Here is a 576,072-nt window from a genome sequence, read left to right as displayed (position 1 = left end):
AGTTCTCTAAAGATTTTTTAAAGTCTTTAGAAAACTATACCGAGCTGAGAGCTACGGTTTTATTTCGCGATTTTATTTCGAATTTTCTATTTTTGGGTGGGGTAAAGTAAAATTCCAGTCATCTGCTTAATTTTCTATGTTAATAAAATTTTTCTATGTTTCAGAATTTAATTCTTGGTAAGCTATGTTCTCTGTTCTCAAATTTCTGTGTTAATAAATTTTTGTTTGTTTCAGAATTTAATTTTTTGATAAGTTATGTTGTTCTCTCTTCTGAAATCCGCAATTCTCATTGCGTTCTGTATTTTTTGAAATTTTTGTATGAAATAAAGAAAAATTTTGCACCCTCTCCCACAATTTTCTGTGTTAATAAAATTTTGTCTGTTTCAGAATTCAATTTTAAGTAAGTAATGAAATGATTTATATTTGTCTTAATAAGTTTTGTCTGTTTCAGATTTTTATTTTATGTAAGTATTGAAATCATTCATTTTTGTCTTAATTACTTTTATCTGTTTCAGATCTTTATTTTATGTAAGTATTGAAATAATTTATATTTGTCTTAATTACTTTTGTCTGTTTCAGAATGTAATTTTTGGTAAGTTCCGTTCAATGCATTAGTTTTTTAATTCCGAGCTGTGGGAGGAAGGGTGGGCTCGGGCGCAGGTTTTTCGTCACACTTTGTGGCGAAAAGCCTGCGCACATTGTAAGTGCCTTTCGTTCTAACTTGCACTCATCTTTACAATTTTTTAACTTGTTACATATTAGATTTTAGTAGTAGCCAATCATTTTTATTGTCAATTGCTTCAAACTTAAAAGAAAGTTCTTCCAACTTTCTTCTTTAATTCTTTTCTTTACAAATTTTTATATTATACGAGTGCAATGTTAGAACAAAAGGCACATTTAGGGCTTTTAATATTGTAGTATGCGTGAGTGTGTGAAAATGTGAGTACACGATACAGGACCTACTTAGTTTAAGAGTTTTTCAGATTCTAAATGATTTTATTTTTTATTTTGAAGATTTCAAGACTTCTTTCTATTTTATTCCTTGCTTGGAAGTATTCAAGTCTTCTCTATTTTATTTCTTGCTTCGAAGTTTTTAAACTCTTCTCTATTTTATTTCTTGCTTCGAAGTTTTCAAGACTCTTCGTTATTTTATTTCATCTTCTGTATTTTTGGTGATTTCAATTTTTCCAAAGTTGTGTTTCGAATAAAGATAGATTTCATTTCTTGTTCTTTAATTTTCTGTCTTTAACTGCATTCGTCTGTTTCAGGTTTAAATTTATGTAAGTAATTTTTAATATTTCATATTTGTCTTAATTATTTTTGTATGTTACAGGTTTTTATTTTATGTAAGTAAGTTTTAATGATTTATATTTGCCGTAATCACTCTTGTCTGTTTCAGATTTTTATTTTAAGTAAGTACTTTTTAATGTTTCATGTTTGTCTAAATTATTTTTGTCTGTTACAGGTTTTTATTTTATGTAAGTAAGTTTTAATGATTTATATTTGCCTTAATCACTCTTGTCTGTTTCAGATTTTTATTTTAAGTAAGTACTTTTTAATGTTTCATATTTGTCTAAATTATTTTTGTATGTTACAGGTTTTTATTTTATGTAAGTAAGTATTAATGATTTATATTTGCCTTAATCACTCTTGTCTGTTTCAGATTTTTATTTTAAGTAAGTACTTTTTAATGTTTCATGTTTGTCTAAATTATTTTTGTCTGTTTCAGGTTTTTATTTTATGTAAGTAAGTGAATTTTTAATATATGTCTAATTGTACATTTGTCTGTTTCAGATTTTTATTTCAAGTAAGTAATTTTTAATATTTTATATTTGTCTTAATTATTTTTGTATGTTACAGGTTTTTATTTTATGTAAGTAAGTTTTAATGATTTATATTTGCCTTAATCACTCTTGTCTGTTTCAGATTTCTATTTTAAGTAAGTAATTTTTATTATTTCATATTTGTCTTAATTAGTTTTGTATGTTACAGGTTTTTATTTTATGTAAGTAAGTATTAATGATTTATATTTGCCTTAACCACTCTTGTCTGTTTCAGATTTTTATTTTAAGTAAGTACTTTTTAATGTTTCATGTTTGTCTAAATTATTTTTGTCTGTTTCAGGTTTTTATTTTATGTAAGTAAGTTTTAATGATTTATATTTGCCTTAATCACTCTTGTCTGTTTCAGATTTCTATTTTAAGTAAGTAATTTTTATTATTTCATATTTGTCTTAATTAGTTTTGTATGTTACAGGTTTTTATTTTATGTAAGTAAGTATTAATGATTTATATTTGCCTTAACCACTCTTGTCTGTTTCAGATTTTTATTTTAAGTAAGTACTTTTTAATATTTCATATTTGTCTTAATTATTTTTGTATGTTACAGGTTTTTATTTTATGTAAGTAAGTTTTAATGATTTATATTTGCCTTAATCACTCTTGTCTGTTTCAGATTTTTATTTTAAGTAAGTACTTTTTAATGTTTCATGTTTGTCTAAATTATTTTTGTCTGTTTCAGGTTTTTATTTTATGTAAGTAAGTGAATTTTTAATATATGTCTAATTGTACATTTGTCTGTTTCAGATTTTTATTTCAAGTAAGTAATTTTTAATATTTTATATTTGTCTTAATTATTTTTGTATGTTACAGGTTTTTATTTTATGTAAGTAAGTTTTAATGATTTATATTTGCCTTAATCACTCTTGTCTGTTTCAGATTTTTATTTTAAGTAAGTACTTTTTAATGTTTCATGTTTGTCTAAATTATTTTTGTCTGTTTCAGGTTTTTATTTTATGTAAGTAAGTGAATTTTTAATATATGTCTAATTGTACATTTGTCTGTTTCAGATTTTTATTTCAAGTAAGTAATTTTTAATATTTTATATTTGTCTTAATTATTTTTGTATGTTACAGGTTTTTATTTTATGTAAGTAAGTTTTAATGATTTATATTTGCCTTAATCACTCTTGTCTGTTTCAGATTTTTATTTTAAGTAAGTACTTTTTAATGTTTCATGTTTGTCTAAATTATTTTTGTCTGTTTCAGGTTTTTATTTTATGTAAGTAAGTGAATTTTTAATATATGTCTAATTGTACATTTGTCTGTTTCAGATTTTTATTTCAAGTAAGTAATTTTTAATATTTTATATTTGTCTTAATTATTTTTGTATGTTACAGGTTTTTATTTTATGTAAGTAAGTTTTAATGATTTATATTTGCCTTAATCACTCTTGTCTGTTTCAGATTTTTATTTTAAGTAAGTACTTTTTAATATTTCATATTTGTCTTAATTATTTTTGTATGTTACAGGTTTTTATTTTATGTGAGTAAGTTTTAATGATTTATATTTGCCTTAATCACTCTTGTCTGTTTCAGATTTCTATTTTAAGTAAGTGATTTTTATTATTTCATATTTGTCTTAATTAGTTTTGTATGTTACAGGTTTTTATTTTATGTAAGTACGTTTTAATGATTTATATTTGCCTTAATCACTCTTGTCTGTTTCAGATTTTTATTTTAAGTAAGTAATTTTTAATATTTCCTATGTGTCTAATTACATTTATCTGTTTGAGATTTTTATTTCAAGTAAGTAATGTTTCATGTGTGTCTAATTCTATTTTGTCTGTTTCAGGAATTTGTTTTAAGTAAGTAATTTATTTTCTGTGTTAAAAAATATTTGTCTGTTTCAGGTTTTAATTTTATGTAAGTAATTTTTAATGTTTCATATTTGTCTTAATTATTTTTGTATCTTTCAGCTTTTAATTTCAAGTACGTAATTTTTAATGGTTTATATTTGTCTTAATTATTTTTGTCTGTTTCAGATTTTTATTTTAAGTAAGTAATTTAATTATTCATATGTGTCTAATCACATTTTTATGTTTCAGATTTTAATTTTAATAACTCATGTTTGTCTTAATTTTATTCAGATGTTTCAGGTTCTTATTTTAATAATTCATGTTTGTCTTAATTTCATTTAGATGTTTCAGGGTTTTATTTTAATTAGGCAATGAAATGATTTATGTGTCTTAATTACATTTTTATGTTTCAGAGTTTTATTTTTAGTAACTAATTGAACATTTCTCAAATATATCGTGTGTTTTATTTGCGTATTTTTATCGAGTCGACTCGAATTTTATTTCCTTTTTACTCCGAAAGTGTGAATATGAATTTTGCATGTTAGCATGAATTTTGCATGTTAGCATGAATTTTGCATGTTAGCATGAATTCTGCATGCCTAAATATTATAATGTTAGTAATCTTGCATTTACTTCTATATTTTCTCTTTTCTTGATACATTTAATTATTCTATAGCTAATGAAGAGGTCATCATTGAAGACTTCCTTCGAGGGATTTCATCTACTTACTTATGCGCTAATTTTAAGTTTACTTTTAGTTAATTTTAAGTTGCGTCTATTGTAACATATTGTAGTATGAATGAGTGAATGTGTGAGATGCGTATACGCGAAGATTGAAGACATCGATCATCGAGGCATCATCGAGGCATCATCGAGGCAACTTCGTGGGACGCGTGCGTTACTTTTAAGTTAATTTTATGCGTGCGTTAGTTTTAAGTTAATTGTAATCGTGTGGGTAGGGCGGGTGGGTCCTTGTAAGTACCTCTCATTCCAACTTGCACTCATCTTTACAATTCTCAATCTTTGTACGCGTTAGCTTGTAGTATACCCACTTATTTTTTGTCAATCGTTCTGCGCCCAAGTGGATCATGGGGGGTTCATAGCGCTGTGAACACGCGGTAGAGGTGAGCTGCAAGTGCCGGTGTAGGGCGAGTGATATTCTTTGCCCGGCGGGGCGGATCGGGGTTGGCACCTCTCATACTCTGATGTGCCTCCCCGACCCGCCGCCATTCTGCCAAGGGGCATCACGGTCTGGGTATCCTCTCTGTGGTAAGACGCGAGAGCGCTGGGGGAAATGGGAACCCTCCGCCAACTGGGGTGTATCACTCGTTCTTGCCAAAGGTATCTTCGGTTCATCTTTGCCGTCGTGGTTCACGTAAGCCACTGTGGGCTACCCTTTGACCCATGGAAAGCAAGGTTCGCTTGGCGAAAAATAATGGTCCCCTTTTTCACAGAAAGTTCTTCTAACTTTCTTTTCTTTTAGTGGAAAGTTCTTCTAACTTTCCTCTCTTTTAGTAGAAAGTTCTTCTAACTTTCTTTTTCGCCCCTTTGCTTTTTTTATTTCGTCATAGATTATAAGAGTGCAATCTTGGAATGAGAGGTACCGTGCGGCGTTTAGAATAAGTTAAGCGTATGCGTGTGGGATCCGTGCGATTAGTATTAAGTTAATGTATGTGCGTGAGCGTGTGTGATACAAGTTCTTTACTGGATTGTGGTAAAGAACTTGTATATGCGAGCCTATGAGCTATGTAGAGTTAGAACTCATTTATCCTTCTGATAAATGAGGTTGCATTTGGAGGGAGGAAGGGATTTGGAGTTAGGGTGGGTCACTATCGTAGCCACCTCCACGTGGTGTGACCCGGTAATCGGTATGGTTCTCTAAAGATTTTTTAAAGTCTTTAGAAAACTATACTGAGCTGAGAGCTACGGTTTTATTTCGCGATTTTATTTCGAATTTTCTATTTTTGGGTGGGGTAATGTAAAATTCCAGTCATCTGCTTAATTTTCTATGTTAATAAAATTTTTCTATGCTTCAGAATTTAATTCTTGGTAAGCTATGTTCTCTGTTCTCAAATTTCTGTGTTAATAAGTTTTTGTCTGTTTCAGAATTTAATTCTTGGTAAGTTATGTTATTCTCCCTTCTGATATCCGCAATTTTCATTGCGTTTTGTATTTTTTGAGATTCTTGTAAGAAGTAAAGAAAAATTTTGCTCCTCCTCCCATAATTTTCTATGTTAATAAAATTTTGTCTGTTTCAGAATTCAATTTTAAGTAAGTAATGAAATTATTTATATTTGTCTTAATAACTTTTGTTTGTTTCAGATTTTTATTTTATGTAAGTATTGAAATTATTAATTTTTGTCTTAATTACTTTTATCTGTTTCAGATCTTTATTTTATGGTAGTATTGAAATCATTCATATTTGTCTTAATTACTTTTGTCTGTTTAGAATGTAATTTTTGGTAAGTTCTGTTTAATGCATTAAATTTTTAATTTCGAGCTTGTGGGAGGATGGGTGGGCTCGGGCGCAGGTTTTTCGTCACACTTTGTGGCGAAAAGCCTGCGCACATTGTAAGTACCTCTTATTCTAAATTGCACTCATTTTTGTCACAACTTTTTAACTTACATATTAGACTTGCATAGTAGTAGTTTATTATTTTCCTTCTTAATTTCTTTAAACTTAGAAGAAAGTTCTTACAACTTTCTTCTTTTTCTCCTTTTTTTTTAAAGTTTCTTTACATAGTTTCATTTACAAATTTTCTTTACATAGCTTCTTTATAAAGTTTTATGTACGAGTGCAATTTTAGAATAAGAGGTACATGTAGGGAATATAAAATATGTATTATAGTATGTGTGAGAGAGTGAATGTAGTGTGTCCTGCATCCTGTACTCACTCGTCGGGCTTCCAGAACTCCATTTGATTTTATGTCGAGCTTCAAGATTTTCAAGCCTTCTCACTGCTTTATTTTTGCCTCTCTCTTATTTTATTTTTTCCTTTCTCTTGTTTTATTTTTTCCTCTCCCTTATTTTATCATTTCATTGTTTTTTAATACTTGTACTTTGATTTTAGTTTCTCATTCATTGCGTGCGTGAATATTCTTTCGAGTGTCGAAGTTTTTGGATCTCCTCGTCGCTTCAATTCGGTCTTCAAGTTTTCAATCTCCTTGGGTTTTTATTTCAGATTTGTGGTTTTCAAACAGCCTGATTCTGTTTCGAGTCTTGAAGTTTCTGAATCTCTTCGTCTTTTTATTTCGGAGTTACGGTTTTTGAAATCTTAGTTTCATTTCGGATTTCTGGGATTTCAAAATCTACTATTTCGATTTTCTAAAAGTTTCGTTTCGAATGAAGGGAGATTTCATTCCATGCTCCTTCGATTTTTTTTCTTAATTACTTTTGTTTGTTTCAGGTTTTGATTTCAAGTAAGTAAATGAGTTACTGATATGTGTTTAATTACTTTTTTGTCTGTTTCAGATTTTTATTTTATGTAAGTAAGTGAATTTTTAATATTTGTCTAATTGTACATTTGTCTGTTTCAGATTTTTACTTCAAGTAAGTAATTCATTGATTCATGTTTGTCTAATTAATTTCTGTCTGTTTCAGATTTTTATTTTATGTAAGTGAATTTTTAACATATGTCTAAATATATTTAGATTTTTATTTTATGTAAGTAAGTGAATTTTTAATATATGTCTAATTGTACATTTGTCTGTTTTAGATTTTTATTTCAAGTAAGTAATTCACTGATTTATGTTTGTCTAATTACCTTTTGTGTGTTTCAGATTTTTATTTGAAGTAAGTAATTTATTTTCTATGTTAATAAATATTTGTCTGTTTCAGGTTTTAATTTTAAGTAAGTAATGTTTTATATATGTCTAATTACATTTGTCTGTTTCAGATTTTTACTTTTGAGTCGACTCAATTTTTATTTCTTTTTCATTCCCAAAATGTTAATTTGTATTTAAATGTTTGCATGAGTTGTGCATGCTCAAACATTGTAATGTTGCTAACCTTGCATGTGCTTCTGTCCCCTTTTTTTTATTCTTGCGCCTAATTATTCCACAGGTAATGAATTGGTCATCATCGAAGACTTCTTTCGAGGGATTTCATCTACTTATGCGCTAATTTTAAGTTTACTTTTAGTTAATTTTAAGTTGCGTCTATTGTAACATATTGTAGTATGAATGAGTGAATGTGTGAGATGCGTATACGCGAAGATTGAAGACATCGATCATCGAGGGATCATCGAGGCAACTTCGTGGGATGCGTTCGTTAGTTTTAAGTTAATTTCATGCGTGCGTTAGTTTTAAGTGTATGCTCGTGGGCAGGGAGGGTGGGTCCTTGTAAGTGCCTCTTATTCTAACTTGCACTCATCTTCACAACTCTCAATCTTTGTACGCGTTAGCTTGTAGTATTCTCAGTTATTTTTTGTTAATCGTTCCGAACCCAAGTGGATCATTGGGGGTTCATAGCGCTGTGAACACGCGGCAGAGGTGAGCTGCAAGTGCTGGTGTAGCGCCAGGGACACATCTCTGCGGGGCCGATCGATTGATGGCTCATCTCGATCTGCCGCCTCACGGCAGGGGTCTCCTCTCTGCGGTCAGACTTGCTTCAAACGCAAGCGGCGGGGAAATGGGAGACCCTCCGCGGATGTGTCACTCGTTCTTGCCAGTATTTTCGGTTCATCTCTGTCTCGTGGTTCACGTAAGCCGCTATGGACTACCCTTTGACCCATGGAAGGCGAGGTTCACTTGGCGAAAAATACTGATCCCCCTTTTTCACAGAAAGTTCTTCTAACTTTCTTTTCTTTTTAACAGAAAGTTCTTCTAACTTTCTTTTCTTTTTAACAGAAAGTTCTTCTAACTTTCTTTTCTACCCCTTTGCTTTTTTACTTCGTCATAGATTATTCGAGTGCAATCTTAGAATAAGAGGTACCGTGCGGCGTTTAAGATAAGTTAAGCGTATGTGTGTGGGTACCCATGCGATTAGTATTAAGTTAATGTGCGTGTGTGTGTGTGATACAAGCTCTTTACTCGATTGTGGTAAAGAACTTGTATATGCGCTATGAGATAAGTAGAGTCAGAACTCATTTATCCTTCTGATGAATGAGGTTGCATTTGGAGGGTGGAAGGGATTTGGAGTTAGGGTGGGTCACTACCGTAGCCACCTCCACGTGGTGTGACCCGGAAATCGGTATAGTTCTCTAAAGATTTTTTAAAGTCTTTAGAAAACTATACCGAGCTGAGAGCTACGGTTTTATTTCGAATATTTCACTCCTTTGCATAATTATCTATGTTAATAAAATTTTATCTGTTTAAGCATTTCATTTTTCGTAGGTTATTTTCTCTTTCCCAAATTTTTGTGTTAATAAATTTCTATCTGTTTTAATATTTTACTATTCTTCTTTGGTATGTTCTGTTGTCTCTTCAAATCCACAATTTTCACTGCGTTTTGTATTTTTCGATTCTCTTGTATGAAATAAAGAAATATTTTGCACCCTCTCCCACAATTTTCTGTGTTAATAAAATTTTGTCTGTTCCAGATTTTTATTTTATGTAAATAATGAAATAATTTATATTTGTCTTAATAACTTTTGTCTGTTTCAGAATTTATTTTTTGATAAGTTGAAATATTGAGTGTATTAGTTTCACGTTGATTCCGAGCTTGTGGGAGGAAGGGTGGGCTCGGGCGTAAGTTTTTCGTCACAATCTGTGGCGAAAAGCTTACGCATTTTTTAGTGCCTCTTGTTCTACCTTGCACTCATTTTCACAATTTTTCCACTTTCTACATATTAAAAATTTTTCATTATTTTTATATATCATAGATTTTTATTTTTAAAGAATTAGTTTATTCTTGTAAATCGATTGAAACAGAAAAGAAAGTTCTTCAAACTTTCTTTTTATTTGCTTCATTTTTCATTCATTTAATTTTACCTTATGCGAGTGCAAGTATAGAACAAAAGGCACATGTAGAGTCTTTAGAAATTTTAATTTGTGTGATTGAAATGGAATTGCAGTTGCAATTACATTTTTTAAAGGTGTAAATGTTTTTATTTTCAGGCTCAACTTTTATTTCCGGCTTTTGTTTTCAAACATGGTCGAATTTTTATTTTGCTTTTTAATGTTCTTTAATTTTTCCTCATTTGTTCCTCATTTTTCAGGTACACGTAGATTGAAGACATCAATCATCGTGGGATCATCGTGGGATCATCGTGAAATCATCGTGGGATCATCGTGGGATGCGTGCGTTAGTTTTAAGTTATTTTTATGTGTGCGTTAGTTTTAAGCTAATTTTATCCGTGCGTTACTTTTAAGTTAAGTGTGCTCGTGGGCAGGGTGGGTGGGTCCTTGTAAGTACCTCTCATTCCAACTTGCACTCATCTTCTCACTTCTCCATCTTTGTACGCGTTAGTTTGTAGCATACCCCGTTATTTTTTGTCAATCGTTCCGAACCAAAGTGGATCATTGGGGGTTCATAGCGCTGTGAACACGAGACAGAGGTGAGCTGCAAGTGCTGGTGTAGCGCCAGGGACACATCTCTGCGGGGCCGATCGATTGATGTTCCGTCTCGATCGGGTGCCTCACGGCAGGGTTTCCTCTCTGCAGTAAGACTTACCTAACACGTAAGCGGGGAGAAATGGGAAACTTTCCGCGGATGTGTCACTCGTTCTTGCCAGTATTTTCGGTTCATCTCTGTCTCGTGGTTCACGTAAGACACTATGCACTACCCTTTGACCCATGGAAGGGGAGGTTCATTTGGCGAAAAATACAGTCCTCCCTTTTTCACAGAAGGTTCTTCTAACTTTCTTTGCTTTTTAGTGGAAAGTTCTCCTAACTTTCGTTAGCTTGTAGTTTACCCCGTTATTTTTTGTCAATCGTTCTGAGCCCAAGTGGATCATGGGGGGTTCATAGCGCTGTGAACACGCGGTAGAGGTGAGCTGCAAGTGCCGGTGTAGGGCGAGTGATATTCTTTGCCCGGCGGGGCGGATCGGGGTTGGCACCTCTCATACTCTGATGTGCCTCCCCGACCCGCCGCCATTCTGCCAAGGGGCATCACGGTCTGGGTATCCTCTCTGTGGTAAGACGCGAGAGCGCTGGGGGAAATGGGAACCCTCCGCCAACTGGGGTGTATCACTCGTTCTTGCCAAAGGTATCTTCGGTTCATCTTTGCCGTCGTGGTTCACGTAAGCCACTGTGGGCTACCCTTTGACCCATGGAAAGCGAGGTTCGCTTGGCGAAAAATACAGTCCTCCCTTTTTGACAGAAAGTTCTTCTAACTTTCTTTTCTTTTAGTAGAAAGTTCTTCTAACTTTCTTTGCTTTGCGTTTTGAATTCGTCATAGATTATTTGAGTGCTATCTTGGAATGAGAGGTACCGTGCGGCGTTTAGAATAAGTTGAGCGTGCGTGTGTTGGATCCCATGCGATTAGTATTAAGTTAATGTATGTGTGTGTGTGTGTGATACAAGTTCTTTGCTGGATTGTGGTAAAGAACTTGTATATGCGAGCCTATGAGCTATGTAGAGTTAGAACTCATTTATCCTTCTGATAAATGAGGTTGCTTTTGGAGGGTGGAAGGGATTTGGAGTTAGGGTGGGTCACTATCGTAGCCACCTCCACGTGGTGTGACCTGGTAATCGGTGTAGTTTTCGAAAGATTTTTCAAAGTCTTTAGAAAACTATCCCGAGCTAAGAGCTACGAATTAAATAATACTTATAATTAAATTAAAATTTTGTTCTACATTTTCTTTCACGAAATTGTTTGGATCAAGTAAGCATATGTTACAAGATCCATACTTACACAAATCTAGAAGATTCACAAATCTTATAATAAAATGCAACTTTGGAGATGACAGCAGATAAGACGGAAACCATGGAGTAAAGCAGGGGCGATACTTTGATCTCTCAGAAACGCTATCCCTTTTAATTGGTTATACAAACGAGAGGGAAATTACATCCAACAAAACTTTCATGTAAGTCTCTAATAATTTGGAATATATTTGTAATAAATTTTCTGTACATTATTAATATTGTCTTTAGAGGCATTTTTATTAATTTTACGGTGTGGAAAATTGAGAAAGAAAAGAATATACTAAAGTGACTGCTCTACAAAATTTGTTTGAAGAATATGTACTACGGTAATCATTGAGCGATCGAGCCGAAGGCGAGCGAAGCTCTTATACTTGACTATGCAACTTCTTTGTCCGCGTTTTTCTTTTGCACCACTCACCCAATTCTCATCAAATTTTGCACGCACATGCGTATGTACATCCAGATGGACATAGAAAAAGAAATTTTTAATCGGACTGTCACGGAGGAATAATTGCCGAAAAAACTGATCCTAAAAAATGGGGGTCCGAGCACGCATATAAGGAAAATAAAAAAATTATTATTTCGGCACTTTGGCGACGTAGTATGGTTCCTGAGGCATTTAGAAACAAATTTCTATTAGGGTTTAATGCATTTTGATGCGTAATAAAGCCAGAAAATCAATTTTTGTCGAATTCGGTCGAAAACAGTACAGGTGGCGCCATCTAGCGGCGAGCGGCGGAACTACGAAACACGAAAATTTCGATTTTCTCGAAAACTAGGGACTTTTCCGAAATTCTGAGATATACAAATTCTTCCTTGTCGCCTAAGGAATCGAACGAATCTAATTATAGCTGGCTAGGACCATTATTAAAGAAAATAGAAAAATAGCCCATTTCATGGACTAAAAAATTGCCGTCCGTCTAGCGGTGAAAGTTGGAACTACAAAAATATAAAAATGCGATTTTCTCAAATATTAGCGAACTTTGAATACTTCTGAGGCTCAGAAAGTGTTATGTGATCGCATTAGAAGCAAAATAATGCAATAAAAATTTCCGGAAAGCATTAATAAAGAAAATAAAAAAAATGTCATTTTATGGAGAAAATTTGTGGCGCCATCCAGCGGCGAAACTGCGAACTAAACTGAAAAAACGTATGTCCGAACACGCGTTAAGGAAAAATATAAAATGTAATATTTCGCAACTTTGACGACAAAGTGTGCTTCTTTAGACATTTTAAAGCAATTTTTGTTAAATAAGTTATTCTTTTTTTTGCCTATTAAGCCCAGAAAATCAATTTTTATTTGACCCCTTATTGCGGTTTTTTATATTTTTGTAGTTCCAACTTTCACCGCTAGATGGACGCTAATTTTTTAGTCCATGAAATGCGCTATTTTTCTATTTTCTTTAATAATGATCCTAGCAGGCTATAATTAGATTCGTTCGATTCCTTAGGCCACAAGGAACAATTTGTATATCTCGGAATTTTGGAAAAGTCCCTAGGTTTCGAGAAAATCGGGATTTTCTATTTTTGTAGTTCCAACTTTCACCGCTAGATGGACGCCAATTTTTTAGTCCATGAAATGGGCTATTTTTCTATTTTCTTTAATAATGGTCCTAGCCAGCTATAATTAGATTCGTTCGATTCCGTAGGCGACAAGGAAGAATTTGTATATCTCAGAATTTCGGAAAAGTCCCTAGTTTTCGAGAAAATCGAAATTTTCGTGTTTCGTAGTTCCACCGCTCGCCGCTAGATGGCGCCACCTGTACCGTTTTCGACCGATTTCGACAAAAATTGATTTTCTGGCTCTATTAGGCATCGAAACGCATCAAATCCTAATAGAAATTTGTTTCTAAATGCCTCAGGAACCATACTACGTCGCCAAAGTGCCGAAATATTGCACTTTGCATGTGCAATAGAATTGACATATACGGCTCATGTACGTATCGCAATGCTAACACAAAATAATTAATTACTCATTACCAGAACATTATTTATGAACTTTTATGATTGAACCATGTAAATAATGCATTGCTCATCATTCTTTAATTATAAAAGTTTATAGACTGTGCTCAGAAAGTGAGTAATTAACGATTTTGCATATTCATTATCGTGTATATTTCTTCTGCGCGCCGCCCGCGCATGTCACAAAGGAATAATCACCGAAAAACCATATCCCTGTAGACTTTAATGCAAAATTGAATTTGCTCGCGCTTATGTACTTGACTTTATTGCAGAAATTGTTTGCAATATGTGACCATTTCAATACTTTATACGCGGTGGAGAAAAATACACGAATACAAAGAAGAAATAATATAGATTTTATTATAGTTATTCCCATGAATTTATTTGCGTACAATATTTAATAAGTGCATCTTAACAATTCTAATTCAACGTTTGACAAAATTTATTTGTACATGTCTAATGTACAACTATTCTTTGTTGTTATAAAAAGTTAACCATGATTTAAAGAAAAATGAACTGCAAAATAAGGTAACAAATATATTTTGAGTTTTTGGACGATACATTGTATTTTATGTAACGTGTAAAGGCACATAAAATATATACAATCTTAATGATGATTTTTATCATGAAAAAAATATGCTTGTTTAAAACTCAACATATATTTATATTTGTATGGCAGTAAAGAACCGGCAGTTAATTATCTTCTTCTAAAAATAAATTAGGATAAAATCTTAAAGCTTCAATCGTATCATCCCTACAGGCTTTTCCTTTCTTTTCTGTAACTTGTAACCTTTCACGTGCTAAAAGGACCGATATACCTTCTGACTGTGCTAATTCTTCTGCTGTTAGAGAGCCTCTTTCTTTTATCTGTAATAAAGAGATAGAATTATGTGTTGTATAAAAATCTTTAAATAATATGCTTACCAAATCAGCTATAACATCAGCTATGGCATTATCATTGTGAGATCGAATCTGAAGAACCATAACTCCACTGTCGAATACTCTTAATACTATGGGTAGATCTAAAGGAGCTAATTGTCTACTGGCATTTAATAAATCTTCTGGCGACAAAAGTTCCAAGCCTCTAGCTCTATTTACTCGACAATAAACATCTGTTAATGTCATCATTCCTCCAACTTCCTAAAAAATGAAATATATTGAGTATTTTATATGGTTAAGCTTTGACTGTGATTGTTAAGTATATTAACTTTAATCGGTTCTTCTAAAATATCTGCAAGTTGTTTTGCCAATTGTTTGAAATATTCATTGCTACTCTTATATGCATCTCTGGTAACAGGGTCATCAATACCAAGACTCATTAAGTAAGATTTAAATCTGACTGTTTCATCCTCGGTGATATCTCCTTGCCTCTCCTGTAATGGTCTTTCATTATGAATGCCAATTTTATAAAGTATATGTCGAAAGTCACCCGTATTTTTGCTGAAATTGTTTTTGAAATGGCAACCATGTCTTTAGCCATTTGCATAAGCTTCTTTAGATCTTGAAATGCCAGTAATATACTTTCATCTGTTGCTTTTTGTTGTTCTTGAAGACTCCTTTCGATACCTATGATACCAGTTCTTGTTTTAATTTGTGGTAGCGGTTTAACATTGTCTCCGCTATTTCTCACATTAGTATTAGATTGATTTAAAGGTACAGCAGGTGTTATTTCCCATGCCATTTTCAATATCGCATCAGACAACTGAGTAAGAAAATTTGGATCTAACCCTTCTTTGAAGGATAATTTAACATAGTTGTATATGCTACTATCCAACGGACCAGGCATTTTATCTATACGAATGAAATATAATAATAAAATTCAGTAAAATTAACAATGTATAACATCATATGTAATTAAAACATACCAATTGGAGCTTCAGAAAGTTGTAAGACAACTTTCTTGCTACGTCCAAAGGAGAACGGACCAGGAACTTCTTCTACAAAATAGACTACATAACGAAGAAATAATGTGAGACAGGTATGTCCACGTGATATATCCCCAGGTTTCCCCCATATAAATCTATGGCTTGTAAGAACTAATTCACCGCCTTCAAAAGTTGTCTGTCAAAAAAGGTAGAGGTTATGTTTCAGTTTACAGTGTAGAATACTTAATCTGTACCTTGACATCGCCATCATATAAGCGTACACCAGTATCACGTCTTATATAAATTTCATTCGGAGAAAGCCGTGGATCAGCATATTCAAATCTATTCATTCTTCTTTGAGGTTATAGCAAAAATTAGATTTCTGTAAAAAATATTCACGTATCTTGGGTGGGTTTTGCTGCGAGTAGCAACGTACTCCAACCACAAGATGTCCTTCCGTTCTGTTAGATACCGGGAAAAATTTGCGCACAGTTATAAAATAAAGTTTAATTATTTTAAACTATTTTTAAATATCTTATTTGACTTAGTAATTGCCATGACTCATACAAGTAATTGCACTTGAATTAATTGTACCAGAAATTAAGGAATTTGAAATATTTTTGCAGAGGATATCAAGGTTTCAATTACGATAAGACATTAGTTGTTACTTCAAATATATTTGTTTCGAATTTATTCAGTAAACGAATCGTGTAAATATAACCGCAACCATGATTAACAATGATCATGTATAGTTAATAGTAGTGTTTAGCGATTAATATTTTCATTTATAATATATAATTTTTCACAGTTTTTAGCGTGAAGATTCCTTTTCCTGTTTACAAGTAATATAATACAATGTAATGTGTAACAGTACACGTTATACCTTTCGCAAGCACAAGCTCGAACGTACCTTATCTTAAGGGATATGTTACCATTATTGAAAACCAATCGTTAAATCTCGACAAATTTTTCTATGCAACTTTTCCATTTGATGAATCTATCCTTTCAAGTATACATGTAACATCGAGATAAAGAAATAAGAATGTACATACAGTGAATTGAACTGTTTACAGTTCCTTTAGAAAAAACTATATAGACTGAATCAATTAAAACAACTACACGAAATAATTTATTCTCTTTTAATTATTAAGTACGACTTTTTTCGTTATTAATTACGAAAGAAAAGATAAAAGGTAATGTAGTATATTTGTTTTATTAATTGTATGATTCTAGATGTGTTAAAAATTCCGAATTGTATAATTCGATAAAATTAAGTTGCTATATCTACATAAATCTATTTTAAGTAATATTTTATTTCTAATTGTTAAAAATTAATGATATCTATAATATCCTTACAGATTATTTCGTATAGTGATTTTAAATGACTCAGCCTGTACGACAGTACACACATACATAAACGCTTTAACAACTCCCTTAAGTTTCTTAAGTAAATTCGCGACAGTTTCGCGATCGCTTAAAACTCGTATGATTTTGATTTGTATTCAACTTGACGGTACGTACGAGCATAATCCCGAAATGTAATTAGGAAGGGCTTGGCAAGGGTTATTCCTCGAAAAGTTTCACCTTAATCAATAAGATACAAAGATTCAATGCATATACAGGGGGAAGTGAATGTGCCCTTATCATATCACAGAGAGGCGTAACAAAAATATAAAACAATTTAAACTTTATAGTATTTTTTTTTGTATGAATTATACACTCATGCAACGGCTACGCGTAGCGATTCGAACCACACGTTGATCACGATTATAACTCATAAGGCATCGTAATTTTTATAAATATGAAGTAATCAATCGTGATTAATCTGTAAATTAAGTTAGATACAATTTTTGTGTATAAAATCGTAGTGTTAATTTGTATATTTTATAAAATTGAAAGTAAATGATTCTGTGAGGAAAAATAGCTGATAGTATGAGTTTTAGTCGTGAAATTAGTCTTTAGAAAAAAATGATTTCATTTGTTTGTAAATATTCTTTTGTAGTAAAAAGAATGGTCCAGTGTTTCAAGTTAAGTTCACAATTAATTTCAAGTTAATTTCGCAGTGGAATGTTCATGTTTGCAATTTTAAAATGTACCAATATTATAGCTGTTTTTTAAGTTTAATTTGTAAATCTTCAAGTTTAAGTAACATTTCCAAATTGAAGGCAAGTGGTGGTTGGTACCCTTCATACCTTTTTAACTCAAAATCTAACATTGTACTTAATCATACAAGGTCTACCTGTGCTAAACATCTAAACATTAAAAGTTCAAATAATATATAAAATTTGAAACTAATTTTCTTTTATAAATTAAACAATTTTGTATTCTAAATCACTCTATATGCTACTATTGATTAGTAATAAATATTAACAATAAATAAGTTAAATTCAATATAAATGGATGTCTAGGACTTTTTAATATAGTCAAACAATAAAATAAAAATATAAAATATAAAATATAAAATATAAAATATAAAATATAAAATATAAAATATAAAATAAAATTAAAAATGTAAAAAATAAAAGATAATGGAATAGAAATAACTATTATAGCAGTGGTTATCAACAGTGTCATTGCGGTACGAATCGCTTGGCATTATTATTGTCATCATCACTCTTCTTTCCTTTTTTCTCTTAGTTCTCTTTCTTGCTATCTTTTGCACTATCCTTTCTCTCGTTCTGTGCGTTCTCTCTTCATTCTCTCTCATTCTCTCCTATCTCTCGTACTCTAATAATCTCTCTCTCGCACACTTCTCTCGCAATCTTTCTCTCTTTAAGTTCGTCTATAGCTAGCCTCTGATAAAACTAAATTCTGGTAAACGAGAAGCAAGCTATTAAACGCCTTTTTAAATATTATTCTCTCCTTGTCGTCGTTCTGCGCTACACGTTAATGTAATTTCCAGTTCAACAGTAAAACTTAGTATATGCATCCGTAACAAACGCGCACACGAACGTACACAGACGTACACGTTTGATCGTGTGTGGGCGTACGCGTGTGCGTCGCTTAGGTATTAAGAATAAAAGATATTAGTTTTTTGTGCTGATATACAACAGTGTTAAATGGTAATTCGACTTACATGTATACAGATTATACATACATGCGTACTACGTACGGTTCGCGTGTACGGAGTGCGCTGGAGAAATGATCTTTGTCGATTTGGATCGTAATTTGATTGAAGTTAGTGGGAAATTACTGGAAATTTTATGGGGGCGTAGAATATTAAGTAGGTGGTGAAGAGTACGATGTTTGATGTGATAGTCAGGGCAGAATTAAGAATTTTAGTGATTAAAAATGTTTGAAAATGATACTTTGGGACTTGATTTTGGTATATTGGAATTTTTCAACTTTTGAGGATTTGGATTTTGTGATGTTGGAGCTTGGCACTTTGGAAGTTTGGAACTTTGGGAGTTTGGGACTTTGGGAGCTTGGGACTTGGGAGTTTAGGGAATTTTGGGACCTTGGAACTTGGGAGTTTAGGGGATTTTGGGACTTTGGGAGTTTGGGACTTTGGGAGTTTGGGACTTTGGGAGCTTGGGACTTTGGGAGCTTGGGACTTTGGGAGCTTGGGACTTTGGGAGTTTGGGACTTTGGGAGTTTGGGACTTTGGGAGTTTAGGACTTTGGGAGTTTGGGACTTTGGGAGCTTGGGACTTTGGGAGTTTGGGACTTTGGGAGCTTGGGACTTTGGGAGTTTGGGATTTTAGGAGTTTGGGACTTTGGGAGCTTGGGACTTTGGGAGTTTGGGACTTTGGGAGTTTGGGATTTTAGGAGTTTAGGACTTTGGGAGTTTGGGATTTTGGGAGTTTGGGACTTTGGGAGTTTAGGACTTTGGGAGTTTGGGACTTTGGGAGCTTGGGACTTTGGGAGTTTGGGACTTTGGGAGCTTGGGACTTTGGGAGCTTGGGACTTTGGGAGTTTGGGACTTAGAGAGTTTGGGACTTGGAAGTTTAGGGAATTTCGGGACCTTGGGACTTGGGAGTTTGGGGGATTTTGGGACCTTAGGACTTGGGAGTTTAGGGGATTCTGGGACTTTGGGACTTTGAGAGTTTGGGAACAGTGAAATTTTGGACCTTGGAAGTTTAGGAAACTTGAGAGCCTGGTACTTTACAATTTTGGAACCTTAAAATTTTCGAACCTTGGAATTTTGGAAGCTTGAAATGGATATTAGAATTTTGAAACCATGGTACTTTGACACTTAAGCTTGGACCTATAATAATTTGGTCATTTCAGACTCTAGAGTTCTCAAACTTAATGACTTTAGGAGTTTGAGCCTTCAAAATATTGGGACACAGTATATACCAAATTTTGAAACTGCAGGACTTTGGAATATCAAGGTTTTTGGAACACTTTGGAATTTTGATGTTCTTTAGGATTTAAAAATTTGAATCATTAATAATAGTGGTCCATGGTAAATTCAGTTGTAGAAAATTTTTACTTTAATAGTTAACTCAGCCCTGACAGAGTCATAAACTTTACAAAACATCATATAGAACAGTATTAATTAATGAAAATATGTCGATATGTATTCATCAGAAGAATCATCTAATTATTAAGACTATTAACATCAAATTTTGAGTCACAGAAATTATAATTTCCTCAAATTTTCATGCTTTCAGTACATGCTCTAAATTTAAAAATTTAGCCAGCAAATTCATTCTAGACAAAGTTTGAAGATTAAAGTCACAAATGAAAATCTTGAAGATATAAAAAATCGATTTAGAAACATGATGACGATTCTCGCAGATCACTCCGTACGAAACGATGCAGAGATACATGTAGTCCACGATGGGTAATTTACAAATATATTCATGGAGTTAATGAGAGAGTTCAGCGATATTAGTCCCATAGTAAGTTGGCGATAGAAAAAACCTGAATAAGTTAATAAGTATGGATTCGAATAGTCGGCAATTTATGACAAAAATGTATAATATAGAGTGTAAAATTCTTTTGTAATGTATCTATAATATAAGATAGGTGTATATGTATGTATATATATATATATTTATATGTATATATATACACGTGTTTTATGCGTAGGTATGTGTACGTGTATATGAAGGATTAGCTTTTTTGTTCAATTTTATCGTGTACGAAGAGGTACAAAATTTATAGGTATAGAATAGGCTATGAGGTCCGAAATGCTATCTAATTCGTTTGATTTGCGCCAATGATTCCATTAGTCGTTAATCAGAACGAGGTTTGCCATTTTTGTCGAAACTATTCGTTTCATTTCTCAAACTTTTACTATTTATTTCATTTCTCAAACTTTTACTATTTATTTCATTTCGTTTCTCAAACTTTTACTATTAATTTCATTTCGTTTCTCAAACTTTTACTATTTATTTCATTTCGTTTCTCAAACTTTTACTATTTATTTCATTTCGTTTCTCAAACTTTTACTATTAATTTCTTTATCGATACAAAAATTGAATGTTAATAATTTATGGATTTTCTTGACAATACTTTTCATATTTCAGTGTGGAAACATTTAGGGATGCTGTCAGGGAGACACTTGCACTCTTGAAAAAAGGATTTTGCTATACTTTGATGGAAAATGGCGTTTTATGTATTTTTGGTGAGTATATTGAATATTATATTAAAATTTACTTCAAGTAATTTTTACCCCTACAGAGATATTTTGCCTTAAATTAAAAGAGTTGAATTTTGCCTCTCGTTCTAATTCATAACAAAATTAAATTACAATAGTCAATTGTTAATAATAAAAATTTTGCAAACAAAATTTATTTAAAGCTGTATATTAAGTCTAATTTTTCACCCCTAAAATAATTTAAGTTCTGCCTTGCTTTGAAAGAAAAAAATTAAATTTTCCTCTTTCTACATCAAACACAACAAAATTAATAATCAATGATTAATATTATATATACACTTGTTTGAACATATAAAAATTCATTTTAAGACAAATTTTGCACCCTCTTCATACATGTACCTTCATATGAAACAATTTTAATTATTAAGGATCTCAGTAACATAACCTATAATCTCACTTAACAATTTCAAACAAAAATGCAAAAGATTTCTTTTTCTAATTAAAACATCGAGCCATTGAAACAACGTAATAATATATTTTTTTGTATTTTAGGTTTTGATCCTCCTGAGCAACGTCTAGTTTCGACAAAATGGCGGCATATATTCAATCATCCGGAATAACTGTATATCACGAACGTCCGATGGAATCGCAGCCGAGCAAATTCTAGGATCGTGTCGACGCAAGATATCCATTTGCTAAACCTCTACCGCGCGTTTACAAACAATCGGCAGCAGTTTTGCATTGACCCTATATTGTTTTAAGATTGTATAATTCGGCCGTGCGCCAAGTACTGTCGCAGAAGAGGAGGAAGGAGTAAGAAGCAGAAGAAAACGAGGAGGTGCTGAAGATATCGGAGTGGGCGAAACGAAGCTGGTGAAAAAGATATACATTGAATCATGAATTGAAGGAAGTGAAGGAAAATTTGAGAGGGAAAAGACTTGAGATAGAAAGAATTATTTGGTAGTCGCTAGTGATTCAAATTTAATTTCATAGTAAATAAAAAATAGTAAATTAATAAAAAAGAACTGTGAACATTTTTAGCGAGTATTGTTAATGAAATAATAGTACAACTAGATTGAATAATATATTGAAAATAAAATATATAATAATATACTGTTAATTATTACACAGTTATAATTATTATTATTATAGTACAACAAGATTGAATAATCTATTGTAATATAATATATAATAATATATTGTTAATTATTACATATAATAATTAACTTTTAACGTGTAATTATTATGCTAAATTTTTCAAATTCGTTCAATTTACTATTTTTTTATTTTTCTGTATTTTTGTATTTTTCAAAGAAATTAGATTTGAGTCACCAGTGACAGAAAGGGTTGACAGCGAACGCAAATAAAAATAGACAGTGATCGTTCGTGTTTCGAAGAGAATGCTCTGCACGTCGAAGTATGTCGTTAATAAACTCTGTACAAACATTAACAGTCCATTGGGAACAACAACGTTTATATCTCGATAAAACCCTGAATTAAAGAGCTTCGATCGTTCGTCAATTCTTCGACGCCGCAATGAATCCCTTAATCGCGACGAATGACTAAAAATCTCGTTTTTTATCGTTTTTGTATCTTGTAGCTTGCTATTCAACGCGGTTTGATTGTTCGACGAACACCGAGGTAATCATTGACGTAACTAGTTAGGGACTCTAGATCGTCATACTCGAAACAAATTTTTCTATTTTTAATTACTGAAATTTTTAAGCTTTTATATTTTGGAATTTTCGTTCTGAAATTTTCAAGTTTACTACTTTATTAGATTATGAAGATTAGGATTTTTTAATTTTGTAATTTTCATAATTTCAAATTTTTAAATTTTCAAATTTTCGAATTTTCGAATTTTCGAATTTTCAAATTTTCGAATTTTCAAATTTTCGAATTTTCGAATTTTCGAATTTTCAAATTTTCGAATTTTCAAATTATCGAATTTTCAAATTTTCGAATTTTCGAATTTTCGAATTTTCGAATTTTCGAATTTTCAAATTTTCGAATTTTCAAATTATCGAATTTTCAAATTTTCAAATTTTCAAATTTTCAAATTTTCAAAATTTCAAAATTTCAAAATTTCAAATTTTCAAATTTTCAAATTCTCCAATTTATAAATTGGTAAATCCTCAAATTTCCAAATCCCCAAATCCCCAAAACCCCAAACTCTCAATTTCCTAAATTCTGAAATTTCCAAATTCTTAAATCTTCACAATCTTAAATCCTCAAATCTCCAAATCCCTAGAACCCCAAATCTCTAGATCCCTAAATCCCTAGTTCGTCAAATCCCTGGATCCCCAAATTCCTAAATCCCCAAATCCCCAAATTCTCAACTTCGAAACCTTCCAACTATAAAACTTGCAAAAGCCTCACCCCCTAATTATAAATCACCCCTTAAATCTAGTCTCCCTCTAGTTCCATCAACGATTAAACCAACCCCACAGAATACACAAAAAACAACCACGTTTCCAGGTATTCAACCAAAGAATTCAGTTACAAAAACAAAAACGATGATTGTCAGTGAATAAAATGATCGTCGAACGATTAAACGATTTCCTCTCGAAAAAGAATATTCTGACCGGTGTCTCGTATACACCATTTTCTAGCTTACATCTCACACACGATAGTGTTCAATGCATTTTCTATACATCTAAGGAAGGCTCGATTAAGCTACGTCTCTAATGTTTCGTGCACCTACTTACGTGTTCATTTTCACGGGGATACAGCAAAAGAAAACTAACGGTTTCCCTTTATTTCATCGAACTCCAACCGATAAAACGAATAAAGGGTAAGCTACTATCCTCCCTTGGCTTTGACGTTCGCCGGCCGTATATAAAATATTAATATAAATATTTGAGCCTTGTAGAACCTTGTAGTCGTCACAAAGTTCGTTCGAACCTTCCTTGTGGAGGGACACACGATATGAATGACGATGTAGATCCATTTAGAGCCTAGAACGATTTGTGCCTAAAGATGATTTTGATATCGATACATCAGTCTGAAATGATCAACATCAGCTCCGTGTTATTATCCGTATCGACTGTTTCCACGTCCGTTCTTTCTACTCTTCATTCTTTTATTCTCGGTTTCTTTCTTCGTTAAGTCGCGTTTACATCCTGCGACTTTTAGCCTTTCAGAGCTTCTGATCCTTTCGAGTTTCAATAAAAATCATGATAATGTATATTGTAATGATATAAATCCTGCATGATAAACATTCTGTAGTTTTAATTAAATAAATGTGCCGTATCAAATAACTAATTATGTAGTTCGAATACTAATTACAGTTAATTATTTAATAAGCGATACCTGTTATAATTGTCAATTTACAAAGTTTGGGACTATTATCATATTTCATTAAAATTCACGAGGACCAGAATCGTGATTCGATCAATCCAGTTGTTGGAAGTTGTTATAAACAGACAAAGTTGAAAGGGTGATCGAAAGTAGCCCACTCTATTTTTAGCGGATCGACCCGGTGCAAAAGTTGCCGAATGTAAACGCGGCTGAATTCGAGTCACCAAATTGATTTGGCCACGGAGCCGTCGTTTGGAACCTTACATTACGTGAAACAACATATCATGCATATCCATTTAGTACATGTACAATAGGATACGACATTAAGATTTATACCATCGAAATCTTCTTGGATAGCATCATGGTTTTTTCTAGTTTGTCGTAGAGTATAGAGGAGAACGGTTAAATACATCGTAGAATGCTGGACATTTGATGGAGATACTTACAAGCAATCGTAACACAAATAGAAAACCTTTACTTGAGGCCTTAAATGTGTCAGCACCCTGTAATTCACGAATTTACAATATTTCCAACGGATCGGACTTCTTCGAAATATCGTTCGGTGGAAACTCGGCTTTACAGTGCAAAACGCTACCGTTCTCCGCGTATACTTCGGATCGATACAGGTGTTCCTCGTTTTCGTCCCTTTATTTTCTGAGCGGATGCCACATGGCGACAGGACGTCTCAGAGCTGTTAACATTTGTCTCCAGTGATCGGAAGCTCTTACTGTCGACGTCGGTCCCACTATCACGTGCCCGACAGAGTACGGCTTAGAGCTTGTACCTTGCTCGCCGGTTATTTCTGCCACTGTTAATCTTATTTGTATGTTCTGCAACAAAAATGGGGGCTTGATCATCAAAATTGTAATCTAATATCTTTTTTATGTAGAAATATTTGGGGCAAGACGAGAATTGGTGTCAGTCATTCTTGTGTGAGGGTTTTAGACAAAATGGCGGTGCGGAAGATCCAGGGTACGTGATCTTAACTAGAAAAATCACTAGATGATACGAGGATAGAATCTTTCATGTAAAGAAGAGGATACTGCAAATTTAAAAATTTTCAAATTTGTAATCAGAAGAATTTGTAGTTTTTAAATTTTGAATTGCAAAGAGGTCAAAAATGAAAGTAAAATATTTCATCTCGCTCCTAATTTCTCTATTTATTCAAACCTGCAGAATGTGAGTGGGCACGTTGAAAATTATCGCCTCATTGAAAATCGGACTCTTCTCTCCCCTCTTTATGGAAGTCCTCTTCTTGTGTATCTTCTTTCCTTGTTGCAGCAGATAAACCTTCGCGCCAAAAACAAGACGTTTGTACAAGATAAATTTACAAAGTTACATTTGTTTATGTTGAATATTTTTCTTAATAACAATAACAGCGTTTACCTTAACAAAAAAGTCCCCAGGTGCAGAACCAGCACCCCTCAGGTTTCTAGCTTTTACGACAACCAGGGTGAGTCTTTCAGCCGTTGGCAAGTAGCTCAAGGAGAACATTAATTCCCCTAGTCGTGGCGTTGGCAATACTGAAGTTGTTAGAGGTAACCAGGTAGTTGCTGCCCTTGGCGCAGCTCCAAGACGTAAACTCGCCTCTCCGATCAGAGATGCACCGCCACCTCTGCTGGACTCGTCGGAAAATACCTTAAAAATTTGTTGTATATTGTCGCTGATGGAGTACATCTTTTTTTTGTCAATACTTACTTCCACAAGAAGAGTTCTTCCTGTGAGACCACCGTCGAGATGGAACGGAAATTTCTCTTGATAACTAGGCGAAGGACTTCCTCTGTATAGTCTAGTGCATTTCACGTGCATTTGCCTGTCGGGTAGCAGGCATACTCTGTAAAGAAAAAATAGTTTTATTGTTCTAAAGAGAAGTTTAGGAAAATGGGAAGATTTGAGGATTTAGAAATTTGGGAATTGGGGAATTGGGGAATGTGGGAATTGGGAAATTTGGGAATTGGGAAATGTGGGAATTGGGAAATGTGGGAATTGGGGAATGTGGGAATTGGGGGACGTGGGAATTGGGGAATGTGGGAATTGGGGAATGTGGGAATTGGGGGACGTGGGAATTGGGGAACGTGGGAATTGGGAAATGTGGGAATTGGGGAATGTGGGAATTGGGAAATGTGGGAATTGGGGAACGTGGGAATTGGGGAACGTGGGAATTTGGAAATGTGGGAATTGGGAAATGTGGGAATTAGGGAATGTGGGAGTTGGGGATCGTGGGAATTGGAGAATGTGGGAATTGGGAAATTTGGGAATTGGGAAATGTGGGAATTGGGAAATGTGGGAATTGGGGAATGTGGGAGTTGGGGAATGTGGGAGTTGGGGAATGTGGGAATTGGGAAATGTGGGAATTAGGGAATGTGGGAGTTGGGAAACGTGGGAATTGGGGAATGTGGGAGTTGGGGAATGTGGGAGTTGGGGAATGTGAGAGTTGGGAAATTTGGGAATTTGGAAATTTGGAAATTTGGGAATTTGGAAATTTGGGAATTTGGAAATTTGGAAATTTGGAAATTTGGGAATTTGGAAATTTGGAAATTTGGAAATTTGGAAATTTGGAAATTTGGGAATTTGGAAATTTGGAAATTTGGGAACTTGGAAATTTGTACATTTGAAAATTTGTGAATTTACGATTTGGAAATTTGTGTATTTAAAACCCAGGAAATTTGGAAATTTCAGAATTTATTGACTAATAATAAAAGAAGCCAAACCTAGCAAAAGTATCCCGAGCAGGTTGACCATCAGAAGTGACGAGATCTCTAGCCTCGAGTACACTAACAGCAAGTTCACCTTCGTTGTCACCGCCTCGTCCACCCCATTTATCACATTCGATACCGACGCAAACATGTCCAACGATAGGTGTCTCATCCAGGTCGTTTAATACGACGCTCGTATCCGAGCACACACTCTCGCAGCTTATCGCTCTCTTCAAGTTCGATTCATCCGGTGGAGGTTCTGGTTCAGGTCCTGTGGGTCCCCGACGACTTTCAGGACTGAACTCATTGTGATCGTTCATACTATAGTTCGTGATGAAAGCATCTTCCAAACTCTGCAAATGAAATCGTGTTTAGATAAACATCGGTAGGTAATAAAGCCATTGCATGCAACAACACTCGATTTGTACCTGAGATAACTTTCGTTTCAGCTGCATTTCCTCCAGCGCGGCGTAGAATTCTTGATTGTTTCGTTTCCTGTGAAATGGAATATTTTATGTTTGTGGTCACAGCGAATGAAGAATTGATAGAGTACCTCAACGAGTCCGCGTCATCGAGCTCGTTCAGTTCGTGGATGCCGTTCAACTTCTCCATACTCTTCCTCCTCTGTTTGATGCTATTTAAGATATCCTGAAAACAACACTCGTTAAACAACGATTAAGACCGTGCAATTAGCAGCACGTACCTCTGAGGTTCTCGAAAAACTAGGGTCGGTTATGTAGGTGTACGTATCTTGATTAACACCTTTAAGTAATAACGGCGATGATGGAGGGTCTTGTAAACTATTGTACACCTATTGCACATGTAGTTAATTAGTTAACGGTATTAATACTCTATAAAATTAACGCGTGTGTGTACCTCCTGCGCGGTTCTGTGGGCTTCTAAATTCAGTTCGGGGCTGTACAAATCGGAGCTACGTCTGGAACCGTCAGGACCCATCACGTCCGAATCATTTTCTGCGTAAATATCTTGAACTTCCTCGTGCAGCTGGTTGCTGATGCCATCCTCTACCAGGGATGGAGACTTCGAGGGGAAAGTGAAACGTTGAACTTGCTGAGCAGATGAGAGGACCGAACTGGAACGACGAAGATCAAGGGTGAAGACAAATATAGGTATGTCATTAGTACGTTGAGCTAAGCATTGATTTCCTTACTACACTCCGACTTTGCTGGTAATTTATTTTTAGGGAGTTTCAGGAAATCGATAATTTATGGGTAGGTTAAGAATTTGGGGTGGTTGGGATTTGGGGGTTTGGGCACTTTGAAATTTATAAATTTGGGATTTGAGGATTTGGGGATTTGGAGATTTGAGAATGTTAGGATTTGGACACTTTGAGATTTGAGAGTTTGAGAATTTTGGGATTGGAGAATTTTGGGATTTGGAGGTTTCAGAATTTTAGAGTTTGGACACTTTGGGATTTGAGAGTTTGAGAATTTTGGGATTGGAGAGTTTTGGGATTTGGAGGTTTGAGATTGGACACTTTGGGATTTGAGAGTTTGAGAATTTTAGAGTTTGGACACTTTGGGATTTGAGAGTTTGAGAATTTTGGGATTGGAGAGTTTTGGGATTTGGAGGTTTGAGAATTTTCGAATTTGGACACTTTGGGATTTGAGAGTTTGAGAATTTTAAAATTTGGACACTTTGGGATTTGAGAGTTTGAGAATTTTGGGATTGGAGAGTTTTGGGATTTGGTCGTTTGAGAATCTCAGGATTTGGACACTTTGGGATTTGAGAGTTTGACAATGTTAGGATCTGGAAACTTTGGGACTTGTGAGTCTTATGATTTGGAAATATAGGTGTTGAAGAATTTAGGACAAATTCACCTCTACACAAAGTAGATTTCTAAAATCAATTTTCTTCAAAAAGTCTCAAATACCAAAACCTTTCACATTCTCGACCTATTTCATCCCTTAGACTTGATCCATCAACCACGTGATAACGAAAGTGACATACTTGTAAAATTCGGAGGCATCGATGTAACTCTGCGAAGTAACCAATCTGAGGGCGTTGAATATTCTCTCGCCGGTGGTTGGTTCGTTCTTTTTTGGCACATTTTTAGCAGGATCGGGTGGCGCGGGTGGCGGCGGCACGGGGCTGGAGGCCGACTCGCTGTTGACCTTGATCGTGTTGATCGATTGCTGAATGGTGTCGTCGTACAGCGCTCGTTCTTGATCTTGGTGCATAGCGAATTCGTTCATCGAATCGTAGATAGGAAGATCGGGCAGGCTTTGAATGTACTGCGAGACCTTCTGCAAGCCTTGGGACTCCCTGAACAAGTAGGACGAGTCGATGTCGTCCTGAAGGCTGCAACTTCGAAAGGGAGTCATCTCGATGCTCTGCACATCGTTGCTCTTGTGATCGAGGTCATTGCCGAGACTCTGAGTGCTTTGAAGCATCTGAGACAGTGCCTCGGGCCCGTATATCGATTGCATGATGGTCTGACTGGCGGCATTCGAAGAATTCGTCATGCCGAAACTGCTCGGGGATCCTCTCGAGTCATTCCGGACATGTTGCCGTATGATGTGGCTCCTTTGGACGATATCATAGTTGCCGTAGCTCGTGTTGTTCTCCTCGTCCCCCTTGCCGTCCAAGGTAGCTATGGGTGCACCGTGAACGCCGTACCTGATCCTGGTCGGCTCCGAATCAAACGGTCTGTAGGGATTGCATCTGTTTTCCTTTCGACGCTCCTCCTCTTGCATCTCGAACATCAGCCTCGAGTCTATGTGATTCTGTGCCCCGTACGGTGTCATCTGAATACTCTCCGGAACGTTCTTCGTGTTCTCGTCGAATCTGAAGGCGTGCTCGTTCGGTTTGTGAAGACTGTAGCTTTTCACAGGCTCACTCTGGAAGAGGAATACCGAGGGACCGGTCGATCGCGATGGAACCTGAGGTCTTTGTATCGACGGTGGCGGAGTTAGTGGACCCGGACCAGCCTCTGACATCCTTAGGTAGTCTACGGTACTCGATGGCTGAAGTGGAGTCGGCCTTGGTCGAGCCGTTGGTCGTGGTTGGGGTGCTGGCCTCAAAGGCTGCGGCGGTATTGTACTGCCGGTTGTGGCACTCAAAGGAGGATGGAGATCTCGGTCCACGGACTCGAATCTGCAAACATTTTGTTTTCATTTATTTATTTAACATTGTTCTACATTATGGTAAAGATAGTTTTATATTATTTTGTACTTGGAAGACAATTTAACATGATTTTTTTATAACATCGATTAAACAGAGAACAGATAAAAATAGGATTCTAAGGCGTAGAATTTATGTTACACAATTTTCTATGACGTTTGTCACATATATCTAATTTAAGAAAAATATTGCAGCCCCATTCTGAATTCTACAATTACGAGAAATCTATGTCTCCCATAAAATAGAGCTTCGTTCTTTCTTTTAAATTCGCGATTTTTCACCGTGCAATCGCGTATTTTAAAAACCAGACCATGGATTATTTCGTAACAGGTGGCCTTTACTGCTCTGTACGCGCACAGTTCCATGTTAATAATTTAGCTTCATATGAACCGTAAATTCGTTCCTAATTTCGCATATACAGTTCAATATCGGTCGACCGATTCGACACGAAGTATAAATTGCATGTTTTACAGCAATATAAGCAGGGCGTGTTTGATCCGCTATCGCGTTACATATTAAGTATCGATTAGCTAAATAATTAGACGTCGCGTGCTTACCGAAAAACTGCTCATAATTTTTTCCTAACTATAAACGAGATCTTGGCTTAATTTACTAGCAAATCACTGCAATTACTTCGTATTAAATTTCTTTTTTGAAATTTTTGTGGTTTTTCATTTTTTACACTTTGCACAAATTTTGAAAAAAATTGTGTAACGTTCGCTACTAGGTTTTGGAGGTTTCAGAATTTTTTGGGAAATTTTGTTAGTCAGTAAATGGGAAGAATAGGGTGACAGGTTTAGGGTGACAAGATTAACTAATTTTATAATAAGTTACAGAGGGTTGAAACTAGATATAAATGTTTCTGATACGTTATTAAATGCCGTAAATTTCACATACAGTTCAGTATTTTATTGTTAATGTTCCTTAATGACGATAATGGCGCGTTAATAAAAAATATATAAAAAAGTTGGTATTCGTTCGAAGCAATAATTCATTAAAACGTAACGCTTTTAATAACGCTACCGTTACTCGCGCCGTAAGTTGCGTTCGAGTCAAGCTATTAATGGCTTTACTCAATTATTCTGAGTGCTCGTTCTACAAAAAAGAACTTACTGTCGTGCCATCGGGGCTATGTCGCAAAATTGCCAATATCGGCATAACACTTTGACACTGTTCGTTATCGATATAAAATTAACTCGTAATATCGTGATCGAACCATTAATTCAAATGTCATTTTTGTACGTGCGAGCTCAATTTCCAAACGGAACAAGTGAAAATTTTATCCCTCAGACATGTGTTAGTTTTCACTGAAAACGATGATGGATAAAATATGTGGATGAGACTTTTATATTTATAATAATAAAAAAAATTCAGAACAATAAAACAATTTGATTAAATATTTTGGCAAAGAATATCGATCGTGACACTCAGCTTTAAATAACCTAACCTAATAAATAACCTAGCCATTCCACAAAATGGCCGCACAGTTCTCCGAGTTAGAAAGCAACAAACTAATTAAATAATACTCTCAATTAAACCACATTTAATTAAAACAGTCCTACCCTAAAAAGAAGAACATAAGAACATTGTAAAAATACATAATTAATAAATGTATAGTTTCATTATAATTCTAAAGTCGCTCCGTCACTTTATTAACTCTATACGTTGCTTTAATGAAATTTCAACGAATTAGGTAACATCAGAGTTGATTTTACTCGCACCTGGTAAAAGCTCCTTGTGCATCGAGCCTGAGGTCGCTGTCGCTGTGAAGCAGATGTTGAGAAGCGTTTCCAGGTTGTCGACACAATCCAGGGATTGTCTGCGCTGTTGGGTGTTGTGCTTTCACCAGACCAACCTAAATATGCGAAAAATTGCGAAACGTGTTAATAAAACTGATACGCGACGAAATATCGCTGGTGTACCTTTTCTTCTCGCGGTGCCCATAACCAAGACAGCCTTTGCCGCCATTCTTCGCAGACGTTCCAAATGTTCCTGGTACTCCATTGCCAGCCGATGCAGTACCTAAGTTCATTTTTTTATGCGATTATTACGTTGAATTTGGTCGTTTCTAATTATATTGTTAATTACTCTTTTATCTCTTATTTTATTTACTGATACATTAATTTGATGGCTGAAAGTTTTTGGAAGTTTAGGTCTGATATAGCTGCTAATTCTCTAAAATATTTTGTTTGTCTTATTTTATTTATAGGTACATTAATTTGATGGCTGAGAGTTTTTGATGGTTCAGGTCTGATATGCTTGCTAACTCTCTAAAATATTCTGTTTTGAATATTACGACTTTACTATCAGTCACTGTTATGACATTATTGTCTGTCATTTTTATTTAAACAAAAGAAAATTCATGTGAATAATTTTTAATTTTATTTTATAGCGGAGGATGGTTTAATGAAGATTGATCTTCCAAGATGTTAAAGTGGCACTCAAAGTAAGTACCAATTGAAATGACTATTACGTTAATAGCAGTAAATAATTCTTATCAGAAGATAGAATAGTTCTTAACAGAATCGTCTGTTCTCTTGAAGCTCACATTTTTTGATAAAATAATGGAGAGGTATGCATTTGGTCTTATGAAAGGTTGCAGCAACGAGAGACTAATAGCACGCTCGCAAGCACGCGGGGATGCTATTATTAAGTGAATAGAGATGTGCGCTCATCAAAGGGGTCAGCGAGAAAATCAATTTTAGTAAGCGTGGTGTTAAAGGCAAAATAAAATTTCGCTGCATTCCTAGCTAACAGTCAGTTAACCGATCCGCTGTTAAAGGGGCTTAGAACGATCTTTTTGCTGAAACTTTTATGTGCCAACGTCGAGTGATATTTATTTTATGGCATGGTATTGGGTGGAAACGCTCGATAAGTCGCGTTATAAATTCTAATTTGAGATGCTTGAAGTGTGAGGTAAATGTACTGGTTATAGATTATTTCTTATTTAACTGTCTATTTAAGTTCATAAAAATTGATATAAATTACTATTTATTGATGTAAGAGAAAGCCAGTAATTATTGGTATCACTAAAATTATTTGTTTAATGAATTATTTTTAGGATACTATGTATGTTGAGGAATTTGCTGAAATGGGGTGTTTGGTGAAAAGTGGTAAAAATGTTGAATTAATGGTACAATAGTTTAATAGGACAGTAGAACAATAGTATAGTAATACAATATTAAAATAGTAAAATAGTAAAAATAGTAAAAGTATTGAACCTAGTAAAAATAGTATAATTAGTGGACCTAGTAAAAATAGTAAAATTAGTAAACACAGTAAACATATTAAAAATAGTAAAACTAGTAAAACTAGTAAAACTAGTAAAACTAGTAAAACTAGTGGAACTATTAAAAATAGTAAAACTAGTAAAACTAATAAAATTAGTAAAACTAGTGGAACTATTAAAAATAGTAAAAATAGTAAAAATAGTCGAAATAGTAGAAATAGTAGAAATAGTATAAATGGTAGAACTAGTAAAACTAGTAAAATTAGTAAAACTAGTGGAACTATTAAAAATAGTAAAACTAGTGGAACTATTAAAAATAGTAAAAATAGTAAAAATACTAAAAATAGTAGAAATACTAAAAATAGTAAAAATACTAAAAATAGTAAAAATACTAAAAATAGTAGAAATACTAAAAATAGTAAAAATAGAGGGTAAAAATAGAATTTCAAAATCAGATGCAAGTTGCATCCAAATACCTCCACGAATCGTGGTATCATTTTCTTAGCTCGAAGGGGTGTTTAGCGTTTCGTTTTACCGCAACAAGGATGAAGTCATGTACAGAAAAGTGTAGATAAGAAGTTCCTGATACAATTGGTGACTGAATGACCCTTTAACCTGTTGCACGTGTAGCATTTACCAGTCTTCGCGAGTGTATTCTTATGTAATACGAGAAAATGCTGCGATACGTGAACTCGAAGGCAAGGAAATATTCTCGTTTGAATCCCTACGTTTACACACGATTTTTACCAACTTATTTTACTAGACCTATAGAATACATGACTTTGTATTCTTCAGAATAGTAAACAGAATTTTTATACGCGTTTTTAATAAAATTTTAATGACTATACTCACTCGGATGCTTTGTATATAGATTAGAAATAAATTTTACAATTTTTAGAAAAATTGTGAAAATTTCCTCGTAAACCATTGAGGTTTTTCTTTTAAATTTTTGTTTTTTATTTTGGGGTGATCAAAAGGATTGTGTACAAAAGTAGGGGTGCAACCCCTTCAAAAATTCCTCAAAAATATCAAACCTACCTAAAATTCTATAATTTATATACTTTTTTAAAATAATTTCTTTTGATTTAACAAAATACAGTTTCATAAACAAATGATTTAAACTACTTACACATATCAAGCATCAAGCGAAAATTTCATGCTTGGCGAAGTTAACATGCACAAGTTGTAATAACCATTCCGAAATCGACACTTAATTTATTATACTCGTTCGATTCAATCAAAATGTCCGCCACAATTCGCAAACAAATCAGAACATCCGTAATACAGTCTAATTATTAAATTACTATTAAATCAAGCGTTATTATTAAATTACATTTATGTACATTCGTAAATTGCTGCATTAGCACACAAATTCTCTAATTCATTCTACAAACCTCGCTGTCAAGTACTATAATTAAATTATAATTAAATTGCATTTACTCATTCAAATTCACTAAGAGTACAAGCGTTGTCAAGCACTATTATTAAATTATTATTAAATGAAAAGTCACAAAACTACATCTACTAATAAATACGTAACAAATTCCTTTACACAAACATTATACAAATTTCACAAAAAGATCAAGCACAGAATGTTTATAAGACGTTCAAAATCAAAGAGATTTCACCCCGAAGGTATTGCACTTCAATTTGCTTCGTTTCATAAACTCTTTAATTAAAACTCTGAAACATCAAGAAAGTTCTCGATCGAAACATGCTGTTCGATAAGGAGGTTATTTTTCGTGCATGATTTTATTGAGTGACCCAGAAAGGAAGTTATGGTGTCATCAAGAGATAGTTTAGTGGGCAATGAATGGGATCGTTAAAATGGTGGTGCAATCACCTTCTGCAAAGAGCCAGGGCGGCGCCAGCCACGACGACAATGACCAAAGCAACCCCAAGACCGGTGAGTGTCCAACCCATCCTTCTTAATACCAAATCCAGGCCCAACCACAAATCCAATCAAACCGCCGAGCCTGAAACACACGGAGTAAATCCATGGAGAGCATGATCCGATTACAGTTACAGAACCAACATTACCTATGGATTAACCATCCTTACGGCCACCTATGCTGTATATTTATTCTAGCTGACGACTGTGTCCACATGTTCGTTCTATGTTGTTGGCATCCTTTGATCAATTATCAAGGTTTTAGGATTTGCGATGCGGTGTCATATGTGAGTTTGATAATTGTCTGATTTTTTAGGTTTTTATATTTTGCGATATTTTGCAAATTTAGCAAATTTTTGAACTGTTTTATTTATAAATTTTCAAGTTACATGATTTGCAAATCCTCAAATTCCCAGATATAAAAATACCAAATCAACAAATTCCATAACTGCCATATCTCCAAATTTCCAAATTTCCAAATTTCCAACATCCCAAAATTCTAAATCCCCAAATTCCATAATTGTCATATCCCCGAATTTCCAAATTCCCAAAATCCCCAAATTCCATAATTGCCATATCTACAATTTTCCAAACTGCTAAGATCCCAAAATTCCAAAACCCCAAATCCTCAAATTTCCAAAATTCTGAAATCCCCAAATTCTCAAATTCCCAATTTCTCAAATCACCAATCTCTCAAATCCCCAAATTCCCAAATCCCCAATTTCCATAAGTGCCATATCCCCAAATTCCAAAATCCCCAAATCCCCAAATACTAAACCCCAAAATTTCAAAATTCCAAAATCCCAAATTTCCAAATTCCCAAACCCCCAATCCTAAAATCCCAAATTTTCAAAATTCCAAAATTCTAAAATCCCAAAATCCCGAAACCCCAAAACCCCAAAACCCAGAAATCCCAAGAATCCCAAAAATCCCCAAAATCCCAAAAAACCCAGAAATCTCAAAAATCCCAGAAATCCCAAAAATTCCAAAAATCCCCAAAATCTCCCAAAATCCTAAATATCTAAATTTCTCAAATTTTTCCAAAACGAATAAATAAATTTTATGCGATCCTTTACATTCATCTTCATTCCTACACAAGACACGTATCTATTTTATTTAGTGATAAACGCAGTGTCTAAGAAAGATGGACGCAAGGGTCGTCCATTTTCCGCGCACAGGGTAATGCTCCCACTTTTATCTCAGACGTTTTGACACAAAGTACGTGTGGCTTAGGTTAGATGTAGTCATGCACTCAGCTTCTTTCAAAAAAAAAAAGGAGGAGGTACAACGGGGCGGTTAGGGTTAGGCGTAGAGCAAGGGTGGGAAGAAAGCACACCCCAACGTGTATCTGAAAAAATAGGCCAAGCCAGCAGAGTCGCTGAACTTTGCTCAGATACTTCGACGGGCATTCAACGAACATCAGCAATCCGGATGGTACCCCTTCGGTGAAGCAATTCGCTTTTTAAGTATTATAGTTATATGCTGTCTAACTTACAGATTATGTGGACGTTTATATGTAACATATTTAAAATTCCTACAATTCAAAAATTTCTAAAATTCTTATTATTCTTCAAATTCTTAATATTTTTAATATTGATCAAATTCATAAAATTCCTTAAATTTTAACATTTTTTAAATTTTTATAAATTTTCAAATTCCTAATATTTTTATTATTTATCAAATTTGTAAAATTCACAAAGTTTCTAAAATTTCTATAATTCTTCAAATTTCTAATATTTTTAATTTTCTTAATTTTTCCTAAAATTCTTCAAATTCCTTCAATTCCTAAAATTCACAAAATTTACAAAATTCCAAAAATTCGCAAAATTTACAAAATTTCTCAAATTCCTAATATTTCTAATATTTACCAAATTTCCTGAATTCCTAAAATCCCTAGAGTTTCTAAAATTCTTCAAGTTCCTCAAATTACCAAAATTTCTCAAATTCTCAAAATTTCTAAAATTCCCCAAATCCCCCAAATTTCTCAAATTCCCAAAATTTCCAAAATTCCCCCCATTCCCAAAATTCTCTAAACTTCCCCCTTTCCTAAAATTCCCAAAATTCTCCAAACTCCCCCCATTCCCAAAATTCCCAAAATTCCTAAAATTCCTAAAATTCCTAAAACACCCCAAATTCCCCAAAATCCCCAAATTCCCAAAATTTCCAAAATTCCTCAAATCCTCAAATTTCCATTCCCCAAATCCCCAAATCTCGAAATCCTAAATACTTGAAAGTTTCACTCTAAAATCTCTAGACTCCAAACCACTTCAGATCCCCAACTTTCCAAATACTTAAATTAAAACCGTGTATATTGTGCAACGTTAAAATGGCAGTAGATGATGAATGAAGGGCCCGACCATAGAACCCCTGTTAAAGAAAAACGCGAAATGAAAAAGTAAAGAACAATAGTTGTACCACGTTAAAAAGAAAGTACAGAAAAACAAGTGGTACTAGTGAAAGAGAAAGGTTCTTGTGACGTTTCTTATTACTTCTACAGGTAGCTTAATGATATTTCAGTCGTGTACACCATTCTTAGCATTGCCATTGTATTTAAAAGATGAAATGTCCTGTGTATTAATTCACGAAAATGAAATACGCCTTTGTGGGAAGCTTAAGACTTCAGAATGTAGGAGTAATATTTAACGGTACCGCCATTATTTTCTTGTTGAATGTGCAAAATCGTGTCTGTTACCTTAAGAAATATACTTTCGTTTTTTACATATTTAATAGACTGTTGAAACTACATAATAAAGCTTGCAATAAATAGGTAAACATATAAATATTCTGGAAATTTAATTTATCTTCTGAGGGTATCTTTTATTCAGTAAAAATTCCATCAGACATTTATGAAATGCAACAAGTTTATTAAACATTCGTTTGCTGTTTTCAGTGGTAGTTTAATTTATTTTTAATATTTGTGGTTAAATATTTGCCAGTGATACATTTGTAAAATTTTGTACATATCATGTTCCAGTAAAATGTATATATTTTATTAGTATGCAGGATGATCGAAGAATATCAATTTTTATTTTTATCTATTGTTACCACAATTTCCTTTGTTCCTTATTCCATGAAATTGAATATAAATAAATTTATTCATGAATCTATTAATGAACAGACTACATCCTCCAAAATAATTTCAAAATCGCTCATAAATAAATAAATCCGTAGACACCGAACGTCCACACTCAATCGCCAGAACCTAACCTAACCAGAACAAAATGGAACCCGAACCTCCACGTAAAATCAGAGGCCCGAAATAATTGAATGCAGTGTTTTTCGATTAAACCGGGATATTCCTGTTGCAAGCAAGTAACCGAGATTTTTTGGCAGAGAGAAGAGGCACAGATGGACGAGTAGGATAAGATTTAGCGAGAAATGTAGAGGTGGTTGCAGGTTGGTAGCGGTACTTCGCTCTTTCCCATCAGAGACAATGGTAGCAATTAGTGGCGTGTAAGATTTCAGCCCGCGGCTGTAGGAAAAAGAGAAAGGGATTCTCTGATTCTCGAGTACATTCATTCAGAGGCTAGTCTCTTTTTCGCTCTCTTGACGAGACCAAGGAAAAAAAGGGTCACGAAGTTACTTTAGGGATGTACATTCAATCGAGCCTCCAAAGATTTATCGATCTTGCTGTTCAAATATTTCTTATTGAATTTGTATTGTATTTTTGTTAATTGTTTGTTTGTATTTTGGATGTGTTAGCACTTTAGTTTGTTAGCACATTAGTTAGTTTGTGGTATTTTAGTTAGTAGTTAGTGTTGTGTTGGAAAGATAGGACACATATGTGTTCATATATTATTCGTTAATATATTATTTTTTTCGTGGTCTTGTTGGTATTGTATTTTAGTTAGTAGTCTGTTAGCACTGTTTTCTAGTTAGTAGTTTGTTACTGATGCACTTCAGTTAGTAGTTTATCAGAATTGCATTAAAGGATATGACCACATATGTGATGTCTCCATATGTTACTCGTCAAGTATCACTTTTTTCTTGGTCTTGTTACTATTCTATTTTAGTTAGCAGTCTGTTAGCACTCTTTTCTAGTTAGTAGTTTATTGCCGATGCACTTCAATTAGTAGTTTGTCAGAATTGCATTAAAGTGATATGATCACATATGTGATGTCTCCATATGTTACTCGTCAAATATGACTTTTTTCTTGGTCTTGCTACTATTCTATTTTAGTTAGCAGTCTGTTAGCACTCTTTTCTAGTTAGTAGTTTATTGCCGATGCACTTCAATTAGTATTTTGTCAGAATTGCATTAAAATGATATGACCACATATGTGATGTCTCCATATGTTACTCGTCAAGTATGACTTTTTCCTTGGTTCCGCTACTATTGTATTTTAGTTAGTAGTCTGTTAGCACTCTTTTCTAGTTAGTAGTTCATTACTAATGCTCTTCAGTTAGTAGTTTGTCAGAATTGCATTAAAATAATATGACCACACATGTGATGTCTCCATATGTTACTCGTCAAGTATGACTTTTTTCTTGGTTCCGCTACTATTGTATTTTAGTTAGTAGTCTGTTAGCACTCTTTTCTAGTTAGTAGTTTATTACTAATGCTCTTCAGTTAGTAGTTTGTCAGAATTGCATTAAAATGATATGACCACACATGTGATGTCTACATATGTTACTCATCAAATATGACTTTTTTCACGATCTTCTTAGCATTGTATTTTAGTTAGTAGTTTGTTAATATTATATTAAAAAGACACATCAACTAATCTTCATTTAAAATAACTTCGACATGAAGAATTTGTTCAAATTGCTTTTACATGAACATGTATGTATATTTACATCACACGTATAGTATGTATGTAGTTGCATAGTACGTATAGTACATTTATATAGTTTATATTTAAATACAGTAAAATAAACAACATAAATAATAACTGAACAAATGAACTTAAGAAAAATGCTTTGACACGTGTGTTTACAGAAGTACCTACAGAGAGTTGATATATTCTTCACTGCAATTATTTAATTATTGAAAGAATCGTATTATCCGTGAAGCTGTGTTCCCACGCTATAAATAGCGTGCATCTCTATTGTTGTAAACGCGCAAAAGCGTATTGTATCTTTTGAGAATCCAGAATGCCAGGGCAACACACGAGAAACGGCGGAATAAGGACCAGTAAGTAGAGGATATCAAAACTAGGTCAGACCGGTCTGCCTCTGCTTACGTTTGTGTCACTATGTCAAGGTAACTGATGTTACATGTATACAAATTACCAGCAGTTAATTAAGAATGGAAAAAGTTTGTTAGTCGTTACTGCTATCTGATACTTCACGTGTAATCATACAAAATACATCAGTCTTTAACATAATTATTCCTACTTTTATTATTACAATGTGACACACTTTTGGACGAAATATCTCCGTTCCTTTTAACGACTCGACAAAATTTTTTAAGCAAAAGTCGTTTGTTTTTGTCAGAATTGATATTTTTTTCGACAGTCAGATTTTGACAATATTTTTTTTTGAGATTAAATTTTTTAATTATTGAATTTTTAGAGATATACATTGTGTGTATTCAAATTTTTAGATTTATGGAAATTTACATTTTTAGAATTTCTAATTATTAAATTTACAAAAACTTAATTTTTCAGATTTTCTAATTCTTAAATTTATGAAAGCTAGATTTTCAAATCCATAACACAAATTTACACCAAATTCATAAATGTGTAAATATTGGTACTAAGGAATTGACTAACTAGCAGACGCGAATTACAAATAAATTTAACTGAATTATTATAAAATTATATTTGCTTCAGTTCCATCCTGTCTACCTTGACTGACGCGTTTCATATTTAACGTTCTATTTGTGCTCAATAATCATTCATGACATAATAATTGTTCATCAAACGACAAGTTATGTCATTTGATACGTTAATTAACAAACTGCATCCAAACATAACAAACCATAATATCACAACAAAATTTATAAATATTTCCTCATTTATAATTCACTAAATATTTTACATATCGTTTAAAATATCTTCTCTACATTTCAAACGAAATATCTTTATATTTCACATATCAGATATCTCAAAACGCATCAATATATTAATGTAAAACGAAACCGATAAATTGCAGTCTTTACTGAGTCAAGAAATTATAATTTGCTTCGTTAAAATATTCTTATCAATATTCCACGGCCATGACCGCCTCGGTATATTATTCAGGCCGCCATTCGCCGCAACGAATTTTGATAAGACACTTGCTAGGTAGTTCGATAAATACCTTCATATACTCATAAATATGAATAACAGCTTTAACCGCAATTTATCGTTAAACTCGAAGATTATTAAGATACAGTTCATATGTATTTTAACAAGGTTATATCGTACCTAATATGTGAATGCATAATTTTATGTACATATATGTACAGGCGGAGCTTAGAATCAATTTCTGGAATGGTTTGTGTTGTTAGATGGGGTTGGAATTTATTATTTCAAATTTCTAATATTAACAATTTTTCGAATTTCCAAATTTCCAAATTTCCATGTTCCCAAATTTCCAAATTTTCAAATTTATAAATTTCCAAGTTCCCAAATTTCCAAACTTCCAAATTTCCAAATTTCTAAATTTCCAAGTTCTCAAATTTCCAAATTTCCAAATTTCTAAATTTCCAACTTCCCAAATTTCCAAATTTCCAAATTCCCAAATTTCCCAAGTCCCACATTCCCTAATTCCCACATTTCCCAATTCCCACATTTCCCAATTCCCACATTCCCCAATTCCCACATTCCCCAATTCCCACATTCCCCAATTCCCACATTTACCAATTCCCACATCTCCCAATTCCCACGTTCCCCAATTCCCACGTTCCCCAATTCCCACATTCCCCAATTCCCACATTCCCCAATTCCCACATTCCCCAATTCCCACATTCCCCAATTCCCACATTCCCCAATTCCCACATTCCCCAATTCCCACATTTACCAATTCCCACATCTCCCAATTCCCACATTCCCCAATTCCCACATTCTCCAATTCCCACATTCCCCAATTCCCAAATTTCCAAATTTCTACATCCCCAAATCTTCAAATTCCCAAATTCCCAAATTTTCAAATTCCTTCAATCTAACCCAACCCAACCTTACTATTATTCCACTCCCTCTTGCAATCAAAACCCCCCGCCAAATACAATAACCTCTCGTCATCAAGTCTCCTCCTACAATCAAAATTTAACAACCAACTATCTCCATAATAAAGAGAGTGCCATATTACCTCTCCTCCATTCGGTTCGAAGATCGCGCCAGTGAACGGTCAGCGCCAACAAATTCAATTACTGGAGATATCATAAAGCAAGGGGCTTAACGCTTGCAAAACCGGTGGATATTATTACACGGTGGCGATCGAATCGATTAAGAAGAAAATTCAATTATCGCGACTGCTTTGTAAAGCGGACGGGAGATCCGATGGTGCAGTGGCATATGCAGTTTTACGAATGCGGCCGAAAGTGCAACGAACCTGCAGCACTCCTGCAGCCGCGTATACCGACAGACGGGACCGACGACCCGATCGATCGAGACCACTCGATTACCGGTGCAGACGAGCTTCTTCTCGGTATGCTAATCATTGTTTAATACAAGTGTTTCTCGTATACGTCACACCCATCTTAGTCTGGATTCTCTACAGACAGTCGTGTTACCTTTTACAGCTTCTTTGTTATATTAGTTTATGTAAGGCTGAACGAATCAGGGCAAATGACCGGTTTGAGTTTATTAGGAGTTTATGAGGGGTTACGATGTTTGAGGTGGTTTGAGAATTATTGTGAGAGACTAGTATTTTTGGTCAGAGGAACGTCATATCCATTTTAGGGTGGGTTTGGATGGGCAGACACTTGTGTTGCTTTTTATGGGGAATTGATACAAGTATTTGGAGATTTGTGAATTAGGGAATTTGAAAATTTGGAGATTTAGGAATTTGGGAATTTGTAAATCTGTGAGATTTGAAAATTTGAAAATATAGGAATCTGAAGATACATAAATTTTAAAACTTGAAAATTAGATAATTCGTAAACTCTAACCCCATCTATCTCACAATGCATTTAAAAAATTGATTAAAAATAATTCGATAAAACGTCATAAAATTCACAGTCCTTTTAAACGAACTTAACCTCTCGAGTGCATATTTAATATATCAATTATGAAGGTGAAATTAAAAATTCCAATTTGCGCAGGAATCCCGATTATCCGAGTTTCATTTAAATGAGGAGCATCAAAATTTATATTGGACGGCAAAATAATGCATTTTATAATTTGATGAAAGAAGGGACTATTTTTATGGATGTTTACAGCCGTCGGGAGGTTTTGTTTATCACTTGGATGCATGTTTAGAATCACGAACTAGACAAGCTGTACTCGAGGGACGGAATTATGAATATTCTGTGCGCAAACGATATTGCAAATGTATTCTTTGCGACGTTGGAAAGAAGCAAAGAGACTTAGAAGAAAGACGTGAGAAAACAAGAGGCGGCGGTTTCGTAGTGTCTGCGATGCATATTCATAGAAGTCGATGGTGCGACGGCTATGAGATCACTGCTCCTTTTGGAAAACCTTGGTAATAAACTAATTTTTATTCTGTTCAGACTTTGGAAACGTCTGGGATGCTGTGAAGAGAAGTGTGGGAAGAATTGAGAGTAAACAGTGGGTGAAGAAATTAGTATACTGAATTTTTACTAAATTTCCAAATCTTCAAATTCCCAAATTCCCAAATTCCCCAATTCCCAAGTTCTCAAATTTCCAAATTGCCAAATTCCCAAATTTCCCAATTTCCCAAATCTAAAAATTTCCAAATTTCCAAATTTCCCAAATTTCCAAATTTCCCAAATTTCCAAATTTCCCAAATTTCCAAATTTCCCAAATTTCCAAATTTCCCAAATTTCCCAAATTTCCAAATTTCCCAAATTTCCAAATTTCCCAAATTTCCCAAATTTCCAAATTTCCAAATTTCCCAAATTTCCCAAATTTCCCAATTCCCACATTTCCTAATTCCCACATTCCCAATTCCTAAATTTCTCGACTCCCATATTCCCCAATTCCCACATTCCCCAATTCCCACATTCCCCAATTCCCACATTCCCCAATTCCCACATTTCCCAATTCCCACATTTCCCAATTCCCACATTTCCCAATTCCCACATTTCCTAATTCCCACATTCCCAATTCCTAAATTTCTCGACTCCCATATTCCCCAATTCCCACATTCCCCAATTCCCACATTCCCCAATTCCCACATTTCCCAATTCCCACATTCCCAATTCCCAAGTTTCCCGACTCCCACATTCCCCAATTCCCACATTCCCCAATTCCCACATTCCCCAATTCCCACATTCCCCAATTCCCACATTCCTCAATTCCCACATTCCTCAATTCCCACATTCCCCAACTCCCACATTCCCCAATTCCCACATTCCCCATCTCCCACATTCTCTAACTCCCACATTCCCAAATTCCTAAATTCCCAAATTCCCAAATCCCCAACTTCCCAAGCATCCAAACTCCCCAAACCCTATCTCCACATTCCCACCTAAACATAAAAATCCCAAACCTCGCTGTTCCAAGTAGATCCAGACAGTCGTCCCTGCATGAACGTATTCGACAATGCATATAATACGTACGGAAGCAGAACCATGAAATAGAACGAAACCATGGGTGTCACCGGTTTCAGCTGACCAAAATGTGTGCGCATAGCCGGGGGTTGATTAAAATGCAAAGAAAACACGCCGTGAAATCCAAGGGCTCTGCGAAGGAGGTCTCAGACAACGGTAGAATGTTATCGCTCTCTTTCGACCCATAGAACTAAGACTGCTGTCGTAAGAAGGGAGAAGGCGGAACAGAAAGAGAACAAAGGAGAGAGGAATACTCTCTGGGGTGGAACAAAACATAAAATAGACTGGAAAGAGAAAGAAACTATACTAAACGTGTATACGCCGTCTACGTGTTTCATTTTCTTGTCTTTGTCTTTAAGAGAATATCCCTTTCCTCCCTTGCCATCGGTCTTTCTTTCTTCGCTCTTCCTTCCACCCTTTTTTGCATGTAACGAGGGTGGGGGAAAAATGAAGGTGGGTGCGTCAGTATTGGGTGAGAAAGAGATAGTCGGAGCGAAAGAGGAGTGGAAATTCTGGGCAGCTGCCAGATGGCGCATTGCGCTCCACAAGCTCTCCCCTCGAGTTTCTAACGTTTGCTGCCAAACACCGAAATTCTCTCTCTCTCTTTCTTCCGTGTCTGTGTACCGATGCACCTGTGTGCGCCCCTTGTTCGGTATATCTTTGTAACCCAGGCGATTGTACGAGTTTTTAAAGTTTCCCAAAATCCGGAGCACCGCTGCTAGCTCGAAGCCCTAAATTTCTGCACGGATTCCGATTAACGACACCCTCATTCTAAGCCGAAATCCATCCGGTTAATCGGACCAGCTACTTTTGGTTTCGCGTTGGCGAGGTGTAAAGTTACACCTCGTTTTAGTTGCATTAACGTTTGGACTTCTGTATTTGTTATTGCAGACAGGGATGATTTCTTGTGATATATTTGGGATACACTGCTTATTTCAATACGAATTTATAGATTGAGAAATGTAAAAAGTTTCTTTTTAACTTCGATACAACTATACTTAGAGATCTTATACAACAGACTGTCACATCTGAAGAATGTCATTCTTTCAGTCTCTCTTACAATTCATCTTCTGAACTTGCTTTCTTAACTTAATCTAATTAATCTAATTAATCTAATTAATCAATTAATCTTCTCCTGGACCCGCCATGACACTTATTTCTAGGAGTTGTGAATTATGAACGAATGAGAACAACAAATGCAAGAATAATCGTAAAACTATTCGGACTTTGAAACTGTATCCGAATGTTGAGAAATTATTTTAGGGTTAATGACCCATTTAAAATATGAAATCTACGTGAAGTTAAATGTCTGAAATAAACACCGAGTTTTGTGACATGTCAGATGCGAAGATTCTTCTGTGATTTCTTTGTCGTATTCCCAGACAGAGACGCGTGTTTGATGTTATCATCTAATTAGAGGAATTACTCGTTGCTTGTTAGGAACTTCGTATTGGTACATATGTAGTCAAAGGTGAACGTGGAAGGGTGTCAGATCCTGGAAATAGCATATTCTCTGCGCATGATATATACACTTCAATCTCGCTGGTACATACAACAGGGTTCTCTATCAATGCCTGAACGCCGGTATGCCTAAACCATTCTCGAGGTAACTTTAACATTACCGGCGCAATTACGGCTTGACAACTAATTTTAATTATAGACGAGTGCTTCTCGCATTACCTGTGAACGCACGCTTTCAGATATGAGGTTACAAGACCCTTTTTTCACAAGATTTTAATGGTAGAAGAACTGATTTTGAAGACGCAGTGTTTACAAGTTCATGTGACATTAAAAAAATAGTGTTGTTCAAAAGATGAAGTATAAAACAAATTTTTGTTATAAATAAATGTGGTGCGGTTGATAAGAGGTAGATCTACTAGCCTAACCTAACCTAGCCTAACCTTTTTTTCCAACAGATATTGTGGTTAGACAAGTTCCTATTAAACAGTGGTTGCTCTCAATAGTTGGTGTGTATATGACACATGTGTCCTAGTATACACATAATACACATGTGCTCCAATATATACATAACACACATGTGTCACACACATGTAAATGTAAAGAGATGTTTGATTTTGATAAAGTTTGTCAATCTCAAATTAGACAGTAGTTACTCTCAATAGTTGGTGTGTATATGACACATGTGTTCTAGTACACACATAATACACATGTGCTCCAATATATACATAACACACATGTGTCACACACATGTAAATGTTGAGAGATTTTTTATTTTGATAAAGTTTGTCAATATCAAATTAAACAGTAGTTACTCTCAATAGTTGGTGTGTATATGACACATGTGTTCTAGTATACACATAATACACATGTGCTCCAATATATACATAACACACATGTGTCACACACATGTAAATGTAAAGGGATGTTTTATTTTGATAAAGTTTGTCAATATCAAATTAAACAGTAGTTACTCTCAATAGTTGGTGTGTATATGATACATGTGTTCTAGTACACACATAATATACATGTGCTCCAATATATACATAACACACATGTGTCACACACATGTAAATGTAAAGGGATGTTTTATTTTGATAAAGTTTGTCAATATCAAATTAAACAGTGGTTTCTTTCAATATTTGATGTGTATATGACACATATGTAACAGTATACAAATAGTACACATGTGTCATACACATATGTGAATGTAGAGAGATTTTTTATTTTGACAAAATTTGTCATTATCAAATTAAACAGTGGTTACTCTCAATATTTGGTCTGTATATGACACATGTATCATAAATATACACACATAACACATATATGTCATACACACATGTAAATGTAAAGAGATCTCTAATGACACACGAGTATACTTAAGGTGCATGTGTCATATACAGTGTCATATACAGTATCATGTAATCACTGTTTAATTTGATACTAACTATAAGAAATCATTTCACACTTAACATATACATGACCAGTATATCAGTGTAATCCATCAATTAGAAATGATATCATTTACCTAATAGTACTAATTTGTTTCGTCGGATTAATATTAATTCCCCTAATTCCCATTTACGCGATGGTCCTCTGTGTAATATAGTTTGGTTGATTGGCACTATATGTCAGCCCCCAGTAACAGTAGCTATGAATCCCCATAGTAATCTACAAGGCGAACGAGAAATAATGTGCGGGCTGACAGTCTATCGGTGATTCTGATCTTGACTCGCCTCTCGGAAACTTTTCTCGATCAAGTGATCTACTTTAATGGCTCTCTTGAGATAAATCGTTCGTTCGTGTCTCCCATTCTATTTTTCTTTTTCTTTGTTCTTCTTTTTAAGCATTTTATTTGGATAGCGATGAATAAACTCCGGCAAACTTCCTGTCTACGTCGTTTCGAGTCGCTAAGGAACGGTTGTTTGCTGTAGGGAGAAATATATTCTCATCGGATTGTACGACAGATCATCTTTTTTTTCTTTGTCTGCTTTAATTATTGAGTTAAGCAAACGCTCCATGAATTATCTCTTTCTGACTCTTTAATGTGGAATTTTGTTTTAAAAACTTGCAACATACAGGTGGTCTCAACTTGGAGCAATAATTCTCTTGCGGGAAGCTTTGGAGGAAGTCAACTTGATGGATCATTGTGTTGTTATGTTTTGGATTCACAATTTCTAGTTTTCTACAATTTTCAAATTTTCCAAATTCCCAAATCCCAAATTTCCTACATTTCCCAACTCCCACATTCCTCGACTCCCACATTCCCCAATTCCCACATTTCCCAATTCCCACATTTCCCAATTCCCACATTTCGCAATTCTCACATTCCCCAATTCCCACATTTCCCAATTCCCACATTTCCCAATTCCCACATTTCCCAATTCCCAAATTTCCTAATTCCCACATTCCCCGAATCCCACATTTCCCAATTCCCACATTCCCCAATTCCCACATTCCCTAATTCCCACATTCCCCAACTCCCACATTCCCCGAATCCCATATTTCCCAATTCCCACATTTCCTAATTTCCACATTCCCCAATTCCCACATTCCCTAATTCCCACATTCCCCAATTCCCACATCCCCCAATTCCCAAATTTCCTAATTCCCACATTCCTCAATTCCCACATTCCCTAATTCCTACATTCCCCAATTCCCACATTCCCCAACTCCCACATTCCCAAATCCCCAACTTCCCCAATTTCCAAACATCGCTGATCAAATAATGTACTTAAATTTTAACTTTCTTCGCTTGTCTTAACGTTGTAAAAATAATTAGCTAGCTGTGAATGCAACTATCCATAAAATTATGAATGCAACTGTCCATAAAATTGTAGGTTAAGTAGTCAGTATACAAACAACTTCAAAAATTGATTAAACTTTTCAACCAATAAATTGAAAACTAGTAATTCCAATGTAGCTGTCAATAGGAAAAATATCTGTGAGCATAAAGTGTCAGAATCGAGACTTAGGAAAGTATCATGCGGTCGTTAGTGGGTCACCCGTTAGATGGATTTAATATGGCTTAGGAGCGCGTGGAATGCCAAGACTGCTGCATTCTCTGCTCACCCTCCTTCGCGAGCTTCCTTCCTCCGTCCTTTTCCTCCTCGCGGGGATGAACACAGACAGCCTCGCAAAAGAGGGAGGAAATTGTGCGAGAGAAGAGGAGACGCCGTGGGAAATACAAAGAAGAAAGGAAGAGGCAGACGCGGAGGAACAGGAAGGTGAAGAGAGCGAGAAGAAGCGAGTCCTCTCTTTTCCCGCCATTGCTTCATCTTCTGTCCTATGCGTGTCAAGGTACTCTGCACGTGTGTACGTGTGCTTTAATGTGCTTTTGCTTTTTGTTTGTTTGTAATGGAGGGAAAGAGAGAGATGGAGAGGAGAAAATATCTCTTGAGAGCATCAACCGCAGCTGCGTAACGGGCGCAAGTGTGCGACTTCTTTTTCTATCGTAAATAAGAAAGTACGGAGGGGACAGAAATTGGGGAATCTAAGGAGGACATTTTGTGTACATGTGTGATCATGGGTTTGGGAATATTTACGGGAACATGGGGGTGCAATGGGGAGTTGTTGTAAGAAGTTTTGGGGGGAGAGATGGAGGTGTCAAGTTGATGGATTACGCAAGTATTGTTATGCTTTGGATTCACAATTACTAGTTTTGTACAATTACCAAATTTCCAATTTTTCACATTCCCAATTTTCGAATTTCAATTTTTCCAAATTTCCCAATTCTCAAATTTCGAATTTTCCAATTTTCCAAATTCCCACATTTCCAATTCCTATATTCCCCAATTCCCACATTCTCCAATTCCCACATTCTCCAATTCCCGCAATTCCCCAATTCCCACATTCTCCAATTCCCACATTCTCCAATTCCCATATTCCCCAATTCCCGCAATTCCCCAATTCCCACATTCTCCAATTCCCACATTCTCCAATTCCCACATTCTCCAATTCCCATATTCCCCAATTCTCACTTTCCCCAACTCCCACATTTCCCAATTCCCACAGTTTCAAATTTTCCAATTTCCAAATTCCCACATTCCCTAACTCCCACCTTCCCCAATTCCTACATTTTCCAATTCCCATATTCCCCAACTCACACGTTCCCCAATTCCCACAGTTCCCAATTCCCACATTCTCCAATTCCCACATTCCCCAACTCCCACATTCCCCAATTCCCACATTCCCCAATTCTCACATTCTCCAATTCCCACATTTCCCAATTCCCACATTCCCCAATTCCCACATTCCCCAACTCTCACATTCCCCAACACCCACATTTCCCAATTCCTAAATTTCCAATTCTCCATCTTCCCCAATTTTCAATCTCCATATGCTCGCAACCTAATCAACACCCGTGCGACCTCATCAATGTCCTTGCAACCTCATCATTGCCCTTGCAACCTAATCAATGCGCTCGAAACTTCATCAATGCCCTTGCAACCTAATCATCGTTCTCCAAACATGATACACTTGCAACCTGACCAACGTGCCTAGAATCTGACCAACGTGCTAGCAACCAAATGAATGTGTTTGCAACCAGATCAATGTGCTTGCAACCTGATAAATGTGTTTGCAACCAGATGAATGTGCTTGCAACCAATTAATGTTTTGTGCAACTATCATTTGTGTTGCTAATTTGGCTAATAAATCAGGAACGTACATTGCCTGGACAAAGTACGAACTATGTTTTTGTCGAAGGTTGTGAGGCTCTTGGGACAACTTGATCTACATTTTGTGCGTCTGTCCATTTGTCTGCTTGTACTACTTGACAGGTCACAGTTTTGCGTCTTTTTGCTTGAAATTTTGGGGGAAGATTCGTGAAGGTACTCTAATTTTGTTGTGTAAATTTTGACAGTGGTCTGACAACAATAATCATGTTCAGCATCATTTTTGATAGCTTCAGACAAGTTTAAAATGTCTACATTTCATTCTTATTCCACCAACATTACAGAAGGTAAAATTTTAAATACAAATTCGATGGTAGCTGGTTTAGCATTAGTATGTTACAGATTGTCATGCTTCACATTTCGCTAGTAACGTGTCATGCTATTTGCAGCCGAAAGAGTCAGGATTGCGCACGAGAAGCTTGGGTGTACTTTTAACAACGCGTATCGGTATTTTCGTTAGCTACACACGACGAATCTTTTGTCGGAGCTGAGAAAAATAGCTAGTAGCCTCGGATGGCGACACGCGGAGACGGAAGAAAAGAATTCGAGGAATGTCAGCTGCGACCTCACCAACGAGGAACAACAAACTTTGTTTTTTAGATGTCACAAGAAATTGGATTGTCTATCGGTAAGTCGTTTCTCAAGTTCATGATTCTCTTTTCACTGGGTGCGCAGGGTTCTTTATGGAAGAGGACGTTTTTAACGTTTGAGGTTATGTTATCTATAATAGTGTAGAATCCAAATCGTAAATTCATGAACTAGACTCCAAAATCATCATAAAATAACAAATTTCTAGTCTTCTAACTTAAAAACTAATCTTCCTACACAAAGTTATCAAGTTAACCTTGCCACATTTTTTCGAGTCTCACTCGTCACACTCACAGCTCAAATGTGACATAACCTTGTCCAAAATTTTGAATACTCTTCACCTCGAAATTTAGGTCCAACAATTTGTATAGTCAAGGATCGCTTAATAAAAAATGCCCCAAACATTTTCTTTGTTTGTTTTAATATTATAACTATGAGTAGTTAGTTTTGATTGATCAGTCAAATAAATTGTAAGGCAAGGGGTTAAACATAAAACTGAAACTAGTATCTCATAAGATTTATAGACAACTTCGTATAAAAATGTCCGAAACAATCTTGCTCGAATCATGCAAGATTTCCTCGCGAAACAAGATTCTATTTTCTTGCTCGTTACGTATTCGACGAAACGTACGATGACAATATGCCAAACGAGTCCCGTTTCCTGGAACAGATCCTCGTTACATTCTTCATGAACTTGTGGATGAAATCCCCTAGAGCCACTGCCTCAATTTCTCAGTCTTTTCGCCACTGTCACTTTCATGTTTCCTCTTCCAATCCTCCTGAAAGCAATTTGTGCCTCTCTGTGCCTTTGTGCGATGCTAGATATTTGTTTACGGGAAAAACTACAATGAATTATGCGGACGCGATGGTCGTCATAATTTTCTTGGTTGGGAAAGAGGATTGTAAACGGAATTAATTAGTACGATTGTGATATAAAGTTGGAAGGTAGAAGTGGTTTGGGGAAATGGGTGTGGTTGAAGTGTAGGATGTGTAGGATGCAGGAGGATGGGGGAGTTTGTGAGCGTGAATAGGGAATTTGGGAATTTTTTAAGGGGGGTTTGGGAATTTGGGGGGTTGAGAATTAGGAGGGTTGAGAAATTGGGGATTTGAGAGTTTGGGAATTTGAGAGATTGGAAGTTTGAGAGATTGGACATTTGAGAGATTGGAAACTTGAGAGATTGGACATTTGAGAGTTTGGAAATTTGAGAGATTGGAAATTTGAGAGTTTGGAAATTTGAGAGATTGGAACCTTGAGAGTTTGGAAATTTGAGAGATTGGAAATTTGGGAGATTGGAACCTTGAGAGTTTGGAAATTTGAGAGATTTGAAATTTGAGAGATTGGAAATTTGAGAGATTGGAAATTTGAGAGATTGGAAATTTGAGAGATTGGAAATTTGAGAGATTGGAAATTTGAGAGTTTGGAAATTTGAGAGATTGGAAATTTGGGAGATTGGAACCTTGAGAGTTTAGAAATTTGAGAGTTTGGAAATTTGAGAGATTGGAAATTTGAGAGATTGGAAATTTGAGAGATTGGAAATTTGAGAGATTGGAACCTTGAGAGTTTGGGAATTTGAGAGATTGGAACCTTGAGAGTTTGGAACCTTGAGAGATTGGAACCTTGAGAGTTTGGAAATTTGAGTGATTGGCACTTTGAGAAATTGGAAATTTGAGTGATTGGCACTTTGAGAGATTGGAAATTTGAGAGATTGCAACCTTGAGAAATTTGGGAATTTGGGAGTTCAGAAATTTGGAGCTATAAGTACTTCATATCTTAAATCCTTGAAAATATTTTCTAAGTTCTCCATAAACTTCCTAATGGATGGTCAAACTAAATTTCTAAATTGTCCACATTCTAAATTTCTAAATTGTCAAATCTCCAGAAAATCGCCAGCACGAAACCTCATAAGACCTCAAACTTATTAAATTAAAAAGAAAACTTGTCTTACAAGAAGCAAAGAAGAAATACGAGTGAAATAAATCAACGTACAACCCTCAGTTCACGTATCTTTGGCCGTCACATCTATCAATTAAGTACAAATTTAATCAACGACAGAATATCCTCTCCAACTCTTCTTTCGATACCGTTTATGGACCACGCCTATGTAAGCGTTAAACATCGCGCATGTTATTAAACCGCAATAACGCGAAACCAAATAATAAATTAAGTGTATGCACGTGCACAGAAGCTCCGCTAATTACTAAGTTACTGCGAATCCCAAAGTGGACCAATGTAATTGTTCCATGACTGAGGTTTATCGAATCTTGGCACCGCACAGGATATTAACTCTCGTGGCGGCGTTCTACAAACTTGCCATTATTGGCGAACACAGAACACGAATTATTATACCGAAACGAAAGACAGCGAGGTAAATGGCCTGGAGTCAAAGAGCAAATCTCCGTTGCGAAATGTTCTTTCAGCGGAATGTAATTTCTCTTGGCGGCCATTTTGTTTTACCGTAACACTGTACGCTTGATATTAAAACTATTTAGGAATATTGAGACACGTTAGATTTATACAAAATTACTCTTCATGAACACGTATCAATTGTAGAATTTTCTTTAATATATATTTCATTGATATGTAGAATTTTTTTGAACATACATATATTTCATGAATAGGATAATTTTTATATTTTGTCATTTACTAAAACTTGTCAAAGTATAACCATCTGAAATCAAGCTGTAGTCAAAACTTGAGAACGAATTTGAAAAGGGTCTTCGAAAGAAGAATTGAAAAATTTATACTTTGACGAATATTCGACTGGTTTCAGAAAATTCAATTATCTTTCATTGATTCAAACCGCAGTGCAGTGCCTCATAAATTTTGACATTGCTGCAGTAAAATTGTCGGTAAAGGATCATGAATAATCGAAATCTTTCTTGAAAACTCAATCTCAGACATGAATTTTTACTACTACTCCTCAGTATGAATTTATTAAGGGATTGGATTTAAAGCAAAATAATTTATAGCAAAAATGATTCGTCCACAAAAATCATTGTCAGAACTGCTATTAATATTTTGGTATTATAGGTCTTTTTCCTGTGTAATCATTTCTTATTTATTTCTGTAATAAATACAATAATATATTTAATATTATAAAAACTATTTTCTCACCACTTTAATTTTAGAATAATATGATACTATTTTTTAAACAATTTTATTTTAAAATTATCATGCAATATCTATTCTGAGAGATATTCAATTTAAATGTCAAAATGGCGGACGTTCCTAACCTCACATTTCTTCACCTCACATCTTAAACTTTCGATCTCGAACAATTGAGATCGAAACTACATCAGTTTTTATTGGAATTATTTCACACCGAGCAAGTAGATTTCTCAGGAGAAAGAGGATTTCTCTGACAGGAAAATAAATCGCGACTTCATTACTAGTCTACCATCTCGTTCACTTTGACTGACGCGAAATTAAAAATTTGTTATGTACGTATCTTTCTGAACTTTTACAGATTTCTTTCTAGAAATGTCACGTATCTTCTTTCATTTTATTACAGTATTTTTGCTGAAAGTTTATAGAGTCATGGAATAAAAACTCAGGTTTCCATGGAATAATAACTCGGAGTTTTGCTGGGAGAGTTCGTCGTAAAATAATACAGATGAAAATGTTAAGACTTTTTTCACTGGTCTAACAAAAATATTTTTATATGGAGGGAAAACCACTGTTTATATTATGAATAATATGTAGAATGTTATATGTGTATGTATAGTATTGTAAGTACTGTGTTATAAATACATATGTGTTTAAGTAATATGTTACATATGCATATGTGTTTAAGTAGTATGTTACACATACATATGTGTTTAAGTAATATGTTACATGTGCATATGTGTTTAAGTAATATGTTACACGTGCATATGTGTTTAAGTAATATGTTACATATGCATATGTGTTTAAGTAATATATTACACGTGCATATGTGTTTAAGTAATATGTTACACATACATATGTGTTTAAGTAATATGTTACACATACATATGTGTTTAAGTAATATGTTACATACATATACATATGTGTTTAAGCACTATGTTACATACATGTACATATGTGTTTAAGTAATATGTTACACGTGCATATGTGTTTAAGTAATATGTTACACATACATATGTGTTTAAGCACTATGTCACATACATGTACATATGTGTTTAAGTACCATGTTACACATACATGTGTTTAAATACTACGTCACACATACATATGTGTTTAAGTACTATATCACTCACACACATATGATCTCCAATCACAACTTATCTAATAAAATTTGATCTCGTTCACCAAGTTAACCAAGTTCAAGTTCAAACATTAAACAAGTATAATTATTTTATGATAGACCATGAATTTTATTACAGACCATGAAGAACCTTGAAATTAATTTTCAGAGGGTAAATAGGAGCGATCTCAGTGGACACCGAAGATACGTCAGAAATGAAGGTAAGGAAAATACGACCTTGATCTCCCACGGGGTAATTTTATTCGTGGAAGAGCTTCAAGGGCGTATCAACGGAAAGCTGTAACGAGTGTTCGATGCATGTATTGGTTTCCGGGTTAATCAAACTCAGTTCCGACCTCTGGAACCGTTAGTTTTCACAAAAGAAGAATCTTCGACGATCGATAGCGTTTCTGTCGCACAAAATCTGTCTTTAACACGTTCTTGTCGAATCAGTGGACGAGGGAGCTGCTTCGTGCAGGAAATTGATGCATGTGTAATGTATCAAATTTTTTTTATTAATAATGATTGATGTGCAAATAAGTCGTTATACTTAATATTAAATTATTAAAGCTTGCACTATAATAATATCTTTTTGAAAAATTCCTACTAACATTGCTTTGATGGTAAATGAACATCGTAGCTTCACAAATATAATTATTTTGTTAATCAGTAAAAGAGGATTAAAATCCACCCTCAAAAACTCAGCCTCGTTAGAAATTCACGAAAGGTGAAAGGTGAAATAGAGGACGAAGAAAAGAGAAGAGAATACGGAGGAATTTTCTGTTTTAATTAATTAAGTTCGTGTCGTTGCATGGGAGATAATACACAAATAGACGTACTTCCATGGCTGACAAAGGTAGCCTACGGTGTTTTAATGAAAAATAAGCTCTCGGTTGATGTTCGCATTGCTGCCCTCTGCACGTGTACGGTTACATCCTACGCGTTTTACAGCGACCCAAGATGAATAAATTAAACGGAAGAAAATATCAGACCTTAATAAGACGATAATGATGCTTGTACGGAGAAACATTATTCTGTAATTTACCATGCCAATTTACAGGCAAATCGTGTTAGAATCTGAAATCGATAGAAGTCTAATATAGATAAAAACTTATGGTACAACTATACAGATAAGACGGTGACATTCACTTTTCACTCTAACACTTTTCACTCGATTTTTTGTGCCTTTTTCATGTTTCAATATCAAACTATTTACGTTGTAAATAACAGTCACGATACACAAACAAACATATCAATAAAAAACGATTTTAAAAAAAAAAGCAGAAAAAATATTTTTCATTTATGGGAAGCGAGTTTTGAACTCGCGAACCAGTAATTGAAAAATCTGTCCTTTGCATACCATGGCTATCACAACTGTCTCGTCAAACTGCAGTAATATAATATTTCAGGGAATTAAAAAATGAAGTAAATCTCAAATACTGAATTCGCGACCCGGTGATTGAAAAATCTGTTCTTTGACTATCTCGTCAAACTCCAGTAATATAATATTTCAGTGAATCAAAGAATGAAATATCAATCTCTCCAAATAGCGAACCATTGGCAGAATGGTTCAAATACGACTTATTCGCACCTCGGATCAACTAGAAGTTCTATCAAATCGAACGTAAGACAAAATAACGTCAGTTCGAACTTTTTTCCGAGCCTAGTTAGTGACCAGGGAAAAAGTTCGGACAAAAAGTTCCAAGCTGATCCGAGTCACCAGTAAAAATAGACTTTCGCCCTGCGGAGCACTACGTGCAGGTTGAATGGTTTATGTCATGATTGTTTCGTCCGGCAATGGAAAACTCCGTTAGAAGTTTGTCGCAAAAGTTTTCACGGAGAATGTTGCTTTCGGTTGGTTTCCCTTCGCGTCTTCTTTTGTCGCGTACGTAGTCAAAGTCCACCCTGGATATCTCCCGGTTGCGTCCCATGCTTCTCCGCGAATTCGAAGAAATAAAAAAAATGTTCGACGAAAAAAATATTGCTCGCTTTGGAAAAAATGTCGATAAAGGCAGAGAACGAGCACAAAAGAGCGACGGATATTTTTTTTTTTGTTCATAAGCCGTCACCGGGGATCCAATGGTTATCACCGTGAAACTTTCCTTTCATTTTCTGTCCATATTATTTTCCTATTTTTTCCCATTTCCAGGTTTGCACGGGGGATAAGCGACAATAAACACGGAATTAAAATACGTGCATGTATCTTTCAAATTGTATGCATGCTTCAATGGTTTTTATTGTCAAGGGAGACTTTTCGATGCATTTTGATGTAAATGCGTTTTGGATGCTAATGTGTTGTTCCTGAATTTTGTCGAGCATAAACTTTTGTTCAAATTTTTGCTTATTTGTATACGTGCATGTATGCATAGATTTTATATTTTTCATTTTGTGTACTAATCATATTTAATTTACATATAAGTCATGTATTAATTATAAGACTTTTATACATTAAAAATTTGATCAAACAGAAATGCAAATGCATTTCTGACGGTAATGTGTTATTTTTGAATTTTGTCAAACATAAATTTTTGTTTATTTTTATACGTACATGCATGCATACATTAATGTATGCATTAATAATAAGTCTTTTATATTTTTCATTTTCTGCATCAACAATATTTAATTTACATATAATTCATGTATTTGAATTTTTACATATAAATTTTATATACAATTAATGCAGTTGTAGAAAATATATTTTGGATTTAAAAACTTTATTATCAACGAACACAAAAGCTTTAACTTACAAATTAAAGCACACATACCAAGTGTACAGAACAAAGACACCTACGTATCTACACAACGTTCTCCGCTATTATCCGCGGATTTCTATATCCGCGGCGCATCTCCGTCATAATACCCCACGTCTATAGAAACAACGTGTACAGAATTTTTGCGAACTATATCACCGTAGATGGAAGCTCGCGAATAAAATAAATTGGTCGAAGTGTTCGGATCGAGGGAATACGGAGATTTTTTTTTCCTGGCTCATTTTCTCTATAAATCCGACGGATAGTACAAGGGGAATATAATGGAGCTTCGAGTGGTCGCCTTTGTGCGAGCTTATTGTCTTATTGGCTCGCTTCGAAATCCATTTAGGAGGGCAAACGGCGTTAGACAATGGGTCGCATTCAACAAGTAATGAAGCTCACCGATTGGCAGTCTACTCTCGGTTACTGTTCGAAACTACTCGAACTAGTGGATTCTGATTCCCTATGCTTAGAAGTCGGATTTTCTGTGACTCAGTGAGATGGATCAATCTGTCTAGACAAGCGAACGTGTCTCAATCAGGATGTTGTTACAATGGACAGGGTGACTAGTTCGATAGCGGAGCTATGGTAAATGTTTATTTTACGCTGCAACTATTTTGTCGAGAAGCATGGAGAATGGGGGCGAAGAATGAAAGATGAAGAGTACAGAATGAAGAGTGACAGATAAAGAATGAGGAATGAAGAATGAAAAAAGAAGAATGGGGAATGAAGAAGGAGGCTGAAGAATGAGGATGAAGAATATGGAATGAAGAATGAGAATGAAGAATGAAGGATGAAGAATGAGGATGAAGAATGAGGATGAAGAATGAGGATGAAGAATGAGAATGAAGAATGAGTATGAAGAATGAGGAATGCAGAATGGTAATGAAGAATGAGGAATGCAGAATGGTAATGAAGAATGTGGAATGCAGAATGGTAATGAAGAATGTGGAATGAAGAATGGGAATGAAGAATGAGGAATGAAGAATGAGGAATGAAGAATGAGGATGAAGAATGAGGATGAAGAATGAGGATGAAGAATGCGAAATGAAGAATGAGGATGAAGAATGTGGAATGCAGAATGGTAATGAAGAATGAGGAATGAAGAATGAGGATGAAGAATGAGGAATGAAGAATGAGGAATCAAAAATGAGGAATGAAGAATGAGGATGAAGAATGAGGATGAAGAATGAGAAATGAAGAATGAGAAATGAAGAATGAGGATGAAGAATGTGGAATGCAGAATGGTAATGAAGAATGAGGAATGAAGAATGAGGAATGAAGAATGAGGATGAAGAATGAGGATGAAGATTGAAGGATGAAGAGTGCAGAATGAAGAATGAAGGATGAAAAGTGAAGAATGAAGAATGAGGAGTGAAGAATAAAAAATGAAGAAGGAAAAATGAAGAAAAAAGGATGAAGGATGACAAATGGAAGTTGAAGAATGAAGAATGAAGAATGAAGAATGAAGAATGAAGAATGAAGAATGAAGAATGAAGAATGAAGAATGAAGAATGAAGAATGAAGAATGAAGAATGAAGAATGAAGAATGAAGAATGAAGAATGAAGAATGAAGAATGAAGAATGAAGAATAAAGACTGAAGTATAAAAGGTGACAAATGAAGGATGAAGAATAAAGGATGAAGAATGAAGAGCGAAGAGCAAAGAGTGAACGACACAGAGCGAAGAATGAAGACTGACGTGTGAAGAGTGATGAATGAAGAGTGAGGAGAGAGGAGCGAAGACTGAAGAGTGAAGAGTGTGGAGTGAGGAGCGAAGGCTGGAGAGTGGAGAATGAAGAATAATCAGGAATGAAGAGTAATCATGAATATAGGTTAAGAACAAAAAATAAAGAACCGTCAGTAAAAGAATAATCAAGAATATAAGTTAAGAAGAATAACGAAGCGTGAGTAATAAAGTACAATTAAAAATGTAGGATCCTCTAAGAAGTACGCTAGGACTGTACCTGCATATCCCTCGTTCATTTATAATCATACTTATAATATTATTATAGAAGTTTACTTATCCTTGAATATATTTACGTAAGCTCCTTTTGATCAAGACCATGTTATCCTCTTTAACTTCTAGTCAGAAATTATAATAGTAAGATATAAGTAATGGCTCCACTGCGGATGTTCATGCATTTATGATAAACTAATGTCTGCAAAGTATAAATATACTATGAAACCTGTGATGTCCACAGTCTATGGATTACATGATTCATGCAAGCATGTCTTGCAGAGTGCAAAAAACCTTCAAAAATAGAGATTTAAAATTTGGGATCTTGGGAATTTCAAAATTTTTTTCTAAAGTAAAAAAATTCCTTCATAACACAATAAAATTAATCAAAATAAAATATGTACAAAGTATTAATATGTACAAATTTTTATTTTTCACAATTTTTACCACCACATGCACCCTCTATTACAAGTATATTATTTCTGAATAAGTATATTAATTATTCAAGTACCATTGTCATAAATAAAGTTACAATCCCACATACCCTACCAAGCTAATCAAATTATTGATCCGTATACGGAGAATGGGCGTAACAGAAAGGACAAGACATTTTCGCGGCGATGATTTACGATAATGGTCGTAAGTCGAGAATGCATCAGTTGAGAACGCCTCGCTGAATCGGCATATTTACTACTATCTCTTTTTCTTTCTCTTCCTCTCTTCCTGTCTCTCTCGTTGTGACAATAACCCTTAGAGAGGTTGGCAAACGGCCACGTGAGTAAACCTTTCGTGAGCAATTACAGGTCCGAAATCGAAACGCTTCTGCGATCACAGGCTGAATTGTGGGAACATCGAACATTCACGATCTGCCACCTCAAACATTTCCTTCCTGTTTATTCGACGAAATTCGGTGCGATTAAACTGTTCACATCTTTATCCTGGTTAGAACTTCTACTCTGAATCTCTCAAGAATCTTTTCTCAGATCATTTTGTTCTTCAAAATGGAAACATGGATTTGGATTATCTTCGGTAGACAGAAAGGGTTTGATACGAGATAGAAATATACTATTCGACAAAATACGTAATAGTTCATGAATAAAAATAATAGTTTCAAAAAATAATTCTCTGTGTCTATTAATTTAAGTCTTTACTCGAAGTAAGTGATATTAGGTTGGTAGCTGAAGCGTCTGACTTTGAATCTCACGATCGAGTGTTTCGAATCCCCTAATTTTTGCTTGAATTTTTTTTTCTTAAACTTGTAACCTTCTACCAAATGCAACTTTGTAAATTTGTAACTTTTTACCGTTACAATATATGTATTATTTTAGAGCCCAGAATCACCGAGGGAAAGTTTGTAGACGGAGGTGAAATTGTTATTCGAGCTTATCGAATTTGATCGGACATGAAATTGGTTGTAACCGCTTTAGACGTCTTATTTTGTTTCGTCGGTAGCAATAATCTACTTTCCAGTTTGTTTTTCCCTGGGTCTACCTGCATCGGAGGAAGTCGAAAGGTCCTCACATTCCTGGCCGTTATCTTTTCTTCTCAACGGTCACGCCAGAAAAAAAAGCAGGCAGGAGAACGAAGAAAGGAAAATAAAGGAAGGAACGACGGGGAATGAAAGAAAGAAATGGTAGGGGAAAGATCCCAGGGAAAATAGGCGAACTGGGTCGTGGCCAACAGCTGCCTTCTGCCCATTATTTCCGTCTCTCATTGGTGCACGTTACTTACTGCTTCCGTTTGGCTGCACGGAGAAGAAAGAGAGAAAAGGAGAGGAGAGAAAAGAATGGATAAAGGCAATCGATACTGTAAACGATCGGATATTCCGACGACATCGTTCATCCATTAACTTTCATATGATTTGACTTTTGAAATGATGTTGCGACGTGTTGTTCTCGGGGTTTGTGCTAAACTTCGCTGAACAGAAGATCGACACTGAGAGGAAGGATTCTTCTGCAATTTTTAGCACCGAGGCGATTTTAAGTTAGGATGAAATCTGCAACAGGGTGATCTTTTAGGGATCGTGAAGATTCTTGAATGTTAGAGGGATGTTACACGGTAATTAGAGGGAATGTTGTTGTGGTACATGTGATTGTTCAGGGAGAATTTTTGTTGACATCACTAGGGATATTTTATTAATTTTTGCAAGATTGTAATTGAAGTTGAATTGATTTATTATCAGCAACAATGAAATTCTTGTTTATTTATTCTTTAAAATTTATAATTACAAAGGTTTATTTATTAAATTATCGTAGTAAATTATTGTGATGAACACATGTTTTATATCAATGTTAATTATAAAAATTATATTCATTAATTATGCATTTGATTTTAGAAAGAATGTTACTTCAGTAACTTTAAGTCAAGGAGGATTAGTAACAAGAATTATAAATTTAGGATTACAAAAATTATTATTCCCATACTTAGTTATTTATGATGTATTTAAAATCCTTATAAGTTAGACAAAATTAATAATATTTATTGAAGAAGTTAAAAGCGCTTTCAAGCTATAAAAACATAGAGACGCTCACGTGATACCAGGCCGCCATTTGCAATTGTAGCTAAGTAAATGTTATTGCAAGGTTATGGAAGCGACATTTGAAAATTTGAAACTATTCGAGAAGTTGAAGATACAGAAATCAAAAGTTTTTAAATGCTGAAACTTTCGCAATAAATTTTTCTTTACAATGTATCACTAAAAAATTGTATTGAATAGATGAGAGGAGTCTCGTTGATAAATCTCATTCGCGTCAATTATTCTGCATACACCCACTTATTGGAAGCACACACCATTAATTACGGTGTAATTAACGTCGAAAACAGAGTAATATAGAATATCAAGTACTTTTGGTTTGCGGGAAATTCGATACCTTGATTATCAATTGTAAACATGTGTTGCAGATATGTTCGATAAGAAGTAGTATTATACAAGTATGACAAGTAGTATAATGGCAGAGGGTGTATTTAAATAAATAATATTAATATAATCCCGAAATATTTCTTTTACTCTTCAAGGTCCTCGAGGGCCTTCACCCTTGAACCAAAGGCCTCAGAGTTAAAACCAGAGATGCAAGCCTAAAAGCTCTAATCCCGAAACTAGTATAATCCCGAAATATTTCTTTTACTCTTCAAGGTCCTCGAGGGCCTTCACCCTTGAACCAAAGGCCTCAGAGTTAAAACCAGAGATGCAAAAGGTCTATTTATATTTTCTATAACATCATATTCACACAAAGTGACACCACAAGAAAAGCAACATCGATTTCATAAAATAGTGTATTCATTACACCATCGAATGGTTCTATCACGGGACGTTTGTACAGAGTCAGTCATACGTGGCGGCATTACTTCAGTTTTCTTGCCTTTCCATGGATGGACAGCTGGCAGGTTTAATAAGTTTCGCATCCGCGAGAGAAAAAAAAGGTGTGCGAAGAAGAGGTGAAAGAGGAAAGTAATGGCAGAACAGTAGACATCAGTAGAAGAGTATAGAAGGTGAGCACGAGAGAGAGGAGAAGAGAATCCAATAGTCCAATACCCGGCTAGAACCAAAGCTCTTTGTCTCCCACTCAAATGCCAATAGCTGGCATGCTTCAGGCTATATGCCTGAACACGATGGCAGGCCACCGCTGGTGTGTCGTAGCTGCATAGTATGATCGGCCGTTGGCTCGTTATTTGCCCCAGGAATCTTTCAAATAAATTTATTTGCTTCCAGCCAAATTACTCGATATAACACTACGGTTATTACTGCATGTCGATCCGAATTCGAGCAGATTACTTAGCACAATGATGGGCGGGGCGCCCGGCGGAGGCCAGCGATGTGCAGGCACCGGAAAGTAATGAGCTCTATGGAGATTTCACGTGCAGACGTTTGGGATTTTCAAGTTTAGAAAGTTAGGAATAGAGAAATATGGGTACTCTGCTTAATGTGAGGATTGAAATTTTGAAATTTGCTCGTCTGGGAAGTTGGACATTTAGAAATGATGTATGAGTATGTGGAAAAATACTTCTTGGTTTTGGAATGTTGTTAAGGAAGTTTTTGATGAGAGTTTTGGAGATTTAGATTAATTGGTTTGGAAGTTTTGAAATATTTATGAATGTCTAAGTTCAGAAATGTAATTTTGGAATTTGGGAATTTGAGAGTTTTTAAATGTGGTTATATAGAAATAAAGAATTTATAGATTTTTAAGTTTGGGAATGTAATCTGAGACCTGAAAGATTTAGGAGATTAAAAGTTCTGAATTTAGAGATTTGCAAGTAGAAATTTAAAAATTAAAAAATTTTTAAATGTAAAAATTAAGAAATTAAAAAATTAAAAAATCAAGCAGTGTAAAAATTAAAAAATTAAAAAATCAAGAAATGTTGAAATTAAAAAATTAAAAAATTTATAAACATAAAAATTGTAAAAATTGCTAATATAAAAATTTACAAATTAAAAACCTAGTAATTTGATTATTCAAAAGCCCCCTAATTTATAAAATTAAAAAACCAAATAATAAAAAATTCCATAACTCAATATTTAATTTTTCACAAAACAAATGATAAAATAATTAGTGTGTTTAGTTTGGGAAGTTTGAAAGCGTCGACAATAATTTGAATGGCTGATCGATGAATAATATCGATTTGCGCCGTTGGAGGCGCTCCTTTCGCAGCATCGTTCGTTCGAATGAGAAGATTGCGCGCAGTTTTTACAACAGTACAGTTTAGTCTCGTTTGTTTGGGAAGAAAAACCTTTTTTAGTGCTTCTCAGAATGGTTTTCCAGTGCATTTTGTCGATTCAAAGTGGTTCGTTCGATGATACGTTTGGTACATGTACGTTTTTGTGTGAAAACTCTGTTCTTCTTTCTATTTCAATAAAACAATCCTGCTGGTTGCATTCAGGACGTCAAATTGAAATAAAGCGACGTCGAGTCCACAGAATGTGAGTATTTTATTTCTCTTTTCATTTATTTATTGTTGCGAATATATATTTCTTGTTTATATACGATACATTACGATGTAATTGTAATAATATATGCACTGTTAATTATTAATGTGTTAATTAGTTAATACTGTATTTATATTAATACTATTAATACTATTAATAATACATTAATAATAGTACATTATTAATTAATAGTACGTTAATGTGCTATTATATTAATAATTAATGTACTCTTTAATCATCTGGATATTATTTTTGCGTACGCGTGAAATAATGACACGTAAAAAGGCGGGAGCATGGTCCGCCATGTTGATTTAAAGCGGTAGCTTCTCATGGCGGTAAAATTTAAATGAGTTTGAATTTAAAGATAAATTATACAAGATATATTATAGTAAAATAACAAAGTAAAGATTCTTATTAATTCAATTAATGTTATAACTTATTATTATTGTCAATTTACTCTGTTTTAAAGTCAATTTTTTTTAAATATAGCAAGGTTTATTGCAATCTTTAGAAACTTTTTGTAAATACATTATGCTTATTAATAATGAATTATCTATACATATAGAATAAAATAAAATATTCTTGTAGATATTAATGTCATTTTCATTTAAATTTTACAACGTATCTTATGCTTATTAATAATGAAATATCTATATATATAAAATAAAGTAAAATAATGTAGCAAATATTAATGTCATTTTGATTTAAATTTTATAGTGTATCTTCAGTCTTTTTTGCTCCTGTTACAAATTGTAACTAGAGAACTAATTCAGTTGAACAAAGAGCAGTAACAATAATTCGATTCTATTGATCAGTCGTTGAAAGTTTCAGAGTGTACAATGTAAGATATCTAATGGCTAAAACAAATACGATACAATTCCCTTCGAATAGAATTATCGTTTCCAGTTATATGTAGAGTACATTCTTACGGGCACTACACTTTCCATTGATTTGTAGATACCTACTGCACGGCCTCGCAGAGCTAGACACTTGTAATGGCTTTGTGAAACTTTGTTCTATAAACGTGCTTCTTGGAAACTGCATTTACTTTAGTTTCTTGTCGAAAGCGTGCTTATACATTGATGATACTGAAGATTATTGTTCTTCGACTTGCATTTAATTTCCTTTATCTTTGCAGTTACAAAACTTTTACCTAAAATTTTATCATTCAGATGACGTTCTAAAAATTTTTAAGGTCTGGAACCTTCAAAATTTCTTGTGTTCTTAAATCCCCAAAACCTAATAATCCAAATTCTCAAGTTTCCAAATTTCCAATCTCTCAAATTTCCAAACTCTCAAAGTTCCGATCTCTCAAAGTTCCAATCTCTCAAATTTCCAAACTCTCAAATTTCCAAACTCTCAAATTTCCAATCTCTCAAATTTCCAAATTCTCAAAGTTCCAATCTCTCAAATTTCCAAACTCCCAAATTTCCAATCTCTCAAATTTCCAAACTCCCAAATTTCCAATCTCTCAAATTTCCAAACTCTCAAATTTCCAATCTCTCAAATTTCCAAACTCTCAAAGTTCCGATCTCCCAAATTTCCCACCCCTCAAATTTCCAAATTCTCAAATTTCCAATCTCTCAAATTTCCAATCTCCCAAATTTCCAATCTCTCAAATTTCCAAATTCGATTAACTAAAAGACGATTTCCTCTCGGAAAATATAAAAGTAGTTTTTGCTACTGTGCGAAAAGGGCGTATCGAATGCTGAAGCATTTCTTCGACGAGCCTCCTCGTACATAAACCGTTTCTTCGGGGCGAGTGGTGCGAAAAGGCACTACACGACATGACGAAACCACAAAACGTGGCCAGTGGCCGATTTCAACCACAGCCACGAACTACTAGGATACATAGTATGGTCCGAGGTTTCCAAGTGCTCGAACACACGTGAAAACGTTTCACCCTCAAATGCCAGACGTTTTCGTTTATCGTACAAATCTGTTTTTTTAAGTCCCGTAGCAAATATAGGGGAAATAACAGTTTCATATGCTGTTTTATCATTTTTTTGGATTTTTGCATATTATAATTTAAAATATAATGTACAATGTAATAGGTTGAGATATTTTATGTCGTATTGTGTTAATATTTAATAGTTATTTTGTCGATAAATATTATTTTCAATTTGCAAATTTATGTATTTAAGAATGTACAAATATATGTATTTATAAATGTGAAAATTTGTAAATTTAACAGTTGAGGAATATAGTAATTTGCAAATATGTATATTTATACATTTGAAAATTTGTAAATACATGTATTTATATAATGCATAAATTTAAATAATGTATAAATATATGTATTTACAAATTTGCAAATGTTTGAATATACATATTTGCAAACTGTTATATTCCTCAATCGTTAAATTTCCAAATTTCCAATCTTTAAAATTTCCAAATTTCTAAATTCCCAATCTTCTAAATTCCCATTCTTCTAAATTCCCAATCTTCTAAATTCCCAAATTTCCAAATTCCCGAATCTCTAAGTCCCCAAATTTCCAAATTCCCAAATTCCCTAATTCCTAAATTTTCAAATTTCCAATCTCCCAAATTCCCAAATTTCTAAATTTCCAAATTTTCAAATTCCCAAATCTCTAAGTCCCCAAATTTCCAAATTCCCAAATTCTCTAATCCCCAAATTCTCAAATTCCTAAATTTTCAAATTTTCAATCTCCCAAATTCCCAAATTTCTAAATTCCCAATCTCACAAATTCCCAAATTTCTAAATTCCAAATCTCTCAAATTCCCAAATTTCTAAATTTCCAAATTTTCAAATTTTCAAATTTTCAAATTCCCAAATCTCTAAGTCCCGAAATTTTCAAATTCCCGAATCTCTAAGTCCCCAAATTTCCAAATTCCCAAATTCCCTAATTCCCAAATTCTGAAATCCCTAAATTTTCAAATTTCCAATCTCCCAAATTCCCAAATTTCTAAATTCCCAATCTCCCAAATTCCCAAATTTCTAAATTCCCACATTTTCAAATTCCCAAATCTCTAAGTCCCCAAATTCTCTAATCCTCAAATTCCTAAATCCCCAAATTTTCAAATTCCCGAATTACTAAATGCCCAGATTTCCAAATTCCCAAACACCTCACTTCCCGCGTCCCTAAATTTCCAATCTTAAAAACTTCAAAATCCCAATATTAAAAACTCCCCAAATCTAATATTAAAAACTTCCAAATCCCAACTAACCAAACATTAATATTTCTCTTACTATCTTTCTTTCCTCTTCCCACCAAAAAATCCTTACCTCAAAAATCCAAGTAACTTCACTATAACCTAACCTATACAAACCTCCACTCGCTAAGAACAATTAACGTCCGCCATTTTGAAGCGCGTCCTCGGTACCGTCGCCTCGTACTAATTTAAACTGATACAAATAACATGGATGTAAATAATTGCGCCACGTTGTTAACTGGATCAACCGAGTTTATGGTTGTCGACATAAATTACGCGAAAACGATCAATGATTCGTAATTAATTTGGATTGTTTCCCGTCGTGTTTGAATTGCGATTAAACGCGCGAAGGCGAGCACGGCTTTTAGCTGGCCGATGCATTCTGTTTTCTGTCCAGTTTGCGACTTTGTACGTTGTAAACGTCGGGTTCTCGTGGTTCAATAAATCAATGCGGTGTACCATAAAGAAAACACAACATGCGTTCCGCGGGTCGTTCAGTATTTTATTTCGCCCTTTTTTTTTATCTGGTTTGACCTATTTGGTTTTCTGACACTAAATTTTCATGAGTCTCGCGAGATAACTCGTCTGTAAATTCGTTTGCTGCATCAGCCACACGTGAAATTTTCGTTCGTATGAGAGCACGAGTCGATGCACGAAAAATAAAAGTTCATGTTTATTTATAAAATGGCGCTGTGAAATAATTTAGGGTAATCAGGGTAAAAGTGATTAATCGCACGAATTGTGTCGAATCTTCCCAATCCGTGTCAATTAGTGGTTGCGTAACAAACAAAATACAAATCAAACAGTCCAATCGATCGTCGAGCGTTTCCTCATTAAAGTTTATTAGCTTTGATGTTAACACGTTGATTGCTACGCTGAAAGTCGTATTTAGTGCGCCACCTTTTCACAAGAAATTACGTGTTAAGTTATTTAATCTTTTCGATGAATTACTTTACGGTGTTCTTCAACTGACAAAATCTATGCTATTTTAAAATACTCATTTATTTACGGCAAATTTATTTAGCGTCGAGTTCCATTCTTAAAACTTTTCTTGGTGCAAAAATGTAGGTTAAGCAGTATTTCAAAATTAGTCTAATTTCCGTAAGCATGATTAATCACGAGACTGTCGCATTCTTTTTTCACAAGAAGTAAAATATCTTGACAAAGTTTTTCGAACAAAAATTTATTGCCCCACTTTTTATCGCGTCGAACAGTTATTTAATAAATTCGTTACGTCAAACAAATTTCCTCTCGGGCGTGATTTAATTACGTTCAGCAAAGCGATGAAGATGCTCGATTAAATTCTCGTCCGCTAAATGCTTATTCGATTGTGTCAATTAGAACCGTATAAATTGGAGGCTACTTTTATAAATGCATAAATATTGAAATATTTCAATTTAGTTCCCTGTTGAATTTAAAAAAATCAGGTTCATGAAGAGGCTTGAGATGTCTTATATGATTTATGAAGCATCTTCTGAACAGAGTTCATGTTTAAGTTCAAAGAATTTTACTTTGTCTCTTTTCAGAGTCTAACAGCACAAAGGTGCATTTCAAAGATTTCTGGTTAGAAAATTTGTCATCTATCTTACAGAACCAGCAAGAGATGTGATAACATTTTCTGTGTCTTTGAAAGATTTCTGTTTAGAAAATTTATTATTATACCTATTCTATAAAATCAAGAGGTGTGTTAAAATATCCTATGTCTGAATGATTTGGAAGATTGCTTTCTGTTTAGAAAATTTGTGCTATCATACCTATTCTATAGAATCAGCAAGAGATGTGATAAAATGTCCCGTGTCTTTGAAAGATTTGAAAAATTTCTCTTTAGAAAATATGTTACCATACTCATCTTACAGAACTAGCAAGAGGTGTGTCAAAATATCCTATGTCTGAATGATTTGGAAGATTGCTTTCTGTTTAGCAAATTTGTGCTACCATACCTATTCTATAAAATCAGCAAGAGATGTGATAAAATGTCCTGTGTCTTTGAAAGATTTGAAAAATTTTTCTTTAGAAAATATGTGTTACTATACCCATCCTACAGAACCAGCAAGAGGTGTGTTAAAATATCCTATGTCTGAATGATTTGGAAGATTGCTTTCTGTTTAGAAAATTTGTGCTGCCATACCTATTCTATAAAATCAGCAAGAGATGTGATAAAATGTCCCGTGTCTTTGAAAGATTTGAAAGGTTGCTTTCTGTTTAGAAAATTTGTTACCATACCTATTCTATAAAATCAGCAAGAGATGCGATAAAATGTCCCGTGTCTTTGAAACATTTCAAAGATTTCTGTTTAGAAAATATGTGACCGTACCTATTCTAAAGAACCAGCAGTGATAAAACCTGTGTCGACGTCCGAAGACGTAATCAATCAAAATCCGTGTAAAATCAGAATTACGTATAAGCACATTTCGTCGTAGAGGTAACGTATCACGAAATAGCGAAGTTGCGGAGTGAAAGAACCGCTTGGGGGATACCGAAAGGTCCCTTTACGGTCGTACTCGTTTACGTCGTCAAAGAAACCGGAAACAAAGTTAGCCGAAGGTAAAGACGTTCCCAGGTCTGCGACATCGCAGACTACGATGCATTCAAGTGCATTATTAATGTTCGTAAACTACAAGGGAGTCTTCTCTCGCTCGTCGATGCAGTTGACGGTAGACGGTGGTTGCAGCACTCGGCTTTTAGGCTAATAAAATGGGCATCAGAGGAGGACACGTTGGAAAATGCGCGAAGGTGGTCACCGTAGTCCTTTGCCGTGTGTACACGCGTAAGCGTGTATCGATACATCGGACGGAAAGAGAGAAAATAGCAGGAGGGAGGCCATACGATGGGGAGGAAGGAGACAGAAATGTTGTAAACGCTGATGGAGCGCCAAGCCCATCACTCTCTTGCAAATCTGATTATCTCCTCCACTAGTTTCAACCATGCTCGTTCACCGTTACTCGTTCAGCTGGGCTATATTGGCTGTTCTCCTGTACACGTATGAAAGTCCAAGAGTGTGTTTCGACGACACGGTTAACCAGACTTTGCCGGACAACGACCGTCTCGAAAATCGAATTCGCCACTTCGGAGGTTTGTCTTCGCCATTGATTTCCGCATGGTTCACGTTCGTTTCGAACACGAATCCAAGTGACGCTCGTTAAACGAAAATTGGATACGCCTACCGGATGCTCACCTGTTCGCCAGACTATTAACAACATTTCCCTAACGTTTCGGGATTGATTTTTGACGCCGGCCAATTCCATGGCTACCCTGCAAAATGTACTCTAGATACTTTAACCCTTTGCACTCGAGAGGTAACCATTTTATTTAATGCAATAATTTGAAATAAGCATTTTTTAACTAATTCTATAATACGACACGTGTGATGTGTAAACATAGTGAAACAAACAATAGTAGAAAATTATTAGGAGAGAAATAACCTCAAGAGAATTCATTTTTAACTAAGTTTTAAAGTTGCTGTTTGCAAACAGTCATTACCTTCGAGTGCAAAGGGTTAATATATTTCATATAATATTATTGATAATTTGCTCAATAACTATCAATTCACATGATTCTGTTTTGGCATGTGACACTTTGTTAAACATTCTTTTTATTTATTCTTGCAAATCATATTACCAAGCTTAAACCTCATTTACAATTAAAAGCAAACTTGCATTTTTTGTACAGAAATATTCTTCATCTATTTTTATTAATTTTTTATCTTTTTTCTTTTAATTCACTGTAGCTGTATTATGGTATGATATTATTTATCAGATCATTAATTTTATTTCAGTCGTTCTTCTTTTCTCTTTTATTTATACAAAAATAAACAAACATTCTAAAAAAGCGAGGTTAATCTCAACTTTTTAAGTTAAAGAATGTTTTGGTAAATATTAATATTGCGATTGATTACCGATTAACTGACCAATATTAATTTTTTATCGGCTTATCGGACAAGTAAAAATTGTAGCCACATCCCATATTCCATATTAAATATTTAAAATCCATCCCATAATATGATAATGTAAGCATACCCTTGAAAACGTTTTTCAATTAATTCCCGAACGAAAATTATATCGCACACTGTGAATATGTATTCTATAAAAAGTCGTTCAATAATTGTTTTAAGAGGTTATTGTCACGTTAAACGTTAAGTATTCAGGTCATCGTGAGATAATCTCCTTAGGATATTTATAAATAATGCGATTATTTTTACACGGGAAGGTTAGTTAGTTTTTTGTTTCACGGGAAAATCAGACACGGAGCAATCCGTTGCAAAGAGAAAACCATGAAGTGCATACTTTTGCAAGGCGATTATTTGTCGGCAGTCGTATTACAATTAAATTTGTAAAACATTCATCGAGACTTCCTGCTTGTAACCGTTGTTTCGACACGACACTTTTTCATCTACGCTCTGCGCGTTCATTTGCATTTACGAACGATACAATCGGAACGGGATTTATTGCATGTGGCAAATTAAGGGTATTGTTTTCGTTCTGCATTATTCGCTTTCGCGTGAATTTTAATATTTCCTTCGAAATTTTAATTCAGGATTTTATTTGTAAGCTGAAATTATTTAGGTACTCGAAAGACACTTAATATTGTGATTTAAAGTGCTTTTTGTAATCGTTGTTGAAGACTGATTTATTCGGGGCTCTCCAATTATTTGGATGGGTTTTATTTATTGACGTCGTTATTTTAGGTTATGTACGATTTTTGGGTGTATTCGAGTATTCGGTGTATTTTTTATTGTCACAAAACTATGGGGTGTTAAATTCGGTTGTGCATTGTTATTTTATGTTATGTGTGGACTATATTTAGTATATTTTTTATTGAAACAAAGCTGTAGAATATTAAGGTTGTACGTCATTCTTTTAGGTTATGTTCGATGTTCAAATGTATTCAAGTATTTGGTACATTTTTTATTCAACAATACTATAAACTATTAAGGTTGTACATCGTTATTTAAGGTTATGTACGAACCATATTCAGTATACATTTTAATAAAACAAAACACGAAGTTCAAAAAATGTCTGCAAACATTTATACAAATTTAATTTACGCAAAAATGCTTCACACGCAACATCGTCCCTCTTCAGCAATTACAAACCTATAAAAGTTTACTCCATCGTAAACTGCGAATCATAAAAGGGTGCAAGTTCACGCGAATTATTTTTACAGAATCATGAAGCTCTTTCGCAGACGAAGTTACGCGTTCCTCAACGGGGTAATATAACACCGATAAAAGTTGCGAAAGAGCGTAGGGAAAGTTGACGGTACAAAGTATTTCTTGTTTTCGTATTTTCATCGGTTAAATTCTACCGGTCGCGGCCCTGCAGCGTGCAGCAGCTAGCTGGGAATTTATTAGCTGCAGTAATCTGGATTGCTGTTTCAGTTCCATGCCGTTCGTAGGCAAGATGAATGGCCCTGAACGCATCCGCAAAGATACGGCAAAATGTTACATTCACGATTTACACTTTTCTGCATTTCCCCTATTTTTTTCTCATTTCGTAATTTTCCTTAAAGCCGTTTTATTTTAATTCCGTAACCGGTGTTGATGCTGGCCGCATTTCCTCTCGTGATATTTCCGCCTGGAAATTACTCCTTTAGTCTACGAGGACTTTTTAATCAATGTTCAACTGTTCTTTTTTATGTCGCGGGTTGGAAATATTTATTTCGTTATGGAGATCAAAATTTTTGGCAAATTTTATAGATTTAACTTTATGGTATTCTGGGTTTACCATAGTCATCAGACTTAGGTCTTGGACTACCACTTGTCAGACGTGGCTCATGTATTTTTCTATGTGTTTATTCTGTCAATTTCTCAAATTTCCAATCTCTCGAATTTCCAAATTTTCAAAGATCCAATCTCTCAAATTTCCAAACTCTCAAATTTCCAAATTCTCAAAGATCCAATCTCTCAAATTTCCAAACTCTCAAGGTTCCAATCTCTCAAGGTTCCAATCTCTCAAATTTCCAAACTCTCAAATTTCCAATCTCTCAAATTTCCAAATTCTCAAAGTTCCAATCTCTCAAATTTCCAAACTCTTAAATTTCCAAACTCTCAAATTTCCAATCTCTCAAATTTCCAAATTCTCAAAGTTCCAATCTCTCAAATTTCCAAACTCTCAAATTTCCAAATTCTCAAAGTTCCAATCTCTCAAATTTCCAAACTCTCAAATTTCCAATCTCTCAAATTTCCAAACTCTCAAAGTTCCAATCTCTCAAATTTCCAAATTCTCAAAGTTCCAATCTCTCAAATTTCCAATCTCTCAAATTTCCAAACTCCCAAATTTCCAAACTCCCAAATTTCCAAACTCTCAAATTTCCAATCTCTCAAATTTCCAATCTCTCAAAGTTCCAATCTCTCAAATTTCCATTTCTCTCAAAATGTGAGATTATTTAAAAAGGTACAATTTGAAGGACAGTCAGTACAAATTCCTAGCAATTGAATCATCTCTTCCTTCTTCCTTTCAATTTGTTTTTTCAAAAAGAAAGTTAAGAATTGTTAATTGGTACACCTGGTACGGCTATGCCAAAGTTTGTTTAAAAGAAACACAGCAATTATACGGAAAGAACGTTAGAATAAAAGAGGACAGTTGTGACACGAATGTTCGATAACGCGCACGATATTTCTCGTCATTTTTATTTTATTGTTGCTCGTTGTGCCGTGTGCGGTCGCAATTCATCATTCGGTTGAATTAGACGCGTTTTGTCATTCGATCAAACGAGCTGGCTGCCCTGTAATTAAACTGGATATTCAGAGGGTGTTTACAGCTGCTTCGTGGTCGCGAGCTAAATTTTTTTTCCATTAGTTCATCTGCCCGTCGTATTTCGAGCGTGCACGGAAAACTGGACGTTGGGCGAGGAATTTATTAATCGTTGCAATCTGAAATGCAATTCGGGGTCTAACGTGAATTGGTCCACGTTTGAGGTTATGTTACTGGAAATTTGAATGCAAGCTCAACAATAGTCGTTTCAGATTGCCTGGATTTTTGGACCACTTCAAAATTTTGCACAAAATTGTGTGTATACAAGTTTTTGAAAAATCAGAAAATATTTTATAGAGGGTACTTTGAAAGATTCAATTGAATTCAATAAAAATTATTTTAGTCCTGCAGTAAATCAATTAAACGAAAAAAAGTGTGAACTCATTTTATATATTAAATTTCGTATTTCAACTAATTTTAGTTCTCTTCTCGAGCTACAAGGAATTATTTAACGATAATTATTCATTGGTAAACTTTTTATTGCATTTAATTTGAGTCACCAGACATTTGACCAGACACTTAAATTAAAATTGAATTTCCTAATGAAATAATTCGAGATGAAGTATTAAGACGTAGAAGTTGTTATTAAAATTTCATCTCTTTTTTAATAAAAAAAAAATTAGTACAACTCTTTAATCATGTTTAAAAATAATAGCGATGTTTACGAGTATGTAACAGTTTTGATAATATGTAGTTACAGAGTGTATCAATAAATTGTTTTATGCATGCTTTTGTATAGAATTACCTCTAAAGTTTGCAGGCCCGGGGCAAAAACCGATACTATTTTCGACGCTATTAGACGCTGCATTAAACCAGTAATGGACACTGACGAGTATAGGCCACAACAATTTGCAATATAGAACGATGTTCTCCTAGACAGCGCTCAAAAGTTTGTAAAGTTCTAAATTTCATTCGTTCCGATCTTGACATCTTTGAAATATGACAACTTTGAAAAATTGTACATTTAAGTACTGCAAAAATTGAAAATTTGAGTACTTCAGTTCTTGAAAATTGGAATAATTGAATAATTGAAGAATGGTAGAATTGAAGAATTGAAAAAGGGAAGTATTAAAAATTGAAGAATTGAATAATTGAAGAACTGAAGAATTAAAGAATTGAAAGTCTGAATAACTTGAAAACTAGAAAACTTGAAAACTCGAAAAATTGAAATCTTAAAAACTTGAAAACTTGAAAACTCGAAAAATTGAAATCTTGAAAACTTGAAAACTCGAAAACTTGTAAACTTGAAAACTTGAAAACTTGAAAACTTGAAAACTTGAAAACTTGAAAACTAGAAAACTTGAAGATCTTGAAAACTTAAAAATTTGAAAACTTGAAATAGAACCTAAATATGAATGAAACTATTAATAAACACTTTCTATCCTTATCATACACATTTTCGTCACCCCGATTCTGGAATTTAATTACGACACCTTGTGATTCATCCAACAAATTAACTTCGTTATTCGTAAATATCACTGTTCCATTTATCTGTCGATCAGTTCCATTTCTATTTCACCGTGAAATAATATTCCCTGAAACGTAAACGACTTTGACTGTCGACGCAGTTCTCGACTGAGTCATTGAATCTTTCATGAGAGTTGTTTCGCTTACCTTTGAGCTGATTAAATTTAGAAAAACTTCTGAACCGTTTTAAAGTGCTTCACGGTCGCTCAACTTTTCACCGCCTCTCTTTATTTTTAGATTTTCAACCTTAGCGAGAAATGAAGAATATCTGGGTAATTTTATCGAAAACGTTCGAAATAGTAGTATATACTTTTCTTATGCATTGATACAGTGATTTTTTTATTGGGGAGAAAGCTGGTTTAAGTGAGAGCATTTTCAAATCCCAAAACTTCTATATTCTCAAATGACCAAATTCTCAAATCTCCAAACTCTTAAAATTCCCAAATTCTAATATCTCCAAATGCTGCAATCATTAAATTTTAAAAACTCTATTTTTCAAATCTCCAAATTCTATAACCACCAATTTCTCAAATTTCCAATCTCTCAAAGTTCCAATCTCTCAAATTTCCAATCTCTCAAAGTTCCAATCTCTCAAATTTCCAATTTCTCAAATTTCCAATCTCTCAAAGTTCCAATCTCTCAAATTTCCAATTTCTCAAATTTCCAAACTCTCAAATTTCCAATTTCTCAAATTTCTAAACTCTCAAAGTTCCAATCTTTCAAATTTCCAATCTCTCCAAGTTCCAATCTCTCAAATTTCCAATTTCTCAAATTTCCAAACTCTCAAAGTTCCAATCTCTCAAATTTCCAATTTGAGAGTTTGGAACCTTGAGAGTTTGGAACCTTGAGAGATTGGAACTTTGAGAGTTTGGAAATTTGAGAGATTGGAAATTTGACGAAGTTGTACATAAAAATATCTGTTATTTACACGCTCTAAACCGATCAAGCATCTTCCACAACGGAAATAGGAGGTTGATATCCGTGAAAGTTCGCTTTGTCTGAAAAGTTAATCAGCTCCAAAACGACTGAATCATCCGTAGAGAACAGCAAGTATTTTCGCAGAATTGCGCCTCCTTTCCAGCCAGAATTAACGTCGGTGATTAACGATCTCGAAATTCCTCGAAGGGCGACGAATCCTTAAAATGGAAACGAAGAAACAGGGATCCGATACAATCCTCGCAATCTTCGTCGGCTCGTAAAAAATGCATTCACCATGCCGCTGAAACGACAACAATAAAGTGTTGCCTCGATAAAAAGACTGTTCATCCGTGAAACAAAAGCAACGACGGAATTGTTGCTTCGCCGATGCAACATTCATGGATGAGACGAGACTCGATCGTGTCGCGCTACCAATCGAGTCACAATCAACTCAGAACTCGATCGCTTCGCTCTCATAAAACTAAGAGCCGAAGAAAATCCTCCATTGTTTCTCCTCTCAACGCGGTAATTAACCGTTTGATTTCGTACGAGAGACACTTCGGGTTTTCTTAACTTATTTAACATTTTTTTATGTCGTTTCGCTTCAAACACCATTGTCACAACTTGGACTTTTGTAACAGTGTCATCAAACTTTTGTAGCTAATTTCAGTTTTGGGAAAAGGAAGTAACCACATGGACTCCGGTACCAACACGACTAAGGAACATTTCAGATATTTCATTGAACGAATAGTAATTAAAATGAACTGAAAATTCAATCAAGGTGAATTATGGTTAAATAAAAATATGCGATCGCATATGAAGCTGTATGTTAAGTGTATGTTTTAAGACGACAAGTGTATGCTCTAAGAGAAGAGTTGACTCGATCATAGAGATCCTCTTTAATGATTCAGTGACTGCTTGCAAATTAATCTCGCAGTCAAGGGAGCACGAAAATTTAATCATTTCGAAAGCTGCTGAGCTTCAGAGGAAAAGGTTACTCTTCAAGTCCCTTTCGAACTTGCTCGGATTATTCAACGATAAAAGATTAGTTACACGGATAGATTTGTACTGATCGAAGAAACTTAACTCTCCTGACAACTTGGACGAAGCTATTAACTGTCTCGCGGGGAAGTTTCATAGCGTAATCAACTCAGCAGGCAGACTACCCCGAAGAAACGCGCGATGATCTCTTAGGATGTCAACCATGAAGGCATACGGTGGATAGTAATTCGATTAAACCCATTTTCGGAATACACGAGCTGGGAGTCTCTGGGGAAAATGTGGAGGGGCAAATCCCAATACTTGTTTCGACAAGGGTATAGACAGGGAATGTTAGAGAAGTGAATGAAATTTGGGAATTTGGAAATTGGGAAATTAGGTGTTTGAGAAATTGGGGGCTGTAGAATTTGGGCATTTGAGAAATTGGGAATTTTAAGAATTGGAAGATTTAAGAATTTAGGGATTTGAGAATTTGGAAATTTGAGAGTTGGGAAGCTTGAGCGTTCGGAAATTTGAGAGATTGAAAATTTGAGAGTTTGGAAATTTGAGAGTTTGGAAATTTGAGAGATTGGAAATTTGAGAGTTTGGAAATTTGAGAGATTGGAAATTTGAGAGTTTGGAAATTTGAGGGATTGGAAATTTGAGAGATTGGAACCTTGAGAGTTTGGAAATTTAAGAGATTGGAAATTTGAGAGATTGGAAATTTCCATTCTCTCAAATTTCCAATTTCTCAAATTTCCAATCTCTCAAATTTCCAATCTTTTAAATTTCCAATCTCTCAAATTTCCAAACTCTCAAATTTCCAAATTTCCAAATCCCCAAATTCTGATCGGTTTAGCGTGTAAATACCAGATATTTTTATATACAACTTCGTCAAGGAAAATTTGCTTGAAATCTGTTGAGATTCTATACTGTACGATGATCGATTTTTTCCACGAGGTTCTTTTAATAATCTCCGTATTTTTTATTTACTAGGTCAAATTATGTAAAATTATTTTGCAGTATTAGTCTTGTGCAAACAAGTTTGTTATGGCATATTTAAATATAAATCTTGATATTGATCTGATATTGTTTTTAGAATGAGATTCAAATGGTGTTCTATTAAATAATTTTTATAATTGTATGATATTTCATACATGTTTGTGTTAGCTTAGGTTAGGTTCACATACACATTCACATGTGTCATTCACAAGCACATACATGTTTGTGTTAGGTTCTATTAAATAATGTTTATAATTGTATGACATTTCATACATGTTTGTGTTTTGTATTTTGATATTTATGTGAATACATTGATATTTTATGTCGTCCAAATTTTACGATCATACATTGATTTTATGTGGTCACATTTTATGACGTTGATGTTTTATATGTTGTCCATGTATGACTACATTTATTTTATATTATCCATGTTTTATAACTATGGACAAATCATGTATGTCTGTGTTTCATGACTATATCAAAGTTGTGTTTCATCGACATTGTGTATCTCTTTTTCAAGTTTTTACTGCACATTGATATTACAGACAATATTTAATAGTTTGTTTAATATCTTCACCTTCGAATTTACTAATCACAGGATTTCTTTTAAGTCACAAATGGTGACGGTAATGGAAAATAAATCTCTGTTCGCGAAATCTTTTCATTTTCCATGAAGGTTAATGCGAAATAAACGTTTGTCGAGAAAGAAATAAACGAAGTTAAAAGGCACCACTTAAGAAACCATTTGAGCTTTGGTTCGTGCTAAAAATTCCTTGTGTCTCATGGTTTCCATTGTTTCTTTTTTTGTCTTTGTTATAAAATTTAATTCGACGCTCGCTTTCTGCTGGAGAAATCGAGTTTCTTTTGATAAACAAAGTGCATTCCGTTTGATTGTTATTATTGGAAAGCATGAAACTTTATGGTAGAGGATTGTTATCGTTTAAATAATCTAATATGCTGTTTTATTGTAGAAAATAAATTAACCTCGATCGAGATAAATATTCTTTATAAACATATATAAACAGTTGAAGATGTATAGATTTTATTTTATGAAAGAATTTGTTCATTTTTTATTATAACAGTTGAAATTATTTAGCTTAGTGCTGTTTTATAAAAGAAGTATTTGACGAGTAAAAATTATGCATAGAGTGTTAGATTTTTATTTACAAACAAATTTAATCATTTATGATAGAAATTTAGAAATTAAATAATTTATTTAAAAAATGTTCATGTATCTGACATTTATATAACTAACGGTCATGTATCTAATGTTTATATATCTGACGTTCACATATCTGACGTTCATATAACTGACGTTCATATAACTAACGTTCATATATATGAATGTTAATATAAAACAGGTATAATATATATTATATTATATGTTTAGTGTTTCCAAGACGTTTCCCTGTTTTTAGACAGTATTTCACAGTAAACATTTCCGCTGCGCCGAATTAGTAGCACAAAATGGAGTAACAACGAACGTTTGCGTTTAACCCATTACACAAAACTACCTGGGAACAATGCACCTGTATCGAGTACCGAAAGTGCACCACTGCAGGGGCTTTGAGATTGACTGCAGTGTAGAGATAACATTATTACGCCGTTTGTGGATTAACAGACGCAAGTGTGCAATACGCGCAGTATTTTCTCAAATAGTACCTCGGTATATTGCACAAAATGAATTAGCAATGTCATAGTTCTAGCATAAGTGTTCAAACACTATAGTATAAATCAAAGACCAAGTTAAATATTTTAGAGAAAATTTTTAAATATTACAAGGAAATCATTATGGGAGAAAATGTTAGAATATAAACGAGAGGGTGTACGAACTCCTCTCTGTTTTAATGTTCTACATTTTCCCTCTATAGTATTTCTACAATGCAACTTTCAGTGGTATGTGGTTTGACCCTCCTTTTTTATGTTTTTCCTCGCGCCAGTTATTATTCTTCGTATTTTTATTCTCTTCAAGCAAAGAGCGTTTCCTAACTTTTTTAAGCTAACCTTTCACCATTTACAGTCTCCCTTTTCAAATCCTGTTTTCACGAAAAACTTTGTACTATTCAAAAATTTTTGCTTACTTTCTGGTTACATTGCATTATATTTTTGATGTTTAATTTTCTTCGCCATTTTTTCTTCTGTTACCTCCTTATTTATAACAAGCTTTATCACTGTTCTCTTAATTGTATTTCGCCATTTTTATCCAATTTTCCACCGTTATATTTTCTTTTCTTTTTTTTTCTTAAGCATTCTTTCTTCTCGAACCTCATTTCATCTGTTGGGAAGTTTTGGATGACACCCACCCTCCTTCCCTGACAATTTCTCTTAGCTCTCCTTGTTTTTCTCTTTTTCCTTCAGCGAAGTCGTTATCTATGTACATTTTTCAAACTGTTAAACTATTAACTATCGTTTCTTTTCTTTAAAATGTTGCAGCTTGACAAATGTATTCACGAATTACGTATGCAATATGGATGCTTCACAGCTGTATTTTTCAACGTGTAATTTCATGGACAATAATTTGGAAGTTTGATCAAATTAACAGTAAAATAATAAGTAAATATCAATTTCTGTGTTCTATAATTACAATTGAATGCAAAAGTATTTATATATTATTAGAAGTATTTATACTAAATACACAACCAATGTTTATTCATAAGTATTAGAGAGTAGTACAAAGGTGCGCAGTAATCGTGCGCAGTAGCCATGCGTAGAAACCATGCGCAGTAACCATGCGCAGTAATCATGCGCGAACTAAAGAACATAATTTACCTTACTATCTCATAGTTATCTAAAAGAAAAACACACTGAGAACCTCATTTTACAGTTCCAATTCATACAAAATCTTTGTGAGAGCTGTACATTTAATTAGTATCGATCGTACTATTTCTAGACACCAATAAATAAGACAGTATGTCAACAATTCTTACCCTGTTGCTTCAAATCACTTATTCTCTGTTGATCATTTCAATGGCCACTCTTTTTAAACGATTCTTCAAATCAATACTTTATTTTCTGCAAAGTTTTTAAAACAGTAACAGAACGCATTCAAATGAAAATAATATATCAGATATTTACGACGAGATACATTCAGTTTCAAAAACCCCTGAAAACATCGAACGGTGTCGTGCACGCTGAAATTGTTGAAGTTAAATAAATATGGGTAAATATTTCCTCAAATTACTGCGACTTCCGTTTCAACGTTGATTTTATCAGGTGTAATTAATACATATTTCATGATTAAACACTGGACTTTCGAAGTTCTATTGCTTACTGTTTTCGAAACTCTCCATCATACGAGAGGATGTTTGCACTTTCTTGCAAATTATTCTATCATACTGTGTTACTGAAATATTGTATCACAAGTTTAAAATATAACAGTTAGTACATTTGCTAGTATTTTGATATTAATTACTATCACTAGCAATTTGATATTACAACAATTTATCATGCGAACGATTCTACACACGAATTTTAGTAATTTTGCTGCCGTAATTTTGCTTTTTCGTTATTTTGCAGTCGTCACTAAAAAATTTAGTACAAAGTTACACAAATTGAATCCCCGATTACCAGATCTTTGTAGTACCTACGTCATTTCACTAATTGGAAGACCTGGTTTCGCACTTTTACTCGGCAACTGTCCACGCGTCGTTTGCTAGCATAAGAGCATTTAAGCATGGTGTTAAAATGGCGCGGAAAGTTAAAATGGTCGCGCGAACCGTGTTACGCCGCGAAGTTACCGAGCCGAACAAGATTTAATTAACGAACGATTTCGCCACTTAGAGGGAATTCTCTGTGTTTCTCATTTAAACAGAGAAACAGCTGAGCATCAGGCTTGCTTATTTCCAGGTGAACGTGCTACCTGGAGTGCACCGGTCTCCATCATCTCGAGAAAATCTTGGAGTAGCTGAAGACTTCCTCTGAACTAATTTCACTGACCTTGTTCATATGATCTCATTTTCTTAAACTTTGTGATCTGTTCATTTTCATCTGTTGTTACACAATAGACTGTGTGACTTTTGGCTGATGTTATAATTCGATGATAAGGAGAGAATATTGGAGGATATTTAATTTTTCACAATTTACTGCTTTATGATATTAGAGATTTAGGGATTCGAAATTTTAGAGATTATTATAGGAAGATTTGATGTTTTGAAATTACGAAATTATTAAATTTTCAGATGATCAAATTCACAAATTTCCAAATTGTTAAATTGTCAAATTGTCAAATTGTCCAGTGGTCAAGTGGTCAAGTAGTTAAATTGTTAGGTGGTCAAATTATCAAATTGTCAAATAGTCATATAATTAAATAGTCAAATAGTCAAATAGTCAAATAGTCAAATTGTCAAATTATCAATTTGTCAAATTGCCAAACTATCAAATTGTCAAATTGTCAAATTGTCAAATTGTCAAATTATCAATTTGTCAAATTGCCAAACAATCAAATTGTCAAATTATCAAATTATCAAATCGTTAAATTGTTAAATTGCCAAGTGGTCAAATTATTAAATTATCAAAGAGAACATTTTCCACAATAATCCAAATAAATCAATGTAGATTCTTACACAACTTTAGAAGCCAAAAGAATGGTAAATAAAAACGGAAAAAGAGCAAAAGGCACGATAAATTAAACCCCAGGTGAAATTATTCACAAACACGCTGGTAATTATCTGATAATTGTTCCACCGACGTCGAATTAATTAAATTGCAGGTTGGGTGCGCAGTTTAATCGAGTTGCACGTTACATTCTAATGAAATGGAACAACAATGTAGAAACAAACTGTAACAACAGTGTAAACAGTAATCGATTGAAAATCATAAGAAATGTTCAGACATTTTCATTCCTTACCAGCGGTTTTACATTTGTACACAATTTAGGTTAAACTGAGAGAAATTTATATCTTCAGAATTCAAAAATTCAAATTTTAAATTTTAGTATTTGGGAAATCATGTATTCAAAGTTTAGAATTTTATATTTCAAGTTTTCAAACTCAGAAATTCCAAAATTCCAAAATTCACAAATTTCAAGTCACAAATTCCAGAATTCACAAATCCCAAAATTCACAAATTCCAGAATTCACAAATTCTAGAATTCACAAATTCCAAAATTCATAAATTTCAAAATTCACAAATTCCAAAATTCACAAATTCTAGAATTCACAAATTCCAAAATTCATAAATTTCAAAATTCACAAATTCCAAAATTCACAAATTCCAGAATTCACAAATCCCAAAATTCACAAATTCCAAAATTCACAACTTCCAAAATTCATAAATTCCAGAATTCACAAATTCCAAAATTCACAAATTCCAGAATTCACAAATTCCAAAATTCACAAATTCCAAAATTCACAAATCCCAAAATTCACAACTTCCAAAATTCACAAATTCCAAAATTCACAAACCCCAAAATTCACAAATTCCAAAATTCCCAACTTCCAAATTCCACAAATTCCACAAATCCAAAAATTCACAAATCCCAAAATTCACAACTTCCAAATTCCACAAATTCCACAAATTCCAAAATTCCAAATCTCACAGCACAAAACCGAAAATTTTCAAATTTCAAAAATATATTTAAATCGCTACAAATAATTCAGACCCACGTCCCCGTTATTTCTCCCCACACAAATGTATCTTTTGCGTCCCTCCAGAAGAGAAAAAGCTCACTCGGTCCTACGACTAGAGAAATTCTCTGGATAAAAATTTAGAGTCGGTTCTTGCAGGTAATTTCTTCGTCCTCGCTGTTTTTCTGTGCTGGCATTAATTATGCTCGTGGCTTTCAGCACGGCGTTTCACTCGACGGGACTTCTTGTACGCGGTGGGTTCCTTTTTTCTCCGCGAACTTCAGCTAAATGAAGTGGCTATTTCACCCAGATTAATTGTAGTTAAACGATCAGAAGGAAGTACGTATTAATTGTTTAACAAATACTGCGATTATCTGTAATCACGACTGGTTCTGCTTCCACCGAAAACATTTTGGGAAATCGGTGAAAGATCGAACGAGAAAATTTTATCTCTTTGGAGCAAGTATTCTTTGGTGCGATGGGTTCCTTTAGATAAGCAAGCTTATGTAAATTTGACAGATTTTCATTCTGAAAATTCTTAGACATTTTTTAATTTTAGTTTTAGCAAGGTTTATATTTGCACATGATTGAATTATTGAATTATTGCAATCTTGAGCATTGCGCATTGTGATTTATTAAAGTACTGTTTCTTTCAATCACTCTGAAAATCATTAAATTTTCCCAGTTACATTTTGTATTTTTAGAAGATTAATTTCGTCAAACTTGAAGTTTCTAATCTCTCAAAAGGTTTACCATAAACTTCTTCAAAAGAGAAATTGACAGGCAACCTTCCCTTGATTCATCGAATCTCAAAATTGACCACATCGAACAAAATATCAAAACATAAATCTTTAGACATCGATCGGTTTGTCTTGCTGAGCTTGTTTTATCTGATAAACTCGTGAAAGCCGAATGGTGTGCAAAGTATTCAGAAGTATTTCCTTTTATCGTGTGCGAAAAGTTATTCTCGAGTATCGCGAAACCGTAAAATGTTATCGTTCTAGGCTGACACATGTTACACGACGCCCTTGACTTTTCGTCGAGTTTGCCGGGCGTTGCCTATGGAATTGGAACATCAACGATGACGTTGAATAATGAAATCTCATGAATAATCGAGTTAGTACGTGTTAAATAGAACTCGTAAGGAATTTACGGGCAGGAACTTACGAAACGAGTGAAAAACCGATTCAGACTTTATAACTCTTCTTATTTTTATTGCTGATACGCTATCTAGTCATTTGAAGAAGTTTTATGGCTTTTCTTATTATCGTGTTATGAGCGTGTCGGGTTTTCATGCAGTATTTCAACTGCTTTTGATATTTTATTGTATTTGTAAAAGTGGGAGTTTGACCGTTCACCACGCGAATTACCACGCGTGGAATTACTAAGCGTAGAATTACCACGCGTGGAATTACTAAGCGTAGATTTACCACGCGTGGAATTACTACGTGTTGAATTTCTACGCGAGGAATCACCACGCGTCGAATTATCACGTGTCGAATTACCACGCGTGGAATCACCACGCGTCGAATTACCACGATTCGAATTACCACGCGTTGAATCGCTACGCGTGGAATTACCACGCATCGAATTACCACGCGTTAAATTACCACGCGTTGAATTACCACGCGTTGAATTACCACGCGTGGAATTACCACGCATCGAATTACTACGCGTTGAATTACCACGCGTTGAATTACCACGCGTGGAATTACCACGCATCGAATTACCACGCGTCGAATTACCACGCGTTGAATCGCTACGCGTGGAATTACCACGCATCGAATTACCACGCGTTGAATTACCACGCGTTGAATTACCACGCGTCGAATTACCACGCGTCGAATTACCACGCGTGGAATTACTACGCATCGAATTACCACGCTGCAAATTACCACGCGTGGAATTACTACGCGTGGGAATACCACGCATCGAATTACCACGTGTCAAATTACCACGCGTCGAATTACCACGCGTCGAATTACCACGCGTCGAATTACCACGCGTGGAATTACTACGCATCGAATTACCACGCTGCAAATTACCACGCGTGGAATTACCACGCGTTGAATCGCTACGCGTGGGAATACCACGCATCGAATTACCACGTGTCGAATTACCACGCGTGGAATTACTACGTGTTGTATTACCACGCGTTGAATTTCTACGCGTGGAATCACCACGCGTCGAGTTACCACGCGTGGAAGTACTACGTGTTGAATTTCTACGCGTGGAATTACCACGCGTTGAATCGCTACGCGTGGAATTACCACGCATTGAATTACCATGCGTGAAATTCCTACGTGTTGAATTACCACGCTGCGAATTACTACGCACTGCTAGACTCGAAGCTGTCACTCTCGCGTCTGCGCATGCGCAATACTCCCGCTCTGCTTGGTCCATATATTTTTTCTTAATAATTCAAAAACGAAGCTTCAAATCCCATTTTTGCAAAGAGAAAATTTATTCAGAACCACGTCAACTACATTTCTGGGACCTACACTAGTCGTGACACCCTGTACAAGAACAATTTTATAAATTTTTTAAGTTCGAATTGAAAATTTGAGAAATCTAAAATATGAAAATTTAAACAAACATAAACTACCTTTAGTCACCATCTTAAAATAGCACTTGTAGCTAATAATCGCTTAATAAATTTGTCGCAGTTGGTCGTTAAAAGAGGAACATAATAACGCTTCACTTTGTACACTGCATTGTGACGAGCAATGTACACTGGAAACTTTACAAGAACATCGGCGTGATATTTCTACATGAATCGACTATTAATTCCGATACGATTCGGTGACGATGAAAGGAAAACACCGGAGAATTATTTTCCATTGCTTTATACGTTCACTTCCGTCCTGACAATATGGCTCTTAATTTCACGTCCCATGACTCCGTGGAATAATATTCTAATTGCTGCATAAATAGCGACGGTAAATTCACGGCGCATTTAAATGAGTACATTTAATAATACCCTCTTGCGTTTGAGGAATTATGCAAAATGTTAAGCGGTCACGTTTTTGTACGAATTTTTAAATCGCGTTCAAAGACGTCCATAAATGCAGCGCCCAGAAAATTGTAGCTGTTCGAGAAATGAAATTTTCTATTGCGATATAAATTTCTGCCTGGAGTATGCATGAACCTTTGAATAAATAGGTGGAGGGAATTTATCAAGCTGGTTCTGCTTGAATTTGATTAACATAAAAATATCCTATAAGGCCTCCTTTAAATCCCTTAGATTTATGAGGTTAAGGGAAGAAGTTAATACCCATTTAAATTTTATATTTTTTCTCGTGTTAACTTTCGAGATGTTCATAACGAGCAACATATTATTAAAATCAATTGTGAAATTAAAACGAGTGATTTTTTAATTAGTACTTGAACGTTCGTGTATTAATTATCGAGATTATTAATTTTGCCGATTACTGCGATCTGATATTAATTCAATTTGTAAATTGCTTGTTTTATTCTGTTTAAATTATACAAAATATTGTCACCGTCAAACTTATTGTGACTCGAGTTCGCAGTTTACCGGATTTACACCTAGTACGTTCGTGAAAGGCATAATTTACAAGTAACTTAACTCGTTAATCCCCTAAACCCTTTCAGCACAGTTTCTATCGCATTACCCCCGTATTTCTACATTTCTCGAATATTGTATTCGATAATACATAGAATCCGTCGAATATGTCAAAAGGTGATCAGATATTTAGCCCACGCGAGCAGCCCTTCAGACGTCTTCCTCGAAAAGCAGTCTCGGTGGGTTTAAATTTATCGACAGCGGGATAATACAACGCTTACATAGTTGGCATGTGTACGTATACGTATCAGTGAATGTACGGCACTGCCCGAGGAGGATGTCAAGTATATACAGTCCGTATACGTACACGACATATGCACTCTTACACGCGCGATTATACACACACATGACTGTGTATCCACGTTAGCATACTCGCGTATCTAGCGACAGGCGAAATTGGACAACGAACGAGGCTTGATGGTAATCACGAGAAGCTTGATCGCGTGAAACCTCTATCGTCAATCGTGATCTTTCGAAATTGCCTGTATCGCATCACGCGATCCTATAGGTGTCAACAGTGCGACCACGATTGCGGTCATGCTTCGGACGATATAACGGTGTTCCATAAATCCTCGTACGCTCGCTCGAAAAACTCCACACTGTTATTTTATCCTATTGAAAACTTCGTTATTTTATCCTATTGAAAATGACGTCCAAATATACACAATGTACATTACAGAACATTCATCACACAGGGTGTACATTACACCAGAAACGCTTTGTTAAAAAGAAATTTTCTGTGTGAGACACAATACAAAATTTTGTCGTATGGATCATTTAAAAATTTAAACATGATCACAATAAAAAATCCACAATGATAATTTAAGAATTTGAGTCTGACTTGTCCACCTCTGATCTAATATTTATCCCCCTAAAAAAGTAAAATCTACGTCTATGAAATGTGAAAATTTTTAAGAGATTTTCCTGTATAACACTTTTCCCTGTTATTCGAGGCAGTCCCCATTGAAACCTTCAGACAAAACTGGCAGGAAACAATGCACCAGCATCGAGAAGTACTCGACGAAGGTTTGAAGATCGGCTGCAGCACAGAGATAACGTTATTATACCGACCACTAAATCGCGGTTACAGTCGCGACCATATTTCTCCCGGATCGAAGGAAAAAAAGATTATTAATGGTCCAGCAGAGACGCGTTAAAAAGCAACTGCACCGTGACTGACGTGATTATGTCCAAACAACAGTTGATTCGATTAGTTGGTGTATGCGTAGCCGGGAACAATGAATAAAGGAACGTATACACCTCGACAATGGTCGTCCTTTCAACGCAATAAAAGCATGAAACCGTTCTACTAATTACAATGCGCGAGTTTCGTGTTCTATTGTGCGGACGGATTTAAACTTTCCAGCAGCGTTGTTAATAAAAAGAGTTCCAGCCGGGCTCTGTAATCGAATTGCACGGGTTAAATTTAAAGTACGGGTTTAAATAGACGGAGTCGAGTTATTTAGAATATGCCTTGACTTCAGATTTAGTTGTTCTTCTAATTGCATCCTAGATCTTTGAAAACATTATACCTAGATATTTAGAAACATGATCAGTGTGACTGACGATCTTATATGTTATCAAGTTTGTGATAATATATGTGATATTAAGTTAGCAGTGTTTATGTACTGCAAGGACCAAGTGACACTACAGGTCACACCAGATATATGTTTGCCACAGATTCCACATATGGAGGCTGATCAGTATGTTTGACGATCTTATATGTTATCAAGTTTGTGGTAATATATGTGATATTAAGTTAGCAGTGTTTATGTACTGCAAGGACCAAGTGACACTACAGGGCACACCAGATATATGTTTGCCACAGAGTCCACATGTGGAGGCTGATCAGTATAATTGAAGATCTTATATGTTATCAAGTTTGTGGTAATATATGTGATATTAAGTTAGCAGTGTTTATGAACTGCAAAGACCAAGTGACACTGCAAGCCACATCAGATATACATATGTTTGCCACAGAGTCCACATGTGGAGGCTGATGATCTCCCGTGTTCCTCAACACATTTCCTTCTTATTACAAAATGAAGTCTAGTCACTTGTCAGGTGTGTAATAAATCTCCTTTGATCTTAGTCTACTATTCTAAATACTGTATCAAAAGTACAATATGTCCAGCAAACACAAAATGTAGATTTGTTCAGTAAATTGCAACCTTCCTAAACGACACCAGATATATGTTTGCCACAGAGTCCATATGTGATCTCTGATCTCAGGTGCTCCAACACATTTCTTTCTTATTAAAAACAATCTACCTAACAATCTATCTCTTGTGCAACAAATCTTCTTTGACCTTAGTTCACTGTCCCAAATGTTATATCAAAAGACCACAATATACACAACATGTCAAGCACAAAATGCACATCTGTGCAACAAACTCCTTCCAAAACGTTCACAGAGTCCAAATGTGGACCCTGACGATCTAAGGTGCACGTTAAGCGTTCAAAAAAAGGACAAGCTTTCTGGAATATTGTATTTTACCGAGCTTTCGGAGCATTTCCGAGAAGCTCGAGTTGCACACGCTGGAAATCGAGCGACGATGTATGTATGTCGAGTGTGGAGTGTATCGGTTACAACATCAAACGTGCCCCGTTGTACACCGCTTCGCATACAAAGCTACATTTTTCGAAAAAATTCACGTTCAGCTTAGCACAATGGATCTCGGGATCAGGTGGTTGCAGTTAGGGTGCTTGAACGGGTTAGCATGTGGCACTTGTGTCAATAAACAAAATATTTGCGGTTGTTTTGTTATCGGAGTACGCGGATATCTCAAGTGTTTCATGCTTCGAGTGGCATGTCACAACGATGGTTGTTGAACGCAGTGTAATATGATGATACTTTGGCGTTGCAAATATTTTATTAAAAATGCAAATTAAACGAAAATACATGAAGTTTCAAATAAATCACATTTAAAAAAAAGTAATAATGATGTTGGAATCAGTTTTTTCTGTGAAAGATTTGAAAAGTTCCGCAGGTGAAAGAGTGTGGGCGCAATCTAGATTGATGCGCTGACATTTCACGATCTGGTGACCTCTTAGGTATGTAGAATATTAATTTCATGGTTGACAAGACTGATTTGTTAGAGAGATGGCACTGATTAGTCAAGTATATGATTTTTGCTACTTTACAAAAGGACTAGCAAGTAAATATAATGTTTAGAAGCAGTATAAGATATGAACTATAAATGATATGAGAATAAATGAACTATAATAGCAAGGGTATTAAAAATCTACTAAAGTTCAAATGTTAGATAGAAGTTAACGTTATGTAATTGTTACTAAATAGTCATAATACACACTTAAAATTATGATTAAGTTTAAGTTAAGTAACATGTAAAGTTAAACTTAAATTATAATCTAAACGACGTAAATCATGGCAGCCATTAAACGCAGCACGCAACCATAACCTAACCAACAAAATGGCCGTTAATAAATGACACAGTACTATCTCACATGATCAAATACCTATAAAAAATCAAGCAACCAATTTTTTATTTCTAAAATCGTCAAAAGGAAACATCCCTTTAAGGGTGCACTGTTTGTTTCATGAATTCTCGTATTTCGCAAGCTGCTATAAGCATACACATACTCGGATTTGTATCTCTCTGAAAGCTTTTACGTCTATGATCTGATTTGATCTCCGGTATCGAGCTCGGAGAATTCCCCTAGTGCGTCTGATTTGAATATAAGATTACCCTCGTCCACGGGAAAGTTGATTTGGAAAAATTCGAATTCAATTTGCCGGCGTATCGGGTCGATACAAATGAACGTTTTCAAGTTGTTGTTAGGTGAAAATGTTAATAATTTAACGTCCTGCATTAACCGGTTAATTGGCACAGAAATAGCTGCACGCGATGTTATGAATTATTCAGGGTTAATTTTTCAACTCGATGCCTCTGTTTCTTGAATCAGTATTATAATTTCAGAGAATTCTTTCTTCACATCGGATTTGATGTTTCGATAGCCTTCACGGCAGTTCACGTGTTAAACGGTCTTGAAATCGTTGAAATGATATTTACACCCTGAAATGATCTTTATGTGCAAATTTGAACGTTCAAAAAAGTAAGGCTAATTAAAAGTGACAAATTGCGTGATTTTAAATATTCACGATGGTAACACGCAACTCAGGCCTTATACGCCAGTGAAATTCCTGCACCTGTTATCGATTTGAACCAGATAAATTCTACCATTTTTCAAACGGTATTTTGCTGGTAAATCTACCGCTATATCAGAGCGTTATGCTACCATTATACTAAACGATTGCAATAAAAAATGTAGAGACAATTGTTTGAAAATGAAATTTTGTCAGGATAAAAAATTTCATAAGTTCACATATTGATAGTGTAATCAGTGATGTTGTATCATTCTGATTAATTAACTGTTTATTGATGTACTAAATTATTGTACTGCCATTGTACTATCATTACAAAGATAGTATAGGAATTGTTTGAAAAAAAAATATAAATTTTGTTACTATAAAAAATTTCATAAGTGCATATATTAATACTGTAATCATTGATAATATAAGATTATCATTATGATTTAATTAGTCATTAATTTGTGTACTGAACTATTATATTACCACTATACTACCCTTATCCTAAACAGTATAATTGTTTGAAAATAAAAAAAAATTAAAATGTTGTTACAATAAAAAATTTCATAAGTGCATATATTAATACTGTAATCATTGATAATATAAGATTATCATTATGATTTAATTAGTCATTAATTTGTGTACTGAACTATTATATTACCACTATACTACCCTTATCCTAAACAGTATAATTGTTTGAAAATAAAAAAAAATTAAAATGTTGTTACAATAAAAAATTTCATAAGTGCACATATTAATACTGTAATCATTGATAGTACGCGAATGTCACTATGATTTAATTAGTCCTTAATTTGTGTGCTGAACTATTATACTACCCTTATCCCAAACAGTATAAGTTTGAAAAAAAAAATGAAAATTGTGTCACAATAAAAAAATGTCATAACCTCACACATCCATCTCATAATAATTTTGATATAAACCTACTATGATTATTAATTATATATGCGTCTTAATTTGTGTACCAAACTACTACACTAAATAATACAAAAAAAAAAGAAAGAAAACGAAAATTTTTCGGGCAAATTCAGATACCAGTGTAGTAATCATTGATGATATAAGATTATCATTGTGGTAATTGGTCGTTAATTGGCGTACTAAATATCTGCTTGCCTAACGCAGCGACCGGATGAAACAGACTACGATATATAATGCCAATTATACTTGGCAACCGAAGTTAATGTCGACCGAGGGTGTTAATGGGTTAATACCCGGTGGGGCTATGAAACAGGACGAACAATGTTCGTATACCGTTGAGTTCACGAAAGTTCACGAAAGTGAGGCCCTCGGCAGTTTCGTGCAAGTCGGTTACCCTCCCGTTCCTCTTCTAACAGCCGGAAAACAAAGTGGAGCACAATAAAAGTTACAATCTTCACTTATATTCATGGCTGTTAAATATTCGAATTTCATTACGGAGTTCATGGTATTTTTATGAAGGACGAGAGATGAAACTTATGGGAGCAGTTCACAACCTTTGAAACATATTTAAACTTAGGTGAAATTATAGGGGGCAATCTCATACAAATATTCTTCAAATAAAGCCACTATTTGTTTTATGTCGACGAAACGTCCGCGAATGCAAAATGAATTATGTTGGTGGGCGGAAGAAGCTTCGATCGATTTGTTAAACTCGGATTCGAATCCAGGTCCTTCGATTACTTGAACTAGTTGAGCCGCTTAGGCCAAAGAATTCTTCCTTCTTAAGGTTAATATTCGAAATGGATATTCTTCGTGGCTTAGTTAAACTGACAAATCGTAGCCATTTTCTGTTAGCACAAAAACCAGCCGCACTTCAAAAGATTGCGGAAGACTTCTTTCTATTGAATTTCTGGATTTCAATACGAACTTGCAAATATTTGCGATTGATGGATTTCTTTGGGTTTGTCGAGTGCTTTGATACATTTACGTTTGAAGACTAAATTTACTAATTTTGGTAGTTGCTATTTTTATGGTGCAATTTTTTATATTTTTCCAGTTTCAAGGTTTGGATTTGTTAATTTTTTAATTTTCTAGTTTTCCAAATTCGAAGATTTCCAATCTCTCAATGTTTCAATCTCTCAAGGTTCCAAGCTCTCAAATTTCCAAACTCTCAAATTTCTAATCTCTCAAGGTTCCAATCTCTCAAATTTCCAAACTCTCAAATTTCCAAGCTCTCAAATTTCCAAGCTCTGAAATTTCCAAGCTCTCAAATTTCCAAGCTCTCAAATTTCCAATCTCTCAAGGTTCCAAGCTCTCAAATTTCTAATCTCTCAAGGTTCCAATCTCTCAAATTTCCAATCTCTCAAGTTTCCAATCTCTCAAGTTTCCAAACTCTCAAATTTCCAATCTCTCAAATTTCCAATCTCTCAAGTTTCTAAACTCTCAAATTTCCAATCTCTCAAGTTTCCAAACTCTCAAATTTCCAAGCTCTCAAATTTCCAATCTCTCAAATTTCCAATCTCTCAAATTTCCAATCTCTCAAGTTTCCAATCTCTCAAATTTCCGATCTTTCAAAGTTCCAATCTCTCAAATTTCCAAACTCTCAAATTTCCAAATCCCCAAATCCCCAAATCCCCAAATTCCCAAATCCCCAAATCCCCAAATCCCCAAATCCCCAAATTCCCAAATCCCCAAATCCCCAAATCCCCAAATTCCTAACTTCCCAAATCCAATCTCTAAATTTCCCACCCTCAAATTTCCCACCCCTCAAATTTCTCAATTCTCAAATGTCCAATACTCCTCACATACAACCCTATTCATACCAGACTTACCCCAACACATTCACATGAGAATACAAGCACTACCCACACATGCACTACCCAACAATGAAACCCTTAACCGACAATAATTGATTGTCCAAGAAAAAGGAAGCGACACATGAATTAGTATGTCAGTGGGCCAAATTTATCACGAAGGTAGCCGGTTCAATATCGCTTATAGTGTGGGAAATGTGGATTTACATCGACAGTAGATGTTTCTGGACTAGCTACCGATTGAGGCCACTGTATGTGGCATTAGAGTACACTCGATCTCCCGTGCCCGGCAACGATATCGAACGTTTCCTGATTCTACTTTCCTAAACGAATGGACGAGGATCATTAACGTGCTGCATATGTGTCACGCATACACTCGATGCATAGGAAATGCATACGATGCGATGACGTGTGCAACGTATCAGCGCGCAGTTAGCAATTGGTATACGTGGAAATTGCTTTTCTCGCGTTAATAGCTTCTTTCGATCGTCCTTTAACTTCCGCCTTTTTGATTGATAAACTTCGTTAAGTCACCAGACACCTGCTATGTTTACGTATGGGACCTATCAAAATGGCGGATATGGACTAAGTAGCTTTTTTTGAATTGGTGAGCTGGTTTATTTAATTATTTTTATAGTTTAGTTGCAATTTTTTACAGGAGAATGTGTATGCAAATAACAGATGGTTTCAAGAAATTTGCATTTATATTAATTATCAACTTAGTTTATGTTAATTTACTATAACCTTGATTAACTGAAGATTACATTCACATTGATAGTTTGCAAAAAAAGTAAATGTAATAGTTTAGACATAACTTTGTCCTATTATATTTTAAGTAATTATGTTATATAATATCAGTAATTATGTTAAATAAGGACACTATATACATAACCTAACCATATGTGCATATAAAACTAGATGATCACAATGTTACTATAGTATTAATTAATGTACCTAGACTCTTCATTACAAAAGATAAGGTACTCAAACATTTTTTTATATCAATCTTTAAAATTGCATATAACCTAACCTAACCATATGTACGTATAAAGCTAGATGATCACACTGTTACTATAGTATTAATTCATTTACCTAGAATCTTCATTGCAAAAGATAGGGTACTCAAACATTTTTTTATTTCAATCTTTAAAATTGCATATAACTTAACCTAACCATATGTACGTTTAAAGCTAAATGATCACAATGTTACTATAGTATTAATTCATGTACCTAGACTCTTCATTACAAAAGATAAGGTACTCAAACATTTTTTCATTTCAATCTTTAAAATTGCATATAACCTAACCTTACCATATGTACGTATAAAGCTAGATGTTCACAATGTTACTATAGTATTAATTAATGTACCTAGACTTTTTATCATAAAAGATAAGCTATTAAAACATTTTTTATTTCAATCTTTAAAACTCCATTTCTTGCATGATTACAAAGAACAAAATGGCGGATGTTCCAAATGTACACCCTCCATATACTTGTTGTACACGTGGGAAAGCAACGTGGAGAACAATATACGTTTATTTCGAAACCAAATTATTGGAAAAACGTGGTTTTTGATTTTTATTCAGTAAACGGTACCTAGCGAGGTTAACCCGTGTTAACGGGAAATATCGTACACGCGTGGACGTAAAGTGCTCTTTCGCGACCCTTGTTATTTGCAGTTTCCGCTTCTACGATCGACGTTGTTTTGATGCATTCGAGCTTTTTTCACTCGGAGCTTTGAACCTCCCCATTTTTTTCTTTCCAAGTGAAACTTCTTAAGGTACGAGTTTGCTTCATAGAAACCGGAATGAAACGAACAGTGAAACGGAAGTTAAATACCGTTTCGGAGAAACACTCGTCTATCGAAAAATAAACGGAACATGTAGCTTGCCTCGTTTAATCGATATGGCTAACTTTGAGCAAGAACAAATAGATGTGAATGATAAATATACCTCTGGGAAAGGTTGGGTTACGCTGGGTTTGAAATTTAAATTAGAACAGGGTTTGATTGATGGAAGGGTAGTTTAATTGTATATGTAGGATTCGGGGAAACTGAGATACCAAATTCTTATATTTTTTTAATTAGTGAATTGTCAAATTTTTGTATTTTTAAATTTATGAACTTGTTACATTCTTAAGGTTTCAAATTTATAAATTGTCAAGGTTTTAAATTTATACATTGTCACACTAGCACGTCCTTAAAAGTTACACGAGGTGTACATGTTAGGTACCCCACCCTGTACGCATGCACGTGTGCGGTCTACATATATGTACAATTTTTTATGAACACTGCGACTGCTAATCAATAAAATCCTTGCCGGAACTCGCACGTGCGGAAAAATTCGTATAAATTTACTCGCCACTATTTGCTCGAGTATTGTGTGCACTGTCGGCCCTATTTGCATGTACGAAAATCTCGAATGCGTATTTGAGATAATAATATTCATCGCGACGCAATTATTACGCGGCGTCGTGCCTTTTGTTTTACGCGCTGTTACAACGCCTACGCGAAACGTGCAAAGAAAAATGGTGCTCGTGCTTGTTACACGAGTTGGAGTTAAAAATGAAACACCTGTTTGTGGAGGAAATTGGGGACATTTGGGGATTTTTTATTTGGGAATTTGGGGTGTATTTGAGAATTTGGGGATTTGAGAAATTGGAAATTTGAGAATTTGGCAATTTGAGAGTTTGGAAATTTGGGGATTTGGGGATTTGGGGATTTGGGAATTTAGGGATTAGGGATTTGGGGATTTGGGGATTTGGGGATTTGGGGATTTGGGGATTTGGGGATTTCGGGATTTGGGGATTTGGGGATTTGGGGATTTGGGGATTTGGGGATTTGGGGATTTGGGGATTTGGGGATTTGGGGTTTGTGGATTTGGGGATTTGGGGATTTGGGAATTTAGGGATTAGGGATTTGGGGATCTGGGGATTTGGGGATTTGGGGATTTGGGGATTTGGGGATTTGGAAACTTGGAGAATTGGAAATTTGATGAGTTGGAAATTTGGAGAGTTGGAAATTTGAGAGATTGGAAATTTGAGAGATTGGAAATTTGAGAGATTGGAAATTTGAGAGATTGAAACCTTGAGAGATTGGAACCTTGAGAGTTTGGAACCTTGAGAGTTTGGAACCTTGAGAGATTGGAAATTTGAGAGATTGGAAATTTGAGAATTTGGAACCTTGAGAGATTGGAAATTTGAGAGATTGGAACTTTGAGAGTTTGGAAATTTGAGAATTTGGAAATTTGATATATTTGGGAATTTTGGGAATTTGGGGTTTTTAGAATTTTGAAGATTTGAGTATTTGAGGGTTTGAAGATTTGGAAATTTAAAAATTTGAAAATTGGGTACTTAGGAATTTATTGACTTGCTAGTGTGACAATACATAAATTTAAAGCCTTGAAAATTTAACAATTACCAACTACACCAAACTTGCTTTTAACAAGCCCTTTCCATACTCCATTAAAAGAATAACAATACCTTCAATATTAAATATTTCACAAACTATAAATCGTCTCTGTGCCATTTCAGTTTTTGAACTCGTAAGCTCGTTAAAAAGTCAAATCTCGAGACCTACTTGTAAGTTTACTGCATGAAACCGGTATTTCCTGTACAATCCGTTATGATTCATACCTTTATTCCTACGTTTATAGGAACATGAATTTACGTTATCGGAAGTTTTCCAGACTCATAAAAATATCAGTGCCCCCTTTATTTAAAACTTTCGTCTGCAATAAGTTCATGATATTATTTTTGGATGTTTATGAACTACAAATAGATCCGAAATTACTTGTTCGACGATTATTTTATCCCGTTTAATTGTCGAAGGTAAAAGTTGAAAGCATTGTCTAGCGCTTTAAGGGAACTCCAATTTGATAGCCTTCCACTTTCTTGGCTTTCAGGTTTCCATCTAATTACGAATCTTTTAAGGTTTGACTGACAATGAATTTGATAACCCAGATTTCCTTTTCTCTGTTTCGGACAGCTTTTATGAAAGTTCAACGCTTTACTTGTGTTTCTTTTCATTAATATTTCGTGATGCATTCAAGCAGGTAACATAATGTTTGGACAGCTGCTTAATTGTTAGCTCTAATATGGTTATGTTATAAAATTCTTGAAAATTACCATGTTTTAGTTGCAAGATACTTGATGATGGTATAACATGACGCCATTGTTTTGAAACACGAGTATAACCTCTTAAGCAAGCTGTTCAATTGCGTCAACCATATTTACATAATTATTACTGCAATATCAAAATAAATAAGAAACGTTTAAATCTTAGGTACCTCTTAAATTTAACCTTCGATCATACATATTTTAATATCGAACTCAAAACTCCATGCAAATATGATTTTGCAAATACAATTGCAAACATTTGGAAATTTTGTGAATTTTCTAAAAATAAATTATCAAGGTTAAAGTATATGTCTCTGGTAAAAATGTAATCATTCAAAACTTCCTTCTAATGAACTCACATACATAGAAAATAGCATTGTCACACATTGTGCAGCGTAACAGGTTTAAATGATCAAAATACTTATTACTTAACTAGTCAACTAAATAATAGTCACTAAAAATTACGTCTCCGTAAAAAGAATGTAGCTCAAGGAGAACAACCCGCATTTCAGAGACCTACACTAATTATGAGACACCCTGTATAAGAGAGAGAATAATAAGAATGTAGTTCTAACGTTAGAAGAAGAAAAAAATTGAATTTTTGACAAAAATGTGTCGCGAAACGATATTATGCGTACACCTTTGTTAACTGCGCCCATTTGTGTGTGCAAGCGCAGAACTTTGTGTAGAGGAGCACAAGGTTGCATACCTGAAACGTGGCGAGCGTCATAAGCCCTCGGTTTGCCTCGCTGTTTTAACTGCACACCCTGCATATCGCGACATGTACGTACATGCATGTATCTATGTACGCGGGTACGTGGACATTGGGGTTAAGCAACAAAGAATTTTTCACGAGCGATTTCCTTGAAACTTGCTGGCACAAATTCGCGGGTTCGTACGCGATCGATGAAGTGCCTTGAAGTTACGTTTGACTTGCTGTTACCCTAAGACTTTTAAATGCGTTTCGCTGCAACTGACTTCTATTGCTGTCTAATCGAATTCCTGCGATATAACGGGTGCTTTTAATATCCGTATTTTTAAAACGGCAGTTTTTAAATTTTTAGAAATTTAGGATTGATATATGTAGGTACGCTTTAAAGTTGAGAATGAAAAATAAATAAATAAATTTCTTTTATAATAAATAAAAGATATAAATTAATACTGATATTAATTCTTAAGTGACCTTAAAAAATTTTAAAACTTAAAATGACTTGTGTTTATTTATATTTATTAATTTATTCAAAAATTCAAATTTGTTAAAAGAAGTCATTCAGCGAGACTAATTTTTGATAAGTGTCTAAAGAAAAAGGAGCTCAAGCTTCATAGAGAGGAACCTTTATCTCTTAGTGAACGGATTAATTTTAGACAAGAGACTTTTATTCAAAAGGTAATATGCAGCCATTATTTTCTAATTAGATTAATTTCTTTCTCTAGTTAGATTAAAAGAAAACTGTTATTTAAAAATTAATTAAGGTTACAAAGGAGAAGTGATTTTTAATTAAGAGATTAGAGAACCTCTATTTAGAATCAAGTACATGGTAACCCTTTTTTGTGTGAAATTAATATTAAACGAGAGTTGAAGGAAAATGATGTATGAAAACTATTTTAATTGTTAAAATTATTCTTTTTAATGGAGGATGTTAAGCATTTTTCTTTCTTTTAATCTGTCTGCTGTGACATTGAGTCATGATGCACTTTAGAGTTCGAATGTGACAAAGGCGCCATATTGTCTAAACCGAGCGAGCCATCTTCGCGTGCCAACTCATAGGTCGACATCCTCTTCCCTTTTATTCAGAAAAGAAAATTAACACTCGTATAACCAACACGTTTCGATTGTAATTCGTCTCGATTGGTTCCGGGTCCAGTTCGACGAATACGTGACACGTATTTCCTCGCTCGGAACAATTAATATTTTTATTCCCGTCTCGTTCCGAGCGTTATACTTCGTTAAGTGCAATTTGTAATTCCGTTTGGATCTTGCTTCATGTTGGTTTTAACTAAGCGACTCGGGATTTTTGTTAACGTGCAGAGCACTCTGTTTTTCGAAACAGAGAGAAGAATAGAATTCGCCGGGGCATGAGTAATGGTGTTATATATGCAAGAAGTTTGGGAACTTTAATGAGCTGTGGGGATCTGTGCTTGAAGGTTCGTTTCAAAACAGAAGATTAGCTCCGTTGATTCTCTCTGTGAAGAAGATGAATGTTTCTCTTTTTCTTCTTTTTTCAGTTGCGAGATTGATTTTTGTGTTACCGGAATATGTACAATTATTTATTTCTTTCTGTTATCTTTTATGCTTCTTATAGAAAGTTCGTTGTTCAAATCGTTTGAGAATTATTTATTAAAAATATGAAATATATTGTAGCTGCCAGAGTTAGTTCATTGTTCAGAAACTTTGAGAATTATTTATTAACTGCAAGGGTAAATTATGAAGGTAAAATATATTATAAAAGTTAGCATTAGTAATGTTTGTGATATGCTTAAAAAATATTTGCTCATTTCTCTTCCTGTAGAAATTTCATGTCACATATGTGTAAAGTTTGATCTGTATACATAAGTAACATTTACTACCTATTTTGTATGTATGTGAAATTTGATGTCTACTTTGTATACATACATGTAAAATTTGATGTCTACTTTGTATACATACATGTAAAATTTGATAGCTGCTTTGCATGCATGTAAAAATTGACTCCAACTTTGCATATATGTAAAAATTTGATGTTTATTCTACATATGATACATATACATATGGTACCTATTTTGTTAAATTTGAGTGATGCTTATTTGCACATGTGAAATTTGAATGATAGCTATATTCATATGTGATATGACATCTATTTGCATATGTGAAATTTGAATGACACCTATTTATCATATGTGAAATTTGAATGACACCTATTTGTCATATGTGAAATTTGAATGACACCTATTTGTCATATGTGAAATTTGAATGACACCTATTAGTCATATGTGAAATTTGAATGACACCTATTTGTCATATGTGAAATTTGAATGACACCTATTTGTCATATGTAAAATTTGAATGACACCTATTTGTCGTATGTGAAATTTGAATGACACCTATTTGTCATATGTGAAATTTGTATGACACCTATTTGTCATATGTGAAATTTGAATGACACCTATTTACGCATATAAAATTTAATATCCACATTACATCCACATAAAACTTAATACCTCTGCACCCACCTTTGATACCAATTTCATACCATATAAACTATAAATTCCCATAAAGCCGCCCTATAAACCAGTCCTTTACTTCCCCAAAAACCAAAGTAACATACGTGTTTCAATTTTTGAGTAAATTCAACGTCCCGTTTCCATCGCGTTAACAAAACAATTACCGAATTTCGAACGGTTGAAATTTCGCAGAGAACGTGCCTCGATTTCGCATCAGGCCAGAGGCCGGCATTTTTTTTTTTTTTTTTGTCGATATTTCGCAATTTCCAGCGACACGAGACGCGGCCTTGCATTTCTCTTCTTTTGTGAATTGCTCGTGCACGTGAAAACCAGCTGTGCGAGACGTCATTCGGCGTTCTCCCAGGATGAGGCGGATTTTCTTCTTTTTAAAATCATTTAGGTCGTGGCTCGACAGCGATGTACTCATGCTGACGAGATATCGAGTTCAAACGACCCTTCAGCTCAAACGTTCGCTGATCCACCTGACGTGTGTGTACACGAGCCAGACAGGCGAAACAAAAAGTGGTTTTCAAATCGTGAGAACCGGCTTTACGCCACGCCCGATTGAATTTCGAATTTGAATCGAGGGAAAGCGCAACTTATTTCGATTATTTGATCTCTCTTTGGCATGGATGAACTGGAGTTCGAATTAACAGCGCTATGATGCTGTTTTATGTGCAATCATGTACGTTGGATTCAAGTCTTTGGTTATTAAATTTTTACCAAAGATATACTTTAATTTTGTCAGTTTACTTTTTTAGAAAATTCAGAAATGATTTTCAAATGTTTTCAATATTGTATTAGTGCAAAGAGGTGATACATGGTGCCTAAGTTACGTGGTAGCTTAGGCTACACTTATATGTAAGTACTTATGTAGAATGTACTTTCACATGTACTTTTGTGGGACTTGTTATTACTCGTATAAAATATGGTGAAGCTAAAAAAGTGACTTCAGCTCAAAATTGTCATCAAAACATATGAAGATCATTTAATGGAAATTGTGAGTGAGTGAGTGAGTCAGTAGAGTGAGCCACTATAGTGGCGCAGTGTAATTTACGACACTCACGAAAGCCACTATAGTGGACCGTCGCGTAGTACATCAAAATGGTGGCCGTGAAAGCCATTTTATGTAGTCATCATGTCTAAGAGGTTACTAAGCGAACAATTACCCTCTTGCTGCTACTGATAATTTTATCAGATTGCATTTCTATTTTTGACTAACCTTATTTTCTCATACATGTCTTCGAAATGGTACAATTAAAGTGAATTTACAAGATAAAATAAAGTAAGAACGTAGAATATAATTTTTCTCATATGTTCATTTGGTAAAAAAATTGAGTTTGAACAGTTTAGATTCATAAATAAAATTTGTTTTAATAAAATGATTGAATGATGAATGCAACTCTTCGTTACTTTGAGAATTAATTAATGTTATTGAACGAAGAGATGATCATTAAATATATTCAAATTCAATTTTCTTTTTTTAAATGAAGCTACATATGAACAAATTTTATTTTGTATTTTGTACTTATTCTTCACCCTCGTAGAACTTCTGTATATTTTACTAAAGCACTTTTTATATTTGACAATTATACTTCAACTCATAATTCATTCAACAAAACATTGTAAAGCACATGTATTAAAATTCATGAAAATGAATCCATGATTCGAACATACGTACCATGTATAATTTGTTAGAAACGTCAAAGGGTTGTTAATGCATAAACGCATTATTTATGAATCGACATTCGACTAATCGATACGCAGTTAAGTCTATAAACTCTAGAAAAGTTTTACAGTTGTTGCAGTAAGACATTGAAAATTGTCTGTAGATGCAATTGTCTCGATTCAAATAAAGTTTCACTTATAAAAACAGGATAATTTTTGTACATTTCTACTACATCGAATACACGAAAGCAATTAATTTCAAAAAATAAGCATCGTCGCAGCTAATTTCAGAGTACGATGCTTTTAATTGTTCGAACAATGTGTATTTGTATAGTTTGTACTCTTACTCGGGTTAATTACGCAGACCGTAATGAATAAATGGTGTAGAAGGATATTAAAACTGATGGCGAATGGATTTAATAAATTTCCGGTTCTCTTGTTTTAATTGCATATAGAACAATTTCACTCCTTTTTCTGTTGTAACTCCAATGCGAGATGAAAAATGAATATTTTATTTGATGCTTTTTAGCTGAATATTTTTGCCAAATTTTTATAATTAGGCGATGTCCGATATTTGGGACATGAACTTACATTTTCAGATTTTTATATTTTTGGATTTCTGTGGTTTACTGATTTTCAAGCTTTCATTTTTAGGAATTTTGTTATTGTAAATTTGTGAATTTTAGGAGGTTTTTATTTAGAAATTTCTGTGTTACAAATTTGTAAATTTTGGGATTTTTTTATTTAGAAATTTTTGGGTTACAAATTTGTAAATTTTGGGATTTTTTTATTTAGAAATTTTTGTGTTACAAATTTGTAAATTTTGGGATTTTTTTATTTAGAAATTTTTGGGTTACAAATTTGTAAATTTTGTAATTTTTTTATTTAGAAATTTTCATAGTTAAAAATTGACAAATCTAAATTTTGTAATTTAAAAATATTGAAAGCTTCAAATAATTTTCTAATTTCCAAACTCTCAGATTACTAAATTTCCAAACCACAGATTCACAATTTTACAAACTATCTAATTCTCAAGTTTCCAAGCTATCAAATTCTCCAATTTCCTAGCTATCAAACTCTCAAATTTCCAAATCACAAATTTTTAGCTTTCAAACCACAAATTCTCAAATTTCCCTAATATTAATTACTCACATTTCCAAACCATAAATTCTCAAATTTCCTTAATACCAATTTCTCAAAATTCTAAACAATAAATTCTCAAATTTCCAAACTTCACAAAATACCTAAATTTTCAATCTAATAAATTCTCACATTTCCAAGCCATCAAATTTTCAAATTTCCAAACTACAAATTCTCAAATTTCAAAATCGTAAAATTCTTACATTTCCAAACCACAAATTCTCAAATTTCAAAATCGTAAAATTCTCACATTTCCAAACCATAAATTCTCAAATTTTAAAATCGTAAAATTCTTAAATTTCCAAACCATAAATCTTCAAATTTCCAAAATTCCTAAATTTCCACTCCACCGAATTCAACCACCCAAATCCCAAATTTCCAAAATTCACCCTCCGTTCTCTCCAAAATTTTTCAAATTTCGCACCGAATGTACATCACGTTTCACCCAAGAAATGGAACGTAATTTCATATTTCACGCTCCAATTAAAGAGGAGAATGCACAACGCGTCGTTACACGTTGGCAGCTTTAAGTTCAGAAAATTTTTCGCGTCCGTTCATTTTTTCTTGAAATATCGATCCCGTAGGGTCTCACTGTGCCATAAACTCCGCAAGACGTGTGCTTACCTTTCGGCTCTCGGTTACCAAGTTCATTGATCGAGATAGAAGAGATTTCGAACGGTGCCAAGATGGAAATGAAACTACGAGATGGAACGAATCTGGAAAAGGATTGATTAGGGACGCGATCTAGCGAAAGGGATCAAAATTTAACTTCCTCGTTTCTCACGTTCTATCTCTAAGTTACATTGCTTTTTCTATTGTCTCGTTTTAACCTTAAATTTGCAGAGGATTACTTGTATTCGAGCTGGGATTAAATTATAAAAAATAGACAGGTTTAGAGTTCATCTTAAAATTAGCTCAATAAAAATATTTTTTTTCTCACCCTCTAAAAAGTTGGTACATGTAAAAGTTCTACAGTTTGAGCTAAAATATTTTTAAGAGAATTCAAAGTAATTTTCTGGTGGGTTCAAACATTTTCACCCTCACCCTCTGAAAAGTTATGGTGTCCACAGTTTGATTACAAAAATTTCACTTAGGACTCAATTTTCTGTATACTACTTTTTAATCATTTTTGAGGTCAAATTTTTACAAGATTTTATACATTATATATTAACTTTGAAAGTTGACTAATTTTCATAATTAAAATAAGAAATCTAAGATTCAGTTTTCGTTTGAATTTTCTATTCGATTTTAATTTTAGAGAAACTGTTGATTCAACCTGAGATTCTTCAATTATCGTTTATTTAAATAACGTTCATTTTTCATCCGCGGGGTTTAAAGGAACCATAAATTAATTTAATACGCGAAGACACGAGGATAGTTTGCTCGATAGCGTAACTCTGCCTTGAAGCGCCGAACATATACATTAACCTTATTAATGTTTACCTTGAACTTCATTTTCAGAAATTGTTACGTCCACAACGACCTTACTCGGGAAACATTTACATCCGATCACGATAGGTTGCAATTTGATTAAAACACTTGGATTCTAGGAATTTTATTAATAAAGAACTGGGAAATTAATTTTTTCCTTGGAAATTTATTGCGGGAGCTTTAGGTATCTCGTGGAAATTTTATGCAGATGAATTTTCGTGCTTTGTTAAGTTATCGGTTTTTCCGATGCTGCTTTTGCAAATGTAAATAATATTTGTGTTGGAGAGAATGTTTGTTTGGAACGAGATATTTTATGCAGTTGCTTTTTGTTGAACGAAAAATAGTTTCATTTGGTCACTTATTTAGTTGTGTTTGAATTCAAGGTTTAGTTAGTTTAATAAATAATTGTAGATGTTAGAAATTTCAATTTATTCTTAATTTATTTAGTTGTAGAGAGATTCATTTAATCTTGATTAATTTCTACTTCATTTAATCATAATTTATTAAAAAATTGTAAATGTTCTAACTTTCAATTTATTCTTCATTTATTTAGTTGCAAATAGCTTCATTTAATCTTGATTAATTTCTACTTCATTTAATCATAATTTATCAAAAAATTGTAAATGTTCTAACTTTTAATTTATTCTTAATTTATTTAGTTGTAAAGAGCTTCATTTAATCTTGATTAATTTCTACTTCATTTAATCATAATTTACCAAAAAATTGTAAATGTTATAACTTTTAATTTATTCTTAATTTATTTAGTTACAAATAGCTTCATTTAATCTTAACTAATTTCTACTTCATTTGATCATAATTTACTAAATAATTGTAAATATTGCAAGCTTCAATTTGTTCTTAATTTATTTAGTTCTAAACAACTTCACTTAATCATAATTATCTTCTACTTCATTTAATAATTTGCTAAATAATAAATGTTTTTTTAATTTTGTTTAATATTCAACTTCATACCCTTTCAACAAATTTAAAATGCAATATTAAATCACTTCTTTCTAATAATTATATTAACATCAAATAATAGTTAGTCTAAAAAAATAATTATAAAAATAATTCTCCTCAATTTCTTCGTCTTAAAAAATTCTACAAATTTTCAATACTGAATCACTTTGTTTCGACCAACTTTTTAATAGAAAAGTTTTCTTATTAATATAACTTGCGAGTTTAAAAATGCATTCGATCTAAAATTGCGAAAACGCTGATCCTAACGGCCCCGTTAATAAACAACGAAAATCCGAATAAAGTAATAAAACATTTCCAGAAGTTGCAACGTACACAACGAGTTTTCCGCGTTCAGCAAACATTTACATACAATCGTTGCACGACAGGGTGCAATTTGGTTAAAGTAATTAGAACTTTTCCATCGCTTTAACGGTCTTAACAGCACTATTAATAAACAGTCTGAGCCAGAATAGACTGCAACATTTCTCCACAGCAAATTCGTGAATCCTCTTCATAAACAAATTTTTAAGTTCTCCGAAGAGCCTTAATAAACACCGTTAAATAAACCTTAATAAACACCGTATGGGGATTAACCGGAAATTTGCACTTGCATCCCGTTGCGGCACGAAATACGCGTAAAATATCCCGCAAATTGAACGGAGCGGAATTCTCAAGTTTCATAAAGTTAGCCCGTGCGGTCTATCTCGCGTTCACTGGACGCTGAATCTTGAATAAAAACGGTAATAATCACGTCGCGAGAGCGCAAACACGTTCGAGCATCGTCGAAGAGAATAGAATCAAAAAGCGGGGATCTGGTTCCTCTTACCGACCGACTCGTTCGCGAAAAGAAGAATATTCACCACGAGGTCACGTTGCTGCTCGTCGTTAAAATGTATGCGCATTTACGTATGTGCGCGTGTCGTTCGTAATCAGCCTATTTCACGGTTAATCAGCCGAGAGGTCGGGGAAGGAAAAAAAAGGGGCGAAACAGGGAGAGAGGTTCGTGGACGAAGGGGGTGTACGTCGTGGAAAGAGGACATCGATACGAAAAAAAGCGAGGAGCCAAGAGGAACAGACGGAATAAGGGTCTGTGCTAGATACACACACCGCGAGCATCGCGGCGAAGTATGTATTCGATATACCGCACCTGATCAATTAAGCTGCTTAATCACCGTCGAAATCACTGGTCAGGGTGCCGGTACTCATCCACCCCTTTCACGACGATTATCTCGTGTATCGTTCGATCGGTCCTGCGTCCTCCTTCCTTGACAGCGGCCGCAACATATTTCTGCGATCGTGCACGTTCTCTCGATGGTTTACGCGACGGGACGATAAACAACCGGAGGATATCCCGAGGGAACGGTCTGCCGCGAAAGATGAGCCAGCTTGACGGGTCGCAACCGAGTCTTCGACCCTCGCGAGTCTCGCTCCTCGCACGACTGACTGAAGCCTAGAATCGAGGCTTGCAACTACCCTCCCCCTCGATTCGAGGGGTGGCAGCACGCAAGTGGCGCCACGAGCTTGCAAAAGCTCACCCACCCCGCCGAACACCCTCGCTTCCAACCATCGAACGCTGCTCTTATCTACGGGGTGGCGCGCGCGGTTAAGTTCTATTCGACCCACAGAAACGCGTTCGAGGTATCTAAACTCCGCGGGATTCGACGGTTTTCGCGGATTCTGCAAAAAGTTACTGTGGACGACACAGGAGTTGGCGCATTAGAGAAGTCACACATACCCTAGCTTGTGATAGGTCACATACCCAACCATGTGATGTTGTAGGAATGACGGCCCTAATGTGACGTTCTGATTTTCTAAGTGATTACGTTCGCTGACTATCCTTATTCTTTGACTCAACTTTTTCTTCTCATAGTTTATAAGGATAGGAGAAGATTCATTTAAGCAGACTACAACTAACCTAGAATAGTGTGGTACTTATTCTAACATATTTACAAGATTCTAACCCTAGGAATGATGGTCCAAATGTGATGTTCTGACATTCCAGATTCGCTAATTATCCTTGTCCTTTGGCTCAATTTTATTTTTCTCTTAAATTATGAGGACAGAGGAAGATACATCTACACACACTTCAACTAATTTATAACAATGTGGAGCTCGTGCTAAGTTTGATCCCTGACTTCTTTCTAGCAGTCCCATAATCTATTTGATTATTTTTCTCCTTATCTTAATTATGACCCTTCTAGCCAATAGTTCAATCCTCCAATAGTCCAAGTTCCTCCAAAAATGTGGATCTGAGCGTCCCTTTCTATTTTGACCTATTAGAACCGTGGCCCTTCCATAGTTCACTCAGACCTAAGTCTACGCGCCAACTCCTGGGTTGTCTACAGTATATGGTATCGTAGAACTTGGGGTAAAGGCTCTTTCTGAAGGGAACGTCTACATTATGGCAGTAACTGATGCCACTTGGCAGTAGGTAGTAAATATTTTCTGTTCCTTGCTTTGCGGATCTATCTTTGGAAAAAGAAAATGATCCTTTCTTTCAAAGCAGGAAGATTGTAACGAAGCTTACATTGAATTTTATATATTTTAATATAATTTAATTGTAACGAAGGTTACAATCTTTAAGGAGGTTCAAAGATTAGTGTTTTCTATTTTTATTAAACGAGTCATATAAATAAAAACATTGAGGATGTAAAGTTAATGTAAAAATTGTTTCGCAGACCACAGTTTGAGAACCTACCCTCGTAAAATGTACTATAATCACATTAGAGTCTTCGCACATTAAAAAGATATAGAAATTTGTATACATGATCTTTGCTACCTATCCTTGCTGCTATAATTTCATGGTTAATATCGCATGTCACGAATACACCAAGAAATCATTACAAAGTATGAGATTACCGAAACATGAAACGTATGTGACATTTCGTGGACGGAAACACTTGGACCCATTAGTCGCAATGAATTCCTCGAACAGTCATGAACTAATACTCCTATCGAGCATTTACTAAACAACGTTCATAGAGAATGCTCTCCAATCAATCTGACATCCTATCGATGACGAGTAACCTATCATGCGACACCCTCGTCTCGTATCAGCTTAGATTCCAACAATTTGAATCAAGAATGGACGTCAGGCTAATTTCTCGGAGTGATATGGTATATTGTTATAAAATGAAGATAGCAAATGAAGATGGCAAATATTTAGGATAAAGGAACCAGGGTGGATCACCTTGAAATATTTTGTCAAAGTCGTCATTCTGAACAATTTGTTCTTACATATGGTACATACATGTGTATACATATGGTACATGTGTGTACATATGGTACATGTATGTACATATGGTCATGTGTGTACGTACGGTTGGACTTAAAGTCTCATATTTTCAAGAGTGAATAAATTGCTAAATTGATAAACTATTTACCATGAAGACTGCATTGTAATATGTCGTTCTAGCTTTCATCTTCGTACTAAGCTACGAATAGTCAAAATTAGTGCATAACTTTCGGTGAGCAATTAGCGCTTAATTTTCTACCCCGTAATTAGTGCGTGTTTGGTCTACGGTAGCTGAATTGTGCTTCGCGAGTCAAGTATGTCTTCGGGACACTTAATGTGGCTCTCACGAAGGGTAATTAAAATTTCAGGTATTATGGGAATAATTCAGGTGTTTGGACATTTTGGAATTTAGGGGAGGGCTTTGTGAACTTGTAATTTTGGTGTTTGGTGGTTTGGGGGGTTGGGTGTTTGGGAATTTAGGGATTTGGGGATTTGGGAATGTGAGAGTTTGGGGACTTGAGAGTTTGAGGACTTGAAAGTTTGGGGACTTGAGAATTTGGGGACTTGAGAGTTTGGGGACTTGAGAGTTTGGGGACTTGAGAGCTTGGGAATTTGAGAATTTAATAATTTAGAGATTTGAGAAATTAGAAGTTTGGGGACTTGAGAGTTAAGGGATTTGAGAATTTAATAATTTAGAGATTTGAGAGATTGGAAGTTTGGGGACTTCAAAGTTTGGGGACTTGAGAATTTGGGGACTTGAGAGTTTGGGGACTTGAGAGTTTGGGGACTTGAGAGCTTGGGGATTTGAGAATTTAATAATTTAGAGATTTGAGAAATTAGAAGTTTGGGGACTTGAGAGTTAAGGGATTTGAGAATTTAATAATTTAGAGATTTAAGAGATTGGAAGTTTGGGGACTTGAGAGTTAAGGAATTTGAGAATTTAATAATTTAGAGATTTGAGAAATTAAAAGTTTGGGGACTTGAGAGTTAAGGGCTTTGAGAATTTAATAATTTAAAGATTTGAGAAATTGGGAGTTTTGGGATCTGATAATTTGAGAACTTAGGAATTTCAGAAAATGAGAATTTGGTAATTTCAGAATCAGAGAATGTAGAAATTTGAGAAATTCAGAACTCAGAAATTAAAAATTTGTACATTTTCATTTTGACAAATTCCCGAATTCAATTTCCCCCAAAACCAAGCCCCCATACATAAAACCCCTATTCCCTATTTCCTACTCATTTTTCACCCTCAGAACGACCCTCCATTCTTCCTCGACCCTCCATCCATCCTTCCTCCTCTCCGCAAAACATTTTGATTAACAAATACTCATTTTTTGTATATATTCCCACGATTGAAAGTTCACTGAGCAAGTCTCCCATTTCACCCCGTAATAACGGTGCTTTATACCCAACGAGATTCCTCGAGTTGCCGCGTTTACTCTGTGCTTCATTATTCAACTTACCTACACGAAACAAAACTCAGCCGGTAATCAAATTGCGCACATCTCGTGCACGGTTCTCTTCTCTTTTTCCCCTGCTTTCAGCCTCTTTCTTCGCGGTGCTTTTTTTTTCTCTCGATTCTTTCTTCCAGGAGCAACCACCTGTAACCCCCCCGGAGACAGACTTCGTTCCGAACTGTGCACCCTCTCCTTCTATCTTTTTGCTCAGTCACCCCTTCAGACATAGTCTTGCCGACCTTTATCGCCCCACACTTGATCGACTCCGATCGCCAATCTCACCACACGATTCAAAGGACTACGCAATGAACAGTCCTCCTGTTTTTATACTTCCTTTGCTGTGGTTCTGATTGGACAAAAATTGAAATTTTTTTAGTATTGACTGTTTGTACAATTTATTACATTTATTCAATTTATTTGTTATTTTTAACTGTATGCTTATTTTATCTTTATTTAGACATTGAATTATATTTTTATTTTATGTTAACTTACACATTGAACTCTACATTTATTTTATATTTATACAATTGTGTATTTATACATATAATTGTAAATTTATTTTATATTTATTTATACATTTATTTGCATATTTATTTCTAGTTTTATTTGTAGATTTAATTGTAAAATTATTTTGCATTTATTTATTCGTACGTCTCCCTGTAGAAGGGAATGAAAATGGTCCAAGTTAAAGTTCCAAAAAAATTGAAGTTTTTATTAACTACATCATTATCTAGTTACGTATTTATTCTTAAATATTGTCATAAATATACTCGAAGAACACACAAAACTAAAGTAAAAAAATGAAGTACAGAAATGGAATCAAAGACTAAAGTAAAAAAGTAAAAAATAAGAAGTAACAACGTCGACAAAAAACAGATACGAGATTTTGGGTAGAGATAATTGTGGATAAATGAAAGTTCGATGAATCGATGACTTGTTCCTTGAACGTTCCAACTTCTTTTCCATTTATTTCGACGAACCTTCGCTCAGATATGATAGATCAATCTCGCGCGGTGATCCATCAAAAGAGCTCGTGATGGATTTTCGTGTGTACTTGGCATGTTTACTTGTTACTACATATCTCGTTTTTTTATCACATATTCATCGCGGAAAAACTAACGTGTTAATCAAATCTTCATGTAAAAGTTTTGTTACAACTTTCATTCTCATTTAAAGAGTAGATTTAAAGAGTAGTAGTTCATTCTCAAATGAAACTTGCAAAAATAATATAAAAATCTACGCCCTCGATAAAAATTGTGGTTTGCAAATTTTTATACGATTTTGCATTTTTTACTGCACTTTGCGATGAAAAAATGTAAGAAAGTTCTGCAATATGCGATAGGGGGTTGAATGTTTGAAATTTAAGGTGAAGGTCAATTTTAAATTTCTAAATTCCTTTTCTCCTAATCCCTTTTCTAAATTCCCAAAATCGTCATAACTGCTCCTCAAATTTTAAAATCAAAGATTTCATATTTTATTCACTCTCAAAAATGCTACATATATTTAATTTAATTTCCTATTTTTATTTCAAGACATATATCAATAAATTTATCATTAGCATTACCTATATGATTTAGATTTATTACTTCACACATTTCGAAATCTAAAATCAATATCTCTAACAAGGTATTGTCAGTTCTACCTTCTTCATCCCTTGAAATACGTTTTGAGTTAATACTAGCTTTCAGACCTCCGTTATATCTTGAATCGAAAACGAACGAGATTTGTGGCCATTAAAATCCTACGCGAAGAAACTCGTTTGTTGCTACATGGATTTATCGTCGTATAAAACACGTTGATCGCAACGATCCAAAGCCCTGCCCTATACTCTCGGAATCAACGTGACGATGCACCAGTTCGGAGTTTTTCAATTTCGATATGCGTGCTGAATAAAGCACTTTTTATTGCGACTTTTATCGGATTTTTCTCTCGATTTAACTGTATATCGCGCTGCTAGCGGGGACGATATCTGAGCTGAGAGCGGGAAATACTAGAGTCTTTGTTTCAAACGTTGACTCAATGTTTTGACATACCGGGTGTTTGGAAATTATAGCCTTGAATTAAATCTCTGTAAAAATTTGACGCTTTCGGAATTTGGAAAAATTGAGAAATTCAGACATTCAGGCACTTACTTAGATGTTAGAAATTCTGAAATTTGAGAATTTAGCAGTTTGGAAATTTAAAGACTGAAAAATTTGAAAATTCAGAGATACAGAAATTTGGAATTAAAAAATTTTGAAATTTAGACTCCTCAAAATTGAAAACCTGAAAAATTGGAAAATTAGTCATTTTAATAATGGAAATTTGAAAACTGAGAAATTAAAAAATTTAGGAACTAAAAAATTTTGAAATATAAGCTCTCCAAAATTGAAAACTTGAAAAATTGGAAAATTAATAATTTTAATAATGGAAATTTGAAAACTGAGAAATTAAAAAATTTTGAAATATAAGCTTTCCAAAATTGAAAACTTGAAAAATTGGAAAATTAATAATTTTAATAATGGAAATTTGAAAACTGAGAAAGTAAAAAATTTTGAAATTAAGCTCTCCAAAATTGAAAACTTGAAAAATTGGAAAATTAGTAATTTAAATAATGGAAATTTGAAAACTGAGAAAGTAAAAAATTTTGAAATATAAGCTCTCCAAAATTGAAAACTTGAAAAATTGGAAAATTAGTAATTTAAATAATGGAAATTTGAAAACTGAGAAATTAAAAAATTTTGAAATATAAGCTCTCCAAAATTGAAAACTTGAAATATTGGAAAATTAATAATTTAAATAATGGAAATTTGAAAACTGAGAAAGTAAAAAATTTTGAAATATAAGCTCTCCAAAATTGAAAACTTGAAAAATTGGAAAATTAATAATTTAAATAATGGAAATTTGAAAACTGGGAAATTAAAAAATTGTGAAATATAAGCTCTCCAAAATTGAAAACTTGAAAAATTGGAAAATTAATAATTTAAATAATGGAAATTTGAAAACTGAGAAATTAAAAAATTTAGGAATCAAAAAATTTTGAAATTTAAACTCTGCAAAATTGAAAACCTGAAAAATGATGAAATTAATAATTTTAATAATGGGTAGAGTTTGTATAGGTATTATCTGAAATCAATTGTACATTTACAAAAGATGGATTACGGTCAGCACGTGCAGTTACATATTTCACAGCATGCATTGAACCTCTGTAATGTATCTGTATTGCGTTCAGGTGTGAATCGATAAATCGAACAATAGAAAATGATTTTATTCGAAGGAGAATATTTCGGGAAAATTTGACTAGCTTTTGTTCACCTGACAATGGTTCTCGATGGTGTCTGAGTACAAGATGAATGAACACCTTTTGTTATTCATAGCCGGTGACTGGTGCTTCGTGTACTATTTCCTTTATGTCAGTTTTTTTATACCTGAAAGAATTTTGGTGTTTCACATATAATTGAAAAAAAAAAATAAAAAATTGTACAGGGTAATTTATGATTTAATTTTTAAGTACAGTTTGTATTCTTCGAGTAGAGTAATTTATAAAATAAGTTTGTTAGTTGTGTCTTGCAATTTTGAGTAATTAATATAAAAGATAATTAACAAAATAGTTTTTGGCGACTGGATAGAAAATTTGTTATCATTCTTATGTCGTTCCCTGTATCATCGATGAGGTAGAGTATGGTGTTCGAATTATTCTGAACATATGCGCATTTTCGGACCTAGGGAATATATTGCAAGCAGTATAAAATCAGTATTAATAAATATATAGTAAATATATAGCATATTAATCAATAAAATCGATATTAATTGAATTTTAAAAAAATTGAAACTAGTGGCGCCATCTCTCCGGCGAACAGGGTGAAGTACACACTTTTGGAACTGTAGTTTGATTAGTTCCCATTTTCTGCCGCTAGATGGCAGCACGCAAAAATGGAACCCTTAGGATAACAAGGGTTAGCATAAGAATGATGAAAAATTGATAATAGTTTGGTGAAAACAATTCTAGTTCAAAATAAATTTATCATTTTCGTATCACGTTCTACTATATCAATAAAAGATAAATATTTCTTCTTTAAAATAATTAAAAGCACTGATGGGTGCAGAAAAATACATACAGTAATTATACATATTACTGTTTTTCCTTTTTGTAATAAAAATTGAAGTTAAAAGTAGGAAAGGGTTTTACCAAAAATTGCACAGATGTCGGTGTATGTATCTGCCTAACAAACTAAGTGTGGTTTTAACCCTCTGAAGGTCATTCAGGACGATGACCTTAGTGCCAAGATCAAGGTCATCGAAACTGAGTCCTTACATCTTGAATTTTTTTTGTCTAATATGTTTTTCTTAGCATATTTATTACAATTAGCTTTAGTACAATAAAGTCTGAATAAAATACAATATATTATATTATTAATGTAACTAGGATTTTTAATTTTTTAATTTTATTTTAATATTACTGTTTTAAGTAAAAATAATTTAGAATCGAATATTAATAAGGTCAAGGTATTGGATGCAATATTAAACATTAAATGTATTAAAATATATATATTTATAATCAATTAACAATAATAGAATTGATTTGAAGTTGGATATGTTGTAATACTTTGATTATATGAATGTAAATTTGATACATTACATTGTCACATATTTCATATAAAACCTAAATCACGTTGTCCAAACATAAAATACCCCATATTTTATAAAAATTTCACATTTAAAACTCAAATTCAAGCGTTTCAATTAAACATATCAATATTAAATTTTTATCACAATATTCCTTAAGAAATAATGAAACAACTTTCTTCATCAACAAAACGTATTACTATATGACAATACTGAATTAGATCTACACCTAGTACATTAAAATAAAAAAGGAACGAAAGAAAGAACATTTTAAACAGTACCTAAAAAATTAAACTACCATTAAAAACAATTTGAGAAACATATAATTTAACAATTCTGCGTTTAAACTTAAACATGTCCTTAAATACGCAAACTTAAAATATTAATATTTCTCTATATTTCATCAAAAATCGTCGCAAAATAAAATTGATAAAAAAGAACAAAAGATATTTCACTATTATTGCAAATACTGTGTTATAAGAATTTTACTGTTTTAGTCTATTGCAAGTATTATGTAAATCAAGTAACAGAAATTTATGATAAATCATTTTTTCAAATATATTTCTGCTGAGCTCTTCGTACGTTTCTTCTTCGTTTTGATCAATATCCTCCGTCTGTGTAGAAGTCGATATCCGTGAATTAGCAACAGCATCCGTTTGCGTTCCCACCGATTTGTACTCATATGATTTCCTTTCGGAAATAGTCGACTGATATATTGACGTGCCGTCTTTGTGTTTACATCTGCAACGATTGCGTCGAGCTCTCGGATCTCTTTCTCGCCTCCATTTTTTACACTGATGATTCTCTGTTAGTATAACTCCGCAATTATTGCAACGTTCTTGGTCCTCGGGAAAATCGGACGATGACTGAGCACTGTATTTAATCTCCGACATTTTTGGACTCTGAAATGACGAATAATTTTGTTAGATAAATTATTAGATAGATTATTAGATAAATAGATTGTTCGGTAAATTATACATAGTAATCAGATGATTTTCAGGTAGTTTCAGTAAAAATTGTTAGTAAATTGTTTATGCAATTAATTTTAAGGAATTTCAAGCTTCATCGGAGGCGCCATTTTGTTGTACTCTGACGTCATCAAAATGGAGGCAAATATTTAATGTGATTTCAAAATTATTACTTTATTTTTCTGCTATTATAAAAATATTTAATTTCTGCATATTTGAGGTAGTGTAATATAATATTCTTCTTTGTTTACTGCATATATTGCATATTATTCTGTCACAATTTCACTATTTTACTTTTGCACTAATTTACTACTCTTTATATTATTCTACTCTACTATTTATTCACACATTTATGAAGCAATCAAAGTATGAACAAAGATAATCAAACAAAATCAATCAATCAATCTTTTAAACAAAGAAAGATAATCTCATAATTTTACAAATAAGATTTCACACCTTATATCACAATATTTACTTCTAAAATTTCTCATTCAACTGAGTATATAAACAATGATGCTTCCGATGGTGTCAACGAAAAAGTTCAGCAACTCACCGTACTAAAGCAAAGTTTACTAACAGTTATGACCTTAGTCTACCAAATCCATTGTATGTATAATTGCAAATAAATACTCGATTAAAAGCATTGAATGACTTTACCTGTGACGTTCTCTGACCGAAACCACTGTATCATAACACTATTAGAATGCACCGAACACTGTGCACACGTGGTGTTTATTAAAACGGTCACGATATTCAAGAAGGAACGCAATTCGACTCGCTGTGTCAAACACCATCTATGATGCAGACTATGTACGATCAGGTACTAATAATTCTCGGTAGATAAATTAAAGGCAGTTGCGAGAACTATTGTTTGAGGTGTAGGGTTTTCTTGATAAAGTTCGATGAATCTGAAGATGAGTTAAAGAAACATTTATAGGTTAGGGGATGGTATAAGATGAAGGAACATTAGTCAGTATAAATTAGCAATGTTTTAGTGTTAATATAATATTGTCCACTAGTTGTCTACAGATATTAAATTTTCAAGTTGAAGAGATGTAAAATTTCTAAGTTTCTAAATTTATAAATTTTCAAATCTTCAATTTTCTAATTTTTCAAGCTTTTAAATTTTTCACATTCAAATTTCCAAGTTCTCAAATTAATTCCCAATTTCTTAGTTTTCAAACATTATTTTCACACATTAATAAGAAACTACTTTGCATAAGTTCGTCTTTCTCAAAAAAAAAAAGTAAAAAGTGCTTGAAACTTGCAAGTAGCCTCCTTAAAAAAAGGCAATATTAATCGTTTATTCCGGGAGCCGTTCATATTAAATATTGTTGCTCCTCAGGTTTTTTCAGGCTGAAAGAAGCCGCGTAAAACATGAGAAGCTTCCTTAAGAAACTTTATCCCAAGGATAGCTGCTACAATAGTTTCTCTCCACGCTTTCGAGTTGAATATACGCAAGGTTTCTTCGTTCCATATAATATCTTCTTCCACAAACGCGATTTTCAATCTCATTCTTTTCTCCTTTGCTGCGCGTTTGTATCTTCATTCGTTGATCTCTGTGTGATTTATTTGAATATCTGTATCTCCTTGTAGCACTCGGAAGAAGACGTAGGAGACCTCGTGTGTGCATAAATCGCGGATATTTCCTGATTTTCTTGGTGTGCATGATACGAGAATATAATAGAAATTCCATTTTTGTTGCTGTTCGCTTATTCTTTTATTATTTATTATTATTTTGTTACTGTTCATTTGGTGACTATTATTCACTATGTTTTTAGTGGAGAATTTAGTGATTTGAGAAATTTTTTTTGGGAGTTAGGGATTTAGGGATCTAGGGATTTATGGATTTGGGGATTTAGGAATTTGAGGATTTTGGGATTTGGGGATTTTGGGATTTGAGGATTTGGGGATTTGGGGATTTTTGGATTTGAGGATTTGGGAATTTGGGGATTTTGGGATTTTGGGATTTGAGGATTTGAGGATTTGGGGATTTGGGGATTTGGGGAATTTGGGATTTGGGGATTTGGGGATTTGGGGATTTGGGAATTTGGGGATTTGGAAATTTGGGGATTTGGGAATTTGGGAATTTGGGAATTGGGGATTTTGGAATTTTGGAATTTAGGGATTTAGGGATTTAGGGATTTAGGGATTTAGGGATTTAGGGATTTTGGAATTTGGGAATTTGGGAATTTGGGATTTGGGGATTTTGGAATTTTAGAATTTTGGGATTTTGGGATTCAGGAATTTAGGGATTTAGGGATTTTGGGATTTTGGAATTTTGGGATTTAGGAATTTAGGGATTTTGGAATTTTGGGATTTTGGAAGAAATAATAAAATTTGTTATAAAGCAAGTAAATAACAAATTAAATAAAATACATCTTCAGTTTATAAAAATTGACTTAACCTAACCTCTAGTTTAGTTTAATAATCTCTGCATTAATAAAAAATTAACAGCAGCTTTCGCGAGCTACATTAGAATTCCTTTAGGATTTCCCTTCGAGGCCAAAGAGATTCTGATGAAATTAGAATGTCAATGTCTCAGGATAATGGCATCGACATTTTGTCAGAATGCCAGTGACGGTTTCGAAGATACGCCATCTTTCAATCGCAGCCGTCTATCTTCGTTTCTCCAAGGCTTTATTTTCTTTTATAACTCGATACACTGGCAAATTACTGAAACTGAACATCGACCACGAATATTTTCGATCGCGTTAAATTTTGATTTAATACAATTTAAGACGAGGAAGATATTTCTCTGAAGAATTGTAGCTTTACGTGTTTATTGGTAATTTCGCTGGATCAATCTCGAGTACACTTTCAAAATAAGAGAGCTCAGGTGTTTTATGGCTCTCATTTACCGTTGTAAATTATTTTATTGTCTCCCGGCTTTAGAACTTCGTCCGGGGAAAATAAACTTAAATGTTCGAACAATTTGAATGGGAAATATTCTTAAAGGTGTAATAAAAGAAGGATAAAATGATGTATTCTTTTGGAGAAATGGAGGTGAACTAAATATGGAGAAATTGACATTAAAAGAATTTCTAAAAAAAATTGTAATCTTGATGTGAAACATAAAATGTGAAATATAAAATATGTAACTAAAAAATAAAATTGTCATGAAAATACAAAAATACAAAAACATCTTGTCATTTAGCAAAATGGAAATAATTTTTATTCATCAAATAAAAAGACTAGATAAGACATCTACACATTTTATAATTTATTTGTTAATTCCTCAACATGTACATTATCTTAATTTTTTAATTTATTTCTGGCTCGTCAAGAATTTTTTCTTTACTCATACTTTGCTGTTTACAGAAAACTTGTTTGTTTATCAAAAATTAATATTCTGTCCATCAAAAATTAATTTTATGTTTCGAGATAAAAATTATTGTACATAGAAGAATGTAACAAAATTTTATTTAAAATAAATAATAATATTGGACATCCATGGCTGTCGCAAGAATCGAAAGCTATAAAATCAATCAACGTCCGTTCAGTAACGCTTTCCTTGCCGATTAAAGCAATGACCCAAAAGGTATAAAAGCAACTTTCGTTCATGTCGTTCTGAAGGAAAACTTAATTATCTTTTCCCAAGGTACAATTTACGACTCGTTACGTTTATCGTGACTCGGTTAAAAGGACCCCCGGGCCCGATTGATGCTCGTCAATTGTTCTGAGTTGATAAACTGTAGCCCATAAGCCCTTTCTGATAAGGGAGAAATATCGGAGGGACGTCGTTGGTGCTCGCCGGTAATCGGTTTTTTAGTTAAATGGGAGAAAAATATTAAATACATAGAAAAGAGCAAGTGATAATTTTTTACAGGAAGCATTGATTAAAAATAAATAAGTTGTGTGGGATGTGTAGAATGTGAGTGATTATGGAGATGTTGATAATGTATGTTGATGTAATTATAATACATACGTTGATACAATACAATACATACATTGATACATACATTGGTACATACATTGATACGCTGATACATACATTGATACATTGATGCATTGATGCATTGATACATACATTGATATATTGATACGCTGATACATACATTGATACATTGATACATACATTGATACATTGATGCATTGATGCATTGATACATACATTGATATATTGATACGTTGATACATACATTGATGCATTGATACATACATTGATACATTGATACATACATTGATACATATATTAATACATTGATGCATTGATGCATTGATGCATTGATGCATTGATACATACACTGATATATTGATGCATTGATACATACACTGATATATTGATACGTTGATACATACATTGATGCATTGATACATTGATACATACATTGATACATTAATACATTGGTACATTGATACATTGATACATTGATACATTGATACATTGATGCATTGATGCATTGATGCATTGATACATTGATACATTGATACATTGATACATTGATGCATTGACTCATACAATACAATACATACATTGAAGTAATAATACAATACATTAAATTATGTATTGCATTATCATTATTGTTTAGTATTGTACTATTACTGTGTTGATATGATTGGTAATATAGTACCTTATGTATTGATATAATTGATAACATGATACAATTGATTATTGATATGATTGGTACACATTAAATTATATGTTAACGAGCTATGTAACCATTTTGACTTCATACTATTTTTATTTAATTTTCTGTTAGAAGAGTCTGTTTATCTGCAATGACTATAACAATATTGATAATATGTTAACTATCTAACCCTTCATTTTATAATTTACATTTTGTCATTGAATTTTTGACCTCCATTTTTAATTTCAAATTAAGCACACATTTAGTACAACCTTAATTTTGAACAGGTTCGTAACAATTTATAAAAATACTAGCTTATAATTTTCGCTAGGATAAATCAGTAAAATAAACGAGGAAAATTCTTCATAATATAAGAACATAATATCTACACAATACGAGAGTATTTCTTCACAATGTAAGAGTTTCTCCACAATTCCAATATCTAGTACATAATCAGATACTAAAAAACTGAGATGAGTTTTCCTCGTTTCTGGATCTTTTCCACGCGAATCGGCGTAACACCCTCATCCCTCTTTCAACCCCTCCCTATATTGCGAAGTTCCTTTCGGTTTGCCCTACGCAGGCCCACTCGCTTTCCTTCTATCAGCGCATCAGCGCCGAAAGGCGTTCAGTTCTCAGCGCGCCGCGATGTGAGCAACCTCCGTTCAAACTTTCCACATTTGTTCAAACGATCGATAAATTTATCGTTAAAAAGAAGTTAACGAAACCACCAACTACCGATCAATTTCCGTGTCGGTACAAATGATCGATTCTTCGCGATCGATCGATATGCATCGATTTGTATACACATAATGAAAAATAGACTTTTGATGGTGAATTATTGCATAAATAGTTGAGCAAATATAGCAAAGTTTCTTTGCTGAATAACTGTTGAGAACTTGCGACGTAATTTTGTTTAGGAAGCTTGATGACCTTCAAGTAGTCCTGACAGCTGTCGAGAAGACGTTCTTCTACGCGTTTCGACGGAGCTTTGATTTATTCACCAGTCACGTGTAAGTACGTCTTTTGAAATTTTTAAAATGTTTATTGTTAAAAATTATTCGAAACTTTAGCGAGTTCTATCATTCGGGGAAAGTGGAAAAACAGATCTAAATATTTTATTTGAAAAAAAAAAAGAAAATAGATGTATTATTTTGTTTGAAAAAAAAAAAAATTATGAAATGGCTACCAATGCTACAGAAATCCATCATAAAAATGTCGGAAATATTTATTTTTGTTCACACATAATTCCACGCTTTTGTATTATTAAAACGTTTGCAGCTGAAAAATTCATACGACGTTTAAGAATTAAGAGACGTTGAATTTATAATACATATTAGGATTAATTCCGAGAATAATTTATAATACATTTAAAGGTTAATCCAGAGATAAACTTACAACACGTTTCAGGGATAATCTAGAGATTAGTTTATAATACACTTCAGTGTTAATCCAGAGATTAACGTATAATACAATTAAGGGGTCCAGAGGTTAATTTATAACACTCGCAAACGAGTTATATTTGCAAAAGTATTAAGACACGATTCATTTAACTATTAAACTAGTATCATAGAATATAATATTTAATTACACATACTTTTCAATAGATTGTACATTTCCCCATTGCGAATTCTAAAATACTTTCGCACAGTTTGTAAACTGTGTGCATTTAAAGTTGTATGCCAAAATGATTTCCAGTGTATTTGACAAGCTTGAATTTCACCCAATTTACTGTACGTTTCGTTGCAATTAACATAACAAATAAAATTCAGTATTAATTCAATATTCATAATTCAATGTGAATTTGAACTATGCTTATTACTATATTTTAAAATTATACTATTCTGTTACATCATAAGAAAATCATAGCAAAAAAAAGATCAAATTTATTGAATTTTCAGACAAAAAGATTTTGGAACAATGAAATAATTGAAAGAGTTGAAGTAATTGTAACAATTGAAGCCATTGAAATAATTGAAATATTTGAAATAGTTGAAATAATTGAAGTAATTGAAACAATTGAAATAACTGAAATAATTGAAGTAATTGAAATAATTGGAGTAATTGAAATAATTGTAGTAATTGAAATAATTGAAATAATTGAAATAATTGAAATAATCGAAACCGTTAAAATAATTGAAATAATTGAAGTAATTGAAGTAATTGAAGTAATTGAAATAATTGACATAATCGAAATAACTAAAACAATTTGAAATAAATTGACATTAGTGAAATAATCGAATAAACTAAAACAATTTAAAATAAATTGACATTAGTGAAATAATCGAAACAGTTGAAATAATTGAAATAATTGAAGTAATTGAAATAACTGAAATAATTGAAATATCTGAAATAATTGAAGTAATTGAAATAATTGAAATAATTGACACAATCGAAATAACTAAACCAATTTGAAATAAACTGACATTACTGAAATAATCAAAACAGTTAAAATAATTGAAACAAATGAAGTGGGAATATTTGAGAATGTCTTTCAACCATATTAAATGAATGTAACACTATCCAAAGTGAATGATCATGATTAAATCATGGCTTCACTCTGCACCTAAAATCCGTGCACCAGTTTGTCACTTCGTTCGATCATTCCGTTGAAATGGTAATGCACGTAGTGTTAATACAATGTAGAATGTTGACGAAGAGGAAGATTGCATTACCGATTGCGATGATATTCTGATAGCGAACCACGTCCGGGGAAAATTTTCACGGGAATCAATACCGCTTATCGAACGTACTATGTAAACAACCGTAATCGCAAACTAGAGCTTTGGGAAGGACAAGTTCACCTATTACACACGAAAATGTTTGGTGTCATTACCAATTGCTTTCACAAACATTCTTGACCTTTACCGAAGGTTTTCGACCACTTCAATTTATTCCGTGAGGTATTGAGGATAATTGATTGCTTTGCTTCAGACGGTGTTTGAATATGGCGCCATTAGCGCTTGATGCCGTAATTCTGCGATTCGAATTTTGTGTTGGAAATAAGATGATGGGATTGTTATTGGTATTTTGTTATGTGATGGTTTGTTATATGCAATGTTTGCTTATTTAATAAAATTTTGGTATTTATTTAACGGTTTGTAATAGAAAAACGATATATGTGAATTTATATCTACATATACAATAGGAAATTTAAAAATTTGGAAATTTGGAAACTTGAAAATTTGGAAATGTGGAAATTTGGAAACTTGAAAACTTGGAAATGTGGAAATTTGGAAACTTGAAAATTTGGAAATGTGGAAATTCGGAAACTTGGAAATTTGGAAATGTGGAAATTTGGAAACTTGAAAATTTGGAAATGTGGAAATTTGGAAACTTGAAAATTTGGAAATGTGGAAATTCGGAAACTTGGAAATTCGGAAATGTGGAAATTCGGAAACTTGAAAATTTGGAAATGTGGAAATTCGGAAACTTGAAAATTTGGAAATGTGGAAATTCGGAAACTTGAAAACTTGGAAATGTAGAAATTGGGAAACTTGAAAATTTGGAAATATGGAAATTGGGAAACTTGAAAATTTGGAAATGTGGAAATTTGGAAACTTGAAAATTTGAGAATGTGGAAATTTGGAAACCTGAAAATTTGTAAATATGGAAATTTGAAAACTCGAAAATTTGTAAATATGGAAATTGGGAAACTCGAAAATCTGGAATATTAATATATTCACATCTACATTCATCATTCTCTAATATTTCATGATTAATAGTGTAATACAATAATAAATGCGTCCAAAGAGAATTCACGATAAAGGCTCACGTGTGATTAATTACAGTTGTATTCATTAATGAACGTATTTTGCAGTCAAAAGATTAAAACATCGAATTTTGCCCATTTTATAGACCATGGTTCCATTGTGATGGAATACATAGCTCGATTATAATTTAAATTAAAATTATAATTTACATAATTGATGATTTGCAATTATATCGATTTCCCTTTTGAAGAGGAAAATTATGTAAAATATTTCGCCTGTTGCGACTGTCTCGGTGCTCATCAGCGACCGGGGCTGTGAATTTAATTGACTAAATTACGATGCAAGAAAATAACAATGATTTTTAATATCTTTCGTTAATAATACAGAGTAACATACTGCGCAGTTGCATTTTTTATTTTAACGAATATTTTTAATTTGTTCAGAATGATTAGTTTAATTAATTCGATGTAATATTAGATTATTTGATATCGCAGATTTATTGGTATTAATTAATTCATGATGCTTCATTATTAATAATTAATTCTTGTAAATAGAGACTTTGATCCCCTGCACTATTTTAACTCGTGACGCAATCATGACGCACTCAGGACACACTTGTGACGCATTCATGACGCAATCATGACGCACTCGTGACGCACTCGTGACGCATTCATGACGCAATCATGACGCACTCAGGACGCATTCATGACGCAATCACGACGCACTCAGGACGCATTCATGACGCATTGACGACGCACTCGTGACGCATTCATGACGCACTAACGACGCACTCGAGACGCACTCCTTCAGATGTGATCAATTTTACTCAAGTTTTTAATACGCTTTAATTTGGTATTAAATTGCAATTATAATTTGCATAGTCAACAATTGCATATTACCATATTGACATAGCATTTCAACTTCCTTATTTTATTGCGTTTAATTTTACACAACACTAATATTTTTAAATCAACTTCATGACACATGTGAAGTAATAAAATGTGGGTCGACCGATGAACAATTCTGCACAATTGCAGTCATGCTACTGGACAAGTGAAAAATATTTAAATAATATTATTGCGTTCTGTAAAACAAGATGAATGAATAAAAAAAAAATGTTATTCGATATCAAAATATAAATTGGGTAAAAATATAAATATTTGCTTACAGTATGAAATTTGATCAATTTTTTATTATTTTATTATTTATGTCTAAACACGATATTGTTTTCTTTATTTTTCTTGCAATTTTTAGTATAATTTATAATAATTCATTTAAGAAATTTTAAGAATATTTTTCCGACATTTTTCCTGAGTTAAGAACCATGAGATATCTTATGGCGGCTGTCATAAGGGTACAGCAATTTTAGATAAAAATCAAATACAAAAGCGTATTCATATATCATAAAAGGAAGATCACTCTTGTTGACGATGGTTTAAGAATTCTAAACTTTTTCGCTCTTATCTCTTCGCTTTGTCAAAATAAAATATTTTTAAAAGTGTACGTTATGCTGATTTTAAACTCCTTCACTCCAACTCTTCTCCTTTTGTGCTTTTTTAAATAAAAATAAACTTTGAGTTCACTGAAATAAAACTAAACAAAGTTAGTATACTATAACAACAAAGAAACGAATGCTAACATCCATTTCTAAATTCCGAAAACTTATTTAAAAATAACCGAATAAAACATCTAAAATCCCAAGACCCGCGACCACTTCCCAAATTGAATTTTAAACCCCGACGAAATTTAATTTCGACGTTTAAACGAATTAAAACTTCGCGGAGTTAAAGGAAACCAAAACGTGCCAATTAATGTTTCCGTGCCTCGTTATGGAATATTTTCAACTCAATACCAATTAAAGTGCCTTTAAAATAAATGTAAATATCTCGTTGAATTTTATAATTGCTTTAGTAAACCTTGCTGCGAAATATTTGTTACGAAGTGTAGTAATTAAAAATTTCACCAATTCTCGGACTGTTAGTTTTTATATTCTCGTTTTCGAAATGATAAAGGAAACGGTTCTGTTGAACGAAAACTTTAATACGATTAGTTTGCAGACTGCTTTTATGGACGTTCCTTTATGGATCGAAACTTTATTTCATCAATTCGTTCGAGGCACTTCAGAGTCTCCTATGCACATTAACATAAAATCGCTTTTAATGGCGATGCTATCTATTCTACTATTTTTCATAGAATTCTCCTTACAATACAATTTTTCGAACAAAAGGTTTACTGTTGTATAGAAATAAGAATAAATTAAAGAAATATTTCATATTTTATTCGCAAACTATTTTTATTAATTGCACGAATTTTCACTTATATGAAACACTGAGGAGATATTTCACCCCTCGTGGTTATTTTTATCTAAAAACCGATATAAGTTGCTATATGTACGTTAAACAACAAACATTTTGTCTACGTTGTACGACGAGAAAAGATACAGCTCTTCGTTTATGATGCTGCAAATATTCAGCACAAAATTTCTATATTTTTTCAAAGATACAAATTATAACATGAATTACACGCTTCCACATTTCCAAATTTCCAAATTTTCAAGTTTCCCAATTTCCACATTTCCAAATTATCAAGTTTTCCAATTTCCACATTTCCAAATTTTCAAGTTTCCCAATTTCCACGTTTCCAAATTTTCAAGTTTTCCAATTTCCACGTTTCCAAATTTTCAAGTTTCCGAATTTCCACATTTCCAAATTTTCAAGTTTCCTAATTTTCACATTTCCAAATTTTCAAGTTTCCCAATTTCCACATTTCCAAATTTTCAAGTTTCCCAATTTCCACATTTCCAAATTTTCAAGTTTCCCAATTTCCACATTTCCAAATTTTCAAGTTTTCCACATTTCCAAATTTTCAAGTTTCCCAATTTCCACATTTCCAAATTTTCAAGTTTTCCAATTTCCATATTTTCAACTTTTCAAGTTCCCCAATTTCCATATTTTCAACTTTTCAAGTTTCCCAATTTCCACATTTCCAACTTTTCAAGTTTTCCAATTTCCACGTTTCCAAATTTTCAAGTTTCCGAATTTCCATATTTCCAAATTTTCAAGTTTCCAAATTTCCACATTTCCAAATTTTCAAGTTTCCCAATTTCCACGTTTTCAAATTTTCAAGTTTCCCAATTTCCACGTTTCCAAATTTTCAAGTTTTCCAATTTCCACGTTTCCAAATTTTCAAGTTTCCGAATTTCCACATTTCCAAATTTTCAAGTTTCCTAATTTTCACATTTCCAAATTTTCAAGTTTCCCAATTTCCACATTTCCAAATTTTCAAGTTTCCCAATTTCCACATTTCCAAATTTTCAAGTTTCCCAATTTCCACATTTCCAAATTTTCAAGTTTTCCAATTTCCACATTTCCAAATTTTCAAGTTTCCCAATTTCCACATTTCCAAATTTTCAAGTTTTCCAATTTCCATATTTTCAACTTTTCAAGTTCCCCAATTTCCATATTTTCAACTTTTCAAGTTTCCCAATTTCCACATTTCCAACTTTTCAAGTTTCCCAATTTCCACACTTCCAAATTTTCAAGTTCCCAAATTTCCACATTTCCAAATTTTTAAATTTCCTACATATGTAGATATAAATTCATATATATCGTTTTTCTACTACAAACCGTTAAATAAATACCAAAATTTTATTAAATAAGCAAACGTTGCATATAATTGAGAAATAAAATCATGCTTCGTTTAAAAGATAAAACAGCTTTAATTTAAATTTGTCTTTTATTCGATTTAAATCGCGCCGATGAAAGCTTCGGAATTTAATTTGCTAAGTGGTATTCTCCCGCGCAAAAAATGTTCCGTCCAGAAATGATGAAATTACAATTGTTCCCGTACAAGGTGTCGCCTCGTTGAAAATTTCCCATCTGCGGGAATTTATCATTAATTCGTTTAAATAATTTTGGGGAACGCAATTTTAAACAACGCCGAAAGAATTGTAGTACGGTTCGTTAGACCAAATAGTATCGAGCGAGCGGAGGTGGAAAAATATGTAAATTTCTGTTATAGATAGACAGTGAATATTTTTATTTGAGTTTTCTGCCTTCGTGGTTCGAATACGTCTCTCAAAATCATCGAACTATCGTTTCCCTCTTATTTCTACGATATATGTTTTATCTCCTACGTCAGAGCAAAGGAATATTTAATCAAATATTTCTGCCTCTCACTTTTTGAAATATTCTGAGTCATTTCTGTTCTTTTTACAAGTAAAAAGTTTCTTATCGTTATCTTTTCTTATCGTTTCTAAGCATGAAAGAATAGTGGAAATTAAGAAAATAAAGATAGGTAATTATTACTAATATTTTGTACATAAAAGTAAATTTGCTACAAGAACGTAATTATTTTGTGACACTCCTATGAACAATATTCAGCTGCAAAATTGAAAAACGTATCGGTTTCTGTAAAATGCCGGAGGTTTATTACGCAATCAGTTTTCCCGTCCACTCTGACAACCAGATTTTACCTTACCCATGAACGAGCAATGATTTTCTCGATTGACACGCGTCACAGACAGCGCGAATTCGCGTTATTAGAGAACAGTGAGCACTGTAAGCGACATAAAAAAGAATTGTTACCTTCTATTTTATTTTTTCCCTTTTTTATTTCAAGTTTTAATGAATCATCCTCGTTGACACTTTCACGCGTAAATGCTCGCGTAAAAACTCATGCACAACTATGAATTCTTTTTCGATCGATCGAACAAAATGGCTGCGGTGCTGCAATACCGTCGGTTCGCTCGATTTGTTGCTGCCAAGTACAATTGATTTAATTAAACGATTACCCACAGGGAAACGGTGTTCACCCATCGATCACACTTAATGAATGCTCGCTGTATTTCGGGTTGTAATGGTTGTTTTCCAAATTTTGGTTTAATTTGGTTTGCAAGTCAATTTTGGTTTGGTTTAAATTTTAGGTTTGGTTACATTTTAATTTTAGATTAGTTCGAGTTTCAAATTTAATTCAGATTAAATTTTAGGTTAAATTTTAATTCTAATTTGGGTTGAATTTTTATTTTAACTTAGGTGAAATTTTTGTTTTAATTTGGCTTAAATTTCAACTTAAGTTTAGGTTAAATTTTAATTTTAGAGTAGTTTGAGTTTCAGTTTTAATTCAGATTAAATTTCAACTTGAAGTCAAATTTTAATATAGGTTAAATTTTAATTTTAGTTTAGGTTAAATTTTTATTTAGGTTTAATTTTTAGTTAAGTTTAAATTTTAATTTTTGCTTTGGTTAAATTGACCTAAAATTTCAATTATACATTGGTTCAAATTTTCGACCCAGTCACTCATTTTAAATTACGCGACCTTTCATACTTCCCCCGATCAACCCTTAAAATAACCTCTACATTTCAAAAGGTAAATGAGCACTCGGCTTTCAAAAAGCGTCCTAATATTACATTTAAGGCGAATTGATGAAACGTAAAAGCTTGTAGTTTCTTGCGGAAGAAAACTGAACCTCGAACAGAGTAAAAAGAAGGAAAAAGTATCCTTCACCAGAAAAAGGGAAGACGATTCTTCAAAAGAAGAGTGGAGAAAAAATGAGGGCAACGATGTCGGTAAATGTATTTTCTGTGGCAGTTCATTCTTTGAATTCACGGAAGGATACGTTAAATATTGTAAATGTCAAGATTAGAAAAAAAGAATAGCGAAGACATAGTTCATGTGTGTGATACGTGTAAATTGTATTTTATCTTACAACATTACATGGGATGAGAAGAAATATTATTTGTAAAATTACTTTTCAGTAATTTTTATTTATAGTAAAGTAAATGAGACGTCATTAATTTTTTTTCGTTATTAAATGATAAGAGAGAAATAATAATTGTTCATCGATACCTAACATTATTAACTAGTATTAATTTATTAGTAACTAGGTCTGTTATTAGTAATAATAATAGAATTATTAATAATGATAAGAATGATAGTTTCACTTTTTCGCAGCGTTGTATGTGTTTTAATATTATTTCAAGTATATCGTTTCTGGAAAGCAAGTTCAGTAGATCCTAGAATTTCTGAAATAGTAATAGTCCGTAGTGGTTGTAACGCCTACGTTAATTACTGCGTTAATTTACGTTTCTAGCGACTGAGCTCAACTCGCGCAGGTGTCATTTAGTGAGTACACTCGGGTGCAGGTTTCATCTAGATAAATACACACACATGCAAACACATATACTATTTCTGAAATTTTCATATCTTCAAACTCCTAAGTTTTTAAATTTACAAATTTATATATTTTCAAATTTCCAAGTTTACAAACTTCTGAATTTTCAAGCTTTTAAATTGTCAAGTTTGCATATTTAACAATTTTTTGTATTAGTAATTTTCAAAATTTTTATATTAGTAATTTTAATTTCCAAAGTTCCGAAATTTTTCAAAGTCACATTCTAATTCTCTAAGTCTCTTTTCTGGATTTTTCTATAATATTAAAATTATATTATGTTCTTCTAAAATTTATTACAAATGTCTTCATTCGCAATTCTTCATTTATTCTCATATTTTGTTAGAATTTCGTATCTCTAAACCTTCAAATTCAAGAACTGCAAACTACATATCCAAATGATTATAAATCATTTCATAAATCACCTCGAAATTCCTAATTTATTTTCAGCTTTTACAAATTTCCAAAAATCTCCAAATATTCTCCGAAATCTTCAGAAATCACAGTGAACCTTAACCTCCCTAAAACAGTTAGATTTGCTCTCGACTGTACACGAGAGCAACCGAAGCATTAAAGATTCGCAGGCGTAGAGCAACTTCTAAAACAGAGTTCCTCTGCAATTACGAACAAGCACAGCAAAATCCTGGCAATTGGATTCGGGATAATTGCAATATAGGTAGGTCTCTCCAAAAGCGTCGAATCGAATGAAACTTTCATTGATCTCATTTAAAGCATAGTTTACTCGGTAACTCGTTTCATTTCATTGAAGTACGAGAAATCTATGAAAAACATCAGTGAGGTTGATTAAAACATTCATATCTCATTCGTGAAACGCGTTATCGAATTTTCGCGATTAAATTTGAAAATGAATTTCTAAATGAGAATTTATTCGAAGCTTGAAATATAATTTTATATATTACGTATAAATGAGACAAGACTGTTGGAAGAATTGTCAAAAATGTCGCCTTTTGATGTTTCTGTTAAAGAATCATACTTTTTTAAAATAGGCTAAAATCTTTAGAAAAATTGTCAAAGGTGTTGACTTTTTACTTTTTGTTAGACTATCAAACTTTTTTAAAATAGACAAAATCTTCAGAAAAATTGTCAAAAGTGTCGATTTCTGGTGTTTCTGTTAAAGAATCATACATTTTTAAAATAGGTTAAAATCTTTAGAAAAATTGTCAAAGGTGTTGACTTTTTACTTTTTGTTAGACAATCAAACTTTTTTAAAATAGACAAAATCTTCAGAAAAATTGTTAGAAGTGTCGATTTCTGATTTTATTCAAAGAATAAAATTTTCTTAAAATGAGTCTCCGAATCCCTCAGAAACCTTGAAATGGGTCAGCACCCTCAGAAACATTGTCAAAATTGTCAAAAACCCCTAAGGTGGATCAGTGAGCATATGTAGAGGGCATATGTGAAGAGCATATGTAGAGAGCATATGTAGAGACCATATGAAAGAGTATATGTAGAGCTGCATTTGTAGAGAACATATGAAAGAGTATATATAGAGCTGCATTTATAGAGAACATATGAAAGAGTATATGTAGAGAGCATATGTAGAGGGCATATGTAAAGAGCATATGTAGAGAGCATATGTAGAAAACATATGAAAGAGTATATGTAGAGAGCATATGTAGAAAACATATGAAAGAGTATATGTAGAGAGCATATGTAGAAAGCATATGTAGAGAACATATGAAAGAGTATATGTAGAGAGCATATGTAGAGAACATATGAGAGCATATGTAGAGAACATATGAGAGCATACGTAGATAGCATATGTAGAGAACATATGAAAAAGTATATGTAAAGAGCATATGTAAAGAACATACGAAAGATTATATCCAGAATATAAAAATACCCCCTGAATTTTTATTTTTACGACCAACACATATTCCTCAGCACACATCACATGTCATGTAATTTAATCCCCAATCCGATCGAACCGAATTCGTTTATCATAGAAGTTCGCGGTATCAGAGCCCCGTTATCAGGTAATCATCTCTGGGAATCAACCGCGAGAAGAGTAATTCGAACGAATGCAGAAATCCAGCAGAGGTGAGGCAGCTAATACTGTTAAGACCTACAGCAACGGTCTGTGTATTGGAAATCAATTGTTGCGGTGAATGCGTACACGTGGATGTGTTTTATCGTGACGGGCTGTATTTCGACGAAATACGACAAATCGATCACCGATCTATTTCATGGAACGACGCTTTTATCGAGCGTTGCCATCCACACCGGTGATATATCATGGCCTCTGGAATTCTCGGGATAAATGTACGGGCGCTGACGCGGCGTAATAAGTCGTCAAGGAAATTATGGACGTTAGATTACGTTTTAAAGAGATAAAAACAGATTAAACTGTTGGGATTTACGTTGTTAAGGAGATCAAGAATTTTGGGGATGGTGATTTGTTGTTAAACTTTCGTGGAATTTATTGTGAATGATGATTTATTAGCTGGTAATGTTCCACTAAATTTTGGTGCATTTTATAATTATGGTGATTGGTGATCTTTTAACTTCATGTTAATAAGAGTTCTTTGAGTACTATATGTTATTACAAATATTTACAATATTTTTATATACAGTATTTTACAATATTATATTTTTATTTTTATCATGTACAATATGCTTTTAGAAATTATTTCAGTGCATAACATTAATAAAAATTATATACAATACGTTATTAAAAAAATGTATACAGTATAAAGGATTGCTTATGTATATCAACGATAAAAATTATTTACAGTGCATTATTAAAAATTATTTATATAACAAAATATGTCGTTAAAGATTGCTTTATATGATATGTACGTATCAATGATTATTTATTTGCAATAAAAATTATTTATATGGGAAAAGATCGTTCATGTAGAATATTTTATTGAAGGTTGGTGGACACTTCTGAGTTACTAAAATAAAAATTCGAATTGTAGATGAGTACAAGGAAGCTTTCGTGTCTGTTAATTAGCTGATTCCATCGAATCGGATGAATATTAATGGAAGCTCAAGCTTTCACACTTCACCTCCTCTGCCGCGGTGCATTGGTTAAACGAGAAAGATGAAAGATCTAACGCGATGAAATAGATAATCCATCGCTGTTAAGAGCCGTAGCATCCATAATGAGTTTCTGGATTAACTTGTATACTTCATTAATGAAACTACGAAAGTTAACTCTTGGGTAAATGACGGGACTCGAAAACGAACTAAATGAACCAAATATAATTCATGAAGCACCAAAATTTTATAATAGATGTACTCTGTAAAATAGAATATGTGTATAATTTATGATAGATCAACTTCTATTAACCATCACCATATATTAACAATAGCATCAACATCTATTAAAAATAATATGACTACCTATTAACAATAATATCATTTTGATTTAACAAAAATTCGAGACCCATTTTTACTAAAAATATTTCATACGAGATTAATCGCTAGAAGCCCATAAAGTGTTTAACCCGTTAATTGTCACTGCATCTAATTTTCATGTCAAGGTGGTGGTAGCTTGTTACGTTGCGGTTTGAAGGATAAATCAATTGATGCACTTCGGTAACAGACGTGTCAACTTAGGTAAACGGGTGTTTGCCCAGGTGTTCTCGATTGAGTTTCCAAGAGAAACGACTATAAGTGGATAGATACTCTAGATGTACTGGGCCAACACTTGTGGCGAAGATAAACCTCTAGCCCGGAACACATTAATCCGAGGAAACAATCTCATTTCGTTGGAAGGCTTTCGGAAAAATTGCTTGTGGAGGATGTCTGATGAATTTTCGAATTTGACGAAATATTGTAGAGATAGGATAAACAATTTGTTAGTTGAACATATCCTGACAAGATATACTAACTGTATGTCACATCATTTGGATTGTATGTGCATTTCAAGAAGGATAATCAAGTTGGTATAGTTATTTGATTTTGTTCTGACGATGTACACTAACAACACATCACATCTTTTGGATCATACATGAATTTCGAGAATGATAATCAAGTTGGTATAGTTATTTGATTTTGTTCTGATAATGTACATTAACAACACATCACATCTTTTGGATCATACATGAATTTCGAGAATGATAATCAGGTTGGTATAGTTATTTGATTTTGTTCTGACGATGTACACTAACAACACATCACATCTTTTGGATCATACATGAATTTCGAGAATGATAATCAAGTTGGTATAGTTATTTGATTTTGTTCTGACGATGTACACTAACAACACATCACATCTTTTGGATCATACATGAATTTCGAGAATGATAATCAAGTTGGTATAGTTATTTGATTTTGTTCTGATAATGTACATTAACAACACATCACATCTTTTGGATCATACATGAATTTCGAGAATGATAATCAGGTTGGTATAGTTATTTGATTTTGTTCTGACGATGTACACTAACAACACATCACATCTTTTGGATCATACATGAATTTCGAGAATGATAATCAAGTTGGTATAGTTATTTGATTTTGTTCTGACGATGTACACTAACAACACATCACATCTTTTGGATCATATATGAATTTCGAGAATGATAATCAAGTTGGTATAGTTATTTGATTTTATTCTGATAATGTACATTAACAACACATCACATCTTTTGGATCATACATGAATTTCGAGAATGATAATCAAGTTGGTATAGTTATTTGATTTTGTTCTGACGATGTACACTAACAACACATCACATCTTTTGGATCATACATGAATTTCGAGAATGATAATCAAGTTGGTATAGTTATTTGATTTTGTTCTGACGATGTACACTAACAACACATCACATCTTTTGGATCATACATGAATTTCGAGAATGATAATCAAGTTGGTATAGTTATTTGATTTTGTTCTGACGATGTACACTAACAACACATCACATCTTTTGGATCATATATGAATTTCGAGAATGATAATCAAGTTGGTATAGTTATTTGATTTTGTTCTGACGATGTACACTAACAACACATCACATCTTTTGGATCATACATGAATTTCGAGAATGATAATCAAGTTGGTATAGTTATTTGATTTTGTTCTGACGATGTACACTAACAACACATCACATCTTTTGGATCATACATGAATTTCGAGAATGATAATCAAGTTGGTATAGTTATTTGATTTTGTTCTGATGATGTACATTAACATCACATCACATCTTTTGGATCATACATGAATTTCGAGAATGATAATCAAGTTGGTATAGTTATTTGATTTTGTTCTAATGATGTGCTCTAACAACACATCACATCTTTTGGATCATACATGAATTTCGAGAATGATAATCAAGTTGGTATAGTTATTTGACTATGTTCTAACGATGTACACTAACAACCTATCACATCCTTTAGATCATAAGTGAATTTCAAGAAGGGTAATCAGATTGTTATAGTCATTTGACTATGTTATAACGATGTGTTCTAACTTCATATCATTTGGATTATAAATGAATTTCAAAAAAGATAACTATCAAATTGTTGTAGTTACTTGATTATCTTCTGACTACATGTACTAACTGTACAACACATCATTTAAATTACAAATAAATTTCAAAGAAGATAATCATCAGTTGCTGTAGTTACTTGACTATGTTCTGTCCACATGTGCTAACTACACATCATATCATTTAGAGGACAATTGAATTTCAAGAATGATCATCAAGTTGCTCCAGTAATATGTCTCTAGTAGTAATCCATGTCACATGATTTACACCATAGATTAATATTATTTCCCTCAAAACAGATATAATTCCCAAAATGCTTAAGCAACTCCACAACAAAAGTATACTTAAAAGATGCTTTCTATCATCACAAACTGTCGAATAAATACAAAAGTGTCACCTACCAACGTTTTATCTCACCACACGTTTTTGTTGTTGTCGTTCAGAGTTCAGAAATCAACCGGGAATTTTATGGTCACCAGAATGTGTTCTGCAACTGAAAGAAAACGTGGCACCTGTTTTACGACACACGTGGGAATCACGATGTGGGCGTGGATAAACTGTTTTGAAGTTTACCATTTCACTGAAATTTACGCATTCGTGTATACCATTCACAAATAACATTTGTATTATTTATATTCTGTGATCGACCCGTTGTTATATTAAGCTTGCAATAACAAACTCTGAACGAGATACCGAAATGATTCTATTGAATTATTTACAAACTTCATTAATTTTTTAACTCTTTTAAACTTGCTTTTTTAACCTTGTTTAAGAAAAGTCAAATAGTAGAAGTATCAGTAAGATGTAAATGTAGCACGGAAACAAGAAGAGATTCTGGTAAAATTGTGTACAAATGATCTTCTGAAACGGTCGACAAAACGAGTTCAGAAGCTAGCTCAGTTTTTGCTCTGGTTTTATACCTTGCAGTTCTTTTTGGACAACTTTGCTTGGACGTGACTTCACCTCTGGATGTTTACTTGCTTTTACACTGTTTTGTGAGTGAAATGGTTCTTCATACTCGGTTGCTGTGTTTCAGCTAATACTCATGTTTTATTTATGCATTAGTGGTGAGGCGGTAAATTGCGTTAATAGGAGCTGAGATTCATGGAGAAACGAGGTTTAAAATTTTGACTTTGAAATTGGGAAGTTTGGTAGGGGGTTTGGTAATTTGGAAATTTGGGGATTTGGGGATTTGGGGATTTGGGAATTCTAGGATTTGGGAATTTGGGGATTTGGGGATTTGGAATTTGGGATTTGGGATTTGGGAATTTGGGGATTTGGGGATTTGGGAATTTGGGGATTTGGGATTTGGGAATTTGGGGATTTGGGGATTTGGGGATTTGGGGATTTGGGGATTTGGGGATTTGGGGATTTGGGGATTTGGAGATCTGGGGATTTGGGGATTTGGAAACTTGGAGAATTGGAAATTTGATGAGTTGGAAATTTGGAGAGTTGGAAATTTGAGAGATTGGAAATTTGAGAGTTTGGAAACTTGAGAGATTGGAAACTTGAGAGATTGGAAATTTGAGAGATTGGAAATTTGAGAGTTTGGAAACTTGAGAGATTGGAAACTTGAGAGATTGGAAATTTGAGAGATTAGAAATTTGAGAGTTTGGAAACTTGAGAGATTGGAAACTTGAGAGATTGGAAATTTGAGAGATTAGAAATTTGAGAGTATGGAAACTTGAGAGATTGGAAATTTGAAAGATTGAAAATTTGAGAAATTGGAAATTTGATAGATTGGAACTTTGAGAGTTTGGAAATTAGAGAGATTGGAAATTTGGGAAATTGAAAATTGGAAAATTGGAAAATTGGAAAATTGGAAATTTGGAAAATTGGAAATTTGGAAATTTGGAAATTTGGAAAATTGGAAAATTAGAAATTTAGAAATAACACCCATCTCAAGTTATGAAATTGAGCAATTGATTTTTCATCAATCTACTACGCACACGTCATTTGCATGCCCATACATAGCGCCCTCGGGTCACAGTCACCCTGCTTTAGCATATCGCAAACATTTTACCTGCCTGAAACAAAATATTTTCAAATCATTAATATCGTTAACTCGCAATTAAAATTATTGCATTAAACACTGAATGAATAAATTCCTCATTGAACAATTCTATAGAACATTTTATTTTCACTTCAATTTCTTTTACAAGGTGCATGAATATGAATGATAATTGATAGAAACGATGGCAACGTAAACATTTCAATCGGTGTGCAGGGAACGAGTATTCTGTTTTTACGACTGTTAGCTTGTTTATTTAATTCTATTGAAAATACAGTCTGATTTACGTTAATGAAGTGTGATCGATCTTCCGATAGTGACGCTGAAGTACTGGAATATGGGCGAATTTATTGAAATTCGTTACAAAAACAAGTCGATATAATTACAGGAATATACTGTACTTATATACTGTATTTATTTACCGTATCACACCGATGTGAATTGGTATTTGCAAATAATTATGTACTTATTTACTTGCAATTTTTTAATTTACCATTAACACGTGTAACTCTATCAGAAATAACCTGAAAAGTGAACCAAACAAAAAAGCAATATCCCCACTGAAAATTACTGAATCCTCTTAAATTTAAATTTTTGTGCTCACACAGAGGACTTTTTTGCACCATAACTTTTCAGAGGGTAAAAGCGAAAGGAAAACAAATGTGCTTCGACCCACCCTACTGTTCACCCAAACAGCCATTACAAGACCAAAATATCGAAGATAACATTCGATTCACGTCTCCTTGAAGAATTTAATTTCAAGATCTACATTGCTCCGCGTGAAGTAACTTTTCTTCGGAGAACTGCTTAGCAGAAGGGATCGATCGGTTACGTATTCGCGACGTGACTGAAAATCAAAATGTAGGATAAGAAACTGTTCTGAAAGAGATAACCATCGAAAGAAACCAAGATTACAGGATTCCGCTTCAGCCGGTTGGATATTATCGATGTTGAAAGCAATCCTTAAAGATAAAAGTGTGAAGTACTTGTTCATCGAACAGTATTCATTATTGGGAAAAATAAAATATACTGATCGAATTGAGTAACCTCCTCCTTTTTCGAAGTCGATTAAAAAGTAATTTGGATCAATTTCTTCGAGTAATCTAACCTCGAATAAGGAGGTAGCCTCAAATACCGAGGAGTTTTTTAGCTCTGTTGCACGTAGAAACTGTAAAAAATTACGTTGTAAGGGAAGCAATAACATAAAGTCAATGAAGATGCTGAGTAAACTGTTTTATGGCAACATCATTTAAGTTAGCACGTTTCGTGGCACGTGATCTGTGAATGATACAAGATGGCTGATCGAAATAAAACTTTTATTTACAGAGCAAGTTCATCAATTCTGATAGTCTTCCGTGTTTGTGTTATAGATGTTTTAGTTTATTTGTTTCTGAATTGCGTGGTTCATTGGGGGTGGAGTCATATGGGGAGTACTGGTGGTTTTATTTAATTTGAGAGTTGATGAATTGAAGGGGATATTTGGGGATTTTGGGATTTGGGGATTTTGGAATTTGGGGATTTGGGAATTTGGGATTTGGGGATTTTGGGATTTGGGGATTTTGGGATTTGGAGATTTTGGGATTTGGGTATTTTGGGATTTGGGTATTTTGGGATTTGGGGATTTGGGGATTTTGGGATTTGGGAATTTGGGGATGTGGGGATTTGGGGATTTGGGGATTTGGGGATTTGGGGATTTGGAGATATGGGTATTTGGGGATGTGGGGATTCGGGGATTTGGGTATTTGGGTATTTGGGGATTTTGGGATTTGGGATTTGGAGATTTGGGAAGTTAAGAATTTGGAGATTTGAGGATTTGGGAATTTGGGAATTTGGGAATTTGGGGATTTGGGGATTTGGGGATTTGGGGATTTGAAGATTTGGAAATTTGAGAGGTTGGAACCTTGAGAGATTGGAACCTTGAGAGATTGGAACCTTGAGAGATTGGAACCTTGAGAGTTTGGAACCTTGAGAGATTGGAACCTTGAGAGTTTGGAACCTTGAGAGTTTGGAAATTTGAGAGATTGGAACCTTGAGAGTTTGGAACCTTGAGAGATTGGAACCTTGAGAGTTTGGAACCTTGAGAGATTGGAACCTTGAGAGTTTGGAACCTTGAGAGATTGGAACCTTGAGAGATTGGAACCTTGAGAGTTTGGAACCTTGAGAGATTGGAAATTTGAGAGATTGGAACCTTGAGAGTTTGGAACCTTGAGAGATTGGAACCTTGAGAGTTTGGAACCTTGAGAGATTGGAACCTTGAGAGTTTGGAACCTTGAGAGATTGGAAATTTGAGAGATTGGAACCTTGAGAGATTGGAACCTTGAGAGTTTGGAACCTTGAGAGATTGGAACCTTGAGAGTTTGGAACCTTGAGAGATTGGAACCTTGAGAGTTTGGAACCTTGAGAGATTGGAACCTTGAGAGTTTGGAACCTTGAGAGTTTGGAACCTTGAGAGATTGGAACCTTGAGAGTTTGGAACCTTGAGAGATTGGAACCTTGAGAGATTGGAACCTTGAGAGTTTGGAACCTTGAGAGATTGGAACCTTGAGAGTTTGGAACCTTGAGAGTTGGGAACCTTGAGAGATTGGAAAATTGGAAAATTGGAAATTTGCAAAAATAAAAATTTAAAAATCTTACAATTCCATAATAAAAAATTGTCTACTACTCAATTCTCACAAAACAACAAATTTTATACACAACGGTCTCCTACATAAAATACTCCATATCTCCCAGTTCTCCCCAACTCCCAACACTATTTCCAACACCGTATCTCCAATATTCATTAACCTCCATGTCAATCGTCCCTTGTAGTAATTTTTAATTCCAGATGTTCAATCTAAGATTTGAATCGCGAACGAATAAAGATGGTTTAACCTTGATAGTAAATGACTCGAGATCGAGGGATCACGCAAACAGAGCAGTAATTAACGGCGGATCAATACATCTTAGTTTGCACCGCCTCGACCACAACACTGGAAATCTGGTAGCATAATCATTTCTCGCGTTAACAATTAAATATCTGTCGTGGAACACCGCTTAAACTTCAGATAAGCTAAATAATGGTGGGCTGTCACTTCACTGTTCGCATGTTCAATTAATTTCCTTGGACTAATTTGATTTTCGACTGCGATAATTTCGAGTGAAGAATTAATATGTACATTAATTGATGTTTTATCATTCGCTTATTTATTTTTCATTTTTAATTTTTGAACGAGTGTCTAAAATTAAAAGTGTCTCCCACTAAGAAGCTCGTTTTAACTTGAAAAAAAATTGTAAATAATGTTCCAAAACTATTTTAAAATATTTCACAGCTGATTTCAGTAAATGAATATAAAAAAAAATTCTTAAAGGTGAAAATATTTAAAAAAATGACGACCTTCACCGGAAAAATTCAGAACTTTTTCCGGTTTTAAAATATGAAGAGCTAAAATTTTGCTGAGCATACTTGAGGTGGTTTGAGAGAAAAAATACAGGGGTTTCAAAAAATTTATTCAGATTTCCAGGATATAAAATGGCTGAAGTTGAAGGTAAATTAAAAGGGTTGTTTCATACCCCAGTGTAAGGGTTAAGGGTTAATGGTGTATCCTCGAACACAAATAATTACGTAATATTTTAGCTTGTAGAATTTTTCTTGCAGGAAAATCTTTTTAAGCGCACTTCTGATGCTTCCGTAGAGATTACAGTTGCAGAACATTGAAATTGATTTGACTGAAAGTTTTGATTACATTAAATATTCAATAAACGTCGCCATTTTCCTCGAACGAGGCTTTTATGTAATACATGTCACGTAGTTAATTATAATAATCAAACTTGCTATGTTACACCTTGTGATAAATTATCTGTCAAAGAAAATGTCTGCGCATCTCAAGCACACAATTTTCGTAGTTTAATTTATATTTGAGAAAGTTAATTTCTGTTTGTGAATATTTTTTTGTTAAATTAACAAATTTTAGAATTTTTGTTTAAATTTTCAGGTGTTTTTTATTTCTGTATTTTTTAAGTTCCATGTTTCTCAATTTTTATATTTTTAATTTTTTTAAATTAATGCATTTTTACATTTTCATAATATCAAATTATTATTTCTGTATTTTCAAAATATTAAGGTTAAAATTAAGAAATTTTCACTTGCTTAAGTTTTGAATTCAGTAATTGTATTATTGTCACATTTATAAAATTCTAAATTGCTAACTTTGTGGATAAATTAAAAAATTTTGAATATTTCTAAAATGGTGAAATTTTTAGCTTATAAGCATTCTCAGGTTTGAGTTTTTATATTTGTTGATTTGCTGCTTTGTCAATTTTATTTACAATTTCAATTTTGTTCACAATCTTATTTACAATTTTATTCATAATTTTACTCACAAACTTATTTACAATTTTATTTATAATTTTATTTTTAATCGTCTTTAAAATCTTATTCACAAATTCATTTACAGTTCTCACAATTTTACTCGCTGTCAGTCAAAATTAAATTTATATATAATCATTGAAGTTCATAGTAAAATGTCACTAGATAAATGTCATTCAAAGTTGCATCCAATTGAACTTTAAAAATAAATCACTGCAAAATACGTCAATGACGTAACCACCATAATTCGATGTTTTTATCCAAAGAAAATTTCCCAGAAAGATATTTTTATTAGCAATACAGTTTTTCGTCAAACAAGACAGCCCGAACTTTTATTTATTTTCATCGTTTATTAACATTCAGTTAGTCAGTTTTCTACACCGAATACAGGTTTGCTTACCCCTCGTAAAAGCAACTTCGTCATCAGTCTACGTAAATACCACGATAAATTGGCTTTGATTATCGTCGCGATAAAATCGGCTTTTAATCATCACAACTTCGACCAAGCACTGAAAGCGACGGAAATAATTTAACAACCTTGATGATGACACACGTAATCAGCCGTTCGTAAATGAACACCCTTGTTGCCTGATTCTTGCTACTTTACCAAAATACATATTTTGTATACCTCAAAAGTGAAACCACAAATAATTTCATTTACAAAATATTTTCGAAGCAGAATAACATTTATAACATTTTACAGAGGTAGGATACAAAGTTATAGTTGTAAAAGAGAATATTTTGAGGTTAGGTTCTTGTCGATTCGTGAACTCACAGTTCGAGTGCAACAAATCTTGCTCGAATTTTTACTACGTTTCAGTTTGAAGTTTGAGACCAATTATAATTTGCATAAACACTGTGTTAGGATTAGCTCCAGGAAAATAAACTGCAGTGCTGAGGTGAACGGAAAATACTTTAATAATATAAAAATGTCTTTACAAAATGCGCGGTGCTTCGTAGACGAAGGTAAAACTGTAACTGTAGGACAAAGCATCGTGATGCGTGTTCGGACGCGCATAGCGCAGTTCATTTGTTTTGTCCGTTACTTCCAACACTCCCCCTCAAAACAAGGATGTACGCTTATCGCTGATGTATACAATGTTTCGCTAATTAATTACTACAACGCATTTATTTACAATGTCGATCGTTATACATAAAAGACGCGGTACATTTCTGATGACGCGGGCCGGTTAAACCTTTTGTTAATACGTCCGCGATCTGATCGTTTGACGCTTTGTAAAAAACTTTTATTTCGCCGTCCTTTAATTTTTCTCTTACAAAGTGGTGTCTAATGTCTATATGTTTCGAACGGCTATGAAAAGTTGGGTTTTTGGCCAATTCGATAGTACTCTGATTGTCGTTGAATATCGGTACATGTTTCTGCTTAAAAATTCCTATGGCCTTTAAAAAACTTTGCAGATGCACTGCTTCTTTCGTCGATTCCGACAATGCCATGTACTCCGCTTCCATCGTGGAAAGCGCAACCGTGCGTTGTTTTCGCGATTCCCAGCTTACAGGTCCGCTGTTTAACAAAAATATAAATCCGGTGTATGACCTTCGATCGTGCAAACTCGACCCCCAATCGGCGTCTACGTAACCCCTTAATATACCGTCGCCTTTTTGGAATCGTATCCCGCGATCAATTGTTCCTTTTAAGTAACGTAGTACGCGTTTTGCCGCGATACAATGTTGTCGGTCGTAGCACGAATTAAATTGGCTGAGACTGCTGGCCGCATGAGCTATGTCGGGGCGTGTGGCCGTAGCCAAGTACATAAGGGATCCGACGAGTTCCCTGTACGGAAAATTTTTAACGTCGGCGCTTTGTTTTTCGCATTTGGTTAGTTTCTGGGAAGGATCAATCGGTGACGTCACGGGATTCGAATTTAACATGCCGAATTTTTCTAAAACTCTTTTCGTGTACGCGCTTTGCCGCATTTTTATTTCCGTACCGTTGTGCTCAAATTCGATACCCAAACAATGTCCGATCTTCCCTAAATCCGTCATTTCGAATTTTTGCATGAGTTGTTTCTTAATGCGTTCTAACCATTTAAAATCTTTCGCGGCTATTACTATATCGTCTACATATACGGCAAGAACGAGAAATTGCTCCCCCTTTCGCAATATATACACGCATGGATCAGCATGGAGGGGGACGAAATCCATGTTTCGCAATTCTTCGTCGAGGCGTTTATTCCATTGCCTACCCGCTTGTTTCAAACCGTATAAAGCCTTTTTTATTTTACATACTTTATCGCCGCTCGATAATTCGTTTAGCATTTTTCGCGCCTTATCACTATATTCTACGGGTCCGTCCGATATGATGTCGCGCAACGCGTCAGGGAGAATGTCCGGAATCGTCATGAAAATATCTTTATCGACTTCTCCATTCAAGTACGCAGTTGACACGTCCAATTGATGGACTTGCATATCGTATTCGACGGCTAGAGCTATTATCAATCGTATCGAGCTCAATCTCGTAACGGGCGCGTGCGTTTCTTCGTAATCTAAACCCGGGCGCTGAGCAAAACCGCGTGCGACTAAACGCGCCTTCCTCCGCGTCACCTGTCCGTCGGTGTTTATTTTGTCGCGGAGAACCATGCGACACCCAATGACTTCGCGATCACGAGGGCGTTCAACGATCTCCCATACGTCGTTCTTTAACATCGCCGCTATTTCTTCCCGAATCGCGACACGCCACTCCGTTTTATCCGGGCCGGAAAGCGCGGTTTGCAGCGGTATCTCGGCCATACCAGCTGATTCCGTCGGATGCGAAGATACGGCGTCTTCGAATAATTCGTTCTCTCCTTCAGATTGAGAATCACTTTGAATATCGTTTTGAGTTTCGACCGTACCGCGTACTTTTCTCGGCCTACCACGGCTCCCGGTCCGGATAATTCGTGGCCTACCTACCCGGTACCTGACTTCGTTCACGCGTGTCGGAATAGAATCGGACTGTTGCGAAGGATTTATGGGCACTTCAACGATACTATTCTCGCGATCGATTGTTTGACTATCGTTTCTCAACTGATCTCTGCTTTCCGTGACTTTCGAGGTTGTTTTATCATTTTGAATATCTATCTCTACATTGTTGTCGGAATACGAATTCTCGTTTCTCGCTCGCTCTTCGCAATTTATTTTCAGTGGCCCTTTTAACGTCTCGTCTGCCGATTTTACATCTCGAGATATATCGACGCGGTTCTCGTCGGGAAGCCATATTCTAAAACCCTTTGTTTCATCCGAATAACCGAGGAATATTCCCTCTTGCGCGCGCGGTTCGAATTTCGACTTTTGACGGTCTCGAACTCGGGTTATGACCTTCGAACCAAAAACCTTGAAATACGACGCGTCCGGTACTTTACGTGTCCATCGATAATAAGCGTTGTCGCCGTCGAGAGCGCGAGACGGTAGTCTATTACGCGTATAATTCGCGTTCGCTATCGCCTCAGCCCAAAATCGCTTCGACAGTCCCGCCTGGAGAAGTAAACATCGCGCCGTTTCAACTAATGTTCGGTTTTTACGCTCGGCTACACCGTTTTGTTGAGGCGTGTGCGTTACGGTCAATCGTCTTTTAATGCCGCACGAATTTAGGTATTCGTTAAACTCATTACTGAGAAACTCGCGACCATTATCAGACTGCAAATACTTTATTCGCGCGCCTGTTTGATTTTCAGCGAAATTTTTAAACTTTTTAAAAACAGATAACGCTTCGCTCTTTTGTTTCAAGAAAAAGACTTCGCACCATCGCGTATAATCATCGATGAATAATATAAAATATTTCGCGCCGCCGATCGATTCGACGCTCATCGGTCCGCATATATCGGTATGAACTATCTCGAGAACACCTACGGCACGGTTCGAACTTTTTGGGAACGGTAATCTTGTCATTTTTGATCGCAAACAGATTTCGCAAGTAGGTAGTTTTTCGTCTTTTCCGAAGGAAACGCCGCGTATACTTTTATCGCGATTTATTTTTCGCAAACTTTCCTCGTTAACGTGACCGAGACGCCGATGCCACAATTCCATATCATTTACCGTTTTTAAATTTGCATCGCTCACAAAAAACGCGGATTGTGCATAATATAAATTATCGCGTCGGTCAGCGGTGAAAATTGTTTCCCCGTCGGGCGCAAACACGGTGGCGTTATGCTTTCTAAACAGAACACTGCATCCCTTATCGGTAATTTTCGCGACCGACATAAGGTTCATGCGAAGGTCGGGAACGAACAACGCGTCGCGGAGTTCTATAGTTTTTCGCGAATTCGAGTCTTTTATGGATAATCGCACTGTACCTTGACCTTCCACCTGTGTTGATGCGCTGCTAGCGAGGTTTAACGTATCGCACGTTGACGTTTTCATCTCGACGAAAGAAGACGCGTCGCCGCTCATGTGGGATGAACAGCCGCTGTCGAGACACCATTTCCCTTCTGTACCCTTTTCGCGAATGCGTTGGTCGGCCTGGAAAGCGACTTCCTTCGCTCCTGGTGCACTGCTACTGGAAAAATCTTCTTTAGCCATTCCTGCAGTTGACTGCCGTTGCCCGCGGAACAGTCCGCGGCATTCCGAAACTCGATGTCCTATCTTTTTACAGCGGAAACAACGTAGTTTTTCCTTCGCGTTTTTATTCGGCTCTTCTGTTGCGGTATCATGGCGCTTCCATTGCGCTGTGTTTGACCTGTCCGGCTTGGTCGATTTTCTTACCCACATCGCGCTATCACTCGACTCTTTTGCTTTATCGGTTCGCGCAGCGCTCTCTTCTAAAATTTTTATTTTAAGCGCTTCGGGCGTCGGATATTCATCTCGGGATTCGATGGCCACCCGAAAATTTTCAAACGAACCGGGTAAACTGTACAGCAGAAGAACGGCGAGCATATCCGGGTTGATTTTAACCTCCATGTCTTCTAATTTGTCGACCGCGTCAAAGAAAGAGTTCATATGCGATCTCACGTCGTCGCCTTCTGCCATTTTTCGCAAAGCAAGCTGCTTCAATAGCGTCGCTTTTCGCGCCGGACCTTTCGACTGGTAAATACCTTCTAATTTCTTCCAGATCTCGTTCGATGTCTTGCAATTTTTAATTTGTTTAATTTCGGACGGGCTAATTGCTAATATCAAATCGGATCTTGCCTTTGCGTCCGCTTCGTCCCATTGTGTTGCCGCTTCGCCCTGAGTTACGTCGGGTCGTATTTTATTGCCATTAACGTACTTCCAGTTGTCGTTTTTTATCAGTAGAGCTTCCACTTGAATTTTCCACGTGTCGTAATTGTCTTTTCCGAGTGGTTCGATGCGCACTGAAGTTGAGGAACTCATCTTGACAAAAACTTTAACTTTTCACAACTTTTCACACTCACTGCACTATCGCGAATTAAATTCGTCGTACTAAAAAATGTTCGTTTAATTTTCCACACGCGACCAGAATGTGTCTGGGCCCATAACCTGTTAGGATTAGCTCCAGGAAAATAAACTGCAGTGCTGAGGTGAACGGAAAATACTTTAATAATATAAAAATGTCTTTACAAAATGCGCGGTGCTTCGTAGACGAAGGTAAAACTGTAACTGTAGGACAAAGCATCGTGATGCGTGTTCGGACGCGCATAGCGCAGTTCATTTGTTTTGTCCGTTACTTCCAACACACTGTAAAATACATATAAAATAATTTGTACAATAATTTTGTTTCGTTACTTCTTACAAGGATTTAATTTTGCGAAAATCTTTTAACAAGAATCTTCTAAATTTCCAGATGTAAAATAATTTTATTTTATTACTTTTTACAAGGATTTAATTTTGCAAAAATATTTTAACAAGAATCTTCTAAATTTCCAGATGTAAAATAATTTTATTTCGTTACTTCTTACAAGGATTTAATTTTGCGAAAATCTTTAAACAAGAATCTTCTAAATTTCCAGATGTAAAATAATTTTATTTCGTTACTTCTTACAAGGATTTAATTTTGCGAAAATCTTTTAACAAGAATCTTCTAAATTTCCAGATGTAAAATAATTTTATTTCGTTACTTTTTACAAGGATATAATTTTGCAAAAATATTTTAACAAGAATCTTCTAAATTTCCAGATGTAAAATAATTTTATTTCGTTACTTCTTACAAGGATTTAATTTCACGAAAATCTTTAAACAAGCACCTTCTAAATTTCTACATCTACAAAATAAATTCTTAAATTCTATTTTTAGATTCAATAATCAGAATTATAGAATAATTTTGAAATTCTGTAATCAGAATACGAAGTCATAACGAAAACCAAATTTTATTTCATAAAATGAGACAGAATAAAATAGCATTGAAAAGTATCGCAATACAATCTGTTTGATGTACGTTTCAATTATTTTTAATGAAACTCTGGTAGAGAGTAACAAATTAAATATGAACAGATATTTTACGAAGACTCTTGGCTACCTTTTAAGCACGCATTTTCGAACACGCCTGTCTCGGTAAAAATCAGATCCTTTTACGATAACAGGTTGCATTATGTAGACACGTAGGAAATGGTACATAGGACAGCACGGTTTATTTCCTCCGTACAACAGAATTACGCCCACGATGTACACACCCAGAAAACAGAGAATCCGAGTGATGTCAACGATGCATCTGGGAAATAAAATTACTTTAGGAACTGAGAAATGAAATCCTTGCTGTTTCACAAATAATTCAACTGGAGGTATTATAAGTATCGTGATATTTTGTGATACATTCGCGGTTTCAACTTGTTAATCCGAGTGATCTTGTAAACGGTATTAATAGACGGTAATAATTTCATTTCAGGTATGATAATATTATTAACGACGTTTCTGAAATATTTGTAATCTTTGAAGAAGGATAAAGAATTTTAAATATTGTTTTACATATTCTTTTTCGGATTTGAACGTTTATAGACGGTTTGAGATGTAAATGTAAAAATCAAGAAATATGAAAAATAAATTTATTAAGTAAATTTACTAAATAAATTTATTTAACAAGTAAATTTATTAATAGTTGAAATGTAAAAATCAAGTAGCTGAATAATTTAGTAATTTAATAATTTAGTAACTGATTAAGTGATTTAATAATGGGATCATTAGATAATTGATAAATTGAGTAATTGAGTAATTCAATAGATCAATGTTCAACAGTGGAATAGTTCAATAATTGAGTCATTAGGTAATTGAGTAATTGAGTAATTGAGTAATTGAGTCATTAAGAAATTGAGTAATTGTCTAATTGAAATATTGAAATACTAAAAAATTGAAAAATTGAAGAATTGAAGAATTGAAAAATTGAAAAATTGAAAATTTGAAGAGTTGAGGAATTGAAGAGTTGGAGAATTGAAGAGTTGAAGAATTGAAGAGTTGGAGAATTGAAGAGTTGAAGAATCGAAGAGTTGGAGAATTGAAGAGTTGAAGAATTGAAGAGTTGGAGAAGTGAAGAGTTGGAGAATCGAAGAGTTGGAAAACTGAAGAGTTGGAGAATTCAAGAGTTGGAGAATTGAGGAATTGGAGAATTGAAGAGTTGGAGAATTGAAGAATTGGAGAATCGAAGAGTTGGAGAACTGAAGAGTTGGAGAATTGAAGAGTTGGAGAATTGAGGAGTTGGAGAATTGAAGAGTTGGAGAAGTGAAGAGTTGGAAAATTGAGGAGTTGGAGAATTGAAGAGTTGGAGAAGTGAAGAGTTGGAGAATCAAAGTGTTGGGAATTGAAGATTTAGAGAATTGAAAAATTGGAATATTGAAAAATTGGAATATTGAAAAATTGAAAAATTGAAAAATTGAAAAATTGAAAAATTGAAAAATCGAAAAATTGAAAAATTGAAAAATAAAATTGAAGAATAGAGCAATACCAGACTTGCAAAATTTAAGAAATTAATAAATTCTAAAGTTTGGACATCGAAAAATATGAGAACTTAAAAACGTGAATATATAAAAACTTGACGACTCAAAAAAAAACTAAAAATGTAAAAATCTACACACATAAAAACATAATATTATTTCAAACAGCTCTCTTTCCACGCACCATAATACCTCAACGATATTACAGACCATTTATATAGTTTATCGATAACATTCCGATAATTCATCGATAACGATATCGATAGTTTCCTTTCCAATTTCCTCCAATAACGCACGATTATTTTCCTCGTAAAAACAAACGCTTCGAAATTCGAAACCGTTCGCTAATAAATTCACTTTCGTGCTTGTACCATGAATAAAATTTTGAACGTCAAGAAACCGCTCGATCGTTTCATAAATTTTCGACGAACGATGTTGTTTTCTCCATTCCCTCAGCGATCGCATTGAACATTCGTAACCTGCCTCCTTTTTCTACGAAGCTCCTTTTTGCATGTAATATTTTCCCCGGATATTTTCCCGTCAAACACGAGTACTTCTTTTTCATTAAATCGAGATCTTCCTCGTTTCGTCCCGTCCTTTTGATTCGCGTCGCCGTCGTTCACGTTCCTTCCCTGGAGACCCCGTTTTTACCAGACATAACCGACACAAAATCATCCAGTTGCTGAACTGAAATTATATAAGAATGAGAGCTTACTCCCGTAAGAAGATTCTGTTCCGATCGATCGAAACGGTCGCTGAAATTTACGGTGAACTGGAATTTATCGGAAATTTCGAACTTTATTGAACACGTGGTATCGAATTGTTCGGTGAACCACCGTTTCCGAGCTCATCAATTGCATGAATCGCACAGAGCTACCTTGCTAAAGGAGTCCACAAAATACATTACATCGAAATAATTTAATATAAATGTTCGATATCCAGTATCAAAATCGGATATTTGTTGCTGGACGAATTGACGTTCCACCACAAAGGGTGGAGGATTAAATCGAACAGTTGAGGTTATTTGCGCAGTTTTCATGGTCATTGAACTTCAATATTAATGGAATATATTTGTTTGAGAAATTATTACAATAGTCAAACCATTATGTTTTTAAAGCTAACTTTTTAGTAATGGCTTAGAAAAATTTTAGTACATTAGGGTTCTTTTATAAAGCTCGAATAAATTGTATCTTGAAAATGGTTACATGTAGAAGGTTTATAAGTTAACATTTTTATTTTTCTATAATGTTAAAATTGAAAATTTTAAGGATATTAAAATATAGATTTATGTAAATATGTATGTGGAATGCAATGTATAAAGTAGTTGACTATATGGCTGTTAACCTAACCTAATTATTATTTGTTCAGTAAGAATAATCAATTTTGTTGTTTCCTTTTTTATTTTGACAAACAGACTCTATATTTTTACTGACCTTTATCTTGCAGTTAAAAGAAATATATTAAGTTTAAGTACTTGTAATTTTTGAGGTTAGCAATAGTCTTTGTAAAATGGTTAATTGTACTTCTATCAACCTAACCTAACTATTTATTCAGTAAGAATAATCATTTTTATTATTTCTTATTTTTATTTTGATGATCAAACTCTATATTTTTACTGACTTTTATCCTGCAGTTAATAGAAATATATTAAGTTTAAGTACTTGTAATTTTTGAGGTTAGCAATAGTCTTAGTAAAATGGTTAATTGTACTTCTATCAACCTAACCTAACTATTTATTCAGTAAGAATAATCATTTTTATTATTTCTTATTTTTATTTTCATGATCAAACTCTATATTTTTACTGACTTTTATCTTGCAGTTAATAAAAATATATTAAGCTTAATTTTGGAAAGCTTTTGAGGTTAGGAGACAGTTAAAAATTTGGTAGGAACCTGGATTTAAGGAAAAACTTGCGACAGCAAGCATTAATTCTAATTAAGAGCTCTTACTTTTTACGTAAAAGATCTACAAGGGAGAAAAAGTGAAGATGAAAGCAGTGAAGACTTTCGAGGGCCAAATTGGAATTTATATTTCAATACAGAACGTAGTTTTAACTTTGAAGAATGATTACAGTTTTTAGCTTCGAAAAAGAATTATATATATTACAAAATATTTCCACTCTAAAATTTGTAATAATTATATTCTTTTTGCATAACTAAATATATTAGTAATTTCACAATAAAATATATCAAATTTATTGAACGTATAATTTGACAATAAACGAATAAGTAAATATTTTAGATAACATATCTAAAAACCTTCTCCATGGAAAAATAGTGTAGTAAGAATAGTATACCAAATATCAATAAAAATTGCTCTTATGAATAAAACAAAATAAATAAAATTGAAGAAGATACATTTCTTTCGTCCTTCGTGTCACAGTAGATTTACGCACGTGACCAGTTCTTGTTTTTGTTTCCGTCGCACATTGCTCAAAGCCATCGAACTAAAATCACCAATCAGCAATCACCATAGCAACTGCATAAATTAATCCATGATGAACGCACGGTGACGCACATCAAGATATCAGCTTCAGAGTTCAACGAGCTCTCGAGAAACCACGACGGTGAAATTATGCGCGTAAACTGCCATGTTTGGTCGAGAAATTGCGTAATGTTCAGAGAAATTTGACTCCTTGCGGAGATTTTTCTCTTGAGACACTTATACTGAACGCAACTTTTTTCGTTTAATTAGGCGTTGCTAAATTTAGCAGATTTTGGTGGTTAAGTATTTAGGAGGGTGGCTGTTTGGAGACGTGGAAGTTTTAATTTTGGAATTTTTGGGGTTTTGGGTTTTCGAGGTTGAAATTTCGAAGGGTGGAATTTTGGGAATTTGAAGATTTGGGGATTTGAGGGTTTGGAAATTTGAGAGGTTCGGAAATTTGAGAGGTTCGGAAATTTGAGAGGGTGGAAATTTGAGAGATTGGAAATTTGAGAGTTTGGAAATTTGAAAGATTGGAAATTTGGAAAATTGGAACTATGAGAGTTTGGAAATTTGAGAGATTGGAAATTTGGAAAATTGGAACTTTGAGAGTTTGGAAATTTGAGAGAGTGGAAATTTGAGAGTTTGGAACCTTGAGAGATTGGAATTTTGAGAGATTGGAACTTTGAGAGGTTGGAAATTTGAAAGATTGGAAATTTGAGAGATTGGAACTTTGGGAGATTGGAAATTTGAGAGATTGGAAATTTGGAAATTTGGAACTTTGAGAGATTGGAAATTTGAGAGAGTGGAAATTTGAGAGTTTGGAATCTTGAGAGATTGGAAATTTGGGAGTTTGGAAATTTGAGAAATTGGAAACTTGAGAGAGTGGAAATTTGAGAGTTTGAAAATTTGAGAGATTGGAACTTTGAGAGTTTGGAAATTTGAGAAATTGGAAATTTGAGAGATCGGAAATTTGAGAACTTAAAGATCTAAAAAACTGGAAGCTTAAAAATACAGAAATAAGCACATAATTATTTCACAAAAGACATTACATTATAACATTTCCAAATAAGTCCAAAAATGATTTTCTCAATAAATGAATACATAAAAAAAATACAATTAAAATCCGCATTATGTATACCAAAGTCATAATGGTTGTTTTAACAGGAAAACTAGTTTAGCATCCTGCATTAACGATTTAACTCGTTAATCGTAACTTTATAATCGTGAACGCTGCAACTTTATATTGACTCAACCGGTAATTAACGTTTCTACTTGCATGGTAGATCATGTTTAACCTTTGATTCTGCCTCAGGTTACACCGGCATAAAATATTTAACTATTGATCGTTAATTTACTGTTACTTCTATATAATGCAAGTGGTAACTATTGTTTCGTTAATTATATTAGTTAAATTATTACAGTGTATCGAACTGTTATTAATATAATATCGTTTCAGAAGAGAATGAGGTTAAGTTAGGCTAGAAATAGCAATTCATCAAATATCTGCAAATAATATATCTTTGAAATAATTAATGTAAACTACACAATTTACATATATGTAAATTTACATTGAAAATGAAGTGTAAAAATTACAGACATTTTGACAAAAGCACAAGGAAATGTAATGTAAATAAACGTCATTATAACTAATATTAATTAGTTCATTTTCTGCTTCATGTATAGAAGAAAATTGTTACTTAAATGTATTTAGATAATGTAAATTTAAGACTGAGAATAAAAAGTAGTAGCACAAGGAATCAGTGTAAAAATAATTGCAAGAATACCCCGAAATCAAGATAATGAAACACAGAGTGTAAAATCCGATTAAGCCGGATTCCAGAGCTGTCCAGTCTAACGACGTTGACCTTTTACAGATTAGAGGGTAAATCCAGGAGCGTCACAATTGAGAAGAGGAAAAGGGAGAAATCGAGGAGGACAGAAAGTGCGGGAAAATGGTTTCGTCGGCCATTTTCGGTGCGGCTGCTGGCACCGGCTTGGCCTTGGTCTTCGCGATGACGATAGTCGTCTATCGATATTACGCCGTGAAACGGAAGGGGAAGTACTGGAGCAATTTAGATCGTTGGCCTGATCCACCATCGACCGCGAAGAAACCGGAAGGTCGTCAGGAGAATTGTCAGCAACACTGTCACGACATGTCGTCGTCGCACGTGTTGAATTGCTGGCGACAACAACAGAGGAATTACTACGCGGTGCAGATTGGGGTGAGTAGAATAAAAATGTACGGGGTGTTTGACAAGAAGAGTTCAATATTTTAATACTTGATTCATCACGAATATATCGACAATGACAGACAATAAAAGATTATTATTTATGAACATTTTGTTCGTCTACATACTTGGTTATTTTTATTTAAACACCGATATGAGTTGCTATATGTACATTAAATAACAAGCATTTTGTCTACGTTGTACGACAAAAAAAGATACAGCTCCTCGTTTATGATGCTGCAAATATTCAGCACAAAATTTCTATATTTTTTCAAAGATACAAATTATAACATGAATTGCAGACCTCTTTCAAAATTACAGAAATTATACAACAAAGTTAATAGGAATTGAGAAATAAAATCATGCTTCGCTTTAAAGATGAAACAGAATTCTTTCATAATAAATTTTTCAAATTACAATACGTTTACTAATACAGTGAACAAACGAACTGCAATATATTGCAATTTATCGTGAAATTAGTTAGACTGTTTGATGATTGAAAGAATAACCCTCAATTACTGATCTACTCGCCTCTGATGAAGTGAACCTACTCACTGTCAACACGCTTCCAGCACAGTTCTAAACTGTGCTGTGTATTTACTAGACTATTTGTATTAGGGTTAATAGCATCCGTCGTTTGTCTCCGTAATTACCTTTAATCTTTACCGAGTACATACACGTATCGCCTTATATTTATTGTTGGCAATCGCGTTATTTTAACGCAAAAATTGAGCCGAACCTTTTAACCTTTTTCGATCGGAAATCGAATATGATTTGATATTCCCTATAGTGTCATGTATGTAATTTATATATCTAGAATTACCACTCGTTGTATCGCCACGTGCAAGATTTTCTCGCGCTATATTATAACGCGTGGGATTGTTACAAGTAGAATTTCCACGCGTTATATCGCCAAGCATGGAATTGTTATAAATAGAATTTCCATGCACTGTATAGCCACGCGTAGACTTGCCTCGCACTATATCGCCACGCGTTGACTTGTCACGCGCTATATTACCACGTGTAGACTTGTTTCGCGTTACATCGCCATGCGTAGACTTGCCACGCGTTATATCGCCATGCGTAGACTTGACACGCGTTATATCGCCACGCGTAGATTTGCCACGCGTTATATTGCCACGCGTTGACTTGCCACGCGTTATATCGCCATGCGTAGACTTGCCACGCGTTATATCGCCATGCGTAGACTTGCCACGCGTTATATCGCCACGCGTAGACTTTCCACGCGTTATATCGCCATGCGTAGATTTGACACGCGTTATATCGCCACGCGTAGACTTGCCACGCGTTATATCTCCACGCGTAGATTTGCCATGCGTTATATCGCCATGCGTAAACTTGCCACGCGTTATATTGCCACGCGTAGACTTGCCATGCGTTATATCGCCACGCGTTATATCGCCACGCGTAGACTTGCCACGCGTTATATCGCCCTGCGTAGACTTGCTACGGATTATATCGCCACGCGTAGATTTGTCACGTGCTATATCGCTACGCATAGACTTGACTCGCGCTATATCGCCTCGCGTGATATTGCTTCACATATAATTGCTACGCACTATACTACATCACGTGAAAATAATTTATTTTCACCCTATTAAAAAAGTTTATGAAATTTTCTTAATACAAAAAACTTTCTCCATCTTAATGAGAAAACAAGTAGAAGGATCTTCGATCTATCACGAATGCAATGAGATTAATTAAATCGAATTATAGCAATCAATATTCGAACCTGAAATATTCCAAATGAATTATTCAGAGAATATCTCGAATTTGAAGCGGAAATGGTTTAACCTCATATCATTATCGATTCATCAAAGAAAATGCGCCTAACCTTAACTAGTGCCGACCAATTAACACTCACACTGTTCAAATGAAAGGGTATTAAATTACCACGTGGATTCTGTAAGAACATTTCGTTGCATAATGTGCACATCTATTCGGGATTCTATTAGTATCCATTATTAATTGGACAACGTGCTAATTATCTAATGGGAGACAGTAGCTAATTAGCAGCAAATGTATTACTCGTACCAGTGTGTCCTATTTTAGCATCGTTGCTTTATGAAACCAATATGCGAAGCGTCAGAGACAAACCCTTTAATCGAGATCAATCGTTAATAATTGATCCTATTTTAATATTAAATCATTCTGCAACTTTCTTCATTTTTCAAATCAAAGTTTTTAACAATAGCATTATTATAGCTCGCTCGTGCAGAGGTAACTCACGATCGCTCCACTTTTCCCTTCTTTTTTATTTTACAACTTTTTTTAATTGTTTCGCGCAGTTTCTTTTGTCATTGCGATACCCTTGTACTTGCAGTCGAGCAACGAGACACGCTCTGAATCTCAATAAAACCCGACCATAAACTTCTCGACAATATAGCGACACTTTTCATTTATTACGGGAAACACCCTTTTTATGGCACTGCATTGATTTTTGCTTTGGCGAGGGTTGTTAATTATTCAGCTACGCTTTGTTTTTAATATCAAGTTTTGGTCTTCGTTAGGAGACAAATATTCGAACATTAATATAAATTCTTTAATTTATAATTTTTTTAATTTAAATGAATTCAACGAAGTATTAAATATTCAATGAATGATGAGCAACCATTTTGATCTTCGTTAGGAGACAAATATTCGAACATTAATATAAATTCTTTAATTTATAATTTTTTAAATTTATATAAATTCAACGAAGTATTAAATATTCAATGAATGATGAGCAACCATTTTGATCTTCGTTAGGAGACAAATATTCGAACATTAATATAAATTCTTTAAATAATTTTTTAAATTTATATAAATTCAACGAAGTATTAAATATTCAATAAATGATGAGCAACCATTTTGTAATGCCTTCGTCATACTAAGATGTAGATGTTTAGGTTTTAATATTACTGTTTAAATATTTTAAGTGCTATTCGCTTTGAAACTATTATATATGATACTGTTTATAAATTACATTTTTCCTGCAACAATTTTTATCGTAAATTGCTGTAATGTAAATACACATTATTCCTCATATGTATCCGTAATGTGACACTTATTATATGTATATAAAATACGGTGTTTATGATAAACACATTTACCACATGGTATTTATGATATACATTTTTCATAATAGTTTCTGAGGATTTTCCTTGTTTTATCCGGAACTCGCCGACGGCGTGAAATTCAATTTTCCGCGTGCTTGACATTTTCTTCCCGATCGATTTCCTTATTAGATGATAACTCGTAGATTAATTAACCGATTGGGTTTGACTCTGGAATCTGCATTGAGGACACATAATAGAATTTCATAGACAAACTAGCTTCTCTTACCACTCATTGTCTCATTTGTTACATTACTCTATTATTAATTTTATTTTCATTTCATTTTATTATCTTCGGATTAATTTTATTTTCTTTTCATTTTATTATCTTCTCATTAATTTTATCATTCACGTGTCAATTTCATTAATTCTATTATAATTTATATAATTTCGTTATTTTTATTATTCGAGTATTATTTGCATTATCCTCTCGTTAATTTTATTACATATTAATTGTATTTACTCGCATTAATTTATTATGCATTTATTTTATTGTACATTAATTTTGTTATACTTTTTACTCTTCCAATGATATTCCCTGCATCAACGAGATACGCTATAGTGTTCAAATTATTCTGAAGACATAATCTGCATTTTCGGACCCAAAAAATATATTTCAAGCACCCCAAACTCAATATTAATAAATATATAATAAATATATAGCTTATTAATCATTAAAATCAATGTTAATTAAGTTTAAAAAAAAAAATGGAACAAGTGGCGCCATCTCTTCAACGAACAGGGTGAACTACACACTTTTGAAACTCTACTTTGATTAGTTCCCGTCTTCTACCGCTAGGTGGCGACACAAGACAGAAATGGCGCCGTCTAGCGGCAGTGCGTTGAACTAATGAAACTACTGTTTCAAAACCGTGTAGTTCAACCTGTTCGCCGGAGAGATGGCGCCACTTGTTCCATTTTCGAAAAAGCCTAATTAATATTGATTTTATTGATTAATAACAAATATCTATCATTACTTTCAATTTTAATATCAAATATTGAAGGTTCCCTGGTGTAAAATCAGTTTCTATCGATATATTACCTCTGAAATTCTTCCTTATCCACAGATACTATTTCGGTACAAAATGCGTGGATAACTGGTAATGGGCGAAACTTTGGAAATTTCAAGAAATCGATTGCCTTCTGTAGCTTGCCTTCGCAGTTTATTTACTGTTTTCTTAAATGCAGAACATATATATAAATTTTTCAGATTGCAAACTTTTCTGTTTCCCAAATTTTTCAATTTCTAAGACTTGCAACTTTTGACATCCTTCATTTCTAAATTTCTTAATTATCTAGTTTCTAAATTTATAAATTACCAAATTACCAAATTCCCAAATTACCAAATTACCAAATTACCAAATTACCAAATTCCCAAATTTATAAATTTCAACTTCTCAAAGTTCCAAACTCTCAAACTTCAAATTTCTTCATTCCTAAATTTCCAAATTTTCCATTGTTCAAATTTCCAAACTGCTAAGTTTCCAAATTGTCAACTTTCCAAAGTGCCAAATTTTTAATTCTCAATATCCCAACATCCAAAATTCTAAAATTCCCAAATTTATAAATTCCAACTTCTCAAAGTTCCAACCTCTCAAACTTCAAATTTCTTCATTCCTAAATTACTAAATTTCCAAATTTTCCATTGTTCAAATTTCCAAACTGCTAAGTTTCCAAATTGTCAACTTTCCAAAGTGCCAAATTTTTAATTCTCAATATCCCAACATCCAAAATTCCCAAATTCCCAAATTTATAAATTCCAACTTCTCTTTGCAACTTCTCGTTGCAAAGTTCCAAAGTCTCAAATTTCTTCATTCCTAAATTACTAAATTTCCAAATTTTCCATTGTACAAATTTCCAAACTGCTAAGTTTCCAAACTGTCAACTTTCCAAAGTGCCAAATTTTTAATTCTCAATATCCCAACATCCAAAATTCTAAAATTTCCAAATTGTCGAACTCCTAAGCTTTACACTTGCCAAAATCCACAGATGCTTCTTCAAATTTCTTCACCAACGTACAATCGTCAGTCTTTTGTTCGAGCCTTGTTTGGAGTGTGTTGGTTTTGTGCGAAGAAGCCGGTATTGAACCCATGTCCCCTTGCCCAAAGTGCGTTGTTGGGAAGGGGAACATCTGGATACAAGGTTGAATCCCATCAGTTTCACGTTGAACAGTACTGAAGCGAAACCTTAAAAGGAAACGAAAGTCCTACGTTCGCAATTTATGTGTTAATACTACACATCTGTATGTCCGTACAGTTCGCGAAGGTAAATAAATTTTTACTTTCCTCTACTCGTCTTGTTATATTTCTTAAAACTTATTTTCAAACGAAACGCGTGTTTCGAAACGAATGTATTTTCTGTAGCGAATCTGTCGCAATGTATGTCTGAGAAAGTATATCATCTCGCGATAGAATTGTTAATAATTACATTATTGTTCTTAGTATTTTGTTTGCAATTATTTTGGGAAAGTCTTCCTTGTGAAGACAAGGAAGTCAGAAGTAAAATGGTAGGGAATGAAATTCTGTAGTGTTTGGCATTTAATAAATGTACAAATAAGAGATTCAATAAAGAATATTTAAAATCTTGATGATTTAGATAATTTACAAAAATTAAATATTGTAGGAAACTGATGTGAAGTGCATGGACGATTATTGTTGTTAGAAAGAATAAAAAATATTCTTGTTGTCGCATCTCATATACCAAAATTGTCAAAGTAATTAATTTTTGAAACGTAGTATGAACGTTTCTGTATTGTTTGAAACGTAGTAAAGTCGTGTTAGGAATCACAACACCATTAATGGTGTTATCGTATTTGAAATGTATCCACCTTCTATCGCAAGATGGCTTCTATGGTACATGAAACTGCAATTGCAAATATTTTCAAAGATAACATTTAGAAGTCTGTACATACAAATTTTTCTGACCCTGTTCGTAAAATAATTTGCAAATATAAGAAATTCATAAAAATTCTTTGTTATTCGAAGATGATATAACCTTGTTTTGATTGCATAGTCGACTACAAGATGGCGATGGTAGCACCATTTTCAGACGACGCGTGCAAAAATATTTTTAAAATGTTTGTTAGAATAAAGCTTTTAGAGTGCTTTCAAATTTCTTAATAATACAATATTGTGCATTAATTGATTTATATACTTTAGTGCATTAATTACTCTGCAATTCTTTACTGTTTTCATTCCTTCTTTACAAAATTAAGGTACTTAAGTACGAAGTTAAATGTAAAATTCAATTATGATAAATTGTTAATGTACACGTTTATAATTATAATATATTTAAGCAACTTACATATACAAATTTGTATGATATTTTTAATTCCCAATGTTTAAATATATCGTATTAATTTTTTCAGACTTCTCAAATACTGACTTCAAATCCATAAGACATGAAAGACCAAGTTTACAAATTAAATGGTACACATTAAAAATCCTCTTATAAAATTAAAAATAATAATCGTGTCACATTAAAAGCCAAAAGTAAAAAATTCCCGAAATCTATTACGAAACCCATGAGACAGAACCTTGCATACTAAAAATTTTACACGTGAGATTTTCTCAGCTACGCCTCTCATGATCCTAGAAAACTCTCCTCGTCTACAGGAATGAAACGACTTCTTTAAAGAATTGAAAGATCGTGAGAACTTTATATTGCCTGAAAACTTCGATGTACTTCATCTGATATGCAATTCACATGTGAGCTGCATCAGACTCACTGCAACTTCAAAGATGGCCGATGATTGCAACTTTGTGGCACTATATGGAGGACCGGTTTCATGCTGAAAACACGCAACATTCTGGACAATGTGGAGTTGATCATTTTTATTTTTAATTAATACTATTTTGTATGTTCATGCGAACTATTTTTATACTTAGAATTTTATCAGATCATTTTTATAAAATGGTTCTTCGAAATGTTACCTAAAAAATATTAAAAGCATATGAAAAATTAACTGCAGTGAAATTGTAGAAGACTTAAGTAGCTTTTGATGAAAAAGAATTATGAAAGTACGAAATGAAGATGAAGATACAGAACTAACCTAGAGTTAGAGTCATACCAGAGTGGTAAAATAGATACTCTATAAACTTTGTGACTAGGTTTACAACAAAATATATTGACGCAAGAAATATTACTTAACAGAGGAAGTATAATATAGATACACAAATTCAAATAAGTCAAATATTAAAAATTAAAATAATTTGATAGAAAAATTAAAACAATCCAGTCACCTTCATATTGAAGACTTATAGTAAGCTTGATGTAGAAATTATTAAAAATAAAAATTGTTATATCGATATAACTATTAAACCACATATTGAAGAAATGAAAAAAAAATATCAATGATCCAAACGATAATAGCAAAATGTATTAAAATTAATGAATATCTCGATTATACAAAAATATATGCAATTTGTTGAATAGTATTATTATTGTACATAACTACAATTAAAGAATAAAAACCAGTTTCAAAATTGAGAATTTCTTTTTTATCCTTTTTCGCGCTTTCGAAGTCAATACCGCGGCCACAGCCGATGCGAAGCGATAATAGCGAAAGAAACGTGAGGAAAAAACAGAAAGTAATCCCTTATCTTCCGCGTGGCTTTAAAATTCAGCCGTGTGCGTAATTTAACGAAACTTCTCGTTATTTCCCTTATCGGGACGCGCGCAGATATAGAAACTCCCCATTCTCGACCGGGAACATAGAATCCGGAATTTGGATCGATACAGCGCTCTACAACGATAGATATTGTTGCCTTCGAAACGCAAGAGGCACGATTTTTTTTATTTTTCGCGTGTGTCGAGGAGATTTACGAATTTTCATTATCTCGAATTCGCAGGGTTACCGGTCGATATTGCACTCGGACGCGCTCGACTTCCTGCGGAAATTCGTAGGAAACTTTCATCGAACGATTATTTCTCAATTCCGAAACTTCTCGATACCATATTTTAATTCGTATTTTGAGAACAGGGTACTTAAGATTGTCAAAAGGTGATCAAATAAAATTTGCAATAAATTGCAGTACCCTGCAAAAATTGTTCCCTCTTGCAATTTTTTATTCGTTACAGTCATTGCGATAAAAAAATCTGTACATCAACTTCTGAATAAATTTGTAAATAAAGTAAACGTTCCGTTAAGTGGTTAAATAACTAAAGGGGTTAAATTTTCTTTGCAAAGATCTCGAAATGAAGCAGCGGAGGATACATCATCATAAGAATGACGTATCGATCATGGTATCTTTAGGTAACGCGCGAAGTAGCCACCCCGTGGAAAGTAATCAAATTTTCTGGTTTACGTAAAAGAGGCAAGTTGAGGTGAATGCATAACGTGCGTGTAACTCGGCCATCTATCAAAAACGCTCTATCCAGTTCCGGAAGAAGCTCGCTCTCATTATTGATATCGAGGCATCGTGAAAGCTGCATTATGTACCGGCGGCGAACAGGTCGCGCGGAAAACAACTTTTGCACCCTCGACTTTTCAATCGATCCATCGATGGCAAGCTGAAAATATGGATTACCAAGGGTGCTGCTCGTTTAAAATTCCATCCGATCGCTGCAAATTCAACGCAACGCGATTTACCGGGAAAAATTCATGGGATTTCTTTCATAAGCGATACAATGTCGGGCTTGGTATTATATAGGAACTTGCAAATAACGATTTATTAAACGTTATTTATTTTCTCTTTGGCGGTTGTTGTTTAAATTTTTTCGACTAATTGGAAAAATTGTTTGTATTGGCGATGTTGTTTTACTGTGGAAGTTTATAAATTTGCAACTCTATAACTTTACAAGTTAACAACTTAACAGCTTTACAGCTTTACAATTTTACAACTTTATAACTCTAAAACTTTGCAACTTTACAGCTTTACAATTTTACAATTTTACAACTTTATAACTCTACAACTTTGCAACTTTACAGCTTTACAATTTTACAACTTTATAACTTTACAACTTTGCAACTTTACAACGTTGGAACTTTACAATGTTGCAACTTTACAACGTTGGAACTTTACAATGTTGCAACTTTATAACTTTGCAACTTTACAGCTTTACAACTTTACAAGTCTACAACTTTACAAGTCTACAACTGTGCAACTTTATAACTCTACAGTTTTGTAACTTTGCAACTTTATAACGTTGGAACTTTACAACGTTGCAACTATATAACTTTGCAACTTTACAATGTTGCAACTTTACAACCTTACAGCTCTACAGCTTTACGACTATTCAGCTTTACAACTTTACAGCCTTATAACTGTTCAGATTTGCAACTTTATAGCTTCACAACTCTTCAGAATCACAACTTCATGACTTTACAACTCTACAATTTTACGACTTTATAGCTTTATAATACGACAACTCTATAATTGTACAACTTTATAACTCTACAATTGTACAACTCCACAACTTTACAGCTTTACAATTGTACAACTTTACAACTTTATATCCCCAAACATACAAATTCACAAATTCCCAGAATAAAAAATTGCCAAACTCATCACCATAAAAGTAAAATATTTTGAACGAAAAATCTACAAATTTGCAAGTCCACTAAATAATTCCTTCGATCAAATATCACCCTATCACATATCGTCACAGCATTTGATTAACAAATGTTCGTTCATCTACGTTTCTACGTTCGTTCATCTACGTTTCTACATTCATTAAAAAAAATACACAGTCACCAAAGTATAAAAAATGGATCGTATTTCGTTTGACTGATACAAAAACGAATGCAAATCCAGTGTTCCCGCGTCGTCGCTTGAAAAATCGTTTAGACACCGTCGTTTCCTATGATAAGTGGCTCGTAAAATTGGTAATAACTTGGAGGAAATTTGCGGCTCGGGTTATCCCTGTAATTCCAGACGGAATTTAATAACTTGATCTCCGTTGTAAACGAAGATAGAACGAGTCGAAGTCGCGACCCTGTCCTGCACTTTCTTGCGAGTCAAAGACAAATGACTCGATACCTTGACCTTCGATTATCTTTGTTACAGCAAAAAATGATGCAAATCAAATTGTTTTTACTTAGGTTTTAGAAGTAAGGTCATTGCGGACGCTTAGGATATTAAACCTTTCGATGTACGTGTTTTAGATTTTTAAGCTTTAGGGGGTTGCTTCTGACGAAATTATTTATCTGGGAAATTTTGATCTGATCAAGTTTTTGGGGGGTGATTTGAAAATTGCTAATTTGTAAGTTTGATGATTTGAAAATTGTGGTGTAAAGAGTATTAAATTTTTTTAAATATTTGTAGGAGAGTAAATAAATTTTAGGGAGGATTTTTTGAAATATGAATTTAGAGATGTTTAATATAAATATTAATCTTGAAAGATTGAAATTTTGTGTTATTTTATGTTTTGAATTTACGTTCATTTTGAAATTATGATACACATTTCTTCTAATGATAAACAGTTCTTATAATTATTATAATTGTTATTCTTATAGTAATTCACACGACACCATAACATCATAACAGTTTCATCTAACAATAACAAGAATAGCAAAACAGTAACAGTAATAAAATGATTAATGAAAGTAACTAAACATCTGCGTATGATATTTCATTAACAAGATATATTATGGTAGAGCTTGTATAGAATGTCTTCGAATTCTGCATTCCATAATGAAAATTATCTTTGCATTAGTTGCAAACTAACGAATAGTTGGTCGTAAATTAGTGAACATAGAAACGTAATTAAATGTGCGCTAGAACTGTCCTGGTAACCTATGATAAACTGGGAAAGTTTAAACAGAAACAAGTGTATTCATGCTTTAGGGTGAAAACGAAGATATTTGGGAACAGAGTTGAAATTGCTATGAATTGATAGTACATATTGAAGTACTGTAGTGAAATTTCAATTTTTAAGAATTTTTAAATTGCAAGGGGCAGAATTTTCAAATTTTTTAATTTTTTAATTCTCAAATTTTTAAATTTATAAGGTCGCAAATTTACAAATTTCAAAAATTTCAAATTATTGAACTATAAAAATGTCAATTTTTCGAATTTTCAAATGCCCAAAATTCTAAATCTGCAAATTCCACGTCCCCTAATTCCACGTTCCCTAATTTCCACGTCCCCTAATTTCCACGTCCCCTAATTCCACGTCCCCTGATTTCCACGTCCCCTAATTCCACGTCCCCTGATTTCCAAATCCCCAAATTCCACATCCCCTAATTCCACGTCCCCCAATTTCCACGCCCCCTAATTCCACGTCCTCTAATTTCCACGTCCCCTAATTTCCACACCCCCTAATTCCACGCCCCCTAATTTCCACATCCCCTAATTTCCACGTCCCCTAATTCCACGTTCCCTAATTTCCACGTTCTCTAATTCCACGTCCCCTAATTCCACGTCCCCTGATTTCCAAATCTCCAAATTCCACGTCCCCTAATTTCCACGCCCCCTAATTTCCACGCCCCCTAATTCCACGTTCTTTAATTTCCACGTCCCCTAATTCCACGTCCCCTAATTTCCACGCCCCCTAATTCCACGTTCTCTAATTTCCACGTCCTCTAATTCCACGTCCCCTAATTTCCATTCCCCTAATTCCACGTCCCCTAATTTCCAATCTCCCAATTCCAAATTCCCCAATTCTAAATCCCTCAATTCCAATTCCCAAATCCCTAAACTCCCAAATTTTCACCTTACCAAAATTCTCCCAAATTTCCCAAATCCCAAGTCCCAACCTTCACACCTCGCGATTCGAACAATCTCTCCCCAAATCCCCTAATTCATCCAAATCGTCGCAAACGAGCAACGCTCCGCATTTACATTTCGGCATAAGTAGATTACAGCGGTGATAAAATTCCTGAAAGCAAGCACCGCGTAGCCAAGTTCGCAACGATAGAAGCTTCTCCCTCGAAACCCTTCCGATGAAGATCAAACGCGACCCTCCCAGATTTGTTTAAAAGGATTCGCGACGTTGAAAGCGACTCGTGTTTCCAGCGAATCGCGTGCAATTACTCTCAACGACATTATTGTTCGAACCATCGCTCCATTAACGAGTCGCGGTTGAATTCGTGCATGCTGCAAGAAATCGGATTTCTCTTGAATCGAGAACTCTTCTCTTTTCGCGTGACTCGACGTTTCGAAGTTGCAACTCGTCGATCAACAACCCTTTGTATCTGAGAGTAGTAACTGAAACGGTCCTTCCGACACTTTTTCAATTTATCCATTGTTTTGCTTTTGGTGTGTTCGATAGGGTGTTGTGGGAAGATCAAGGAATTGAAGATCGAGAGAGTATTTGTGGAGTAAAATATTAGTTTATAAAATATTGTGCTGCGATCAAAGTTTAACCCTTTGCACTTGAAGATAATATGTTTGCAAATTAATGTATCTAAAATTAATTTGTTATTTATATGTACGCCTTTAACCTCGACAGTTATGGTAAAAAGAAAGAAAAACACCGAAGACTTACGAGTGTGCGAACGCGTAGACGCAACTGTAGAATGAGTTACATAAAGGTATACGAATGGGTGACATGGGGAAAGAGAAGAAATGAAAAAGAAGAGAAGGGGGAAGTCATGTGGTGACACAGGGGAAAAGTAGATGAAGAAAGAAGCACAAGTAGCGGAAAACGCAAGGCTGTTGTAGCAGTGCGAAGCACATTACTAGTTCAGAAATGTTTAGCTGGGTTTACGAAACCTGTTGAAACATTTTCCCAATTTCCCACTTTTCCAATTTCCCACTTTCCCAATTTCCCACTTTTCTAATTCCCCACTTTCCCAATTTCCCAGATTTTCAATTTCCCACTTTCCCAAGTTCCCACTTTTCCAATTTCTCAGATTTCCAATTTCCCACTTTCCCAATTCCCCACTTTTCTAATTCCCCACTTTCCCAATTTCCCAGATTTCCAATTTCCCACTTTCCCAAGTTCCCACTTTCCCAATTTCCCAGATTTCCAATTTCCCACTTTCCCAATTTCCCACTTTTCTAATTCCCCACTTTCCCAATTTCCCAGATTTCCAATTTCCCACTTTCCCAATTTCCCACTTTTCTAATTCCCCACTTTCCCAATTTCCCAGATTTCCAATTTCCCACTTTCCCAAGTTCCCACTTTCCCAATTTCCCAGATTTCCAATTTCCCACTTTCCCAAGTTCTCACTTTCCCAATTTCCAAGTTTCCCAAATTCCATTTTCAAATTTTTAAATAAAGTTTGGAAGCATACTGATACACTCACAGGAACTCAGTGGGGTTTTATTTTATTCAAAACTTCTATTTTCAAGCATCAGGGTATTATGGTAACGCTAGCAAGGGTGAATTATTACGTAATAAGCGGAATAATAATAAATAATTACGTAACAAATGTCTACTAGGTTGTTGCATATTAAATGGTGTATTTAACAGTAATATTGATAGCATATTAATATGAAGATTAAAACGGAGCTAAATATAGGAAGTGGATGATGTTACATAGAACTATAGTTGCACAGCATGCTGCAGATTGTGGTATTAATTATTCGTATAAATTCCTAGATTTGTAGAAAAATTCTCAGAAAAAAATTCTTAGGTTCTTATAAAAATTTTTGGGAGAAAAGTGGATTCTTATAAAACTTCTCAGGGGAAAAATTCCTAGATTCTTATAAAAATTTTTGAAAGAAAATTTGTGGATTCTTATGAAAATTCTCAGGAAAAATTCCTAAGCTCTTTTGAATATTTTAGGGGAAAATTTGTGGATTCTTATCAAAATTCTCAGGAAAAAACTCCTAGATTCTCATACAAATTTTTAAAGAAAATTTCTGCATTCCTATCCAAAAAGTTTTTAAGGAAGATTCCTAGATTCCTAAAAAGAACCCACGTCTTTTAACCCCTAAAAAGGGGTAAATATGATATAAAAGTTTACAACCCAAGAATTGTCAAAGGTAAAGTTATTAAAAAAACGAATAAAAAAATTTCAATAGCAGTAGAAATCAGTCATCCTATTGTGTGAAGAGTTTTTCACGATCAGCTGTTATACTCATACCATATTCAACGAGTGCAGATACCATATTTCGCACATTTTATCTGCTAGTGAAGCTGCGTTCGCAAGAGACAGTTTCGTACACGTGGATAACTTTCGTGATTATTCAAACAAATTATATATAAACATATGGATGGGCATATCAGTTGTCTGAATATTTCATTCCAACTTTTATTTTATTAAATCACATCTTTTATACTTGCCTTTACTCATTTGAATCTTTTATTTTGCTTAATGTTTTAATAAAGTGAACATTCATTTTATTTTGTTTAAAACGTACCTTTTATTTGAACAAATTAAATTTGTTATTTATCTGTTTACTTTAATAAATTTCTTTCATTTGCCTGTTATTTTAAAAAATTTAATCTTTCATCTCATTTGTTGTTTCAACGAATTACTCTTTCATTTTACTAAATTAATTCTTCTATTTCACTTATTATCTCAGTAAATTGGAATTTTACCTGCTATTTTACTAAATTGAATCTGTTGATTGATTTTCTATTTTCACTAAATTCAATCTATTGTTTCATTCTCAATTTTTACTAAATTAAATCTGTTAATTGATTTTCTATTTTTGCTAAATCGAATCTGTTGTTTGACTTTTTATTTGAATAAATCGAATCTTTTCTTTGACCTTTTATAACATGGTATAACAGTTTTTGCATGACATGCTTCTTCGTGATTGACTACATCTGTGGTTTATGTAAAATGCTGCTCCAGCTCATTTTGCCTTCAACGTCCAGCAATATTTAAACTAAAATTACCGAGGAAAGTGGATTGGACGTGGTGGACAGTTTCATGACCCCTTCGATCACTTGATTTTAATCCTCTTGACTTTTTCTTATGGGGATTTCATAAGAACATGGTATAGTCTTCACCGATAAATGACGTGGATGAATTATGTAGGCGAGCTGGAAATCTCTGTGAAGTCTGGAGAGAATTTAGGACTTTAGATTTCAAATATTTTAATCAGTAAGGTATTATATTTCCAAACTTCTAAATTTCTCAATTTCCCAATTTCGCACTTTCCCAATTTTTTAATTTCTCAGTTTACCAATTTCCCAATTCCCCACTTTTCTAATTTCCCAATTTTCCAATTTCCCACTTTCCCAATTTTCCAATTTCACGCTTTCCCAATTTCCCACTTTCTCAATTTTCCACTTTTCCAATCCCCCAATTTCCCACTTTCCCAAGTTCCCACTTTCTCAATTTCCCACTTTCCTAATTTCCCACCTTTCCCAATTTCCCACTTTTCCAATTTCCTACTTTTCCAATTTCCCACTTTCCCAAGTTCCCACTTTCCCAATTTCCAAGTTTCCCAAATTCCCACTTTCCCAATTTCCAAGTTTCCCAAATTCCCACTTTCCCAATTTCCAAGTTTCCGAAATTCCCAATTCCCCACTTCCTAAATGCCCAATTCCTAACTCCCCACTTCCAAAAATTCCCAATTCCCAAATCCCCAAATTTCTACAGTTCCAAATCCCTAAAATCCCAAATTTCAAATCCCCCAATTCCAAATCCCCAAATTCTCAAATCTCCAAATACCCAAACCTCAAACTTCTAAATTTCAAAATTTTCCAAATCCCTAAATTCAAAATTTCCAAATCCTCATCCCCCCAATCCTTCATATTTCCACATTCCCTAAATTCCCCAACCTTCATTTCCAAATCTTCCGTCTCCCCTTTTCCACATACCCAAATAACTCCCAATTCCCAAACCAAATTCTAACCCAAAATACACCATATCCACCCCATATCCTCCTAAATTTCCACCTCCTCGTTAAATTTCTTTTCCCATTTCCAAACCCACAAAATATTTATAATAATTCCCCGGGACCATCGGCCTATTATCACGCATCTCCCACATTTGCCGTTGACTGTACTCAGACAGTAAGGTCGAAGGAAACGTGTCAGGGGAGGGAAAAAGGGTCGAGGAGGATTCCAGGAGCGTATCGAAGGGGAGAGTAACCTGTTGCGGCGCACGCATACCCGTTCTCTCCTCCTTCGTCCCTCACCCCGTTCACTCGAAAACGCACACATCCAAGCCTCTGAAACGCTTCTACGTGTATCGACATCCTTGTCACCCTTGGCCCGACGTAGCTGTTTCTCTCCCTCGACTAGCAGCATGCTCCGTTCACCCTACCAACGGGAACAACCACCACCCCCTGGCTCGCTACGAATCGCCGTTTTCTGGTGGCACACGAATCCCGGTGTAGGGAGCGTGTAGTCGAGGGTAGTTAGTCGTAGTCAGTACGCCAGCTCGAGCAGATTAGCATAGAACGTGAAGTGGCGATCGCTTAGTATCTGTGAATCGTGGGATGTTTTCTGCTTAATAGAACAAGTAGCAGTCAACGATTGTGTTAAGCTCAGGTGAGTTAAAGATATTCAATTGTTTATGGTTGTGAGAAATTACGAAGGTTACTGAACGGGTTTTAAACCCCTTTAGGGGTAATTGTGGGAGGTAGCTTTTAGATGGTAAATTGTTTGAGAATTATGGGGCGACTTTTGTGGACATTGGTATTTATAAATTTTGTCGTTCGTGGGACTTGTTTAGGGATTTTGACACTTATGAATTTTGTCGTTTGTAAATTTTGTCAGTTTATGAATCCTGGCTATTATTCATCTTGTCACTTAGCCTTGCCACTTATTCACCTGGCCGTTTATGAACCTTGTCATTTGTGAAGCCTCTCGTTCATGAACCTAGTCTTTTATGAACATTGTCGTTCACGAACCTGGTCCTTTATGAACCTTATCGTTTATGAATCTTGTCATCTATTCATCTTGTCGTTTATACATCTTGTCATTTATAAATCCTGTCAATTATTCACTTCGTCACTTCTTAGCCTTGTCACTTATGCACCTCGTCATTTGTGAAGCCTGTCGTTCATGAACCTAGTCCTTTATGAACCTTGTCGTTCATGAACCTGATCCTTTATGAACCTCGTCGTTTATAAACCTTGTCATTTATGAATCCTGTCAATTATTCATCTTGTCACTTCTTAGCTTTGCCACTTATTCACCTGATCATTTATGAACCTCGTCATTTGTGAAGCCTGTCGTTCATGAATCTAGTCCTTTATGAACCTTGTCGTTCATGAACCTGGTCCTTCATGAACCTCGTCGTTTATAAACCTTGTAATTTATGAATCCTGTCAATTATTCATTTCGTCACTTCTTAGCCTTGCCACTTATTCACCTGGTCGTTTATGAACCTTGTCATTTGTGAAGCCTGTCGTTCATGAACCTAGTCCTTCATGAACCTCGTCATTTATAAACCTTGTCATTTATGAATCCTGTCAATTATTCACCTTGTCACTTCTTAGCCTTGTCACTTATTCATCTGGTCACTTATGAACCTCGTCATTTGTAAACCTTGTCATTTATGAATTTTATTCACCAGGTCGTTCATAAACGTCCTCCTTCATGAGTCCTGTCACTTATCCACCTTGTCATTTCTCAGCCTTGTCACTCCTTAATTGTCACTTATTCACCTAACTTCTAAACCTCGTAATTTATAAACCATGTCAATTAGCTAGTAATTTATGAACCTCTATTTATGAATGTACATATAGTATAACTACACATACCTCAATCAAAAGTATTATAATAAAGTCAGATCAAAAACTTATTGTGACGATAAAAATGCATATGAAACTAATGATCCCAAAAAATGTTCACCCAGAAATATTGCGACGTTGTTCCCTTTCTAAAGAATTTCCAAAGACGATTTAAAGAAAAATATAGAATATCGGAAAAGGCAGCATTGTTGTCGAGCAGTATTTAAGCGTTCCATCAAGTAGCCTATCGAATTCGACTTGTGATCTATAGAGATCGCTTTTCCTTTCGGAACGTTTGCCGACCTCGAACATTGATCTCTCCATGGGGCTAATTGTTAAGGAACCCACGCACAGATGCGAGGAATGACTTTATCAGGGAGGGCACCAGAACAAGAGCAACAATTAGGGTAAATATCGATTCTGACCAGGTGGTCCGATCGGCCTCGACACTCTCTTCACGCTCTCGCAGGAAAACAATTCAACACTGTTTGACGTTCGTGTCTTTTGCTGTTCCAATTCTGCAGCTGTCTCTTGGGACGAATAAATTTGTTTTTTTTTTTTCGTTGAATTTATCGCAACTCGCAGCGCGTTATTTCTGTTGCCTGTATGAGATTGATAGAAAAATGGACGGGGAAATTTATTACATTTCTTTGCTCGTTTATTTGGATCTTGTGAGGAGAATGACGATTCGAGTGATATATGGGAGTTTGGGGATTTGGGGTGAGGAAATTTGGGGATTTGGGGAGAGGAAGTTTGATGGGGTGGAAATTTTGAGGAGGGGAATTTGGGGATTTTGGGGATTTGGGGATTAGGGATATGAGAATTAGGGAATTTGGGAATTTGGAAATTGGGGATTTAGGAATTGGGAATGTGGGAAGTGGGGATTTAGGAATTGGAAATTTAGAAATTTGGAAATTTGGGAATTGGGAAATATAGGAATTTGGAAATTTGGGAATTGATAAATTCAGGAATTGGAAAATTTAGGAATTCGGAAATTTGGGAATTGGGAGATATAGGAATTTGGAAATTTGGGAATTGATAAATTCAAGAATTGGAAAGTTTAGGAATTCGGTAATTTGGAAATTGGGAAATTTGGGAACTGGGAAATTTGGGAATTGGGAAATTTGGGAATTGGGAAATTTGGGAATTGGGAAATTTGGGAATTGGGAAATTTGGGAATAGAGAAATATAGGAATTTGGAAATTTGGGAATTGGGAAATTTGGGAATTGGGAAATTTGGGAACTGGGAAATTTGGGAATTGGGAAATTTGGGAATTGGGAAATTTGGGAATAGAGAAATATAGGAATTTGGAAATTTGGGAATTTGGAAATGTGGGAATTGGAAAATTTAGGAATTTGAAAATGTGGGATTTGGGAAATTTAGGAATTTGGAAATTTGGGAATTGAGAAATTTAGGAATTGGGAAATTTAGGAATTTAGGAATTTAGGAATTTGGAAATTTGGGAATTGGGAAATTTGGGAATAAAATGTCCAATAAATACATTAACCATAATTAAAATAATTAACAATATCAAATTACTATAACAGGCAATAAATATATTAAATATAATAATAAGATAAACATGACCGTATCACAATAAACGTACAACAAATTTTGTCCCAAAAATCATATAAGCTTGAAAATTTTTCTGACCTTGAAATCATTCTTAAAAAAAATGCCCTTAGACATTCGTATAAAGTCATCGACGATCCCAATTACTCGAAAATTTAATCTGCCGTTTCGAGCAATTATTTTTGCAGCTTTATGTACAAAGGAGGCAACCGTTCCACCATCGATTTCGCTTCGAAAATAAAATATACCATCTGGCTGCCTAATTGGCCCCACGGCAAAAAAGATCGCCATTAAAACGGTTAATCGTACGGAACCAATAACGTCACGGTTAAGAACAAAGAAAAATGAGAACACCTACCTACCTACGAAACTTACAATTGCGTCTTTTGTAAGGGAACTGCAGGGGGTTCGCGTAGGTAATTAAGAAATTTTCCAAGTTTGTCGAGAATGGTTCGTTGTATCTCGGGATATTCTCTGTCGTCGACAACTTTTCTGAAAGAAGACTGTTGTCTCCTCTTATTTCTCGCGATTTCGTTTTAATTTATCTTGCGCTTCACGGTACGCTTTTAAACGGGACCGCTTATTTTTTGATCTGGGATCATGATTTCTGATTAAATGTTGGGATTTGGGGTTTTAGGGATTTGGGGTTTTAGAGATTTGGAATTTTAGGAATTTGGGATTTTAGGGATTTGGCATTTTAGGGAGGTAGGATTTTAGGGAGTTGGGTTTTTGGAAATTTGAGATTTTAGGGAGGTAGGATTTTAGGGAGTTGGGTTTTTGGAAATTTGGGATTTTAGGGAGTTGGGATTGTAGGGAGGTGGGATTCTAGGGATTTGAGATTTTATGAATTTGGGATTTTAGAAATTTGTGATATTGAGGGAGGTGGGATTCTAGGGATTTGGAATTTTAGGAATTTGGGATTTTAGGGATTTGGGATTTTAGGAAGTTGGGATTTTAGGAAGTTGGAATTTTAGGGAGTTGGGATTTTAGAGAGTTGGGATTTTGGGAATTTGGAACTTTAGAAATTTGGGAATTTAGGAACTGCAAATTTAGGGATTGGGAATTTAGGAATTGGGGATTTAGGAAGTGGGAATTTAGGAATTTGGGAATTTAGGAATTAGGAATTCAGATATTGGGAATTTAGGAAGTGGGAAATTTAGGAATTGGAAAATTTTGGAATTCGGAAATTTAAGAATTGGGAAATTTAGGAATTGGGGCTTTAAGTATTGGGAATTTAGGAAGTGGGGATGTAGGAATTGGGAATTTGGAAATTTAGGAATGTAGGAATTTGGAAATTTGAAATTCGAAATGTACAATGTGACAAATTTGAAATTTAGAACTTGACAAATTTAAATTTTAGAACTTGACATATTTGAAATTTGAAATTTCGATAAATTTGCAAATTCTTAAATTTGCAAACCAGGCGTTTCTAAAGTTTAAAAGCCCAACAATTTAAAATTCCGAAAACGATAAAATTTAATAATGCAGAGAAAGAGAAATAATCATCCCTAATAAGTAGAAGAGATCCGACTATAGTCAGACAATGCAGCTCAACCGACCAGAATTTCCTCAGCAAAATTAGTTAGTGCCAGTTAGTATTACACGGATTTATCCCGATATCCCCTTAATTTGTGCTGCACAGTGACTTTCATACTTGATACCAAAACTTTCCCTAAACACAAACTATTTCCCTGTAGCTGCATACAGATTCACATCACACTAGTCAGCAGACTCATAAAATTGTCCCGTTCAAAACAGCTTGAATCCTTCCAAGTGACATCCAGAGTGAAAGGCGCCTTATTTTTCTTTCAACCTTCCTCTAAAAAGAAAACGCCTGAAAATCCAGATAAGACACAAGGTGCATCTTAAATCTCTCCGGGGTTTAATTCTGTTCTTCCTAAAATACAAGATATTTCGTTGTCGAAATTCATCGTTGAAGTCTTTGCAAAGAAGTCGCTGATAAACTCGTATAAAGAGATCCTTGACGAGTTAACCGGTGTCGTTCGTTAAGCTAATTAAGACATTTTGTCTGAAAGTTTACCGAGACGCACAAAAGCAGAGTTAATCCACGTGTACTTCGATGACCTTCGAATCCGTCCTCGGAAGTTTGCGTCTAACGGTTAGTTGATTACGAATATCGCGAATTCTTCGAGGAAAATTTGAATTCGGGTGAAAATGAGAGAAATTGACGCTCGTTTGTGTTTCCATACGATTCGTTTCCTTTTCGCTCTGATTCTATTCGCTTCGGTTATCGGTTTTATCGGAAAAGATTGGGTCGGGTAAGAGATGGTTCAATATGTATCTATACCTTTAAAAATACATATATTACAAAGAGAGCTATACGGATATTACTTTTTTAATTGAAACTGGTTTCACGCTTTAACTTCTGCGGAGATTCTATGCTTAATGCAAGAGCTTTTAGTCGAGTATCTTAACATCTGGGAATATCACATTTTATTTTTTTTAATTTAAGGTTTGATTGGAAAGCAAAATTAATTACGATTAAATTGACAAATGACATTTAAACAGTATTAGGTTACATTCACATTCGATAATGTTAATGTTTGTATTATAATAGTTAATTATACAGCGTGGCTCACAATTAGTGTAGGTCTCTGAAGTGGGGCGTAGCTGACGTGAAAGGCGCGGACCAATCAGAGCGCGAGTATCAAACTCGCGCGCGCAGCCATTAAACTCGCGCACGCAGCCATTAAACTCGAAGGTGTTGCTCTCGCGTCTGCGCGCAATCCTCGCACTCTGATTGGTCCGCGTTTTTCCTTAATAACTCAAAAACGAAGCTTCAGACCCCATTTTTGCAAAGGGAAATCTTATTCAGAATCACGTCAGCTATCCTCCATTTCAGTTGCCTAATTTCAGTTACTAATTGTGAGACACCCTGTATAAAAATTTAAGTATGATGAAGTTGTGGTAAAAAGTGTAGTATATGTTAAAAGAGTTGTGTTGATAAAATCTAAGCTAATTTTGCTTATTTAGAAAGCAAAGATTAAGAAGAAATCTCTGAATGACCATCATAAAATAATATTTAAAACTCAAATAGATCATTGCGTTCATAAAATCTCAGTTAATTTTGCTTATTTAAAAAGCAGAGAATAAGAAGAAATCTCTGAATGACCATCATAAAATAATATTTAAATCGCAAATAGAAATTCTACATAACAATTGCTTAGTAATATTAAGAAATTAGAACGAAACGTCTACACCAAGAATGTTATTTAGAAAATGAGATGTCTAAATAAAAATAATGAAAAAATATTTAGAAATCAGAAAGAAATCTAGAGTACAATTTGCTGTATAAATTACCCAACATGTGTCTACTTTCTAAGTCCCCAAATTTCTCAGTGACCATCAACCCCTCTACACATTACAGACCCTTTAATTACAGACCCACCAACTTTCATATACGACAATAAACGAATATAAAAATTAGTCTAAGACTTTCATTGACAGTTTCCAATGCTGCTTTTCCCAAAGCCTACAAATTCTCCCGGGTCTATTTGTCCGCGGAAATGAATCCTCAACCTGACATTTCAGTGCAAATGTCACATAACAATAATGAAAAGGGAGCAACGTTTTATTTTATGGTTGACCTTACCGTGAACGTGTTACTCCAGGTCGACCGGTATCGACCTTCGAAATCCTCGACCTTGAAGGTGTCTAGCAAAAGGTCGAGGTGTCGAGGAGGATCGTTTCACCCGCGAATCGTGACACAGGGTCCAGGAGGACCCCGGCGACGTTCGTTTTCGCCAAGTGGTCTTGGACACCTTCGTCAAGGTGCCCGGCAAATTGTCAGAGGTGCTGGGTGATGTCCTGGAGCTAGCATGCGGAGGAGGAAGTACCGGCGGAAGTGGGAGCGACAGTGGCGGGAAATCTGGAAACACTGCCAGCAGGATAGGAGTTGTCACGGGGGTAGCGACCATAAGAGACAAATGGGCTCAACGGGGTCACAGATCGCCGCTTTCATCCGTGGCCAACACGGACAGCGCTGACAGTACTACCTCGACCAGTTCGGAGGTATGTTTGATGGAATACCTTTCTTTCCCACTTCTTTTCTCCTCGGAAACTTGTTTGATTGTGGATTTTGAGAACTAAGGAACTTCTCGGATATCACAACTTTTAATAGACGGAAATACGAATTAATTTTACTTATCGAGGTGAAATGCAATTAGGAGTTTGTACAACTCCGCGTATCAATCTATTGTTTCGTTCTTTCTGAAGTACAGAGAGGGAATTAACACTGGACGTTTGAGCACTTTGACTCGAAATAAAGTGAAATAAGGAATTTTGTTCAAAGTTTATATTTTACCGAAATCTTCTTAGTTCCTGTAATTTAGGACACTTAAAAGTTTGTCCAAATTCTGAAATCTCTCACAAAATATAGCACACGATTTTCTATAGTTATGAACAATGGCAGTAATTGAAAAAATCACGATGAGAAATGCAAGATCCATATCGAGTTACATTTTCCAGTAACAAGATTCGAGATCGTATAACAAATACATGACTACCAGTGTCACGTAATAATTTCAAAGCTAGAAAGCAGGCAAATATATGTCAAGGATATCACTCTAAATTTGTTTTTCAGATTTTAATGAATTTTTTAAAATTTTGATTCGTCATGAATGCATCACGAGTGCGTCATGAGTGCGTCATGAATGCATTACGAGTGTGACGTGATTGCGTCACGAATTTGTCACGAGTATGTCACGAGTGTCACGAATTTGTAACGAGTATGTCACGGGTGCGTCATGAATACGTCACGGGTGCGTCATGAGCGCGTCATGAGTGCGTCATGAATGCATTAAGAGTGCGACGTGAGTGCGTTTTGAATTTGTTATGAGCGCGTCATGACTGCGTCCTGAATTTGTCATGAGTGCGTCACGAGTGCGTCATGAATACGTCACGGGTGCGTCATGAGTGCGTCATGAATACATCACAAGTGCTATATGAATGCGTCACGAATGCGTTGTGAGTGTGTCCTGAGTGTGTCACGAGTGCGTCGTCAGTGCGTCATGAGTGTGTCACGAGTCAAACTCGTCAAAATAGTGCGAGAGTTAATGCATACTATAAAAATCTATACTACGCTATACACACACTATAAAAATAAGGCTGAAAATTTGTAACGGGCCAGGGGCATAAACTTGAAATAACATGATTCAGTTTGCAGAAATTTAATAACCGAAAGGGAGACCCAGGGTTTCCACAAAATCATGTTTCTGCTATTGTGTTTTCGTTTGAAGTATCGTTCTCACCGTGAAACGTATTTATTCACCGGTATGAGCAGAAATTGCATCAAATGAAACATGTAACACAACGTACCCTGTTTTTCAACGTTTTGGAATAGTTAAACTAGCAAAAGCTGGAGACCCTTGCGAGAATCCTTAAAAAATGTAACGCGAAACGGCATAAAAGATACAAAAGACTGACGGAAAAATTGCTCATAGAGGCGGACGAAAAGCATGGTTTACGATTTTCCGGAGATAAAGCTGCGCTTTGAGCTTTTTTTTTGTATTAAATTTACAAAGTGCTCGCGATTTCTAATTCTGGTCTTTAATGGAGAGAATTTTAGGGATGAATCGAGTTTACAAAGTGAATAGGTTTGTGTTTTCTCGGATTTAGTGACTTCTATTTAAGAAATGATCACGAAATTGTTTCTCTTAAGCATTTCTTAGAATAATAATTTTAATTCGAGTTTTATTTAATTCGATTGTTGATTTCGAAATCCAATCTTTGATGACTTTTCTTATGTGTTTTATCAAATTTTTGATGTTGCATATATTAAATTATTTCATACAATTTATATGTTTTTATTGTTTTATATAATTGTTCTGTTTTTATTCATTTTTGTAATTTTTCCCCTTTCATGAATTTTTACAATTTTTCTCTTTTTATCAATTTTATTAATTTTTCTCATTTTATTAATTTGTACAAGCATTCTGTTTTTATTATTTCACACAATGTATTTGTTTTTATGATTTTATATAATTCTTCTGTTTTTATTCATTTTTGTTATTTTTCCCCTTTCATAAATTTTTACAATTTTTCTGCTTTTATCAATTTTATTAATTTTTCTCATTTTATTAATTTGTACAAGCATTCTGTTTTTATTATTTCACACAATGTATTTGTTTTTATGATTTTATATAATTCTTCTGTTTTTATTCATTTTTGTAATTTTTCCCCTTTCATGAATTTTTACAATTTTTCTGCTTTTATCAATTTTTATCATTTTTTTCATTTTATTAATTTGTACAAATACTCTGTTTTTATTATTTCACACAATATATTTGTTTTTACGATTTTATATAATTGTTCTTTTTTTATTAATTTTTATAGATATTCTGTTTTTATTATTTCATACAATTTATTTGTTTCCATTAAATCATCTTTAATCAATCTATAAAATTGGATTTTCTTTATTGCTTCATGTAATTCTTCAGTTTGTATTATTTAACATAATTTAATTTTGTTAGTCAATCTTCACCCTCGCTAAATCTTCCTGTATCGGTAGAAGTTAGCGCACTTTGTTTCTGTCCTCGGGAAGTCCGCTTGTTTACAACAGTTCGTGAGAACAACTACAGCGTACACGTTAACACAGTAAAAGTTGGAAAGTGAATTTTACTGTTCACCGTTTACGTAAACACTGAAATTTTCCGGATAATGTAATTGCTTACACGTCAGTCGATGCTTGAAATATTGCCACGTATCCCTAAACGACAAATACTGTACGAGTAAACAATGAACTTTAACAAGCTACGAAAATTAATATATATTAAAAACCTTTAATTTAGCGAGGTTCGAATTATAAGCTAAATTGAGTGCTCTTTCGTGTCAAACTTTTAAAGGTTAATTGAACAACGAAGATAATTACAAACAGTAGAACATGGTAAGGAAATCAATTTATTGCCAATATTGCTAATAATTAATTACGTCGTTCTTAAATTTATATTGATATCGTATTATACTTTTAAATATTTCATCCATTTAATTCTTCAAATTGAATGTCAAATTTTGAACTACGTTTAAATACCTCCAATTTTCACGAACACAAAGGTTTGATACAAAGTGTCATTTCCAGCCATAAGCAGCTGACTGTTCCTTTATTTCTTCCTCAATTTCGAAGATGCGTTTAAAAGAACTTATTTTGTTGACGATTAGGTTTAAAGAAGTTTGCAAATGAAATTTATTTCTCGTTACTCTTAACACTTTCCGTCCAAGCAATTTCTCGCCGAGGTATTAGGTGAAATTGAAAAGCGATTCGATGTTATAATGAAGTCAGTGAGCTCGCGTTAATGGTTACTCGCCACGCACAACTGGTGAACTTATTAAGAAGACCGATTTCGTAAGGGAAACGAGTTCCGATCGTTCCTTTCGAACAATGGATTATCAATTATAGCGTACAAATTAAATTATCGGAGCTAAAACTTCCCTTTGAATCACGGATTTCTTTATTTAATCGCCCTCCTTTATCCGTGGACTGAGAAGATTAAAATTTAGTACAACAAGGATTAATGTTGAAAAACAGCTGCTCGAAATTTTACGTTTCAAATCTTGATCCTTGCGGTACTTCGACTTAGCAAGTATTTGAAAGAGGGAATTGCGAGTAGATTTTTTAGGATTGAATTTAGTTTGTGTACAGATGTCAACCCACGAGTTCGCACGTGAGGCCGACTCAGGGGGATACAATAAAAAAGAAATGAAATATTATATTTTAATTGTAACGATGTTCGGATCTTATTTCGATACGAACAGTAACACAAAATGGTTAATTTCCACATATGCATATTCTGGACGCGTAAACCTTGAAAGCAACAAGAAAAAAATTTGATCAGCCTCTTCACTCGCCAGCTCATTGGTTGACATCGCTAACTTCCATTGTCTCCCTGATTCCTAACAGCGCTTTCAATCGCACCTCTCAACTCTCCTAATCACCCACCTCGAAGCTTCTTAATTTCAAGCAAGTCTCGAGAACCTCCATCAAATTATATCCTTAGCACAAGAAATAACGTCGTACACAACTACGATAACGAAGTTAGCAAATATGATTTATTTCTCTTCTCCTTTTCGCTTGCTGATATTTTTCTCCGTTTCCGATGTCATTGGCATAACGAGACGTTTACGTCTGAGGATAAATCCTAGAAGTGGCTTTCGCGGAAGAACTTTCGAAGGATTTCTTTCTGGGAGTGGGTGAGCTGGCGTTATAGGTAATGCTATTTTCCATTCGTCATCGGATACTTGTTACTTTGACCGGGGTTACTTATTGTATAACTGTATTATACTGGGTGTCAGCCCCATGCCTTCTGATTTGTCAGCTGCGTTGGAACTATGCTACGATATTAAAATGGAAAGAAGTCGGGATGTGTCGATTTTGCATTCAACGATTCTATGCAAATTATAATTGAACTAGAGCGTATTAAAAATTGGAATAAAATTGATCATAGCTAGAGGTGTGTGTCATGAGTGTGTCATGAGTGCGTCTTGAATACATCATGAGTGCGTCATGAATGCATTACAAGTGCGACGTGAGTGCGTCATGTATTTGTCACAAGTGTGTCACGAGTGCGTCATGAATTTGTTATGAGTGCGTCACAAGTGCATCATGAATTTGTCACGAGTGCCTCACGACAGCGTCATGAATTTGTCACGAATGCGTCATAAGTGCGTCATGAATTTGTCACGAGTGTCACGAATGCGTCATGAGTGCGTCATGAATTTGTCACGAGTGTGTCACGAGTGCGTTGTGAATTTGTCACGAGTGCGTCACGACAGCGTCATGAATTTGTCACGAATGCGTCATAAGTGCGTCATGAATTTGTCACGAATGCGTCGTGAGTGCGTCATGAATTTGTCACGAGTGTGTCACGAGTGCGTTGTGAATTTGTCACGAGTGCGTCATGAGTGCGTCATGATTTTGTCACGTGTGTTACGAATGCGTCATGAGTGCGTCATGAATTTATCACGAATGTGTCACGAGTGCGTTGTGAATTTGTCACGAGTGCGTCACGACAGCGTCATGAATTTATCACAAGTGCGTCATGAGTGCATCGTGAACTTGTGACGAGTGCGTCATGAGTGCGTCATGAATTTGTCACGAATGCGTCGTGAATTTGTCAGAAGTGCGTTGAGTGCGTCACGAGTGCGTCACAAATGCATCACGAGTGCGACGTGAGTGCGTCATGAATTTGTCATGAGTGCGTCACGAGTCAGACTCGTCAAAATAGTCCGACATTATCCAACTAAAAGATTTGCATACATATATAAATTATAGTTTATATTTAGCAACAGTAAATTAACTATTTCGAAACTCTCCTACACAACTTAATATCCCCTATAACTGGACCTTCGTCCATAACTATTAATTTCCTAAAAATTCTGAATCTTCCCATTATCCGCACCTAATACCCTGAGATCCCGTCTAATTAATCGGACACAATGAAAACGAAATCGATAGGACGGAAAGGCGAGAAAGTTGTTTTTCAAGCTCCCCGAGAGGAGCTAAGCAAGGACTTAAGAACGACAGGCAATGATTGTCACGCTCGATTAATTAAAGTCGACGAAGCAGCTGCATAGCTAACGATTCGCTCGGTATTCGGCTCGCAATCCGGATCGATGCTTTCCACTTGGCGAGAAACGGAAGAGCGGTTAATTGACATTGAAGTAGCTGACAGAAACACGATCGTCGATAGTACATTTATGATCGAGCCGCGTGTTCTGACGTGCATTTGCGTCGAGCCTCGTTTTTTTTTTCTGCTTTTTTCACCCTTTATCTGTCTTCGTCCACCTTTCTCTTTCTTCTTCTCTTTCGTGCACGTTTTACATCGACACCAGCCACTATGGCCGGGCACAGTATCGGAATTCCTCCGCAACTGCTTTGTATAACGAGACTCTTTTTAGATGCCGTGCTTGCGAGTAATTTTGTAATGTTTCGAACTCGGAGGCTTTTGTTTCCAGATTTTTTGCATTGCTAATTATCTTCGACCCTTTTTTACTAGTTTCAGGGGAATTTATAACTTGGGGAGAATTAATCCGACATTTTTGGTAGATGGGTATATTTAGGAAATTATTAGATATAATTGTTAACTATACATTGATATTAATGTTCAATTAATTCAGATGAATGTCAAACGTCCTTGATGTATTCTTAATCTGCAATGACTAGTTCATCTTCCTGTAAAATAATCAATATAATATCTAAATTAACTTATGCAAAACAGGGGGAGGAATGGTACTTCAAATATGTAACTGCAGTATGGTCACATGAGTAGAATAAATATTATAACAAAAATTTCGGATGCATTTTTAATCTACATCGAGTGATTCCCCTTTCTGTAACATATCTAAATTAACTCCTGAAATGCAGAAGTTGTGTTCGAATATTAATACGAGTAGCTGTGCATACAAATTGCACCCTCATGAAATAATGCAACGTGTGAACCAACATGTATACCATACAACAATCTTATATTTCGTCTCAAACCCAAATTTCTCCTAAAAATTAATAAAGTATAAGATTATATTTCACAAGAATTCGGCAATCGATTAGCACGCGGTGTATCGAAAATGGGGTTGAAAGCGAAGCGTCATCGCTTCTTAGCATTGTGAGGATGAGAGACGCAATTTCATTAGATGATTCACGGGCAAGGGAACGTTTTCGATGATGAGGCGTATTATTTGAACACTGGATGAATACAGCTTGTTCAACCGGGTGATTACGACGTATCGTGTTTACTCGCTCAATAGAACGGGATCGAGGGAAACACGCGATAAACTTGTTACAAAGTGCTCGATCGTGTTCCGTGAGTATTTCCGATGCCCGTCTGCTTTCTCTTTCAATCGATCAAAGTTATTTTAAAAAGGACGAATACTTGTTGTGCAATTTTTGCGTGCTAAATTAACCGTAAGAAAAGTTAGAGAAACTTTGAAACTATGAAAGTGATACGAACACGGTTTATAGGACGTCCTAGATTTTCCACGCGAAACGTTGTGTCAACAAAAATCTGACGTGAAAAAATAATTAGAGTTAATATAAATTGTATCGTAATTAATCTAAGTGAACATGAGTGATCACAATGAATGAACACAAAAGAACATGAAAGAAGAATGAATAAAAAGGAACATAAAAGAAATATGATCATAAATGAGGATAAATGAATAGAAATGAACGTGAATGAACTTAATGAATTTATGAAACATAATGAAAATAGACGAACATAAATAAATATAATAAATAAATGCAATTAAGCTTGTGACTATTATGAATGAATCAGTATATTTATTATGAACAAATATTATAATAATTGTATTTTATAATTTATTAGTTGTAAAATATCTTATGGCTGTAATAGTTGTTACAAGAATTTTTCTGTGATCTATTATGACCATATGGTAAAATAACTAGTTGGTAAAATTTGTGGTTAAACAAATATTAGGGAATTAGATCAGCAGCTGCTTGACAGGAATTTAATTTAGAGAAATCATTGGGTTAAGATTTTCGTGTGCAGAGTTCGTAACTGTAAGATTTATGGATACCGATTCCTTTTTGATAATAATGCTTCTGTTGCACGTGAGCTTCAAAAGTTTCGACTAGGAACAAAGTTCAGGATAGCATCCTATTATGTTAACTTTTAGAAAGGAACAGAATGTGAACTTACTTAAGTAATAAAGTTAAACAACAAAACTTGCTGCTTCAGTTTCGTTACTGTTCTCATTAAAATCGTATTAAACCCGTATTCCTTGGGATTTCGAATTTTCAAGTTTCCAGGTCTTCATAAAAATTCATATATTTGAAAATTTGTTGGTTCAGAAATTCTGTAATATTTTTACATTTAAAAATTTACGAAGGTAAGAGATTTGGGAAGAAAAGTCTCATAGGAGTAAAAATTACTCTTAAATCAAGTATGACAAAGATGATTTCAAACTTTTTGTCCAATCACTTTCGACCACCTTGGCCCAAAAAAATATGCAAACGTATTCAAATCGAAAAGGATGCAACATAACATTTCCCGAATCAATATAGCTGACAAGATGAAATTTTTACACTCAATTCCGCGTGTTATTTGAATCTGTTTAAAAAACATGGTTCGAAGTTCCATGGTCTCCAGAGTTTTGTCGATCAGCCCTCGTAGGTCAAGGCCGAGTTGACACGAACAGACGTTTCGCAAAACGTCGGTTAATCGGTTGATAAAAGACAGGAATAGCAATTAATAGTAAAACCAAAGGATCAAACGATTGTCGCAAAATCTGCCCCTTTGAGATGGGTCGCGCGACCTCGACCCAGAAAACTGGACAGATTCACGTACGTCTATTTCCCTATTCTTTTGTAGCAACTATTTTGTTATGTGTTCTTCGTATGAATAAGCTGTCACTGAGGCTGCTTTATGCGCGTTGCTTTTGAGGAGCGACTTTGTGTGTCTAACATAACCTAACATTTCTATAATCAGATGAAGGAGGGTTAATATGTTGATGTAGAAATAATGTGTTAGTTTAATTAATGTTGAAACAATAATACAAGTTAGTTTAGTAAATATACGAGATAGATATTTAGTGAATACTGAATTAATAATACTAGTTGGTTTAGTCAATATGGAAATAATAATACAAGTTCAAAAAGTGGAGGAATAGTAGCACAAGTTAGAAGTTTATATACATGTCTCACAATTAGTCTCTGAAATGGGGATCTAATTGTGAGACACCCTTAGACATAATAATACAAGTTAGAAGTTTACTTAATATTGGAATAATAATATAAGTTAGAAAGGTGAATATAACAATAATAAAACAAGTTAGAACTTTATGTATAAAAATAATATAAGTCCAACTTCAAACTTGCTAATTTTAAATGTTATTTTGAAACACCTAGATGATTAAAATAAACTAAATTTTCATATTTATGCATTTTTTAAAACGACATAAAATGAAGACTGTATTTCAGTTACTTGTTGCGCATAATCAAAAGAAATTTTCTTAAAAGTGTTGTTGTAACATAGATTATGTTACATAAAAACAAGTAAAAGTAGTAAAAAGCTTTTTAATATTTGTAATGGGATCTAAGAAACGAAGATACGTTTCCAAAGGTAAATTACCTAAACGGTACATATAAGATTACATAACCGTACTTATTTTCCATGTTTACGTAGAACACAACACAGTTTCTAATTACTTTCTGTACTTCTTCCACTCATAATTTCTCTTCCGTTATTAAGAAATGTTTGCACCTGTTTGTCGCGAAGAGTAATTCACTTCCGTTAATCACGGCGAGTGGCTTTCTTGAGTAAATAATTTCCGTTATTTATTTGGAGATATTATTCTTAATTAATGATTTTAATTAATTGCGAAGCAATTAGAGGAAGGTGAAGTGAATTTTGGTGTAGTTTCGTATAATATTGGAAAAGAAATTAAGGTTAGAGGTGATAGCAATATGGCGGAAAGGAAACCAACATGGCGGACGCGAGAGTGCTTTTAGTATTAACTGTAAATTAATAAATAGCGATAAATCTCTTTAAGGACAAAATGTTAATACTTGAAATATTATATTGAAATCGCTATTTAAGACACTGTTATTTATACTATTATGAATTATCTGAAAAATTAAAAATTAGCTGACAAAAGAAAAATTAGAACCCAGCTAAAATTAACTGAAGAATTAAAAGTAAGCAAAAACCAACTAAAATTAACTGAAGAATTAAAAACCAGCTAAAATTATCTGAAAAATGAAGAATGAGTAAACTAAAGTTAGCTACAAAATGAAAAATGAGTTAAAATTAGCTGAAAGGATCAGGTGGCCATTACCGATTATTAATTAGCTAAAATATTTCACTGTCACGCAACACTTTTAACAAAAGTCCGTCTACGTTTACCCTTCGAACGGAAAATAGAATTCGCACTAACGGACGAGGTAATTGATACGGAATCGATCGGAAGAGAGTTTTATTATGGCGATCAACAGAACCAGTGTTTGCTTAGCGGTGGACGCATCCTTGTTCCTCGAGTTTCTCGCTAACAGGTTTCAAGTGAATTAAACGTTTTCACGAAACGTTTGTTGTGCCCGATATCTGCTGAACGGTGGTTTGAGTGAATCGGTATTTTAAGCAAAATATTGTTGTTTACCTATTTGGTGAAAGATATTAATTTAGTGAACTTTCTTTTTCATTCTTACATTCTAAATTTAAGGAAGCTAATTTTATTAAACATTTTTACAGATATTTACTGAATAAATGTCTACGACTCTGAATATTTAAGAAGAAAATAATAACACAAAAATTACTAAAATAATAAAGCTTTGATGTTAATGTAAGAATTTAAATAAACAATTCTCTAAATTTCTATTATTCACATTAAATATCCCATACAAGTGTCTAAATTTAAAAAGTACTAAATGTACACAAATATAAAACGTAAAAAATGTACACTACAATAAATATAAAAATATGTAGCAACTATGTAAACATCTAATTATAAAATAAGAAATATAAGAACTAAAAATTTAAAATTTAATAAATATAAAAATATGTAGCAACTATATGAACATCCAGTTTTTGCTCTCAACATTCATAAAAATTCAACTTGAAATAACTGCGTCAAATATTAAACATGTAATCGCACATCTTTAACCACCATCTTTCTTAGAACGCTTACCATAAATTTTTTAAGTGTTTAAACAGTCTTTATTTCCATCGCCATTTTTATGACTCCCGTCGCAAGAGCCAGCATCAAACGGACTATGCCAGGATGAGTCAATAATTACCCTGAATGTAGTGGTATTTTTGTTTGTGTTGGCTGTACTGACATGTACTCACGTGCCAGTATTTGTGGTTTTCTTCCTAGCATGGTTATACAAGTTTACACACGTTAGGTTAGTTCTGTGCTGTTTACCCTGGCATTAACAATGGTCGCCACGGTTTATTACGTTTGCACCAAAGTATCTTTTGTAGACTCGAAATAAATGTATCGAGGTCCGAATAACTTCAACTTGTCTGAAACACACCTGTTTTTAATTCAATTCACTTTACTGTCAAACGTCACACTTGTCAGAAGAGATGCCAGAAACTTGTATCACATATGTGTGGCAATAACTTAGTTTATCTTGAGAGTACATGTCTAAATAATTTATCTTGATAGTACGTGTTTAAATAATTTATTTTGATAGTACATGTTTAAATAATTTATTTTGATAGTACATGTCTAAATGATTTATTTTGATAGTACTTGTCTGAATAATTTATTTTGAGAGTACATGTTTAAATAATTTATCTTGAGAGTACATGTCTAAATAATATATCTTGATAGTACATGTCTAAATAATTTATCTTGATAGTACATGTCTAAATATACATTCAAAAACATTTTTTAAAACAGCAAACAGATTAACAATATTCTTCAAACATCAAGACCTAACGTTCAAAAATGTTTTAACCTTCAAAACTGACTGGGTTGATGTTTCAATGATGAAGGTTCAATGTTGCAGACTTTGCAAACTTCTACATATGTGTACATAATAAACAATCATGCATATCGTACAAGATACTGTTTTATTAATAACCATCCAAAGTTTAATTACATACCATGAACCTCATAGAGTATAACGTTAAATAGACATTCACATACGAGTCAGTCCACTTACAGAAAATCGTGGATTCACCCAAAATTGCAAGATACATTCCAGAAATCGTAAGATGATCAATCGCGAACGTTGCATAATATACGCTTAACATCGTTAACTCGAATTCAGGTCAAAGGTGAAGATAATGAAATTTGGGATCAACGACCGGTCGATGGAACTGCATCATGCCCTAGGCCTACAATAGCAATGATGCTTTCAACGCGCCTAATTGAGAATGGCAACACATTCCACAGCGTGTGTTAGCGAAAATTACCTGGAGAAGAGACTAAATTCAAGATACTCTCTGTTCGCCTTTTCCCTTCTGCTCAAAACGCTTTTACAACTTCGCTGTTGTTGTCAGCCCTCGTTCAGACAAAATAACGCTCGTTCTTGAGAATGTGTCACCTGTGGCGAACAGTCGCTTCAAAGTAACTTACTTGTTAGTTGTATGATTCTCCGATACCTTGCTTTTCTTGGAAATAGCGTTCGTACGTAATTCTACCAGCTTACTGTTGAAATACACGACTTTGCCACGCTTTGCCACGCTTTGCTACGCTTTGCTGAAGTGTTAAATTATGCACGATCTTCACATAAGGACAATTCGCATGAGGTAAAGTTTACATGAATGTTATAAACTAGAATGTATGAACTATTGCGGTTTACGTGTTGTAAGGATGGTATGCTTTGTTAGTGTGGCTGGAGATACCTTGTTGTGGTGAGGTACATGTTGGGTGTCAAATTTCATTTCTTTCAAAGGGAAGAGACATTGCAAAAATTTATGAAACTGATGAAACTTTGTCAATGTGTAAAGCATGTGTGAACTCTCAAGGTTCCAAACTCTCAAGGTTCCAATCTCTCAAGGTTCCAATCTCTCAAGGTTCCAAACTCTCAAGGTTTCAATCTCTCAAATTTCCAATCTCTCAAGGTTCAAAACTCTCAGGGTTCCAAACTCTCAAGGTTCCAATCTCTCAAGGTTCCAATCTCTCAAATTTCCAATCTCTCAAGGTTCCAAACTCTCAGGGTTCCAAACTCTCAAGGTTCCAATCTCTCAAGGTTCCAAGCTCTCAAATTTCCACTCTCTCAAGGTTCCAAACTCTCAAGGTTCCAATCTCTCAAGGTTCCAAGCTCTCAAATTTCCACTCTCTCAAGGTTCCAAACTCTCAAGGTTCCAAACTCTCAAATTTCCAATCTCTCAAGGTTCCAAACTCTCAAATTTCCACTCTCTCAAATTTCCAAACTCTCAAAGTTCCAAACTCTCAAGGTTCCAATCTCTCAAGGTTCCAAACTCTCAAGGTTCCAAACTCTCAAGGTTCCAATCTCTCAAGGTTCCAAACTCTCAAATTTACACTCTCTCAAATTTCCAAACTCTCAAAGTTCCAAACTCTCAAGGTTCCAAACTCTCAAGGTTCCAAACTCTCAAGGTTCCAATCTCTCAAATTTCCAATCTCTCAAGGTTCCAAACTCTCAAATTTCCAATCTCTCAAATTTCCAATCTCTCAAATTTCCACTCTCCCAAATTTCCAATCTCTCAAACTTCCAAACTCTCAAATTTCCACTCTCCCAAATTTCCAATCTCTCAAACTTCCACTCTCTCAAATTTCCAATCTCTCAAACTTCCAATCCCTCAAATTTCCAATCTCTCAAATTTCCACCCTCTCAAACTTCCACTCTCTCAAATTCCCAAACCCACAAATTTCAAATCGCTGGAAACTTACACCGTCTAATCCCCTCGCATTCTAACTCCCTGCATTTCAATATGTATCGCATTTCCTGTAGTTCGAATGACAGCAAGGAGTCAGTTGCACAATTGATGAGAAGGCGAATCTAAAGTTAACTTTAGGTGCAGTGTTAATTGCACCTAAGCCTATCACAATGGAGAAGATGCTTTCAGCGAAACTAAATGGCGGTACGTTTCGCGATATAATGATGCAAATTGCATTCCGCGAGCGTGTATGCTTCAACACACAAGATATTGCTCACGGTAGATGGTCCTGCGGGATACCGTGTACATTTGATCGCGCCAACTATGAAGCTTGTTTATGTAATTACTATATTTATTTCAAGCTCCAATTCTCTGGTTCACGAGTGCGCGGAATAGGTACTCAGTTAGGGTTTCCTGGACTTCGTGCGAAGCGGGGCTCGTTTATGCTGAAGTGCTCGTAACTCGACCGTGTTGCGAATACTGTTCGTTAACGATGTTTACGACTTTCTTTTCTGGCGATGGGTTTCTTTTGTATTTTTGGAATTGAGGGAAGGGGAAGAAAAGAATTTTTTTAAGCTTGTTAATTCGGGATTTTGAGTGCTGTATTTTTGAAGTTGTAAATTTTTTAATTTGCAAGTTTTTCAAATTCTGAATTCTTGAATTGAAAAATTTTCAAATTGCTAAATTGTAAATTCTCAATTTTCCAAATTCTAAAATTGTCAAATTCCAGAATTCCCAAATTCCCAAATTCCCAAATTCCCAAACTCCCAAATTCCCAAATTCCCAAATTCCCAAATTCCAAATTTTCCAAATTCCAAAATTTTCCAAATCCCAAAATTCTCAAATTCCAAAATTCTCAAATTCCACAATTTCCAAATTCTAAAATTCCCAAATTCCCAAATTTTCAAATTCCAAACTTCCCAAATTCCTAAATTTTCAAATCCCAAAATTTCCAAATCCCAAAATTTCTAAATCTTAAATTTTCCAAATTCCAAAATTCCAAAATTGTCAAGTTTAAGAATTCCCAAACTCCAAAATTTCCAAAATTTCCAAAATAAACTCTTAAATATAATCTAAAAACCATCTCTAAAAAAGGTCCGACAATTTTGGAAATCAAACACCCTACTCTCCTAACCAAAACAAAATAAAATAAAAATAAATCTAAACACATCAATTTCCCTCCAAAGTTCCTGAAAATCAGTTCTAAGTTTGTCGCCAAACTTCCCCCTAACAACTTTGTTATCATTTTTACTTCCACCCATAAATCCTAACAACTCTAACCTAACCCGTACTTAGTGGAACACACGAACACTGGAAATTTTTAGTGGTGGTCTATAGTTATAACGATTGGATCGAAGCGAATCGTAAAACCATATCGCGTGACAACGAGCAACCGAGTTTTCTTGTTTTCATTTCAGTGTCCTTGGTGTCGGGAAAAATGTATTATTTAAAAAACCCTCGTGCCCTATTCTCCCATTTTCCTTGTCATACAAAACATCTCATTTTACTCCATTTGCTGCTTTTTTCTAAAAAAAAGAAAAATGTACTTTGACTTTTTATTGTGATGCGAGGACGAACACCGAAATACGAGCAATTCGATGATGAATTTATTGGTTGATTTTTATTTATCGGTTTTTGGGAAATGATTTGTTCACTGTGGAGAATGGTGTTTGTTTTGATATTTATTTTTGGTTAATGTTCGTTCGGTGAAATAAAATTGGGATTTATAAATTAATGTAATTGGATCAGTATATCGTTGATGACAATTTAATCGATTTGAAATTAAGTCGGGCAGAATTAATGTCAGATTATTGATAACCGAGCTCAATTAACGGTTTGAATAATTCATCTGTCTTCTTTTGTCGAATATTTTTGTATGTTTTTTTTTTCTATGTTTCTTTTTTTGTATGTTTTTTGGTCAGAGCAGAAGGCAGACATTCTTAAAGAAACATAGTTTTATTACTATTGTGCTACTTTTTTTTTCAATCAAGAAATAAAATTGAAGTTTTGTATATGAATTTGTAGTGAATAATTGGAACGATTTGAAATTAACTCGAGCAAAATTAATGTCGTATTATCGACAAACAGGAAGTTCAGTTGGAAGCTTTAATAATTCAAATAAAACAAGATCAAACAAAATTAACCTCAGTACAGGCGAAATTGACGGAGAAAATTATTAGCCAATATTATGATTAGTTGTGGTTTCCGATAATTTCAATAGAATTAAACTAGTTTGAGACTGTAATTACTTTTTGTGTCTGACACAATATTTTTAATTAGTTTCTCAGTTTATGAAATTGTCGGAACTCCATACTCTCAAATTTCCAAACTCTCAAAGTTCCAATCCCTCAAATTTTTATTCTCTCAAATTTCCAAACTCTCAAATTTCCAATCTCTCGAATTTCCAATCTCTCAAATTTCCAAACTCTCAAATTTCCAATCTTCCAAATTTCCAATCTTTCAAAGTTCCAAACTCTCAAATTTCCAATCTCCCAAATTTCCAAACTCTCAAATTTCCAATCTCTTAAATTTCCAAACTCTCAAATTTCCAATCTCCCAAATTTCCAAACTCTCAAATTTCCAATCTCTCAAATTTCCAAACTCTCAAATTTCCAATCTCCCAAATTTCCAAACTCTCGAATTTCCAATCTCTCAAATTTCCAAACTCTCAAATTTCCAATCTCCCAAATTTCCAATCTCCCAAATTTCCAAACTCTCGAATTTCCAATCTCCCAAATTTCCAATCTCCCAAATTTCCAAACTCTCAAATTTCCAACCCCTCAAATTTCCAATCTCTCAAATTTCCAATCTCCCAAATTTCCAAACTCTCGAATTTCCAATCTCCCAAATTTCCAAACTCTCAAATTTCCAACCCCTCAAATTTCCAGCCTCCCAAATTTTCAACCCTTCAAATTTCCAGCCCCCCAAATTTCCAATCTCTCAAATTTCCAACCCCCAAATTTCAAAAATTCTCAAACTCCGAAACTTTTCTCTCCCCAACTTCCAAACTCCCAAATTTCCACTTCCTCAAACCCCCGAATCCCCGAATCCCAAAATTCTCAACCGATCGATTCAACTAATCACAAAGGATTAAACCGGCTATTCAACTTTCGAACTTGTTCGTATTCCACCGTTTCGTCACGTTGACAAATACCAGCGTCCGATCTCGCAGTGACGAATCCTAGCGTTTGGCCCGTCGTTTCACGGCGAATCAAAGGTATCGATAACAGAGATAGAAAAAAATACTAATTCATCAGAGATTGGATATTTCGGCCTACAGGGCGGAACCATGGATTCTGCTCTGCGCTGCTCAGAGTATCGACCCGTGAAAGACAGCTTCTAGCGACCTCGCCCCTACCGGACTATCCTATCGAAACTCGAAATCCGTGTTCTGTTGCTTCTTCTTACGTGTTATTCAAAAAAACAATGGAGCAAACAAAAATTACTGAATTCTTCATTATTTGAAGAAGTAAATGTTTTACTGAGAACTGTATTCTTGTGGTATTTTTTGAATAAAATAAATAATGGTTCATAGGCACCTTCATAGTTTTGCAACTGATTATAGTTTTACAGATGTTTGAAAAGACTGTAGGTCTTCACTTAGTCTCTTTAGCAATGTATAAAGTATCCCAAATTGCCAAATTTCCAAACTCTCAAGGTTCCAATCTCTCAAATTTCGAATCTCTAAAATTTCCAAACTCTCAAATTTTCATTCTCTCAAATTTTCAATCTCTCAAATTTCCAAACTCTCAAATTTCCAATCTCTAAAATTTCCAAACTCTCAAAGTTCCAAACTCTCAAATTTCCAACCCCTCAAATTTCCAAACTCTCAAATTTCCAATCTCCCAAATTTCCAAACTCTCAAAGTTCCAATCTCTCAAAGTTCCAAACTCTCAAATTTCCAACCCCTCAAATTTCCAAACTCTCAAATTTCCAATCTCCCAAATTTCCAAACTTTCAAAGTTCCAAACTCTCAAATTTCCAACCCCTTAAATTTTCAGCCCCCCAAATTTCCAATCTCTCAAATCTCCAATCTTTCAAATTTGCAATCCCTCCAAATTCCAATCTCTCAAATTTCCAATCTCTCAAATTTCCAATCCCTCAAGTTTCCAATCTCTCAAATCTCCAATCACTCATATTTCTAAATTCCCATATTTCCAAATTCTCAAATGCTATGTTAATTTCCAATTTTTGTAAAGTAATTATTTTCTCCAAAAACCTTCTACATATATTTATAGGTCTAAGAGAATGTTATAACTTTTGAAACACTTGTACAAAGTGTTTGAAACACTTTTTAATATCATGCGTGGTCAGTTAAAGTACAAAGTTACCCCTGAAGCAAAAACAGACAATTCCTATTTCATTTATACTTGGTTATAATTTTATATCCAAAGAACAATTGTGAAAGGTTTCATAAAAATTAGAGAATATTACAAACGTAAAATGTCACTGTTTTAACTTCTCTGTAAATGAATTTTAATTTCCATGTTAGAACCGATGTAAAAGGCAAGAATTAAGGGGCTTCTCGGTTTTATAAGCACGCTTAAAAGTCGGTGTTTAAATAATGATGTCAATTTATGATCGAAAGAGAAATTCCCGTAAATATGGGGAAATATAAAGACACTTTGTGTAAAAGTTACGGGGAAATAAACGTTTGACGTCTAACCAATACCGCAACGCAGGATTTAAACTTTCAGGTAGTTGAACGGATAAAAATATTTTCATTACAAATTCGATAAAAATGATTTGCTCAGATATGTTTATGGGAGACATACATGGATAATGTTTATGACACATGTGCACATATGTGTTTTTAATAGATGTGCATACATAAGCTTCTAATAATTCAGAGCATATATGTATGTTCATGATACATATGCATACACATATGCACATGCACAGATATGTTTATAACAGACATACATGAATAACGTTCATAACACATGTGCACATATGTGTTCTTAATAAATGTACATACATGAGCTTGTAATAGATCAGCACATACATGTTCATAGTACATATGCATACACATATGCACATGCACAGATATGTTTATAACGAACATACATGAATAACATTTATAACACATGTGCACATATGTATTCTTCATAAATGTGCATATGTGGACGTATAAAATAGATCAGTACATATATGTTCATAATACATGTGCATACACATGTGCATATGCATAGATATGTTTATAACAGACATACATGAATTACATTTATAACACATGTGCACATATGTGTTCTTAATAAATGTACATACATGAGCCTATAATATATTAGCACATACATGTTCATAATACATGTGCATACATAAGCTTATAATAAATATGTTCATATGTGTTTATGAAAAATGTGCATACATAAGCTTATAATAAATCATATGTTTATAACAATACATATGTTTATACCACACACATGTACCTCGCAATAAAAGCAAAGTTCGATATTCCGTAAGAAAATTTGATTTGCAATATTTTTTAAGCGCAGTAGCCCCAAAATTTCGTCAGTTCTCTCGCAAATTTGAAATGCGAAGGAAAACGATTTCTTCGGCACGATATCGTTTCACGCGGGTATATTTTGTGCCACATGATCACCTTTCGAAATTGATCACAACATCGACGGTCGGAATCGAGGTTTTCGTACACTCCTCGACAGTTCATGGAGCTTTCACGTGGAATATATCGACAGAACAATTTTCAACGACAGCCAACCGGTTCGTTGGAATAAATCGCGGATGAAAATCGTTATGAATTATTGAAAACTCCTCGTCCATAAGAACGGTTTCACGTACAACCGTTTTTGATACATTCATTTTTTAGTCTTTTATCGGAGACACGGTTGAACAACGTTACCTTTCTCATATCGAAGGTTTTCGCGGACGAATTTCGAGAAAATATTCGACGAACGATTTGAAGAATTTAAGGTTTCGTTTTAGGGCAACGATGGGAGAACTCGGAGCGAAGCAATTTGAGGTCGGTATCAATTTTTCAAAGTATGCGTCGTGTGTTGGGGAACGTATGTGGAAAATTGCCTAATACGGCTCGTTGATTCAATCTGAATATTTTCAAATATTCTGTGATTGCTCTTAAATATGCAGGGTTCTATTTAAATCGAGGTAGCACAAATAGTGGTGCAAATACTGGACGTGATTCTGGAAAGCTACACTTTGCAGCAAAATTATAGGTTATTATAGATTTTAGAAAAATATTAGTATGGTGACGTATTTCTATTTTCATTGTCAATTTTTGTGCACTATTTCATCTATTTTCATTGTTCAATTTTGAGTATTATTTTTATTCTTGATTTTTGTGTATTACTTCATCTCTATTCAATGTCTATTTTTGTTTATTATTTTTATTTATTTTCATTGTCCATTTTTCTGCATTATTTTTATCTATTTTTAGTATTGATTTTTATGTACTAGTTCATCTATATTCATTGTCGATTTTTGTGTATTATTTTTATTTATTTTCATTGCTAAATTTTTAGAACTATTTTTATTTATTTTTATTATTGATTTTTATGTATTACTTTATTTATATTCACTGTCAATTTTTATGTACTATTTTTATTTATTTTCATTGCTAAATTTTGAGAGATATTTTTATTTATTTTTATTATTGATTTTTATATACTAGTTCATCTATATTCATTGTCAATTTTTATTTATTTTCATTGTCAAGTTTTGTACATTATTTTTATCTATTTTTATTATTGATTTTTATGTACTAGTTCATCTATATTCACTGTCAATTTTTATGTACTATTTTTATTTATTTTCATTGCTAAATTTTGAGAGTTATTTTTATTTATTTTTATTATTGATTTTTATATACTAGTTCATCTATATTCACTGTCAATTTTTATGTACTATTTTTATTTATTTTCAGTGTCAAACTTTGTGTATTATTTTCATACATTTTTATTATTGATTTTGTGTAATATTTTATTTAAATTCATTATCAATTTTTATAAATTATTTTCATCTATTTTCATTACCAAATTTTGTGTATTATTTTTATACATTTTGTGTAATATTTTATTTATATTCATTATAAGTTTTAGTAAATTATTCCCACTAATTTTCATTGTCAAATTTCGTGTATTATTTTTATAGATTTTTATCATTGATTTTGTGTAATATTTTATTTATATTCATTGTCAATTTTTATGTATTATTTCATCTGTTCTCATTGTTAATGTTTGTACATTTTTTTCATCGTTTTTCGTTGTCCATTCTCATTGTGAATTTTAGTATTCTATCAAATTAACCGAAACAATTTCTGTGCAGTAAAATAAAAAATAATGAAAATCCGAAACACTCGCTGCAGATAAAGTGAAAAAATTCCGTTGAAAAATTGAATGAAATGTCAAAATTCATCTGACAATTGATATGTGGAACAGGTATCCTTGGACGCGGTTCGAAACGAAATGGTAGCGAAATAGTCTAATTAACGTGGGGTTGAAACTATGTACATATATGTGTCCACCTGTACGTATCCTTGCTGGTAAACTAGTTGCAATTTTCATGGGAAACTAGAGCAAGGTTAAATGATGGAGAAAGAACAGAAACGTATGGAATGAAAAATGCGAGCAGATATAACAGTGAACAGTGATAGCAGGAAATTATAACGAGGGGAGAGTAATTGAGAAATTTATGCTTTTAGCAAACTTTAATGCACTCCTTGTATTATTGGAAAAATATAAATTTATACAAACTTTTTATATAAATGGAGTATTTTAAAAGTACCTACATTCTTAAAATTATTTTTAAACTAAATTTTAAACTAAATAGAATTAATTTTAAATTTTAAATAAATTTTTGTAAGTAAATTTTTATTCAGTTTTTATATTTTTATATCTGCATTTTTCTAACAATATCATTCTTTAATTTTTTATTTAATAATAATTAGTGGAGAATAATATTATTCTCAAAAATTATTCTCCATTTTCCTAAATTAATTTTATGAACGATAAAATCTTCTAACAAATTTCACGTTCTATAATTTCGTTTTAAGATATTTAATTCAGCGAACACTCAGCATTCTCAAAACGCAGTTCAAAGAATGTGAATAAAATTTGACGTTTATTTTTCCTTTCCACTTTGAAACTTTTACTGTACAAACTGTGCTCAAAGCACGCGAACTTTTTGCGACTATGACGTGGATATTTATTCGATCTTTTCGGTGTATTCGGAACGGAAATTCCCGATTTTATTCTTTCGATGCATGTAGGATCGAATCCATGGGCAAAACAAGCAAAATACACTCTTTCTGCCTTATACTCTATCAAAGGAAATTAAAAAGCACGAACAGGAAGAATTGGACGAGAAAATGGAAACCGCGATGAAATACTCGTCGCTACATTATATCTCAATGTAAATATTTAATCTGCAAGACAGTGTATTAATCATTGAGATATTTCTTTTATTTCGAAAAGATATTTATTCCGGGGAGATTGTTAACAAATTACGGTACTTTTGTTTGTGAAAATAATTTATTGTGAATTCTCTTTCTTAGTGGTTTATTATTATTTTTATTGTGATGAGGTTATTATTGTTTAGTTGGTACGTTCTATTCTTCTTCTTCTTCTTCTTCTTCTTCTTCTTCTTCTTCTTCTTCTTATTATTATTATTATTATTATTGCTATTATTATTAGTACTATTACTATTATTAACATTATAATCCTTGACTTACTTTTCCACACCAATTCTCAACGCCTTCCTCCATCCACATTCAAAATAAGATCTCCCTTGTCACTTCTAGATACACAGATTCCGAATAGCAAATTTAAAAGATTGAACGCACCGCTATTTACTCAGACACTCTTACAGAAAATTACTTCGAAGTATTTACATATTTGCGGATATACTTAAGTATTCATAGCCTAACCTCTGAAACGATATCGTTAGTAAAAGAACAATGTATTTTTAGCGAACATTGTGTTCGTAACTATATGATAAAATTCGCTGGTCCATCAGCAAATTAAAACACCACCATTTCATTATGATACCGAAGGTCAATCAATTTGGGTCAGGAACGTGTCTATAATTTCTTCCAATAATTTTGGAGGAATATTTCAAACTGAATGGAAAATTTAATTTCATTAAAATATTTCTGTTTAAACTATTATATTTAAGGGTTGTTGCTAGTGAATTCAAAAATTTTCTTCGCTAAAACATCAATTAATAAACTATTATTATTTAACATTAATTCTATAAAAATATAAAGTAGTGCATCTGCAAAAATTTTTTATTAAAACATCTCTTAATAAATTGTTATATTTTAACAGACACTGTATGAAGATCTGAAGTAGCGAATCCATAAATATTTTTTACTGAAACATCTCTTAATAAATTGTTATATTTTAACAGACACTGTATGAAGATCTGAAGTAGCGAATCCATAAATATTTTTTGCTGAAACATCTCTTAATAAATTGTTATATTTTAACAGTCACTGTATAAGGTTCTGAAGTAATGAATGCATAAATATTTTTTACTGAAACATCTCTCAATAAACTATTATTATTTAACAGTAATTGTACAAAAATGTAAACAAGTGCCTTCACAAATATTTTTTGCTAAATCATCCCTTAATAAATTGCTATATTTTAACAATCACTGTATAAAGATCTGAAGTAGTGAATCCATAAATAATTTTTACTAAAACATCTCTCAATCAACAGTAACATTCAATAATAATTATACAAAAATCAGAACAAGTACCTCTACAAATATTTTTCACTAAACCACCCCCCAATAAATTACCATATTTTACCAGTCACTGCATAAAGACCCGAAGTAGATAAATAATTTTTGCCAAAACATCTCTCAATAAACCGTAACATTCAGCAGTAATTGCATAAACATTCGAATCCACAAATTCTCCCCAGTTTCCCTCAAAAATATTCGGCAATTTCATACGGTAATAAATAAAACGCAAATAACAGTTCGTTGATAGAACATTAATCACTCTCATTGAATTTATGAATTTCATTTCGGCTGTCCGTCCACGAAACATATTTTTCGCGCGTGAAAATGATCCGGAAGGCAAATATGTCCACGGGTACGATCAATTGCCAGTATTTTTCTTGGAATATCTGATTTTAACGTCCATGAAAATGGGACGGGTTGTAGTCTTTCGGATCAACGGTCCAAAATCCTGCGACATCGATATACTCGCCGAGCTGAACACATATTTGCACAGCGTTTTTAATTACAGATATATGAGCGGACTTTCGTGAAGCGAATAAAGGTCCGTTTATACTGAAACTTGATGTCAACGGGAACCATTCTCCGAGTGCAACGCGGGGGAAAACTTTTGCCCGGGAACGAGCACTTGTGCAATTCTAATTTAACGGTGAACTTGAGTATAATGGCGCTTAACGCGGACATAATTTCGGATACAAAATTGTCGATGATATTAAGAATAAATGTGGATGTTTATCTTTTTGGTGAAGATAGAAATTTGTAGAAAAGAATCTTAACATATTTTGTGCTTTGTTAATTAAACATTCAACAAATTTTGTAAGGTTGTTATTTGTTAAATTTTTTTATCGATTACTTTAAGGATTTGGTGGTTTTAGTGAAAATAAAATCGTATCAGTGATAATAATAATTGTAACTTATTAATAATAATAGTATTAATTATAATATTATGTGAAATAAAATTTTACTTGAAATTTTATAAAAATAAAATAAAATTCATAGGAATAAAATATTACTTCAGATGAAAGTATGATGTAAAATACAGAGAACTTGTATTCCACGATTTCCAAATAAAATTTCCAATAAAAAAAAAATAAATAAATAACCAAGAAATAATTTCCATAAATTATTTCTGATTTTCAAACACTTTATTCTTCAATCTTAAAATTGAAAAATGTGAAGAAATGAAAAATCTCTGACAGGAAGGCGTGGTCTAAATATCAGATCAGAGGAGTAAAACTATGATTAGCTAATGGTTATGAAAGCGGTCAAGGTTATTAGGAACCGTCTATTTTTACGGACCTCCACGTTATGCGTCTAAAAATACAAAATTTCCTTTGAACGTAAAAATATATAAATAATGTAGTACAATGATCTCTTTAACTTTACACAGTGCATATTGAGACTGTTAAACATTCCTTGGCGCTGCCTGGCTTAGCGTTTCATCTCTTTATCCCTCCATATATCTCCTAAAGTGCTGTTCGCCGTTCGAATTTTACGTTACTTCCACGCCTGAACGATTTTACGGCTTGCTTATCTCATCTACTGACCCCATAAAGTTTGGTTGGTTATGTGACCCATAGATCTGCAATTCTGGAACGCGTTAATCGCTTGTATTTCAAAACAAAGTGGCTTTAGTACTGCAGCGTTTGTGGTTAGGGTGCAGCCATTGTTGCTTCGAACCGCTGGAGCCATTTTGTACTTTTGCAGTAAGATGATGAATCATGAATTAAAGAAAATTGATGAATGATGAATTAAAGAAAATTGATGAATGATGAATTAAATACACCTGTTAATACATTCTCATAGCAACTTAAATTAAAAACTTTTCAACTAAATCTATAGTTTCATGTGTGATGTGTAAAAGGGACAGTATAGGTACAGTGTACTTACACAAAAATATTTATTATAAATACTTATAGCTACTTATATAAATACTGATAAAATGATTTTAAATAACAGAACTCATACAACACTTATCTAATAAATATTATTTGCAACATATTTTACTCAGACTCCGTCGCATCTGCCCGCCATTTTGTTTACGTACACAACCGCCATTTTGTAACGCGTTCATCTCACAATGAATCATTGCCACAAACACTCGCACCACACAGTTCCAATACAATTGAAAAATGATGAACTTGTATAAAGTTCTGCTAACAATTTATAACTTTTCTTGCAGGAATTCAATGTGGCTAAAGAACAGCACGCCGTACAGCCATGTTCGTCCGTGGTGGTTGAATCAGGTAAGAACACCATTGTTCTCAGAAAACCGATAGCACAATAATCCTCGCAATCTTGTAACACATAAATCTCCGTTGCATCGCCGCTTTCAAAATCTCCGATCAATAAAAGATATTGACATTAAAGATGTCTCTAAGGCAGGCAATATGAAACGGTACTTTGAAAAATCGTGGCGTGCGCCGAGTAATCCATATTTCTTGTCGTGCACAGAAATCGTACTAAAACGATCGTGTTCGGTATAACAAGCAATTTTTTCGTCGTGTTCAATCAGAAATAATAATCCTGCGAAGGGATGCGGGTCGATAAATAAACGTTAGCTGTTATCGTCAAAATTATACCGCAATAAAGTGGTGTTCTTTTAGCGTCTTGACTATGGAAATTTATTAGGGCGTAATTTAACGTTCTCGCTAAGGGTGACTGTGCTGTGCCCATCCTTCATTTAGTGCACGTTGCGGTATCGTTATGGGGAAACTTTATTGTGAGACATTGATATTTATTGTTTGAAACTTGAGGGTTGTTTGTGGGGATCGTTAGTTTTCGGTTGTGGCTGATTTCGGGAAAAATTGGTTATTAGTCTGTGGTGTTTAGGTGTGGATATGCAGAATTTTGGAATTGGGGGGTTTGGGGGTTTGGGGGTTTGAAGGTTTGAGGGTTTGGGGGTTTGGAGGTTTAGGGGTTTGGGGGTTTGGGACTTTAGGAATTTAGGGAACTGGGAATTGGGAAATTAGAAAGTGGGGATTTAGGAATTGGGAATTTAGGAAGTGGGAATTTAGAAATCGGGGAATTTAGGAATTTGGGAATTTGAGAATTTAGAAACTTGGAGAATTGGAAATTTGGAGAGTTGGAAATTTGGAGAGTTGGAAATTTAGAGAGTTGGTAATTTGGAGAGTTGGAAATTTGGAGAGTTGGAAATTTAGAGAGTTGGAAATTTGGAGAGTTGGAAATTTGGAAATTTGAAAATTTGGAAATTTGGAAACTTGGAAAATTGGAAATTTAGAGAGTTGGAAATTTGGAGAGTTGGAAATTTGGAAATTTGGAAATTTGGAAATTTGGAAATTTGGAAATTTGAAAATTTGGAAATTTGGAAACTTGGAAAATTGGAAATTTAGAGAGTTGGAAATTTGGAGAGTTGGAAATTTGGAAATTTGGAAATTTGGAAACTTGGAAAATTGGAAATTTAGAGAGTTGGAAATTTGGAAATTTTGAGAGTTGGAAAAATCTGAATTTTAGACTTCAAAAACTTTGCAATTTAAAAAGTTCCAAATTCATAAACTTTACACTTTGAAAACTTGAGAATCCAACTTACAATCTCATAAATTTTAAAATATGAAAACTTGCAAACTTGAAAAGTTCAAGATTTGTAAATACAGAAATTCATGAATGAACTCCAAAATTTCTCCTGCCAAGATTACAATTCAGATAATGATGCGTTTGCATCTTAACGTCTGCTTTTTGTGTCCAGCAGGTGGATTACCACATCAAAGTCGCAGTTACCCTGGTGGTAGCAGCGGAACCGGTAGCATGGGACGATTATTTACAAGGAATTCATCGGTGAGTTCTCAAAGCTCTTTGGAGGGAGCTTCAGGACCTTCAGGACCACCCAGTCATCGTGGTTCTTCTTCACAAGTTGGACGATATCATCATCATCGTGACCCGTTACATGCTGCCTCTTCTTATCCTCCTAGCAGAAGTTCAAGGTTAGGTTGCATTTATGCTGGTGTGCACGTGCTTTTGTGTTTATGGATGACAAACTATGAGTTGGTGTGTGAGGCAATGGAAAAGATGGTTATTGTGAACATTTTTATTTGGGCAAATAAGAATGTGATAATATTGGGAATTTAGGAAGTGGGGATTTAGGGTTTGGGAAGTTAGGAAGTTGGGATTTAGGTAGTGGGGATTTAGGAATTTGGGAATTTAGGAAGTGGGAATTTACGAATTAGGGAATTGAGGAATTGGGAAATTTAGGAATTGAGAAGTTTAGAAATTGGGAAGTTTAGAAATTGGGAAATTTAGAAATTGGGAAATTTAGGAATTGGGAAATTTAGGAATTGGAAAATTTAGGAATTGGGAAATTTAGGAATTGGAAAATTTAGGAATTGGGAAATTTAGAAATTGGGAAATTTAGGAATTGGGAAATTTAGGAATTGGGAAATTTAGGAATTGGGAAATTTAGGAATTGGGAAATTTAGGAATTGGGAAATATGGAAATTGGGAAATTTCGGAATTGGGAAATATGGAAATTGGGAAATTTCGGAATTGGGAAATTTAGAAACTGGGAAATTTAGAAATTGGGAAATTTAGGAATTGGAAAATTTAGAGATTAGGAAATTTTGGAATTAGCAAATTTTGGAATTGGGAAATTTAGGAATTGGGAAATTTAGAAATTGAGAAATTTAGGAATTGGAAAATTTAGAAATTTGAGAATTTAAATAGTAGAAATTTAGGAATTCGCTGAAAGCCTTGCTCTGCTAAACACCTCAGCCTCTTCGCGCGCCAACTCCTAGTTTGACATCAGTAGATACTATAAATAATTAGTCAAACATCCATTAAAGTAGTAACCAAACTCACAGAAACATTCTACTAATTTATTTTATGATTTCGTTCTGCACTTAATTCAAAAGCACCACTTAATAGAATGCTAAGAACATATTACAATTTCTCATCAGAAGTCGATATTTGTTGTAATCAAGATTTCACTAATTAATTCTTAATCGATAACGTCGGTGCTGCATAGAACTCGTCAACAAGGTTTCAAGTAATTAATTAAGTTTCTGATTTAATCAACTACTGATTATCAAGTATCGTTTCAGTCGTACATAATTAAGTTCCCTTTCATTAACAAGCCAGTTGTAATTGTTAATTGGAGGGTTTCGTAGCTGAGAATTACAGTTTCGTTCTGAACTCTGATTTATTGGAGTAAAGATTATAGGTCTTTACCGCTCTTGATTAAAATATTTAATCAAAAATATTAAATTCGTTTTAATTAATTTTCTTTTCTCCAGTAGGACAATATCTTTTTAATTTAATTCATAAATTTTAAGTCACAGTGGAGTTTCAGTGAACATAACCTTAAATTAAAGATCAACATAACCTACAAATTAAACCTTAACCTACTAATTATCCATTTGTATTTAGAATTAAAATTCTACGTACAAACTAATTAAAAAATTCGATCGAACAAAAAAGTAAATTTTCTGATCAGAAGTTTCAAAATTGAATTCAATTAATTTCGTAATTTTTAATTCAAGGTAATCAGATCGAAAACGAAATCATCCAATTAACAATCGTAATTTAGTCTCCGGAATAAAAGGTATTTGTCGGATGTAATTTAATCGTTTAATTAGTAAAGAGAAATTATGCAGAGAAATTTCGAAACGTCGGTAATATAATCCCAAATATTTAACGCAAGCATTTTACGTAAAACCGGAGAAAATTCGACCGCAACGCTTTATCTGCAATCATATGCGGCGATTGTTGATGAGTTTTCGTTAAATGCCCGCTGTAAATGTGTACCGGCGCAGCAAAATGGCTGCGAAACAAGTGTAGTTTAGGTGCCGGTGATTGAGGTTTACATATACATTTCGATTTGCGTGCGAAAATACACTAGGTAGTTTCGAGTCCCAACTGGACTGGAGATTCGCCGTTTTCCCACCGGAAACTCACTATTTCGTAATTCCGGTGGCATCGCAAACATTAAAGCGAATTGCTGTCGCGTTCCAATGTATATTTTCCCTCCTTTCCTCCTACACTTTGAAATACTATTATGGAGAGTTAGGTATGTTTCCTGTTCATTCAGACTGATTCAATTCGGAGGGCAGCCATTTTGCTGTGATTATAATAGGATATGCAATAATATATGAGCCTAAACTTTACCGAGTTCAAAAGAAGTTTCTATAAATGTTTATTTTGTACGATAACATACTACCATGTTGGAAAAGTTACTCAAATAGTAACAGGGAAAGTATTTTAATTCAGCAAATTTTTTAATGAAGTATTTTTTCAATATTTTGTCTCAATAATTTTGACACGTTTTTCATAGATATGTTCTTCAATTTTACATCTTTTTTCCATTTTTCAGCATACATGAATTTACTGAAATAACATGCGATGTACCCGATATCGATTATCAAAGTCCACGAAATAATCAATGATTTCGGGGAGTCTCGTGGCTGATCGAATGCGTTGAAAAATTGAAAACTAGTTACGTCAGCTAATCGAAGTTCAGTAATTAGGTCAAGAAGTTAATTAATATATAAGAGCTATTATCATTAAGGTTTTCAGTGCTTTTGTCTATTGTGTGCGCCCGACCGACTGTTTGTATTAAGTAGAGGATTTGCATGTGTACATAGTTTAATATCTTCTCGACATGTAACAAACATGCTTGAAATTGGATGTTCCATTAGAGATATTAAACGGTATCCAGCAAACGGGCTTTTGTCGAATCTATCGTGAACTCTTTATAATCCCTTATGGATCAGAACGACGTTAATGAATTTTGAATCGTTTTAAATAATTCTGGAAAATGTAGTGATGTATTTAAGTGGAGTTTTGTGATTTGTTCGGAAATTAAGATCAGACTACATTTTATTGATAATTTTAGGTGTAATTAAATTATACACATAAGTAGTCATGTTTGTAAATGGAGTTTCGTGGTTTTTTCGTAAAATAGTTTTTGGTCAAACTACGTTTTATTGATAATTTTTGGTGTAATTAAATTATATACATAAGTAGTGATGTATTTAAGTGGAGTTTTATGATTTGTTCGTAAATTAGATTTAGATCAAACTATGTTTTATTAATAATTTTAGGTTTAAAGTATACGCATTCTCATTAATTTTAACTTATTAATTTTTGTAGTTTAAAATTCGCCATTTTTTATTAAGTTAAATTAAGAATGTTAAACTGCGAAATTCGTGAACGTCAAAACTAAAGAATATAAGTGCATAAAAATTGTGAGATTCAAGAACGTTAAATATACAAAATTGAAATACCTAAAACTTACAAAATTAAAATACTTAAAAATTACAAAATTAAAATACCTAAAAATTGCAAAATTCAAATACTTAAAAATTACAAAATTAAAATACCTAAAAATTGCAAAATTCAAATACTTAAAAATTACAAAATTGAAAAGACCAAAATTACAAAATATAGGTCAAAACTACAAGTATCTTTTAATGCGTATACCGTCCGCTATTTCGCACATAGCAAATAAAATAAGTAGGTTGCTGTATGCGTCGATGTTTGGAATTGCAGATAAGCAGCACTCTATCCACATAAAATTCATGTGCACCATACACACAATTGTTAAACACACAGATCACCATCACCTGGTCGCGCAGCATCGTTAGACGCACGCAGTGGGAGTCCAGCCAGTTGTTCCGGAAGCCTTCTTAGCAGCAATGCATCACCATCTCAGAGCTCACTGTCGTCTCTGGCAACAGGTGTGAGCTCTTCATGTGGTGGTTCCTCGATAAGCGTTGCCCACGGTGCTTCCAGATCAGCTGGCCGAAGTTTATCACCGCTTCTTATTCCGCCGTCACGCACTTCCGGAAGGTGAGCCATTTTTCAATCGTTCTGTGCACCAATGCTTCCTGCTTTTTTACGGTAAATCAATCATTATTATTATAAACACTAGAATTCAACATAATATGTAGATTGTTACAAGTACTGTGATAAACTGATACTTAAAATAATGTATAGACTATTACAAGTACTATAACAAAATAATTAAACCACATTGAAGACTTGCTATAGGTCAAATAAAATATATGAACCTACAGAGATTACCCTTTGATATAATCAATAATATGAAACTTGAAAAAGTACTAATACAGAAAATCATTTACAATTGCACAACGCAGATAATTTGAATAAAAATCAGAGAACAAAAAAGGCATCTCATCAATGAAATTCTGTATTCCTGCGAAATATCTCAACTTCGGGCGAAATCGTATGCATGATCGTATATTTAAATTTGAATAAAAATTAATGGGTCACAACATTGATCAGGAACGATCAGAAAAGAACGAACTGAATATTCATCGCCATTTGTTCACGGTTCGATAATGCATTGGTAATTATATAACGATAAATTGTTTTCGAACCTTTTCAGTCGATTTAATTTTGCTTGTTCACGATTATTGTATTTAATCCGATCATCGTACCGGAATTGTTTCGCGTATAATAACTCTACACGTTGAAAGCGTTATACAACCATTTTGTGTTAGTCTTTGACCTGAAACTACCACTTTGTACAGTTTGATCGTTTGCACTATTTCGAGGAGTTTGACTCGTGACGCACTTATGACGCACTCGTGATAAATTCAGGACGCACTCGTGACGTACTTGTGACGCACTCGTGACGTACTTGTGACGCACTCATGACATACTTGTGAGGAGGTGGGATTGTTGGGATTTGGGATTTTAGGGATTTGGGATTTTAGGGATTTGGGATTTTAGGGATTTGGGATTTTAGGGATTTGGGATTTTAGGGATTTGGGATTTTAGGGATTTGGGATTTTAGGGATTTGGGATTTTAGGGATTTGGGATTTTAGGGATTCGGGATTTTAGAGATTCGGGATTTTAGGGATTTGGGATTTTAGGGATTTGGGATTTTAGGGATTTGGGATTTTAGGGATTTGGGATTTTAGGGATTTGGGATTTTAGGAAATTGGGATTTTAGGAAATGGGGATTTTAGGAAGTTGGAATTTTAGGGAGTTGGGATTTTAGGGAGTTGGGATTTTAGGGAGTTGGGATTTTAGGGATTTGGGATTTTAGGAATTTGGGGATTTAGAAATTGGGAATTTAGGAAGTAGAAAATTAGGAATTGGGGATTGAGGAATTAGAAATTTTGGAATTGGAAAGTTAGGAAGTGGGGAGTTAGGAATTGGGGATTTTGGAATTGGGATTTAGGAATCGGAGATTTAGGAAGTTGGGAGGTAAGAATTGAGATGTTAGGGAGTTGGAACTTTAGGTATTTTAAATGTAGGGATTCGGAAATTTAGAGATTCAGTAAATTTGGAATTTGGAAAGTCATAAAGCACCTATGAGTCACCCATGACGCACTCGTGACAAATTAATGCACTCATGACATACTCGTGACGCACTCACGACGCACTTCTTCAGTTGAATTTTTTAATACACTTCAATTTAAAGTTCAAGTCCAATTATAATTTCCATAGTCAACGATTGCAGAATACTAAATTGACATAAAATTTCTTTCTTTATTTTAAAATTGTAGCTACGATTAATTAATTCTGACTGACGCACCTGCCAAGTAAATCATATCGCAAGAAGTTAATTAATTAATTAAACTAAAACACCGGATGAGTTATTGAATTCAAGATCCGTGAAAGCGATACATTTTTACGTTACAGCGATGGTGGTCCACCTCCTCCAGCTTCACCTTTAGGTTCCATACAACCTGACCTCTATCAACGAAGAGATGGTCCCCTTTACCTCAAGGCTCGCGGGTTCGTATAATGTTTCTTCTTTATTCAGTATTCAGTACTTATACTCTTTTATATGTACAAGCACACTTGCCACTGTATTTTAACAGGAAATTATCATGGAGGCGTTAATAATATCCTTGTAGTTGTTTTCCTTCTAGCGCGATAAAGTTTTAAATCAATGCAGTGGGAATACATTTGAATAACTTGGCACTGGGGGAGACTATTGGATTTGGAGGCGCTCTTTCGGTTCACACGTTTCAAGTTTTAATACTGTGTTCTTAATTTGGTGAATTAACGTGCCTGTGGAGTTTTATATTTTTGGGGGTTTGCGTTGTAATTTGGGAGTTTTTGTGTGTTGGTGTTGTTAGGTTCACAGAGGTTTGTATTTCTGTATTTCTGTTGTGAATTTGGGAATTTTTGAGTTTCTGAATTTGCGAGTTTTCAAATTCCAAAATTACCGAATCACTATATTTGCGAATACGCAAATTTCATAATTTCCACATTCCCCAACTCACACATTCTACAATTCCCAAATTTCCCAATTCCCACATTTCCCAACTCCCACATTCCCCAATTCCCACATTCTCCAATTCCCACATTCCCCAATTACCAAATTTCCCAATTCCTACATTCCCCAATTCCCACATTCCCCAACTCCCACATTCCCCAATTCCCACGTTCCCCAATTCCCACATTCCCTAACTCCCACATTCTCCAATTCCCACAATCCCCAACTCCCACATTCCCCAATTCCCACATTCCCCAACTCCCAAATTTCCCAATTCCTAAAATCCCAAATCCCTAAAATTTCACCTCTCTAAAATCCCAAATCCCTAAAATCCCAAATCCCCAAAATCCCAAAAATCCCAAAAATCCCACCTCCCTAAAATCCCAAAATCCTAAAATCCTAAAATCTCCAACCCCTGAAATCCCAAAACCCTTAAATCTCCAACCCCTAAAATCCCAAATCCCTAAAACACCATACCCCAAAAACCCCAAATCCCTAAACTTCAGCAAATAAAATTAACGCTCAAATCAATAAGCAAAATCTCCACCAAGCACGAATCTACGTCGCAGTAACATGTTACGTGAAATTCGCTAAAAAGAACCGATAAAGCATAATTTCAGTAATTACGTTTATCATGGAATTTTAGACACGGCAAAAGCTTGGGTCGACTACATTTACGATTCAAATACGACTTCGATCGATCGGATTTGCACGTTCACTTGATCGAGGCTCACGATTTGGCTGGAAGCGATCAAGGAGGATTTAACGACCCTTACGTGAAATTAACACTCAGCCCTGAAGTGGATTCGAGGAAGCGACAAACTCAGATACATCGTAACGAGCCGAACCCGTTCTTCAATCAGCAATTTAAATTTCCCGTCAGCAGCGACGAACTTCAGGACAAGACTTTAGTGCTACAAGTAATTACTGCATAATTATCCAATTATCAATTTGAAATATGTTATCAAACTTACAAATACAAATTTATAATTTTATCGTGTAATTATATTGCAAAGTAATGATACAAATTACTGTTACACAGGTTCTCGATCATGATCGCTTTTCGAGAAACGATATAGTCGGTTTGGTTAAGGTGCCATTGCATCTTTTACAATTGGACTCCCCTACATCAACCGAAGAAGTTTGGGGCGATATTGAGCGTGAACGAAAGCCACCGGAACAAATTCAAGAAGTTTTACTGTCGCTGTCTTATTTGCCAAGTGCTGAGGAATTAACGGTGCTCATTCAGAAGGCGAGAAACCTATTTCCACCACAGGTATCCACTCGTTATTTGATCGGAATTTTATTTATAGAGACGAGATATTTAAATTCAAAGTAGAAATTTTAATTCAAACAACTCTATTTATTTTTTAATCTGATGTGTGACTGCTTTAACCAATCGCAGATACACTTTTTAGTATTCTACCAAAGCTCATCTTATGATATCTGCACTGCATTTTCATTCACTATTTTGTTTTTTATTCATTACTTATTGAAATAATTTAGATCCCTTTTTCTCTGCAAATTTTAGTATTCTACCAGAGCCTCACAGCATCTTCACTATTTTATCTGTTATTAATTCTTCGACTCATTGAAACATTTTAGAACCCTATTTCTCAATAATGAAGAAATGTTTTGGAAAATTGTGTAACACTTGAAAAGTTTCATTTTAGTATTCTACAAAAATAACCTCTGCACAGAATCTTCGACCATTTTATTTTTGAATTCTTTGCAAAATTGTCCAACAAATAAATTGCTAATAAAAAATAATTTCGTAATCAAACTTCCTTCCTCTACTTAATTTTGTTCCACTTTAAATGGAACCTTTTTTGTTTTTTTTTCTGCTTACGTACTTTATACGATACATTTATGAAAAACTCATTACCTCTGCAAAGTTTATTTTATAGACAATTTCTTTCGTATCGTTTTCTTTTTCAACCTTCTTTTGTCTTACGTTCGGGTTATAATGTTACGTTTTAATCATCGACCGCTGTTTTTATTGCGCAGGAGAAAGAAACTTTAGATTCCTTCGTGAAAGTAAATCTTTTTTGCGGAGAGAAGAAAGTGAAGAGGAAGAAAACTTCTATAAGAAAAGCGACGACCAGTCCTGTTTGGGACGAGGCGGTGCACTTTAATGTTCCTGTCAACACTCTTGCGTCGTCCGCCATTGAGGTGAGCGCGGGAAAATAGGGTTCAATATGCACCAATTAACGAGTATAATTTTTGGTCAAAAAATTGATTAATTCTCTGCGAAAAAATTAATGTACTCCAGTGATCCATATTTATCTTATGTTATACATAACTGTTGAAAATAATTTTCTTCGTACATAATCGTATTCTCACCTCACAAAATGGAGGTCATTGCTTATAAACTAACCAACTATGTACCAGTAGCTAGCATCAGCTATTTACCTTATATCGTCTTCTGTATTCATCAAAGAAATACATCGAAGTCGCATACATATTTGTCTACCAATATCGCGGAATATCAATCATACTTACAAAGCACAGCAGAGTGGCATCGCATGTATGTAAGAAATTCACCGGATATAGGAAAATGAGAAATACACGTGACCTTCGCAAGCGAATGAGACTGAATATCGATGAGTTTCTGCTTTCTATAGTTTGCGGAAGATACATCCACGGCATTGGTTCACTTTATTATACATCCTGCTTTCGGAACTTCAGTACATTGTATACTTTTGTATACTTCTGTTTTGAAACTTAAATTGCGAGATTGAATTCTGTGACGCTGTGGTTGCGAGTTGTATAAATTGTTGTAATTATGAGTGGGTTGAGGAAAAATAAGGAAATTGGAAAATTATCTAACTAACAGTACTTTGACGAGTCTCACTCGTGATGCGCTCATAGCTCAAATGTAACAAATCTTACTAACATTTTTAATACTCCTTAATTTGAAATATAGGTCCAGCTATAATTTAAAGATTGCTATAATTTAAACATTATTAAAGATTGCTAAATATAAAATATTCACAACATTTTAATTTTCATTGTTTGTTTAAACATTATAGCTATGCATAGTTTGTTTTGACTGACGCATCTCACAATTAATTTGGTCAGCAAGGGGTTAAGATATTGGGATTATGGGAAATTGGGAAATGGAGAATTTGGGAAAATTGGGAAATTGGAAAATTGAAAAATTGAAAAATTGGAAAATGGGAAAATGGGAAAATTAGGAGATTTAGGAATTGGGGAATGGAAGTTTGGGGAATTAGGAATTTCGGAATTGGGAATTTGGGAATTTGGGATATTGGGAAATTGGAAAATTAGGGAATTGGGAAACTAGGAAATTGGGAAATTGGGAAATTAGGAAATTAGGAAATTAGGAAATTGGGAAATTGGGAAATTGGGAAATTGGAGAATTGAGGAATTGGGAAACTAGGAAATTTGGAAAGTAGGAAAATGGGAAAATGGGAAAATGGGAAAATGGGAAAGTGGGAAAGTGGGAAATTGGGAAATTGGAAAATTGAGAAATTGGAAAATTAAGGAATCGAGAAACTAGGAAATTGGGATATTGGGAAATTAGAACATTAGGAAATTGGGAAATTGGACAATTGAGAAATTGGATAATTAGAGAATTGGGAAACTAGGAAACTAGGAAATTGGGAAATTGGGAAATTGGAAAATTGAGAAATTGGAGAATTAGAGAATTGGGAAATTGAGGAATTGGAAAATTAAGGAATTGGGAAACTAGGAAATTGGGAAATTGGGAAATTGGAAAATTGAGAAATTGGAGAATTAGAGAATTGGGAAATTGAGGAATTGGAGAATTAGAGAATTGGGAAACTAGGAAATTGGGAAATTGGGAAATTGGGAAATTAGAAAATTAGTAAATTAGAAAATGGAAAAATTGGAAAATTAAGATATTAAAAAGTCAGTTTGAAACATACAATCAATTACCATAATTAAATTTTTTTTCTCTCCTGTAGACCCAATGACTACCACCCCAGCTCTATCTCTCCTTACCTAAACCAATAATTCAACAGTCTCAATCTTTTCAAGGTATGCGTAATGGATTCAAGCAACGAGTTCATCGGCGGAAACGTGATCGTCGGGTCCTGCATCGTAGGTCCCGCCACAGGAGCGGAAGCAAGCGGCAGCCAAGGAAAAGAGCACTGGCTTCACATGACCCAATCGCCCAGGAAAACCATCGCCATGTGGCACGCGTTGCATTAAAATCATTCTCCGCTAGAAATGGTAAGAGAAAATATCATGGAGGCGTTGCCAGTCGGATCAGGGACGAGAATCGCAATCAAATTTGTAGGATAAATAATCGGTCGAGAAGTGGTATATGTAAACAAACGTAGCAGTGTGTTATATGTGAAACCGCTTCTATGTACTCGATGACCACTGACGAGGTACCGCAAAAATGCACATACACAAACACGTGTACACACACATCGTTATCCGCGAGTTGGAAGGATCGATCTATCAGTAGCGAACCTATTAATATTTCGATGTACCAGGTTTTCCGTAAGTTTGTTTCAGATAGCGCAGACGTGAACGTGAATTGCCCGATGGAGTGAACTGTGTAGGGTTTGTTTGCGAGCTGAAGGAGTAGAATCGTGGGAAATGGTATAAGTAGGCAAGCTTTTTGAGGAATAGTTCGGATTGAAATTTTTAAAACGTGAGAGCCAGACAGAGAGTCAGATAGAGAATATTTCTTACGTCTTTATTGAATATTTGATTCTGATTGAAACACTGTTATAGGTTTACTAATTGGGAAATTAGAAAATTAAGAAATTAGGAAATTGGAAAATTGGAAAATTGGATTAATTGGACGCACCTGCAGTTAGAGAATCTTGAAACCACTTGGGTTTGCAAACAAATCTTGCACTGTAGACGACAGTGGTACTATTGACAGGTCTGGATTGAGATATTGGGGCATGGTGTCGAATTGTTGAATTCTTACATTTTTAAATTCCCATATAAATAAATTTTTACATTTCCTAAATTCTCTTATTTACATATCATTGTACTTCTAAATATCCTCATCCACATATCATTAAACTACTAAATATCCTCATTCACATATCCCTAGATTCCTAAATTCTAAAAATAGCAAATTTCTAAAATTAGAAATCTTGAAACTTAGGATTTCTAAATTCTCAAGATTCTAAGTTCTAAAATTTCCAAATTCCCAAACTCCCACATTTCTAAATTTCCAAATTCTCAAACTCCCACATTTCTAAATTTCCAAATTCCCAAACTCCCACATTTCTAAATTTCCAAATTGCCAAATTCTGAAATTTCCAAATTTCCAAATCCCCAAATTCTAAAATTTCCAAATTTCCAAATTTCCAAATCCCCAAATTCTGAAATTTCCAAATTTCCAAATCCCCAAATTCTGAAATTTCCAAATTTCCAAATCCCCAAATTCTGAAATTTCCAAATTTCCAAATCCCCAAATTCTGAAATTTCCAAATTTCCAAATCCCCAAATTCTGAAATTTCCAAATTTCCAAATCCCCAAATTCTGAAATTTCCAAATTTCCAAATTCCCAAACTCCCACATTTCCAAATTTCCAAATCCCCAAATTCTAAAATTTCCAAATCCCCAAATTCTCAAACTTCCAAATCACAAAATACCCAAACCACCCAAATTGCCAAAATCCCAAACACAAAAAGGCTCCTCGTCCCACCTTGATCCAGGCCCGCCAATTTTTCACGGGCAAAGGCAACATTTTTATACCGATTCCACATAGAACCGCCGTCCAAACAGCATCTAACATCTCAATTTTTATGGTTTCTGTTAACCATATAATCTTGGACACTCTGCTTCGCGTCTACACATGTTCTCTGTACTGGCGAAAACATTGTGCTACAAATTGCTTTTTCTGCAGAAGTTAAATGTATCTTGCACAATCAATAAGATAATTTACTGCGCGTGGTAGGAAATAAATGTGATAGCGGATAATCGTATAAAGAACGATAAGCATGAACTGCAGTGGCGTACATAAAGAGGGGTCCAAGGGGGCAGTTTTTAAACAGAAAAACATTAAAGACATTAAAATAACATGAAAACATTAAAATAAACTTTGAAGACAAAAATTTATAGAATATTTTCCTGAGCGAAATTCATATTGAATTAAATATTAAAATTCATTAATTAAATCAGGATTTTTATTTCTTTACTTTATATGAATTATTAGATTGTTTCTATTAATTAGATTATGATTTATGATGCAAGTTCTGCAAAATTAAATAAATTATGTTAACTATGAAATCCATAATCTATGGATAAAATAATTTATATTTATTTTGCAGATTTTTATGCATCTTAATTGTGTCAGTCCACAATTTAATAAATTAATGAATTAATTACTTAGTAGACAATTTTAGAAAGTTTTCTGAAGACAAAGTAATTTTAAATAAATTGACCTAATGAATTTAAAATTGTATTAAAATATTTTTAAACGTACTTGAACCCCTCAAAGATCATATCCTGAGTACGACACTGATACACGACACAAGTTTTATGTTGCAGAGTACTATCAAATTGTTTCCACGTATAATCAAAATTGAACACATTGATACAAAACATTTGTACCTACATTTTCGGGTAAAAGGAGCAAGAAATAATAATTTCGAATATAACACACTTTTCTAATTCTACTTGATTGATATTTCAATGAATTTTATTGTAGTCTGAAATCAAAACAGAAAACAAGGAATATATTTATACATATGTATTTTCTAGGCCTAAGTATTGTACTATGCAACAAAACAGACCTCAATTAATGCGTCAGAGGTGCATATTACAGTTTACAATAAACAGAAAGCCTAAAATGAACGATACCCTTCGATAAGATATGACGTTTTACCGCATTGTCGTTGTTCACGTTGTAAAACTATTTATCTATACGTAAGCAGCAACAGAAAATGCAAAATAACATCGCGTATAATTATTCAGCAACGTTCGTACGTGCTATTCACAGTTGGAGGCATGGAGGCTTAGGGGTAGTAAAATGGCGATGTTGAGACATTGCGAATTATCAGAAAAATATTACGGAAGACTTGTTTTTTTAAGGGAGACTTGTTTGTGAAAATGTGGAGAAGAATGTTAGAAATTTGAGCATTCTTAAAATGTAAGAATGTAAGATTTGGAAATGTAAGGTTGACGTTGTAAATTTGATAATTTACAAAGTTGAAATGTATGAAGTTCTGAATTTCTCTGGATTTCTGAATTTGTAAATTTTGAGATATTTGAGGTTCTAGGGTTTCGTATTTTTGAAATTCCAACTTTCTGCAATTCCCAATTCCCACATTTCCCAACTCCCACATTTCCTAATTCCCACATTCCCCAATTTCGACATTCCCCAATTCCCAAATTTCCCAATTCCCACATTCCCCAACTCCCACACTCCCCAATTCCTAAATTTCCCAATTCCCACATTCCCCAACTCTCACATTCTTCAATTCCTAAATTTCCCAATTCCCACATTCCCCAACTCTCACATTCTCCAATTCCCAGATTCCCCAACTCCCACATTCCCCAATTCCAACATTCCCCAAATCCCACATTTCCCAATTGCCAAATTTCCCAATTCCCACATTCCCCAATTCCCAAATTTCCCAATTCCCACATTCCCCAATTCCCACATTTCCCAACTCTCACATTCCCCAATTCCTACACTCCCCAATTCCCACATTCCCCAATTCCCAAATTTCCCAATTCCTAAACTCCCAAATCCCTAAAATCCCAAATCCCTAAAATCCCAAATCCCTAAAATCCCAAATCCCTAAAATCCCAAATCCCTAAAATCCCAAATCCCTAAAATCCCAAATCCCTAAAATCCCAAATCCCTAAAATCCCAAATCCCTAAAATCCCAAATCCCTAAAATCCCAAATCCCTAAAATCCCAAATCCCTAAAATCCCAAATCCCTAAAATCCCAAATCCCTAAAATCCCAAATCCCTAAAATCCCAAATCCCTAAAATCCCAAATCCCTAAAATCCCAATTCCCTAAAATCCCAAATTCGAAACTACCCCGCACCTCAAGTTCCCAAATCTCTCCCCATTAATAAACCTCCCATTAAACCGAAATTTCCAGTCTCCACATCGTCATTTTCCCCAGGGAAGCCTGCCACTCTACACATGCGTGTTCGCACTGCACAAAGTATAACCGGAGGTGATAAAATGCGACTGACAAAGTACACATTCCCCACCTTTCTTTCTGATTATATCTGTTAGGTTCTTTTTCGTCTACACGTTAAGACGCAGATAAAGTAAAGAAGGACAAGCGAAACATGCAGGAAGAATAAGAGAATCAAATAATGAAATTGTGAACATTTCCGACCAAAGTTCGTCATATCATATTAATAATAATTTTGAATATTCCAGAGCTTAGATCTATTTATTGTTAATTTAAGAGTTCGATTAAGGAACCTGCCGTACTATAAATATTTTAGGATCGCATGTGTATTGCAGCGATTAATATTTCTGATCTCTTACAATTAGTTGAACGGAAGAGAAAAGGATGGCGATGTAGTTACCTGGAGAAACAGAGGATATAAAATTAAATGTTAATCATCGTTAAGTATTTTAAGTATTATATAAATATATATATATATTATTATACATGATGATGTGACTACGTGAAACGTACAAGTTGGAAAAAATTCAAGGTTTGTTGTTGGGAAGAAACGCTTAATTATATGAGCGTGATTCGAATCGTACGCTTAAAATATACTTAACAGTATTTCTATTATATTCTACGTATCGCAGGCAAATGGTACGTGGTGTTTGTATTAAAAGAAGAACGTATATGTTATACGTACACGTATGTGTAAACATACATATTATACTATATAAAGATGTTCTTATATGTATACCTTCGTAATAAAACAATCATCTTCGGTGTGTAACTCTAAAACACGCTTTCAAAACATTTCAACGTAACTGTAATAACTGTAATGACTCTTGTATTAACTCACGGTATGTAACGACTACGTGAATTTCGTGTTTCTGCATTCGCACGAATAAAATTTAAGAAACTTTGACAACGTATTTGCTCCTGTCGACTGTGTCCTCGCTGAGGCAACGACGGAGAAATTTTTGTGAAAAGAAGAAAAATTTCCAAATTAAACATTTTCAGATCATTAAATTTCCAAGGTTCTGATTTTCTCATTGTTGCTTGAATGAGGACGTAGTTTTACTTTTCATAAACTTTCAAGATTATCTTGGACTGAAAATGTTATATCAACTATTTGGCAACCATTCGTCATTTTTATACTGAACTTTTTGTTATTTTTGAGTCTTGCTTTTCTAACTACATATATCGTACAGTAGAACTCTATTTATCTCTTTCTATCCCTGATGCGAACACGATCTATGTAAAGCAATGATTTAGAAGATACATGCAGATAATAAAAAGAAGTACAAAAATTACTGTTAAGTAACAAACCTTTTGACTGCAGCATTGAGGGGTTCACCTCGTATTAAATAAAACAAACCAATGATAAAATGCATTCATAATAAACGTAACATAATTTATTTAATAATCAAAATGTGTATTTTACAAAACAAAATTTGCATATTGACATAAACAAAAAAATTCAGTTACTATGTAACAAGTAACAGTACATCAAATTTTGTTCTATTATAAAAAATTTTAATCTGTTTTATATCATATAACTTTTATTAAGAAACTTTTTCTTTGTATTTTTATAAATTTTGGAGACACTCGGATGTTCTCATGGCTTACCCTTTATCCGCAGTCAAAGGGTTAACAGCCCTCAGTATAAGATAAAGGGAGCCCCTATAGCGTTTCGTCCTAAAATAATATTTAGCATGAAGCTACTATAATGGTGCATAGCACCTAAAAAAATGAACATGTCGAAAAATAAGATGGTTCAAACTAAAATATTCAAATAAGACACCCACCCTTTCTTTTCACATCGATTTCTTTGAATAATAAAATGTTATTCACTTTTATAGTTTATACAGTTGTAAACAGAATGTTTAACAATAGTTGTAAAATTCGACAATTTAATCCACAATTAAATTCAGTAAGATTGTATTCAGATAAATGGAGTTTTACTGAAATTACAACTTAAAGATTGATTATTTTATGGCGTATATTACAATAACTAGTATAGTACTCGCCACGATCAGTTTTGGGCACTGATGGATATTTCCTGAATTTGATAATTTGAGAATTTGAAACTTTTATTTCTAAGTTTTCTAATCTTCAAATCCTTAAATTTCTAACTATCTAACTTTCCAAATTCTCAAATTTTCAAATTTCCAAAGTAGCATACAATTCTGAAAGATTTCACTTCAGCAAAGGTTTAATTTAACCTCGGTATCATGGCGAGTACTGTACACAATCCTATCAACGAAGTCCCTTTAGACATAAAATGTAAAATTTGCAAATATCATATCCCACGTGCATGAAATATGCAACCGTCAAAGTGTTAACAGACACCGTATTGTCGGACCTAAATATTGCCTTGCGAAGCACGAAAAAAGCTCGCGCTTATCGCATTACCCAACGTGTGGGCCACGGATGATAGTAGTCGAGTTACGATTATCGTACAAAGTAATTGAAAATAAAAGAAAGCGGTTAGGGAGTTACTAAGCGATCGATATGGTAAGAGAGAAACAGTTTCCATGACTGATTCTTCTGAACGTTTCGAGAATGTCCGTCTGTGTTACTGCATCGTAAAGAATGTACAATGTATCTTAAATGTGACATGTAACCGATATTTTCTTGTAATGTATCTCGTGATTCGATTTCAAATAAAGAATTACTTATTTCCGTGAAGATTGGGTGTCTCCATTATTGTACCACGAAAAAATAAAGACTGAAAACAAAATATTTTTTATTCACACTTTCGTTACAAATCAGAAAACTACAATAGCATATCAAATACTAAAGTTTTCACAAATTATATTTTACATTCGTTGTACTTAACTTACTATAATAAATGATACAAAACATATCAAACTTGTTTATGCACACTGTAATGTCGAATTGTATTACATCATCAGAGTTATACATAGACAATATTCGCAGACGATATTAAAATGCGGAATTCATGTTTTTTGTTAAATTATCTGTGACCGGAATGTCAACAAAATCTTTCGAATCTTTACGTCGTATAGATAGTGCTATGCTTGCGCCACCTTTTTGCCATATGACTTTAAGTAATACGGAACATCCCCTCTCTGTATAAAATGCAACATTTTATTAGAATCTGTAGAATTATATTATTGTATATTAATGAAAAATTACGTACCCAATTGACCTCGTTCATGGGCAGCAGCTAATTGATTAACGACACGTCTTTCCACTTCGTATTTAATAGAACGAGCACCATAATGAGTATCGTATCCCTCTGCCAAAAGGGATAAAACTTCTCTGTTCCATTTTAATTCTATTTTATGCCTTTCCTTTGCACGCTCTGCCCAAGCTTCCAATTCCTTGGCTACTAGTTTAATAAGCTCGGATTGAGAAAATGGTAAAAAATATACAATTTCATTTATTCTACCCAAAAATTCGTCCCTTCGAAAATGTGATTTCAAAATAGGTCGTACCTACAAAATAATTATTTTAAAAAATTCCATTCTTCAAACGTGTTAAAATGAATGTGCTAAAAATTATGTAATTTATACGTACTACTTTATCTTTAAAATTTCTAGATATTTCTATGTGTTCTGAATTTTCGTTTATGTCTATACTTTGATCGTGTTTTTGATCAGAGACACGTTGAGTTTCTTCTCGAAGTTGTACTGCGTGCTCAGCAATTACTTCACTTGCTAAATTTGATGTCATTACAAATATTGCATTTTTACATTCAATCGTTTTGCCTTTACCGTCAGTTAATCTTCCCTGAAGGCATCAAATTTATTTTAGTACGCTTTCGCTTATTATACGCTAATACATAAAATGGAAAATGTAACTACTTCGTCAAAAAGTTGTAGCAAAACTGTCAGTACATCTGGATGAGCCTTATCAACCTCGTCAAATAATACAACGGCGTTTGGACACTTCCTAAGTTGTTTCGTTAATTGGCCACCATCGTCATGACCTACGTACCTAATCAATGAAATCAAATAAAATAATGTCGTACCTTATCCAAGAAAATCGACTAAAATAATGTTACGTAAGATAAACGAATGTAATGTATACCCGGGAGGTGCCCCGATCAATTTAGCAACTTCATGTTTTTCTTGATATTCGGACATATCCAAACGAATAAATCCCTCTGGCTTATTTTTATGAATATATGCAGCTAATTGTTTAGCTAATTCAGTCTTTCCAATTCCAGATGAACCTAAAAACAGGAACACAAGCGGATGTTTTTCGTCTATCCACCCATTTTCTTTCCTCCTGATAGCTGCAAGCATGTTAAAACATTAGAGTATGTACATGTATGTTTATTCTGTATCAATAGTCCATTCCATGAAACACATCTTACTGGATGCAACAATAGATATCGCCCCGTCTTGTCCAACTATATATTTTTTTAAACGTTGTTCTAACGGAAATTTACGACGTTCTTCCATTTCCTGTTTACAATATTTGATAAAAATGTAGATCAAATATAGTGTTATAAAAGTCAAAGCTTGATTTTAAACATATGTACTTTTTCCTTTTTTATATTGTCATATTTTATACTATATTTTGTAAGTATCTCTTTGAGTTCCCCATTTTCGGCATATTCAATCGGACCATGACCTGATTCGGCTTTTATAGTTGGATCAGCCGCAGCGTTCATTAATTCTACTGCACAATCTTTCGAATTTACTAACACCGCGTAGTGTAATGGTGTAAAACCTTTGAAAGTAGCTCTACTATTCAAATAATCAGAAAATTCTTGTTCCCTTGTTGAAAGCACTGAAAATCGAAAGCGAAAACTAGAACAAATCGTTCAACTTTATACTTATATAAGAGATTACATAGTCTTCAAAATCATTATATAGTTACATGTGACCCAGTATATTTGGTACAACCGAGATTCTATGTGCAAAAATAAATCGACGATCTAGAACATTTTTCTTAATCCTAGCTTAGTTTCTAGGAAAATTTAATTTACAGATTTTTCAAATATTTATGAAGAAAATTTGTGTAGGTTAAGGAGAAATCCTTTAATTAATCTAATATTGATATAAATTAATAAATGTAATTAATGTCATTAAAACCTGTTATTAGTCAGTACTATTTAAGATACTGTTAATAACAAATGATTGTATCATAATTATTTGTTCATGTGTGATCACTTTCTTGGTTATATCAGTAATACTGAGGCACTGTATATAGCATACAAGCGTAAATTCTTATGATGTAATTGTCTTGTACCATCTAAAATTTGTAATCCTTTTTCTATAGCAGTTGCATATACATTAATGAATTCATCTTGCGCATTAACATCAGCACCATGTTCTATCAAAAGTTTAACAACTTTTGGTTGAAAATTAATGGCAGCAACATGTAATGCTGTCCAACCTAAGGGATGTCGTACATTTACATCAATTCCAGATTTTAAAATCTATAACAAACATGTTGTTAATTATTATTATTATATTCATACAATAAGTTCATTGTACTTACAGCTTTTAGTTTCTTAATATCACCATATTTAGCAGCTTGGAAAAACTCTTTTTCTGTGAAAAACATTTGTCAAAAATAATTATTCCAGTTTAAATGATTATTATTATAAATTTTTATGTAACAACATAGAACATACATACCTTTGTGAAAATTTGAGGCTTCACATAGTGCTATAGATATACCAAACCCACTTGATACAATTCCTAAATTTCTACAATGTTTCATACCACGATTAATGTCATATTTGTTTAATACTGTCTTTGTCTTTGTTAATAAAGAACGAACTTGTTTTGACATGAGCATATCCAAAAATCTGTACAATGGATAAATATGTCTTTGAAGTTTCCAACAGAATTGTATATAACCTTCACTGTATTGATAAAGTACATTTTTAATATCACTATTTTTTCTACAACTGGAATTGTATGGCAATATTGGTGGGTGTTTTGTTCCTTTTATATATGAAGAAAATCGTGAATTACACAAGCGCGACATTTTATACAAATCTTACAAACACTTGTATTTTTAAACCATATGATTTTATCTTGTATGGTTATATTTCCTCACTGACGTATTAATACAGACATTTATTGAATAATTGCCAATAGTCATTTCAGTCACACACAATGATATAATTTACGTTCTGTTTACGTTTTTAATTTTTGTGAACATTCTGAAACATACCAAACTGATTACACCAACTGTACATATTGTTGCATGTTGGTAAATGATTATGTGTGGCTACTGTACCGGAAATTGACATTAAAAAACGCATACGTATACAGTCATACATAGAAATTTGAAAGAATTATATTATACATCAATACAATTAATATTGATCATTTAATAAAAATTTAATATAATCTTGTAACTAAAAAATATATCATTCATACAAGTAAAAATACTTATTAAAATTTTTTGTATAGTTTCTATTAGTTTTATTTTTCTTAGAAATGCAACGATAAAAAATCTATCTTAAAAATTAATGAATAAATTCTCGTGTGCAGCAGTACCCATTCAAAATTACTTACGTGTCGGACATATTGATACGAAAACCAATCATACGAGTGCGCAATACGTATAAATTCAAAATGTTTAAGAAGGGGTACTCAAAAAAAAATAAAATAAAATATAATGGAGTATGTTTATGTTTGAACTTTGATTTAGAAATATGAAAATTTTATATAGCAAAATATGCCGTGTATTGATCATGTACTTTTCGATTCTTCTGGAAACGAAACTGGCATTGACCAGAGAAGACTCCAATGGCGCATAATTCCAGAATGTTCCAGAGAAACCGATTGACCAATGGGAGGTATATACTGCAGCGCCATGATTGGTGAGTTTTCAGCAGAAGTTAGCAGAAAGAAGTAATCGCAGTTACCGTGCGGAGGCATTTCGTTCAGTCTATTACGTGAGTGAAGAGGTGAATATTTAACGAGGTCGTGAATCCAACGTTCACGTTAATTATCAACACAAGTTCTAAACGATTAACAATTTGCTTACGCATCCTTTTTAAAAACCAACAACAAATCTACGAACAAAGCTTCATAATTTACTTAGTGTTGTAAAGAAAACATTATTAAACTAACTATCAGCCATGGCTGCTATGTCCGTGATCGGAATTGACTTCGGCAATGAGAGCTGTTATGTAGCTGTAGCACGAGCGGGAGGTATTGAAACCATAGCTAACGATTACAGCCTTCGAAGCACACCGTAAGTATTTTTTATTCTGATAATCGTTGCTTAATTGTTATCTCGTGTTTAGATGATACCGGTGTGCACCGGCCTTCCTATGGTCTTCCTTCTCTTTACGATTTTTTTCGCAAATATTTACCTGTATATGTAAAAAACAATGAAAATGTGATACGTAGATCATTGTATAAATTACGCGCAAAATTCTAGAAGGGTTATTTTATTACTGCCATTTATGTCCATACCGTTTTGTCTATTTGGGTGTCGCATTTACTTTCACATGACTAAGAAGTACAAAAAAGTCCATAACGTATCAGCGATGTGCGAGTTATTTTTTTCTGCTTTATTTAAAATTTGATGTATACACATGAGACGGGATCCGTAGTTAATTTACAATTAGAATTAGTGTATAATGTGCGTACTGCTATTCTAATTTACGTATCAAAAACTACAGGAAATATTGCGTGTTTAAATGAAAAGTATTATCTGAGATTTATTGCTTTGTAATACATGTGATTTTATGTCAGTAGTATAATCGACCTAATTACGTTTCGCGACTACTTTTCATTTAATCATAGTAGAATATCTGTAATGTAAAGATAAAAATACTAAAAAGTTATAAATTATAAGATATTTTAATATTTTCGATTGTCACTTATTAAAATTTGAAACATTAGTCACTTTTATATATCTATATTTGTATTTACAAATGTCAAATTTGAATTGAAGTAGTTCTTTTATATGTAAAATAATAAAATATACAACTTAAATATAAATAATTTATGTATTAGTTCTTTGTACATCTGTAACCTTGAATATTTTCTTGGACATTTTTTACTAAACTTATCAGTTATTTCATTGTGTGATGTAATACATATTTTATAATATGTACTTTGTTATTGAAAAATTGTTGCTTTGTAATTAAATTGTATTTCAAACAATATTTAGATGTATTTATATAGGTATTTTTGTATGTGTTGAATGGATATGATTTTCAAATTTTTATGTAAGATTTTTTATTCATATTTGAATTAATTAAAACTATTACCAATTTTAGATCATGCGTAGCATTCAGTGGAAAGAATCGAATTCTTGGTGTAGCTGCTAAAAATCAAATGGTAACCAATATGAAAAATACTATTTATGGATTCAAAAGATTATTAGGTAGAAAGTATAATGACCCACAAGTACAACGTGAGATTAAGATGTTACCTTTTAAGGTAACTCAGCAGGCAGATGGAAATATTGGTATACATGTATGTATCTAGCAAATAAGTCATTCTTTTTCAGTGCATGTTTTAAACATAAATTAACAAATAACAATTGTAGTATTATTATCTTTAAAAAATACTGTGAACAATTATAAAGTTTCTGGAATGTTAAAGTGATAGAAATTATTAATTATTCTAACTTTGTAATAATACTTAGATTTAATTCTGGCATTCTGCCAAGTTTCTCATATTTGTGGGGACTCATATCTTATTTATATCTCTTTGATACAGTTAAAACTTGATGTATCACATTTGTTTATAAACTGTACATCGAAAAACATATAAGTGACGATAATAGAAATTGTAAAAAAATAAATAATATGTTCATATTTTTTTTTAAATTTTAGGTACAGTACTTGGGAGAGGAACACATTTTTTCACCCGAACAAATAACTGCAATGTTATTTACAAAATTAAAAGATATATCTGAAACAGCTCTACAAACTATTGTTAATGATTGTGTCATTTCTGTACCTTCATATTATACACAAGCTGAACGGCAAGCATTGCTTGATGCTGCACGAATAGCAGGCTTAAATGTTCTTAGATTATTCAATGAAACAACAGCTACTGCTTTGTGCTATGGTATCTATAAACAAGATTTACCATCACCTGATGCACCCCCAAGAAATGTCGTTTTTGTTGATTGTGGATATGCTAGCTTACAAGTATGCATTTGTACATTCCACAAAGGAAAATTAAAAGTAAGTAATAATTCTGTGTGAATATTAATTGTGTAATGTAAAATTACATGATCACAACTATATAAAATATGCAACTATTATTTTTAGATGTTAGCAAGTAGTGCTGACAGTCAGTTAGGTGGAAGGGACATAGATTCTATATTAGCAGAATATTTCTGTAAAGACTTTCAGTCACGTTATAATATTGATCCACGCACAAATCCCCGTGCATATCTAAGATTATTAACAGAAGTTGAAAAACTGAAGAAACAAATGTCGGCCAATTCCACGACACTTCCTCTTAATATCGAATGTTTTATGGATGAGAAAGATGTACATGGTGAAATGAAACGAGCGGATATGGAAGCGATGTGCGCACATTTATTTAAACGCGTGGAAACAGCTTTACGTCAATGTCTCGAGGACTCTAGTAAATATCATGTTTAACTACGTGTTATTTTTTTTTATAATGTATACTTTCTTTCAACTTTATGCTAATTCACGATATTATTTACAGAACTAAAATTAGATGACATTCATTCCGTGGAATTAGCGGGAGGTTCTAGTCGCGTTCCTGCTATTAAACGATTAGTTGAGGAAGTTTTTGGTCGTCCTGTATCTACAACATTAAATCAAGATGAAGCTGTTTCCCGGGGATGTGCACTTCAATGTGCAATGTTGAGTCCTGCTGTAAGAGTCCGAGACTTTTCAGTAACTGATATTCAACCATATCCGGTGAAATTAACCTGGGATGCTACTCAAGGTGAAGAAGGGTATGTTCAAACATTTTATATAAATATGTGGTTGCATTTATGTAATGATAGTATTTTTTTTAATTCCATATTTTTTATTACTTCAGAGAGATGGAAGTCTTTGGGCATAATCATCCCGTACCGTTTTCAAAGATGTTAACATTTTACCGATCGAGTCCATTTACGCTAACTGCTAGTTACACAATGCCACCGGCATCTTATCCCCAATCACACATTGGTATGTATTGAATTTTGTTTTAATAATTCATAGTACATATTTCTATAATTGCCATGTTTTGCAGGTGTATTCGTAATAAAAAACGTAAAACCAACACAAGAAGGAGAGTCGTCAAAAGTAAAAATAAAAGTAAGAATAAACTTGAACGGTATCCTTACTATTGCTTCGGCGTCGCTTGTTGAAAAACGCGAACTTACACAACAAGAAAAGGAGGAAGAAGAAAAACTGCAACAACAGCAGCAACAACAAAATAATATGGATGTTGATCAACCAGAGAAAAAAGATAAACCTGATCAGGAAGCACAGGCAAATGAGCCACCCGCGCCTGAGGTATGTATTTTCATAAGCTCATTTTGCTTTTTATTAAAATTGGGTCATATATATATATGTTAATTGTGTCTAACTGGCATATATGTTAATAACAATCTTTGTATTTAATATACTTGCAAAATTATATTCATTTGGTTAATAATTACTTTCATTAAGATTGACTAGACTACTCATTTAAAGCATATCCAACATTTTGATTAATGATTGCATTGGGTAGAAAGACATATTAAGTCATCACGTTCATTCTGCATAGGAAGTAACCTTTTATAGTAATACAGTACTCATGTTTTTGAGTGTCTGATGCATGATTACGTGAGTTTGTTGTGGTTTAGGTGAGCATGGATAAAACACGTCGGAACTCAGATGCTGATGATGGTGGAAGAGGTGCGAGGGGTTCTGCCCCTTCTTACTCCTCCAGGATTCTCTCTTGGTTCAGCTCGGTACGCGACACACTATCATTACTTGGACCCATATGTTAACTGAAACAGCAATAATTTCTAACTTTTGCTTAAACTGTGGTATTGTTATAATTCATAATGGCTACATGAATAGCTTTTCGTGTTCGAAGGTGTCATAGATTTTTTATTTCTTTCATCACAATCAGCATCATTAGTTAGGTATTATATGGTCATCTCAGTCATCAGATTTAAGTACCCTGCATGAAGTAATAATTTAAGCATCGAACAAAATTTATGTTTATAATTGCTTTTTAATACAAGACTTCAATTTAAATCATACAAATGTATGATACCAAAAGGATCAAATTAGAATCAAATTTATGTTACAGTTTAAGATGTCAGGGCTTCTCATTTTTAGTCGTTGAAAGTGTCAACTGTTTTCATAAACTATTCAAAGTAAATGAACATATCACTTCTTCATGAATTATAGAAATTTATCGTTTCTTGTAGTTTATTGCATGATGTTTATTAATATTTAGGATTTTTAAACCTGTGTCGATTTCTTCTGCAAACTCGGTTAATTGTAGTACCATTATGAATACAGTTAACGAGATAAAAATTAGTATATTAGTACATTTATGAACATAGACATATGCATAATATAATTATATAATAAAGTGTTTTCATGCATATGGGTCCAAGATACAGCTGTGTCACGCCGTGCTGTCTGTCTTTGCTCTGTTATTCTTTTCACTGGGTCGCAGAAGGAAAAGAGACAGTAATTTTTCATAATGTAGTAACTATCAGTACATTAAAATTGTGAAGGCAGGCAATGCGGTTCGGCTTTCAATTCGTGTTGTAATTTATTGTCATAATTTTACTTGTATGATGCATTTTAGTCTGCTTCGTGAAACTATACAATTTAAAGTATCACGAATTGAAAACTGTTCGCATAAAGGTATGATGCCCCTCTTTGTCCTCTGCTCATTTTTGTCATCACCTGACTTCCAATTTATGTGTATCCTATTTTAAAGTATTCATTTTAATTTGATCGTGATAATGCCATGTTTATTTTGTATAAAGTAAGTTAAATTATAATTTTAAATAGAAAGTTTTTTAAACAAATGTATTGAAACTACGAAATGAAGAAATAACATAAAACGTATTTTAAATGTTTTATATCAAAAATGTTCGTATGAAAAAGAACTTTCTGTTGAAAAATTTTCTCGTGAATAAACTATAATTAAAGTATTTCATATTAATATGATATTCCTTTTCAGGGCGACGATAAAGACGAAAATAAAGGTAAAAAGAAAATTCCTGTTCGAAATATTGAACTGCCAGTGGAAATGCACGGATTTGGACTTAATCAACGTGATTTGGATGCAGCATTAGAAAAAGAGGTATGTACTTATTATAGCACATATACCATTTTTTAATTGCGATTTAATCTACTTTTTATTATTTAGTGTAAGATGATTGCCGGAGATAGGCAGGAAAAGGAACGCATCGATGCTCGCAATGCATTAGAAGAATATGTTTATGACTTGCGTGCTAAGTTATCGGAAGAAGATCAGTTAGCCACGTTTATTACAGAGGCAGATAAAGAAATACTTTGCCGCGCATTAGATGACACTGAAAATTGGCTTTATGAAGAAGGTGAAGATTGTCAACGACAAGTTTATTCAGAACGACTAACATGCCTTAAAGTAAGTGTAGATATAATTATTAAAAGTTAAGTATTTTATCCTAAACAGCAAAATCATTTAAAATCTCCATAATGCACATTAGGCACAAGGTGAACCAATTAAAGAAAGGCGAATGGAATTTGAGGGTAGAAATCATGCATTGGAAGATTTAGCAGGAGCATTACAGCTTGTTAAGAAGGGTGTAGATCTCATTAGGGCATCCAGTGGAAAAGACAATAAGTATTCACACTTAACAGAAGAGGAAGTGAAAAAGGTTGAAAAAACTGTACAGGAAAAATGGGCGTGGCTTGATGAGAAACGCGTACTTCTTGCCGGTACACCTCGCACACAACAACCACCGGTTACTGTCGCACAAATACGTGCAGAGAAACAGGTATTTATATCATCGTATTTATACACTATGATTTATAGGTTCTTTCATGAATCCTCATTCATGTACTTTATCCGTGTTCCACAGTCACTGGATAGTATTGTATTACCAATCTTAAATAAACCAAAACCTAAAGTAGAACCTCCAAAAGAAGAAAAACCTAAAGATAAAGCAGCCGAAGATCAACAAAAAAATAATCAAAATAGTCAAGGTGATGGTCATGCTCAAACTAATCAACAACAGCAACCTCAAGAAGAAAAAATGGATGTTGAGTAACAGTAACCCTATTTTATGTGTTTTAATAATATTGAAGCTATCATTATTAAAATAACGGAAATTATTTCATCGTACAAGTCATTTTTATCATGTCACAAAAGCGCCTGATACGTTGTGTAGTTAGCACATGTTTCTTTTTCTTTTCCTATAATAGTTATGGATGTGATAAGTTGACCTATTTAAGACAAATGTACCACAATGAAGTATATTGAAATTTGGAGAATTTTTTTTAATTATAACCAAAATGCATATATACAATTAATGTTAATTTATTAAACAGTATTTCATTTATACAAATAATGATTAGCTTAATATTTAATTTTACAACTAACATGTAGTTAAAAATCCATGCTATAAAATTGATTAAGTTGCAATTTGTAGAAAATACACAAATTTTGTACTTTGCTTTTCTATGAAGAATAGCTAGTTAGATGAAAAACATATTTGTAAATGTACATCTATTTAAAGAAAATACGGAAGTACTAGGAATGAAAAAATTCTTCAATCTTTAATATACTCTTAGGAAGAAAACTGTTAACAAAATTTCTATCAGTGGAATACTGTGAAGAGTTTGTTCCCTGACTTCATTGCCAGTAAAAAGATTTAATACATTATGATTCTTAATATGTAGGACAAATACTAAGTTAGAACTAATGACTAAATTAAATTGTGAAGTAGTTAATATCGCTGGCGATTTTATGTATTTAATACAGTAAGCATTCATTCCAACATTTCCCCAGGCCGACAACAAACTATTCCGTGACACAAACTTTTGTTGCATTTACGATACTTAAATAAATTAATATTTCATTAATAAAATTTATTAAGTTTGTTCTAGGATTTGTTTTACATTGGTGGTAGTGATATCTTTAGGAAAAGTTATTAAATTAAATTATTTACATTTTATATTGCATTTTCACATTATCAAGTTTTGATGACGTGAATTTCTACGAATCATATTATAATTAAATTTATTACGTATGATTCATAGTTTTTTCCTGAAGGTAAAGTATATTCTCTTTGAATTATTTTCATTTGAATATAATTTCATCAACACTAAGAAATCTTTTTTTTCTAAGTTCTTATAATTTTTGTAGAATGTTGTTTCTTACTGGTACTAAAAAAAAACAACGATAGTATCGCTTTGTATATTAGTCATAATTAATTTGTTATTTATTCCACATCAAAGTGGAAGAAGTACGTGCTGCTATTTACTGTTATTAGGGGCGAATTTATATCGAGTTTTGTAAGTCTTTTGTATTATTTTATCTTTCAATGTGAAAATTTCTTTCCTCATATTTTATTAAAGAACCATATAAAAACTCCAAATCTTACAGATTCGCCCCTAATAATTCTAGTACTGTGATCATAAAGTGCACTATAATTAATTTATGGATCTGATATGATACATAAAGGTACTATGAACTATTGCAAGCTACGCTATAAACTATGAAATAATCTGCTGCAAAAGTTTTTTGAACAGAAGATATGTAATGGAATCCTATTCCATATAGATGTATCTATATTGCAAAGTTTGTGCTGTACAATATGCAAGTCTTGTGTGGGAATGTTATTGCTTTTTATTTAGCGATTATGTTTCATTGATTGATACAAGTACAGATATATTTGCCATTTACATAGTTTACAGTATTCAATAAAAAAATATTACCTAAAACTTTGACCAAGAAATATGTGAATTGCAGAATGTAACACAATACAATGTAACATCCTCCATCTGATGAGTATACACGAATAAATGTGTTATCAAGAATATGTACTTAATTGCATACACATGTAAAAGAAATGTTTAATCTCGCTTAGTTTGTATCTTCGATTGATCATCGAAGTATGCACGGTATATAAATGCTCCCAGAGCCACATGTAACACTAAAATTGCAACTCCAGCCGAATATACGTTGCTTGGTACATTATTAAGGCCCAATAAACCTAAAATGTATAGAAACTCACTTTAATTTAAAATCTCATGTTGTTAAAATTATAATTGATAATTTACATATATTTTAATATAAAATATAACTATTGATAACCAATCAGAAGTATGTGATATACTGCTAACTAATTGATCGTATCACATTCCAGCTTATTAAGTATTATATTGTTAATGTATATAAAAATTATCAACCACTGGTTGCTAGATTAAAAACAAAAGTAGAATGAAACTAAATAAGTAGAAAAGTTATATAGCAGTAATATTTATATAAATATATATGTGAACTATTTTGTGCTTTTAATATTCTCCTTAAATGATTATAATTTATCAAATACTTGATATCACTGATAGAAATATAACTTTTGTAAATAATTAAATATTATAATTTGCTTCCATACCATCAAAAATAAAAATTTTGCTAGTAAAGAAAGACAATACAGGTAAGGCTATTATTACTACACAATGAAATAATACTGTTTTGAAGATTTGTAGTTCCGGCACTTCCTGGAAATGAAATTGTATGTTAATAATTCTATCCAATTTAATCATACAATCTATTAATTATTCATGATTTAATTGAAGAATTTAAGAAAGAATTTACCTTTGTAGCTGACATGATGTAGTAAAAATTAATAACTTTTTCTATTAACAAAATTAAAATTGTACTGAATATTCCTCAGTTATAATAAATCTTTAATAAAATGTACAATATTATAACAACACCTATTTCAAGTATAAATCAAAAATTAATAATATATGTTATGTAGTTATTCGAGAAATCATTTTCCTCTTTCCGTTTATCTCACTATGTCATAAAACACTTTTACTTCTGTATCAACTTATATGAATAATAAATAGTACAATATATAAATTGTATAAGCACTTTTTATCTCATGAATCCTTGAGGTTATGTTATCCAAGTACTTTAGTGTGCTTAAAATTCCACCAGAGGCGTTGTGTATGCTTAAATAAATACTTATCTGTTCCGTGGCAGATCATACTCATTTCGCGCAAATCGACTATGTTCAGACGATTCCTCAGCACTAGTGTGATGCTCCTCTTTTCAATTGTTTCACGCTTCGTGGTTATATACACGGTGGACAGAAAAGTACGAATAGGAAAAATAAGGGATAAACTCCCGTAAGAGTATTCCTAATAATTAATAAATCATCGGATATATAAGGAAAATGTTACCATCTTCGTAAGCACGCTTGCGCGTTAACTGTGCCTATTAAACCATACAGTGCTCGTATGCGCAGAATGACGGAAAATTCGTCGTTTGAGAAGTATGATCTTTCCTGGAACAAATAATTTGCAGTTTTCGTATCTTGTTTCAAAAGGTTGTTACACTTCGGAGTTATATTTTATTTATGGATATTGGTTGAAACGCATTGTCGGTACATTTACAGCTGATTCACTTGATTGTTTACAGGAATGAGGATAACAAATAATACGTTTCAGTAATAGTTACGTGTGACTGGCGAAAGAATTTTATCAATCCGTTTATAAGTATGGGATGTTGTTACAGTTTTTGTAAAGAAGACAGCGGTCCGCAGGTAATAAGAAATTATTTTATTCGTGGTAAATGATTTTCTACTTTGACTTATCTGTTACATATCACACTTAGATATTCTATTACAGTGTGTAAATATTTATCATAATTATGCCCGGTTGAGTCATATGACTGTGTTAAGGATTCAGTATTTGTGAATAGGTCATAGTGATAAAAAGTAAAACATATATGTGTACATACATATATATATTGCATTGTATCTTTTGTTTAGAGTAAATCAAATATTTATTGAAATTTTTTAATTATTTTTTATTTTTGTAGAGTGGGGAAGTAAATGAAAGGACACATTTGTTGGTAGATCCTGTTAGTAATAATACAAATATACCTAGAGTACACAGGTATGTTCTGTATACATTTTTTATTATAATATGGACTAGAATTTGCTCATTCGTTGCTTCTTTCTCTTTTAGTGATGATTATGTTAACCAGTATGCAAGTTCAGCACCTAAAAAAACAGATGAACAAAGTGCATTAAATAGAATTTTACATGAAACAGCTGCGTGAGTGTTCCTTTGCCTTTTTAAGTTATAGATCAATTTCATATCTGTTTTGATTATATGTATTACAGAATAGCATGATTTGTTTCAATGAAATTTTTGGTTTTAGTAATGTGATAGATGTTGCAGCATTAGATTCACATAATTTGGAACAACATGAATATATGGATAGATCGCGTGCATATTCTAAACGTATAGAGGCTGGAGGTATTAAAGTCCCTGATAGCACATCTTGCCTACTTAAAGATATTCCTGCTCCAGAAAAAGTGTTAGCTGCTGATCCTCTTTCTGCTGGGGATCATGGGCTGGTAAATACATATTTAATTTTTATTTTTTGGACTTTTATAACTTGTTGCATGTATAATAATTTATATTGTATTTACAGATCACAGAAATGCTCAACAAGGCTGTGACAGCATTAGGAGATGTAAAAGTTGAACACAAGGAGGACTTAGTGGTCCCCTTCCTATCGTGATCTTATAATATTTCCTCAGCAAGACTGCATCTTGCTTGAGAGAAATCCTTATATTACATGACAAAAACATATGCATCTTACCAAAATCAATTTTTGATAAATTAGGTCTGAATTCATTGCAGAATATATCTCAACATAAATATCCATTATGCATTGTGATGCAGTGTATTATAAATGAAAGTTCAGGCCCTATTTCTTAATAACTATATATTAATGTCCTGACAATGTCTAAATAATACTATAAGATTGTTTTGAAATGGTAAGATTTAAGATATTTTCAAAAGACCAGTTTCTAACAAAAGAACTGACTTTGGTAGTGCTTTCCTGTAATTTATACACAATACTGTAAAAAGTTATTTCACTGTTATTAAATTTCACTAAGGTGTATACTGGAAAACGAGTAATACAAATAATATAAAAGGCTATTTTGACATAGTTTAATAAATACAATTGTCACACAGCTTTATAATTTTTTTCATGCATAAATTGCAAAATTACTTTATTGAACTAATAATAAATTTTTTAGTTTTCTACTGCAACTGTCAAAAAATTTCTAACAATTTCTAATAAAGCGTTGAACCTACAGTACATTTTAATAAATAAATAAAAAATAATAAACAATCAGGGTTCAGGAGCATTCAAGATATTTTTTTACTATGTATTAATTACTATGCACATTTTTGTCAATGCCATGTTTATATTACAAAAAAAGTGCTTTTGTAATATCAAAGGTAAACACAAATTTTCAATTATTCAGATATACATCAGTGATATTTGTATGAATTGTTTCTATTATTAATGTTGTATTGTTTGATAATTGTCAACATTCTTATATATATTTTATGTTTATCAAAATCTATTAATTTAATATTTTTCTAAAAATGTGATAGTTGTTACTTCACTTCCACCCCTTATTCATTTATATAAAATATGGTAAACAAAAATTCATAAACCTATAATACCATTTTGTGAATATGGAAGTTTCATTAAATGATATTACATTTGGCAATAAATTATCGTTAAAAAAATGTAAACTGCATTTGTTATAATCATATTGCACAGAATATCATCTTATAAGAAATGCTATTATATAATTTATATAATTTGTCACAATTTTACTAATTGTTATCTTAATCATGATATTTTCTAAGTGAGATTATCTGCTGATAAATTTTAAGTCCCAGCTAAAATAGATTGTTTCACTGTGCATGCACAGTCAATTTCCACATTTCCAAACCCTAATTCTTCAAATCATCAAATTCTAATATTCCTCAATTTCCAAAGTTCCAAATTTCAAACACATACATCTGCTAATTTCTACATGCTGAAATCACCAAATTTTCAGATCAAATGTAGATAAAAAATAACAGATGTATTCAATAATAAAGCTGAATTGAAATTTCTAAATTCCAAATTCTAAAATATTGTCAAATATTTCAATGTCTATAAGTGTTGAGAGTCCTGAAATATTCGCCAGGATATTGAAGGTTTGAGGAGTTCATGACGTTGTTGTTTACTCGTGGCATCGATTGTCGGCGCATTTAATACGCAAATAATGAGCCAGATACGGTGAGAATGATCCTTGATCGTTATAGATCGATGAATTGATTTAAAAGGAAGCGGGAAATAAGCAGTTAGAAACGCGCGAAGTTTGAGGAGAGCGCGGGAAGTGTGTGGTGGGGATAAGTCGAGCCAGTAGATTGGTTAGGCGTGTCGAGGCGCGGAGGGGCATCGACCGGTCTGGCATCGGGCTGCTATCGGACTGGCAGGTCCCCCCGTTCAGTGCCACCAATACACAAGAGCCGAGGACTCTCTATCGCCGACCATTGGTCCTCAATTTGCCGACCAATCATTGGGAAAGTGCCCACGAAAATATCCAATGTAAGTCCACAAATTATCAAACATCAACGGGGTACGCGTACGACCGCGCACAGTTATACGATTAACCGTGTTTTCATTCCGTGAACTGTTTCAAGTGCGAAATCGTGCCTTCTCGATATTGAAAAAGTCTTTCTGCACGGCCATGTTTGCCGAGACAAGCGTTTCTCGCCCGAAATTTGCGTCGTTTCATCGCGACGATATCGCGCCCCGTGTGCTATCCAGTGGACCTGCTCTCTGTATCGTATGCCCGTATTTGACGCGTGTTCAGAATCACGAATACATGAGGTTAATCATGTCGCCGAGAACAGGATGCAACATCCTTTGGGAGCGATTTCTGGCCGATAGAAGGTGACGATTGCTGCCTGGCCTCGATTCTCTGTCCTACGTATCTAACGTTCTGCACGTGGGCTCTCAGACCTCAATGTTCTCGCCACGTTGGCGATCTTTATCAATGATTGCAACGCGCGAATTGCGCCTAATAAAATCGAACTTTCCTAGCAGACTCTAACCTTTCGAGTTCATGTACAGATGCGTTACATTTATTTATTTTCATGCTCCATACCAGTACTACCGTTTTTACATGAATCATACAACATATATACAATGTTTTCACACGCATACTCTTATCCTTGTATAAGTGCATAAGTATAGAATGTCATCTTTGGCACACACATGAAATTTTCTGTTAGAAAGTCTATACTTTTCTGTGAACTTAGGTTTTGTTATATTACTTTTGTTGTAAAGTCAATGTCTTCTGTTTAGTAATAGGAAAAAATTACGATGGAACAATTGGGGGAAGGTCAGGCAGTTATGGTTGGTGGTGCCGGTGGAACTGTTCAAGTTGTTCAAATGGGACAGGGAGGACAGGCCATGATGTTACCACAAGCCATTCAAGTTGCAGCTCCGAATGGACAAATACAAGTAGTTCCTGTATCAAGTTTAACTAGTACAGGACAACAGATTGTAATTCAGCAGCCACAAACGCCACAAATCATTCAGACTCCTGATGGACAAACATACATTTATCAGCCAGTTCAGTTAGAGGGTCAAGTTCAGCAGGCACAACCCACAGGTATTAAAAATAATTGTGCTTTAATTAATTTAATTAGAAGGCTGGTATTTTAATTTGATATTATTACACAGTAATTAATATCAATGGGAACCTTATGCAAATTGCTGGTACAACGTCGCAAACAACAACCACTGCTGCAACTACAACACCGGTGCAACCTCTAGCAAGTCCTACAGCAACAGCAACTCAGGCAGGAAATGTTGTCATGGTGATTACTGTTAAAGTGCCTCTTTCACTTACATAGTCTGTGTACATCTATTATACTGACTTGTAGTGATTATGGAGCAACATTAATGACATTGCAATGTCTTTTGCATTTTAATATTTTTTTTTTTAATTTAGGTAGTTAGTACAAGTTAAACTGATGAATTTAACAAGATTTTAAGTTTTAGTTAAAATATTTGCTAATGTATTCTTTTTAATTATTGATATTTAGATGGTACCAGGAAATAGTGGGCAGACACAATTCCAGAGGGTAGCACTACCTAATGCTGAAGTCTTCGAAGAAGAACCTCTGTATGTAAATGCCAAACAGTATAGGCGTATATTAAAGCGACGTCAAGCTAGAGCTAAATTAGAAGCAGAAGGAAAAATACCTAAGGAAAGACCTGTAAGTTCACATTCTATAAATTTATTTACATCAGATTTTTAATTACCACTGTTATTATTAACGCATTTGTCTTTTACAGAAATATCTTCACGAATCTCGTCATCGACACGCAATGAACAGAATTCGTGGCGAAGGCGGCCGTTTCCATTCTGGTCAAGTGAAGAAGCGAAAGTAAGTTTTAGTCTATATTTTTTTTAGCAGAATCTTCCTTATTGCGAAGCAAGTACAGTATCTCATTTATCATTTTACGCATATAAGAGTGTAATGGTTCTAGTAGAACAAGTGAAAACTCCAAGATTACCCAGCACATCACAACCTCGACCAACACCAATACCGTTCGTACTATAGCAATAGCAGCTGCGACAAATGTAGGAGTACAGTATCATGACACAGACAATATGGCTTCAACCATTGTCATCGAAGTAAGTATCTATTTGAAGCATTATTTAGTATAATAATGTTAAGTAGTTCTTAGAACATTTGGTTCAAACACGGTTTAATATTTTTTGCAGAAGCCGGGGATTCCTCTTCAGGATATGATTTCTGAAGATGATATAATTACCTCAAACAATTGTTTAGTGTAGATAAATATTTAAATTAAGTTTAGAGGTGATAAGTGATCAAATAATAAGTAAGAAAAGAAAGTGTGTCAGTGATGCAATCCTACATGTAGTTGTGTTAACCTTTAAAGAACATTTTGTAAATAATCATCACAATATGAGATATAGTGTGAGTAAGCATTTCAAGGACAAAAAGCAGCGAGGAATCATCAAAGTTATATATATTACTATTGTGAAAGGGTTTATGTCATATTTTTTTAACTTTTCTTTCTGTACCATAACATAAATTCAATAACACTATTACATAATATTATGTTGCGGTACAATGAAAAACTTGATTGGAGATGAAACTTTTCACATTGTAATATGGCGAAAGAAAGAGCTATTGCAGTTTAGTTATAATTAAACTTCAAATATTTCGTGTACATATAAAGCTTACAGTGTAACATATCGAATATACGTCAAGAAACGTGTAAATTTTTATATAAATCGTATTGTTACATTTGATTGAGAGAGACTGAACTTATAATTTATTGTTACGTGCTGGGTACCATTTTTAGATTAGGTTTTATAAATGAATTAATCTTAACTTCCATTATGATGTGGAGTGAACAAAATGAATTGAACGCGTGAATAAAATTTTTTGTACAGTTTTGAGTACAAGTACAATTACTTTAGTCTAATGAAAAGCTTTATGGAATATAGTTAATTGTTAAGAGTATATTATTATAGGAAGTTACTCGTATTTTGTGCAGTGGCTTATGTAAATAATGTTATCTATTTTGGCTAATTGAAGGAGGCTAAGTAATTTATCTCGATAGTTACTGAAATCTTCGAAAATTCTAATAAACAATTCTTTTTTATATGTACGACAAAAATCTAAAAATTTCTAAGAAATTAATTTTCATTCTAATTGAATGTATAAAAGAAATGTGCGTTAGGTGCTCACTATAATCTAAAACAATTATTTTTTAGAAAAAGTAGTAGCTTTGTGTGCATCAAAACGAGATTAAACTCGATGAAGTTTAAAAAAATATTCGAGAAATAAAACATTGATTTTCTTTTCTTATTTAAATAATACGTATTCTTATAATGTATTCCTTACGTGTAAATATCTAGTACCTTCTTTCATTGTAAAAAATAAAAGAAAAGGCAGTTCATAAGCACACACAAATATTTTGTAAAACAGATCTACAATAAATCGTGTTTGTAAATAATTGTAAGGTCACAAATATAAGAAACATTTACATGAAATATAAGATCGAGTGTGCTATCAAAATTATTCTGTTTAAAAAGAATCATTGTCAATTCCAATTTAGGTTGGGTGATTTTGGAAGCAAAAGGTAAGTTAATATTTATTACTACTGAATTTTATCTTCAAGTTTAATAACTGAAATATTACTATAACTGAAATATTATAACTGAATATTATAACTGAAATATTAATAGTAATTAATTCATAAAGGTTGAAAACTTTAAAAGTCGTAACGTATTTTAAAATTTCTATTAGGTGCACGTCTGAATGTGGGCGAGCATAGAACTATTGAAACAAAAAAAAATGTGTTTTGTGAAGTAAGGTATTTTTATGTTAATTGAACGCTTGAATTATAGTACGAACAACAGGAGTTTATTGAGTTTATAATACTATAGTCGTGAAGGCCGTCAGGTATAATTTGGCCTAACGGTAAAAGGTTTACAACACACTTCCGCTTCGCATGGAATAATATTTTTATGTTCTGGAAAAATCCAGTAAAGAACGAAAGCAGAAGGGACGATCAGGAAATTTGTAATAAAACCCAATGCGAATTTTAGAATGCAGAAAAGTAAAAATGTTTTTATATTGAGGAAGGACATCATAGATTTTTGTAGCATAGCGTAGTGAACCAAAGACGCTGTGGAATTTTCATGGATGTATATATACATATACGTTAAGTATAATATGAGTCGTACTACATCGGAATGCAAGATCAATTAACGAATTGTTTTGACTTTACTAAACTATTATCAGTTTTTAATGACTCTTAGGCTAATGATAATTAGCCTAAGGATTTCAGTCGCATGTGGCGCCATCTAGCGACAGAACATGTGAACTAACCAAGCACTAGTTTCAAAAGTGTGTAGTTCACCCCGTTCGCCGGAGAGATGGCGCCACTGGTTCGATTTTTTTTTTAAATTTAATTAACATCGATTTTATTAATTAATATGCTACATATTTATTATGTATTTATTAATATTGATTTTATGTAGCTTACGGAATATATTTTGGGTCCAAAGATGCTGATTATGAATTCAGAATAGTTTATACACTATACTGAGCCTTGTCGGCAATATAGAGAATAACATTGTAGTCGTGAAAATTTTTTGTCGTCAAAACCATTCTTGAAAGATTTCCGAAAAGTCGAAATTGTCAAAGACAAGTTATTACTTTATACCTTACATATAATAAGAAATCACTATTTCAACAAAAGGTACATTACCTGCATTCGATAAAAGATGTATCTATTCCCTAAAATTTCAGAGAATCATCTGTAGATGGAATGGACTTCAATTCTCAATGGAAAACCTATTCTTTCGATAAAACAGAGCAACCCCCTTTATTTACCCTATCCAGATCAAAAAGATGCTTCAATGTTTTCAATTGTCAACTTTTATATTAATTAATCATTTCACAAGAGACATTAAATACTTGCACTTGACATAAATTTATTTCAAATTCAATTCCACTTCCAAACTCGATAGAAACTAGTTTGCTCGTCGGGTATTTGATTAACGTCCTGTAACTTTGTTGACTGTCGTTTATGACAGGTATTCTAATTACAGATTACAATTGTTAATTGAATAAACTTGAAATGTCCTACGAGAAAATGCTTTTCAAACTTGTCACCGCAAACCTTCGCTATTTTCAAGATTTATTTCATTCACCCTTTCATAACGAGAATTAAAATCTTTGTGCATGAAATATGACTATATCATATAACGATAATATCGAGTACATTAAAATATTTCTGTCAAAGAGTAAAAATAAAAGGAAATATAAAAGCAGGATTAAACGGAGAATATCAGTTTCCAATTCGCAGTTCAGTTTGTATTTAACGCATTTTCATATATGTATTCATCACTTACGGTTAATTCAACGATACTTGATTCCGTTAACCGGACAGACAGAGGAGCACAGAGAGCCTCCGGTTACACGCGAAACCGCGGCATATCAAAGGTTGAAACGGGAACATTTGAAATGGCAACGGTCAAGTTCAAACGTTGGCCAGTCTTTTCGTGGTTAAACTCTATCTCACGGATGCTTGTTCCAGCATGTCACCTGGAATTGACATCGTGATGTAACTATACTTCTTGGGGTAAATGGGTCTTTCAAATTTTGGGATGTGGGGAAAACTTGGGGATTTGGGGATTTGGGAGATTTGGGATTTGGGAGATTTGGGATTTGGGAGATTTGGGAGATTTGGGAGATTTGGGAGATTTGGGATTTGGGATGAGTGGAATTTAAGGAATTTGGGATTTGGGGTGAGTGGAATTTGAGGAATTTGGGGTGAGTGGAATTTGAGGAATTTGGGGTGAGTGGAATTTGAGGAATTTGGGATTTGGGAGATTTGGGATTTGGGGTGAGTGGAATTTAAGAAATTTGGGATTTGGGGTGAGTGGAATTTGAGGAATTTGGGATTTGGGAGATTTGGGATTTGGGGTGAGTGGAATTTGAGGAATTTGGGATTTGGGAGATTTGGGATTTGGGGTGAGTGGAATTTGAGGAATTTGGGATTTGGGAGATTTGGGATTTGGGAGATTTGGGATTTGGGAGATTTGGGATTTGGGAGATTTGGGATTTGGGAGATTTGGGATTTGGGAGATTTGGGATTTGGGAGATTTGGGATTTGGGAGATTTGGGATTTGGGAGATTTGGGATTTGGGAGATTTGGGATTTGGGAGATTTGGGATTTGGGAGATTTGGGATTTGGGAGATTTGGGATTTGGGAGATTTGGGATTTGGGAGATTTGGGATTTGTGGTGAGTGGAATTTAAGAAATTTGGGATTTGGGAGATTTGGGATTTGTGGTGAGTGGAATTTAAGAAATTTGGGATTTGGGGTGAGTGGAATTTAAGAAATTTGGGATTTGGGGTGAGTGGAATTTGAGGAATTTGGGATTTGGGGTGAGTGGAATTTGGGAGATTTGGGATTTGGGAGATTTGGGATTCGAGAGATTTGGAATTTGGGAGATTTGGGATTTGGGAGATTTGGGATTCGAGAGATTTGGAATTCGGGAGATTTGGGATTTGGGACTTGTGGGATTTGGGGGATTTAGGGATTTGTGGGATTTGGGAGATTTGGGCGATTAGGAAGTTGGACAATTAGGGATTTGGGGATTGGGAGATTTGGAAAATTAGGGATTTTGGAATTTCGGTATTTGGGATTTAGGATTTTAGCTTTTTGGGTTTTTGGTATTTTGGAATTTAGGTGGGTAGGTAGTTAGAAATTTAAGAATTCAGGTGGGTAGGGTGTAGTAGGGATTAAGAATTTATGGTTTCAAAGATTTGAAGATTCAGAGATTTATAAATTTAGAAGTTAATAAAGACTTTGAGGAGATAGAGGTTTAAGAGTCACTCAGTCTGAAAACTTGAAACTTAGGAATTGAATGAGACACTTAAGAATGTAGATATTTTATCTTTTAAAAATAGGGGATTTGCAAATTTAGAAATCTAGTATTTTGTACATTTGGAAGTTTGAGTATTTAAAAAATTGGGGACTTCAAATTTATAGATGTAAAGATTTTTTTAAGAATTTAAAGATTTAAATTTTCAAAAATTACCATTTTAGGAATTCACAATTTTAGAATTGTTAGTACAATAAACCTTTCACCCCAAACATCGCAAGAACTCTTTCCAAACATCAAGTATAAAAATCACTATAAAATTAGAGATCTTTATTAGACTATAATGACTAACTAGACTAAAAAAGTCTCTAGAATAACCATTAGAAACTCCCTAACCCTACAAACCTACTACCCATCCTTCTATCGTTAAGCTGACTCTAGGGACGCAGCCCCCCAATGCGTACACTCGCATATTCCAGCAATTCACTCGATATGAGAGTTTTTAATATACCCCGAAATCTGTGTATATCAGCACGTAACGATGTCGAAGAGCCCCGATATACCACAGCCACAAAACGGTTACGCGCTTCCCCGATCCTCCATGGAATCGTCGAAGTTTAAGTCCTGGGTTTTAATATAAGTTTCAGGCAGGGATGGATGACAAAGATCGTGAAAAGACGAGGAAAATCTGTGCACGTCAGCCCGCGTGTACCCAGCTCGTAGTGGGGGTTGTAGAGGAGGGCGGCTTTGTCGCAACGCGGGCTCACATGTCGAACTTATGAAAATTAATAAGATAAATTGTCCATAAATTCGAGGTCTCGTTCGCGAGGCAGCCCGGCAAGCAGCATCTTGGCTCGGCAATAAAATTAGAATTATGTCGCCACCCCCGACCACCCTTATACGTTGGTTCGACGCGAACAGGCAGACAGTGCATGCCGGAAGGTTGGCAGCGTTTGTTAGAGAGGCTGGAATGTGTCTTCCGGTTTCTAACGTATGAGTTACCCCGCCAAGATTACATCCATGTCTTACGAAGCCACCCCCGCGTCAAAACCTATGGTTATTAAATTCTGTGCCTCCTCTGTGCACACCCCCTCGCCCGAAACGACCCGCGAGCTTTCAGGGTGCTCGATTTTCTTCGCAAAGTTGACTTATCGTCCGGGCATCTCGTTTGAAGAACGCCGGAGAGCGATGGCGGTTTTGCCGTCGGAGCTAAAGCGTTCCCATGAATCTTTTAAGGGGGTGTTCGCTCTTAAAGCGGACTACTCGGACCATCGCGATGCCGGAATTGCGTTTAGCGACGAGTTAGGGGTCCGTCGAACTTGAGGAACATGAGCGATTCATAATTACTGAGCCGGGGTGAAAAAGTGGATGACGCTTTCTCGCGATCTTACACGGTACGTAAAAGGAACTTTTTAAATTTAAGAAAAACTAGCTATCTATTGAAACAATATGTTATCTGAAAACGGTATACCTTTTCTACAAGAGGAGGACACTGTCTCGGTTTAATGACACACGGTTTAATGACACTGTTAGTCCAAGCAGCTGTGACAGGGATTCCGCAGGGACTTTCTAGTCTAATGAGTTAGTCCTAGTCTAATAAAGATCTCCAATTTTATAGTGATTTTTACGCTTGATGTTTGCAAAGAATTCTTGCGATATTTGGGGTGAAAGGTGTACTGTACAATTACGAAAACGACATAAAAAATCTATGTTAACGTTGTGTGAGCCAAGCGATGCATTGTTACGGATGTGTTTTGTATAAAAAAAATTAATTCTGGCAAAATAATTCTTTTCTTTTTATTTAAAAAGTTCCGTTATTTTCCGACATACTGAAGTGGAACATCAATTTTCAACTGCTACAAGATGAATTCAAACAACTCAGACAGATCTTGTTTTTTAGACATTAACTGATTTAATTATACACAGATTGTTCTGAAAATAGCCTACCAGAGAGTTCAATCCTCTAATTAAAAACAATGCGCTTTCAATACCTTCAATATTTATCGAACAGTGTAACTGATCTCACAACGGTAATTTCGTATTTCCGTAGAGTAACATAGCAGGAATATTTCGAGGAAAATATATGTTACTTGAGACGTCAAGTGACATTATTGGATAGACCTTTCCGGTAGAAAATATTGATGTATGGAGCTTGAAATACGCATTCTAATTCAATCAATCGCATCTGCCTTCGATGCTGTCAAAGATCGTGAACAGTATTATCGTTTATTTCAGAATATCTGAAAAAGCTTGAGTTATTTTCGTCGACGAGTTTGTAAGCTCGCACCCCTTTCCGAAAGTTTGGATTTGACTTTTCTCTACATGGTCCAGAAAGTAGAAATCCAAAAGCGGACAGAATTCCGTTCGATTGATAATGAACGATCGGTAAGAAGAAAGTTTTGCTTCGGTTCCGTTCCCGTGCATTTTTCCCGTGGCGCAGAGAGATTCGAACGCTTATGAACAAAAGAACCCGGGAGGGTAAGATTGAAGCGGATGAAATTTTTCGGGCACAGTGAAGCGGAAAGAAGCGTCTTCGACGTTTCGAAGTAGTAAATAATGGAGGGTGACGAACGGATGGCTGCGGAGGATGCGCGAAAGAAGGACGAACGTAGAATGACGGGACGCGAAAGAGTAAGAGGGAGGGGGTGAAAAAAGAGGGAATAGAAAATTGCACGATAAACTCGTGCCACCGTTTCCACCTCGGCATAGTAAATTGAGAATAAACAGGCGCGGACGAGAACGAGAGAATATTTCGTAGCGGTGAGGAATTCGCCAAGGATGAATACCTTGAAATCCATGCGGCACGTAATCGAAGCGGGAACTCGACTTAATCAATTACGTTATATTAACCGGCAGTCGTGAAAAATGAAATTTCCTCTGACCGTGCAATACCGTTCGCGGAATAGAAATTCCCGTTTATTGCGTTCGTGGCCCGTCTCCAACGCTTTTGATCCTTGGAATTCAACAACTTTGCATATTCTTGCGAGAAGCTTTTTGCTGGGAATGTGTGGACTGGAAATGGTACGGTGTGGACATAGGGATCGGTGTATGGATTCGTAGGGTTCTTTGTGGAGAGTTAGGGATGTGGATTGTTGGGTAGTCGTGTTAGAATTTATAGTTTTTCAATTAACTAAATTTTTAATTTATAAATTCTTGTATTTTTAACTTCCTAATTTGTCAAATTTTAAATTCATGAATTCGCAGTTCATAAATCTCCGAAACTGTATTATACAAATCTGCAAATCCCTAAATCCTTGAATTCCTTATCCCAAATCCCCAACTCTTCAGATCCTAAATTTCCAAATTTCCATCTTCTTAATTTTCCAAATCCTCAATTTCTAAATTCCCAGTTCTCAAATCTCCACATTTCTATTTTCCAAATTCCCAATTCCCTAAATCCCACATATTCCAAATCCTACATATTCCAAATTTCACATATCCCAAATTCTACATATCCCAAATTCCACATATGCCAAATCCCACATATGCCAAATCCCACATATCCCGAATTCCACATATCCCAAATTCCACATATCCCAAATTCCACATATGCCAAATCCCACATATGCCAAATCCCACATATGCCAAATCCCACATATCCCAAATTCTACATATCCCAAATCCCACATATCCCAAATTCCACACATCCCAAATTCCAAATCCCCCAAATCCCACATATCTCAAATTCCACATATGCCAAATCCCACATATCCCAAATTCCTCATATCCCAAATCCCACATATTCCAAATCCCACATATCCCAAATTCCACATATCCCAAATCCCACATATCCCAAATTCCACACATCCCAAATTCCAAATCCCCCAAATCCCACATATCTCAAATTCCACATATGCCAAATCCCACATATTCCAAATTCCACATATCCCAAATCCCACATATCCTAAATCCCACATATTCCAAATCCCACATATCCTAAATCCCACATATCCTAAATCCCACATATCCCAAATCCCACATATGCCAAATCCCACATATACCAAATCCCACATATGCCAAATCCCACATATACCAAATCCCACATATCCCAAATCCCACATATGCCAAATCCCACATATCCCAAATCCCACATATCCCAAATCCCACATATCCCAAATCCCACATATCCTAAATCCCACATATCCCAAATTCCACATATCCCAAATTCCACATATCCCAAATCCCACATATCCCAAATCCCACGTATCCCAAATCCCACATATCCCAAATTCCACATATCCCAAATCCCACATATCCGAAATCCCACGTATCCCAAATCCCACATATCCCAAATTCCACATATCCCAAATCCCACATATCCCAAATCCCACATATCCCAAATTCCACACATCCCAAATTCCAAATCCCCCATTCCCACACATCCCAAATTCCAAATCTCCCAAATCCCAGACTCTAAAATTCCATAATTCCAAAATTTCTAAGTCTTCAATTCTGTGAATCTATAAATCCGTAAATCCCCAAATTCCACGTTCTAAAATTTGGAAAATCACCCCGATCCGTTCGTATCAGTCGCGTAAATCGTCCGTAACGATTCTCGTGTTTCGACGTCGGTGTCGTTTTTGTCGAACCCGTTCCTGCCGGTTTCGTCAACCGAAACGTCATTCCGGATGGGAATCATGTGCAATGGCGGTCTCGATGACAAAAATACGTACGTCGGCTTATGCGGTCTACTGTCGTGTATCAGTTGACCACAGACATCCTGCTGGTACGCGTACGTATAATGATAACAGTGGTCGGATCTGTTCGAGCATCGAATTGTTGACGGGCTGCCAATTGTGAAACGGCAATTTAGCCGTGAAACGCAGGGAGACGAGATCGCGGTTGTATTCGGCCACAGATCCTACCGAAATTCTCTTCGGCCACTTAACCCCCTCGGGGTCGTAGCACGATGACAGCGGCAGCAAAACAAAAACAACAAAAATATACATATACCTGTATCGACTCTCGCGTTCGAAAAGACCTTTATATTTAACGTTTCAATCGTATTTTACCAACGTTTCGTTCTTCCTTTTATCGTCCGCTTTGTCGCGGGTCAACGCTTGCTGTCAAATTATTCAATAATTTTTTCGTTTCAATTTTGGGAACAGACTTTATTCAGGTAATATGTAGAATTGCTATGGCATTACGTTGTACATCGGATAGATGGACAGTGACAAGATTCGATGACATAAATCTATCAGCCTGTCGTACGTCAATTTCAAGTACAGCTGAAATATGTTATAAGCGTTATTTTATAACATTCGTATCGATGTTTGCAAATTAAACAACTGGAAATTTAATTTGTTACATCTCTGACAATCTTACTGTCGTTCAAAAGTAATGAATTGTTGCAATGTTCTTTGTCATCAATATCTGAGTACAACTTCATCAATTTTTCCACAGAACGATGAACCGATAGAAGACTCCTTTGAGATGAAGTAAATAAATCGTCTACGTATTAAACGTGGCCTTCATAAAAGAATGGAAATAAAAGGATAAAAGTTTGAAAAGGATCGAACTTTTGAAGCAGCCTGTAGAACAAAGCCGATAACGATTTCCAGGAGCCAGACGTCATTTAGAAAACGGTGTGCGAGGATCGTAAAGCATACGGAGGATGTTATTGAGACGTTTCGGCCCCGATGGAGTATCCGCGATCTTCATCGTCCGAGGAGATCCCTTTGAAGGAGGATATGGTCGGATTATAAGGTTGCCGGACCATCGCGAACAGGGTGGTGAGGCGGCAACCGTCTTAACAGAGAACGATCAGGGATAAAGAGGGAGACTTTAAGAAGCTTTCGTTGATGACAATGTAGACGCTTCGGAAACGAGAAGGAAACAGAAGCCATGGCTAAAAGGAAACGCAGCTTCGTTTTCCTTCCTCCTGTATTAATAATCAACAAAGTAGTTATCCTGGCTGCTCTGTACTTCGGCGAATGACCTGCGAGCCAACATTCTCCGGATACTTGCTCATTTCCTGTCGCTGGATTATTGTTCACCATGAATTCCTCAATGAGGACGAAATTAACGGAAGTCGAGAAGAATTCAGCGGAACGAATATTTCATGGTGGACGTGCAGTGACAAAATACGAGAGATGGAATAATGGAGTCTTTTAATAGTGCGAATCTTTTGGCTCTTTGCTAGGCAATGTTTGAAATTTATTATGGTAAATGGTAATTTATTATGGAAATTGCTTATAGTTTATTTGATCAAAACTGATCATTATTTTCTTAGCTGACTTCGAAGTTTAGGATACAGGAAAATTGTGGGGAATCTACGAAGATTGAGAACACGGGAGGTAGACTTTTAATTAACTTCCTGTATTGGATTAGAGATGACTTTTTTTAAGGAAAGTGTAAGTTTACAAATTTACGAACTTTCAATTTTTAACTTCTCAAAGAAGCAAAATTACAAATTTCCATATTCCTGAAATATTTAAATTTGCAGATTTATAAATTTTCAGGTAAACCTCACATTAACAACTAAATTAACACCTTCTTAACTTTTTCCAAAATCCCAAAACCCCAAACACCCAAGAACCCAGAATCCAGAACCCAAAACCCAAAAAACCCAAGAACCCATGAACTCAAGAACTCAAGAACCCAAAAACCCAAAAACCCAAAAACCCAAAAATCCAAAAAACCAAGAACCCAAGAACCCAGAATCCCAGAAACCCAAAAACCCAAAAATCCCAAAACCCAACATTCCAAAAAACGGAGAACTCAAGAACCCAAGAACCCAAAAAACCCAAAATCCCAAAACCCCAAAACCCCAAAACCCCAAAATCCGAAAACCCCAAAACCCGAAAACCCGAAAACCCGAAAACCCGAAAACCCCAAAATCCGAAAACCCCAAAACCCCAAAACCCCAAAACCCGAAAACCCCAAAACCCGAAAACCCCAGAACCCCAAAACCCAAAAATCCAAAAACCCAAGAACCCAAAAGCCAAGGAACCTAAAAACCCAAAATCCATAATTCCAAATTCCAAAATCCCAAAATCTCAAAATGTCCAAATTTAATAATTAAAATTCGATAATTCCCCAAAATAAAAAAATCCATCAGAATCAACAAATGGCGTCTTTCAGCGTCGCCATTTTCCCCATGAACGTATGGCAGTCCAGTACGGTAATTCCCAGCATGCAAAGCTCAGTAAATAGTACTTCGTTAACAGCTAATTACCGATACAAGCATTGTTCGAAGAAATATCTCCTTTATTTCCGCTCATTCGCGTTCTTGCAATTTCGGCAAGTCTCACAAAGAGAATACCGAGCGCGGTATTAATGATGGCGCGTAACAAAGAAAGACTTTTGATATCGTTCCCCGATGAAAAGAGGCGGCGCCAGTGGCTATGTCGACGATGATAATGAAGCTTCCGTCGTCAGTCGAGCGATAAGGCGATTTACACGCGTAATATTCGCGCGTGGGAAGAGGCGTTCATTAGGGACCAAACGTCTTTTTTTTACGCTTTCGTTTGCACACGCGAGTGGCTCGGGGGTAAGTTTGCGGAATAAAAAGCCGTTGGAATTGGTTACAGCCGGAAACAGGAAGGGGTAGAAAAAGGGAAGCAACAGAGTGACGGATGGGGATGCAGCGGAGAAAAAAAGGAATTGTTTGTTCACGATCGTATACGCACATATGAACGAGGGGGTTGGACTCTGCGGGTAAGAGAGACTACCGGGAATCACCTTTGTCTACGTATCGCGTTACCAGCGTCAGGTAAAAGCAGGATATTTGACGACGATTCCCTTTGAAGCGTTTGTTCGTGATATTTAATAAATTCGTCGGATAATTAACGGCGACGTGCACCGTTTGAAATGCTATCCTGCGCAGCGGTAAAGGTTCGCTCGGGGAATTCGAGCCAAATAACTGACGGGCAAGGTAGAATTTCTTTAAAATTGCGCCGATAAGGAATTATCTACACTTTTGTTATATATTCTATCGTTTCATGTTATTAAGTATGAATTTTCATACGATAATTATCAAATTATACTCAATTAGTCATATATTCCTTCGTTCGTGATGGTCAGAATATTGATTCAGTTACAAAAATTGAAGACATTTCATGCAACGAAGTATGTTAAACGTCACGTGGTTTCATAGATCGAAAGTATTACTTGAGGCTGAAATATAATTGTTTATTTCTAATAAATTATATGCCTCTCCCTAATGGAAAATTAATGAGGTACATTCTATATGACACCTAAGTATTTTTGACATGAGAACATATGCAACTTTGCCACAAGCACTCACGTAGGTAAACTAATAAATCTAACAAAGATGTAATAAACGATGCTTACAAAATGGCGGACAAAGAACGCAGATCTAATCTAACCTCTCCAAACTCTGCCTCTCATGAAACTTTGCATTTCGTTCCATATGCAGCTTTAATTGTTCGAGTACGAAAAATACGAAAAGGAATAATGGAGAAAAGGACCAGAGGTCTATGTAAATAGTTTGGTAGGTCAGCGATTACCGAGAAGATGTAACGACTGCCTCCATGAAGAAAGGGGATGAATCTTGGAAACACACGTGCCAGTGCTTGCGAGGGTCGACTTAGCAGGTCCGAAGAGCTCGGTGTGAGCTTTCCCGCGCGCAAAAAGCGTCGCGTGAACACGTGCTTCGTCCTTTTCGGTTAGCAGCCGAAGAGGGACGGCTGGATGAAAGGTGAACGAGGGAAGCAGGATGGAAGAAGCTTTTGCCTAATGGCCTGGATCACACACCGCAGATCACCGGATTCCTAGAGCCCGGTATCCTCGTCTTTCTCGCACGAAAGCTCCTTTCGATGGCTTTGCTCGCGTCTCGCACGCGACCACCGTCTCCGGTTCCCCCGATACCGACAATCCTGACATCCCCTGGCGACGATTTGAATAATCATTATATGCGTGGTCGTACCTCGCAAACGAATCCGTTACCGGAATCGTGCGGCCCCTTTTCCTCCAGGATTCCGGCTGGAAAATACGCCACGAGAAAGACGTTGCCGGCGACCTGGACGCCGGACAGGAGACCCCAGGGATTACGGAGTAATTGCGCGGACGTGATGAGGTATAATTGATACTTGCAAATCGATTTAAGATCGCGGACGGAGGGAATTGAAATCTGGAATCGGTAATGAGAAAGATTTGCGGCGATGGATATGACGCTTTGAATATGAGGAAAAACTTACTTCGAGGTGCAATTCGAGAGTTCTGATAGTTTAGGAATATTAGACGTGTTCTACATTTCAAACTTATCATTTTTATATTATATTTTAATGTATACTCTATGTGGGCTCATCAGGGTAAGACGGTTTTGCGTTCGACTTTGGTTGGTTCACAATAGTATAAGTTAACCCTCTTCACTTATTTCAAAGAATCTGATACACACTTGTACTTCAGCTCTAACAACTTCACCTGAATTTTTAATACAAATTTGGAGTTCTGGTTTAATTATAATTTGCATAGTCAAGGATTGCGTAGTACCAAATTGACATAACATTTAAACTTCATTGTCTGTTTTAATAATGTAGCAGTGATTAGTTAGATCTGTCTGACGCACCTGATTAATACATTATAGTACAAGGAGTTAATATAACGTCACATATAGTCAGGCGAAGTGACAATATAACATTCAGAATTTAACATATGGTATGATGTAATATCATTTAGAACTGAACATATAGTAAGATATAAAGTAATTTAGAACTTAACAATACAATTGAATTATAAGTCGATTCCTTGAGTTTCAAATTCTACATGTTGAGATTTGTGAGTGACTTGGGAATGACAGAATTCGACGAGATTGCATTCGTTGTAGATCGAATTCGAAGCGATGGAATTTCAGGAGATGGGATTGGGTGTAACGGTATTCGAGGAGATTGAATTCAGCGCGGATTTAACTTGATGCGTTGGAACAGTACAGTGAAATTTGAGGCGACTGAATTGGGCGCGCATTGAATTCGGTGCGATAGAATTTCGTGTGATGGAATTCGGTGCGTTGAAATTTCACTTGAAGGAATTCGATGCGATAGAATTTCATGTAATGGGATGTGATGCGATAGAATTTCATGTAATGGGATGTGATGCGATAGAATTTCATGTAATACGATACGATGCGATAGAATTCCATGTAATATGATATGATGCGATAGAATTTCATGTGATGGAACTCGGTGCGTTAAAATGTTCCGTGATGGAATTCGATGCGATAGAATTCCATGTAATACGATACGATGCGATAGAATTTTACGTGATGGAAATCCGTGCGTTAAAATGTTCCGTGATGGAATTCGATGCGATAGAATTCCATGTAATACGATACGATGCGATGGAACTCGATACGTTAAAATATCACTTGATGAAATTCGATGCGATAGAATTTCACGTGATGGAATTCGGTGCGTTAAAATTTCACTTGAAGGAATTCGATGCGATAGAATTTCATGTAATGGGATATGATGCGATGGAACTCGATGAGTTAAAATTTCACTTGATGAAATTTGATGCGATAGAATTCCATGTAATACGATACGATGCGATAGAATTTCACGTGATGGAATTCGACGCGTAAAAATTTCACTTGATGAAATTCGATGCGATAGAGTTCCATGTAATACGATACGATGCGATAGAATTTCACGTGATGGAACTCGATGCGTTAAAATTTCACTTGATGAAATTCGATGCGATAGAGTTCCATGTAATACGATACGATGCGATAGAATTTCACGTGATGGAACTCGACGCGTTAAAATTTCACGTAGAGGAATTCGATGCGATAGAATTCCATGTAATACGATACGATGCGATGGAACTCGATGCGTTAAAATTTTACTTGATGAAATTCGATGCGATAGAATTTCACGTGATGGAATTCGGTGCGTTAAAATTTCACTTGAAGGAATTCGATGCGATAGAATTTCATGTAATGGGATACGATGCGATAGAATTCCATGCAATACGATACGATGCGATAGAATTTCACGTGATGGAACTCGACGCGTTAAAATGTTCCGTGATGGAATTCGATGCGATAGAGTTCCATGTAATACGATACGATGCGATAGAATTTCACGTGATGGAACTCGACGCGTTAAAATTTCACTAGATGAAATTCGATGCGATAGAATTCCATGTAACACAATACGATGCGATAGAATTTCACGTGATGGAACTCGATGCGATGGAATCCCACGTAATAGAAGTCATATAACATCATATAAATCAATAACACAAATACCAATCTTGCAACTTTTGATACCAATTTTATTGTATTATACATAAATAACACTCATCTTAATTTTGAAGAATTTTACTCCTATCTTTCGTCATAAATTTCCCAGTACATATTATCATCTCTAAAAAGAGAAGAATACCAGGAACGACGGCGGAAATAGTAAAGTAACAGTGAAAGCTATGAGGACGTTAACGGCGTTATTAGTCCCATTGCGCGAACAGAAATGAGACGAGAGCTCCGAAAGGAAGAGGAACTGCCGGTTGAAATCGAACAGGATCGTACTCAATCAATCAAACGAAGGCAAATCGAGTCGAGGGAAAGAAAGAGGGGTGCAGGGGAACAAAAAAAAAACAAGGAAAGAGGGAGGAAGAAAGACACGAGACGAGGGAGAAGCATCACAAATCAGAGAAACGGTGACAGTTAATTCATAACTCGCAACCCCGTGGCTCTTTCGAATTCCCCTGCTGCTTTCATCCCCTCCTCCCCCTTTTCAATCTGTGCACCCTCGGCAGTTGCGTGCAACGTATGCACCTCGACGAACACCCTTTTCGCGTTAATACACGCCGAAAGAGCGCATTGTTGCACCATTGTCCGTTTCCTTCTTTTTTATCCTTTTTTCATTTGTACATTTTTGTCGTTCTGATTTTCCATCTTTTGCAGCGGATATTATTAAGAACGTGCATATTTACCCTTCTGTTTCAATCTGATATTCGGATAACTGTTCATTTCAGCAGGGAACGACTTTTATGTAAACTGCACATTTTTTAACAAGAGTATTTAACGCTGCAACTGCAGATGTACATTTGTACTGTTAATTGGAATATTGGAGATATTTGTACATATTATATAATTGGACAACGAGAATGTAGCGTTTGGATGAAATTCGGGAACGAAATGACATCAAATTTCAGCGCGTTGAAATTCAACATTTAGAATTTGCTGCTGGGAAAATTTAATTGTGTCTGTTTTGAAATGTGGGTAGTTTGAGAGCGTGGACCTTTATTAGGTGGAGATATATCAAATCAAAGTCTTTCACTTAACAGTCGATTTGTGAATATTCCATCGGGTGGAATTCTTTCACTTGGAATTCTATTTATGTAGAATTCTACTGCGTTGAATTCCAACGCGTCGAATTCCATCGCGTCGAATTCCAACGCGTCGAATGCCACTGCGTGGAATTCCATTGCGTCGAATTCCTATGAGTTGAATGCCAACGCGTGGAATTCCATTGCGTCGAATACCATCGCGTTTAATGCCAACACGTGGAACTCCATTGCGTCGAATTCCTACGCGTCGTATTCCACCGCGTCGAATGCCAACGCGTGGAATTCCATTGCGTCGAATTCCACCGCGTGGAATTCCATTGCATCGAATTCCATCGCATCGAATTCCTATGCGTCGAATTACACCGCGTCCAATGCCACCGCGTGGAATTTCATTGCGTCGAATTCCACCGCGTCGAATGCCAACGCGTGGAATTCCATTGCGTCGAATTCCACCGCGTGGAATTCCATTGCGTCGAATATCACCGCGTGGAATTCCATTGCATCGAATTCCACCGCGTGGATTTCCATTGCGTCGAATTCCACCGCATCGAATTCTTACGCGTCGAATTCCACCGCGTCCAATGCCACCGCGTGGAATTTCATTGCGTCGAATTCCACCGCGTGGAATTCCACTGCGTCGAATACCACCGCGTGGAATTCCATTGCATCGAATTCCACCGCATGGATTTCCATTGCGTCGAATTCCACCGCATCGAATTCTTACGCGTCGAATTCCACCGCGTCCAATGCCACCGCGTGGAGTTTCATTGCATCGAATTCCACCGCGTGGAATTCCACTGCGTCGAATACCACCGCGTGGAATTCCATTGCATCGAATTCCACCGCATGGATTTCCATTGCGTCGAATTCCACCGCATCGAATTCTTACGCGTCGAATTCCACCGCGTCCAATGCCACCGCGTGGAGTTTCATTGCGTCGAATTCCACCGCGTGGAATTCCATTGCATCGAATTCCACCGCGTGGAATTCCATTCCATCGAATTCCACCGCGTGGAATTCCATTGCGTCGCATTCCATCGCGTCGAATTCCATTGCCTCGAATACCATCACGGCGAATTCCACCACATTGAATTCATCCGCAACGAATTCCACATCACTCAATTCCACCGTGTCAAATTCTTCCATCAAGAATTCAATTCACGCCAAATTCTACCTTGTTAAATCCCCTCGCAACTGTATTGAATTCCACCCTGTCAAATTCCACCCCTCCACACCGAATTCCGTCGCATCATATTTCATCTCAATTCACCTTCAAATTCCTTTACACCCAGCTTCATCGAATTCCACCTTATACCTTTGAAACGAACTCCAGATATTCTCTCGTGACAAAGCGGTTCGCGAAATGAAAATAATTCAAATCGTAGAATTTAATCACGTCAAAGAACGTGTTCTCTTTTTCGTTCAAATTTAATTAAACAATCTAAATGCCGGTTGGTGCCGGTCGTTCGCTGATTCGCTGAATAATATTTCCAAGACGGATGGTGCAATTTACAAAGTTGAACGACCGCAATAAAAATACCATAAGACACGAGAACCGAAAGACGTAGGGACGGTTAAGCAGCGCTGCACATCGGCCAACGAAAACGAATTACGAAAGCAGTTTCACTCTGTATCTTTCTGTCGATCTGCACGCCTGCAACCGGTACGTACAGCGAATGGGCGTCCATAACTCATTTACATTAATACAGGCCGAACACGAATGTCTATCCTCGGATATCATCGTATGCGATAAAAAACGACGGAAAATGAAATATATACGAAGCAGAGGTACACATATAACGTTGAGTCTCTGAGCATTAATCGAACTGCTTTTCCCGCGCAAACCGCGACTTTATTGCCGCTCGCATAATCGCAGTTTCTCGTCCCTAACGATTCCTACAGGTACGATTAACATCGGCGCTAATTTACCCTTGCGTTTTGCCTTTCGAGAGTCGGCCAAGTTATACGCTTGAACATTCCTGGAGAGAACAGACATGACCACTGGGATAACCTGCTTTCTCGTTCTTCGGACAACTTTATGGTATAGAAACTGGAGCATGCGAACGTACGGGCGAGTATTAATTGTGAGATAGAGAGAATGTAGCGAGTAGCTCTTTGTTCATTTAGACTGGGTGAATTTTTTGGAAACTGGGGGAAAAGTGGGGACTTTAGGTGTTGACTTTATGATGAGTTAATCTGGCAATCTGACGATGTGACAATCTGATAATGTGACAATGTGACAATGCCACAATGTCACAATGTGACAATCTGATAATGTGACAATGTAACAATCTGATAATGTGACAATGTGACAATGTCACAATGTGACAATGTGACAATGTCACAATGTGACAATGTGACAATGTCACAATGTGATGATGTGACAATCTGATAACGTGACAATGTGACAATGTGACTATCTGATAATGTGACAATGTGATGATGTGACAATGTGACAATATGACAATGTGACAATATGACAATGTGACAATATGACAATGTGACAATGTGACAATCTCACAATCTGATAATGTGATGATGTGACAATGTGAAAATGTGACCATCTCACAATATGACCATTGGACAATGTGAGAATCTGACAATGTGTGAATCTAACAATGTGAGAATCTGACAATATGAGAATCTGACAATGTGAGAATCCGACAATGTGAGAATCTGACAATGTGTGAATCTAACAATGTGAGAATCTGACAATATGAGAATCTGACAATATGAGAATCTGACAATGTGAGAATCCGACAATGTGAGAATCTGACAATGTGAGAATTTGACAATATGGGAATCTGACAATATGGGAATGAGACAATGTGAGAATCTAACAATATGGGAATCTGACAATGTAAAAATCTGATAATATGAGAATTTGCCTATGTGAGAATCCGACAATGTGAGAATCTGACAATGTGAGAATTTGACAATATGGGAATCTGACAATGTGAAAATCTGATAATATGAGAATTTGCCTATGTGAGAATCCGACAATGTGAGAATCTGACAATGTGAGAATTTGACAATATGGGAATCTGACAATATGGGAATGAGACAATGTGAGAATCTAACAATATGGGAATCTGACAATGTAAAAATCTGATAATATGAGAATTTGCCTATGTGAGAATCCGACAATGTGAGAATCTGACAATGTGAGAATTTGACAATATGGGAATCTGACAATGTGAAAATCTGATAATATGAGAATTTGCCTATGTGAGAATCCGACAATGTGAGAATCTGACAATGTGAGAATTTGACAATATGGGAATCTGACAATGTGGGAATGAGACAATGTGAGAATCTAACAATATGGGAATCTGACAATGTGAAAATCTGACAATATGAGAATTTGCCTATGTGAGAACCCGACAATGTGAGAATCTGACAATCTGAAATTTGAACTTGAAACCCAACAGCTTTGCAAAATTCCCTCAGAAGCGTCCCTTTATTCTCCACCCCTTCTCACCCAAAGTCGCCATTTTCCCCAGAGTCCAAAGTCCTCCTCAGATGACCGTAAACTCATCGAGAACAAACTAATCCATAACAAGTCCACTATCATAAATGCCTGTTCCCCAAGAAAACGTCGTAACAAGCTGTCAGGCATCAATAAGACATAACTTTCGAATTCTCGTCTAATGATACGTTTCCATGAAACGGAAGTTCGCGTAATCCATGGACCGGTAAGTAGTCGGAGGCAGAGCGATCCCCGTGAAATATTTAACAGGCACTCGGTCTAGGGAATACCGAACACAGGTGCGTCACCGGTTCCTAATTCATTGCTCGATGTCGGCAATCGATACGACAACTCGCGCGTGCCTGACGGTTTATTTGCCTCGATTAATAAGAAACAAGAGCTATGTTTCCTGGCCGGGTTTCACGCAGACCCGAGATTCGAATAATTCGTCTAATGACCGGCTGTCGGGCCAGCGATGTGCGATTGCCGGTGCTTTAAGGGCCCTAATCGATGCTTGATAGGGCAACGTTATTACCTAAGGTCGGCCCTACGGACCGTGTCATTATCTTCGCCGACGCCATTACGCACGGGGTCACCCGCCTCCTTTTCGATTCGCGGATTATGCCGTTGAATCACGCCAACTCGTCGCTGATTCCAGCTGCTGTCAAGCCTCCACTCGGACTAATGGACGAAATTAAACTTACCACCGTGCTGAAAGAATGACAGCCCGAAGAAATGGACGCTTTGTTAGGGTGCTACCTGCCCGGTGGAAATTATTGTTCTTGCTAGAGTTAATAACGGGGCTGAGTTCAAAGAATGCCAATGGAAATACTGATCAAAAGCAGGACGTGAAGTACCGCTCTTGCGGAACGTATGGGGTTGTTCATATTTTCTTATATACAGGGTGCTCCATTTCAATCTTTCAATATTGAAAGATTCAGTACATCACTTTCAGTAGATTCAAATTATGTTTGTTTTATGTCGATCATTTCATGTTGGTGAAATTATGAGAAATGTTTCATACATTAATGCTTTTTTTTGTGAAACTTGTGTTAATTAAAACCTAGTTTTAATTTTCAATTGTTACAATGTATTACTGCAATTTTTATTAACGTCTTTGCAACATGTTTTACTATATTTTCAGCTTGTTACAATGCACCTACCACTTGTTTCAATGTACTTTCAACTTGTTTAAATTTATAACTTGTAAATTTATTTACAACTTAATTCAATGTACTTTCAACTTGTTTAAATTTATAACTTGTAAATGTATTTACAACTTGTTCCAATGCACCAACCACTTGTCTCAATACATTTACAACTTGTCTCACTTATTTCTAATTTTAGCAACCTTCAAATCCTGTCGAACGATGTCGATAATCGTCACCGACTGTAATGAAATTATTAAACGTGCAATAGCGTATAAAATAAAAGAAATATGGAAAGATAGCGAATCGACACGTATCGAGGAAAGTGAAACGATACGAATTTTTTCAACAGGCACCGATTCCCGAGGGACGTTTCCCATGCGTCGACGAGATCGAATGCTAATTCCTTTAGGCGCCCCGGGGCCGGAAATTTGAACGGGATTAGGTCGGAACCGGCCGTTTCTCCCCGAAAACGTTCGTCATGAATAACAAAAAAGCAGACCGCCCTACGCAGGCCCAATGTGAATCAACTATGTGTCCTTTAGGCGAAATGAGAATCAATTAAGGATCACATCTGGTGACATTGATCTCGTACCTTTGGATTGTTAATTATTTAAGCGGCATTAACTAAGTGCTTCGATGAGTGCTCATAGGATAGGATCGAATATAATGTTGCACTGTGCTTTGTTGGATAATAGTTTTTATTTACATCATTATGGGTTCTGATTAAGTTAAGCATGCAATTTTGTCAATTATTGTAACTATCATAATTGTATATTGTTTTTTTGGTATATCTATATACTTGGGGTAGAATTAAATCCTAACTGAATTTAAAACGGGTCTACTTGAACTGTATTGAATTTGAAACGCGTAAAATTTGAAGTGCGTCGAACTTGAAACGCATCCAATTACACCTGCGCCAAATTCGAATTGCGTCGAATTTGAAACGCGTGAAATTTGAATTGCAGCGAATTTGGATCGCGTCGACTTCCAACCGCGCCAAATTTGAATTGCGTCGAGGTTGAAGCGCGCCAAATTTGAATTGCATCGAATATGAAATCTGGCGAAGTTGGAACGCGTAGAATTTTAACTGCGTCAAATTTGAATTGCGTCAAATATCAAATTCGTCGAATTTAGAACGCGTCGAGGTTGTAGCGCGCCAAATTTGAATTGCGTGGAATTCCAACCGCGCCAAATTTCAATTGCGTCGAATTCGAAACTCGTCGAAGTTGGAACGCGTCGAATTTTAACTGCGTCAAATTTGAATTGCATCGAATTTACAACGCGCCAAATTTGAATTGCGTCAAGACTATAGCGCGCCAAATTTGAATCGCATTGAATGTCAACCGCGAAATTTGAATTCCAGCAAATTTAAAATACTAGGACAAGAAACATCCCTCCACTTTCTACATCCACAATCACTTGCGTCCCCTAATGCATTAATTGATGCTCACAGCTGAAAAGTTCCGCCTGGTACGGTGATTGTATTCCAGAACGACAGTATAACGAGGGCAGGAAAGAGAATGATCAATAGAGTTAAGTTTCCGCTTTATTCGTAAATTTATCAGGATGACGTTCCCGTCTCGTCCAGTGTCTACGCTGTCACTCCGTGGAGACATCGATGTTTCGTTCGCCGGCGTTAATAAGTTTAGTTAATTACCGTGGAAGTTTTAAAGCTGTCGCAGGGCACGTTCATGGAAGTTGTGCAGATGCGCAACGGAAGCGTCGCGACGGCCATCGGATCGCCATAAAATCCAGCCAGCCGGCGAATTCTCCGGAAGTCGGAAGTTTGCCAAACGATCTGGCTCTATCGTTCGCGCGGTTTTCGATCGAGCAGACGATGTAATTACGACTCCGATTCGCGATCAAAAATCAGCCATTTGGTTTATTAATTCTCTTAACTGCATTTATTCCAACTTTCATACTTCAGATCCGATTATTGATTTAATCTGCTCTTAATAGAATTGTTATTTTCACTTAACTGCAAATAGATTCAGGATTTTTTAACGAAATACCATAATCAATATCTTAGAACAGTTATTTATGAATTATAAATTGTACCAGGTTAATAGTCTTTGCTTAAGATCGACATCTGTCCGGTTACTCGTAACAGACAGCTAATTATTTCCAGAAGTGCTAAAAATATTCAACCCACATCTATAGAGATCGAATTCCCGAGGTCAGAGTGTACGCCACGTCGTTTAACGTTAACTTTGCGGTAAGCGGTTCTATAGAGTGAGCCACCAAGGCATCTTCGAGGTAATCCAATACAATTTGCCTCGTAACCTCGGTGAGTCGACCCGAAAGGGGATAAGGGCTACTCTATGACCGGTGACGATTATCGGCGTGGTTTAATAATTAATTTTATAACGATGTCGTTAAAGCTCCCATTACCGGTAATCCTTAAAGACCGGTTTAATCTCGGTATCCCGTTTGAAGTTCCCTCAAACACCATCTTTCGCTCGTCTCTTTTTCTTTTTAGCGATATAAACTTCCTTGATTTTTGAAATAAGAAAAATTGGAGGATGCCGAGTCATATGAATGTCAACACATGATATTATCATAGGAAGATATGATCTTTATATTCATACTATATAGAATATAATAATGTATAATAATAATAATAATTATTATTGTAGAATAGAATTATTATAGGATAATATAGTTAGAGATACTCGCCTCCCTTTTCCAATATACACCTTCCAATTGCTGTACTTATTCACATACCCAGAAAATAATCAAGAGTACCAGAATTACAGCTGAAATAACGAAGAGAGAACATTAAATAAATCCAATACACCGGAGCGAAAATGGACATCTTGGAATCGCGATTAACCACCAATCAATGTCCCGTATCATGATCATTTATTTCCGTGTACATTTCACTCGGCTCCCCGATTCTCTCTGACGGTTTTCTCGTCGGCTAATTTTCGAGCGATCTGTCGGCGAAGAGGGTGAATCGTAGAAACAACGCAACGTCCGGGCGGCAACCGGAAATCGATGCTCATTCGCAGACACGTGTCACGCAAAGGGAACGACGTCGTTACGCGCTCGGTGAACTTTCCCCTTCGGCCCGTTTTGCACGCTCGAGCCCCGTTGGAAAGAGATCGGCGGGTACTTCCCGAAGGAGTCGGAACGAGGTTGCCAACAGGAGGGCACGGGGTTAAGGGGAGGACGGGTAGGGGAAATAATGCGGGCGGTGCCAGAGAGTGGTGCCCGACAAAATTACAATTTGGGGGATGTAATTCCACGCCGGAGAAATGGCCTGCACATACCGAGGGGTTGGGGGGATGGCATACGATGGGTGGTTAAACGTAGGGGAACAAGTAGGTGGAAGAGTCGGTGGAAAGCCATAGGTGGGAGAGGAATGAGGGGGAGGGAGGAGGACAGCAACGAACGGAGGTGGGAGAGATTTATCAACAGCTCGTTCCGCACTAACTAGACGCCGGAAACTCGAAAGATATTGCATCAGCGAGGTGATGATAGCGCCACGACGACTGGCATTAAATTGCATCCGGTCGTTGCAGGAATTTAGCCGCCATTACGGCGTCCCTACCGACTGATCCTCCCTCTTTCAAGCATCCTTCGCTATTCGCCGTAACTCTGGATGCCCAAAGACATGATATTTCAACACCCGAATAAACACCTTCGGGACGAGACATTATTCGGAACGGACGACAGTGTTGTGGTACATGCGGATTTCGAGGTTGGAGGTTCGGTACTTTACGATTTTGGGTCGCTGTAAAACACTTTTGGGATGTTTGGATTTTTAGATGTACCCGTTGCGGAGGGTCAGGATTTTAGTACACAAAATTTCAAACTGTTAAAACAATTTCAGGATGATACAATTTTTATACAAAAAAATTGCAGGCTGTCGGTAGTTTTATATAAAAGTATTTCAGGATGATTGAATTTTTGTATAAAATAAAAACTTCAAGGCCTTGGAATTTTGGTGTAAAAGAATTTTGAGATGTTAGGATTTTTGTATGCAATGATTGTGCAGAGCTAAAATGTTGGTTCAAAAGAATTTCAGGATGATGGAATTTTTGTACAAAAATATTGCAGGCTGTTGGTATTTTGATATAAAAGAATTTCAGGATGATTGGATTTTTGCATAAAAAAAAACTTCAAGGTCTTGGAATTTTGGTGTAGAAAAATGTTGAGATGTTAGTATTTTAGTATGCAGTGATTGTGCAGTGCTAAGAGTTTTGTTTAAAAGAATTTCAGGATGATGGAATTTTTGTATAATAAAATTTGAGGCTGCTGAAATTTTGATGTAAAAGAATTTTGAGATGTTATGATTTTTGTATGCAGTGATTGCACAGTGCTAAGATTTCAGTCCAAAAGAATTTCAGATTGACTTTAAACTTCGTATAAAAATTTTCGTCCAAAATAATTTTGAGGTATCACAATTTCACTGTAAAAGACCTCCAAAATACTTTCACTCTATAAAAATGTGCAAACTGCAGTATTTTGCTGCACAGAGATAATTTTGCTATACAGTCATAATTTAATATGCAAAAATTTCCGAATATTGTTACAATTATAATTAGAATCGATCTGAAAATACAAGTGGCATTACGAGTGGCACGATCTAAGCCAAGGCGTTGAAGAAACTTGACTCTGTAGATAGAGGTTATTTACGTGTAGTAGACCCTTGAAGTGCAGAACCTGATCCACGTGTTTCCACCAAAGTCACGTAGGTACATACAGGTACCATAATGATAAGAAGTAGATTGGCTAGAGTTTGGCTAAGTGGATAATGAAGCATGAAGACTGAAACAGCGAATGGCGGACTTCTCCATTCTGATAATACAAATGTTACATCTTTGCATAAGTTCTATTGACAGCAGTTCTCATCTCTAATAAAATAATACAATAAACTCAACTAAATATTAACCATGATTTAATTTCTTATTTCATGCAGTATTTAACAATTTAGAGTTTCTGCATATTTGTTTTATTTCATTTTAAACATTCAAGCTTAGTTTAAACTCTGTTTTACATTCGTTTCCAACTCACGTTTTATTCCATACAATTCTATTTTTAGTGTATTTGCTTTTAACAGCGTAAGGTTTTGTAAAAAAGAAATGTATGTACAAGACTTGTACCAGAATTTGAGACTCGCTATTATATCGTGATTTCTTTAATATCGAAACAACTTCTAATTACCGATACAATTTCTTACCAGTTTTATTTTCTCAAAAGGTTTTGTTACAAGTAGCTGCATCGAAAGCAGTTCGAACTTCCACGGAACATAGGTGAATCGTGAATTTTCGATTCGCCCATCGACTCCTTGAATGTTTGAAGGAAGAGCAACGTTTGAACGCCGCAACCTGACCCGTGTTACGCGCTCGATACCAGAGCTTTCGTTAATGTTTTACCTCGGCGAGCCGAACATCGCGTATTTTACCGACTTCGAGGTGGTCGACGACACAGGAAATTCACTGATAAATTCGTTCACGCGTCGATCCTCTGTCCGCTTGATTAAAACCGTGGATGGGTCGCTCCTGAAATTTGCATCGGCTTAGCGAATCGTTACGAGCTGCGCGGAAACGCAACGGGACGCCTTCGACAAACCGAATGTACGGGTCCCTGTGAATCTTTCATCGCGTCCCATTTTACCAACTGTACCGGGAAAGTATAAAAAGCTCGGAAGAAACGACCTAGAAAATTCCTGGTTTCGCTTGTTATCACGAGAGACTCTACATTCTCTTCGAGTACAAATTATTCTTTATTCATTATCCTGCTGTATTCAATGGAATACATATTCAATGAAATAAATCCTGCATTCATTCAAATAAATTCGATGAAATAAATTCTATATTCAATGAAATAAATATATAATGCGAGCTACGTTTTCGGAAGACTTTTGTTTGCTCCGATATTTTTAAAATGGCGGTAGTTTTATCTAATAAAATTTTTCGTGAACAGAGGGATCTTGATAAAAAATATTTTGTTCGTAACTTATTGATGAATATTAAATTCATTTCGAAATATGTTAAAATGATCAATAGATCGAAATCACTTAAATTTGTTTGTTCCAATATTTTCAAAATGGCGGTGATTTCAGATTTCAACGTTTTATCTAATAAAATTTTGCATGAACAGATGCAAGTAACTTGAAAAAAAATTGTTGTACTTATTCAGACGAATATTAAATTTATTTCGAAATATGCTAAAATCAACGACCGATCGAAATCACTGAAATTTGTTTGTTCCAATATTTTCAAAATGGCGGCGCTTTCACATCAGCGTTTTATCTAATAAAATCTTTCGTGAACAGATGGAAGTAACTTGAAAAAAATTTGTAGTACTTATTCAGATGAATATTAAATTTATTTGGAAATATGCTAAAATCAACAACCGATCGAAATCACTGAAATCTATTTGCTAAACACAAACTGCATCGAACAAATATCACCAACAGGTGTATAAATTCGATAATATCTGAAAGAGCCGCGAATAAAGTATTCCATCCGTAACAAAAGAAGAAGGGAATAGAAACGTCAAAACGAATTGCATCGCTTCTTCCATCGAGTACAGTTAATATTATTTTTGTCGTGGTACACCTGCTCGAAATCGAATTCGAAGAGCCGTGACAGAGGTAACTGGAAGGCTGACGGGGTTCCTGATGATGTCACGAGAAAAGGCAGAGTAATTTATCCATTTTCCGGGTCTGATCGAGGAACGGAGAGCTTTCTACGAGAGTGTTTCAACCCCCGATCTCAAGACAATCCCTTCTCCTCGAACACCTCTTCACCAACGCGACGGCACAAGCTCCTTACAAACGTTTGTTCGATCCACCCCACGGTTCCGTCGTGTCTGTTCGCGAAGCAACTACCTGTTATAGCGGTCCCGTAATTTGCATTTACACTTTAAACAAACACACCAGCCAATGACGACGTTATCGTGGTCTCTGGGAACCTTCATCGAATTACCCACCCTCTTGTCCTCAAAGCGTTCCCTTTGTTTCCACTTCGCTCTGAACCCTCGATTTTCGCGGAACTATTATTATTCTTTTACCGACGATCTTTCATATCTTCAATATAATATGCAATCGTTACAGAGACTTTCTATAACACTTAAATCAACTTTTCTCTTTTATACGCCATCGAGGAAATTTGTATTCCTTTGTACACAAGGTTTCGAAAGGATAAGGAATATTTCTTACGGTTTCAGATTTCTCAGAATTCGTGCAAATCGGATTTTTTAATATCTTTTTCAAATACAGTTACAGCTGCATGCAGAGACATCAATCTTTTTTCCCGTCTTTGAAGAAGGTTCGCTTGTGTTTGTAAAAAATACGGGAAATGTTTTTATGATGATATTTTAATGTAACGAAAATATTTCTTAAGCCGCTTTTTCTTGCGAAAAAATTTCGTAAACGATATTCAGGTAAGCTGCTTCGCGTCCCATGCATCATAACTGCAACTATGGATGGTTTTATTTTAAATTGCATGAAATATTTGTTCGCAAATTTGCCCGTTTAATAAAAAACGCAAACAAAAATGCGTGACACGTTGCTAGGAAATTCATCAAAATATTCATCTACACTTTCAATAAATAACTGATGACATTTATACATGCTACTATAAAATGTATAGTTGTTCAATATTGCAGATGTTCGTGAATTTGCCAGGCGTGGTGAAAATTTTATCCGTGAAGAAGAAACACGGAATTACGTGTCGTTTAAAAATACCTCTTGCTATCTTACCCCATTACCAGCATCGAATATCCTTTGTAACTTAAGGGTAGAGTACTTTGTACGATATCCAGTAAAAAGTTCGTCAAACCTCTCGAACAACTTCCAAACTGTTGAAGCTGGTACCACGAAAAAAAAGGAGGAGGAAAATGACCAAGATCCTTTTTCCTCCCGGAATTTCAATTCGACCAGTCCGCTCGGACGACTAAGTTACTACTCACGCTTCAGGCAACCTAAAGACAGCCGAGTGTCCTAATTCAATATTCAATATTCCTCCAAAGACATCTTCCTCCCTCTCCGGTTCTCTCGAGTAGCTGCAATCTCTTCTCCGACCGACCCTTTTCCCTGCCCGTTACATTCCCTTTACGACCTCGATAAATTCGTATAACGGGCAACGAGCCAACGGGACATCGGTGTGGCACCAGTGGATTTTCAACGGACCTCGCTGGATTCACGGGTAAAACTAATTACGGCGTTATCGGTGGTCACCGAACGAGTGTACCTCTTGAAACGGCTCTGAAAATCAGCTACTAATTATAGAGGGGACGCGTGCACGTGCGCGAAACCGGCGTCCCGGATGACGTAGCGGGACGCGGCAGGTTTCGCCGTGGCACGAGTGCCACTAATTCGTATTTAAAGCTTTATCAGCCACGTGCAACAATTTCACGCTTCACGGAATCCATCTGACAGGTTGCACCGACATCGACTCCACCCCTTCGGAGAGGGCTGAAAGAGCCTTACCTCGAGACAGAAAACTACGACCGTGTCACATCAGTCGAGCATCGTGCAAGTAATTTAACTGGCGAAGCACTCGGTAATAGTCCCCGAGACTGTATAAACAAAGCTGCCGGTTAATTAATCAATCCCGAGTCGGAGCCCAGTAATGGCCTCTGAATAGATTCCAGATTAATTATCCGTCCTGTTTCTTTGAGACGACCGTGCCACGCCTGTCCACGCTGCCGAGAAAATCTTACCGCGTCTAATCATTCTTGAAGAAGAGGAATTTTCGAAACTTTCATCACGGTGAAATATTTCGCTGCGAAGCGTTTTTATGTGCAAACTCTGCGACGTTAACAAAGCACGGTGGCGGAAATTATTTGCACGAGTTTTTAATTGGTTATCTAATTAACGGGCGGAGAGCGACTGTGTGTTATGATTTTAAAAAACGAGACAACTTTGATAATACGAAATTATAATTATTCCAATACCAAGACCTTGTCTTGAGACCTCGCGTCAGCTTTTAAATTATGTACTAAATCAAATGTCCATTAATCGATTTCCAGAATTTAATCATGTAATTACAAATCAAATTACGTTCGACCCAACTCTATTATCGCAGTGTACAGTTAAACGCGCATAATATAAAATATTAAGCGATAACGCAAATTCTCATTTACGCGGTGCCATTCAAGTCGTTAATTAAGACGAACATTTCTCTGAAGGTGCATAATTTATGCAAAGAAACAACGTTATGACGTGTAAAAGAAAAGAAGAAACTGGCTTCTGTAGGATCTGATGAAATTTACCGAACCGGTGGTCGGAGAACATTTTCCCGGTGTACCGGGATACTTCTCGTCTTAGGGCAATGCAAAGGGATCTAAGAGGCATTTTTCACCCGACCAGTATTATCCTTTTTCTCTCTTTTTTCACTCGGTCGCTGCTAATTCACACCGCTTACGTTGTGCCCCTCCTTTTTCGTAGCTGCTTGTTAGATTGCTCCATCCCCATCGCCGTTACCCTCTTCCAACCCTTCCCCTCCGACGATATGGCTCGGGGTGCACTTTGTTCCCTTCTAGCCTGGATGCAATTTTAATCTCGAATTCCAAGAAAATTACCTTGCCGTCAGAGCCGTTTAAGGGGCTACTAGGTGAGATTGCCTCTGCTACCTGTCAGCTGGCTTGACGTATACTATATTATGCAGTGAGATCGGCTTCTCTTGAAACTATTTTCGTTTCGCCTAATTTCGTCCCCGTTATCGTTTATCGTACTGCTGGCTCGCGGCTGCGCCTAGATTCTCCAACGGAAATCTATAGAACGTATGCAACAGTGCTGAACAGCTGTTCCTTCTTCCATTAACTTCTGGGCTAGCTGTACGTTTCATTCGCAAACACGAGTAGGACACTTTGTGTTTAATAATTATTTATATATTAAAATGTGAAAGTCATCTTGCCTAAGGTCTTTAGAAAGTATGAAGAGTTTATTGGGAACTTTAGGGTATTCTCAGCTCTCCATACATCACATTGTTCTGACAGTTTCTAGACTTTCACAGGTCTTAGGCAAGGTCCACCTGGATCACATAGGCCTAGACTGTTGAGTGGTGCTTTGGGTGGAGAGTTTAGGAACTTTAGTCTAAGGATTTGTCTATTCACATCGACCTAACCTTGAGTGACCTTTACAACAAATGGATCATTGGTTTGGGGAATGTATCCATTCGTTCAGGTTGACTGTCTAAACCCTGAGTGACATAATAAATGCATCATTGCACTTGAGTCACGAAGATCAGACTGGTTCAATCTAATCTATGTAACTAGGTTTATGAGTATGGTCTATGTAATTAAGTCTACGAATCTAGTCTATTAATATATTCATCAACCTACCTGTGCATATCTATCATGAAGGCACCCAGTCACCTAAGGCTACGATTACAACAGAAGCGTCCTCCGACGAGTAACTCAAACGAACAAAAAATGCAAAAGAATCAAAAAACTGAATCCACTCGTCAGAATACAGTTCTGTTATAAAGATAGCCAAATAATCAGGAGAATAATGGTCGAAGTTTAATAATAATAGTAACAATAACGACTTTATTGCCACATACATAAATAGATGGACATGGCCGATGTACAGCGTACAAGCTGGATCACAACCTGATCCTTTTACAGTGAACTACACTCGCGCCTCCCATTTTACCATAAAACACGCACCAAAATAAACGTTCCTCTAATCGCGACGTCCCTCTAATCGGCGTACTCGGGCGAACAGACATATGCAGCTAACGCGACCAAGTTATTCACACTTCGACACTTCTCGTTCATTGGTACGAAGGAACTGCAAATCGTTGCTTATGGTCTGGCGAACGTTTTGCGCAAAGAAACCAGGAACGCGGGGTAAAACGGTTCAGTCTAACGGGCATAGGGACAGACAGGAACGAGGTGACGATTGCCAGCCAGATCGTTTTTTATCTCAGCGAAGGTATACAGGACTTAACGCGCGATTTAGGCAATTTTACTGGCTAGCTTGGAAGAACTCTAACTCCCTGGATCACTTTCTATAGCGTCCTTCGACGGCTTCCAAGTTCTCCGGATCCTCATCGCGACGAAAGACTGGCTGCTCTAGAACACGGAAACACCAGCGAAAAGCGGAAGGCCTTAGGCGAACTCGGGACTACCGTATATCGTCACCTGCCATGGATTCTACATTCGACACTTTCATCGTCACGGGTTCGTTCGCGTTCTCACAGGTACCCAGTGTCTTTGATCGGGCTCAATTAACTGGAAGGTTCGTTCGAGGCGATTTCTTCCAGTCGGGTATTAGCAAATTGATTTGTCCGCCTGACAGGTTCCCTCGGACCTAGCGAGAAACAGTTTGCCGTTAGCACAGGCACATAACTGATATATGGTCGTGTCCCTTTGATTCTGGTGAGAGGATGTCCGGGAAGAGTGCTGCTGCTGTTGCTCTCTCGACGAGTGTCCCTGACTAGGACTGGCAGTTTTCAAACCCTTCATGAACAACGTTTTCGCGTCCAACTTGATGGCGCCGTGCACGCTCTGCAGCTTCAGGTCGGTCAGACAGGAAGCTGATATCTCGTTGGCCCAGGACTCGATCGCCACTCTCTGGGGTGCGCTGATTTTCAAGGATCTGGTCGCCGATTCCAGTCTGTCAACAATGTTATTAAAGATAATTTTAAATTACCTGAATATTAAAAAACATAGAATATACAATTAGAAGAGAACATACGAAATATTAGAGATCAAAAAAAATATTAAGTGTTTGAAGATACGGAAGAGACTAGAAGACATTAAATGTTACAAGTCAGAGAAGATAATTAATACGAGGTAACTACAATCATAATATACTCGAATATCCAGCAAGTTTTGGTGGAACAACGTGACCTTGCCTCTCAGAGAAGAAGCTTCTTTGGTAAGTCGAAAACTACGTAAAAAATTCGGTGAAATATTTAAGGAATTTGAAGTTCAGGTAAAATCAGTTTCTTTCAAATATTTATATCGTTCGACGAGAATTTTAATTCTTGGATCCGCAGCTGTAGCTGGAAAGGAACAAATAGGTCTGGTTGTCCGTAATATCGTTGAACAAAATAATACGGAATTCGGTCGACTGCAACGTCAGACTCGCAATAATCGATCCTCTCTAAGAAGTGGTAAAGCAACGTCTTCGATCGTGCCTTTCTTCCGATACCTCGCCTCCCAATCCCCCGTTTCGTCGTCGACCTATTGCTTGCAAGCTCCTGCAGCCGAGGATCCTCGGTATTTCATATCTGGCATAAATCCAATCCTATGAATATAATTTTCCGCGCGAGCAAAGTTTTATTGTAATCGTAAATCCGTCTGTAAATTGCCCGACACTATCAATAACCGCGAGGAGCTCGATCTTTGATCGTTTTCCCCTAGAAAATTCGCGATTTCCCATAATACGTAACGGCGCGAAAGTTAGGAATCGCGGTTGTTACTTTCGCGGTCACTCGATTGAAACCTCGACGTTTTCCGACTGAACAGCTCCGACCATTTTATTTCGAATTTTAACGAAGAGCACGCTCGAACACGCTTGTTTGCGATCGTTCACGGAGCACTCTCGAATGCCGGAAAAATATTAATTTGTATTTAAAGAGCAAACGCAAATTTTGCGTGAAAAAGTCCGATACGTTTACACGCTGTTATCGCCGCGGAATATTTGTAAATTTAATAATTGAACAACGCTGGGAGAATGTTTTACAACATTTTTTACTTCGAATATTTATTGGCCGTGTAAATCGGCGGTTTTCATCGACGATCAAAGTTATTAAACGGCTATAAGATTTATGTATAGAGTGTTCAAATTTTTAGGGACTCTATTATCTTGTAATTTATTAAAAAGCAGAAATTAAATGCTGCATATAAAATTATGATCGCTCAAAATAATTTTGATTTTTATTGTATAATTAATGTAACGGGTTAAAGCTATTAAATGGCAATAAGATTTATGTATAGAATGTTCAAATTTTTAGGGACTCTATTATCGTGTAATTTATTAAAAAGCAGAAATTAAATGCTGCATATAAAATTATGATTGCTCAAAATAATTTTTATTTTTATTCTATAATTAATGTAACGGGTTAAAGCTATTAAATGGCAATAAAATTAATAAATAGAGTGTTCAAATTTTTAGGGACTCTATTATCGTGTAATTTATTAAAAAGCAGAAATTAAATATCGTATATAAAATTATGATCGCTCGAAATAATTATCATTTTTATTATATAATTAATGTGGTCGATTAAAGCTATTAAACGGCAATAATGTGTAGAGTGTACAAATTTTTAAGCACGCTATTTTTTTTTATCGTGTAATTTAGTAAAAAGAAATTAAATTGTTACCGCACTTAAAATTATAATTACTAAAAATAATTTTAACTGATGGATCAAAGCCATTAAACGGTAATAAGATTAACGTACAGTGTACAAAATGTAAGTACTCTATTATCACGTAATTCGCTAAAGAGCCGGAATTAAATCGTAACCGTATTTAAAATTATAATTGTTGAAAATAATTCTGATTTTCATTGTACAATTTAATTAATGGATGCAGGTTAAACTGATGTCGTGTTAATTATCGTAAAATTATAAATGATCAAAATAATTATCACTTTCATCGTGCGACTTAATAAATGGAACGAATGCGGGTTAAGCTGTTATTATGTTATCTACCTTGAAATGATAAATGTTCACGCATGATTTTCATCGTGCAATAAACGAAATTAATATACGTTAAATTGATATTATGCTATCTTGAAATTACAAATGTTTAAAATGGTCGTCATTTGTTGTATAATTTAACAAATGAAATGGAACAGGTTAAATCGATGTTATTCTACTTGGCAATTATTGAAGTTCCAAATGAATTTCGAATTTAAAACGAAAATTAATATTACGTAAAAATTACAAATATTTAACACTGAAAGTACCAAACCGGTCAAATGACCGCTCCACAAGCTTCTTATTATAAGGAAGACATTTTGTTAAAATACATTTCTTGACATCAGAATTGATTTTCATCAAGATAAAGAATAAATATGTGTACTAATTTATGTTTCGTGGTTTATTTCTTTATTTTTAATTTTAAGTGAAGTACGCATTATATGCCGGTAGGTTTAGTGTTAAAGTAGAGTAATTTTACTAGTTTCTTAATTTTACTTTTCTAATTTTTCTATGTCTCAAAATTCCTGACTCCTAAGTTAGCTATGTTTCAAACTCCCAAAGTCCCAAATCTGCTATGAACCAAAATTTCAAGGCCCCAAATTAGCTATGTCCCAAACTCGCAAGGTCCCAAATCTGCTATATCTTAAAATTCCAAAGTCTCAAATTTGCTATGTCTCAACATTTCTAAGTCCCAAATTTCCTATGTCCCAAAATTCCCAAGTCCCAAATTATCTATGTTCCAAATTCGCAAAGTCCCAAATCTGCTATGTCCCAAATTCACAAAGTCCCAAATCTGCTATATCCCAAAATTCCCAAGTCCCAAATTATCTATGTCCCAAATTCGCAAAGTCCCAAATCTGCTATGCTCCAAATTTGCTATGTTCCAAAATTCCTAAGTCCCAAATTTGCTATGTGCCAAAATTCCTAAGTACCAAATTAGCTATGTTCCAAATTCGCAAAGTTCCAAATCTGCTATGTCCCAAATTCGCAAAGTCCCAAATCTGCTATGTCCCAAAATTCCTAAGTCCCAAATTATCTATGTTCCAAATTCGCAAAGTCCCAAATCTGCTATGCTCCAAATTTGCTATGTTCCAAAATTCCTAAGTCCCAAATTTGCTATGTGCCAAAATTCCTAAGTACCAAATTAGCTATGTTCCAAATTCGCAAAGTTCCAAATCTGCTATGTCCCAAATTCGCAAAGTCCCAAATCTGCTATGTCCCAAAATTCCTAAGTCCCAAATTATCTATGTTCCAAATTCGCAAAGTCCCAAATCTGCTATGTCCCAAAATTCCTAAGTCCCAAATTAGCTATGTCCCAAATTCGCAAAGTCCCAAATCTGCTATGCTCCAAATTTGCTATGTCCCAAAATTCCTAAGTCCCAAATTTGCTATGTGCCAAAATTCCTAAGTACCAAATTAGCTATGTCCCAAATCTGCTATGCCTCAAATTTGTTATGTCCCAAATCTGCTATGCCTCAAATTTGTTATGTCTCAAAATTTCTAAGTCCCAAATTTGCTATGTCCCAAAATTCCTAAGTCCCAAATCTGCTATGTCCCAAAATTCCTAAGTCCCAAATTTGCTATGTCCCAAAATTCCTAAGTCCCAAATTCGCTATGTCCCAAACTCGCAAAGTCCCAAATCTGCTATTCCCCAAAATTCCAAAATCCCAAATCTGCTATGTCCCAAAATTCCTAAGTCCCAAATTCGCTATGTCCCAAACTCGCAAAGTCCCAAATCTGCTATTCCCCAAAATTCCAAAATCCCAAATCTGCTATGTCCCAAAATTCCAAAGTCCCAAATTTGCTGTTTTCCAAAATTCCAAAGTCCCAAATCTCCTATGCCCCAAAATTCCAAATCCACCAAATCCCAAAATTACAAATATTTAAAGTAGAATAATTTTTCTAGACTTACTACTTCTTACAAGAGACCTTTGTTTAATATTTGATGTTAATGTATAAATTCCACGTATTAATATACTCGGTAATATCCAGCAAATTACGTAGAGCAACTAATTATTACTACGGATTATACTATTCGTTTGATCGTAAGCTGGAATCAGTTTCATATAGTGTTGTAAGCTTAACGCATTACCGCAAGTTTAATCCCGTACGAGTACCTGCTTGATTATTTATAGCCGAGGAACGTCGAAACGCGTCTGGTATCGCTCAATTATTTGTGTACGCTTGCATCCACGACGACATCCCGGATGATTATCGGAACGATGGAGAAAGCCAATCGAAAATGTACCACGGTTTGTTAAACTGGGTCGAATCCGCTTTTAGAAAGACTCGGGATAAATGTGGGACAAAGGCAAGTGAACTGTTTACGGGGGAAACATGCGGATGTGGGTGACTGTGTCAAGTGCTTAGGTGGACCAATTTAATTTCGGATGAGTCAAAGCTACTGCAATATCATTCTCCTCTTAATCTGATCACCTCTACCTTGTTCGTTAACTATTAACACATTTCGTTTTACTGTTAAGTCTCGTTTCTGTGGTCATACATTTCTCAGTTTTCAATTTTCCGCCTTTCTTGATATTTAAGCTCTCAATATTTCAGCTTTCAAACCTTCCACTGTTCTAGATTTTTCAATTATCATGTTATTAGGGTTCTACGTTTTTTAATTTTAAATTTTAAATTTTTGCGGTTTTATGTTTTGGGATCTTTTATTTTGTAGGTTTTCTGTTTTTGACATTTTTCAGGTTGCAATTTTTAATTTTCTCAACTTCCTACATTTTCGAATTTTTAATTTTTTAGGTTATCGATGTGCTGCACTTCTAAGTTTACAATTTTCGATTTTTCCAATTTCGTACGTTTGAAATTTTCAATTTTTCACGTTCTAAGCTTTCTACATTTATAAATTTTTAATATTTTAACTTCTCATTTTTTTGCATTTTGCAGTTCTCAATTTTCAACCCCTTCAGTTATCTACTTTTCCAAATTTTCAATTTTCCACCTTCCCAACCTTCTACATTTCTAAATTTTCAATTTCCGATGTCAAATTTCTACATTTCTCAATTTTCAATGTTCTAACTTTTCCAATTTTAAATTTGTAAGTTCCTAATTAAGAATTTGCAATTTGAGACACCCAACGAGTTTACCCTCCACCCTCTCACCCTCCAAGTAAATTAATGAAAGCACTAAGCCAAATAGTCCGATTATTCGTGCAATAAGGAAAGAATAATTCTCTGGACGATTACCTGAGTCCACGACCCGATTCCCCTCTGACCAGCGGTGTTTGAACGCTGCCTTGGAAAACGGCACCCCCGTCGCCGGTTACCCTCAGCATTTCAGCTCCCACCACCACCTGCTCCCTGTCCGCCGAGAAGAGGATTCCTCCTTGAGGGTCGGTTATACGAAACCCTCTCGACACACAGTCCACGCGATCTTCACCTGCAAATGTACAAAAGGCACTCATCGCTGTTCACCCTCGAATGACCGTCGAAAAAAAAGAAATTCCTCAATGAAACTCGTGAGAAAGGGAGACTAGTATCGACAGGATCAAGAATTGTGTTCTACAAGACTGTTCGAGAGGGATAATGGACCAAGAGTGTCTTCGACGGTAATAAACGAGCATTTCGTTCTCGTATTTATTGTACGTGCCTCGAATTGATGCGTCGCTTGCGTCTAAATTCACGCGCCAGACGCGGCGAATTAATTTGAATCGACGGGGAGAATCGATATTCTCATTGGGGATATTTAATATGGAATATTTTAATGTTCCGGGAAATATCGGACGATGACACTTTCGCGATCACGTACTTTACGTAGCTTTTGACTGCGTTATTGCAGGTAGTTTTATTGTCTTTCAAATATTCTGGGGGTTGATAGACTTGGAGATTTATAAATTTCTAGGTTTTTAAGAGAAGAGTTTTTTTAATATTTATGTCTTTGAAGGTCCTCAAGTTTGTGGGGCTGTTCTTGGACTTTTAAAATTGTGGATGTTCAAATTTAAGGTCTTGAAATTAATAGATCTAATATTTATGTCTTGATGTTCCTAAGGAGGCTAATTAATAAGTAGTCAAATTTCAATATCCCTAAATAAGCATCACTCTAAATTTTAATTTCTCCAAATCTCAACATCTCCAAGTACCTATCGCCTCGACTTCCAATCTCCCCAAATATCTATCACTTTAAATTCTAATCATCCCAAATGCCAATCACTTTAAATTCTAATCTCCCTAAATACCAATTATTATAAATTCTAATCTCTCCAAATCTCAACATCTCCAAGTACCTATCGCCTTAAATTCTACTCTCTCCAAATTCAAATATCCCCAAATACCAATCACTCTAAATTCTAATCACCCCAAATCTCAACATCCCCAAATACCTATCACCCTGAATTCTACTCTCCCCAAATTCAAATATCCCCAAATACCAATCACTCTAAATTCTAATCACCCCAAATCTCAACATCCCCAAATCCCAATCACCTTGAATTCCACTCTCCCCAAATTTCAATCTCCCCAAATTCTAATTTCCCCAAATCTCAACATTCCCAAATACCAATCACTCTAAATTCTAATCACCCCAAATATCAACATCCCCAAATACCAATCCCCTTGAATTCCACTCTCCCCAAATTTCAATCTCCCCAAATTTCAATCTCCCCAAATATCTATCACCCAAAATTCTAATCTCCCCAAATCTCAACATTCCCAAATACCAATCACTCTAAATTCTAATCACCCCAAATCTCAACATCCCCAAATACCAATCCCCTTGAATTCCACTCTCCCCAAATTTCAATCTCCCCAAATTCTAATTTCCCCAAATCTCAACATTCCCAAATACCAATCATTCTAAATTCTAATCACCCCAAATCTCAACATCCCCAAATACCAATCCCCTTGAATTCCACTCTCCCCAAATTTCAATCTCCCCAAATATCTATCACCCAAAATTCTATTCTCCCCAAATCTCAACATTCCCAAATACCAATCACTCTAAATTCTAATCACCCCAAATCTCAACATCCCCAAATACCAATCCCCTTGAATTCCACTCTCCCCAAATTTCAATCTCCCCAAATATCTATCACCCAAAATTCTAATCTTCCCAAATCTCAACATTCCCAAATACCAATCACTCTAAATTCTAATCACCCCAAATCTCAACATCCCCAAATACCAATCCCCTTGAATTCCACTCTCCCCAAATTTCAATCTCCCCAAATTTCAATCTCCCCAAATTCTAATTTCCCCAAATCTCAACATTCCCAAATACCAATCACTCTAAATTCTAATCACCCCAAATCTCAACATCCCCAAATACCAATCCCCTTGAATTCCACTCTCCCCAAATATCTATCACCCAAAATTCTATTCTCCCCAAATCTCAACATTCCCAAATACCTATCGCCCTGAATTCCACTCTCCTCAAATATCTATCACCCAAAATTCTAATCACCCCAAATCTCAACATCCCCAAATACCAATCCCCTTGAATTCCACTCTCCCCAAATTTCAATCTCCCCAAATATCTATCACCCAAAATTCTAATCTCCCCAAATATCTATCACCCAAAATTCTAATCTCTCCAAATCTCAACCCCTCCAAACATCCATCTAAAAAAATTACAAGATACAACCCTCACCTACATTCCCTGCAAACAAACACTCTCCCTACAAATAAACCCACAAATGTCACAGACCACAAAAGTCAAACGCAAGATTGAAAGAAAGCTTCGAGACAATTGAATAACGTTCATCGATCATCCGCGTCTAGAATACTGATTGTCATCGACAGCGATGTACCTTCAACTCCGTTGATTGTTGCACGATTTGTTTCATAGCCGTAAAAAAAAAAACCGATGAGACTGGAACTGGAACGCTCCTGTCCATTAACAGAGACACATTTAACGCTGTGCGTTATCGAGGTTCGGTTTTGTTCTTTTGTCTCTCACGAGGACACGAAACAAAATATCTGGAGCCATTACAGAAAAGGGGGTGTTCGTTCACCTTGAAAGTTTTTAAAGAGAAAGGACTTTGAAGATAATGATCGCGTCGGTACTTCCTTTTTTATCGTCCGACATATTTCAGAAACTCGTGTTATTGGTTTCGTACGATCGTTTCGGATTAAATACCAATCGTGACGCAGATCCATCAAATGTGCAGAATGCCGTATTGATTATTCGTATGATTGAGCTCTCTGCTCCTAAATGAAAGGATTTAGATGCGAAATACGGACAAAAATGAACTTCTTGCATTTCTGTGATCTTTGGAATCATTTTTAAACCCTTGGTTACAAGAATATATATTTCTTGTTTATGAAGTATATTGCTTATGAAGAATTTCAAAAAGCACGTCATATACTTGTAATATTTTTGATGCATAATTATTTTTATATTTAATTTTAAGGATGTACAGGAAAGTATCAAATGCAAGAAATATTTTTACTACAAGTATCAGTCATGAAATTTACATTCAATGATTGCCTTCATTGTTTCTCAAAATGCTAAAAGAATTTCACATAATTTCATAATTTCATTGTATATTTCTATAATATAGATGCAACGTAGCTTATTAGACGCAACGAGGGTATAAACAAAAATAAAATTGAAACCGTCCCATCACGAAATAATTCGCATAACCAAAAAGTTGTTTCATATCATCAAGGCTGATTTTGAAAATACGAATGAAGATTGCGTCGGTGCAATGGAGGCATGAACCAAGGCAATTCAGTTCTAAACGAAAGCGTAAATGAGAGGCTGTTATCCTCACCGACGGTGAATCGCGCGAGTAGTCGGCCATCGTGCGACCTGGCAGACGCAGTGAAGTTGCTCCAAGACTCGAGAACCAGATTCTTTCCTCGTCTGGATCTGAGGCTGGAGGCCACCAGGGTATCCAGAACGGCAGCTTGACCTCTGAGCTCGATCCCTCCGGGCACCACCTTCAGCGAACCGATTCCCTCCTGAAAGAAGAGGAAATGACTGTCAGGAAATAAACGAGCCTCCTTCGTCGACGCTTTTCTGGGTCGACTTGGATGATCGTCGATGGAAAATGGAGGCCGTAGGCTCGCATTAAAATTCGCTCGCTCCGATTTTAACTAAGCTTCCGCTTCTTTTCTTCGCATTAGCGGGATTTTAAGAACGTTAGATTTATAATTGGATGGTGTATTGTGCTTTAGAGGAGTAGTAAGGTTATTATGATTTTTTAGCAAATGTGATGCGACAGGAGGTTGCTTTTGGAGGTGTTTCTTTACTATTGGGGGTGTTTCTTTGCTGTTAGCAATTTAGAACAATTATGTTTACATATCTTTTCTGTGTAGTTTTATGTTTTTCTATACTTTCGGTTATTTTGGGATTACGTAGGTTTGAGGTTAGGTTGGCAGCATGGGGTTGAATCTGCAAACCTGTAAGTTGAATTTGGGGATTTAAAGATTTAGACATTTGAGGATTGACAAGTGTACAAATTTGAAAATATAGCAATTTCAAGATTCTTAAATTTCACAACTAAAAAGTTTTAAACATCTAATATGATGTAACTCACACTGTGGTGGGGGTTAAGAGGGGTGCATTGCCACATTCCCCAATTCCCACATTTCCCAATTCCCACATTCCCAAATTCTCACATTCTCCAATTCCCATATTTCCAAATTCTCACTTTCCTCAATTCCCACATTCCCAAATTCCCACATTCTCCAATTCTCACCTTCCCAAATTCTCACATTCCCCAATTCCCACATTCCCAAATACCCACATTTCCAAATTCTCACATTCTCTAATTCCCACATTCCCCAATTCTCACATTCCCCAATTCTCACATTCCCCAATTCCCACATTCCCCAGTTCCCACATTCTCCAATTCCCACATTCCTCAATTCTCACATTCCCCAATTCCCACATTCCCCAGTTCCTACATTTTCCAATTCTCACTTTCCCCAATTCTCACATTCCCCAATTTCCTCATTCCCCAGTTCCCACATTTTCCAATTCTCACATTCCCCAATTCCCACATTCTCCAATTCCCACATTCCCCAATTCCCACATTCCCCAATTCCCACATTCCCCAATTCCCACATTCCCAAATTCTCACATTCCCCAATTCCCACATTCTCCAATTCCCACATTCCCCATTTCCCACATTCCCCAATTCCTACATTCCCAAATTCCCAAATTCTCACATTCCCCAATTCCCATATTTCTAAATTACCATATCTCTCCCTTTCCACATCCTCCAACTTTTAAGTCACCAAGTTCCCACATTTCCTATTTCCTTACTACCGAAATTCTCAAATTCCCAATTAAAAAATTTCCCAATACCCAAAATTTTCAAAAAGCTACTTAAAACCTAAACTATCGACAATATCAGGTATTCGCTGTAACTAGACTGGTTCTAGTACCAGATACAAGTAGCAGATCTCTCCACTTACATAAAACGTAACTCCACTCTACAAATAAATTACCCTTCGAACTAATAAGACTTCTCTCCGCCCTCTCAAGCATTCCTAGCACAAAATTAAATAAAAAAATGTGCAACTACAACGAACCCCCCAAATGTCGTCGTTCCTAGAACAGCGCGAAATAGATATCGTGGAAATAGGTAGAAAAATTGCAAAAGGCGTTGTTTGATCCGAGTGGGATCAGGCATCGTGGATTTATTGGCGTCTGCCCAAGTATAATAAGTGGAAAGTACGTGGACATCGGCGCGTGGCGATTGCTTCCAATCGAGTGGCTAATCATCGGAAACCAATGTAGGGAGCTGTTCTATCAGGGCAAAGGGATTTTTCGAAACCGACGTTTCAACTTCGACCGATCTTCGTCTTCTCTTTTTTTTTATTGTCTTTTTGCCCGCCGATAGAGAAGGGGATTGGGCACGATAAGTCGATGCTTGAAATGCAATTACCGCGCGTTTATCGACATTCGTCTGGAAACGAATCGATCATACAGGACGAATGAACGTTGAACAAGAACCGTGGATTCGACGTTTCCGGTGCAATTAATGTAACGCAAAATTGAATTCCAGTTCGCAGCGAAAATTGCGTTACTTCGCCCGGCGGGGGTAAAAGCGTAACGGGAAGAATATCCGAAGTTTATGAGACGAATACGAGCGGCAACCGCAATGTATCTACTTTATGGCGGGTTTCTACGTCTTGCTCTCCGCGGCAGTTTCCTCGCGCCCCGAGCTCGCTCGTTCCGCTCGATACACTCGATGATACGGCCAGCTACCCCATCGAAATAAAATTCTGCCTACGCTACTGTTCCGATATTATGCGGCAGATATTTCAAACGAACAGACGCGATGGTACGTACAACTCGCCGCGCTACTCATCATCGTTTATTATTCAACCTTGCCTGAAATGGCAATAATGTCGGACGATGGTATTTAATTTCGTACCGCTGAACCGTCCTCGCGTTGTAACTCGCCCGAAAAAATTGTTACTAGCTATTTTGCGCTGCACATTTTTATGCGGATTATCTGGTTAAATTCTGCGCCGAATATAGGCTGCGTGCAGGTGACGTGAAGTGCACAGCTGCACGTTCTCAGACCTGATTACTAGTATCATTGGCGTAAAATATAATTACATTGGCGTAATTGATGGGGAATTTGGGAAATTCGTTTATTAGATGGATAATTTTTGAATCATCTATTTTTTCACTTTAAGAGGTTTCACTTCCATATGGAGGTTAGGTTGAATTCATTTGCATGGGCAACCTTTTTGTCTGTTTTATAATTGTGGGTTTGATTAGGTAGTTCTAATGCATCTGATAGATTGTAGTGCAAGGGGTTAAATTGCTTAAACACCCAAAATTTTCAGAAGCTACTTAAAAGCTACATTATCGACGACGTCACTGAAACCACATTCTCTAATTCCTACATACCCCAATTCCCACATTCCTTAATTCACACATTCCCCAATTCTCACATTACCCACTTCCCACGTTCCCCAATTCCCACGTTCCCCAATTCCCACGTCCCCCAATTCCCACATTTTTCAATTCCCATATTTTTTAATTTTCACATTCCCCAATTCCCATATTTTCCAATTCCCACATTTCCCAATTCCCACATTTCCCAATTCCCACATTCTCCAATTCTCACATTCCCAAATTCTCGCATTCCCCAATTTCCACGTTCTCCATTTCCCACATTCCCCAATTCCCACATTCCCAAATTCCCATATTCCCCAATTCCCACATTCTCCAATTCTCACCTTCCCAAATTCCCACATTCCCCAATTCCCACATTCCCCAATTCCCACATTCCCCAATTCCCACATTCCCCAATTCCCACATTTCCCAATTCCCACATTCCCCAATTCCCACATTCCCCAATTCCCACATTCCCAAATTCCACATTCCCCAATTCTCTCATTCCCAAATTTCCACATTCCCCAATTCCCACATTCCTCAATTCCCACATTCCCCAATTCTCACATTCCCCAGTTCCCACATTCCCCAATTCCCATATTTCTAAATCACCATATCTCTCCCTCTCCACATCCTCCAACTTTTAAGTCACGAAGTTCCCACATTTCCTATTTCCTTCCTACCGAAATTCTCAAATTCGCAATTAAAAAATTTCCCAATACCCAAAATTTTCAAAAAGCTACTTAAAACCTAAACTATCGACAATATCACTAAAACCAAATAGCCAGATTCTGAGTTCTCATGTCAATACACTTCGTTTTAAAGTTTAATAACGTTCACAATGGTCACGGCCATTTAGCTAACGTTCACAGCAAACATCGCCAGCAAAGTAAACAGACGGAAATATTGTTTCACTCGTGTCCATTTCATTGCTAACCGTAGTATAATCCGCAAGGGCCCCGTAAAAATTTCGCCGAGCAGTAGCGCCAGTTTTAAACTTAATTTCAAGCGGCCATTACTTTCTACGAGCATGTTCCGTCTGCCGGCTAATTGTTGGCTTCTTCAAAAAAATTCCTCTCGCGTCCGACGAAGTAACTCGCTGTTAATTTTTGCTGGCTAATTTTCAAATTGCAAATTTTTATTCCAATCAGTAGAAAGAAGAAATACTCGTTCGAAAAATCCTTCGGTCGCTTCCAATAACTTGGTAGAGAACAAAGTTCCCGATGTAATCTACTTACTTTCCATTCCTTTTGCTTCTTCGCTGCCGCGTTAACGCGCTTCGAAACAAATAATCGATAACACACCCTCGGCAATCTAATAACGTCTCCAACACTTTCAATCTTCCGTTTGCTGCGAGCTCCTATGAATTTTTAACCGCGGGACTAATTAAAACGGTTGTAGTCGCCTTTCAACTTTATTCTTGATTTTTGTAATTTGATGGGGTTGTACCTTTTGATTTGGTGGGAGATTTTTGGGTGGAGTGGCGAATGTTTGGAGCCTTAAATTTAGAAATTTTCAAATTCTTACATTCCCCAATTCCCACATTTTCCAATTCCCACATTCCCCAATTCCAACATTCCACAGTTCCCACATTTCCCAATTCCCACATTCTTCAATTTCCACATTCTCCAATTCCCACATTCTCCAATTCCCACGTTCTCCAATTCCCACGTTCCCCAATTCCCACATTCTCCAATTCCCAGATTCTCCAATTCCTACATTCCCCAATTCCCACGTTGCCCAATTCCTACATTCTCCAATTCCCACGTTGCCCAATTCCTACATTCTCTAATTCCCACATTCCCCAATTCCCACATTCCCCGATTCCCACATTCCCCAATTCCCACATTCCCCAATTCCCACATTCCCCAATTCCCACGTTCTCCAATTCCCACATTCCCCAATTCTCACATTCCCCAATTCCCACATTCCCCGATTCCCACATTCCCCAATTCCCACATTCTCCAATTCTCACATTCCCCAATTCCCACATTCCCCGATTCCCACATTCCCCGATTCCCACATTCCCCAATTCCCACATTCCCCAATTCCCACATTCCCCAATTCCCACATTCCCCATTTCCCATATCTCTCCCTCTCCACGTCGTCCATCTTCTAAGTTACCAAATTCCCACATTTCCTATTTCCTCAAAGGAACATATTACACTCACAACAAAACTGCAGCAGTTCAAAAATCACAATTTTCAAGTTATCCATTAGAAGAATCTTATCAAAGCACTCGATAAATTACATATATAACAAGGAACTAAATTTTCCCATCGAGTAGTTACATTTGATGTTAACATACGTGTGCAGAAAAATGTTAGTTCTCCCACGTGCGACGATGCGTAGTCGGTTTTAATCAGACACGTCAAATGGAACGAACAGTGGATTTAAAGCAACTGGAGCGCGAACGTCGTTCAAGGAAACAGCGAAACAACGATTCGGTCGATTGGGTTCGATCGAACGCGTCGAAAATCGAGCTAATTTCATCCGGCAGTGAACAAAAGTTGAACGAACGATCGTGTATCGAAAGATTAATTTTACTAACTGTGATTATTGGATGGATCTTTTTCATTGATGTGGAATAGGTAAGTCTCAAATAGCTGAGAGGCTTACATACGTTGCACTTCGATGTACATCGTATAATGGACTCCATTTTATATTTATTCTCCGCAATTTTAATATTCATTTTACAGAATTAAAATATACATGTACAGAATATACGTTTTACGGAATTAAAATATTCAACTTCAGAATTAAAATGTTCTTTAGAGTGAATAGTGAAGTTACAGACATGCTGTGGAGATTTAACTTGTAATTAAAAATGGAGGGAAGAGATGAATAAACAATCGGCGAAATATGAAGTAACAGACGCAGCAATTCTTTAATACATAAATTGTTGAATAAAAGCGTCATAGTTTTGAAGAAAAGTCTCTTAACAAATTTTGTAATATAAAATAAGAAACTAGAGAACAGATTTTAATATTATTATCCAGAATGTCGAACATAACCTGAAACATCTTTCGCGTACAAAAACGTAAAAATCCATGTTTCATATTTTTAAACATTTCAATAAATACTCCATCGATTCCTGAATAAAATCAGTACAAATTTGAAGGAAACTCTCTCACAAAATTTTGTAATATAAAATAAGAGACTTGAGAACAGATTTCATGCTCCACAATGTCGAACATAACCTCATTTTCAAAAGAACGTAAAAATCCATGTTTCGACAGCACCGAACCTAACCATTATCCCGTTAGAAATAGCAACAGGAAATGGTCGGCTGTTCGATCGAAAGTTTATCATAGAAGGTTCGTATAGGCAGTGAAAAGTTCAACGACGTCCTCTCCGGTTTTGCGTCGTATAGTCGGCTTCTTCGACCTCCCTTTCGGCCGTACGACGATTCTAAAAAGAAGCCACCGCTATGACCCTCTCGACGCCATTGGGGTTTACGGTTACGGTTAAGTACAGAGCAAAAGAGATCGTATCGTTTTCCGAACGATTTGGCTAATCGAGTGGCGCAAGGAAAAGAGCCGCAGCGATGCGCATCCGGGCCAACCTAACCGCTACCGGTTGCGGGAATTTAACTTTGTTCGCTCCAGTAACAAGCTATAATCTCTAAAGCATTTTTATCCTCTTGATCGTTTGGTAAATTGCAATTCTTGCGATACGGATTCAATCCTTTGGCCAATATCGGTATTTTTAAGGGGAGCTTGATAAATAAATTGATCTTTGATGCTGTGTGAACGCTTTTGGCTGCAGCTTGTGTGCGAATTTCGGAGGGTTTCGAGGGTTCGGAGAATTTGAAATTTAGGAGGGGGTTACTTGGAAATTTAGAGGAATTATTTGGAAATTTTTAAATTGGGGATTTGAGAATTTTGGTATTAATTAATACTCTAAAAAGTTTCAATATTCTAATATTTTAATGTGTTAGAACTTTAGAATGTCCCTGTCTTGAAGCCTCTGATTCTTTAAAAAAGTCTGGAAGATCTAAAATTGCTATGTTGCAAAGTTTCAAATCAGCTAAGTCCCAAGGTTCCAAAATTCCAAATCTGCTAAATCCCTAAATTCCAAAGTTCCCAATCAGCTAAATCCCACAGTCCCAAAATTCTAAAGTTCCCAATCAGCTAAATCCCACAGTCCCCAAATTCTAAAGTTCCAAATCTGCTATATCCCAAAGTCCCAAAATGCTAAATCTGCTATGCCCAAGATTTCAAGGCCCCAAATTAGCTATGTCCCAAACTCGCAAAGTCCCAAATCTGCTATGTCCCAAAATTCCTAAGTTCCAAATTAGCTATGTCCCAAACTTGCAAAGTCCCAAATCTGCTATGCCCCAAATTTGCTATCTCACAAAATTTCTAAATCCCAAATTTGTTATGTGTCAAAATTCCTAAGTCCCAAATTAGCTATGTCCCAAACTCGCAAAGTCCCAAATCTGCTGTGCTCCAAATTTGCTATGTCCCAAAATTCCTAAGTCCCGAATTTGCTATGCGCCAAACTCGCAAAGTCCCAAATCTGCTGTGCTCCAAATTTGCTATGTCCCAAAATTCCTAAGTCCCGAATTTGCTATGCGCCAAACTCGCAAAGTCCCAAATCTGCTGTGCTCCAAATTTGCTATGTCCCAAAATTCCTAAGTCCCAAATTTGCTATGTGCCAATCTCACAAAGTCCCAAATCTGCTATGCCCCAAAATTCCAAAGTCCCAAATTTGCTATGTCCCAAAACTCCAAAGTCCCAAATTTCCAACGTCCCAAAGTCCCAAATCTGCTAAATCCCTAAGTCCCAAAATTCCAAATCCACCAAATCCCAAAATTCCAAATCTAAGTCCCACACATCCAAACCCCCAAGTCCCAAATTCCTCATCTCACAAAATTTCCCTCCCACTCCCTCGTTCCAACCTCGCGTGCAGAAAAGCCTCCCCTAAAAACATCAGCACTCGTTTCTTTTTTCTTGCGACTCGAAACGAATTAATCCCGGCCGCTATAGCGGCAGACGTCACCGGGGAGCAGGTATTGCCGTGTTCCAGCCACGAAATCATACCGGACGTTACTAAATCCCGGATAGCGACTCCGTCTGGCATCGGTACACTCCGCGATTTAATCCTTGCACCGTACGCGACGTAAAACAACACGAAATTGCAATGTCGTCGCGGCGTCGAGTCTAAGGGGTGGTCCCGTTGGACGCGGGGGGTTGACAGGGACTACGAGTCGGATTACTCGTGGCAAAAGTTAGGCGACTCCTGTCCAGCTCGGGATAATTACGTGAGGTGCATTAACGTGGTGTACGTACCGACTGCATATGTATAATTACTAGTGCGGTTTACGAGCGCGTGTTATTCGAACGAGCACCTTCCCCTCGAGGACCTTCCTCGCGAACCGTCTGCTCGAACGCGTTCTATTTCACCTCTCTTCGATGTTTCCTCTCTCGATACTAATCCTCGATGTTACCATATGTATCGAACCACCGCGGAATATAGACGAGCATGATGCTCCATTTCGCGGAGATACAAACTGCAGCGGCAGCTTCTTCGAGATCCCCCCATTTTTACCGATACGAGGTTTCGAATGTTTTTACGTAAAGAGGAATTTATTTAAATTTTGTACTTTAGGTTATGTAAGCAATTATTGGAAATCGATTCGAAATTTTCTTCTGATTAAGATTCTTCTTTTGATGAAACGTTGCGGGCACAGTGTCGCTATGTGGCAGCCATTTAAATCTGCTGCCAGTGGAGGGCATCATAAAATGGCGGCCAGGAGTGAGGACATGCAACTATACTTGTTAAACGATTAATTCTTTATATATCAATTCTACACGGGTATACAGTAGATTCTTTCTTATAAAAGATGCATTATGCACCTTCGTGAGTTTAATAAATATATTTTGATTCTACAAGGAGCTCCTCATATTATATATTCGTTACAAAGTCATTCGTTACAGACTTATATTTAAAGTTGCATCAAATCCGCAGGTAAATTGAAGATCGATTGATCAAATGCAAAATACCATACGTTCATTGTTACACGAGAACAATAACCATAGTTTCAGTAACTTTGCGCGTGTAATGTATGCTGACAAGTTTAATGATATTCAACATATATCAAATGTAACGGTCACCTGGATATTACGCGGACTACATTAGGGAAAATGAGTACTTTGCATGCTGCAACCATTGTCGAATTAGATTGAAACTGTGAAATCAAAAGGAAGTTTTCAGACGAGCGAATATTTATCGATGTTATTATTTCTGAGTTATCATTTCTTTAAATCAACAATGTAGTCCGGAGTGTGCATTGTTTTCGGAAACAATCGTAAAGTACACTTACCGCGCGAAAAAGCACGAGGTCCCCTGCCAGAAGTCAGAGGCCAATATAGCTAGTTAAGTTCCTTGAAATAGCGTCCACGTTTCCCGTTGTAAAACTATCTACCTTGCTCAGTAATTTCTCTGGGAATACCCCAGAAAACAGCACAAAATTTTCGCAATTGCGAAACTCATCCTACTTTACTAACTCCGCCTCGGCAGAAGGATTTTGACCGCTGACCCATTTTCTCGCGAGGATGCATAGATAAGCGGTAACAACATAAACTCGTTTCGATGGAATTTCCATCGGGCGTATTTCGATTGACCGTCAAAAATGGAACAAACAATGCGCGCTAAATTGGCCAGCCCACGTGAAAGCTTGTTCGAGAGCTATAAATAACGCGCTTTGCATTAATTTATGGTCGACGAGCAGCACGGTCCGTGGGCGTCGTTACGATGATATACGCCTGCACGGGGTGTTATTTGGATTTCATTACGTCCCTCACCCAATTTTCCTTCTGAGCACTTGCTGGGCAAATGGGAACTCCCAAGAATCTCAACAGACGGGATAAAATGGCGTCGTGAATCGTTTGCGACCATATTTATCAAGCCCGGACACAGAAGCACAAATATTTTGCCTAACAATACTTCTTGCATGCTCTTCCATTAATTTGTTACTAACAAGGTTAGGTTTATTATCTTTAACTAAAAACAGAGTTTAACTCTTGTATAGGTTAGGTTCTGAGAAACTAACACAAAGAAGTTTCAGATAAATAAGGAGTGATTATACAGTTATTTGTTTTTTAACCTTATTTTCAATTCAAGTGTACATTTAGCTGGTTCTAATGTTAACCTCTTCCTCTTCAAACCTTACTCAAATTTTGAATACTCTTCAACTTGAAATTTAGGTTCAACTATAAGTTGCATTATCAAGGATGTGAATATAAAATACACAGAACATTTTAATTTTCTTTTTTCGTTTTAATGTTTTAGTCCCGAATAGTTAGTCTCGACTGACGCATCTGATAAATAAATAGCACGGGAAGGGGTTAAATATGATGTTTAAAAAGTGAATAGTTCCAAAGGTCCAAAAAGTGATACGGTGATCTGTTAAGGGAAGAAATAAGCTATAAAAGCAGCTTTCGATTGAAAGCCCTATTTTGAATCGTTCATCTCGGTTAATAGGCGAATCAATTTTCCGAGGGTGAACGGATCGAAAGGATCCAATTATCATTACCATCGGTGGGAAATGAATTGTTAATTCATTGATAAACCAATCGCGGTGTTGGTTGGTCGGAAGGCATGAACACAGTGAAGGTCTCTATTCCCGGTCGATTCTGCGGTGTCTGTATGTGAGTGTCGAAGAATAAAACCGAGATAGCCCGAAGAAAGGGTCGTGCTCTATAATGAGCGGTCCTTGCAGATCATTTTCTTAAGATAACGAGGCGTACTGTAACCGATACGAGGGTCCCTTGTCTCCGTCGTTTTTCATCTTTATTTACAACGTTACACGTACGTGGACCTTTATACACAGATATAAATAAAAGTATATAATCACGGGTGTGTACATGTAGATATAGACCGTACGTACACAATTTCATAGTAACGGGAACAATTCTTTATATAATTTACAAAGAAGATGCTAGGAGACGGGACACCCTAAGGGCATCATTAATGTCGGTACAGTCTCGGTCCTGGCATCCTCCTTTTATAATGCTCCAGCCTTTTCCAGGTGTCTCGTTTTCCCTTCGCCTCGACCTCTTCGGTTTCCGTCACCGGCCTTGCCACTTTCTTCTTCTCCTCGCTATAATCATTTATTGTATTCTTCGCTCTCTAATTAATCTCTGCCTCGAAGGTACCTATCCGTGGCCGCGAGCAGACAGAGGATCTTCTCTTTCGGCGACCGGGTTACCCCTCCGCGAACGCGACGCTTCTTTTTCCTCTCTCTCCCGGGGATTAAAAATGAGCCAACGAGAAAAAGAGGAGAGCCGAGAAAAAAAGAGGAACATACTGGAAAGGTGGACTTTAAACGAGGCGATGGCGAAAAAACAGGGGAAAAGCTCGTCGATGAAACGCTCACGATATTCCAAACTTTGTTTATCGCGTTATTTATAATTTTTAATAACCCGACTTCTCTGACGAATCGCGATACGATGTTGCTTTATTTCGGACCGATAAATTTTACGCTTGATGCGCTTCATAATGCCCACTCGCTGATTTAACGCCAATGTTACGCGCAAACTAACGGCTTTTATGGCTAAAAATCTTTCTCGTTTTGTTCGTTTACTGTCACTGCAATAAATGGGTTTGACACGTTTTGCACTTTTTGTTTGTTCACACTTTTTAAATTTGCAAATTTGGGACATTTGTTCATTTCAAAATTTAGGGGACATTGGAGAATTTTAGAGGAAACTTTAGAGTCCACTTAAGAATATAACGAGTTAAAGAAGTTTGAATATAACAAAACCTAACCTCACAATCTTCGAACCTATAATTTATTAATCATAGGTACTATTAATTTAAAAATGTATGAATTTAGGGGACATTCAAGAATTTTAGAGGATACATTAGAGTCCATACAGTGGACTTGAGAATATAGCGACTTAAAGAAGTTTAAATATAACAAAACCTAACCTAACAAACTTCAAACCTATAATTTATTAATCATAGCTACTATTAATTTAAAAATGTATGAATTTAGGGGACATTCAAGAATTTTAGACTACACTTTAGAGTCCATATAGTTGACCTAAGAATACAGGGACTAAAAGAATTTTTAATATACCAAAACCCAACCCAAAAATCTTCAAACCCTATTTCTGAAGATTGCAATCGGACCTCATGATATCTCGAGGACCTCATTACATCTCAAATCTCCATATTTCGAAATTTCAGTCACATAATTGTTTTCAAAATCGATTAAATATAGAGTAACTTGTCCAGCAAAGGTTATCGAACATATGAGATCGATATTGATTCATCGGAAAAGTTGCTGTACCGGCCAATAAATGCGTGAGAAATTGCTGGCCGGCTTGTATACATTACATATAAGCGTTGTGTTAGTATTAAAGGATATCTATTATAGCGGCTGGCTAGCAAGTGCAAGTGCAATATACCGGGCACGGCGCCATGAATTTTGAGCGTACACCGGTGCCATAGTTGTTGGCCGCTGGAACGGGGTCGAACAACGAACAGACGAGTTTATCGTTCCCAGGGATTTTAGCTGGAACCCTGCACGAGTTCCTCGATCGCTTTACGACGAATACCTTTCGTAGGTTCAACCTGTTCATGGCTACGTTTCACGATCCTTGACAGCTTTTTATGCAACCTTCTACACTCAAACTATAAACGTTTGTGGAGTATGAAGATCACTTTGATGATATAATTAATGTGACGTTACTTTCAGATTTGTTTTGGGTACTTTGGTTTATGTTCTCGTTTGGGGTGTGAGAATAACTTTCTTAGGTTTTCAAATTTTTATGATTTTAAGATCGTAGATTTTTGAATCTTCATATCTTTAAGAGCAAGATTTTCAAATCTTCATGTTTCAAATATTTCAAATTCTCGAAACTTGAAATTTTCAAATGTATGTTCTCCGAAATACTCGAAGCCCCAAAATTTTTGAATCTTCACACCCCCGAATAGTGGAATCCTCAAACTTTCGAATCATCAAAGCCTCAAATAGTGGAATCCTCAAACTTTCAAATCTTCACACCCCCAAAATTCTCAAGCTTCGAATTTTCAACCCCCCATCTTCTTTAAACCCCAAATTCTCAAGCTTCGAATTTTCAATCCCCCAAATTCTCAAGCTTCTAATTTTCAATCCTCCAAATTCTCAAGCTTCGAATTTTCAATCCCCCAAATTCTCAAGCTTCGAATTTTCAACCCCTCATCTTCTTCAAACCCCGAAATTCTCAAGCTTCGAATTTTCAAATCCCATCTTCTTCAATCCCCGAATTCTCAAGCTTCGAATCTTCAACCCCCCATCTTCTTCAACCTCCAAATTCTCAAGCTTCGAATCTTCAACCCCCCATCTTCTCCAACCCCCAAATTCTCAAGCTTCGAATCTTCAACCCCCCATCTTCTCCAACCCCCAAATTCTCAAGCTTCGAATTTTCAGCCCCCCTCTTCTCCAACCCCCAAATTCTCAAGCTTCGAATCTTCAACCTCCTATCTTCTCCAACCCCCAAAATTCCCAAGCTTCGAATTTTCAATCCCCCATCTTCTCCAACCCCCAAATTCTCAAGCTTCGAATCTTCAACCCCCCATCTTCTCCAACCCCCAAATTCCCAAGGTTCGAATTTTCAACCCCCCATCTTCTTCAAACCCCAAACTCTCAAGCTTCGAATTTTCAACCCCCCTTCTTCAACCCCCAAATTCTTAATATGTTAAAACTCCAAATCGCCAAATATTCACCCCACCAACCCCTCCAATCCCTAAATAATCAAATTCCCAATCCCGAAATGCATAACTCCATCAGCAGAAGAATGCACAAATAGAAGTTCGCATTAGGTTCCAGTAGAGAATGCACATTGACCGATCCAAATGGGCCGAATATTTTGTAAATCCTCGTTTGGACAGCGATCCGGCGGAACAATGGCTATTATTTCATTGATTAAATCGATGGACAACGAAGAGGAGGGTAGGACGCGTAAAAGCGACCACCGACTTTATTGCACGCACCGAATAGAATTTTGTTCGGTGGCCAGCCCGGTGTAACGCTCATATTTCTCCGCGTGAACGCGTACAAATTTTCATCATTTATTTAACCCGCGGAAACTGTTTTCGAATTTTTATCGACACCCAGCCCACCCTTTTTCCCGCTCGCTATTAACTCCACCCAACACCCGTTCTCGCCGTACCGTATCGATTCGCCACCTGGCCACGCGACGTATAATTGGATAGGCGATGAAAAAATATGGGAGGAAAAAATTTTCATCCCTCTCTCCCCTTTATACTATGGTTACCGTGGAAATTCTCTTGACAGTTGGCGGATAGTGACTTGCTGAAATTTCCCGAGCTATATATACCCTGCTGATTGATCCGACTGATTCGTGGACATTCGTAGAACACCGAACCATATTCTATGTATTCTGACAAACTGTGGTTTTCCTTCGCAGTCGATCGATTGGGATGTTTTATCTATTTTCTGCCTTTTGCTACAATGAAACAACCTATTTTATACTGTGTCGTACTCGATCTGTGTGTGGCGCAATTTTAAGGTTCATTCTCTATTCAAGTACGCAAGTAAATTCTTATGATTTTGACTACTTTTAGGGTGTTTATTAACGAGGTATTAACAGAGAATTAATAATTCGTGCGGTATTAGCAATAGGAATACGAAGGATTGCTAATACTGTGTTATTCTAACAAGACTTACAGAAATGTAATTCATCGATTCTAATGAAACTTTGCATCGAAAAATAGTACACATCTTTTTATTTCAATGGCACCCTTTGAACATTAGGTCAAGAATAAATAGAAAATGTTTAATTTAGAAGAGAAATTAGGAACTAGGAATTTTTAATTGAACAAAGAGATGAAGGGTGAAAGGGAGTTGCAGAAAGATGGCAGGTTTGACACTTTTAGGGTAGTTATCGTTAACGAGGTATTGGCAGAGAATTAATAATTCATACGATATTAGCAATAGTAATACGAAGGATTTGCTAACACTGTGTTATTCTAACAAGACATACAAAAATGTAATTCATCGATTTTAATGAAACTTTGCATGAAAAAATAGTAGACATCTTTTTATTTCAATGGCACCCTTTGAACATTAGGTCAAGAATAAATAGAAAATGTTTAATTTAGAAGAGAAATTGGGAACTAGGAATTTTTAATTGAACAGAGAGATGAAGGGTGAAAGGGAGTTGCAGAAAGATGGCAGGTTTGACACTGGGAACTAATGTGACGATAGTATTCCCGGTCGCAATATGGGAAGGAAGGTATATAGGTGAACTCTCTATGGATACGAGGGTTATAGGGGTTGGTTCCCTGAGCGATATTAGGTAGGTGGGGCATCTGTTCGGTATGGCCTGTATACGTAAGCCGTTAGTGCCAATATAGTATCTGTATACGGTGCCGTCCGACATAACGTTTCGGGTTATATTATATATTGTTCGTAATCGAAGATCTCGTAAGACCTTTCGATCCGGCGAAGATATTGGAAACGCTGCTAGTTATGAATTTCGTTCTTACCGGGCGAACTTTACGACAAAATTCGCGCAGTAAATTCTGTTTCTCGAGCATCGCGAGGATCCGCGATGTAAGGAAACGAAATTTTACGAGTAACAGCGCGGAGGGAGAGGACACAAAAGACGTTCATCGATAGACTTTAACCATCGAATTATTTGGTTATCGGATCCGTAAATAACCTATAAAATCGAACGGATATTATTAAGATTTCCGAGAACTTTTAGTGTTCTACCAACTTATCTTTTATGATTATTTAAGTCGATAACTTAACTTCTAAAAATTATTTAAAGTTATTTTACTACTTCTCGCAATTACTGACATATAATCTATAACAATTCACTATAATTTTACTCGTTGTCTAACAATATTCATACAATTCAGTACGAATAAGATTTGTAAGGAGGCAGATACAAGATTTCCTTTGAAAGTTTTTCCTGAGAAATGAACTTAAAATATTTTTACAAATCAGTGTACATTTCTACCAAATTGTTCATAATGAGAAACATTTGTTTATGCAAATAAATGCAGTTCAGAATTACACAAATCAAACACGAGGGTAGCAGGTGCACATCGACCACGATAAAGCAGAGACAAAAGACATCTTCCATTCTACAAAATACTTTACTGTAAGTCCTCATCAATATAGTAATTTCGTGTACTGATAGTAGAGTATGTAGAGTTCTATTGTAGGTGTGATAAAAAAAAAGAATTAGTTATTTTGTTGCTCGATTCCAATAATGATTATTGCGTTTCGGAGAGGTACACTGTTTTCAGATAAGATATTGTTTTAATAGATGGCGCTAGTTTTTCTTAACCTTAAAAAGTTCCGTTACTTTGGCATACTGTGTACATAGATCAGATACGTTTACACAGTAATCCACTAATATCATTACCCAGCAGATAATTATCCCCCATTCAAGTAACCTGCAGTATCACGGACAATTGATCTCCGACCACAAATTATCGACTAATTCAATCGACCACCCTATTGTATTAATGTCCTATTTCAGGCTCGATCATTCGCGAATAATGAATCGAAATAAAAGTTTCGAACCGGAGAAGAAGTTTACATCCGCAGAGTTCTTAAACGAAAGAAACGATCTAATTTCTGGAAGACGTTGTTCCTTTAGCAAAGGGATCGAGCAAAGCTGCTGGGTTTCCGTGATACCACGTTAAAGAGGGTTTCGCGAACGCAGAGGTCGGCACTCTCACATCAAATATGAATAGGTGGAAAAGAATGGTGGATAAAGGATGGATGCATAGAAGGGAAGGGGTGAGACACGGAGGGCATAAAATATTTCCTAGCTCGCGAGTGCATCGCGTTTTCGCTCGGATAGGAATTTCTGCTCGGATATCAGCCGTGCGTCTCGAGAAATTCCAGATCTATACGCTCGATCCTTGCTTTCAGCTGGATAGGCGATTTTTATAAACCGCGCGACTCCATTTTCGCGATCGATGATTGATCTCGGCCCCCAATCCCTGTTCGGATATTTAAAACAACCTCGATAAATGGAGCGCTAAAAATAGACGGAAAAGATCGCGAAACAATTTTCTGATTTCATTTATCGTATAACTCTGTGTTTTTTTTCGGGGAGGTTTTATTGCGAGCGAGAAATAAACGACGAGCACCGCTCGATATGGCTTTCTCGAGACAGATTAATTCGCGTCCAAATCAAATTTGTCTATTCAAATCCGTATCGGTTCGTTTTATCGATGACTCCGTAAGCTTCTCCTAAATTTAGTATCGGAAACCAAGAATCTTGATTTATTAATTCACGGTTGCTCGTCATTCAACGAATATTTCTAGACATTTGATGTTTTTACGGAAGATTGTGGATATAGAAAGATGGCCGCTCATTAAAAAGGGATACTTTTCCTACCTTCAGCGAAGCAGCGATTTTTCTTCCGACAATGGCTGATCCCGGATGTCCGCTTTATTTACGAGCCGTGAACAGGAAAACGACACACATTACTCAGGTGTCGCGTCAAGGAGGAATCGTTCGAGGAGCAGCGACAGCAAAGCAAGGAATACGGGCGGAAAAACAAGGGTAAGAAAAGGAAGAAGCGAGAACGTGTGGGAAAGCGGTGCGAGCCGAGATAGCGGTGGGTCCGGATGGCCTGCGAGAAGAACGAGTAAGATGGGAAAAGAAGCGACGGAGGCTTACATTTCCCACGGGGTATCCCTTGCTTGGCTCGCAGACTCCTTACTTACGGATTGATACTCAATTTCCAGCGAGTTTAGCCCCTATCGAGGGATCGTTGCGCCTGATCGTAGCAGCTCCTTTCGGTTTCAAATAAATTCGATAATGGCGGATATAGACGAGTAAAGATGCTGTTCGAGTGCGATATAGAAAAAGATTTCTCCATCGTCTTTACCTTAATCGACGGGGTTAAGGCGCTGTTGGTAGCTCGTCTGGCTTGCCGATGGATTGAATTCAATCTGGGAACGACGATTTACAGGGAACCGACGATGCTAACACGATTCCCTTACACTCAGAAATTCAATTTGCACATCGAACGTCTACCTGCGTTTAACTTTGATCTTTCTACACGCTTTCCACGACCTTTTACCTTTCTGTCCTTAAATGTAGAAACTCTAACACGTTTTGTGGCTTTCAACGAAATTTTTCGTGTCGTTGGATGAAGTATTAATTGCTTCAATTATGAGAACGTGAATGTGTTCATTTAGTAGCGTATGTGATATATGTTTTTTAAATTTTTGTATGAATCATATATTGTGAAGAACTTGTTCATTCAATTTATTTTTATGTTACGTAGTTACAACTATAAATAATAAATATGATGAAAGTACTGCTTCATGTAGTTTTTAATTATTTCATTGGGAAAGATAATCTGTTAATATGTACTAATTTTATCTGACTATGATTGCTCTACTAGAACGTGGATTATTATTTATAAGAATATTTTCAACCCCTAATTTCATAAATGCACGTGCATTTATTTGGATTGTTTGCAAGGTTGTATGCAAGTAATGAATTTGTAATTGTACATCATGAATATCGTTACATTTGAACAACATTCTGCGTGAGATAGGTCTAATATAATTTTGTTGAAGTCAGTTTATGTATCTACCGTTCGAAACAAATTATAACACTACTGTTAACACTCCTCTAAAATGAGAAAGTGGAGAAGTGGAAAATTAAAAAATTGAAGAATTGAAGAATTGAAAAATTGAAAATAGAAAAATAGAAAAATTGCAAATTTGCAAGATTGAAAAATTGAAAAACTAATATATTGAAAAATTGAAAAACTTATAAATCGAAAAATTGAGAAATTGAAAAACTAATAAATCGAAAAATTGAAAAACTAATAAATCGAAAAATTGAAAAATTGAAAAACTAATAAATCGAAAAATTGAAAAATGGAAAAATTGAAAAATTGATAAATCAAAAAATTGAAAAATTGAAAAATTGAAAAACTAAATAATTGAAAATTTGAAAAATTGAGAAACTGAAAAATCGAAAAATCGAAAAATTGAAAAACCGATAAATTGAAAAATTGAAAAATTGCATTAAGCTTGCAACTGCCAGCCTTTTCCAAATACCCAAAAAATATAAGCTTAAAGATAACCTATGAAGATCCAAAAATTCTTAACCCATAAATTGAATAAAACTAGCCAATTAAAAACTAACAAAAGCAATTCTTAGTCCCAATATTGTCCACTTCGTATTCAGTTCAACAACCACCCATCACCAAGATCGTACACATTTCGTATCTTATGACGAACGTAACCACATCGATGGTTTTCGTGAGAAGATTTTCCGAAAAGAATACGTCTTCCGTATAGCCACGATCCGGACACTTATTCCGAGTTAAAATTTCACCGGTGTTCTGTTTTAAAAGTTTTATGTTAAAAGTGCCACTCAAAGACAACGAACAACGATGGCCGACCCCGCAGCGTCATAAATTAATCCTAGAACAGTAACGCGGTGTCGCTAGTGACACCACCAACATTTAACTCATTCATAACGTTATACATTTAGTTCATATATTATCTATTCATGTCATATTAACTCTACGACGTGATATATGTCACGGCGTATCTTGCTCGGGGGTTAACAAGATTAAATAAGTCCGAATATTTTCGTGTTTTCGAGGGGTTGGAATTGGATGATTTTTTAGCTTGGGGATTTGTGGGTTTGGTGATAGGGAAAGTTTTGGGATATGAGGGATTTTTATTTTTGGGAATTCGGGAATTTGGGGATGGTGGAAGGTGAACATTTGGGATTTGAGGATTTTGGGATTTTGGGATTTGGGAATTTGGGAATTTTGCGATTTGGGGATTTGGGGATTTGGGGATTTGGGGATTTGGGGATTTGGGGATTTGGGGATTTTGGGATTTGAGAATTTGGGAATTTGAGAATTTGGGGATTTGAGAATTGGGGATTTGAGAATTTGGGAATTTGAGAATTTGGGGATTTGAGAGTGTGGGGATTTGAGAGTGCGGGGATTTGCCACTTTGGGGATTTGCCACTTTGGGGATTTGCCAATTTGGGGATTTGAGAATTTGGGAATTTGAGAATTTGGACACTCGAGTACTTGATAACTTTAAGGATTTGATGTCTCGAGAATTTGAGATTTGAGGATTTGATAACTTGAGAATTGGGGCAATCGAGTATTTAACTTGAGAAGTTGGATATTTCATGATTTGATATATTAAGAATTTACGACTTTGGTAATCTAGTAATTTGAGATCACATGATTTTAAGGATTTGATACCTTGAGTATTTGGGGGCTTCAGAAGTTTCATAATTTAACAATCCAGTAATATGATGATTTGCTAACTAAATATAATTCCAGAATGTGTTAATTTAAGAATGGATTTGGAAATTCAGTTATTTTCAAATTGACTCCATAAAAAATTTGCACGTTCCAATTTAAAAATTCAGCAGATCTTTGAGAATTTCACAAGCCACCTTAATAGATTAAAAAATTGAATGACTTCAAAATTTGTATTCTCTTCCAAACCCATCTTCCAAGACCGCCAAACGTCGAATCCCCCACAAGAAGCCTACATATCACCCTTAATCGAATCCGAACACAAACCGGGTAAATCCTTAGCGATTATCGACAGCCCGAAGTTCGATCTAGCAGGTTAAAATCATCCGCTGTCAGGCTGCTGGAAATTATATAATAATAGTTTGTCGGGAACAACGGGGTCGTAGTAGATAAGATTGTACGTGCGGGTCTCGCGGGCGGAAACGAGAAGCGAAGAGGAAGAGGAAGAGTAGGTCGCGATAGGGCGTGTTGGCAAGCTGTTTAATATAATTCGTTGTAATTAGGGGAACATCGTTACATCGTGGAAGAGAATCGTCGTTTGCGGTTCTTCGAGCTGGTTTATAATTAACCGAGCCTCCTCGACGATAGAAAAGAAGGGTAGAGGGTTCGTTACGGGGTGGCAGGTCTGATAACAAGCTCGCCGAAACGAGCCTGGTCGTTAGAAAAAGCCCGGCCCACCGGCGCTCGTTGTTTCATTATCGTTATTGCCGAAATCCGGCCGCGCAAAACGCGATATTTAATGGCGTTGAGTAATATCGTCCAAAGAGAGAGAGGGAGAGAATGTAACCTTTCGGCCGCGACCGCCGCGGATTTATCGCAACCGCGTGCGAATGTCGCGAGCGTAATTCGACGGTCGTGTAATTAACGCTGCAAGCGTTTACACGAAACAGGGAGGACGGTTGATCAACGAACGAGTTTTAACGCGCAACGATAGACTGCCGTGCTGACCCCTGGGGTTAAAAGCTTCGCGTTTGTTCAAGCAATTTTTATTTCATTCTACGAACGAATTATAGCGCTATTTTTTAAGGCTAATTGCTTTCAATTATCTTGATTGTTCCTGAAACTTTCGACGAGTCTCACGTGACTGATGTCATCAATTTTTGGTAGTTCTTTAGAATTTCGAGGTTAGGTTCGAATTTGCGTAGATTGCGCAATACTGAAAGTAACGTTTCAACTTTCTTGGGCTTTATGGTTTTTATATAGTAGCTGTGATTAGGTAGTTTCAACGCATTTGTCAAATTAGAGTATAAGGGGTTTATTTGAGGATTGTGGCAGAATCAGTTTATGTGAGTCGAAGTTAAATATTTACTGCTTTTAATTAAAGATTGCTTCCAATTTGTTGAAGGGAGTTTGCTAATTTATCAAAATTGTTAAATTCTCAAATTTGTTAATTTTTTAGTATAAAAGTTCTAAATTTTAACATATGTGAATTTAGAGGTTAGGTGACGCTCGAAATTATCAAACTTAAAAAGTAACTTAAGATTTTCAATTCATTGAACACTAAATCTCAAGTCACTGATTTCAAGATTTCGAGGTTTCCAAGACAGAGAATCTCTAGATCTAAATTTCTCACGTTACCGTCTCTAACTCTCGAGATTCGCAGTCGCTGAATTCCCAAATCCCCTAATTCTCAAGTAACCGAATCCCGTATGTCCTCCATTCTCCAAACTCTGTTAGTGAATCTACAGATCTCAAAATTTTCACGTCACCGAAGCAAATTCCCAAATTCTCAAGCCTTCAAATCTGATCTCTAGACACTAAAATTATCAAGTTTCCAAATCCATTTTGAGGATTTGAGAGTTCCTAAATTTTCAAGCATTTAATACTTTAATCTCCTACAGATGCAAATCCTCAAATTCCCTGAATTTCTAAATTTTCTAATTGCCAGATCTCCACCTGCCCAATTGAAATCTCCACTTATCCAATTCCCTAATTCTCAGATCTCCACCTGTTTAATTCTCTAATTCATCAAATTTCCATTTGCCCAATTCCCTAACTTTTAAACCACCGCCTGCCCAACTTCCCATCTCTCAAATCTCCATCAGCCCAATTCCCAAATCCCTAAATTCCCCATCCTACCTCACCCAAATTTCCCCCATTAAATTTTACAGAAAAAAATTCCCATAAAATCCCACAATCCTAATAATATACATAACGTAACCAAAATTATTAATAAGCATTTATATCCAGCTCTCGTAATTTCATTCCGCAACACGACTTACAAGGAAACATATCGAACCGCGACACACCGATTTTAATGAAACTTATGTGAAAGATAGTTCTCAAAAAAATATTTGACACGTATTTTTTTTTATCGGCAATCGTTCACATTGAAGGGGTGAAAATAGCCCTCGAAGTTGGGGGTTAAAACCATGTTTTTGGGAATATCTCCGGAACAAAAGAAGATAATTGAATTCTTTTTTTTGTAAATTATTCGTCTTTATATAGGAAATTTTTGTGCGTAAAAAAATTTCAAGAAACTTTATTTGTTTAAATAATATTTAAAAAATTCATCATTTTTGTTTAAATTTTTGCACTAAATGTTGATCTATTTTTTTGCAACTTCGTGTACGTAAACTATGGACAAAAATAGAGGATACGTGTTTTTGGAATTTGTTGTTTGTTGCAATGTTTATTAGATATATAATTTAACGTCACCTCCTGTGAAGAGGGGTAATCAGCATTTTTATTAAAAATATCATTATTTTTACAATCCTTTACATTATTTTAGCGATTTTATACCTCTTCATATGCCGTTAATTGATTTCTGAACAATTATTGTAAGCGTCACAGGTATGAGCGTGACGCGGTTACAATCATCGCCGTAAGGAACATAGGCTTTTATGGCCAATATTGTTAAAAAATAATTTAATTTATTTTTATTTTCTGAGTTTCTTAAAAAATCCCAATGTTTCCAAAAGTTCTAAATATTTTATTTAGAATGAAGTCTTTACGCCTGTAAAAGTATAAAAGCAGTATTGGCCATAAAAGCCTATGTTCCTTACGGCGATGATTGTAACCGCGTCACGCTCATACCTGTGACGCTTACAATAATTGTTCAGAAATCAATTAACGGCATATGAAGAGGTATAAAATCGCTAAAATAATGTAAAAGATTGTAAAAATAATGATATTTTTAATAAAAATGATGATTGCCCCTCTTCACAGGAGGTGATGTTAAATTATATATCTAATAAACATTGCAACAAACAACAAATTCCAAAAACACGTATCCTCTATTTTTGTCCATAGTTTACGTACACGAAGTTGCAAAAAAATAGATCAACATTTAGTGCAAAAATTTAAACAAAAATGATGAATTTTTTAAATATTATTTAAACAAATAAAGTTTCTTGAAATTTTTTTACGCACAAAAATTTCCTATCTAAAGACGAACAATTTACAAAAAAAAGAATTCAATTATCTTCTTTCGTTCCGGAGATATTCCCAAAAACATGGTTTCAACCCCCAACTTCGAGGGCTATTTTCACCCCTTCAATGTGAACGATTGCCGATAAAAAAAAATACGTGTCAAATATTTTTTTGAGAACTATCTTTCACATAAGTTTCATTAAAATCGGTGTGTCGCGGTTCGATATGTTTCCTTGTTAGTTCCAAGGGCGCTTATTTTCGATTAAATTCCAGCATGATAGCTTATAAATGCAACAAGCGAATGCAACGAACGCGTCATATTTGCGTCTAGAAAGCTGGAGGGCGGAGAACGCGAAACGATCTTCCTCGAACGTCGAGAATCGGGCTTCATTACCGAACAAAAGCTGCTCAGACACGGATTTTCAGTTATGACGGTTGCCAGCCGGTTTGCATATCCAAAGCCCGTTGCATTCGGGACCCTCGTTCCTAATACGCGAATCTCCACGTCTCTCCGTTTCTGTTTACGGATATCAAAGTCAACGATCGTGGCAGCGGGAAATATCGCAAATGGACGCGCGGCGCAGTGACGTCGTACTCGAAAAGCGGCAACGGCCGGAAAGTCCGGCAAAATGACCGTGGATGTATTTTACAAAGAACGGACGTTCGCAATCCTAGAAAATAATTTGTTCGTCGAAAAAGGCTCGCATTTTTAACGAGGAAGGGGTAGAATTTTAATTCTTCGTACACTGAAAGGAGCATACTATCCTACGCTTAAACCTCTCTACCGTAATGATACCGCCACGGCATAATTTTCTCTTCGCATACATTACACGGTGGAAATAATTAAACATTATTTTCCGTATTCTGAAACTTTGTACGCGTTACTTTCAATGGGAATCAAGATTTAACGTGTTCATTTACGTGATTAATTTACTGCACTCTAAGTTTAAGAAAGGAAAAAATATTTTATTATTTGGAGAATAAAGCTTTACGTATGAGTTAATTAAACAGGAGGATGAACTTGAGTCCACTGTAGATTTCATTTATAGATAAGTTAGATAACTTCATTTACAGATAAGTTGAAGACAGATAATGTTAAATAATTAAAGATATATTTCGTAGAGACAGTGTTTCATAAATTGCATACGATTTAAAATTGTTATATTTTACTTACAGAACTAAATCCCATGACTTTCAGCAGCCACACGGTGAGAGCCAGGTTCAGGATAACGATGATCATTAAAGTCAGCACCAGAGAATACAGACACCTCTTTCTCCAGCCGTAGACACCTAACCTCAATCCTTCTTTGCACGACGCGGTACCGGAAGTGTGATCTTCGAGGAGGGGAGGCGTCCTCCTCGATGATGGTCCCGCGGATTGTCGAACCACGTTCCGGCCACCGGTCGACGTGCACGGCTCGTCTGCCCAGCCTGTCTGCCCTCGAGACATCCTGAAACCAATTATTAACGTTATTCGTTACAATTTTAAGAAATTAGAACGCCACATATTCAGTGGTTAATACGTTACATAGGGAGGCAGGTGATAACATTGAAGATATTAATTATTGATTTTTGTGTGGGATGATTTGGTTTGCTGTTTTATATTAATGTGATTTTAACGATATTTAGATAGTGTGTGTATGCTGTCATATATGTAAACTTTCTAATCATATAAGTATTTCATAGCCGTCACATAAGTATTTTTTAACCGCCACATAAGTAAACGATAGCCGCTATATAAGTGTTCATAGCCACCACGTAAATGCTCTGTAGGCATGGAAGTACTCTATAGTCTTGTAAATACTCCACAGCCATGTAAGTACTCCATAACTGCCATGTAAATATTCCACAGCCATGTAACATACTCCATAGCCGCCATATAAGTGTACCACAGCTATTAACATACTCCACAGCCATGTAAATGCTCCACAGCTATGTAAGTGCTCCATAACCGCCATGTAAATGCTCCACAGCCATGTAAGTACTCCATAGCCGCCATATAAATGCTCCACAGCTATGTAAGTACTCCATAACAGCCATGTAAATGTTCCATGGCTATGTAACATACTCCACAGCCATGTAAATGTTCCACAGCTATGTAAGTGCTCCATAACCGCCATGTAAATGCTCCACAGCTAAGTAAGTACTCCATAGCCGCCATATAAATGCTCCACAGCTATGTAAGCACTCCATAACCGCCATGTAAATGCTCCACAGCTACGTGACGCACACCACAGCCGTCATATAAATGCTCCACAACCATATAAGAATTCCACAGCCATATACATGCTTCACAGCTATGTAAATGCTCCACAGCCATATAAGTAAGCACCATCTAAATAAAGAACGTATAAATAACCGCGCATGTAAAGTATCCAACTTCACGTAGAAATTTTCCAGCATCGCTCATTTCTTCGTCCTCTTTCTTAGCAAACGAGCTGGAACTTTTAAACGGCGACGCGTGCACGCGCAAAAATAACTGGAAAATGCAATTGTTCCGGCAATTAATAAGGCGGTAATTACGCGCACCGTTCCCTTGCACTCGGATGATTTATCAACGATTTATGCTACGCTCCCTCTTACGCCGGCTGTTGAAAATTGGTCAATGGCGCGAAACAGGCGAGCCAAGAGTGATCTTGAGCTTTCAGCTCTTAAAACACGAGCCTTTCCTTCATACGTGCCCGGCGTTCCAAGATCCACCGAGCTCGTACCACTCCATTTCCTTCAGCGTCGGGTTTTTTATCAAGTGAAAACGCCGCGTCCGCTCGAGATCAGATTTTGTTCTACGGCTTCTGAATAAAGCTCGATCGTACGGGGCAACGGGAAGAAAGGCTGAATCCGAAATTAGCGTGGCAAATAGGGGACGATAAAATTCACCGTATAAAATGTTGAATGAAAAAGAGAGAGGCGCGGCCGAGGATTATCAAATGGCAGATAATTAGCCGGTGGTAGACGAGCGCGTGCATGAAAAATGAACGGACAGAAAGGGGTCGATTAAAAGGAGACCCAGGGAGGAGGAAAAAAAGGAGACGGAAAAGAACCGGGATTTATGCAAATCTGCCCGCAAAATAGCGGATGTAACTTTGCTCCCTAATCTCTCTGCTCCGAATCGCCTTCTGCTTTTCCCATTCGCCTTCTTACAGGCATCCTTAACCCGAACGGATTATGGTACTCCGCTAACCTCACTGACCCGATGTTTCATTGCTGCGTGTTTTGGTCACGCGAGAACGGGTGCAAGAAGGAAGAGAGAAGCTCAAATATTTAAGACTACTTCTTGCGTATAATTATACCTTTCGCTGATATAAAGAGCTCGGAGAAAAGCTTCGTTCCCCGCCAGTTTTCAGGGAGCAGAGGTTGCTAAGGGTTGAGAAATTATAGGAATTTAGCGATTACGACCCTGCCACAGATGTACTCCTCGTCGAAGATTAACGATGCTTTAATCTGCGCTCTAATCAGGCTTTTGCAAATTCTTCGATAATTCAGATCGAAAAGGCAGTAACGCTTTCTCCTTAAAATCGAACACGTCCGTAAATAGAGATATTTACTTCGAATTCATCGTACAATTACAGAATACCCGTTGTATAATAAATAAAGCGGTCATACGTTAAACGGTAGCCGAAAGTTTTGACGCAGCGTGAAGTTACCGAGAGCCACCATAATTTCGCAGTTTTAAGCTCAAAGAGCATTACAAGTCGCGAAATTATCACTGTACTAACGTACAACCATGTTACACGTCCTTCTCTTCTTTTTTCCGTCGTCCGGCGTCGTTTCCCTCGGTCCACCTGCGGCGCAACTTCCGTGACAAATAGCGCTTTGTTTAAAACGAATCAAACAAAATGCTTGGCTGCTTACGAGCACAAAACATCGTGGAATTGTGTGTTCCGGATGGGAGGCACGCGAAAGCCGGCACACGAGATAAATTCCTCGCCGTTGGAGAAAATGAAAATGTTTTAGAAATAAACGTGCATGCATCGAGGTGCGAGCTGATTTATGATGCTGATATATATTTTAACGAATTTTTCAACTTTACAAATCGCTCGATATTTCAGGATTTAGGGCTGTTTTAGGTTACGAAGGGGTTTTGGATTTTGGAGTGTTTGGAGAGGGGAGGTTTGGGACTGGGGGATGATATGGGGACTTTCAGATTTTTTGGCTGTAGGATTTTGGGGAATTTGGGGATTTAGGGATGTTAGTATTTGGGGAGGTTGTAATCGGAGGACATTACAATTTGGGGAATTTAGGGATTTAGGGATGTTAGTATTTGGGGAGGTTGTAATCGGAGGACATTACAATTTGGGGAATTTATGGATTTAGGGATGTTAGTATTTGGGGAGGTTGTAATCGGAGGACATTACAATTTGGGGAATTTAGGGATTTAGGGATGTTAGTATTTGGGGAGGTTGTAATCGGAGGACATTACAATTTGGGGAATTTAGGGATTTAGGGATGTTAGTATTTGGGGAGGTTGTAATCGGAGGACATTACAATTTGGGGAATTTAGGAATTTAGGGATGTTAGTATTTGGGGAGGTTGTAATCGGAGGACATTACAATTTGGGGAATTTAGGGATTTAGGGATGTTAGTATTTGGGGAGGTTGTAATCGGAGGACATTACAATTTGGGGAATTTAGGAATTTAAGGATGTTAGTATTTGGGGAGGTTGTAATCGGAGGACATTACAATTTGGGGATGTTGAAATTTGAACAAACTGTAATTTGGGGACGTTGAACCTTACAGAATCCAGGATTACAATATGTAACTTGGGGAAGGTTATAATTGGGGAACATTACAATTCATTTATGTTGGAATTTGAGGAAATTAAGATTTCGGACATGGAAAGAAGACGTTATAATTCGGGAACGTTGAAATTTCAAGAAATTTTAATTTGGGGGTAGAAATATGAAGACGTTGAAATTTTAGGAAATTCTAATTTGGGGACGCTGAAATTTTCGGACATAGTAATTTAATGACGTTTAAATTTGGCGGCACTGGAATTTGAGAACGTTCGGATTTCGGGACGCCGCAGTTTGGGGATGGAATTTGAGAACGTTGGAATTTCAACACTTTGAAATGTGAAGACATTAGAATTTTCGAACGACGTAATTTAGGGACATTTGAGGAAGTTAGAGGTTAAAACTTAAAATCGCTGATTACGTTCAGAATCAAAACCAGAGTTGAACTGCTAGAACCTTAAAACATCAGAACCTCAGTCTCCAGAACCTTAAAACATCAGAACCTCAGTCTACAGAACCTTAAAACATCAAGTATGTAAACATCTAAATTTTGCAAACCTCACCCCAACCCTAACCTACAACCTTCTAAAACCTCAGCGTCCAAAAATTTCAAATTCTCCCCAACCATCCCCAACAAATAAACTTAATTCCCAGACGTTCCATCAGAAAAACTTTCCTCTAAAAAAAAGTCCGGGTAACTCGGTAAATTGATTTTGCGAAAAGGTAGTAGGAGCACTTAGGTATTAGTGAAACAGAACCGCAAGTCTGAGGCCTCTTGTTAACCATTGAGGGAATCGTGGGTCGAAAGGGCCTGAGTTAGGTGGGTGAAGAACATACAGGTTAATTATTTTCCTGGCGCCGTTGTTGTTGGAAAGCCGAGAGCTTATCAGGCGGTTAGTCGAAGACCGCAGCACTGTGGCGTCTCTGCAGGGGCGAAAGGGTGTGAACGGGGGTGATTTGGAACGTTAGTTAGAGACGGCGGGTAACATCGATGAGGTTCTTACTCGGTGGTGATGGCATCTGGGTGGCGATGGTTCGGTGGGTGCGCCATTGCCGCAAGTCAAACATAGTTTAACTGAAATTGCCGTTAATAGACACGTTCGTCATAGCGGCGAGGAACGGCTTGGTTACCAGTCCTTCTTTTTTTACATCTCCTTCATTCCGTTCGTTCTCTTTCACCTTCTTTCTTTCTAGATATTCTCCCCCCGGCGTGGGACAGCACGGAAATTGCCGAGCAATTTCCATGAAAAATGCCAGACGTTTACAGTACGACCGTCCTCGAAGAACGCCGTCCTTGTCTGGTTTGCCGCGGAAATTACGCTCGCCCCGACTCTCCGTTTTCAATTTCACCGCATCGGCCACTTTATTGAAATAAAATTGCGCCAGTTGATATTCGACAATGTCGTGGTTTTCGCGTTCAAAAGTGGATTATCGTTGTCGAGCAATTACGAGGATCTGTCGGTTCCGCGTGGCCCCGTAATTCCTTGTGTTCCGCTTCCGGTATCCGGAAGTCTTCAGATCTCAAAACAACGATCTTGACATTTCTTTCTTAATTCGCTTCACGCTCTTCCCTGTAAATACTCTACAGTTAACGCCTTATCATACCATTTATTTATCAGATGCGTCAAGACTAACTAATCAGGGCTATAACATTAAATCGAACAAAGAAAATTGAAATGTGCGTATTTTATATTCAGGGATCCTTGATAATGCAACTAATAGCTGCACCCAAATTTCAAGCTAAAGAGTATTTAAGTAAGGTTTGTCACATTTGAGTAGTAAGTGCGTCACGAGTCAGACTCGTCAAAGCACGGGAAGAGGTTAAGAAAGATAAAGATATAACATAAAAATAATTCTTTCAATTCTTATTTCACCCTCTAATTCATTCAAATGTTTCGAATTTTCCGATAGTTCGCATTAACGTTCACGGTCAAATTATCAAACTTTCGAATTGCGAAATTATCGGATTACCAAATTAGCCTAAGGACACAAGGAACATCGTATACCGTCATATTCGTAATTCGATATACGTCTATCGTTCGCAGGACGCGAACAGAATCTGTTTGAATCAGAGGGATCGGATATTTCTCGAGGGTTTCGGAAAACCCCTTAAGGGTGGTCAGTTATTGGCTGTAGGATTCAATCATGAGATCAAACATCGGCCCTCCCTCGATAGGGGATCGACAATCGTGTAAACTTCTCCATTCCCTATTATTCAGAAAATATATTTTGTTGTACATGGTTGTAATACGTAAACGTCTTACTTTTTGAACATAGAGTTTAGTTGCACTTTTCATTATTCGATCACTGTATATTTTAACACGATTTTACAAGAAAATTGTGCCTCTATTGTATTTATTAATATTCTGTGCAAACATAACGAAATCATTAATGGTTCTTCATATTGATTATCTTCAATTTTTATTTTCAATGTCTTTTGTATTGAATTTTTTCAATTTTCATTTTCAATGTCTTTTATATTGAATATCTGCAATTTTAATATTCAATGTCTTTTATATTGATTATCTTCAATTTGAATTTTCAATGTCTTTCATATTGAATGTCTACAAATTTAATTTTCAATGTCTTTTATATTGAATATCATCAATTTTAATTTTCAATGTCTTTTATATTGAATATCATCAATTTTAATTTGTAATGTCTTTTATATTGATTATCTTCAATTTGAATTTTCAATGTCTTTCATCATGAATGTCTTCAAATTTAATTTTCAATGTCTTTCATATTGAATGTCTTTCATATTGAATGTCTTCAAATTTAATTTTCAATGTCTTTTACATTGAATATCATCAATTTTAATTTTCAATGTGTTTATATATTGAATATCTTCAATTTTAATTTGTAATGTTTTTTTATATTGAATATCTTCAATTTTAATTTGCAATGTGTTTTTATATTGATTATCTTCAATTTTTATTTTCAATGTCTTTTATATTGAATATCATCAATTTTAATTTGTAATGTCTTTTATATTGATTATCTTCAATTTGAATTTTCAATGTCTTTCATCTTGAATGTCCTCAAATTTAATTTTCAATGTCTTTCATATTGAATGTCTTCAAATTTAATTTTCAATGTCTTTTATATTGAATATCTTCAACTTTAATATTCAATATCCTTTATATTAAATATCTTAAACTTTAATTTTCAATAATTTACTTTAAAAGACTGTGCGAAGCAGTTATTAAAGCTGCTCATAAATAAGGGATGAAGAAAACATCTGGGACCATATTCTTCCATAATAATACGAATAAGTCTGATTTAACACAAAGTACAAAAACATACAAAATAATATGAGTTCCAAACCTCAGCTCTCAGAGACAAAGTGCAGTTTTAACACTGACAATAGATGACGCACCAGGTGCGTCTTCCAACATAAATGAATACATTGAAGAAATGAAAAAATCTATGAGGAGAGTATGAAATTTGGGAAAGTGGTGAGGTATATTTCAATGGAAAATCACGGGAAAAAATCCCATTTGGATCTGGTCGATTCGCAAGGATCGTCGTGACGTATTGGACGTCGAGAACCCGCGTGAAATACGTCGGTTTCTCGTTCACGGCCAGCCAGCGTGCAACGATTTCGTGAAACGCGAATACGCCGTTGATTTACGGTGGCACATCGGCCTATCCATTAAGAGCATCGACACGATCGCGAAAATAAACACTTTATCGCGAGCGATCGGCTGTCTCCGATTCCATTCGCAACGAATCCGTTGATGCGGGCTAGAACGTTTATGTTTAACGGCCAGATAAGCATTTACAGGGAAATCGTTCGGCTGTATCATCGATTTATCGATGAAATGACCGACGAAGTAAATTAAAAGGGCAGGTGCAGCGATTATTAACGCCCGCATACAAAACCCGCCAGGCCAAGCTGGCCCCTCGTTCCGGCCCTAGTTTCGTCATTAATATCAATCATCGTCATCGGTATACATGTATCAGGCGATAGTACGATCGATTGTCTCCCATCTTTCCTATCTGCAAATAAACGAAACGCGCAAATACAGCAAAAACCCTGTACCGGTTGCATTTAATGATTATTGTCAGTCCTTTTTCGGATCGAGAGATATAATGAAAATTATAATATCCCCAAGGCAAACGTTCCACGCTGTATCGGCGCTCGATCGAATCAACGGACGCGAGCAAATTTTCGCTAAAATTGTTTGTCATCGTTCTGTTTGACCTGTCGACGTTAATAACGAAACGCGATTGCGTTCTCCTCGCTGCGACACGCGATATATATTCGTTGCACCGTTCTTACAAAGTCTCTTTGTTCGCTTCAAATTCACCAGATTGATTAACGCCGGAGAATGCTTCTTTCAGGGACGCTTAGATTAACGCGATGGGAAAGAGATTGCAATCGATACGGCAGATTTTTATAGCTTTTTATTTCTTTTTCTTTGCTTATTGTTAAACGTCGAACATTTGTATTGTTTAGGGAAAGGATGTAGCGGATGTAGAGATTATCTAGGGACTTCAATGAAGATTTGGGAGCAAATCTCTTTTCTGACTTAGAAAATTTGGGAGCAAGGTAATTTGCGAATTCGCGTATCTGAAGATGTTGAGATCTCAGTGATTTAAGTACCTTAAAATTTGTTACCATTAAAAAGTTTTGAACGGCTATAAAATAAGTGTCAGACATTTCTAACAAAATTTGACGAAAGAGGTAATCGCGCGAAACACGGAAACGAAGATGGTCGAAGATCCATCCTCATTTCCTTTCTATTTTTACTCGCGGTTGGCCGATTCTAAATTTGAAAACTTCTCCATCCTTTGATCTGGTCGCGGACAGCAATTACTCCCGACGCCATAACTTCCTGCCGGCGCTTTTGTTTATGCCGCGGAGAATCTTTGAACCGCGAGGAAAAAGCAGCGCCACGACTGTTCGCCTCCCGGTCGAGCGAGATAATTCGAAAACCCCTGGAACTGTTTGACAGGGAACATCTGGTAAATAGCCAAAGGCGTTATGGAACAAATTTCGTGAAATTCGAACGATTGTTTTCGGTCGGAGGCTGTTTGAAATCCATTTCAACGTATTAAAATCGAATCGAAGCTAAACTTGATCGACGCCCGTTCAAACATTGTTTAAAACGCGTTTTAAATGTCTTTTTCGCGGAAATACGTTTACGATTCTGACAGTAAATGTTCAAATATTTCTACTCTTTTTTTCGTTGTCCGACAGAAGCGATTTTAATAGCGACGGCATAAAAACGAAATTCATGACGCACGTAGGTGCACCATATACTTTAAATCTTCATTTCAAAACCATTTCCCAATTTTCAAATCTCTAAATCTCTTCATCGAACGTTGAAAAATTGACAATAGATAAAAAATTCGTATCTCGATTTTATTTTAGTGGATTGTCACGAAAAGGTATAAAAATGTTCCATTAGTGCCTCTACGTATTTGCACTAAATTACTAATTACAGGAATAAAAACGAAACTCATGTCGCACATAGGTGCACCATATACTTTAAACCTTCATTTCAAAACCATTTCCCAATTTTCAAATCTCTAAATCTCTTCATCGAACGTTGAAAAATTGACAATAGATAAAAAATTCGTGTCTCGATTTTATTTTAGTGGATTGTCACGAAAAGGTATAAAAATGTTCCATTAGCGGCTCAACGAATTTGCCATAAATTACCAATTACAGGTCGGAAGCAAAACAATGATCGATATACGAGTGGCGATATCCGGCTAGATTTATAGAAACATTCGTTTTCGCGATCGAGGTTTAAGAGATTGTTATCTTTATTCTGTTACATATATCACCAGGCGGCGAGATAGTAAAGTAATTGATATCAAGCTGGAGGGAAAAGGAAGATACGAAGGGGTCGGGGAAAAAGCTCCGGGAAAAAGGAAGTTTCGGGGCGAGTGAAGGAAAATCCATCGACCCACGTGGTAGGTTTCTACGAATCCAAGGAAATCGGTTTAGAGACCGGAAGGGAGCCGCTTTGATCGCGTTACCGGCTCGATCTCACGGATTAGGGACGATCCTTTCCTCTCTCTTTTACCTTTTTCCCTTCTCTGCTCCTATTTTGTTCTTATCCTCCGGCCGCCTTTTCTCACCAAACTCGATATTTCGACTTTGACCCTAACCTACCCCAGTGTAACCCTCGTTTCCACTTTAACTCCCTCCACGAATCAACGGGAAATAAAAATAACGGTCTGTTCCATTTACCGTCGTTATGGCGCACACGCCCATCGATGAATTCACTCTATCTCAAATATATTTCCAGACCCTATCAATTATATTTACCTTTATTGGCCCTATATCGATTATTACGTATATTTATTGCCCTATTTATTACGGCATTTGTTTATTTTTTGGGGTGCACTTTTTCACTTAAATTCTGTATTTATTAAATGCGTTATTCCAAAAAATTGACACTACAAAATTATGAAGTTCTAAAGTTTCTGAAGTTCTGTAATTTTATATATCTAAACATTTGTTACCCTTATCTCGACCCCAATTTATCTGCTTCAACCCCTATTTAATGTCCCACCCTTCACATGGGGAATTAGGTGTTATCGTTCAAAACACGTATCGAAGTACCTAATCGCGATAACGCGTATAACAGTGTATCGATAAAAATCGAAATAAAGAGGTACGAATCCCAAAAGGAATTACCGCCCTTCCGTAGATTCGAAAGAAGAGTCTATCGAATCCAAACAACCCGAGAATCGAGTAGGAATTCAGATTCGATTCTCGTCCCAATTCAGCGGGTCCGACCGATCGATTCCTTTTCTGTCACGCGAACAACACGAGTTCGAATGCACGTTAACAAGAACCGTCTTACGTTTCCCGTGCAAATTCCCATCGGTATTTCTGACGTGCCAAGAAACGCTCTGCATAATATCAAACGATCTTCCAGCCATTTTAATTTATGCATCATCCTCGCTGGGAACGCTTCGTGGGAACGAACGACGAAGGGTAATTTCAATCTTCGTCCCGGCTCAGATGTAGCATGAATAATAAAGTACAAAAGCCCTTCCAGGACCTGCCCGTTTCCACGTCAAGGCGTGGTATAACAATTTCTTTTTTTGCCAACAAGGACAGACTTAACCCTGAGACGTTCCTGCGAAGTACGCAAGCACGATGTACCAGTCGTTCGGGAAACGAAAGGTGACGTCCCCTCTGCGGCACGCGACCACGGAACATCCGTTGACTTTTGCCTTTGGTGTCGTTGACATTTCCCATTGGGCAACGTGGAGCTTGGCATTTTCCATTCGAGACCGCAAACCCGTGTTTCCCGACGTACCACGCTTGATGTTCACTTTATATCGAGGGCAGGTCGTTATCTCGGAAATATCTCACACTGTGCCGAGTCCAGGACGCTCTGACAACCACTGCATTTGTATTTGTCACAGGCGATCGTTTTAGAAAATAAAGGAAGATCGAGAACTTTTTGCGGACATCTTTGCTCCATTTTCTAAGGCATTTATACTTCTCATCGTCTGAGCAGCTTTTATACACGAGACGGTCGATTAAACGCTGCATTTTATGCACCGATGAGATATTTATACTCGCTGGTCTGTTTGCTTTACATCTTTATGCATTCATAAATCGTAAATACTGCCTCATAAATCTGTACCGCGTGCTGGGTTAAATATGTTCTTTATTCTTTCTTGTGGAATCTGGTTTTTCAAGGTATTTGGAAAAATATTCTTTCAAGGTATTTGAAAGAATATTTTAAAAAAAAGTATTTTTTCAAGGTATTTGTAAAAATATTTTTTCAGAAGGTTGGGTTAAATTTTTATTCGTAAAATAAATCTGTAGATTCGGAAGTCTTTCAGGTTGCTGAATGTTCGATTACTGAAATCTCCAAATTTTTGGGTTACTAAAACATTTATTCTAAAATTTACCCCTCCTCAAATTGTAAATTTTCAAAAACCTGGATCTACGAAAATTTACTCTATAAATCATAAATCTCTAAAATCTAGATCTCCAAAAATTTACTCCTCAAATCGTACACCTCCAAAAACCAGATCTTCAACATCCTAGATCCTCAAAAATTTAGATCTCCAAAAATTTACTCTGCAAATCATAAATCTCCAAAATCTAGATCTCCAAAAATTTACTCCTCAAATCGTACACCTCCAAAAACCAGATCTTCAACATCCTAGATCCTCAAAAATTTAGATCTCCAAAAATTTACTCTGCAAATCATAAATCTCCAAAATCTAGATCTCCAAAAATTTACTCCTCAAATCGTACACCTCCAAAAACCAGATCTTCAACATCCTAGATCCTCAAAAATCTAGATCTCCAAAAATTTACTCTGCAAATCATAAATCTCCAAAATCTAGATCTCCAAAAATTTACTCCTCAAATCGTACACCTCCAAAAACCAGATCTTCAACATCCTAGATCCTCAAAAATTTAGATCTCCAAAAATTTACTCTGCAAATCATAAATCTCCAAAATCTAGATCTCCAAAAATTTACTCCTCAAATCGTACACCTCCAAAAACCAGATCTTCAACATCCTAGATCCTCAAAAATTTAGATCTCCAAAAATTTACTCTACAATTCATAAATCTCCAAAATCTAGATCTCTAAAAATTGACTCCTTAAATCGTACACCTCCAAAAACCAGATCTTCAACATCCTAGATCCTCAAAAACCTAGATCTCCAAATATCAAGATCTCCCAAATATTAAGACCCACAAATCTCAAAGTCCCAAAATTTCCAACCTCTCCCAAACCTTCAAAGCTTCCAAAAAATGAACGGATTCTCACATTTTCCCTACAAAATATTTGCTAACCGCACAAAAATATGATTAGAAGAATGAGATCACGCGCGAGCCGAATTACGAGGGCAGAATATTTATAGGTTATGTTAATGTAGAACTCCCAATTGCTCGTAGATGATACAAGGTGGATTCATAGGAAAGCATCAGTATTGCAAAAGCGGCTTCGTAATCAACGGTAAACCGTAAGTGCGATAGGTAGTTAAAGCGAGTTTGTGAATAAGTTACATGTCATCGAGAGCCGCCGTTAAAATTTCAATTAATGTGCAAATGATGCGCGCACACCGAGCGCGTACGAGTTGCGAACATTTTTGGTAACTAACGCTGAACGTGTTATCTCTCCCGTTTATTTTTTATGCGTTATTTTATGTGCGAACATGTTTGAACATCTTGGTACAAAATAATCATTTTGTACAATAAGCGAATTAATGTTCGTTATATTCTCTTGATGCAACCTTTCGAATCTTTGTTACATTTTTAATGAGGTACTTAAAATTTTGAATTAGTTTTGCGATGGTGATTCTGACTTTTTCCCTCTCATAACTTCTCAAATCTTCTTTTCATAACATGACTTAACTAATTTTTATTGTTGTTACATATTATAAATCTTTAGTTGCTTATTTAGTGAAATAAGATTTGTGTTATGTGCCTTTTAGATAAATATGAGTACTTAAAAGAGTCCAGAGTAATGTCTCCGTTGCATAGTGTACATTCATCACCCCTTCGCAATCTGAAATCAGCTTAATTTCAGATTAGAATCTAATCATTCTCCAGAATGGAACACGCAATCAGTATTTTTGTATCGAGAGTAATATATTGAAGTTGATCCTTAGCAGGAATACTCAGGTATCCAATCATCTGGCTACGTAAATCCAGCGTCTCCACGTACCCTCGCCGTCAGTTGGCTGTTCGTACGAGGGTTGAATTTATAACGAGGAACGGCGAATTTATGAGATGGTCCGCGGTGCGAGCCAACGGCTGGTTGTATCGGCAAGCTTTTCGTCCAGGAATCAGAAAGAGCCAGCGGAGAAAAGGGCAAACGGGGTTAGAGTAGGTGCAAATGTAGACTCTAATCCGAGCGGTGGTGAGCCATCGACAGGAAGATTTATCTCGACGAGACCAGCACCACCGCGATCAACCCCTCTCTTTTCCTCCGCTAACCACCCCTCGACAATCCCTGTGCCTCTACCCCGACGTTCTCCCGAGTTTAGCCCGTGGAATTAAATTCGGCCGCGAGGCGGTTAGCAATATTTTATGTTCCGATTCACCTTCCCTCCCTCTTCGCGTGTTCTCCATCCCTCCCTCGACATACCCCTACGTCGCGACCAAGTTTACGCGTTAAATCCTACCCGATTGAACGATCGTGTCGCGAGAGCGGAATCCTTTTGGAAGTTAAATGGTTGAGACGGATTCGTGAACGCTGAAAATTGACGGGGTTTATTCGGTTATTCTGTGTCGACGACTTTTTGAAACGGGATCGTTTACCGTGTTCTGGTGAACCCAAGTTTTTATTACTGCGTTACTGCAAGAATTGGATAAAATTCATGTCATACCAAATAAGTACTGCATCATCGTGAATAGAATCATTTTCTATCTACAATTTTAAGTAGTGTATCACTTTAAATTTTGAAGGTCAAATTTTTAATCAGAAGTTTGGATAAAGGCTTGGGTATTCATGTCATACCAAATAGGTACTGCATCAACTTTAATAGAATCATTTTCTATCTACAATTTTAAGTTGTGTATCACTTAAAATTTTGAGGGTTAAATTTTTAATCAGAAGCTTGGATAAAAGCTTAGGTCATGTCATACCAAATAGGTACTGCATCACCGTGAATAGAATCATTTTCTATCTACAATTTTAACTAGTGTAACACTTTAAATTTTGAGGATTAAATTTTTAATCAGAAGTTTCAATTAATGCCTCCTAAAGCGAAGAAGATAGAAACCTTCCTTCAATGTGACAGAAAACATAGTCATCAGAAAGTTAAAATTTTCCATTTGCAATTTATCAACGATTATTCCCTGCACAAAAGATATTGTAATTAAATTATTGATGAACTCCATCGAATGAAAAATTGAATTTACTCTCTGAAACCCTGAGAGCAGAAGTACATTGCAAAGTAAGCAAAGTTGTAAAGCAAGATGCAATATTTATTGCATTAAAGTTTGAAACACTCGGAAAAGCAATACGATGGAAACTCGGAGAAGAGCGACTAATTAGTCAATCATCGTGTACGTAAAAAAGTATCGAACGTTTTCATGTGAATAGTTAAAATTGAATAGAACCTCGAACATCTCATGGAATTGGTAACAACAGTTACGTGGATCGAACCTGTCTGCTATTAATTCGGAAATGGCGCAGTCTGTTCGGTTTCTAGCATACATGACTAGTACACACACGTACGAATAGACGAGCCGGTACACGGAAAATCCCACGTCGTGCCTTTACTCGTCGGTGAAACTAATCGAATGAATAAAACAGCGAGTGTTAACGAACAGGTCGGTCCCTCATGGCCATGGCGTCAGTTCCTGAAACTTTGCTAATGGAATCGTGTCCGCTCGTAAAGGAAATATTAAATGCTCGTCCTGCGTGGATACGGTTTCGATCCTTCGGCGATTCCACGTGAAAAAGTCGCGAAAAACTACGTTATCCTTTATCCGCGATTACACTTATTCACTTTGTGTGCTCACCCTTTAATATTCGATTACGACCTCCGGAGTGCCATCTAAAATGTTTGAAGAAATTCGATAATTTGAACGAAAACACCATGTAGATTTCTACATTCGAGTGTAAAAATTGTGAGACTATTACATTATTTAATTTATGTAATTTCATATTTTATAATAATTTAATAGCAAATTTAATTGCAATTCAGATAAACGGTTTTGTATTACAATCGAGTCAGCCCGCAGGCTTTCCATTTGAATTTGATCGACTCCCATTTAGAAATTGATACCGAGCTCAATTTTCTCAGCCAGTTAATTTGATTAATTCATAACGTAAAGCGTTGACAAGAAGTAAAGAACCGATAAATCCGATTTTCTTCGATAGAATTGGCCGAATCGGAACATCCTGCGAACAGCGATAAAGGGTAGCAGGTGTCGGGGGGGAACTGCTTCCCGATTCCGGGCGAAGATTTAAGGTCGTCCATTAAAGGAACCACGGGAAAGCGTTTCCCACGGGTAGGATTATAATTACAAATTTCGAGCGTCGCTCAAGCCTGCGACGAATTAACTCGAGTAATTGTAATTATAATTTCAGCGAAAGAAACGACTTCGTAAGTACCGTTCGAGGGACGAGGCTCTCGCGGAAAAGTTTACCCCGGCCAACGTCTTCGGAGAAGATGAGGGGCGGGGGTGGCAACGTTTGATTAATTTGGCACGGGTTTACGCTCGCATCCGACGGAATTAGACTAAACGGATTGTCGTCCAGTTGCCGGCTGATGCACAATGCGAGTACAATTCTGGTGCGCTAACGCGTTGCTGGTTGACGGCTAATGCGATTCCGTGTCGTGAGTTGGGGTCAGCTGTCTGCTAACTCAATGGGGGTCCCGCTCGACTAGCCCACTTCTGACAACGCCTTCTGGAACTGCTACCGCAGTTTCGCTCCGGTCCAATTCGAAACTGCGATACCGCCACTTTACGAGACCTGTCCGAACGGGGTTAATGTTCAGTCAATAAGCCTCGAGAAAATTACCAGCCAACTTTCATCCCGGTTAATTAGTCGCCTTTGATCTTTCACCTCTTCTTTCCTATCTCTTCGTTTACTGACGCAAGTTGGAAAAAGTTAAAATTATTTAAACCCTTGTGCAATAACGTGACACACATCATAGTTCGAATGTGATAGCCTCAGTTATGAACGAAATGCAATTGCACTGTCATTTTTTTCTGTCTTCACGTTTTACAAATAATTGTCTGTCCAGAAAATTGTAAGTTATACAGGGCGGTTGGTAACTGGTGGTACAAGCGAAAAGTGGGTTATTCTACATGAAAATATAGAATAAAAATTTTTCGTTTGCGTTACCAACCACCTTGTATATAATGCTGTTATATCCGAAATTATCAGTACAGAGAGGAAAGAAGGGGAGATTCAAACTTGTCGAAAAGATGTTGAATTAAGATAAGCTTGTTGGACGAACAAGACGGTCAAGTTGGACGTATGACTCGAACTAATCTCTCGTTTGAAGGTTCAATGCATGAAGATGGCGACGGAGAACGTAGTCAGGACACTCCTGGGACCGGTGGTTGCGGCAGAGAGATAATGACCCCTGGGGTACGACGGGCCGAGTTAGAACTAAGCGCGAATAGTTTTCCTCAAAGTCACGACGAATTCTCTTGCTATCGTGCATTTTGCAAGGGTACGTTCTATCCCGGATGGTCTCTTTAATCTTTAACAAAGAAAGTTTCCGTCGAAAGCAGAAACGGATGTACCGTGTGCAGAGGCGTGTAATTCCAAGGAAATGGAATAATAATTTTCGGGAAAGAATTATGCGACGACGTAACCGTTGCAAAGCTTTATGTTTCCTCGGATAGTCGGTATAAGCGGAGAGAACATTCTCAAAATTAGATTTCGACGATACGTGCCGCTCAGGAAAATGTCAATTTTTCTGCCCCTTGCTTTAAGCCAGACAGTTCCTACCAAATGTCTTACTCGTAAATCTACAGACACTTTTTACGTGTATTAATTCTTTATCACTAGATGTTATTCGAAAATTATTTCCTCAAAAGGCAGTTACTTTGCGCTCGAGAGGTGGCTTATAGTCACCATTATATTTATACAATAATTTTTTAACTGATTCTATAACATGACATGTGTGATGTATAAACATAGTGGAAATTACTAGTAAAAAAATAATAACCTCAAGAAAATTCATTTAACTTTTTAACTAAGTTCTAAAGTCGCTGTTTGTAAACAGTCAAATTACCTGCGAGTGCAAAGGGTTAACATTTATAATTTTCTACAAAATCCGACACAAAATTTTATTCAAATCTCATACTGGTTATTTGTTATATTTTACTCTACATTTTGGCTAAAATTTTGTATGAATATTTTAGAGAAGAAAGCGCGGTTAATTTAAAATTGCAAGCATGTAAATTCAAACTAGCAAACAGCAGAATTCGCGAAGGAATCGGTAAAGTTTCCCGCAGCAAATTGCAAGAAAAGGGGCAATTGTACTCGGCAGATTATCTGGCCGTAAGAGGGTAGTGAAAAGGAGTGACGGAAACGACAATCGTAGGGTAGGAAACCCCACAAAGGCGACGGAAAGGAAGGGGTGTAGGTAATCATAAAATCCAACTGCTATCTGTTCGTTTGTTTGGCTTGTAAGCCTCACGGGTAACTGGATAATATAAGCTAGCGGGACACACAGAGGCGGTGCAGTTTGACTTTGGTGTGCCCGCGCAAATGTGTGCCTAAGTATGTGTTTACACGTAGCAGCCCGAGAGACGAGGAAAAGCCCGAAGAGGAGGGCACGAGTCGGAGGCTACACCAATGTTTGAGTTCCGTCTCGGATGTCGCTTTGCTCGGTCCTCTGTCGCTCTGTCTTTCTGTATCTCCACCCTCTTCTCCTATAGCTACGTCGCTGTTTCACCTACACCGTCTTTGACCTTGCTGCGAAACTTTTGACCCGCAACGTTTCTTTTACGAATCATTTTGTACTCGGGAAAACGACATGCAATGACGCGTGCTTAACATTCTTCTCTTTTCACTGCATTTCCTTTGAAAATTTTTCACTTTACTTTGCTATTCGAGCTTCTGATATTTTAATTAATAGGGTTATTGTATTTTAAATTATTCAGTAATATATTTGCAGTTGTTCGATAATATTTTCTATGGTTATTCAGCGATAGGTGGTGAACATTTATACATAAGGTTGTCCACAATAAAACGTTTAAAGCATCTAAATATAAGACATTGAGTGTTAGAAATGTGGTCAGACATAACAATGTGGTCATTCACCACATTTTAAAAACAGTCATTCATTTATTAATATATGAAGATTGTATAAAGTATCAAAGTCAGCGTCTATTATTATGTAATTTGAATACATTATGATATAAGCTTCATGATGTAGTTTTTCTTTAGGAAGACCTGTCTGTTCAGTGACAAATTCTTTCGCATAGCAACGAATTTGCTTAAAAAGCAACGAAAGTCCAAAAGTTAAATGCACCACAAAATATCGTTTCAAGAAGAAGTCCACTCGATATCTAACTTGAATGAACGACGCGAACGCTACTCGTGAAATCTGGTCCGAATGCCAGCGCCTAAACCTAAGCCAAATCGCGAGCGGTGTACGAATGGTCGGTCTTCTCGTCACCGATTCTAACCGTGATGGTTAGAATGGCTCGAATAACAATCGTCTAGGTAAAGGCAGTCAAAGCAGGCAGGTAAGACTGCAACGTACCTCGCGCGGAATCCGGAGATTCGCGCGAACATCTCGAAGAGGGTCGCGTTGGATCCTTCAGGGTATAACCTCAGGAGGGCAGACCGGTGTTGGCTTTTAGGTTGGCCGAGCTCTCGCGGAACTTCCGTAATGCGTTAATCCGACAGGCACGTATCTACGCTGGATAAGCTGGTGTAGTCTAAGCGATTTTCTCGGCTCGGACTTCGTCGACAGATTCTCCTCTACGTGACCTCCGATTTCCTCTAATCGACTCTGAATTTATTGTCTTCTCGTTTTGCGTGACAAACCGATCTGGACGGCCGCGGAGTTAACGGACAATCGACTCTGAATTTATTGTCTTCTCGTTTTGCGTAACAAACCGATCTGCCCGACAGCCGCGGAGTTAACGGACTGATCTCCAGAATGCGAATTATGCCGCGAAAGTTCACTCCGCGTGGATAGAATTTAATTATCCGCCTAAATTCGGCACCCTTCGCCAAACGGAAATTCCATCAACGTGGACGAATCTGCTCGGCTGCCTGCGCACGGATCGGGTGAAAGAAAGAATTTTAAGGCTGACCTGATTAAAACTCTTCAGTTGCAGTCGCGCTTTTTAAACGGACTGCTAGTTAGACGTCATCGTACTTATTTCTGCGGAAATTAATGTTACAACTTTCGTTTTGGATTCTTCTGTAATGTTAGAGATATAGGTCGCGGATTCCGGGACCTTTGTGGAGGCTGTTTTCAAAATTTCAATGGTGGAAGTAATTGGAGTTCGGGACAAAATTTGAGACTCTTCAATGACATACTTTTTGATGAAATGTTTAGTCAAATTGTGGATCATTATTATTTGTGGAGTAAGATTATATGGGAAGCATTTAATTTTTGTGTATGTCTGATAGTGTTTTTTAAAAAGGAATATTTTAAAAATGGTACTTATTGGCACCTTGTTTTATGATTTATTTGTCAAATGTATCAGGTAGAACTGGCTAAACAGCTACAATATTAAGACATTGATGATATTGCTGTCTTTTATAGAAACACCCCTTTTATGGACTAAAAAAAAATATTTCTACAAATGGCGCTTATTAGCCACTTGTCCTATGATTTATTTGTCAAATGTATCTGTCAGAGCTAACTAAACAGCTACAATATTTAAATATTTATGATATTGCTGTCTTTTATAGAAACACTCCTTTTGTGGACTAAAAAAAAAATATTTCTATAAATGGCACTTATTAGTCACTTGACCTATGATTTATTTGTCAAATGTATCTGTCAGAACTAACTAAACAGCTACAATATTTAAGTATTTATGATATTGCTCTCTTTTGTAGAAGCACCCCTTTCGTGCACAAAAAGTAATATTTTAAAAATGGCACTTATTAAACCCTTGCTCTATGATTTATTTGTCGAGTGTGTCAGTCAGAATTAACTAATCAGTTGCAATTTTAAGACATTGATGACATTGTTGTTTTTTATAGAAACATCCCCCTTGTGAACAAAAAGTAACATTTCAAAAATAGTGCTTATTAACCCTTTGCTTTATGATTTATTTGTCAAGTGCGTCAGTCAGAGCTAATCACAATATTAATACAGACAAAGAAGTTTGAAATGTTATGTCAAGTATTTATGTCAAATATCACTATGAAAATTATAATAAGACCTGAACTCCAAATTCAAGCGTATTAAAAATTCCCTTAGCGAGTAAAATGGATCAAAGTCAAAGTACGAGTGTGTCAGATCCCAAAACGCCCCAAAACTTCAAAATTGAAAAGTTCAATAATTCCGTAATTCCAAGTCCAACATCCCAGAGCTGACACACCCACCAAGAGTCCCAAATTCAAAAAATATAAAATCTCCAAGTCCCAAAGTCCCAAAGTCCCTATACTGCAAACGTAAGGAGCAAGTGTAGTCTCGTTAGAGTTTAAATTTCTTAAGGGTTCACGACCTCTTGATTTTCGTCGACGAGGAATTTGACGCGCCCCGAGACGGAACGGGCGTTCCTCGAGTACTAAACGTTGCTCGCGAGCTCCTTTAAAGCGATACATTATTCAACCGCTGCAACAACCAGCCAAGAATTGTTACTGCACCCTCTTCGCACGCGTTTTCTTGCGACTTTTTGCCGCGTTTCTTGCGCCAGCCGGTGGAACGTACGTCTTCGTTGACGGATATACAACGGTGTAACGGTAATTGAGCAAAATTAACGAGGACTGGCGAGGGGTCTTTCTCTCAATGGACCGCGTATACGCTGTTTCGCGAAAAGAATGACATGGCGTTGGTAAATTGCGCGCCGTCCTCGAATCTTCCTTTTGCAACGGCGAATTTTTTCCTCGAGAACACACCACCGAAATACCCACTATTTGCACGTAATTACTTCTATTTGCGCTGTGACGAAATTATACCGCCACAAATTCCTCTCTTCACGGTTGTCTTTTAATTCGATCAAAATTGAACGGGATATTATTTTCTTCAAGGTACACTGCCATTACATTTAACGAGTACATTTAATACTCCTCTTAATTATTTTACTATTAGCTGGTTTTTTAACAAGTCCCATGTAAAACGTTAACATGTAGCTGAAAATATGATGACTTTTATATTTAACAAACTTCATCAAATATTTTCACAGTGTTTATATTTATTAATGTAATTGAAAATTGATGAAGTATTTTCATGTTCAAGAAACCTTATTAAATATCTTCACAATATTTGTACATATTTATTAATGCAGTTGAAAATTGATGAAGTATTTTCATGTTCAAGAAACCTTACCAAATATTTTCACAATATTTGTATTTATTAATGTAGTTAAAAATTTAATGAAGTATTTTTATGTTTAACAAACCTCATCGAATAGTTTCAAAATATTTGTACATATTTATTAATGCAGTTGAAAATTTGATGAAATATTTTCATGTTAAAGAAACTTTACCAAATATCTTCATAATATTTGTACATATTTATTAATGCAATTGAAAATTGATGAAGTATTTTCATGTTCAAGAAACCTTATCAAATATCTTCACAATATTTGTATTTATTAATGTAGTTAAAAATTTGATGAAGTATTTTTATGTTTAACAAACCTCATCGAATAGTTTCAAAATATTTGTACATATTTATTAATGCAATTGAAAATTGATGAAGCATTTTCATGTTCAAGAAACCTTATCAAATATCTTCACAATATTTGTATTTATTAATGTAGTTAAAAATTTGATGAAGTATTTTCATGTTTAAGAAACCTTAAAATATTTTCACAATATTTGTACATATTTATTAATGCAGTTGAAAATTGATGAAGTATTTTCATGTTCAAGAAACCTTACCAAATATTTTCATAATATTTGTATTTATTAATGCAGTTAAAAATTTGATGAAGTATTTTTATGTTTAACAAACCTCATCAAATATTTTCACAATATTTATACATATTTATTAATGCAGTTGAAAATTGATGAAATATTTTCATGTTTAAGAAACCTTATCAAATATTTTCACAATATTTGTATTTATTAATGCAGTTGAAAATTTGATGAAGTATTTTCATGTTTAAGAAACCTTAAAATATTTTCAGAATATTTAAACATATTTATTAATGCAGTTGAAAATTGATGAACTATTTTCATGTCTAAGAAACCTTAAAATATCTTCACAATATTTGTATTTATTAATATATTTGAAAATGAACAAATTCTTAATAACATAATTGATAGATTATGGAAATTGAAGTCACATATAGCAGTCAAATCGTTAAAATAGCCTTCTATCGATTCCCGAAGGTTTACGAGTATATTATCCGAGTATTCTGAAGTGTTAAGCCGTCAGTTCGTGCAAGAAATAAATTCCGTTCATTTCGCCCGCTGTAGTTCAGCCCTCGAGTAATTATTTGAAATTGTTCTTCGTTCTCGCTCATTTAAAATTGATCGATAGCTCGGATATAATTTCACCGGTACAAATAATGAACGTAATACGCTGACATTTACAAAACTGAAAGGTAATATGTATAAAATGATCGCGAGTGCATGATCGTCGGTCGTTAATCATTCTGTTTGCCCTGTCGAAACAATGTTCTGAATTATTACACTATTATCGGATCACGTTAATCCCATTACGATTGAATTTCATCGGACAACGGTTTAGCTGTAAAACGGAGTTCGCGAATTAAACGTCCCGGGGTTCTCGTGGATTCATAAGACGCGGTTACTTAACCCTTTGCATTTTTCCCTGGAAAGACGTGTCCTTAAGGGCCAATATCCTCGTCGCGAGCGAGCACGCGTTCACGTTGAAGGACGCGAGCGGAAAAAGCAATAAGTTTGGGAAAAGCATACGTCGACTCGCGTTTTCTTGAAAACCAACGGCGACGTAACGCTGTGATATTTCGGAGAAAATGATATTGGAAGAAAAACGGGAGAAAAGCCACCAAAATTCGAGGCGTTTAGGGATCAGACAATTGGAGACAAAATCTACTGAAAATTTAATATTCTGTTTCTTGCGATGTTGACATAAATTCAAGGATATTTATTAACACAAAATATTTTATATTACTCATATTTCTTAATATATTTTTCCTCCGTTCATTAATTTCGAGTCGTTAGAAACAAACCCTTTAACAAAAATTATTTCACAGAAATTAACCTTGTTTATCAACTCGTGTAAAATCATTACAACTCATAGAAGGTTCAATTAAAATTATCTGAAGCTTCCCGCAATGATTCACAAACCCACAGAAAATAATTTCATCGATATCTAATTGCGTCGAGTTCAGTTTCAATTTGCGAAAGTAGGTCCAATTCGATCCTCTTGTCTCGAAACCCATCCTCCGTCGATCTGCCGTGTTTATTCTTTGTCATAGCAAAATGTGCAACTCGCGCACCGTGATTCTATTATCGTCGAGGCAACGTCTCGAGAAACCCCATGGAATACACCGTGGATGAGAGTTACGAGGCAACTGACGGCATATATCACGCCGTTACGTGTATCGCGGTTAAACTTTGTTACTTAGACGACTTCCTTTCGCGGAGTAAGCGGTCTTGCTCCTCTCTTATTTCCTAGTTTGTTGTTGTTACGGCTGCATCTCGCTTGATGCAGTCTGCTCTTGTTTGTTTAAATCGATTCGTGGAAAGTCGGGCGATTTTAAATTCATGCGATTTAAATTACACCGACGTTATCGGCAAATTTACGTTCACTATTTTATACAGGTACTTTAACAAATTCTGCACAGGAAACATTTAAGTGAAAAATCGAAGGAATTTTGTTAATCTTTTAAGGTATATTTTTAGATACGAAATTATACATGGAATTATGATAATTTTGTACACGACTTGTACTTTGACGAGTCACTTGTGGCTCTTGAAATTTAGGTCCAACTATAATTTATATAGTCAATGATCGCTGAGTATAAAATGCTCCTAACATTTCATACAGGCACTTTAAAAAATTCACTCTGCACAAGAGACATTTAAGTGAAAACTTAAAACGGAGGAAGTTTGTTAATCTTTTAAGGTATATTTCTAGATACGAAATTATACATAGAATTATGATAATTTTGTACACGATTTGAAGTACTTTGACGAGTCACTTGTGGCTCTTGAAATTTAGGTCCAACTATAATTTGTATAGTCAATGATCACTGAATAAAAAATACTCCTAACATATTAATTTTCCTGTTTTAATGTTTTTAATGTTTTAATGTTTGTTTGATTTTATTCATCAGACTATGAGTTTTGAGTGACGCATCTGACAAATGAGTTATGCAGCAAGGGGTTAATAGTGTGAACGAATATCTGGAAAAATTAGGAGTGAATGAGAGGGTGAGAATGGTAGTATTGTCTACAGTTGTATCACTAGAATTACGTATACTTTTATCGTAACTTTTTCGTGAAGCACTGATTATCCGATATTAGATTTGCACTCGACTCTCGGCCTTGCCTTTCAGCGTCTGATTGAAGTTCAACGACCTTCGGTAGAAATAACACAAGCCTCGGTTCCAAAGGAAGTCATTGAAGTAGACCAGATACCTAGTAGAGAAGCCAATGTTCCAGACCGAAGAAGTCGGTCCATTACGCCGAAACCAGTTATCTTCTCGAGAACGCTCGAGTGCAATTTCATTCGGCGCGGTAAGGACAGCGATTCGCCAATCCGTGGTTCGATTCTCGAAACGGAACTCCATCGCGGTAAAACGGCCGGTAACAATTCCCAGTTCGGATTTCCTGTACGTATTTTTCGAAATCTCGCCGAGTCTTTTATCGGTTGCCCGGCTTTCGGATGCCAACTAAAGAATCCTCCGGAGATCTGCCAATACCGGGCCCGCGCTCTGACACCCGGCGAAAAGAAGAGTGGCGGTTCCTGATAGGGCTAAAACTACTCCCGTGTCGCGACAAAATACTCCTCCCCTTTTACCACCCGACGTAAGAGAGATACAAAACGTGCCTTCTTTTACCTCGGGGATCTCTAACGCTCCTCGAAAGCCCAGAAGAGCCGCTATACGACGTTTCAATTTTCACCCCGGGTCCGGCGCTTTCGATCCTCGCGTCAGCCTCTCTCGTCGCCGAACTAATATTCCTGCCTTTGGAAACTTTCTAAAGCCCTCGGCTGCCACGACGCGTCGACGGAGGACAAGTCGTTGCCAACCCACTAACCGTCCTCGTGTGTACACTGCCAGGATCGCCGGAATCGAGCCCATTAAATCTGTTATCGGCACCAGTGAGCCACCTTGACGGCGCGGATGAAGGACGTCGTTAAAGTTTCTCATAGAAAAAACTCACCCTCCCGTTGCCTGAAGAATTAACTTGCTTTCGGGGGCTGATCGTGCACGTACTTTGCATGCTGTGATATCAATTACTCAATATCCTTTTTTTCTTCCTGGTCCTTTCGAAAAGTTTGCGCTGAAATTTTAATGACAAGTCCTGTCATGTACTGGGATACAATTTAGTCTTCAGGTATCAATATGCGAACTTGGATTTTTATATTTTTATATTCAGTTGCATTTTTACGAGCACCCTGTCAGATCTGACAGTGTATAAGGTGCATGATGTTAATGTCTTCGGTTTTGGGTCATTTGTAAGTGTAACGTTTAATATGCAGCTATGTATGATTATATAGAAAATATTGTTTCTATTTATAGAAAATATTGTTCCTTTTTGTTCCCATATTTCAAGTGTACGAATACTTTTATCCTCCACTGTATGTTTCTTTAGAATTTTATATGTGTATATAATTGTACAGTGTAGATTATGATACTTCATCCCCATAAGATCATTAAAGGTTAATTTTGTGATAAAGAGCCGAAAATTGTCAATAAATATTTTCGTCCGAAGTTCATGATCGGATCAAAGATGTCCCTAACGGGGAAATAAGTTGAGGAGCGAAAAGTGGGAACAGAAGGTAAAAGAGTAAAAGAACCGAACGCTGAACCGAACAGCTCGACGTCGCTTTTATCCGCGTCGAACAACGACTTGGCTCCACTTTCAGTCGGTCGAGTTCGCGTTCCCCGGCCATGAAAAGGCGTCGCGGGGCTGGGACGTGCTCGGACGTTGCTGGAATTTGTCCGTTTCATTTACCACGAGATATTTTCGGCGAGCCGTGGAACAGAAAGGGGAGGCAAAGAACGGGCGGTCGTACGAACGAAAGTTATATTGCATTTATTGCGAAATGAAGTTCCTGGAAAGCGGCTATTCTCGCCGCTTTTGCCAAACCGACCACCCCTCTGGACGGACTTTTCGTCGGCTACCAAAACGTTTCTGGCGTCGTCGATACGAGACAACGAATTTCTCTTCCCCTCTAACCCCAGTCGCTACTATCCTGACCATCCAGTTCTCCTCAATCCCTCGTTTCATCCCTTGCCTCGTCCACGGATACTGTATGGCCATTGTCGAGGTTTTCATTGTGCGACGCAGAGACGAAGAAGAGGACTGTCCGAGTGGGTGGTAGTTTCTAACGAATTGGTCGGCCGGAAACTGTCCTTCGCCCAGAGCAACCTGCTGGGACCCCGACTAAATAGAAGGCTTCCTGCGGGATCCGGACGTACTCCGCATTCTCTCTTTTTCCTCTGCCGGCTACTCTTTCTTTCCTTCGAGCTGTCCCGATGCCGGCGACGGGGCGAGAGGCCTTTCCGGTAGCCAGAACTCGAATCCCTCGCGACTTCCCGCGGTTGTCTGGGTAGAAAACATTTCGTTCGACGGAACGTTTGCCTTCTTCTTCGGTTTGTTAATTAACCCCTCTTTTTCCAAGCTCTTTAACTTCTTTCTTTTACCCTCCACGTTCTCTACATGTTACGTATAAGACAGTTATTTTATTTTAAATTCAGAAATATACTTATCCTTAATGTAGTCTACAACAAATTTACTTAAGCATTTAGAGTTACACAGAGGGAAATGATCCATTCGTTGATTTTAAGAGATTCATAGAAATTTGAGAATTTGGGGATGAGAACATTTAAGGATACAGAAATGTGGACATTTCAGAATTTGGATGTATATGAACTTGGAGATCCACCTTTATTAAAAGCGTTTGTTGAACAAGGATTTAGAGTTATACAGAGGGAAATGCTCCATTCTTTCATTATAAAAAATTCATAGAAATTTAAGAATTTGAGGATGAGAATATTTAAGGACATAGAAATGTGGACATCTCAGAATTTTAGATGTAAATGAACTTGGAGATCGACTTTTATTAAAAGCGTTTGTTGAACAAGGATTTAGAGTTACACAGAGGGAAATGCTCCATTATTTCATTATAAAAAATTCATAGAAATTTAAGAATTTGGGGATGAGAACATTTAAGGACACAGAAATTTAGACATCTCATATATATGAACTTGGGGATCCGCTTTTTTTAAAAGCATTTGTTGAACAAGGATTTACAGTTACACAAAGAGAAATGCTCAATTCTTTCATTATAAAAAATTCATAGAAATTTAAGAATTTGGTGATGAGAACATTTAAGGACACAGAAAGAACTATGAATTTAGGGATCCATCATTTTTAAAAGCGTTTGTTGAACAAAGAGTTAAACAGCTTCAGAAGATATTCAACTTCGAAACCGCCTCACTGATTCGAGTAATTATACGACGTAATTTGTAGCAGCGGAGGTGAACAATCCGATTGGCAGAATAATAGCGTGTCTCTAGGCGTAAACATTGCCGACGCAGTCTTTGTTCGTCGCGTCAAAGGGACACGTTCACAATTGGTACCACATCAATCGAGTTGCTCCTACGTTTCGATTGTTCGAACTTGTTTGTAAAGCGCATATATTTTCGCTGCACGAAACTTGTATTGATTACGAGGATGAAGATGTACTAAAATAAAAATGATTGACGAAGTAAAATGATGATTTTGCTACTAAAAAATTAGACAGGGTTAGATCCTCATCAATATTGAGGCTGACTTGAATGTTCAAGATGGCTGACTGCAGGTGCAGATTTCACTTGAAACAATTCTTTGTAACTAGTTTATTAACTACTAATGTTAGTCCGTTTTAGTTATTTTGTTAGAAGTAACAGATTAAAATTTGCTTTATACTGCACTGCTTTTGTAACGCAGTTCTGTAACAAAAACAGCGAATGTTAAAAAATAGACTGTTGCAATTCACTTTTTGTTTACAAACGCACAGCTGCAAATTTTCCCAATATTCTCGCTATTTCATGCAAACCACGATCAAAAATGCATTCGTCCAACACAATCAGTCTAGCGTGCACGCAATTTTCCCGCGTGCGAGTCGCCATTATCAAAATTCCCTCCACAAATCTCCCATAGAAAAAAAAACCTCGCTGTCAAAAGAATTTCACGACGCGTTGGGTCCGAAAGGAACGATCGTCAATCACGTTGTTCTTTGATCGTGCCGAACATTCTGGCGAAACCTCAGCAAACGTTCGCGCATAAAAAAGTGGCCATTTAAAGGCGGGCGTTTGAAAGTTTCGAAACAAAATGACGGCGCATAGAGGAGGTTAGGTAAAGAGATTACAAGGCTCGGGGAATTTCTTTGGCGTTCGCGTTGTCCGGTATCGCGATTGTGCCCTGGCTTTATCTGAAAAATTTGCTTGCTCCTCCCGTTTGCGTTCACCTCCTCTAGACGCGTTTTATTAAATAAATACCTGAGCCTTCCCGTTGTTGGGTAGATAGATGCGCGTGCCAGGCTAATAGAAAAGTGCTCTTTTGCTCGGCGTCGTCGCAAAGAGAAAACGCAATGAGCTGTTTCGCTTTGAGCTATCAACCTCGCCAACCATCCCGGCCACCTTCTGTGAGAACAGGGGAAAAACACATCGCCCACCATCAACAATGCGAGCGCCCGCGGCGTTTTTACTACGTGTGCTTCGATACCGGCGCGATCTTTCTCTCTATGCTTTTCGATGATAATTCGATTCCGTTACCGCCCGTTGCGACCATTCGATTTACGAATCTGCTGACATCACCGATCGGATGTATTCTACTCCTCAAAAATGCTTTATCGATTACCGAAATTTCCTCCACGACTTAATTGAAACGAAACTGGTACGTCTTCGGATATTTCGAAATTTTCAAAGTTTAACTTTGAACGAGTGTAAGTTGTAGACTGATAGTGAGGGAGAATGTTATATGTCCTCGAATAAAAATATAAAATTCTATATTTCTTTGGTAATATGTAAAGAATTTCGAATATATAAATAATTAATGGAAGAACGTTTTAATGAGATAGTTAAAATTCATGAAACCGAATTAAACTTTCATAGTTTCATTACAACCCTATAGTCCGCGACTATAATAAGGAACGCACATAAATATTTTAGTGATATCTTTCAGTTTAATGTCCCAGATTACCTTGTAAATAACTTAGAATTATTTCCTCCAATAGCTCCGACAAAAATGGCCAATTACGTGAACGATAACAGTTTTATTTTCGTCGAAAGCAGTGTACAATTGAAAGGATAACAATGCAGTCGCGAAAAGTTCGGAATCATCGGTGCAAGGTAATTTAGCCTGTAATTCTTGCGAGTTAAAATCGACAATCTCGAGGGGGTAACTGGTAATTGTTCGCGGGCAAGAGTGGAAAGAAGGCTCGATGAAACTTCAGGACTTTCCGCCGGATATAATTGAAAGTCGCGTTCGTTGGAAGAACACGTTTTATCCGTCGAAATCGTTTTCGAATCTCGCTCGATTTCAACCCCGGCACTCGACGTTCTCCAATTATCGGTGTGCTTACAAAGGGGGTCAATTCCTCTCGCGATTACAACGGCGTTCGCGGCGATTTACGCGCCAGAGCAAATATTTCAACGATATTTCAATAAGCATACACGACCGATACCAGCGTTATTACCAACGGCGAAATGACCCGCGAATATTGTTGATACGCCGCCGAGAATGGATATATGATGTTTGCGGGAAAGATATACGTTGCTGATGCTAATGAATAGCGAAACGGACCAGCTGAACTCGATTTACGCGTGAAACTACCCCTCTATTTGCATTGCGTGCGTAGATATTTAGTTCATTGTTACAGTATGTGCTATTTCAATGCGCAGTAACGCCACTTAAACATTTGAAAGAATGATGTTAATTTCATATTAATAACTGCATCACTTATTATTTCAATATTCAGATGGATAAGAATGCTGAAATGTTAGGTATAGTTTATACTTAACGTTCACTGATTGTGTTATAATTAGTATTAAACTGGAAATTTAATAATAGTCAAAAAGTGAGTTAGGTTCTTCATATGTGAACATGTGCGTCATGGGTGCGTCATAAGATTAAACTTGATAAACTATATACATATATCTGTGTATACTTGATCGACCATGTCTATTTAGGCAAACTTCATGATCCCTCAACAAACTTGATAGACCATGTATATTTAGGCAAACTTGATAGACCATGTAGGTATATTTAAGCAAACTTGATGGAATATGTATATGTAAGTAAACTTGATGAACCACATATGTATATCTGAGCAAACTTGAGAGACCATGTAAGTATATTTGAGCAAACTTGATAGACCATGCAGGTATATTTAAGCAAACTTGATGGACTATGTATATTTAAGTAAACTTGATGAACCACATATGTATATCTGAGCAAACTTGATAGATCATGTAGGTATATTTAAGCAAACTTGGTGGACTATGTATATTTAAGGAAACTTGATGAACCACATATGTATATCTGAGCAAACTTGAGAGGCCATCTAGGTATATTTAAGCAAACTTGATAGATCATGTAGGTATATTTAAGCAAACTTGATGAACCACATGTGTATATCTGAGCAAACTTGAGAGGCCATGTAGGTATATTTAGGCAAACTTGATAGACCATGCAGGTATATTTAAGCAAACTTGATGGAATATGTATATGTAAGTAAACTTGATGAACCACATATGTATATCTGAGCAAACTTGAGAGGCCATGTAGGTATATTTAAGCAAACTTGATAGATCATGTAGGTATATTTAAGCAAACTTGATGGACCATATATGTCTCAGCAAACTTGATGGATCATGTATATCTAATTAAACTTCATGGATCTAAGTACCTGTGATAGATCATATGTATCTAATTAACCTTGATGATCACTTAGAAAGTGAGTTTTTATATTTACATCCCCAACTGATGTATCTCTATATCTGATCAATTGCAAAAGCAACTAAAGTAACATGCACACAAATACAAAAGAGAATTAGTTCAAATATTTGCCAATTATAAAATATCAAAATTAAACATGCTAGAAATTTAAAATATCAACGTATCATATATTACGTATTGTATAGTTTAACAAAAACATTTTAATTACCGAAGAGAAAAGTGATAAAGATCGCGTTCGCGTAATCCAGATTACAGAACGTTTCCCGTTGCTTTCCGTATTCCCTGGTCGGCCTTTCAATTACCGGAAGCCACGTTTTATTTTCCCCGTGGTACAGCGCGGACCGGTAATTAGGTGGCGTGTATAAATTCGTTAACTCTTTAAAAGGTTAATGGTCCACGCGGCACCGCCAAAGAACCTCTCCGTTCCTCCGCTTTGTTTCTCCTTTCCGAATTATTTACAGGCACGGGATCGGGATTGAATGCGGTCGGGACGAGCAACGTTTACCAATAGACCCCGTAGTCGTTCCATATTTTCGCGGAGACCTTATTCCCCGGGGAATCACGACCTCTTAATTAAGAACCTCAGAAATTTACGGCTCTCGAATTTCGAGCGAGGATCACTCTGCCTAAAGGACCGTTTATTCCCCTCCCTTTCGTTTTCTGTTTCGTCTTTTCTTCTTACGGTTCCCATTCACCACTACTGTTTATACGCGTTGCGCGATCATAAATTCAAATTTCAAACGGAATATATAAACCGCAAAACGTAGACGGGCTAATTATTCATCGACGATGAATATTTAATTAAACGAAAACGTTCGTCAATTTTTATCTGCTCCGTCTAGACAACATAAATCAAACATTGAAGATTCGGTTTAATTTTACGTGGTAGAATTCCTCCTAGTATAATTCTTGATTGAGAGTTCAGGAAAATTCAACCAGGAAAGAATAAGTCTACGAATCTTTTCAATTTAATCGAGCGATGCTTTGATAAATATCAAAACCAAACTTTCGATGGAACTTCCAACATTGACAATTCGCGGAGGTCCTCAAAAGTCCTACTCAAAATCGTTCAAGGATTAAAAAAGTCCTGTAGCCGCAAAAAAAGTGATCCGTTATCATAGTAGAAGTACAGTGTCGCTCGAGTGGTCAGATTTTCCTGTGTTTTTCGAGAGAGAGCGAATTTTTATCCTGTTCGCGACACGGCATAAATTTCCCCTACCCGCAAAAAGTCTCGGTATCTTCAATCATCGATTAATCAATTTCTTCAGGGGAGAACGACAGGGCAAACGAGTGATTAAGCATGCATCGCGTCCGCATTCGTGCGAATTCTGGCAAATAAAAAAACCGGAGGAAAAACAGAGAGTCACGCGAGCAAAGCGGAACAAAGGCAGACAAAGGAACGCCTCTAATTTGGAGCGACAAGAAACGAGTGGAAAGTCAAATCTCGGTGGACGGTGTTCGCCAGTCGATCTACTTGAATTATTAAACGAACCGACGGTCGACGACTCTTTCAAACCGCAGTTTATTTAGTTGAAAAGTCGGTCGGAACAGTTCCGTGGAGAAAACACGGGAACGACAAGAAAATGGCGGACAAAGACGTAGGCATCTGTTGAGGAATACGCTGTTCTTAGCTTTTAAAATACTAGGATAAAACAATTATCAGAGTGTTAATTTTTTCACGGTTCAAGTTCTTAGACTCTGCAGAGATCAAACACTCAAAGGTTTTAGGTTAGAAATTGTCAAATTTTTTTAGGTTTGTGAATATTTCAAGTTTCAACTCTTTGGACTCTAAGGTTAAGAGCAAACACTATTTTTAAGTTTGAAACTGTCAAATTTTTTCAATTTTATAGACATACAAATTTTCATGTGTTCAATGTAGATTCTAAGGCCAAGATCAAACGTTATTTTTAAGTTTGACTATCAAGTTTTTTCATCTTTGTAAACATTCATTTCCAAGTGTTCAATTTATCAGACTCTAAGGTTAAGATCAAACACTATTTTCAAGTTTGAAACTGTCAAATTTTTTCAATTTTGTAGACATACATTTTAGAAAATTAAAACACTTGGAACATTAAAAATGAATTTATAAATTCAAGGATTCGAGCAGTGAAAGGTAAATGTAATTTAGAACCTAGATGGCAGTAGCCAATGAGCGAGTAATCCCCCCTCGACCATAACAATTCTTCAATTACGACCTAATCACCGTCGCTGCCATTCGTGTCGAGAATCGTATCCATAGAGTCTGAAGGTTATAAATAAATAAGCCAGAAGGATGCTCGTTTTTCAAGCGGTACCACGCCGGTAACTGGAAACGCTTTCGTCGAGAATCGAGTTAAGCTCCCCAGTCACGGCGGGCTACGTTCAAATGGACATCATCAACAATGGTGTTGATACCGGTGGTCTTACGGTGGCCCCATAAACTCGAGACAAATGGCATTTAAGAGTTTATCGTTTCTGGGGTGAGAGAAGACAGACAGGTCTCGAAAAGTGGCGGAGTTAAGAAGAAAATACTATGGAAGAAAAAAGGAAAGGTTAATGGCTGACGAGTCAGAGACGCGTAAAGTGTCACGATATTCTTGAATTCGTACGTACACGGAATTTCACTTATACTCTTCATTAACATTTTTATGAAATCACGTAACTTGGATCTTGGGGTTTCGTGTGGCATTTTATGGCGGAATATACTAATCTTTGTGAAGGATGTATTATGGACGACACGTATTGGACTTCATATTTATAGTCTTCGAATATCTTCACCTCTTCTTCGTTCAGCAAGAAGATTCACATATTTGACTTCTTGTGCAATTTCTGTTACATATGACTGTTCTGATAACTTGATGTCCACATCTAGCACCTGTTATTTTACCAAGAGTCACTTTTGTCAAGGGTGGTTCTACAATGTACACTAATTAGTTACAGTCACGGTTATTATTTCACTGTTACCTTTTAATAACATTATTGAACTTCATATTCATAGTCTTCGAGTATCTACACCTCCGCCATCTTGATTCACCAAGAAACTTCACATATTTGACTTCTTGTACAATTTTCGTCACACATGTCTGTTCTAATAACTTGATGTCCACATCTAGCACCTGTCATTTTACTAAGAGTCTCTACACAATCTCCAGTAATTAGTTACAGGTTATTATTTCAGGTTTAGTTACCTTTTAACGAGGTTATGTCACGTAAATGATTTATAAATAAATTCTATTAAAATCATTATTAACTCCAGTTCTACTAAATCTCCTCTATCAAACATGTATTAAATCTCCGTTTGTATAATTAATTGTACAAGTCACTATTGCACGGGGATTTTACCGCGATCATGCCTTTGTATTAAGATTTGCCACAACAGTCCTCGAGGGAGCATTCAAACCATGTAAGATGGTAGTATCGACGGAAACTGATGGATGATCTCATAGATCAATTGTGCCCTTTGAGAGAGTCCCTTGCCCGGTTTTGTGCCTCTCCAAGCCGTGCATTGTGTTTTGTGTTGTGCTTGTATCAGGGGCGTATTATGTGTAATGCAACCTGAATTAGCATTCGTGTACTATGATAATATGAACATCTGGGATGTCGTAAACGATGTTGCGGCTCAAGTTTCCCTGTTTTGTTTCCAAATTTTACGGTATAATTACGGTCGGTTAAAGTGTTCTTGTAGGTCTCTGGAAGACGTTCGGTATCTTTTATTAAGTGCTGTTATGAATTTAGACGATCTTAATAATAAGGGTTTATTAAGATGGCGAGGAGGTGGCAAGGGTTTGATTCATGTATTATTTTGGATGGTAAGATGATGTTGAAGATGGGACAGAATGAAATTTGTGTTTCATTGTGCTAGTTATATTAAGTGTTAAAATTTTAAATTGTTAAACTCCTCAGGTGTGGAAATCATAGACTTTGAAAGTCTCTGAGTATCAAAATATTAGAGATTCAAATTGTCGAAGTATTAAAATCCTAACTTTCAAACTCTTCAAGTATAAAAATTCTAAGCTCTAAACTATTCAAGTAACTAAATCCCCAATTTCCACGCTCTCCAAATACCAAATCTCCCAAATTCCAAATCTCCCAAACCCCAAATTCCCCAAATTCCACTCACCCCAAATTCCAAATTCCTCAAATTCCACTCACCCCAAATCCCCAATCTCCCAAATCCCAAATTCCCCAAATTCCACTCACCCCAAATCCCCAATCTCCCAAATCCCAAATCTCCCAAATCCCAACTCTCCCAAATCCCAAATCTCCCAAATCCCAAATTTCCCAAATTCCACTCACCCCAAATCCCCAATCTCTCAAATCCCAAATCTCCCAAATCCCAACTCTCCCAAATCCCAAATCTCCCAAATCCCAAATTCCCCAAATTCCACTCACCCCAAATCCCAAATTCCTCAAATTCCACTCACCCCAAATCCCCAATCTCCCAAATCCCAAATTCCCCAAATTCCACTCACCCCAAATCCCCAATCTCCCAAATCCCAAATCTCCCAAATCCCAACTCTCCCAAATCCCAAATCTCCCAAATCCCAAATTCCCCAAATTCCACTCACCCCAAATCCCCAATCTCTCAAATCCCAAATCTCCCAAATCCCAACTCTCCCAAATCCCAAATTCCCTAAATTCCACTCACCCCAAATCCCAAATTCCTCAAATTCCACTCACCCCAAATCCCAAATTCCCCAAATTCCACTCACCCCAAATCCCCAATCTCCCAAATCCCAAATCTCTCAAATCCCAACTCTCTCAAATCCCAACTCTCCCAAATCCCAACTCTCCCAAATCCCAAATCTCCCAAATCCCAAATTCCCCAAATTCCACTCACCCCAAATCCCAAATTCCTCAAATTCCACTCACCCCAAATCCCCAATCTCCCAAATCCCAAATCTCTCAAATCCCAAATCTCCCAAATTCCACTCACACCAAATCCCAAATTCCTCAAATTCCACTCACCCCAAATCCCAAATTCCTCAAATTCCCCTCATCCCAAATCCTAAATTCCCCAAATTCCACTCACCCAAATCCCCAATCTCCCAAATCCAAAATCTCCAAATTCCCAAACTCTCCAAATACCAAAATCCTCCTCAACTCCCAACCCCCAAACTCTCCAAAAATTCCCAAATTCGAACTCTCCAAATCATAACTCACCCCCCGAAGGCTCCACGGAAGTCCACGATTAGAGTTTCTGTATCAACGAACATATCTTCGAAGAAACTATAATAGCTGATACCTCCAAACACGTTCAATGTTTCATCCACGAAGATCATACACGATGCTCTCGTGTTGACCTCTCGACTTTCATGGTTCCAACATGCGGTACATCCGACCAAAACAAGCATCGGACTAACATCCAGAAGCGAAACTTTCAGGATCTCCGGAGAACCAGGACGAGGATATGTCCGTACACCGTGTATTTCTTATTCCCACGAGTCCATCTTCCTACGTTTCCTTCTTTTTCTCCGCCTAACCACTCTACCCATCTGGAATTTCTCTGGATCTCTACTTCATTCTATTGTTTAGAAAAGAATATGAGATGTTGCCTCGCAAAATTCAGGCTCTCGTTTGACGTTTGTCAGGCATCGCCTACGATGATGAGTTGCGACAAGAAAAAGATTAAATGTCAGACAAACTTGGATGTCAGCTTCGTAATGGCGGGAGTTTAGGGAAATGGCGGACAAGGGAGAAAATTCATATTGGTTCGTTTATAGACTTTTTGGAGGTTTGTAGAATTTTAGGATAAATTTTTGATTGTTAGATTTTTAGAATTTTAGGTTTTTAGATTTTTAGATTTTTAGATTTTTAGATTTTTAGATTTTTAGGCTTTTAGATTTTTAGATTTTCAGATTTTTAGATTCGCAAATCCCTAGACTTCTAGATTTCTAGATTCTTAGATCACTAGATTCTTATATTTCTAGATTCCTATATTTCTAGATTTCTACATTTCTAGATTCCCACATTTTTAGATTCCTACATTCCTAGAATACTATATTTCTAGATTACTACATTCCTAGATCCCTACATTCCTAGATTCCTAAATTCCTAAATTCTCAAAGTTGCACATCTCCAACTACTAAATTCCCAAATACCAAAACACCAAAATTCTCTCCTCACAACTGCGCTACATTCAAGCGAATTCAATGTAACCTCAATGCTACACCAATCGCTCCGTCATAAGTGCAATTCTAATTACACCCAATAAACACAGCTAATACTGTAACTCGCATTCATCACCAATTACATGCTAAATTACACGACTAAAGTGATTAAGCAATCCCTGAAATCGAGAGGCCCTATTTGCCATCCATATTGACACGATCAACAAAATGGAGGCAACACTTAACCTATAAATTTTTCGACAATTACATTATCTTCACTGCAGTGTTAAAATAAATAAAGAACATTGAGATATTAAACATATTTTATATTCAGCAATCTTCTATTATTTAAACTAAAATTGATATCATATTAAAAACTTGATTTTTATGTTAATACGATTTAGGTTTGTTACGTTTGAACTGTGACGTCACGACTCCATGAGGAGCCAACAAAATGGAGGTTAAGATTTAACCTGTAAATTTTTCGACAATTACATTACCTTCACTACAGTGCTAAAATAAATAAAGAACATCGATATGTTAGATATATTTTATATTCAGCTGTCTTCTATTATTTAAACTAAAATTGATATCCACTTAAAAACTAATTTTCATGTAAATACGATTTAAGTTTGTCACATTTGAACTGTGACTCCTCGACGAGACGCCAACAAAATGGAGGTTAAGCCATGACCTATAAATTTTTCGACAATTACATTACCTTCACTGCAGTGCTAAAATAAATAAAGAACATTGAAACGTTAGATATATTTTGTATTTACCTATCCTCAATTATTTACTAAAATTGGTACCGGACTAAAAACTCGATTTTTATGTAAATACGATTTAGGTTCATCACATTTGAACTGTGACGACGCGATTCCACGAGGCGTCAACAAAATGGAGGTTAAGACTTAAAGTTAAGATCCCGAATCAAAGATCTTTTGGAGCAAGAAGAATTCTTTGGGCCTTGGTAAACTGAAAGGCCAACTGATTCCAGAGAACGTCACGCTTGTGTCTTTAGAGGTTCTTCTCGAAGAAGCGTTACAATGTCCCGTGTTGGAGGACGGACAGAACTTTCTCGGCGATACCGGAGTTACCTCCGGCACATCGGTTTCCGAGTGCCTTTAAAAACTAATTTCTTCCCTTGTTCTTTGCCAAACTCTCGAGTGTCCGAGTCCCGTCGCTATCAAGTACGACAGCGGCGAAAATTCTCGCAAACTTTCACAACAAACGAATATTCCTTTTTCGAGCGAACGCGTGCCACTTGCGAAACTAAAGCCGGTTCGAAAGTGGCGAGCGATCAACGATCCGAGACACGATGCTCCAGTTTCGTTGAAAGACGGACTTCATGGCGTGGGTCACAATTACAAGATTGCTTCGCGAAAGTTCATCGACGGTGGACGATTTCATGGTAATAGACGGCCGACGATTACGGAAATAAAGTTGGAACAACGACGGCCGTTTAATGCTCGATTGAACGAATTGTAAACTGAATGCAGCTAAGAACGCAGCACGGCACGAAATATAAACGGTTGACGGACACAGAGCGCGCACGTTGCGCCGGTATATTCATATTCGCGTGTAATTCCGCTTATTTCGCAGACAGCTCGAGTGCTTTGTAAGCGTAACGAGTTGCATTAGCACTGAACGCGCTTTAGCTGCAGCAAAGTTTCGTCTTGCCACGATTCGTCCGTACGGAATACCGTATGGGTGCAATAGCAGGAAAACGTTCATAAGTTTGCTGGAGATGCCGGTGTAAGTCGGTGAACGTTGTCCCATCAATCACCAAGAACATCCGAGATCATCGTAAACGTCCTGGATGAAATTGACTTTCACGATGAACCTGAGCGGCTAGATAACGCTTAGATTATTTTGCTACTCGGGATAGAAGAGAGATTTTGAGGAAAAATTGCTGTGGATGGTATTTTTATATTTTCAGTTACTGAGATAAAACTATTTGGATTTTAGGGTGGTTATGATATAGGGTACGGAAAAGAAATTTGTATTATAGGTTAGGTATGGTATAGGTTGGGTACCATCTGCATTATAGATTAGGTACGATATAGGTTAGGTACTATTTGTATTATAGGTTAGGTAGGATATAGGTTAGGTACCATTTGTATTAGAAGTTAGGTAGGATGTAGATGAGGTATCATTGGTATTATAGGTTAGGTAGGATATAGATGAGGTACCATTGATATTATAAGTTAGGTAGGATATAGATTAGGTAAGATATAGATGAGGTACTATTGGCATTATAGGTTAGATAGGATATAGGTTAGGTACCATTTATATTATAGGTTAAGTAGGATATAGGTTAGGCACCATTTGTATTATAGGTTAGGTAGGATATAGATGAGGTACCATTGATATTATAAGTTAGGTAGGATATAGATTAGGTAAGATATAGATGAGGTATCATTGGTATTATAGGTTAGGTAGGATATAGATGAGGTACCATTGATATTATAAGTTAGGTAGGATATAGATTAGGTAAGATATAGATGAGGTACCATTGGCATTATAGGTTAGATAGGATATAGGTTAGGTACCATTTATATTATAGGTCAGGTAGGATATAGGTTAGGCACCATTTGTATTATAGGTTAGGTAGGATATAGATGAGGTACCATTGATATTATAAGTTAGGTAGGATATAGATTAGGTAAGATATAGATGAGGTACCATTGGTATTATAGGTTAAATAGGATATAGGTTAGGTACCATTTATATTATAGGTTAGATAGGATATAGGTTAGGTACCATTTGTATTATAGGTTAGATAGGATATAAGTTAGGTACCATTTGTATTATAGGTTAGATAGGATATAGGTTAAGTACCATTTGTATCATAGGTTAGGTAGGATACAGATTAGGTACCATTTTTGTAAAAGTTATATATGGTATGCGTTAGAAATAATTCATTCACAAACAGCATCTAGTCCAAATAAATCCCAAAGCTCATTATCAGACAAAACACCCGCTAAGAGCAACCGTAACCACACGCTGTAAATTGGTATAATTGTCACGTCTAAAATGAGCCAGATCGCGAGAGGGTAAATCAGGGCTGATTGTTGTCCCGTCCAGCAAACCCTTGTGTTTCCGCCGCTAATGCTATCGTGTCGCGTAAAATCTGACCGGGTCCCACGTGGATCTAATCGGCACGGAGAGGAAGTCTCTACCAGAGGCAACAATTTCTCTGGAAAATGATTGTCCCGTTGATACAAGGTCCGCCCGTTGTTGCCGTGTTGCACGGCCGTTTGTGGATGACATCGTTGTCGAGACAGACAGAGAAAGACACTAAGCGTGTGAATGGTGGCGAGGGGGTTGAATACCTAGAAGGGGCATCTAGGGTTATCTTTCGAATGCAAACCCGACCCCGCTGGCCGCATTCCCATAGAAATCGCACGTAATGCACGTCGTATACACGTGTAAGCTTGAATGCTGGTACGCGTACGCGATACACGCCGAGGATTTTGCTGCCACGAACAAACTACCCTAATGCCCCGGGATGATAATGCAAACCCCACGGGAACCTTTTCGTCCGATGCACTCTCCTGGTCGTCCATACGCTTCGTAAATACGTCTTCGCGGGTTCAGCAAGAAATAAAGGCTTCCTGGTATTCGATGATCGTCTCTGAGAACGCATTATGCAGCCTTGCTGCGATTTTTCTGGGATTTTTACCAGAGAGTGCTTTGGAGATTTACGCTTGTAACTAGAATCTGGGACTACTTTGTGAGATGTACTCCTCGAGGGGGATGTAGGGGATATGATTGAAAATTTCATTAGTGTTTGTATATTTATGTAATCTCTATTATTTTCAGACATATTTCCTCACACGCTGTATAATTCATTTTTACCAATTTTAGACCAAGTATCACCATATGTGTAACAAGTCACCATATGTGTAATATAAGATGTTCGCACGTATGCAATTTAATACATGTACAGGATGTCTCACAACTAATGTTACTCTATTCTCCTTACAAAAATGTGTATACAGCATGTGTGCAGAATACGTATACATATGTGTAGAATGTGAATACATAATGTGTATGTAGTATGCACAGTACACACAGGAAGTTAAATGTATACAAAAGATCTAAAGGACGTAAGCGACAATCAAATTGTAGCAGAACTTGGAGTAAATTCAATCTCATCTCCGAATCGATTCGTAACAACCGAGATGACTTAATGGTATTCTCCGTTAAATACGAATCAACTGCAAATCCGTTCCTCCCGCGTACTTTAAGCAGCTTTATATACGCGGAGCAACGAAGTTAGAGTAAACCGCGCAGGATATGCGGGACAACGTTCAGATGGGTTCGACTTTGCGCTTCCAAACTTGATCGTAAAGTCAAAGCGATCGTCTTCCACGGGGCAAGTAACGACTCGTTGGTTAAGACGAAACTTCAGGAACATGCTCTACGTACGTATGTTTCCTGTCTGATCGTGCTATTCGAACGTGGATACGGGAGTCGAACAAACGTCTGACTGACGCGGATCGAACGTGAATTTCTATTTCCTGGAATATAAACGATCGTATCTGAATAGAGGTGGAGTATAAATTTAACGGAAGCTACTTCAATGATCTCGTACATGCAGTCTTTCCATTCTCGTTCACGTGGCATCCCTACGCAATGCCATGATCTCGACCCATTTGTTTCCCTCCTATTTTCCGCGAGAATATTTTTGCGTTGCTGGGGAAACAAGTCGAGTCTCGGAAAACGGTGATCTGTAAGATGTTTGGGTGAAGGATCATTTGTATCGCTGCGAGTGGAATGTAGTGCTCGTGGGACGCTAAATAGCGGGCTTGTATGTGGAGAATTTGGGAGGGTTTAGAATTTGCAAATTTGGAAATTTAGGAATTTTGGTAGGTAGGGAGCTGCGGTTGTAGAAAGATGTAGAGATCTGGGGTGGAAATTTGAGAATTTAGGGATTTAAGAATTTGGGAGGGTGCCATCCAAGTGCTTGTGCATTAAACAACTTAACAGTATCTACTAAATTTGTACAAAAAAATAAATTGAACAACTTAATAGTCCTCTCTGAACATCCACAAAAAATTAAACTAAACCCACTGAATTTTCATAAATAAATAAATTAAACAATTTAACAGTATGTGATTTTCACAAGAGACTATGATATTTCACTCAAAAATTTAAACACCGTCTTCACGGGGTTATTACAAAGTCAAATAACATATCACCTTGATATTGTACCTGTAGCGTCCACATACCTGTAGCGAAAAACCAAGTCTGTTTAGAGCACCACGTTTATGATCCACATATGATTAACGTTTATTACACTGTCGTAAACTCGTTGCTTGAAACGAAATCCTCGGATCTGAGCTTTTCTTCCTTGAACTGGGGAGCTAACTGCGGATTGGCTACGACTTCATAGCTTTAGAATTGTATACTGTATGAAAATGTAAGAAAGAAAATATGTATGCTGTTCGAAAATGTAAAAAAGAAATATATACTGCATGACAATGTTAGAAGGAAATATACATACTGTGCCAAAGTGCGAGGAAGAAGTATATGTACTGTACGTAAATGTAAAAAAGAAATACATAAACTGTAACTAAAAGAAATATGTATAATATACGAAATTGCATAGAAAAAGAATTAAGAAAATTTCAAGAGAGTGGCAAGCAAATCCAGTCAAAATACAAAACTGAATAAATTAAATCAGAAAACGAACCTCTTGTAACATATCTCACCTTCAACCTCACTTTCAAACATAATCGCCATTGAGAAAAATTAAGAGTACAACACACCACAATTATTATATTAAATATTGTCCCTAATAGACATATCTCCAAATATTCAAGTCTTCCTAAATAAACTGCCGACATACTTTACATCAAATAACGTCGAGTACCCTTTCGAAGATCCCTTCTGTAAAACGGATATTGTTTTTCAATTTAAGCAAACCAAGAAAATGGTTTTGTTCGATGATGATTTCCCAGTGTTTCGGCGGACGCCGGAGTATAATATCGATAGACTCAGAAAGGAGGAAGAGGAACCGGAAGTCGACAGAAGCAACGAACGAACGAAAGATAGAAAGAAAATGGTAGCAGAGAAAAGAGTCGCGGTCTGAAGGGAGGGTTCAGAGATAGCCTCGGATAGGCGCTTTGTGCGAAAATGAAAAAGTCACGAAGGCGGAAGGTAAGGGCGCGCGCATGGAGGTACAAATACACGCGTCAGGAGACAGAAAGAGAAATTCGTTGCACCGGGGGCCCGAGCCGATACGGTACTTCGAGAAAACGTGCGCCGAGGCCTGAAATCGATGCTCGACGTCGACTTTCCCGAACCTTTTTCCCTCGCCGACGACAATCGATCGATTCGGCTTTCTCAGGTGACCATCCTTTCGTTTTCTTTCTGCAGGTAATTATTTAGAGCTGCAGATGCAATGTTAATTTTGGGGAGATTTGGGGAATTTTTTAATTTGGGAGTTTGGTTAGGGATGTTTGGGAAATTGAGTAGTGAAAGTTTAGGAAGTTGGAAAATTGAGTAAATGGGAAATTTGATGATTGGGACATTGGGAAGGTGGAAACTTGAGAGATTTAGAAATTGAATGATTGGGACTTTGAGAAGGTGGAAACTTGAGAGATTTGGAAATTGAATGATTGGGACTTTGGGAAGGTGGAAACTTGAGAGATCTGGAAATTGAATGATTGGGACTTTGGGAAGGTGGAAACTTGAGAGATCTGGAAATTGAATGATTGGGACTTTGGAAAGGTGGAAACTTGAGAGATCTGGAAATTGAATGATTGGGACTTTGGGAAGGTGGAAACTTGAGAGATCTGGAAATTGAATGATTGGGACTTTGGGAAGGTGGAAACTTGAGAGATTTGGAAATTGAATGATTGGGACTTTGGGAAGGTGGAAACTTGAGAGATTTAGAAATTGAATGATTGGGACTTTGGGAAGGTGGAAACTTGAGAGATCTGGAAATTCAATGATTGGGACTTTGGGAAGGTGGAAACTTGAGAGATCTGGAAATTGAATGATTGGGACTTTGAGAAGGTGGAAACTTGAGATATTTAAAAATTGAATGATTGAGACTTTGGGAAGCTTGAAAATTGAGAGATTTGGAAGTTTGACAATTAGAACTTTGAGAAGCTTAAAAACTGAGAAATTAAGAAATTTGACAATTGGGACTTTGGAAAGTTTGAAAATTTACAAATTCCTAAATTTGAAATATTAAAAACTGAAGCAGTAAAAAATTAAAAAATTTGCTAACCACAAATTCAAAACCTAAATCTTCAAAAATTAAAAAATTATTAAAATTAATTACTAAAAAAATTGAAAAGTACCTAAAAAAAAAATTAAGGAATATAAAAATAGTTCTAACCGTGTTAATTAAGTTCCTTATCCACATTAATCACGAAATACAAAGAACGATCGCAAAGAACGAAGGGAACAATGCGTACAGCAAATTAAAGAGAGAAAATGTCGGGCAATAAAATTTTTTCATTTCAAGTATGAACGTTGAGAACACATGTCGTTATTCGAGCGATATTTTACAGGTGACGGGACGCTTTGATAACCTACAGTATGCAATCGCTATTTGGGTACCCAGTGCGTGTTAAAGGGCTTCACGACCCCATGCATATGCAATATTTCTCTACTTTCGAGTTACGCGTTCACAATGCAAGCGTAGGAATAAAGGAGTTGCTGCAGTTCCCGTGTTCATGATTTTTTTCGTACCGCGTTCTTTCGTATCGAGAACGCACAGATTCTTTGAAATCGTTGCGTTCCACTATTTTTATATTCGTTTCATTAAACACGATAACTGTTTTAGTGTAAACAATATTACAAATGTACATGAAAGGTTCGTTATTTACTTTGTATGTTACGAGGTTCATTATTTATTTTATATATTACAAGGTTCATTATTTACAGTTTAATAAAATTGGTATAATAATACTAATATTAAATGCTCTTGAATTTAAAATGCTGTGGAAACAACACTGACAAACAAATCTTTATTTCAATAAAATGACAAACAAATGCATTTTTGTTCAGGTCTACAAAATTTTATAAAAATGTGAAACTTACTTCTATTACAATCATATAATAGTATATTAATATAATCATATACAGGGTGTCTCAGCCGCCATGTTCGAAGCTGCCGCTCTCGCGTCTGCGCATGCGCAAACCTCGCGCTCTGATTGGTCCGCGTTTTTCCTTAATAATTCACAAACGAAGCTTCAAATCCCATTTATGCAAAGGGAAATTTTATTCAGAATCACGTTAGCTACCTCCCACTTCAAGGACATACACTAATTGAGACATCCTGTATAATTCATACATCATATTAATATAAATACTAGATAGACATACATCATTTTTTATTTAAACAAAATATGACAGACATTATATGCTTAATGTTCAGCTCAACAAAATTTTATAAAAATGTGAAACCTGCTTTACATGAAATGTGAAACCCAAAACTAATTTTGAGTAGCTTTATATGATATCCACAACTGAAATTCACCAGTAAATTATAAAATAAAAATCTTAAAAAATTGTACGATTGAACTTGTTACAATTTGTCCTCCCGAAATGTGAAATTACTATAATGGTATCTGATGAAATGTAGAACATCTAAAAAAAATGTCCCTGCGATTTTGAAGCATCAGCTAAAATGGAGCTATATCCGAGTAAAATCACCCTACACTCTGGTACAAACGACATTCGACGTGAAAGGTCTGGAAACGCGACGCACCAGGTGTTTCCCCTTTTCAATGGTTGGTCGTCGTCGATCTTGAAAACGAAAGACACCACCGTTTCTTTCCCCGTGCTTCGTGTTTCTCGAGGCAGCTCTCGTTTGATCAACGTCGAATTTTTTCACCCTCCGATAACAGGCAGAAAGGACTAGTTCGCTTTCATCTATCCTTGCTCCCCTGTCACGCACTCCCGCGTATCCTTCGCAGACATGGAAATAAAAAGGAGTAGCGAGACAGGAAGACCTCAATCAGCAAACACACTGTCGAGACGTCATGAATATCGGGAAATTGGAAATCGGTTAGCCCCTGGGATTCGACGACAGCTCGCAGCCCGCTTCTGGAGACGCTTCCTTTGGTTATCATGCCGAATCCCGACCAAATCTTCGCTAGACGTCCTGCAAGGAATCTGGAATTAACGTTCTCTGACTTTCTATCCGTTTCTCGATCTCTTACCATCCTGCTGGGAACGTGAGCTGCCGTTACGTCCGCCCGATATTTGCGTTCCTCGATTTCACCGTAATTGTACGAATCCGATTGGATAAAGAATCCGACGGTTTCCAGCCGTGGTTGGAACGTCTTGTTCTTTTTACGAGGGGATTCGTCTAAGAATGTGGGGAAACATGCGGGATTAAAGTGAAAATACGTATCGTTTTGTTGGCACTGGAGTAAGTACATTAAATGGCGGACCTTTGAAATCGTAGATGAGAAATATTCATACGGTATAAGATATTATTTATTAGTCTTTATTAATGTGTTAGTACAAATGGTGCGGGTGGACAATTTAAAGTTCTTCAATTTGATCATTTTTTTGGGGGACTTTTCAATTTTTTAAGGGTCTCAATTTATGTTTTTGTAGAAATTCGCTGAGTACCATCAAGTTGTTTAATTTATTTTTTGGCGAACATTCAGCAGGTACTATTAAGTTGGTCAATTTATTTTTTTGTACAAATTCAGCAGGTACTATCAACCTGTTTAATTTATACTTTTTGTAGAAATTCAGTGAGTACTATCAAGTTGGTATTTATTTTTTTGTGCACATTCAGTAGATACTTTTAAGCTGACCAATTTATTCTTTTCAAATTCGGCGAGCACTATTAAGCTGTTTAATTTATTTTCTTTTAAGAAATTCAGTGAGTACTATCAAGTTGTTAAATATATTTTTTTGTGTACATTCAGCAGGTACTGTTAAGTTGATTTTATTTTTTGAGGTCTACATTTTTTGAAATTTTCAAACCCTTGACACTCCTTAATTAATTTTAACGAAAATTTATCATGTAAACCAGGCAGGTAACATTCGCAGGTTAGGTCATTATGAGCGAATGTTAACGGAGATTTTTCCTCGACCTACATTACTCGTTTGACGCGACTGCTATAATACGAACCGACAAATACATACACGGTAGAATTAATTGAGATACACTGCTAGTGGCATAAATCTACTTGAACTTCGTAGAAACCGCTGCTACGCTCGCCACTCTTCAACAGCGAAACGAATGCTCGTGGAATTTAACCGGGCATGCCATTTACATTAAATAGTAACCGTCCGTTAACGACACCGAACGATCCTCTGTGCTCCATTAATGAGTCTGACTGTATCGAATAGTTTGAATTCCGCTCGAAATCTCGACCCTTAATGCGAATCTAGTGTAATTGTTCAAACGTTTGCGGTCCGCTCAAGAAACTTCTGCGTTCGTTAAATATTTTAACTCGAAATGAACATTTTTATATGAAATCAAAATTTAAATTAATACATCGCTGACTTATTTTATTTGGATCGAAAGGATTTTGATGTTGTACCTGAAAGATTATTGGAAATAATGTTTAAGTGTGATGTGTAGCATATATTAATTTTCTTAGTGGACATATATGGTGGATACATATGTTCTCATATGACTAGCAATATATGCGAAGGACATATATGTACGTACTTTGCAAGTGGTGGACACATATGTTCTTATGTGATGTATATGAAAGACATATATGTATGTACTTTGCAAGTGGTGGACACATATGTGCTCATGTGACTATCAATATATATGAAAGACATATATGTACTTTGCAAATGGTGGACACATATGTGCTCATGTGACCATGTGATCATATATGAGAGACATATATGTACTTTGATTGTGAATGGTGGATACATATGTTCTCATGTGACTATCAATATATATGAAAGACATATATGTATGTGCTTTGTAAGTGGCGGACACATATGTTCTTATATGACTATCAATATATATGAAAGACATATATGTATGTGCTTTGCAAGTCGCGGACACATATGTTCTCATGTGACTATTAATATATATGAAAGACATATATGTACTTTGTAAATGGTGGGCACATATGTTCTCATGTGACCATGTGATCATATATGAAAGACATATATGTACTTTGATTGTGAATGATGGACACATATGTTCTCATGTGACTATCAATACGAGACATATGTGTACGATTTTCTCGTGTTATATATATATAAAAAATCACGCTATACAGCAGTATATTTATATTCTAAACTGATCTAACATTCTGTCGTTCCACATAGCAGTAAGTATTTCGATATTTCACCCATCTCGATGAATGTAACTACGTGCAACTGACATGTGAATATCGCGTACGTTCCGTGCGAAAGTGCTCCGTCAAAAGGTTAATGCGTTACATGCATGATATAAACGAGTTCGAAATTCAAATCAATCTGAAAATGCACGATCGATCGGATTTTTAGGACTCGAGTTTCAATAATCCGCTTGCAGAGAATCACGCGGTACGCGGCAAATAGAACGAGGAACGAAATAACGAACAGTGACACCTCGTTTAGCGTCCGTACATCGCCGGCCGAGCGTGTTAATCGGCGAAACGCGGAAAAACACGCGTAGCGGGATCGAGAATCACGCGCTGCGAAATAATCGTTTCGGAAAACAGAGGGCCATCGTGGACCGCCGAGTAATGCAATCTTGTCGTCGTTCATGGCTGTCGGTAGCGATTGTTTGATGGTCTCCTAGCGTTCGAAGATATAAATTCGGTGCGTCAATCGATGTCGATCGGCTCCACATAATAATATCTCGAACACGGCGATTAACGTTGTCATCGCGAGCCAACACGGGCAGATTTTCGGGCTATTCGAATCGATTAACATCGACCGGCCAGGAAAGTAATTAACATCGGCCGGCGTTCAATTCGATGAAATCTAATTACGAATCTCCTCGACTCTGAAAAGATCGCGAGCGAAAGGAGCGAGGTTCGAGTATTCGGAAGAAAGTTGTTTTCAAGGGAAAACCGATTTTTATTTTCTTGCCGGGCGGTGTAGCTTTCGTGTCGATTGCCGATGAATTGGCAAACGATTCGATAATTACCGCGAAACTTTCGCGACAAGTTTGCCTCGAACAGAGGAACAGAGAGAAAAAAGGAGAGAAGGAGAGATCTCGTTGCACGTTCAACCGGCTCGTCGGCTTATTTTCCGAATGCAAATGTCCGGAATAATCCATATTTTACGTCAAGATGACACCGCGTCGTCGGCTAGGCCGGATAGCTTTTTCAGCCCCTCTCCTCTCGCCCTGTTCCTTCCTCACCCTGTCAGTTTTTCCTTCTTCACGCTCCGCTCTCGCGAGAGGAAAGTTTATTCGCAAAGTTTCCACGAGTTTCGCCCGTCTTTGCCGAGGAAAAGGCGCGCGAACACTCCTACGGCACGGTTGACCTTACTTATGGGCGAATTCCTATTTGCGAGATGCATTACCCACCGACGCGACAACTTCGCCCGATACCTTAACTGTATGGAATTCCGTTCGCGAACGGGATAAACTGAACACCGTACACACCGCAACAAAAATTCCAACCGAATCAAACAACTCTACTACTTGTTACAACTTGTCTCGTTCTTTTTTACCACTGCAAATTGAACACTCGTTAACTCTATACTACTATAGTCATCTTGTATTGTGAGGTTTCTACAAATTTTATCGATCACTCCTCTTTAGATACATCTTATTTATATTAGCCGTTGGTCTTTCAGATTCGTATGGGATGTTTGCACATATGAATACACTTGTAACATATGCTGATACATACATGTATATGTACAGTGTAGAAATTTATAGTATGTACAAATACGTATGTTTGTAATATGTACTTGGTACATGTACACATACATATGTTCATATATGTATGCACGCATGCATGTGTACATATATGTATGCACACATGCATATGTACATGTATGTATGTACACATACATATGTACATATACATATGCACACATACATACGTACATATACATATGCTCACATACATATGCCCACATACATTTGTACATATACATATGTGCATGTACATATGTTCATATACATATGCTCACATATGTATGGTCGCATACATATGTACATTTACATATGCACACATACATATGTTCATATACATGTGCTCACATACGTATGGTCGCATACATATATACATATACATATGTATATATACATATGTGCATATACATATGTGCATATACATGTATGTACACATACATATGTACAAATACGTATGTAGAAATATGTACATGTGTTTGAAAGAAACTATTATTACAACATGGAGTCTGATGTCGATCTTCCTTATTTCTCCCACAATATTCACAGCACATTAATAAAAAAAAATTATTAAAATTCATAAGTGAGTCACATATTAATATACTCGCCTCTAAAAATTGATACATATGAGCATACGTTTAATGCACCATAATAAGAAGTGGATTTGAATAAACGAATGAGTAGTATCGTGAGAATCTTTGTTCTAATGACCAAGTTTAAAGTTGTTCAACAAATGTATCTTGTCAGGATGATAGGATGAACGAGATCGCGCTCGTGGTACTCGTTTCAATGGATACAAATGCGCTAACTACTCGGCTTTCATAAAACCGAGTTTTAAAGTTGCCCGTGGAAATGCATAACTCGACGAAGTTTCTGTGATTCATCACGCGTACTCTTGGAAACCGCCGTTCCCTTTCGCGATAAACCGGAACTCTTGCCTAAGTCGTTCACCAGGCCCTCGCGTGAAACGCAACACTGAAAACACACAAGGTTTCGGCACGATTGTTGTCTGAAAGTTAACGGGAATGTTATAGTTAACGAAATAAGAATAAGAGCTTTCGAACTGCATTAACCATACTGCACCGAATTTCGACGTTTAAGCTTTGTTAATCAAATTTATGGTCTGTAAAACTTCCGAAATTTCACGACACAAATTTTAAGCTTGATATTTGTTCGGCAAGTGTCATTATTTTTTAGAGTGGGAGTCTGTTGTGCCAATTAGATATTTTACTCCAATTTCACAAAATCTTCCAAACTAAATTTCTATAATTTTGCGTTAAACTTCTGACTGCAGATTTTCATTGTTACTTGCAAATTAATCTACCAAGTTTTTGACAAGACGTCATCGGACCATTTCATAGAACAAACAAAGCTCGCAGAACCGTTTGCAAAACTTCATTGACGAATATCAGAAAGTTGCAGTATTGTTCGTTACTTTAATGAAGAACAAGCAAAACAGCACTCTACGAAGCCCCAAGAGCGTGATTTGTTTTCCACTAATGAAAATTTACTACCCAAGAAACTGAACTCCGCTTAAGTACCGGGGCACAGGTTCCGCAGCAGCGGCTTGCTAGATTTCGGAAATTTATTTCGTTGATCAACAAGGATCCCGCATAATAATTCCCTAACGTGCACACCCGTCGAAGCGCGATTGGTTTTCTACGAAAATTATATGAGATTAAAATTTTCCTGGAATTGATTTTACTCTGTACTGGGATTAATATAATTTCAGTTTCTGGCTACAGGTTGTCCAGTATATAATTATTAACGTTGCGTCTGTCCGGGGGATTTATTAATTAGTGGTTGATTAATTGCTTTTTCCTCGTTAACGACTCGTTAGTTGGACAATCAAGGAGCTTAGGAGAACGATTAAAAATTTTTTGAAAATCGCGAAAATTCAATATAAACACAAAATGTTTATTCAGAATACAAAGTGTTTATTGACATATATTTTAACGCGTATTGTGAATTGACCTATATTTTAAAAATACGTAAACACTCGATAAAACTTGATATAAAGATTTTCAATATTTTACGAATGAAATGAATGATGAATTTCGAAAGACAAATATTTGTGAAATGTACCCAATAAAATATGCAGAAGTAACAATTGACACAGTGGAGGTTGTTTCCCTAAGCAAAATCGAAGTTTCCAATAAGTGAGCAAACTAAATTCAATATCTCAAGCAACAGCCGCAACGAGACGTCCCGGAAACAGTCTACGACATCCGAAACGAACAGCTTTCGATCGAAGCAACCATAACATAACCGTAAGCCCGGTCGGGCAAAGAACGGAGGCGCCTTATGTGGCCTAAATTTACGTTTTGTTTATACTGGTGTCCGTAGTGGGACGTATTCGTGAGAACGTCTCCAAGTTTAACTTGGAAACAAGCCATAGTACTCGGTTTTCGAGGGGTAGATTCGGCCCGGGCCGTGCTTATTGTTCGACGACGTGCACACGTACAAGCTCACCACGCGTACTTACCAACTGGTCGTTTACCGAGTTAATTGCTATTTTAATAATGCACGAGAATGGGAAAAAAACTGCTCGCTCGAAACACGAGCATTTGAATGGCAGCGAAAGTTGCCGGATTTACGTTGGCAGACGGCCATTGGATACTGTGGATCGGTTTCGAAACGTATCGTTGACATGGCGCTACTTTTAGCTTAAAAATTAGTTTCGATTTGGGTGACATGTTGAGCTTGATAATAAAATTACAAGCTTCATTTTATTAAATACTTCAATTTTGTTAAATACTTCAATTTTGTTTAATATTAAATACTCAATGAGATTGTAAATTGTAGTATGGACTCTTTGATAGTTCTGTAATCACAAGTTACGTTATAATGTACTTACATACATTACATATGATATACATGTATGTTATAATATATTTACATATTATAATTTAATTTATTACATTATAATTTAATTTATTACATTATAATTTATTTATACAATATGATGATACAAGGTATACATTATTATTAAGCGATCGAAGAACAATTTTCTATAAAATAATTAATCGAGGAGAACGAATATTCTTTTATGTTCAGCTTCCTTTTATGTAAAAAAAATCTGAAAATTCTTCGAAGGAAAAATATAAAAATACTTGCAAGAAAATTTCATTACAACGAAGACATTTTCAGATGCTTGTTTAATTTAACAATTGCCTAAAGCAATTACTATTTACACTTCTATCTACGCTACTTCATTTATGTGTTTATACTACTTCATTCAGAAAATTCATTAAAATCAATGAAAATATTATTAGTTTTATTGCAGACTATTTTATTTGTATGTTTATACTACTTCATTTAGAAAATTCATTAAAATCAATGAAATTATTATTAGTCTTATTGCAGACTATTTTATTTATACGTTTATATTACTTCATTCAGAAAATTCATTAAAACCAATGAAAATATTAATTGTCTTGTTGCAGACTGCTTCATTTATATGTTTATACTATTTCGTTTAGAAGATTCATTAAAACCAATGAAAATATTGATTGTCTTGTTGCAGACTGCTTCATTTATATGTTTATACTACTTCGTTTAGAAAATTCATTAAAACCAATGAAAATATTAATTGTCTTGTTGCAGACTGCTTCATTTATATGTTTATACTACTTCATTCAGAAAATTCATTAAAACCAATGAAAATATTGATTGTCTTGTTGTAGACTATTTTATTTATACGTTTATACTACTTCATTCAGAAAATTCATTAAAATCAATGAAAATATTATTAGTCTTGTTGCAGACTGCTTCATTTATATGTTTATACTACTTCATTCAGAAGATTCATTAAAACCAATGAAAATATTGATTGTCTTATTGCAGACTGCTTCATTTATATGTTTATACTACTTCGTTTAGAAAATTCATTAAAACCAATGAAAATATTAATTGTCTTATTGCAGACTGCTTCATTTATATGTTTATACTACTTCATTCAGAAAATTCATTAAAATCAATGAAAATAATATTAGTCTTGTCCCAGACATTTTCTGACATGATTTTAAAAAATGTTTTAAGCTTCCTCTTAAAGATAAAGAACATAAAAAAATTGTTTATCCAGTTTTGTAATTTGAATACAATTTATGGTTATCACAGTAATATGAAGATAATTTAAACAGCATTCAACAAGTACATTTTATATGATCATTTAACAAGTACATTTTATATGATCATTTAACAGGTACATTTTATATGATCATTTAACAAGTACATTTTATATGATCATTTAACAAGTACATTTTATATGATCATTTAACAAGTACATTTTATATGATCATTTAACAAGTACATTTTATATGATCATTTAACAAGTAAATTTTATATGATCATTTAACAAGTAAATTTTATATGACCATTTAACAAGTACATTTTATATTTAACAGATATAAAAACAAATGAGCCATTAAACGTGGCATGGTGTGAACAATTCTCGCAATCGAGCTTCACGCGAGAACGTCCGCTCATTAAGGACGTCAGCTTTAATCGACGTCTGGATCGAAACGAGATCAGAATTGTAGCGTGAAATCGAGTCGGCCCGATTGAAATAACAGCGCGAGTATTTTCTTTCAATTCGACCCGGGACAAGGATTCAAGACGGAACCCTGCTCACCTAAGGATCAAGGAAATCGTTTTTCATCGGCGCGGTCTCGTTCCGCGAAATTCGTTAATCTCACCGGCGGACACTTTCGAATCCTACGAAAAAATATTGCTTTCTTAACGAGATTTTTTGAAAAAAGAAAACGCGGTTGAGAGAAGGAGAAATGAGAAGAAGCGATCGCCTCGAGGCGATTATAACGAGGAACGTCGTTACACGACCGGCAGAGATACAATCGATAAACCGGAAATAATTACTCCGTTCGTTGCGCTAGAGATCGCTGGGTAATCCGTTAATCCGACAAATAATATTCCCGAAATTTTCTCCGCATTATCCCCCCGCGTTGTTATCGATAATTCCGTATTAATTACAATCCTCTTGATATAATTGACGCGGTGACAAACGAACCGACTGTCGACCGACCGCCGCGTATCACACCTACCTGGTCGAGATTCGTTCGCTGATTATTTTCCGCGCCGAACGGGGATGAAAAATCATCGAACCGATCTCGTCCTCCGGTGACCAATTAAAAGTTGCCAGGCTGCCAGAGCCAATTACCGCGTGGACCGTCGCAGGAAATCTACGCCTTTCCTAGCATCATCCACTCGCGCGTCGACAAGCCCCGAAATCTATGCCTAATCGCATGTTCATAATTAATCGCTCGTCAGATTGAGCGCACGAGCGCTTAAGCGGCTCGAATGCAGCTGCGAGGCGCTCGTTTCACGACGTGTCGGTACACGAAGATAGAGTGCCTGCGTCTGCCAGTCATTTAGCACCGCGTGTCTGCCGCCAGTCATTTGCCAAGTCCAAACGAACCGTGAACGATGCCGAAAAGAACAGTTCTCACGCGGGACGTGTACACACACGGATGGCGAGAGACGTGCAACGTTCAACGATTTCGAGGCTACACGACGGCTCGGATTCTATTGAAATACCGATTGGACGACGTTTACGCGCCGCGCCGCGAATTTCACGCCTCGCGATTCATTCGGAGCCGTCGTTCGAATGCGACTCGTGCCTCCTGCGCTTCGACTGGATTGCACTTGCATGCACGCCGGCAATGGAATATGCGACAAAGGCGAAATGGAGGCAGGAACGTTTTGCTTCTTCCTGTAGGGAGTCTCGATATATGGCCCGTTGAGTACGCGTCACGCCCTATCTTTTTGTGGATGTGCAAAAGTTATGTACGTTTTTAGGTAACATAATTGAGGATTTTGTGTTGACTTTAACTAGTGTTATACATTAAGAGGAGGAAAGGAGGAAATTTTTTAGGGACACAAGATGTGAACATATGAGCTGAGCATTTCACGTCAGGCATCTTAATAATTCATTCTTGTCAATATATAAATATTTTCATACATTGATGTTTGGTACATTAACTGAAGTACTACTTCATACTAAGAGAAGAAAAAGGAGAGGTTTTCTTAGAAACACAGGATGTGAACTCATAACCTTAATATATGAAGTCAGGCACCTTAACAATTCACCCTCGTCCACATATAAATATGCTGTCCATATATGTTCATATATGATAACTTGTTGGATAGACTAACTAATGTACTACTTCATACTAAGAGAAGAAAAAGGAGAGGTTTTTTTAGAAACACAAGATGTGAACACATAACCTCAATATATGAAGTCAGGCATCTTAACAATTCACCCTCGTCAACATATACATATGTTGTTTATATATGTTCATATATGATAACTTGTTCGATACACTAACTAAAGTACTACTCCATACTAAGAGAAGAAAAAGGAAAGGTTTTTTTAGAAACACAAGATGTGAACACATAACCTCAATATATGAAGTCAGTCGCCTTCACCGCTTACCTTTAAAAAACATTAGGAAAATCATAATATTTGTGGAAAGTTCATATTGATAATAATGACTGCAGCCTCCATGTTGAATTTAGATAAACTTTAGATGAAGAAGTTTAATAAGTAAGTCTCTTATGTGTTAATACATCAAAAACTTGTTCGATGACTACATCATTAGCTACTCATATACATCAGTAATTGTAATGATTATTTCTAACTCATTATTTCTCTGGTACCTCAATCAATTTCCCAAAAATGATCCAAAGTACTCGAGTATTCTAGCACCTCAAATTTCCTGCAATTCGACATACCTCCAAAATTAAGGTCGAAAACAATCGGAAAGTATGAAATCACATAAAAAGAAGTATCGAGTCACGTAGGAAGGAGCGATTCACGGCGCCACGATTTCCCCGTCGATTGCAATACTTTTAATAGAGAATCGTGGCTTTCGTGTCGACGGCGATGTAACTGCGGCGAAAGGGCGAGCAGACGGCGGCGATTATCTTTCATTACACCTGCGATTCCCAGCTGCAATGTGTTCCAATTAATCGCAACGAGCGTCGAGGTCGAGCTAGGACGAGTCGAGGGAACGGGAGAGACGTGGAACACGGCTGGTCAGGCGTGGCACGAGACGCCGGAAGTTACGCGGTCCCGGACGTCACGGATTCGAACGGTGTTCGCGAAAAGCAAAACGTGATCGCGATACGCGTATAGAATTCCAGTGTCGAGTTTCCCAACGGCCGCCGATTATTTCTGCGCAGCCGATGGAAAGGTAACACGTGCGCGACTGTTCGCAAAGGGTGGTTAAAAGTTGGTAAATCGATCTGAAACGCAAGACTTAAAAGAGAAAATCGGATAAATCATTGCTGATACCTTCATGGAATTAAAGATAAAAGTTCTGCATTCTGCTACTTTCTCTTCAAATCTTTCGATAAGTTCAACCCTTAATTTTAGGTTAATTTGAAATTATATATATTGTGAAATAAATGTAGAAAGTGAGCGAAGCGAATTAATAGATATTCAGTTTGTTACCGGTTTTATTTTACAAGTGCGTGAATCATAGGGTCACCCGTTGTACATGAGTGGTTAAAGGGCTAAGATCGAAATAGAGTTTCGTTGTACCTGATAGATGGTTATGCGAATTCATATTTTGGCTTCTAACAGGCATTCGGTATTGGAGGTTTCCAATTTTAGTTGGTAGGAAGACACGATAGTACGTCAACAGTTCGGAAGTTCGGAAACTAGAGAACGTAGTATCAAATGATCGCAGCCGTACGTCGGGCTAGTAGTTTGCAACCCCTGCTTAAACTTATTACACACTCAACGTCAAATATTTGCTTTAAATTTCAATAACACAGTATGGAAAAACTAATTAAGAAAGTTTGAAGTGTACCGTTCTCTTAAAGCTTATCAGAATTTTCCCAGTATCCTGGCTACCCTTATCAAGCCGGGAACTTATTTCGGTATCTATAGGTACAGCGCTTATCGCGATTTTAAATCCATCGGAACGCTAGTTATTATAACGTTCGAAACGGCACTGTCGATAAAATGCCGTTTAGTATTATTTAGAGCTCAATCTTTGAAAGAATCGTTGAAAAGCAACGAGTCGCGACAGTAAAGGATCACGTTCGAATTCGAGGAGCACGGAGGGTTGAACGGGCATCAGCCACGGGGGTAAAACATCGTCGACTAACCCCTCCTCCGCAACGTCCTCGTCCGTGTGATAAATGGACGGATGAAAAAAAAAGAATGTTACGTGCGATTCTTTCTCTCTCGCGTTTTCTCTTTTGACGCTTCTTCGACCCGCAACGTAGAATTTTTCATGCCATCGGAGAAAACGAATGAACGTTTCGTACCTTCGAACAAACTCGTTAGTAAGGCTACCTGGCAGCTCTGTACTTCGGATACACCATTGCTATAATTAATGCGTGGCGCTACTGCGTGCGCAATAACGCTTAGCGATTTAATGTATGGTGATATTACACGCGGTGATATTACGCATGGAATATTTATCACGTAGATGTAACGCACGATGCTACGCGTGGAATATTTAACACGTCATACGCTGATTTTATGTATAATACTGTACGCGAGATATCCAACGTACTCTTTGATATACCTGGGTTATTTGTGGGATATCTAACGGTGATCTAATCACACATGTGTGATTTCACATGTGTGATTTCACATGTGACTAGGATCACATACTGTGAGATATCTAACGTATTCTTTGCGAGGCATAGCGTATTGATACGTGGAGGATATAATGTGTGATACAACGCGTGAAATATCTAACATGTGGGAATACACATATGATATATGAGATATGGAACGCGTGAAATATTCAGTGTGTATATGGTGATGTGTGGGGTATTTAACGCATGAATGTATGTTAGATAGTGGATGCGATATCGTGTTGAATATTTAACGTATGATGTGCAATACCTAACTCGTGATACTACATGTGAAACACCTATCACCTGATGACAATATGTAGATACGTGAGGTACCTGAAGCTTAACACATTTCTGAAGATAGTTCATATAAAGATACATAACCTAGAGTAGGTTATACATAACATAACCTAGAATAGTATAATAGTAATCTAAGTTATGTTCATAAGCGCCACACCTATCACCTGATACATCACGTGAGGTACCTGAAACGTAACACATTTCTAACTTCTGAAGATAGTTCATATAAAGATACATAACCTAGAGTAGGTTATACACAACATAACCTAGAATAGTATAATAGTAATCTAAGTTATGTTCATAAGCGCCACACCTATCACCTGATACATCACGTGAGGTACCTGAAACGTAACACATTTCTAACTTCTGAAGATAGTTCATATAAAGATACATAACCTAGAGTAGGTTGTACGCAACATAACCTAGAATATAACCTAACCTACATAATCTAACCGTTACGCTCCATAAGCCGTACATCGCGTAAAATACCATCCCTCAACCATCTACAAATAATTTTATTGCAACCAAAGCACAGCCTTGAAGTACTCGAGGGATTAAAATGCAACAAAAGGGTATGATTCTCAATCCGAAACATCTCAATAAAACGAGTTCCAAGTCTTACCACAGTACTCAAGCATTTTTGCAGTTCAAACATCGATTTAAAATGGAGGACTGGATATTGCAAAATGGTAGAGCTAGTAGTGTATTTTGAAAATGGCCTCGAGAACGGTTACCACGATTACGAGACGCGAATATACTCGGCCATCAGCAAGAACCGATATTGAACGTACAGCGGATGAAATTTCCTTACTCCGGCCAAATCCTTTCTCGCTATTCGCGCGAAATGCGAAAGCGACGATATTTTTTCCCGCCTCTCATTTTTATGGGACACCGCGCTTCGACTTCAATTTTGAATAACGCCTCATCTTTTTACCCCGTACGTTTATTGCCCGCTCTTTTCCCTTGTTTTGTCTTCGATATTGAAAAAGAAAATCGGAGATAAATTCCGTCAATGAAAGCTCTTACAAATATGAGACACGTACAGATCATTTCGTGATTCCTTTAATTAATCAAACTGTCCGAGTAATCTACGGAATCTATCTTTATAACGAAAGCGAGATTTACGAGCGAATTTCAGGCGATCTTTGATTCCCTCGAATCCACTTAATGAATATTAATATCTTCGATTCTCGATATCGAAGCTAAATCAAATCCGTCAATCGATTCACCAAGAATTCGCGTTTCGGTGATTTTTTCCGTTCGGAAAAATGGAAGCTCCTCGTTCGAAATTACATTGTTTCGAAAAGAAATGGCGTACGTAAGACTTGGATTAACAGATCTGGTTGACTAGGTAATTGCCTCGAACAAGTTGATTCACGATTGGAACGCGTTGACGTATATTTCTCGCGAATTACCGCGAAAGTGAGACATTGCTAATATTTCACGAGAAAATTCAACGCGTTTTCGGTTTACACGAGCCACGGTTTGAGAGGAAACGCAATTAAACTGCCAAGAGTAACGGAGCAAAAGGCTGGCACTCACCTCAATCTGCTGTGCTCCGAATGCGGCGACTCCTCGGGCGATTTGTAACTGTTCCCGGTCTGAAAAGCAGAAAACCACTGGTCAGGAATTGTTTCGTTATCTGACAGCTCGATTGATAGATATCGACGATCGCATCGATGCGAAAGAACAAAGATGTAAAAATACATTTCGAGCTGACCTAACCTATATTCCTTCAGGGAATATGGCGACTGTATTTAGAATATTCTACGATCTTATTAATTACTTATTATTAGAAAGCACTTTGGGTCATATTTTTACCTGGTGTCATTGTCAAGTCTCATGAAATATAAACCGGTAAAAGTGTACTGAATGTAAAACGTTTGAATAAGAAATAACTTTGCCATTGTTAATCTTGTATTTCATATTCTTCTCAGCCGTCAGAAATAACTATCGTGAGAAAGGTTAACTTTATACGGAAAAATACTTGACAGAAAACCGATTCATACGATTTTTGTCCGAGCAACGAAATCTCAATTCTTTTAAAATATCGTTAAAGTATAAAAAGACCCGCTGATTGCATTAAGATGTTTCTAATTAAACTCGTTTTATCACCGGAAGTATATCAATCATTCATATCTTTTCTTAAGAGTATCGATTTTTTGCTGAAATTTATATAAAGAGATATTACAAAAATCATTTAAAATACAATGACTTTATAATTCTGTCTAGACAGAATTTTTGTGGACACTGTTTTTGAGTAACCTGTGACACTTACTCACTAATGATTCAGACACTAAAAATATCAAACTTAAACCGAAATTTTAAAACCGGACAAATGACTGATTCACAAGTTTCTTATTTTAAAATGTAGCATTTTAGACACTTTTCAATACACGTTTCATTAGAGAAATGAGCTTACTAAGTTCTATTTGCACTTTTTTTATTTTTGAATGTGTTATATTCTGCTGCGAGTTAAAAATGACTGAATCTCGGTTTAATTCTTTTAACTAAATCTACAGTGCAGCACAATCGAACAAATAGAAGCAGCCAACCGTGGCAATCACAAAATAAAATAGAGAGACAGAGAAAAACTTTTGAAAAAATTCGCGAAAATCTTTAGTTGGTAGGTTGTGGATTTATGTGGTAACAACGGATATAACTTCGAGTGCAAATGGTTAGGTCAACCAAAAAAAAAAGAAATAAAATAGTGTAGATAGAAAAAATAGTTTCTATGGCGCGTAAAATTACTACGCATGGAAAGGATGATGTGTGGAGTTATGACGTGCGAAACTACGGCGCGCGGAATTATGGCGCGCGAAACTGTGGCGCTTAGAGGTACCTTGCGTGGTATTACGGCGCGTGGAATTACGGCGCGTGGAACTATGGCGCGTAGAGGTAGCACGCGTAGTACTATGGCGCGTAGACGTACTACACGTGGTACTTTGGCGCGTGGAAGTACGGTGCGTGGAGTTACGACGCGTAGAATTACCACGCATGGAATTACGGCGCGTGGGACTAGAACGCGTAGAATTACCACGCGTGGAATTACGGCGCGTAGAATTACCATGCGTGGAATTACGGTGCGTAGAATTACCGCGCGTGGAATTACGACGCGTAGGATTACCACGCGTGGAATTACGACGCGTAGGATTACCACGCGTGGAATTACGACGCGTAGGATTACCACGCGCGGAATTACGGCGCGTAGAATTACCACGCGTGGAATTACGGCGCGTGGGACTAGGACGCGTAGAATTACCACGCGTGGAATTACGGCGCGTAGAATTACCACGCGTGGAATTACTGCGCGTAGAATTACCATGCGTGGAATTACGGTGCGTAGAATTACCACGCGTGGAATTACGGCGCGTAGAATTACCACGCGTGGAATTACGGCGCGTAGAATTACCATGCGTGGAATTAGGACGCGTAGGATTACCACGCGTGGAATTACGGCGCGTAGAATTACCACGCGTGGAATTACGGCGCGTGGGACTAGGACGCGTAGAATTACCACGCGTGGAATTACGGCGCGTAGAATTACCGCGCGTGGAATTACGACGCGTAGGATTACCACGCGTGGAATTACGGTGCGTAGAATTACCACGCATGGAATTACGGCGCGTGGGACTACGGCACGTAGAATTATCACGCGTGGAATTACGGCGTGTAGAATTACCACGCGTGGAATTACGGCGCGTAGAATTACCACGCGTGGAATTACGGCGCGTAGAATTACCATGCGTGGAATTACGGTGCGTAGAATTACCACGCGTGGAATTACAGCGCGTGGACTTACCACGCGTGGAATTATGGCGCGTAGAATTACCACGCATGGAATTACGACGCGTGAGAATACGGCGCGTGGATTCGCAAATTGTTAAAATTTTCCTCATATAAATTTAACTCTGTCAAACATACAGAACGATAACCACGCGAAATAAGGTTGAACGAAACGATACTTATTTCTCTGTACAAAAGCCATGCCACCGGAAATCGTGCGATAAATCGTTTCGCGAAGTCGCGAACGGCCATAAAGCCGCTAAAGAAGACCGACGATATAAGTTCCTCACCCCCGTTCTGTCAGCCGAACTCGCATTTCCATAGCAATATTCCGCGAATATCGAGTTCATAGTTAACGTCACCTAAAGCGACCCGTTGGCCGGGCGTTCGAAACAGCCGCGGAAACGAAAGCCGGAGAAAAGCTGAGCGGCGATATATCACTGGCACGCTGCTGGCAAAGTAACGAGAATTTATGTCGATTAGAGGGACGCGGAAAAAGGAGAAGAGGAAGGAAAAAACAAACGTCAAGGGAACGGTGGGTTCGCGGGTCCAGCCTGATACACGTTTCCATCGGGCGACTCTCGCGTCGTAAATTTCTTCGTTAGAGGCGATTCCGCTCGTTCGCGTTGCACGACGAGCAAACAAGCGGAATAGACCGGGTTATCGACGATGCAATTATATCCCCGATCGACGGGGACGACTGCACCGTGGCGATAGTTATTAGCGAAATGATATAATTATCTTGGAAACGATTAGTTCAACGATCGTGCCCTTTCTCTACTACATCTTTGTTCCCACTCGTTTCGGATTTATGTTAGCGATACATGGTATGATTATCGTGCTATGAATACTGTCTTTGCACAGTTTTTTATTTTAGCGAAAATAATGCCTTATGCAGCTGGGAAGATCTAATTCATTGTGGTACTTGCAGCGAAATGTCAATCAATTTTTTAATCACACTTGTAGGTTAATAGATTATGATGTGTGAACAGTAGTTATTATAGCTGTCATCAAGTGCTCTTTGTTGTAAATATTATCAACTATCATTTGATATAAGTATTTTACTAGGTATTTGGTTTAAAGGAGCTGGTTTCGAACTTCAGATTAAGTGGCTACTTATACAAGAATATATACATATATGTAGATTTCATATATTCAATAAGAATACACATACATATGATATACATACATACATATATGAGTATGACGTACATGATACACATGTATATGAATCCATCACAAATTGATCACCATGATACTTTGACCTCACAGTTTAAATACAAGTATCAAATACAAGTGATCAAATTAAAAGTTTACACAGAAAAAAATTGTACAAACATTTTACAAAAAAAAGTGTAACGTTTCTTCAAGCACTACATCCTCGATAAACAGCAAAAAAGTTCAGTAGCAAAATGTTTTATTTTAATTATCTGATTCTCCAGTAAACGTGAACAAAAATGAAACAAACGAATTACCACGGCTGTGTAACTACTTATACTACAAAAGTAATCAAGATAAGTGATCAACCCGCATCCAGCTCTGTAACACAGTTCTCTTTCTGATAAATTTAAACGTGTTTTTCTTTGCGCACTCTCCAGCTACTAACGTATCTATTTTCTCATTATCACCGTAACCGCTCCTTTTCAATTACGATATTGCCTTTTTCCGGTGATCAAAGCACCTGTAGAAATCGAATCGACTACACGCTTTCTGAATCGCGGTAACAACGATAACGACCCTTAACGGCGGCTGTATTAATCGTTATGGAAATATCCGCGCTCGCGGGGACAATGATGGCCCGTGGCTCGACCACTCCGCTATCGGCTCACGCTCGCATCGCGGATGATAATAATTGTTTCAATAGTTTGAAATTGAATAGCGGCCGTGGTTATTATTAAAGGATTACTCACGGCGGCAGTTGTGTCGCGGCTGTTGTTGCTATTTACGATGCGTGAAAACATGGGGCGTTGAGACATGACGGGAAAATATGCCGCGTGGAGATATCACGCTTGAAGACGGTCGGTGTAGAGATACAACTATGAGGCGTGATTTTTTAACGCGTCAGAGTATGACGGACGGTATATAGGCGTCTAATTATAATTCTATAAAATTATAGAACGGTGATGTGTGAAAGTATAGCGTGAGAAAGTACGGAGCAAGAAATTATAGCTCGTGAAATTAGAGCACGTGAAGTTATGGATGCGTGAGAGTACGGCGCGTGAAGTTACGGATGCGTGGAATTGCAACGCGAAGAACTATGGTGCGAAAGAAAGTACGGCGCATGGGATTGTATTGCGTAGTGCTATGACCCGTGGAATTACAACGGGTGGAATTACGGCGCGTGGAGATTACGGCGCGTGGAATAACGGCGCATAGAACTACGTTGCGTGGAATAACGACGCGTAGAACTAAGGCGCGTGGAACTATGGCACGTGGCGATTATGGCGCGTGGAGATTACGGCGCGTGGAACTATGGCACGTGAGAGTACGGCGCATGGAATTATAACGCGTAGGACTATAACGCGTGGGAGAGTACAGCGCGTGGGATTGGAACGCGTGGAAGTATGGCACGTGGAATTACAGCGCGTGGAACTACGGTGCGTAGGAGGGTGGGGCGCGCTGAATTACAACGCATAGAATTACGGTGCGTGGAACTACGGCGCGTGGAACTACGATGCGTGGAGCTATGATATATGGATCTACGGCGCGTGGAACCACGGCGCGTGGAATTACGACGCTTGGAACTACGACGCGTAAAATTACGACGCTTGGAACTATGGCGCGTAGAACTATGGCGCGTGTGGAATTACAACGCGTACGACTATGACGCGCAGGAGAGTACGGCGCGTGGGATTGGGACGCGTGGAAGTATGGCACATGGAATTACAGCGCATGGAACTACGGTGTGTAGGAGGGTGGGGTGCGCTGAATTACAACGCATAGAATTACGGTGCGTGGAACTACGGCGCGTGGAACTATGGCGCGTGAGAATACAGCGCGTGGAACTACGATGCGTGGAACTATGGCACATGGAACTACGGCGCGTGGAATTACAACGCTTGGAACTACGACGCGTAAAATTACGACGCTTGAAACTGAGCCGCGTGGAGTTACAACGCGTGGAACTACATCGCATGGAATTACGGCGTGTGAGACTACAACGCATGAAACAACAGTGCACATAAATTGAATAATAGCCAATATTACAAAAGAATTATGCGCCAACACTACTCGCGCCTCATTCATTGTTGCGCTTCAATCTTTCGCTAATTTACAGATGCACAGGAGAACATCGGAAGCCTCCTCGTTTCGCTCGCGAGTTATCGTAGGAAAGAAAACAGGAAACGTCACCCCTTCGAACAGCTCGTCCTCTGCTGTTCGCGTTCACAATTCCCTCGTGTCGATTTCCGCCTATTATCCCGTTCTCGCGGCTCACCGCGCCAGCTCCAGCGCAAACATTTACCTCGTAATCCGCTCGCTAACTTTCATCCTGCAGCTCGAAGTCACCGCATCGCTTCATAGCCACCTCTTCATTTTCCGTTTTTTTTTTCAACTGCACGTGCTCCTCTCACCGTGCACTTTTCCCACGGATAATGGGACACTTTCACCGTTTTCGCTCGACTGACGGTTCTCCTTTGATTCGAGGTCGATTCTGGGTCACAATCGCGGTTCAAGTGAGTCACGTTTTGTTGCGAGCGGGCAACACGATATCGCAGGGTTTATCTTGGCCGTCTGAGCGGACGCCCGGCGAGGGAATGAGGAAGAACACGCCAGTCGATGTGTAGGCGTGGATCCAGTTGACGAAGAAGGAGGACATAGGGAACCGATACACTGTGCACCAAAATACCCTGCGCGACAAAAGCGTTCAAATTTGTCTGGACCATACTACTTCATCACTGTCGCATTTCGAAAATTTCGATAACGAATGAATTTAGTTCTGGCAGATTTATTTTGTTGCAGTCTAATGAACTCACACATTTAACCCACATATGTTTAATCCTTTAATCCTGTTGGTATGTACCTCTCGAGAGTTCTCATGTTCGAACATTCAGAAGTAAACAATACCATTTATCAAAATTTGTTACTAAACATTGTTACGTTGATAAAATGGAGATGTTGAATTTTGACAATTTCTGAAATATTCAGAGATAGTAAATAATGTAAAAGGATATTTTGTTTATCATTGAATTTACGAGATGACGAATAATGTTTAAAATGTATTTGCACAAGAAGGTGAGAATCGACGATATTGCAGTTGTCCGTTCATATTCGCCGACATGTTTGTCCAAGTCATCCTAAGCCATCTCACGGCTCCATCTCACAGCACACAGCTCGCTAATAAGAATAAAGAGAAAACGTCAGATGACGAGATCTAGAAAGCAGACTGTATGCTTCGCACGCTAGAAACAGCTCCAAGCTATCTTCCTCGTTTTGCATATTTCCGTGGCTATTTTCGCTCGGAATGCATCGGTGTCTTCTCTCCAGAAAGACGATTGTCCGATGCTAAAAACCCCCCACGAAGAGAAAATTCAATTTGCCTCGACGTCATGCTGTCTCTGTACCAATTTACCGGTCACTTTGTATGAATGTTTAAAGAATATCACAGATCTCTGACAAAATTCATTACTTTCTAAAGACATCAATTTTGCACGATATTAAAGGTGACAATATTTGAGTGAATAAAAGGAAATCTCAATTCGAAGTCTTTGGGAAGTCTGTGGTAGAACGTTTGGACATGCAGGAATGCGGGGAATAGAAATAACATGTGTGGAAATACGACGTGTGACATTATGGCATGTAGAAATACGGTGCGAGGAAGCGAGACGCGTGGAGGTACCATGTGTAGATCTACGCCGCCTGAAAATACTACGCAGAGAAGCACGAAGCGTAGATATACGATGCGTGGGACAATGGCGTGTAGAATTACTGAACGTAGAGTTATGGCACGGGTGGTACTATTAGTAGAATTGCGGTGCGTGGAGGTATTACACGTAGGAATATGACACGTATCGATACTATGAATGAATTTACGGCGCGTGGAATTGCGGCATGTGAAACTATGGCGCGTGGAATTAGGGTGCGCGGAATTAGGATGCGTTTACTGCGGCACGTAGCACTACGGCACGGAGAATAACAGCGCGTGGAATTATGGTGCGTCGAACTATGGCGCGTGGAGATTACGGCGGGTGGAATTACGGTGCGTGGAATTATAACATGTGGAACTATGGCGCGTGGAACTATGGTGCGTGGAGACTACGACGCATGGAATTACGGCGTGTGGAGATTATGGCGCGTGAAATTACGGTGCGTAGAGATTATGACGCGTGGAATTACAACGCGTGGAACTATGGCGCGTGGAACTACGGTGCGTGGAGACTACGACGTGTGGAATTAAGGCGTGTGGAGATTACGGCGCGTGGAATTCCGGTGCGTGGAGATTACGACGCGTGGAATTACGGTGCGTAGAGATTACGGCGCGTGGAGACTACGACGCGTGGAATTACAACGCGTGGAGATTACGGCGCGTGGAACTACGATGCGTGGAGTTTAGGGCGCGTGGAATTACGACGCGTGGAACTATGGCGCGTGGAACTACAGTGCGTGGAGACTACGACGTGTGGAATTACGGCGCGTAAAAGTACGATGCGTGGAAATTACGGCGCGTGGAATTACGGTGCGTGCAGACTACGGCGCGTAGAATTACGACGCGTGAAACTATGACGCGTGGAACTACGGTGCGTGGAAACTACAACGCGTGGAATTACGGTGCGTGGAATTATGACGCGTGGAACTATGGCGCGTGGAATTACCCTGGCTGGAAATGTACGCAGAGTAGTACATTTAGCGTAGAACTCCAACAATGCATCACTATCACTCTATTACTCATCGCAAAGTGTAAAATTGCTAATCCAACAATAATCCCCTATAAAATCCTTTATAAAGACGATAACAGAAAATTGTAAGAAGATGATCAGACAGCAAACAGAAACAGCAAGTTGAATAGGAACGGAGATTTGGTAGTGCATCGAACAGTAACGTTGTAAGCGTGGGCTTAGAGTGGATGCGGAATCAGCCTAATCACCCGGAAGTGTCGCCACTGTTCACCGCTAATCCGATCGCAGATGTTTCTCTCTCGATTCAACTCTCTCTATCGTTCCCTTCACCCTTTCGCTTCTCTACTGTCCGTTACTATGCCACACTCGTGTTCTCTCTTCGTTTATCCGTTTCTGTTCCTGTCTCTTTGTTTCCGTCTCTCTCTGTCCCTGTACTCCGCATCGCTTCGACCGCAGTGTTTGTTTGCGGTTGCGTTAGCGAATCCTAATCGCGGTTGGTCCATTTTCGCCCTAAATCTGCCACTGCGTGAGACCGGACCCGTTGGAATCGAATAAAACGTGGCACACGGCTCGCGACTCGTTTAATCCTCTCGCTTTGCGTGTCGCGCGAGTAACGAGATCGCGATTTTCGGCCCCGACGAGACCGAGACCCGTGTTCGATTAATATTCGAACTCCGGTTGGATCTGATTTGAATTTTCAGAACGACGTTGGATCGAACCGCATTCCCCAATGACAAACCGCTCTCTTCTCTGGGAGATTCGGGGATAAATTATGTTTTCACGGAAAATAGTATTTTGATTTTACTGGTATTTCGATTTAATTAAAAAGGAAGTTTTTTCTGTTGAAATATCCTAGCTTATCCTTTAATACAACCTTGTTTATTAAAGCCTAGAAATTCCTTCAATTAATTGAATAAGTTTTTGGTAGAAATATTAAGAGAATTAACGCCGCGAGACGTTCGCTTTTGCGAACGACGAAATTCCGAATGTTCGTACGACGGTATGCCCTGGCGAATGAAGAAAGATGGTCGGGAAAAAAATCGCGATAAAGAGACGAGAGAGAGAGGCGGCAAAAAGTGCGAGGGAAATCCAACGGTACGCGGACGGGAAGAAGGGAAAGTTGGTCTCGCGCGGAGGATGCAGGAAAATATTTTTGAAGCGCGGAACGCGCTGCCGCTGTTAAGAGAGCCACTCTAATTAGCTTGGTATACGGGGTGGCTTTTTGTTTAATTAACACGCTCGTAGTAAACTGCCCTTGTACCGCGTACCAAGTCACTCCCACCTCCCGTTCCACCCTCCTCTCACCCTACATTCCCTTTTTCCCCTGTGTGCGCAAACACTTTATGGTTTTTTTTCCTCCCTTTTCTTTGCTTTTCGTTCTAGACCGTTCGCCCGTGATACATTCGATAGGTATTTGTTTGCTTAAAATCTGCGCTCAAGGGTGTCGGATTTAAAAGGCAACGCGCGAAAAAGGGAGTGCTAGCTTGTGTCCCTGTCACCCTTCCATTTTTTCTTTTTTTTTTTTATCAACCCGGCAACCGTTCGCGCGCGAACTCGTTGCTTTTAATATCATTGCACAATGAATATCAAACCCTGTCTTTTTTTATTTCGTTTCTCCCTATCTCGCTCCCGGTTCCTCTTTTTCTCTTTTTTTCCACGGTATCCTTTTCAACCAAAGCCAGACGATATCGCGTGTACCGCGGCGCACAGGATCGAGTAACTTTATACCCCTGGCGATATCCGCCTTGCAATTCTCTCTGCGCACACTTCGCGAATGAATAAAATGATGCTTCGTTTTGCTATCGTGTCAAATCCTCTCGAATAGACGGTACCTGTTAAGCAGCCGGTAATCGCCGGATTTAAAGTCTGGAGACGGTTTGAAACCGAGTCAAGGGCAGTGCTGTGAATCGTTGTGTACTTGCTGGACCGCCAAATTTTTACGTGAACAAAGTAATATAATATAGATGATGTTTTTAGCAAATCGCTTTAGATGATGTTTTTAGCAAAAGGGTGAGTTTGAAGAAGCTCACATTTATGAGACAGATGTCACGTTCTGAGCTCGCCAAATTTTTACATGTATAAAATAAGCTCTTATGATGCCTCAGATGTTTTTAGCAAAAGGGTGACTTTAATGCAGTCGACATTGACGAGAAAGATGTCACGTTGTTAGCCCGCCAAATTTTCACATGAACAAAATAAGCTCTTATACATTCAATGCTTCAGATGTTTTTAGCAAAAGGATAAGTAATCGAGAAAATGTCTTGTGAGTTTAATTTCTAGGTTTCTACATTTTTAAACATATAACCTAAATTACTGAAATCAACACACGTACAGCAATCCCTACATTGTCGATCATTGAGGATTGTCTACTCTTCACAGCACCCCGATAAAAGGACAAAAGCCTGAGACATTATCCACTTTGTTCCTCGTTTATGCTCTTGAATAGTAAGAAAAATAGTTTCTCGCATTAATTCCAGCAAAGGTAGCGGCCTAACAACGTGGCACGATGGTTCTGTCTGGTCTGTACGTAGGTGGACGTTAGGTGCAGGTGGCGCAGCGTATTTATAGCCGCTTCGTGACTCCTCTTCCTCTTCGCCAACAACGTCGGTGTCGGTCCGACGCGGGTTCTCGCGCAATTTCCGTCCTTGTCGTTCCCGTGGCAGCAGCTCCACTCGTTAGGTTCAAACAGTCCCTCTTGGCGTCGTTTAGCCCTCGCGAAAGTCCGACCCGGCTGGTTCGAACGACTTTCGCGAGTCTCCGTGGAGAGAGAAACGTATGTTCCCTCCGGGGCACGGAAGAAGCAGCGAGGTGAATTTACCTACGCGTTCCTAATTAATTTCGAACGAATACCGTAAGAGAGCAGCGGCGGTGTCGGGAAACGATAACTCGGGCCGAGGGGTCGAGATTTTCTAGCGGCGTAAACGCTCGAATTGCCCTCGTCAACGCAGACCCTCAGCCTAGCGGTTCCGTGACGCGTGTAAAGCGTTCCACAAAGAACTTTGACGAGATCGGCTTGCAGGCAGCCATGCTGGCGCGCTAATCCCGCCATGTCATAAGTGGAATGCAACGCGGTGCACGCGGTTCTGTTAACGAGCACCAGGTATTTACCCGGTTCGAAGAGGTCTCTCGTGCACGCGGCAGCGGGTTAAAAGCAGTCGGTCTCGGTCAACACTTTTACGCCCGCTCGGTTCACCACCATCGGATAACGCTCCGCGTCTAACGCCAGTCACTTTCAGCCGGGGTTCAAACCACCCCCGTACACGCCGTCGCTAAACGGTTAAAGTCTTGTCCAAACTTCACGAAATTCGTTTGCTCGCCACCCGTCGCTATCTACTAGCAAAGATCTTCCTCTCTGTCTGCCCATCTACCCCTTTGTCCCTTTTCGCAACGACCCCTAACAGTCCTCCACTCTCTCGACACTCGGCATCCTTTCACTTTGTTTCGATCTTCGTCGCACGTTCCTAAGTGTTTTCCTGTTCCACCGGCTGCGATCTTTGAACTCATCCCCTTCAACGAGATACGACCGAGGATATGACTCGCCCCTAGCTCACCGAGAAAGCCGACTTTTTCCCTTCCGGCCAACGACCAAAGTAACTTCTAAGTGTGTTTGATCTGGGTTCGACCTCTTCGTCGATCGTTTAAGTATTAACGGCTCGCTTCCAGGATACACTTCGCTGCGACTTTGAACCTGCCACTCTGGAATTTCTGATACTGTTTCAACTTAAATAACAACGATGTTTTGACCGGGGGCTCTTAATGCTTTGCATCACGAAATGGATATTTGCGCTTTTGATTAATTGCTTTGTGGTGTACGGTGCTCGTGTAGCGTGTTCCTTGTATCGTGTTGCACTTGAAGTACATATCCGAGGCTTGTTATTAAGAATGATAATTTTTAATTATACTTTGAACACTCTATACTATAATTGTTTGAAGTAACATTCAAGGTATTAATAGTTCGACAGCAAACTCTATAGTACTGTCACTGATGGTACATTGTATACTGTTCATTAAACCCTTTGCACTTGAAGGTATTATAATTTTAAAACCTCTCAGTTGGACAACTTTATCATTTTTACAATTGTCTGTCCTGCTGAGTACATATCATATAACATAGTTGAAATATATTTTATATTATGCTAAACCGAATGAGTTGTTTCAACAAAGTACTTAAGGTTCCTGCAAAGTGTTATTTAGTTCACATATTTTGTCACAGCAGATTTTACACAATGTCCAGTTTACCAACAGTTTAAAGAGCATTGCAAATAATTCCTGTTACAGTAAGAACTCAAAACAAGGGTGAATTCGTAGAAAAGTACAGAGACAAATTTGAATGCATATGAATTTATGTAGCAGGCAAAGGGGCGAGATATTTGTAAAGCTTGTTCATAGAACTATAATACAGCTTCTCAGAAATTCTCGGCGCTGAAACGGGCTAAAGCGCACCTGACTCTAAGCCGGCAGTGACGACGATTTATCTTAGACGTATCCCCTATAGAGTGTCACGATCCCTTTTAAGTAGCGCATAGGTTGAGCCATTAAAAGGCAATGATCGATGATTCACCGCGGTAGTGTTACACGTACGCTATCCATTATACGTGCTGGCAGTATATCTATCCCCTGTATGCTACTCTAAAATTCATTCTCCGCGTATAAGCTCGAAATGGCCGCGACAACCATTCGAAATCACCGTGTGTCCCGAGCAATTTTGTACATTATGCTCGTCGTAAATTTGAAATTCCGAATGACGCCGTTGCTGCACCCACGTTCATGAATTTCAAAATAAAATAGAACTTTCGTTCTTGGTCATTTAGCGAACGGTGATTTGTACGATTACTTTTTTGCGTGGACATTCGCGGAATGTGTGCGGATTGGGGTTTGGAAGGTTGGGAATTTTGGGAATTTGGGGATTCGGAGTTTCGGAGATTTGGAGGTTGAGAATTTGGGAATTTGGCGATTCGGGGTTCCGGAGATTTAGGGGGTGAGGCATTTGGAGATTGGTGGTTTGGAAATTTGGGGTATGGAAGTTGGAGGGTGGGGATTTGGGGATTCGGAAATTGGAAGCTTGGAAATTTGGGGATTTGCGGATTTGGGCATGTGGGAATTTGGGGATTTGAGAGTTTGGGGACTTGAGAATTTGAGAATGTGGGAATTTGAGGATGTGAGGATTTGGGGATGTGTAGGATTTGGGATATGTGGGATTTGGGATATGTGGGATTTGGGACGTGTGGGATTTGGGACATGTGGGATTTGGGACGTGTGGGATTTGGGATATGTGGAATTTGGGATATGTGGGATTTGGGGTATGTGGGATTTGGCATATGTGGGATTTGGCATATGTGGGATTTGGCATATGTGGAATTTGGGACATGTGGGATTTGGGATATGTGGAATTTGGGATATGTGGGATTTGGGGTATGTGGGATTTGGCATATGTGGGATTTGGCATATGTGGAATTTGGGACGTGTGGTATTTGGGGCATGTGGGATTTAGGATATGTGGGATTTGGGATATGTGGAATTTGGGATGTGTGGGATTTGGGATATGTGGAATTTGGGATGTGTGGGATTTGGAATATGTGGGATTTGGAATATGTGGGATTTGGGATATGTGGAATTTGGGATATGTGGGATTTGGGATATATGGAATTTGGGAGATTTGGGATTTGGGAGTTTGAGGATTTGAGAGCGTGGGAATTTGGGGATGTGAGGATTTGGAAACGTGGGAATTTCATAATATCATAATTTGGGAATTTGGAGATTGGTAGCTTGGAATTTTGGGAGGTTTGGAAATCGATGATTTGGAAGATGAAGCATTAGAAATTTAAGGATGTGGAAATTGAAGATTTATAAAATTGCAAGGCTCAGAAACTACCTCTTCCCAATTCCCACTTTTCCTCCCAGGAATCAGCTACACATCCAACAGACCACTAGAAAGCAGTGTTTCCAACATCAATGTTTATCGCAAGAACGATGACGCTGTACACACGCATTAAAGGGTATAATCCAACGCTCTTTGCGCTGGCGGGCGCAATAATCAGCTGAGGGCTCAACATTGATATTACGCGTCCTATATTGCGGTGTACGACGCGCAGATAGTCCCATTCAGTGGTACAAGTCTCCAATACAGAGGAACGCCCAAATGTATTAGAGGAATACCATTGTGACGTGGCTTGATTATGAGGCTCGTAGCTCGGCTCCCGCTCATCCTCCTCGCTCCTCGATTGCTCTTCGTTCTCCATCTCCTCCGGTCCCGTCTGCAGCATGTTCTACGAGGGCTCGTATTGCTCGCGAGTAGGCTATGAGCTCGCCGGATATCACCGGCGTTATCTCGATCATTACGTGTCGGCAACAAAGGAATCGATAGCTACGTTGATCTTGGCAAATGGACACGTTACCGCGGACGGGAAGTTTGCCTTTCCATTATCGAAACTCGATCGCGACGACATTTTTTTAATTTTTCGGGGGTGGATGTTATTTGACGGGTTGTTAATTTCATTCTGATGAGGAAAATAAGGTTATAAAAATAGAAATGATCAAGATAGGCCTTTCATTAACGCACTTCCTCTTCTTCAGGGAAGTTTCTTCGAAGCTAAGTGCCTTAAAGGGTCATAGCGGTGTCCTCAGTTTGTATCGTAGAAGATATTCATGTAGGTTTTGATGTGATCAGACAATATAAGAAACTTAGTATTTTTTACTATATTCGCTAAATTTATTATATTCGTTTGGTGAGACTTCATCGAAATAATTTTAGTTATAGGAAGCTTTAAATTGTAGTGGTTACAAATTTACATAGAAAGGTTCAAGGTACTGTGGTCTGGTCTAGGTATCTTCTGGAGATGCATGTGGCAAGTGTACTAGCAACACGTGCTCGGCTGTGATATGCTTCGCGAAGGTGAATTGATTGTGAATTCAGTGCAAAGTAGCCTCGCGGGACCAATACTGGAGATGCGAATCGTCCATCCACCCTTTAACGATTCGAACAGTTGCGGTGTTTGGAAGAGACATAAGTGATAGAAAATTGTGTGGACTTCTGGGGAATTTATTCCTTGTGCTGTGGAGAATTTAATAAATGCTCCTAATTTCCCAAACTGAATCTATACATTCCTGAATTTCTATATCGTTGAACTTTGAAATTTCTGAAGGCTTAAATTTTGAAATTCTCAAATTATGATGTTACAAAATTTCCACATTCCCAAATTTCCAAGTCTCAAATTTCCAAATTTCCAGATTCTCCACGCTCCACCTTCTAAACACCCAAATTTCCAAATCCCCAAATTCTCCACGCTCCACCTTCTAAACCCCCCAATTGCCAAATTGTCAAATTCTCCACGCTCTGCCTTCTAAATCCCCAAATTTCCAAATCCCCAAATTCTCCACGCACCACCTTCTAAACCCCTAAATTTCCAAATCCCCAAATTCTCCACGCTCCACCTTCTAAACCCTCAAATTTCCAAATCGTCAAATTCTCCACGCTCCACCTTCTAAACCCCCCAATTTCCAAATCGTCAAATTCTACACGCTCCACCTTCTAAACCCCCCAATTTCCAAATCATCTAATTCCCAAATTACCAAATTACGATATTATCAATTTCCCACATTCCCAAATCCCTAAATCCCCAAGTTCTCACATTCCCAAGTCCCCAAATTCCCAAATTCCCAAATTCCCAAATTCCCAAATTCCCAAATTCCCAAATTCTCAAATTCCTAAATTCTCAAATTCCCAAATCCCCAAATTTCCAAACCTCCAACTTCCGAACCCTCAAATTTTCAATCCACCAATCCACCAATCCCCAAATTCCCAAATCTCCAAATCCCAAAATTAATTCCCAAATGCCCCAATCTTCAAATCCCAAAATTAACCCCCAACCTTCCAAATCTTCCAATCCCAAAATTAACCCCCAAAAATTCCAAATTTCCACATAATTAAATTTCCAAATTACAAGCTTGCGAGATCCCCGACCTAATATTATTCGAAATACAGTATTCCCAAGAAGTAGGTTATATCCGATACGAAATCTCGTTAAAACAACGAAGCCCGAGGTGGCAGCATCTTAAAGGAGTCAATTTTCCGCATCGGAACGCACGGGACGTGCGTACGGAATAATTTCCCTTACGACTGGCATTGCTCGACTCTCATTTCCCGTTTGGGGATCGGCCACCCCTTATCCGGCCCCGTCGCTTGTTTGCGACGCTTTGGCCAACAAGCGAAATTACCTCGGGCTGTTCCGAGACGGCAGGAATTCCAAGACACTCGAGATGCCAGCACTCGAGGCAACAAGGGCCTCGCTGAACGCGAAAAGGCCTTCTCGATAAGCAGTCTCGAGTTGTTAATGCGAAACCGATCGAGGGAAAACGACGTTCTCCGGGCGTCGGTTGCGTTACAAGGAGACGCGGGTCGCCCGGTATTTTCCGGCGAGTTCACCCCATTAAACATTTTTGCTATCTCGCCAGGATCGCTGTTCGAGGGTAGACACGAGGCTGCTGAAAGAGAGGAGAACGGATCGAAGGGTAGAAAGAGAGGGCAACTGTATAAGCGACAGAAGGGGTGGCCGACTCGGTAGGGGTTGTTCGCTATCTAGACGTTGGCACCTGTTGCTTTTCCAGTCTCCTCCGCCTCCTCTCTACGTCCCTTCTTTATTTCTTTTTTCTCTTTCATTATTTTTCTATTCTCCGTTTCAACCGGTCTCCCCTTTTATTTTTTCTTATGCTCGTCCGTTCTCGCTCGCTGTTTCACGAAAGTCGACCACCCTTGGAGATTGAAACGCGTCTCGAGAGACCACTTACGTATACTGGCTACGTCTTTCCAGCGAATGAAATTGTATGCCTCTTCGTGAAATTCGACCGGGAATCTTTCCAATCAAAATGGAGAGTACGTTCTTTCGATCTTTTACCTTCCTACGATTTACACCTTTTTACTTTTTATTTGCCTTTTTACTTTCAACCATCGAGATTTTCGGGGTTGATGGAAAAATCGCTGATTTAATTTTTGTGTCGTTTTTTAATATTCGATGTGATCGTGTTTTAGTACAGATTAAATATTACGTGTACACATATTAAACACATGTATTCAATGTATTGTTAAATATTTTATACCAGTATCGTTTTATAATAAAAGTATCGTTCATTCAATTTATTAGCACAAATCATCGATCACTTCGGAAAAATGAATGTCTAAAGTGAACCGATAGGCTGAAGATTAATTTTTCTTCGATACGAGATTGTCTGACCAGTGACAGACCGTATCTACTTAATACCCGCTGCAGAAATTACATCAATTACGACTGTTTCCAGTTTACTTCAATTGCTAAAAAGAATAGCAATTTACAAGTTTGCATATCGTTACAAAATACTTAACATACCGTAACAATAAATCTCTGAACAAACATTTTTATCTTCTGCTCCCTACAATTTACTTCCCCATTATTTCCCCGTAACTTTACAAGATACCAAGTGGTACCAATTAAAATAAGACCTCTTTTCCATCCCGTTTCTTCCCGAGGAAAATTCTGCGTGTCTCTAAAATACGAGACCATTCAAACCTGATAAGAAAATCGATATTAATTGAAGGGGTAGCTCGAAAACCGAGATCTCATTGTTCTGCAAGAACGAATCCGAGGTGGAGACATCTTGTCGGGGATTAATGGGACGCGTTAATAAGGAGGTATATATCTCGACGTGGAATGTACCCGGTAATTAAATTTATACGAAACGGGGGAAAAAAATCGGCCGTCCGTAATCCACGGGGCGTGTACGGGTCTTTTTCATTAACGCGCAGATGGATGGTTAAGAGCCTGTAAGAACAAGCCTTAATGCGAACAGTTGAAAAGCAATTACGACTCCGACTTCCTGTTCACGAAATCAGGTGCTTCATCGTTCACTGACACGAATATTAGATACGGGAATTATTCCCGTCGCAAATGAATTTTAATTAAACCCGTGCCGATTTTGACTGCGACTATTTTTTCCCCATTCGACTCGTGAAAATCACGCGACCTTATTGCTGAAAATTACGAAAGTCACGTTTGATCATTATTATTTTTCACCGACGTGGTTCGTTCGAAAAAATTGTTTTTACAAACTCCTTGATTTTCTCCAACAAAAAATAATTTCCGTGGCGTTTGAAATACGAGAACAACATGGTAATTTGCACCGAATTAATTACCAAATGCTAATTACTCGTAGTAACGTAGAATCATGATATACTTTATAAGAAACGTAGCCGGATGAAATTCGAGCTGCTAGCCGGCAACCAGCACGAAATCGAATACGCTTCTTGACTTTAGCTTTAGTTCGAACGAAGAACTCTAGGCGAACTCGACGTACATTTCCCGCCAGAAGTTTACATTTTAAACATCGACTACTAGCGTGGTTTACGAAGCTCCCGGCATTCCGTATTAATACAATCCTCGCGTGCCAGTTTCCACGTCGAGCTTTACGACTCCGTGAGTGCGATTAAACGCTCTTTTCTGGCCCGGCCTCGTCTCGACCGTAAATACGCCGGTTGTAATTCAACAGGTACAGCCGTACCTCCTCGATTAATCTTTAAGCTTGCGCACCTGGAGAGGCTGTTCATGTAACCGTTCTGTTTCTATTTTCCGTATCGGATCTCTTGGTTGCTAGTGCAAAATGGTGGTCTTGTTGAATTAGGGGTTCTTTTGGTTGGCTGTGAATTTGTGGTGGAGGTTGAAATGTGTGGATATAGGGATATAGGAGTAGTTAGGTATAGGGATAGTGGGGTATAGTGGAATGCATATATGTATATATGGAATAATACATATGTATATAGGGAGTCTCATAATTAATGCGTTGGATATCAAGCGTTGGATTACTACGCGTTGGATATCCACATGCTGGATTACTACGCGTTAGATTACCACGCGTTAGATTCCTACGTTTAGAATTACTACGCGTTGCATTATTATGCGTTGGACTACTATGCGTCGAATATCCACGCGTTGGATTACTACGCGTTGGATATCCACACGCTATATTAGTACGCGTTGGATTACTACGCGTAGGATTACCACGCGTAGGATTACCACGCGTTGCATTATTACGCGTTGGATTACTACGCGTTGGATTACTACGCGTCGAATATCCACGCGTTGGATTACTACGCGTTGGACTACTACGCGTCGAATATCCACACGTTGTATTACTACGCGTTGGACTACTACGCGTCGATTATCCACGCGTCGAATCTCCACGCGTTGGATTACTACGCGTTGGACTACTACGCGTTGGACTACTATGCGTCGAATATCCACGCGTTGGATTACTACGCGTTGGACTACTACGCGTCGAATATCCACGCGTTGGATTACTACGCGTTGGACTACTACGCGTCGATTATCCACGCGTCGAATCTCCACGCGTTGGATTACTACGCGTTGGACTACTACGCGTTGGACTACTACGCGTCGATTATCCACGCGTCGAATCTCCACGCGTTGGATTACTACGCGTTGGACTACTACGCGTTGGACTACTATGCGTCGAATATCCACGCGTTGGATTACTACGCGTTGGATATCCACACGCTATATTAGTACGCGTTGAATTACTACGCGTAGGATTACCACGCGTAGGATTACCACGCGTTACATTACCACGCGTTGCATTACCACACGTTGCATTACCACGCGTTGGATATCCACGCGTTGGATTACTACGCGTTGGACTACTACGCGTCGATTATCCACGCGTCGAATATCCACGCGTTGGATTACTACGCGTTGGACTACTACGCGTCGAATATCCACGCGTTGGATTACTACGCGTTGGACTACTACGCGTCGAATATCCACGCGTTGGATTACTACGCGTTGGATTACTACGCGTTGGATATCCACACGCTATATTAGTACGCGTTGAATTACTACGCGTAGGATTACCACGCGTAGAATTACCACGCGTAGGATTACCACGCGTAGAATTACCACGCGTAGGATTACCACGCGTTGCATTATTACGCGTTGGATTACTACGCGTTGGATATCCACACGCTGGATTACTAGGCGTTAGATCATCACGCATTAGATTCCTACGCTTAAAATTACCACGCGTTGCATTATTACGCGTGGGATTACTACGCGTAGAATATGTACGCGCTGGATTTCTACGCGTTGGATTACCACGCGTTGCATTACCACACGTTGCATTACCACGCGTTGGATAACTATGCGTTATGCGAAGCTCCCGTTTTCGCGTCTTCGTGCGCATAATCCTCGCGCTCTCTTGGTCCGTGTTTTTCCTTAATAATTCAAAAACGAAGCTTCAAACCCCATTTTTGCAAAGGGAAATCTTATTCAGAATCGTTTTAGCTGCCATTTCAGGGACCTACACTAGTTGTGAGACACCCTGTATATGTCTATATGGAATATATGAAATGTATAGGGACAGTAAAATGTAGATAGTATGATAGTATATAGAAATACTAAAATATAGGGACAGCAAGATGCAGTAATAGTGGATGTAACACTCTGAGTGTGATGTACAAAGAGATGGTAAAAAGACATGGTACATATAGCAATCTAGGAATACAGAAATAAAAGGCTACTCTTCTATAGTAGTACAAGAACATAGAAGTATGAAGGTATAGAAACACTAGGATATAGAACTACTATGTAGAGACAGAAGGTTGTAGAAGTACGAGGATATAGAGATACAGGAATTACAAAAGGTATACAAACACACGCAGCAACACACATGCAGAGATACGAAATACAGAGATATGGGAACACAGTAATATAGAGATATGACGATACAGTGATATAGAGATATGGAGATACAGAAATATGTGGCGCAGAAATTGAGATACACAGATTTGAATACAAAACATGTTTCACTTGTACAAGGGCAACCTGGGTAAACTACATGGGCATTTACTGTGAGAAGTGTAGAATGAAAAACCTCTGACAAAAGACAAAATAAACGAGCTTAAGAATCTAATGTACAAGTTTAAATCCTTATGGCAACAAGCATTCGATATTCATGCGGAGTAGGGGAGTTTTAAAAGCACATTAAAATATTCATGAAAGCCAAGGTTTGTGCAGCTCCGAAAAACAATGGACGAAAATAGACGCGGCGGTGTTGTACCCTGTTTTTCGTCCGCGGATGGATGTAGACGGTTAAGAGAGGCACGATAAAACCAGCTAATTTCGTTCGCGTCGGGGTCCTCGAGCTCGAGATCGAAAAAGAGGCGGTTGAAGAAGACAACGGAGAGAAGAGGAGGGACATCGTAAGTCGCCGGCAAAGATGCTCTCACTTCCTATGCTAATACCGAAGGCTCGACAGCTTTCATAAAGGCGTCGCTCGTCCTGTTCGCGAAATAAGATCGTGAGTTTACGAAGAAGGCGAGCCAAGAGGATGGCTGAGACTGCGTGGAACAGCAGGAAGAGGGGTTCTGTTATGCTCGCGGCATCTGCCACCACCGTATCCGATATACGATACTTTGTTTGCCTATCCTGACAGCCTCGTACACGCCGCGCCTCTGTATAGCCGCTTGAATGCGTGCAACTCGCGCCACCGGCGAAAAACCAGCCGACGGAGTTCAACGAATAAATCAGAATACGCGAAAAAGCCGTATCAGCGGACTTTGATGTGGACGGCCATTTTGAGGACCCTTGCCTTGCGGACCACTCCACACCTCACCTTCTATTTTTACTTCTACACCTACGCTTGTACACATTTCATCTGGTGTCAAGCTTGTTGGTACTGCAATTTTTGATGATTGTAATTTTTGTCGAATAGGGATTTGTTGCTGTGGAAGTTTGATGGTTTGGACATCTGCAAAGTCAGGGTATTGGAGGTTGCGAAACATTCGAATATGGGAACTTGTGCAATTCGGAAATTTAAGGATTTGAGAATTTGAACATGTACAAAGTTATAAAATGTAAAATTGTAAGAATTTAAGAAATTCGAGAAGTTGAGGACTTTGGGATTTGAGGTTATGTTTTGTGAATTTATGAACTTGTGAAATTGAGCACATAGACAAAATTTGAAAATGTAAAAAGTTAAAGTATTTCAGAATTCACCAAATTTTTGACAGCATCGTAATATGTCTCTTCGTACGAAAATACAGTAAAATTTGTTGTTTGACTTACCGTACATCAGCCGCCATACATAATTAAACACATCAAAGTGGCAATCCGATCTCAATTTCAGAGATAACCTTCTCAGCCCCAAACTGTACGTTCAACAATGCCACCTAATAGAAGCATGTCTCAAACGTTTGGAACATGAGTATCGAATAGGTAATCTATCCGAACGGATCAATAATTGCATTATAGTCCAGCACAGAAACACGATGGAAGTACTGTGATATAAACAGGTAGCAGCGTAAGTAGATTCCTTTCAGGTCGAAATTCGAAAGTTAATGCTACATCAACCGTGCTAAATTGCTCTAATTGTTCGAGTTAGCAAGCTGAATTTACGATTTAATCCCCCGTAAAGCTTATAATAAGGTACAATCCTCCTTTGAGTGATAATGACGTGCTAGTTACGTTGCATTGTTTATTCAAACGGATACTTTCATATTATTCTGTTAAGTAAATTATTTAGTTGTGTGCCCAAGTTTCATCTGTTCTTAAAATAAATGAAAATTTCAACAATTTTTATATAAATATTTAGTGTACAGCTTTGTGATCTTGAGATCTATACTTCATGAGATTTGACCCCTTCACACATGATTAGGGCAGCTGCATTAATTCCACGCGCCCTAGTTCCACGCGTCGTAATCCCACACGTAATAGTTCTACGCGTTGTAATTCCACGCGCCGTACTTTCACGCGCCATACTTCCACGTACCGTAATTCCACGCGCCGTAATCTCTACGCACCGTAATTCCACGCGTCGTAATCTCCACACGCCGTAATTCCACGCGTCGTAGTCTCCACGCACCGTAGTTCCACGCGCCATAGTTCCACGCGTCGTAATTCCACGCGCCGTAATCTCTACGCACCGTAATTCCACGCGCCGTAATCTCCACACGCCGTAATTCCACGCGTCGTAGTCTCCACGCACCGTAGTTCCACGCGCCATAGTTCCACGCGTCGTAATTCCACGCGCCGTAATCTCTACGCACCGTAATTCCACGCGCCGTAATCTCCACACGCCGTAATTCCACGCGTCGTAGTCTCCACGCACCGTAGTTCCACGCGCTATAGTTCCACGCGTCGTAATTCCACGCGCCGTAAATTCCACGCACCGTAGTTCCACGCGTCGTAATTCCACGCGTCGTAGTCTCCACGCGCCGTAATCTCCACGCACCGTAATTCCACGCGCCGTAATCTCCACGCACCGTAATTCCACGCGCCGTAATCTCCACACGCCGTAATTCCACGCGTCGTAGTCTCCACGCACCGTAGTTCCACGCGCCATAATCTGCACGTACCGTATTTCCACGCGCCATATTCTCACGCTTCCATAACTCCACACGCCGTACTCTCAGGCATCCATAACTCCACGTGCCCTAATTTCACGATTTATAATTTCTCATTCTAATTATTACTGCAATGTTACAATAAATAAAAAAAGTTGAAATATTAAATTGCATATTCTGCACTTAGGATTCTTAATAATGCAATTATTAATGCAATTGGTATTAAACGCCAGACTTCATCGTGCAGCAAACATAATTTTGATCTACTGTATCTGAAGTGTAATGTCACGAATGTGGCTCGATATTAAAAGCTAACAAGGTAATAAGTCATATATGAAGAGTTAAATGTAAAGTCATGTTAAACTCATGTGTAATATAAAAAATGAATCTGTACATAAATAAATAATTTTCCAAATGTTCAACTACCTGATCCGAATTAAATACAAGTTTGCTCGTCGAAGAGAAAAATGTCGTAATGACCGTAAAATATTTAGCAGCCGATAAGAGCGAAGTTCCTTAAGATTCTTGGGTGGATCGCTTGAAAAACGAGAAGGACGACTAGAAATCCGATCCAGACGCTAACGCGATCGCCGCTAATATCAATCGCTCGTTGCTGCCTGACGAGGGTGAACTCGAGGACAGGACGGATCGTGTAGCGACTTAAAAATCCTCGTCACGTTATTCGATAGCTTTGGGCATTTCTACGGAGAGAAGGCTGGAAACAAGTACAACGATGAAGGGTAGCCGGAGCGGGAGGCTCGCTTGGCGAAAAAATAGAGCACGACAAAGAAGATGAAAGCAAAAGGGGGTTGAAGGAGATAGAGTTAGAGGGAACGTGCCGCGCCGAACAGCATCATGCGCAATCTTGTATGCAAATCGAGAGGAAAGGAGCGTTGAACGGGATAAAGGCAGGTGGCGAGATGAGAAGGGAACGTTGCAAGAAAAATTCGTTCTTTCAAGATTTCTAGGGAGTCGACCGTCCTTCGCTGATACCGGAAGGCGACGCATGGATTTACGTTCTCCACTTTTAACTTCGATCTCCTGTTCTCGAGGAATAAACGGTCAACGGGATTTTGAGGTTAACTGCGCTTGTCATTTACAGTCTTGACACAACTCTTGTTTCTACAGAATAGTTTTTATAAAATAGATAGACGACTGTTTTTTAAAGTATATTAACTTGTCAATGATAGAATTTCCATATAGTAGCACGAGAAGTGGTTAATCAATTTTTAGGATATATTTACAAATATATTAAAGACAACTTCGAACTCTTGTTTCCAGGCAATAGCATACGAAGTTAAGTTTTTAAGAGCATCTTTAGTTAAAAATTATTTGAAGTTACCAAGTGAATATAAATAGTGCAGTTCAGAGGGTTAATTTATGTTAATTAGAAATATACTGAAAATTTAGTATAATGAACGGTGACGATATAAAGCGACAGTATCATTTTATCGTGGACACGCTGTATATGCAAATCCGTATGCCGCCCGCTGTTTACTCGACATCAGGTTTTGAATTTGCATCCCGCATCCGCATTCATACACCCGCTGTCGAGTATGTCACGGTTCGAGGTGTCTCCAGGTTTATTAATGATCCGTAAGTGTCGGCGGAAACGTTATCGAGAGAAGAACGGTGAGGAAGGGCGCGAAGAAGGAAGCGAAAGGTGGCGAGAGGAAATAAGAGGCTCGAAGCAGGAGAGAGTGATGGTAACAGCAGAGTACCTGGAATGTAATTACCATTAGTCCATTAGGATCCATAATTTGCCTAATCGGGCTCTTGTATTACACTGTTTGCTTCCAGCCGTACACGCGATGCACGCGTACATCTTGCGACAAAATGTGTTATTCCCTTCGCGCGTTTAATCTTCGGATGCCGGAAGTCAGGTCAATTGTGACCACAGAACTTTCAAACGTATTATGCAAATTTTTACGCTTTGTGCGCTGGGAAAGGCACTCAATTTAATAACTTTATGACAACTGACATATTCTTTTCTTTCACGTGCAAACGAATTTTTTTTTTCAACTTTTAACTTATATGGAAATTTTTGAGTTTATAGGTGTATTTTTATGTTTTCAATTTTGGAGATTCATAAAACTTTGTTTATACCTGAGAATTTTTATAATTTATGATTTGAACGTATGGTTCCCATAGAGATGCAACTTGTTATATTGCCATTTGTGAAGTTAGTATGAACCATATCGTTTTGTGTGAAGTTACAACGCTTTATAATTACTGTAAGTAGAAATCCAACGTGGTATATCACCATGAGTTCGCGACGCGATTTATCGCCGTCCATGGAATTACTTGACGCTATATCACCATGAATAGAATTACTATACGCTACATTGCCACATAGAGCATTGTCATGCATGGAATTAATATGCGTGAAATTGTTAAATATTAAATCGCTGCGCGTGGAGTTGCATCGCGCTATATCGCCACTTGTGGAGTTACCACGCGCTATATCGCCACTTGAGGAATTACCACGCGTTATATCACCACTCGTGGAGTTACCACGCGCTATATCGCCACTTATGGAATTACCACGTGCTATATCGCTATATAATGCATCGTCACGTTTGGAATTAATATAAGTAAAATTACCACGCGTTATATCACCACTCGTGGAGTTACCACGCGCTATACCGCCACTTGTGGAATTACCACGCGCTATACCGCCACTCGTGGAGTTACCACGCGCTATATCGCCACTCGTGGAGTTACCACGCGCTATATCGCCACTTGTGGAATTACCACGTGCTATATCGCCATATAATACATCGTCACGCGTGGAATTAATACAAGTGAAATTACCACGCGTTATATCACCACTCGTGGAGTTACCACGCGCTATACCGCCACTCGTGGAGTTACCACGCGCTATATCGCCACTTGTGGAATTACCACGTGCTATATCGCCATATAATACATCGTCACGCGTGGAATTAATACAAGTAAAATTACCACGCGTTATATCACCGCTCGTGGAGTTACCACGCGCTATATCGCCACTTGTGGAATTACCACGTGTTATATCGCCACTTGTGGAATTACCATGTGCTATATCGCCATATAATACATCGTCATGTGTGGAATTAATACAAGTAAAATTACAACGCGTTATATCACCACTTGTGGAGTTACCACGCGCTATATCGCCACTTGTGGAATTACCACGTAGTATATCGCCACGTGTAGAGTCATTACACTCTATACCACATGCCTCTATGCCACATAACAAATTGTCACGCGTAGAATTAATTCGTTTAGAATCACCTCGCGTTATATCGCCACTTGTGGAGTTACCTCGCGCTATATCGCCATTCATGGAATTACCACATGCTATATCACCACATAACGAATCACCACATATGGAATTAATACTTGTAAAATTACCACGTGTTATATCGCATAGTATGAACTTATAATGCCTTATATCGCGAGGGGTTGAAACGAAATGTGTTATATTGTCACTCGTACTATGCGTTTAAGCAGTGTTACAACACGCTACATTAATATGAAGTTCCCACGCGTTATGTCGCCGAAAATATGCAACGCGTAACATCGACATGCATAGAACTGCAGGCGAACGTAATGCACTGGCTCGCGAGAAATTTCAGCGGAACGCATATTTGTTTTCCTGGACGAAAACAACAAACGTAATTCCAGCGGGCGCGTTCACGTTTTGCGTCGAGTTCTTTCGTTCCGTTTCACGTCGTTTGATCACGGATTTTCCAGCGATCGGCGCGGAAAAACCGTTTAGCGGTGTACGAGTATTTACCGGCGCGACGTCACGCTGGTGGGAAATGTCAGGAAAAACGGTGTCGCCGGGGAATTACCCGATGTCGAAGTCGATCTGTATCGGTTAGAATGGCGGCTCGCAGTCCCGTGAATTACGAGCCGGGCTCGTCAAGAAAGAGAAGCGGACCGACCGACCGACAGGACGAACGAGAACCGTAGAAAGAGAACGAGAGGCAAAACGAGAAACGAAACGTACGGCGCATAATGCGATTCCGCTTCCGTGGCAACGGATAGAATCACGTGAAAAAGTTCCACCCCCGTCCTGGCTAACTTTCGTTTCGCGCTCGTTTCAACCCTTTCCAACCCTTCCCCGATGCGCCGCTTCAATTTTCCCGGGGATGGGGTCAAACCGCGGCAACGAGCACATTCGTCGTTTGCTCGCTACACTTTGCCAGCTACGTTCTTCTCGGCCGTACAATTACGCGGTCAGAGGCGTTAACGCGAAACGCTGTTAGGTTCACGTTAGATTTTCCTACAAGAAAGAACTTCGGTACCGTATTGATTTTCATCTTCCCGCTACTGGATTTTTATATTATGTTTTATGATTACAAGAGACTGTTAATTGACCCATGAAAAATTTTCCACATATATTTGAAACTTGCAAATAATTTAATTTTAATGCAATTCTTATTTTATAACTTTTAAAAATTTCAAAGGCGAAATGTTTGAAGGTGACTTTTGAAAGACCACAGTTTCTGCAAAAGAAAACTTGTAGAATTTTACATAACTCAGTTTTTAAGGTATTAAACTTGGGGTGGTTTTTACAGAGCTGTAAAAGAGGTATCGAAGAGTGTGATTACAGAGGAGGAACAATTAATTTGCCAACAGTGTACGTAATAGGTTTCTTGATGTAGCGTAAATTCTTACTTCTTGGGCGGTCGGTAACGAGCACGAGGGGTGGATTTTCAACGTTTAATTCGCCGTAAGTTGACGACACGCGGCCCGACACGAAATTAATTTGCGCGCGAACACGAGCGCTCGTCTAATGCCTTTCGGATTACGTAGCCGTTAACCCAGCTGAAACCGCGTAATTTATACTTCTTTTCCGCGCCGCTTTCATGCATCACGCCGAATAGGGGGTTGGTTTCGCGCGAGCGTTAAGGAGAAATCGCGCCGGCAAAAGAAGGACCGTTCCATTAAAGGCATTTATTCTCAGTGTCTGCACTTAAGGGAGAGCAAGACCAGTATTAGAGGTGATTCCAGAGACCTGACCCAGATTTCTCTCTCGTCGGTCGAGGGTAATTTCAAAATGAAAGAAATCCCGTGATCGATCCTCGTCCGTGCTTTCACCGAACCGAAGAACCTGAAGAAGAGAAAAAAAACACCATCCGGAAACGAGGAACGAGTTCGAAGGGGGAGAGGAAATTGATTCAGCAATTAAACGGTACATCGCGATGATACCTTCTTCTTTCTTACCTACAACCGTTGCGCTACCTGCCTTCTACTTGCAATATCTCCGCAACTTGCGAGCGAAAAACTTTTGCGAAACCAATAAAACGAACCGGAATTTCGAGGTAAACCGAACGGATAAGAAAGTCTGGTTAATTCCTGTTTTACGTACGCGTTTGGGATTTTATTGAATATCTTTGAATCGAGGTAGAAGACGCTGGGTTCCAAATTGTGGAATTTTTACATTTTTAACTTATTAGAAGTTTTATGATAAATTAATAGTTTCTAACTAGTCACTTTTATATAATCAGAAGTCACAATTATTTATTTTATTAATTTTCTATGTTATCAGTTAATAATTTCTACAATTTACCAAATTTAGAAATCTCTAATTTGAGAACTTTCAAATAGGAAATTTCAAATTACTAAATTTTTAATTTTCCAACTTTGAAATCCCAAATTTCCATAATCCCAATTCTCCATTTTTTAAAGTTTAATTCTTTAATTTTCAAATTCTCAAATCCACATATCCACAATTCTCAAATTATTACTCCCCATATCACCAGTTCTCAAATCTCTAAATCTCCCAAATCCCACATGTCCCAAGTTCCAAATCTCCCAAATCCCACATGTCCCAAATCCCACATGTCCTAAATCCCACATGTCCCAAATCCCACACGTCCCAAATCTCACATGTCCCAAATCCCAAAGCTCTTAAATCCCACGTGTCCCAAATCCCACATGTCCCAAATCCCACACGTCCCAAATCCCATATGTCCCAAATCCCACATGTCCTAAATCCCACACGTCCCAAATCCCACACGTCCCAAATCCCACACGTCCCAAATCCCAAAGCTCTTAAATCCCACATGTCCCAAATCCCACACGTCCCAAATCCCACACGTCCCAAATCCCACACATCCCAAATCTCACACGTCCCAAATCCCACACGTCCCAAATCCCACATGTCCCAAATCCCACATGTTCCAAATCCCACACGTCCCAAATCCCACATGTCCTAAATCCCATATGTCCCAAATCCCAAAGCTCTTAAATCCCACATGTCTCAAATCCCAAAGCTCTTAAATCCCACATGTCCCAAATCCCACATGTCCCAAATCCCACACGTCCCAAATCCCACATGTTCCAAATCCCACACGTCCCAAATCCCACATGTCCCAAATCCCACATCCTAAATCCCACATATCCCAAATCCAGCATGTCCCAAATCCCACATATCTCAAATCCCAAATCTCCCAATTCCCAAATCCCAAATTTCCAAATCGCCAAATCCCCAAACCCCAAATCTCCATTTCCAAAATGTCTCCACCCCAAAAACCATCTACCTCACCAATACCACCAACCCTAAACTCCCCAAAGCCGAACTCGGCGAACTAAATAATTTCGGGACCCGAGTGATAGGAGCAAGATGGGGCAAGTTAGGTCTAGGAATAGCGGGACACGTCGTGTCGGAGGAAGCGAGTTTAATTACGAGTAAAAATCGAGTTTGCTCGATCGGCGTCGAGATTGTCGCCTTGCGAAACGAAGTCTCACGATTATTAGATTTCCAGCGGCTGGTGGTGCGGCATTTCCCCCGAAGGGAGGTCGACGGGCGGCCAGACCGTCGTGGGAGGGTTGGCTAAACAGTCCACCGTACGATCCGAGAAAAGGCTGGCGAACGGGTTGGAGGGGTTGAAACTATTTCTCTTGCTTCCCCGGTACGCCGGTTGTGATTTGAATACATCCAGTTAGCGGCGCGTGCCTCGAATGCCGGATCCACCGACGGAAATGGTTAAAGGAGCCACTCGTTACTTCGTTTCGACGATATTATGCCTCGTTCGCGTTCTCTTCTGCCCGATCCGCGATTAGTTCACTGTGAACCACGATATTCGCCCTTTCTTACGTCCTCTCAACCTTCCCCTATCTAAACTATTTCGTTACTGATGCATAAAAAATGTGATATGAATTTTTATTCAGGGTAACACGTGTCCCATATCTTCAATGGTGACCCTTCAGACCCGAACAAATTCGATTGCAAATTTCATAATTCGTTCTGTTCTCTATCCCGAATTTTGTAATAATTATTGCCACTGCAACGGACGATCAATATCAAAACCTTTGTGACATCAATCACTGTACGTGACACATTATTTACAATTCATCGAAACACTACGTTTTGCATATTTATTATGATCGCAGCGTGACAGTGTTTACAATTGCGTTGCACATTCTTTATTTACCCGGCGCGTTTGTGAAAAATGCATGAGGCCGAGATACGTTTCCAAATCACGTAATTCTCTGTTTATTCAATGTAATTTATCGATCAAACGCTTTTCAGAGTTAGGGGTTTTAATAGGATCTGTCAGTAATAACAGTTTGCATTCGTAACGTAGACCTAACGTGACCAATTAAGTACCAAATACAGTATGCGACCAGTTATAAACATTCTAGTTTATAACCAGTTATAAACATTAAATTAGTACGAACTTTCGACTCTAACGTTCAATTATAAATCCTATATTTAAATTCACATGTTTATACGACAACTTCCAACGCAAAAGTTAAAGGTTCTAAAACTGCGGGGCATTTGAGCGAATTTCAAAACAACGATGGCGTTTCGAACAATTGATGGATCCAATTTGAAAGTTACACCGTAGTTGCATTTAAATAAGCCGACACGGCCGGCTATTCCGTGAGATTACGTGCAACAACCGTTCTTCTGGCCGACACGTGTCTTCTGGCCAAGACACGAGCGATAATCCCCTCGCCCTTACATAATTTGATATTTAAATGAGGCTCAAATAGTTCGTAACAGCAATTTATCTTGCCGAGTTTCCTACGGGGAACAGCTTCAACTATCCATGGGCCTGTATCGCTCGTTTTCCATCTTCGGGATTCGTTGTTAAGCCGACGAGGGGTTTTGATGGAGTATGACATATGTCGCCTACTGCGCGATCAGGGGGTTTAAGCCTTTTTTTTTTAGTGCGTTGAGGAAATCAATTTTTATTGTGATTAGAGTGTGAGGTACTGAAAAAGGTTTGAAATTGTTCATTGATCTCAGAAGGATAGTAGCATGTATGTATGTATGTATACAAGTATGTGTGCATGTATGTATGAATGTATGTATGTATGTATGAATGTATGCATGTATATATGAATGTGTGTATGTATGTATGTATGTACGTACGTATGCATGTATGTAGGTGTGCATGTGTGTACATATGTATGTATGTATGTAGGTATGCATGTGTGTATGTGTGCATGTATATATGTATGTATACATGTGTGTACATATGTATGTTGTATGTATGCATGTGTGAATTTGTGCATGTATGTATGTATATACAGTAAGTATGCATGTGTGTACATATGTATGTATGTATGTTTGTACGTAACATATATGTATGAATGTATGTATGTATGTACACATATATATGAATGTATGTATGTATGTGTACATGTATGTAAGTATGCATGTGTGTACATATGTACGTATGTATGTTTGTATACATATATGTACGAACGTATGTATGTATGCACACATATGTATGAATGTATTTACGGTTGTCATATCCTTGATATTAAAATTCATTCTCTGAGCTTCATGTACCTAAATTGAACTATATACTCGAGGTTAAGTATTGCAATAAAATATTTTTTATTCGAAAGTTGATCACAAACGATACAAGCGAACAAATCTACCGCGTCTGACTAATCACTGACTCGAACTACTTAAACGTTATCTGCGCCTCAAGATGGCGGCCCGTTTTCTCCGTTAACAGAAATGAAATATATCGATGGTAAGATACGGGGTCAAAAATGGGCCGACCATTCGGATAAAAGTTAACAAATACGCGAATGGTAGAGGGGAAAAAAGGTAATCAAGCCCGAGGTAAATGGTGATCGCGATTAAAGTCCCTTCAACACGAAAGCCACTGGCCACAATTCAGCCCCGCTAATCTCGTGTAAAATTGTTCCTCGATGGGAACAATTTTATCATGCTAATATCATTCACGAAACTTGGCAATCGGGTAGATTAACGAGAACGTACGTAACGCTGTGATTACCGACGAAAGGTAAAGAGAAGACGATCGGGTAACAGGTTGTGATAATAGTCTCGAAACAGTTGCCATTCCCGTTTTCGTAATAACAACCGTTGTTAGTCGTCGCATTCCCGACCGCAATCATGTAATTGCGTCGAGCAAATCGTGACACACGTTCCCGTCGACGAATCCAAAGATACTCGCGGAGGAAACGGAAGTAAGCGAATTTCGACAGCGACGCTCGACTTTCCGGAATTAGCCACGGAGTACCGTGGCTCCTCCTCCTCGTCAATCCCATCCGTAACTAATCAAAACTTCCTTCCGTTTTCGGTGGGATGTCACCCTGGCAACGCTTTCCAATCCGTGGATACAGCAATCGTTGCGCCCACGATAATCTCCCAGACGAAGAATACACAGTTACACTATTTCGGTAATCAAGGCTGTGGATTAGGTTTCGGATGCATTTATTGATTCTCAGAAATGATGAATTCTCGAATTTTAGTATTCTTGATGCTTTAAGGTTTACAATTTCGGATATTTAAATTTTTTAAATATCTAAGGTTTGGAATTTATAGATATCTCGTTTCCAAAGCTGCAACTTTCAAATTTTGCAGGAGAGATTGGAAATACTGAGTAACCAACATTTGCGAAATCTTGAAATGGTGTCAAGGTTTTTAAATACTCAAGTTTCGGAATTGCCAAGTCACCCAAGTTGTAATTTCTGAATTCCCAAATTTCCAAGTTCCCTAATTTGCAATATCCAAGTCCCCAAATTGGCAATTTCCGAATTCTCAAATCATCGAATTTCCAAGCCCCCAAATTGCACATTTTCGAATTCTTAATTCATCGAATTTTCAAGCTCCTAAATTTGCAAATTTACGAATTCTCAAATCACCGAATTTCCAAGCACCCAAAATTGCAAATTTCCGAATTCTCAAATTACCGAAATTCCAAGCCCCCAAATTGCAAATTTTCGAATTCTTAATTCATCGAATTTCCAAGCCCCCAAATTTGCAATTTCCGAATTCTCAAATTACTGAATTTCCAAGCCCCCAAATTTGCAATTTCCGAATTCTCAAATTACTGAATTTCCAAGCCCCTGAAATTGAAAATTTCCGAATTCTCAAATTACCGAATTTCCAAGCCCCCGAAATTGCAAATTTCCGAATTCTCAAATCACCGAATTTCCAAGCCCCCAAATTTGAAAATTTTCTAATTCTCAAATTACCGAATTTTCAAGCCCTCAAATTTGCAAATTTTCTAATTCCCAAATCACCGATTTTCCAAGCCCCCAAAATTGCAAATTTTCGAATTCTCAAATTACCGAATTTCCAAGCCCCCAAATTTGCAATTTCCGAATTCTCAAATTACCGAATTTCCAAGCCCCCGAAATTGCAAATTTCCGAATTCTCAAATTACCGAATTTCCAAGCCCCTAAAATTGCAAATTTTCGAATTCTCAAATCACTGAATTTCCAAGCCCTCAAATTGCAAATTTTCGAATTCTCAAATCACCGAATTTACAATCGCCAAAATTTCCTAAATCTCCTAAATTTCTGAATTCCCCAATTTCATCCCCCAAATCCCTAAATTTCCCAAATCCGCAATATTCACCTACAAAACTCCATAAAGCAACAAAATAGCAACCCCATTAAATTGGAATAAAATTCAGCCTAGTAAACATAATATTCCAACAATAATTTGTTAGAAATAATCTCCTACTTCCAGAATAACGCGGTTCTGCTTTTAAACAGGAATGAAAGTTTATTTTCCTAGGACCATTCGTTCTATTTATTCTGCACCCTTCTTCTCGTTGAAACCTTGTTTTCATTTCTGTACGCGTTGACTGCCGTGGGTCGTCGGTAACTGGGATCACGGTTTTAATGTAATGAAATAATTAATGAAAGAGAGCGTCCTGAAAGTATAGATTAACATTACGATAATAATATAATGTTCTCGATAGTTGTTGCAGCAATATTTCCTAGTAAATTCGGTGTCTCTATATTATTTCGGAGCGCTTAATTAAAACGTGGACACTCGAAATTTAATAACCGCTAATTAAAAAATGAAGGAATTGTACGACGCTGAAATTGAACTACTAATTCAAAATTTCGAACTACTTAGAGTATCAATTTTTAATAAATTTCCGTTGCACTAATTTAAGAAGATGCACTAATTTGATCACTTGAGAAGATTTAATTAATTAAGAAGATAAAATTAAATTATAATAACTGTTAAATTACTGTGACTAAATAATTGTTGCAACTGAAATAATATTATTTGTAAAATATATGGAAGAGGTCTGAAAGGTAGATTTCCGGTTTAGCGATCAGTTTGCTGTTTACTTAAAGTATTAATTTTTAATAAATTCTCGTTGTATTAATTTTAGAAGCGAGATTAATTAAGAAGATGAAATTAAATTATAATAACTGTTTCATTACAGTGACTAAATAATTGTTGCAACTGAAATAAAATTATCTGTAAAATATATAAAAGAGGTCCAAAGGGTAGATTTCCGGTTTAGCGATCAGTTTGCTATTTACTTAAAGTATTAATTTTTAATAAATTCTCGTTGTATTAATTTGAGAAGCGAGATTAATTAAGAAGATGAAATTAAATTATAATAACTGTTAAATTACAGTGACTAAATAATTGTTGCAAGTGAAATAAAATTATCTGTAAAATATATAAAAGAGGTCCAAAGGGTAGATTTCCGGTTTAGCGATCAGTTTGCTGTTTACTTAAAGTATTAATTTTTAATAAATTCTCGTTGTATTAATTTTAGAAGCGTGATTAATTAAGAAGATGAAATTAAATTATAATAACTGTTAAATTACTGTGACTAAATAATTGTTGCAACTGAAATAATATTATTTGTAAAATATATGGAAGAGGTCTGAAAGGTAGATTTCCGGTTTAGCGATCAGTTTGCTGTTTACTTAAAGTATTAATTTTTAATAAATTCTCGTTGTATTAATTTTAGAAGCGAGATTAATTAAGAAGATGAAATTAAATTATAATAACTGTTTCATTACAGTGACTAAATAATTGTTGCAACTGAAATAAAATTATCTGTAAAATATATAAAATTGGTCCAAAGGGTAGATTTCCGGTTTAGCGATCAGTTTGCTATTTACTTAAAGTATTAATTTTTAATAAATTCTCGTTGTATTAATTTGAGAAGCGAGATTAATTAAGAAGATGAAATTAAATTATAATAACTGTTAAATTACAGTGACTAAATAATTGTTGCAAGTGAAATAAAATTATCTGTAAAATATATAAAAGAGGTCCAAAGGGTAGATTTCCGGTTTAGCGATCAGTTTGCTGTTTACTTAAAGTATTAATTTTTAATAAATTCTCGTTGTATTAATTTTAGAAGCGTGATTAATTAAGAAGATGAAATTAAATTATAATAACTGTTAAATTACTGTGACTAAATAATTGTTGCAAGTGAAATAAAATTATCTGTAAAATATATAAAAGAGGTCCAAAGGGTAGATTTCCGGTTTAGCGATCAGTTTGCTATTTACTTAAAGTATTAATTTTTAATAAATTCTCGTTGTATTAATTTTAGAAGCGAGATTAATTAAGAAGATGAAATTAAATTATAATAACTGTTAAATTACTGTGACTAAATAATTGTTGCAAGTGAAATAAAATTATCTGTAAAATATATAAAAGAGGTCCAAAGGGTAGATTTCCGGTTTAGCGATCAGTTTGCTATTTTCTTAAAATACCAATTTTTAATAAATTTCTTCTGTACTAAATTAAGAAGCAAGATTAATTAAGAAGATAAATTACAAGAACTGTTAAATTACAATGACTAAATTGGTGCAAATAAAATCAATTTGTGATGTGATTAAAAATGTAGTTAATATTCAAACAAAATAGTAGAATACTGTACATGTTCATTATTCTTGTACATTAAGTACAATCAATTTTGTGATGTAATTAAAAATGTATTTAACTTTCAGTCGAACAAAGTAGTAACATACTGTACATGTTTATATATATATATATGAAGAAATGAATTTGATACGCTGGACATGCTCTGTAATTTCCAGTGAAAAAGACTTGTCCGGATACCGAAAACGAGTATTCGTCATACAGGTCCTTTCTTTCGCGAAAATATTAATCGTCGGACAAAGAGTCGGATTTCTGACGACCTCGAGCGATTACTTCTTTCGAATCAGTCACCGTGAAAGCCTCTCAATCGAAATTCCGTGTCCAAAGCGGGTCGATTGTGAGTCTTTTTCGCGTAAAGGAATTCCTGGAGAGCGGTGGATGAACATCCACGATAGAATTATTTATCAAGTTACTCTTACTGTGTTGGTAGACGGGAAAAGAGATTGAACGAAAATCGAGAAAAGGTTGGCTGTAGGGTTTAATCGGAAACATAGAGAGATCTTGATGGTAGAATTCTTTGCGTTGCGGAATTGTTTTACGGTTTCCATTAACCGATCGTTCCACTTTGACGGTTAAAAAATTTAACAATTTTTTGCCGGACGATAATTTTCACTGTGGCGGCATGTTAATGCCGCTGATAAATAATAATACGCAATAAAATTGGTGTCCCCGTTTAAAAATTCAATTATCGGCGTTGTCAGTGGCCGAAGAGGTTTTCAAAGTGTCCGTGCTAATATTTTATCCGCTGTTCTTCCATCGGCAATCCCGCGTGAAAAACGCGTACACACGGTTTCCCATAATTCACGATATATTGCAACGCTGGCCGTGTCGCGATCACCGTCATTCCCATAACAGTTTCCGATCGTTTGCAATTAATATTTCCAACCGGCCCGGCTGGGATATTACTTATTAATTTGATGCACTCGTCAAATTATTGTCGTTCCCGGGCGCGTATTATTTTAACAAATTACGGCGAAATTACGTTCGAACCTGTTAACGAAGTTCAACGCGGAACGTATTAACTATTGATCGAACGCGTGCTGTCAAATCAATATCATTAACTAATAATATAATATACAATGACGTTTTTTGTGTATTGCGACACGTCAATTTCGTTAGTGGCTCGTAAATTGCAACACTGATCGCTAAACCGGAAATCTACCTTTCACACCTCTTACATTTCACAGATAATTTTATTTGCATTAATTATTTAGCTTTTGTAATTTAACAGTTCTTGTAATTTATCTTCTTGATTTAGTATAAAGGATATTTATTAAAAATTGATACTTTAAGTAAATAGCAAACTGATAGCTAAATCGGAAATCTACCCTTCGGACCTCTTTTATATATTTTACAGATTTGCATTTTTAAATCACATCACAATATTAAGTGTACTTAATGTACAAGAGTAATGAACATGCACAGTATGCTACTATTTTGTTTAAACATTAACTACATTTTCAATGAAATCACAAAATTAATTGCACTTAATGTGCAAGAGCAATGAACATGCACAGTACGCTACTATTTTGTTTAAACATTAACTACATTTTTAATGAAATCACAAAATTAATTGCACTTATTGTGCAAGAGTAATGAACATGCACAGTACGCTACTATTTTGTTTAAACATTAACTACATTTTTAATGAAATCACAAAATTAATTGCACTTAATGTACAAGAGTAATAAGTACATGTATTGAGAAAGATTAAATTCAAAAATTAATTGAATACGAAATATACACAAGTAATGAGTATTTTATGTATTGAGAAAGATTAAAATAAAAAATTAATTGAATACTTAATATACACAAGTAATAAGTACTTTATGTATTGAAAAATATTAAATTAAGGAATTGATTGAATACTTAATGTACAAAAGTAATAAGTACATGTACTAAGAAAGACTAAATTAAAAAATGAATTAAATAATTAATGCAAAAAAGTAATAAGTGCATGTACTAAAAAGACTAAATTAAAAAATGAATTAAATACTTAATGCAAAAAAGTAATAAGTGCATGTACTAACAAAGACCAAATTAAAAAATGAATTAAATACTTAATGCAAAAAAGTAATAAGTGCATGTACTAAAAAAGACTAAATTAAAAAATGAATTAAATACTTAATGCAAAAAAGTAATAAGTACATGTACTAAGAAAGACTAAATTAAAAAATGAATTAAATACTTAATGCAAAAAAATAATAAGTGTATGTGCTGACAAAGACCAAATTAAAAAATGAATTAAATACTTAATGCAAAAAAGTAATAAGTGCATGTACTAACAAAGACCAAATTAAAAAATGAATTAAATAATTAATACAAAAAAGTAATAAGTGCATGTGCTGACAAAGACCAAATTAAAAAATAAATTAAATACTTAATGCAAAAAAGTAATAAGTGCATGTGCTGACAAAGACCAAATTAAAAAATGAATTAAATACTTAATGCAAAAAAGTAATAAATACTGTACTAAAAAAAATTATGTATCTGTGGAAATATCAGAAATATGCTTGGTAAACATTGTAAACTACGCGAAACAAAAATATTCTTGTGCACCTCGGTCCCATATTTTCTGTATAAATATCCGTCTGACAACAATAATAGTGTCCATCGTCCCGTTCCTCTTTAAAGCTATTCGCAGAGACAGGAAAGAAAGCGCGAAAGTAGCGGGCCAGTCGGGTCGGAGAACAAAGTCGATATTAAAATCAATCCAACTGTCGGCCAACGAGTTCCGCGAGTTTGTAACCTTAAAAGTTTCGTGGCTGTAACCGGGCTCTCCTTCGCATATTGAACTTTAGTCAAGTTCACTCTCCCATTTGCGTTTGAAGCTGCCAGGTCTGAGGGTTAAGAAAGCTCGGAAAAAAAGGGAAGATCAAGGGAAGAAAGATGGAAAAACAAGTAAGTTGACGGGGGAGAGAAAGAATGAAAGAAATAGACGGAAGTTGAAGCACTGATCTTTCGTAGCATCCGTTAAGTAGCACTCCCGACGACATTGAAAGACTCACATTTTATGCGGCGCGTATATTTTTCTCGGAGAGGGTTCGAGGAATTTGCACGCGTCTGCATTATGCATCGATACGCGGCCTTATTCCGCTTTTAATTATGTAGCGAACGGTTAGGACGGTAACCGGAGGAATAAAGGAAAAAAGCAACGGCAGGAAAACAAAAACAGACCAAGTTAGAAAAAGCGAAGCTTTATCGCACGCTTGTAAAAAGTCTCTGAATTCCTCGTAAAGTTTTCGATTAAACGGTCCTCGTCGTTGTCGACGTTTCAACAATTTTTCTGCCCGTCCGTTCTTCTCGATTTTCTCCGTTCATCTTTTTGTTCGCCCTCTGTCTTTCCTCCGTTTCGCTTTGCCCGGCCAAAACGGGGCTGCATTATAAGCTCGAAGGTAACGGGGCAGCTACGTTAATTAAAAATAAAGTAGTGCCGTGACCGGTCGTTCGATCGAGCCGAGCAAGCTGCGAGGGTCGGAGAGGGGCGGTGTTCGTCATTAAGGTTATACAAATCGCCGATTACGCTTGGCTGTTTAACGAGCGCGGAGAGTTTCACGAATATTCGCAGCTCGAAAGCGGAAGCTCGAGACTAGCCGGCAGTAAGGCGGGTAAATTAAACATTTCGCCGTGGTGTTTTAAGCGACGACCGGAATTCCCGTCGCCCGATGAAAAGCTTTCCGCTTCTTATTCCAGCTCGTAGGCCTGCGACCGTGCTCGAGTGGTCTATGACCCCGTAATTATCACACGACGACCGCGATCGCACAAAGCGACCACTTATGATGCTGATAAACGAACCGATCGATGAAGAAGCTTTCGAAATTTGAAAAACCTCGTATTTCACGGTTTAGCGTTCCTCAATTTTCCACGCTGAAAATTCGCAAATTTCCCAGCTCTTATAATGCGCGGTGACCATAGGACAGAATTATTTGGCGGTTCAAGTAGCTAAGGGAGGCTAGGAAAAGTAAAGGAGAGGAAGAACGTTTCCGTCTGGGACCAGCTAGTGGACTCATCAGTAAGGCGTTCTAACAGCCCCTTGCCTTAGACGCGGGGATGTAAGGAAGGGATGGACAAGAACTACATATATGAATAGGAAGGCTCTTTGAGTACTAGCGAGTAAGTTTAGGTCTCGATCCTATGCGCCGTCTAGTGGCGATAAGCGTGGAAGTGAAACCGCTGCAATTATATCGGAAAGTGCAGGAAAATTAAATTTAAAATAAAACAACCGATTAAAACGAGAGTCACAACGCATGGAAACAGAACGCGTGGCGATACTATACGTGACAGTACAACGGGTGGAAATTGGGTGCGTGGCGATACCACACGTGACAGTATAACGCGTGGAAGTAGGACGCGTGGCGATACCACACGTGACAGTACAACGCGTGAAAGTAGGACGCGTGGTGATACCACGCGTGGAAGTAGGACGCGTGGCGATACCACGCGTGGAAGTAGGACGCGTGGCAATACCACGCGTGGAAGTAGGACGCGGGGCAATACCACGCGTGGAAGTAGAACGCTTGGCGATACCACGCGTGGAAGTAGGACGCTTGGCGATACCACGCGTGGAAGTAGGACGCTTGGCGATACCACGCGTGGAAGTAGGATGCGTGGTGATACCACGCGTAGAAGTAGAACGCGTGGCGATACCACGCGTGGAAGTAGGGCGCGTGGCGATACCACGCGTGGAAGTAGGGCGCGTGGCGATACCACGCGTGGAAGTAGGACGCGTGGCAATACCACGTGTGACATCACCACGCGTGGAAGTAGGACGCGTGGCGATACCACGCGTGGAAGTAGAACGCGTGGCGATACCACGCGTGGAAGTAGGGCGCGTGGCGATACCACGCGTGGAAGTAGGGCGCGTGGTATTACCACGTGTGGAAGTAGGACGCGTGGCAATACCACGTGTGACATCACCACGCGTGGAAGTAGGACGCGTGGCGATACCACGCGTGGAAGTAGGGCGCGTGGTATTACCACGTGTGGAAGTAGGACGCGTGGCAATACCACGTGTGACATAACCACGCATGGAAGTAAGACGCGTGGCGATACCACGCGTGAAAGTTGGATGCGTGGCAATACCACACGTGATAGTACAATGCGTGGAAATAGCTCGCGTGGCGATACCACACATGACATTACAACGAGTGACATAATAACGTGTGAAAATAGGGCGCGTGGCGATACCACACGTGACAGTCCAACGCGTGAATAGGCGTGACAATACGTCCACATACGAAACTAGAATCTAGAAACTAGCTTTCAAAATTTGAAAAAACCTCGTATTTCACGATTTAGCGTTCGGCAATTTTCCAGGCTGAAAATTCGCAAATTTCTCAGCTCTTATAATGCGCGTTGACCGCGGGGCAGAATTATATCGGAAAGCGCAGAAAATTGAATTTAAAATAAAACAACCTATTAAAACGGGAGTCACAAATTATTTTAACAAGTCAAAAATTTCGTGCTCAATGGGTAGCATTAATTTAACCGAGGCAATGTATCACGCGGCAAGAAATAAATTTAAAAGCTCCGCTGAAAAATTTTTTCTCCGTCCGTCCATTCACCAGATATTGCCCTATCGGATAGCCATTTATTTCGCCGACCTACAAAACTACCTCCTACGGGGAAAAAATTTTAAACAATTCCGCAGGAATAAAATTGCGCTCGGATGCATCCTATAAAAGATACTTCGGGCAATAAACATGGATAATCGAATAAATACGCGAACCTTTATCCGTGCAGCGGAGAGTCCGATAAAACGTTAAAAGACTACGCTGTGTTTCTGTCTGGTAACGACTTGTTCGCGATCAAACGGAGATACTTAGACATTCAAGAAAGTCGTTCGCGAAATAATTCGTCGCAGTTTGTTCCGTTGTCGCGACGAATCATCGAGAAACGGCAGTAACTTCCGGCGGGATGGCCTGTACGGGCAGTAGAAGCGATTTCATTGCGAAAACAACGAAAGGTGGCCCGTAAAAGTGGCAATAAGACCGAGTGAAACGAACGCGGCCGTGTTTCGGTAACAGGCAAAACAGGAGCTTTAGAATTCGTAATTAAACGGCAGCCGCTCGAGTTACCACAGCTGAACGTAGAGGAGACTTGCCGGTATAAAGGTTTTATACCGTGCCCAGTCTCGCCCCTTAACCCTCGTTGTTTCTTTTGTCCGTCTTTGATACCTGCTCGTTGGCGAGCCTCGACACCCTTGCTACTCCATAAATTGCACAATGTGTGGAGGACGGTGTACTTGAACGCTTCGAGCTCGCCTTTGGACACGTGGAATGTATTAACGGCGCATGCTTCACGGAAACACGCGAATGCACTGAGTTTTTAATGTACCCGCAGAACCGCTGCCACATGTAACAACTGTTCCGAGAGATTCGAATGACTTTAAGAGCTAAAAAATATGGAGGTAGAAGCGTGGACGTATGGACACGCGTTGCGGGTAATGTATACTACACTTTCTAAAGTTACGGATTGTTAAATACATTTCTAATTCATGGTTCCTAGAATTCCTTTACACGTGTAACTTAAGATTAATATTATGTTAATAAATGCATTAAAATATCTACGTTGTTAAATTTATAAATTTATGAGCTTTTGATGTCTCAACATTTCTAGGTTCATAAGTTAATTCCCTAAAATTATATACTCCTTCATTTTTCAAATCTATAATCTAAATTTCTAAATTTCTAAATTTCTAAATTTCTGAATTTCTAAATTATTAAATTTCTGAATTTATAAATTTCTATATCCTTAAACCCCAAACTTTTAAATTTTCAAAAACCTATATTTTTTAATAACTAAATTTCCAAATCCTTAAATTTTCGAATTCCTAGATTTTGTAATCTATAAGTCCGCAAATTCCTAAATTTCCAAATCCCTAGATTCTTTTATCCCTAATTCCCTAAATCCCTACATTTTCTAATCCCTAAGTACCCAAATCTCTAGATTTTCTAATCCTTAATTCCGCAAATCCCTAGATTTCCTAATCCCTAAGTTCCCAAATCCCTAAATTTCCAAATCCCTAGATTTCCTAATCCCTAAATTTCCAAGTCCCTAGATTTTCTAATCCCTAAGTCCCCAAATCCCTAGATTTCTTAATCCATAAATCATCAAATCCCTAGATTTCCTAATCCCAAAGTCCCCAAATCCCTAAATTTCCAAATCCCTAGATTTCCTAATCCATAAATCCTCAAATCCCTAGATTTTCTAATTCCTAAGTCCCCAAATCCCTAAATTTCCAAATCCCTAGATTTCCTAATCTATAAATCCCCAAATCCCTAGATTTTCTAATCCCTAAGTCCCCAAATCCCTAGATTTCCTAATCCCTAAGTTCCCAAATCCCTGGATTTCCTAATCCCTAAGTCCCCAAATCCCAAATCCCTAAGTACCCTAATTCCCTAATTCCCTAATTCCCTAATACCCTAATTCCCTAATTCCCCAGTTCCCTAATTCCCTAATTCCCCAATTCCTCAATTCCCTATTTCCCTAATTCCCTAATTCCCTAATTCCCTAATTCCCTAATTCCCTAATTCCCCAGTTCCCTAATTCCCCAATTCCCCAGTTCCCTAATTACCTAATTCCCCAATTCCCCAATTCCCCAAATCCCTAAATCCCTAAAAATGCCACATGCTTCCTCAAAATTCCTTCCATCCTCAAAACGCCAATCAGTGCCATATATCGAGACTGCACCAGTATCCTCTCCTGACGTTCCCGTCTTATCCCGACACGTATCTCGATAATTCACTCGGCGAAAACTCGCGCCCTCACGATTTTATTTCGACAGCGAGCTTCCTCGAAGGACGACATACAAGAGAAATACATAAATTATGTGGCTGGCAGAGGGTCACAGCGACGTGACTGCAACTTGCTTCGTATTAAACTTATGAATATAAATCACGCTCGCTCGTTCCACGTGCTCTCGTTGTTCGTTCGGTGTCTTGACATTCTCCTCGCCCGGTATTCTCGATCGAATCGCGATCTCTCTTCTTTCTCGCCGCTTTTTCTTCGGGCGTTTTCTAACCGGAGCTCGTCCAACTTCTTTTCTACCTTGCTTTACCCGACATGCTCGAGCCAACCTAACGGCTCCGGTGTCAAAGTCCTAGCCTATTATTCAGCCAAGTCACAGTTCATGTCTCCTCGGCACGCACTTGCTCGACTACCTTTGCACGCCTTTCGTGGTCGTTCTTACTGCTTACAATCCATTTTGATGATACCGAGATAGACCTTCGTTATGCTGGAATGTGAGGGAAAGAGGGATGATACAGGAAATCGAACTTGGCTACTTCGAGTCTAATTAACGGACTGGAAGTATTTATGCGTCTGAGGTCTGTAAAATATCTGAGATCTACGAGATCCATCTGTGGATTAAATAATTTGTTTTTGAAGACTTTGATATGTCATGCGAATCTTTAATCTTGCTTTATATCATATCACATATGTGACGTACACTGTAGTTCATATGTGACGTACCAGGATGACGTACCTCGTCAAGGCTGAATGAATTTCGAATTGAATTTTAGGCTTAATTCTAATTATCTTCATAATCAACGATTGCTAAAGAAACGTGCTTAACTTTCTCATCTTCAAATAGCAGCAGTTATGCAAAAAACCTCACAGAAACTACCCTTAACCTAAACTACCCTCAGCATTCTGGCTTCCCACTACAGTGACTTTGCACCGCTATTGTAACAACGAAGATTGCAACGTCCGAAATGAAATTCAAGGCCCGTTATTATCGGAACCGAAAGCCCTGCGTATCGTCGAGAAAAGATGATACGCAGACCGTTTTATCGCCGCGGCTGCGCCACGATAGTATCGTATACATCAGCATGAAAAACTAGAATACTTCTTACGAACATTTCCTCGCGAACGAAGATTAACGCTCCTCTTTGCTCTGAATTCACCGTGTTTGCCGCGTGTTGAGTGCCAGCGACGCTCCAGAAACTCCGGAATATATGAAGACAACTGTAGTTTACGGGGCAGCTTTTTATCCGGGGGGCACAAATCATACGGGAAATTGCACGTGCAGGGGGAGATGCTGGGGATTCGACGTTTCACGTTGCGAATAACTCGTATTGCTTCATAGACATGGTAACCATTGTTCTTTCTGCGTTTGTAGTTTTCAGAAGGTACTTGCCTTTATAAATCTGACTCACTGATCTGACTGATAGTCATCGTAAATTTCACTTGAGGAGACTATGAGACTATTGACATGACTATGAACTATGAGACTACTCAAGAGACTGAGATTATTGTCATTGTAAATTGATTTATTAAGGTGTAAAACATTGTGAAGGTGATTAATTTGGAGGAGGAACTTCAGTTTTAGACTTTGTTTTATTATGGTAATTTTATAACGAAGTGACGAATAAGGCACTTCTATATATTTTAGAGACTGAGGTCTTGAGGAAATGTATACATGTATGCATATGCATAAAACATGTATAAATACATGTGCACATGTATGAATGTATGTAATTACTATACAATTTATAATGAAGTTATAAGAAGTATATGTATATGTATATGTATATGTATATGTATATGTACATGTCTATGTGTATGTGTATATGTATGTGTATGTGTATATGTATGTGTATGTAAATGTGCATGTGTATGTAAATGTGCATGTGCATGTGCATGTGCATGTGTATGTGTATATGTATGTGTATATGACTAAAAGTTAATCTTGAAGTTAAACGTAAGTTAAATTTGAAACCATATTTATCCAGGTTAAATTTAATCAACATAAAAGTCATCAATATTCGTCATACTTGCCCTCATCATTTTTATGTAACATACTAACATAAATCTGTGTATAAACTGTAAAATGTATACAGGTGTATAAAGTTGCTAGCAAGTATGTTATAAAGTATAACAGTTTAGTGTGGAATATAAAGTATTCTACAAAGGTGAACTTTTGAACTTAAATACCGCGAGTATTCACGTGAAAAGGTTGACAAAAGAATATTGAATCCGCAAAGAAGATCAATCACCGCGATCGAGTCGCAAACTACATTCAACCACAAAATAGTGGTATAAAAAAGCGTACGAGGGAAGAAATACGGAGAGACTGGTTGGCGACGATAACCCCGCGAGGTCGAAGTGCATTCAGGGTCGTGTATACATGCATATCAGGAAAGCCCGGAGGATTCCAACGATCACGCACGGATGCTCTTCTCGATCCGATACATCGCCGATCCGAATCCGAAACGTATCGGTAGCGCGACGTCATACATATCCGATGCCAAAAGCCGCGGGCTCCTTTTCTCGACCAAACATTTTTCCCTGGGAATTTCGTCTCCCTCTACTGTTTCCCGCGGGATCCCCTCTGACCCGACACGCGAAAAAATCCCCACGGTCGTCACGAAAATATGGGCCAACCGACTCGATCGAGATTGGAACCGGGGCCGCGTTTACCTGCTGGGATACCGCTCTCTCCCCACGGTAATTTCGGGATCCTGGGACACGCTGTTGGTGAAAGACTTCCGCAGGAAACCCGGCTAAGTGTTTGCCGAACTGTTCCACCGAAGGACGACTGATTTTCGAGAAGCGACATGCTGTACGTGTCTCCAATCAACTGTTGGCTCGATAACAATCGGCAAACTGGTAAATATCGCTCGGTAAATATTTGACGACGCTCTATTCGATTGATACATTTTCCTTTTTCTATAATTAAATGGACAAGATGAAATGTAGAATCGTTCATTCATGAATTTCCATCGATATTTTTTAATCGTTACAATCGTTACTTCGTATAATCGTATTACAATGATGAGTACTGTCATTCATTACAATCCTTACTTCGTATAATCATAATACAATGACGAGTACTGTCATTAATTACAATCCTTACTTCATATATATTATATTACAATGATTAGTACTGTCGTTAAATACTTTCAACGTGAATAATTGTATGAATGTGAATATATATTAAATGTGAACTGAATGTGAATATATAATTTGTCAGTAGATGATCACTTTTATTTAAGCAGATGATCAGTTGCACCCTATATATTATACAAGGGATGTACTCATTTAAAAAATTAAACTTTAAGGTGACTTAGTACTTCAGTATATATTAGACATAACTAAATAAAATACACAAGTAAAATACATAAGGGATGTACCCATTTAAAAAATCAAACTTTAAGGTGACTTAGTACTTCAGTGTACATTAGATATAACTAAATAAAATACATAAGGGATGTACTCATTTAAAAAATCAAACTTTAAGGTGACTTAGTACTTTAGTATATATTAGATACAACTAAATAAAATACAGAAGTAAAATACATAAGGGATGGACCCATCTAAAAAATCAAACTTTAAGGTGACTTAGTACTTCAGTGTATATTAGACATGACTAAATAAAATACAGAAGTAAAATACATAAGGGATGTACCCATTTAAAAAATCAAACTTTAAGGAGACTTAGTACTTTAGTATATATTAGATATAACTAAATAAAATACACAAGTAAAATACATAAGGGATGTACCCATTTAAAAAATCAAACTTTAAGGTGACTTAGTACTTCAGTATATATTAGATATAACTAAATAAAATACACAAGTAAAATACATAAGGGATGTACCCATTTAAAAAATCAAACTTTAAGGTGACTTAGTACTTCAGTGTATATTAGATACAACTAAATAAAATACATAAGGGATGTACCCATTTAAAAAATCAAACTTCAAACTGACGTACCTCAGTGACTACATTAGATCTAACTAAATAAAATACACAGACAAACTTAGTGAAAAATTATCGTTGTCCAACCTTGTAACATAGCATAATAATATGAAACGAGTGTAAAATTGTACATAGTAAATGAAAATATTGGATGTGGAATTTATTGTTCCACCGAGTATGCTGATCCAACGGTATCGTAGATATATAGGTACTCGGAACTGGCCGTTTACAATTAATTGTCCAATTACCGGCATGCGAAAAATTCATTCGGCCTAATAACACTGTAACGTTCGAACGATCAAGCCCGTGGAACGGTACGATTCCAAATGGAAGCAATTTTTCCCTCCGATTATCGAGTGCACAACGAACGCTGAATACCCGTGATCGATCTCATTCCAAATGAGGCAACCAAAACGTTTACGTCCGTGCAAGTTTCTACGGTTACAGGATCGAGGGAGTACAGGGTGGTTAAGAGGGCGCGCGAGGGTTGGGAAAGCGGTGTGAGAAGCGTTTCCCGATTTTCCGCTCTATCGAGCGTAACCTTGCCGCGGATTAAATTCGAATCGATATTTTTATCGGTCACTCTCGTTACACCGCTCACAATAATGTCGGTGGCCGTTTACGTGGCGTGCAAAGCGGCGCCGACCGAAATGTTCCTCGCCTATTTTCGCTAGCCGGTATCCACGTTAATACCCGGTTTATTACGCTTCACTCATGCGCGAGACTTCATTGCCTACTTTCAGCCGGCACACTGAAAGAGACATTCATTTTTAATGTACGCGCGATAGCTCCTCGAGGAAGGCGTCGCGTTCCGTTTAATAGAGGGGCGGCACCCCGGGAAAAACAGCTGCACGGGAATCGTAAAATGCTCCAACGAGAAATTGCTCGAGAAATGAATCTTCTGAACAACTTTGGATCCTTCGGATACATATATCATGCACTCTACTCGAATTTTGTAAATTACAGTTCAAATTCTGCTCCTGTCATTCGTGCAAGTCGTATGTGAACCACACTGTTCTTATAAAATAAATTTTGAGTTACTTCATCACGTCATTTACAAAAACATTTATCAATAATTGTAAAAATAATTTGTCCCTCGTGCAACTGTACAGAAATTTGTAGGTTAAGTATTAAAAATCGTAACTCGTTCAGGAAAAAAGTCGAGGAAAATTGTATGTAACAGAAAAATAGAATGAAATAGCCGGTAAAATTGTGTCGATGCAAGAAAGTCTGCGTTGAATTTCAAATGTCATGAAAAATACACGAAACACGGATAGCACCATAATTTGAATTAATATTACGTTCGAGAGCGTTGACACAACCGGGAAATTGAATTTATCATTCTAGTAATATCGAATGATGAGTTTACTCGATCTGGTCGAATGTAGTATTGATTTTTCCTGTCGTAACTGTTGACTTTCGTCAGTTGTTTGCTTCTCGAAGTAGATAGTATAAAGTCGAAGTATAAATGAAGTTCATACTTCGATTCCATGTTTGTGTTTAACGTCTTGACTACATCTTCGGAAACTTTCGATCAACATTTTTTAGAATAATTAATTTCTTGATTGGTAATATTTATTTCCTTCTGCAGGTACTTTCTTGATTATTTGTAACGAGATCCTTCATAATTGTAAGACAAGGTTTTTCATAAAATTAATATTGAAGACATACGTGTTGAACGTCTGATCAGATGTGTCACAAAATTTCTTATTTGTTATTAATTATGTTCAGCAATGTAGACATACATTATTTAATTTCACCACCTATTAGTTTTAAATTTTACAAATTTTGTGAACTGTAAAATTGAACGAATTCGAAATCTTGTTTGAAAAAATTGGTTCAAAGTTTGATGTCTCAAAGAAATATTTCTTTTATAAACGTTACAAGTTCACACGTGTCTCGGCACGCGTACGAGTTCAAAACACCTGCACAAATTGCATTCGACACTCTCGAACGCGTTTGCGTGTCAGCACACAGGTCGTCGCGTCGAAACGCCGTGAAAGCGTCACGATTCCGGATAGCTATTTATTAAACATACCTTCATTACGCGGTGGCTACATATTTTAGCGAGTTTCACACGAGCGGCTCGCTCGTCACGCGAGCCCCGATTGTATCGTGAATAATTGAGAAAAAAAGGTTAAGCGCTTCAATTAATACAGTTGTCGTACGGCTATCGCGATACACGCTCGATCGAAGCCGCCACGCCGAGCCGGATGGAAGCGGCTGCGAAGCCAAATAAATTCGATTGACTCGTTAACACCGGGGCTACTCAAATATTTGCGCCAGCAAGTTGAGCAACTACGTCACTACAAATGAAATAACGTATCACAATTCTTTTTTTGATCGTACAATAACTTTTATGAATCGTTACTGTCATACGAACATCAATTGTCATTTTTAATTTTATGCGAGTGTACTTGTTTTGCAATCAATGAACATTTACTGACTTTATTTTGTAACTAATTTGTTGACTAATCTGTTAACTAGTCTGTTAGCTAGTTTATTTGTTATTTTAAAATTGGTCAAATGTTTACTGTCATATGTTGTACTATTGGAGGTTATGTCCGCACTATCGTATGAGAAGATGAGGTACACAAAATGTCTCCCTTTACCATTACTTAAAATAGTTTAATAGTGAATGTAAAAATTTATGTACAATTTTGACACACAATTTTATTAGTAGACCAATATATAATTTTAATGGTGGAATTCATCAGACAACTTCAACAATATTTAATAATGAGCATGTGCATTTATGTACAATTTAGACACACAATTTTATTAGTAGATCAATATATTATTTTAACAGTGAAATTCATCAGACAGCTTCAACAATGAATTTCAATAATGTTTAATAATGAGCATAGACATTCATGTATAATTTCGACACATAACTTTAATAGTAGACCTCAATATATAATTTTAATAGTAAAATTCATCAAACAATTTCAACAGTGAATTTGAATAATGTTTGATGATCATATAAATTTATGTGTAATTTTATTAGTAGACCTCAATATATAATTTTAATAGTGAAACTCATCAGACAACCTCAGCAGTGAATTTCAATAATATTTAATGAACATATACATTCATGTATAATTTCGACACACAATTTCACTATTAAATTTCAATACATAATTTTAATAGTGAAGTTCATACAACAGTGAATTTCAATGTACAATTGTAATATATAAAATATAACTTGTAATAGCGAAACAGTGTATCGCCAGTAAATTTGACTATCAAATTTCGATGCAATGATAAATTTAAATATTAAAACATGTCCGAACACTCGTGAATTCTTTGGTATCTCTATATATGTAAATAAGAGGAATGTAATAAAAGTTTGAAAACAGAATTGAAAATTGATCGAGCAGTGTTTGAGGGGAGATACATGTGGGAGTCGTTATCCATTGATTAAAGTAATCGTAAACGGGGTGGTAGATTGCGATGGTCTCGCTGGGAGCGAAATTTGTCGGATGAATCCAAAACGGAACCATGGACTATGGGGAAGAGCGTCGAGTGTAATCCGCGGTGTTTAACGAGTGCATCGTATAAGAGAGAAGGCTGTTCATAGAAAGCGGCTCCATGTCACGTAGTCAATAGCCTCTAGGACGCCGGTGGCACGTGACAGCGTCAACGTGTCAACCCCCTTTATGCTATATTGCCCAGGCATTATGCTACTGTATTATCGAACCTTCCTACAACTACATCCGCACGTGCCACGTTTCGGCACATTTCTCACGTACCTGGCCGTTGGTGTTCGCGCGCGCGCTACTCTGATTTCGATCCAAACAGGAAATGCGTCACACACACACATATGCTGGATACGTATATATCTGTCAGCGGTATCGAAACGATCGGTATCTCGTATTCCTTCGAATCCTTGACATTTCGAAGACGGGGCAAAACATAGCAATTTCTATGAAATTTCATCTTCGTTACTATAGGTTAACACCATGATCGACACGTCGAGATCTTGTATCGAGATCGTATCTTGACAGCAGCCAGATTCGATCGATCAGATTGACGGATTCCAATGCGAATCAATGGAATTCGGAAAATTGCTATCTGGGTGTGAAATCGCTTCTTTCAAAGGATGTTTAATGTTGTTAATGGATGACGAGTCGATAGGAATAATTGAGATCTTTTCTTTTGACGGGGGTATTTTGCACTTGTATAATAGTCAAATATTTGTACACATTCGGTGTAAAGTTTACCTTGTTCTCAGTTCACTGTAGAGGGAAAATGTATGAGGTTTTCTTATGCTTCCTGATATCTCTAGAGACTACGTAAAATTCAGAAGCTGCGAAATTTTTAAATATTCAAATTCGAGTATTTAGTAATTTGTAAAACGTTGAAGTTTAGTATTTGGAGAACGGAGGGAAATAGGACGCGTGGGAATACCACACGTGACAGTATAACGCGTGGAAATAGGGTGCGTGGCGATACAACACGTGGCAGTACAACGCATGGAAATAGGATACGTGGCGATACCACACGTGACAGTACCACGCGTGGAAATAGAAAGCGTGGCGATACCACATGTGACAGTACCACGCGTGGAAATAGAACGCGTGGCGATACCACACGTGACAGTACCACGCGTGGAAATAGAACGCGTGGCGATACCACACGTGGCATTACCACACGTGGCATTACCACGCGTGGAAATAGAACGCGTGGCGATACTACACGTGACAGTACCACGCGTGGAAATAGAACGCGTGGCGATGCCACGCGTGGAAGTAGGACGCGTGGCGATACCACGCGTGGAAATAGAACGCGTGGCGATACTACACGTGACAGTACCACGCGTGGAAATAGCACGCGTGGCGATACCACACATGACAGTACCACGCGTGGAAATAGAACGCGTGGCGATGCCACGCGTGGAAGTAGGACGCGTGGCGATATCACGCGTGGAAATAGAACGCGTGGCGATATCACACGTGACAGTACCACGCGTGGAAATAGAACGCGTGGCGATGCCACGCGTGGAAGTAGGACGCGTGGCGATACCACGCGTGGAAATAGAACGCGTGGCGATACCACACGTGGCAGTACCACGCGTGGAAATAGAACGCGTGGCGATGCCACGCGTGGAAGTAGGACGCGTGGCGATACAACGCGTGGAAATAGAACGCGTGGCGATACTACACGTGACAGTACCACGCGTGGAAATAGAACGCGTGGCGATACCATATGTGACAGTACCACGCGTGGAGATAGAACGCGTGGCGATACCACACGTGACAGTACCACGCGTGGAGATAGAACGCGTGTCGATACCACACGTGACAGTACAACGCGTGGAAATAGCCCGCGTGGTGATACCACACGTGACATTACAATGCGTGGAAATAGACGTGACAATACGTCCCCGTACAAAAATAGAATCTACTGCAATTTAATACGAAGTACATAAAGCGATACACCGTACAGACCCTGTAACTTAACAAAAATATAACACATGGCGACGTATAAAAATAAGACCCGCGACAGTGAAAATATAACACGATTTAACGCGTAAAGCTATAACATGTGGCAATACAACGCTCTTACGCTGAACGTGACATAGAAATATGACACATGCAAATACAAGCGAAGGAAATAAGAAGAGAACGAATGGCAATACATCGCGTGGCAATAGCGGAAGAGTTAGTAGATTAATCAATGCGTCGTACACGGGCATGCAATCGAATAGTTGTACATCTACGGTGCAGCGTGGTAATGAACGAAGACACGGGGCTCGCGTAATGGATACAAATTCGTGACGGATCTAACCCGCAATTTTTCGCGTTCGTCCTCGTCGCGCGCAGTTTTGCAAGCCAGAGAATGGCTCGATACGCAGACGCAATTGATGGATGATCCACGTCGAAACGTCTAGTGGTCTCTTTCCGTGGTTGATGAAATGGCTGCGCTGGCTTGGCATGGGGAACGGAAACGCGCCATGGAATGATTATATCGCGACGCAGGCACGTAGCATCGGGGCTTACCGAGCTGTCTGTGGCGCGATTCGCTTCCACCCTTCTAATCAAGCTCCGAGGGTTACAAATTAATTTATCTCTGATAACTCGCACCTCTCAATGGCGAGCAACCTAACGTGTTGATAAATATCGAATGAAATTTGCGGGACGCACGCTGAATGCAAAGTATCTACCTATACCCCTTTTTTATTCTTCAAACACCTTTAATACCCTAATGAAAACAACGCTACTGTAGCAATATGTGCTGCTATGGCAACACGTGCTCGTTACTATTATGACACAGTGCAAGTGCTATTGCTAGTAATTCTGATCAGGTGCTACTTGAAAAATATATTTAAAATACATAAACTGCACATTGTTCATAACGAACTTGCTATTTTATTTTTATATACAGTTGCTTTATTTTTTGTATGAACTTATGCTGTTTTTTTTTATTATCCAAATTGATATTCAATGCTCGAGGTCACAGTGAAGGTCATATATGAAGGTCATGACTTTCTTTTGTGACTAAGTATTGTTGCTAAGTGCTATTGCTAGTAATGCTGATCAAGTGCTACTTGAAAAATATATTTAAAATTACATAAACTGCACATTGTTCATAACGAACTTGCTATTTTATTTTTATATACAGTTGCTTTATTTTTTGTATGAACTTATGGTGTTTTTTTTTATTATCCAAATTGATATTGAATGCTTGAGGTCACAGTGAAGGTCATATATGAAGGTCATGATCATCATTTGTGACTAAGTATTATTGCTAAGTGCTAAGGCTAGTAATGCTGATCAGGTGCTACTTTGAAATTGCACAAACTGCACATTAACTATAATAAACTTGCTACTTTATTTTTATATACAGTTGCTTTATTTTTTGTATGAACTCATGGTATTTTTTTTTATTATCCAAATTGATATTCAACGCTCAATGTCACAATGAAGGTCATATACGAAGGTCGTGATTTTCATTTGTATTTAAGTATTTAATTAATTTTATGTTCGATTATTTGCACAGCTATAAAATGAAATATTGCGAGCGAAATATAATTTCCACTTAATACAATGATCCAACCGATCTTTCACGGCGCTCAGTTTAATAAAACGAAGTTATGCATCAGCCGAATACTGTAGTAAAATACGGTGGAACTTTTTAAATTTGAAAGTAGATGGTGCACTTTACAGGTACGAGGAGTTTTTATCTCTGCGCAGGGGAATCTGTAGTCGGAAAATGTTGAATGAAAACGCGTGAGCGTGTTGGTGCGCGGAAGAAGCGTCTTCGGCTCCTCCCATCCGCGGATGTATATTTTACGCGAGCGAAGATACGAATGAATTATGGTCGACAATGTGGCTTCGGTACACGCTGATGAATTACGACATCGAACCACCGCTGAATATACATGCGGCTAATGACGACGAAATTTACACGGTCCGCAATGATCGACTCCATTATGAATGCGTTCGAATCGCGAATCGTGCACGATGATAACGCGCTCCCGGAATTCTGCGAATGCTTCGCACGCTCGTTACCAAGTAATACTACGGCGATCATTTCGTTTGAGAGAGGCGACGACAACAAATGATCATTTCGGAATGTATTATCATCGTCTGTCACTCAGATGTGAAAGTTAAATTTCTCTCGCGGCGGAATATTTGGAATAATTACGAAATTGTTTAGGTCTGAATAATTTACAATCGAGAATATTTTTAACCAAATAATAAATGAATTAAGGTAACTGGAAATGTTGCGCAGATGTTATGGCTGCGATGCTGGCCACGTACTTCTTTTGAGACTTCACAATTAAGTTCTACAAGAGGTCATGTACTTTTTTCCCTGTTGCAAAGAAGCTTTCTCGAAAGCAAATTTCGCCTGCCATATTCTGCGTTTATTATGCATGTAGATCAGAGAACGCTAATCGTATTTCTCATCTGCCGCAGTGAAATTAGTAAAAGTAGAGCAGTATACACCGTTATCTACTTAGTTCGCCGTAATAGATATAGATTAGATACGTCGGTTTTGTTATTCCCAAGACCCCTCCACACGTTGGAATTTAGCGAAATAAATTTTAACCACGATGCCGTGATAAATTCCAATTATTTCCCATCGAATATTTCGAACATTTTATCATCGGCCTCTTCCCGACCCACTTCAAAGCCCACCACGACTCTCTTTATATCTTTCAGATCCACCTATCTACGTTAGCGTCCAAAGCTTTCGATTTTTATGATCGTCCAGGGCCGTTTAGCGGACGCATTAACTCGCAACCCGTGCATCCCGCAGAGGCAAACTTCGATATCATGAAATACGAGCGTCTCCGTAGGTTCGATTAGCGACGCCTTGCCATCTGCAACGACACAGCTGCGATCGGGAAAACGACCACCTCGACCAAATGCGTTTCCTTCGGAACAAACATGTGATCTAAATTTCTTTTGGTTAATAAATTTGTGGAGCCACGAAATTCTCGTAATACCACACTATATGGTTTCTCTTTCGGATTTTAGATAAGAAGTACTGATCTTTCAGTTCTTGATTTTCAGTATTGATCTTTCAGTTCTTGATTTACAGAATTATTCTTTCAGTTCTGAAGTATTAACCCTTTGCGCTGGAGAGCTGACTCACAGTCACCGTTATATTTAATACAATAATTTTAAATAAGCATTTTTTAACTGATTCTATAACATGACACGTGTGATGTATAAATATAGTGAAACAAACAATAGTGGAAATTATTAGTAAAGAAATAATAACATCAAGAAAATTCATTTAACTTTTTAACTAAGTTTTAAAGTTGCTGTTTGTTAACTGTTAAATTACCTTCGAGTACAAAGGGTTAAATTTTAAAATTTGATATTGCTTGCCAGACCACAAATTTTAGATTTTTAGGATCCTCAACTCTCGAATCTTTGAATTCTAAATATCTTGAATTTTTATGCACCTGAACTTCCATATTAATTAATACATCAATTCAGAGATCCAAAAATATAAGTAATTCTCAAGTCTCCAAATCTTCAAAATTCTCAGACTCTCAAAATCCTTAAATGTTAATTTCTTAAATTGAAAAATTCTTCAACCCCCAATTCATAAGTGCCCAAATTCTCAAATCCCCAAATTCCCAAATTCCCCAGTTCTCAAATTCCTAATTTCTTAAATTCCACAAGTTCTCAAATTCCCAAGTTTTCAAATTCCCAAATTCTCAAATCCCCAACTTCTCAAATTCCCAAATTCTCAAATCCCCAATTTCTCAAATTCCCAAATTCTCAAATCCCCAAATTCTCAAATTTCCAATTTCTCAAATTCCCAAATTCTGAAATCACCAAGTTCTCAAATTCCCAAATTCTCAAATCCCCAACTTCTCAAATCCCCAATTTCTCAAATTCCCAATTTTTCAAATTCCCAAATTCTCAAATCCCCAATTTCTTAAATCCCCAATTTCTCAAATTCCCAATTTCTCAAATCCCCAACTTCTCAAATTCCCAAATTCTCAAATCCCCAATTTCTCAAATTCCCAATTTCTCAAATCCCCAACTTCTCAAATTCCCAAATTCTCAAATCCCCAATTTCTCAAATTCCCAATTTCTCAAATCCCCAACTTCTCAATTTACCAAATTCTCAAATCCCCAATTTCTCAAATTCCCAATTTCTCAAATCCCCAACTTCTCAAATTCCCAAATTTTCAAATCCCCAATTTCTCAAATTCCCAACTTCTCAAATTCCCAAATTCTCAAATCCCCAAATTCTCAAATTCCCAAATACTCAAATCCCCAAATTCTCAAATCCCCAATTTCTCAAATCCCCAAATTCTCAAATCCCCAATTTCTCAAATCTCCAATTTCTCAAATCCCCAAATTCTCAAATTCTCAAATTCTCAAATCCCCAGTTTACCAGATCCCAAAATCCCAAACTGTAAAATTCCTAAATCTCAAAATTTTCCAACCCCAAATCCTCAACTTCCCAAATTCTAAAACTCCCAAAATCTCCTAACCTAAATTTCCACCTAACAACATCCCCAAACCCCAAAACCTAAAATTTCCGAATCCAACTTCAAACCCTAACCACAAACTTTCCCCAATTCCAACACCAAACTTCCATAATTATCAAATTCCTAACTTCATACCAAAAGTGTCAAATTCCCAAACCAAAAATTTTTATATCTCCGAAGCTCCACCTCTCGAAATCGCCGTCAGAGAAACGTAATATCGCGATACTATGATGTTCATAGATGGTTGCATCCATTACGAACACCCTGTGTCGATCATGGTCTATCGGGAATTTTTATGGGACACCCATTTGCCAGGAACGAACGTGTTCTCGAAATTTTGTGCAGGATCCGTTGAATGAAGAGGCGAAATACGAAACACGCACCGTATACGATTCCGCGGCTAATTGCTGCTCGCAATTGCATGCCGCTCCTATATCGTACTTCTGCTTCGGTTTTCTCGTTTTTATTTTGCTCCCTCTGCTTGTTACGTTTTGATAGATTTGGGATATCGATTTTTGTCGCGAGTTTACCGGTTTCAAAGGAAAAGTCTCTGACGAAATATTAAATTTTTGGCCGAGCAATATTTCATGCCGTTAGGAAAAGTCGAAAGACGGATCGGGTTATTGGGTCGAACATTCAATTTGGATCTTTGCTCTTTGAGACCAATCGGAGTAAAATGTTTTTTCGCGCATATTTTCGATACTCGAAATATTCTTCGTTTATCAAAATGAAACATTATTATACAAAACTGCAATATTCAGAATGTAATTAATTCGCAGTGAAATTGCCGTTAATCGCGCGCTGCCCAGGAGGCATCGCATAAAACGTTTCAAGTTTCCGCTTCGAAAAAGAAACTTCAGGTTGAAAAATTAAAGAAACTTTTAATCAAGATCTCGAAACGTAGCGTTTCGAGAATAGTTATTTTTCTTAGCAACAAGATGCTGGAACTCCTGTTTTACATTTCCTACGTCTGACACGATCTACTAAACGGAAATAAAACTCGCCCCCACCCGGCCATCGTTTATAATTGATTCTTCGTTCTGGTACCGAGCAGTTCCAGCAATCGGACCAACCGCATCGATGATAAATTGCTTCTCCCATTTACGTGAACTTATTTCCGTTCAAGTCGGGAAACTTTCTTCGCGGGTGTTCGATTTCGTTGTCGGCCGGCACAGTTGCGGCGGCCAGAAAACAAATTAAAACGGGGGCATAAAAAATTCCCGGGGAAAGAAAAATAAATCTCGACAGACTAATTATTTCCTTATTCCAGGGTTCGACGTGAAAAGCAGAACGGAATCGAGACGCAGGACAAAAGCGACAAGCACGCAAAAAGGCAGCGGCGAGACAAAAAGGCGGAGAAACACGATTAGAGGAGGAAGGCACGACGCAGAATGGCGGATGGTAAATCAAAAAGTCAGAAGCCGTGTGCTCTTCGTCCTCAGGGCGAATCAGAATTTTCTTTGAGTTTAACCCCTCTCTTTCTCTCTCTTCTTCTTCTCTTCTCTTTCATTCTCGATTTCCACGATAAATTTCGTTCTGGACCCACTTAAAGTCTCGACTTTATGCAAATTTCCGTTTCTCTTTCACCCGGCTCGAGCTTCTTCGGCTTTTTAACTTTCTCGGCTGTTTTTGTGCGCGCGTGTTTCACAGAGAGGGGCCGGGGAACAGAGTGGAAAAGCGCAAAAAGGTTAAATCGGATTTGGTGCTCGAGATCTCGACATCAACGGATGAAAAGCACGCTGCTTTAAACGCGACCAGAGACATAATGAACCGCTCCGCGATCATGGACCCCGATCTCTCTAACCGCGGAACGATAAAAGGATTTAAGCGCTAATTGGAAGAAAATAACATGAAACTTTGCTGACGCGAATCAAATCGTAACGAGTTGTAGTTAAGGTATCTTCGGTTCGACGTTTATTTCCTCTTGCTATTTCAACCTCTCGGAATCCTCAAATGGTCATAACCTTTTACCTCTTTTTCTCTGTTACACTTTCTGAATTTAGATATTCTTTTTAGTTCCAGTATAGGACCTCTCTAGCTTAAATGTTTTCGTTATTTTTAACAATATGCACAGAGTTCATATTGGACAACTTTATATTATTTGTAACATCAATGAAACTAATCACTTTTGTTCCTCTTGAATGGAAGAATATGATGAGGGAACGTGTTTATAACATTTCAAGATCATCTGCACAGTCAATGTTATCGAAGGTCATCGAAGGTCATCGAAGGTCACTGAAGATCAAAGAAGAGGTCTGAACTATAATAGCCTCAAATGACCATGTATCATTTAAATGACAATATGTGTACATATGTGTTTGTACTAAAAGTCCACAAGGTATGTGGATCACATTGAACAATATCAAAGGTGTATGAAATAAATATAAATCTGCATATGGACCATAGACAATTTTGAACATGTCAATGAAGTTTAACATAGAATTTAAGATTTTGTAGATGTGAATGTATTTTAGCAAGGTGATAATAAAAGCAGGATCGATTAAGACAAAAGAGAAGTACAAGACATCAAGACGATCAACGTCGGGTCGTCAAAGAAGAGGTTTGTCGCAGTCTCTCATCTAAAATTATTAACCTTAAATAACATGTATCATTTATACAACAATATGGTTGTACTAAAAGTCCACCACAAGCATGTGGACCACATTGAACAATATCAAAGGTGTATAAAATGTCTGCATATGGACCACAGGCAATCTGGACTGTCACAGTCTCTCACAGTCATAAACCTTAAATGACCATGTATTATTTAAACAACAATATGTTTGAACTAAAAGTCCACCACAAGCATGTGGACCACATTGAACAATATCAAAGGTGTATAAAATGTCTGCATATGGACCACAATCTGGACTGTCACAGTCTCTCACCTACAGTCATAAACCTTAAATAACCATGTATCATTTAAACAACAATCTGCTTGTACTAAAAGTCCACCACAAGCATGTGGACCACATTGAACAATATCAAAGGTGTATAAAATGTCTGCATATGGACCACAGACAATCTGGACTGTCACAGCCTCTTACAGTCATAAACCTTAAATAACCATGTATTATTTAAACAACAATATGTTTGTACTAAAAGTCCACCACAAGCATGTAGACCACATTCAACAATATCAAAAGTATATAAAATGTCTGCATACCATAGACAATTTTGAACAAGAACTTTGACATAAAAATTAGGATGTAGATGTGTTTTAGGAAAGCGATAAGAAAAGGATCGATTAAGACAAAAGAGAAGCACAAGGCAGCAAGACGATCAACGTCGGGTCGTTATCGAGTCAGACTCGAGCCATTACATGCAAATAAGTCAGCGATCTCTCTGTACCGTTGCTCTTCGTCTTAGCGGTTCCATCTTCCCTCTTGTTCCGGTGTACCCTCTCTTGACACTCCTCTTGGCAGGTTCTCTTTGTCTCTAGCGTATATTCGTCTCACTCGGATCGGCCGTCGAGACTTCAAAGCCCCGCGTTCGTCTTAATTACAGTTGTCTCGAGTCAATCTCGATGTTAATTAAGAAGGTCGCGCGAATCATCGCTACGGATACCGTACGATTTCGTCGGGACTGTTTGACCGATCGGCTGCTCGAAGAATCGAACGAGGAGGGGAAAAAAAATTCTAAACCGCTTAACGGCCGTCGATGAATATTGACGCGGCAACGATCGGCAACGTTCATTTGCATGGCGAACGCGTTAATTTGAAATTGAAATCAGCCAGAGAAATTGCTTAACATTTCGCGTTTCGATTCCACCGTTAGACCGTTAGAAATCCACCCGCGGCCAACGGTTCACGCTATTGTTCGATCCCCGTGTAACTGCAAATTACATTGCGCGTACGACTCGACACGCGTGAGCCTCTTCCTTCTTTTTCGACATTGCCTGTTCGCAAAACCGATTGCAAATGGTTCGCGATACGTTAACCCTTCACTGCGTACAACTAATCTGCCGTGACTTATGGTGATTACGTTTTAAAGTGCACTGCGAATAAAAACTTGCAAATGGCAGGTAACATACGAACGTTATTAAGCGATATATAATTACATGTGTTATAAAAACAAATATGTGAGTGTTGGAAATATCTCTAATTTGCAAATCACTTGATTCAGAGGTTTCTCTATTCCCAATATATCCAGGTCTCCTAATTTCCATGTACCTGTATCCCCAATTCATACGTGTCCAGAATCGACATATGCTCAAACTGCTACATGTCCCAAATCTATACATGTCCAGACCTCTACATGTCCCGAATCCCTGTATGTACGAATTTCTGGCTGTCCTCAATCTCTATATGTCCAGATCCTATAATTTCATGACACATAAATCCTAAGATCGATATATGAGCCTCTATACAACGAATCAAGAGATTGTTCAATATTTATATATATCTAATATATAAAACATATTCTATATCCCCATATGAATCTGTACATGTACAAGTCTGTACATATTCTGGATCCTTACATGTACTGATCCTATAATTTTCACATGTGTTTATGTATGTGGAATATGTTATTTATAAGATATACATATGTTTCAAGTCTATATACACCAGATCCATAGATTTTGCAGGTCTTTATATATACCAATACCTAGATTTTCTAGCTCTTTTATATACTGAATCTACACATGTCTAAATTCCTACATGTCCCCAATTCCTATTCATATGTGTGAATCTCTACATATGCTGAATCGCCTCATGTCCACATTCTACCATTCCTAGATATCTATATCCCTAGATTCCTATACGTTCCCAATCCCTAGATTCCTCAAATCTCTATATGCCTGAAATCCACACATGACCAACCTACATGTCCCATATCCCTATATGTACGAATCTCTACATGTGCTGAATCTCTACATGTCCATATTCTACCATTCCCAGATATCTATATTCCCAGATCTCTGTATGTTCCGAATCCATAGATACCTCAAATCCCTATATGCCTCAAATCCACACATGACCAACCTACATGTCCCATATCCCTATATGTACGAATCTCTACATATGATGAATCTCTACATGTCCACATTCTACCATTCCCAGATACCTATATTCCCAGATCTCTGTATGTTCCGAATCCCTAGATCCCTCAAATCCCTATATGTCTGAAATCCACACATGACCAACCTACATGTCCCATATCCCTATATGTACGAACCTCTACATGTGCTGAATCTCTACATGTCCACATTCTACCATTCCCAGATACCTATATCCCCAGATCTCTGTATGTTTCGAATCCCTAGATCCTCAAATCCCTATATGCCTTAAATCCACACATGACCAACCTACATGTCCCATACCCTATATGTGCGAATCTCTACATATGATGAATCTCTACATGTCCACATTCTACCATTCCCAGATATCTATACTCCCAGATTCCTATATGTTTCCAATCCCTAGATCCCTCAAATCCCTATATGTCCCAAATCTACACATGGCCAACCCACATGTCCCAAACACCTATCCACATATGTCCCAAATCCACATCCGAATCTTCATATGCTACAAATCTCCATATATCTGAAGCTCTAACTTCCTAGAGCTCTAACTCCCCAAATTGTACATGTCATAAAACATTCTCAACAAAGCTACATCTAGTAACTTGTAGCTTGCCGTAATTGTGAATTTCCTCGGTAAGCAACCAAGCGGCTCGTTTCCTCAGTGTAAAGATTCGTTTTTAATTTCATTCACCAGAACGAAGAAAAAAAATAAACGAGCGAGGCGCGGAAAAAGAAGCGCGGCTAAATCATGGAAATTACGTATTTGCGCCGGGATACGTTTAAATTAAAAACTCGTTTTAAAGCTTGCACGCAACTCGCCGCTGATTTATTTAGCCGTACTTAGTGGAAACTTTTTTTCCCCGCGGGGTAGGCGTTGTTATTCTTCGCCCTTAGAAGAATAACCGACCCACCCTCGAATTGGCTGCGTTTTCCTTTTTTTATTTCGGGTCGCGTTAACTCAACAAGATCGCTGAAACAAATTTGACAAAAAAACGAACGGGAGGAACCGAGGAAATAGCAAGTGTACTCTCGTTGTTTTGCTTGCGGTCGCGGAATAAAGTCGACTGTTTTGTATGCAACGTTTCTGAAAATTTTGATTATTCATCTCGAGAACGTGGTGAAAATTAATCATGCGCTATTTGAATTTCATAAGATTCGCGTTGACTCGGTACAATAGACAACGCGCAAGTTTCATATTTAATTTAGTCAGTATCAAAATCCGCCCTTAAATTTTCAAGCTCTCTAAGGAAATTTATGTTCGATTTATATACTTACTAATTCTCTAGTATTTTTATTTTTATATTTTTAAATTAGAGTTTCACATTTTTGAATTTTCAGAGTGTCAAATTTTTAGATGTGCAAATTCAAGTTTTTGAGGTTCTAAATTCTCAAGTATTAAAATTACAAATTCTTAACTTGAGATGTTCCAAATTTTTGTGTTACAAAATTTTACTTTAGCAAGTTTTTAAATTTCCAAATTGACAAGCTTTTATATATTCAAATACCCAAGTGGTCAAAAATCCAAATTTCCACATACTCTACATACTCAAATACCCAAGTGGTCAAATTTCCAGCTCCTCAGTACTCAACATCCCAACTCTTCAAATTTCCATATTTTCAAATACCTAAATGGTCAAAAATCCAAATTTCCACATACTCCACATACTCAAATACCCAAGTGGTCAAATTTCCAGCTCCTCAGTACTCAACATCCCAACTCTATAAATCTCCATATTCTCAAATACCCAAATGGTCAAAAATCCAAATTTCTCCATACTCCACATACTCCACATACTCAAATACCCAAGTGTTCAAATTTCCAGCTCCTCAGTACTCAACATCCCAACTCTTCAAATCTCCATATTCTCAAATACCCAAATGGTCAAAACTCCAAATTTCCACATACTTCACATATTCCACATACTCCACATACTCAAATACCCAAGTGTTCAAATTTCCAGCTCCTCAGTACTCAACATTCCAACTCTTCAAATCTCCATATTTTCAAATACCCAAGTGGTCAAAAATCCAAATTTCTAGCTCACCAAATACTCAACTCCCCAAATTCTCAAATCTCCACATACTCAAATACCCAACTAGTCAAAAATCCAAATGTCCACCCCTCCAAGTACGCAACTCCCCAAATCCCTCAAATACCAAATTTTAAAGAGTCTCATACCATAGACATACAAACACTATCAGTAAAATAACAGTAACTAACCAAATCCACCTGAAGAATCTTCAACACTCACTCAACATTCACACTCCACACATGTCCCAAATCTATCACACATATCTTTGTTCTCTCAGAGACTTGCATACCACACTCAAACACGATCGTGACATAAGCGAACAATGTATCAGAAGGTTACACAAAAGGCAGTTTGAAAATCAGTCGGATCGAAAGTTCGAAGGGTCACAAGTTCGCGTTAGAAAATTGCCGATCGTATAGGTGCACGAGTCGCGTGTCGAAGTGCAGCTGCCGTTGCATAGGCGCATACATAATGCATAATATCAAGACTTTGCTGGCCGTTTCGCAGCGAGTTTTCAATCGCCTAAGTCCCCCTTTCGTTCCGTGTAGCCACGCTCGCTACGGAGGTCAATAAAATTTTATTCTCCCGTGTCGCATCCATCCCTCTTTCCTGCGGGATTTCCACGGGAAAAAACGCGGCGATCGTGTTGAAACGACAAATAGGAAAAAAAGACAAAGGCTGAGGAAGGAGCCGGGAAAAGCAGCGTTTTCTTCGTCGAGGACAAATAGCTTTTATCCTGTAAGAAAAGGGACGTTCGAGAGCCGCGGTCGAGAAATGTTTGCCGTTTCAATTGTATTTTAATGAGCGTACATTTGTAATTTTTATTCGATCTCTCCGAGTGTTTGCTGGGAATTGATTAGCGCCAGTTGCGCAAACATAATTCCTATTATTTGTTCTCTCCAGAAAGCTTCTTAGATTTCAAATTTTTTATTAAAATTTATTACACTTAAATTTTTAAATGACTTACTTTATAAATTTTTTAATTTGTCAATTTGAATGGCGACACTGTAGATTATTTTAATTTAAGTTTCTATATGTTTCTAATATCAGAAGAGATGAGTAAAAATAGTTTCGGGTGTAGCCGTAGTTTGGCAAAGTTGTGCGAGCGCCAATTACAGAGGGGAGAAAACGGGCGATGTTTGGTCAAGGCAAAAACAAAGGCCGCCGGTGTCGGCTTTGGAGCATCTTAATCAGACGGCAAGTTTTCGAGGGACTTAATGAAGCGTCGCCAGTTTCATGCCTTTCGGAGCGCGAGTTATTAGACAAACCGTATTCAAGATTCTGATTACTTCCGACAGCTTTCAAAGGGAGCGTAGTTTCCAGCAACGAAACTGCGCAATAATTACGCGATATCGCGTTCAGGACTCGCTACAGGAGTCCGTTCATCCCTTTTCCAAGGATCCGGTAGTTCTTACGAACAGAGAAACTTTCCAATTACCACGACACGCGGTGATTCCAGTCGAAATGGCCGCAATAATGAGAGAAGCGTTTGCGTTCCACGATTTCACGACTCGTTTCCTCCCCGATCCGAATATTTCGAAGAACCCGGAACGACTTCCGCGTCGCGAGACACGCCGGTACGCAAATCCCCGTTGGTTATCTCCATTAGGCGAAATTCATTGTCAGATGATAGACATTAGACACCGTCTGTTCAATATTTGCATGTTTCCGGGCGCAACAGAATTTGCGGACCCGCTTAGCAAATACCGCTCGAGCTACGGTTAAGGAAGGAATTACACTCCGCGACACTTCGTTAAACACTTAACTATATTTTTCCTCCGTTATTCTTTATTCAACGTTAAATTTATCCTATTTTTCAAACACAATTCGGTTTTTGTACTCCAGCATTTTTCCTGCGGCTGCTGATTTCTTGTTGATGTTTTCTGCGTTATTATTTATTCGACATTTAATCCTATTTTACAAACATAATTTATTTTTTGTAATAGTTATTTTTGCTGTGGGAAAATTTCTGAAAGGATGAAAGTTTCTTGTTATCGATCAGCACTCCACTGTATTTAATCTCATAATTCAGATGTAGACACAATATTTAAACTGACGTGTTAAAGGCTAGTTTTCAGCAAAGGGTTGATATTCCTTTGTTATAATTTTCTAGTAATACTAGAAAGTCTGTAGCCTGGAAATACTTGCACATGAAATTTACTGCACGTGAAAGTAACAGAAAATTTAAGTATAAAAGTTGTATTTAAAAAGTGATTGATTCACCGCGTTCCAGTACTTCGTATTTAAACGAAATCAATTTACGTTTTGAATAAACCGTAAAAAATTCGCGAAGATCATTTATCTTCGCATTCTCCGTAGCGACCTTAGGGGGTGTAAAGGGCAAGGACGCAATTCGTTTCGCGCGAAACGTTTGCGCCTCGTTTCTAGCTGGAACGTCCGAGCATTTTACTTAAGCGCCATTAAGAGGGATATTATTTTATTGTACGTTTTTCGTCGTCAACCTCGACGCGGCCCTGTTCAAGCGTCAGACGCGACGGGACTCGTTAATGGCTGCCCCCGGAAAAAGATAAGCTTCCCTTTCTATTAACACGTACCGAGTTGTTCCGCTGGATTTAATGACCGGGAATATTTGCTAAAATAATCCCGACTGCCCTGCTGTTCACTCGCACGCATCCCTTCGAATTAATACGCGCTAACGGCTTCTTCCCGATCGTTTCTCGCTGGCTAATTGTTAACTCGTTTTTTTCATCTCGCACGAGCTTCGCACTACCGGTACTCGACGCGAATACCTGCTCCTTTTTTTTCCAATTTTGAGACTTGCAAATTTTATAGTGGATATTGGACGATTTTTGCTTGAGTAATTTAGAAGTTACGCTGTTAATTTAGTAGAAGTTTACACTTTTACCCTTGAAGATATTTTTGCAAGTGGCAATTTTATATTTTACTAGTTAAAAAGATAAATGAATTCTTTTGGGGTTGTCATTTCTCTAATAATTTCCATTATTGTCTGTCTTTACATCACATGTGTAATATGTTAAACATATGTGTAACATCGTACAAATATATTATGACATCCTCTTCCACCCCTTTCAGAGAGTATCACTAGTCACGAGACACCCTGTACATATGTTAAAAAATGCTTATTTCAAATTTTTTTACTAAATCAAGTGGCAACTGACAGTCGTATCTCGAGCACAAGGGGTTAGAAATTATCAGATAAATTTTTAGACTCAGGAATTTAATCATTGGTAACTGTCGACATGTGTTTCATGCATATACCACACAGGGGTAGTTGCCCACAGAACCTTGCACGCGGGGTAGCTGTCCTACTATGCTAGAATCTTGCACATTACGGTATAGTTGTCCACCACCATGCCATAGTCTTCAAAATGTCTCTGTATGGAGCAGCAGGTAAACATTGCACAGAGTATGCGAAGAGGTTGATACGAGATCGACAGCAATTAATTGAAAGGAAAAGGAAGGTGAAACACGGAAGAAAGTCACGAAAGGATTAGTTTGAAGCCCGGTAACGCAGCGGGTATCCGCGTAATCGTTGGATCGCGCAATCGCGTTAACCTATTGCGAGATCCGGTCGTCGCGCGGACAGGACGCATTACGAGTGGCGCTCGCGTAATCTTGGCATCGGGCGAAATGGGAAAATAATGTCGGGCGTAAGTGCCGGCTAAAGGGCCAGCTCGTAATTACTGTAAAAACGATATGATTATAGGAGAACCGTTGGCTGTCGGCGAGCACGCGGTCGCATTAACCGTTCCGCGCGCGAACTCACACGCTCGCGTAGCGTGTGTGACACGCGCTTACGCAGTATACGGAGGCCTTCTTTCCAGTCGTGGTGTGCGCGGGCATTAAAGCCGGGCCAGGGTGGGCGATTTGTAGCCGTGCCGGAGTTATGGCCAATAAACTACGCACGCGAATATAACGGGTCGAGTGCGCGAAGAGAAAAAGAGGATATACGGAACGAGGGAGAAGGAAACGAGAGAAAATAGGGGTTGCTCGAGGAGGGTGGGAACGAGGACTGCCGGCGGTCGGGCCCCGCCATAAATGAATATTTAATCTATCTTCTCGCGTGGATGTAACTAATTTGAAAGCACCACGAGGGCGGTCGACCTCTTAAGCGGTGTGCTAAATCTGTGAAGTTCGCGCCTCCACGTGTGCCAGGACGTACCGAGGCGACCCTCAGTCGCGGCGCAATCTATCGTCCACCTTTATGGCGTCGACGTCGATTAACTATCTTATTGTGCTACTTGCATGCTTACTAATTTCGTGGACGAATTCGTGTATCGGAATCAGCGCTTTCGCATTCCGTTGAACAATGTCTGTTATTACTGGAGTAATCTGTTATGTGCTCAAGTACCTAATACTAGTGTGTCTGGGTAAATTAGGGGAATCAAAGTTAAATTCGATGAATGTCAAAACTTGGTATTCAAACCCTTAATTTACAAGTAGGTTGATAAATTGTCAAATTTTCAACTTTCTAATTGTCGAATTGCTAAATTTTTAATTTCCAAATTTTTCACTTCTAAATTTTGCTCTTCCAAAATTTCCCTATTCCACATTTCGCAATTCCAAATTTTACAATTCCATACTTGGCAATTCCAAACTTCCCAATTCCAAATATCACTAATTTCAAACTTTGCAATTCCAAATTTCCCCAATTCCAAATGTCCCCAATTCCAAATTTCGCAATTCCAAGCTTGGCAATTCCAAATGTCCCGAATTCCAAATTTCGCAATTCCAAATGTCATCGATTCCAAACTTTGCAATTCCAAACGTCTCCAATTCCAGATTTGCCAATTCCATACTTCGCAATTCCGAATGACCCGAATTCCAAATTACGCAATTCCAAATGTCATCGATTCCAAACTTTGCAATTCCACACCTGGCAATTCCAAACGTCTCCAATTCCAAATTTGCCAATTCCATACTTCGCAATTCCGAATGTCCCGAATTCCAAATTTCGCAATTCCAAATGTCACCGATTCCAAACTTTGCAATTCCACGCCTGGCAATTCCAAATGGTTCCAATTCGAAATTTGTCAATTCCATACTTCACAATTCCAAGCTGAGCAATTCCAAATGTCCCGAATTCCAAATTTCGCAATTCCAAATGTCATCAATTCCAAACTTTGCAATTCCACACCTGGCAATTCTAAATTTCCCCAATTCCAAATTTCTCAATTCAAAATTTCCCAATTCCAAGTATCCCACTTCCAAATTTCCCTCCTCTGAATTGTGAAATTGTTAAATTTCCATTTTCAAAGTTTTCCACTTTCAAATTTCTAAATATTCAAATTTTCCATTTTCAGCTTTTCAAACGCCTAATTCCCAAATAGCCAAAATTTGCAAAATCTCCCAACTTCTACACCCCTATGAAACAACGCAAAAATATTGGAAGGTCTTAGAACCTCTAAATGTCTTTATCGAGCTCCATAAAGAATGTCTCCCGTCTCGACCTCACGAAGAATTCTACTTACGTAATTGCAGGTTCTCGACAACTGATTACATGGCACTTGATAGCGTGATCGTTCGATCGTTTCTAGAGGAAAGAATAAACGAAACCTTTCCTCGATTACGCGCGCTAATTATCGTAGCTGTCGAGCAACGCTTCGTATAATAGATCGCGCGATTAGTGAGTGGAAAGATTGTGTGCGGAGGATGAATGAGGAGAACAATTCGAATGAATGCACTGGAAATCGCAAATGGACGCGAACGATCGGGTGGAATGATGGAGTTGTGTACGAACGAGCGCGATGAAAAGGGAGATCCCAGTCACGTACTTGGAACGAGGAAACTTGTCTCTGAAACGTGTCCAAGTATTGAGAATGATAATTGGATCGAATCAGAGACTTTAAAGGTATCGGAACTTGATTCGAATCGAACTCGAAAATCTACTAGCGATTTCACTTGATTCGCGACTAAATCTACGTCCTTGCTTCCCACGTTCACTCAAATAATTAAAAATGTATGATCTTCTATATTTTCTCGACATTTCAAATCTCGTTAATAATGGAAAACGGTAAATTGGGGTAAATCGATGAACAGGTTGACCCAAATAATTTTGATTCAAATAATCGTTGAATAATTTCCTGTGGTTTGATAATATGGAATTTGCAAGAACTGGCAATAAAAACTGCACCTCGTAATTTTTGTCGCGGTTCAATATTTTAACAAAATTGGTGCAGAAGTCCATCAATAATTAATAATAGTAATCAGCAGATATCGTTTATTAACGGGCAGCAAGCGTAAAATTATCGAAAGACGCGTTAAAGTAACGCGATTGCGCAAACTCATAAACTGCAAATTTGATTTTCTGGAATACAAAGCAATATGTAACTCGATTTAATTAAATATACCGGATTCGTTTTGTCAAAAGGAATTAGCTCCTTTCAGGTATAGTTACTGGGTCATTCCGTTATAAAATGTAATTTGATATCGTACGGTGCTCGTTTAATATCGCGCCATTTTATGCAGTAGTACAATTTTATTGTCGATACCGACGGTGTTCGCGCATGGAGGAGAACTCGGAAACTTTCAGGACCTGCCAGATTGGTGTTTGGAGTGCAAAGGGTTAATCGCTGTTGCCCGGGGTCCAGGTGCGTTCAGAAAAGTCACGAGACGATAAGCTCGAACGGATATAACCGTGTTACGTTGGTAGCCGTTTTACTCTCCCTACGGTATTTCTCTCGGCTCTCCTCTGTTTCCACTCTCATCGCGTAAACACGATACATTTCATCCGTGTACATTCGAAACTACGGCCACTTTCATTCAATTTCCTGACGGACCGAGCAATAATTTCAGGTTACGGGAAAGTATTAAGCTCCCCGGGCAATTTCGTGTTCGGATGACGTCGCGTTATCAAGATTCGCTGCTTTACTGCAAATAGCCGATTACCCTTAACGATTGCGACCCCTTCAAATAATTATGCTGACCTCTTCACCCTATCTCACCGATAAAAGATGGAAGATTGCGCTCAAGTTTATTTCAACACCATCGTGGCTCGTATCTTGATGAATCAGACGTGACTGGGATTCTTAAGTTCGTTGCAAAGCCTTCACAAAATATTTCACTGCTCTATTATTGTTAGCTCTGGTCGTCTACAAATTTTATTCTTGTCTTGGAAATTGCTTTAATGTTCATATAAGTAAAATGTGACTGAATGTTCAAATAGAAATATGTGTATGTATACATCACATGTATGTACAACACATGTCCATACATCATATGTTTATGCATCACATGTTTATGCATCATATGTCTATACATCACATAGCTGTAGGACATATATCCATACATCATATGTCTATACATCACGTAGCTGTAGGACATATATCCATACATCATATGTTTATACATCACATGTCTACATATCACATGTTCATACATCATACGTTCATACATCACATGTTCATACATCACATGTTTATACATCACATGTCTACACATCACACGTCTATACATCACATGTCTGTATAACACATGTCCATACATCATATGTTCATACATCACATGTCTATACATCACATGTTCATACATCATATGTTCATACATCATATGTCTATACACCACATGTCTATATAACACATGTCCATACACATGTCTCCACATATCACCACATATTAATACATCATCTGTTTATAATAAACATGATTATTATAATTTATACGAAGAAAATATAATGTAGATAACTCTGTCTAGTTAACCCAAGCACATTAACACAAATGGTTACATTGAAGGCTTTCGAAAAGGGTTAATTCCATAAACCCGAAATAAACGGAAATTTGATTACCCTACGTGCACGTACAATTTTATTACAAAATTAATATTACGAACAGGTAAGGAGATTCGCAGTTTGATGAACTTCTTTCGTACGTGCCTCAGTCGTTGCCGTCAATTAAATTCGTGTTATAGAGGTTGTAGTTATAACGAAATTATTGCATTCCTTTAAGGATTTCGGTTCGTCGAATTCCGTTTCGAATCATAACTAAAGGGCCAGGTATTTTGTTTGCAGCAACCCCTTTGCAAACGAAACGATGCTATAACGGCGCAACACAAAATTTTCAGTTAATGTGGCAATTAGTCGGCGCTGAAATCCCTCTCGCCCGTAGACATAGGGCAACAACCAGCTACAAAGAGAACATCGAGTTCACCGAGTTAAATTTAGAGAAACGTTCGAAATGTCTGGGAAAATGATCTCATCTCGACTGAAAAGGATTGTTGAGTACGGGAGAATTACTACGTGAACTGCCAGCGATTTAGTACCTACTGACCCTATTTAAAAAGATTGTACAAATCGTATGTGAGAACATACTGACATGTGATACAGAATTTTTCTTCGATCATCGCACATCAAACACTATCTCCACATATGCCTTTACTCTTAAATTTCTTAATATCTCTAATTTTTAATATACAATATTTGAAGCAAAAATAATATAACAGAAGAAAATAGAGTGACATGCATGTTTTAAATTTTGAACGCAAACGTCGATAGCGTCGTTTGCAAGACAATAACGTAATATAAGCTTGAAATATGAATAAATTTTTAGTTCGTGAAAAATTAGTTAACGTCGTTGAAAAAGTGACAAAAGCAAATTTTTGCTAAAATCATTTTTATGGAAAAACTCGGTAGCTGTCCCGCGGCTGAGTGAAAAACCAGGTTACACGTGTTTTACGCTATATTTTCTAACATTCTCGGCGGTTATTCATATTTCACGCAAACGGGAAAACGTTCCATTCGCAACACCCTGATTTTTTCAAACGAATAACCATACACTACTTCAATCGGAGTAAATGAATTTTACACCGCGCATCAAATGTTCAACTTTAACATCCCCTAAACGGTCTCATTAGACTCGGCAATTCGAGCCACCATTGTCCGGATAATAATTTTAACCTATCAACTTTCATATCATCGGAGGTATTCATAAATCGCGCGGATGTTATACACGGGCGTCCATTATTAAAGTCGGGAGGAGAAAAAAATTTGTCAGAAAACATGAAAAATTTACAATATTGTCGGCCAACTGTTTTTAACGATGTACAATTCCTATCTATCTCCGCAACAAAAGCTGCGAATGGGTGGTTATTAATTATTGCGAGAACAATGGAGAAAAACAATAGAAAAACAAACAAACAGAACAAAACAACGATACCGTACACTGTAAATAATTTTACAAAATTTCCCCCTTTTGCCAACTAATTGATGCACGGCCCTTTGAGGTCTGATTAAAAGCAAGCAACTCGGTTTCGTTACAAATTCATGAATTTTACTTGACTTGTTAGATGTCTGCAATGTGGTCGCAATAAATTTGTATTTATTGTAACAAATTGATTTGAGTGTTGATCAGAGGTTCTCAAAGCTAACGAGGTGTATCGGGACGTCACGTATTTTAATATTTTTTTAATTTTTAAACCTATATGCATTGTTTTTGTATGCAAAATTGGAAGGTTTCAAAATTTCATATGTAGGAACACAGAAATAAATTCTGAAGTTTTGAAATTCAATGATGGTCCGCCATTTGCATACTGGAAGAGGCGTAAATAATTTTTGACACATTTCGTTCAATGGTTGAAAAAAATTTCAAGCTTGCAAATCTGTGTTGGAACACAGAAATGTAGGAATTTAGAAATTTGGGAACCCTGAAATAAATGTTGAAGCTTGGAAACTGAGAAATTGAGGATCCAACGCTGCCCAGTGTCCGCCATTTGCAAACTAGAGATGTAAATAATTTTTTACACGCTTCGTTCGATTGTGTAAAAATTTCAAGCTTGCAAATCTGTGTTGGAACACAGAAATGTAGGAATTTAGAAATTTGGGAACCCAGAAATAAATGTTGAAGCTTGGAAATTGAGAAACTGAGGATCCAACGCTGCCCAGTGTCCGCCATTTGCAAATTAGAGATGTAAATAATTTTTTACACGCTTCGTTCGATTGTGTAAAAATTTCAAGCTTGCAAATCTGTGTTAGAACACAGAAATGTAGGAATTTAGAAATTTGGGAACCCTGAAATAAATGTTGAAGCTTGGAAATTGAGAAATTGAGGATCCAACGCTGCCCAGTGTCCGCCATTTGCAAACTAGAGATGTAAATAATTTTTTACACGCTTCGTTCGATTGTATAAAAATTTCAAGCTTGCAAATCTGTGTTGGAACACAGAAATGTAGGAATTTAGAAATTTGGGAACCCAGAAATAAATGTTGAAGCTTGGAAATTGAGAAATTAACGATCCAACGCTGCCCAGTGTCCGCGATTTGCATACTGGAAGCGACGTAAATAATTTTTGACACACTTTGTTCGCTGAATGGTAACTTCCTTGGTACACGTGTTCACGAATCGCTAAATAGCAGTTTAGAAACACGATTGTAGCTTGTGTTCGTCGTTTCAGCACGCGTTCCGCGGCGAAATTCGCGTACGTGACGGTGAAAATTGCACGCCACGTGATATTTATGAACCGGAAGCGTGGTACATCGCGAACACCATATTAACTGTGGAATTCATTAACTGCACGTTACGTGTTTCGAAGCGAAAAGCTACGAATTCTTCGAAAAAAAAAAGAAAAGCTCGGCCATAGAGTATTCGCTCGATAACATTACGGAAAGCGTTTCGTACCGAAAAATTTCGTTGAAAATTATAATTATCGCATTCTTTGCAGACCATGGAGCATGTTTCTCGGCGGGACGCGCTTCAATTGTGAGCGGCCATGTTCTCTCAAGGACTTGTTTAATCAGTAGAGTATCGCGGGAAAGTGAGTAGGTTAATTATTTTAGATTGTTCGGTTTTATTTCTTTTATTTGCTGTACGTTTCGCGTGCGGCAAACGTTGATGCAATATTTTCCTTTCCACATTTGCTCTACTTTGTACAGTTTTATCGATTGATAATGTTTACACGACCGTAAATGCGCTACATTTTCTAACTATGTACAAACATATTTGCTAACATGTGTGAAATGTACGTGCATGGTATAATGAATATATTACAAAAATTCACATGTAAGATACATGCAAAATATGTGCAAAATTTACACATAAAATATATACAATATATGTGCAAAATTCACATGTAAGATATATACACAGTATGTGTGAAATTCACATATAAGATACACACAAAATATGTGCAAAATTTACATGTAAGTAATATACAAAATATCTGAAATATTTACATATGAGGTATATATAAAATGTGTGTAAAATTTACATGTGTGATACCAACACATATTGACAGTAGTAATCTGAATCATTTTACTATTATGTATCTATTGTACTAATCATTTGACTACCACAAAAAAATAATCATACAGTGGTTGAATATTACAAAACTCACCTACAAACATCATAGTCATAACAAAATGACTGAACGAAACTTTAATTAATATCTTTAAACTGGTGTTTCCAGCACAATATCATATTCGTGTTCCCTGAATTTGAAATAAAATACTGATAATTTGATGCAACGTTAAAAAAGCGCAATCGATGCAGTACGTTTTTAATTTATTGAATTTCAATCCGCAACATAAACCAATATTATTTCACGAAACAAATGGCAATCTTTTTAATAAGCGAATGAAATGGAAGAAAAAGGATACTGCAGAGATCAATCAGCGCTATTAGCGTTGGTCTGATTCAAACTCAAACGGATATGGAAAAGCTACGAAGAGTTAATTATGCAAAAGCATCGAAAACCACTTCCGATTCTCCGTCGCTGAGTGTCGCGACAGAAAGGCGCAGCCTTCAATTACGGGAATTAATTAGTCCCGTCACCGTTCGTGTCAACAGCGAGCAAAATCTCGAGGTCCCAGGGAATTCAGGTGTCTAGCTAGCGAAGGAAAATGTTTTTTCCCCGGTGGGAAAGCCATGCAGTACTCGGTTGACGTTTATGCTCGCGGTGAGAAAGCAAACCCGTCGGCTGGCGGGACAGAGAGGAGCAAAACGTGTGCGCGAAAAGTGAGAAAGAGTGTAGGGGCGAACGAAAGGAAAAGAGAAAGAGTGGAGAGACGAAGGCGGAAGCGCAGCATGGAAGTAACGGAAGAGAGAGTTAATTGGGTTACTCGACTCGTCTCTTCAACTCGATTAAAGCATCGTCTCACGGCGTAAACATCTTTTGAGGAGAGGCCTTCGTGTCAGAGGCCGAAGAGTACTCCAGAGCTGGTTAATTAGCACCCTCCCAGTCATTTTCCTTGCTCCTCGAGTAAGCGACGATAATCTTTCTCTTCGGCTCGCCCACACCCTCGTCCTCCACTTCCGGCGAGATTGCACACTCTCGATCCGGCTGCTTGATTATCTTTCGGGTTTTGAAGGACTCGAAACAGCCCGTTCCTCGGGGCGCATGTAAATGCCAGCTTCATCCGACCACGATTCCAACAGACCTTTACTTTTATTTCCTATCCTTGACATTCTTCCTTCTGCAACCTTTTCTCGTGCAACGATGCTCGAAACGTAAAAGTGACGGGACAATGAGTGCTTTTCGGGTCAGAAACTAGATCTGTTCAACTAAATAGAACGTAATGACATCGACATCCTTTAGATTTTATACAGTTAGAGAAAAGAATTATAGCACAAGTTAATCAACGAACACGCAATTTAAAATAAAAATCAATATTGAAATTTTCCGTTGCGGATAGTGGTATATCTCGTGTTACTGCAATTGATATAATATATAAAGTTAATTGAAATATACGTTGTATACATTGTATGAAACGTTGATTGAATAAAAATTCATTTGATAGAAGGTAGTGTGTGTTTCAGGGAAAAATCAAGCAGTACGTATCAAGCCCGTATGTCACGTATATGACAGACACATAAAAGTGGAAATTTGAACATTTGGGAATTTGAATATGAATTTAACGCCCCTATGTCCAAACGAGTCAGTATGTGATATAATGTGCATAATATATAGTAGAAATTAATTAGTTAATATTTCATAATAATTTTCATATTTTCATGTCATATCAATTTCCATATAAGTATCCCATCACATAACCTCACATATTAGTATCCCGTTATATCATGTCCCATGTGAGTTCTGTTTTGTTAGCTGACATGTGTGTATCTCATCACATCATGTTCTATATGAGTATTGCAACACATTATGTTATGTGAGTATGTTGTCATATCTTCCATAGAGTATCCTATTATATCAGTTTCCATATAAGTATCCCATCACATAACCTCACATATGAATATCTCGTTATATCATGTCCCATGTGAGTATTACATATGACTATTCTATCATATCCCACATATCACACCATGTCCCATACGAGTATCCCGTCATATTACCTGCCATATCAACATCAGTATCCCATGACATCATATCCTACCATACAACACGAGTCTCAGAAGCTCATGAAAAACATGAACGTTTGTTTCCAACAGAATACACGGCGTACAATTAGCCAGGCGAGAATTGATTCGCTCGTAGGCGACTCGTAACGGCGATTTAAACTTCTTCCATTAGGTAGATCCCGTAACGAGCGCAAGTACACCATCATTGACTTCGTTCGTTGGCGAGCTGGCAAACGCCGGGAATTTCACCCTCCGTAGCCGGATGGTCGTAACGATCACGACTGAAGCTGGCGGACCTGCTCTCTAACCGCCCGTCGGTGGCCCGTGCCATAGTAATTAGTTGGCTGGCGCATGGTTTTGCCAAGCACCGCTCCCCTGCACTGCTATCCCCGCGCAGCTACGTTTCCTCTCGCTGCAGCTAATCCATGATCACTTAAAGCGCGGCCTGCCACGTTGTGGCCACTGTTAAACCTTCCCTAATTTCTCACTCTCCTCCGCCGCGAACCACCCTTTAACCGCCCTCGAAACGTCACGAACGATTCTCTTGAAACCAGAGAGACCATCACCTTGCGAGGATCACCACCCTATCCATTATTGTCAGACCGTCGGAAGACGTACGTTACTGCATTCATCACTTTGTCGATATGACACTCATTTGTGTTCGTTAACACCTTAGTTGGAAGACAGTCTATCGTGTTAACACGGTTGTCGGACGTGTTAATGTGATGACATAGGCGGACTGTTCTTGAAGTATGTAAGGAAGTATAATCATAAAAGTGTAGTTTGTATCCAGACGTGTGTTCATACATTGCTAGATTCCTATATACTTTCTGGGATCCTTATTATACTTGAATCTTTATGTACCCAGGTTCTCTGAACTCCGCGCCTGTCTATGTATATTTGGATCTCTACATGTATATTTTCAATTTCCTATGTGGTTTGAATTCATATGTGTATGTTCCTGTGTCTTTCAATGCCCACATCTTCAAATCCACATATGCTCCAGATTCCTATATCTTCAAATTCATATATGCTCCAAATTTCTGTATCTTCACATCCACATATGTTCCAAATTCCTGTATCTTCAAATCCATATGTGCTCCAAACTCCTATACCTTCAAATCCACATATGCCCCAAACTCCTAAACCTCTAACACCCCATATGTTCCCAAATCCTGTATTTCATACTATACCAAACCCTATATGCCCCAAATTCCTATACCTTCAAATCCACATATGCCCCAAACTCCTAAACCTTTACCTCCCCATATGTTCCTAAATCCTGTATCTCATACTACACCAAACCCTATATGCCCCAAACTCCTAGACCTCTACCTCCCCATATGTTCTCAAATCTTATACCTCATACTATACCAAATCCCTGCATGCCCAAAACTCCTATGCGTCACAATTCACTATATGTTGCGAATCTCTAAATCATCCCAAATCCCCCAGACCACCCTCACATTTCTAAACCCTAATATCCCAAGAACGTTTCCAATAGTTTACGTTCGAGCGGCGATTTGAGAATACTTAGCAAAACAATGATCGTTCCATTCGGAGAATAGCTAGAAACTTAAGTTTTAAACGAGGGAATCGATTGCACAAGCGGTTTCTTGCTAGAGTTTTTTCAACTTTTGAAAGCGCAGAAGCGAATCGTTGGCGAAAAGCGATCAACGATTTAACGAGGGATAGTTCGATCGTCTTAGAGCGTACACAGAGGAAGTTTCATCGTAACGGAAGTTTTAATTTCTGCATCCGCCATGCAGTTGTCGAAATTTACGAGATGCTCGTTGAGAAAATAGAACTGGCAGGATTTTCGACGCCCACTCGAAGCGATTGCAAATGAAAAGTCGCCGATCGGGAATTATTGAAACGTTACAAGGATTGACGAATTACCGTGAACACTTGAAACAACAGGCACAATCGGTCCCCCTTTTTAACGCGGACTTTTGGACGTTTCAAGTGCCATACGTGTTACTCGAGGCGAGGCTCGCTGGCCAACAAAGCTTTCGCTCGGGGAAAAAGCTGCGCGTATTTATTTTCAGCTTTCGCCATTCAATAGTCGACGGATTATCGAATCCACGATCTCGTGTCAGAACTGTCATTGGCACGGATCTTTTTTTTCCCCTGACCATCCTCGTGTTTCTTGTTTGTTTGTTTGTTTATTTACCCCCTTGTCCACCGGTCTCCCGCTTTATTTCTCTCTCTCTCGCCCTGCACTTCGTTTTTTATTATTATTTTTTTTTTTCATCGACGAGAACTTCATCCCTCTCGTAATCACGCGATACCACCAGGTTTTTTTTGCAGCTTGTCATTACAGAGAGGACTTTTATACTTGCCGCTATAAATCCACCGCCAAATACAACGGGGATATGAAAGGCTCGTGAACAATGGGCGAAACGTCGCAAAGCCACCCTTAAATGTCCCCCTCGCATTCGCTAATGCACCGTTTCAATTTAATCGCGTAAAAATAGCCGTAAAATCGTGTAAGAATTCGATCCTATACGATTACGATCTTCAAAAGGAGAAACTGCTTCGAAATCGGGGCGGAGATTCGCTTGTAAATCACCGAGCTATTTCGTGGAAATTCCATAACCTTTACTTATCAAAAGGGCTTGCGTTCTGCAATCTTGTTCTACCGTGCATCGGGGTCATAGACGCCTTTTATGTAAAATTGAAACAACATAACCTCAAAATGTACATTCGGGTCTTTCATACGTTTGGAGGTATTAAGGTTCTAATAAATGAAAATGTGAGTTAAACTTCCGAATATCGATATTCGTGAAACTCTTCCAAATTTTAAATTTTCATATTTGTAAATTTTTAAATCCCTACATATGCAAATTTATAAATATCTAAATCCATAGATCTCTCAATATCTCGTTCACAAATTCATAAATATTCGAATCCTCAAATGTCAAATCCTGAAAATTCCAAAATTCCCTGAATCAGATTTGCTGTCTCATTTTGATGCCGACAGAATTTCCTCCAGACGCCATTATGCTCCGCTGTCGTATAATGGAGTCCGTTTAGACGAGATACAAGTTATTTCGCAATCTAACTTGCGTCGATACAAAGAATGTAGAGCTGAAAACTTAGCGGGTAACTGATATCAGAGGAAACACGAAAAATGAGGCAGAAAAGAGGGGCGGGAAATCGGGCCGCGTATAATAAGATGCCAGAGGTCGAGCCGCTGTTATTAGATTTAAACTGTTTGGCCTCTCGAGTACCGTGGCTAATTGTTCGGGGAATCAAAAGCCCCGAATATTATTATTTTCCCTGGCTCCCCGGTTGCTCGTTTTTTTCCCCGTTTTTTTTCCTCCCTATTTTTTACTCCCTCTATCCGCAGTCTTCTTCATCACGATTTTCCCTCTCTCTCGGTCTCGTTTGGATACGCGACGCTCGTTTCGACCTCGCAATAATTCCAGAACTCCGGTTCCCGGCGTGTCGTGTAGGTACTCGTAATTATGCGCGGTGAACCGTGCATTTCGCATCGCGGCATTATTCGCGAGTGTTTTTCGCGCTCGTTCCGCTCCTTTTTCCGCTAACCGTTCCGGGACGCGAGTGCACCGGCCCACGGAATAAGGGTATAATGGATTTTCAGAGGGGGTGGACGTCGCGATTAATTTGACGCTCGCCTAAACGCGGTTATTCGATATCTGATCAGCATTACGCGGCTGGATACGTTGACGCGTGTCCATTTCCCTTCAAAGCGAATTTCTCCTTCGAACCCTGTGCTGAAAATTGACCGTTTCAACTTCCGCTTTTGTTCAACTTTTCCAGGCTGAATTTTCTGCTTCTCATAATTGCTACTGAATGGGAGAACAGTGCTTGACCTCCTTTAATTTTCGTTGCGAATTACTAATTGTAACGTGCCAAGGGGTTGTTAATTGATTTCTGATCCTTTGTTTTGTAACAAGTTTTGTTTATACTGGGCCAATTTTTATTTTGTGCTGGAAAATTTGGTGACCCACTTTGATATACTTGATGGGGTTACATTTATATTTTATTTTTACTTGATGGTGTATGTTTAAATATTCTTAATGATATACATTTGACTGATGTACTTCAGGGTGTGCTTTTAAATGATGTACTTAATGGTGTACGTTCAAATTATGTACTTGATCATACATGTGTGACATAGGTGTACTTGATGATACATGTGTAACATAGATGTATTTGATGATACATGTGCAACATAGGTGTACTTGATGATACATATGTAGCATAGGTGTAATTTATGATACATGTACAACATAGGTGTACTTGATTATATATATGTAGCATAGGTGTAATTGATGATACATGTGTAACATATGTGTACTTGATGACACATGTGTAGCATATGTGTACTTGAGGATATGCATGTATATGGATCTATTTGATGATGTACATGTGACATGGGTATACTTGATGATATACATGTACATACATGCACTTGATGAGGTACATGTAACATATGTATGAGGATGTACATGTACATGGATATACTTGATGATGTACATGTGTCATATGTATACTTGATGATATAAATATACATACATGTATGTACTTAATGATGTGCATATGACATAGGTATACTTAAAGACATACGTTTACATGAATGCACATGATGATGTACACACATGTACATGTATGTACTTGATGATATACATGTACATGTATATATTTGATGATGCATATGTAACATATGTATGAGGACATATATGTACATGTATGCACTAGATGCCAAACATCTACATGAATATACTTAAAGGAATCCAGACCCGATGACAAAAATCTAAAAATGTGAACATTCAAAGAGAACCTGAATAAAGAATCAATCTTCAAAAAACGAATAGAGGCACTCGAAGTCTACAGCTCATTGAACACAATAAGCCTCGCCTCAACACATCTGTTCACCCAGTACTTCACATTTAAATACATCAGTTTCCTATAAAATGTAGATTTAAAAATTCGTTTAATCCCAGAACGTTTAAAAACGAATCATCAATGACATGTCCCACAAAGAGGTCCGTTCCAGGTCGATCCTGTTGATTCACGTCCCGGCGCATTCTTCGAATTGAAAGCAATTTACACTTGAAAAGTAAAATGGAACATAGAAACGCAGTGAACGAGAAGCTACCGGGCAAACGTGTGCTCGCGTTTCCATGTTCCCGATGTTACTCGGACAAGACGTTTACAATTGGCCAGGCCGGCTACGTATAACAATGTCTGATTCAGCTGTCCGTTTGTGCCAGCCCCCAAGCATGTGAATAAAACGCCGCGAACAAGCGGGAGAGTGATGAGGATCAGAGTCGGTTTACGTTTGCCCGGCGCAGTTTCGCTCGATAGGGGTGGAAATCTTGTAGAAGAAGCGATGCTGATCGCACACCGGCTCGAGGCTTGCATCAGCGCGAGCTACGCGGAATATAAAGCGGGGATCACTCTCGTACCGATTTCGACGTCCCTCGATTGCCCGTGTCTTCCGTTTGTCCACTTTACGATGAACGGATTTTATGCCGCTCCAGGGATTTTTACAACGAACGAGCTACTCTTCTATTCGTTACTCCCTTACGATTTGATCGACGTTGTATCTTCAAGATTCTCTCCGTTATATTTGCTGTAGAACACTCAAAAAACGGTTGCAATAGTTTATAACGAAATTAACAGTTTGATGCTCTGACGAGGAACATGATCTAACGAACGTTTTTTTCTTTGTTGATCAATGTCATTTTGAAGGAAAAAAACAACTCGAAGATTGCAAAATATTTTCAGAGAATGTTTCAGAAATTGTTACGTTCTTTTATGTGTATAGATACGTACAAATTTTGTCATACGACATAAATAAATTCCAGCTGAGTTTAACCAAAAACAGCAGCTCAGAAAAAGAACACACAAATCTTTATATACAAGAGGACATTTCATTGTTTCAATCGATCCAATAAAAATGACCATCTCCTTTCAAAGAACATGTCTAAACGACATAAAACGAAAGAATCCGAATAAGCGAAGACCGTCGAGGACGAAAGAATTCTACTTTGACTATCAATATTTGTCCCCGACACGGTATTGTTGCACTCTTTTCAATGTAATCCAAGCAAGCATCGAACAACGGACATTGACCAGTGGCGAGTTCAAGGCGATTGTTCAGCGGGAGGTCAAACTTTTCAAGACGTCTTCCTACATTCTGCTTCTCTTTTCAACGATCCCCTTTCGTCTTCGTGCCGGCGAGCAAGAGGCGCTGTCCGACATCGTGTAGCCTTCGTGGCACACTCTATTCACACCCCACTAGATAGGTTAACCGCTGCCACTACAGCTTTTATACTGGGTGATCCCAGATAAATTCAGTCAACTTTGATCGTTCACTTGGGTGATCATTTTGTACGGGAAATTCTATATATTCTCTCCATTTTATTTGCGAGTTGTATTGCTTGCAGAGATATAATACTACAGAGATCTAATACTGCAGAGATATAAGACTGATGCTTGTGGTGATATCATAGGTGGAGATATTAATGCGTGGTGACGCGTGCGAACGCCTGGAGATAATGACGCATGGAGATACGACGCGTGAGGGTACGTATGTAGGGATTTGACGCATGACGGTATTGACGCGTGGGGGTGCTACTCGGAGAGATACAGCGCGTGGAGATACAGCGCGCGGAGATACGGCACGTGGAGATGCAGCGTGTGGAGATACAGTGCGTAGAGATAGGAAAATGTGGAGATCCAACGCGTAGAGATAGGAACATGTGGAGATCCAACGCGTAGAGATGGTAACGTGTGAAGGTTTACCGCGTAAAGATAATAACGCGTGGAGATCCAGCGCGTGCAAAAACAGCGTGCAGAAATTCTAACGCGTGGAAATACAGAGCGTAGAAATACTAACGCGAGGGGATCCAGCGCGTGAAGAACCAATGCGTGGGGATAGTAACGCGTGGAAATACAGTGCGTGAGGATAGTAACGCGTGGAAATACAATGAGTGGGGATAGTCACGCGTGGAAATACAGTGCGTGAGGATAGCAACGCGTGGAAATACAATGCGTGGGGATAGTAACGCGTGGAGATACAATGCGTGGGGATAGTAACGCGTGGAGATACAGTGCGTGGGGATAGTCACGCGTGGAGATACAGTGCGTGGGGATAGTCACGCGTAGAGATACAGTGGGTAGGGATAGCAACGCGTGGAGATACAGTGCGTGGGGATAGTCACGCGTAGAGATACAGTGGGTAGGGATAGCAACGCGTGGGGATACAGTGCGTGGGGATAGTAACGCGTGGAGATACAGTGCGTGGGGATAGTCACGCGTGGAGATACAGTGCGTGGGGATAGTCACGCGTGGAGATACAGTGCGTGGGGATAGTCACGCGTGGAGATACAGTGCGTGGGGATAGTCACGCGTGGAGATACAGTGCGTGGGGATAGTCACGCGTGGAGATACAGCGCGTGGAAATACGACGCGTGGAGATACTAACGCGTGGGGATAGTCACGTGTGGAGATACAGCGCGTGGAGGTACTAACGCGTGGAGATTCCAACGCACAGCGATTCAACGCATGGCGATATTAACGCATAGAAATTCTAACGCGTGGTGTTACCAATATGTAGGGATACCAATGCATGGCGATACCAGTGCGTGGTTATACCACATGTGACAATACAGCGCATGGAGATACAGCGCAAGGAGATACCAACGCATAGCAACACTACACGTGGCAATACCAACACGTGGGCTGACATGTGGAGATCCTAACTCATCGGGTTAATAACGCGTGCGATACCAACGCACGACAATATGACTAGCGATACAACACGTGTGAGCAACACATTCTAACGCATATGAATATCGCCACGTACCACCGCGAAACTCCCAGCAGAAATACAGCACGTATCGCACTAACACGCGGAGAAATATCGTAGAGGAATGCTGACGCATTGCAAAGCTAACACGTTGCAAACTAACATCAAACACGTCTAACATTCGTTAAACTTCTAACCGGACACCCAGTACATAAGTCTACCTATAACAGGGCTGTGTTACTGTGGCCCGCTATCGATGTACACATCCACGAAGGAAATTGCTAGCATCCCCCGTAGCACACGCGTGCGTTCGTTTGTGTGGGAAAGTGTACGTGCGCGAGTATATCCGTTCGCCGATCACGCACACCCACGAACAACATCGTGGGATCGAGACCAACACGCTGAATCCTGGCCAAGTACACAGAATAGTACAAACGCGACCCCGCTCACACAGCACCCTGGATACATACTTCGAGGAAACATAGACATGCCTCTTCGACAAACCCCCACGCTGGTGTTAGATAGCACCTAATACCTCCCTGACCAAACAACCGACACCTTGGCTCGTGCCTGAGCTCTGCTCTTCGTGTACTGCCTCCGCCAGAAGTTGCTGCAACCACCGGAAACAGCTTGTATCTCCTGCTGCGTTCAATCTTTTGGAACGTGTTAGCAAATTACGAATTCCGATAGAAAACTTCCAACCTCTCGATTCGTTCATCTTCATTCTCTACACCTTGACAGATTTTTTGTACTTTGATAGAGATTTTCGCACCTTGAGATTCGTTTTTACACCTAATAGTGCTGTTAGAAATAATACGCTGTAAAGTGTGTATGTCACGAACTAGATGATTAATAGGTGATTATTTGCAACATAATACCTAGGTAATTATTTACAATGAACAATCAGATTTGGTTAGTATTATGCAGAATGACCGAGCATTATGAATAATGTATTAATCACATGGTTGGTAATTCGCAACTCGTACAGCGTCAAAGTGCTACAATTGTAAGGTTCATCTTTTAAAAATAAAATCCAGACGTGTAAAGCTACATGATCTTTCAGACGTATTTCTCGCTCTTTGACCCGAATGAAACATTATAGAATAACACACGAAAGAAGCTTGTCTGTATCGCTGGATCCGTGAAAAGGGTATAAACGCAGAATGTTGTACATTTTCTTAGAACATCTCGCGTATCTTTCCCATATCGCGTCGGTTGTTGCGTTTACGTGCTGGCTCGAAAAGCAAAGGGCCAAGATTTAGCGTCGCTCGATATGCAAAAGCTTCGAATCTTTGAAGCAGGATTTGCTTACCTCTGTGCTAGCAGTAACGCTGCCTCGATAGAAAGTGAGGCAAAGGATAGGACGGACACAAATGAGCTCGAGGGTTTGAGCTTTCCCCTAGAAGGCTCTTTGCCCAACGACAGACAGGTACGACCACCATCCCTTTTGCCACTCTTTTTCCCGGCTGTGAGGACTACTTACGGACTATTACTGCTCTTCGAGGTAAAAGCTAAATCATTTAACGAAGCAAAGTCTTGGACCGGCCGTATCTAAGACTCAAATTCAAAGGCCACCAGATTTCACCGCCGACCACTTTCATACCTGAATTACTTATGTGTCCTATTAACGTTCAAAGACTTTAAATGCTGGTTTCTAACGTTTAATATGGATCTTTTTTAATTGGGTGCATTTTTAGGGGGATTGGTATATGGGAATATTTGGAATTTTGAAATTTTGGGTAAATGGGAAGGTTGAGGTGTGGGTTTGGGCAGATGGGGTTTTGGGATGGTGAGATTTGGGGGTGGTAGAGTATTAGGTTGAGAGTATTGATGAGTTGGAGTGCTACTTGTAGAGATACAGCGCTTGAAGTTATAGCGCGTGGAGATACAGCGCGCAGAGTTCCAGAGCGTGCAAATACAGCGCGTAGAGATAGCAACGTATGGAGATCCAGCGCGTGGAAATACAGTGCGTGGGAATACTAACGCGTGGAAATACGGCGCGTGGAGATACTGACGCGTGGGGATACTGACGCGTGGGGATACTGACGCGTGGGGATACTGACGCGTGGAGATACTCACGCGTGCAGATACTAACGCGTGGAGATCCAGCGCGTGGAGATCCACCGCGTGGAAATCCAGCGCGTGGAAATACTAACGCGTGGAGATAGTAACGCGTGGATATAGTAACGCGTGGAGATAGTAACGCGTGGAGATAGTAACGCGTGGATATAGCAACGCATGGAGATACTAACGCGTGGAGATACTAACGCGTGGAAATAGTAACGCGTGGAGATCCAGCGCGTGGAGATACTAACGTGTGGAAATACTCACGCGTGGAGATACTAACGCGTGGAGATCCAGCGCGTGGAAATATTAACGCGTAGAGATCCAGCGCGTGGAGATCCACCGCGTGGAAATCCAGCGCGTGGAAATACTAACGCGTAGAGATAGTAACGCGTGGATATAGTAACGCGTGGAGATAGTAACGCGTGGAGATAGTAACGCGTGGAGATACTAACGCGTTGAGATAGTAACGCGTGGATATAGCAACGCGTGGAGATACTAAGGCGTGGAGATACTAACGCGTGGAGATAGTAACGCGTGGAGATCCAGCGCGTGGAGATAATAACGTGTGGAAATACTCACGCGTGGAGATCCAGCGCGTGGAAATATTAACGCGTGGAGATCCAACGCGTGGAAATCCACCGCGTGGAAATCCAGCGCGTGGAAATACTAATGCGTGGAGATAGTAATGCGTGGAGATACTAACGCGTGGAAATAGTAACGCGTGGAGATCCAGCGCGTGGAGATACTAACGTGTGGAAATACTCACGCGTGGAGATACTAACGCGTGGAGATCCAGCGCGTGGAAATATTAACGCGTAGAGATCCAGCGCGTGGAGATCCACCGCGTGGAAATCCAGCGCGTGGAAATACTAACGCGTAGAGATAGTAACGCGTGGATATAGTAACGCGTGGAGATAGTAACGCGTGGAGATAGTAACGCGTGGAGATACTAACGCGTTGAGATAGTAACGCGTGGATATAGCAACGCGTGGAGATACTAAGGCGTGGAGATACTAACGCGTGGAGATAGTAACGCGTGGAGATCCAGCGCGTGGAGATAATAACGTGTGGAAATACTCACGCGTGGAGATCCAGCGCGTGGAAATATTAACGCGTGGAGATCCAACGCGTGGAAATCCACCGCGTGGAAATCCAGCGCGTGGAAATACTAATGCGTGGAGATAGTAATGCGTGGAGATACTAACGCGTGGTGATAGTAACGCGTGGATATAGCAACGCGTGGAGATACTAACGCGTGGAGATACTAACGCATGAAGATACTAACGCGTGTAGATACTAACGCGTGGATATATTAACGCGTAAAGATACTAATGCGTGGAGGTCCAGTGCGTAGAAATACTAATGCGTGGAAGTCTACTATAATATCTAATACTATAAATAACAATACCCTATAAACCCATAACAACACATGTTAACCTAACAATACATAATATAATAAGAGTATATGTTTACCTAACCTAATCCAACATACCAAAGTATTTTCGCATTTGAAGCTTGGTGTAAGTCAAAAAAACCGAGGTGTATGCACATTTTTCGGGCGTAGAAGTTGTTAAGTAATTCGTAGTCGGCGTTTACCGAGCGGGCATCGGTATTTCGTCGCGGCGGACAAAGTGGCAGTTGCAAAACGGCGTGCCTAGCAATTGCAGTTGCAGTTTTCATGCAATTTGTATTACAGCCGCACGAGTGCTCGGTAATTCGATGCCGTACGCGCGTGCACGCTTGTACGTAACGCTCGCTAATGAGGCTACAGAACGTACCACGTTGCTAACGAATAGTTAATACGTGTAAAGCGACGTCGAAACTCGTGCAAACGAGGCAAACTCCTGTCGTGGAACGGTCGATCGTGCAAGAAAATTCGGCCTGTTAGCCAGTACTGCGATTAATTAAGGAAAAATTGTGTCAATGTCTTTTTTGTGTTGTTACAGTTTGTTCTGCTTGATGTATCATAATAATTATGGTTAGCGAAGTTAGTATTGTTAGTTATCTTTTATTATGCACGTAAGTTAGAATCTGTACTTCTACATCTAGATCTGTACAATTCTGAATTCGTAGTTTTGGGAATTTCTGTATTCATAGATTTCTAGATTGATAAATAGATTTAAGTCTAGATTACTGTATGTGTAGGTTTCTAGATCTTTAAATCTGGAATGTGGAGATGTAGAATGCAGAATGTAGAATTATATATATTTTCAGACTTTTATATTCCAGATTTCGATATCTTCACGTCACCTATACACCCCAGATATACACACCATCACCATATCTAGTAACACCACTAGATCCACATGTCCTCATATGCTCACATATCCAAATCTCTATTTTCGAAGATACTTGTGTTCTTCAATTTTTAAGCCACCAGATCCACATGTCCTCACATACTCACATATTTTCCAAGATACCTACATCTTCAAATTTCTGTCATCATATTCACATGTCCTCACATGCTCACATATCCACATCTCTATTTTCGAAGATATCTACATTTTCAAATTTCTTTTTCACCATATCCACATGTCCTTACATGCTCACATATCCAGATCTCTATTTTCCAAGATATCTACATTTTCAAATTTCTTTTTCACCATATCCACATGTCCTTACATGCTCACATATCCAGATCTCTATTTTCCAAGATACACACATCCTCAAATTTCTATGTCACCATATCCACATGTCCTCACATGCTCACATCTCTATTTTCCAAAATACACACATCCTCAAATTTCTATGTCATCACATCCACATGTCCTCACATGCTCACATATCCACATCTCTATTTCCGAAGATATCTACATCCTCAAATTTCTATATAAACATATCCACATGTCCTCACATGATCACATATCCACATCTCTATTTCCGAAGATATTTACATCCTCAAATTTCTATATCACCATATCGACATGTCCTCACATGCTCACATATCCACATCTTTATTTTCGAAGATATCTACATCTTCAAATTTCTTTGTCACCATATCCACATGTCCTCACATGCTCACATATCCATATCTCTATTTTCCAAAATACACACATCCTCAAATTTCTTTGTCACCATATACACATGTCCTCACATGCTCACATATCCACATCTCTATTTTCAAAGATATCTACATCTTCAAATTTCTTTGTCACCATATCCACATGTCCTCACATGCTCACATATCCAGATCTCTATTTTCAGATCCACGAAAACCTGTATTTTTCAAAAGATGCAATACCCTCACATCCCCTTACCACTAAATGACCCTGAATCTCCCCAGACCATTATATCTCCGTAACAGTTTCGCTACGGCGGGTGAAAATAATCTGACAAACAAGGCTAATCGGTGGAATAAATAAAGGGGAGGCGCAAAACCGGAAGTCGACAATGGAGTTACCGCCGACGTTTAATTATCGATTCGGCACGCTGTATTAAACGCGGCTCCTACCGCTGCCCGTGCACGTGAAATAATTAGTTGCACCGCTATTAATTGAAAAGCAAGCAAATGTAATTAATACAATTATTTCGCAAGAACATAACCGAACTTATAATCCCGGTAAGGTAGTATCCGAACGAAAACAGTTACCGGACATAACTGATTAATTAGCAATTGTTGACGTTAATTGTCCGAGTGATTTGACGTAACGTAAATGAACAGAGAGAAAAGGAAAGACAAAAAGAATTTTAACAGCTGTGATATCGATTAACGATTCGCAGGAATTAACGGTTTTTGGCAGAGAAATTGTGCGGATCGATTCATCGCTTATGTATCGGCTTACAAGGAGAACTCGGACGCAATGAGTCACGGTGCGTGCAATCGTACTCGGATTGCGAGAATCGCCCGAATTGAGTAATCGTCTGGAATTCGATCTTGCGAAATCACGGAATTCAATCGCGAATTCAGTCGTATAGAATTCAAGCCCAATTACGCGGAATTCGATAGCGCCGAAATCAATCACGTAGAATTCATTCGCGTCGAATTCAATTACGTGGAATTCGCAGCGAATTCAATTTAAAGTTCAATCGCGCGAAAATCGTATGAAATTCGATTGTACACAATTCAACGTCGAATTCAATCTTGACGAATACATCGACTACTATTTCAGAGTTAAAATTCTTCAGAGTCCGTCGATGACTTTCCATCAATTTCTGACGAAGATTAGAGTACTTAAAAAACTCTATTTCACGGAAAATGACTGCTCGATTACAGCCAATGTTTCACGGTATATTTACGCTCGTTATCCCCTATAATTTCACGATAAAACCTCTTAAAGAACCACTAGTCCTGACCTCTCCTTATTACTTAAGTACTCGAGGCTCGTAATTGCGCGTAATTACAACGTGTACGCTACATCTCCTTTCTAAAAATTTCCTCGCTAAAACGTCGCTTTTCCTGGCCACGTCAAGCTACCAGTTATTTGTGCGGAAATAAACGATGAAAATAATGCCCGCGGCGACAGGGGATGGAAGTACAAAGAAGGACCAGCAAAGCCGTTAAAAGAGAAACGAAAAAAGGTGCATGTAAGCATACGACTGTAAGGGGAAACGAGGGTTGTGAACGGAGGACAGAGAAGCAAAGGACGGACGTATAATAAACAGCTTAGAGGTACAAACAGAGACAAAGACGGCTGCCGTATCGAGACAAGATGAAAACGACTGGGTTGGAAAATAATTTGGTAGCAAACGCGCACAAAGAAAAGGGAGTGGAATATAGCAGAGGTCGGTTATCCCACCTGTAATTAATTCCTGTTGCACGCCACCCGGAGATGAACCTGCCCGATTGTGGCTTAACGCGACGCGTGAGCTTAAACGACTTGCGATACGAGAGCTTGAATGACCAGCAAGCGTTTCTACTGTTGCGAACAACGGCGAATAAATTCCTCGAATCTTTTCGATCACTTACGTTGCCGCTAAGTGCTTTTACAACCTTTTATTCTTCAAAATTACCTTTCATTTATTTCATTTATGTTGCTATTTAGTACGAACTTGCTGGATAATTACCTACATGTCGTAGATATGGCTTGCTAACTACGATTAATAAATTCTTCAAATCTTTTCGATCTATTCTAAATATTCGCATGTACTGTTTACGAATATAACCTACAAGGTTGTGTATTTTTAGGTTATGTGTTTTGTACCGCGGTGATTAATTATATATAACTGATTCGTGCTCAAGTAATGACTTACTACGTGTAATACAGTCATTCTTAATGTCGTTACTCTGCGGTCGTTAATATACAATAGGAGATAGGAACATGTGGAGATTCAACGCATAGAGAAAGTAACGTGTGTAGATCCAGCGCGTTAGGATTGTAACGTGTGGAGATCCAACGCATAGAGAAAGTAACGTGTGGAGATCCAACGCATAGAGAGAATAACGTGTGGAGATCCAACGCATAGAGAGAGTAACGTGTGGAGATCCAGCACGTACAGATAGTAACGCATGGAGATACGGCGCGTGCAAATATAGCGCGTAGAAATACTAACGCATGGAGATTCAGCGCGTAGAGATACTAACGCGTGGGGATAGTAACGCGTGGGAATACAGCGCGTAGAGATACTAACGCGTGGAGATCCAGCGCGTGGAGATCCAGCGCGTGGAGATACTAACGCGTGGGGATAGTAACGCGTGGGGATACAGTGCGTGGAAATACAGCGCGTAGAAATACTAATGCGTGGAGATCCAGCGCGTGGGGATAGTAACGCGTGCGGATACAGCGCGTGGAAATACAGCGCGTAGAAATACTAATGCGTGGGGATAGTAACGCGTGTGGATACAGTGCGTGGAAATACAACGCATAGAAATACTAATGCGTGGACATCCAGCGCGTGGAGATACTAACGCGTTGGGATAGTAACGTGTGGAAATATAGCGCGTGGAGATACTAACGCGTGGGGATAGTAACGCGTGGAAATATAGCGCGTGGAGATACTAACGCGTGGGGATACCAACGCATAGCGATTCTACGCGTTGCGTTACCACACGTAGAAATTCTAACGCATGGAAATACGAACACGTGGTAATACTACATGTGACAATACAGCGCGTGGAGATACAGCGCATGGAGATACCAACAGTAACAACGTGGAGATACAACGTAACGACTAACTACGTGTAATACCCTTATTCTTAACATACAACCCTTAATATACAATATATCAAACACTTTGCATAATAAATATCTTTACACATGTATGCAAAATAATATAATAAATACGAGTCTCCAATACAACCCTGTTAATAAATTACGTCAATATAGAAAAGAATTGAAGAATTTGATAAAGTTTATTTATCGGAACGATAAAAGTTACACACACAGTAGATGCAGCACCGTCGAAAATACTGTTTCGGATTCGAGCGAGCAAACAACATTTCCGAGCGAAGCGGATTTAAAAGCGCATTTCATTTATGCACGAGGACATTGCACTTTCAGTCAATTTAGAACAATCCCGGATAATTTTCGTATTTGTGCAATGAGAAACGAATTTATTTATTTTAACTGAGCACTCTCTGCACGCTTCATGATTATCCAGCGACAACAAGCACTGTGGTTACGGCTTCTCTCGCCGTTGATCTTTAATACATTTGTTGCCAGCATTGTATTATCTACCTGTATTTTTTTAGATAGAGTATCATAATTTTTCACGCGTCTCTTTTTACAGACTCATACATAAACGAGGCAAATTTATTTGATACTTCCAATGACGCTAATTAACGTTTTCATTAATTTCTCTATCGTTAATTATTGGACTATATTATATTCGAGCTGTCAGTCACCGGTGACCACCGCAACCTCAACGTTTTAACACGCACATAATTAGCGAGAATATTCGAGAGCATATTTTACGTTTGCCCAGGTAAAGTGCAAAGTAACAGTTGAATCCCTGTGGCAGACATTTGTAATTTTTAGAATAACTTTAGATTTCTTCGCTGCATTATTCTTTGACCAAATGAAATGCACAGCAGAGGCCGGTTAATTACGGATGATACCGTGCTCAACATTCAAGTTCATAAACGCAGACAAATATCTTCTCGCCGGCGATCCCGGGAAATTTGAAACAAAGCTGCAAATGGAAATAAAATAGCATGATTCTCCCTTTTGTACCAGAAATTCTACTGCACTCTGTACATTCTCTGGTATCGCACAAAGGGTTAAAATATAGTGGAAAGCCCCGGTTTCTGTTTCGGAACGACGTTCTGCTCCTGGAGAAGAATCGTTAAGTGTTGACCCAGATAACGCGGCGGTCGCTAATTGTTCTGCTCGACCGGCCGAACAACCGGAAATTAATAACGACGATTACAACGGTGGGCGTGTTCTCTTTAAGGGCGCGTATTTCCCGTAGCTCGGTTCGTCCGAATCGGGGGATATGAATTCGTAAAATGAATCGCTATTTGTAGCCGGTCCGTGTTGGCGGCGTAAGTTCGAGCTGTACGGAACCGAGCCGAGTCGAGAGCCAGTAACGAGGTAATTGCTAAAGTTTATCTCGGAGAAGACAGCAAAAATTAATTACAGGCGAATAGCTCGACGTTCACGCTTCAACGTTGCCTTACTTTCTCTCGTTGTTCGTTACAATCCAACACCGTCAAGCATTTACTCTCAGACAACCTTCTCGCGTTACCATCGAAACTGCTCGAAAATTTCAACAGAAAAATATTCTACCTTACAATACATTCCATGATATTATACGTTTATGACACTATCACAGATTTCAAGGTTTAACTCACTGGATAGTGTAACTTGAATTCTCTAGCAAAATTTTTATTACAAAAGGTGGTTAGGTTAGGTTAAGCACCATCAAAGGTGGTTAGGTTAGGTTAAGCACCATCAAAGGTGGTTAGGTTAGATTAAGTATCATCAAAGGTGGTTAGGTTAGGTTAAGCACCTTCAAAGGTGGTTAGGTTTGGTTAAGCATCATCAAAGGTGGTTAGGTTAGATTAAGCACCATCAAAGGAGGTTAGGTTAGATTAAGCACCATCAAAGGTGGTTAGGTTAGGTTACTTTTAATCGTTCTATATAATAGGTACAAGAACTGATGTATAACAGGAGTTATCTAATTTTGATTAACTTTACAAAAAATGTCGATCTTGATTATAATAGTACTGTGACATGATGAATGTCACATATGATATGTTCATATCTGAACAGTCTATGAATAACAGTAAACGTTACTAAATTTTGAAACATGATTATTAACTTGCATCTACTAAAAAGTATAAAATTGATTGCAGTAAGGCAAAGGTTTACTAACGCGTGGAGATGCAGCGCGTGGAGTTCCAGAGCGTGCAAATGCAGCGCGTAGAGATAGGAACGTGTGGAAATCCAGCGCGTAGAGATACTAACGCATGGAAATACAACGCGTGGAAATACAGCGCGTGGAAATACTAACGCGTAGAGATACGGCGCGTGGAAGTACAGCGCATGGAGATCCAGCACGGGGAGATACTAACGCGTGGAGGTAGTAACGCGTGGAAGTAGTGACGCGTGGAGATACTAACGCGTGGAGATACTGATGCGTAGAGATACTGGCGCGTGGAGGTACTAACGCGTGAAGATACTAACGCATGGAGCTACTAACGCGTGGAGATACTGACGCGTGGAGATACTATCGCGTGGAGATACTAACGCGTGAAGATACTAACGCGTGGAGCTACTAACACGTGGAGATACTAACGCATGGAGGACCAACGCGTGGAGATACTAACGCGTAGAGCTACTAACGCGTGGAGATACTAACGCGTGGAGGACCAACGCGTGAAGATACTAACGCGTGGAGATACTAACGCATGGAGGACCAACGCGTGGAGATACTAACGCGTGGAGCTATTAACACGTGGAGATACTAACGCGTGGAGGACCAACGCGTGAAGATACTAACGCGTGGAGCTACTAACGCGTGGAGATACTAACGCGTGGAGCTACTAACGCGTGGAGATACTAACGCGTGGAGGACCAACGCGTGGAGATACTAACGCGTGGAGATACAGAGCGTGGAAATGCAGCTCATGGAGATATAGCGCGTGGAGATACTAAAGTGTGGAGAACCAACGCGTGGGGATACTAACGCTTGGAGATACTAACGCGTGAAGGACCAACGCGTGGAGATACTAACGCGTGGAGATACTAACGCTTGGAGATACTAACGCGTTAGATAATAACACGTGGAGAACCATCGCGTGCAGATACAGAACGTGGAGATGCAGCGCATGGAGATATATCGCGTGGAGATTTAGCGCATATAAATGATAGTACTATAAATAATATTACCCTATAAACCTACGTAAGACAAAGTTTTGCATAAAATGTTAACCTTGATTAATACTATGAAATGACTATTCTTCAGATCTCAACATCTATGAGTGACTATGAATAACCACAAACGTCCCTAAATTTTGAAACACGATTATTAATTCCCAAGTCGTGAATGTTAGATCGAAAATTGATAGCGCCAGCGTTAAGAAGACAAAGTTTCATTAAAGAACGATTAAATGTCGCAAAACGAGGTGGAAAGTTTCTTGCGGGAGATCCAGCAAAAGCGGGTTCTTCAATAAATTGCGATCGCAACGATGCGTGCGCCTCGCGTCAAACTAATTGCCGACGTTTTAATAGCGGCGGTTTGCGCGGTTGGTTCGCATAATTGCAACATTGTGAGTTGTGTAGGTGGCACATACGAGAAGTACTTAAGCCCGCGGCCGCCTTCCACGGTCGAGAGTCTGGTAATTGCCTTAATTACGACCGAGTCCGACTTACCCGCTTATGCGCGTCGCAAAATCTTGCTTCTTTATTCCCCGTTTTTTCCCTTTCCACTTTCTTTCCTGGTTATTTCGTTTTCTCCTGGCCGACCGTGTGACGACAGCGTCAAAGGCGCGAAACAATTTACCGTCGAAATGTTTGCGAATCTTGAAACGCGTGTTCTTTCTCCGCGGGTCAAAGAACGAGTACGTGTGTGTAACCTTTCAGCCTTTCGATCCCCACACATCGATTTTCAACGATTCAAGAATTTTCCCCCGTTTTGTTAATGAGACGCAGTCGTTGGAAATTATGTGGTCTTGCCCCTCGAGAAAAACCTGGTAATTCCAGCTGCAAAATGGAGTGAAACGTAAATTGTCTCTCCGCTATTTATGGATCTTTGTATCCTCCGGAAATTGAAACTTCGAGCACCGGACTTCTGCAGCGCGCCTTCAAAGTCTGTCTATACTTTAGCGTCGTTAGGACACTCGGAGTGTTGTATCGAAGAATAGAGTCCGTTCGAGCCGCGCAAATTGTGAACGGTTAAACGATCGACGACAGAAAAGTCGCGGGGAACTTCATCATTCGGGAACTACGGGAACGCGTTATCTTTGCCGGAAGAGCATTAGTCCGACGGAAGTGACAATTTCCGATCGCGAACGTTTCCGTCGATCGGCCGTTCGCATTCATCATCGCGTCGATCCATCATCTTGCCGGACTGAATTAACGGCTAACCACTTCTATCGGTGACTTCTATTGGCAAACACCGAATGAAAACGACGTTTCGTTCGAGTCCATTGCTCCGACCTTTTCCACGCTCTAACGAACTAGTTAACGCTACAAATTGCCACGAGCCAAATTCGATACGGACTCTAATATCCTATGAAACTTTTAATTCGCTCGACTGCTTTAATTCTCCGTAATCGACTCTTCAATTTAATACGGAGCAGTTAACACATGTCAAGTTTTTAAATTTATTATGGAGGAGAATTATTAATATTTTGTCAAAATGTGTTGGACATATGTGCACATATGTGAAGATAACGTACCATGCATTACATGGATAAAGCTGTATGTTCACAATGTGTGTTTTATTCATACATGTATGTATGTATGCATATATATATGTACATACAGTTTGGATGTATGTATGTATACATATGTATGTACATATGTGTATGCATATATGTATGCATGCATATATGTGTGTAGACATATGTATGTACATACATGAATGCATATATGTATGCATATATGTATGTGTTATATACATATGTTACATATATGTGTGTGTTTTATACATGTTACATATATGTATACATATGTGTGTACATATGTGTATGCATATATGTATGCATGCATATATGTGTCAAGACATATGTATGTACATATATGAATGCATATATGTATGCATATATGTATGTGTTATATACATATGTTACATATATGTGTGTGTTTTATACATGTTACATATATGTACGCATATGTATGTACACATATGTATGTATATATAAGTGTGAACATATATGTATGTGTTTTATACATGTGCTACATATATGTATGCATTATACGTTTGAACATGTATGTATGCATATGTGTATGTACGTATATGTATCTGCATATGTGTATAATCATTTTGTGTGCCAGAATAAAATTTTCAGTCCGTAATTCCGCAATTAAATTACAAATATTAATCCATGATAATTAAACAGCGAGTTTTTATGAACTCCATCAAAGTCTGCAAAGTATAAAATGTATACAGTGTATACACGTATGAAGTGTAATAATTGTGTGGATTATAAATTATAGACGATGGTAATGTAAGAGGTATTCTTTCAAAAGGACAGAAAATCCTACTAAAACGGAAGACTTGTAAATGGCAAGGTGAAAATGCAGGAAAGTTTATTCGCAAGAAGATGGCGTCATAAACAAGACCGAATCGCAGTTCTCGACACGTGTCCTCCGGACGAAGTTGCGACTTTTCCGCGTAGCACATTCCGCGATTCGGAATAGTGGAACACAGAGGAAGCGATCGAACAAATTATTTTCGAAAGTTTCCGACAACTTCGCGGAACCGTGGGCCGGAGTACCCGAGGGTACACGAAACCGTGACATGTTCGAAAAACACCCGCGGGACCGTGGAAACCCAGTTCCTCGCGGACGAACTTTTACTCGCGACTGGATTATATAATCAGCTGTACGCATAATTATCTTTTAAACTTAAGACACGTAATTTCTTGGATCTGATTCTTTGGTAAGAAAAGATTCTTACAATTCCGCTTACCATGTTCATTAAAATTGTCTACAAAAACTTCTCTGGTTTTAATACAAATTTTTTATGAAATAGTTTTTCTTTAATTTTATCTTCCACTTAATTTGATTGAAAGCTCACTTAATTTCACTTAATTTGACACATCATATTGAAATGTTATATTTGAAAGGAAGAATGGTGTTCAAAAATCAACGAGGGTGTGTAAGTAGTAAAATTATCCGGGCTCGAAGTTCGTAATGCAAGTGCGATTCTGTGTATGGGGTCCACTCGGAGCCAAGTCGTTATTAGCATACCAGTTTCGCGTGTACGACCACTATGGGCACGTACACACTAAGGACACCAGCCACACGTCTCAACTTGCTGGAACACGCACCTATGCACCTATGGGGACCCATAACTGCCTAATAACGTCTCATTCCTTATATCAGGCTTGCCGCTAACAATTGCAAAACTTTACCATCGGTAACCAGCCGAATTTGCATCTTTTCGAATGTAGCTTTTCAGTGTCGCTATGAAGACAAATCAGGGAACCTTCATATATTTGCAATCGTGAAAAGTATTCGTATTCACCGTATGTACGAACAGATTATAGTAAAAGTTGTATATTACTATAGTAAAAAACAGATATTTCAAAAGTTTGGTGTACTTGTTAGAGGATGATTCTGAGTGTGGAAGCCACAGAGTGTGGATTGAGACTTGTGCAGAAGGATAATTTTAATATACTTGCCACTGATGAATTTTTGATTAAGTCTCAATGTTAGATAATGTAGTTTCAAAATCTTAGAATACTATTCCAATTATTCTAGGTCTCGAAGTGTCAAAGTTTCAAAGTTTCGCAGTACAAAAGTCCATACGTTCCAACGTTCTGGTGCTCCATTTCAGAATCTAACCGTCCAATATTTCAATGTCCTGAAGTCGCAACGTCTCAAAATCTCAACGTCCTGAATATTTGATGCTTCAGAATTCTAACATTTCGAAATCTCAACCTTTCAATTGCTGAATGTTCTTAATTCTGAACGACCCAAGGTTCTTACGTTCTCAGTACTTCACACCCCAAATTCTCAACGTCTCAAGGTTCCACGTCCTAAAGTCTTAACGTCCCAAATTTCTCAATGTTCCAAACTCTCAACGCATCGAACACTTCACACTCTAAATTCTCAACATCCCAAGGTTCCATGTCCCAAAATCTCAAAATCCCAAGGTTCCATGTCCCAAAATCTCAACGTCCCCAAATTCTCAATGTTCCAATCTCTCAACGCCCCGAGTACTTCACACCCCAAATTCTCAACGTCCCAAGGTCCCACGCCTCAAAATCTCTACGCCCCCAATTTCTCAATGTTCCAAACTCTCAACGCATCGAACACTTCACACCCTAAATTCTCAACGTCCCAAGGTCCCACGTTCAAAAATTTCAACGTCCCTAAATTCTCAAGGTTCCAAACTCTCAACGCACCGAATACTTGACATCCCAAATTCTCAACGTCCCAAGGTCCCACATCCCAAAATCTCTACGTTCCCAAATTCTCAACGTCCCAAGGTCCCACGTCTCAAAATCTCTACGCCTCCAATTTCTCAGGGTTCCAAACTCTCAACGCATCGAACACTTCACACCCTAAATTCTCAACGTCCCAAGGTCCCACGTCTCAAAATCTCTACGCCCCCAATTTCTCAATGTTCCAAACTCTCAACGCATCGAACACTTCACACCCTAAATTCTCAACGTCCCAAGGTCCCACGTCTCAAAATCTCTACGCCCCCAATTTCTCAATGTTCCAAACTCTCAACGCATCGAACACTTCACACCCTAAATTCTCAACGTCCCAAGGTCCCACGTTCAAAAATTTCAACGTCCCCAAATTCTCAATGTTCCAATCTCTCAACGCCCCGAGTACTTCACACCCCAAATTCTCAACGTCCCAAGGTCCCACATCCCAAAATCTCTACGTTCCCAAATTCTCAACGTCCCAAGGTCCCACGTCTCAAAATCTCTACGCCTCCAATTTCTCAGGGTTCCAAACTCTCAACGCCCCGAATACTTCACACCCCAAACTCTCAACGTCCCAAGGTCCCAACATCCCAAATACCTCACATCCCAAGATCCCACGTCCCAAAATCTCTACGTTCCCAAATTCTTAAGGTTCCAAACTCTCAACGCCCCGAAATTTAATATCCCAAACTCTCAACGTCCCAAGGTCCCAACATCCCAAATACCTCACATCCCAAGATCCCACGTCCCAAAATCTCTACGTCCTCAAATTCTCAATGTTCCAACCTCTCAATGTTCCTAACCTAACCCAATACCTCAATGTCCCAAAATTCCACTATCCCAAAATTCCAATATCCCAACTTTCCAACGCGCCAAAATCCCAAAGTCCCAAAATTGCAAAATTTCAATTTCCTACAAACTTACCCCACACCTTCGCACCCCAGAAAATTACCTAAACTATCTACCTAAATCTACCTCCATCTAATTCTCAATCTTTCCTCCAGACACCCATCAAAGACTCGCAACCCAGCGGTTAAACACCGAACATTGTCAAAACCGCAAGATAAAGCCAACATCGCAGCAAATGGAGAGCATAGAAGCTCGGAACCAAAATAGTGAATAACCGATCCAAGTAAGGATAGACACCGTTGAAATTGGGTTAAGACGGCACCTTTGGGAACAATTTTGGATTATCCGGCACATGTTACCCGGTTACATTTCCTGTTACCTTATGACCTGCTGCTTCCAACGTTCGATTCACGGATCGACGTCACGAATAACTCGACGGATGACATCCGGTGGGATACACATCGCCAGGCAAACAAAAGGAAAAGAAATTTTTTGATTTATGGTGGAGACTGATTTATAGCGCGGTCTTTTGTTTCGTTCTTGGCGTTGAATCGATGAAAAAATACGCTTTCATGAAATTGTCTCGTTGTTAAATTAGCTGATTTGTACAGAGGTAATGTATTTATTTCCTTTTGACTCTTGAGGTAGAGAAGAAATCGATGAAAAAATACGCTTTCATGAAATTGTCGCGTTGTTAAATTAGCTGATTTGTACAGAGGTAATGCATTTATTTCCTTTTGACTATTGAGATAGAGAACAAATGTATGAAGATCGCGTTGAATATCTTGATAAATTATATTTTTAATGACAGTATATTCTCGTGTTAATAATACACGTGTATTTTATAATATATGTGTAATGTACGTAGACATATAATTTTAATCTGACCCGCGCGAAAGGAGTGTTCATTAGCGTCTAAACGGCAGAAAATGAGTTAAATATCTCGATTACAAAATGGAGGACGAGCTAACATCCGCATTGAATTTCGCAAACTACGAATGCGACGGAATTGTTTAATTGGCTTTCTCGAAGAAAGGCAAAGTCACCCGAAACCCAGACAAAACATTTCACCTTTAATAAGGCGGCAGATATTCCCACAGAGAGAAGCGATGAGAGACGTTCGTACTTGTACAAGCATAAAATGTACGCATACTCGAGTAAGTAAAACGAGTCCGACAAGGAGCAAAAGCGAAGAAAGTCTGTCTGAAGGTGCACCCTGTATAACTCAACCCTCGGTTTGTGCTTCTAGTGAACTCACGAAGTTGGCCAGCCTTGGAGACACGGAGAAGGGAACGGCATGCTGGTGGGATGAGTTTGCTAAATGCGTCGAGCGAACCTATGCATGCTAATGCCTATCTTACGGGCTTGCAACCTCCAAGCTTTACGACATATGAACCTGTGGATCCGTGGTCCACGGCCAATCGCGTACCTTCATCCCTTCCAAACTAGTCTCCTGTTCCGTGGCTTCTTTTGCTGGTCAAAGAAGCCGACCTTTTACCCCTGATATTGAACGATGCCCATTTGCATTAAATAGCTGCGCTTGGATTAGTTCACGTATTGACTTCCGCAATAATTACGGGCAAAACGGTAGTGGTAGTTCAGACACGTATTATATTGTGCTCTACGCTTGAAACGAGTAATACGAGCTAACAAACTTGTTTGGACCATCCAATGTATTATATATGAACGCTTGTTATATGCATTTAGGTGGTTAGGTTAGAGGTCTTTAGTAGGGTTAGGGTTTCTAGATTTAGATTGTTTGATGTACTCTTTGAGTTCTTCGTAGGAAAATGACTGAGTTCTGGGATGTTTTTGGAGATCACTTATGAAGACCATGAAGTATTTTCAAACTCTCAATTTTTTAAGATCCCAAATTGCAAAAGACCAGAAATACTTGCTAACTAGCAAGTCCTTTTTCTGGAGATGAAAGTCTCTAAATTTGTACATTCCCAAATACTGGACTCACATAACTCTTCAAGGTCCCAAATATGGAACTCACTTAAATTCAAAAGATCTGAGATTCTGAATTCTCAAAAATCCCCAAATCTTCCATTCTCCAATTTCCTAAATTCCGAACTCATCTGAAGCCCCAGATCCCCAAATTCCCACCTCACAAAAATTCCCAAATCTCCCAAACCCCACCTTCCTAAATTCCGAACTCATCCGACCCCCCACATCCCTAAATTCCCACCTCACAAAAATCCCCAAATCTCCCAAACCCCACCTTCCTAAATTCCAAACTCACCTCAACCCCCAGATCTCCAAATTCCCACCTCACAAAAATTCCCAAATATCCCAAACCCCACCTTCCTAAATTCCGAACTCATCCGAGCCCCCACATCCCTAAATTCCCACCTCACAAAAATCCCCAAATCTCCTAAACCCCACCTTCCTAAATTCCAAACTCACCTCAACCCCCAGATCTCCAAATTCCCACCTCACAAAAATTCCCAAATCTCCCAAACCCCACCTTCCTAGCTTCCAAACTCACCTCAACCCCCAGATCTCCAAATTCCCGCCTCACAAAAATTCCCAAATCTCCCAAACCCCACCTTCCTAGCTTCCAAACTCACCTCAACCCCCAGATCCCCAAATTCCCACCTCACAAAAATTCCCAAATCCTCCAATCCTCACTTCCCAAATCCCAAATTCATCTAAACCCCGCTACCCAAATTCCGAACTCCCCTAAATCATCCACTCTCCAACTTCCCAGATCACCTCCCGAAAATCTGCATAGACTCCAGAGCCCCTTTAAGATCCCAGATTCCGAAGTAACATAATCAACGTTCCAAAACGTTCGCAATAAGGAAAATTGAACTACGTGACGATGAAAAGTTGTGATAAAGATAGCATAGAAGGTATATCATTCAACGAGTATCGAGTAGCAAAAAGTCGACGGGATCGATTCGAACGATCGAATAATCATGCGGCAATCGTGGAGTGAAGTTTAAGGGGGTTGCATTATTTAAAAGAGGATTCGCTACGCTATGGTGCGTGTGTACGGCTATCTAGTGAGAGGAGGTTGATCGATAAAAGAACATGGAATCGTGTTACCTTATTCCGTCGTTCCTCGTTCCGCAGAAGCGGCCGGAAGTACACGGTTGGTAGTGAATTTTGAAACGGCTGGATAGTCGGTATAAGTAATGCGAAGAGGGGTTCACGATAACCAGTGGTATTCTCGTAAGCCGGATTAAACGGATTAAGCGGCTGTCTTCGTCCGGCTGGTTCCTTATGCTCACGCACGGGGTTTCGAGTTACACGTTAAGGATCATCCCTTACATCCAAAAGGGCGTTTGCGAGTCACAACTAGTTAAGAAAAGCAGAAAAAAAGATACAGCTGTAAGATACGTATTGTTTGGTTAACTTACAAATTAAATTAAAATGATAAATTGCTCCCTGCATTCTGAAACCAAAATCCATTTACATTTTCACATTTAACTCGAAATAAAAAATAATGTACCTAAATATTTATTGTTAGACGCAACAAAAATTATACATATGATACACTATACTGTATATTTAGATTCAATGTACGATACTTCTTTGATAGGCTTTCATTTCTTTGTCGCGAAATGTACTCCTAACCTATAACATTGCTGTAGTCACATTTTAGGTTATGTAACGCATAACACATGTAGTCGAAAAATGATCTTTTATAATAGATAGGAGGTAGCACATAATCTAAGGACTCTCAAAGATGTACCTATTGTTTGCATGTTTCTAAAAAATAAAAATCAAAAAATAATGAAATTGTTCGCACATATTTTTGTTTCCAAAAGTCTTTTCATATAAATACTTAATTTTTGACGAGGACCATAAAGGACTCTCAAAAATGTACCTATTATTTGCATGTTTCTAAAAAATCAAAATAAAAAAATAATAAAATTGTTCGCACATGTTTTTTTTTCCAAAAGTCTTTTCATATAAATACTTCATTTTTGACGAGGAACATAAAGGACTCAAAGATGTACCTATTATTTGCATGTTCTTAAAAAATAAAAATCAAAAAATAATAAAACTGTTCGCACATGTTTTTGTTTCCAAAAGTCTTTATATATAAATACCGATTTTGTGACGAGGAACATATTTTTTGTAAAAAGAATAAAAAGATTGCACTTATGTTCGGAGTACGACCATCTTGCTCCAATTTCATCTGTACGAAACTAGTGGAGCGAGTATTCGTTAGGCGATATTAAATACAAGAGATCGCACAGTGAAAATTTATTACGAAAACGATTCCACGAATTCCGTTTTCAGATAGTGCACGTACTTTTATTATGCCGATGGTTTCATTATTAATAACGAAACATCGAGGTATTTAGCTGCAAAGATAAAAGAACGAGGAAGGCACGTTTCGGTAGTTAATTTTCAACGAGAGGAATGTCGAAGATGAGCCCGGGACCTTTCTTACGATCGTTTCCACGCTCTCTTTTCGTCTACGTGAGAAGATTTCAGTTTTCCTCGATTTACATCTCGCGATCTACGTTCCGGTCAAAAGATTTCCAAAGGGCGTCTCTTTTCTGCCTCGAAGTACCGAGAATTAACGTTTCGCAATTAAAGATCCAACGTCGGATCGATGATTCGGTCGAAGACCGCTTAAACGTGGCTCGACGGTCTTCTGTTCTATTTTAGTCAATTTGTCCGCGGGAAACCGTATCCGATTGTTCGCCACCGTCTGCGGAATCTCTTCGTTTCATAAAATATTTATCAGAAGTTCTCGGAATGTACTTGATATTCACCGGGCGATGCCGTTATTAAACGAGACGTTTTTACACCGCACGTTCCTCCTCTATCACCCCGGGATGAACCTCGACGATGCTAATAAAAAGATAATAAATACCTGAGCGCAGAACTCGGAGAGAGGAAAGTTTTTTCCCGAGGTAAGTTTGCTTTTAGAAAAACTGCCAACTCTCGATCTTTCGTTGTCACACCCTGACGTAACTAAGATTTGTCCGGAGAGCATCAACATTTCCAGCCAAATGCAACTTTCAAAATTTCTCATATCCAAGATCTTTCTCTCAGAAAAAAGTAAGCGATTCGAAATTCAGCCAGCTCGTATTTCAAGTTGACCGGCGATTGACAAATTCTCCCTACGAATCGACGACCCGATAATCTATTATCCTCCCGAGTAGAGCAGAATCGAGTTCTATCCGTTGCATCAGACTTGTTCCAGGTCCATTATTTTCTTCTTCGTTTAATCGATCCGGGTTCCGATTTAATCGTACATTGGCGCCTATCAGCCTTCGTCCTTCGGACTATCGTTTTCGTTCCGTCGATCGAGCAACGGACACCTGGCCATCGTAGTTTAAAAATCGAGACGTCCGCTCCGATCAATTCGACCAACCGATTTTCTTCGTGGCACGCGTTTCACCGATACGAAATTACAATTGCGACTCATAAATTATTTACGAACACACGGTTCGACTCGAAGCTCGCGAGGAAGGGGTAGAAACGTGGAAGGGTGGATCGTCGTGGATCGAGGGTGCTAGCCGGGTCAAATTGCAACAAATTAACCGCGTTAATCACCCCGCGATCCGACCAGACTTTTCCCGCCGTCGAAATAACCGGATGCCAGCGGACCGCCATTGACTGAGGCACAATTATTGACTCGGTCCGCCGTCCGAGGGAATCCCGCTGCTTTTTACGTTGAATAGCTATTCTAAATCGTTGTTATAGCCGGGCTCCCGTACGCTCGGTAGCGTTCTAGGCTCCCACCAGGGAAAATGTAGGGGAAGAAAGGACGAAATTTAGACATTTTCAATCGTACACGATCGAATCGCGCATTAACCCTGGCTACCATGTATTATTTTTCCCGCGTATTATTCCCTTCGTTTCTATTTTTTCCCCTACAGCATTTTCCCATTGTTGTTGTTTTAACCGATCGCTTTGTTTTAGTCGGTTCGCAACGCGGACTCGATATTAAATTCATAAATATGACCGGCGCTAGGTAATCGAGTAAACAAAAGAGAACAACGGGAGAACGAAAAGTTGGTCGTCCATAGTTTCCGGTGATTTGCGAGAAAAAAAAGTGCACCGTTTGGAAATCAATTGACGGCGTCGTACGAAACAATGAACAACGATATCTTTGTTTACCGTTGCACGTGTACAAAAGGACGAAAAAGTTGCAGCGATCAGTCTCCCCGCGCGGAAGGCTCTCGATAAACATTGCAAATTCGTCAAGCCATTGTTTAGCGTTATACGCGACGCTAAGTGCGTACGCTACTCACCTGGCCCGTTGAAACGTTAAACGTGTCCCGGTGCTAATGGTGCAGCTACATCAGACGTACTTTGCGCTTCCCTGTCATCTTAATATTTCACCGGTTACACCATACGGTACGCGACTTCGTGTATACTCCGATGCCAAAGCTGTTGGCACGATCGTTCGCTCTAGATCGCCGAACTGCTGCCAACCTGGCACAGCCTGTCTCGTCCGATACACGCCAGTGTCGGTAAAATTAACGATTAACGCGTTGTATGATTATCGATCCTGCTACGATGGGGATTTATCGTTGACCATCATTATAATTTGTAAGACTATATGGTGGGATTTGGGGGTGTTAGACTCTTGGGTTGAGTATTGATGAGTGGGGATGCTACTCGTAGAGATACAGCGCGTGGAGATATAGAGCGCGGAGATACAGCGCATCGAGATACACAGCGAGCAAATATGGCACGTAGAGATAGGAACAAATAGAGATCCAGCGCGTAGAAATAGTAACGCATAGAGATACAGCGCGTGGAGATATAGAGCGCGGAGATACAGCGCACCGAGATACAGAGCGTGCAAATACGGCACGTAGAGATAGGAACAAATAGAGATCCAACGCGTAGAAATAGTAACGCATAGAGATGCAGCGCGTGGAAATACAACGCGTAGAAATACTAACGCGTGGAGACACGGCGCGTGGAAATATAGAGCCTAAAGATACTAACGCGTGGGGATCCAGCGCGTGAAGAACCAATGCGTGGGGATAGTAACGCGTGGAAATATAGTGCGTGGGGATAGTAACGTGTGAAGATACAGTGCGTGGGGATAGTAACGCGTGAAGATACGGTGCGTGGGGATAGTAACGCGTGGAGTTTCAGTGCGTGGGGATAGTAACGCGTGGAGTTTCAGTGCATGGGGATAGTAACGCGTGGAGTTTCAGTGCGTGGGGATAGTAACGCGTGGAAATATAGTGCGTGGGGATAGTAACGCGTGAAGATACAGTGGGCGGGGATAGTAACGCGTAGAAATATAGTGCGTGGGGATAGTAACGCGTGGAAATATAGTGCGTGGGGATAGTAACACGTGGAAGTACAGTGAGTGGGGATAGTAACGCGTGGAGATGCAGAGCGTGGGGATAGTAACGCGTGGAATTTCAGTGCGTGGAGATACTAACGTCTGCAGATACTAACGCGTGGAGATACTATCGCGTGGAGAACCAGCGCGTGGAAGTACAGCGCATGGTGTAGAAGACAGATAATAAATTTGAAGAGTGTAAAAGTCACCACAGACACTAATTCGTGAAATTTGTCTACCATCGCAACGAATTTATAAAAGAAATTTCATTCCATTCGAAAGATACGAGAACACGAATTGAATAAAACTGTCCGAAGGAACAAGTTTTCGGTACGCGGCGAGTTCTGTCGATTGTCGAGAATTTTCGCGCGATATACGCCGCGAAACCGGTGAACTGAACGGTAAATTTGCCGCGACGGGAAACCGGACGAGCAGCAGGGCGGAGAGAGAAGGAGGTCAGGGGTGAGTCGCAACGGGCGGAAGGAATAACAGACTGGCAGTTCTTTCCGGACGAAAAATGCCTCGATTCCTTTCAGTTCGTTTCGCGTATCGGAATATCATGAAACAGACTTCTGGCTCCGGTTGTTTGGGGTGCGGTGACGCCACGGCACGAGAGGAATGGCACTATTCGAGAAATGGCGAGCGCGCGCAACGAGATACTCGGGGTAGGGGGTTAAAAGAGGGCGGAGAAGATGCGACAGCGAGTGCTACTGTCGCTTCGTCGTTTGACCGTAAAGCCGGAATCGAAGAATGCGCTACTCCATCAGCAGTAAACTTTTGCGTACTTTTCACCGCGCCAAATGCCTCGACACTCGTACATCCGCGTCGCTTCCACCTTCAGCTACATCTGGCGACTCGCACACTCCTCCTCTTAAGGCTCGTTCTCACAGGACACTCGGTCATAATTTTCTCTGTCGCGACATTTTTTTCTTTTCACGGAGTTCACCGTTGTATCTCTACGTGACACTAAGGCATGACTTTTGGAAGATATATCCTTTCAGATAATTCAAACCTTAACCCTATTTAGGTTAACGCTTTTTTCTTAACGGCACTGCTTTATCATGCTCGTCTTGATGGGATTGCTACATTAAATTGAGGAATAACACACAATTTTATGAATTGTGTACTTTACCTAGCTTTGCGAAAGTCATGGTAATAGAAGGTTGTAGATATAAGATGACAAAATATGAAACATGACTATGAATCTTTATTTGATTTTCTTATGATTCAAACCAAGGTTCGAATGTATAAATCTGTCTCTCCAAAAGTGACCTGACGGATACAGAAAATTTTTGTAATCCTTTAAAGTCAAAAAGACCAAAGTTACAAAACTAGACTTTAAAAATAAAATGCTGGTAAATGTTTCTATACCTTTGAAATAATTTATGGAACGATAAAATAGAAACCTAAACAGCAAATATTATTACATGAATAACAAATATGCCTGAAAAGGTTTGAACAGACTTGAACAGGTAGATAAGAGTGTTTGCAGCGACGTCAACGTGCAGAAAAGGAGAGAATTAATTGTCAGGTGAAAACGTACCCTTAGATTACCATCACATGATCGTCGTGTTGTTCTGTCGATGTGTATGTACCTCAAGAGGCGAGGGGATCGAAAAGGGGAAACAAGAAAGCGTCGAGGAAAAGGCGAAAAAACGATGACAGAGAGGGATGAAGAGTCGGTCCAGCAAGGAGAACGTGTCGCAAAACGATATATCGATAATCGATTTTCACGAAATCGACTGGCAGCGGGTCGACACGAGAGAGCGATACCTCTTTATTACTTCACGAACGCTTATATATTATTCAACCGCCTAATTTATCGTCGCAAAGCGTGCGTTTTGCACGTTCGCACGTTTCTTTCCGGCCAACGGCGACAAATTGCGCTGTAAATTGAAACGAAAGTCTATCGAAATCAATTTTCGATCAAAGTTTCAGGGATTTAAAATGTCGTGTCTTACAGTTACGATCGTTTTGCAAGAAATTTTACGTTACACCCTTCTGGCGAAATTTCTGCCTTTTACGTGCCAATGAACGTTTTTCAAAGAGGTGGACCGCTTGCATCAATTCTGAATTTGCATTTCACATTAAAAAGGCGTGACGACTGATTTAGTGTAGTATGGTTAAATATTGCAGGTAGAAAAGTCGATTTTACGGTGATTAAAATTATGTACCTCACCACGCATCGAATTACCACGCGTCAATTCACCACGCTTCGAATTACCACGCGTGGATTCACCACGCATCGAATTACCACGCGTCACTTCACCACGCATCGAATTACCACGCATCGAATTACCACGCGTCGAGATTACTACGTCCCGAATTACCGCGCGTGAATTCACCACGCATCGAATTACCACGCGTCAATTCCCCACGCATCAAATCACCACGCATCGAATTACCACGCGTCGAGATTACTACGTCCCGAATTACCACGCGTGAATTCACCACGCATCGAATTACCACGCGTCAAATCACCACGCATCGAATTACCACGCGTCAATTCACTACGCATCGAATTACCACGCGTCAATTCACCACGCATCGAATTACCACGCGTGGATTCACCACGCATCGAATTACCACGCGTGGATTGACCACGCATCGAATTACCACGTGTCAATTCACCACGCATCGAATTACCACGCGTGGATTCACCACGCATCGAATTACTACGCGTGGATTGACCACGCATCGAATTACTACGTCCCGAATTACCACGCGTGAATTCACCACGCATCGAATTACCACGCGTCAAATCACCACGCATCGAATTACCACGCGTCAAATCACCACGCATCGAATTACCACGCGTCAATTCACCACGCATCGAATTACCACGCGTCAATTCACCACGCATCGAATTACCACGCGTCAATTCACCACGCATCAAATTACCACGCGTGGATTCACCACGCATCGAATTACCACGCGTGGATTGACCACGCATCGAATTACCACGCGTCGAAATTACTACGTCCCGAATTACCACGCGCCGAATTGCTACGCGTCGAATTACCACGCACCGAATTACCACGCGTCGAAATTACTACGTCCCGAATTACCACGCGCCGAATTGCTACGCGTCGAATTCCAACGCATCGAATTACCACGCACCGAATTGCTACGCGTCGAATTAGAACGCATCGAATTACCATGCGCCAAAATTACTATATCCCGAATTACCACGCGTTAATTCACCACGCGTCGAGATTACTACGTCTCGAATTACCACGCGCCGAATTGCTACGCGTCAAATAACCACGCACCGAATCACCACGCGTCGGTTCATAATTTTAATTAATATTTAATATACCCGGAATAATGTACTATCTATTAAACAAAATATGAAACGTTTGAAGCATCAGAAAGCTCCACCAATGTCTATCAACTCTGATCGTATATCAATTACTCAAACAATCCTTCATAAAAATGTCAGGTTATAAAATTAACAATGTACCAAAATTAAAGTATGACTATGATTAATGCTACACCAGAATTAACGATGATTGTTAATAAAAATGGCAGGTCTACAGTATCGGAACCTACGTTAATTATTTTTATCCAAACCAGTAGAAAAGTCTACCTTTGATGCAACCCTTAATCGAGAGAGCTTCTCAAGTATCATTAGCAAGAATCTGAGTTTACGAGTATTTCTATCGTCAGCAAAAACAGTTCCTTCACCGGAAAAATTCACTTGGCTCCAGCTAGGAAGTAGATAGCGACGTTTTTGAAAAGTAAGCCCAGAGCAAATCAAAGAGACGGAACACGTCGCTGTATAAGCGATGCGCATCGTTTGCGGATCGCGATGTAAACTGGCGCACCGATATATCGCTCGTATCTATCCTCGCTCTCGGGCTCAAAGGTCTTGTGTACGAAATGACTCGTCTCTCCCCGGGGATGATCCTGCTCCTCCCCTTACAGCATTTTTCCCTGTCTTCTGATACGTTGCTTCGTGATTTTCTATAAATCCTTGGCCCGAATAAAAACGATAAACGATAAATTTATTAACCGTTCATTAACCTTCTTTTAATATTTGCACCTTGGAAATGACTGTGTTTGACAAATTCCGTTATTAATTTCTTTTGTGAATAATTTTCTCACATAAATCACGTCATAATGTTCTCACATCATGTGAAATGACGTGTAACATATTTTATAACATTGCAATTTTCGAGCTACGTATTGATCTATGATTTCGTGCAACGGTGCATGTTTTAAATACCCTAGGGTCTGGTGCTGAAATATTGACAATATCGTGTTGACAATATCGTGACATCAATTATCTCACAATTACATCGAATGTATTTGACGATTAATCAGAAAATCCGGTTAGGTTAGGTTCACTTCGAGATAACGACATAGAATCGATACAGAATGAACTCAGCTGAGAGATTCATGGGAAGGAGAAACATTAACTAAGAAAATATTACCGAAAGGTTTCATCGATTCGTCTCCGAGTGACCGATACTGAAATTGTAGGCACAGGAGGAACAATAGCCCATGTGAACGATTATAAATATCTGTATTTCCGTTGTACGTGCAATCGAACAGTCGGTATAATAACACTTGGACGTTGACCGTAAATTTACTATCCATCTAAAACCGCTATTGGTATTCTCTTCGGGTAGAATCCCCCTCGCATTCACGGAATCTGTTCTCGGTTCAACGAGGTTCATACGTCTCCCCCTCTCCCGGTAATCAGACGCTCCCGGTTTTCCTAATTACCGAATCTCGCGATTCTTCGCAATTGCCAGTCGGCTAACGAAACAGAATAAACGAGGCGGTCCGGCACGCGAATCAATTTGTAAACGCGCGGCGGTTCGGCGCTTGTAAACGCATCGATCACCGTAATCAAGCCCGATACCGCGTTGATTAAACTTCGCTGCCGGAAGTTTTCGCGTTAGATCGTATTACGGGTTCGCGACTCTTCGCGCTTCGCTGCATTTCGCGCGACAACGCGTACGCTCGTTGCATCGCGACAACCTGCAGCCGGTAAACTTTTGAACGCGTGTTTAGCAGGCTACGCTGCAAACTTTGTATACGTATACGTGCCAGACTGCGAGCTTGTCCTCCAAGCTGTATACTGCTCTTCGACTTCGATCGACGGACAGATACATGTTACGTTTTGACAAAGTGTCTCGTAAACGTCGCTGACACCAATCCACACGTTCATTACGGATGACTGTCCAGGTCTATCTTGTAATTCACAAGAACGGACGCTCTTAATAGATTAACTTGGATATTTCTGATTTTATATAATTCAGATAAATTGGTTGAATATGTAGGTACTTGTGATAAAAGAAAAATGTCATATACTGTTGCAATTTTATTGGGAACTCCTTGAATTCCACGCGTTGAATTGCTACGCGTCAAATTACCACACGTCGACTCACCACGCATTGAATTGCTACGCGTAGATTCACCAGGCATCGAATTGCCACGCGTGGATTCACCACGCATCGAATTACCACGCGTGAATTCACCACGCGTGGATTCACTACGCATCGAATTACCACACGTGGATTTACCACGCATCGAATTACAACGCGTGGATTCACCACGCATCGAATTACCACGCGTGGATTCACTACGCATCGAATTACCACGCGTGGATTCACCACGCATCGAATTACAACGCGTGGATTCACCACCCATCGAATTCCCACGCGTGAATTCACCACGCGTGGATTCACTACGCATCGAATTACCACGCGTGGATTCACTACGCATCGAATTACCACGCGTGGATTTACCACGCATCGAATTACCACGCGTGGATTCACCATGCATCGAATTACCACGCGTGGATTCACTACGCATCGAATTACCACTCGTGGATTCACCACGCGTCGAGATTACTACGTTTCGAATTACCACGCGCCGAACTGCCACGCGTCGAATTACCACGCACCGAATTGCTACGCATCACATTACCACGCGTCGTCTCACCACGCATCGAATTACCACTCGTCGAGATTACTAGGTCTCGAATTACCACGCGTCGAATTGCCACGCTTCGAATTACAACGCATTGAATTACCACGCACTGAATTGCTACGCTTCGAATATCTATTTTATAAATTAAGGAGGCAAGTGAAATTGAGGAGTGGATCAATTCAAATTCAAGCTGAGCAAATAATTTATTTAAACAAATTCCCATCACCTTTCACATGACCGCGTCAATCATCATCATGTCAATTCTCATGTGACCAATCTAATTTACTCCACCTTAATGAAGAGGTGTACGAAAGAAAAAATTCGAAGTAGGTTTAAATTATTCCCTGTCTGACCATGCGTGGGTAATTCTACTGTGGCGTTGAAGATATGTAACGGAGTCGCAGGAGCAGTCAGCAGGAGCGATAGAAGACGAAGTATTGCCTTGGAAATCACGTATCACGAATCCAATGGCTATGTTCGTAACGTATAGCTCCGTGCTGTTGTATTTTACGTAGCATCGCGAAACAATGGATCAAACGGGAATCGTCGTTTCATTGTGAATGGTCGATGTTGTTTCGTATTTGTACATCCGCGTACGGATAATTTATGGAATGTTTGACAGACGCAATGCCAGCGGAGCGTAACAAATATTTCTTCCTTACGGCTCCGATATAAGTGATCCGTAAGAAATATGTAAGGTTTCGAGATTTTCTGGTGATGTTAGTGCTTCTGGGTTACATATGCTGAAGGTACACGGAGAGTATGTTTTGGTCAAATAATTTAATAATATAGACAGACAGAATAATTTTATAATGTAGACAGACTAATAATTTAATTATATAAATAACTACTAAGTTTCTTTCTAGTTTTAAGTTGCTACATCATTGACTAATATTCAGAACATTTTTGCCTCATCAACCCTTTGATACTGAACCCAAAATTCAAGATCTTATTATCGACTGTCAAAATGGGTAAATAATAAAATTTAAACTAGCTAATAAAGTTAATCGTTTATTTTCTCTAAAGAATATTTAAAAACATGTTTACGTAATTAACTTTGTTTGATATGTTTTAAAACATCTTACCGTTCATCTATAAGCTAGATTCATAAGCTCCAGTACAATATTGGCAATATTTCAATATCGTCAATAAATATTGAACGTACAAGATATAGTTTACCGACAAATATTGACAACGTAGTATTAGCGACATGATGTTCAATTTCGATTTTCCTATAAAATAAAAAATAATATTTTTTCGATCGGAAGGTAATTTTTGGGGAACGGTACGATAGATAATTAAAGGACATTCTACAGGTAGAACAAACGAAGCTCTTTCGAGCGGAATAACGAGCTTTCGAGTTAATCAGCGCGAACGGTGGTGGGAAACTTCCGAAGAAACGAAGCTTGATTCATGACCGTGAACAACGAAACTAGACCAGGGACAAGAAATTCGATCCCGTTCGGATGAAGGGTCCTTCGATGGACCATCGATCGAATACCATCGTAGACCGGTTGGTCAATGGACACTAAAGGCGTCGTCCAGAAATCCGAAGTCATCTGTAGCAGGAATCGTCTTGGCTCCCAAGGACTTTAGACTCGCTCCGGAAGATAATGCGACTGCGTCGTGTCGCCTCGCTTAGAATCCCGCCAAGTTCTTGCTCGTATACTCCTCTCCAGTTCCACAGAAACTCCCAAAATTACCGGCATTACTACGGACAAAGACTAGCCGGCCAAAGTTTCGATTTCCGACGATCACACCGCGGAACGACAACCGCTGTTCTTCCAATTAAGAATGTCAAGATCGTAAAGTTGAATCCCGTCGAATTGACCTGAAACCCTAGAAATGCGCGGTGAATCGATGGGAGGTAATTCGATGCGTGGTAATTCAATGCGTGGTGAATCGATGCGTGGTAATTCGACGCGTAGCAATCTCAGCGCATGGTAATTCGATGCGTAGTGAATCGACGCGTGGTATGTAATTCGATGCATGGGGAATTGACGTATGGTAATTCGATGCGTGGTAATTCGACGCGTAGCAATTGGGCGCGTGGTAATTCAATGCGTGGTGAATCGATGCGTGGCAATTCGATGCGTAGCAATTCGATGCGTGGTAATTCGACGCGTAGCAATCTCGGCGCGTGGTAATTCGATGCGTAGTAAATCGACGCGTGGTAATTCGATGCATGGGGAATTGACGCGTGGTAATTCGACGCGTAGCAATTGGGCGCGTGGTAATTCAATGCGTGGTGAATCGATGCGTGGTAATTCGATGCGTAGCAATTCGATGCGTGGTAATTCGACGCGTAGCAATCTCGGCGCGTGGTAATTCGATGCGTAGTGAATCGACGCGTGGATACCCAAATAACCTATTCGAAGATAATCGTTTTCGAAATGATCTAAATAAATAACGGCAATCGGGTCAAAAATAAGCCGGCACGTTCTGAAGCAGTTTCCGTGAGATATTGTACGTCACCTCAACGTTAGCCTCCTGACCTTTCCCGAAATATATCTCGGGAATAACGTCATGACAATTGCAGAAGAGTGACATCAATTCTTCTATATTCAGCAGAGACCCAATTCCCTGCATCTTGTTTCTATTTTAATATTCGGGACAACTGTAATTGAAAATTTCATCTTATCCCTGACTTTGACACTGTGTACTTTCTCTTAAAAATTTCTTAATAATAAGAGAATATTTGTGAAACTATATTACGTTTATAGATAATTTGAACCTCCTACAATTGAAGACACGAGACCTAGACAAAATAAATATTGAATATTTTGACGAGAATGCAAATTTCATTGAAAAGAGATCGGTATGCGAGAGTATTTGATTAGTACGCTTGTTTTTTGACATGAACCGGTTTCTAGAATATAGGTTGTCCCCGTGGTGCATCAAAAATTCCATGAATTATCAAGCCACGAGCGTATAAATATAAAATAGCAGGTAGATTGCAAATACACGAGTACGTGTGTCAGGCAGATACGCGTAAGTCTGTCGCAATGACACATCACCGTAATGAAACCACGAGGTGACAAGTCTCTTTCTCCTCCTTCTATTTCACCATCTCACCCCATTTTCGCTTTCGCCGGTTCCCCCTTTTCGGACGCGAAGATACGAATGCGATTTTCCTCTCGCGTCGTTTCCTACCCTTCGCTCCCGTTACGTCTTCGAACGCGTTCGCGTTCGTGTCGCGTCTTATAAATCATGGTTTACCTTTGTTTCCGCGAATGGAGTCTGGAAAACACGAGCCAATCGGATCCGTCGATGGAAATCCTATTCGTTGTTAGAATCTCGGTGTTACGGGTAATTGAACCGTCTGTACTATACACTGTACAATGCGAACTATATATTCTATCTGCAACGGAACTAAAAGCGGGACTGAAATTTCGTGAACCGACTGGTCGACCGGGATTAGTAAATACTGAATGATGGGCAGAATTCGGAATTTAGTAACGATTGGGAATTTATTTATTTTTAGAAACAGTGGGCAGTTGTAGCTTTTATCTTGTGATATTAGTACGGAATTACTATGTATTGAATTACTGTACAGTAAGTAATTGGATGAGGAAGTACATCATGTAATAGTTAGTCACTTGTAAAATTATTGAGCGTGAGATTTGTATGACCGAATTCTAACGTAATAAAGTGTTAAGCGTCGAATTGCCACGCCTGAGATCGCCACGCTTCGAATTATTACTCGTTGATTCACCACGCAATGAATTACCACGCGTCGATTCACCACGCATCGAATTACTACGCACCGAGATTGCTACGCGTCGAATTACCATGTGCCGAATTGCTACGCATCGAATTACCACACGCCGAATTGCTACGTGTCGATTTACCACGCGTCGATTTACCACGTGTCGATTTACCACGCATCGAATTACCACGCGCCGAATTGCTACGTGTCGATTTACCACGCGTCGATTTACCACGCATCGAATTACCACGCGTCGATTCACCACGCATCGAATTACCACGCGCCGAGATTACTACGCGTCCGAATTACCACGCATCGAATTACCACGCGTCGAATTACCACGCGCCGAGATTACTGCGCGTCCGAATTACCACGCATCGAATTACTACGCGTCGATTCACCACGCATCGAATTACCACGCGCCGAGATTGCTACGCGTCCGAATTGCCACGCATCGAATTACCACGCGTCGATTCACCGCGCATCGAATTACCACGCACCGAATTGCTACGTGTCGAATTACCACGCGTCGATTTACCACGCATCGAATTACCACGCGCCGAGATTGCTACGCGTCCGAATTACCACGCATCGAATTACCACGCGTCGATTCACCACGCATCGATTTACCACGTGCCGAGATTGCTACGCGTCCGAATTGCCACGCATCGAATTATCACGCGTCGATTCACCACGCATCAAATTACCACGCGCCGAATTGCTACGTGTCGAATTACCACGCGCCGAGATTGCTACGCTCCGAATTACCACTCGCCGAATTATCACGCATTGAATGACCACGCGCCGAATTGCTACGAATCGAATTACCACGCATCAAATTACCACGCGCCGAGATTGCTACGTATGGAATTGCCACGCATCGAATTATCACGCGTCGATTCACCACGCATCAAATTACCACGCGCCGAATTGCTATGTGTCGAATTACCACGCGCCGAGATTGCTACGCTCCGAATTACCACTCGCCGAATTATCACGCATTGAATGACCACGCGCCGAATTGCTACGAATCGAATTACCACGCATCAAATTACCACGCGCCGAGATTGCTACGTATGGAATTGCCACGCGTCGAATTACCACGGGCCAGAATTACTACGTCCCGAATTACTGCGTATCGAATTACCACCCACCGAATTATCACACATCAAATTACTAAGCACCGAATGTCCCCGTATCAGATTGCTACACATCGAATTACCACTCGTTACATAGCAATGTGCCAAGTAGCAACGTCATATCGGTATACACGAAACTTCTTCAGTGCGCATTGTTATACACCGAATTACCACGGACGGAATTACCACGCGTTACATAACTGTGCCCAAAATTACCAGGCGTTAGTCACCGAAAAAATAGCCATGACGTTAAATCTTGACGCGTTGGATTGGCACATCGCTAGATAACTACTCGGCAAATTACCGCGCGTTAGATCGCCACGAGCCAAATTACCGTTCATAAAATCGCAACGCATCGTATGACCACGCATTATACAAGCACGTGTTAGGTGCGCGTCTCTCGCAACATTAAACACGTCCAGTGCACGTACCGAATCATCATTTATCTCGCGGTAACAGTTGTAATAAAGTTACTTAAGTTCAACTCTTTATTACAGTAAGCACTTCAACCAAACTCCATTCGCAGCAACCTAAGCACCAAACATCTCGTGTAACCGTGGGCACAACTCACGTAATAATGAACCGTCGCGACGTTGTAACCCCTTTTGAAGTACTTGCAACTTAACAGGCGGAAGTTAACCGCGTTCGAGGTTCCTTCGGAAGGAAGTCGCGGGCATAGATCGTCATCGTTCTAACGACACCTGGGTGCGTCGTTAAGAGTTCGCCAGCAGCCAGGTGCCGCCGAATGCACAAACGAGCGGAAAAGGATAGACAGGCGGGATGACAAGACGGAACCGAGCAAGAGAGAACGGGAACGACTCGTGGGAGCGTGTAGGGTGAAATCGAGAGGGGGTGGAGAACACGAAGGGAGATCCAGGGGCGGGCTCATGCATATGCCACAATCTCATTTGACTGCATAATCACATTCGGGCCCGCAGGGATCAGCCGTGTCAACAAGTTACATATTTTTCCGTGGCGTTTCATCCTTTTTATTCGCCGCCCGACGCATTGTCTCGTCCGCGATTTGCTCGACGCTAATTCGTCGCAATTGTTCGATCCCCTGTAGATGAGTGTCTGCTCCGGGGACACCGGTGTAATTCTTTGATCTTGCTTTTTAAAAAAAGTACATAATCATGCGCATACTCTGTACTCGACGGAGGTCGAAAATTTGAAATCTGGAAATTTGGACTAGTTAAACATTGGAGGATTTAGAGACTTGAGAATCTATCAATTTCAAAGTTGAAAACTTGTAAATTTGTTCAATTTGTTTTGTGTGATTCTCGTGACGTTAAAAGCGCGGGAATTTATCAAGCCGTATTACCGTACGCAAGTTAAATTGCTTTCCAACGCGCTTATTGCATTCGAAAGGAGTGCTCGTGTTTGTTTGCCGCTCGTATCGCAACGCGTAAGCCATTTCATTATTTCGTTATTGAATTTACATGTTGGCGTACATAGACCGAGCGAATCGACCGATTTTATTTCGTACTTGTACGTACAATATTTAAATTAAAATTAAAAAACAAAAAAAAAAGAACCGAGCACTGTTGTTTTGCCTGGTTGTTTTTAAATTCCTTTTCACCTATAAATGGAGCTTTTAACGAGAATTTTAAACGCACGCGTTGAAACGGTTTTTTTATCGTACATTGCGGTTCTGTGATTTTACCGCGAATGTATACCGGCTCGATTTTACTCCTTTCCCGTCGGTTCGTTTACCTATTAGCAAATGTAGTGGCCACGTACGAAAAAGAACACATCTATGGCGCTACATTGATAATGGTGTATTAAAAGACAACGGAAGATTGAATAATATACTCGCGTCGACGAATCTTGCTTTCGAAGCTTTGCATAACCTACATACGAGTAAGATCGAAGAAAGAGGTCACTTCCGGCCAAACTTTGATTCCACTCTTTATATTCCGGCTTGCTTTTCACCAATCATACTGATCAAATTTTCCTTTCAAACATTCGAGAATTTGGGAAACATTTATCTCTTCTATTTAGATAATTAATATTCGGTTTTACACGATGGAAGCTCACATTTACTATCAAATATAATTATTCAGAACACTTCCATTCCGCTTGTTAATTTTCTCTCCTCAGAACAGCAGTCAGAATGATTTAAATCCTCGAATTATTTTATATTGAAAGTTCAAGTCAAAAGTAATTAAATGAAAATAGTTCCAAAACGTTAACGATGTACAAAGCTGTAAACATGTGAATTTAAAACATAACTAAACATACGTGCTCTCGGAGAGATTAAGATTCCGATAGCATAGAAACGTATAATTGTAAACCTGAAAGGACCCGCACAAAGGGTGCAAACATACTGAAATATGAGCAGTGGATTTTCATTAACTGCCCGTTCAAATAAATTGATTACTGACAAATTCTCGTTATTTCGAAATTTCTGTGGAAGTGTATACGCAAATCTTGCGAAGCGTAGTCGGCGAAGCATGTCCCATTCGTAGCCAGAAGTCGATAAAAGTCAACGAGGCTATCCATTACGTTCGATACTTACGGTGTTATTAGATCATCGGTATGTGACATCTAGTAGATTTCAATACATAAGCAGTTTACACCGGGGGATTGCTGGTTCAGATTCCATTTGTTCCGCCTGTCACTTCATGACGTATGTATGTACGTCCCATCCAGCTCGACGTTCGCTCCGCCATTTCAGTAACGTATTACAACGCTTTATATATCGCATGTATTACACGCGAGCCAACCCTGCCGCATCTCCGCTCGAACCGCTCAAGTAAATGCAAACTAGCGTGCTAGCATCGAACCATGCGAAATATCGCTGGATATTTTTCTTCGTAGCCGTCGTTGTTCGACGTTCATAAAGGCACAGAAATTTGAAAAACCACCTAATCGATGGATGAGTATATCGGACGGTGGATCGATACAAATTTGTCGACTTGCTTTCCGCAAGCGATAGCGGAAGCAATTCGCCTACGTGTCGCCAAACACGCTACGTAACATCATGAAATTTCGAAGATGCCCGATTGGAGACACCGACGCTACTACCCTCCCGAACATCCCTCGTAACATAAACAAGGCTAGCTTCTCGGTCCCCCGGGGGGTTCCTGAGCCACTGAACGCAAGAGGAGAGTTTACCGGACGCGAGTCCTCTCAACGACCTCGCCAAACATCGTTAATTAACCCCACTATACGCCGACGATACTGTTTAAATAACGTACCCTAGCGATTACTTTCGTGTTACGGAAATTTTAGCAGCGTACGCTAATTCTCTACCCCTCTCAGAGCTAAGGGTGCTCGGTCAGCGTACCGAATGACTAAAGTTTTAAGGATTACTATTCTTCGGTACCTGGGACAAAAGGAGCAAGTGGGATTTCGATACAGTCTCGCTATATGGCCCTCTAAGGATTTTAGGACTAGGGAAATTGTAGAAAGTAGGGTACTAGAATTCACGCGTCAAATTTGAGCTTCTTTACTCCTGTATCGAGTACTTCATTTACAGCTTTGGTGGTATAAGATTAGTTCAATCAAGTAGCATACAAGAATTCACATTTTGAATTTGATTTTTACTCCTGTTTCGAGTACCTCATTTACAGCTTTGTTGAAATAAGATTAGTTCAATCAAGTAGTATACAAGAATTCACATTTTGAATTTGATTTTTACTCCTGTATGCAGTACTTCATTTGCAGCTTTGTTAAAATAAGATTAGTTCAATGAAGTAGTATACAAGAATTCATATTTTGAATTTGATTTTGACTCCTGTATCGAGTACCTCATTTACAGCTTTGGTATAAGATTAGTTCAATCAAGTAGTATACAAGAATTCACATTTTGAATTTGATTTTTACTCCTGTATGCAGTACTTCATTTGCAGCTTTGATGGTATAAGATTGAACTAATCTATACAAAATCGATAAATATTGTGAAGGTAGAATAATACTTGACTTCCTTAAAGTAGAACGCTATAGACATCGGCGATGTAGAAGCGTTTCACTTATCCGACGATCATTTAGAAAGCAATCCTCCGCGTGCGTCCCTGTCTAGTAAGATTGCATATCTCGTCTGTGCAGCATTCGCGAGCAAATCCCACGAGGATGGCGTTAATAACGTAGCTGGAACGTGTACGTATGGTTTTTCCAGCTACCTACCCTTTCAGTCATCCCCACCTTGTGTCCGTTGCCTCGAACCCTGACGCCTGCGTCCTGCCAACTTTCTTCCTCTTCCTTTTCCTCTATGGTACACACCGCATATCAGGACGTGAGTGCTCCACGGCCACGTAGCTAATTATCCCCAAGAGCGTACGGCCCTGAAGGTGATCTATTCGCAGCTAGGAAATTTCTGCGAGCGAGAGAAGGCTCCGGTAGATGGTGAAACGGCCGGGACGAGATAGCGGGACCGAGGAGGAGATACTCGTTTTCGCGGAATGCAAATGAGAGGTGTAAGAAGGACGGGGCTGGAAACGGAGAAAGACGAGGAACGAGCAGGAAAGGGGTAGTCGGACTCTGTCTAACGTTCTAAAGGACCCCGAAGCACGGGGTTGAACCACCCTCGACGACGGACGGGGGGCCGAGGGAGGAATGAGAGATGTAAGGTAATTAAAGCGAACGTGCACCACCTTGTAGGAGATTTAAAAGCTCGTAACTTTTTATGATTTACATTCCTTTCATTTAGTCGCACGTTCCTACGGATAGACTCCCACTTCCGCTCTACCTTCTTCTCGACCGTCTCGCCTTCTTTTCTATTTCTTCTTCGCTTTTCTTCCCGCTTCTCGTTCCGCCAGTAATCTACAGATTACTAGCGACAAGTTTGCCCCGTGTCGCGAAACGCGACTTCTCCGCTCGAGATCTTTCCTTTGCCGACGTTGCTCGATCGAGATTAATTCGATATCCCACCCCCGTCCCGTGTGTTCGATCGATAATTAAGCTCTCGGTGCTCCTCTTGCCGTGGTGTGCTCTCGAAACTGTCGAGATTATCGACCACGAGAACAACTTCCAACCGGACGACTTCCAATTATAAAACGGGAAAGAGTACGTGCTGTCAGTTCTACCGGTGAATGTTAGCAGCCGGCGTTGCTCTGTCACGTTCCATCGTTAAGACGCGTATCAAAATGTTTTTGACAGCCGATTGTCCCGTTCGGAAGGCGATAAATCAACATCGCGAAACACATTAATCTAACTACTTTTCGGCACGAAACGTGACTCAATTCCTCATCCGACGTCCGTGCGCCGCCAGACGTAAATAGGTGCTTATTGCGACGCTTAATCGCGACATCGGGCAACTAATGTCGGCAACCAGATTCGTCCCAACTCCGAAGTTTACTAACGTGACGGTTCCATCGTGGCTTCTCTCTGTATCGCTTCTTCCACCAATACGGACGGAAGTTGGTTGAGCGAAGCCTCGTGATGATTTCACGACTCGCCCCACCTCCCCTGTTCTCGCATAACTGGGATTAATCATGAGCACGCTATGCGGTTGGAAACTTAGGCCAAGACGATATCGGCTTCTATTATATTATATGGGTTGTACACAGATAAATCCGTACGGAAACGAGGCTGGTTTGTCACACTTAGGACGATACGCGAAATTAGACGACAACTTTGGACGACAACTTTCGACCCCGTCTTTTCTTCCTCTCCCGTGGCAACCGGGAGAAGATCGGTTCAGACGTCTGTTCCGAAGACAATGGGAATATTAGAGATGCTCCGTGAACACGGTTTGCCCGGTTATCGATTAACTCGAGCGCACCGCGATGACAATAAGCCGGCGTGGAACACAGTGGCTAGGATATGTGCTCGATCGGCGATTCACAGTATTACCGGTGCTTCGCGCGTGTAAATGACCGTGTTAACGAATTTATCGTCCGCGAAGGTGTTCAACGGTTTACGGACTCTCGGATCAAAAGGCAACATCCTCGTTTATTCCTCTCGTTGCGTTTTATTCGATCTTGAAAGGGGAACATTAATAGGTGTTTATCACAAGCTAAACTCTGCTTTAAACATTTAATTCATCATCGTGTTACGAGTCAATCGCTCATTTCACCTGGAACGTTATCTAGTGATCGATTAAGACACGTAAAAGTAAATATCAAAACAGTCGATCAGATTTAGAAATAAAATATCGAATGGTAAAAATCATAATAATTTTCAGCGTGGCAGTGCAAAGGTTATAACAAGCATGAAATGGTTTTAATAATTTTATTGGAAACGAAATATGCACTCCAATTATGTTTGATAAAAGACAAGAATGCTATGGAATTTTCTGCAGCTTATTTGCAACAGTATTTAACAAAGCGTTAAATAATTTCAGTCGCGTCAAGGAATTCGAAAAATTTAATTCCAGCTTCAATCGAATGGTCTTATTAATCAGTCTCTGTGTAACTGCAGGTTCTCTCGGAATGAAGTTTATTATTTATTCAATGATCCATTTAAGACTTATTGGCTATAGTAAATTCTAGGTTATGTTTGCTTAGCGGGCTGACGCCATTTTGGTTGACGCACATCTTCAGACATTTTGAGTAACACAAAGAAAAATCCAGATTATAAAATGAAATTTTCTTCAAGAAATACAGTGTCGTATATTAAATTTCATAATAAAAAATAGTACATGGTTAAATCGAAATACTGTAAAAATTAAATTTAATATTTAATGAAGAACAAATACCTTCGATACTCTCATCAAGAAAACGTTTTCTATCGATTAACCCTTTGCGCTCGAGAAGCGCCTCTTAGGCGCCATTCGATTTAATACAATAATTTAAAAGAAGCATTATTTAATTAATTCTATAATAATGCTTATGTAATGTATAAACATAGTGAAATAGACAATAGAGGAAATTAGTAGTAAAGAAATAATAACTTCAAAAGAAGTCATTTAACATTTTAATTAATATTTTAAAGTTGCTGTTTGCAAACAGTAAAATTATCTTCGAGTGCAAAGGGTTAATTTTAAACTGTCAAATTTTATACTTATAATGTGAAGATGTCCTATAAAATTCTATATGCATTTGAAGTGCAAAATTTGGAGTGCTATTTGTTCCTAGAATTAAATTTTTGTGAAAAATTTAGAAAGAGTACCTGATAGAATAAAATTCCGATTTAGTTGCAAATTAACGAAGAAAGGAAAACGTTCGTTTTTTCGTGGAAAAACGAGACGTAGAAACAGGATGGATTTGTCGTGAAACCATCGACGATCGCGTCTTCCATTTGTCATTAAAATATGCATCGATGCACGCCCGTGCCGGATGAATCACAAATCGCGGAACCGTTTTTCCAATTTCCCACGAACCGTGTCTGTCGAGATTTACGCTCGACACCGAGTCGCGTAAATTCGTGGAGAACCGTTCGTAGATGTCGAAGAATGGAGTCCTGGTGCATGGATATTGTCATCGATCTCATGACTCATCGTGCGGGTTAAAAAATTCGATAACCCGTGTAATCGTGCAAAAAGTCCGATAAACAAGAAACCGTCGCGAAGGGTTTGTCAACTTCGCGTGGAACTGCTGAATCAATTAAACCCGTTTTAATTAAACTTTCATCCACGAAATTGTGTATTATAATTTATTTCGCTGCTAGTTCCGAACAAAATTCACCGTACCGAGTTCTGCACTCTAACTGATTCGTGATCCTAAATGGACGCGATAACAAAGCCCTGTCCCGTTGTTACAAAAACTTATCTCATTATTTAGGTATGGCTTCCACTTCGATTGGATCGAAAAAGCGTAACGAGCAAATGGTCTTAAGAGTATTGGATGATAAATAAAGGAATGCTCATCTAAATTGATCGAGTGTACGTCCGTAAAGATACGCTATCGATAAACGAAGGAATGCCATTTTCATTGAGAGCCATTTGTTCCCAGAAATAATGAATAACCTTTCGGCTGACATATAGGTTTCATACGTCATTAAATATTTACCCTTCTTGAAGATAATAATATCTAACCCAAATACAAATATAAACAGAAGTTATCGTCAGAATTTTTACACACAGTCAAGTATTTAACAAAATTTCGAAATTGTCAAGCAAGAAAAACAAAGTGTTGCTTTTTTACGAGGTTTTACCTTCGATTCGTTCAACTTGCGAGTCTCGCGTAGCGATGTATAAATATCGATTCGACCGCTCAGTTTATGAATATACAAAACGTTTCTGGTGTAACGTTGCAGCCCCGTAAATCGAATTTTTTGGAGAGGTATAGCTTTTCGGTGCAGATCGAAGCTTTCAGATTTAAACCGTGTTCAATACGGGAATTATTTGGACGTTTCGATACTATCAAATTAGAGGTCTAAGGACTCGATTAAATTGGTTAGTAATTAATAGCCCAGAGATGCTTAACACCGAGACGTTCTCTTTTATACCTTGCGTTTAATTTTCAATCGATACGGTTAGGTAAAATAAACGTCGATAAGTTTGGGACACGGCAATGGTAGAATACCAAGATTATAAATGAAAGTCTCCGGCAGGGCTTTTCATCGTTTGCGTGTACTAATCGTCGCGGTCGACGAACGAGTTAATAATTCGTAGCTCTGGCTAAAATCTTTCGTAATGTTTGTCCCCGTTCTCATCGGGCCGTTAGTTTCCCGTTAAGCACCAGGCTCTCGGAACTGCTATTCACGATATTTCTTGGAGCGCGAGGGATTTTATTAAGAGGGTACCAGACATTAAACATACTTCTTGTTTCCCCTTTCTTTCTTTGTTCCGTGAGCGCACTTTGTCCCCTGACGGAAATTTTCTTCCCCTCTCTTTATTCCCGTTGCTTAAATTCCGCGTCGCATTCTCCGCTCGTAGCCGTCCGTAATCGGTTTGCTCCTTCGATTTTCTCGCGACAGATACAAATATTTCGGCGCGTCGCGACAAAATGTTGGGTCGTTGAAAAATAGATTACTCTTTCCGATTCGCGGATGATCTACGCCGAGGCTGCACGGGAATTCGTTGTGGTTATTATCGTCGAATCGGGGTACGCGAGCACAGTATCGATTCAGCGTTTTCAATATACTTTTCAAATGGTCGTCGATCTAGGATTAGCTTGAAAACCGTTTAAACGAAAAATTTTTCATCGTTCCCTCGCATCCTTCGCTCGACACGATCGAACGAAATTTAATATTTCCAACGGGAAAAGCGAGCTGCGGGTCACTCGGACGTATTCTTGTCCTTTTCGAATGTATTATTTTCTATACCGGCGGTGAAAAATTGATTAACGCGATCTTTTGTTTCGTTCGAAATATTCCGCGTACGGATTACCGGTCGCGGGATAAATATCGCGTATAATCGTGTCGGTGAGGTTTGAAAATTTGAATTTGCAATTGCATTGAAATTCGATAAATGTATCGCGGTCCGTGATTGTCGGGTTTGGTAGTTTGTTCCTTTATTTTTTTTTTCATCTCGTTTTTCTTTTCACGATGCAAATCACCGATCAATGATTCCAGCTAGTCTGGAAATCCCTCAGGTCATGGCGCATATTCCACGGAGCGTTGCAAAATACCCGCAGTTCTCGTTTGCCGCGGTTGTGCGGCGGCCAGGCGTGATTAACAGTCGCTACCCTTGCGCTATTTCGTCTGTGGTTTGCTCGTTACACGGCTGCCATATTTATATTAAAATACGCCGGGAAAGAAGGAGCTTAAGGAAATTCCAAGGCGGAACACTGTCGGAGCTCGAAATGTCCAATTGAACGTATATTTCTTGGCTGCGATTTATTGACAACAATTGTTTGGCTGCGACAATTCGTCGGAGAAGTGAATTATTAATCCTACATCTCCTCTTATTAATTCTGGAATTTTTATTGTGAAATTCGCCTGCAGTGGCTCACAATAACAAGAGCGAATTTGCCAAGGAGATAATAATTCAATGGCACATCTAATAGTTCCTTTATATTTTATCCGTGGACATTATCCTTGGAGTTTTTATCGAAAGGAGTTCTTTTTCATTCGCGAGATCAGCAGACGTCATAATGGATTAGTCCTCGGTACAAGAAAACCTTCCTTTTTTCCCCTGCCGAAATCGACTTCCATCGACTTTCATTGACATTAATCGGTTCGAGGGCCAATAAGAGCACGGCCATTCCTTCCGATATGACGTTCGTCGGTATTTTATCACCGTTTGGTCCCTCCCTCTCGTTACATCGGTCTTTTTATTATGTAAGGAACAAACGGCGATAATCGGGAACTGGGGCGAGCTAGCTGGCTAGCCGGCGCACAACGGAAAAAGGAAAGGTAAGCACTTGGGCGGAGTAGTTTTTGAAAATTTATTACGTTGCTCCTTAAGCATTGGTAACCGACAGACGCTCCCGTGGAATATCGCTGATTCATCGATATCGTAAATAGAAGTTTAATTAATTCGCCGCTCGGTTAACCCGGCTGACAGGTCGACGGAAAGGAGAGAAGATTGGGATTACGTTGGCGGTATAAGGGCTTGCTTTAAGCTGCCGGTAATATACCCTGCCTCTTATGTTCGAACCAGTTCGAGAAGGTTGCACGAAGTAGCGGGGTCAGCACATAGAAGCCGGATCGGATATTCCACGACGGATTTCCTTTGCGTTCGTATTCGATCAGTTTAACCTCCACGTTGTTGAACATCTTAACATGAAACGAGTATTATAAGTAACTAGCGATATACGGATATGGAACTCACGATATTGAGGTCTAGCAATATCCATATTGAAATTTAGGCTTGATCTCGACGAGTGTCTGTATAGGTAGCTAAATACATATGTATCCATCTAAGTAATCAATTATTTAAATGTCTAGGTATCTAGACATTTGGACGTTCTTTAAGGAGCTAAGTATCTAGGTAGGTACATATTTAGAAATACAGGTATGTGTGTATCTAGACGTCTAAGTATGTAGATGTTAATAATTTAGCTATCTGGGTATGTAGATATCTAAGGATGTGGATATCCAGAGGTCTGAGTATGTAAGTAATTAGATATCTACATATGTAGTCATCTAGACATCTAAGCATGTAGATGTTAAAATCTAGATGTTAATAATTTAGCTATCTGGGTATGTAGATATCTAAAGATGTGGATATCCAGAGGTCTAAGTATGTAAGTATTTAGACATCTACATGTGTAGACATATAAGGATCTAGATATGTAGATACCTATCCACCTAGAAAGCTACATATACACAGACCTAAATGCATAGATACCCACACATCTACATATGTAGACATCTAAAGATCTATGTATGAGATACCTATCCACCTAGAAAGCTAGATATGCTCAGACCTAAATATATAGATACCCACACATCTACATATGTAGACACCTAAAGATCTATGTATGAGATACCTATCCACCTAGAAAGCTAGATATGCTCAGACCTAAATATATAGACACCCACACATCTACATATGTAGACACCTATGTATCTATTACCTAAATACACACATATCCACACATCTACATATGTAGACACCTATGTATCTATTACCTAAATACACACATATCCACACATCTACATATGTAGACACCTATGTATCTATCACCCAAATACACACATATCCACACATCAACACATGTGTCTACCTATGGATCTATCAATGTACCCACATATCTACAACTCCCTATATCCAAAAAGATACACATCCAAATACCTAAAAATAAATCCAGAAATCTTATTACCCAGCTAACTGACTATTTTAAGGAATCTAAAATTATCTGAGATCTAAGAATGCAGATATTCAAGCATCTAATATCATAAACCTTGTCATCTAAAACCTTAGGTGATCAAAGAATTTTTGCTCGAGAGTTCATTAGACGGAATTATCCTCAATTCATTCCCGTCAAAGCAGCATATAACGACGATCGAGCAACTTCGTTAATGTCGCTGAATAATTGGACACTCTGTACAAACAGGCAAAGTGAAAAAAGCAGAGGTAGCCGCGTTCGGTCCACGGCATGGTCGGGTCGGCTGCCAGGCGTGCCAATATTTAATTTTAATTCTGCCCATAAATTTCTGAACTTATTAAAAATTGCAGTGATTCATGGCTTTGTTAAACATACCAAGACGATAAATTTGACTAACAAAAACGGCTGAACGCGCATCAGAATGTTCTTATTGATTTTATCGACGACACGATTCGGCCGTGTTTTTCTTAGCCTGACTTCGGAACTCGTTATCGAATATTATTTTCAGTCGGTTAATTAAAGATAACCATTGTACCAAAACTTTCAATGTTTCCTTTATAATCACGGTATCTAATATGTACATATATAAGATAACCGTGCATAAAATATAAGACCTGTCTGAAATAATTTCCTCCTAAAATGCTTTCAGTGTTCGTAAATTTGTAAAAAGTTCAAAGAATTTTATTTCGTACTCGATTAATCTGTCTGTTTTCACCCCTCAGTCAAGCACTTAAAATAACTTACTGCATTGTAAATGTCACTGTTCAATTTGAACGTAAAGTGAATCATCCAAACACGGGTGACAGGGTGTTAAAATATTGATACGTTTAAACAGTCCCGGGATAAAAACGCGGTAAAAATACCGTTCGCGTAATTCATGGCCTAAAGGGTTATGTTCCGCAGTGCATAATAACGTTGGTAGAACATATGGCGATTCGATCCGGGCACGCACACGTGCGTGCCCCCTGTGCACGACCGCCTGCCCTAATAATATACCGGGTGTCCGTAAAATTCGCGGACCACAGGCACCACACGATCCGACACACGTGACGCGCAGCCAGCTAGGCGGAGCGCGCCGGCCAAACCACCGAACGCTCGTTCTGTCCGGCTAATTTACTTTTTGTATTTTCCGTTTAAATTGACCGACCGTGCCGGATAGGTGCTTTTCCACCCCCGGTCGAAAACCTCGTTCCTCCATTCGCGGCCAGCGAAGCTTCACTAACCGTGAATGCCAATCTCCTCGTCCACCGCGAGGCGATATCTTTTTTTTTTGTTCGTTTTCAGCCTCGTTCCACCATCCCTATTCGCTTTTCTCCGTCCCCTCCGTTGCAGTTAGCTTCATTCGTTTACCCGTCCCTTCTCGTTCGCTACCTTTCCCGCATTTTTTTCCCGCGTGCCCTCTTTGTCGCTCGACAGCCGCGCCGGACCAGCGAGTTTCCGGTCAAATTTTCCGGGCGGACGTAATCGTTCCCGTTCGAAAAGAGCAGGCGCGATTCCCTTTGCCCTTTGATGGAATCGACGGACTTCATCCACACCCCACACCGGCTCCCTCTCTTTTTAGCGCCGGACGAAAAAACAGGAAACCCGTAACGCGGCCACTGTTGCATCGACTTCCGAGTAAAATACGAGGCCGCTTTTCCATCGACTGACAGATGTTGCGCGTTGTTTACCGCGTTCGAGGGAAACGTTTATGGTGTGCGACTCCGGGAAACAACGATAATACTGTAGAACGATCTGAACGTGATTTTCTGCCTTGCATCGATAACGATGTTGCTCGGATTACTTCGAATCGAAAAGGGATAATACGAAACGTTTCTGCACCGTCGATAGAACGAATTACGCCACTATTCAACTTTGTGAACGACCGTTAGACGAATTGTACAAGCTGAAAGGTTTTGTGCAATCGCGTTTGATGCTATCCTGAATGTAGTTTCAGCGAATTTCCAGAAAAATTGATGCACTCTTTCCAATAACAATTTACTCTTATTGCCAGATTACTTCCATAACCTAAACTAGCTTTTTTGAAACTTGTAAACCTCAAGTTTTTCAAACTACCCAGATGACTACAAAAGTTTTCGATTTAAGAGCCTTAGAGAATTTGATCAAAATGATGAAAAATAGATTTAACGAATAAATACGAACGGTATGCTTTTAATTCGATTAAATATGCCAGATGACTTTCGTGACCTAACCTCAAATTTTTGAAACTACTACACTTATAAACCGCAAGTTTTTCAAACTATATAGGTGAATAAGAAACAATGTTAATAAAAGTCTTCGATTTAAGAGCCTCAGAAAATTTGTTCAAAATGATAAAAAATAGATTTAATGAATAAATACAAACGGTGTGTCTTTAATTCGATTAAACATGGCAGATAACTTTCGTAACCTAACCTCAAATTTTTGAAACCATCACACTTATAAACTTCAAGTTTTTCAAATTATCCAAATGAATAAGAAACAATGTTAACAAAAATCTTCGACTTAAGAGCCTCAGAAAATTTGCTCCAAATGATAAAAAATATATTTAATGAATAAATGCGAACGGTGTCTTTAATTCGATCAAATAATTCGAGTGAAATATTTGATAGCTTTTGAATATCATTCTTATAATTTAATCGCTTTCAATCCATCATACCAGTATATTTAATTAATTCACAGAATTATTCTAACGATGCTCCGAATTCCATTAACGAATCCATTAATCCATCTCGCTGTAATTCTAAACGGATTTCAACTATTCGCTGCAAAATTGAAAAAGTTTGATTTTAATTCTGACTCATTCCCACGATCGAAATAATTTAATAAATGTCACCACTCTCGTCAGAGCTTGATATTCGGGCATTCTGATGCAATTTTCATATGCAAGAATAAAATGACAGGAATATTTTTATCTGACGGGGCAACAAGGAAACTAAACTAATTAATTTAAAAAGCTGTAATTATAATTAATATTCATTTCTCTATATTCACTTTATTTTTTACAAAATTTATATTGTTGCATATTTCTTTGAGAACAGATTATCTTTAAGATTTCTTAAAGATCCTCAAATGATAGAACTATTAGAAGACAATTTTTTCTAATTTAATTATTGAGCAGTCGAGGCCCACATAAAATCAACCAATCAATCTAATTTAATTAAATAATTTATTAAATTTAGTAGAAGTACGAAACCAGAACAAGAAGTCCATGAAAATATTTTAAATAAATTAAATGAAAGTAACTGTTAATAGTTCACAGATTTCGTTAAATGAAAATTGCAAAACAGAAAAGAGACATGAACTGTTTTTGCGAAATAGGGCAAAGTATTTTAGGAAACTGAAAAAAACGAAAGAGACCGGAGCTAATAATCGATGGGAGATTTTATTAATGTCCGTTAACCGCGATCGCAGGTTTTGTAAATGGGGTCAAAACGGCAGGAGGAGAGGGAACGATCACGATATTTGCTGCGCTAACGTATACATTTGCGGCGGCCAGCGGACCCGTCAGTTGTAAAATGCTAAACAAACCGAGGGTGTCCGTTCAAATAACGTGGCCGGCCAGCGTCACTAAATAACCGCTCGAACAAGCAGGCCAGCCTTGTTTTCCCAAAAACAGTTCGACTTTTCCCGGCCTCCTCTACGACCGACGTCTATTTTCCGGATTTCTGAATTAACACCGCTCTCCGTTCTGGTTGAAACTGGTTATTTCTCTCGTCCGACGTATGATTCCACTCCGAATTGTAATTTCGTGCTCCCTTTTGTTACCGCTACCTGTACCATCACGATCGCGCTTATTTTCCTACCAGCGAATCTCACCTCGCCAACATTCTAAAAACTGCCACGTTCCTGCAATTCCCAGCTTTTCACGTTTCTAAAATGTCCGTAATTCGACCATATTTGTTACATCTTTACCACAGATCTTGGATAAATTACATTATTTTTAGGAAAAAGATGTTCAACAAGCTTCAATAGATCTATACAGTTGATATTTTGTAAAATTGTATAATTTTAATCAATATCAATCAATAGCTGTTCAGTGAAACCGATAGTTTGAAAGCAAAAGGTGCAGAATGAATTATAATCAAAGTCTCGAAATAAGTGGCACAAAGACCCTAACGAAATCCTCCACTCCAGACATACCTATTTTTAAATAGAAGCAATAATTAACGACGTTCGAATTTTCATCTGGGTCACGAGCTCGGAACAATCCAAACACGCGATACGTGATTCTGTTTTATTTAGAAAGCCATCTACTCCGTCTCCATCGAAAGTTTGGTCCTCGAAACTGAAACTTAACGTATTGCAAAGTTGGCGAGGAAATCCGGAAAGAGGAGCGTGGACTCGCAATAACCTAGTTGCTTTCTTGCAGCGACATTTGGGATGCAGCCACGACGAAGCAGAACACCGAGAGACACCTAGACACTTTGAAAGAAGGCCCAAAGGTGGCGGGAGAAAAAAGGAGAAAGCAAAGGTTGAGATGTGCTCGTGTCTCGCACCAGGATCCCAGGACGTGATCGGACTCCTGACACGCGCGTACTTCCAAAGGAGTTTCCAACGAGCATCCTCTTTGGCTTGCTTTGACACCGTGCTCGACGATCGTCTCGTATCCCACAGGTATACACCTACTCGCCACTGGCGGTTTTTTCGTTCCATGCCAACTTTGCCTCGATTTATCCCTTATTCTATCCTTTTACCCTATTTTACATCCACTGCAACCTCTGCAACTTGTTATTCGCAAATTTCATGCGTTCACGATTCTTAAATTTCATCTCATAATTTCTCAAGTTTCATCAAATCTTACTCCTACATTTTTTTTGTCTTCACAGCCTCACATCTGGAAATTCTATAACCCTTTGCACTCCTGTGTCGAGTGTAGCTCGACATCACATTTCTTTTGGATCTTATGAATAATTCAGATAAATAGATTGAATTGTATATTTTTATTTATTTACTATTTATAATAAATGAAAAATGTCACATACTGTACTTTGTTGCAATATATTTTACTGAGAACCCCATTTTTTATCTATTATGTAAATGAAGGAGTTGATAGATAACAGAAATTATGGAGTGCAAAGGGATAAGTCTGAAATTGGTCCACAAGTTTTGAAAATTCTTAAATTCCTATATACTCAGATCTCTCCATAAATTGGCAAATCCTTAAATTCTCACGTTTCCCAATCCCCTAATCTCTACAACTCTATTCCATAAATTCTGAAATTGGCAAATCCCCAAATTTTGTAAATTCTTAAATTCCTATGTACTCAGATCTCTCCTTAAATTTACACATTTTCCAATCCCCTAATCTCTACAACCCTATTCCATAAATTCTGAAATTGGCAAATCCCCAAATTTTGTAAATTCTTAAATTCCTATACCCTCACTGCTCCATAAATTCTGGTCCACACTCAAACTGATAAGCCCACAAATTTCGTAATTTCTTAAATTATATCCTTATCATCCTCTCCCCATAAATTCCGCAATTTGCAGATCCAAATTTCGTAAATTCTAAAATTCCTACTCGAGATCTCCACATCCCCTAAATCCTCAAACCATCGAATTTCCGACCTCATCGCAATCTTCATAGATCCAACACTTTATAACAGAGTCCTAAGCTTACTTTCACTCTGCCAGTTCACATTTAAAGTCGCATACGAGAAACTTGAAAGTGAAATGAAAGATAAGCTTCATGAAAATCAGGAGTCGAGCGATAAATCAGTCGGCGTATCGGGTGTGTTTGAATCGATTTTTGAAGCTCGGAGGCCGAAGATAAATCTAGATTTATTTACGAGCTTTCGGAAAGGTCAACCGGTACGAATGTTTCCTACTTGTGGGTCGAAGGAATTTTCTAATACGTCTGACCTTACTTGCGGAACCTTTCCTGCCTATTCCGTCGAGGACACGTCCCACGGGAGTTAAGGTCACGACTGCATCCGAATTCTAATCTGGCTTCGCTGGCAGCAGCTATATCAGGACGATATTTCGTCGCTACGGGACGCCTTCATTGCTCCCGTCTCACGGTTTATTTATGACTACCGTATAATATTCAGAACGCGTTATTGAGACGTTGCCGTTCGAAATTGCGGTGCCTTTTGTTTCGACGCTTAAACCGACGAAAGCTTTTCCACGGAAAAATGGCGGCGGGAAAAAAGACACGTTGCTGTAACAGGTATCCGCAATATCTTTTTACCAGCCTTGGAAACATCGCGATCTCGTCGACACGGGTCGACGGTAAGACCAGCGCGAATCCTTTCGGGCCGTGAAACGTAAAACCGTAGCAGCAAATAAATGGCGGTTACGTCAAGTTACACAGAAGATCGAGCCGCAACGAGGAACGATTTGTCTTCGACCTCAGATTGCAGGTTTTTGTGGTGGTTGTTAATAGCCGCCTGTACAAGCCGCGATAAGGATCGCCGCCATTTATCTGCACCGTGCTCGCAAATTTTTAAAGACAACGGCTGGCCCCTTTTCCAGCGCTCCATCATTCGTTGCTACGACTTCCAAACGACTAACAAATGTACTTTAACATCTTTTCACATTTACTTCTTCAGCTTTTATTTCCGATATCTGTTATTTAGGACATACTCTACTTTTTAATTTATTCGAGCACTGTTCGATGTTCACTTCATCTTTTAGTCAAGAATTAACCCGTTTGTTCTCTTGAGCATTTCTTTGGAAAAAGGGGCAATGATTGTATAGATATTCGACACAACTTTATTGAGCAAATAATCTTTTGTTATAATGAAAATAATCTCTTCATATTGCAAACTTTAGTACTGTACTCGTATGAGAACACTAGGAACACATGTGTACATTTATGTTTTATTACATGTTTCTCATATGAGTACAATAGGAACACATGTGTACATTTATGTTTTATTACATGTTTCTCATATGAGTACAATAGGAACACATGTGTACATTTATGTTTTATTACACGTTTCTCATATGAGTACTCTAGGAACACATGTGTACATTTATGTTTTATTACATGTTTCTCATATGAGTACAATAGGAACACATGTGTACATTTATGTTTTATTACACGTTTCTCATATGAGTACTCTAGGAACACATGTGTCCATTAATGTTTTATTACATGTTTCTCATATCAGTACACTAGGAACACATGTGTACATTTATGTTTTATTACATGTTTCTCATATGAGTACAATAGGAACACATGTGTCCATTAATGTTTTATTACATGTTTCTCATATCAGTACACTAGGAACACATGTGTACATTTATGTTTTATTGCATGTTTCTCATATCAGTACACTAGGAACACATGTGTACATTTATGTTTTATTACACGTTTCTCATATGAGTACAATAGGAACACATGTGTACATTTATGTTTTATTACATGTTTCTCATATAAGTACACTAGGAACACATGTGTACATTTCATGTACTCAAAAGAGTACACTGTACTCATGGTGCAAAATGGATTAAATCTTGATTGTCTTTGAATGATATATTAATACAGAATTATTGTTGAACTTTTTATTCGATGTTTATCTTTAAAGCTAGATAACATGTTAAAATGGAGTTTCGACTTTTATCACATTACAGCAGTTGAAATAAAATCACCTTACTTCCAGGAAAGACAGGAAGTACGCAGCTCTGCATTACATGGAAGCCTTACAGGAAATTTAGCCTTTACCGGAATATTTACAGTCAAGCTCCACGTAAAAGTAGAAATGCATGTAACAGTGCAGCGATATATGAAAAATCAAAGAATGTCCACGTGTATTTCATCCCCTTGGAAGACCAGCGCCGTAAAGATTCCCGGCCCCGATTTTCCGCGAAATCGTTCCTGACTGTTTGACATATCCGTTTTCTCACAATAAAACCTTAGCACGACGACGTATCGTCGTAACCAGAAAAAACTTCCCCCGTGGAAAAACTTCTTTCCCGGTTTCGTTATATGGGAGCCCGACAAGTGACAGCGGAAGAAGGATTTCCATGGTGGCGTATCGTGTAAGGCATCGTCGTTTTAATACAACTTTCGATTGGCACCCTCTCGACCGGACCTTCGACGAATCCGATACCCCCAGAGCCAAGGGTAGTAAATCAGTCGAGTGCAGCTCAGGGGTTGGTCGCCCAGGACAACACGTACCTGCCATCTATATTCGTACTCTCGCTTCCTAACCCTCTCTCCCTACATCCACCCCTTCTTCTTCTTCTTCTTCGCCCCTTGCCTCGTGTCGTTTCGACGCCACAACCACCACCGTATAACCGGCACGAAGACTCCCTATAACCTTCTGGAAAGGCACGATACACCTTGTCAGGGCCTTCGAGATTTATATCTAAACGAAATCGAGTTTGATGCTGATCGTACCTAAAGTGCTGGATACACGAACTTGCGCCGTCGATATTTCCTCCGCTGATACCGTGCCTTCTTTTTCACGCAACGAGGATCGTGTTGCGAACAGATACCAATTTGTCCGGTCTCCAAACTCGGCCGATCGAAGAACCTATTCAAGACACCGAGAATCCTAAATTCGCGATGACATTGTGATACTTTAAAATTTCAGGATTTCAAATTCCTAAAATACTTGGATTTCTGAATTCTTAAATCGTCAAATATTTGAACAGCAAACAGGAACCCTGATTTGCAAGTTCTGAAATGAACTTCGTGAACCCCAAAATTCTAACACCCTAAAGTTTACAATTTCTCCGAAAATATGCAAATGTCATTTTAATGTGGTTAAACTAGAAAATCTGAGGATTTCTTGTCACTAAATTTTTCTCGTACAGCTCTGAACGAAACTATCTGCAAATGCTTCCAGCTGGCAAAGGAGTAGCGGAATGTTGGTACAAAGTTACAGTGAATAAAACGGAACAAACGATGAAAGGCAGTCGACAGGTTGTACAAACGTTTCGGATAACAAATCCCTCGAGCTCGCGCGTAATTAATAAGCTCCGTCGTATCGCGTTAGAGAAACGATTACTGCACGTAGGTATGCAGTGTGTACGTAGTCGATATCGATCGTGCACGGTGTTCTCGTTACTGAAACGTAAATAAATCAGATTGTCGACTTGGCCCCAAAAGCGGAGGACCAGAGAAAGAGAGGGCCGAGCCGCGAGAGAGAAAGTGGAAAACAGCAGGACGGAAATGTTGGGATGGAAACGAGTTTGCTGTTCGGGTGTTTCGATTTCTCGCGTGCGATACACTCGCCAACGTCGGCAGATAAGTTGAACGGTTGTTTACACGTGACTCGATTAAACGCCAGGGAAAATCCGTGTCTTAGGAAAGCTGCCAATTTGCCGGTGCCTCGGGCACGGGATTATCAGATTTTCGGCTACCCTCGCGGGCCAGAAACTAGGCACCGGTTCCCTCGTAATACGTAATTAATTACCGCCGTTGTAACTGAAATGCAAGACAGGTAAATTAAGGTAATTTCTCCCGTGACCGAGTTAATGTCTCTAACGACCGACGCAGTCGCGAGCAACAACGCTCAATTAATATTGATAACTTCAATTAGCGGAGACAATCCGAGCGTGTCGGAATCAAACGAAAGGCGAGGCTCCACTCGATGTCTTTCAGCTGGTTTCATCGTTTCCGCTGTTCAAGAACACCTCGCCACTCGAGACAGCACGGCCTGCTGAATGGAATCGAAACCTCTTCTGATTAAACCCACTACACTCAATTAATTAATTAATTATTTGTACCCGTTCTCGGTCCACCGAACTCGCTGCTTGTTTTGTTCTCCATTGCAATTTACTACTCAAACACTGCTCCAATAAAATAATGGAAACGCTACTAACTTTCGTGTCAAATATTTAATATTTTCATCTCTCTACTTGCCTGTGTTATATGACAATGTTTCTGACTGTGTAAAATTATTTAATTATTAAGAAACACCTTTGCTCCACCTTCACTAGTAGATATATTCTCTGATTACATTTTTCCTGCTTATGTTTCGGAACCATAGTAGCTTTGTGTAACTAGGACTTATCTAGGTTGCAGTTTGAGAAACACGAGAACGAACCTGGTCGATACAGCAATTATATTCGGTAGTTGTATTTGACACAGTTCAAGTGGTTAGTTCAAAAGTATGGGATGTGTGTTCTTTGAGAGTCTGGATATTGTAATGTTTCTGCATCGAAAAGATTGAAAATCGAATCCAGTTAAAGAGATGATGTTACGAAGCTAAAATATTCAGCCTCCATTTGGTGAATTATCACCAGGTAAACTGTAATGCGCGCGGTAACTGGCAACATTACGATATCTCTTTGATTACCAGCCATCGTGAAACGAGTAAATCGACAAAGTGTATAATTGCAACGTTAAACGATACAAATGAACCCATCTACATATCGAACACGTTCGAATCGTTGGCGCGCAAACAAGGATCATTACCGAATCCGAATCATCCTGGGGTTCGATTAATCGGACGAAGAAAATTGATCCGCAATCGATGGATATTAACGAGCGAGGGAGAAAAGAGCAGTACGAAAGAAACAGAAGGTAGAAAAGAGACTAATCGGAAGCACGGAGAGAGAAGTCTTTCGGCGGATGTTGGAATCAGAAATCGATTGTTCGGCAATAACAATTCGGTGCACTCAGCCGTGGAGGAGGAGCCACACAGGGGCGAACGCTACTTTCGTGTCGGCGCAATATCTGTGAGTGCATTTTTCCGAATATCGAGACAGACCGCACGCGACTGGATAGAACCACCGTGCATACATGCACCTCTGGCAATAACAGACACCGATTTTTCGAATGCTCTAGCTGCCGAGCAAACGAGAAAGTAAACCGACCAGCTACCCAACTTGTCCCGCTAAACTAAATGGGATGCGCCACCGTGCCCATTATGCTTCAGCTACAATACGCACCGCGTTATGTGCATCGTTCGGCTACCAAAAACCCACGCTCTGTGGACAATCATGCTTTTTGTCCTTCCGAGCCATTGAAATTCCGAATTTCTAATAACTGCAAATCGGCGAACTAAACTGAAAAATCAAGTACAAAAATTACACATGTGACGTTAGAATTTTTATTTTTTTCTTGAACGTTGTTGCTACTTTAAATTCTTCGTGTCCATTTGGGTACAAACTTTTGAAATTGATGAATCTACTGATTTTTAAATTTCCACATTTTCAAATTTCTTGATACTTCAATGTCTAAACCCTTTCACGTCTAATTCCTTAAACCCTTGTACTATTTTAATTCGTACTTCAGCTGTGATCAATTTTAATTTGCTATAATTTGTAGTACATTTACGCCCACTTTATTTATCCAGCAGTTGACACGTTAACCCAAAAGACTGTCTGTTTTCTTTAGCAGCTGTTCGCCACTCGGTTACATTACTCGTTGGGTCTCGAAAAGTTGAAAATCACGTTCACCAGGGATCACAAGCCCCTACAAGCTATAAAAATCAGTTTCCCAGAGGAACCTAACAACACATACAGCCCGAAGCGATCATATTTTACGCACACATGCGCCACGCTGCGAAAAGTTGCAGTACGAAGTGTGAAACAACACGTAACCGCGCCGCTACTCACCCGGGTGATACAAAAGGTTCGTTGTATCGTAAAAGACGCGTATCTTACGGTTTGAAGCGTGTTGGAAATGGCAGGATTTACACTCGCGAAGAGCTGAGTTGTTCTTAAAGAGACAGTGACGCGGTCTTCTAACGATGCTTTACTGTGAAGCTTTCGAAAATAGCGTTTGAAGAGTAACCTTTGAATTTAACATTAAAAAAATTGCAATCAAATAGAATAAAATACAACACGATAAAGTATAGTTTCTGAGATATGAAGTATTTGAAGAATATAATACTTGTTCTTTGTCAAAAGTGAAAAAGACGAAGAAATCGCAAGAGCTGATTCACCCACAATTTTCAAAAAGCAAGACGATATTTTCTCGGGAGAGCGTGAAATTTTCAAGAAGTCATAACGTAAATGGAAGTGGATGCTGGCTGACCGGAAAGATAACACTCAGTTAAATGAAACGTATTCTGATGTGTGTTCCACAAACGTCAGGGAACGGAAACTTTAAGAATCAATCTTACGTATGAAACAGAATCGGACAATGGAAATATGTCTTTCGGGACGCATGCGTAAAACTAAAAATATAAGCAATTTACTCGCGGACCCGACAGCAATCCAGGTGTTCGCGTGCATCGTTAAAGAGTTTTACGTCCGAGCGTAAACGCGGGAAACGCGTTCCTCGAACGTTAACGCAGTCCAGTTATTTTCGCAATGAAGAAATTTTTACAGGGAAAAAGTAGTTTGCGCTTTTAGATGAAAGTTTGGAATTTTGGGACGCTGGGGTTTGGATGTGGTCTTTTGGGGATTTAGAGGTTTAGGATTCGGGTATTACAGGTTTAGGAATTTGGGGATTTAGAGATATAGAAATTTGGGAAATTTGGGGATTTTGGGAGATATGGAAATTTAGGAAATTTGGGGATTCAGGGAGATATAGAAATTTGGGAAATTTGGGGATTTTGGGAGATATGGAAATTTAGGAAATTTGGGGATTTAGAGATATAGAAATTTTGGAAATTTGGGGATTTTGGGAGATATGGAAATTTAGGAAATTTGGGGATTCAGGAAGATATGGAAATTTGGGGATTTTGGGGATTTTGGGAGATATGGAAATTTAGGAAATTTGGGGATTTTGAGAGATATGGAAATTTAGGAAATTTGGGGATTCAGGGCGATATAGAAATTTGGGGAATTTGGGGATTCAGGGAGATATAGAAATTTGGAGAATTTGGGGATTTTGAGAGATATGGAAATTTAGGAAATTTGGGGATTTAGGGAGATATAGAAATTTGGGAAATTTGGGGATTTCAGTACTTAGAGATTTGGGGCTTTGAGATACAGGGATTTAGGGATTTAGAGATTTTTTAATTTTGAGATTTAGGAATTTGGAGATTCAGGGACTGGGAGATACAGAAATTTGGGAAATTCAAAGATTTGAGGATTTAGGAATTTAGGGATTTGGAGATGCAAGAATTTGGAGATTTTGGAATTAAGAGGTTTATAAGTTTGGTGGTTTATGGACTTTAGGATATAGAAATTTGTGAAATTTAAAGATTTGGGTGCTTAAAGATTTAAGGGTTTGATGATTGAAAAATTTAACAATTTATATATTCAAACATTTACAAATTGAAAGATTTGGAAATTTATAAATTTAATGGTTTGAAGAGTTAGATACCTAAAATCGTTATTATTTAAGAATTTAGGGATGTATTTAGGTCTGCAGCAAATTTATGAATACTTCAGCTTGAGGATTTAAAAATTCTGAAACATGTGTACTTAGAAAGAAAACATATTTTACAAATTAAAAATCATGAACCTATCAGTGTTCTTCCACTAAAAATCATTCTACGACACTCAAAAAAATAATTGTTTCCACCCTATTTCCTGACGACTCATAAAATCATGAAAGAACATCCACATTTCATCCATATTATCTTTCCAAATTGAAGATCGCGTAAATTGTGCCCAAGATGGCGTAAATTAAGAGGCAGATGAAATAAGAAGAGTGGTAACGTTCGAGGAAGATGTAGAAACAGCAGAAGTGTCGAGAGCGGGAATAACTAAGGTTGATGGTGGGAAGTGGATGGAGGTTGCACAATGTTGGACCGAGAGACGCGTAAACTTAATTGACAAGCACAGGTGGCGCTTAAACCTGACTACCCTTCGCTGCTACTTAACTACTTGCTGTCGAGCTCTCTCCCCTTTTCAGGTCGAGATCGAACCCGCGTTTCCTGTTCGTTGGATCTCTCGGTGGAATTGCAGTCAGCAACCACCGAACGAAGTTTCAGTTTCGCCTGACGAACGAAGAAATGAACGAACAAGCGAACGAAGAAACGATCGAGCCGGAGAGAATCGGACAAGTACGCGCGAAATTGGAATCGCGAGCCAAGCGGAACGCTGGAATCGTTCGGTTACCGACGATTGCCACCATCTTGACGCGGGCTCCTAGGGAAAATGGCGGTGCTGCAAATGAGAATCTCTCCCATTTTCGTTGGCGAGATTTCGTACAGATTGGCAATTTTACAGTTTAGGAATTTGGAAATTGGAGAATTAGGAAATTGGGTGATTGAGAAAGTGCAGGTTGTAGAATCGGAGAATTGGAATTTCTCAATTGAGAAATTTGGGAATATAAAAATTAGTAAACTCCTGAGAACTCTGGAATTCTATTCAGGAGTTTATAAATGTAATAATTTGTAGATAACTTGAAAAATGAAAAAGTAACAAATTGTGTAACCCGAAGAGTTCTCGATTAATTAATTTTACAATTGAGAGTACAGTTAGACTTCAAAAATATAAAAATTTCCAAAACTTCATTTGCAAATTGAAACAAATAAAAATTTGAATCAAAGGTACAAGAGCAATAAAAATAATCGCGGCATCTTAAAAGTAGGAAGTTTTGAGAAAAGCGCGGAAACGTAGGTTCACAAGGAAGAATCCAGTTCCTGATCAGATTAGTATGCGCATAGTTAAGTGGCGAAAGAGTTGCAGTTTCTGGAGGACTCGAAACAAGCGGCAAGAACGTGCAACGCGCAAGCTATTTGCACGGGGTGTGCTTCTTCTGTCGCATCCGCTTCGGTCGTGTGGAAAGCGGGCGAGTCGATCGACGCCGTGCTTGACCCCGGAAGACGGGTCGTTAATTTTTTACACGGTCCGAGCAACGGGGCTCTGCGATGCAAGCCGTTGGCCCTCTTTCACCTGCCGTGAACCAAAGTGATTAAAGATGCACATGCAAAGTCCTGCGTGGCGGGTGCGGACCTGCAGCGCGAAGAATTCCAGCTGGAAACCGTATACGGGCGGTGCTCGATGCCGTCGCATAAATCATTCGGCAATTTGAAACGGGGCTGAAAAGAAATCCAAGCCTCGCTGGCCCGTGATTAATTCCATTCGTTAAGCATGGATGAAGCTTGCTCGATGGACTCGGCCAATTCCGAGAAGGGTGAAACGGGACCAGTCACGATACTCCGGAAACCACTGGGAACGCCTGCTACCGGAATGACGCAAAGAGCCTTTCCCGCCAAAACTACCACACGCGTGTTATGTTAACTTTCATTAGATACCTACGGGGTGGACATCTCATAGAATCATAATTTATAAATACTGAAATTTGTTACAATCTGAAGTTTCTCAACTTCTAAACCTTCAAATCTATGGGTCTTCATATTTCTATGTCTTCGAATGCATCGATGCACAAATTTCTAAATATACTACATATTCCTAACTTCACAAATAAGATCCACTGATTGCTAGCATATCTCTATATTACCAAATATCCATATTTTCAAATTTCTGAATCATTACGTGCCTAGGTATGTAAGTCCCTTATCCTTATCCACTTAACTCTCCCTCATATCCACACACTCTCTACCCACATTCTCCTTAAATTTCAAGGTCCTCACCTTCTCTGAAAGTCCTTATAACTCCACAGAGCTCAAATCCTAAAATCTCCAAGCTACACATGACAATTGAAGAATTTGAAAATCGTCAGATTGACCTAGATGAAAATATGAAGTATCTACTTTTCTATGCTCGACGATCGAACCCGCAATTACTTCCCCAAATTTGCGATCTCGCAGAGGAAATTTCGGAATATGGCGACAACGAGAGACTCAGGTAACGGATGGAAGGCAGAGATGGTTCGATGAAAGCCAATGTTGAGGTGTCGACGATCATTTCGATTGTCAGGCAGCGACGTTAATCGAATTCGTGGTTGGCGCTAAATGAAATTAACGATTCGCCCGTTCCTACCTAACCGCGATACGAAGCGGCAGATGTTCCCTGTCGTTCTTCCTTCCCCTTCGTTGCACCCCCGTTGTTGCTTCCCGCGTTACGCGCTAACGATACATTTTCCCGTGCCGTTACCGTCGCGTTTGCCCGAATTACCGAAAATTTCGCGCGACCCCGTTGACAAATTTTCAGAACCGATCGTCTACAATGATCGAATAATTTACGAGCCATCGAAACGCTTCGAATTTCACAGCTGTTTCGAAAAATGGATTCGCGGGATGATCAACGGTTGAGGTTTGCATGATCGGTGGAAGAGGAACGAGAGATAATATGGAGACGTGATAATTCGCTTCGGTAAAATGCTACGATTCGGATTTGAAGTTTCAAGGAAGAGTTTTGCAAAGTGAGAGAGAATTGTTACTGTAAATTATGGAACGAAGTTGGGGCCTGTAATTGTTATAAATAATAAAATAATTTCACAGTTTGTGTTCTTAACAAAATTGCTACATGTTCCAAAATAAAAACTGTCTATTAACGTGATAGGTAAATCTGTGTAATTAATGTACTTACAAAGTATAATTTTAAGGCTCTTCACACGATACAAATAACCTCAATTTTTACACCAGCTCTGTGCCTTATTTGTGATACGCGTTAAATTGAAATTAAAGTGAAAGATCAAATTAAATGTGTTATCATTTTCACATTCAATTAAACATGTACTCGATACGTCCGCGGTAATTTGCGATAAATATTTGATTCGCTTATCCGATTTATAACAGTAATTATTCAAGCGATGCCCATTATCTTTTCGTCGACCGACTATTACGAATATCCCGTATCTCGTGACTGTAAAATGAACGGTGGTTCGTATGACGATAAATATAGAACACGGACAGAACGTAAACGATCGTCGGTTACAGGAAAAAGCAAACCACGGATTTTTGGTATCCATTTTACAACGAGCGTTTTCCCGTAACTCTAAACCGTGCCATTTCCCGGCGATCGACTGGTCCACTTTTCCCGTCAGTCTGCCTCTCGAAATCCCTCGTTCCCGGATAAATTCAAAGTCGATTTCAGAGAGGAATATCGCGGCTCGAGATGCGTTTAAAACTACACGCGGGAAAGGTGACCGTAAGTCGTAATGGTTCGCTACGTTAACGACACGTAGCCTATGAATTCAGTTTACGACGACTATTTTCCGGGCTCCGGTCAGATACTTTATTATTGTCCTGCATGTGTCGGTTACGACCCGTTGAGTTTTTCGCGAGAGGGAACCTCCGGACGTATGATTGAATAAAATACGAAATGGAAAAACGGATCGTAAATTAAGCCATCGAGATACCTAATTTCGCGCAGAAATATTCAGGTACATACGTGAATGAAGAAAAATATTCGTCAAGCCATTTCTTCGCATTATTTCTCGCTGTACACCTTTCTTTCCGCCGGGAAGCATTCCTTGGCCAAAGTCATTTTTAATTTCACCCCTGCCCGAGTCGTTAGCAAAGTAGTAAAAAGAAAATGCGCTCGTTAAAAAATACTTCTTCCGAGTGTACCGTGCTTGCTGGTTGACATGGGTTCGTAGCTATTGCCTGCTTGCTACGCACACGTTACAGCCATTAATAAATCACTTTGAAGCGTTTGTCGCCGGGTAAACGTTCGTGCCGGTTCCGATGAACGCAAAGAGGCTACGCATCCCCGTAGCTTCCTAGTTAAACCGATTGGCAACTTTCAACCGCGCCCTTTGTCGATATTCGCTATTTTTCCATTTTCACTCGGATACGTTGCGGTAAACGGCTCCAAAGAAAATTCCACTCTAGAATTTTGTATTTCACCCATATTTCCATATTCTCCTACTTTTACGTATTCTCTTACTTTTTACGTATTTTACAAAAACTTCTGTGTCGCAAATTAAATTAGTCCAAAACAGAATGCAACATGGGAAGTTACATTGACTGCAATTTACAAAAAATGAAAACTACACGTTTGAACTGAAAATTTATAAAAACCTTCAAGTCCTGATAAATGATATTTCAATAATGTAAATTGTGGAACTATTCACTAACCTATTCCATCTAAATTACCATTGGTATCAGTCAGAAAGAAAAAAATGAAAATTGATAGATATTAACGAACGGATACGTTTATCACACAGATGAATATTGGTTATGTCATATTTCGTTTTTGACGATTCTACCGTATGTGCAACTTCAATCAACTCATTTCACGGCTCCGTTTATTTCCTGTGACGAATATTACACGCGTTTACAATCAATTCCTAATTCAATTTTCCACTAAATTCTTCTTTTACAAACACTGATGTTTGTTCATTTAGCATGCGCTTTAATTCACGCACGATCCGGATGAGCCGAAATAAACGAATAAATAATTAAATTCTACAAAATGCCGCTCCACGAATTCAATATACTGCATTCTCCACATTTTCTGTAAACTACGAGTCACGAAACATCTGATATTTCATGAAAATTTTCTGGCCTTTCGCTTTTTAATACATATAATGTTCAGTATAATTTGAACGTAGGTTTTCTTCGGGTAAGATCATTTATTTAAACTAGACAATTTATATGAACATGTAGTTCATATACAAATTAACGTATAAAAATTATGCAATTTTTGTAAATTTTCGAATCTGTAAATTTATGAGCTGAAATTAGAACATTCTTGAATGTATAAATTCTCAAATATTGTTTTTAGCAAAGTCTTTCCATTACCCCATATTTACCAAGTTCTTTCTCCGAATAAAATCCTGCTCATAATTTCGCCAGAGACCTGCAAGACGTATGAACGCAAAGAGGTGTGCAGAAACCAAAATGACCCCATCAAGCCGGTGAAAGATAGAGAGTGAAAGTTATTAAGAGGACATTACGCGGCTCGTTGGTCCAACTTCAAAGAAGCAATTCCCATTCTCAATTTGCTTCGCAAGTCCAGGGAAGACTAACGCGTATTACCAATAAGATTCAGTCCAAGCACGGTGTATTTCGTTTATTTCACAACGCTGAAGAATCCTATTTCAACATCGAGCTTTATGATTTCGCAGAAAACTTTGTACGATATGTTATCGATACGATGCATGATATTTCGCGAAACGCGTTAATTCCGCGCAGACGTTTTCGCATAAACAATGGCGGGTTTATGTCACGATATCTCTCGAAAGTAGCCGGCTGAGAGGGTTTCGCGGAGGCGAATGCCTTATGGGGACGTTATTCGTGGCGGTAAAAGGATCAATAAGAGGAGACATTGGTAGCCCGACCGATAATAATGGTACAAGTTTATTGCCATGCGGGGAAAGAATGCACGGCCATTCTTGTCATCGCATAATTTCCGCTTCGATCTTTCAGAAGCGTTTAGATTCTGGTGTTCTGTGTTAAATTGTTTAAAATATTTTCAACGGGACGCGTTTATTTAACCCTTCAAGTATGGATTTATAGTGAATAAAGACTATCAAGTATTATAATGGTGGATACTTTGTACCGTGTGTCTGAAGAGTCACGTTTTTACCAGGCTTCTGGTCTTCTTCTCTGCAATGACTTAAAACATTTCAACCCCATAACATAGGTTAGAGACATTATCACACAATTTTTTGCAGTTAGTCTAATTATTATTGTGACGTAATGAGAATACTCAAAATTTAATCCTTGTGAAAATTTAGTCACATGTGAATTGTACTGTGGTTCACATGTATGCCTCCATGTTATAAGCCAGGAGTCTTACAGAGGAGTACCTATGACTATAGTCATAGAATTAAAAAGGTTAACAATAAGTTTTGAAAAATTCTTTCAACAGTACAAAACTACTTAAACTTCATTCCCCGGAGGAAGTAATTTTTCCAAGCGATCAGATCTGATTTACAAGCCGAGCCGAGACAGCGAAAAGCTATCAGTCGTAATATTCGAAGCGTCATTCCGGCCGATCGACAGGTATTAAGTGGGCAATTGTAGTTCTCTAAAAGGCTCGACAGTGTCATGACTCGCTTGAGATATGTCGATTTCCTTGGAATAATCCGGGAAAGGGTCGAACGCGACTGGCAATCATCAATCTCATCGAGTTGTACTCGACTAGCACTAATTCAGTACCCTTGTCCCCCCTTGTCAAGCTCCAACTTCGTGTATATAGCTTTGCCACTTAAGCAACGTTGTACGAAGGACAGGCTGGCCTTTCGTTCGATCGGGATCCAAATAAATAGACGGCCGTATATCAACGCCCCTGAAATCGCGGCAACTCGATCAACTTGAGTACGCCTTACATTGTCTCCGAGAGGCGAGCGTCCAACTTCTCCGCTGGTGGATATATGCTCTACCATTGTCTGGATACAGGAATAAAATCCGTGACAAGAAGGTTAAGTTCTCTATTTTTTGATCATTTTGTGTTTCAGCTCTTTTATTATACCGAGCTCATTTTTGAAAATTGTAGGACTTCATGGACTGAGGTTCTAAGATTGAAGTGTCTATAAATTTTGAATATTAATTTTGAACTCGGTTTGGTAATGCAGTATTTTTCATTATGATGATTAAGATTGAATGGCACTATTAGACTGTGTAGTTTGAGTATTCACCGCTAGATGTCTTCATGACTTTAATTTCTCGCTAGTGGTAGCGCTTGAGTTCACTACTTCATGTATAACTTTATAATTTTTGTGTAAAATTATCTGCGACAGGTATTGCAGTGATGAAGGCCTATAATGGGGGATACTAACATAAAGATACATGTCTAATACTTTTCTATGGTCTGCAATTCTGTGAATCATGAAATTTCTTTCTCTCTAAAGCCTCTTAAAATTATGAAAAAATTTCAAGCTCTTCTACAGTGTTTTCAAAGCAAAAAACTCTAAGCTCTAAGTTTTCAAGCATTCTCTAAAGATACCAAAGTTTAAAGTTCAAAACCAAAGTGTAGCAAGCTCCGAAAGTCAACGTCAAAATAAAAAAATCTTGAAAAGGTAAAATATAGAATGGGGAGAACCTTAGATCGCGAAAATTGGAATAAGAGAGGATTTAAAGGGGTGAATCCGTGCGGAATCGAGATTATTATTCTTACATTACCAGCTGCTCGATATAACCCGAAGGACAGCACACGGTGCGGAGCCGATAATTTTAACGAAGGAGCAGCGGCGGCAGGCAGCGAGGGAAAGAAGTTTAAGAAGAAGACCCATTCATCCAACGGTCGCGGCGAAAACTGACAAAACAGTTGATACGGGCAGATATAGCGGGCCATGGAATACGAATGGACGTCGACGGATATACGAGAGGAAAGCTCGAGTAGAAGTCTCGAGCCTAGGGTCGAGGAAAAAAGAGATATGAGAGGATTGTGAAAAGGGGGGAAAGAAAAAAAATATTCGCGATCACTGGAAGAAAGTGGAGGATAACGGGACGAGGTGAAGCGGGTGCGAGAGCACGGTCGTGGAAAAATGTCATCGAGCGATCCTGATTTACAGCGTAGGGAAATCGGTGCGGTGAAGTTCGTGTCCGCGGCGAAAACTCGGAAATTTTTGCTCGTGAGAATCGGAACTTTCATTCACGTTCGAGCTGGATCTCGTGGAAAAAAAAGTGGGCGAGAAAGAAGAGCGATCGTACAGCAAACGAGAATCCCGCACGATCGTCGAGCGATTTTTGCGGAGGCAAAACTGCTTGACGCGTGACTGAAATTATTTTCGCGTTCGGAGATCGTCTCGTTCGATGAATGAACTAACAGCCGGAACGAGCCATCTTTTATTAATGACTTTGTTAATGCCTCAATGATGGAGGCCAGCAAAACGAAACGGAGTTACGGTTACATAGTTAATGACCGATTAGCAGAACAAGCTTATACGTGCCGCTTTAAAGCGCGTTACCGCGCTAATGTATCTGGCAAACAATATTTGTCTTTAATTATCATGCCCGTGTTTGCGTAGCTGTGTACACAATACCGTGCCCTCCTTCTGTACAACCAACCCCGATCCGTTACCCGCGGAAAGGGTCGAACTTTTATCCGCGTCTTTCGTTGCACCAACGTGAGTTGGGCCGTTGTTTGTTCCAATTAGTGGGATACGTTACATATTTATTTTTCCATGAGCATCGTAAATGTACAGCGGTACCCTTTGACAGCGAGAGATACCGAATACCATTCGATAATGTTTGCAAAACGAATTTTCAATATTCCAAACGTTACCGAAAACAGCATGTATTCAATAACGATACTCGTTACCCACGTGACGATACGATAAAGAATACGGATAATCACCGATATCGACGCAACAAATTTGCCATTAAAAGTTTGCCCAACGCAGAGACCGGACTTTGGAGCTAGCCAATTTTGCCATTGGAATTCTCGAAGCTGGTAACGACCTTCGTCCTGTATGGCGAATAACTATGCAAATTTCGACGTAGGTTAAGCGGAGACTTCTGATGACATCGTACATACCGTTGGTCAAGTTGCAGGGGAACGGCTCCCATAAAGCTACACCCGATCAAGATTGACCCTTCGCCAAAAGCTTACCTGCGAACTTTACTCCTACCCTTTACATTGTGTTTTATGGAATCAGTTCTTCATGCTTTTAGTGTTATTTACAGGGCTTGGGGATATGCGGTTGATGCCATTTTTCTGGTTAAGTGGAATTTTCGGGAATGGGGAAATACGATGTGGGAATTTATGGTTCATCTTCTTAGGAGAATCGGGTGGTGATTTTGGAGGTGTGTTTGATTTATTTCACTTTTTATAAACGTTATAAAATTGTAGCTTGGTGCAACGATGTCTAAATTGACAAGTTCTTTTTGAGAACTTCTATATTGCTTAATTTTGTATGTTAACTTAATTGTCAAATTTTTAAGACACCAAATTATTGGGCTATCGCATGAACTATTAAATTTCCTGATTCCGAAAATGACAAATTTTTAAGTCTCCAAATCGCCAAATAACCAAATCTCTAAAACTCCAAATCTTCAAATCTCCAAATTCCCAAACCTTTAACACTAAACCTACCGGTGTATAATATACACTTATTTTGAAATTAAAAATGAAGTTAAAAATTAATGAACGAACGACGAAATATAAATTAGTACTCACACTTATTCTTTATCTTGATGAAAATCAATTCCGATTTTAAGAAATGTATTTTAACAAAATGTGTTCCTTATAATAAGAAACTTGCGGAGCGGTCATTTGACCGCTTTGGTAGTTTTAGTGTTAAATCTCCAAACCCCCAAATGTCCAAATCTCCAAATTTCTAAACCTCCAAGTTCCCAAACCTTCAAATCACCAAATCTCCAAATGTCCAAATCTCCAAATTCCCAAACTTCCAAGTCCCCAAACCTTCAAATCCCCAAATCTCCAAATGTCCAAATCTCCAAATTCCCAAGCCTTCAAGTCCCTAAATCTTCAAATCCCCAAATCTCCAAATGTCCAAATCTCCAAATTCCCAAGCCTTCAAGTCCCCAACTCTCCAAATGTCCAAATCTCCAAATTCCCAAGCCTTCAAGTCCCCAAACCTTCAAATCCCCAAATCTCCAAATTCCCAAGCCTTCAAGTCCCCAAACCTTCAAATCCCCAAATCTCCAAATTCCCAAGCCTTCAAGTCCCCAAACCTTCAAATCTCCAAATCTCCAAATCCCCAAATCTCCAAATCTCCAAATCTCCAAATCTCCAAATCTCCAAATCTCCAAATCTCCAAATCCCCAAATCTCCAAATCTCCAAATCTCCAAATCTCCAAATCTCCAAATCTCCAAACCTTCAAATCCCCAAATCTACAAATTCCCAAATCTCCAAATCTCCAAATTCCCAAACCTCCAAACCCCCAAACCTCCAAATCCCAAAATTCTAAAATTTCCACCCCTCCATCGACCTCCAAATACACATTAACGAGATTAAAATAATTCGCTTTCCATCGTCTCTTTCCGGCTTCAAAGATAAATCACGAAACAGAGAAATCCCAGTAAAAGAGGAATCGGTCGGGCTATCAAGGGACCATTCTAAAAGCTGCTCGGTCAACGCTGTAATTTCAATGAAATCTCCAATCTGTTAGAGACGTCTCTGTGTCACGAGTACGTGCATGACAAGACAGAAACTGGCCTAGGTATTCATCGCTGCTAAATTAATCACCGTGCCAGCCAAGTGTATCAGACTCCTCGAAATAACGTTTTCAGTCGTCCCAACTAACCTCGACCTTTCGAACGGTCCACGAGTCGTGTCACTAGATACAAAGTTCAATGCTAGAATTGGTTGTTGCGTTTCTGATACCGCGACAAACCTTCAATGCATACGTTTGTTTCAAAGAGAAGAAATATTTCTGAAATTGTGTGGCGTCAAACGGGATCAATATTTTTATTGCTGTGTCGGGGAACTGGATTTTTCTATTCATACTTGATAAAATTGACGAATATTGTAGCAGTACTGTTGAATATAAAGGTACTGTTGAATATATGAAGAGTTCTATGTCATATATTAAATGATTTTCATATGTAACAAATTATGATGAGATGAATGAGATGAGGTTTAGGTTAGGTACAGATCATTCACATCGAATAGCAAGTCTTGTTATTCTTCTATTAATTATTAAAATATGAGAATAAAATTTGGACAAAAATGTGACCTAAGGAGGTTTGACGTAACGAAATCTATTTTTATCTAATTTATGCAAAAGTCTTACAATTTCACCCCTTTCTTAACTTCATAAAATTTAATACTAATTTAAGACACAGAGTACAGAATTTTCTATGAAATTATGTACTTAAAATGTCTATAAATTATGTTCGATGTAGAGTGCTCGTCTGCATGCATTACGCATGTTAAAGCTACATATTTTAATGTACAGCCTTGAAGCACCTTATTGCATTTCATCCATGCTCTCTTATAAACACTGATACTCTGCTTCATTTTTCAAAAATCACGAGAAATACGATCTCGAGAAGAAAGCATTTTCCAAGACCATCTCACCCCTTTTCCTCTCTCGTATGTTTTCGTATCAGCAGCGTGGAAGACCTTCAGATTCACATGTTACACGATTCACCTCATACATATCTCGCGTATGATCAACATACGTTCTATGCATCGAATACGTACAAACGGTGTGCACTATTCAAAATGGCAAAGCAAAATCGAGATACTGGAACGAGCCCGTATCGTCGCGTAACCACGCGATTGATAACAACCAGTACGCTAAACCTCGTTTGATTAAACTCGAACCACCAATTCAGTTTCTCCGTCGAAGCACGTTGTCGAACTAGAATATGCTGATTCTCCTGGTCGAACCCCATGCCTGATTTCTATATCGATCCTACGGTGTTTCCAAGTTCAAAAATTTTTAGATTTCACTGTCACAAGATTCTAAGATACTGAAATTCGTCTTATGGATACAAATCTTAAAATTCAGGTTTAAAAAATTGGACTCAAAGCTTTAAAGTTTTGTAATTTCCTGAATAGGGAGCTAATTTATGAACTTCTGAAACTCTAAATGTCAATCTATGTAAATTTCTAAAATAATAAATATCAACTTTTCTAATTTTCTAAAACATCAAATCTCAACTTGTGCAAATTACTAGAACCCTACACTGCAACATCCTCGAAATTCTATTATAGCAAATATCAATTTATTAACATTTTTGATATTACATATTTTAACTTCCCTAAAATGAAACTCACATCTCAACATCCTCAAATTTCAATTTATCAACATTTTTAATATTCCACATTTTAACTTCCCTAAGTTTATGAAACCCACATATCAACCTTCATGAGTGTCTAAAACCTCAAGTCTGAACCTCGACAAATTTCTGAAACCCCAAATCTGAACATCTTCAAACTTATAACACTCCAGAACTGAATCACCCCAAATTTTTAAAATCCCAAATCTCAACTTGTTGAAATTTCTAATGTACCGAATCTCAACTTCTCGAATTTACTAATATCCCAAAATTCAGCTTCCTGAAATTTCTGTAACGTCAAATTTCAAGCTCCATAAATTCCTGAAACCCCACATCTGAACCTTCCTAAATCTCAAGCTCCCCAAATTCCTAGAACACCAAATCTGAACTTTCCCAAATTTCTAATATCCCAAATCTGAACTTTTCCAAATTTCTAATATCCCAAATCTGAACTTCCCCAAATTTCTAGCAACCCAAGTATCAAGCTCCCCAAATCTGGACCTCCCAAAATTTCTAATATCCCAAATCTGAACTTCCCCAAATTTCTAGCAACCCAAGTATCAAGCTCCCCAAATCTGGACCTCCCAAAATTTCTAATACCCTAAATCTGAACTTCCCCAAATTTCTAGTAACCCAAGTATCAAGCTCCCCAAATCTGGACCTCCCAAAATTTCTAATACCCTAAATCTGAACCTCCCCAATAACAAAATTTCCAACACCATAATTTCCAAAATCGAATTTCTCCAAATTAAGAGCCCAAACTCCACAACTTCCAATCCACAAAAAAGACCTGCAAAGTCCTAAAAATCGGTCTAAACCCAGCCTTCCATAATCCCGTTCTTCGGTCGTATGAAAATCGTCGACACAGCCAGCGTCGAAAAAATAGAATGGAATTTTACTTGCAAACCACGGTCCCATTGTTCAAAACACCTTCGTCTGTTTCGATCTCGAGCGTGAACATCCCTGCATCAATTCCGAGTGAATCCGTCATCAGCGTCGGTGTGTCGCGTTACATGTACACGCTGCATATTTTCGCACATCCGAACACTTATGCGGTGCGAAACGTGTCGATAGGTCAATCGTTCTAATTTCGGTCCCGTCAGTGACCTACATACATGCGGTCGACCGTATATTCGTGCCTCGTAAAAGTTTCACGAATCAATCGAGAAATTGTCCTCGCTAAAACATCCACGATTTTTATAGTGGACGTATTTATTCTTTTAAACAGCACCGCAACGCCGTTTTTCGCCGCCGCGCTAATTTGCTCAACGACTGTTGTAAACGGCGCGAATGGAGACACGAAGCACGGATCGATACATAAAATGCTATAAATTAATCGCGACGATACTCGAACCTGTCTTCCGATATTAACGGAAAAAATATGGACGCTCGATCGAGTGGTGCTTAAAATCAAGCACCTAAACATTCGCAAATAAATGGTTGTTAACCTCGACATTTTGTTTCGCCAACGAAATTGAAACTTTGATTACAAGTTTTAATATTATATATTTTTATCAACGCAGAAGAATACTGTAATTCTACGTTCAGCCTAATTCAACATAATTGAAACTTTGATTAAATGTTTCAATATTATATATTGTATATTTTTATCAATTCAGAAGAATACTGTAATTCTACGTTCAACCTAATTCAACATAAATTTTGATTAAAAGTTTCAATATTATATATTGTACATTTTTATCAATTCAGAAGAATACTGTAATTCTACATTCAGCCTAATTCAACATAAACTTTGATTAAAAGTTTCAATATTATATATTGTACATTTTTATCAATTCAGAAGAATGCTGTAATTCTACATTCAGCCTAATTCAACATAAACTTTGATTAAAAGTTTCAATATTATATATTATACATTTTTATCAATTCAGAAGAATACTGTAATTCTACATTCAGCCTAATTCAACATAAACTTTGATTAAAAGTTTCAATATTATATATTGTACATTTTTATCAATTCAGAAGAATGCTGTAATTCCACGTTCAGCCTAATTCAACATAAACTTTGATTAAAAGTTTCAATATTATATATTGTACATTTTTATCAATTCAGAAGAATACTGTAATTCTACATTCAGCCTAATTCAACATAAACTTTTATTAAAAGTTTCAATATTATATATTGTACGTTTTTATCAATTCAGAAGAATACTGTAATTCTACGTTCAGCCTAATTCAACATAAACTTTGATTAAAAGTTTCAATATTATATATTGTACATTTTTATCAATTCAGAAGAATGCTGTAATTCTACATTTAGCCTAATTCAACATAAACTTTGATTAAAAGTTTCAATATTATATATTGTACATTTTTATCAATTCAGAAGAATACTGTAATTCTACGTTCAACCTAATTCAACATAAACTTTGATTAAAAGTTTCAATATTATATATTATACATTTTTATCAATTCAGAAGAATGCTGTAATTCTACATTCAACCTAATTCAACATAAACTTTGATTAAAAGTTTCAATATTATATTATATACATTTTTATCAATTCAGAGGAATGCTGTAATTCCACGTTCAGCCTAATTCAACATAAACTTTGATTAAAAGTTTCAATATTATATTATATACATTTTTATCAACTCAGAAGAATGCTGTAATTCTACATTCAACCTAATAATTTGTTATAGAAACAAATTGTTATGTGCTACTTTTACTGCTAAGAAATGGTACCCCGCATACTCGACAGACAAAATCGCTTATTTATAAAAGAAAGTTCAGTGTAAAATGAAGACACTGAAGCTTCGATAAATGTAAAGTAAAAACTTACCGTGTGCGGTGACCAATGGTGAGGCCAGGTCTTCGTCTCGTGACCACTTCCAACGTTCGGTTGGCTCGCTAAAAAGACAACGCGTCTATCGGTACTTCCGGTTCCGCTACCGGTAGTAGTCAAAAGGGCGGCCCTGGCCCTCGAGCCACCGATACTGAGTGTCGGCGACGTGTCCATGTTCGCCTGGAAGCAAAACGAAAAAGTGGAAAATTGATCGCCTGTTCGTGTATATCCGAACGTGCCGGCATCCAGCGTGGAAGAAAAATTGATATTTTCATGGAAGCGAATGCACGCGTCTGCCCGGGCATAAAAGTTATTCCGTTGAATTTCAATTGCACGGGATGTTTGACCGCGGTAGCGAAACGGAATTCAAACAAATTCAACCGGTTTAATGAAGCCTGTTACAGGAATGATGAATGTTACCAAGGAATCCCGTGGCCGAGTACGTATCTTTCAACCGCGGCTCATAGCTTTGCAACGTGTCCTTATTCATTCGGTATCCTGCGAGCGCAATTTCTGCCGATATTAGAACTTTAACGCGATCTCTTTTCGGATGAAAGAAGCGAGCCATTAAAACGGCGATATTTACCCGCGATTCGAGAGGTAATTCAATGCCGGACTCATAATTTCGAAAGGAAATTTGGTCGAGAAACGGTGAAAGGGTTCAAGACGTACGAGTGGAGAACACGAGGGTCCCCGTGAAGAGATCCGACGAGCGTAATCGAGCTCGTTAACTCGAGGACGAAAGCTCATCGAGGAACGCGGGACGAGAGAAAGGGGAGCGCGGACGCGAAGGACAAGCGCGCGGAAGCAGGAAGAAGAAGCACCGTGGCGAGGAGATAGTACGTTTTTCAGCGGGATTTACGGGTCGTCGAGGGGCATTAAGGAGAATGATGCGCGACCACGACCCGAGCAGACACGCGACGCGAGCGAATCGAAGTGGTCGTAGAGCACGATGCAAAAAATAAAAGTAAAACGAACGCGTGTCGAGTAACTGGCAACGTAAAACTGACACGTACTCGTTAATTAAATCCCGTTGAATCCAGCGAGGCGCAGGTCGATCTGTAATTTACGTAGGACACTGATCTGGGATGCTCGGATGGCGATAACCTATCTTGGCTGGCAAAGTCCGTACTCAGATACGGAACATCGCGATCCCTTATCCCCGGTTCACCACACTTCAACCGGCTAATCCTCCGCGTCGCGTGCACCTAATCATTATGGCCAGAGAGGGGCGGAAGGGTGACGCTAGGTGTTCCTTAAATCGTCCCAGCTCGACGTTCGCTCCTCCTTCGTGCAATTACGAGTCATTACGACCAGGACTTCGCCGTGTACCGCGCACACACAGGACTTTTCTACCGGATACCACCGACCGTGCACCGTGTACTGCTATTTGCGGACCATCGAATATCGGACGATTCCGTACGTACGCACGACCACCAAAGATAACGATTATCGACCAACGATGTTATCGACCCCGGGATAGACCGCGTAATCGATTCGGAAGCGTGCCACCAACTTTGGATTTCAGCTCCGACTGTTCTTCCCGCCTACCCTTCGAGCAACCGGAAGCCGCAGCTTCCGTTCGATTAGAACGTTCCCGGTGCGCGAAAAGTTCACATTCAGCTGGCAGAGTTACCGGTGCTCCACCGCTAATGGGAAAATTACTATCCGTGCTCGATCCTGTTTGACAATTTATTCAAACGATTTAGAACTATTTCTCCATTTCTCAATTATTTCTCTATCGTCCATTTCCATCCGGTTATCGGTGCGTTCATCGATTCATTATCGGCGAATCATCGACGAGTCAGGGAATATCTCTGTGGCGAATTCGCGGAACGAGTTTCCGGCCTCGCGATCCATTCATGATTCACCAATGAACCATTTCCTTGACGCGAACTCGGGAACGATCGGCTGTTGCACGAGGAACTCCGTCACGGCCGGAAGTTGCCAAGCGTCGCGTACGAAATCGCGCACGACACTGAACCGTCAGGACGTCTAACGCCGGAGGTGAGCCTCTCGCGGATTCGCGGGCTCACGTGTGAAATTCTTGCGCATGCACCAACGCCTTCTCCCTTCCAATTTCTCCTCTAGCCTCCCTCCTCGCCCCTCGGCACCCCTACCAACCCCATTCCCGTTCCTTTCTAACAGTTTCTCGTCCTTAATATCGTCTCTCTTTTCCTCGCCCGCTAAACGCTAGCCGTCCCTCTTCGCCTCGCTATCTCTTATCGCGGACTATCGCTGTTCTTTTCTCCCCGAACCATTGTACCTCCTCCTTCACCGTTATCCTCCCTAGTCTGGATAAGCTCCTCTGGCATCATGCGAGCGACAAGTATCTAGTGTTAGTCCAACTTGGCACCGAAGTTTCGCGAGTATTTAGCCGAGTGAATTCGAGCAGATTGACGAAGAACCTTGGTAAATATCGCCGGTGAACGACGCGGAAAAAATTCCTTTACGAAGGAAACGAGCTTTGACGCGATTAACGCCGTGTCAATTCCACGTAACGCGTGAAATTAAATTTTTTGTGTGGATGTAGACTCGTTCAATGCCGCAAGGGAAAATTGACGCGTGTGGTCAGACATATACCGTTGTTAAATGTAGTGCATTTTGCAGTTACGGCTGTTTGGGCATTTATGATTTATTGAGGCCTGTAGAGCATGTATAAACCATGTAATCTATGAAATCTACTGTCTATAGATTATATGATTTATGTTTGTTTTATAGACCTCGATATATCAAACGTGTAAACATTCGTGATCTGATAATCGCTATTAGGAGTATGTCTGATCATTAACGTCAACTTTCACTGTATGTACTAACTACGTGTTCAAAGATTTCATATGTACCATATATCCTTCTTTTATTTACATATACTTCATATGTTAATTTATTTTGTTAATATTGTTTTAATTTTATTCTTCCTGAATGAATTAAAGTCTCGTAACGAAATAATTCTTCACAGATTATTAACAGTTCAGTGAGAGCAGATCGATACTGTGTAAGTATAATAAAACTTTAAAATCCGTATACTATAATTAAATCTTACTAAAAATTTAAATTCCGTAGTGGAACAATTGAATTAAATCTTGGAGATAACTTTTTAACTTTATATTATCTGAAGTTTACAAGCTGGTATCAAAGGGTTGAAAATCAGGGAGTTTAATAAAAACTGTGTTAAAAAATCGGTAAATTTATTTTTACCTTCCATCCTAATTCCATTATCCGAAGCGTTGCAACGAATTTGGCGTCAGTTTTAAATAATAACAGTTAATACCGATCTGATAAACCAGATTGTCACCTAAATAAGAAAATTGCGCGCAGAATGTTGCGACATTTTCTTGGCCCGTGTCGGCACGAATTTTCCCCCGCAGTTTCCCCCCATAAACTTTCTGGTTTCAGTGTTCGCGCGTCCTACGTTGCGGACCATACCTGTTTCCTTCCTTCCCCATTATCATCCGCATTTTACTTTCGACCCTCTCGAGCCCCCGCGCAGAATCGGCGTCGTCTTTCCGAGCGGCTTCATAAATTTCGCCGCGATATCGTTAATCCCCGGAGAATGTAGCCGCTGCGATGTTTTCGAAAACAAGTCCGCGCAAAAAATGGACGTAAATTCATCCGCGTACCGATACATCGTCGTTGTACGTCGTTACCAGAATTTGTTGATCCAAATCACGGAGGAAGAATGCAGTGTACCCGCGTGCACGCCACGTCGTTATTCTATCTCGTTATTATTCCGCCTCGATTCTCTCGTGCTTGTTTCGCATCGATCTCGTACTGTTCTGCTTGTACGCCCGTTAACGATTCCCAGGAAACGCGTGATCCTCTTTTCGAAATCCAGCTTGTACGTTAGCCAAACGATGCCAGACAAGTGTGCGTGTGTACCTGTTGAAGACGACAGTTTCGCGTTCTTAAGCGATCGATCCGAACGTGGTACGGGCACGTCTCACTCTGCTCGATCGATTAAATCACCGGGCAAATGGTACGCGAGTAATCGGGATCGAGGGAAGAGGGCACGGCAAGCCGATTGCGGCGGAGAACGATTCAGCCCGTGTTGAAACAATACCGTTTTGAACATTCCGATCGCTAAACGAAGAGTACGATCCTTTCCCTCTTCTTTTTCCCTCGTGTCCCTACCCTTTCTCCCACAGTGTATTCATCTTCTTACGTCCATTTCGTATTCCCCTTTCACGGCGACCCTTTGCGAGCAACAGTCGAAAAGGCAGCCGCGCAAGAACAGCGGACGAATTGATCGACCGTTTCTCTCGCGTCTAAATCTGTCGGGACGAATGCGGGACTGGCACGATATCTGCATCGAACAGGAAGTAAATATCGATACGTATCGAAGCCACGGAAACGGAAGCACTTCGGCCAGATCATCGACAATGCCTTCGGGCTGCCAACGTTCTTGCATTTCGTGTACGAAATCGCGGGGGTGATCTTTCTTTCTTTCCCTTCTCTGATTGCTCGCACGGGATACGCTTACAATCGCATACACTCGCGTCGGACGTTTCCGATTCGCGATTCATTTCCCTCGTGCGAGTCGCGCCTTCGCGCCGGAGATTCCACGAAATCCAGCTGCAACGAGATCGTTTCTCCAGACAAGATTCCAAAGTATCTCTGGTGGACGATTTTAGATGGCTACATTTTACTGGCGCCCTTTCGTGGGTGTTGGATTCTGTCGATAGCTGCACGTTATTTAACGCCTTGTAATGTTATATTTTTACATTATAGATACATAGGACTCTTTCAATTTTTATATTGTAGACAAAATGTGTATTAGACAATGACGTGACGATGACGTGACTATGACGTGACGATGATGAGCCGATAACAATCCATGATATTAGCATATAACGACACAAACGTGTAGAAATCAAACGTCAGACCATATAATGTCTAATCATGTAACAGTGAGGACCGATTAAATAAAAAGTACTAAAACCCTAAAGCTGCAACAACGACCCACATTCTGTCGCGACGTCACTTGGTTAGCGTTAACGATCCGAGAACAACTAGTTCCATCCTCAGTGACTGAAATATCTGCCAAAGCTGGACGACCTAATAACCTTTCAATCGATCGAAGACACCGAAATATCGCAGGGTGATCTTCTCGATTTTGCGAGTCCTCCAAATAGAAAGTGCATCGGCGAAACACGGAACAGACGTAAACGGTATCGTTAATTTTTTTACCACCAGAGAAGAAGATAGGTAGATCAATGTGGCGTACAATTAACAGTCGAATTTATTTGGAGGACTGTACGGTAGTCGTTCGTAACGAGGCTCTATTAACCGAGAAAAAAATGGGGTTCACGGTTCGCCGAAGAGAACGAGGGGTTGCCAGTGGACGATGGTGTCTCCCGATGTCTCGTAAAACGCGATTTTATTCGAGGTTGAACAAATTGAAACATAAGCCGCTCGTAAGTCGCTCCCTATCTACGGTGCTACGACAGTCTTTCTCCTCTTTTCTTACGATTCCGCGTCGTTGTGCGCGCCTATTCGTCTCTCCTCGAATTCCCGGATCTTTTTATTACGCGCCGTGAACACGACAAGGACAAGGTTGCGGCATTTACACCGAGTGATCTGTATCGGGAACCTCGTCCAACCTGGAGAGCCGTTGCCATCCGGCTGAATTTATTCATAGCGAACAGGCTATCCGATTGCATAAAAATTCATCTCCTCTCGTTTGTCATGTAATACCGTTCAGAACGGGTTCTATTGTCTATTGGAACATTATTGGTACATACTTTTTTTGTACTTGCGCAATAGTATTTTGGGAAATGTCGCTGCATTGACGGGGTTTGATACGGATTTGTATCATCATATTATGCTTTGTTATCGCCACGTATCGCTACTCGTTAAACCTTCATGTGTCAAATCTCTACTAGTTAGTATTAGTACGCAGTGGATCACCGCACGTTACTATCGCTACGCATTAATATTGCCATGAGTTAATTTACCACGCGTCGATTTACCATGCATTTATATAGCCACGCGTCCACTCACCATCCATTAGTATTGCTGCGTGTTATTATTATGACGATAGTATCTCCACGCGTTATCAGCGTAACGCATTAATACTACCAAGCGTTAACTTACCACGCGTCGAATTATCAAGCGTTAACTTACCACGCGTGGAATTACCAAGCGTTAACTTACCACGCGTGGAATTACCAAGCGTTAACTTACCACGCGTCGAATTACCAAGCGTTAACTTACCACGCGTTGAATTACACAGCGTTAACTTACCACGCGTCGAATTATCAAGCGTTGACTTACCACGCATGGAATTACCAAGCGTTAACTTACCACGCGTCGAATCACCAAGCGTTAACTTACCACGCGTCGAATCACCAAGCGTTAACGTACCACGCGTCGAATTACCAAGCGTTCACTTACCACGCGTGGAATCACCAAGCGTTAACTTACCACGTGCCGAATTACCAAGCGTTAACTTCCCACGCGCCGAGTTACCAAGCGTTAACTTACCACGCGTGGAATCACCAAGCGTTAACTTACCACGTGCCGAATTACCAAGCGTTAACTTCCCACGCGCCGAATCACCAAGCGTTAACGTACCACGCGTCGAATTACCAAGCGTTGACTTACCACGCGTGGAATTACCAAGCGTTAACTTACCACGCGCCGAATTACCAAGCGTTGACTTACCACGCGTGGAATTACCAAGCGTTAACTTACCACGCGCCGAATTACCAAGCGTTAACTTACCACGCGTCGAATCACCAAGCGTTAACTTACCACGCGTCGAATCACCAAGCGTTAACTTACCACGCGTCGAATTACCAAGCATTGATATCGCCACAGGTCCACTCACCACACATTAATATTGCTACGCATTATCACCATCACGATAGTACCGTCACACGTTACCAGCACAACGCATTAATATTGCCATGCGTTAACTTACCACGCGTCGATTTACCACGCATTTATATCGCCACGCGTCAACTCACCACGCATTTGTATCGCTACATATTACTACCACGTATCCCCACGTTACTATCGCTATACATTAATATCACCCTGCGTGAGCCACGCATCAATATCACACGTGCATAACCACGTACGAGTATCACTTACCATATTACCCTCTCATTGCAACTAAAGAATCCTCTCGATACCAGAGACCTACAAAGACGAAGAATCCCAGATTACAACCCCTTTCATTTTTAATTCGAACTCATAAAGCCCGACCTTTCTTGTACGGTTCGTAATGTCATACATGCATCACCTTTGCAGGGTAAGTAATCGAGACGCGAGTGGATCGACGAAAAACGGGGAAAAGAAGAGCGGAGAGAAGGAAGGAACGAGTGGAAGAAGGAAATTCGAAATAGGGGTAGAAGGATAGACAGCATTCTCATTTCGATTCTCCTTTTCCTTCTCGTTCTCAGATTGAAGAGGCCTTTATGACGGGATACCGTTTTATGGCACAGCTTCGCTGCTATTATGCGTGCATCGGCCGGTCGGGATCGGGGGGTGTAGAAAGAGGCACGAGTGTGTATGGTTTTCGGTGCTAGAGGGGTAAGCACGAGAGAAGAAGGGACGAAGGGAGAAGGAACGATGATGGTACGAATCGGAAGAAGGCTATGGAGGGTTGCGCTTTGGACCGCGGCCCCAACCATTGTTAGGATAATGAAGCCAAGGCGAGATTTCTCCCTTTTCAGCGTCGCGCCCAAACGATATCTCGAATGACTGATTGTGAGATTCCTTTGGATCTCGAGCCTGCACGTAGGTGCGCACGTTGGATCACGTAGCCGCAGACGAAAACGCGTCGCGGACGAAAGCTCGCCTCCATTGTTTGCTCCGCAAGCGAACCGTTTCTCTAATTAACATTAAACGGTAATAACGTATGATAACGAAGATCGAATATTAATTGGGAAGCTCGGCAACCCGAGATACGGGGAATATGCAGAACATCCACGTAAATGCGCATCCGTAACCTGTTGATCGTTACAAAATTCGAAAATATATCCGGATATTCCGCCAAACCATGGAACTCGAGGAATAATCTTCGTGACCTCCATTTCATACCGATTAATCGTACCATCCTAATTAACCGATGAACAAAAGACGACTGCTTTTTCGACGGTAACATCGAAATCTGATAATTATTCAGTTATGTATCGATGAACGTGTCTGGCGCAGAATATTAATCACTCACTTACGTAGAAATTACTGGTAAATGATAAGCAATTTTTTTCTGATAAATCGAATGCACAACATTTTTCACTCTGACTTTTTGCAGTATGGAAAATTAACCTTACGGCACTAAACTATCCAGTGTTTTAGAAGTTTAGTCAAATTTTGCAATATAAATTATCGATCGTCGTCAAGAATACGGTTCGTTACGATCTTCAATACATTCCTTATTTTTATAAATCGATAAGAACGAATTTTCGCGACTAGAATTAAAAAAGTTGTTTAATTAACTGCTGTGACTCCATGCGGAGATGTTCGCGTGAAAAATCTCATTAAAATCTAAGGGGAGTTTTCAGAAATACACGGCTATAACTTTAAATCATATGGAAATTATTGCATAAAACTTCTAACAGATGCACCTTAACAATCGCATCCTAAATCCCGAAGTAACACCATTTCCTTGTCCGCCGTTCTCCCTGTATTTACTTGTTGAGTTATTGCGGAAGCAACGCAATCGAGAATTGCCGAGTAGCTAAACTGTTGATTGGTGAGCAGAGACTAGAAGAGAGTCCACGGTTGACCCAACGAGGAGAAAGAACAGCGACTGAAACATCGGTCGACTTATTACGCGTGTTGCCAGCTAGAATTTTACCTATCGCCGGCCGTACACTCTCGCATATTTTAAGCCGGCCATTTTTCAGCATTTACGCTATACGTCTACGTCGAATTTGCATGAATCAACGATTCCAGCCTTGTTCAGAGAAACTTTCGATGTTTCCGCGCCGTTCTAAAGTATCTTACCCCTCTTCGTTTCGTCTCTGTTCGTGCGGGGGTTTAAACGAGGCATATATTGAGCTTAGGCTCTGTTCATACTGATTCGTTGACGTGAAAATCGAGATTGCTTTAAACTTTTGATGACGATTGATATACGAATCGCAAAGATTTTTAGCAAAATGATGGAAAGTTGAGAATCACTGTTCTAATCCTAATGCACGTCGTCTTATTTATGCAGCAGCGCCGTTTCGCACCGCAACGCTGAAGACCTTAACGGCTTTCAATTTCCGTTGGCCATCAATATTATTTAGTTTAGTTTGGACCACCTTCTCGCGTTCTACCCATCCCTTCGGTATGCTTCTCACGCCTCCGCCAAGGAAATTACTTGTCCTCTCCTGCCCTCTCGCCAATCCAACTTGTACCTCGCCCCTCGTCTCGACCCACTAGGAAGATACTTCCTTTAAAGGCGTTTGTCTCCGAATCTTGCATCTAGTCTTCCTGCCGCCTCATAATTGAACGCTTCTATCTCTTCGAAAAAACTTCATCCCTCAAATCGACTTCGCTCGTGACATCCCATCGCGAATCACTCTTCAAACAGTAAGGATGACCAGCAATCTCCAGATGACCAAATGACTCGAACAAAAGATCAACGAATTTTAGTCGCCTAAGTACACAGCGACGATTATTAGTGTTCGAGATCGAACACACACGCAGAGAATTCGAGTTCGATAATTCCTGTGCAGAGGCTTGCTTTCCGGGTACGAAACGAAATTACGGGGAAATTCGAGCAGAAGCGCACGGCAATCGAACGTTGCGGGCGATCGGCTGAAAATCGTCCGCGCTTCGTCGTTTCTCGTTTTCGTCCAGCTTTTAAGCGACGTTTACATTTTACGTCACGTACACCGGTTATTTGCCCGAACGTTGCGCGATTTCGCGTACGTTGATTTAACGCGGCGACACTCGAGTCGATTCGACTTGACGGTATTCGCGACACGCGCTCGATCGCGCGGTTGATCTTTGTCGTCGATTTAACGGACGTGACGAGAGGGAAACGAGGGAAAATTTAATGAAACACTCGGTACGACGGACGATTCCCTTTTATGTTTGATCTGGCCAGGATTAGCAGTCGCGAGGAAACAGGTGCACCCTCGGCGATGAGCCAAGCGGTTTCCCAGACGGATTTTTCTACAATCTGCTCTCACCGGACTGCGCATACAGATGGCCGTACCGTTCCTGAGATACTTTCTCAGACCGATACCAGGAAGACAATGGCGTACTTTGTGGCGCCGTGATTAAAACAAGAGGCCGAGCCGAACGGGAGAACGAGAGGCGGGAGTAGGTACTCGCTTCTCTTCCCCGGGCTTTACGAGGGATAATGCCGGGAAAAAGAGGAAGAGAAAGACGGAATAGGGCAAAGCGGAGAGTACGCCAGTTACAGGGCAGACAGAGAGCGCGGAATCGAGGCAGAGAGAATAACGGAAGAGAGAACGAGAAAGGGTAAAGCACAGAGAGACAGAGTTTGGAGTTCTTTTCATTACCAGCGAGCTCACCTCAACAACAATGCGAACCTCCGCGTACCGTGCACCGCTATTTTAGCCTCTATCTGTGTCTAATACGTATGTCGTACGTATACATCGCTGCCAGCCGAATCTCCTCTATATACCCGCGTATTTCAGCAAACTTCTCGCCCGATGCGGACCGGCTGATCAGAACGTCTGAATATTCTTATTCTTCCCGGAGAATCGTCGAGAGGCCCTTCTTTAATTAATTAATTTATATAACACGCTCCAACAATCGTACAGAATATCGACCACATCGGAATTTCATGTTTACGCTAGAAACGATATTTATAACGACGGCACACGGGTATGATCGCGTTAATCAATCGCGGGTTAATTACTTACGATCGAACAATGATAGAGGAAGAACGAGAATATTAATCTGTAACGGCAACCCCTTTTGCTACAACGCGATATCTATAGATAACGCGGCAGATACTGTACTGAATCGTGGATCGGTACGGGCACGATAACGCAATGAACGGACTGAATAATGATCAGCACATGATTACGCGCTGTCTATTAACCTGCTTCGTGTCAAATCCATCAAAAGGAACGACCAATGGCGAACATCGTTTATACATGTCCAGTATAAAATAGATTATTACGAAGTGTCAGGTTTGCAAACTGGCATTCGTAATTAAGACTCGATCCAAAAACCGTAATCGAACTTTCACACAATCGGACCTCCATTAACATTGTGTACACTGATAAATACAACAAATTTTCTTCCTCTGATTGATCCAAAATAAACTTCTAAATTATCTGTGGACAAATCCTTAAAATAAAGGCATATTTCAATAAAAGTGTTACTTTTAATATCTATAGGCGAATACATTCTGGATGCTATCAAATTTCTTTAATTTAGAGAATATTTTTTATCAGATTGTAACATGACTTCGCTGAGAAATATCGTATTTCTTTCCTAAAAATTTCAGGAAAGATGTAATTGATATCGATTCAACCCCCAAATGAAGAAAATAAGGTTACCTGAACGGAATTATGTTATGTTGAAGGTATTTACAGCACGATGATTGAACGCAGGAAACAAAAGAAACGATTTTCGAAACGAGAAGCGTAGACAACCCTTGGTCGTTCCCCTCGTCGGTGTCGGAAGTTGTCCCGCGAAAGTGGCGAAGAGAGGTTTAAGTCCGACTTACACGATATCTACCCCGCACACTCACCGGGCACTCTATTTCGCGACGCGATACTGTCCTGACGGTTGAGAGTCTGTATTAAAATTGCCACAAAGGCAAACTGGATCTCGCAACGTCTCCACGAAATGGCCACGAAAATGATACTTGCACGAGTACGATCGAATATTATTGCACGCTTCAACCGAGTGCAATCTTATGAGAAAGGTTATTACCTCTGGGAATCACCGATTATATAATCGAATAAAACATGTTTTACACTCTATCTGCAAACACGCCTTTTTCCTATAAAAATTATTACGTTTTATATACATTTTCAATTCAACTCTTATTCGAATAATGTGCACTTAAAAATTATGGTGAAGGATGATTTGCATGACGAGTACAAAAATCAAAATTATTTGTATGAAGCTTTAAATTGATATACGTGTGTGATTTTCTTATTTAGTCATAAAGACAAACCGTTAATTTAAACTTGTAAAAACAATTTTAAACTTGGAAAAACAATTTTATGTTTACTCCAACTGCAATCTTTTAAAAAAAAATTATTCTGAATATATTGTTATAAAGGTCAGTATAAATAATTTCCGATTACGTGATCAATTCTCAAAGGTCGAGAACCAATGAAATTAACACGAAGTATATTCTCGTCCCATTTAAGCGCAGCGATTAAAGTTTCATGTAAACCTGCAAGAACACCTCAGTTATTTATATCTAAACGAATATCGAAAGCCATTAAAATTTCATCGGATTGTATTCGGCCGTTATTCATTACGGTGTGATACTTCCGATTTGTAGTAATAAATGCACGATAGACCGCACGCGCGTCAAATTAGCTTCAACGGCCCATCCATTAACCGATCTCCGTATTACGTCGTTCATCGATTTGGATTTATCGCAAATCCACCGTGAATTATGCGTTTCCATCGGTTTTTCAATGTCCGTGAAACCGACTGCGTTCGTGCCGTATCCCCGAAAGCTACGTCAACTTCCAAATTTCCGGCCGGCGTTCTGTATACCTCCGACTATTTGTGATCTACGAGGAATTGGACCTTCCTGCCCGCGGGCTATGGTCCGATAGGGTAGCTATTTACGATGTTGATAAACGCCCAAGACAGACAAGCCCTAACTACGTCCCTGAATACGGCGAAAAAAAAGGTCGAGCAAACGTTGCTCTTAATCGTGAACGCGTGAAAGGACAACCGTCGACGTTTCCACGGAAATTTCCGGAATTCGTTAGTCGTCTTTTATGCGCAGAGGGAGAAACGAGGAATCGATGTTTCATTTCGCCGGCGCGAAATTAAAACCGAGTGTTTCTCATCTTTCGACGCGCGGTATTAATTCCTAGCCGCTCTTCTTTCAGGAGGGGCGAGAAGTCACGTCGCGAAAAAAATCGTCGGCTGAACAGCATGTTATCTTTGCGAAGTCGTAATATTTGGCCCGTGATCGACCCCCGTCCTCTCGCAGCTTCGGGAATCGATTCGCGCGAGTAACCGGCATGCATCTTGTACCTTCGCCAGTGACAATCAATTTCGAGGAGACGGTGCGGTTCAGAGGCTCTCATCGCGCCTTACGAGACCGGAAATTGAAACTCCGCGACGTGCCATCCGGCAGAGTCCCCTTCCTCAAGAAATTTCGCATTAACGAGCAAAACGTATCACCGTCTTTCCCGATTTTCTGTGGTGTATTTTTTTCAAGTGGACCGACGTCGACTAGTTCCATTAAATTCCTCTTGTCGATTCGTGCTATCTCGCGGCAACGATCCGACCGTTATAATCGATTCGACCTGATTTCGGTTAACTGCCGTCACCCGAAGTTAACCGGCGCGTTTGCCCCGCGAACAAGCCATCCCGCATTTGCGTCAGACATCAACTCGCTCGTTTCCCCTGGAACAACATAAACCACCGGGAAGAGAAACGTTTCGTTCCAGGCCGCAAGCCGTTTCCGCAACCACGGCTCCGATCTCTTCGAGGTAACGCGACGTATTCGTGCGCGTCCCGCTCCGAAATTCGTGACAGAACGGAGGAAATTTCGCGACGCTTACTACGCCTTTGAAATCGACGATCTTGTACCAATAAACACGCTGAACCTGTACAAAACTTCACCTAACTTCCTAACCGACTTTATACAGTTTCTTGGCCCTGCACAAAACTTTCAGTATAAAATTAATTATTTCTGCATTTTAATTACATAACATTCTGTTTCTTTCCTGGACAACCTGAAGCAGTATTAACCCTTTGCACTCCTTAATTTCTTTTACGTACCAACTACTTTCATTTACAAAGTAGATTAAGAAAGGGTTTCTCCAGCAAGTGTGTTGCAACAATGCGTGTATGTAACAAATACATTTTTCATTTATTATAAATAGTAAATTAATGAAAATATATGTATTGAACCAACCTATTTATCTGAATTACTTATAAGATCCAAGAGAAAAGTGACGTCGAGCCAGACACGACATAGGAGTCTAAAGGAAGAAGTTTTTTAAAATAAAAGAAAGTAAAAATGCAACTCTTGAGACTTTCTATTTGCTTAAAATCGTAATTTAGTCCAGGTAGAAATTTCGAAAAAATGAGGAGCTAACAGTATTTTTTCTAATGCGGACGGAATAACAAAAAATTCGATCGGGAGCTATACGGTTTTGCGTAACGCCCACTGTATAACGAGTGTCCCATGGGAGACGACTTAGGTAGGTCGAAAATGGAACGGTCCAGCAGCATGTGTGGAATGCGATAGAACGTGTGTTAGAGGCTGATTGCGTCCGGCCGAGATGATTGCTTTTCTCGTGACTATGCCGGTGTATGCGCACACAGAGACCAAGAACGTGTGGACGCTATGAGAACGTTTGCGCACGTGCACGTTTATCCACGAACGATTACCACGCACCCCGTACAGGGAACCGATGTTTCAATATTCCGATAGTTTATTCGTCTGGATCGCTGGACGCCCCCTGCCGCCGCAAAATCACTTTGATTTTAGTTAACGTCGCCGGTTACACGCGTTACCCGACAAATAACGAACAACCCTTACCAATATTAGCTTACTTTGGGTCTGGTCTCCAATTCATTTCCATATTTCCCGTTCTTGCGTCTTCGGACTTTTAAATTTTCGAGTCGTAAAGTTTGTAGACGTCTGAGTATTCGGAAATTTCAATAAATCTTGAGACAAAGAGTCGAGACGTATCAAGTTATTACCGCGTCAGTTTGTTTCCGTCTGGAAGGCTGCGACGAGCTATCAAACTGATTTAAGGAAGCATCCAGCGTCGACGCTTAAATCGTGGCCGCGTTTAGAGCAAGGGAAAGCGCGAGAGAATGAATTCGGTGGCGCACGATGAAACAGTGCATATCCCTGAACTACTCGAAATTGATCCTAATCCGTAATCCGGCTTGTTCAGCCTTCTCCGTCTGTTCTCTCCCAAGGTGCTTAGCACCCGGGACGACGAATCGAGAGAAACGTAGGAATACACCCGGCCGGATGGAGCGGGACGAAAGGAAAGCTCGCGTTTCCAAGCGGAGCCACTTATATTCGGAAGGCCAGCCGGCGCGCGATGTTCCGTGCATTATGCATGATACGACGGTGCTTAATGCTCGTCCAAATTGTAGCCGGTCGATTTGAAATTTCACCGGAACCCGCTCGACTCGTGCACCGCCGTAATGCTAATTCTCCAACGTAACCTTAATTAACGCGCGATACTTCAACTCTGTGATTTGTCTGTCTTTCTCGATGTACTTCTCGTTTTTAAATCTATGTTATATCGCGAGCTTCGAGAAGAATCCAAAATAATTCAGTTTGCAGCTTTAACCTTATGCAGTTTATGAACTGGTAGTTTCTTGTTATGGTTAGGTAATATATGTTTGGTTCAAGGTTTATGAGTTTGAACGTGAGTAGAATGGTAGAATGTATACTCCTAAACTGAATCATTGGATTTACGTCTTCACATACATCATTCCACAATCTCTCAGATCTCCGTTCAGACAGAAATCCGTATGTTCTTCTTGGTTAACCATGTTCAAATCCAAATCGTCTACAGTCCGTCGCTATGTTCCGAGATCTACTTAACCTTCAGACCCTAAGTTGCAAACTGAGTTACCTACATTCTCAAATTTCTATGTTTCCAGATCCCTACACCCTCAAATCCCTTAGATCGTCACATCCTTAGGTTTCTACGTTCCAGGGTCCACATATTCTCAGATATCTATACCCCGAAATCCTAAAATCTAAATATCTACTCCCAGACTCTTATGTTCCTAGATATCTACGTCTCCGAACCTACGTCCCCAGATCCCCATTTCCTTAGCTCTTTACCTTTCCAAATACCCGTGTCCCCAAATCTACACGTTTCCATATCTGTCAGACATCTATCAGATCTCGTTCTAATTCCTAGATCTTTAGATTCCTTAAATCCTTCTTCCAATAGGTCCCTATATCGTTAAATTGATAGACCCTAAGTTCTCAGATTCCTTTATCCCTACACTTGAAGGAACAACATGGCGTACCTGTAGTACCTGTGGTATATATGAATATCCCAAAATTTTTCAATTGCTGTATTTTGTTACGATTGAAACAGCAAAAGTGTATGAATAATGTTTGTCAAGTCAATGACCTAACACGAGAGTAATTAATAATATATTATACATTCAGATATTAAATCGAATTACGGATAGAACGCAGTTATCTATGGTAATCGTAACAAACGATAGAATCATTTTAATGCACAGGTAATTCCTCTGAAATGTATACGAATCTTGTTATCCAACTCCGAAGCGAAACATCATTACGATGTTTGGCTGAGCCACGTCGTCAGGGAAGACAAGCATTTTGCCGGTCGATCCCAGTCGCAACGATCGTAAATTATTATTTTATCCGACGGTCGGAACGATTTCATCGTCGGACGATATATCAACGCGGGTCCGGATCGAGATGACCGTAATCCATGTTGCACAGGGCTTGATCGTGCCCGTTGGAAGAATAAAATTTTCAATCTAGATTTGTCGCGCCTCCCGTCTCGTTTTTTATGATACGGTTTTGCTTGCGGTCGCGCGGGTTTTATCTTCCCGTAGGATCGCCGTTTATCACGAGAACCATATTGGATCGGCCGATCGACGCGCGGCGGTGTTCGATAGGACAGGAGAAACAAGGAGGCTCCCGTCAAGGAGGGATAATTAATCGCGCAATTCGCCGGGAAGACGCGTCGGAATTATTCGTCGATTAATCGCGATCGTTAGCGAGCAGGCCCGTTTACGTTAACGGCTGATACGTACGCGGAAACTTCGACGGTCGTCGCAAAATTTCAGCCGGTTTTCACCCGGGGAACGAACGAGCATCCTTAATTAATCCAAACTCCCTTCAATTGCTTCTCTCGTGTAACGTTTCATAGCTCGAATCAATCGTTCGGATGGTTATCCCGGAAATTACTCGATCGAAAATCGAATAGCTTAATATCGGTCGATTGTTGGCGGGTTCTTCGACGAACATTGCAGGGTTAGAAACGGCCAGCAGCGACAGAAACGAACGAATTAATTATTCATGGATGTCCAACGTCCGACACCAAACACGCGCCACCGTCACTTTGTAACGCCCTTGCACTAGCTCCCATTGTTTAGCATGACTGTAGGAGGAGCTTGTTCCTACATAAGGATCGTCGCATTTGTACCCATAGATGTACACACCCTTTGGTACACCTCGTTCCGACACGGACGTAATACCTATAATTAATGCTACTTGCGAGCATCAAAGCGTTGCTTGTTTTTCATTTGCAAATTCGGGACGGCAGATTTGAAACCAGATCGTTTGAAACCCACGCTGAAATATTTATTAATAATACCGAAATAACATCGTGGATAAATGCCGGTATAATTGATCTACCGTCCATAAAAGCTTGTCGAGTAAATTCACTCGATCGGACCATTACAATTTCTTTCTATTTTCTGCAATCTTTTTACATATTAATGAAAATGAGGAAACGTTGGTGTTCTTTAAGGGATGGTTTCATCTCCAAGAACTAAACACGAGTCGAATAAAAAATTCATTCGATACTTTGATCAAACTTTTCTACGAACCAGGCGAAGTTTAAGGAAGAAAAAAAATGAGAAAAGAAAAATAAAATCAGAACTTTCCAGTTACTAAAGTTCACTTGTTAGCCAGTAAGGTAGGACAAGCGATACTTCTCGATATCGCGAAGTTTTCGTTGTTGAAATAAATTTAACGCTAATGCGATTTGAGCATCGAAGCGAGAAGGGTCACTGAGGATGATCGATAGGCTTGCACGGATGAGATAAGAGAGATCCAAGCAATTTACAGCGGAAGACTTCTATTATTTGAACATCGTGGAAGCTGAAGATTCGAAAGAGATTGCGAACATCTTCTCCGAGTATGCGATTACCCGGGAACGAGAAGACGAAGGATCGGACTTTCAGAACCGATAAAATTGATTTCATTGTTCCCCCGGTTCTGTGGCGAAGCACTTAAGAAGAATATACCACGAGATTACTAAACGAATTTCAACTCACCCCGTGTACCCAACCCCCACCAACGTTTATCGCTTAACTTTCCACCTTTCTAGTTACGAACTTTTCCAGAGATTGTTGCATACAACTGAACGAACACCGCGTACCGTAAGTTGGCTGCTGCGTAATGGTGGCTCGTTAAACGCTTTTTCAAGGCACTGCATGAGGGCACAGACTTTTCCGTGAATACAATTTTTTTCCAGGACTTACAAGCACGCGTACGCTTTAAATCTTTTTTAACTACCCTCCTTTTTTCTTATTTCTCTATCGATCGAAATTTTCGTATTTCCACCATCTCCGTATTGTTTTACGCCGAACACAATTACCGTGATAACGTTTCACCAACGACGCGATATTTTATCGTTTAATTTTATCTGCATTCGGTTACGGAGTTTATAAGTAGCGGACGCATTTAATCAGACCTCGAAAGTCAACACGGTATTTTAATTAAAATTATTAATAGCAAGCGGTTAATTTAATCGACTCTACTGATCGGAACTTCGAATTTTTGAATCGACGAGTTTTCGAAATTGACGCACTTTTTGACGGCGAATATCGGCGATTTTAATCGCCCCGAATTATGAATCAAAACGGATCCGATGAGAGGTTTCCATTGGTCTATATTCCATAGCGGAACAAGAATAGCATTCCTGCGCCTGGTAAAGACACGCAATGGTATATGTACATACACACTGGCGCACACATCGTCGTGCATTCAATAAGCGAATAAAGTGATCACCTGAATGGTTCGGTCCTCTTCCCATTGTTAGCGATGAAAGAGCTCAATACAAGGGACGACCGTGTACGTGTCTTCTTAATTCTCCATCGATATCCTCCCCCTATCGATACGTTTCTTCCCTCCAAATAATCTGCTCGCCAAATTCCTTTAGGACAACTTTTTCTGCCTTTAAACCCAGTTTCGTCCGACTTTTAATGAGTTGTAAACATCCACATTTTTGATAAAGTGCATTCTTTAGTTCATTCGTTCTATTTTAATGAATTAGTCATTTGAGGCTGAAGTCAGATTTTCGTCTTGTTTTCCAACATTTATACATAAAACTGTGATGTAGCATTTGGAGTTTCAAAATGATTGTATAAATGTTTTTAGTAAAAACTGACTTGTTAAAGAATCTTATAATTAATAAGTAAATCTTATAGTGGTAAGGCTTAACAATTGCCAACTTATATGATTATATAATTTTATACAATATTAAACCTTTGCACTCCTCAATTTCTTTTCCCTACCGACTCCTTAATTTGCAAAAAATATATCAAGATAGGGGTTCTCAGTAAAATATAATGCAACAGTGCGAAGTATGCGACAAATACATTTTTCGTTTATTATAAATATATATATATTTAACCAATCTATTTATCTGAATTATTTATAAGATCCAAGAGAAATGTCGAGCCATACTCGACATAGGAGTGCAAAGGGTAAATCTGGCTCATATAACATTGATGGCTCATATTCAGCAAACTTTAGCAAGAGACATCGTACAGATATGTCTTATCACGTCTATGATGTTTGAAGTTTCAAATGGAATGTTGAATTACAGCATCCATTGTTGCACAATGGTTAAAGATTACCGAAAGAATGACTTTGGAACGTACGCGTCGAAAGGATCGTGTTCGAATAGAAAGACGGCAGTAGAAACGAAAGGAGGTGTTAGAGGATCCTTATCCTTCTTATCCGTGCGCTCGCACTGTTTCTATTCCGAATCCACGAGCAGGGATTACTTAACTGGAGAAATTCATCCAAGCGAGAAGCGAAGGAGTCGGGCGTCGGGTGTTCGTTCCCCAGGACCGATCGGTCCACCAAATGAAAGTCCCCGTTATTCGTAGGAATCATTATTTTCTGAAGAATGAGGTGGTTAGCAACCCGTGAAGCAACATTTTCCGTGATTATTTTTTTCCTATTCTGCAATACGATTCTCCGATATCGGTCTCGCAGAATATCGCGTATGCAGCATCTGCATTTATTTCGTGGCCGAGGGGTCAGTTCGATTTCCGTGAACAATTCTGACGAATCCCGTCGCAGAGTCCAACGAAAATATTTCGAGTGAACGAAGAAACGTAGACGGAGCATGTCAAAGAATTATTGGTAATTGCACCGACCCTTTTCGGACCATTGGCTTTGATAGCTTCATACTTTACGGAATCGAATGGGAGACCGCATTCGTGTCTAGCCCCCTTTATATACTGCCCTACTAAAATCTTGCCCCGGACAATAGATAATAGAAGTACCATCTGGACCCGTAGCTAGAAAAATCGTCTGACGCGATATTTAAACGACCACCTCGCTTCGATAACCACTCTTCATTTATCACCGTGAAACGGTCCCAGGAACATCCACTATTATCTTATTACAAATGTACCCTGTCACTCGTATGACAAATTTCCAAATTTCACCCGCATAATTTTAGCACTGTAAAATATTTTCGCTTCGCCTAATCTCTTGTAGCACGATCTTGAAGGGTCGTCCGGTTTAATTAGCCCGAATTTCATTGAAAGACTTCCGGAACGGGGGGTGTAAAAATTCGGTCGATGTCAACTATGAGCGAACTTTCGCGTTCGGAGTTCGGTCCGGCAGAGATACCGAAATTCCTTCGCATAGCTTACGAGAAGAGGGAAGTAGGAAAGAAATAACGTACGACATTCGGCCGGTGTGACGTTTATTAGACATTAAGTAGTAATACCCGCGAATGGGACGGACGGGACTAGCTGGGTAATAAGGGTGGGCTAGGAGAGCCGTCATACTAATTGTAGTAATTCCGGCATCCACTTTGGATATTTAATTAAGTTTCCGCTGACAAGCATCTACTTAGTGGAGAGAGGCAGGGTGGTTCTTACATAGCTGCGCGCTTAGTACTCCCTGCTTCCATCAACCCTCTGCTTAGCTACCGTGTAACCTACCGACCTGCTTAACTGCCGCCTCGAAACCTGCACCGTTCACTAATTATTTAGTATCTTCTCTACCTGCTCGCCTACACCGCGGAAGAAAGAACGGATTAAGCAAAGTTTATTGCCGGGTTAGCTAAATTATATCTCGAATATGCCGCCTTCAAGATTTATCGCGGATGCGTCCGAAATTTCGTTGCCTTTATTACTTGAAAAATTCATTATACCTCTACGCTTTGATCACGCGCCGCTTATATCTTTAGCATCTTCATAACGTTTTCTAACTTTAATATTCTGCAAATGACTGTACATGATGTAACACTGCCTTGTGGCTCTACACTGACATTTGTAATCCAGTTATTTCTCAGAAACGCGACGTTGCTTTTTACTTGGGTTTTAATTTAATTAAAATGACTACGTACATGATTCGCCCTTTGCATTCCTATGTCGAGCGTGCACAATGTTAACATTTCTCTTGGATCTTATAAATCATTCAGATAAACTAGGATGTATTATCATGCATTTACTACTAGTAATAAAAGAAAATTTGTTACATGTCGTATGTCTTGAGAACCTCTTTCTAAATTAAAGAGTGTAAAGGGTTAACGTGAAAGGTTTTAGAGGAAAATTCGTAGAATTGTAGTTGGTGTAGGTGAAGAAATAAAATGGGTATCTGTGGCAGATAGCGTGTGCTGTAAAGGTCGAGACGATTTTTCGCGGTACTCGAGACGATTCGATCGTTCGATGGTGTTAGCAGCGCGACTGGTACTTGGCTGAACTGGCACGTAAATACGAGTCCGAAGGACTTTCTTTTCTCGTTCGAAGTGGTCCTCCATCATCCCCGTTCGTCGAAAGAGAAGAGGGCCGACAAGGAGAGCAAATTACAAAGAAGGAATGTAGAAGCCGGACGCCTTTTGTCTCGCCCGAGATTTTTCCCTGCGATTTAATTGCGGCGAAAGAATCGTCGCGGACGAACGACGAAGAGAGATGTCCAGCCGTTTATTGCAAATCGAAAGGGAATCGTCGTACCGATGAATGGTACTCCAGACACTCGGAACGATCTCGACAAACGGATGAAATTACAGCCGAACGATCTATAATCGAGTGTCCGTTCGACGACGATGAAACTGAAAAAGGAACGTGCTCGAAATTTTCGAGTACCAACAGACGTTTCTTTCCTTGCTCTCCTTTTCCCGCCGACCGCGATTTTATCGTCTTACATTTGCATCCCGTAAATTGCGCATTCGCTTTCTTGCCGCTTTTTACCCGTTCAATTTTCGATTTTCCTTAACGGTCTTTCATTTTGCGCCGGTCCAAAGATTCGAGCGAAATAAACAACCAACGGTGAGACAAAGAGAGAGGAGGAACAAGGATAAAGAGATACAAGAGAACAGGTGGAGTACTATATAGAGATATCTATTGGCGCGGGAAAGGAACGGTTTACAACAGAATATTGTCCCGCCTAAGCCGCTCTCCAATATTTCATCAACTTTCTTATTCCTTCTTTTCCGCAGTCTCTCGCGAGTCCACGTCGACTTTTTTCCTTTCTCGGCCCGCTTCTCTCACCATTTTGTTGTCCTTCTTATAATACAGTCTGTTTGGTCTCAGGGTGACGAGGACGAAAACGAGGCGTGCAAAGCGCCTCTAAGTATTTCATCAAAAATTCAACGCTAAGGACACTTTATTCTGCGACCGTGATATCACCCGGACAATACACGACGTTGATTCGATCCTCTCGTTAACGCAAATATATTAATGGCTTATGAAAGCGCACTGAAACTTTATTAAATCTTTTATTCCATCCACCCTCTACAAATACTTCTTTATTCTTCTTACTATCTCTCCTTACTTCGCCATTTCTACATTTTCAGATTCACAAACATATCTCAATCTTCAACATTGTAATGCACAAAAATATTCGCCTTAGTTGTCGTTTATAGACATGACTATATTAGTGGACAATTTTAATAAACAATGTAATTAGACAATGTTAATAAACATATTCACATTGTCTTTTAAAGTTGTACATTAAAATTATTTTATAATATGAAGCAATGTCAACGTTGTACAGGAGGTATAATGTTGACATGACAATGTTCATGGACAATGTAAATTATCATTTATTGATACGACAATGTTAATGGACAATATTAATAAACAATATAAATACACAATATTAATAAACATATTCATATTGTCTTTTAAAGTTGTACATTAAAATTATTTTATAACATTAAGCAATGTCAACGTTGTACAGGAGGTATAATGTTGATATGACAATATTAATAGACAATATAAATTATCATTTATTGATACGACAATGTTAATGGACAATATTAATAAACAATATAAATACACAATATTAGTAAACATATTCACATTGTCTTTTAAAGTTGTACATTAAAATTATTTTATAATATGAAGCAATGTCAACCTTATACATTTTGTACATTTAATTTATTATTTCATCAATGTTCATAAATTAAATATTTTTATCCGATCGCAATTTAGTAGTCCTTTCCTCCTAAGAAGTTATCCACTGAAACAACTCGACAAAAAAGTTACGGCCATGACCTCGAGTACAAATCACCCGCATGCAATCGCAGTTTCAAGATCGACGAGCATTGGTTCGCGGAATCGTCCCGTGTTTTCCACTCGACGACAGTCGAATCGCGAGCAAATTAAACATTGTTGTTCTTCTGGGCACACAATTTCATATCAACGATAGAACGATACAACGCGACACGTCGATATTCAGAAGACAAACGTTTTCCAAGGGAAAAAAATAGCGAACGAGCTGTATAGTCGCGAGCGAACTTGGTTTGTTATCCCAGCTGGCTTCCGTAACTTGGTCGGCAACGATAAAAATTTTAGTGCAGCTAGCCGAGTTATTGTATGGACAGTGGACGCTCTGCTTGCGGCCGAAACGGTGGAATTACCGAAGTACAGTGGTCTGGAAAAAAAAAACAATTTCCCTCGCGTAATTTCGAGCGCGACGTAAATACGCATCATTCCGTTGCGAATACGTAACGCGGACATTCCGGCAACGTTTTATGACGTCGATGGAGATTTTGAAGGCAGAAATGACGACAATCTTTGAATTAAAATTTGTGAATCTTCGTGCAACCCCAAATCAAGTACTCGAACCCGAATCTTCCCTCAAATTTTTTAATTCTTGAATTTCCATCTTCACCAAATTCTAAGTCTCTGAATTTCTAAATCCTCGATTACCTGTGTATAAGCATGTTTGCGTTGGAATATCGTGCAAAAGCGAGCCCCGTTACGTCACCGCAATTTGTTTGGTAAAAAAAAGTTTCAGCCTCCTCGGGTCGATATTAAAGGCCGTTTTTAGCAGGCGTAATGAATTTAAACGGTAGATGAGCCTCCATAGCTGTTCAGCTTGTACGCTGCCGCATACCCGAGCTAAGAAATTGCGCTCGCGAAATTATTTCCTTTATAAATCAGCGGCCATACGTTTCGACGTCATCCCACCTTGGTCCGCATACCTCCGCAGCCCCTTCAACCCCGGCACTTTCTTCTCTTTTCCTCTCGAGGCGATGTCTCCATCCGACTCGAGAGTAATGGCACGAGTTTATTAACGATACGTTATCGGTTGAAAAATTCCGCTAGAATTTCGCGAACGCAATTGCAACCAAGACGCTCGCGACCACTGTAATCCGCAAAGACAAAGAAAAAGACAAGCAGACGGATTACCGGTGTTCCATTGTCGCTGGAAATCTAGTTTTTCGTCTTGTTACAAACGTAGACGGGCAAAACTGTACCGCCGGTGAATCATTTGAAGATACTTAAGAAGAAAAACGGATCGTTTTGCCAGTTGTCTTACAACGTTAACCACCCTTAATACCCGCAACAGCGATACACAAATACGATGCAAAAATTACAATTGTTTGCAATTGAAATATGTTCCAAGTAAACAGCGTGTACGTACGAAGATAAATCGAGTTTCCAAATAAAGCCGATAAGAAACACGCCCGAAGGCGTACGACGCCGTTAACCCACCCCAGAATAAGAAGCCTGGATGAAATAAACCGTGATTGTTCGACGTGGGCCCTCGCTACGATGACACGAGGTTCGTGGGTGAAACATCGGATAGTTGAATCTTTGAGAGGAAAGCAGAGGACACGGAGAGACACGAGTGTCCGGTATAGGGCTTGATTTGGTAGCAGAATAGCAATGGTGGGGATGTAGTAATTTGTCGGCTTGGGAAGGCGGCTGGCTCCAAGCTGATAACAGGGGGTGGTCCATTCTCCTCCGATTCCACCACCCCGTTTCCTCTGCTCGTTCTCTGGTTCAAGCCCTTGCTATCCCCCTGTACCCCCTCGCCAGAACACCCTGTCTGTTCCAGTTGCGAGTATGCCAGCCCATGGATCCGCGTAAGACGTCCAGCTATGTCTCGGATGTTCGGGACGGGGGTAATAAGACGACAATATCCGGCCCGAAGAACGAGACACCAGGGGATTTTCCATAATCGACGTACCCCTCTTGTCGTTTATGACTCGCGCCAACTTCTTACCAGCTGATCTTACCTAGCTTTTCCACCGGCCAATTTCGGATCCTATAACCTCAACGATGACCTGTTATGTCAACAGCTCTACAGTACATTGAGGCTGCTTAACAGTACACTATTGTACGAGGCGCGAATCCGGATAAATCGAACTTGCTGTTCTTCTCGCGGCTACGAATTATTTCGATCGAGACAAACGGACCGTGTAACGAGAGTAACCTTAATTCCAGAGGAATCCACTTCGGTGCAGTTGGAATTCTTGAGCCGGCTGATTGGCGAACAAAGTTACCTTTCTAATCTCGTTTAGGAAGGACCGGACTGTTCCCGAATTTGTTCTGGCACACCCGACTCTGCCACCGCGTGTCTCAATCGGTTTAGCATTAGTGCCTAGAACTTCTAATTACCGGCCGCGCGGTGAATAACCATTAGTTCGACTCGATTAACAATCGTCCTTTCTCTTCCCTCATCCGAAGACTGAAGCGAGAGTTCGATTGTGTCGTTGCATAAAAAGAATGGAGTTCCTTCGAGAAAGTGGAGCTAAAATTACATCTTCACTTTTTGGAACTTTGTGGAAATTGGTGAAAAGATGTGTTCACCTGTTCATTCATATATTTTGCAGTTCATACAATTCATACATTTTATGATTTATACTACAATTTATACTACTGATGGACTGTTTCATCAGAAGTAGATTGCGTCTGCACCGTTCATTCTGTATGAAAACTATGTTGGATTAACCATCAGCCTTCATCTACAAGACTCAAAGTGCTACTAAACTACAGTGAACCCTTAACTATTGATGATCTATAACACTATCAAATTTTAAAAGAAGTTTCAATGCAGCCAACGTGGAATTCCGCGTTATGAAAGTTAGAGTCAACTCGTTTAAAGTATCGTATCAATTAAAAAGAACGATAGCCACTTTGCGTGCAGGTAAAGTCTTCGCGCCTTAATTCCATAATAAAGCGGCTTACTCGAAAAATTTCAAGATACCGGACAAGAGGGTGGTTCAAGTAACGGCACCCGATGTAAAATTTCATAAAGGGTTCGAAGAGGCAGTTTCAAGAAGCTACGGACCGGTTAACACCGACGAAGTCTACAGAGTCTGAGAGTTAGTATCTTTAATATGTCTGACGTATGCAGCAGTTAAATTAAAGCTCTCCTGGAGCTCCAAAAGCTCTCACCTTGTTTCAGCCCCGTACGTTAACTCAGAGCCCACGGTAATATCGCATACCAAACTCCACTGCCTCTACTTTCCTGTTGTTTTATTCGAGCTAACTACCTCACCCAAGCTTTCAACCACAACAAATTTTTTTCCGTGCTTTTCCCTCGATAACGGTCACGCAGGCCCGGCTCTGCGATAAATTCTAATTAAAGCGATGCTTCTGCCGTTGTTGGCCTACTACAGCCGTAATTAAAATCACCGGCTAGTGTGTCTTAACGGTGATTTTTGTTTACGCAATCGAACGTTGGTCGCCTCGATGTTCATCTGCGTTAACGCTCTTTGTGACGGTACTCCCTTGGAGTGAAACTTGTGGGGTGCGAGTGAAGGAGTGTTACGGCTGTTGATTTTGATGTCAAGAAGAGTGTAAATTCTATGTTTTTCAGGTGGAAGATTCAGGAAGTTCATTACTAAATACATAAATTTTCAAATCCATAAAATCTCAAGACTTTATACTCTCAAGTTCCAATTTCCAAATCTATGTATTTCTGAATTTCTAACTTCTACATTCCTGATTACATTCTTCCTAAATTCTGCTTTCTTAAATCTCCAAATCTACAGATCCTCAAGTTTCTAAATTTCTGTGCATACAAATCTTCAAGCTCCCAAATTTATAGATCTCTGAATTGCTGAGTCCTCAAAGTTCAAATCCTCAAGTTTCCAATTGTACGGATTTCTGAATCTCCGAATCCAAATTTCTAAACTTCTAAATTTCTAAATTCCCACATCTCCAAACTTCCGAATCCTCAAATTCCCAAAAGACCAAATGTCCAAATCTCTAACCCCTAAATCCCCCAAACGTCCCAATCCCTCAAACCCCCAAATTTCCAAATGTCCACATCCCTAAATCCTCAATCCCCCAAATGTCCAAATCCCTAAACTCTCAATCCTCCAAATGTCCAAATGTCCACATCCCTAAATCCTCGATCCTCCAAAAGCCCAAATCCCTCAAACCCCCAGATTTCCAAATGTCATTCCTAAACTCTCAATCCTCCAAATGTCCAAATTCCTAAACCCTCAATCCTTCAAATGTCCAAATGTCCACATCCCTGAACTCTCATCCCCCAAATTGCAAAACATCTAACACCTCAATCTCAAAACTCTAAATCCCCCAAATTCCCAAACGTCCATATCCCTAAACCCTCGATCCTCCAAAAGCCCAAATCCCTCAAACCCCCAAATTTCCAAATGTCATCCCTAAACTCTCAATCCCCCAAATCCCTCAGCCTCCAAATCCCCAAACGCCCCAAATTTTCAAATCCCCATCAGATGCAAAATTTTAGCTCCTAACGCGAGTGACGACCCAATCTTTTACACAATTTTTCCGGCGACAAAGCCGGATGAAATGTCACATCTCGGATAGCACGATCCCATCCTCTGTCTGTCGTTGTCATCGGGTTCACGAAACTAACTTCGCAGCGTCGTCGTTCTCTGTCGGAACAACGTGGCCCGGACAACTCTGATACTCGATGCTGCTTAGACATTCGCTACTCAAATATTCCTAGGATCCCTCTGCCGAGCGTTTGGCCCGTGTTTGAGCATTCACGGACAGGCTGGGTCGCGCGCTAATACGCGCGCTTATGCGCGTATCTACGCTCGAGTACAAGCTTTAAGCCGCGTTCTCACGGAACATCGGTTTATCGAGGCTCTTCCGAAGACACCTGCTTCCATCGCGCGTTAAATTAGACCGGTGTTAGGCCTAGTTCACGTTGTCGAACTATAGCGCCGGTAGGAAAAGTCTAGAGTTCACTTTGGAATAGTTCTATTCGTGTTTATTCAAAGACGAGTAGTTTCAAAGTACTAGCGGCTAGTACTAACTCTAGTAATAGCAGCTGGGACACGGACCAAAATCCCAAAGCTTATATACCAATATCAAGTCCTAAGTATCCTAAGATCCAGTATATCAAGGTCGAAAGCAAAGTGTCGAAGATCAAAAATTGTAACAGCGATCCTTGTAGGCGTTGTTTGTAGGCCTTGTTGAAAGTCGGAACTTTCACTAGATGTAATTTGAAAAGATCGCGTGACTGGACGAAAGTAACCTTAGTGGAAAAGCAGGCGTTCATGCAACAACTGATCGATGCGATATCGAGTCCCGTGCACGTAACGAGCGAGTGTAACTCTGGTAATTAATTAAACCACGCTAATATTGACACAGACCGGCGGGTATTAGTTTAATCGTCGTTTAATTATTCCGTGCTCAGTTGCGAGACTGTTAATTAATTATAGACCGCGAGAAATAATTCCAAGAGCGCGTGTCCGCGCGTGACGAAAGCGCCGGCGATAACGGTCCGAACAAGGAACCGGAAACGTCGAAGAGGATCAATGGTCGGCAAATTTCGCGCACGCTAATGGCCTCCTTGCGGTCAGCCACGCGGCCCAGTGTGAACACGGCATTAGAACGCGAGCCTCGTATCGAATCCCGGCCGCAGAGAAGGTACACGAACACGGACACGAGCACCGATACACCGGCATAACGCATTCTACTGACTGCCAGCCACCTCCTGCGGGTACAGAGAGCTTTTTAGCGAACTGTCAAACTCCGCCGAACCACGAATTACTCATTCCAGCACGTATTCCAATGTAGTCCCGCAGTGCGCACACCGGTGTGGATCAAAGACCCGGGGATATATGTATATACATACGTCGCGGACGAGAATTTGGAAATATCGATCTTGGTCAGCGACACGTTTGAGAATTGCCGAACCACGTGAATGAACGAGTGAATGGGGAAGATTGATTGACCGATAGATGAGACCCGGTTAGAATACCGATCGCGAGCCAATCCGCCTACCGCTCCCTCGTGAATATGTTTCGCCAACCCTGCCTATCAGCGAACTTACCATCCCTTAATCACTCATTATCCCTTCGAAAACTAAACCATCTTCTTCACAAACTCAATATAAAAAACACTTCATCGTATTCAATGTATGAAGTACAAGTTAAAAATTTGCTACAGTAAATTAGAATCTGTTCATTATGTAACTGGGTACTCTTCCACACATGTGTGTATTATACTGAATGTATAAAATACAAATTAAAAATTTGCTACAGTAAATTAGAATCTGTTCAGTATGTAACTGGGTACTCTTCCACACATGTGTGTATTATATTCAATGTATAAAGTACAAATTAAAAATTTGCTACAGTAAATTAGAATCTGTTCACTCCATCACTAGGTACTCTTCCACACATGTGTGTATTATACTCAATGTATAAAGTACAAATTAAAAATTTGCTACAGTAAATTAGAATCTGTTCACTATGTAACTGGGTACTCTTCCAAACATGTGTGTATTATACTCAATGTATGAAGTACAAATTAAAAATTTGCTGCAGTAAATTAGAATCTGTTCACTACGTAACTGGGTACTCTTCCACACATGTGTGTATTATACTCAATGTATGAAGTACAAATTAAAAATTTGCTACAGTAAATTAGAACCTGTTCACTCCGTCACTAGATACTCTTCCACACATGTGTGTATTATACTCAATGTATGAAGTACAAATTAAAAATTTGTTACAGTAAATTAGAATCTGTTCACTCCGTCACTAGGTACTTTTCGAAACATGTGTGTATTATGATCAAAGATCTCTGATTCTTTTCCTTGTACATTTAGTTGTATCTCCTTGTATTTATCTCCTTAACTGTATCTGAGTTCATAATTTCTGAACGTGAATTCCTTGCAAATATTTTATAACATATTCTCTTCCTATACGAACACATTTGAAATACATAAAATACATAATGTATATTTAGTAGCTAATACCAAACTAGTTTAAAGTTTAGATAATGTGTTAACTGCGTTCAGCAGTATTTTCATCGCCATTTAATACGTCCCCATTTAACGTTGTTCCAGCGCTTTGATTCCAGGATCATGTTATTACTATTTGAACGCGTTATTAGTCCCCGAAAATAAATAACAATTGAACGGGCTCTAAAACGCCCGCGGCATGGGCGATAGAGTATAGAGATTTGAAATTTTCGAATTGAGGTGCTTAATTTACATTTTGACTACTCCGGCCCGTAGGGATTAATAATATCAATCTAAATTATCAATCGACTGCCGTTCAGCAAACCAGCTTATAGGAAACCCTCAAACAGTACTAATTGCAAGAGACCAAGTTTATCGAAACTAGATCAGAATTCCGAATGGTATCGAAGTAATGTATCGAATCATTAATCTCGAAACATTAAAGGATATCCTGGATAATACTTAGTAAAATGTATGGTATCTACCTAACTCCATAATGAGCATCCTAATCTCGAACATCAGCAAATGTTTGCTTTTGCAAAGCGTTGATACTACATCGCTCAGAAGCAAGTTTAGCTTAAAATATTTGGAACGTTAATGTAATGAATTTTAGGTACCTTTGATGTGAGATGGAAAATTAACAGTTTACCTGCTATTCAGTTTGTAGGAAGCTGACGTAACAAGCATAGTTTAATCAAGATCTAAACTCATTGACAATGCTCTTAGTCAAAATATTCGAGCGACTGTTTGGTTTGGGAGAAATAAAGGAGCTTGTTGATCTCTGCTTTCGAGTATGCCCTCAGGAATTGGGGCCACTGTCAATAGACGAGGTCACTGTATTTAGATATTGGTACGATGGTTTAGTAAAATTGGAAGTCGAGTGGGGGAATTTGGGTGCTGAGAATTTTGGGATGGGAAGTTTGGGAGGTGAAGAGTTTGGGATGTTGAGAAATTTGGGGGTGAGAAGGTGGGATATTGAGAATTTGGGGTTTGAGAAATTTGGGATATTGAGAGTTTGGGATGTTGAGAAGTTTGGGATATTGAGAGTTTGGGATGTTGAGAAATTTGGGGGTGAGAAAGTGGGATATTGAGAATTTGGGATATTGAGAGTTTGGGACATTTAGAAATTTGGGATATTGAGAGTTTGGGATGTTGAGAAATTTGGGGGTGAGAAGGTGGGATATTGAGAATTTGGGGTTTGAGAAATTTGGGATATTGAGAGTTTGGAACATTGAGAAATTTGGGATATTGAGAGTTTGGGATGTTGAGAAATTTGGGGGTGAGAAGGTGGGATATTGAGAATTTGGGGTTTGAGAAATTTGGGATATTGAGAGTTTGGGACATTGAGAAGTTTGGAATATTGAGAGTTTGGGATATTGAGAGCTTGGGGCGTGAGAAGTTTGGAATATTGAAAATTTGGGGTTTGAGAAATTTAGGATATTGAGAACTGGGGATTTGCTAAATCCCCTAATTGCTAATATTAAATATTTGGGATATTGAGAATGTAATAACTTTCCTAATGTAACAAAGTAACATAATAAAATAATAAACATAATTAATTTCCTTGAAACATAAATCTTTGAGTCTACATGAATTAAAGAATTTTGCATCCCGCCATTCAACTATGAAAATGCAAAAGTTATCAATTGCACGTCACCCTAAAACGAAGGCTGCTCTTATTCAAAAGTGCATCGGAGCGTAGACGCGAATCTATCTCTTTAAATAGAATTACGGAGAGTTACGACGTTCGAGTAAATCTGACACGAGCCTCTTTAATCTCTGCCTGTTTTCGTCTCATTTTCCCAGTCGCTGAACGCGAGAGAGCGTCTCGGCTCGACCGGAAACGATGGCAGCTGAGACGCCGGAAGCAAGATCGTAACGCTATCATCCTTGCTTCCAAGCGATCCGCTATTTACTGCCGTCTGACCGGCGAACCGTGATGTTACCGAAATTTCCACATCGTTTGCAAGTATTTATACTTGCCACGCATCGTAGTAGTACGTAAGCACTTACCATTGTGCCGCGTGTCTGCTCCGGAATGTAAAAATTCAAAACTGGATTCTGGAAGTCGTCTTGAACTCGAACTCCATTTTCCTGGACGTTGGAGAACACTTTTAGAACAATTGTATGGATGCACGAAATTATTTAACGAATACTTTATTATTTAACAAGTATTTTTTGTGAAGGGACAAATTTTGAGAACGAATCGAGTCAAGATGGCGGACCATCTTTTTCAACTTCTCGAATTTTTACAATAAATGTTCACGCACGGAGTGTTGGTGGAATATTATTGTTTATAAGAATAGTCTTTATAAGTACACTTATAATGTAGCACACTCAGCACAGTTGCGTCAACGAACGAATTTTATTTTAACGAACGGATTTGCGCGCCACTTTCTGTCACGTTACCGACCCGCACGGCGATCCGAAAAGGACTGTAGTGGCGACGCTTCTCGGCTGCCTGCCGAAGCGACGCGGCCACGGACTTCGCGCGCTTTCGCTACGAATTCAAATTCATTTTTGACTAACTCGAAATAATTCAAGTTAATTTTTAAAACAAATTATGAAAATTGTGTCACTGATATTTACTATGATTTTTTTTATAATGAATACTAGTTTTGTATCAAATTATATATATAAAATTTAAGTTAATTAAAAAGTTTCATTTCTTTATTTATTACTCCATAAATCAACACAAGATCAAATATAGACATAAAACTTGTTACTAAAATATTAAATGCAATTACCAAAGTTAATTAGTTCATAATTTTCAATTAATAGAGGATAGATTTGATATTGTGTATAATATACTTTATTATTAATAACATAATTACTGGTACTATGAATAATATATTGCATATGAATAATAGAACAGCATCTCATTTATAACTCATTGCACTAAATTTGATTAATAAACATTCTGCAAAATGTCAGAACTCATTCTCCAAACTATGGTTCAATAATAATTCCACAATTACTTCTTAATATACCTTTATATTATTTAATACACATTTATATTTCTCATTTACATAATTTTTTTATATCAACGTATAGTAACATGGTATCTTCACCGCCATCTAGCAGCAGACATGGAAATATCAGCCCAAAAAATTGTTCTCTCTTGAAGAACTTCTCATCTTTATTGAAGCTAATTCTTGAAGCAGTATTCTACAAGTAAAAGATTTTATAAAATTGAATTAACATAAGATTATCGAACGCATCGGCACTGAAATGCTGAGCCACCTGCCGGTAACCGCCATGTTCCCCAATTATGAAATCTGTTATTACTGCGGACGATGTTGCAGAAAAAAGTACCTTCGCACGGTACATCAAGCATCCCCTAACAGATATTCACCCCGTACGCATGTCCTGAACTCGGTCAAAATTCGTTTGATCGATAGTCGAAATAACATGGATGAGCTCAGTAGATGTCACGATGCAGGCTGCATCGATTTAAGGAAATTTCTTGCGAACTGACATAGGACCGGTATTCGAAATTCTTGCAACATGGACTCGAAATGCAAATGCAAAAGACGTAGGACAATGAAACTCCCCGGAGCCAAGTACGTAAATTAAAACTACCCGATATTGTAATCTAAAAAAAATTATCGATCAACAGATGGGAGAAACCGATTCCAAATTCGAAAGAGTACTGGAAGGAATTCTGCGATAACGAGGAGAAGAGGTTGATAGTGGTACGCAATCCTTTCTTTCATATCTCTCCCCTTTCCAAAAACGATTCTATACTTCCTGATTTGAATACGCGAATCAATAATTCATTTAACCTTTCTCTGTTCAATTCTGACACAGACAAGTTCGAAAACTCTTCGCACAGATCCGATGGCAAACTATTTCCAAAACCAGCGTTGAAAACTCCATCTCGGACAAAAATTTCAGACACAACTCAGCCTAAAGTTGTACGAATCCCAAAATTAGGTACTCGTGGCCCTCAACCCAGTTCCGCCAGGATTTTCGCTGGTGAAGTGGATGGTGATGAACCGAGAGCCGATTTCGCTGCTCTACCGGTGCTCCATAAGTTCCGAACGACACCGGCATCAAACAAATTACGGAGACATTTAAGACTGCCAGAGAAGACAAATTCGTCGGAGAAACGCGCTCCCGGGAGTCGCGAAAATAAAACTGCGAAACCAGAGAGCGAACCTGAGCATACGAAAAGTCGGGGCGAAGATCAAAAGCTGCCGACAGATCAAGTCACCCTGAAGTATTCCGGCCGTTTCGCGTATAAAGCGCTCAAACGTTTAACCAGCAATAAGAAGTTGGACTTCGAGCCGAAAATAACGGAACAGCTACTTTCCGAGGCGAGCAGAGAGTCCTCGGACGAAGAACGGGGGCCGCTTAAGCGCGAAGAACGTAAACAAGACAGCGAGAAATCTTTGTGCTTTGGAGACGCGCGAAGAAAGTCGATTAAGGATTCAGAATTCGACGTCGACGGTGCGTCTTTGAAATCGGAGGAGGCAACGTCGAAGACGATTCTCTCGGAATCTCGTTGCACGTCGGGACCCAGCCTCGAATTCGTGTACCCTGAAAGCGTGGAGAGCCGTTCGGGTCGTGTCTTAGCGTCGATTCCGAGGTTGTCCGGGTTCCCGAGGAAGAATCGCGACAGGTGTTTGCCGTGCATGTTCAAACCGTTCGAAGCTCCGCTAGAACGAAAGATATCTTTGCCTAGAACCGCGCTGCGGAGAATCATAAACTCGGGGAGCGCCAGGATCGCGTCGTCTGGCGACTCGTCGGATGACAGCGATTCCACTTTCCTCGGCGGCTCGAAGAATAAAGCGGAAGGAACGAATCGCGAAGTCGATGTTACGTTTGACGAGCCGCGTAATGCGGTTCAAAGACAAGTCACGACCGAAGAGCTTGTTCAAGAAAAACGTCAGGAAGAGAAGAAGGAGAGTACTGCGGATTCGGGGATCTCGAGTCAAGTTAAAGAGGATGTAGCTCCGAAAAATTTGAACGACGTCCAGACGAAAGCGCCCGCCTCGTTTCACGATGAGAGCTCCGAGGAGGACGATTCGATTGTCATTTCAATCAGCGACGAGCAAGCTAAGCCGAAATATTTCGTACCCTGCCATGCCCCCACGGTTTTCAGACCCAGCTTAGAACCCTTAAGAGCTTTGAGACACAGAAAACCGACCACCCTGCAAGATCGAATTGCCATGCTCGAGTCATCGTGGTTGAAGAAGAGTATTTCTGCCGACGATCAGGACGATGTTCAAGAGAAGGCGAAATCCGTGGCCAAAATGGACGAAGGGAAGGTCGTTCCTCCTTTGACGAAAGCAAAGTCCGTTTCGGAGAAGCTGACGCTCGAAAAAGACGCTCCCTCGAGGAAGGTACTCAGAAAGGGTTGCAGTTTTGCGAACTTTTCCACTCGCTCTGATAAATCGGAAGTCACGGACGATCTGCTAGGGTCGAAGACTGTTATCGATCCAAAGGCCGATTCGAAATTACCCCTTACTCGCACGAACGAGATCATCGAAGCGTTAGGGAACGTCGAGGAATCATCGTCGACGACTATGCTGGAGATCCTGTGCGAGGAGTTTTCGAAGCGTCTATCAAATAGCATCGGAGATCCGAGCGCGGAAAAACGTAGCAAAACGATCGCTACACTGACGAGGTTGTTAGCCGAGTCTAAACGTTATTTGTATCCCGATAAATTTCCCTCTGACTTACTTTTCTCCACGAATCAGCCAATCTGTTGCAACCCCCGAATCCTCCGACGAATCTTGCCCCTGAGCAGCTACAATCTGATTGCGCCCCTACTGGGATTGCCGGAATGCCATGCGAAAAGGGGATCCCGGTACGAGGATACACGCGAGAGGCGTCATATCGATCAGCGACATTCTACCGGCGAAACTCAGTCCGTGGATGACAGCGTATCATCTTTGGCGGTATATCGCTTTTTCCGTCGATTGAAAACTCTGTTTATAGTGTTGTAACTTCGCCGGCTTGTTATTAATACTTTAACAAGTTGTTCCAGTTTGCTACGTCTTTTTAAAGATAACTTCTTTTATAATTATCAAGGTGCATCCACCGACACCGAGAGACATCGAATCGGCCACTGACAAGGCGAAACTGGGTCAACGTAGATACAATCCTTACGCTCTATTTCTGAGGAAACCAAGACGCAAGGTGTAATGTCGATAGCCAGGGTAATCCGTGAACAGGAAAATCAATCAGAGGGAGAACGTTATCAAATTCACGTGTGCACAGGTTATTACATGGCGGCCATTGACGGAGGAAGACCTCGAGGGCTACGATCCGAACGCCACGTTGAAAATGAGGGCCGAGAACGTGATGCAGAAGATATTCTCAGATTTTTGCGAATGGGTCGAAAATTTGGGGGGAACGAACAAAACTATCGATGAAGAGGTTCTCAGGGATATGTTCGACATCGACTTCGATGCGGAGGCTTGCAAAGCGATGCAGGTTACACATCTTGGCAATTTCTTAAACTATTAGTTTGTCTGTAAAATTATGGGACACAAACTACTTTCATTTAACATTTCACATTCAACACTTAACTATTCATTTTGCAGTCTAATCTTAATTTACCTTTGTCAAATATGAATGTAACCTTTGAGTGCAGAAAAATGAACTTCCCAAACGTTCAGGAACATTACATTGTTAACGGATGACGAATCAATATGCAGTGCACGCTGCTTCTTTATGGCACTACTGTGTACATTTGCAGTCGATCGTTTTTCGCATACAGTGAATTCGTTTTTTGTTCGATACAGCATGTGTAAAAGAGACTAGCACTAGAATTTGTCGAATGAAACTGTTAGAAGCTTGAGATGTATATACATGATTGTAAGATAGCACAAATTATAAGATAGACTGCAAAGATAGTCAAAAGTATCTTCTTTAATGATAATTGTAATAAGAATACTTCAGTCATATTCATATATTTCTGCATACATCTTTGACAAAAAAATGAGGTACGCTTAAAATGTTAAAGATATTCGACTGCTTCGAATCCCGCAAAAAAGAAAGTAAATGCGTTGGTTTAATTATTCAGTATATTGCCCATACCTAAACAGGTATTGATTCAAGAAATGCCTGTGGTGCCTACGCCGGTGGCTATAACAAGGAACTCCCTCGGTGCGAGTAAGCTCGCCATGACGAGGAAACATGTTATGAAAGATGCCAAAGCGGAGCAAAAACCGGTGAAAATAAAAGCCTTTGGGACCAGTATACCTTGGCAGCTCCGATTTGTACCACCTAATAATCAAGTCGAGAGAAAGTGGCTGCGTTGCGACAACGTTCCGAAGGATCTCGAAACGATGGACGCGGTTTGGAAGGGCATAACTCATCTGAGAAGCGTGAGGGGATTCGTCGATTGGCTGAAGGAACATCCAGAGGTAGTACCAACAATTAAACACCACTTACCTAATTTAACTTCGTTTCTGGCGATCAATGCCGTGCTTAAAACGATGAACAATCAAAGCCATCGCTAACGCGGCATTATAATAGCCGGCCAGAATGCATCGAAATCCTCTTACACGGTGTTACAGGTTCCTCAGCCAGAAGCTTTGAAGAAAATCGTATCAGTGGATGCTATAACTCTGAGGCAGATAGAGGACGAAGAGGCGTTCGCGCATCTCGAGCTGGATATTGATCAAATTAAGAGCTTCAGAGTGCAACACAGCGTTGATGTATCCATCTGAATTATTTACTTTGTTTCTTGTCCTTCTTTTCGATCGTACTCGACGGCAGAGACTTCTTTCAAGGACAGTCGATAGTGAACAGTTTTTAAAAACTTCCATAAATTTCAATTCCAAACCTTATTTTAATTGAACTCTTTGTAGCAATGTTTTTAATATATGAAAAGAGTTATAGAAATCGACGTCGCACCCCTTTTCGCGAATATTTGCCAAATGTCATGTTTATGGCGCGAAATTTTACGTTAAATGCGAGTTTATCGAGAACGAAACGAGAAGATGAAAATAACTCCGCGAATATTATTACTGTTCGAATATTTCGTTTCCGAGGCCGGTTAAAATACGCTGGTCGCTCGATATTCAGGCAAATAATGATAGCGAACGATCCGTCAGAAATTCCTCGCAGGCTGTGCGTTCACGGAGGCTTTAGAGGTTAACCCCCTTCGTTTCGTACGCAAAACGGGGGCTTTTGACATCGTGTCATCGACTGGTCGTATCGGTTACACGCACGCATTTGGCTCATTTATAAGCGAAACGGAGGTGAGAAATTCAGAAATGCCGGCCATGCAGCCCAGGTCGATCGGCTGACCGTTGATTTTTGACGCTCATTTTGTATTCGTCCGACATTTACTGCGGCATAATCAAATACAATTAAAATGTTCGTGCGTAACGGCTCATTTTAAAGCGACACGACAAAAACGAGCAAAAAAGTGTTGAAAATTCTGCGAAAACCTTTATGTCGATCGAGGTTCTTTCGCGCCGTTAAATTACCGCACCTGTTGTGTATTTGCTGCATCTGTTCAACGGTCTGCGTTTGGTAAATATTTGTACAAGAATAGATTTGGGTCGAAATTTGTCGAGATAACAGTTTGTATTAAATTTTGGCTTTGGAAATTAACCTTGAAAAGGAAAACCTTTGAGAACTGTTGTTCCACGCTGGAACTTCGGCGCGAGTGGCTTTCCCCAAGGGAGCGAGTTAATGTCCGTAATATTATTGAAACTAGGAACGGTTTTGCGAATATTTAGCTGTCGGAGGAAGAGGAAGAAAAAATAGCGCTTTCTATTTAAAACGCGGACGATTAACAACGCTCTGGCAAAATGAAAACGAGAGACGCATTCAGAGTGGTGGTAATAAATAGCAAATAACACGGTCCGATGTCAATCCGAGCGATTCCTTTGACCGCGAACGAATCGTCCTCGTTGTTGTCGATGTCAATAGTTCCGCGGGCGACATAATGCAAACGAGACGTCGAGGAATATTGGAAATGTATCGCAAGAGCCGACTCGTCCTGTTGTCATCTGGCGGCGACAGCAAAGACACGAAATCATAATCTTGGCGGTGGAAAATCGTCGGAGGGAAAGCAACGAGAATCTCTCACTCGCCTCATTTACGATTTATCCTCTCGCGGTTATTCGCGTCTTTCATCTACGGCCAAAGCGGAATCTCCGGCTGCTTAATCGAATCTGGAAAATTTCAAAAATCGAGCAGCCACCGCGTCTCTTTTGTGCGCTCGTTGCGTGGCTCTTTATGCTCACTTTTCGAGGGATTTCCCATGAGATAGTGTTCCCTGTAGAAGAGGGAGGAAAAAGGAAACGACGACGAGAAGGCGGGTCGAAGGAGACCTTAAAAAAGAAGCAGGGTACCGAAAAAAGTGGACGACGAGGAAAGCCACGGAAGCGAAAGAAGGACGAAACGTCATCGCTGGCCATTGGCCATCCGTTTCGCTCCACTTGGAATAGAGACTTGCGCTCGACCGAGAAATTTAACAAGGCGCACGCTCTCCACCGACAATAGCCAACTTTCTAACCCCTTATACTCCACATTTTAATTACTTCAATTTAAACCTTTGGTTCGCCACCTCCAAAAGAGAGATCGTGCTGGGTAGATCTGTAGATCGCTGTCGAACTATTTCAGGAATAAATTGATACCCATTTGCAGTCATCTAATTCGATTGGAAAATTTAATGAACGTCCCACATACTACGCTTCGAGCTTTTCAAGAGACACCAGATATACCCAGCAGAAGATGTAGTTCCTTGAACGGAACTTTGAAGGGGATGGAAGATACGAATCGGATCGATTCTAAAACACGTTCGTAGGCGTGCAACGATCAGCGTCGACAATTACCGTCCGCCACGCGGTTAGGTTAGCAAGCGGATCGCATTGGCATTCGTGCACTTGGAGCCTCTCCCGAAATCTTTTATTCATGCGATCAAGTTTGCATTTAAAAACTCCGCTTCGTGGTCCCACTTCCGAATCGTCGTTTTTCTGACTATACGAAGATCAAGACTCGGTTCGCGACTCGCATGCGAACGTTACGCAAAATCTCGGGCGTCTTACGTAAGCAATGACGCGTCGGAGATTAGGGAACGTAGGAACAAAAACGGTTCTCGATTATGAAAGCCGCGCGTACCATTGGTAGCGGATGATCGAATCGAACGAGCAGTTGTTTTGTTCCACGACATAGGTCCGAGAGAAACGTGGTTTTAGGGCGATCCGGTTCGCTACGTTCGTTCGACAGAGGAGAACTCGAAACGTGTTAGCTCGTACGTGTAAGCTATTCACAAACGAAATGGGAAGCGCTTCCTGCCGGCCATTCGCGCCAGTTCGATCTATTGTCGTCAAGTTTGTGACGGTGTGTATATGACGGCCAGTGTGTCTATTACGAGTCTATCGCCGCATCTTTCTCGGTCGGTCGAGCGACGCCGCTCTTCTGTCTTCGTTACCACCGAGCCATTCACGGAAAACGGCCAGGGTGACGTTCGACTGGATTAACGTGTAATATTAACTCGCTTTTCTCGCGATATCGGTTAATGCACGTTCCACTGCAGGGGAAAATGAAGAAATTACTGTAGCAACTTTCTGTTCGGTCGTAACAACCAACCCTCCGGCGGATTTAACGAATTTTCACGAGAGAGGCGGCTGCGAGGCCAAGTAAATACTTTTTTTCTACGCTTCCTGATTGAATCGCTAAGACGCGAGACGTCGGCTTCGTATAATAAACAAGTTACCCGCCGGAGAGTGGATAACGTCCGGGGCGAACGAAAAATGCACGATGCGGACGAAGGACGAGATGAAGCTGCTACGAAAAAGGTAGCCTCGACGTCTACCTCAAAATTGATAACCTCACTCTTTCACTCTTCGCTCATCTTCTCACAATTAACAACTCACCTAATTCACCTACTCAAATTTGAAAATTCTGCAGAATTTCAAAGTCCCAGACCCTATCGCCCATGACCGAAACTTAGAAAAGTAATATCGTATAACGAAAGGCACGTACCGGGCAATATACCCGGACCGAATACCGTCCCGTTTCTTCCATTCTTCGAGTTCCAGTTAAATTTCAACAAACTCTCCGAACGACGGCATTGCACAATATTAAACAGCGACGGGTAATAGACTTCAACGAACATCCGGTTTCACCCGGAAGGCCGCTCCCGTCACGGTTACTCCCGGCATAGTTACAGCCGTGACACACTGTTAGGATGCGATTCTTCTGTTCCGACGGTGCGTCACGTTTTATTGCCAAAGGACGCGACGTCGACGACGGTCAGTGGTGGATCGGTCAGTCTCTCGTTGTCCTTTGACCCGGTGACAACGTGCTCGCTACCTACGGTCGTCTCACGATCGAGTACGATTAATCGTCGTGCGAACCTTTACCGTCCGCTTCGTATCGTTCTAAAGCCGCGACGAAAAGATCGATGCGTTGCTCGTGGTGATAGAAGACGAGGAGAATTAGGCACGTGGAGACTAAAGGTACGTTTCTACGATTTTGAACAAAGGGAAACGAGCAAGATTTTCCGGCGTTGCGGTTCCAAGTAATAGAAGACTGGCGGCACGTGACGACACTGTACGCCCGTTTCTTCGCGCGTAAGCAAAGCAATTAGACGGAAGTGCGAAAGAAAGTGTGCGAGCGTAATGACGCAAGCAGGGTAAAACGTGGCCGTCCAACGTTTCCAGATGGGTACACCAAACCCTCCTCGTCCACGGACGAATGTACCTACATACGTACGTCGTGTCTCCTATTTTTTTTTCAGCCCTTTGCGTGGACCCTCGTCCAGTTTGCTCTAAACTGACCGTAAATGGGACGCGATTCATCGACGCTGTAAGGCCGAGTTTCGACACGAAAAACCGACGATCGATTGGCTGGCCTCGTTTAATTTTAATCGGCCCCCATGAATCGTTGGACCAGAAAGATGTTTCATCTGTGCTGAAACCGTCGACGATTCGAACGTACGATCTGCATCGGAAACAAAAAAAAAAGAAAATATTGAAAGAATCTTCAAAGTGTAGAGGAAATGGTATACGGCGCTCTTATAAGGGAGGACAGATAACGCGTTCAGGTCGAATTCTCAGCGGGTCCAGACGAGCTAGTTTTCCTTCTTCTTGGGATTGGAGCGAGTCAGGTGGAGGTAGATCGATAGGGAACCCCTTGTCCGGGGACGTCGCGTAGGCATCGTTGCAGGGAAGGCCGCAAAGTATATTTACATACGGAGCCTCGGTCAAAGCCTTTACTTTGCGCCGATATCAGTCGTACGAGTCACGCTACGACGTTCAAGGATAGCCCTTTCCCTCGAGCACTCGCTCCACCGAATCGGAGATGATACGACCCCTTTCCTGGCCCTCCGCGTTTCACGCTGGCACAATGCTTACCAGTGAAAATCGAGCGAACGGACCTCCTGTTGCGAGCAAGGATATGATCTGTTAGAGTTCATTAGAACGCGTTGCATAAATTGTTTCTTGCAACGGACAGCTGACAAGTTCGTCTGCTCTTTTAAAAGCTTCGCTCGCTTTTGTTGATGATAAAATTCCGCTGCTTTATTACGCTGCTTCGCGAATAACTTAACGAGGTTTTACCTACGTAATCCTGTAACGTCACCAGAAATTTCTCTCGCTGTTATTTTCGGACCGATCATCGATTCACCTGTTGATAATGCTATTCTCACCTTTCTGAACTTTGCCGAGTTTAATAAATCTACATTCTATCTACACTGCTCAAAAGAAATATGGCATAGAAAAAATTTAGGCAAAAATTGGCCAAATTTGACTGATGATAACTCCGTGAAAAATCATCGCAAAGTTATGCTCTTTTTTTTAAATTAAAGCTTGAGATCTCTACTTTAAGACCCTGTAGTTTGATTTTAGATTTGATGCATCCCTACCACAATAACACCGTAAATGTGAGGTCATGTTTGCAATATTGAAAATTACAAAGTTTGACGAAATGCATGGACTTGCCACATTTTTTTGGGGCGATACTCTTTACAGCAGCATAAAGTACAAACTTTTATCTTTAATTTCCAGTATGTGAAAAACCGCTACCATTTTTTTCTGCAAAGATACAGAACTTTAAAGAAACCCTTGCATTTATGGCATATACCGCCGGCATTAGCATTACCCGATATGCACCTCGGAGAGGTTGCTGGACAGATTTTGCACATCATATACCTCTGACAAGAGCCTTTTTTTGTGTGTATATGTGTGTGAGTATCTGTGTGTCTGTATGTTTGAATTCTAATAACGCGTGTTTCCACCGCGTTGTTGAATTATCCCTTGCAGTCGATTACTCATGTTAATGCAAGCCCTAATTTCTTCCAGTGGAATGTCATTCCAAATTTCAGTTAAGACTTGCGATAGATCTTACAGATTGGTAGGTTGTCTTGTTAAATTTCTATAGGGTTCAAATTTGGACTTACTGCAGAATATGGAAGCAATCAAATTGAATTGGGACTGCAAAATTCGAGAATGATTCTCAACGAGGCTTCTCGACGATAATTCATACACAGACACAGATTCTCACACACAAATACGCACAGAAAAGGCTCCTGTCAGAGCCATATAATGTGCAAAATCTGTCCAGCAACCTCTCCGACCTGCACATCGGGTAATGCTAATGGCGGCGATATATGCCATAAATGCAAGGGTTTCTTTAAAGTTCTGTATCTTTGCAGAAAAAAATGGTAGCGGTTTTTCACGTACTGGAAATTAAAGATAAAGGTTTGTACTTTATGCTGCTGTAAACAGTATTGCCCCAAAAAAATGTGGCAAGTCCATGCATTTCGTCAAACTTTGTAATTTTCAATATTGCAAACATGACCTCACATTTACGGTGTTATTGTGGCAGGGATGCATCAAATCTAAAATCAAACTACAGGGTCTTAAAGTAGAGATCTCAAGCTTTAATTTAAAAAAAAGAGCATAACTTTGCGATGATTTTTCACGGAGTTATCATCAGTTGAATTTGGCCAATTTTTGCCTAAAATTTTTCTATGCCATATTTCTTTTGAGCAGTGTAGATGTACCAATTCTAGCTGCTTTATGAATGATGAATAAAATGTGGTGCGTTGCTAAAGGAAACTAGGTCGAAATGATTACGAGATTACGCATTC

General features: G+C 37.6%; 10 protein-coding genes and 1 long non-coding RNA gene across 27 annotated transcripts; 5 read left to right on the top strand and 6 right to left on the bottom strand.

Annotated features, from left to right (window-relative positions):
* Window positions 1–13,739: 13,739 nt before the first annotated feature.
* Vps36 (vacuolar protein sorting 36) lies at window positions 13,740–15,754 on the bottom strand. The gene is made up of 6 exons (XM_003702167.3): window positions 15,522–15,754; window positions 15,268–15,463; window positions 14,832–15,193; window positions 14,611–14,775; window positions 14,327–14,542; window positions 13,740–14,269 (listed from the first exon to the last, which is right to left on the bottom strand). Exons 1-6 carry the CDS (start codon window positions 15,615–15,617, stop codon window positions 14,096–14,098), a joined length of 1,209 nt encoding a protein of 402 aa, XP_003702215.1. The 5' UTR covers window positions 15,618–15,754; the 3' UTR covers window positions 13,740–14,095.
* A 9,007-nt stretch (window positions 15,755–24,761) lies between these two features.
* Window positions 24,762–109,535, bottom strand: LOC100880598 (uncharacterized). Its single transcript, XM_003702232.3, has 14 exons — window positions 109,237–109,535; window positions 35,027–35,159; window positions 31,877–31,976; window positions 31,676–31,809; window positions 28,782–29,927; window positions 27,687–27,903; window positions 27,514–27,621; window positions 27,364–27,458; window positions 27,239–27,305; window positions 26,826–27,163; window positions 25,813–25,948; window positions 25,501–25,752; window positions 25,285–25,404; window positions 24,762–24,944 (listed from the first exon to the last, which is right to left on the bottom strand). The coding sequence occupies exons 2-14, from the start codon at window positions 35,104–35,106 to the stop codon at window positions 24,762–24,764; spliced, it is 2,976 nt and encodes a 991-aa protein (XP_003702280.2). The 5' UTR covers window positions 35,107–35,159; window positions 109,237–109,535.
* Window positions 65,022–224,338, top strand: Sytbeta (Synaptotagmin beta). Of its 8 annotated transcripts, none has more exons than XM_012282785.2 (11): window positions 65,022–65,265; window positions 123,846–123,938; window positions 156,733–157,080; window positions 205,524–205,587; window positions 207,048–207,282; window positions 210,905–211,141; window positions 212,967–213,062; window positions 214,196–214,469; window positions 214,592–214,825; window positions 215,557–215,721; window positions 217,573–224,338. In XM_012282785.2, the coding sequence occupies exons 3-11, from the start codon at window positions 156,811–156,813 to the stop codon at window positions 217,744–217,746; spliced, it is 1,749 nt and encodes a 582-aa protein (XP_012138175.1). In that variant the 5' UTR covers window positions 65,022–65,265; window positions 123,846–123,938; window positions 156,733–156,810; the 3' UTR covers window positions 217,747–224,338. The 8 variants fall into 8 exon arrangements, 7 of the variants coding, with proteins under 7 accessions (XP_012138175.1, XP_012138177.1, XP_012138179.1 ...); XR_001095598.2 differs by lacking the exon at window positions 65,022–65,265 and having other exon boundaries at window positions 123,516–123,938; window positions 217,573–218,197; window positions 218,281–224,338; XM_012282786.2 differs by lacking the exon at window positions 65,022–65,265 and adding an exon at window positions 123,516–123,758.
* Window positions 117,294–119,303, bottom strand: LOC105662175 (uncharacterized). Its single transcript, XR_013040058.1, has 2 exons — window positions 119,012–119,303; window positions 117,294–118,288 (listed from the first exon to the last, which is right to left on the bottom strand). It is a non-coding gene; the product is annotated as an uncharacterized LOC105662175 (long non-coding RNA).
* Window positions 224,339–224,372: 34 nt separating the features above from the next.
* Window positions 224,373–228,336, bottom strand: LOC100878815 (mitochondrial disaggregase). Of its 2 annotated transcripts, XM_012282795.2 has the most exons (11): window positions 228,160–228,336; window positions 227,269–227,801; window positions 227,129–227,181; window positions 226,877–227,066; window positions 226,164–226,414; window positions 225,996–226,086; window positions 225,707–225,914; window positions 225,481–225,613; window positions 225,194–225,406; window positions 224,814–225,111; window positions 224,373–224,742 (listed from the first exon to the last, which is right to left on the bottom strand). In XM_012282795.2, the coding sequence occupies exons 2-11, from the start codon at window positions 227,621–227,623 to the stop codon at window positions 224,597–224,599; spliced, it is 1,938 nt and encodes a 645-aa protein (XP_012138185.2). In that variant the 5' UTR covers window positions 227,624–227,801; window positions 228,160–228,336; the 3' UTR covers window positions 224,373–224,596. The 2 variants fall into 2 exon arrangements, with proteins under 2 accessions (XP_012138185.2, XP_012138184.2); XM_012282794.2 differs by lacking the exon at window positions 228,160–228,336 and having other exon boundaries at window positions 227,269–227,870.
* A 174-nt stretch (window positions 228,337–228,510) lies between these two features.
* Hsc70Cb (heat shock protein 70Cb) lies at window positions 228,511–234,914 on the top strand. Of its 2 annotated transcripts, XM_003702296.3 has the most exons (12): window positions 228,511–228,844; window positions 229,881–230,079; window positions 230,442–230,798; window positions 230,886–231,207; window positions 231,295–231,550; window positions 231,637–231,767; window positions 231,832–232,097; window positions 232,430–232,537; window positions 233,776–233,898; window positions 233,965–234,204; window positions 234,287–234,577; window positions 234,662–234,914. In XM_003702296.3, exons 1-12 carry the CDS (start codon window positions 228,729–228,731, stop codon window positions 234,848–234,850), a joined length of 2,598 nt encoding a protein of 865 aa, XP_003702344.1. In that variant the 5' UTR covers window positions 228,511–228,728; the 3' UTR covers window positions 234,851–234,914. The 2 variants fall into 2 exon arrangements, with proteins under 2 accessions (XP_003702344.1, XP_012138186.1); XM_012282796.2 differs by lacking the exon at window positions 232,430–232,537 and having other exon boundaries at window positions 228,513–228,844.
* Window positions 234,915–236,407: 1,493 nt separating this feature from the next.
* On the bottom strand, window positions 236,408–237,739 carry LOC100878923 (vacuolar ATPase assembly integral membrane protein VMA21 homolog). Its single transcript, XM_003702218.3, has 3 exons — window positions 237,403–237,739; window positions 237,200–237,305; window positions 236,408–236,797 (listed from the first exon to the last, which is right to left on the bottom strand). Exons 1-3 carry the CDS (start codon window positions 237,415–237,417, stop codon window positions 236,658–236,660), a joined length of 261 nt encoding a protein of 86 aa, XP_003702266.1. The 5' UTR covers window positions 237,418–237,739; the 3' UTR covers window positions 236,408–236,657.
* A 148-nt stretch (window positions 237,740–237,887) lies between these two features.
* Lamtor1 (Late endosomal/lysosomal adaptor, MAPK and MTOR activator 1) lies at window positions 237,888–239,806 on the top strand. Its single transcript, XM_012282797.2, has 6 exons — window positions 237,888–238,141; window positions 238,234–238,357; window positions 238,636–238,712; window positions 238,785–238,874; window positions 238,981–239,179; window positions 239,257–239,806. The coding sequence occupies exons 2-6, from the start codon at window positions 238,313–238,315 to the stop codon at window positions 239,344–239,346; spliced, it is 501 nt and encodes a 166-aa protein (XP_012138187.1). The 5' UTR covers window positions 237,888–238,141; window positions 238,234–238,312; the 3' UTR covers window positions 239,347–239,806.
* Window positions 239,807–240,780: 974 nt separating this feature from the next.
* On the top strand, window positions 240,781–244,728 carry Nf-YA (nuclear factor Y-box A). 4 transcript variants are annotated; one of them, XM_012282802.2, is made up of 7 exons: window positions 240,781–241,227; window positions 241,990–242,299; window positions 242,371–242,507; window positions 242,736–242,909; window positions 242,989–243,080; window positions 243,187–243,331; window positions 243,422–244,728. In XM_012282802.2, exons 2-7 carry the CDS (start codon window positions 242,008–242,010, stop codon window positions 243,491–243,493), a joined length of 912 nt encoding a protein of 303 aa, XP_012138192.1. In that variant the 5' UTR covers window positions 240,781–241,227; window positions 241,990–242,007; the 3' UTR covers window positions 243,494–244,728. The 4 variants fall into 4 exon arrangements, with proteins under 4 accessions (XP_012138192.1, XP_012138190.1, XP_012138193.1 ...); XM_012282800.2 differs by having other exon boundaries at window positions 240,788–241,227; window positions 243,184–243,331; XM_012282803.2 differs by having other exon boundaries at window positions 241,038–241,227; window positions 242,371–242,489; window positions 243,184–243,331.
* A 30,695-nt stretch (window positions 244,729–275,423) lies between these two features.
* On the bottom strand, window positions 275,424–564,445 carry Scgdelta (sarcoglycan delta). 5 transcript variants are annotated; one of them, XM_003702191.3, is made up of 7 exons: window positions 564,018–564,445; window positions 531,452–531,634; window positions 370,859–370,917; window positions 310,219–310,495; window positions 285,283–285,472; window positions 281,759–281,951; window positions 275,424–276,523 (listed from the first exon to the last, which is right to left on the bottom strand). In XM_003702191.3, the coding sequence occupies exons 1-7, from the start codon at window positions 564,018–564,020 to the stop codon at window positions 276,178–276,180; spliced, it is 1,251 nt and encodes a 416-aa protein (XP_003702239.3). In that variant the 5' UTR covers window positions 564,021–564,445; the 3' UTR covers window positions 275,424–276,177. The 5 variants fall into 5 exon arrangements, with proteins under 5 accessions (XP_003702239.3, XP_012138194.2, XP_076394095.1 ...); XM_012282804.2 differs by lacking the exon at window positions 564,018–564,445 and adding an exon at window positions 532,471–533,437; XM_076537980.1 differs by lacking the exon at window positions 564,018–564,445 and adding an exon at window positions 476,695–476,946 and having other exon boundaries at window positions 531,452–531,590.
* Window positions 564,446–565,410: 965 nt separating this feature from the next.
* Window positions 565,411–574,234, top strand: LOC100879257 (uncharacterized). Its single transcript, XM_076538026.1, is given in 8 exon segments — window positions 565,411–565,567; window positions 565,624–565,699; window positions 565,815–565,874; window positions 565,877–567,895; window positions 568,020–568,151; window positions 568,233–568,448; window positions 569,063–569,383; window positions 569,537–574,234. Coding segments are annotated over 8 exon segments (3,033 nt in total). The 5' UTR covers window positions 565,411–565,511; the 3' UTR covers window positions 569,690–574,234.
* Window positions 574,235–576,072: the final 1,838 nt, after the last annotated feature.

Source organism: Megachile rotundata, chromosome 12, assembly GCF_050947335.1.
Source record: "Megachile rotundata isolate GNS110a chromosome 12, iyMegRotu1, whole genome shotgun sequence".
NCBI classification, from domain to species: Eukaryota; Metazoa; Arthropoda; class Insecta; order Hymenoptera; family Megachilidae; genus Megachile; species Megachile rotundata.
This window is presented reverse-complemented; position numbering and strand designations above follow the sequence as displayed.

Coding starts and splice junctions, on each gene's coding strand:
- Vps36 (XM_003702167.3), bottom strand. CDS start 15,617: ATGAATAGATTTGAATATGCTGATCCACGGCTTTCTCCGAATGAAATT. Junction 14,776..14,831: donor CAATTTCAGCAAAAATACGG/GTGACTTTCGAC, acceptor AGACCATTACAG/GAGAGGCAAGGAGATATCAC. Junction 14,543..14,610: donor TTTTAGAAGAACCGATTAAA/GTTAATATACTT, acceptor TTCATTTTTTAG/GAAGTTGGAGGAATGATGAC.
- LOC100878815 (XM_012282795.2), bottom strand. CDS start 227,623: ATGTCGCGCTTGTGTAATTCACGATTTTCTTCATATATAAAAGGAACA. Junction 227,067..227,128: donor ATATTAAGAAACTAAAAGCT/GTAAGTACAATG, acceptor TGTTTGTTATAG/ATTTTAAAATCTGGAATTGA. Junction 225,112..225,193: donor GAAATTTTAAAGATAAAGTA/GTACGTATAAAT, acceptor ATTATTTTGTAG/GTACGACCTATTTTGAAATC.
- Scgdelta (XM_003702191.3), bottom strand. Junction 310,496..370,858: donor TCGGAGCACAGCAGATTGAG/GTGAGTGCCAGC, acceptor AATTGGTTTCAG/GATGTCTCGAGGGCAGACAG. Junction 285,473..310,218: donor AAGTCATGGGATTTAGTTCT/GTAAGTAAAATA, acceptor CTCTTCTTTCAG/GAGGGAATCGGTTCGCTGAA.
- LOC100878923 (XM_003702218.3), bottom strand. Junction 236,798..237,199: donor CAAAATTTTTATTTTTGATG/GTATGGAAGCAA, acceptor TATACATTTTAG/GTTTATTGGGCCTTAATAAT.
- Nf-YA (XM_012282800.2), top strand. CDS start 242,008: ATGGAACAATTGGGGGAAGGTCAGGCAGTTATGGTTGGTGGTGCCGGT. Junction 242,300..242,370: donor TCAGCAGGCACAACCCACAG/GTATTAAAAATA, acceptor ATTATTACACAG/TAATTAATATCAATGGGAAC. Junction 242,508..242,735: donor AGGCAGGAAATGTTGTCATG/GTGATTACTGTT, acceptor ATTGATATTTAG/ATGGTACCAGGAAATAGTGG.
- LOC100880598 (XM_003702232.3), bottom strand. CDS start 35,106: ATGGGTTGGACACTCACCGGTCTTGGGGTTGCTTTGGTCATTGTCGTC. Junction 31,810..31,876: donor GGGCACCGCGAGAAGAAAAG/GTACACCAGCGA, acceptor TCGCATATTTAG/GTTGGTCTGGTGAAAGCACA. Junction 24,945..25,284: donor TGCCCACTCACATTCTGCAG/GTTTGAATAAAT, acceptor TTTTTGTTGCAG/AACATACAAATAAGATTAAC.
- Hsc70Cb (XM_003702296.3), top strand. CDS start 228,729: ATGGCTGCTATGTCCGTGATCGGAATTGACTTCGGCAATGAGAGCTGT. Junction 230,799..230,885: donor TCCACAAAGGAAAATTAAAA/GTAAGTAATAAT, acceptor TATTATTTTTAG/ATGTTAGCAAGTAGTGCTGA. Junction 234,578..234,661: donor AAATACGTGCAGAGAAACAG/GTATTTATATCA, acceptor CGTGTTCCACAG/TCACTGGATAGTATTGTATT.
- Lamtor1 (XM_012282797.2), top strand. CDS start 238,313: ATGGGATGTTGTTACAGTTTTTGTAAAGAAGACAGCGGTCCGCAG. Junction 238,358..238,635: donor AAGAAGACAGCGGTCCGCAG/GTAATAAGAAAT, acceptor TTATTTTTGTAG/AGTGGGGAAGTAAATGAAAG. Junction 238,875..238,980: donor ATTTTACATGAAACAGCTGC/GTGAGTGTTCCT, acceptor TTTTGGTTTTAG/TAATGTGATAGATGTTGCAG.
- Sytbeta (XM_012282787.2), top strand. CDS start 156,811: ATGGTTTCGTCGGCCATTTTCGGTGCGGCTGCTGGCACCGGCTTGGCC. Junction 157,081..205,523: donor ACTACGCGGTGCAGATTGGG/GTGAGTAGAATA, acceptor CTTTTCTTGCAG/GAATTCAATGTGGCTAAAGA. Junction 214,470..214,591: donor ACAAGACTTTAGTGCTACAA/GTAATTACTGCA, acceptor ACTGTTACACAG/GTTCTCGATCATGATCGCTT.